This window comes from Podarcis cretensis, assembly GCF_951804945.1.
Source record: "Podarcis cretensis genome assembly, chromosome: 5".
Classification (NCBI taxonomy): Eukaryota; Metazoa; Chordata; class Lepidosauria; order Squamata; family Lacertidae; genus Podarcis; species Podarcis cretensis.
In genome coordinates this window covers 45,011,004-45,461,187 of record NC_137174.1, presented here as the reverse complement: position 1 = coordinate 45,461,187, position 450,184 = coordinate 45,011,004, and the positions used below count along the sequence as shown (strand labels likewise).

At 41.1% G+C, this 450,184-nt stretch overlaps 5 protein-coding genes and 1 long non-coding RNA gene across 21 annotated transcripts; 3 read left to right on the top strand and 3 right to left on the bottom strand.

Moving 5' to 3' along the window:
• Nucleotides 1-14,194: 14,194 nt before the first annotated feature.
• Nucleotides 14,195-121,619, bottom strand: FAM53B (family with sequence similarity 53 member B). 5 transcript variants are annotated; one of them, XM_079976731.1, is made up of 6 exons: nt 121,424-121,619; nt 113,961-114,051; nt 88,361-88,605; nt 84,574-84,628; nt 66,724-67,502; nt 14,195-15,141 (listed from the first exon to the last, which is right to left on the bottom strand). In XM_079976731.1, exons 3-6 carry the CDS (start codon nt 88,445-88,447, stop codon nt 14,776-14,778), a joined length of 1,287 nt encoding a protein of 428 aa, XP_079832857.1. In that variant the 5' UTR covers nt 88,448-88,605; nt 113,961-114,051; nt 121,424-121,619; the 3' UTR covers nt 14,195-14,775. The 5 variants fall into 5 exon arrangements, with proteins under 5 accessions (XP_079832857.1, XP_079832856.1, XP_079832860.1 ...); XM_079976730.1 differs by lacking the exon at nt 121,424-121,619 and adding an exon at nt 121,224-121,300; XM_079976734.1 differs by lacking the exon at nt 121,424-121,619 and adding an exon at nt 121,224-121,300 and having other exon boundaries at nt 88,393-88,605.
• LOC307216481 lies at nt 20,412-22,152 on the top strand. The gene is made up of 2 exons (XR_013839116.1): nt 20,412-20,710; nt 21,645-22,152. It is a non-coding gene; the product is annotated as an uncharacterized lncRNA (long non-coding RNA).
• A 6,307-nt stretch (nt 121,620-127,926) lies between the features above and the next one.
• EEF1AKMT2 (EEF1A lysine methyltransferase 2) lies at nt 127,927-135,293 on the bottom strand. 4 transcript variants are annotated; one of them, XM_079976785.1, is made up of 6 exons: nt 135,044-135,293; nt 133,503-133,574; nt 132,828-132,942; nt 130,430-130,537; nt 128,707-128,923; nt 127,927-128,113 (listed from the first exon to the last, which is right to left on the bottom strand). In XM_079976785.1, the coding sequence occupies exons 1-6, from the start codon at nt 135,148-135,150 to the stop codon at nt 128,013-128,015; spliced, it is 720 nt and encodes a 239-aa protein (XP_079832911.1). In that variant the 5' UTR covers nt 135,151-135,293; the 3' UTR covers nt 127,927-128,012. The 4 variants fall into 4 exon arrangements, with proteins under 4 accessions (XP_079832911.1, XP_079832912.1, XP_079832913.1 ...); XM_079976786.1 differs by having other exon boundaries at nt 127,927-128,110; XM_079976787.1 differs by having other exon boundaries at nt 133,509-133,574; nt 135,044-135,289.
• A 43-nt stretch (nt 135,294-135,336) lies between these two features.
• ABRAXAS2 (abraxas 2, BRISC complex subunit) lies at nt 135,337-158,711 on the top strand. Its single transcript, XM_079976745.1, has 9 exons — nt 135,337-135,826; nt 142,313-142,403; nt 143,048-143,084; nt 146,074-146,140; nt 147,953-148,143; nt 149,840-149,959; nt 150,810-150,894; nt 153,390-153,504; nt 156,582-158,711. Exons 1-9 carry the CDS (start codon nt 135,755-135,757, stop codon nt 157,049-157,051), a joined length of 1,248 nt encoding a protein of 415 aa, XP_079832871.1. The 5' UTR covers nt 135,337-135,754; the 3' UTR covers nt 157,052-158,711.
• A 38,566-nt stretch (nt 158,712-197,277) lies between these two features.
• Nucleotides 197,278-238,885, top strand: ZRANB1 (zinc finger RANBP2-type containing 1). Its single transcript, XM_079976587.1, has 11 exons — nt 197,278-197,668; nt 207,087-207,172; nt 208,283-209,133; nt 221,575-221,762; nt 223,670-223,823; nt 227,625-227,696; nt 228,270-228,468; nt 230,115-230,235; nt 231,664-231,793; nt 234,296-234,525; nt 235,378-238,885. The coding sequence occupies exons 3-11, from the start codon at nt 208,320-208,322 to the stop codon at nt 235,594-235,596; spliced, it is 2,127 nt and encodes a 708-aa protein (XP_079832713.1). The 5' UTR covers nt 197,278-197,668; nt 207,087-207,172; nt 208,283-208,319; the 3' UTR covers nt 235,597-238,885.
• CTBP2 (C-terminal binding protein 2) lies at nt 237,464-447,420 on the bottom strand. 9 transcript variants are annotated; one of them, XM_079976583.1, is made up of 11 exons: nt 426,012-426,497; nt 421,375-421,462; nt 319,479-319,639; nt 263,805-263,959; nt 258,137-258,281; nt 254,187-254,393; nt 251,470-251,684; nt 249,235-249,365; nt 247,563-247,690; nt 245,519-245,636; nt 237,464-241,687 (listed from the first exon to the last, which is right to left on the bottom strand). In XM_079976583.1, exons 3-11 carry the CDS (start codon nt 319,534-319,536, stop codon nt 241,507-241,509), a joined length of 1,338 nt encoding a protein of 445 aa, XP_079832709.1. In that variant the 5' UTR covers nt 319,537-319,639; nt 421,375-421,462; nt 426,012-426,497; the 3' UTR covers nt 237,464-241,506. The 9 variants fall into 9 exon arrangements, 7 of the variants coding, with proteins under 7 accessions (XP_079832709.1, XP_079832710.1, XP_079832707.1 ...); XM_079976584.1 differs by lacking the exons at nt 421,375-421,462; nt 426,012-426,497 and adding an exon at nt 447,314-447,420; XM_079976581.1 differs by lacking the exons at nt 421,375-421,462; nt 426,012-426,497 and adding an exon at nt 446,181-446,812.
• Between the last annotated feature and the right edge of the window lie 2,764 nt (nt 447,421-450,184).

Here is a 450,184-nt window from a genome sequence, read left to right as displayed (position 1 = left end):
GCCAGCTTGGCCATTAGTCAGAGACAAAGGGAGTTGTAGCCCAACAACACCTAGAGTGCCACTGGTCGCCCATTTTTGTTTTCGTTAAAATATTTTATTTAAGGGGCTCAGAGTCTGCCTGAAGTATAGGAGGTGGGGCAGCACAGGTGCCTGAGCCAACGTTTCATTCACTGGCATGCACACCTGTCATCTCAGTTACAAAGCTGGGCTTAGGAATCCACCCTGGGTTTTCTTTTTATATTATGTCCACCTTTTGTATCCTTAAGAGTAGCACTTTCTTATGCAAGGGAGGGGTTGCTTCAAAGCCTGTCCAAGTGATAGTTGAGATTTTTTAAAGGGGGGAAAGTGTTTGGCATGCAACCACAATTCCCAGAGTAAAGTCTGTGCCCAGCACTTCTGAAGAAGGTTTCCTCTATAGTGTTTTGCGCACATGCCATTCTGGGAATGTCATGAGTTCTGTTCACCTTCATCCTGAAAAACACACACGTTTGTGTTCACTTTCATTGTCTTGGAGGAAACACAGGCTCCCACGACCAGACTGCCGCTGTCTAATCACATTGTTTAACTCTTCTAAGAATAGCCTGACACACTGAGAACTATCTTCTGGTGGCTGGACGCCAAGACGAAAGAGCTGGTGTTGGGTTTCCTAATTTCGGAGCCAAATGACTATGCCTTCTGCTGCTGCAGCGTGCAAGTCTTCGTGGATTGGGAAAGGGAGAAGAGAACCATTTTGGTTAAAGTTAGCAGCAAATTGAAAGACCATTGTCCATTTCGGACCATTTTAGTCAGATTCTTGGCATTGTCACACTTGTCTAACTTGAGGTAGTAAACTTGTGTTTAGGCACATCTGGTGAGGTTCCAGTGACTGAATGTTGCTCCATTAGGAAAATAATCTCTACATACAGAAAAGCAGCTGAAGGGAAAACTAAGACTAGAATCCTTCTCCTACTGACATTGTTTTTCTCTGTCCAGGAACTTTTGGTGTGGAGCTGTCAGTTATGAGGCCAGCTCTGCAATCAGAAGTGGGATGCTCTAACCGAGAACAAGACTTTTATATCTCTTTATTGATGATAGCACTCATCATGGATGGCATTCAAAGCTGTACTCCTGTGTACACTTCCTTGGCAGTAGGTGCCATTTAACTCCATGGAACTTACTTTATCAGTAAATGTGTTTAGGACTGCGTTACATTTCCCTTACTGAGCCTGATGTGTGGCAAAATCAGCACCTTCTCAGACACTGAAGGCCATGAGAATGGAAGACCAGAGCCTCAGAGATTCTAGCCTACAGCATATATATGACCTTCATTTCTCTATTGCAGGGATGGGGAACCTCAAGTGTTGGGGTGAAATGTGGCCCTCTGGGCCTCTCTGTCCACCCCTTTGGACTCTTCCCTGGACAGCCACCCTCTCAAGCCATACCATCATTGGGTGTTTTTGCCTGGCTTGAATGTGCCCTTGAACCCTGATGAGGTTTCTTGTCTCGCTTACCTGGATGGGGGAATTGTGAATGTAGGTAAAACTAGCCTACTGTTCAAAGCTAAAAACCACATTCATTGCCTACTTCTCGTTCCAGACCCACCCACCACATCTGGGAAAGTTCCCCAGAAGGGAATGTCACTGTTGGCTTACCCAAGTCCTGCTGTATTGATTACGTGAAGTGAGAAATCAGGAGTGAGAAATGTTCCCAGCTATTATGAATGTTGCTACTCACGCTTCAGCTGCACTCGGACAAATGTCTTCATAATGTGGCATGAATTACTCAAGAGAAAAGCATGCAGCTGCTTCAGCATCCTGGGCCTGTGGAATTCTGTAGGAAGGAACCAGGCTGGGCATTCTTCCCAGAGGAATGTACACTGTGGCAGATGTACAGAAGAGCTGCCTGCTCTGTTGATACAGTTCATTAACACAAAACTACATGCGGGAAGTGGAAAGGCAGGTGCTTGGAAAAATATATGTAATGGAAGTGTGCATCATGCCCTCCTGACTGTATGCTTCATACTGGCCGTACAATTGTTCCATCTGCTGTGTGGGTGAAGACATATCAAAGGTGCAGATAAGTAACTGGTATTTGTGATCTGTAGAGGGCAGGGTAGGTGCACTTTTAGTTCTCATTCTCTTTCAAACCTCTGTGTAGATACATCCTAAGGATAGTTAACATTGACTCCTGATAGTTTTGTTCAGCCTCATCCATTTCTGGCAGTGGTTGGGAAGATGGGGAGCTTTGAGGACTGTGTTCTTGGCTTCTAGAGGGATAGAAGCTTTTACAGTGGTACCTCGGGTTACATATGCTTCAGGTTACATACGCTTCAGGTTACAGACTCTGCTAACCCAGAAGTATTACCTTGGGTTAAGAACTTTGCTTCAGGATGAGAACAGAAATCGTGCAGCAGCGGCAGCAGGAGGCCCCATTAGCTAAACTGGTACTTCAGGTTAAGAACAGTTTCAGGTTAAGAACGGACCTCCAGAACTAATTAAGTTCTTAACCTGAGGTACCACTGTATATAGAAGAACAGTCATGGCTGGAGGGCTCAGGCATAGGTTTACCACTTCAGTGAGAACTATACCTGTGTTCTAGATTGAGTGATCTGTGGGTGTCATTATTAGGCTCTAGAACATTATGGGAAACCCATAAACAGGACTTGAGCTCTTCCCACGTGATTCCCAGCAGCTGGTATTCGGAGCCATACTTCCCCCAACTGTGGCCACTGACAAATGAACAAATGGTTTGTTGCAACCTATTACTAGGTGTCTGAATGTGCATCAGTTTGTTGTGGCGACTGAGCATGACTAAATAATCATGCTATACTTTTATAGTGCACTCGATGTAAGGAAGTTGACCTGTCGCAGTGCCTGCTAACCTCCCAGCCAGGCCACTGCCTGTCCACCCCTGCCCTTTGTCCTTTGTTCCCTTGTCCCTGCTGTCTCTAAACAAAAGCTGTTGTGAACTGTTTGGCCTGTGCTAGGCTTCTGTACTGAGCATTTTTGTATGGTTAGAGCTGCTGTTTTAGAAGGACTCTTCATTCTGTACTGCACTGTCAAATTTTATGAAGCAGTAGAACTGACTTACCTAGAGATCTCTACACTTCCATAACCTGCAGTTTATTTTAAAATTGACATCCTCTGGGGACAGTGCCATGGGGAGTGGCCAAGCAGGGAGGGGAAATGGTCCATGGTGCATTTACTAGCTTCATGTGTATTTACAATGCATTTAATGGATGCAAATGGTAGAAAATAATCCTAGATAGGATCATCATGGAGCTGATTTAGGTGGGATTTTCAGATCCAATGAGTGCCTGTTCCATTCAGCTTTTGTTTGGATTGCTTGTTTATAAACCATTTTCTTAACTTGAGCAGTACTGTATCGGGTACATCGGTAGAACTGGAGGATAAATAAGACCTTTGAGAGCACAATATTAACAGATGCAAATGAAAAGAAGATGATCTGATTATTCTGTGTGCTATCAGATCCGTTTTTGGCAACACTCGCCACCCAATGTGAGAGTTCACTCAAACATCTGCACATTTTCTTAATGTTCCTGGAGCTATTTGCACACAGATATTTTTGATGTTTCAAGGCTTCTTAAATGTGTTTTCCATCTTTCTCTTTGCCAAGGATATTTTTATTCTGTTCTTTTTTTCAGACCCCTCCTCCTTCCCCTGTGGAATGAAGTTGGACCTGCGAGGGGAAGGATTTATTTTTGCACCAGAACTTTTATGGGCGGGTGGGTAGCAATAGATTCTTTGCCTGCTAGCCTCAGCTGCAGACAGCTAAGAGTGAGGTACAGGATAACTTGAAAGTTCCAAATGGGAGAAAGGGCAGAAACTGGTAAGGATTCTGTGTAATACAAGAACCAAAGGTTACCACAAACAGGTGTTTTGTTTTGTTCATACAGCACACAACTGGCCTGTTAAATTCTCCCTCAGGATATGATGAAAGCTGTGCATCTGTTAGCCAGTAAATTGCCAAAATATATTGCCGTATATTCCATTTCTGGACTTTGGGGTAGAGTGCCTGGACACATTCTGTCCAGAAGTGCCTGCCATTACGTAGTGGCAAAACACACACAGAATTAAGATGTATAGGTGGAACCCTGAGGTATGCAGAAGTACAAAGAAAAAATGGGGGGGGGGGCACAGGGATCCCAGAAACAGTACTGTAAGGGCTCAATAGCACAGAATGTAGAGACTGAGAGGAAAAAGATGGACCACTGAGTGGGAGGGTGAATGGGGTAGAGTAGCTGGAAAGGGAGAAAGGAACAGAACTTAGAGATGCCTATTAATGGACAAATAATATATTTTAATGTTGCTAGCACTGGGGACCAGTTTACCTAAGCTGTCCTCTCACAAAATAAAAAAGAACCCCCAAAAGTACCAGCACAGAGAAGAGTTCCTACTCTTTTTCACTCAGTGAAAGTAAGCCATTACTGGATAATTCAGTTTGGATTTCTTAACTGGGAACATTTCCTCTTGTTTGTCTCTCTATTTGTCTGCTACTTTTGTGGCAGAAGGTGGGTGGTATTCTAAATAGTCCATTGAAGATCCAGTCAATCAAAGTCTGACTTTTAGCCACAGGGCTTTAGCATTTGCCCAAGGCTGCTGCCTTGTCACCACAAACCCAGAGTGGTTTAGCAGTCAATCCCTCTTCCCAGGGAACCATGAGAATTGTAGCTCTGTGAAGGGAATAGGGGATCTTCTAAGAACTATCAGCACTCATAACAAACTGCAGTTCCCAGGATTCTTTGGGGGAAGTCATGACTTTGAAGTGGGATGACACTGCTTTCGATCTATAGCACAGATGGGGCCTTAGTTGGATTCTACCCACTTCACAAGTCCTGGTATGAGGAAGGGAATTTAAAAACAGCACCTTGCAAAGGCAGCAAATTGCCATTGCCCGGTAGAGATGACCACAGCCTGCCCAATGTAAAATGATTCCGTCTTCTTATGCAGAGCAGGAATTAAGCAGCCACTCACTTGGTGCATATTAGGAGGAAGCAGATCAGGGTGCTGCTGTTTTTGTTGAAGAGCACCAGACAGGCCAGGGCAGTGATGATAAGCAAGAAGTTTCCAGCCCTGATTCTAGACAATGCAGATGCCGCAGATGCTGGCGATGCATCCCTTCAGTCATTCTGCTAGAGAATACCAGCCGTGCCTTGGCCTCCATCATTCCTCTTGCTTATGCCCTGGAAACAGCTAGTGCTAAATGTGTGTTATTACAAGCTGAGGCTCTAGAGGTTAAAATGTTTGCTGTAGACCTGAGAGTTTTGGGCTTAGTTGAAAAGCCTGAATGTACCTATAGACTGTCCATACAGTATTGCGTTATGAGGAGGGCTTAAGTCTTTTGCTGGGTGCTTTGGGAATGAATGGTGCTGAAGTTTGAGTCGAAAGGAACACATTTCACTCCCCGCATCCCCTTCAAATTCTTTAATAACTGAATATTAATACATTTGCCACCTCCTAAATGAGTATCTCATTGTGTCATGGGCTGCTATTTGGCCTCCATGAATTAATAGTCCTTCCATCAAGTCTGAACTTGGGCACTTGTCAAGAGCCGCCAGTTCCCATGTTTCATAAAAGTGTCCTTGGTTTTTCATACACCAGTTATGGAGAGAGGGGTGGCAATCCCATCATGGGGCATCATAGTGATAGAAGAGGATGTAAGTAGGGTGTGTTTGGGTCCTGCCTGTGAGATTCTTGGCCACTGTGAGAACAGGATGCTGGACTGAATGGGCTATTGACCTCATGTAGAAGGCTTTTCTTACATCATGTCCTAAGAGAGTTTGGAGAGTGGGGCTTCCAGGCAGGGGGTTACTCACACAAAATGATAGTTCAGTTCCAGTTTTTCAGGATTGGTACTCAGCTGTCCACACACTTCCCTTTTCCATCTTAGATTATTCTTAGGTATTGTGCTGCTTCCCACTCACACCAGGGAGTGGTCCATGATGGAATATTTCTGTTCTATGCTTTCTGTCCACTCACTTCAGCCCTTACCTCCCCACCTTCCGCTACCTTTTCTCATTCTGGCTGTGCCTGCAGGTATTTTTTTGTACCTGTGCACATACATGGTTAAAACAATTTTGCCCTGACACAAAGCACATAAGAGCAATGTTACTGGCCCCAAATTATCTTGGGGGTGGGAGTGGGGAATATCTATTTCCATTTGCTGCTATTTTGTTTAAAAAATAACACAAAGTTCTTGCACAAGGCTGATTTTTAGCTAAACCACAGTTCTGGTGTTTTAATAATTCTGGTGCAAAGGTCCTGTGGAAGAGTTGTGTATTATTATTAATTATTATTATTATTATTTATTTATTTATTTATTTATTTATTTATTTATTTTTATTATTATTATTATTATTATTATTATTATTATTATTATTTTTATTATTATTATTTTTAAAGTCTTGACAGCTGTACCACTCCAAGTAAATCCCCTATATGTGTCAATATCATAGCTCCTCAGCACTGGGTTGCTGAATTCCCAGCATGCCTTCAGCATGCAGCAGTTTGTGGAAATAAGCAAAACTTGTGTCATTTGGGTTAATGGAAACTAAATGGTTTGGCTGTGTTCAGGTGAGAAGTAAACAGAAGCAGAGGTGTGGTAATAGGGTCCACCCACCAAAACATCACACATTCCAAACCATACCCCCTGCCTCTCCAAATAATGCATTAACAAGCTTCCGCACCACTGATGACAACAGAGGTACGAGGTATGAGGTACTTTTAGTTAAAGAGGAAATTGGCCATTTTGATAACATTATGTGCACAATGGAAAACACTTGCATGCATGAGAGCACCCATCCCACAATAAACCTCTAGCTGGAAGCCCCCATTCACATTTAGTAGTAGTATAATATTAGCTCCCAATTTTCCCACCATGGTGGCAGCTGGTACATAAATATGTCCTTTAATTTTCTATACCCCTTTTCCAAGTGTTTGTCTCCACCCTTACCCAAGTGTTTGTCTATGGTCATTCCTGCACCCTTCCCAATACAAAAGATGCACAACTGTAGTATCTATACAAACTGTAGTATCTATATTATACATTCATTCCCTTTCATTGCCCCTTGAGATTTTGATTAGGGGTAGAGACCCAGACCCACTTGACTACTGCAGTAGCCCTAAGTTCATCATAAGCAGCACATTTAATTGCCAAGGGGCACAATCTTGAACTTGCTAGTTTATTTTTAGCATCCGGTTCCTAATATTGTATTCTAATCTTTATTTGGATCAGTCATGCTTTTTTTAAAAGCACATGCTGATTTATTTTTTAAAAAGTGAAACCAAGCCGGCATCTGTGAGAGTGAGGTGAGATTTTTCATTTTGGTGGGCCGGTCTAGCTTTTTAACTACATTGAATTATTTTCACAAATAACTGTTTTGGGGGCGGAACTAAGAACTGTATTTGTTTTTAACATGTTTCTATGCTGTTTGAGGACTCCAATGACCTTCTGTCTTTCAACATGGAAAGAATGGCTTGCACAGGCAGAATAACCATGGACTAATGCATTGCGGGGCTCAGAGAATCCACTGAACTCAATACCTCTCTTATTTGTATACAGATTTCCCTCGTGATGGAAGAGTCCAAAGGTTAATTCATACCTGCATATCCATCACCTGATGACCTTAAGCTGAGAATTGAACTTCAGATATAGATCATAAGGTGCAATTCTCTTAGAACCATACTTCGCTCGTTGAAAACAATGGGGTCAGGGAAAGAGAGAAAGGATTCTGGTCAAGAATTCCCCCTGACAGCTAGTTTTCTACATGCAGAGATGGTTTCCACATAGAAAAGCATTCAGTTACGTGCCGAACACACCCAAAACTAACAACTGAAGCAGTACATCTTGAACACAACTTTGACACCTGAATTGTTTGAGAGAACTAAGCCAGAGAGAAGTCAAGGAATTAGAGAAGTCAAGGAATTTGTGACAAGGCACAAGCAAAGAGCAGCGCTGGGTCGCTGGGTACAGAATCAGAAAGCTTTATTTACATAGTCAAAGTAACAAGTAAATTCCTGAGACTGAGCTGCTCTATAGTGCAATAAAGTCATTTGAGAGAGTACAAATCAGCAGTCTTTCTTAATTTTCAGGTCAAGGAACAGTCTTCAGTAATAGATTTTGAACAAACGTAACACCAACTACAGAGCTGACTTCGTATACATATCAATATGTTTGCATCTGTGCAATTACCATGGACAGAAAGAAAGACACACGTACACACACGCACTATCAGAGTTCATGGTTTTCCAAAGGCTTTTTGGCCATCATCATCTTTTGATTCTTAAACATTAAAAACAAATGCTGGAAAACACTGCTACAACCCTAAAAAATTCATCTTGTCCTGTTCCGTAAGAACTATCTAAAAATGCACTTGAAACACAATGTTATTGGCCAAGAGGATAGGCTACCTTGTGAAAAATTACAATCAAAACCAGAAATATGTCCTTTCTGCCTTTGTTCATTCAATCTTCATTGTGTGATCTTAAGATTTCATGAAACCCTTTCCCAAAGGGTGATGGCAATAGATACAAAGGAATCAGGTTCACCAGTGCTAATTCATTGAATAAAATCCTCTAAAAATGTTGCATCTGAAATACTGTTTGTTTGTTTTTTAAAAAAGGGAAACTCTTAACATTTATTGCTGCTGTCATGAAATATCCAAGTCCAGATTGCTCGATCTGTGTTATAAACAAGCTATTGCCTATCTCCCGGCTGATCTGACTTTAGTACTTAACAAATAAAAGTACAGAGAACATCAGTAACAGATTCTTGAATCCACCTGGCAGGACTATGCTGTGAGAGCTGATCCAAGTGACCTGTGTAGTATTGAACAAACCCAGCAGGAGCCTGGGAATACCTAGCAGAGGCAACCAGTGACTTTTCAGCTTATGTGGACAACTGGTGATCCAGCTGAGCTTCTCGTTTTATGAAAAGTAACACAGTCAAGAGGATGTCCCTGATCACGAGACACATACTAGATTTCAGATATTTACCTTTGTGTGTATGTGTGTCTGTACATACACACACGCACACACATTCATAAATCCACAAAGTTTTATTTCTATTTTTAAAAAGTAAGGCTTTTAAAAACTCAGTTTCAGTACATAAATCATACAAAACCAAAACCAATACCATCCAATGAAATGCCACCTTGGCCTAACCTCAGTCAAACAGTATGTTGTGTCTATGCTGCTATGCCCATTGTAAGGCCATAATGCAGCGAAGCATCTTTACTAAGGCAAAGAGAGTTTGCTGCCATGTAAACGCTACACTGCAGCTAGAAGAGTTGGGTAGTGGTCCTTTGGGGGCACTTTCCTACTCTGTGTATTTATTTAGCTTGTTGTAGGTAGCAGCCCTTTTTTTTTGTTTCTTAAAGCCCTTACGAGTTTAGTCCAAAATCAGAAATGTCATCCCTGTAGCACTAAAGGTAAAATTGAAGTGTCATGCTAGCCATAAAAGAACTGATAATGCTGTCTCAAGAAGTGTAATCATAGAATCATAGAGTTGGAAGAGACCACAAGGGCCATCGAGTCCAACCCCCTGCCAAGCAGGAAACAATACGGTGACACAAGATGTCCTCTGTGCTGGTGAGCCCACATTTAGATGTCACAGTGAGGAACAGTTACTTCAACTATAAGAGGGTTAAGTTAAAGAAAAGTGTGCTTGGGCGATGATAACAGACTGAGATTTAGGGAGATCTCTGATCAAATCATGCTGGGGTATGTTTTGTCACACCAGGTGCATGAAACAAATTGAAAGAGAGAGAGCTGGATGCAGACTAAGTGAGTGGAACTGAGTCCCCTTTGAAATACTTTGGACTTAATTCATGATAATCCTATCCCATTGATTTCAGTGAGAAATAATTTCAGCCAATTTACACAATCCTATGCATATCTACTCAGAAGTAAGTCCCAGAGCTCAATAAGACTTACCCCAATGTAAGCTTAGTCCGGATCCAACCCAGTGTCTACAACTATCTTGACAAAACAGTTGGTGCAGTGCTGCATTACAATGATTCAGGGCCACATACCTTGGCTTTATCCGATGAAATTGATCTGTTAGCACAGAACTTTCTTCCCCCTTATTCAAATTTGCTCCAGAGGGTTGGGGGGAAACCCCAATTTTGAGGCTTCACAGGGGGAGGAGAGGCAGGGGTAGCTCTACTCTGCAGGAAGTGGAACAACTTTCTTGGATACAACCCAGTGAGTTTGAAAAGAGAAAAGTAACTGGGAAAAGGCAGACAAAGAGCACTTTCTTTGCAGGATGAGATTCAGAAGGGCCAATGAAGACAATATGGCTCTTACATCATGCATAAAACGGTCAGCAGCCCTATGTGCCACAGAATCTCTGTGCCTCCTTAAACAATAGACTGCTCCAACATGACTGTACCATATTGGACTCATGGATTATTCTAGTACCTTGGAACAGATCTCATTTGAACACGTCCAGATAGCCCATCAATTCTACTACGATTCAAAGCATGCAAAATTGACTGAATAATTTTTGCTTCTGTCCTTTTGACATGATTAAACAAACACTTGTTTTTAAACTGTGTACATGGGTTTCATTCCTGCACATCCAGTATGCTTTCAGACTGTCCCTGTATACCCTATAGACAATGCTGTGATTGTGATGGTTACTGAGGACTGATTCACATGAGCTGGTTAGCTTGCCTGGATGCTTTTGCCCATGATGACCTGAGCGTTTAACCACTAAACTCAGACTATTGGCATTCATAGGCATAGATGAGTGAGATTTCATTTTTCTGTTCAACATGAACCCAGCAGTGATCTTGCTTTATTGGTGAAATGCTTAGGTGCTCATTTTACTATGGGCAAAAACGTAATACAGAACGTGTCCATCTGAACTGTTAGATGGATGGAAGAGATCAGCCCTCAGTATCAACTGCAAGCAACCCATAATGGTAAATGGCAGGGGATCATTGTGTCACACATCTCACCAATTTCAAACCAATACTGTGATACTCTCCAACTCATCTGCTGCTCATCGCAGCACAACACCCTACCCTATTCCCTCTCTACTATGCTGGGGTAGCTCCAAAGATGGGCATTTGCTTTCTCATGGAGGGCAGCAATACCCATATGGTCAAACTAAAAAGCTTTCAGCTCCTGAGGCAGAGAAAGCTTGGGTGTGCCTTAATATCGTTTTGTAGCATAGAGAAATTTAGAAGGTAAAGAATCCCCTTTCAGTGTGTGGTGAGTCTATGGGAAAATCCCCCTTCAACATGTCCAACAAGCCTTCTTCTGATCAGGAGGTGGCAGTCTCAGCAATCCACAATAGTGAAATGCATGAAGTTTTGAACTAGAGAGTTCAAGGTGTGAACTTCCCCAGTCCAAAATTACCAAGCATCCTACAAGCGAAACCCAAATCTCTGCCAGCTTCCGTCTGAGCTCACCAGCACCAGCCTTCCTTCCACCACAACCTCCTGTCTTCTACTGTAGAAATAAGCAATGACACGAAGGGTGGCTGTATTCATTAGGCAACAACAGCACTGTGGAGATTGGAAACTACAAGAAGCTGGGGAGCTGCCATTTTTAGGCACCTTGGCCACCCAGGATACACGTGAGCATGCTCACAGAAGCATCCTGACTGCTACAAGTCCTGGGAACTGCAGTTTCCCAGTCTTTAATTCCCTGGGCCCAACATGTTCCTGCCATGTAATTAAGGCAACAGCCACCACAAGGAGGAAGGGGCAGAGAAAATAGGCAACAAGAAGGTTTGCAAAGGGAAATGGAAGAAGGGAGCCTGGTTCCAAGTTTTATCACACCCCTGATGGCATTACTAAGAGGACACTGAGATATTAATGGGCCTGAGTGTAAAAATTCAGGCTTGAATCTGAGCCAAATTTAGATCATTTTGGAAAGTCCATTCCAAACGAAACCTGGGGAGATCTGCTTGTCACTGTGCTGAGCACCTGTTCTGTCAATTGCTGAAACCAGCAGTGCATGTTAACTTGGCATGCACACAACAAACTGAGAGCTTGGGAAGCACAGGGCTCATAGGTATGTTCACCAGGTTCTTGAATGGCATCAAACTGTATAATACAGGACGTTCAGAATTAAAGCAATCCTCGCCCTACTTTACTATCATTAGTTTATTATCTTTTTTTTGGCTTGCACATTATGTGAGCATCTGATAGGGAGAAAATAGCAAAAATCAACATAGCAACAACAGAAATTTGTGCAGTTTGACTGGACATTTGTAAATCTAAAGCTTGGATGGAATCTACTGTGGTGTTGGATGCCATAAACATCTGCACCACTGCAGAGAAAAGTGCAGTAAAAAAAAGTAGGGTGTCATTGTCATTAAAAATGTCATCTCTATTGTCCTCTCCCCTCTGCCTGCTATAGGTAAACAAAACATTGGTTTCATGTAGATAAGTGAACAGCTTATTTAACTGAGTTATGCTTGCTAAAGTGTAAAGCTTATTGTTTACCACTATCAATGAGAGAGGTGGAAGGTAACTCTGGAGTGTTGCTACCTGAACATCAGCATCTCAAACTGTATTTTGTATCAGCATTGTCATCCAAAAGACAGGTCCTATGTAACTCACATAGCTAAAATAACCCCAAGACACACCGTATAAGTATTGCTTGTATGTCTAAGAAATATGTCAGGGAAACTTCCCTATATCTGTTTACTAAAGTCCTGTGATTGATTCCAGATTGAATCTGGCCACTCATACGATCTAGAACTCTTCACTTATCTTGCTTATTTGACATCATTTACATGATCAATTTTATGATCGCTGCTGACCTTGCTGAAATGTCAGAATGGCTCAGTTCACATGTACAGTCATACCTCAGGTTACTGACGCTTCAGGTTGCGTGATTTCGGGTTGCACACCACGCCAAACCCAGAAGTAACGGAACGGGTTACTTCCGGGTTTCGGCACATGCACAGAAGCGCCGAATCACAACGCACTTGTGCGCAGAAGCGGCACTGCGGGTTGCGAATGTGACTCCCGCACGGATCACGTTCGCAACCCGAGCATCCACTGTATTACCAAGCTTCAGGCTTGCACACCCACCTCTTCTCCCCTGCTCTGATTCCATTCCCCTTTTTATGGACAAAAGCATAATGCGCTATTATATTCAAACCTGCAAACCATGATTCTGTGACCATATCGCAGCTGCAAACTACAGTTTGATCATTATTGGTCTAGTTTGGAGGGCAGATGCAACCATAGTCTAGTGGTTTGGATGTAACAGTAAACTGGTTTGGGGGCAAAAGAGGCAATGCAGAATGGCATGATGGAGGGGAGCATGAAGGCCAGGGCTTGCTTGCATTATGCCAACCCATGGTTTAGCTTGACAGCTGAACCTATAATTCTGCTACTGCAGACATATCCAGTGTATGTTGTAAAAGGAAAACTAGACCAAGAGAAAACTCAACACCCTATTATTGCTATTTTGCCTTTTTTTAGTCCTAGGAGATGAAAACAATTCCAAAGTGATGCTGTACATGCAAAACAAGTTGTTATCTTCCATTCTTTCTGCTGATGAATGTGGCATGCCATTAATATCAGTTCTGTTGATGGTGACAAGCTGTACAAAATGCAGTTAAGAGACTATATGTTATCCACTCCAGAAAATAATAATCAAAGAATTTATAATCATTTTAAGATGCCAAGCCCTAATCTCAGCAACCTCCATTATTCACTAACTCTTCTGATCCTTGTGCATTTATACCATAGAACCAAAACACCAGTTTAGCCTTATGGATATAGCACTGCCAATTTAGCTTTGGCATTTATTTAAATTTCTGGATGCACAAATGTTTTGTATGTTCCTCTCCTCAAGACAATGGCCTGAAATCCAGCTGCAGTTGCAAGGTACAAAGGAAAAGGGCCCAAAGGAGGTTATGCATCCAGTCGGTCCAACATGGACCAAATGAGCACTGATGAGAATGTGTGTCCAAATGCTCATATATACCTGCCTTGGCTGGAAACCTGCTTATGACTTGTTGTACTGGATCAGGGCAAACTGTGTGTGCTCTCTTTGAATGGCGTTCTTGATGACTACAGAATAAAAAATGAAGCAAGCAGACTGTAAAAGGCTACTGTGATTCTACGGCAAGGACTGGAAAGTCAAGCTTGTGAGACCTTGTAGAATCTTATCAGATAGGCAACCTGAAAGATAATCCAACAGAAGATGAATTCAGAGAACAATGCTAATCTCCACCTTCCCCATTCCCTTTAATAAGGATATCTGAGGTGCAGTTTACAATGAATATTGTCCAACAGCAAAAATAAAAAAATGAATATTCTACTCTTTTCCAAAAGCCAAAGTGGATCAGGATTCCCATGAACCAGGATGAACCAGCTGCCTGTCTAGATATTGACATTGCCTATTTGTGAATGAAGCCAAGCAACAGACTTTCTGGTCTTTCCTTTCTTTTTGTTTAAGCCCTGTTCCAGACACTTAAAAAAAAACATTTTAGTTGCTATTATTCTAACATTCCACAATTTCAAGTTTTGATTCATCCACAAAGCTTTTTGTTTTTTAATGTGCTGATATAATTTGGAGGTTTTCTCTAAAGTATGTTTGCAAAACCTCACGGGCTACAGTAGTTCTAAAAGAGTTTCAAGGTTTAACAAGATACCTGATGAAATTTTGGCAAAGCTTCTTGTCCTCTCCCACCCTTCAGTGGGGAAGAAAAATGTGGACTTTCTTTCCTGCCTGCATTGACAACCTGTGTGATCTTACCACTCCTAAAAGGTTTGATGCAGACAGATCATCCCACTTTGTCTTCTCAGTTGTTTTCTATCTGCTCAATATCTAATTCGCCATCCAACTGAAAGATGTTATCCCCTCCTGTCCCACTGTTCCTCCATGAGGAGTTGTCCTCTTCTTTCCTACTGCTCTCGTCTTCTGTGGCACAAAACTCTGATTCCTCGTAGGAGAAATCTTCTTTGCTAGATTTACATTCTTCTGCGTTTGAGTGTGGCTCTGGCACAGGGGTGCAGGCTGGTGTCCTGCCTGGCATGACGTCCAAGGTGCAAAGGGATGCTGTTGTCCATGACTTGGTGCCGCCGATGCCAGGTGAGAACTGATTCTGTTGAGAGCAATCATCCGCTGTGATGCTAAGGCAGCTAAGGCTGTTAAAAGTCTGACAATTCTGAAAAAGAGGGAAGAAACAAAACAACACTGCAATTAGGAAACAAGGATGCTGGCTCATACTGAGTATCTCTCCATCATTCGTTAAGATTACATGTTTGCTAGGCTTCAGTGAAGATGTACTGCAGTGCATATTTTTATTGGGTTAGACTCTGTGGGTTGAATCCGACACTGTCTGTGTGGACTTCCACTCATACAGTGGGACTTTCTCTTCCTCTCTGCTCCCTGTGTGTCCTCAAAATCTACTGCAGAAGGGTCCTTCATCCTTCTGGAGCAGATTTTGATGGTGTGCAAGTGCTTAGTGGAGCAACAGAACTGGCTACAATCCTGTATATTTTTATTGGGTTAGATTCAGAGTTAAGCACACAATGAGATGGGCAGAAGATGGCTTTCCCATCCCCTCTGCCCTGTGGCATCCCCTCCCTATGCTCTGGTGAAATTCAGGGGACCCTGCTGAACAAGTGGGGGGTTGGGGGGGCTGAGACTGCCAAATTTTCAAGGTTCTTCTTAGTTCTCTGTACCATAGCATACTGAAATTTACAGGGCACCCCAGATCTTGTAGAGCATTTTTCAGGGACTGCGAGACTATCAGGAGGAAGAAGTCACCTTTCATCAGCCCCACTGTCAAACCCCTTCATCTTCACAGATGCTCAGGCAGCAAACAGGATTCTTCCCTACCCCATCTTATCCTTGAAGCAATTCTGTAAAGTAGGCTAAGCTGACCTTGAGTGGTCCAAGATAGTGACTAGCCTAAGTTCACCCAGTGACTTTCACCACCAAGAGGGTTTTGTGAACCTGGCAGGTCTTGCTCCTAGTCTGACACTTTAACCACCTCAACAGCCTAGCTCCATCAACTTCCTTGGGCAGGTTTCACCACGATATCATCATGAATTGGAGATGCTAATCCAGGCATAGGCAAACTCAGCCCTCCAGATGTTTTGGGACTACAGCTCCCATCATCCCTGACCACTGGTCCTGTTAGCTAGAGATAATGGGAGTTGTAGTTCCAAAACATCTGGAGAGCAGAGTTTGTCTATGCCTTTGCTAATCTTTACAACAGGCATCCCCAAACTTTGGCCCTCCAGATGTTTAGGACTATAATTCCCATCATCCCTGACCACTGGTCCTGTTAGTTAGGGATCATGGGGTTGTAGGCCAAAACACCCAGAGGGTCGCAGGTTGGGGATGCCTGCTTTACCATCTCCACGTTGCCTGGAAAATGTCACTAGTTATTTTTAACCACTATACAGAATTACACTTGGAAGAAGAAAAATTGTTTTTCCAAAGGAAATCTCAGGAAAACGATTCAACAGTAAACCTCGCTTGGTCAGCCCCTTTAGGATGGCCCATGTGTCCTTTTCCCAAAGGCACACTAGTAGAGATTAGTTATTCTTAGCAAAGTTCATGCAGATGCTGGAGAACTGAAGGAAATGAAAAGCTACTATTGTTTCCCTTTTCACCGGTTCCTGCATTTCTTCTAACATCCCCCCATGTGAGTCTGTGCCCATTTTATTCAGGACGAAGGAGTCACCAAATACAAGAAGTTCCTGTGGACTCCACATGCCAGTTTTCAGTACATACATGCAGCTCTCTGGAAATGTGGCTAAGACATTTGCTCAAGCAGAGATACTTCTGCACTGGGATCTGCCGGTGCAACCTCCGTATTATACTATAAAATGACTATATTGATGCATGCCTGTGAGAATTCATGAAAGAAGCTCTAGCAGACAGAAAAAATATTTGGTATGGCATGAAAAGCTGCAGAAACCGCATTGCTCTTTTTACTCTGTTGGCTCGGATGCCTCTGAATGGCATGGATGTGTCGCAAGTGGGGAACCTGCACACACTATACTTGCAAGGGGCCAAACACACCAAACGAGAACACCTGAAACCCCACTATATGCCTTACATTTCTAGGAGGCAAAGACTGAATCCAATCCCAAGTGGGTGATTGTAAAGAAGGTGGTCACAGATCTCTCTCTGAATTCGAGCCACCATCTTTCTACTTCCAAGAAAGAAGGCTCAGCTGCTTTGGAATCACTTGACATTTTACAAACGAAGGAGTGCTCGTAAGCTTCATTGCCCACCTTTCGAATTCCAAAAGCAAGTTTTCACAGGCACCAAGCCCTTTGTTTTCTGGAGTGCTGGGAAAAAGATGGCCCCATGACAATTCATTAGTCAGGCGGGCATTATGATGTTGCTGCAGATGTCTGCCTTTTAAGAGGAACAGAAGCCTCTGCTAATCTTGATGCTACAGAGTTTGGCAGAATTCTCTGGTCTCTAGTTACCTGGTAACCACTGAGGAGCATTCAGTTTGCAAACAGTGCTGCAAATGAAGTGGCTGAGTTCTCTGAATTCCACCTTTCAGTCCTCTGCACTTGGAGGCAACTGTGTCAATACCGCTGTTCCCCGCGCTCTGGGATTAAAGGTGTACACCACCTTTGCTTCAAAGGGATCTTTTCAGCCTTTCACAGTTGCAGAACAAATGCCCTGTTTGTCTGGCTCTACATTGTAGAACCACTCCAAAGGCTTGCAAGGCAGCCTCGCTTTGTCTTCTCTTAAAATGAATAGAAGTCTTATTACACAAGAAACATGCACCTTTCCAAAACATACATCTTCCCCGAGGCCAGGCCAAAACTAACAACTGAGTCAGATTACGGCTGTTCCACGATACACCACTACAGATAGGCACCATGGCTAGAGGCCAGAGAGAGCTCAGTTCTGCTTCTTCAGGTGAAAATTGCTTGGACCTGCCAGTAGGAACATCTAGAGTGGGTGGGCAACTAATATATCTTAGGGGCCCAGGTTGGTGCATCAAAACTCATGATGGTAAAAGGAAAATATTCAATTGAGAGTTTGCTTTTTGTTTGTTTTTGTACCAATTTCCAGAGCTCAAGGAGGATGGCATTGTACATGCCTGGTCCTGGGGCTGCTAAGCTCAGGGCTAGACCTGAGACGCAAGTTACAACAGCTTGTGGGTTTGATTGTAATTGCCGCATATCAACAGAGGGCAAGGGAGGCTTTGCTTCTTTCGAGGTGGCACCAAGGAGGCTTGAAGCTTCAGGAAAAGACTACCCTGAGAAACATCCCTGAGAGGATAGGTACCAGGTCAGGTGCAGTGATAGACAGTGGTTCTCGTTGTAACCGATCCTTTGAAGGGCACGCAGTACAGTGCTGAAGGAGGCCGTGCAGAAAGCTGATCTAGCAGCTGCTTTGCTCAGATAACCCCTTTCTAAAAAAGAAAACACATTGCTGGATAAGTGCTCCTGGATAAAGTTCGGCGGGTGAGCTCCCCCCTTGGCTCATTCTCTTTCGGCTATTGCTGTAAGCTTTAAAGAGCTGGTTGTGAAAATCCAACAGCAGCACAGCTCAACCTGGGCTGTTGTTTCCATCCACTCTTAACACTGGGGCAGTGGTGTGTGATATCAAACAAAAACTTTCACAAAATGGCATTGTGCCATGGTAGTATCTTCAACTATGTATGTGTCAAGTATCAGATTTCTGACAGGCCTTATCTATTTGGGAGTGACATCTGAGACCCCTTTTTAACAGGGGTGTGCACAAAAGTCCACTTTTCAGATATTTCCAGAGATGTTTTCTCTAGGAAAGAAGGAGGTTTGTCTCTCGACGCCTCATAGGCTCTGTTTGATTGACAGCTGCACTAGCATACAGCCATATGGGCTGGGATCTAAAGAGCTATTCTCAGTGAGCCAAAGCAAATTGCATCCTTTTCTTGACCAGGCTGTATCACAACCAGTTTTTAAAACTCCCCTAAAGTCCACAGAAACTGAAAGATTTCTCATCCTTCTTCAGAAACCATGATGTAATCATTCTTTATATATTTTTAAGAGAACAGGTTTCTAGCTCTCATTATTTCACAGAATAGGCATAAAAGTCAAGAAATGAGAGGGAAGGGTCTAGTGGTGGGTTTTGCAGCAATGATAGTGCAACTATTTTTCATCGGTCTTTCCCATGGTGCAATATGCCTATTTTCCTTACTCCAGAACCTCTGTATAGTCACTCATTGCCTTTTCTGGATCTGCCACTATTTAGCAGAATACAAGCTTTCTGGACTCAGAATCTGGGAGCTTTAGGGCAGAATTCCATACCTCTTGAACTTTAGGCAGAGATCCCTCTGCATTTGGTGCTTAAATTTTTGTAATTTGCTGCACAGTACCTCTGAATACTAAGACAGCTGGTTGCACTTTTCACGTGCACTATTTTGGAATCCTCCTAATAATTATTTCACTGGGATTGTTTCAAATTAATTAGCTAGACGGCTCCAGCTTTTGCACAACGTAACTAAAGGGTTCACCCTTAAATAACATCATGGGAGAAAACACCCAGGCAGCTGGCAGTTGAAACAGGTGGGAGATCAAAGCTGGCAGCATTTTTTACAGCAAGGGTAGAGACCAACATGGCACAGATAAAAGGGAGGGCGGGGGCAAACTGTGAAGACAAGTCACTTGTGCTTAATGTGCTGCAATGCAAAAAAGACAGCGATAACTCCAGGCCTGTTATCTGACGGTTAGCAATGCTGTTTAGTAGCTAGCACTCTAACATATTCATATTTGTATTGGCATTGGTCCATATCCACAAACTTACACTACAGCTCCTGACCAGTATGATACCAGTTCTTCTACTTGGGTATCAAAGAGAGGGGGGAGATTTAAAAAACAGAAGCCCCCCCCCCCAATATTTGAATGCAAAACCACACAAGTCATAAACTAATATCTCTAATGTTGACCTTTCAAATGTTCTGAATGAGAACCACCCTGCCTTGTGAAAGCAGTTTGCTTGCTTTGCCTGTTCACTGTTGTGCAATGAGTCAGTCCCTGGTTTAATGCCATACAAGTGCACCTGTTATCATATTTCTGCTGTTAGAGGGCATGCTTTTTTTTGTTTTTTTAATTGCAAGTGTTCCCACCTCATGCATAACGATCCCTTAGAGAATACAGCTTTGTTTTCCCCTTCCCCGTGCGCCAATCTAACTGTTGTAGAAAGCAATATGTGGGTGTAGCTATTTATTCTTGCTAGTGTGGCGCATTCTGGGTTTAATGCAAATAAGAGAGGGTGATTTGGAGAGACATCGAGGGCTGGAAAACAGCATTACCTGGAAGTGTCATAGATGGCATTAAGAACATCCAGTGGAGCTCATAAAACTGAGCTCCCTGAAAAGCACAAGGTATAGTTTGACTCTCCCCACCTCCCCATTCCCTCCTCCCCACAAAAAACCCAACAAGACTAATAAATCATCTCCAGTACCTAGATCAGGGGTTGCCAGTCTTTGGGGCCAACTTGAATTTTTTTTACAAAGTGCAGAGGGTGTGTGGCATAACACAAAATGGCTGCCATGAGGATGTGGCAGAACACAAAGAGGCTTCCATGGGGTTATGGCATGCCACAAAATGGATGCCGTAGGTTGTGGCATAACACAAAATGGCTGCCACAGGAGCCTGGCGTAACACAAATTTTCTGCCTTATCTAAAAGAGCAGAAGAAAGAAAACAGGACCACAAAATGGTGCATACATACCCCCCCCAACAGCTGCCCTATCAGTTGGGGGAACAGGTACTTACATCAGTCAACATCACAATGAGTAGCATTTTTTAAATGGAGAGAGAGAAATTTCAGGGCCCTTGCAAAGCCATTAACTATACAAAGTAGTCCTTAGGGTTAAAGTACACATTGTGGCAGACACCATGTTCTTCATGGTAATGTGTAGCTTTACTTGTCCTGTAATTTGATGTCATGTTGTTCTCCCGAATTTGATGTCTCTTCCCTTTCCTACATCGTTTTCTCACTGCCCTTCCACATCATTGGCTGTCACTAGTGGGAAGCATGGCAGGGCACAACATGACAGCCTATTTTGTGGAGCAATGGGAAATATGTATTATTTGGTTGGGGATGGGTTAGAAAGAGAGAAGAAAGTCATGTGAGGATGCCCAGTATCTGCCATTAGGTAGAAATCAACCCTTGATTTAAGACATATGAAGATAAGTCTTTTGGAACAAAAGAAAAAAAGAGGTATTAAAACAGCATCAATCATAATTAATCTCTATACATAGAGATGTGAATTCCATTGGATTGTTTGCATTGCAAGGCATTCCTTGCATTCCCCTGTTGCTTTCATTCTCAGCTGACTACTTGTGAATAAGCACTACATGTTGACCCTGAGAAAAGTGTTTGGTTTTTATCTTCACACACAGGACTAATATTCTGCAAACATGCCTCGACATGCCAATGCAAGCCTTATCTTGGCACCTTCTTGATGTCGTTAGTTTGAAAAGGCTGGGAATGTTATTTTAACAGAATTTTTTTTAAAGTTTATGTACAGTAGCTTTGTTACAGTATCTACATTTATTTTTCTTAAGAATCCTGCTATCAGGAATTTGAATGGCACTTATTAACCAGCAGGACTCTCGCATTGGTAGACTTGTAATTTGGGGCTGCATTAGAACCAGTGATACCAAAGCAAACAACTAAAATGTATGTTTCTTTTCAGTTTTTGAAGAATGACAGCTTCCCGGATGTGCAATTGTACAGCCTTCCTGGTACCACTGAACTTAAAAATAATAAGAAGAAAAAAGTTATGCTTCTTATTGTTTTGCTCAATGTTTCCTGGCCTATCTTAATCACACCCTACCTATTTATTCACTTCTACCACCCTGCTGCAAATTATCTGGCAACCATTAACTCCTACCTGCTTGTTTTAAGGACCCTTTAGACATCCCTTTTATTGTACATTCATTATGATTTGTGCTCATTGTGTTATCAGGACAGCCATATGTGATCCTTCTTTCACTACTGCTGGCACCTGCAAAAGTTTTGGGGTGGTCACACTGCTTCCCTTCTAATCAGTCTGTATCACAGATCTTCCTGCTGGAATATCACAACTTTTTATACTGCAAATGATATGGCTTATTTTTATTCTACTTTTGTTATGCTAAGAGCCCTTCTGGGTAGCATTGCAAAACAAACTAAAGCAGAATAAATCCACCATTGGTGCACTATTACTGTGTCAAAAACACGTTGCAGAATATGCCTGTTTTAAAACACCAATCAAAAGGGCAACTAATTCATTTCACATTTGATTTACATATTGATGAAGCAGTCACACTGAACCATCGGAAAATGGGCATTTGCCAGCATTCAGACATATAGTGGGTTAATTAAATTAAAAATGTGAATCTACAATATATAACCATTATTTTTAGGGGTTTTTTGTTTGTTAAAAACTATTTTCCAGTTACTTGGTTTTTACATCTAAACATGTATATGGGAAGCAGTACAATAGCGTGTCATAGATTACAGGTCAAAGTTTTAAAACTACCAAAGTATTTGGTTTTTAAAAGACTAGCAGAGCTATCATATATGGAATTGGGGATGAAAGGAGCAGCAGATTCACCACCACATCCCAAGTCTTGCTGACTAACACTGAGCAGGGCAGGGGGAGATGTTTCCCCCTGCTAAATTTTTATTGCACCAGCTCCAGGCTGGCATACCTGATGAGCTGAGGATCAAGTCTTGTGTTGGTGGATTTGCATCCAGTATCAGTGATCACGTTCTGCACTCTTTTGAATGCCACATTGAGTCTAGTAGCATAACTGGCAACGGCTGCTGGGCAGAGGCCTTTCCCCACCCTGATACCTCAGGTACTTTTAACCAGAGATGCTGAGGACCAAATTTGGGACTCCCTGCAGGCAAAGAAGATGCTCCACCACTAAGCCAGGGATGCAGCCAAGAGGTGGAAAACTCACTATTCACAAGGAATATAGTGTCCTGATTAGGCCTATAATGTCCAGTGCCAATAGGGAACATGATTATCCATAATGCTTCTTCAATGCATAAATCTATGTTCTGTGTTATTTGCTTTTCTATTATCCAGTCTTAAGGGCTTAGTTAAAAAAAACACCTATAATACCAGCTTCCCTGCTACACCTAAGGGTCGCACTGAGAAAGTTATAAAACCTGATAAAAATCCTTCCTTTTCTGCAAATTAAAAATCTGTGAGATTTTCTTTTTCACTTTAAGCATGGAAGATCCAAAGAATGTCTCTCTCTGAGATCCCCAAGCAACTATGGTAGAAGAAAGGTTAACAAGACTGTATTGCCCAAAGTGAAAAAATACTGAAAAGGTCTTGTGCTAATGCCTCCCCCCCCCCCCCCCGCAAAGAAAAACCTCCCACTGCTACTAGGATATTGTGGCAGCTTTCCTGTTGAGGGTGTAATGCTATAAGCTGTCAACAATACCTGTCTTACCTACCAAACTGTCATCACCTGCCATTTAGCACACTGTGCTACAATTGTTTCTTCACAATGCTGAAAATTACTGTCTGCGAGAAGGAAAACAGTGAAGTGACTTTGAGCTGCAGAAATGCAAAGTAGTTTGCTTGCCCCTTTAAGACTTGGTTTGTTCATTCCACTAGGATGAAGTGCCCACGTCTGCATTTGCATGAACAGTGTAATTCTGAGCAGAGACCTGGCAGAAGTTACTCAGAGCAACTTCTGTGAACTGCAGTGATAAAAATAATGCATCTAAGACGGGTCCATACAGAGGACTTCACCATTATTTTCCCTTAAAGCATTAGCCAGGAGAAGGAAACTACGATGGAACATGGTAGCCCAGAGAATGTATGACCTTTAAAGATCTGAGCTCAATTTATGCATTTGCTGCATGTCACCTTCTGCCAAGTTACACTTTCCCACCCCTAAACCAGGAATTTGAATGAAAATGAATAAGGTAAATGTTTTCAAAGCACCTGATACATTTAAAAGTGATTTTTTGTGTTAAGAACTTTAAACACTCAGGGCAAAACAAGGATGCTGTGGTTTTATGAGTAATTCAATCATTGCAGATTATTTACGGAGAATCTGTGTTAAATGAAAACTGGCATAAACGGTGTCCAGTGTTGTTTTGCAGAGATCATGCACAATGAAGACATCTGCTGATTTCATGCAAGGCGAGGCAATGTACGTGTGAGTTAAAAACAGTGCTTTTATTAGCTGCCTTCAAACGTTACCTGATTCGAGATGTGGTGTTTACGAGCACCAAAATATTCTATTCAGAATCTGGACAGTTAATCAGCTAAAAGCAACTCGTTGTCAACATGCTGTTGCTGAACCCAAAGAACAATGCTCCATTGTTCCAGCTCATGTGCATTTATAACTCTTATAACAGTTATAAAGCCTCTAACAAGAGAAAAGGAAAGCAGGTTGGCCTGTGTCATTTTCACCTTTTAGCCACTGCAATAAAACAATTTGCCAGTAAAAGAGCAGCTTGATATCAAACCTTAATGGCACTCCATGAAACCCAACCACTGAAATGAAATACAATGGTGCATTGACTCCCTATGCTTAATGTCAGTGTAGAAATCTAATAGTCCTAACTGCTGGCTGTCTTGGATCTCTAATTTGCACCACGACTGTGAGCTTTGGAGCCCAGCTCCAAAAGATGCTGAAAGATGTGGCTGTCTTATTTCTCCCGGCAGTAATTAGCCAGCCTTGCCAGTATATACTCAAGTAGTGAGGGGAAAGCCAAAGAACTCCAAGACAAGACCAACAGTCACACTGGAGGGGAAAGGAGGCAGATATTATACTGGCATTTCTTTTCCCTGGCTTCAACTTCCAAGTGATGAATGAAGTGTCAGGAAAATATATGACAGAAATGCTCAAGGAAAAAAAATATACACAGAGGGTAGTTATAAAATATGTGAAATACAAACAGAATACTATATGTCTGGCAGGGAGTCTGAACTGGGTTATATGCTAAGGAAACAAGATCCTGCCAATATTGCCATGTCAATGAGTTCTCACCTGTACAATTCCCCCCTTCCCCCTGCATAATAGTTTGTGCTCCTTTACATTTTATTTCAACAAACTACTGCTCTATACATTGACCTGCTTTTGTGGATCAGAAGGAAGCCTGAGGAGTATTTGTTTACTTGCTTTCTTCCTGCCATCTGCTCCCCTACCCCACCACTGAGGTTCAACATCATGCCATCCATCAGATACATGAGTCCAGCAGCTAGTGGCCATGTATGTATACATATCACCACATACTTCCTTCGTTGCAAAGCAGGAGATGCCAAGGTTAAGCCCAAGGATTTGAAAGACATGAGGTTTTAGTTGCAACTTGATAGTCATTTTTAGGGATGAGTGCAATGTCTGTAGTCATTTAAACATAATTCATGCTAACTGAAATTGTGGGTATTGTGGTTTACAGACTTGAACCTAATTGGAATTGCAATTTGACTCTCCTTTTTCCTGCTTTAGAGAGTTAGGGAGTGCTAAAGAAGCACATGATGAGTTACCATAATATGGATATAAGTGGGTACTGTAAGTAAGGACACTTACAGACTGTTTTGGGTGGGATTCAATCACATACAGGTTCCACACTTAAAAGTTAATTTGATGATTTTGCGTAACTAACCCACTCCCCCCCCCCCCAAATCAGAGTTTTTACAATAAGGAACAGGATACGAACATGCACTGGAAATCATGGAACAACAATCACTTGACCTGATGTTGTGTAACCTCACTGCAAACAAATCAGGATGAATGTTCAACAAAGAGGTCATCTGGAAACAACCTAAGATTTGCAAACATCCTTATATGTATGGGTAGCTCTATGTGTATTCATAGCAGGGAGGAAAAACAAATTCTGCCCTCAGGCAAGCAAAATTCCACACCAAGTAAACCTGGATCCCATTACCTGTACAGTATGTAAATTTATTGTGTTGGTATAATTTCTCTTGTTTTGCATTTTTCTTCTTTTTTGCTAATCTAGAGAAGTATCAAGAACTGAACAGGGCATTGAAGCCTCCTCACTCCCGGTTGCTGAAACACCTATTCAGTCACATTTCTGGCTTCTGAGATTTTGCCTGGCATGGGTCACACATTTTCAAAACATTTGAAGAACTGTATGGGCTAGAGAGCAAAAGCTGAGATCCTCGGGAAACTGTACGCCACATTCTGCACTTTTTCTGTGCGCACAGGGACCTTCGCTGCTCTCTTGCTCCCACCCATGCAGCCCTGTGTATAGGTCACAACATCTGAAAGTGTGTAGGACTGGTAATCAAATGTTGGACGAAGCCAGTAACTGACTGCTATCCCCTAGGAGAGAAAGGCAAACAAGGAAACAACTGTATCTCTCAGATATGAGTGGGGCCAGCCCTAATGAACTGGCAAGGCCTCATTTTATTTCAATAGCTGCCAATAAATAATTGCTGTCCTGCGTAAAGTTCACTAGTACATTGCACAAAACCAGCTCTATTTGCAAAGCACAGAAAAAGAACAAGCCAGCAGTATGAGACAGAAGTAGCCCCTGGAGGTACCGTGTTTCAGCTGTCGTTACTGAAACCACACAAACCAAAGCATGTTAATTTCAAAGCAAGCTGGTACAAAACATGCACAGTAACTGCAGGGCCTTGCAGCTTTATTATAGTTCTCTTTAAACTGCAAGCCAGATGCTATCTGCTGTGAAGACGGGGAGGTTGTGCCAGAGAACAACCCACAATGATTACTTAACACTCTTGCCGCACAGTGGAGTTACAATCTTCATGAGATGTGAAAAAGAGATGACAAGGATTTCAGACTTCTTCCAACGACCATTTCATGTGACTGATTAAAGTGACTGGAACTTTGTTCTCAAGGACAAAAAAGAGAGAAGCAGTGGAGGAAAAAAATATATACACACACATACACACACGGGGGGGGGGGGGAGATTCAGCCTGATTAAGCCATTTTTCAGCCCCCAAAACAAAGCTGCTCCAGGCAGGCCTAGCCTGGTGAGAGCAGATACAATTTGCAAGTTGTCAATGCTCACACAATGTTTTGAGGTCTCAAACCTTAATCACACAAAGCAGCAAAACCAGTTTCCCGCTGCAAGGTTCCCAGCCGCCATGGGCAAAGCTGTACATCTGTGTGTCTGATGCAAAGTGTGGAAACTGAAACCAAGCATAGAATTTCACTGATTGAAAGCAATTCATTGGCGGTTGCACCCAGTCATTTCCCTGCAGTCCAGCAAAGGGTTCAACCATCAGCAGAAAAGAGGGGTCGGGATTTTTGCTTATTTCTTCTTCCCTCTGCAGGAAAGTACTTAAAACCTCCAGAGGGTCGAGGAACCCTTTGAAACAAACACTGTGCAAGGGGCTGGAGGAGAAAAGGAGGATTTTTGAACGTCACCTCCCCGTCCCTTCCACAAACAGAAAGCTCTGATGCAGCAAAGAGCCTTCCGTGAGCATAGAGGCACCATTTGACACAACCTGAAGCTTCCTATGCAGATTCAAGAAATAAGGAATTATTTTAATCAGCAGATTCTCAAGAAGTGCTCCAGGAAGAGCACATGGTAATGACATCAGCATAGCATAGTGGTTAAGAGTGCTGGACTAAGACATGTGAGACCAGAGTTCAAATCCATACTCATGCATTACTTACCTACCTACAGTAGCCAGAGAAGCTGTCTATGCTAAACTCTCTTCTGTGCAACAATAAATGGCACAGATGCTTAACTGCTATGGAATGAACTCATCACAATTCAGGTTTACTGAAACCACACGTCACTTAACAGACTTTAGGAAACGCTGAGGATTTTTGTGACATGTGAAAGCATTATAAGGTCTACTGCACAATGAGGATCCTGGAAACATTAGTTTTGAGGGAGGCAAAGAAAGAAGCTAATGAGAGGGCGATCAATGTAGTCCCGACTACTAAAACAATCTCTCAATTGCATGCTTTTTAGAATCAATTCCCTGAGTCACCAAGAGCTATCTGAATAGTAGGCACATATCTTTTTGGAAGTACATATCTGCTACCAGATATGGAAAAGGAGTAACAGATACAAAATAGTACAGTGGTGTTTGAAGAAAAAAACCTATTGGAGTTAAGAACTTCCACTTCTGGGTTTATGTCGTTCTCTCTCTCTGTGTGTGTTTTAAATTGGATAACATATTTGAGTAAAATTCAACAATGACTTACATTCTGTGAAAGCCCACAGACTTTCCTTGGGTCTGTAGCACAATGTGTTCAATCTTCTTAGTATTTGGGCAATTCCACTGAGTTGGGATTTAGCATCACCACACACCAGGAAAGTTAGTCTAGTCTGTAGAAAAGCAGTGCCAAGTTTGTTGAATGTGCTCCAGAATAAGCAGATTCCAGTGAGTCTTAAAAGCAGCACAGTGTGAGTAGTAAGGCCTTCGTCCAGCAGATGTAGGAAAGCAGATTTGCAGTTTATCCACAGAAGCAGGCAAGGGAGAAAGTTATCCAGGCATATGGTTTCAAAGTCACAGAGAGTAGGATAACAAGAGGTCTTGTTCATACATACAGCCGCCTGCCTATGTCCCTGTTGTCTGCTCCAGTTAATCCCTTCCATCCATGGATGGAATTGTATGAGGAAAGCGTAAGTTGCATGACGCTGCTGAGGTACCCCTGGCTAATTTTATTATCAGCCACAGAAGCATTCTTAGAGCCATTACAGTCATATAACGTGCAACTCATAATATCTATGAAGCCACCGTTCACATGTTCCATTAATCTGTATGGTTTTATATTGGCAGATGATCAAATTGGATATTAAAAATGGGCTAGCTTATATGTGTGAGTTGTACCTTGGAAAAGTGGTTTTCAAATATATATACCCCAATGGGGAATTACACTATGGAAACACCTTTAATATATTACCAACTTGGCTCAATTAAAGTAATTAGGAATCAGTATAGCTATAAAACTTGCCTGCAGTTTTGTACCTTGCAAAGTTTACACAGCACCACCTCCTATTCTTTGGCGGGGGGCGGGGGGGGGCGGGATCTTTTATATATTTTAGTTTTAGGAGGTGAGATTATGCCATTTATTCTGTAGCTATTTCCACTGCACAAAATATTCGGTGTAAAATAGTATAAGGCCATGAGGAAAAAAGCAAAAGACATCTGCAAAACAGATTGCTCTGAAAGTACTTGGCTAACCACTTGGTAACTAGACTTGATCAGCCAAGATCAGGAGGATTCAGGGAGAATTTTCTGGGAGTTCATGGCAAAATCATGATGTAAGAATTACAGTACTTAGGAACCTGGGAGGCTGCCTTGTGCCAAGTGAGATCAGTGGTCCCTATCAAAGGGCTTGTCCACACTTCTGCTTGTCTCATGCCTAGAAAGCACAGGTGAGAGGCGTTTTGCTGCTTGTCCCATCCTTCCTAGGCACAGGTCCAAGCAGTTTTGCCTTTGCCTGCCACTTTCCCCTGGAAAACCCACTCTTAAACACTAAATCGGAACAAATGGTAATCTGTGGAAACTGCTGGTAGTAGCTATTCAGAGTGTTAGAAAAGAGTTTGTCACAGCATTACCTAGAGATACCATGGAATGAACTTGGCTCTCTCTCTCTCTTTCTCTTTCTCTCTCTCTCTCTCTCTCTCTCTCTCTCTCTCTCTCACACACACAAAATTATTTCAAGCTTCTCAAGTGGAAGTGCCGTATTTTTCGCTCTATAAGACGCACCAGACCACAAGACGCACCTAGTTTTTGGAGGAGGAAAACAAGAAAAAAAATATTCTGAATCCCAGAAGCCAGAACAGCAAGAGGGATTGCTGTGCAGTGAAAGCAGCAATCCCTCTTGCTGTTCTGGCTTCTGGGATAGCTGCACAGCGTGCATTCACTCCATAAGATGCACACATATTTCCCCTTACTTTTTAGGAGGGAAAAAGTGAGTCTTATAGAGTAAAAAATACGGTAACTGTTCTGAAGTTGCTACTGGTAGGTATTTAAACCCTATGGCTATATGATATTTACATCCAATTCTTTGTATAATAATAAGCGTATGTTCTCACATGCTAATTTGCATAGGAGTCAGGAGAATGTTTGGCTCATCTACTAAGTACTTACTTAGTTACACACATCCTGGTAGAATAGAAAATACTTCACCCTACTGTGTTCTTCTTTAGATGTCTTTCTAACTCAAACTGATCTGTTACATTTATCCTGTGCTGATTCTGTGAAGAGAAGTACAGTACAATAGTGCCTAGATCTTCCTAACATTGGCGATATTGCACTCCAGCAAGTACACAACTGATTCATTTCCTAACCATTTTCAGTTCTGAAAGCAAATGTATATAATGTAATCAGTATATATGGACTCTTTGAATGTAAGCCCAGATAGTCTATTAAATGTTTCTGGAAAAATCTTTCCACTTATCAGGGACATCAATTATACAATGCTGAAAGACAATGTTTTCGTGGGAAAGGGCAATTATTTAAAATAAAGGCTGCATTTCACAATAGGAGATGTCCAAATACCTTGCAAAACATTAAAGTATAACACAACACTTCTGGAAGTGGAAATATAGTACTAGTAACAATTAGTATCACACACAGCTGTAACTGCTTTGTGCATTTATTTGGAGCAGCATTTCTATATGAATATGATATGTAAAAAAACCAAGCAAGATAAAAGCCATTTTAAACGTACAGAGAAGGCACATACTACAATTAACCCAAAAACTTTTCTATTTAAGACTATGAGGGGGCGGGATATATTTAATTCTTTCTCTTGCAGAAATTAAAATCCTGCTTGCTAGCATACCAGGGAGAATAGTTTTTCCTTAGCCTTCTCCCTCCATAGAGTTTTGCAGAAACCCACCTGCAGCTTGATGCAGTCCAGACCAAGATGCACCAGATTACTTTTCTGCACATCTGAATCACTGTCAGTCATGCAGTGAAGCGTTCCATGAACTAAACCTTTTTTTTAATGGATTGAAGGCTAAAGGTGAACATGACAGCCCTCCTGAAAGGGAGGGTCCATTCTGTGTTACTATTCGGAGGACAAAGAAGTAGCATCAGGTTTAAGGGGAAATGGCTGATTCACACTGAGTGAATATTAGGAAAACATCTTAACCAAATAAAATGTAGGGCAATGGAACACCATCCAGAGTTTGGAAGCATTTGTTGCTGGATGTTTCTGTGAGGAAACTAGGGAGGCATCTGGCAAAAATGCCTGAAGTGTAAAATTCCCTGCCTCGGGACAGACAGTTCGATGAAATAATCCATGCTGTTCCTTCCAGCTCTGCTTCTGCAATTCCTAAAGGCATCTTATGCCAATTTTAAGCATAATTTTTATCACAAGTATGAGAGATGTTAAAGCATAAGCGATGCAACGTAAGCATGGACAGTTTACTGGAAGATGAATGTAATATCGTATATTGTTAAGATTAAGGAGAGTGCCTTTACAGAAAGACACAGGGCCAAGTTATATTAATAAAATATATTTACAATCTGGATAAAGTATATGCTTCAGAGAATGGAACAATAAAGTAACCTTAGAAGAACTGGGTATATGCTACTCATATGCTATTCATAGGGGATCCATTTCTATTCTTTTATTCCTCCCATGAATAAGTTAATGATCATTTACTTTTTACTCATATCCACAATAATTCCCCCATGCGTTTTGTAATTCCCCTTGTGTATGGTTGACATCATCCCCGTTAAGACTTTGGAAGGCCAGAACTTGAAAGCAGGCTGCTATGTTTTGGACCCACCATGATCCAGCTGTGTGTGTAATGAGAGTATGGAGGGATGTGGTTGGAGTAACCAGTGAGCCGTGCTACAGAATGGAAGTTGCAGTACAGTGAAAGGACTTGAATGCACATGGGCTGCAGCAGGAGACGCTAAACCTGTGGCCCTCCCAGTGTTGCTGAACTCAACTCCCATCATTCCTAGCCAACAGGGCCAAAGGCAGGGATGATGGAAGCTGTGATCCAACAGCATCTGAAGGACCACAGGTTAGTTATCCATGGGCTATAGGGTACTTGTATATACCACTGGCATCTGTGTGATTTGGGCAACTTGTTGTGGCTTGTGGACATTAATCAAGACTGGTTGCAGTCTCTAATTACTACAAGTTTTGGAAGGAAGCCCTAAGCACTGTTATTTTGTTTCATTTACTTGAATTATTTGTTAACTGCTCTTCCTCTAAAGATTCTGATGAACAAGAACTAATGTACAACAGATGAGAGGTAATTTTGTTTTGACGGAAGATGTAATCCTTGCCCGTGAACTGGCTCTAAACAAGATGGCCACATAAGCATTTATTTTAATTGTTCCTAAATCTTCTATCATGAAAAATATTTGTAGACAAAAGGAAATGTGATTTGCCCAGGAGTCATGGCTAACTTTTTCTCATGCCTGAAGGAACAGTTTCAACAGCTGTGCTAAAGGGGAGCAGAACAGGAGAAGGAGGGAAGGAAGGAGGAAGGGAGAGGGAGAGGGAGAGGGAGAGGGAGAGGGAGAGGGAGAGGGAGAGGGAGAGGGAGAGAGAGAGAGAGAGAGAGAGAGAGAGAGAGAAATCGACTGTCTAGAGCATATCACTTTGTTTGACCTGAAGGAGAGAAGCAGATGACCATCTCAAAGCAAAAGAACAGCCAAGGATTTCTTGAAAATTTCTTAAGCCACCATGAACAAATGCTTCTAGCTGCCACTTTCCAGCATGCCAGGAATCTGGCAACAGCTATCAAGAAAGGGCCACACTCCTTGATGCCAAGCCAGCAAAGAGAATATACTTCAGCTTAAAAATAGAGGGCAGCTGGCCCACAAAGTCAATTTTCATTTGTGCATTTCACTTTCCCCACTGGAGAACCTGCCTGATTCGTATTTTATCATTCCATCACCGTGTGTTTGGCACAATGTTAGCTAACCAGATGGCTGCCACAGACTTGGCTCCAAAGCAAGATCCTTAGAGAAAGGCACAGCAAGGGTCAGTCTGTGGCAGAAAATGGGAACAAGCTGACCCAAACCTTGCTGTTCAGACCAAAGAACAAGCCTGACCCAGAAGACATGAAGGAGGTCAGACTTTATTATGGGACTTGAACTGCTCTGGTCATCAGGAAGCTTTAGGGTGGTATCTTAGTCTATTTTGTGACCATATTTTAAGAATCTTAACAGTTTTTTTGGGGGGGGAAGTATTTATCTTAGTCACATACAGTTTCTATTCTGTTAAGTTGTTAATGAGAGTCTGATCTACTTGGCTAGAGAAATCACAAGAAAATCAGACAAACTGCTAGCCTCACATACCAAATGTAACAGAAACTGGCATGTCTCAACCACCCAATACTCCTCCATACCTATAACTATAATTATAAGTTGGCTTGTTCTCCAAAGATTAATCTGCAGGCAAAAGCCAACCCAGATTAAGTTAAATGAGCCTTTCTCCTGTTAGGTGTATACAAACACACCCACCAACCATTAATGATAGAAATATCTAATGCAAAGCTGAATTTGATTGCATTACTGTGGGCTTCAGTGAGTTCCAACAAGGGAGCGCCTCCTAGACCATTTACCTCAAGAGAGTTCCTTTCTTCTGAGACTTAAATGAAGCCCATATGTTTAGGTTTTAAAGGCCAGACTCACTTCATAATTCTCATTCCCTTACAGTTTGTTTTGAGTATCAGTTTTTGCAAACCTGGGTTCATCAAGGTCTGCCACAAGTGACAAGGCATTCTTTCAAAAAAATGAAGGGTCACTCTTAACCTGTTTTGCTTCCTAAATCATATTTAACATCTTCAGATATATTTGCCTTCTGGAGTAGAGTCAACATGAGTTCAAATAAGGTTGCATACCTGGTAATGACATGGCAAACTGTCTTAGCAATTATGCAGCAGGTTGTCAATAGATAACAACGAATGTTCTACAAAGATGTTGCAGCTAAATGAGGCTATGGATGTTTTTCTGCTCAGGCCGACGTTAATGAGCAGAGAAATTGCACAAAAGATCAGATCAATATCTTTATTGCAGGAAGGATGTTTGAGAAGAAGAAAAGCCAGGACTCATTCTAAAATGTTCCAAGAAGATTTTAAGTACCATCAACCAGTTATGCAAATACCCAGCACCAGATAAACTTGAGCAACTGAAGGCTTGGGTGGGGTGGGGAATAGTTTGCTAGAATGTGTAGAATCTCAACTTTAATTACAAAATAAGCCTAAGGACTACATACTCTGGCTGCTTTTCTAGATGTAATAGAACGGTGTGCTTTCCACACTGCAAAAAGTCACCCATTATAACTAACCCATTAAATATAAACAGCTAAGGTAATGTTTCGATAGGCAACAACTGTTAGTAATTAAGTAACAAGGAAATAATTCACAGTTTAGCAAATCACCTTGCATGAACACCCTAAGTCAAGAGCAACTGGTTGCAAAACCTAGTTTAAAGGTAAAGGTAAAGAGACCCCTGACCGTTAGGTCCGGTCGCGGATGACTCTGGGGTTGCGACGCTCATCTTGCTTTATTGGCCAAGGGATCCGACGTACAGCATGACTAAGCCACTTCTGGCGAGCAGCGCACAGAAATGCCGTTTACCTTCCTGCCAGAGGAATTTATCCACTGGCACTTTGACGTGCTTTCGAACTGCTAGGTTGCTAGGAGCAGGGACTGAGCAATGGGAGCTCACCCTAGGCTCAGTGGTTTAGACCACCACGCCACCCGCGTCCCTAAAACCTAGTTTAGGAGGTGGCTAATATTTTTTGGCTCGAGAGCCAAACATGGTTGACCAAACATTGTAGAACCACATGCCCATGGTGTTTATGAGCATGAAACATGCATGCACACACATTTGCACAAACCATGCATTCATGACATCTATAGCACACAGTCACTGAAGATATGCTTCACACTACACACCACACATATAGCAACCCCATCTTTCTCTCCCACACATACTACAGTCTAGTTGTACTCTAAACCTTGGTAACAGTGCTGTGACCAGCTGCCAGTAATAACCCACACTTTCAATTTGTTATAAAGTAATCACGTTAACCACTGCTTTCAGTGTTTCTATTAAGCATGGACATTCACAAAGTTCTCAAAGCAGTTAATACAGGAACGAACTTGCACTCAAGAGTATAGTAACAAATACAGAATGTGTGTGTGTGTGTGTGTGTGTGTGTGTGTGTGTGTTTTAATGAAGGTAAATAGTCTCCATTTAGGACTAATAATTTGCTTAAGCTCTTTTAAAAATATGCTTGTCCATGAAATATTTAAGGAGTTCAGATGTGTGTCTAAATAACTACATCACGTCTTAAAACCTTCATCCAATTATTAGTAAGTAAATTTTATTAAGATAAATATTACAACTGAATATTTGCTATATTGCAAACTTAGGGATTATCTGTGCTTGTGAGAAGCTGTGCCAGGTAGCAGCTGATGCCCCTTTGGCCAACACAAATATTTTTGTTGTCTGTCTTATGAACCAGGTTTATTCCATGAATGGGATGATCTAGGAGAACCATTTTGGAGGTTACCTAGAATGGACTTCCATCTTTTCCCCCATTTTCCTTTTTTGGGAGCTTGTGGCTACTGGCCCCACACCAACTAGGCAGTGGCAACAATGTGAGGAGCAGAAGTCATGATCCTCATTCCTAACATGAAATGCCTAGGGAGCATTTCCAAGGTGGAGCATGACCTACCACCTCCTCAGCCATTCCTAAAGTTAGTCCATTGGCAAGTAAACTTGCTCTCTGCTAATACATGTAATAAATACATCCTCAGATGCTCCAACAATGGCAGAAAGTCATGGGACAGTGTCACTCTTTCAGATATAACTGGCATCTGTACTTATTCTACAAAGAGACACTGTGCATCTTTGTTAAGTCTTCAATCTGTTTCTCTCATGTGAGAAGCAGCAAGGGCAGAACACTTGACGCATTGTTTTCTTTTAAAGGCAAGCACTAGGCAAGATCCTTGCTTCAGTTAGATGTCGGGCAATAAGCACGGTGAAGTCATGAATGTAAATAACAGCAATGGTGAGTTCCTGCTACTAAATGCAGCAGAGCCCTTAAGGGCCTGCCCTTTCCATGGAGGCCTGCCACAGAACAGAGCAGAAGCTGTGACTTTGTCAACAAGGAAACCAAACCAGCCTGTGATGGAGAAAAACTAATATAAAATTAAGTCTAAAAACAGTGTTTATGGGGTGTAAATATTATCTATTCTTAACTGTTAAAATGTTGGTTTTTTAATTAATATATATATATATATGTTAAGGTTTAATTTGTTGTTTGCTGCCATAGTCTCTGCTAGGAGAAAGGGCAGGATAGAAATAAATAAAATAAATAAAATAATTTTTTTTTTTATCTTAGAGTCTAAATTATGGGTGATATCCAAAGTTAGCCATACTCAGCTGTCCTGGGATTTATTCTAGGTACTTTTAAGTACAAAATCTTCTAAGAACTCTAGGTACAAAATCTTCAGGCAAGTCTATGTATGGGCTTACCTAAAGATTTTATACCTAAAGATAGCAGCAGACTAAACATTGTGTAATGAGAAAATTCATACAAACAAACAAACAAACAATCTCTATCTTCGAATGCAAATGTAAAGGTGCAGCTTTTAACTGTGGCAGCAGTTTCTCCAGTAAGAGAAAACTGCAAACATTTTTTGGTGCCAGGTTCCTTTAGCACACTAAATAAATACCGTATTTTTCGCCCTATAGGACGCACTTTTTCCCCTCCAAAAATGAAGGGGAAATCGGGGTGCGTCCTATGGGGCGAATGCAGGCTTTCGCTGAAGCTTGGAGAGTGAGAGGGGTCGGTGCGCACTGACCCCTCTCACTCTCCAGGCTTCAGGAAGACATCCGCAGCCTAGGCAGCCCTGCGGGAGCTCCCACAGGACTGTCTAGGCTGCGGATAGCAGCCTGCTTCCCAGAGCGCCGGGCGCGCTGAAATCAGAGCGCCCGGCGCTTCGGGAACACATCTGCAGCCTAGGCTATGGATAGCAGCCTGCCGCCCGGTGCGAGGGGTGCCCTGAAGCAGGGCTCCCCTCACTGCGGATAGCAGTCTGCCGCCCAGCGGCGGGGCGCCCTGAAGCAGAGCGCCCCGCGCGCTGGGCAGACATCTGCAGCGTGGGGAGCCCTGCAGGAGTTCCCCGCAGGACTCCCCTCGCTGCAGATAGCAGCCTGCCGCCCGGGGCGCGGGGCGCCCTGATGCAGAGCGCCCCTCACGTCGGGCAGACATCCGCAGCGTGGGGAGCCCTGCAGGAGTTCCCCGCAGGACTCCCCACGCTGCGGATAGCAGCCTGCCACCTGGCGGGCAGGGCGCGCTGAAGCAGAGCACCCCGCGCGCTGGGCAGACATCGGCCAGCCCCACAAGCTCGGGGGACAGCAGGGAGGCGCAGTGCCACCATCCCGCTGTTCCTCGACCTGGTTCGGTTTCCCCGACCTGGTTTTGGGGGGGGAATAAAGGAAAAAAATTTTTCCTTTATTTCCCCCCCAAAAAACTAGGTGCGTCCTATGGGACGGAGCATCCTATGGGACGAAAAATACGGTAAATATTGCTCTGCAAGAGTTCTCCTTGTGGAACGATAATTTTCTTTTTCTTTTTTATTTTTTAGAAAGGCTAATGCTATTTAGAACACAGAAGTCCAACAGAAAGCAGTGGGGAGGGGAGGTGGAAACTACAAGAGACTATAATAAGAGAAGCCAATAAGAGATAAATATGAATAGACTTTACTATCATACAAGGTGGAAATCACACATAGGGCAAAGATGGGGAAACACAAACCAGTGGTCAAATGTGGCCCTCTCTGCCTGGCCCTTGGGACTTTCCCCAGGCCACATACTATCCTGAACCACATCCCTCGCTAGACCAATTTTGCACCCTCAAGGGGTTTTTTTGGTTGGAATGTATCCTTGCACTCTGAAAATGATCCAGTAGAAACATTTTTAAAATCCCATTTATTGCTCTGCCCTGCCACCGATGTGCCCCCCCCCCCAAATGGTTACTAAGAAGGGACTGTGGCTTTCAGGATGAAAAAAGGTTTTCTGACCCTAGTATAGGGAATCTATTGGTGGTATCTGACCTTCTGTTAGCACAAGGATTTCTGCCAGCATAACTGGACTTCCTCTCCCTCTACTTTCCCCATGTGCACCCTAAACTTGTTCTGGGGGTTTCCCTCAATCTCCAGAGCAGATTTGGGGAGAGGAGGGTTCAGGGTGTGCAGGGAGGGAAATCCCTGTTGCACAGCCAGGCAGGATATGGCCCCAAATATTTTCGTGTTGTTAGCACTCTTTTGGAATTTTTACTCACATCAGAATAGTTTTAATTTCAAGTGCACTATTTGTTTTCCATAATAAATGCTCCTGTCAAAATGGAATGTTACCTCCACAAGGAAAACTAGCCCAACTAGCCAGTTAGGATTCTCCAGTCATTGGACAGCTGACACAGTAGGCACTCCAAGCAAAAGAAAAAAAGAGCCCAAGAAATAATAACTGCCAAACAGGAAACGATAATATGAGATAGCAACAGAGCTCTTTGGTTCACAAGCACCTCAATGTTTTCTGTAGAAATGGCAAAGCCTGCGTGAGACTTGTTTTCACAATTTTCTATTTCTGCATTTGAAAAACGAACTACTGTCTCAAAAGTTACTACCTTTAATCAGATTTCTTCTTTCTCATTTGGTATCAACTGCACTGTTGCATTATGGGAGCAAATGGCACACTGTAACATTCAGCCTGTTACTATGGGAGGGAAGGTTGTGGACACACTTCTTTAGTAATCCAAATGCTAGCTTCAAATAATTTATAAGGATGGGTAAAACATTTGACGAAGAGTACAACAATGCAGCCCCACGTGCAATAGAAAATGACAGTAGATCTGTGTAATATTGTGCAATAGATGTCAGTGGAAACTTGCTCTTTTTCATACGACAAGAAGGTTAGTAAGAATAAGAATACCCTGCCCATCTGACTGGGTTGTCCCACAATCTGCTGGAATGGTAATTAAAAGTTGAAAAACATGACATTTTTGTTTGTTTTGCACAGAGAGGCATTTACAAGGAACTGTATGTAATATGAGAGCAATTTCATTCATTCATATATATATATATATATATATATATATATATATATATTCCATAATATATATATGAAAGCAATTCCACACTAACTATCCTTCGATAACTGAAACATTCATGGCAGTGTAAAAGTGGCCTTAAATGATCATTGATTACGATTTTGACCAGGCCTCTGTGATTCTCACACTCTCTGCAATGGAAAGAAGGGCTAAAGTTTTTTTGTAGTCAAAGCATCTGCCTCCCATCTTTTTCGAGAACCACTGTCCAAAGAACTGCTTTAGGTGTACCTTCCCTCTCCCACTTAAAGTTTCAAGTGAAGCTCACCATGTGGCGAGGCAGAGGGGGAAGGGCCGCTGTTCGAAAACAAAATTCAAAAGCTCAGCTTTTATTTGAAGTTTCTCATCCAAGAACTAAATGGGGCTCGGCGTCTATTTCTTTTATAAGGTATGACACGTGCACTGCCCGGGGTGTTATAATTTTCAAATAATGAAATGTTAAAATAAGCTAATTTCTGTTTGCCGGCCCACAGCTGGAAGCACTCAGGCGACATCACAGTGAAGCATACACAATTCCTGACAGCTGTTTCTGAGTTTAATGGGGTAGGCAGAGAAAGGAGAAACTGGGATCGGACTCGCCCTTGAAATTCATGCTGTAAGGGAAATGGAGTTGGGATTTATAAAACATGATAAACACCCAGAATTTATGTTTGTTCTGCCCATGGTCACTGCAGTGGGGAGGGGAGGTGTGCCCTGCTTCTGAGCCCAATCTCCCCCCATCCCCCACAACTCCCCTCACCCCTGATCATTGGCCAGGCTGGCTGGGGTCGATGAGATCTGTAGCTTGTCTGAGTAAATCAATGACGGTTGAAACTGACTAAGCCCTATTTTAACTAGTTAGCTTTATATTATATTTAGTGCACTTTGATGTTTTTAACAGGGTTACTTGGATGCATAAACAAATACACACCAATATTTCGTATTTCAGCATTGCCTTGTAAAACTGCCGTCGGTCATGGAGGAAAGGGAATTTGTTGTTCATCATGGTCACTCTCTAACAGAGTACCGTGATAGTCACAAACGTACACATCTGTTGCAGAGGCCCTGGTTACTTAGCTTTGGTTTCTCAAGAGCACAGCTTGATGTAGTGTGAAAATCTACAAAACTGGTTTGACCAGAAACCATGGCAGCTCTCAAAAATGAATGTGAATGCAAAGCAAATAGAGTTCCACAATACTGCCTCAAGATTCCTGAAAAAGTTAAGAATGGAGGGTTGTTGTTTTTCTTAATATAACACCAGGATAATTGTGGCATGGCAGTACTAGCATACTGCATGAATGAAACGTAAGGTTAGAGGCCATTACTATACTATGTAGCATGCCATCTATTACTTTACTCATACTACCCTATGAGTAGAGTGGGGCAATCTTCTGAGGTGGTATTATGTGGCAGGTCATTTAGAGCCCTCTGTGGATAAGAATCTTGTGCATTCATAAGAAACACCAGCAATGAGCTTTCTTTACTCTGAAACTACGGCTGGTAGTAACATGTCTCAAAGAACTGTGAAGAGAGCTAAATTTAGAAGTGAGACAAGTTTCTGTAGGAATAGCCTCAACATGATGCACAGATATGGATATGAGAGGAGGGATAGAATCTCAGATGACCTTTAGAACTTGTGGGTGAAGTAAGAGCTCCCAACAGTAATGAAACTCAGAACAAAACTAGAAAAGGGCGGTGGTTAAAAAATAATAATGGGGGGGGGGTGAGGAGCCACTTAAAAACTAGGTGAGTTCATGGAACAAACATTGTTCTAGTACATATGGAGCAAACACTTCATTTAGTGTATATGCTAGCTTCTCACCTGAAAAAAATCCCTGCTACAACCACAGGAATTGCTCATGATTATATCTATAATTGCTGCATTTACACATTTGATTTTGGGCATATGTGTAAGTCCAGCAAAGATCAGGACTCCTTAAGTGGGAAAGTGTATAAAAATTGCCCTGTAATGTTAGAAATATAAAAAATGTTAGTGATACAATTTTCCTTCTTTCGAATACAGGATATCTTGATGATGTACAGTACCACAGAGCTTTAAATAATTTCTATTTTAGTTGGTGGACAGAATTTGCTCTTACAACCAAAGGGTCAAGGCACTAGATTTGGAGCTGGGCATTTTCTCTAAGGTCACATTGGCAAGAGCTCCTGGGAGAGTCTTATATTTCTCCAGAAACATGTGGTATGTTAGTGGGCTTGAGTAATCTGGATGACTTTTTATTAACTTCCTATTCTTTATCCTGCACTTAAAGTCCCTCCTTCATTGCTGTGACCAGCTAACATGTGGAGCGGGCTAATCCAAGAGATATGTTGGGTGACAAAGTTTTCTGCTTCAATACAGAAGATTGAACTTAATGACCTGCGCAACTTAAAAAAATAATAATCACACAGCAAGTTGATTCTAGGATATCATAATGCAATAATATTCATAGGGAAATTATGCAATGTGGAAACCAATCCTCAGAAGTAGGTTCCACAGAGTCATGTTTACTGGCAAGTAAGTGTATATAAGATCACAGCAGAGAGAGAGAGAGAGAGAGAGAGAGAGAGAAGAGAAGAGATTACTATTAAGAAATGGCACCACTTTATTTCTCTACGCTGAAAGGGTGAAAAATGCAGCCACCAAATGGGCCACCACTTTGGGAAGCTGGTTTCAAATTTCCATAATAATCCAATTATGGCACATGCAGTCCTGTAACATTTTCTGAATGACCTATCACCTCAAACTGTCTAGACAGCTCAACAGCTCCGAGACCAGCGCTGCGCTGCCCCTGACATCTGCACCAGGGTGTTGTTACATGAGATTTAAATAGGTGTCTCATGTTCAGACATAAATCAAATGGGCTGACAGGTTTGCCATTCATTAAGAACAGAACTGCTGCAATAAGAACTGGAGTGCAAGTCCTTTTGTGTTAAGGGCATGGTGGAAGAGGCTGGGCAACGTCCAGAAATGTGGCTGCTTGTGACTGCATCGTGGTTGTGAGCGGGGAGGGGGGGGGCAAAGGAGGAGGAGGGAGAGGAGAAGGAAAACGTTCTGTTCCATTTATTATCCAGTATCAAAGGCAGCCTACCTCACTGCCAGGTCTTTCTGGGCTCTCTTAGTAAAAAAAAAAAAATAGTCTACTTTTTACACTGCATGGTTGTTGAATTGTTTTAGGACAAAAGTATATACTTTGTATCAATTATTTAAAAACTAAAGCTAAAGAGAAACTGAAATCTTGTGCAATAAAAAAACAAAAAAAACACACCAACCTAGCTGGTTAGATTTAATTCTATCATGGTTAGTTAGGCTGCGGTGCTTTTTATATTTGAAAAGTACTGTATATTGATCTCAACATGAAGGAAAGAAAAGATAAGTCTGATTTAAAAAAAACAACAAAAAAAAACCTGTCATTGGCTCTAATCCTAGGAGACACGTTGCTTCAGTGGGACTTACTTTTGAGTAGACATGTATAGCATGGTGCTGAAAAGAAGTGACATGCCCAATCTTACCCCAGTTCAAAGCGAATGAATAATGCATGAGCTTTCACTAATCTTTTCCAAATCCCTGCACAGTCTCTCATGCAATTACTTTAATTGAAATACCTCATCTAATAATTAATGCCGCCTATAAATTGTTTGCTTTCCCTTACAGTAGTAAAAAAAAGAAGGGGGGTGGGATGGCTAGAAGACTTTGAATTCCATTGCTTTCGGCTCTGTGCAAACATATTAGCAGTATATATAAGGCCAGGTTTTGCCTGTTCGTAACTGTTTTCCTGTGGAAGAAAAGTAAGCTGCTACATTGCGCCGCATACAGTACATTTGTTTCCTTTGTGTCTGCCAGCTTGGACAAGCAACCTTTGATATTCTTACAGCATAATGGGAAAGTACAAACATTTTCATAAATGTGCATACATAGTAACTCGCAAGTATATCCTGGCTTTAGCCTCTTCCAAAGTATCTCCACACATGCATGGCGACCTCCACACATTCAGCAGAGGGTCTGAAAGAGAGGCCTGCATACATACAGATCTAGGCCCATTTGCCCTGAGCATATGGAAATCAGGAGACAGAGGATGTTGATGTTGGGGGCAGGTTCAGCAGGCATGGCTTCCCCTCCCCACCTTCACATCAGGCACAGAGGCATTTATGGAGAATGTTTCAGCATTCTAAAAGACAACCAGCTCTGTCTGCACAGTACTGCTATAGCTTTATTGGGTAAGAAAGGACCGCTGTCCATTATCATATATTACATGCTACAATTCCACCCCCACCCCCCAAAGGGCACAAAGGCAGTTAAAGTGAAACAAGAAATGAAATATACAAAATCCAACAAGACAGGGTAGGCCGTCAATCACCATTTCCCCCTTTCTTACAGTTAAAGAACATAATTTATTTACTCTTTATCAACTACTGTTATCTAACTTCATGGTTCACAATTTAGAGCCGGGGTAATGTTTCCGGTCCTCCAAAGTCTTGCCCACCCCATGCCCCAAAAGAAAGCTATTCTCTCTGAAAAGGTAAACCACAGATAAGTCTCACAGGCACTGAGGGGCTGGCTGCACACCATGGGCCATCTGGTCCCAGCTGTTGACCTGCTCTTTATATATAGCAAAATACCACTTGGCGCAGTCTACCCAGTAGTAGCAATCTTTGTATTTGTAGCTTACCCTTCCTCTAAGAAGTTCCGAGAGGCACGGGGCACATTTCCCTATTTAATTCTCACAGCAACCTTGTGAGGTAGGCTGAGCTGAGTGGTAACAACTTGCCTCAAGTCACCTAGTGGACTTCAAGGCTATGCCGCAAATGAATCCAAGGCTTTCTGGCCCAAGTGCAACACCCGTTTCCATTGCAGCTCTTAGGATCATGGCCTAATGTGTAGTAGTCGTTCAATTCAATGGACCATGGCTATGAAAAATGTATTGAGACCACCCACTATCATACATACATATTTACCTTATTTTTTTCTAGAATAAACTCAGACCCCATACCAACCTGTTCCTCTCCATAGCATCTTGTTTGCTTAGAAATGTGGAAGGCTGCACAGGGATTCAGTGAGTTGAGATAATGGGAGATTTATTTTATTTTATTTTACACTATTCAAACTTTGCACTATTTTAGCCCCAGTTTTCATTACAATCAGCCACATTGACTGGCCACCCTGCTAAGTGATACCTATGCTGTTGTTATCTTTACCATCACAGCCCATGGAGAAAAGGGGCAGTTCTCTTCCAATTCCTTTTTGCCTCCAGGATTCCGTCCAGCTCCTCTGTAATATCAAAATCTCCCAGTCCTTATGGAAATCAGCTCCACCAAAGTCAAGAATGTTGAACCCAACTTGTCTAATCCTGCTGTGTTTCTCTGTGCCAGTTAGTATATTACTCCCACATGGAGACAATTTGATTTTCGCATCAGCTCTGGCAAATCTTTCCTCAGAGAAACACACACATTTATTTTTTTTAAGTCCCTCTCAACTTCTTAGAAAACAATTAAAGCTTCAGTCCTGCTCCCACTCATGTCAACGCCAACCTTCTAGTGGCCATCAGGAAGTAATTGTTCTTTCTAACCTTAAATGTTGGTGTTACAATATGACCACTTAAAAACAAATTTTACCGCAATGGGCAAAGAAAAAATCACAGTGGGAGTGAAACTAGCATCTGCCCATGTTGGGGGTGCACAGCTATTGAAGAAACAGGGTTGCAGTTTCGTGTTGCTCCTTGATCCATCCTTGTCACTGGGTACACAGGGTGCTTCCACACTTGTATGAAGTACTATTATTATTATTATTATTATTATTATTATTATTATTATTATTAGCTGAAGCTGGGAACAGGTATGAAACTACCAGTATTAAGATAATCTAGCCACAGTGATCCATGTTTTGGTAACCTGCAGCTAAGCCCCACTTGGGTCTGCCTTTGAAGACTGTTCAAAATGCAGTTAGTTCCAAATACAGCAGCTAGACTTGTGAGGCCTGACCACTGAGATCATATCAATACAATGTTATGTCAGCTATACTGCCTCATAGTCCATTTTGGGGCCCAAGTCACTGTGCAGATTCTAACTTTTAAAACTCTTCACATGTAGCCAGAAAAATCTAATAAGGCCATTGTAGATTTGTTACACCTTTGGTGGACACAACCTCAGGCACAGGTTTACTGTACTGTGCTATAGTTGCAAGACACAAATCTCTTAACAGGATTTAGGGAAGCCCCAGCAAAAGTAATATTAAGGTTCTTAGGAAAATGCAAGAAGGGTAATGGATACGTTACGGATTTCTTATGAGTGTCCCTCCACCACCGCCACTCCCAAAAAAACGGACAAAGGAAGAGCTTTTCCTGAGTCAAATAGGGTTTAGTAAAAGGCAGCCAAATCTTTTTGGATCTTGTTTTCCGGCAACTTGTTTCCACCCTCAGTTAGATATAATGGAAACCCTTTTTTTAACTGAAATGTCCAAAATAATCTTTGGAGGATAATTGTCAAAAATATGAATAAGTCAAACATACTTAATGTTTGCTTTCACATCCTGTCCTAGGAATAGCAGCGTTTCAGGAGAGGGGTGTTTTTTTCCCTTTTAAAAGAGGGATGGTGCTTCAGGCTAGCTTCCAGGTTTTGTTACCATAAAGGCAAAAGGAATTATATTTTGCCTGCAAATAACATCCCCTTGCATACTACACTGATGAATTCATTCTTTCCTCCCAGTATGTAGTTTTCCTCTCCCTGTGCCACCTATTTTGAGCGTGGGGTGAGAGGCATGGAAATGTGAATAGACAAATGCTAGCTTTCAAAGACAGGCTAACCAAGCAAGATTTATTTGTTTAGCAGTATTCCTGAATCGCCTTCCAACAAAGTTCTGAAGATCTGGACAGTTAGGATCACTAAATATGTATTGTTGAAATGGTAGGCGTGGAGAACTGGGTGGATTTGAAGCAGGGTTAGATGAGACAGTGGATATGGGAGGGCATGCATAACATGCTATCGTTTTTTGAGTCTTGAATGGTAATAAGGAATACAGTAAGGCAAAACAGCAGTGACAGGGGCTGCCTATTACCTCCTGGGAGGGCATAAAAAGTGACCTTGCAACTATTTCGTGTCACCTGAGATGTACAGATGGCAGGGAGGGAGAAGGTCATGGGAATGAAATCAAAACTATTGATTAAAATAAATATTATAAAGGAAGAACTCTGACTTATGTTAGCAATTACCTCTCTTTTTAGACCCTTTGCTTTAGGAATATTCATTACAATGCTCATATGTATGGAAAGCATACGAAACGAAGCTGGATGTCCTCACCTTTGGCACTGCCAAATCACCTCACTGCAAAGGTTGCATAGTGACACCTCTGCTACAAATGCACCAACAGAATTCAAATCATGCACAGGACTGTTTGTTGTCTTTACTACCAAGTAATTCTCATTTTAAAATATTATTTGGTAATCTCCCTCTGCCCTATCTTATGTGCCTAATGCATAGCACAATTCTGCACAGCAGAAGTATCACTTGCAATACAGTGTTTATCCTAGATAAAAAATTATTATAAGTCCTACTACTGCCACTAATTTCAATAAATCTACTGCCTTTTTTGGTTGTTGTATGACCTGCAAACCCAGCAGCCTAAAGATACCATGAGTTGTATTTTTAATTTGTTCCACACACCTATGTCTGGTGACAGAGATACACTTGAAAAGCATGCATGATTATAATGACTAGTGGAACCAAAGGCAAATATATTATATTTGGTCTAGGTTTCTCTGCAGCTGCCAATATTCTGATCTATATTAACTGATGGAGTTTGGACAGCCTTTGAAATCAAAATATTCTCCTCTAGATGTCCTTCACAAAGATCAATTTTTTAAATCGTGTGAAACATGCATAAGCCAATGCTCAATGGAAATAGAAATAAGTAAATGGGTTTTCATAAACTTAAAACAAACAAAACAAAACAAAACTTTGCTGACTCTGAAATGAAACACTGTATCAGATCAATCTAAGGCAAAATGTGAGCAATAAATAGAACTGCGTCCTGAGCATATATAATTACAAATGACCATTCATGCTGTTGAAGCCTTAGAATAGACTCTCAGCACTTCCTTCCAGAGGCACGCAAGCTGCTCCTCTCATCTGCCACTTCTTTGCTGAACTGCGATTTAGGTATTCCATTTAGGCATTTCTATCACAAGGGAGAAAGGCATCCTTCTCCAGCAAAAACCAACATCCTTGCTCCACTCTATTTTATTTTAGTTACATATCATCTATGCCTGAAGAAGAATCACACGAAATTTGGTCTAATATATGATATTTCACTTTGTGTCTGCAGAAAATGCATCAAGACTTCATGATAGTAACCACATAGGGCATTGCTTAGCTGAGACAGCTTTTGATGATGATGCAGATGCAACTACAAGAGCCAGAATCCTTGGCTTCTGCTACTAAGGGACAACGGCAGCCAGAGCAAGGATGGAAGGCCTGAAACTATGAAGAAAACCAGGAAGTGATTCCGGCAACTGTGGTGGTTTATGGGTCTAAGGCCAAATATGATATATGGGTGGGTGGTCAGAAGCTGCTATCTGAGGGCTACAAATCTCTGTAAGGCACAGGGTGAAGAGGGAAATTAGCTGGTATGGCTGTGAATATGGGGTTGGGGGCAGACTGACCTTGCTGAAACCTGACAAAACAAAAGCCCAGATAGGAAAGATAAAGAGAAGCTGTCAAAGTCAGGAGTGGGGTGGGGTGGAACCACTGCAATTTCCCCTTAAGACCCTAAATCCAACCTGGCAGATCTGATTTCACTATTAAATACTACTGACAGAATTAGTCAAGTCTGGAATTGGGGAAGTTTACAATACAAACTCCCTCAGTTAAGAAATAAATAAATCTTAAACCAATGTTGAGTCCAGCTCAGACCCCTCTGAATTTGAGTCTGGTTTGAAATGGGGTTTGCCCCTACCCCTCAGAGAGCTCTCCCTACTACTCTCTGAATGAAAACAAATTGCCTTTGATAAGGCATGGTGCATAATTAGCAGCAGGGATGGCTTGCTAGAGAGATATGGGGATTTGCTGCTCTCTCCATACTTGACTTTAATGCTCTTGAACAGGCATAAGACCATCATTTTCTGATGAGGAACATGGGATTTGTTGTTTCTCTGCCTACCAATTCACTTCAAAAGGCAGAAGAAAATATACAAATCCCATTATCCCTGCCAAGAAGCGATGTTTATTATTTTCAACTGTGGGTGTAGGAGATTGGAGGCATACGTCACCCACCCAATAGTATTTCTTTGATTTATTTAAAGCTTTCCTAGAAAAGTTTAAAGGTTTTATTTTTTAATAGGCATGCTCAAGGAAATATTTTAAAAGGGCAAAGGGAGGTGGAGGGAGGTTGGGAAGGGGAAAGAAGGGTTTGAACCATTTTATTGCAAAAAATGTGAAAAGCATAATGAACTACGAATAAAATAATACTTAAAGATTTTAGTAAATGAATAGATTTTGAGACAAAATGAATGCAGTTTGCATATCACTAGGAAAGACACATGACCATTTACTAAGTGATAATGCAGTCCTTTGACAAGACGATTATCTATAGCTTCACATCAGGGGTGAGCAGACATAACCTTCCCCTGTTTCCTTCGATTTCTGATAAGGTGCAGTCGTGTGATAAAACTACCCTCCACCACATGACAATATACGTAATACAATAACTGGCTTACCAAGCAGCAAAATATACACTATAGTAAGCAATGGTAAATGGCTGTCTGCATCCAGCCATTCTCTCTCATTGTGCAGGACCAGAATGGCTGCAGTCTACTCCCCATCTCCCTACACCTCAACCTCTCCAAATATGTTTGATGTTCAAATCCATCTGGCCCTGAAAAGACACATACATTTCAATGGCCCATTTGACACAAAAGACAGTGCTGTCAGTACCTTAGCCAACCACCTGTGACTTGGTCACATCTCAGTGGATCAGGTATCCATTTGTATCTGAGTAGTCTGGAGATCATCCAGAACATGAGTTCAGAAAGACACAAACCCTCAGCTTTTGGAAAAAAGCAAGCAAGTGCCCCCCAATAACTTGGCAAGAGCACCCATACCATCTGAAATCAGCTACTATAGCTGTACCTCTGCTGATGACAATTAACTTCATGCCATTTCAGATTACAGCTAGTGTTTCCTGCCAAACAGTTAATGCTATATAATCCACATTGCAGCTGTTGAAATTCTGTTACCAAATATATTTTCTATGTTGACACATGGTTGTTTTTAGCCCTCCCTGATATCTCGTCGTTGTTAAGAACATGGATGGTTGGTTGGTGTGGTTGTGTGTGGTTGCTTGTCTACTTCAATATCCTTTCTCTGGTTTGTCTTCTATCATTGTTTTCTCCATGAAACTCATTTCAAATTCATCTTTTAAGGAGGTTTTGAAGGTTGATCTTGTGTACTAGGGGGTCCATAGTTTGTGGGAATGATACAATGGCTGAATGAATAAGAATGTCGTCAAGAGACAATGCACAGATCTTTTAGGATGTGATGCGTTGGGCTGCTGCTAGAATACACAGGAAAAAGAAAATTAATTCTCTTCTGCCGCCACAAAATTTTAAGATTAACATTTCCTTTCAGATCCTGGCCCCAGATTTGTACAACAAAAATAAAGAGAGCTGAGAAGTCAGAATCCCTCTTAGAGGAGTAGCCAATGTGGTGTCTCCCAGATGTTGCATCAGCCCCGAGCAGCATGGCAAATGATCAGGGATGATGGGAATTGTAGTTTTAAAACCCATCTGGAAGACACCAGTTTGACTACCCTGTGTGAAGCACCTTAAGCAGCATACTTGCTAATTTTGTAACATATTAAGTGACCATACACCTTAGGGGTGTATGGGCTGTTACGGGAGGGGTAGCACCTCTGGTGTTAATACTAAAGGGAAATAAAAACGTCGCTGAGTGGCTTCCAAGCAATTTAATGTCCGTTGTTCCTATCAATGACTATATTAGCACACAGCACTACAGTAGTATGCTCACCATTCCTTCTCCACCTCCTATGCAACCAGGAGGACAAATAAAAGGTTTTTACCCTTTGTTTTCTGCATTGCTGTTTTTGCTGTGATGCTGTTTTAACTTGATTAATATCCATACTTCATGGCTTTAACTTTTATTTTGTGAACTGTCCACAAAGCTGTTTATTCCAGTCCGGCTTCCGCGCTGGTCATGGGACCGAGACGGCTCTGGTCGCCCTAACAGATGATCTCCACAGGCAGTTGGATCGAGGCGGGTCGGGGCTGCTGATTCTTCTAGACCTGTCAGCAGCCTTTGACATAGTCAATCACGAACTCCTGGACCACCGCCTTGCCGACGTGGGGATCCAGGGCACAGTCCTTCAATGGCTGCGCTCGTTTCTCTCTGGCCGGGGACAGAGGGTGGCGCTTGGGGGGGAATTGTCATCGCGCCACTCCTTGGTGTGTGGAGTGCCTCAGGGTGCGATACTCTCCCCGATGCTTTTCAACATCTTTATGTGCCCCTTTGCCCAGCTTGTCCAGAGTTTTGGGCTGGGTTGCCATCAGTATGCTGATGACACCCAACTCTATCTGTTGATGGATGGCCATCCTGACTTGGCCCCAGACACACTGATCAGATGTTTGGAAGCTGTGGCTGGATGGTTATGTGGGAGCCGGTTGAAGCTAAATCCTTCGAAGACAGAGGTCCTTTGGCTGGGACGGGACGATATGGGATTGGGGGGGGATCAGGTTTAAGGTGCTGGTTTTAACCTTTAAAGCCCTATACGGCCTAGGACCCTCGTACCTACAGGACCGCCTCTCCTGGTATGCCCCACAGAGGAACTTACGATCTTCAAACAAAAACATCTTGAAGGTCCCAGGCCACAGAGAGGTTAGGCTGGCCTCAACTAGAGCCAGGGCTTTTTCGGCTGTGGCTCCGATCTGGTGGAACGTTCTGTCACAAGAGACTAGGGCCCTGAGGGACTTGACATCTTTCTGCAGGGCCTGCAAGACAGAGCTGTTCCACCAGGCCTTTGGTCAGGGCACAGCCTGACTCCCTCCTTTGGCAATCTTCACAGAACTCTAGCCCAATGGTTGCCATCAATTTGATTTGAATTAATTTTATAATGAAATGATTTTAGAATGTTGTACTATTTTATTGTTGTTGGCTGCCTTGAGCCTGGCTTCAGCTGGGGAGGGCGGGATATTAATAATAATAATAATAATAATAATAATAATAATAATAATAATAATTAATTGGCAGTATAGAAATGCTGTGATTCACTGAATGAAGGAATAACCACTTTTCAGTACCTTAATACACCTGTGACCTATCAATATACAATAAGTGACACCCCCTCTGATCATCTGATCATCTGCGGGCAAAAAGGTGCCCACAAATCTTGATCTCTGCATAGGGGCCAGTTGGTTGTATCCTGTGCTAGTCTTACTCAGAGTAGACCCACTGAAGTTAATGGACATGACTAACTTAGGTTTATTAATTTCAATGGATCTACTTTGAGTAGGACTTAGTTGGGTGCAACTCACAGGAAGAGAAGGTTGTGGCCCATGTGCTCTGTTTACGAAATGCAGTGGATATACTATAGTTTGACTAAGTCAGAAATGACTAATATCAATTTCTATTCAAAGCTGTCTTATAGTTAAACATGACGTTTCACTCCCTGGCTTAAATCCTCAGGCTGTGGGAAAGCCACTTTGTATACATTAAGCAACTAAGATGGGGAAATACACACATTGTTTGCACTGGGGGACTTGCCCCAGTTGCATCCTGGTGCTAAAGCAGGCATGGACAAGCAAAGCAACACATTACAAAGCTTCTTTGTATCTTCTGGGACTTTTTGTGCCTCTCTCATAACTACCCTTGGAGATGTGTATGCACATGGCGATGCATGCAGTTATGCAACAATTGCCATGGCACTACTTGTGAAAGTTTATTTTAATTCCCCAAGCAACCACAATGGCATGGAATGTATGTAAGGTTGGGTTACCAACTTGAACCACTAATAAAGTTATCAAAATTCTGGATGTGTGAAACAGAACTGCGAACAGGTACGGCACAGTACAGAGGCAGCAACAAAAAGATACAGTGGTACCTCGGGTTACATACGCTTCAGGTTACATACGCTTCAGGTTACAGACTCCGCTAACCCAGAAATAGTGCTTCAGGATGAGAACAGAAATCATGCTCCAGCAGCACGGCGGCAGCGGGAGGCCCCATTAGCTAAAGTGGTACTTCAGGTTAAGAACAGTTTCAGGTTAAGTACCGACCTCCAGAACAAATTAAGTACTTAACCTGAGGTACCACTGTATATGAATCTTTTAAATACATATATACAAACTTTCTGGTTCAATCAGAGCTGATTTTGTAACTCAACAATACTGCCGAACAACAATTCAGAACACTGGAATATTTCACACCAAAGTATACACAATTTAAGTGAAAGTCTCTGAGATGTATACTGAACTTTCCTCTTCCTCCTTCAAGATTTCATCGCCCTAATGAAGGAGATGCCTCTATGCGATACAGTAACACACACACACACACACACACCTGTCTCCATTATTAAAGTGAATGGAGAGGCTTGAATCTTTAATGCTCTGGACCAGGGAATAATGGTATATAGGTGGTGCTAGACAGTCCTGAACAGAGTTAAGGCCATTCTACTCACTGTGAATGGGATTTCTGGATCCAGTCTTGAGCAGATATACTGCTTGTTGCTACCAGATGGACGAAAGGAGAAGCATAACAGGAGTACCTGAGCTACATGTGCCAGGATGCAGCTTATGCACATTGCAGTTTAAACATCCAGATGTTGCTGGACTCCAACTCATCCCTGACTACTGGCCTTTGCTGGCTGGTGAGTGATGGAAATTAGAGAGCAACGAATATGGAGGGCCAAAAGTCCCCCCCCCCCAGTTTAGAGAAAGCACACACATTGGCTTAAATGTTATATATGAATGCAGTCATAATTGATAACTGATCATTCTATACATGACTGAGACTGGCAGACTGATGAATCAGCAGGCATAAATGTATTTATATGCCAGTCCAATAAATGCACTGCCATGTGAGATTATGATGTTTGTATTCCTTACTGGCAATTTGTTATACCAACATTAGACATTCTTACATTACGACCTTTCCCTTTGTTCAGTAAGTAACAAAACTTCAAATAAATAAAATTCTATCATTTGTCAGAGGGTTCCCAAACTGTGGTCCACTGATGGTCCACAAGCTTCATTCAGGTGTTCTACAGGGTGTCTGTAAAAAGACAGTAAGAATCATACAGTATTACAATTGCTACGACAGGCAGAAAAATAATTAAGTATTCCATCAAGACCCTCAGAAATTTTCAAGTGGTCCATGGGGGCAGGGGATGTGGGAACCACTGAATTACCATGTTTCTTGCAATGAGTTAAATATAATCACGCTGTAATGGAACTATGCTTCCCTAGGACTTTTTTGTTTTTTAAATCACATTGCCTTAGGGCTGCTGTGTCTGCTCTTCAAAAGGCAGCATTTGGTCAAAGTGGAGCAATTAACACCCACTTTGAATCCGGTCAAATTAAGTTCACATTTCTTTCAAATGTTTGCTCTTAGCTTTGATACTTATTTTCAGCTCAAAATCACAGCACCCACACACAAAATTTTCTTCCCTCTTGGAAGAAGCGGAGTCATTTCTCATAAGGGGAATGGGATGAAAGAGATAGGGGGTCAAGATTCATTCCTATTATAGTTAAGCATTTGAAATATTGTGCATTAAAACAGGGTAGAAACCAGGGCAATCTTTTCTTATGTTCCTGCCACAAGGAATGCTCAGTCCTTGCTACCTTTGGTTCCCATACTTTGTTGGATCGTTTGAATCCTCTTTGTTCAGGACGTACTCTTGATTGTGGAGCCTTTTATTTAACTATGCTCCATATTGATAATAATAATAATAATTGTCCTACATTTGAGATTGTGGAGGTTGAAAGAACTAGGTTCCATGTCTCTGAACCACCAACCACCACCCTAATTACATTATCAACAGTGGTGCCATTGATGAGGCTCTTGTGCCCAGCATTAAACTGTATGCAGGGCCAAATTGAGATATGCTAAGGGCCTAAACTAAGCCAAGTTTAAGAGGCCATACCAATGAAAATAGAAAAAACAAGCATTTATATTTGTATATATACCAGGTGAGGATGCATTTAAAAATTAACAATTGAGCACAAACATAAATCTTGCAATAAGCCTATCTGCATACAAAATACCTTTAAATACGTTATGACATCTTACTTAGAATATATGAAAAAATATGTATGTATGTATGTATGTAGAAGAAGAAGCAGAAGAAGAGGAGGAGGAGTTTGGATTTGATATCCCGCTTTATCACTATCCTAAGGAGTCTCAAAGCGGCTAACATTCTTCTTTCCCTTCCTCCCCCACAACAAACACTCTGTGAGGTGAATGAGGCTGAGAGACTTCAGAGAAGTGTGACTCAGCAGCTGCATGTGGAGGAGCAGAGACGCGAACCCGGTTCCCCAGATTACGAGTCTACCGCTCTTAACCACTACACCACACTGGCTCCCAGTACAGCAACAAAAGAGGTATTACATACACAGTTTGGCACTTACTAAACAGAAGATAGACTGCAACCTGCACTGTGTGTGCTCTGCACATGATATGCAATTTACTTCCATTATTTTCTTTCTTTCTTTCTTTTGTTTAATTTGGGGGTCTCTCATAATCCGACTCCAGCACTGATTGCATGAAACTAGCCATTAGGTCTGTGCACTGGATTCAGTCAAGGCTCAAGCCAAACTGGATTCCGGAGTCAGTTGAGTTGGCTTGACACAGTTGTAAAGAAATACTACAGGGAAACACAAGCTGTACACACACACATACTGCATTTGTTGCTTTATGCTTGAAATGTACCGTGGTACCTCGGGTTAAGAACTTAATTCATTCCGGAGGTCCGTTCTTAACCTGAAACTGTTCTTAACCTGAAGCACCACTTTAGCTAATGGGGCCTGCCGCAGTGCCGCCAGAGCATGATTTCTGTTCTCATCCTGAAGCAAAGTTCTTAACCTGAGGTAATATTTCTGGGTTAGCAGAGTCTGTAACCTGAAGCATATGTAACCTGAAGTGTATGTAACCTGAGGTACCACTGTATTGCTTCTCTCCTTTCAAGCTTTTGTCTTATAGCCTAATCCTTCGTACCTACCTCTGCATTGCCTGATACATGGAGAGCATTGCCTTGCTCTCAGATCTGACAACTCAGTATAACAACCTGATTACTCCCTACCCTTTATCTGATATTACCCTGTTTGTTAAGAGAGCTTTGGACATCCCTCGGGCCAGCAGTGACAATGGAGTCTGGGCACCCAGAGCATATTATAGGAATCTGATGCAGGGCCCAAATTTTTTAACGATTCATCTGAGCGAGAAGCTAACACAGTGGAGACCGCCAAATTAAGTTGCTTTTACATACTGAGCAGCTCTCTTCAAAAGCTCAGCACCACTGTTCACCTTCCTCCTTCCCTCTATCGCTAGAAGAAGTTAATGCAATTCTATTATATTACATTACAATTCTGTCCTCCCGCCTCCCCAATGAGAGAAAAGCATGTCAAGGGCAATACTAGAACAAATTGAGCTTTTGTGCCCCCTTTAAGTGTTGTGGCTTGATTGATGTCAGGGATTAAAATGGTGCTAAAAAACAGGGGGAAGAAGAAGGGGGAGGAAGCTCCATGAGCAGCTGTACCACTGCTGCTGCCCAAACAAAAAGAAACAAACACAAAAACCCCACATACAGTTCCTCAAATGCCAAAGTGAAGTGTTATATATGCTGGAGGCTCTGAATACCTAAACTTGCCTGGGTACAGGGTTTCTCACACACATATTTTTAAACCGAGAGCTTTTCAGTTTTCAAAGGGCATGGCAGCCTCCCTTTTTCTCTCTCTGTAGGGGGCAAGCAGGGGAGGACGTCCTTACAGGCGCTGCAGATACTTGTACCATTCACCCTCAAGCAGCTCCTGACAAAATTCCTTTCAAAAGCAGTGATGGCATTAAAGGCCCGTTATATAATGTTTGGTCTCACGGGACAGCTTTTCAAAGGGAGCCCTTGCACACATCCATGTCAAAATGGATATGTCTGAATTAGTTATCTACACAGGGACGAGCCTTGGGGTACGAAGGCCTTTTCTCAACAGAGGCTTTCAGGAGAGTTGGCGTCTACCTTGTTGTTTCTGGAGTGAAATGTACAGGCCCCAGGTTTTAACGCCCAAGCAAATCTCGAACACATATGCATGAAACTCTACTATGCATCTGCAAGCCATATCAGTCTTCTGAAGAGAGGAGGAAGAACGGTTGATATATGTATGCACAATAGAGCTAGACTGGTGAATGGAAGAGAGCTTCCACAGTGGTGGCATCTGCCATGTGGAGCAGCCTCCCCTCAGAAATTAGGCATGCACCAGCCATATTCGGTTTTCAGCCTACGCTGAAGACTTATTTCTGCACTCAGCTCTTCCCCAATATTGGTCTGGCACATGATATAAGGACTTTGGATACTGGGTAGTATTCAATTACATTTTACTCAAAGTAGACCTATTGAAATGAATGTACCTAACCTAGCCATGTTAATTAATTTCAATGGGTCTACTCTGAGTAACAATTAGTCGAGCACCATCCATTACTTTAGTTTTTTAAAAAATAAATGCTGTATAGCTTTAATTCTTTTATTGGTTGTAGCGGGGTTTTTTTAAAGTTGTAAACTGCTTTGGATAGTTGTAAAATAAATGGTATAACAAATGTCTTTAAATAAACAAATATCTTTAAAACTTCTCCAGAAGCTGTTTTGTGCCACACAACATATAAGCATACATGTTTAACATATACTATGTTCCCCTCCTTGTTCTACTGGTCTTAGGTGTGCTAATTCAACATGGCGGAAGAACAGGAGTGCGGGGGGAGCACACCACCCCAGCAGTGTGATCCCGGTGGGGTGCCATCGCGGCTGCTCCCTTCACCCGTGCTGGGCACCACACCCCCACAGGCGGCGTGCCACGCTCCCAGGACGCGCACCAGCCCCGCCCCCACCTGCTATCCCCCCCCCAGTGCCAGAGCATGAAGCTCCGCCACTGTGTGTGATACCACAAACCACATGAGAGTTGTGTCAGGTTCTATGCTGATTGCTGCTCATGTAAAAAAATTGAAAAAATGAAATGAAAGGGTCTAGCAAAATCAGCAGACAGAACAGCCAAAACAATAACTATAACTCAAAGGTCCTGCACAATTACTATACCTTCCTTGAAACTGCACACATACCCCACACAAACCTCTGCCAAGACCTGCCACTGGGGACGCACATTATAGATGTAGCCCCAAATTCCTAGCTGGGAGCAGATCCCAGATTTGATTTTGGAAAAGTAACACATAAACCAGTTCCAACAGAAGCTCACTATATTCAGTTGAAGAGTCACTCTAAAACTTGCTATGAATCATAATCAAAGGGGTGGTTAATTAGTCGTGTTAATTAATAAAAACAACAAAGGCGATTTAAAGATCAAGACATTTATTCTTGCTAAATCTGTCTTTGTTTTAAAAATTTTGTTCTTCTGAAGTCCTGGTTCAGGTTTCTACCAAGTACACTGAAACTTCAAATTAGACCTGGCTTTATAGGTCCATTTTGTGACATGATTACCCATTTAATATAGGAGTCATTGCCAGCCCCAGGGAAGCAGATTTGTGGTGGTAAAGTATAAATATTCTGATCACATGGGTAGCTCAGATTACATCATAGGCATTTCCCATCAGCACTCTATCTAGTCTGGTAATGCTGAATTGGAAAGGATTTACTCGATCAGACATTAAGGCATTAATGATGCAACATGGAGTTAGTTAAGTAGTGACTGCAGCAGCAACACACTGCAAGAGCAACACATGAGAAAGAGTTCCAATGCTATTTTACCGTAATTATGACTCTACATTGCACAGTGCTACTTTTGCCCTAACTTGTGAAGACTTCTCATAATCAGCAAAATATTTCCATCCTAGGTATTCATGTGCTATGTACACATGGATTTACAGAACAACAGGGAAAGGGCTGTAGCATCCTGCTAGATCTGCGCATTCATGAAATCCTTGGACTTGTGGGCTTTTATTTAAAGATGCTGGAAAGGTTTTACAACACCCACATGTATCTTTCAAGACTTCTAAGGAAGGGAAAGGACGAAGTCAAACCCATTTTGAATTTGTAGTACAACACTGACCTAGACTAGGTAATCTGAATACAAGGGCTACATCATTGGAACAATGTGCTTTTTTTACCAATTTATCATGGGGGTAAAGGTGGCATCTTGAAAACATTCCCGAAATAACTTGCTGTCAAAGCTAGGACTGAGTCCTGTGTTTCGAGAATCCCAGGCCGTAAATTCAGTTAGAGGATGAATCCTATATATCACTTGTGGGTATCTGCCTATTAGTCATCTCAGCATGAAGGCTGCAAACCTAAGCACACTTACTTCTGAGTAAAGATGTGTGAGAAATCATTGTGTGTCTACAATTCAGAAAATTTAATGGAAGTGATTAATTTTAGGGGGGAAACAAGGAAGTAAGCAAGATGTTGGTGCTGATGGTGGGAATTCTGCCTCAGAGAACAGCTTTTCATCTGTCTCTACCACCAAACTTCATTTTCTCTCTTATGAGTCAGCCATTAAAAATTATCTGCAATTAAACTGCTCAAAACTGCAGATAGTATCAGCAGAATTACCTTGTTGGCATTTTCAAAGATAAATCCATTATTGTGTTAACATGAGATCAAACCTGCAGAGCTTGCAATGGCCAAGACATTATGAAAAAACAGATTAGGGTAGAGATAACAGCGCTGGCAGCCAGCAGCATGGCAGATTAAAAGGCACAGAAGAGGACAAAAAGATACCTCTGCTCAGTAACTATTACTCCTTCTGATCTTCCTACTCACTTCAAAACATATCAGTGTTAAGCGACAAACAAGAAATAAAGAAAAATCTCAGCTCCCTCATCATCAATGGCTACAACCCAAACCTATTTCAGTAGGGTTAGCCAAGTTACTCAATATGCAGGAAAATCTTGCACGTGTGTAACTGCATTTAGAGGTTCACTCTGTTTCAGTATCCATGTGGACACTACTGCAGGACCAGCTTGCGCCCCAGAGATTTCGCTTTGGTGCTGCTAATGCATGGGAGGCACAATTACGAGTCACCAGCCTCTGCAACCACAGCAGGCGCTGTGATTCTCTAGTGGTTTGACTTCATCCCTGGAAGTACATTCCACTGTTTCTCAAGACAGACGGAGGCCAACAACAGTTTTTAAATATTATTTTTAACGTTTTAAATAGTTGTTTTAAAACTTTTGACTAATAATTTTATTGTTTTATTCTTTTTCTAAACAACTGAGGTTCTTTTACAATGAAGTGGTATATAAATCTTGTGGAAAAAATATAATCTGTGTCTTCTGTACACGCAGGTGGTCACATTTTCAAACTAGTGTGAGAACTAGTGTGTTCTCTATTCCTCTCCCCTCAATTAGAGTTTCAACCGACCTTTCTTTTTTAAAAAAGCGGGGGAAAGGTTTTTCACAATCTTTTGAAAGAGAGGGGCTGGAAACTGGTGTGTTGATAAACAGAGGATATAGAGAGAGAGAAAGAGACGGACAGACGGACAGCTAAGTTACTTTACTGCTTCCTATTTTACCAAATTCATTCATAGACAAGTTAAACATAGTGAAGGGAGAGGCACAGCCCTGCAACATGAGTAGGTCTGCCCCAAAAGGAGGTGACCTGAGAAAGCACTCTGTGTACACAAGTACACAACAAGCACTTGAGAAGTGCATTTTCGGCACAGATTGCATCCATTCTACTTTAGACTGTGGTACAGAGACACCGTCATGCACACAGCAGACGCAAAAGGCACCTGCATCCAACAATGAATGCACATTATCATACAGTGTGGTCACTCCTTGTGTGTCTCCCGCTTGAAATGCTGGGATCCTTTAAAAAAACAACCAAAAACACCATCAAGAATTTCCTGTAATAATTTGTTTGCTTTATTTTATACAGAGTGCACTTTCTAGTAACCTTGCTGATCCTTACAAACAACAATAGGCTCAGGCTCACAGCAATCCTTTGAGGAGGGGGGGGTGTGGACGGGGGGGGGGGGGTGTGTGGACGCTGAGCAATTTGCCTCTGGCCATTGAGAAAAATCTAAGGAAGACTTGAGAACAAGAGCTCCAGTCTCCTAAATTAGTCCGCGGCCTTAGGCAAAATTCTACTTTTCACCAGTAATTGTAAATGGCTTCATTGTGGTGCTACCAGAATGCTTGTAAAAATCCCAGTTCAATGGTGTGTGATCTTTCATTATGTAAACTTGTTTCTAAAGTCCTTGTGTGATAATGCAGCTCTGCACAGCAGCCATGCAGCCATGAAAAATAAAAATTACTATGCTATGGGATGAACTGCTCTATTAAAGGGCAGGATGGATCTTGTTTGGGATGTATGCTACAAATAAAGTCACATTGAACTAAGCATAAGAACAGACCGTATAGGCTCAAACCAGTAGTCCAAACAGCCTTCATTATTGGAGAGACCAAGGTGCCTGAAGCATATAATAGTACAGGAAGGCTAACTCTTTTGAGAAGCTTCCCAAAGTTGAGTGCTTAAGTCAACCATGAGGATGCACTAACCCGACAATTATGATTCCCTACATTTAATAAAGCTTAGCAATTGCATAGCACTGAATTTCAAAGAAAATCACACACATTACCTTTTTTTTTTGTTCTCCTTGCACCACCCCTGTATGGTAAGCGTTATTATCATCTCTATGTTGCAGATGGGGGGTGGTTGCCTTGGTTGTGGCTTGTCCAAAAGGCTGTCAAGTGAGATTTTAACTGGGGACTTCCTGATTTGTCAGGAAACCACATTGGCTCTCCAATTTGAGTTGAGCTTACAGCAATTGCTACTTTCTGTGGCGATGACTGCACAGTACGGAAAGAATAATGTTGCTGTGAGACACATTAATCAGAAGTCATTTACCTTTAGCATATACAGTGGTACCTCGGGTTAAGTACTTAATTCATTCCGGAGGTCCGTTCTTAACCTGAAACTGTTCTTAACCTGAAGCACCACTTTAGCTAATGGGGCCTCCTGCTGCCGCCGCGCCACTGCAGCACAATTTCTGTTCTCATCCTGAAGCAAAGTTCTTAACCTCAGGTACTATTTCTGGGTTAGCAGAGTCTGTAACCTGAAGCGTATGTAACCTGAAGCGTATGTAGCCCGAGGTACCACTGTATGTGAAAAGGAAAACTGTTTCCTAGTCCCTTCTCTCCAAACTATTCACATCTCAACCATAACACAGTTTTTGGGGTTGTTGTTGTTGTTTGGTTGGTTGGGGTTTTTTTGTTTTGTCTTTTAAATCCTAATTGGTTTTCGCTCATCCTTGGATGAAAAATGTCCCCTGGTGCTCCCTAAGGTGGATTTAAGGGAAGGCACTGCATGGAAAAACCATGATCAAAATAGCTTTTAGTACAAATTAGAAGAAGGTGACTGATTCTTCACATTTCATTAAAAGCAGCTTCATCTAATGAAAAAGCCTGATCATAATTACAATGACTCAGAAATCTGTTTTGCCTGAAAGCCTCCTTGTAGTATTCCATCATGTTGGGCTTTTTAGGACTCTGATCCACCATTTGGGACTAATTTATTTAGTTCCTCCATGCAGATGGTTAGATCACACAAGGACCCACACAAGAGGGGCTGTTCACTTACAAAGATGCGGTAGAAAAGATTTTGTATTGTCTTGCATAGCAGGAACCTTGCTGTACAGAGGAACATATTGTGCTGTTCTTCGTCACTGTCAGATATAGTGCACCATCACTGCTTGGGGGCACATTCAAACGCCAAGTATGTTTAGAGTGTGAAAACAGTACTTATAATATGGCTGTTTTATGTACCCAATTGTTAGCATGGGGCTGAGCTCTGTTCTTCCTGCCTGACAATTGCCAGGAAAAATGTGGGAATATCTAAGTATTTTGGATTCAGATCAGCAAAGCACTAAAATTAATAGGGGAAGAAGAAGTAATTTGGGGAATATCTAGACTGCAACTTAAAAGTAATTGCACAAATTATCTTCCAAACAGGAGTGTGTTTCTCTTTTCTTCAGCATCCCAGGCAGAGGAAGTTAGCTTACATGGGGTTACTCAGGTCCAAAGAGGTGGGAGATGCATGGGATGTCTACTGACATTTTTGTTTTTTGCTTCAATGGAGCTGTAGGAGCCTGTGGGTTTGATTGGAATGGTGCAGGGAATGCTTAACTATTTCCCTACAGGTTGTTTTTCCAATCAAAATCTCTTCCCTTCCAAGCTGCTTTCTGCCTGCATGGCAGAAGATAGGAGGCCCTTCAAATATTTTCTCTTACAATATTTTCTCTTGATAAGAACAATTGGCCTCTAGGAAAAGGGACACACACACACACACACACACACACACACACACACACACACTGCTCCGTTCAAGTTCACAGTCCCCTACAGACAGGATTTCAGTAAACACAGCAGATATCAAGAGGCTGCTCATATACCCCTCCTACATCTTACCTACTTTGTGTAGGGTCCCAGCCTCATATATGTTTGTATCTAACTGGTGCATGAAGATGTTAAACCATAGAGTAAGCAGTCCTGCCAGGCTTAGCCTATGTTATCACTTCCGACCTGAGAGGAAATAGATCAGGAAGCCTTTATAATCTCTCTCTCTCTCTCTCCAAGTATGTTCTTCAGTATGTCCAAGGAGCTCTGAGCTGGCCACTCCAGCCACATGGCTTTAACCAACTTGTTTGTTTCAGATCAGAATTGAGTCTGAAACTAAAGTTTTTTCTACTCCAAAACTTTTACCTTTTGTAACTAAGCAACGTTTTGACTGCCTGTGCATCTTTTCTTACTGCTGTATGGAAAAGCACATGAATCTGAACTTTGAAGAGTTTTGTAAGCAAACCATTTTATGCCTTACCAAACATGTGGTCTATCTCTATGCCAGGCAAGTGGGATAGCTTGGAAACAGCTTTCAAAAGCAAACATTTTGGGGACTCACTGGAAGGGCACATTTTAAAGGTTTTTCCACACTTTTGTTTGCAGCATGTTTTGTGATGTTAATCTCTGCTGAAGTTCTGCCACTTGCCCCAAACTTGGGTTCCAAGATTCCAGCATCTTGGTCCTCATTAAAAGTATGATGTGTGAACTGGCACACAGCTGCTGAATTATATTGTGCATATGAAGGTTGGCAAAGCAAAACAGTAAAATTTAATGTCAACTTGCTGTTGTATTTAAGGCCAAGACAGAGCAATCCATACCAACACTCGTGCATCATAACTCATATGAATCAATTCAAAAAAGCAGTGATGGAGAACACTCAGCCTAATCAGGCAAGCCAGGCACCCCCATTTGGCCAGCTAGGCTGATTTGGCCAAGCCCATTTGCCCTACACCTGATGTCATATATGGGTATGGGACGTAAAGATGTGGCTCTCTGCCAAAATCTGTTCTTGATTTCAAATGACAAAGGCACAGGAAAATGGGTCACATCAGGTGACAGAAGGGGTTTGGGGAGGTGAGGATACAGCCCGTGAACTGGATGCAGTCCCCCCCCCCCCGCAGTAATGAAATATGAAAAATCCACAAAGCAATGCTGCTGTGCCACCTCCATTCAGTGGTGCAGAACTACTACAGAACTGAGCACAGACTGAACCCATTTGGGTTGGATCCAGAATACGCATATTGGGCTTAGCTGCCCAGTGAAATCAAGGGTATTGGTGGCTGGTCCCCATTTAGACTAGTAGGCTAGAAGGAAGGGGAAGTGCAGCCAGAGCCAATGGCAAGTAGCAAGCCAAATCTAATTCTGTCCCCTCTTCCTCCTCCTGCTGAGTTCTGCAAGAGCAGCTCTTAACAGTAAGGAAAATGAAATTGCTACAGGCAGTGCCACCTCCAGTACTTACTGGAAGTAAGAAGGCAAGCAGGTGAGGACACACTAAGGGCAGATGAAGGTTGATGGGGCAGTGCCTCATGAATGGACCAGCCTCCACTCAGCGATGCAACTTGAGTCATATTCTACTGATGCCCAAGTTCAACTAACTTTGGGTGCTTCCATACTGGGAGTGAATACTGCAGATGGGTCAATCAGCTATCATAAACAGGTCACTGGCATGAAACTTTTTTAAAAAATGGATTTTATGTTGAAAGGGCAAATCCATACTAAATTTACCCTTTGGGTTTTGTGTGGTGCTGAGCAGTCCATGAGCAGCATTGACCCCACAATAAACACCCATCCAAAAGTACCCTTTGTCAGGATCCAACTCATAACCATAGTAATCTACATGGTGGTAAAGGTGACACTAGTTCCATTTTACTGCTCTCTTGCCATCACTTTTCCTGGTACACACATAACTTTCTGCCACAAATTTTCCTATCACAATTTTAAGAGGACACATGTTTGCAGAATCATGGACACTTAACTCTATTCCAGAGCTGCTTACAATGCTACAGCAATTATAAGCCTCCAATGTGCTGCTTTAATGTATGCCTGATGTACCTGGAGCCCTGCAGATGAAAAACTAAGCCAACCACATAGGTTTGTTTCATTCAGAGGTCCCTTTTACACCTCCTGCTTCCAGCCTCTACCACTTCCTTGGATACCAGCCTGGAGCAAATGAAACAACCTATATATACCTGGGTACAAACATGAATGACTATATAATTTAAACTGTTTCCACAAGTACAAGAAAATGAAAAGGCCTTCAGTGATGCTAGCTGTGTGATTTCAACTTGGGACTCGTAAAAAATAATAAGGTTGTTTTTACTACCTATCCAGTTTATTAGCTAATAAAGCAGCTTAGCATATTAAATTTCACTGACACACATTTTCAAAGGGGGACTTGCAAGCAGTATAATGTAGTATATTTCCCCCCGAAATCACCCACCATGTTATTTTCTTACCCTTTTTATCTTTCAAACTTCTCTAGAGAAGGAAAAAGCATTCCCATAAACACAAAAGAAAACGAACTTATTCAATCACCCATAGAGTCATAAAAGTATTGCAAAGCATCACGGTCTCAGTTTCCACTGTCAAAAGTCATTGTGTTGGATAAGGGGAAATAGAGGACAACTGCAGCTTTCTAATCAGCTGTACCTGCCTGGGAGAGTCACTGTTAACAAAAATAGCTAACAAAAACAGCACATGCAGCACATTTCATCTTGAGCCATATTGACTATGGAAAGGCAGCATACAATTAAAATGGATGATCTGGCACCATTTTTTAACGAAGTGTCACTGTAATCCAAAGCAATACAAACAATGGGAAAGGATCGCATTTTCATGGTGGTGCAACAGCTGTTTTAAGTGCATACAACAATGTTGAGAGTAGTACAGGTAGTGAAAAGTGAACGATGGGGGGAGCTTTTTTTTGGCTTGCAGAAATCAATAAAGTAAAACAGGAATTATGCCAATAAAGCAGAGTTAATGCACTTCTGCTGGAGGGTGGGGGAAGCTATCAGATCTATAAACCCTACTTTATCTCTGTTCTACACAAGGGTATCTTTATTTTATCAACAAGTGTATGCCTATAAATTACAGACAAAAGAAATGCTGAATCATTAAAAGAAAACCCTTGATTATTAAGTAATAAGATGAAGCTGGTTTGGAGTCCTGTTCTTCGAAGGGTTCTTGTAGCTTAGTTATGTACCACTCAATTTTAAAGGCCACTTATCTCACAAATGGATTCCGAAAGTTAAGAATTTATGGGAGCAACATCCTCCCTGATGTGCACTTCAGATCTCTTGTCTGCTCACACTTTGGATTCCTGACTAAAGGGGAAATTTTTGACCTTTGTTTCGCAACTGAAAATGAAACGTAATAAAGATGTGGAAAATTACAGAAGACAAGACTGCTTGAAGTCAACACTCATAGAGAGCAAAGTCCCCAGTTTTGAGAATTCATCCAGAAATAAAATAAACACTAAGTACCATTGAGGTTTTCCTTGGCTTCCCACAGCATGTGCTTGAAAGCACCTCTTCTGCAATTTATTACAATAAGTTTGTTTTCATTAAAAACCAAACCATTGCTTGCTGAAACTTATGCTGCCTATCTATAGGAAACACCATTTCATTCAACTGAGGCTAAACTATCTAAAGTGACTAAGTTATGCAACAGCCGTCAACTTTTTCAGACCCAGAGCTCACTTTTAACCCAGACTTGTATTTGGGGATCCATTTCTTAATATTTTGCCATATAAGTGCATGGTGGTCATGATCCTGTTGTGACCTGCCCTGCCTCCCTTGGATCAAGCCATGATCCACCAGTTGAAGACCAGTGAGTTACAGTTATGAATATAAATAAATTTTCAGAAGAGAAACCTTTCGTATTAGGGCATGGAGGGCTAGTGGTTATGATCCTAAATATCAAATCCATTAGAAAAACCATCAGTCTCCTACTAATAAAAGGAAAGGCCAGAAACAATTACCTCTACTCCAAGCAAGCAAAACAAAACACACAATTGAACCAGGTTTTTTGGGGGGAGGGGCGGAATTCAACCAGCTTCCCGCTTTAGTTAATTACACAGTATTACCACATCAGTGTGTTGCACACTGTCTATAATGTAAATACATACTTTATGTGTTTTGTAAATGTTTGGCCTAACCATACGATATAATTAACTCTTACCTGGGTCATCTTAGCAAGATCCAGTGAAGGTCTTTGTTCCTTTACTTCTTCAGGCCGCCGTCGTTTAATTCCAACTTTCTTGTCATTAAGGACACATGGCTGGGACCGGCTTCGGGAAAGCCCATTGGAACGCCTTGTCAGCTCTGGGGTTGAGGCAGGTGTGCTGCTGGCTGAGGGCAGGCAATATTCCGAAAAAGAAATCTGATCATGGGAGCAGGAGAGAGACCGCTGGATGTCAACCCTGCCACCTTCTACAGAGCCGTGGTCGCTGCCCCAGATATCACTCGCCTGCCCATAAGTGGCTGACCTTCTCATTCCTTGGCATGGCTGACATCCTAATCTGTTGCTAAATGCAGACTGGTCGTAGGATGAGGAAAGAGTGTTTGACCTGGAAGGAAGGCTAAAGCTTGAACTTCTCTGCATGGTGGTGAATCCATTGGAATAGCGCTGGACACTTCCGCCACTGTAACACCGTCTCTTTTCTACAGGAGTCCAGACCTTTGATCCTATAGGCCTCCACGAAGCCCTACAGCTAGACATCTCATCAGAAAAAGAGAGCGACCTACATTGGCGTTTGCTGGGAGGTGCAGAGGGATTGCCATTGCGGTCACTGAGGCTGAGGTCTTTGATCAAGTTGGTCACTGCGCATGTGCTAGCTGCCTCTCTCTGCCATATGGCGTTTTCTTCGCTTTTGTCAGGCAGGCAGTCCCAAATGCTGGTGCTTGGCTGATCGATCTGAAGGGGACATTTCCTACTGAGATCTCTCCATCTGTCATTTTCTAATTTGGAAATGATAAAATGATATACATTCATTAGCACCAATTAGCAATATGGTTCACCTGCCATATTTTTTTTAAAAAACAACAACAACAAAACTACAATATATCTCATGGGATGCTTCGCTATAAACTAGTTAATTGTTAGAATTTGGCTTGACAAGTACTAATTGATTAAGGATGGAGGGACAAACAAGCTAGTTATCTAAGGAACAGCAGCAGCAGAAAATATTGAAAAACAAGCGGCAGTGTGTTTTTTAAAAAACCTTAAACATAAAGGTTTAATGTGAATGCAAGAGTTTAAAGAGGGTAAAAAATCAAGACAGGCACAGTATTAAACACTGAAGTTGCTCAGCCTATATAAATTGATGTCAGATCTTTGTTCTGTGATAAACAGTAGCAGCACAGACATAATGTTCTCCATGGCTAAGAATGCCATCTTTTCAATAAGACCCACTTTCATCCAGGCACAGCTGCTGCTCTTTGAGCAGGTCTGCAGCAGTTTGAAGATCTAGGCTGGCTGCTGAGTTATCTAGCAGCGTTTTGGTGCTGCATTTTGTTCTATTTCCTCATAGGAAACAAACACAATTATATTTTGTTTCCATGCAAACATGAATAAAAGGACAAGCAGTTAAGTCATTTTGAATACACACTGGACTCAATGGCAACAATGAGGAAGAACTGAGTTGTTTTTTTAAACTGAAAGGGCACTGCAAGTCCAAAACACTTAGGTCGGAGATCAACATATGCTAGTTATTAGGTGTGTGTGTGTGTATGGATAAACTTATTTGCAAGGAAGAAAGCAAGCAAGACCATCTATCACAAAGGTAGTCATAATTTTATAACTTGGATTTGTAAACAGAAACATGTATTGAATATGTAACGATCACTGTAAAATTTTAATGTGATTATGCCCAAAATGATGAAGACCAGTAGAGCTAAATCTGGAAAAACTAACAGGCTATTCATTATAATAAGCCGCTAGGGTAATACAGCTCCACCAACAATGACTAAAATAATAAAATGGTTCCAGCAATATAATAATGTTTAAAGTCAAAAGTTTCATATTTAAGACTCCACACAGATGGATGTCCTGAACTGCATGCCCACCCCTTGTTGTCTTCTTCAACTAGCATTTACAGACGGGTGCCCACGCTACCCATCCATCAAAATGCTGAGATCTGGATTTGGATGCAGCTATCAGTTCTGTTTCCCCCCTCACTCTAATGATCACAATGCAAAGCAAGAAATACACATTTAGCAATTACAGCTATGTTTAGATGTCACTTATTTTCCCACCATATTCACTGCAGCCAGCAGAGCATTCTCAGGTCAGGTCACCAGACAAAAGAAACAGAAATAGAAGCTAATTTTACTGGCACGCTGCCATGACCCTCAGGGTTCAGACATCACGTTTTACAACACAAAAAGCTTTGGTGAGTCCATACAAAAGGATACAGGATACCTGTCTCTTTCAACTTTATTTTTGCATGAGCAACTATAAATCTTTTAAAAGAGGCAAATCAAGCAGCACTCAATTTTTTTTACTCCTTTCCCCCTCTGCAAAGTTACCTGCTGACCACTCTACCATATGAATTCTGTTTAACTTCCCCACCATCATCCCCAGCCAGCTTGGGGTTCCAGAGACCCAAGGCTGGGGAAGGCTGGAGGAGTAAAGCAAAGTAGCCAAGAGACCATATTGCTAAATCCACACACTTAGAGACTATATCTTACAAAAGGGCATGAGGCAACTTGGTCCTAAAATATAAAGGAAGCACAATGCAGATCTTTCAGGATCTAGCAGAAGAAAAACTGCAAAAGAACCATGTTTAGCCTTATTAAAAGGTAAAGGGACCCCTGACCATTAGGTCCAGTCATGGCCGACTCTGGGGTTGCAGCGCTCATCTCGCTTTATTGGCTGAGGGAGCCGGCGTACAGCTTTCGGGTCATGTGGCCAGCATGACTAAGCAGCTTCTGGCAAACCAGAGCAGCACACAGAAATGCCGTTTACCTTCCCGCCGGAGCGGTACCTATTTATTTACTTGCACTTTGACATGCTTTCGAACTGCTAGGTGGGCAGGAGCAGGGACTGAGCAACGGGAGCTCACCCCGTTGTGGGGATTCGAACCGCCAACCTTCTGATCGGCAAGCCCTAGGCTTTGTGGTTTAACCCACAGCGCCACCCATGTCCCTTATTACAGCTGTGCTAAACTGTTGTATGTGGAGGTTCCTCTCCTAACATCTGGTCCCCTGACATAGGATGGTCTGGCAAACAACCAATCTGACTTGGAGGTTTCTAAGCAGAGGTTGGATGGCCACCTGTCATGTATGACCTAGTAGAGATTCTTGCATTGCAGGGAGGGTGGACTAGATTATGCTCAGGGGTACCTTCCAACTCTACAATTCTATTATTTGATATTAAAAATATTAAATAAATAAATATGAATATTTTGAATATCTGGAGGCACTGAGGGGTGTATGAGTATGTGCTTTACCTTTCACACAAACAATTTCTGGTGGCAATTTTGACTAAGACAGAGGTGATTAGGGTAAACAGTCCATGGGTATAGGATTGTGCTGTCAGCTCCATCACTAGATCCTCTTTCCATAAAATAAAAAAAAAAAAACAAGGATGGCCCAATGGGCTTAGCAGAAGAAACCTAAGTGTCTTTTGAACCAGGTACATGCTTTGGTTTGTAAGCCTCAGCAACCTCTCCCTTTTGGGGGGTAGAAATCCTCTTCTCCCGTTAAACGAAAAGATATTTGACATAAACATATTGCCTTTACTATTATGCACCGGATTCAAAGCAACTTGTGAATACAAGACTACATACTCATACAGTGATCCTTGCTCTGTAACTTCTGACTTCTGTTTTATCCATTGATCCAGTTATGGCAAAGAGAAAACAGAACAATTATTAGAATAGGGTGGGGGGGGGTTTTTTGCTCTGAACAACGTATGAATATATGGTTTCCTCCCCACCCCCGGTAAGTGTTTCAGGTGAGTGGCAAAATGACACTGAAATAGTAACTACATAATAATTCACCATAGGCAGCTTATTCATTTCAGAATCTCATCTGCATCTGCTGTGGTTGACAGCTATCAAGGCTTGCCGACTTAAATGCGCCTGACACTAGCTTTGTTAAATAACAAGCCACGAAAAAGCAGTGGAGAACAACGGGTTCTGTGCTATTATCTGAGAGTGATGCTTCTTCTTTCTCTCTCTCAAGTGACAAAGGAAATCAAAAGATTGGAACTGAAACTGCTTATGCATGAAATATGGTTTAACCATATTTGAAAGCCCACTTAACATCCTATTCAGCACAAGCCATAAATAAAAACTGAAATCATTTCACTTTGAGAACATTTCTGTTTTTAGAAACCAGTGTTGCTGGGTCTTACGGTCAAACCCAAGTCAATTTAATTGTCCACTGAAGGCAGCTCAAACTCAACATCCTAACAATTTGGATAAATGAAAGGGCTATTTCAGCGGGGGAATATGTACATGGTGGATTCAGAGCCTGGGGTGATGGATATTTTAATAAGGTGATTCTAACTATAAGTGTGTTTGTGTGTGCAAGCCAGCACACATACACTGTGGATATTTATTAGGAGAGTAGTCTGTGAAGCAATAAATGGTGACAATATAAGTGCCAAGAAAAAGATTACTCTTATCAGCAAACGATGTGAAAGTCCTCATCATTCTTGCTGCCCTCCGTCTGTAATCTAGGATGAGGGCAGGGAACAAGCCCTATGAGGGAAGCATCTTCTAAATCATACCACTGTCCCCCAAGGTCTCCATTTTACTATTTAGAGCTTTTTCACTCAAAATCTGAATACAACCCCTCCTCACTCAATCTCCATATGCTCCTCCCAGCTGTCTTTGCCAATGTTCTTGACTGCCACTATCCTTTACATCAGACACAATTTTCCTGTGTACAGTGTTGGCTGGCACTTGCTGTTGCTATTTAGATGCTTCCTTATGATGTCCAAAATTGACTTGTTTTCTTGCTTTAAAGGGATTATCTGCCTTATTACACAGCCATGCTAACATAATTACTGCAGCGGTGATGCAGCCAGAAGCTTACACAGAGGAACTCTATTAGGATGGCCAAGTGTCCTGCTTTACAGAAGACTGTCCTCTCTTTAAAATGCTGTCTGTTCCATGCACAGTCAAAAGCTTTAGAACCATAAGAAGGGAAGGCCGAGGCCTTGAAGTTGCCCATTGACTCTTTGCAGCTGGACACAGACAGATCACCTGGTCATAGTCTTCCCCACTATGGGGGGATGCGTTCTACTCTTATTTTTCATTTTCATTTTATCAATTTTCTTTGCAAAACGAAACAAAAAAGTAAAGATGCAGCATAAACTAATAAACAAGCATACAAACTCTCAAGCAGGCAAAAATAAATAAGCAAATAAAGTATTATATGTAAAGACCAATATTTACTCTTTAAACTTGTTTCCAACAAGACATATGGTTGCATATCATCTTGAGCCTTGTTGCACCAGTACATCCATTCTTCAGTAAATAAATTATCCCTTTGCCTGTGTTCTCTTAAATGCAGTGGTTGGTTTAACCATTATAGTATTCATTTATAAGCTTTTATCTAGACATACAAATTAGCATATGCAATTCTATGCAAACCAATGTTGTCTTTCATCTTAATTTTTGTTGATGTATATTCTCTTTGGGGACAATATGAAAGTGGCTACTCTAGACAGCTTGATCACACACCACTGACCCCACTGACCACACCTCCATGACCTGCGAGCCGCCCTGGCAAGTCTATTGGGCAACTGTTGCCACTGGTATCAGTTTAGCTTTTCGGCCTATACATTTTCAGTCTGCATTGGCAAGAAAACAACAATAACCCGAGCAGTTCACCTTAGAGGTCATCAGTGTTGTGGTTCTATAGTCTATTCAGGGAAAGCCAGTGGCTCACAGGCTAAGGAAGCTTTTCTTACAAAACAAAATCAGGTGACACGATGCAATAGAATATTCACCCAGCCATAGCTGCACATGATAAAAACGGCAATATAAAAATGTCAGTAGTGTCCTTAAAATTGTTTCAGGGAAAATATCAGAATATTGTACTTTCATCACGTGTGTGCTTTAGCAAGAACATTACACCACAGGAAAACTGAGAAGGAATGCCACCTTTGGGGGATTCTAAGTTGGTCTTTCTATGAGAAACAAAGTTCATGTGCCCTTGAAGACATCTGGAAGGAAAATATACAGATAGAGAACCAAGAACTGGCAGGCCTTGGTTAGAGCTGATCACTAGCTGATGACCTAGTTTTATGAATTAGACCACTACTGCAAGAAAGCTGGAACACTTCTAACAATGATTCAGCTAAAGCAGACACTGGCTAGTGTGAACTTTATAAACTCTGATGCTGATAGACAATACTGGTGTCACCATTGCAAACAAAATGTTCTTGCTTTTTTGAGCACTTGTGCTGCTAACCCAAGTGTGCTTTCTTTTTTTATTACTGTACTGCAATGTGCCTCAAATCAGGAAGTGACAGCACTCACTAATACAATATGAAATTAGAAAAGTGGAATTAAAATTATATTTGAAGATATATAAATAATGTCCTATATACACATAAATGTTTATTTCATTGAACTAAACTAAAATTTTTTTAAAAAAGATGTTCACTTGATAAACTGGTGATGTTTCGCACCAGCAGACTTTCTAATACAGAGATAACTGGAAGGATTATCCATACTTTATTTGTACAGAACTACTGCTGATTACAATTCTGCAATTACTTCTCATCTTTATTTTTTCCAGGCCTCAGTTTCATAGACTGTGAACTCTCTGGAGATTTTGAAGCATCCGTTTTCAGTTACCAGAGCTTTCACTTGGGTGGTTGCAGTTGGCAAGCAAAATGGAGCCACCGAAAATAAAGAGGTAACAGGGACCTAAGGAAACCAGAAGTTGTGCTGGTTGTGCGAGTCTATCAGTCAAGTCTTCAGAGGAAAGGGAAAGATGGATCTGGCTTGTACAAACTCCTCTAACAGGTTCTAGTAAGGGTGAGGATTGTGGGGATAAGTACCATGAGATTTAAAATCTCACAGTCTTGCACTACACAAGGATGTTTCAGGAAGGGAGCAAGGGGATGGGAGGAGGAGAGACACATTTTCTCCTTCCCAGTTTCCAAAGCTACTGCACCACTTGGAAATAAACTCAAGTTTCGGGCTCTCTCTCTCTCTCTCTCTCTCTCTCTCTCTCTTTTAAATAAATATTTTTTTTATTAATTTTCATCATAAAAATACATGTCACGTCACATTTCAGCTTTAACAAATTTTTCACTTTTAGACTTCCTTCAGCCTCTCTGATAATCATCCAAATTAAAAAAAAATTTTAATTACACATTTATTAAATTCACTATTGCCTTTTAGTAACCCTTTAATACTCTCTCTCAGCAGACCTCACTTCCCAAATCTGCTCCAGGGGTTGATAGACTCTTCCCCAAAAAATGCTGGGGAGGGGGGAGGAAATCCTATTTTATCGTATGCGAGTACAGCACCCCTTTTGGGCTCCATGATCTCATGTGGGTTACATGGCTCACTTGGGAGCATGAGCGGGAAGATGTGCATCCTGGTTTTGCGACTCAAGATGTTGGAAGGTATGGAACAGTATGGAAGGGTGTTTTGAAAAAAGGAAAGTGTCATGCATAGGATCAGACTTCATATATAAAGCTAGGGCAATGGCTTAGGGGACAGGCCTTAATATTCTTGCTCACTATTCCTTAGCTGGCACAAGGCCTACTGAAGTACGGTAAATGCAGCTTTCCCCTGCAGAAAAGTTTGGGAGTTGGAGCCAGCCAAACATAGGTATTGGCAGATATTCCATTAGTAACAACTGCAGGTAGAGGTTGTTTTCCACTTGTGGTTGTGAATTTTAATTTTCTGTTGTGACTAAAGAACTATTTCAGAAGCTGGTTATGAAGGAGATGCACTATGCTGCTTGCTCAATAGGTGTTATGTTGATATTGTTCTATAACGGGTAGGGAACCTGTAACCTTTCACATATTGCGGGACTTGACAGCTTTCCGCAGGGCCTGCAAGACAGAGCTGTTCCACCAGGCCTTTGGTCAGGGCACAGCCTGACTCCCTCCTTTGGCAATCTTCACAGAACTCTACCCAATGGTTGCCATCAATTTGATTTGAAGTAATTTTTAAATGAAATGATTTTAAAATGTTGTCTTATTTTATTGTTGTTAGCCACCCTGAGCCCAGCTTCGGCTAGGGCGGGCGGGATAGAAATAAATTATTATTATTATTATTATTATTATTATTATTATTATTATTATTATTATTGGACTCTGACTCTCATCAGCTTCAACCAGTATGGCCAGTGGTCAGACATGATGGGTGCTATAGTCCTGCACTCACTGGAGGGGCACATACATAAAAACAAACATTATCAATGCCAGTTATACTTGAAAATAATTACATTTAAATTATAACAAATACTGTTAGAGCATAATAAAAACATAAGTTGTCAAATAAATAGGGCAAATAGGTCTATGATCTTTTTCTGTGACATAAAATATATAAAACAACATACTGCAGCAACTCAGCATCTTTATAGGCTTTGTGATATTTTAAAGTCTGGGTGGGGTTTGGGCATACAAATGGTTTGGATCACACAGTGCAGAGTTTTCTTTGCCAATATTTTATCATGATCTCTTGCACCTGCATTTAATTTACTTCCTTGTGTACTATTTGCCTGGTACGCCAAGAGTGTTAGGAAACCAGCAGTTTGTACTTTCCATTGCACACTTCATTTATGAAATATGTGGCTTCTCATTGTAGAATGAGTTTAATGGCAGTAATTAGCTGGCAGTGATGACACAGAAACCACTCGTGCTTTCCTGCTGCACCCAACACATACACACAAAGATTTTCAAAGATAAAGCATCTAGGTTGGGGGAAAAAATGAAATGACAGCACAAAGTGTGCCTCATCAGAATAAAACATCACAGCAAGGTCTGTGGCTTACACACATGCATACTGGACCCAACATTTTGCTCCAAGATGAACAGGTTAATATTTCCCCCAAAGCCTTCTTTGTTTCTTAATCTTAAAAGCTAAAAAAGCCTTTCCCCAAAATTAAAAGTTTTTTTTTCCTTAAGGAAATAAGTCCATGCATTCCTCTCCTCCCAACAATCCACTTATTTGTTTTAGATGGTATGGCATTGCTTCATCTAAAAATGAACTCAGTGCCACTGTGCTGAAGAAATGGAGCCAAAACAAGAGGGAGGAACCAGCAACATTACTGTGTGCCTGAAATCCTTTTGCACAAAGTTCCCATAAAAGCAAGATGGTTTGAGTCTTCTCCCCACTCTATATCTCCTGCTCCAACACACACATGGTCTTTAGAAATACAGGTGCTAAACCTTCCTTCACTGATGTAAAACTGAAAAAAGTATATGGTTAAATTGGCCTGGACCTACCAGTCTTGCCACTTGGTAAATGGGGAATACGTTTGGTTGCCAAGTTGTCCTTGGTAACACAAAAGGTACCGAAGTTATTTTTCCCTGTTCCCTAAGAAACTGAGAGTCCAAAATCATTCTGGACAGAGGTGACATTTCCTGTAATTCTTTGCGGCGATGTTTTCCAAACATGCCCCAGCATGGCCAGATCACGTCCTGGAAAACATTTGCTTTGAACTGACGCTTCGTGGCATTATTTAGCTGATTTTGGAATGATAGGAAAATGCCCTTTTCTATATCCAAAATGAGTGTGCAACTTCACTATGCATACCTGGGACAAAGAAAGTGCCTTCAAGTGCTTTTCGTGTGTGTTTGTGTGTGAAAAAAGACAACAGGCCTAAGAAAGATCAAGGCCAGAAACTGGCACCTCTGCCCGATAAGGAATCACTCATCTGAAAATCTGCTTTGCTCATCAGACCTCCGCAGCTATTCCCTGAGGAGACTGGATAACCTGTACTTGGCACCACTTGAACAAACATCAAGATTAAGAAAGGGCTGAGGAGAGACTAGAGACGGCAGAGTCAGGGTGTGGCTACTCCCACACTCATACACATCTGCTTCTGTCAAAAAAACAGGCAAGCATCCCTGATTCAGTCCTGCAGATGACACATTAAGATTTCACATCAGAGCTAGCTTACCAGCCAATGCAAAATGCAAGGGTCCCCTGTCACACAGAATATTCAGGGAGAGTGGTACTGTTGATGCAAAATGGGGTAGGGGGTTAACTTCTTTCTATAGATTAATTAGCCGAAAGAGCAAAGTGTAGTCAACAGGAATGGAATAAGAGCTTCACTCAAATTATTTCCTGTTATACGTACATAGCAATTAGTCATTTAGACAATCTGTTTTATGCGGACACTTGGCAACAGGAAGAGGTGAGGCATACAAGTCTGGAAACAACGTTGACAGATTGAAGAGCTTGAAATCCTGATTCGGGAGCCTCAGAGTTCCCTTTTGTTTCTTCAGAACTCTTATAGGGATTTATGTAAGGTGTGGACTCCTAACTGTAGCCTCCATCTCACACTTCGTTTCCTAAGAGCACCACAGCCCACTTCACCTCAGAAAGGTTGCCTCAGAGACGACCACAGTGGTTACATTTAACAGGAATTCCCCTACACCTAAGCTGGTGTGAGGACGTGGAACATTTATCACCAAGCCCCACTGTTCTCTTGCAAACAAAGCAGCAAACATTTATGCCCCACTTCCCCACAGAAATGCCAGAAGAGAGAAGCATCCCACAACCCACTTAGGCATAACAGGAAGGAAGCCCCTTCCCTCACCATCTGTTGCTGGTGTTATAGATCACAGGAGGCACACCTGTGGCCCTTGGTACGTTGCTGCCCTATTTAGTTATATTTTATTTAACCAATGTCCAATTACAATAAATGAAAGTTTGACAAAATACCTCCGAGCTGCTTACAATGGACAGCATAAAATATTCATTTAAAATGCCACTAAGAAACAAGCGTTCAAAACTAGCTGCATAGATATATATATATATAACAGAAAATAGAATCAGTAATTCTAAAACACTTGTCAAAATTGCATGCTAAGGTTCCGTGTCTGGGTAGGCTTGCTGAAAGAAAAAAAGCGGATTAACAGGAGAGAAAAACAAGACAGTGGAGGCACATGCCTAATATCAGTGGGCAGGAACTTCTGAAATATAGGTGCTGCCACACTAAAGGACCGATGTCTTGCAAGTGCAGAACACACATTTTGTGGAACTTGAAGAAGTGCCAGTTCCACCGATCCAAATGGTCAAATGGGTGCATATGGGCTGAGGCAATCCTTCAAGTAAACTGTCCCAAAGTGGTTCAGGGCTTTATACAGCAACAGTAACACCCTGAGTTTGGCCCAGACTACAACTCACATCATCCCCAACTAATGGCCATGCTGTCTGTGACTGATGGGAGTTGGAGCACCATCTTATACTGGAGAGGCACATCTGAAAGGCCGCAGGTCCCCCAGAGGCTGGTGCGGCAGGTGGTGCAAATGATATAGTAGGGCCCGCCACCCCTGGTTGGAGCAAAACCAGCAGTACAACAAAGGACACGGATTCCTCTCCAGCATTCCAGCACACTATCCACCTCCCATTGCTACTTTTGTACTCAGCACCTCCCAAGTGGAAAATTAGATGATCCATTTTGGAAGGAAGAGTGCAGCAAAATGTCCTTATTCCTAACTATCTATTAAGATAGCTCCAGCACAAGTCACGTAGCTCTCGTAACAAATGATGCTATTTATATTCTAAAACAATGATGCCAAAATCAAATCAGTGTAGATTTCCTTTTACGATATTTCTGAATTTTGCATCCAGCATTATTTTTCATCTCCCTCTCCTCTCTCTCTTTTATAAAGCTTTTAAAAATCAGTACAACACAGAAAGTTCCTTTTCACAAAGGCAAAAAAGTGGGAGGAAATAATGCCAGCAAAATTATGTGTGTGCCTTAAAACAATCTCATTAAAGGTAGTTCAAATATTTTGCCCAGTTACTGATGTTTATTGAATCATGCCCACCAAACCTGAGGCAAAGCTGTTAAAGTGAAATTCTCAATGACTAATTCCAAATTAAATAGGGTTTTCAATTAACAAAAAGGTTGGGAGCAACCATTTTTACCTTTAGCTCTTGCTTAAGAAAATGCTAAACTACTGTGGTTGCTGGCTGCATTAAAAAAATAAGAGTTGGAAGTGGCTTTGCAGTCCCAGTGCTCGATGCAGGAAATATAGAGAATCCCAAGATATGGTTGTCTGCCTTCTGCTTGAAGACCACAGCAAGGGACAGAACACCCAACTCTAGGAAATTGGTTCCATTGCTGAACTGCTCTTACTGCTTCGTTTAATAAAGAAGGAGCCAAGAAAGATCAAATGCTTATATTTCCATATTGTAAAGGGTTCAAGGTATAACCCAGAAAAATAAATAGTAACATGAAGAGCTAAAAGCTGTGTCTGTGCTCCCCATCAGCTGTCACTAGACACACACGCTGAAAATGAGGAGTGAATGAAACTTCCCTCGAACTGGCTCTATAACAATTTTATATTTTGATCCATAAACTGTTGCATGTTTGTTGAAACAGTGCCTGCCAATTCTACTGGTTTCCTAATAAAGCATGTGTCTGACCTATAAGAAGTGGGAGATGCATCCAAATTCTGCCATTACAGCAGAAAATTGTCAAATATTTGGCTTTGTGTTTTATTTTTACCATCACAGCTGGAGGCATTGCTTGGATTTAGCATCTCAGGCAGACATCAAAATCCCTTTGGCCATGTCGACTGTAGATCTAGTGTATTTGAGGCAGAACTGAGAGGAGATCAATGAACATTACCAGTTACATTGTCTATGAGAAAAGTAGCAGATACCACAGAAGACGGGCTTCTGTTTTGGCCCAGTTCTAATTGAAGTTAAAGATTATTACAGTGGTACCTCAGGTTAAGAACTTAATTCGTTCTGGAGGTCCATTCTTAACCTGAAACTGTTCTTAACCTGAGGTACCAGTTTAGCTAATGGGGCCTCCCACTGCCGCCTCGCCGCCGGAGCACGATTTGTGTTCTCATCCTGAAGCAAAGTTCTTAACCCAAGGTACTATTTCTGGGTTAGTGGAGTCTGTAACCTGAAGCATCTGTAACCTGAAGCATCTGTAACCCAAGGTACCACTGTATATCTTTCTCTTGGGCACGTGGCTTTTGCATCTCTTTTCAACAACATGAGTTCCTGCCATGCCAGGAACTTTAAAGAACATGCCAGCTACTTTAAGAAACTAGTCGACACCCTCAATGCTGTTTGTAAAAGCTCTGCATCTGCTTTAGGTATATTCAGGGCACACGCCAGTGTCTGGATATATACAGCGGAATATGTTCAGTGCTTCAACCCCTAGTGTACGGATAAGATGGGAGCCAAAAGCTCCAAAACATTAAACCCCACAGGAGTTCAGCAAACTCTCCCACCTAGCTGTCAAACCTCAGAAATAGATGCTGCCTTTATAGGGACTCTTCCTTAAGAATTGTGCATCATAACTCTGAGCATCAGGTTGCCCCCAAGTTACCAATGCTCCTTTAGTAAAACAACAGAATAAATTCGTGAAGGAAGGCCTTTTTTTACCACTATTAATACTGAACATTCGCAATACAAAATCCTAAAGCTAGCCAAATTCCACTACTGACATGAATGGACCAACTCTGGGAAAGGCAGCTTGAGAACGGCAGCCAATATTTTCCTTTTAATCTCTAAGAGAGGAATTAGGGTGCAGCATTGCATTAAATATTTGCTTCAATTCCTCCTTTGGCTACAGAACATATTTTTTAAAAGCAAAAAAAACCATAGTTTTACTGCCTAAACATTATGTTGAACCAGCTTTTCTTTGTGACCCTCCCACCCACTACATTTGTATCCCTTTTGACTGGAGAAATATAATATTGGCTGTCTGGGAGGATAAAAGAAATATTCTGTTCCATAACAGCAACGATTTATTTGCACATGATTCAAGGGCTACTCAAGCAAGGCATACAAAATTGTTCTTGCTCAAGGCTGAATTTATAGCAATATAGCAATATCTTCTATGCTTTTTCCTGCAAAACAAAAATCACGAACAGTATTCTTTTACACTCTTCTCTTGGCGGTAATTATACCAATTTCAACATTTTTTTAAACTCAGAGGATTCTTGCCCTTTAAGAAAAGGGGGGGAAATGATCTAGGGCACTGTGACTTGACAAATATTTGATGAAGACTGATGTTTTTTAATAGCGTATCAAGTGGTATCTGAGGCCTTTTCAGATATCTGCATTAACTATTCACCAGGAAAGGCTGAAACCTTCTGCCTATTTACTTGAGAGCAAGCTCCATTGAGCTTAGCAGCACATACGACGGAGTAAAAATGCATATAATTAAGCAGGAATTAGTTTTTTTATTGTTTTCCCCTACAAAACTGGTTTTCTCCTTAGCAAAACCTTTCCTTGGCACAGTGTTGTGATGATGGAGAGACAGCAAATTAATGCAAATGAGCAATATGTATACAGATACTTTTTCTCCAAATATAACTGTGTTATGATAAATAAGTGTGTGTGTGTGTGTGTGAGAGAGAGAGAGAGAGAGAGAGAGAGAGAGAGAGAGAGAGAGAGAGAGATTGCCAGTGAATGCTACTAGGAAATATACACACACATTTTCTCCAAATAAAGCTGATAAAAGTTGTTTCCACCACTTTTTTAAGGGACACGCTTCAGTAATTGTCATCAAGCAATGCTAGTGTGAAAGTGACAGAAGGATTGAAATAAAACAAAGCCTGAAAGGGGAAACAGCCCCTTTTCAGACAAACTGGAAGCCTAAGAAAGCTAATGATAGTACTCTAATAGAAACACAATATTAAATGAACGCCAATAACTTGGTTAGGGTTATAAAGCCTAAAAGCAACTAAAATAGCTGCAGAAAGAGGAAAGCCCAAAGCATATTATTTTTTTTATTCAAAAAATGGCAAAAAAATCTCAAATATTTCAATCAAACTCAAATGTGTGAAGTTTTCATAGATTTATCAATGTTTTTTTTTAATAGGGAACGTGAGAACATAATAGGAATATTGGAAGATATGGCATCAGCACACTTGAGACCAAAGTCCTATTTATATGTGCGGCGAATGCATGTGGGCTTAAAATGGATATACGAACCCACACCCAACATCCATACAGTTCCACTTCAGATTTTCGTGTATTCATCTTGTATGTCTAAAGAAGAATTCTAAGCGTGTTTGGTCAACCACACTCAAAATCCCTCCTCAGGCTTTGTGCTGAATAGTGCTAAAGAGGTTCTACAAAAGTGTCTGGTTTCACTAGCCTTCTCTTTAAAGCAAGTTGACCTAACGGGCAGGGCCAAAAGTAAAGTTTTCCCATGACTTATAAAGCAGTAGATATAAGCCACCCTTTCCCATTTGCCTCAGTCCATGCTCTGGGCAAAGATGGCCTGTCACAGAACTTATCCTGTTATCATTCCAATGCTAGACTTGCACAACAGCTTCTCAAGGTCATTGTTGCATCTTCTATGGATATGCCAGCTTTATCTATATCTCTCCCCCCACCCCGTCTCTGCTGAAATCCAAATAGACAATTAGTTCTTGCAACATCCTGCCTCTATTAGACTGGTTGGGCACAGATGAATGGTGGGAGGAACCAGCTGGGGAACCCCCAAGGGAAGAAGGCTCAAAACCTGGGGAGTGGTAGTGGGACAATGATGAGTGATCAGAGGGAGAAGACTCGAAAGAGGAGATGTTGGAAGCTGAGGTGGTCACAAGGCTTAGTGAGCTGGGAAGGACAGTGGCAGAAAGATGCCCAGAAGCTGAAGCAGGAGGGTGGGAGGAGAGAGGCCAAGAGGCAGAGATGAGTCAGGTTGGTAAAGAGTCATGGTGCCTTCCCCTCCTGCTGCAACAAGCTCGCCTCCTCCATTGTCTCCCAGAACCAGAAGGGACATGAAAAGGGCGGAGGAAAGATTGGCAATGCATAGACACAGTCTCTGATTGCTTGGAAAATACCCTGGATAGGAGGGGACTTTGGCAGCTGTGGGGAGGTGGAAACCTTCAGTCTCAGTAACTGCTTCTTGGGGGCAAGACCTACCTGAGATGACTTGCTGTGCTCATTAGGCCTGACACTCCTGTGCAGAACATGTTTTTGCTAATAAGGAGTTAACTCTAACTTGTATAGTGTGATTTACTGCTGGCTCGCTGCTGACACTCAGAAACAGCTTGGCAGTTGGAAATTCATTGTGGTTGTCAGCACTGAACCTATCTGGGCAAGTTTCAACAATGGTTGGTTAATCTGGGCCAAGGAAGAAGGCATTGGAAGAGATGACAAACATTACAAAGCAAAACAAAAATAATGTCAATGGGATTTGCTCTTTTTCACTGGAACTGGCAAAGAAAATTGCACAGGGGATGCTATGGTCAGCAAGGTAAGATTGGGTTCCCTTGGAAACAGGACACTTTAGCAAATAAAGACCATATCAGTGTAGCTTGAACGGGAAAAGTTTTATAGAAAAGTAGTCATAAACAAGCTTCTTAGACTTCTATATATTGTTTGGCTAATTGATTTGGTATTATTTGTTTCTTGTTTGATTCTTCACATAAAACATAAATAGAATAGACTGTTTCTGTCACTTTATTTTTTTACTTTGAAGCCTGCACCTTCCATCTGAGGCAAAAGAATCATAATAATTCAAAAACACTTTGTATTTCCCCCTCACTCTCATCTCAGATGACTTTCCTGTCTGGAAGCTTGAGAAATGTCTCTCCCAATACAGTTGCTCAGCTCCCATTAATACTAATGAGGGTAATGCCTGTGAATGGTGGGAACAGATTCTTTGTTTGTAAAGTACCAGCTTTTGTTATAGAATAGTTGGGCCTAAAGTTTTAATTGGGTCTGGAGGTCATTGCCCAGTCATATAAGAAACTAATGAACACAATGCAGTACTACATCTTTCAGAACTGCCAGGCCTCCAAGAACATCCAGCCAAACCTCAAACATCATAAGGCTGTATAACACACACACACACACACACACACACACACACACACACACACACGGATGGCAGCTTGTGTGCCAGTACAGTATGAACTTTTGTTGACTGCAGCACAAGAATACCAATTAAATAGTGATTGCCCAATTATTATTGCTTCTTTTTAAAATACCATACTGTGAAGTTTTAAACATTACACTACACTTTCTCTTAAACACTATACAGACTAGGAATGAATGTATCACTTCACTTTTATGTATTACTGTTAAAATAAGTGAGATTCAAAATAAGATAGCCTTGAAATACTCAGCAATGCAAAACCCAGGTTTGGAGCAAGCAGGCAAATTTTAGTTCATACCTGTGAATAAATGGAACTTGATTATCAAGCATCACTAAACGTAAAGTTTGAATATACCAGATGTGTCATTGAGCTGATTTTTCAAGACACTAGAATGCTTTGCTTGGAATCTGGAATCCTAGTCAGTTGTCTCAATTAAGTACATCTGGTTTAGACCGGAGTGAAGATGGGTGATTTACTAACTTCTACAATATTTGAGATGAGACTGAGGTCACCTGGAGTTTTGACATGCAGGGCACACACAGAGCTCATCAGCTGAGCGCTATATTGTGTAACATAAAGCAGATCAACTGCCAGCCATATGGAATTTAAAGAAAAGCGCATGAGAAATTAGGAAATGGATTTCTCAGCTTGCAAAAAAACCCCACAGTTTTTGCTAGTAACAAAACACTGAATCAGCTCCAAGTAGGAATGAGGGAGAACCACGTAGCAAAATTTGGAGAAGTGAAAATTCTGAAAGATTAATGTGTTTCGGTTCGTGTATTGCTTTTGAAAGTGCAGATTAGTTAGATTTGCCTTTAAAAGCAAACTGAATTAAATTTCTCCAGCCAAATAATGTGTACAAAAATGCACATCCTATGGTAAAATATGCATAAAAATGCATATATTACTGAAAATGACAGATTCCCCCATCCCTAGCTCCGAGAGCCCTGTTGCATTTCCCACCAGCATTATAACGTGCAATAAAAAATTAGAGGCTTTCTCCTTACTCACCCATAATTCCACAAGAAAAGAGAGTGGGTCCTTGACTCATCTTCTTTGGAGTGTGCTGAAAACAACCAGAAAAGCTATTCACTGAGGTTTTAAGAATTATGCTGAAATACAGGGTCATGTCCAAATGCCATTCAAGGAATGAGTAATGCCAAGAGCACAGATCAGTGAAAAGGTGTAGACTGAGTCAAACATACAAATTAAGCAAAAGGGCAGCAAGCTTAAAAAGGATGGTGTGCCGGTATTGCTCTTTTGCAGCTTTTCTTCGTAAGTCTTCCTTCTAACAGTTTTTCAAAACTGAATGGAAGGCTAAACCAAAGAATGGGGTCAGGTTACTATTTTGTGAATGTTCTAATCCAAGATCAAAGACTCAGCTGAAGTTTTGAATTGTTCTTTCAAATTTCTCTTCAGGATTAGAAAAGTAAGAATGGTGGAACATGCAAACTAAGCAGTGATCTCCACTACTGAAACATCTCCAGTTTGCTTTCACAGAATTTCTCTTGTTCTTAATGGGGCAAAAGTTAATAATATTATTAGAAGACAAACAACTTCAGCAATTTCTCAGATATTGTTTAAAGTCTTCCTTTTAAAAGTGTTCTCCTTTGTCAATATCATCACCTCATGACTCAAAGAAGAAGAGCAGAAACAAATTGCAGTTTGGTATCCAATAACACAACATGTTAGTAATGTCCATGAAATTCAAAGTACTTGATCTCTGTTCTGCTTTTCTATTTTTCCCCCTAGCAGACCAATCTTGCTTTGCAAAAAGAGAATTATTTAAGGTGATATTCAACAAAATATCTGCACGCCCACAAGGATTACCACTAGTGCAATGGGACACCCCCAGCACACCCCCTCCACTATCCCCCAACCCCACTCTGGAGAATTGGAGAAAATTCCAGAGTAGATTTAGGTAGCACATGGGGAGAGGAGTGTGAAACAATGCTCCATTACTCAAGGAGAAATCCTTGCACTGGCAGAACCTTAGCTTTGGCACTATTTTGAATGCAACCCACAACCCATTAGAAGTAACAAAGCAGATTCGCTGCCCTGCAATCAAGCAAGTATTTCCACAGTTTCTAAGTTTCCGCAATAACTTTTGCTTTTTTTCTTTGTATGGAATCTTACACATTCTAATACTTAGGCTGCAACCCTGTGCACACTTACACAAAGGGCTGAACTGAGTCCAATCCTACTCAGGAATAATTTCTACTATCAATTACCAGAGTTCTGGAGTGCAAGATTTTAAACACATGCTGGAGCATGTGTTGAAATGTGAAGGAGTTGTAGCTTAGCGAATGAGCAATGCCATCCCAACTCTCTCCTCAGCTGGTTTTGCCTTCATCTCCCCTGCCCAACTTTTCTTTCTTTCTTTCTTTCTTTCTTTCTTTCTTTCTTTCTTTCTTTCTTTCTTTCTTAATTTCTTTCCCTGCTTCTTTTTCTTTCCATCTTTTGGGATGCTCACATTTGTCTCTGACCTGCACTGCTACTCAGTTGTGATCATTGTTCCTCTCCTCTACAGCCACATTAATTCTTGGCACTTTCTTTCCAGGCCTGTTAAGCATAGCAGCCCTTACTTCATCCATTATCAAGCAGTACATTGATTGCTAGGCATGCAAATAGGCCTGAGATGGGGTTAGGGATTGCTAACGGTGGTTGATATCACAAAGATAACAAATAATATCACCTTAAAGCGGGGGAAATGGTGCCATTTACCAAATGTCAAAACAAAGCCTATTACCTTCCTTTCCCTCTTGGACTTAATTCAATGCCTCTCCTGCTCATGCCTATTAAGCTATGTACTGGTAAAATATTTCCAATTAAAACTTTCCCCATTCTCCCAACTTTCTGAGACAACCTGCTACAAATGACACTTACACATTTATATTTATCAAGTTCAACTACATCTATAAAGTTAAGTATGAAACTATAATGGCATACAAAAGAAGGGAGAGTGTCACTGGGATGGTGTTGTCTTGAACCTTTGATCACTTTTTTTAAAAAAATAGGTCAACAGGTAGCAGTTAAATTCAGCTATTACTGATTACATGTAAATAAGAAAGCCTTTTTATACACATAAATGTATGAATTCCTCATATCTATTCCCTTAAATATATTATTCCTTATGTTTACAATGTGTGCATTTTGTCTTTGTAGAATTGTATTTATAACATTTAGATGTGTGAGGAAAGAGTATTTTGGCAGTATGGGTGGTATTTGCTAGTCCTAACAAGAATAGTCCCTTTGAATTTAATGGACATGACTAAGTTAGGTTCCTTAGTTTCAACAGGTCTACTTTGAGTAGGATTTAGTTGACTACCACCATCCAAATATAAAATGATTATTTAGAAGACTGGTTTTAGATCCGGAGGAGGGGGGAGAGTTAGTAGGAAGAATGTTTTGAAACTACATTTCTCCCTAATTTAACTGTAATTGCCATTTCACAAGGTTTGGGTCTTATAGTAAACTAGGAAGGAAGGAGTAAATTATCTGTAACCACAGTTGTTTTTCTTAGGATAAGCAAAAAGTTTAATTTCTCTATTTCCACTCTTCCTAAAACCTTCCTTTGTGAATGGAAAGGTGGAGTTCTTTTGATCCAAGTGTGCTTAGCTCCAATTCTTATGAGATTATCTGTACTAGTAACCAATTCTGGGACAACGAGTAACCAGAATACAGTGATACCTCTGGTTAAGTACTTAATTCATTCCGGAGGTCCGTTCTTAACCTGAAACTGTTCTTAACTGAAGCACTACTTTAGCTAATGGGGCCTCCTGCTGCCACCGCGCCGCCGGAGCACGATTCTGTTCTCATCCTGAAGCAAAGTTCTTAACCCGAGGTACTATTTCTGGGTTAGCGGAGTCTGTAACCTGAAGCGTCTGTAACCTGAAGTGTGAAGTCAAAATTGGCACTAAAGCCACAATTGAAGTGAAGTCAAAATTGAAGTGAAGTCAAAATTGGCACTAAAGCCACAATTCTATAGTCAGAACATCATAATTCTGTTTGCATTATTATAAACACTGTCAGCATTTTGGAAGACACCATGATGGTTCAGTGCCGAGGGCCTTCTGGCGGTTCCCTCGCTACAAGAAGCCAAGTTACAGGGAACAAGGCAGAGGGCCTTCTCGGTAGTGGCACCTGCCCTGTGGAACACCCTCCCACCAGATGTCAAAGAGAAAAATAACTACCAAACTTTTAGAAGACATCTGAAGGCAGCCCTGTTTAGGGAAGCTTTTAATGTTTAATAGGTTATTGTATTTTAGTGTTCTGTTGGAAGCCGCCCAGAGTGGCTGGGGAAACCCAGCCAGATGGGCTGGGTATAAATAATAAATTCTTATTCTTATAGTATAGAAATGAAATTAACAACAACTGTTGTTTCAACAGGTAACTGTTAAGTCTGAATGCAGTCATATCATGAACATCTCTGGGAATACTGTCAAATTTAAATGTGATGCTAAGCAGGCCAGAAGAGCTTACCCATGTGACATTTCATAAACCAAGTGACTCAATTAAAGTAAGTCCTCAGTACCTACTCTTGCAGAACTCCCAGACCAAAGATCCCTTATGCACAGCTAATGCGCAGGTAAGCCAACATTGCCCTTTAAAACACAAGACTCTACATATGCAGCACCAAACAGGTATGTTCTTCTTGTGCATCCATTGGCATAATTACATTGAGCTTTAAGGAAAGAGTCCCATTTGTTTTACCCCAAAGGAGATAGCCCTACACTCTGAAGAATATAAACGGCTGATAGAGTAAACTAAGCTGTTGGTGTGAAATGAACTCTCTTACCAACTCAGCCCTGCATGATAGAGAATCAGCACCTTTGTTTTCCAGAGTTGTAGTTAAGATCATCACCATGGTAACGAAGTCATGCATTGGGGTCCATTCCAGTAGAGGTAAAGGTCAAAACCAGCCATATTAGGCACAGCCTCTGATTCAGTGCATTTTCCCAGAAGAAAGGTTTGGTAGAACCAAATCCCATCTGTTTTGCAAACTGGATGGCTTGACACAAAATGCTTGAAAGTCTTCAACCTCTGGAAAAAGAAAAGAAAAAAACCAGAAAGATAGTTTGTTACGTTGCTTTTGCAAATCATGGTATCAAATTTAAGTGAAGCTCTCCTTGTTCCCAAAAAACAAATCTGACCTCTTTCCACATACCCAAGAGCACAACAGGATGGCCAGATATTGAAGCTATCCCTGCAAGAAGAACAGGCAAGCTCTTTCCTTCCTATGTGAACTGCATAGGTGCAGGGGGGAGAGTATAGTGAGCAGATAAGGCCTACAGTAGGCTGGTGACAATCAGCTGCTAGCAAAACCAGGAAGTAGAATGTCAGTGGCAAAGGAACAAGGATGAGGAAATTCTAATTCTGTGACTCCAAACTACCACCAAGCTGCTAATTTGATGTTGTATTTCAGATTCTCACATTTGCTACAGATTCACAAGCAACGGTTACGATAGAAAGATATTCTGTAGCATAAGTAATTTTTTGCTATAGAATTCTGGCTCTAAGACAATGGATAGCCACCCTCACCACAGGGGCCACAAGTAGCTCAAATAATAGGAATTTGTTGCAGGCTATGAAACAGAAAGAGGCCTACACTTCTTGTCCGCGTCTCCAAGTATAGCCTGAAAGCTAGTTTCCAACTCATCAGGAATCAGAAGCAAATCTATCCCAAGGCAAAAAGAAGTGAGGATTGTATTTAGAACTATTATGTTCTACTCTGAACTTGATGTGGTGTATTTGCCCACAGTGTTGGTTTGGTTTTCACTGAGGATGGTGGGAAAGCAAGAATGGCTTAAATATGCTCATCTTGCTGAGCCAATGTTGGTTGACTAAATGCACACATCTGGGAATATGTTCATTGCTCCTACTTTATGTAACAAAAGGTACAGCTGCCTATGGAATTTTTAAAAACTAGCTGACTCTTGGGAACAGGATGAGCAACACACAGCTTAGTATCAGGGAGATTTCTGGTCTGTTGACTCAGTGAAAGCCTTGTGCTGCTGTAGCATATTTAGAAAAATAGTTAATCTAGACCTGATGCTGTTGAAGATTTGTGTGGAATGAAGTTTCAATAAAAAGGCTGAATAAATGTTATATAATTCATAGAGTTGTTTGGCTATAGGCCAACGTTATTTACTCGAACCCCTGGGCAGCCTTCAAAACATTTCAGATAAAAGTTCAAACAAACAATGAGGCGATATTAACATGAGCTACATGGTGGGAACCACAGGGGAGTCAGATAGCCAAGACAAGTTTCTGGTTTTTTTGCTTCTGGCAGGCCTACAGCTAGATGCATACCATGCAAAAATGAACAAACTGCAGTAAGAATCTAATTATACAATAATTTCCCAAAGTAATCCTTATAATCCTGTTCAAATATTTTGCTGCATTTTTTGTCAATGCTAAAGAGGAGAGAGAGAAAAATAATGAGCCATACGACACTAAACATTTATCCCCTAATGTGCAATTAAAACCAAGTAGTTTGATGTAAGGTCAATGATTAGAATATGCTGATAAGCATAAGAACTGACAAAGAGCCAATATTGATTCCCTAAATCAGCTTGCAAATCATATTTATTGTTTATTTGGATTTGAGTTTGCAAGTGGATGCCATTGAAAATGCACACTTAAAGGCCAGCTGGCTAGTAAAGAAAAATTATCTACTATTGTTTTGTCAGAACTAAGTTCACCCAGAGTGCAGAACCTTGGAAGGAAGAAAATCGATACATTTTTCTGAAGATTTACTGTTGGAAAAAGGAAGTGTAATGGAGTCTGATATTATGTGTGTCATACTGGTTGTCTTCAAGTACACTTTGTTAGGAGCTTTCTCATTAATCTCTCAAGAACCTAACGACCTCCTGAGAATTATGAAAACTACAAGCAGAGAAGATGCGACAAAACAAGACGAACACTTGAATCCTAAAAATATGCTTAGCCAAGGGCACAAAGGGCAGTGTTTCTGCTTTAGCTGCCCAGGATTATGTGACATGAGCAAGGTGGGCTTGTTTGTTGGTCTGAGCATCTACCTGCCTTGCAGCCATCAAATATAAACAAGTTTATGCCAAGGTGGCTATCTTTACAGCAACAGAGAACTCTTTATTATAAAACATAAGCTACCTGACCAAGTTCTTACTCAATTTCTCATTTTGCTTCTCAGATACTACTGCTGCAGTAGTGCAGACTGTTTAAACCAGTTTTAAATCTGTTTAACAACAGATTCCAGCCAAGGGAGCTGTGGGGGGGGGGGAGAAAAAGGGGCTGTGGTCTTTCGTAATCCTGACTGTGAGATTGAGCTGAATGTTGGGTTGAATGTTGGGTTGAATCTTATGGAAGCTTCTAAGAATTGCACTATGAGCAAGTTTTTTATTCTGTGGGTAAAGATAAAGGACCCCTGGACGGTTACGTCCAGTCAAAGGCAACTATGGGGTGCGGCGCTCATCTCACTTCAGGCCAAGAGAGCTGGCATTTGTCCACAGACAGCTTTCCGGGTCATGTGGCCAGCAGGACTAAACTGCTTCTGGTGCAACAGAACACTGTGACAAAGCCAGTTATATTCCCTATTTATCTACTTGCATTGGTGTGCTTTCAAACTGCTAGGTTGGCAGAAGCTTGGACAGAGCAATGGGAGCTCAACCTGTTGGGCGGACTCGAACCACCGACCTTCTGATCAGCAAGCTCAAGAGGCTCAGTGGTTTAGACAACAGCGCTTTTTATTCTGTGGGACAAATAATAAATGGCAAAGTTGGAAACAAACCTACACAGTCCCACACAAAAGAAAGTTACAGCAAAAAATGATACATTTCATATATTGTACTTTCCTGCCCAACACTCCCTGCGCAGCGACTGAGGGCTTGCATACAACTGGAAAACTAGTGCACTCTTGTCCCATCTAAAATTGGTCTTTTGAAAACTATCATACATATAATTTAATGCAATTTCATTTTTACTCATCTTTAGTAAATGAAGATATAGGTACAGGAATTTGTAAGCATTTGAATTATACAGGGCTCTATATCAGGCAGAAAACATTATCAATTAAGTGACATTTTAATGGAGTGGTACTTATAGCATTCTGCAAGATTTAGAGTGGAGAAAGGTCTCAGTATGGCAGATATTTTTCATTCTGCTTCACTAAGACCTTCTTGTGACTCTTACACAGATAAACTTTTGTTGATTTAGGACTATTGAGTCACACACAAAACCCCAAAGGATGAAATTCCTGTGTCACTTGAAAATTTGCATACAGCTGTACTACCAAGTTGGTCGAGTGGTTTGAAACTGTCAAGAGCAGCTGAAGCAGGCACTGAGACCCAGGAGGGGATTAGTGCCTTCCTGCAAAACCTGTATGCCCTGGAGTGCACTTTTATTTTATTTACTGGAAGCCTGCAGCAAAATAATGGCCTCGCTGAATTCAGTCTGTGAAAATCAGCCTTGCCACCCCTGAACTGCTTCTTAGTCCTTGGTAGCCCTTTAAAGATGCCAGGTTTTACAGCATAAAACCCCCATGGTTCAGGCTCTTCCCATTCCTCATCCCTCTGTGTGAGGTTTTAACCCCCGCCAAAATAACGGTTTTCCTTAACAGGAACTGTCCGGCAAATTACTGAGTTTGAACGTTGTGAGCTATTGCACCAGCTTACTGAATCAGAACTAGAGGGTTCACTGCCACAAGCCCAATGCACTCAAGATAATCATTTTCTAGTATATAGTGGACTTAGCTAAGAAAAAATGGAAAGACCAGTCCTAACACATACTAAACCACATCAGAGGATGCCCAAATTTCCAGTAAAAGTCTAGAAAGCCTGCCAAAAAAATCTACACTAAATTTCCAGCATGGCAATCTGATACATGTCTTCTCAGGAAAGTTAAGTCCAGCTGATCAACAGGGAAGTTCATATGAGAGAAGGTGATGCTGAATGTTTGATGCAACCAGTTTATATAAAGCTATTTTAAAAAGAGAGATCACCAGCACCTTGGGCTCATGCCACATTGGCAGGTATGCAACCTATTCATGAAGGAAGCCAGGCCATCGGATTCTGCTACTGCAGCAACTTCCAAGCAGTCTTCAGGAATAGCTCAATGTGCAACACAAGGCTTAGTCGGAAACTGTTTTTCAAGCATAAATTATGAGATGGCCCAGATGAATGTGAGTCACTTCGAATATTAGAAGAAGCCATTAACTGCGCTCCAATTCAGATTTAAAGAGGGTCATCCCACATCAAATCACCTGGTGCCATGTGCTCTCACAACTCAGATTTTCTTCATAAAAAAAATTATGTGTGAAAATCAAAATTTTCAAAAAATTCTCCTGTGCCCCATTTTGAACCAAAAAAAATCTTAAATCTTGAGGTTATCTCATAGGTATCTACACATTTTTTAAAAAAATGAAGAAAATATAAGTTGTGAGAGCACAGGTGAGTATTAAAATGAGGTGATTTGGTGTGGAATGACCCAAGAGCAGGTTTTTTCAAGGAAAGCTCTGGACAAAAAACAACAACCCTACTCAGACACGGACCTATGCTTGGAAAGTGTGGGGCAAAAGATAAACACAGACAAGACCTGGCTGTTCACTTGCATCAGTTTTATACTGGATTGACTTTTTCCTCTGCTAACAATTTTATTTTGAGTATCAGGTACAGCTTCAATGCTTGGTCATGGGTCTTTCACATACATCTTCAAATATTTGACATTTGGATATGTCAGTTCTAAACACTTGGTGGCCAGGATCTTCTGCAGCTAGCCAGAGGCAATGAGAAAGTCACATCCCTGAAGCCTCTCTCTAGCTCTCATATCTGCAGGCTAAAGCTACTAAGTTAGTGACCCCAAAGAGTCCTGAACTTTGACATCAGACCAATATGCTTAGATTTTACATTTGTGAACTTACAAAAGCAGAAGCATGCACAAACTGGAGTGAGCAGACCAGTGACCTCTCCCATTGATACCTTATCACCAAGTGAAAAGTTCTGAGTCATTCACTTCTGAGCATGTCTGTAGCATTAAACTTGCCAGCCAGAGGATCCCGGTCGTGCCATGCAAGCTTGTCCCTTGACATCAAAACTGTCAGCTAGCAATGCGGAAATAGGGTCCGTGAAAATATCACTACTCCATATCACCTATCACTTGTTAGCGCTCCAGCAGAACAGTAAGAGAATCATGTATCAACTGCAAGTAACACAACCTAAAGGGAGACCTGGCAAGTGACTGAGCAAGTTGACCTGAGGGACAGATACTGCCAATCCTGGGTTATGATGGGGATAGAGGGAGAAATGAGAGGAAATGCAGCACTCTTTCCAATGCATAAGGAAGGGGAGGTTCTTCTCTTCTTTCTGACTTAAAAATACTGACCGCCACAGTACAGCCCTTCTCATGCCATGACACCATCTTCTGATTTGCCCCTCGGGTGGCCACATAATAGCCCAGATAAAAGGGAGCAACTTTATTGACTCTCCAAGTTATTCTACCAGTTGATGAAAAACAGCAGCACCTGAATTGAAAACTGTTTTTTTTAAAAAAATAAATAAATTAAATTAAATTAAATTAAATTAAATTAAATTAAATAGCACTAACAATTAACTAAGGCTACCACCTAGGTCGGCCATTTTCTGCACATTGAGATGTCTTCAGCAGCACTTGGCTGTGCCCAGTGGCTGGCTTGCACCAGGACTTTGAGAAGCAATTCCATTCTGAAAAGGGTGGAGACCTATTTTCTTACAACGGTAGGACTGTAAGTACTCTGCGGAGTTCTCCTTACATTGTTAATCATTAATGAAATCAACGTATGAGGAATAAACTTTACTATAGGTATTGAGATTAAAAATCATGAGTAGTTCAAGACTCAAATCATACTTAGTGGGGCACAGGGAGGAGTTTGCTATAGATGGCTTCAACTCTTTGGCTTTTCTGTGTTTCCAAACAAAAGAAAAATGGGCAAATGCTGCCTTCTTCATACTTCCTCTCCTTTCAACTATAACCCATATCCCATGGCATTCATTGGTCATGCAATGCTCAACCAAAAACCATGGTTAAGCAAATTAGTCTGTGCATGAATTATGGGCACACAGCTCAAGCCCTCCCACTTTGCTCCCCGCTTCCTCCAGCAGGTGAAACAAATAATGAAGTGGCTGGTTTAGGTTTAGGTTCACACCAGTGTTCACAGTTGTTGTTGTTTTGTCTCCAAAGAAGCCAAGGTTCATGGATCTTGGGTTTGTACGGGCTATAATTTTCTGAACCTTGTTTTGTCTTAGCATTGTGACCATGCACAGTCCTTGAATCCTATCAATTCCAAATGCGCATTTGCTGCAGGTTGCTAACAACAGATTCACTGGGTATGATGCAATGGAAGTTAAGCAAAGCGGCCACATACTGGGTCACAACTGGTCCCTCGAGTCCAATATTGCATGCTCTTTATGAAAGCACCACATCAAGATCTCAGGAAGGGAACCTCTCTCTGTGTTGCTATCTAAAATGAAAAAGGGGTTGAATTCTTTGCCTCCATGTAAATTTTAAGATTGTCTTCTGTATGTAAAACATGTGTTCTAGCACAGAGCTATGACCTCTTCCAGAGTACTTTTGAATACCATTTTTTTTCCAGTGGGAGAAATTAAAGCTTAAAGGGAGATAAACGTGTTCAGAGTTGAATGAATCATTTTCCTCCTTTTAAAAAAAGGAACCATTTGATCTACCTACAGCAGTTCATTAAACTGCACTGAACTAGCATGGAAATAAGTAGCATGGTGCCAAGACTATTCTCCTCTGGAATACTGAGCAGCAGTCAAGCTGTTAAGTCAGAGTTACCTAGACTCAAGACATGATTTCTCCACAGATAATTATATTTTCCCTAAGGTAATGATTAATGCTTTTGCAAGTAACTCAAGAGACTTTACAACAATGATTTTGCAAGTACAGGCAAAATACTACTTCTTGAAAAGGACATCCTGTTGTGATAAACATGCCCTCAAAGACAAATCTATGTAACCAAGTGGAAAGAGTATAATAAAAGGAACGATATGATTTGTTTTTAAAAGCTTAAGCTGGAATTCTATTGAATGTGTCTTCATTTTACCTTGTCAAGAAAAGGATATTGCATATCTGGCTGTAACTATGCGATTAAGAGGATTCAAACTCATTTTCTCTGAAAATAATATAAATCAAAATGCTGAGGCCCTGATCAGCAACTTACTAGCGGCAGCCAGGTCAACAGTAGCACAATTTTGGAGATAGATGAAGGGGGTCACAAGGGACTATGGGCATAGAAAAATCTGTAGTATTGCACTGAGCAAGAGATGTTACACATAAACTGAGAATGGCCAAGAGGATTAAAAAGATGGACAATTTTATTTTGGAATGGTTTGATTTCATTACATGGATTAATAAAAAGGAAAATGGCAGAGCATTACCATGTCAGCAGTGTTCAAAACTCCCATTGTTCTAGGCGCAGTTTGCAACAGGGAATTTCATTTGTGTGAGCAGTTTCTGAACTCTGGGTGCAGTACTGAGCCTAAGATTTCAGATTAAAACTGCAGAGTGGAAGGAAAGGAGGACCTTTTTCTGCCTCCCCACTTCCAGCTAGTCTCTGAAGACAGGAGAAGAGACCCTCTTAAGAATATGAAGGATGTGGGCAGGGGAAGAACTAGACCATATGGAAAATAAACATAATATTTTAGCTGCAGTTCATTCATTTTCAGCTTTGTATTATTGCTATAAAAAAGTGTGCCTAGACATTCCATTGTTGCACCCATAACCTAGGTATAGGGTGCCATGTAGCTCCTAGCTTTCATATCTCAGTTTCTAACACTGTGTCAGCCTAGACCTCTTAACTGTTCACTCACACTGAAACAGGACCAATACATTTGGACAAGTCAGAAATACCTAAAAAGAATTAAGAAATAAAATCTGTGGATTATTAATGGGAAGCATTTTAAACTAACAATGCATTTAATTGTCTCTGAAATGCTGTATTAGTTTTGTATTGCTTATGTGTATTTTTATAATTAAGAAATTAACGAAACTTAAATAAATAAAATAAAATAAAGAAGATTCAAAGGCTTTGCTTCCCTAAGTGATTTGAGATCTCCTTTCAGAAGTTAATATTTTCCAATGCATGCAACATTCCTGAGGCTTGATATGACCAGAGCCCAACATGATGCCAAGTTGTTCCCTAAACGCAACAAAGCAATTTCTCTAGAAACAGATAATTTTATTCAAGATGGTAAAAGGGCACTGCTCTGTTTTGAAGAACCTATTCATACATTCTTTGGCTGCATGAATGTGTACATGCAAATATGGATTTACAGAACAGTAGCTGCTTTGTTAATTGAATGTATAGGCTTCAGTTTAAAGCCACAAAGTATGTTTTCAAAACCTACCTACTAACCCTCGAGAACTCATGGGCTGTTTGAGCCATGACTCCTCACCATTTGCAGACAGGTGCTTAATAACGGCATCCATCATTCGTACTTCACACATTTGCTATGGAAAACACAGGTGTAACACCAGCATATCATAGAAGTAATGCTTTAACATTAAAGAAATAAAATAAAATAAATGCAGTTTGCTGCATTCGCAGACTGATTTCTCAAAGCTTTGCTTCCAGGGTATGATTTGTGATCCAAGGCCTGAGACAGAAGGGAGCTGTAACATGTCCTAAAACTCACCCTTATGCAAACTCTCATGTATGCCGATTTAATTCTTCCCACCAGCAAGAGTACCATAGAGATGGCTATCACAAGCACTGGAAGGAATAGTCATAAACTGTGCTCGATACATGGAAATGGAAAACTTTGTTAGCAAATAATTGTTTTTCCATATTCATGAAAAATCCCACACTGGGCCTTTACGAAGTTGTAATAGAGAGTACCAGGGTTATAACAGACTTGCTCCCTGGAACAATATCTCTCACAACAGAATGTTGCTATGCACTTCCATGGTTCATAAGGCAGAGCAATGACAATTTCTTTTCACTAAGTGTCTCTAAAATCACACTCTAGCATTCACACACACACACACACACACACACACACACACACACAGTAATTTCCATGGACAGCAGCAGCCACTTTTATCTCCTATGCTATCACAGTAAGAGGCGAGTCCCTTTCTATAGGCACATACAACTATTCAGTAACATGGAAGTGATCCCACATCAATTCAGCTGCATATTTTATCAGAAATAAAGCAGAACAATTAAATGAACCTAATATGAATTGTGATTCAACGCAAACTGGAGTGTCTGAATGCATCTTTAAAAAGCAAATACATTTTTATCCTTGAACTACATTAGTTTCATTAATTAAATGGAGTCAAATGATGAAACAATTTCCTAAAGCAGACCTCACTCTTTGATTGTTGGTAAAGGGACGCCATCTTATATGATCAGCATCAGGATGGTCTACATAGCATCCTTGAATTGTCCAAGTGCTTTCAAATAACTCATTCATTCTCACGGTCTTGTACTGCACAATACTACTTGTGAAAATAAGGGTGGAGGGAATGGAGTCCTGGAAAGGTGAGGGTACCACAACAGCTACTGCACTGCAAGCTGATGCTGCTCTTACTGCATCTACTGCATACTGTTAGGATAGCATAAACTAATAAGCTCCTTTACAAAAATCCAAATGGTCTCTCTACCTGTGTGTGCGCAGGCAGATACTGAAATTAAGAGCAGCACTCCAATGCACAACAGGTATCCGGCAGGACCCTGAGAGATGAGCAAGTTGCCTGCCTTCTAACTCAAATGGCTGCTTTTTCAAGGACACTTCTCCAGGCTAAATCTTTTGGCAGCTAGCACTAAGTAGGCTGCTAAAGAAGCAATATTTCCCCTCCACTCGGGCACAGAGGTCATCAATTTCAGTCCTCCAACACTACAAATAAAGATATGAGGAAATGGAAGAAGGGGGAAAATAACAAATCTAGTAACCAAGGAAAGAAAGCAATAACGTCAACTATACCATTGGGTGAGGGGGTGGGGCGGTTAGGGAATTATATACACTGCCTTCTGGAATGAATAGGTTTCAGATCAATGAATATGGTTGAAAACTGATTTCTTCTTCTTCTTTTTGTAATGCATTCAGTCTGAGGAGTACTAGTTCTACGAACACAGGACCCTCCAAGTCACTAAGGTAGCAAAGGCTTTGGGAGACTTCTTTAAGTCTCTATATTGCAATAATGATCCATTCTAATAGCTTTGTAGTAAAACAAGTCCTGACTGGCCAGTCATGAGATATTTATACTCACTAGTACAGAGCAGCTGCTTTTTCTGCTGTTCCTCAGACTTGCAGAGAAGACTCCCAACTTCCTCTGGATTTTATTATGTGGATGAGAGTGACACATTGCTCATGAGCTTTTGCTCATGATCAGTTTTCAGCACAATAGAGTACTTTCGTTACCCAGCTGTTGTGTATATTTCACCACCCTTAGTGATGCAACGCTCCTTATCTATGCCTGCATTTTTTAATATATCACTGGCTGTGTACTCCAGTGCTTGAGCACATGTACAATCCCTTATTTAAAAGTAGCAAAAACTTGCAGAGCTCTTCCCAATCATCCCAATCTTTTCCATGCCTTTGATTTTGTTTCTTCTCTCTCTTCTTTGGAGACCCTTTGCCCCATTGTGGGATGCATGTCTAATTACTTTACAAAAAAAGGGAGGGCACACATTAACAAGTCTCAGGACCCGTGTGTGTGTAAGTGGACACACAATAAATACACTTTACCAAGGCCCTAACCTGGGCTACAAAAGTCCATTAGTTTTAGGGGGATACTGAGGCTAAAGTTGCAATCCTGAATACTGTACACTTTCCTGGGGTATATCATTTAAGTCTACAAGAATAGCTTCTCAGTAGATATGTCTAGGATTACAACCTAAATTGTACATTATGCCTAAGGGTTTTTATGCAAAATTACTTCCTTTTTATTTACATATCTATAGATCTCCTGTTGTGAAATTTGCCAAAGCCCATCCGAAATAGTGTTAAAACAGAGCAAGCAACATTCTGAACAGTGAGCTAGAAGAGGCCTCCTTTGAAAAGAATGAAACACATGTAGAACTCTAGGGCTTGTCTTCTGAAAGACAGAACTGTGTCCTCGCCTACAAATCCCAGGAAGGCAGGAAAGCTGAAAAGGTCTGGCTGCTGAAGGGAGAAGGTTACTGCTAATGTAAGATGCACAGGCTCCAGAACATGTGAGCAAATCTATTAAATATCCAGTCTTTAGAGTGTATTGAATAATTGGCACTGGATACCAAGGGCAGGAACAGTATCCAAAGAGTATTCATTTGTCAGTGCACACTTGTATACTGTAATTAATATGCATGAATATTATACTGTCATATATGCCTATAAATACAAAGCCTCTGAGAGTCAGTGCAGTGTAGCATCAGACTAGGAACAGAGGGGTGCAGATTTATATCCACTCTCAGCCGTGACACTCATTAGTCCAGTTATTAACTCAGAGCTTACCCTGCCTAACAAGGATGGTTAGAAGGACAGAGTGCTTCTAACTATGTAGAATGGATGGGGGTAGAGAGCAGAGTTTAAATATAATCAATCAATCAGACAGAAATGAAGGGGGTGCATGGGTCCTGTTCTACAGAAGATGGTTCTCTATTTGATGTGTCTTCTATCTGGAGAACTGTCTGGACCATGTTTGGTTTGTTAAATAAAAAGAACCCTAAGAAAAGAGAGCAGGGGCCAGGATATTGCCCACCATCAGTTAGAACCTGAATTGGAAAGGCAAAGAAATCACCAGTTCAGACTTCATGGACTATGGTGAGATACCCTGTATTTGTATTTCTATTTCAATTATAGCAATTTCTAAATTGGCATCTAAATGTATAAAATAGCAGATACAGATTATATGCAACTGTGTGCCATCTTTTTTAGTCAAGTGGGGCCTTCCTGCAGAAATGTGAGAGCTAAAACAAAGGGATCAAAAAGAAGTCCTCCATTATTATTTTTCAAAACAGAGACGGTACTAGGGGCGGGGGGTGCAGGCAGAGAATAAATGTCTGGACCTGACAAGTGCAATTTATTTCCCTCCCACCCCTCTCCCTCCCAACTTAGGCTCCAATCTTAGTGGCATTTGAACTATTTCTGCTAGATCAACACCAGCAGCTATAAAGAGAGACTGTGACATTCTATGCAAGCAAGGAAGTAAGTAAGACCCTGGTGTTATTTCATGGGCCTTCTTGGCCTGAAGCTTTGGTAGATGCTCCTGCTATGGACCAAACTATATTGAAACCCAAGGGGGCTCTTTCCATTCCCGGCCAGCCATGCTATTCAAGGGTCCACCCAGATTTTGCCGTCATATTTTCTCTTCTACAACAATAAGTGCCATCACTATAGATTGGAGCCTGCTTGAGTGCACTGGGAAGCTATTACTGAGTGATGTAGAGAGTGCAGAATTGGTCCTTTATCCCAGAAATCCAGCAGCAGGCTCTGTCACTGCCTTGCATGGAATTCTTGGACATGGCCAGGGTTGGCTTTCCTTGCCTATCTATCTCTTTAAATTCCTTTTTGAACAGGAGCAGCTCACTGAAGTTTGGCCCATGTGCTAAAAAGCACTAATTGTGCCTCTTGCTATTTTGTTTCAAGTATGTGTGACAAGAGAAAAGCATTGCCACATACAGCAACACAGTTAAATTATGACCTCCCACTCACCCGGTAGATTAAAAAAAAAGGGAGTCAGGAATCAGCCATCATTATGGAGGGAATCTGAATAGCGCTAGGGAGAGTGTGTGCAAGGAGAGATAAAAGGTAAAATGAAAGTTATAAATAGCAAGCAGCATTCTGCCTTCTCTGAGTAATTGCACCCACACATTTACAGAAGGCACAAAATATCTCTGGAGTTCTGATTAGCTGGCTATGGAAAGAGACTTTGGCAAGAGCAGAGGTATTAAGGACTGCTGTTAAAACTGGTTCTCAGTCAGACCAATCCAGGCATTTCAAAATTATCATTGTAAATAAGGAAAACTTTATTAATACCAATGACTACATAAATTAAAGTTATTATCAGCCCTATGTGATTATTTATTCTCATACGGCAGCCATGGAAATATGTACCTTCTACAGTGGGCACAAGACAATCAAGTCGTTTTGTCAAAACATGATGGAAGTGGCACAGACAGACGTCCAAGGATTAGCCTGAATTTACACTTTAATTGTTCCCACTTATGGCCACGATGAACCATGTATTCATTATAGTCCAGTACAAAGTTGAACAGGGTAACTGTATCCCAACACTAAAAATCTGACTGCTGCAATGCGGCACTTAAAGTTGCCTCGCATTTCTTTTGTTACCAGTGAATGTGTGAATGGTGAGAGCAGTACACTGTGAAAACAGTACAGCCCACATGTGTTTCCGTGTACAGTGGTACCTCTACTTACGAATGCGATCCGTTTCAGGGTGCCGTTCGCACCCCTAAAAGTCCATAAGTAGAGCACTTCAACTGTGCGTGCGTGAAGCACGCAGATCGCTTCTGCGCATACACGTGCAGCAAACCCGGAAGTAAACACTCCCAGGTTTGCCCTGTTCATAACCTGAAAAGCCGCAACGTGAAGCAAATGTAACACAAGGTATGACTGTACACCCATTTTGGCTCTGACATGTGGAAACAAGCAGCTGCAGGCATGTCTCAAGTTATGACAGCCTCTATGCCAAACAGTATCACATTCAAGATGAGAAGAAACACACCATAAATAATAACACTTACAGGGCAAAATTATGCTTGTTTAACTTGGGACAGTTTCAATGGGACTTACTTCCTTGTAAGTGTATTTAGGACTGCAGCCTTAGTCATGCTTCAGTTCACTTGAATTTCAACCCATAATTGATCAATGGAAGCCAAATTACTGTGGGTTGTACCCAGTGAAGTCATCCAATTAGCTCAATGGCATCTGCCTGCATATAATGGGACTTCCTCTCCCTTTTCCCCCACCCCACTCCTCTTCCAAATCTGTTCTGGGGATTGTCCCCAAATATCCAGATGAGATGGAGGGTGCATAGGCAGAAGACCTTGAGTTACAGTAATAGCATAACTTGGTTGGATACAATCCTGTACAGTATTTCCTCTGCACACAGACTGGGGTTTTGCTGGGAGTGGGCCCTGAATCTGCTATTTTAGTGTTTTTGGCTACATAGTGAATCTGGGGGAAAGTGATTTGGAGGGTGGGCCTTAGTAACTGGGCAGGATATTAATTTGAGGAAATCAGTTAAGATTACTTTATCTGGATTTGACTGGGGTAAGGAATGGGAACTGAACTGTTTTGGAGCAGGAACTATTGGGAAATTAATTGAGGTAAATAAATCGGGGTGTAAACTGATTTGGGGTGCAAGCTGGGTGCAAAAGGGTTTATCCAGGGTGACTGGAATAGAAAATTAGTCTTTCTTTGCCCTGGTACATATAAATTAACATTTGCACATTGTATGCAAATGTGTGTCTGTAGGACCTCTGCTGCAAACCTTTTAAATACAATCTACCTGCACACAGACACCTCTGAGAAAACTCTCAAAGGCAGTGTATTATTATTATTTTTAAAAAAGAACGAACTTGCTCCTTACTGCATGCATCCAGTAAATAACACTGTTTCAGTCTTTGCTTACAAAGTGACTAGGTATCACCAAAGCGTTTTCATCATGTCAGAGAAAATAAATGCTTAACCTGGTACCCGATACAAATGTCTCCTAATAAGGAGGAGCCAAACAGCTGCAAGTTGTCTTAATTGGCACAAATCTGGCAGATTGAATAGCAAGTGTGTGTTGCCCTGCAGCATTTACAATTTCTTACTTTCCTCAGATTCATTAAATACATTACAGTCTGTTCCCTGAAGATGGCCCCTACGTGCGCTGGCTGCAAAGGAATCAGTGCCGACATTTCTAGCTGAGGTATGAATATGGAGGAGGGAGGGAATGCTCCCTTCCCACCCTACATACTTTTTCTTGGAGCAAAGAGGGAACCATCTGTATCCACTCTCTTCAGTTAAGGAAACCTTGCAGCAGAGTTCTTGTGAGGCTTCTTTTTAGCCATTGCTAACAGAGCTCTGTGTACCTTTCACTAAAAACAAAACAAAACTCAGAATTATACACCAGATCAACTCAGACTCCTAATTTATTCCCGCTAATGGCGAGAAGGAGCAAAGAAATGTGAAAATTTTCTTTAATAGTCATAAGGGTTAGAAACGTTTTCTTTAAATAAATAAAAATAACACAAACGTTTTCAGGATCATGAATTCTGTAATCAAAATTAAAGTATGCATCTTTGCACACTTTCCTGGAATTGTAACTTGCACATCTAAACAGACAAAGGAAGGACATTGGAGAGTGTGATAAATGGTAACCTTTGAAGTAGGGGGGGGGGCATCTCAGGCCTGGTAGCCTATCTACCTGGCCCTCAGGACTCTCTCCATGCCACACACCCTCCCTGAGTGCCTCTGCCTCACGAGAATGTGTCCTTGAACTGAGATAGTCCTTCTTGCTTACAGTGATGAAAATAACAAAATATCAAATAACATGATGCAAGCAGAATTCAAGAGAGACCAAATGCCCAGCACAGGAAAAAGTTCCCATTGATGGTGTAAAGTCTGTAAAGTAAAGACAAAGGGTTCAAACAAACAAGCTGCTTCAAGAACATTACAGTGTGGACAGTCCTTATAAAAACGTACTTCCTGGAAATTAATTTGATAATTGATTTGCTCTTCTTATCGCAATGACAAATCCCATTTTGTTGTGGCCATCTTTGATCTCGGAAGAAGCCAAAAGGAGGAGTTAAAATATTCCTCCCCGCCATTCTCTCGTATGCAGAATGTGATGTGATATGGCAGTACATTTCTCTTTCCAATGACTTCCTGCTTCTCAAAACAAAGAGTGATATTTATCATACAAAATGGAGCTGCCCCACCTAGCAAAGTGCTGCCAAGGCTTTAACAACAGGCCTTCACATAAATATCCCCCTGTGGCCTATGATACATACAGCTGTATTTTTAAAACCAGTTGCCTTGTGGGGCTTCGCTACCCTGGAGAGTTTCTAAATGGCTTTATGCTATGGGATATTACCTCTCCTACTCATTTTATGAAGCATTATCAAAAGGCTTGTAACTATTATTGTTCATCATCCTCCCTTCTCTGCCTCACTGCCTATCTCACGGCTTCTATGACTATTTAACTTCTCTTATTTCCCGTCTCCCTGACATCTGCTTATCTTACTGCGAGCGACTTTTGCCTCCAGAAGCCTTTTCTCTCAGCTACTGTCTTGTCGTTCCCCTGTTGGCTGCTTCCCTCTGTTCACCTTCTCTAATTTTCTTATTGTCTGGTCTTCTGTCACGTACACATCAGCCAACAGGGTTTACAGTCAGTGCGCAGGGTAGTGAAGACATCATTTATCTACCTTGGAACTACATGGGCAGCTCTGGCCATTTTGTCCTCTCAGCCTCGATTCTTCTATGATGTCGGAAAGCCTTTGTGTAAATTCACAACAAATAAATTGCAAGGGGAGGTATCTGGAATATGCATCCTTGAACTGTAATGATACATTTTGCTTGCCCTGATGGAGGGATGTGTGCTTGATGGCCTCTATGAGTTTACACAGTGGGCTTCATTACAGGTGTGCAAAAGTTAAGAGTCACACCTATTGCTCTTCCCACTTTTACCTCTTATCTCGTTCGCCACTGATATGTAAACCCCCAGAAAAAAGGTTCCCCCACCCTTGTCAAATCTCCAACATAAACCTATAAAAAATCATATATTTTTTAATACAACACATCTCCCTAATTGTAGGGATGCTAATTTTAATCCTCAAAATCTTGAATCTTGTGGAGTCTTCACCCAAAAGGCCGTTAAACCAGTTATATGTCGTATGAATTGGTAGAGAATTGCTAAAGGAATGTTCTCTTTTGCAAGCAGCCTAGCAAAGCTTTTAAGGATAGTTCTGGCTAACATAAGCATTAGATGGCCAGCTTCTTTAGCATACTAGCTCTTTGGATGCGCAGGTGTCTCAAGAAAGCAGCAGGGATGTGAAAGGTTCCATTTCCCCCCCGATACCATTTCACATATAGCTGGATTTCTAATGCTGTACAACAAGTTCACACACCATACCCATGTGCAGATGTAAGACCTGACATATATATCTTGGCATGCAATCTGTCCTTTTCTTTTCTTTTTTTTAAGTACAGGAGTGCACAAATTGTGTGAGAAGGATGTACACGCATATCCAAACATATACCATGCTCCAAATGAGACAAGTACTGTATTTTTGCATGTATAAGATACCTTTTCTCTGAATCTTTTGTGATAAATTGAGGGTCATCTTATACATGGGTTAATATGCTAAGTAAGCAAGGGCTGGTGCTGCAGCGGTAGCAGAGACATGTCGGAGAGGAGGCTGCTTACCCACTCTTCCTGGCTTAGGAAGAATATGTGGTGAGCGCCAGTATGCGGTGTATTACAGCACCAGTACCGTCAGCCAGAGCGGGGGATCGTTGAAAAGCTGCTCAACAGCTCAGCAAACTTACAAAAGAAGCTCAACAACTGTTGAGGGCTCCCAAAAATAGGGGTCATCTTATACATGGGGTCGTGTTATACACGGTATATCTGAATAAACCCAACACTACTTCCTGAAACCTACTGCATGCAAGTGTGTACACACTCAGCCATTGCTTTAAAATGCTTCCAGTTATATGTTTCAAACTGGTAGTTACAGAGGATGACCAAGCAGTGCTGGAAGCCTGTCATGTTAAGAAGACAAGCATCTATCTCCCCACCAGCTGGGATGTCCTCATGGGCTGATTTCACATCCTATGCAAACCCCTATCAGTGTGTGAACCAGCAGGGAAACACTGACGGCTGAAGAAAATGTCTGGGCTTACATGATAGGAGGGGAAGGGTAAAACCTCAAACCATGTTGGGCAAATGAGCATCCAGAATACAACTTATCATAGCATGAATGTAAAACTCTTCTATTTCTTTACCAGCCACCAGCCCCAGGGATATTTTTGCTCTCACAAAGCTGTGGATAAATTTGCCTGCCCTACATCCAAGTTGGAATATGGAACAATTGTTTGTAGACAGGAACAATAATCTACATTAATAGGATGGCACGCCACACAGAGTAGTCAGTATGCTGCCCAACTAGCAATACAAGAGCTGTGCGTAGACTCATATGAGTGCAATCTTAGCCTTCTTAAATCTCAAAATCCCTATGATGAATTAGCAGTATTCTTTACTGGCATGGAATCTCAGGGTGTAGTATTAGCATCAAAGGGGAAGAGCATGCAAAACTCAAAGCGCCACTGCGCCACATGGGCAGAGGACTGCACTGCTCAATGCACTTCCATTTGTAACTTGGCTGCAGCTTATACTTTTGGTCTTGTCAGATTTTATTGGATGAGAAAGGCAGAATGTATAAATGTCAGGAATTTTAATATACTGTATTGCATTAGGTGCAGAACTGCAAAAACAAGAAGAAGAGGAGGAGGAGGAGGAGGAGGAGGAGGAGGAGGAGGAGGAGGAGGAGGAGGAGATGGAAGAAGAAGAGAGTCGGAAGTTTCCATACATACATGTTCTTAAGGGTATAAGAGCATCTCTGCTGCATCAAAGGCCGGGCCAGTCTAGCACCCTGTTTCCCCACAGTAGCCAATTGGATGTGACAACAGCTCTCCATCACTGAACACCAGCGACTGGTGTTCAGAAGCAAGCTACCTCTGAACCTGAGTCAGAAGCAAGCTACCTCTGATCTTGACAGATACCCTGAAAGATGGACTACAAATAGAGCAGCCATCGTGAGGAGTAGTTATGGTGCTTGACTAATTCTAATCCCCTTTTAAAGTCATCGGTGTTGGTGGCCATCGCGGCATCTTGTAATATAGCGAATTCCATAGTTTAACAATGAGGTTGTACTGATTGAGCTGGCAGGTAAAACGGACCATCTAAACCTAACCAAGTTTCCTTTTGGCTTCTCTTTGGAAAGAGAAAAACCACCAATATGTTTGAAGGGGGAAAGGGAAACACAGGCACCTGTACACACTGCATAAGTAATAGGATGCATGTGTACAAGAAAGCACAATCAGGCCAAAGTGAATACATGCTGGTAATTGACAAGTGAGCATTTAGATAACGAGCAAAACAAATCCATTTGATGAGCCTATGGGCTTGACAGTACTTTCAGTATTTCCTCATTGGCCGATGAGAGCGGTTTCATTGTACTGTACAATAGATGACAGAGCATTTCCTTTTCAAATGTCATAAAGGATAAATCTTCAGAGAAAGACCTAATGCTCCTTAAATTAGTGCTCCAGTTTGTTAAGGAGAATTTTAGTGTTCCTGTTTGTTAAACTATGGTATGTCAGGTCTTCACTGTTTTAGCAGGTTTATCACCTGACTCTAAACGAGTTTACTTGAAATAAAATTAACTAAAAACCAATTCCTACTTTTTACCATGGCAGCATTGGTGCCATTAGTCCATGCACGAACAATAGTTTCAAAGACCCACCCACCTCACCTGCCCACATCAAGATTTCGCCTAGCTCAGGTTGAAACTGTCAAGACCACAATCACCTTGATCATGCTTAAGTGATCCTCAACAAATCCCCTTTTAGCAGCTATGACTGTGAACACAGTAGGCGCTTAAAGAGATAAGAGGTCACTTAAAGGGTAGATTACTTTCAAGATCACTTCAAATTGCACCTAATCCCTTTTAAGCACCCTGCCAAACTCAGTATGTGAGTGGTTAAAATGTAGGGGTTTTCAGGCTCATGTCAAGGTATGGCAACAGTGATAAAAGCTCGGATGATGATCTTCACTTATCCATTGGAAGATTCAGGGCAGACAAAATAAAATACTTTTTCGCACACTGTACAGTGGATGCTTGGGTTGCGAATGTTACCTGTGCGGGAAGCATGCTCGCAACCCGCAGGGTCCACAACCCACAGCACCATGTCTGCTGGACTACATGGGACATTGTTCTGGTCCAGCAGTGCTGTCCTTATGCTCCATGATCTTATGTACAATGGTCTTTTTAATATTCCTATAATGGTTAAACTATGATAATTGGTACGGCAGGATGTTACCCATACAAAAAGGGTGGGCGTGATTCAGGGTTACTAGATTAAAACAAGCATGTCCACTGCATATATAAATATGGAAACAAAACATACACGTCACCACCACATACAAATGTGGGCACACACAACTTTCACACACATAGAACCAGACAGCGCTCCTTCCCCCAAACTAAAACCTTTACACAGATACAGCAGACAGCTGCAGCTCCTTACCTTCGTATTTCAAGGCTGGGAAATTGAGACCCCCTTATTTATAGGAAGGGAGGGAAGGAGAGGCCCCAAGAAACGAACAGGGATGTGGCAACTATGCAAAGCAGCACGCACCACCCTGCTTGCACTGGGAGCATTTTGGATATATCCGAATGTCTAATTAGCTGTTGAACAGTCACATACCAAAAGACGTAAAATGAGGGTCTTTTTCTGGGGTGCTGGGCACAAGAAACAGTAAGAAAATGCTTTGATGTTTCCTTACCCCCATCTCCTTTATTTTAAATATGTGCTTCACTGCATTCAGAGGGTGACGGTCAACTAAGTTTTACTCAGAGTAGACACGCTGAAATTAATGAACATGAACAAGTTAGGTCCATTAATTTCAACAGATTTACTCTGAGTAAAACTTAGTTGAATACACCCTGGGTTTTTTTGGTAGGGTTTTATTTTTTTTAAGACTGCATGTTGTTTTAAAAAATGTATACTATTTAAATACAAAAATAAATAAATACCTATGATTTCATTGAAAAACATTAAGCATATGCTCACCAGCTTCACCTTCCTACTAAAAACAGGGAGACTTAAAAATAATTTTTAGCGTGTGTCTCCTTACTCAATTTGACTACTTGTAATTTTTGTATGAAATGCAAGATTAAAAACTGCAACTATTTCTTCCCTTTCTAATTATAGCATTGTACAAAGATAACACTAAACCAGCCACTCCATGTTTTGTTACCCTGTTCAGCTGAGGGGGGAACAAAGCAGGAGTCCTTGAGCTGTGTGCAGCAGCACACAACTCGTGGACATTAAGGTTAGCTCAAACCACAGCTTAGTTTAGTATTATGTGCAAATGTGGCCTTTAGATCCATGCAAGAACTTCAGCATTCTAGTGTTGCTTATTAGTAGTATATCTGCACAACACACAGGATGAGAACTTTTTCTAGTGAAAAATTAAACACTCTTAGAAGTTCACCAAAGACTGCTAGGCACCATGGCTGCCTAGTTCTCAAAGGCAACAAACTGCTAATTGCAATTTCCCCAGACTTTTAGAAGTGGACTCATTCCTAAGAGAATGACAAAATGACATGTAAGTTTGGAATTTAGTTGAGCTGTTGCAATTTTCAGCAATTTGGCATTACGTTTTTTATGTTCCTGGCAACTATCTCTAGTCAAATGCATTTAGACCAGGTCACCTAGAAGATCTGTCAAACTTAGCAAGTAGTTCCATATGATCTTGTCGGTGTCATAAAAATCTGCATAATCTCAAGTATTCGCAGCAGGACGGTTCTGCGGGGGGGGGGGGAGTTTTCTGCTGGACACGGAGTACAAACACCAAAAGAAAAGAACATGTGAGAAGCTCCAAAACTTTATAGTACTAGATATATCCAAGATTCATGGATCTCATTGGACCATATCCAACCATAACTTCTAACTGTATTTTATTTAAGCCAAAAGTTAATGACTAGAAAAGCGAATGCAAAAATATGCTGAGTATATAACCTGCCCCAAAGGGGAACAGTGAGCCCAAGAGAACCATGGCTATGTTTTCTGCCTTTGGTCTGTTAACTTAGCAGGATTATTCTGATGCTGCATGACAGTTGCTTTAGCTACCCCATTAAATTATAAAATTCCCTTCCCCTAAGGAATTTAGGCACAGAGTTTATGGAAGACTTTAATAATATTAAGACTGCATGCATTTTAAGAGTTTTTCTTTCCAAAGAAGAAGTATGAAAAAAGACAAACACCTCTGCTCCCAAAAGTCTGAATCCCAGCTTAAGTCTTTTTAAAAATTTACACCCAGTAATGTTTCCAGTCACAGCATCACTCTGTTGTCTTATGCATAATGTTCAAATTTTGCTCTGCAACTGTTTTATTTGGTTTTAAAACTGCATGATTACATTTTTGTACAGTATCCTGAGACCTTATGGTGAAGGGTGGGTAAGAAATTTCTCAAATAAATGTTCTCTTAACAGAAAATTGTTGTTGCTTTTTTGACAGAGACAGCTTAGAATTGGTGTTCTTTTAGGGAACACATTTTCATTCAGGAGTGCATAACCCCTAAAAGGATGCTTCAAACAGATCTCAGACATCTCCATGCTTCCCATCTGCTACATAAGCTACTGATGGGAAGGGCAGAGGATGCCCAGCAGGAGATGCCACCAAAACGTACCCCATAGTAGCCTATGGGGTCTGTGCACTTAGATGCCAACTTCTGTTTGAACCAAGTCACTTTTTGGCTGGCTTGGGCAATTCATGTTCATATTGCTAGACCCCATGACTGGATTCTAGCCAATATGTTCAGAGTCCTACCTATGCGACTACAGAAAAAACAGCATTGGCCTCTAAGCACTGAAGGTCCTGTATTTGAGATTCAGCACTTTAGGTCTGGCACTGTTACCAGCTTGCGCCCGTAAAGCTGTGTGTTTAAATACCACAGACTCCATGGCTGAAGGAGAGGCATGGGCCTGTACCTTAGACCTGCTTAGAGGGGGTTCCATAAGTTAGCATGACATTTGCATGTAGAAATGTCCCAGGTTCAGTCCACAGAACCGCCAGCTAAAAAGATCTCTGGCTGCAATGCCTTGGAGTCTTGTCACCAGTTACGGTAGGCAATAATGTACTACATGAACCAATGATCTGACTCATTTGGAGACAGCATTTTCAGAAGGGCTGAGCTATGTATTTTCTTCAAATATCCGAGTTCTAACATTTTTATTCATTCATTCATTTTTTGTAAAAGTACTTCTGGCCCAACTTTCATCTATGTAATTACCAGGACATGGAACAACATGTATGTAAGCAAACCCAATATCAAATGTAATATACCATAATAAAACCATAAAATACGTCAATAAATAAGATGAGCAGATTAAAACAAGACAGCAGGCTAAACTAAACCAATTAAAATGTGTGGGCAAACAAATATGCCTTAAGATGGCACCGAAAAGATAACAATATTGGAGCCAGGTGTGCTTCTGAGGGGAGGTGCTCATCAAATGATGCATCCCTAGAGAGAAGACTTTCTTCCACATTGCCATGTACCACTGAGCCTCCCTGACAAAGGGACACAGATAAGAGCTTTAAAACATGATCTGTAATGTACTGGGGTCCCAAGCCTTTTAGGGCTTAATAGATAAGAACCAGCATCTTGAATTTGGCCCAGAAGTAAACAGACAATCAATCTAACTCCTTCTGAATCCAGTGTTATGCGATTCCATCTCACTCTCCCAGTAAGCATTCTGGCAACCACACTGTCAATTTGGGAACAGGTTTTGATATCAGTATTACTGGTGTCAACAATCTGCTCCTTTCTCACTTTTTGATGTGTTTGGGCACACCTTTATACAGAAATACAGGACCACAGGCACACTTAACTGATAAGCATTTAAGGTGACAAGCTTTATATTTAAGAGAGTAATCAAAGGGATAAGAGCTCAGCACCTTTTGATGATTTTGAATTAAAGCACTTACCGTATATACTCGAGTATAAGCTGACTTTTTCAGGACACTTTTTATGGTGGAAAAGCCCCCCCTCGGCATATACTCAAGTGAGGCGGGCGGTGGCGGTGGAGGAACGAACAGCCAGAAAGGAGCCCTTTTTCGCCACTGGTCCAGCAGCTGCCCATCTCTCGCAAGGGCAGGCACAGGAGCCGCAGTTTGGAGAAGCGCAGTGCTGCGCTGTGCCTCTCCCAACTGTGGCTCCTATGCCTGCTCTTGTGAGGCGGCAGCAGAGGGACGAGCAGCCCGAAAGCAGCCCTTTCGGGCTGGTTGTTCTTCCTCCGCCGCTGCCGCCACCACACCAGGTTTGTGGTGTGGTGAACCGGCTTATACTTGAGTCAATAAGTTTTCCCAGTTTTTTGTGCTAAAATTAGGTGCCTCAGCTTATATTTGGGTCGGTTTATACTCAAGTATATACGGTACCTTTGGTGTCAAGTTCGAGGGTAAAATAAAATAAGGTAGGCTAGGGAGCATCTGAGAACCCTACTTGTGGAAAAATCTATCTCTTAGGGCTAATTCCAGGTTTGAGGGGGGACCAAGTGGTCATTGTGGTGCTGCCACTGCACTGCCTTTTTAGCTATGGCCATGCTGCTGCTTGTGAACACTGGGGTGGGGCGAGGTGGGGCAAGGCAGTGGCAAGGGCAAAGGAAGCACTAGATTGGCAACTTGTGGCGGTGCAGCTGCTCAGTCTCTTCTGCCCTTGGAACTGCCTTGTCTCATCCCGTCCAGGTCCTGGTGAGCAGCAGGACCACTGCAACCAGGTAACCTGCGCAGTGGCAGCACCCCACTTTGTGCACTGTGACTGTCTGGTACCCGACTGTTGGTGGCAGCACTTCCAAGAGCACTGGGCAACTGGGTCTTTTAATTTTCCACAGTGCCCCAGAGTGATGCCAGCTGCTGTGTCAGTCTAGTGCAAAAAGCAAGAGGGGTGAGCCTTGCCACAGTGCTGCGTCCCTGGCAGCTACCCAAGCATCCCAAATACCAGCTCAAATCTTCCTTTTCAAGGTAGAAGCTCTATGGGCAAAGTTTACAAAGACCTTTGATCATTTGATTAAGGGTTTTATACTTCTTGGTGATATAGTTCATGCATGCTAGATTTCTGGGGGGGCGGAAACACTGGTGATACTTTGTATGCAATATGGTTTTGCAGAAACTGTATTAGCTAATCTAATAATCATGATAACTTGCAGAATGAGTTGTGAGAATGAAAGCTATGTCTTTGTTAGCATTTTACAGATAAGAGCATGCGTCACGAGGCGCTTCAGAGAGGACACCCAGCAAGGCAGTGACCGCGCTCCAACTTGAAGTCGGTTCTCAAGGCCATGTTGAACGTTTTGCCCAAAGGACAACACTAGATCAATAGAACATTGTTTCAATGTGCAAGGAAAGAGCCGAATTAATCCATGAAACCCAAATTCATTAATAGCAAAGCTGTAACTTGTATTGGTTAATGTTCATTGAGGCTTCCAAAGGGAAGGTTCTGAAAACACTTTATTCCTATACCGTTCCTTACAGGTCATTACAAAGAGCCCAGCCATTTGCCATCATGTACCTACTGCCTGACACCCTCCCTTCTAGTAAGAGATGGTGAAAACAACTCTAGAAATATGTATGGCTATGTATTTCATATACCTTTGAAATGCACAGGTATCCAAAATCCTTCAGCGATGTTCTTTGTTTCCTTAGTCACCAGAGATGGCTTCTGCCATGGTCCGCCTCCTACCTGGTGGAGAAAATGGGATAAAAGGTATGAACATCGTGAAAGAGGAAGAATAACTTTTGAAGTACATTGTTTTATCAATATAATCAATATTGATATATTAATTTATATTAGATGTTTCAGCCTTAAAAAAGAATTTTTAGACAAGAATAAAATAGCACAATATTTTTAGTTTCAACTACAAATATATGAGCTGGTCGGCCTTTTTTCTCTTACTTCTTCAGAGCTCAATCTCTGTCATACCAGAAAGAAAATAACTAATCAAGAAAAGGAAGTGTTAATGCAGGCATGGTTTGAAACATTAGGCAGCGTTCAAGAGTTATATATGTAAATAAGCAACTGCCTACATACAGTACATGGATATGTATGTGGAATTCATATGTGAATTGGCAACATGAGACTTAGACTTGTTCTTAATTACATGAATATCTAAAATGGGTTTAGCTCAAACAATCTCCGGTGGGCTATGAATTACACAACTCTGTGAGTGAACTGGATCTTAAGTTTATCCATCTATGTGGTATTATGGAGACATGGCTTTTAAATGTATGCAAACAACATGATATTTGAGATGGCTACTGTAAAAGTGTGTTTAGAAATAAGCAACTTTTTCCCCTCAAAATATATTTTGGTATTTGATGTAGAAGATGGTTCCTCCATTGCAGTAAATAAATATTAAAATGAATGAAGTAATTGACAATGTGCCCTTTAACAACACCCTCAAAACCTGCTTTCTGTGGTTGCCCATCTCAGCCATCTAAATAGCAGAGCAGGCCCTGTTTCTCTCTCACACACACAATATGCAAAACCAATCAAACCTTTTCAGCTGTATTGACAAATTTAACTTACAAAAAAAAAAAAAAAACTAGGCAACTAGGACTGCCAGGGTGTGTGTGTGTGTGTGTGTGTGTTTGACACTGAATATTTCCCAGTCAAATAACTTTCTGTTTTGCCAACAGTGACTTCATTTAAATAGAATAATGCCTGTCCTACTTACTCCTCCCTGCTCCTTGCTCCAATAACGAAATTTTATTACAGCATATATTCTGCTATTTGCTTCACTTTGGGGGCTGGGGACGGTGAGAAGAAAAGTCAAGCACTTCAGTTGCCCTCAAATCAGATTTTGATCTCCCCGGTATTACCCAAATTTTAACAAAAATGTTTGTAAATGCTTAAGTTGGAGTAGTCATAGCATTGGCTCCATCATTCAAGTAAAAAGCTGTCATAGCAAAAAAATAGTCGGAATCAATAGCCCTTGTCTTATTTCTGGAGAAGCTAGTCCGAGGTTAGAAATAGGCTGTTACTTATTCATATTTCCTATGTGGGCAGGTTCATTTGATATACAAGAAGTTAAACATAAGCTTAAACAAGGCAAATGGCAAAGGTCTTTAAAAATGGCCTCCAGCAGCCACCAGCACTCTAGTCCTTCAGCCAGACAGATGGATCCGGCTATTCATAGGGCAAGGGCTCCTTCTAGGCTGAAGCAGCGGTCCAGGTGTTGGTCCACAGTGGAAAGTCACCAGGCCCTTCTTTCTAAGCTGGTCTGCTAGTGTCAGCAACTCATCCTAGTGCATAACACAGACTCTCTCTCACACTTCATCTCATATGAGGCCCAACTTTGCTTTATCCAATCTGGTATTTGACCTCCAGCCTGTTCGTGACTACATCACATGCCTCTTATCCTTGGTTCCTGTCTGCCTAATCTGGTGCCTGACATCCAGCTAGTTCATGCCCATCCCTCCCTGTCAGACCCGAACTAGGCCCCAGGGCTAATAGTAAGTATAATAGCAAACACCCAATGGTTTTTCTAGTAAACATCATGGCCACAATACAGCCAAACTTGCTGTGCTTGTACAGTTATCTTTTTAGTCACAGCAACACACCTACCACTAGTAAAGCAGGCCAAACACACACCAAATTTTAAAAAGCAATGTGGTAAGGGCTTCTCTAACAAAAGCAAATCAAACATCCCAAGTTTTGCACTTTGACCGTAGCAATTTTGCCTCCATCCTGCTCTTGTATAACGAGGCTTCCATGCATCCACAAACAGGCTGAATTAAGTAGCTCCTTAAATGAAGTGCTCCAAAAGAACTGAAGAAGATCTACACAGCTAGTCCTAAATCCTTCTCATGTGAGATGTTCAGGGTGATAAAATGTAATGGTATCTGAATGCATTTGCTCCTTGATACACTACAGTGGTACCTCGGGTTACATACGCTTCAGGTTACATACGCTTCAGATTACACACTCCGCTAACCTAGAAATAGTGCTTCAGGTTAAGAACTTTGCTTCAAGATAAGAACAGAAATCAGGCTCTGGCGGTGCGGCGACAGCAGGAGGCCCCATTAGCTAAAGTGGTGCTTCAGGTTAAGAACAGTTTCAGGTTAAGTACGGACCTCTGGAACTAATTACAGTAAGTACTTAATCCGAGGTACCACTGTATTTGATTTGATTTGAGCACTTCCTCCATGCTGGGGCCAGTTAACGTCTGACTCTTCAGATGTTTTGAACTCCAGTTCCCATCAGCCCCAGGCAGCAAGGCCAGTTCTTAAGAGATGGGAGTTGTAGGCCAGCAACACGCGGGGGGCACAGATTAACCACTGCTACCCTTACCAACAAAACTTCCAAGGGTACAACTATGTAGCAAAAATAACAGAGTCCCTTGCAAACCTGACAAATGTTTCACAGCAGAAACATTCATCAGCTACTTGATGAAGTGGAGTCTAGACCATAAAAGGACCTCAGGCCACCTTAAAGATCTGCAAGACTCTTTGGTATTTAAACAGAATGAGGGCTTTTTTATATACTTTTGCTATTCTGTAAAACACTGTTTGCTGGTGCAATAAATACTAAGACAACAAAAATAGAAAAAAGGGACAGGATTAAATATACTGCAAGATTGTACAGAAAGAACTGAATCTAAAGCAGAATATGTACAAAGCCCAGCTTCAATACACATATCCATGTATGTAGTACTACCTCAATGCAAAGCAACCATTCATGAACCAGTGGAAATATTGTGGTACGGCATTACCTCTGAAGAAGAAAGGAGAACAAACTCTATGCCAGATTTTTAAGCGGCAGCCATACAAACATGAGCTGCATTTCACTTATTACATTTTATTGATCACTCCACTGGCTCTACTGCTAGCCCATTTATATGACCACTTCTCCAATCAGCTATGAAATCACTGTGTGCATTTTATTTGTTGAAAGTGGATATAGAAGCATTTTCTTTCCTCGCAAATATCGAAAGCCATGATGTTTAAAGCATATGACCAAGTGAGGTAGGTCAGGCCACACTGACACCATGTATATCACGACTGTAAAGCAAACCATTCTTTCAAGGCAGAATCATGAAAATTGAGTGTTTGAGAAGTGAATGGAATTAAATAGGATTTCGGGAGGAGAGACCAAATGCTCCTGGAGTAGATAATGTTTTAAATCCTGATTAATGCAAGCCAACATTACTTTCTGCAGCTTGGAAGTCACTTTAAACCTGGTGTGGTATTTATGATCACCAGTATTATTATTTTTAAAGCATTTAGAAAGAAAACCTTTAACATCTGGGTCGAATCTAAAGCTGAAGCCTCCTTTTATCAACATATTACATAATAAATTGTGGCTTGCTTTAAAAATAATTTCTCTACAGAGATATCTATAGAGATAAGTCTACTTCCAATCTGAGTGAAAGTGGCCAAAGGTTTCCAAGGACACATGTGTTAGCTACATGGAAAACTGTGCCCCACTAACCTTAATTATTTCATATTGTATTACTTGGAGAGAAATTGTTATCTTAGCGTAATATTATTTAAAAGCATTTCTAAACCACTTAATATTTTAAAAAATCAGATCAGCCAATTGAATTACCCAGCTGAAAACTGGACTCTGGTACAGTATAGCAAAGGACAAAATAGACAGGGTCAGAGCACACACACCCCCCCTTTGAACCCCAACATCTACTCTGGAGCATTTGGATTCTGTCCAAGCAGATTTGAGGGCACGTGAAAAGGATGGAGAAGAGAAACCGAAACTCCTACTCTGCAAGCGGATTTCCATTGAGCAAGTAGGCAATGGAAGTATGTTGCCCATAGTTTTGCAGCCATGTCAAGTAATTGCTCTCCAACTGTCAGTTGGATCTAACAACATTATTTTTCCTTACGTTCTACAGTTCTGAACTGACCAGATTTTGGAATATTTCTAACTTATGATTCGGAAGACATCTTCTAAAATGTAGTTTCAGTATGAATAGGAAATATGGAAGTATGCCAACTACTAGAGAGAAACTATTGAATTGATAGATGGATGGGTAATCACATAAGAGTGATAATTTTAGGATGTCCTGGGCACCTCCTCAGTACTCCTTGGACCATCATATGGTAATCTGGCTGTGAGAAACATCTATCAGCTTTCAAGTCTCACCTACACTTTCATGCATCGATCAAAAAAGAACCCTGCAAAGACTTGTCCGTAGTCAGTGTGTCAGCTTCATTGAAAAAAGTAGATATTAACTCAAATCTCCAAATGCATTAGCTGCACACAACTGACGTGGAGAGAAAATTTAACTTGTTTCAGTTCAAAATGCAAAGCTCAACTCCATTCTCTGGCTGAATACCTAATTGCTTATCAAATAAACACAGGTTGTTTAATCTGTCTTTACTGGATTGTCCCTGATAAAGGTCTTCTTGTGCATTTCAGATTCTAGGAAAATAATCTAGTAGGTATTGGTGAAGGCATTTGCAAGAAAAACTCAAATAAACAGAGGCTGAAATCTTAAACGCTATGGAGCAAGCCCCACTAAATGCAATGGGGCTTAATTATGAGTAAACATATATAGGCTTGTCTCATAGGGCAGTAAAGAAAAACAACAACCAGCACTCTGATTTTTTTTGTTACTATGCAAACATTTATGTTTAACAAAACCATTCCTCAGTTCAGATATTTTTTAAAAAATGATAGAAAAAAGGAAATAAATTATTTTGTTAACCCAGTGAGAATATGTGGGTTAACATTAATCAGTGAAGCCAAATATAAGGTGTTCTTCACACTGGGGGTGGGGCATAATCCTGTAACAAATATGCATCCAATTTCATAATTGGATTCTCTGGTTGCATGCCTGTTCTCTCACAGTATCGCTTGCTTAGTTGGCTTTGTATCTTTTCCCTATAGTCAAACTGCACTGTGGTCTCCTGAACACAGGGCAGAGCTTGTAATCAAGCAGCCTACGTCTGCTGTGCTGCCAAGACTACATATGAGAGCACACTCCTAAATCATCTCAGCAAAAGGCACCATTTCCCTTGATCCAAAAAGGGGCTGTGAAACCGGCTGTGCTCCGGATTTTACAGTCTCCCTCAAGATTCTTTTACAGTGCTAACAATCTGCAAACTGTTAACCAGTCTAATACCAAATATCTGATCTGCACAAAGTTCATCTAGAGCAGGAGTCTAGAAACTTTTCAGACCCAGTATTCCCCTTTAACCCAAACATGCATTTGGGAACCCATTTATTGATCTTTTGCCATATATTTGCATAGTGATAGTGCCCCTGTTGTGGCCCACCTGTGTGTCCTGCCCCACCAGTTGAAGAGTGTAAGCACACACACACACAAAAACCTACAGTCCAAGACACACTGAAGAACAAGGAGTGCTGTTACTTTCATCAGTACTTGTAACATGGCTTATGTGTACAATGCTATTAACATGCTAGTTGATCAATACTATGACATCCATTTACCTACTCAAAGCAAACTTTATAAGAAACCTAGGGTGGTGGTCAACTGCTTTTTTTCCAGAGTAGACACATTGAAATTAATGAATTTAACTTAGTCGCGTTCACAGACTTGGAGTAAAACTTAGTTGAATGCCACCCCTAGGCTCTGTAAAAGCAAGATGTAACTGAGAATTCAGGAAAGTAACACATTTAATCTATGATTATCTTTAAAAAAAAAGATATCTGGTTAGGCTAGTTAGTCATACTACACCCCCCCAAAAAAGTGAATATTAAATCCAACTTCATGCTGAGCTTGTTTTAATGGAAGCATAAGCTACCTGAATACATGCAAACATATAAGTCACATCTGAGTAGACTGCCAGTGATATAATGGTGGTTTGGAACATAGACTATGACAGCCCTCCATTGATCAAGCATAACAAAATCATCATGCAAGCATATGCACAATACACTCACTGAGGCTCACAGTATGCAGAAACATTATCCCAGAGGAGGAAATGAGAAAAAGAGCTAAAAATAAAATGTGAAAAATATGGGGTGCAAGAGCAAATGGGACGTACAGACATAAACACTGCTGGCAACTGCTGTTATGAACAGAGATATAAAACACTCATGAATAACGAAGCGTTTGTCAGCCTACTTGTGTCCAGGCCGACTTCTACATTTTCATGAAAGGGGAAAGAGAAATGAAGCCTGAGGACTAAACTCTCATACAGCTGACAAATCAATGACGTACTGCAAAACTCTTAACTTTAAAAGAGCCTTTCAAGGGCAGATTCTTTTGCCATGTGCAAATGCAATCCATACAGTAAAGTCTCACTCCCATCAAATTATCATCATCATATTTATAGTTATGGCTACGTAAAAAAGAAACAGAAAAGGAACATATCTAACCAGGGGTGGGGGTGGGGGGTAGCTAGGAGGGGGAGGGGGGAAATGTTAGCACACTTCCAGTTGGTTAGCAGCAGTCCCAGTGCACGGTCTCAGTTCAATCAATCAGGGCAGGCAGCCTTTTCCTTGTCCACATGCAAAGTTCAATAAACAAAATGATAATTCCTAAACTCATCGCAGCCCCCCCCCCCACCTCTTGTCCCTTCTCTAAGCTCGCCTCTCTTGTTTGCTGATAATGACAGCCCAGAACGATGGAGTTAGAAACCGGGTTAAAGGAGCACGCACGCACGCACACACCCCAGATCAATCACCATCATGCATTCCCCGCTTGCTCCTTTCCGGAATGCCAATAGCAGCCTTTGCAGTAGCAGCAATAGGAACTTGGTCCCCTGTCTCTGATCGCTCCTGTCATCTCCTCATCCCAGGCACCGGCAAGGAAGCGGGAGCAGAATTTCCCAAACACCAACAAAATAAAAACTGAAAAGTGGAGGAGGGAGGAGAAGGAGGAGGGAGGGGGGGAGAGAAGGAAATAGCAGATAATAAATAGCTTCCACCTCAAGCCATCAAGAAAGCCTCTCTTTCTCTCTCTCTGTCCGAGAGGGGAATGAAAGTGTCTCCGCTCTACTATTCTACACATTGTAACAATATCTGCCCAGGACGAGACCAACGAGGGAGAAAGACGGGGGGGGGGTGGCGAGAAGATTTGCAGAAGGGAAGGTCCGCGTGCAAGCGCTCAGAGGCCACCTTCTCTTACCCCGGCTAGAGGACTTGGGACCCTGCGTTACCAAGCCGCCCCGTCGCGCGTGTGTCCCTGCGGGAAGCTCCGCAATCTTGCCAAGGCTGCGCCAGGACTCCCCTGCCGAAACGGCGGTGCTGTATTGGACTGATCCTCCCGGAGAAAGGAAATGGGCTTGTCACTTCCTGGGTTGTTTTCTCAGCGAGTGCGGCTTGCTTTTAAAAAAAAAAAAGTATAGGAGGGGGTTGGAATTAAAATAAAATAATAAAATGATAAGTGAATAAGTGAAAGGCGCTGGGCTGAACTCGTGCCGGGCTCCTGCTAATTGCAAGTCCCTTGCAAGCAGCAATAGCAGCAGCTGCAGCAGCAGCAGCAGCCACCACTCACTTGCTGTTAGCAGGGCGGACTGCGTAGCCTCTGGGGGAATGAAAGGATGGGGCGGCGGAGGCAGAGGCAGCGGCAGCAGCCTTTGCAAAGCGAAGGCTTGGAAGCGGCCTTCAGCCCATCTCCTACGGGGCTCTTGTTGCGTTAAAGCCGGAGCAGCAGCTCGGGGGTGGAAGGGCGGGTTTGTGACCGGGGCCTCTGCAAGAGTCTCTCGCCGGCTGCCAATCTGCTTCACATTATCGTGCTCTCCCGGTTCGGGTCAAAGCGCAGGGCCTCTGCCATCAAACCGGCATCGCATCTCGCGGCTGGTTTGTTTAAGTGACGATGAAAGTTCCTATTATTCAGACGATTCCTCCTCGGCCCCCGGGCACTTATTTACTGCAACAACCAGGGGACGAGGAACAGCAGGGAGAGCGCATTTGGGAATTGCCAGGGGCTGCTTCTCCTCCTTTCTCGCACCGCTGCATGCAAACATGCACATATGCATCCCTCCTGAGCACATCCGGGATGAAGGGAAGGCCTTCCAGGTCAAAGGTTAGGCAGGGGCTCCTGGACAGGTTTGGAAACCCTGGGATTTTCACATCTGACCGCGCAATCCTAAATGCGTCTGCTGAGAGGTCAGCCCCGCAGAGTGCAATGAGGCTTATTCCCAGGTAAGTGAGGTTAGGGTCGCACCCTTAGGAGTTAAGCACTAATACCTAGAGTAGTGGTTAGTGGTCAGTCTGGGTTTGGAAGAAAGGGCAGGGTCTGTTTTCTTGTTGCCCCCAATAACTTCTTGCTGCTTCAGAGTAACTAAGAGGCGTGATGTCTACAGTTCCTTACAGGGATGCTGGGGCAAAATCCCCCACCACCCAAAAAAAAAACAACAAAAAAAACCCACCCATAGCATTGCATGTAACTGACTGTGTTATTTTTGGGCAGCTGAATCAGTCCTGATTGTACCCAGCTCCCCACTCTTTCAATGGAAAATGCTATTATTATTTTTGCCAGTTGAAAGCAGTTCTCAAAACGTATCTAATTTATAACACTGGAGGGGCAAAATGGAAAGAGACACGGAAGTACCTTGGCTTGTTGGTTTTGTTGTTGATGTTTTTAATAATCCTACCATAGACATAATAAAAACACATAGACCGCCATAAAAGTTTTGAAAATAAAAAGCAGAAAGCAGCACAGAGCAAACTCTCCAGAAAAGCATACATTTTTGCCAAGGAGGCTAGAGGCCAGCCAAATCTTCCTTTGGGAGGAGCTCCATAACAAGGAGCTGCCTAGAAGGCCAAGGCCAGCCCCCATTTTTTATTTTTATTTTTTTTGCTGCCTGAGCCATATAAGATGGTGCCCCCTCCTGGACACACATCGTCCACCACTCCTGAGAGTACCAGGCAAGGTTTGGTTCAGAACAGGTCTCATGACACACAGTTGTCCTCCAACAGAGAGGAACAAGCTGGGTGACTATCCCCATACCCCAGGATCTGCAGCCTTGAGGTGGCCACCCCAATCTGCCTGTTGATAAGTCCAGCCCTGCCTTAGGTGGTCAGGCAATCAGATGGAATAAATATGACCCTAAATAGAATTTTACTGAATTCTCTACAGTTCTATTTGCTTTTTGCTAAAGGTGTGGTGGCTAATTTGTTCAGCTCCATTCTATACATATTTACTGGGCAATAAGGTCCACCATATCCAATGAAGTTTACTCCCAGGGCGAGGCTGCAATCCTATACACGTGTACAAGTTCCATTGAATTCAATAGGACTTAACTTCTCAGTAGGCATGTATGGGCCTGTACTGTAAGCATGCATATGATTATAGCTTACAACACTGCTTTGACCTCAGAGCTACTTTTATTCCATGTAAAATAGAATAAAATTAATCTTAGAACTAAAAATGTAGGGCAGAAATACAGAAATTAGACACAGCAAGTCTGTGTTCAGATCCTTGATCAGTCATGGGCTTGGGATAGACAGATTTTTCCTCAGCTTCTAAAATGGTAATAACAATGGGACTGTTAAGGTTATTGTGAGGACAAATGAGATTAAATAGCTGTGCTAAATTAAAGTGTGATATATTCCAGGCCTATATATAATAACAGTAGCTTGGTAGTTATGAATATGCAATCCACAGACAAGTAGTTAGTTTGGGATCATTTTATAATAGGCAAATTTAAATTCTGGTATCACTCGATATGAAGCAGAGCTCAACGACATGCTGCTTGAGGTACTTTTGTGTGATCTGTGAGTGCAAAATTCCAATTTCCACTTCTCCTTCTGAGTTACTGAGTTCCATCAGTTTATATGTACACAAATGTAGCACATGTGAATACTGTAATGAAGGAATTGATAGAAGGTTGGGTTATAACCATATTTGTCTTGTATGCTATTGTTGTTGGGTGCATTTTTTAATTGTGATGGTTTAATTTGGATTAATTTTAATTGTATTGTACCCTACCCGTAGATCAGTTATGATGATAGGATGGTTCAAAATATTATAAATAAATAAAATTAAGAGTGAACAATTAACATAGTATATTGAGTGACACCTGGCCTGGCCTATGAATTGGCATGTGCTATACTTGTGACAATTATATCTAAATACATCAACTGTGTACCACTAAAATATAAAAATTAGCTGTAGTTCTCATGCTTACAATATAATTCAATTTTAGCCCAACAAATTGATTTGGCTATACTAACTTCAGATTTGTGTTCTTTCAAACTTGAGGAGACTCATGGTATTTGAATTAATTATATTGTAACAAGAAAATACGTTAAACAGAAATAATGTAAGGGTAAGCACGCCACCTGTATTTTTATTGACATTGATACCTACAATAAATAATTGGTATATTTGGTTGTGAGAATGCCTTGCATTAATTTATTTTAAAATCTATTAAGAAGCCAAGAGTGACTCCTACTGGCATATGCTGATCCCCTAACAAACTTCTGGTACAACAGAAAAGCCCTAGAAGCCACTTGTTTTCCTTCCATTGCTGCTCTTATGCCATCTTCCATTCTTCTGCTCAGGGTTGTTTATCTGCAAGTTGTGATTAGGTAGGGCAAGCACGTGTTTTCTGTGCCATTTTCCTGATCAATTAGTCCTGTAACCCTATCCTGCTGTGCATGTTAACTTGGAAGTGCCGCTAAATTCAAGTAGACTTAGTCCTAAATAACTATAATTAGATTGCAGCCTCATGCTGTAATCCTATACCCACTGGGAATAATCTCCATTGGACTCAATGAGACTTACTTCTAAGTATGACTCTTTGCCTCATCAGTCCAAGTTTTTAAATGAAGTCGAAACATCCAGCAAAAGTACAGCATTTAGTAAATGGAAGTATTGCCCTTAATTTTATTGTTAGTCAGTGGGAATACTATCTTGCCATTTGTTAACCTGTTGCTTAGTTAGGGTGCAACCCAAACTCTGTTCTTCTCTGGTGGGGCTTAGTGGAGCAATGGGTCACCACATCTGCAGCCCTGCTGCTCACAAAAGCCGTAGTAGAAGGTAGGGGTGGGAAGGACAATGGGAGCTGACAATATCACACCATGACAATGAGCCTGGTTCAGCCTCACTGATGCTGGCCTTGCATGCCCTCTGTTGGACATAACAGAATGATGAAAGACTTCTGAGATATTTCCACAGAAGGCATAAATCACATAAATCTTGATTAGTTCCTCAGTGGTTTTGTCCATTCCTGGGCATCCAAAGCTTTTGTCTCGTCGTTCTTTTAATCAAACTCCTACCTAGGCGATCGTCATGGGCTAAAAGGTAAAGGACCCCTGACAGTTAAGTCCAGTCGTGAACAACTCTGGGGTTGCGGCACTCATCTCGCTTTACTAGCCGAGGGAGCCGACGTTCGTCCGCGGACAGTTTTTCTGGGTCATGTGGCCAGCATGACTAAGCCGCTTCTGGTGAAACCAGAGCAGCCCACGGAAATACTGTTTACCTTCCCGCCGGAGCGATACCTATTTATCTACATGCACTTTGACGTGCTTTCGAACTGCTAGGCTGACAGGAGCAGGGACCGAGCAACAGCAGCTCACCCCGTCGCGGGGATTCGAACCACCGACCTTCTGATGGGCAAGCCCAAGAGGCTCAGTGGCTTAGACCACAGTGCCACCCGCGTCCCTTTCATCATGGGCTACTTTAATCAAATGCAGAGAGGCTAGTGCTACTCATCAATTCTCAATACCCACTTATTGAAAAGGACAGTTGCCTGTCCTGTTGCAAATGTTCAGGTATTTTATTCTTGCATGACCGTCCTTTGGTTATATCATGTTTAAAACTAGCAAGCACTTGGGCCAGCACTCAAGTTTCCTTTCCAGTCTGGAGGTGTAATCTCACCTTGGATGATTTGGGGGAATTACCAGCCATTCATCCTCATCTTCTTTAACACCCTTTTGGCTTGAAATCAGACAACAGGGTAAATGATCTGGAAGAGTATTCTGAATACCAGGAGTTATCAGCAAAAAACCTCTGAGAAATAAGCAATGAAAGAAGCGTATGAATTCTGGGTTTTAGATTCTTCTAACATAAACAGGGTCCACGCTATTTGGGTCCAACACAAACTGGAGTTCTGTCGTGATTCCATTTCAGTATTGAAGCTCCTCTGTGCAGTGTGCACTCTTCCCTCAGTAATGCATCCTTTGCATTCCAGGATAGCAGTGAAACGCACATGAAATGGCCATTTATGGCAATAGGAGCACCCTTATATCTAATTGGATGGGTATCTGATGTTTGCAGGCGAAGACTTGGGATTAAAAAGAAGACTTTGTGAAGCCGGGGGGAAAACAATGGTCTAACTATTTTAACTTTAATAACTGGTGCCTGAAGATACTAAATGTGGGAAATGCTGTGTCTGATCCATGTTTTTTTGACCGTGCCTCTGCATGACACAGACATCCCAACACTGTCAACCTGTATTTTCTTTGTTGTTCTTCAATCTTTTCTCAGACCACAGAAAGTCCAACGTTTTTCAGAAAAATAGAAAAGTGCAGCGCCCACAGATATAGGTGACTTTAGCAATACCCTTCTATCTTTTCAAAAGATTATGTTTCGACAGCAGTGATTAATTGTTCAAGTGAACCTTATGGCAGCTCATCTCACCTTCAGCAAAGTCTTTACAATCCCATTGATTTTCATCTATAATTAACACTAAAATAATTTCCAGCTAAAATTTTTTACAAATATATTGCACTGTCCCACCATAAAACTGTGTTACAAAACCGTTTCAGTTGCAAAATTGGCTGGGGCATCATAATGATTTTTAAAACTCTTTTAAAATTACCATTATTGTATTTGTGGCATTACAGCACTGTAACACCATTATTACAAGCGGTAACATTATGGTGGTATAAGTCTTCTATTCAGAAATAATTATAGAAAAGTGTTTTAATGCTAATTTGAAGATTGATTAATAATTATAAATGGGATCACAAAATGGCACCCACCACAACATGCATTGTGAATGTGTGTTGATCCTCAAATGGCCCCACTCAAAGCAGCCATGGCACAATCACCAGGGTGGACAGAACACAGAAGGATAGGGAAAGGACAGTACTTCTAACAGTATGGAAAGCCAGCTACAATCTGCTTATAGCTTTCGAAGGAAGAGAAGTGATTGAGTTGCACTAGGAACCACCCATCTTGAAGCAGACTTATACTGCTTCTCCCCCCTCCCTTTCTTTTTTTCTCCCTTTTATGCTGTGTCTTTCAGATTGTAAACTGCTGTCATAACTTTTCCAGCTGAAAAGCAGAATTAAAATGCTTTAATTAAATAGTGTATGGGTAGGATGAATCCGTTCACAGCTGCAATTTGTGGCCATATTCCCCCGACAATATGGGGAAGCGTGGTGGAGTCCTGTCACTCAAAAATTCCCCCCAGGAAATGTGATGTTCCTCGTTTTTATTTATAAGCACTTGGACAGGAGACTTACAAACTTCAGCAAAGTGTCCTCCCTCCCCCACCTCACTTTTTGCACATATTGCAATTGACTCTGCCAGACAGTTTATTAAATCGCCTTTATGGGTATGGTCTCATCATCAGTAATATTGGTAGCTGTTCCTAATTTGCGCCAGCACTATTTGAGGTAGTATAAAATGCTGATATAATGACATACTGCAATAAGGAGTAGTTAAGAGAAAGCTGTTTCTGAAACCTGTATTTTTTATACAAAATGTCAGTGAAATTTAGAATGAAGTCCTTATCCAAAGTTCACCTAAAAAGAAAACTTTATATTTTCTGTTGGAAAACCAAGGCAGTTACACTGTTTCCAGTTCTTCCTCCAAAGCAGAATGTGGGTGTTGGCAGTTCCTCCAGAAGATGAAAGCCTGCTAACCATAAGAAAAATGCTTTTGTTAGGAAAAAATGAAGCTATATCCTCATTCGATAGCTACTTATATTAATTCAAAATGGAGCACAGACAAATTAGAAGACTCTACCACTTTCTATAGACTTGTATGTTTTATATCGCTGACCGATATTGCCAAGGTAAGATTTAGTCCTCGTATTATAAACAGACAACAGGCTGCTATCATGCCAGTAATTCCAATTTTCCCCAACCACCAATGTCAATAATTACTTCTGGAATCAGAAAACAGCTTGGGGACCAGAAAATCCAAAGTCTATTTACCTTCTGTAAATACAAACTTGGTTAATTTATCTGCAAGAATGCCTTCTCCTCTATCAACCTGCCTGTGATGGCTCAGGTTAGCAAAAAGTACATCTGAATTCCAAGTATTCAGGCAGAAACCATCTTCACAGAAATTCACACACAATTGAGCATATTAAGCATCAGCCCTAGAACAACTTTGCAGTGGTTGCTCTATATCGATTCAGGCTGAGCAGGTTAAGTCGGGACACAAAGCTCTCTCACTAGTACTGTATCTTAATATCCAAAATACCTTAAAGAGAGGCATGCACTCACCTTCTTGGAACTCTTTGAGCAGCTCCTCTTTGGTCCAGTTACAAGACGTTATGATGAAAAAGCCTCCAGGCTTCAACACTCTGTGCAGGGAATTCACATATTGCTTCCTCTTCTGTGCTGCGTTGTCTGGGTTCAGACTGATTGCGTCAAAAGTCCCTTTATCAATGCAAACCTGAAAGTCTGATAATGCATCTGATGGATTTAAAATATCTTCTACCTGTAGAAGGTAGTTATAGCTGTCAAACCTCTTAGTGCAGTCATTACTTAATATTTCCTATCAGGTCTACTATGCCTATGCCTTCCTAGGATCATAGAAAGAAAAGAAGTGCAGAACACTCCTAAACCTGGCATTCAGGGATATTTTATTTATTTGCTTGTTTAGATATTGCTGCATCATTCATCAACAAAATCTACAGGGCAGTTTACAAAACATTTCTCGTAAGAACAGTAAAATACTGACTAATTAAAAAAAAACATAAAATCAACGTAAGGCAGCATAAAATAGCAATACAATGTGATGGAGACACCTAGATCTTATTCCCATACATGGGAGACTGAGGTCACAGGACAACAACCCTGAAAGAATAAGCTCTGAATCTTGGTTGTGTAAACAAAACCTGGTAGGCAATGTATTCTGTGTAGTGCCAAAAAACATTTCATACCACTTTTTAGTTTAAAAGAGATGAGGCAATCTCCAAATATGGGAGTAATTGGTCCAGGGTCATACACAGTACAAACCTATTCAGAAGAAAGTCCCGCTATGTTCAATGAAACTTCTAGGTAAGTGTGAAAACAAAAAGCCTCACCTGACACTTGCCCCAATTTCAATGTTTTGTATTCAGTTTAAGACGGGCTTTGGAAATTCCATTTAGTTTTCATGACCAGAACCCAACGATAGACCTTCCCTCAGTAAATGTGTTTAAGCCCATATTAAGGCCACTTAAATTAGTGCCCATCACAACATCTTGTGGCAAAAAATTCTATGTAAAGAAGCACACAAGGAAACTTTTGAAACTTCCAAAAGGGGGGTGGGGCTCAGGCTTTTGCTTTATGACAGAGGAAGAAAAATTCTATCTATGCTCTCACTGCAACATGCCTAATTTTATAAATGTCCATCCCTCAGTTATTTTTTCCTAAGCTAAGTTATTCCAAATTTTTAGCCTTTTTTATAGGAAAAGCCCTCCTATCTCCATACTCTTATCATTTTGCACCCATGAAGACTTAAAGGTAAAGGTAAAGGTACCCCTGCCCGTACGGGCCTGTCTTGACAGACTCTGGGGTTGTGCGCCCATCTCACTTAAGAGGCCAGGGGCCAGCGCTGTCCGGAGACACTTCCGGGTCACGTGGCCAGCGTGACATCGCTGCTCTGGCCAGAGCCAGAGCCAGAGCCGCACACGGAAACGCCGTTTACCTTCCCGCTGGTAAGCGGTCCCTATTTATCTACTTGCACCCGGAGGTGCTTTCGAACTGCTAGGTTGGCAGGCGCTGGGACCGAGCAGCGGGAGCGCACCCCGCCGCAGGGATTCGAACCGCCGACCTTTCGATCGGCAAGCCCTAGGCGCTGAGGCTTTAACCCACAGCGCCACCTGCGTCCCTAATTTTATAAATGTCCATCCCTCAGTTATTTTTTCCTAAGCTAAGTTATTCCAAATTTTTAGCCTTTTTTATAGGAAAAGCCCTCCTATCTCCATACTCTTATCATTTTGCACCCATGAAGACTTACCTGCAACTTAATGTGAGGCAACCCTTCTTTTTCCATTATGCTTTTTGAAAGCTGCACTGCAGGCAAAGAATAGTCAACTCCTGTAAGATTGGTATAACCAGATTTGGCCTAAAGAGAGTAAAAGTCCATTAAGTCCATTAAATGTTTCGTTGGCTTACTAGTTGATTTTCATGCCATTTACTTTGAAGAAAATCTATACAGTGGTACCTCTGGATGCAAACGGGATCCGTTCTGGAGCGGCAAAACCCGGAAGTAACGCGTTCCATTACTTCCAGGTTGCCATGGAGCGCAACCAAAAACACTCAACCCGAAGCTACTTCAACCCGAGGTATGACTGTACAAGATTGAAACATGGCAGCAAACAATGCTACGTTATAGAAGAAAATGCAACAAAGATCATGCACTTGTGCATCAAAGATGCTAAACTGCAGGACATATTTTACAAGAGAGATATTATCGCAATAAATCTCAGATACATGCAATATCTTCGCTCTGTTTTTCTTCTAAACTTCATATACTTTGTGGGATCCTTATGTTTCAGTCCCGCATAGTCACAGCTAGCTTAGATCACTGTGAAGTCAACCAAGCTTCAGGCCTACACTATACCTAAAGATAGTTCCTGATATTTATTCCTGTTTTTATTCCAGAGGACCCATGAAAGAATCAGATTCCATTTCAATTTTTAGGTTGACAAAATTGTTAAAGGCTAATTCACTGCATTAAAGGCAAGGCTGAACATTAAGTGTTACTGATAACACTCCATGTGAAAAGGGGAGAAATCTCATGTGGGATCACAAAACCACACTCAGTTCACCCTGCAAATATTGGGGGGGGGGGATTGGATGAGGCTATTCCCTGTATCTTTCCCCACCAAAAGCCACATCATGCCAAGCTACAGCACTGAAACAATATACACAACAAATAAAGATAGTTATATTGGCCCACCACTTAAAATTAGGCTCCAGAATTGTTAATGTAAGTGCTGTCTAATTTTCAGTGTTCCTTTTTCCATTTACCAAGGTGTCTTTCACCTAAGGGTGAAGACAGATCTGGGCAACAACCGGATTTTGTATTTCTAAAAAAGGAAGGATCAGCAGTCTTATGTTTCTCCTTTGCAGCAGCAGATACAACTTAAATTCAGCAATGCAACTAACAGAGCTTCAGTATGTTCAATACTGCCGGCAACGTTCCATCTAAAGACCATTTATTGGTGTCAACATTTTTTCTCTCTCCCCTTCCCCTTGTATTGTTTACCATTTTGCCTGATGCAAGTTCTGGAGAACTCAAAAACTTTCTCACTATTTAGTAACATTTGGTTGGCCCAAAAAAGCTATTGCTGTAATCTAGTTCTTGGAATTTTAAGTAGTATAGCAGCTGGAGGATATTGGGCAAATGTAAAAGATAATTTGAGCTGAAATTCAGGAAAGCTAAAATTGCCTTGGCTGCTTAAGGAAGCAAGCATGAAAGACCACAAGGACTATTTCTACATAACAAAGTTTGAACACTTTCCATGGGTGAGTTCAAGCTGTAATCTGGAAAGACTACTGAGCATTGCATCAGAACACTATTACAGCGATGTATTTGTGGATTTCATAAACTGGCTCAGAACAGGGTGCTTTCAAAGGCAACACTGACACAAAAGAAGTGGTTATGTGTGCAGAATCAATTTTTCACCTTTCTAGTGCTACATGACATCCATAGTCTTAAATCAACTTTACCAGAAGACAGATACTAGTTGAAGTCAGGTCACACATCTCACTACAAAGGAGATGTAAAATCTCTCTCCCCCTCCCCCTCTCTCTCACACACACAAAATGTTAATTCAGGCAGCAATTTAAGACCTACTTGTTCAGACAGTCCTTTGGAACATAACAGTGAGACTGTTTGTATAATAATGTAACACTGATTATTATTGCATGTTGTATTGTGCACTGCAGTTCTACTTTTATTTTTAATACTGCATTTTTTATTGTTAGCTGCCTTAGGTTCTCATCAGAAGAAGAGTAAGGGTATAGGAAATAAACTGAGAATTCAGTGTAACACATGAAACCATTTTAGATACTCTGGGCTGATTTTGTGATGCTTCTTCTTTTGATAATATTTTATTTATTTCATAGCATTTATACGCCGCTTAATTGTAAAATAAAACCCTCAAAGCAGTTTAAAAACTTTTGGATGTTTAAAGTGACAAACACATACAGAATAATTTTTATGCAACTGAACTGTAACAATTCATATTCAGAATGAATTCCTATGGTTCAATAATGGAGATGGAGATAGGCCACTGAAGTGTTAAATTACATGGACGTTGTGCATTTTAGCTAATGTTTTAACTCTTGCTTGCTCTGTCACTAGATTTAGATTCGCATCGAAAAACACCAGATTTACAAATACCAACCAATTCAACCAGCAGAACACCGTTTCCTGTTCCAATGTCAAGCACAGAGCTGTCCAGGGGTATCTTTTGCTTTTCTATCCATCTAATTAAACGAGTCATGCTTTCTTCACCAAACCTAATCAGAAACAGAGGTTCAGGTAACTAACACTATTAGACTACACAAAACAAAGGCAAACGAACATTGTCAATCTCATGCAATGCATCCACTTCATGATGGCATCAATCTCAAGAGATCACATTGCAAGTTAGTTTGGCTTAATTTTGTAAGCGAACGGATGGCTCTGAAACCTGCTGGGTTAACATTACAGAAGATGAGATGGGTTTGGTGTTGTTGTTTTTTAATCTATAGAAACACAAAGCAGCAGTGCAACTTTGTCTATGCACTTATTCAATTTTTGACAAACATCAGGGATATGAACAATTGGCCTCTACCAAGCAGACTGTAGCCAGCAATTCATTTCCCACATAAAAAACAGATGGCACATGATAATTAGCTATTTTAATTTGCAACAGGTTTAGCCTAGACAAGAGCTGGTGTTTTTAATGAAAACCTCTGCATCACATTACCAGTACTCTAAGCAAAACAGCAGATGTACCATTTTATTTTATTGCATGCACTTTTAGAAAGAAAATAATGCAAAAACATTTAATGCAGCATGTTATGTTGTTACTGACACTTGCCAGATCTCACCAGGAGCACCATTTTCCTTAAAATTTTTCAGTTCACGTTCATATGCTGCATCCCAACTACAGGGAGAAAACAACATGGAAGTTAACATTGCAATGGCTTCATATCTTGTAATCCAATAGTGTGGAAGGACTACATAAGGAAGTAGGGGCTACCCTGTTACCACAGAAACCCAGAGCCCATCCTTTACCTTAACCCTACTCACCACTGATCCAAAACTTGACCCAGTCCCAGTGAAGCTGCAGAATATGCCAACTAACGTAAGAGTAAGCTCCACTGAATGCAGCAGTACCTCCTTACAAGTAAGTATACACAGGAGAGCACTGCATGATTTATCGTCCCCCCACGCCCCAAAAATATACCACATCTTACAATGACTATGTTTTCAAACCTTAAAAACAAGTCATCCCAGGGTGTCACGGCACACTGGCTGACAACCTACATATGCAAAAAGTAAGCAAATTAACATTTGCAAGTAAAGGAAGTTGTGCTCCTCTGGCAAAACTTATTAACCAGACGCCTACGGGAAAACAGTGAACAGGACACAAGCGCAACACAAATTTCCCTGCTTGAGTCCTCGCCACAGTTATTCAGAGGAATACCACATCTAAACTAAACTTACATTTTTAGTTTCTAAAATGAAATATACCACTTGGTTCAAGCCAGCCTAATAGTCACACATTTTACCTAGAACTCTCTCACACTAATCCCAGATGTGAGATTCTGCACATGCCCTTAGGTGCCCTTTCTACACCACACAATCCAGAGTATTCTAGGACCAAGAAAGGCCCTGAACCTGTATTAACTTAATGAAGATCAGTCGACAAAAACTTTACCAACACACATGTACAAACTTACTCTGAATTCATTCATAGGGCCAATATTAAAAACCATATTGCCATGGCAGTTGCCACACAAACAATAACCCTCCTCTACTTTGTACGGAGTTGCATTTAACAGAAACTTCACATTTCCCCCTCCACCGATTTGTATGCAGTTGGCAGGTAATGCTGTGCATTTCAGAATGCAACCACTGTTCACATATAATTTAAATCAATTAAATAAAAAAACACAACACTTCCCCATAGGACAAGATTTAAACCCCTTGTTTCCGTTTTGCTTTTTGAAACCGTGCAGCTGACCATTTTAACAGGGGTTAGTCTAAAAACAAATGAAGTTGCTTTAAAATATTAATAACGAGGTGGGTTTTTCGTTCCTTTATATGATGATGGTGATGATGTTTTGCACATCATTAAAAGCAAGTGAGGGGGGACTCCGGCAAGTCATCAGGACACTTAGTTTCGCGACTGAACCAGAGGACTTATTCAATTAGGGCGTCTAGGACCAATCTAGGTTAAGCTGAATACAGGTCCCATTGCAGTAAAGGCAAGTCGAGTCCCATTGACTTCAAGGAGAATCGAGCTCCATCAACGGGATTTGGGTTCAGCCCAAACGTCGCGAAGGGAAGGCGAAGCCTCCCGCGGTGCCTCCAGCCCAGCTGCTCCCCACGCGGCGGCGCAGCACTCACTGCTCTTTGGTGCCCAGGGCCGAAGGGCCGAACTCCTCCTCCCGGGCGCCCATTGCCGAACGGCGGCCAGCCCGATCGCGACAGGAAGCAGCGCGCTGCCAACCCATCTCTTTAATCTTTGCCTCTCTAGGCTGCTGGAGGACCTGCCCTTCCTTGCTCCTTTAACCTCTTCCTGTGGGGTTTTGAGGGTAAGGCTGGGAAGCACCAGCTGTTTCCGAGGCTACAGTAGCCGCGGCAGGAAGAAAAGCCGGGAAGGGGGGGGGAGAGAGAGAGAGAGAGAGAGAGAGACCTACCATGCCCCGCCCCCATTACGTCACCTCTTCTCTAACTCCCCCTGGGGAAGAGGAAGCGGTTCAACCTCCATTGCAGTCAATAGGAGTCCGCCTATAATTGGCGGAAAGGTGGGAACCGGGGCTGGGCCACTGGCCCCAGTTACGAGAAATGAAAGAAGGCCTTGCTCCGAATCCTGACATTCTCCGTGCAGCTATTTCGCTATACCGCGCCTTTTCACGGCCAGGCCCCGGGTGCTCCTGAGGGGGCCTTTTCCCTCAGACCCATGGGCTTCTAACGGTTCGCGGGGAAACTACGTTTCCCAGGAGGCCTCGCGGCGCTCGCCGGAAGCCCGGGCGCGAGGGTGAGCCGGGGAGGCGCAGGTGCGGTGGTTTGTGGGACCGTCGTCGGAGGTGGCGGCGGCGGCGGCGGGGCTCCATCATGGCGGCTTCCATTTCAGGCTACACGTTCAGTTCCGTTTATTACTACAGCACCAACAGTAGCGCCGACCATGTAAGTGCCCCGTGTGAGGCGACATTTCTCTCCCTCACACACACACACTTCCCGGGGGGGGGCAGGGGAGGCAAGCCTTGCGCGAGAGGAAACGGTCGTGAGAGGGAAGAAGGGGGAGGCGGCGATAGGAAGCGGAGCGCGGCTAAAAGGGGCGGCAGGTAGCCTGGGCCGAGCCGCCGTGGGAAGCGGGATACGAGGGGGAAGAAAGCTGTGTTTGGCGGTGGGGGGGATGGCAGGGCGAGTGGGCGACCTTTCGGGAAGACAGCCATGCGAGGTGAGAAGAAGCAAAATGCGTGCTGAGAATACAAAACAGCTGAGCTTGATAACGAAGTCGCCCGTGGAGCCGTCATGCAGCTTTTCCCAACCTGGTGCCCTGGGCGCTTTCACTTGGTATTTATGAAGCAACATGTAGAGACTGGCCTTGGAGATAATACAATCTGTTTAAAAGGAAAGAAATCTCGTTGGATGTATCTATAGAAGCTGTTTTGTTTACCTATAGAAACAAGGGAAGCAGTAAAATAAAAAGAGGAACTGGGACCGCTGTAGTAAGAAAAACTATATTTGTTTATAGTGACGGGGTTCAGCCGTGGTAAGCTGCAGTGTTAGGATGCTAGAAGAATTGAATAGAGCAAGTGAAGCCTGAGAGAACATTTCCCTGTGCTTTGTTTTTCTGGGGGGGGGGGGATCTGATTCATTAGCAATAATGCATGGATGCCAAATGCAATTGTAGTTACAGCAAAACTAGACAGTTCTAAACTGTTTATGTTTGTGTTTAAATTATTAAAATATGTTAAATTATCAAAAACGTGAGACAAACTAAAAACTACTGAATGCAAAATATGCTGTTTTTCAATTAAATTTATTTTATTTTGAGAACCCACAATACTGGATGTAACTCACTTGTTTGTTTTCTAGGTGAGAAACCTCGGGGGGGGGGGAGATGAAAAGATCTAGGTGAAAGCTTTAGATAGTGATGGTTTAAGCCAGGGGTCAGCAACCTTTTTCAGCCGTGGGCGGGGTCCACTGTCCCTCAGACCATGTGGTGGGCCAGATTATATTTTGAAGGAAAAAATAATGAACGAATTCCTATGCCTCACAAATAACCCAGAGATGCATTTTAAATAAAAGGACACATTCTACTCATGTAATAACACACTGGTTCCCAGACCGTCCGTGGGCCAGATTGAGAAGGCGATTAGGCCGCATCCGGCCTACAGGCCTTAGGTTTTCTACCCCTGGTTTAAGCTGAGAGACAAAACTACCCACCAGTTGGTGAAGTTCTGAATGTTCCCCTTCAGAAGTACTACTAGGTGACTGCAGCATGACGTTAAGTCTATCCTTTAGATAGTTGCTGGTGTTGTTTTATTTGTATGTTTCCTTGCTTAAGTTCTTTATCAATACACCTTATTATACTGATTCTGTAATACCTTTAACAATGTTGCATTGTTTTAGTATGTGTCTGAGTGTTTCCTGATGTGGTGTAATGGTTATAGTGGTGTAAGTGGACTAATGGACTAAGACCTCTAGAAACCTAAGGCTCAAATCTCTGGGAGATGGGTCCTTCTGAAGTTCTTTTGGGCAGAATGAGATGCAGTTGGTGATGGATGGTCAGATAACAAAAGATTTGGATAGTTCTAGGCCAGGTGGTCTGACAGGAGGTATTGGCTGCAGTCTACAGAGACTTCATCTCCTTTTCTGGTCAACTCCAGGTTCTGAGTATAACTGGTGCTGGGCAATAAGGATGGATTAGAAATCCTATTGTACAGCTGATCAGTAGTCTGGTGTGGTGTTGAAGATTTGCAGGCATTTGTTTCTGCGAAGTTCTCAACGTGTATGTTGGAAATTTTGTTGGTGTGTCTCTGGAATTCATTGCTACCATTACAAGGTAAAAGGTACCATTACAATCATGGGGCTGTCACATTCTATCAGCCTACCACATGTTAGGAGTTGCACACAAGTTTGGCGATAGCTTGAGCTCAAATGGCAGAAGACTTAAATGTAGCAGCATATGAGCCCATTTTTTGACCCACTGTGACAATAATATTGATGGCAAAATGCATCTGCACCACGATTGTGTTAGTTTGTTGTAGACCAACATAATTTTTCGGGGGGGGGGAGCTTACAGTAGCTTTCAATGTCGTCCATAACATGATACAGTAATACCTCCGCGAACATCCGTCTTTTCTAGCGTCCATTCCAGCGAATGGCCACAACAAACCCAGAAGTACCAGAACTGGTTATTTCCGGGTTTGCTGCTCATGCATGAGCAGAAGTGCAAACCGCTCCACACGCATACATGGCGCTTTGCCCTGCGTCCTTTTCGGCTAGAAGCCAAAGCTCTGGAACGGAACCCAGTCGCAAAACAAGGTACAACTGTAATTGTAAAACCCATAGGGGTGCAGTAGAATATATTTGCTTTGAGGATAAAATCACCTGCAGCTATCTCAGCCTGGATGTCATAAATTCTGCAGTTTGGTCTCTGAATATGTCAGACCAACTTACTTTGCTGAGGATTTCAAGGATGGCTTATAACACTGAGAAGGAATGACTGGTTGGAGCCAGGAAGTGAGACAAGCCTCCTTGTGAGAACAAGTGGCTTCCACAACCTTGAAAAAGATGGTTAAGATCACACATAAAGAATCCTCAATCATAAGTACTGGTTAATCACAGCCACACGCAGTGTTCAAAATTTTCCAGGCGCATTTTGCACTTGGCTATCAGCCACTTGCAACCAAGTGAAGATGCCCAGGCACCAGGATGGTACCTGATGTCTCCACTATCTGGAGGTGCATGTCTGGGGATCCTTGGATCTTGACTGTTTTCACACACTGGCACCACATCCTTTAGAACTCTGTTATATTTTATCTGTATAAAGTAAGTAGCACATAAGCAGCACACAAAACGCTACCAAACCATTCTACATTCTAAATCTTATATTAATAATCCAAAAATTGAGAGAGCTCACATAGAACATAGAATGGTTTGGTAGCGTTTTGTGTGCTGCTTATGTGCTGCTTACTCTATACTGTTATATTTTAACTGCACAATCAGAATGAATTGTGCCCCAAAATGGCAATTAGACTTTCTGCTTTTGAAACTGTAACCCTGGTTGAAGGAGCCATTTGGCGCCTAACCTACATATTTGAGTTTATAACCCTGGTCATACGCCAATTGAACATGTGCAAAATGGTTGCCACCTGTATATATATCATTCTTACTAAATTTATTGGATGCTTTGTCTTGCTGAAGGCAAATCAAAGCATCTTTCTAAAAACAAAAGCAACCCCCCCCCCAACTTTAAAAGGCCATAGATAGTTAACAGCCAAAGGTCAGATTGTAGAGGAATGTTTTTGCTTGGCGCCTAAAGATATGTACCAACAGTTCCAGGCAAACCTCCTGAGGAGAGCATTTCACACACATGAACACATAAAATGTCTGTTCTTTTTTTGCCTCTGGACCTCCCATGAAGGGTGCACACAAAGACGGCCCTCAGATGATAATCACAGGGTCCGGATTGGTTCACATGGGGAGAGCTGGTCCTTGAGGTATTGGGGGTGGTGGCCATGGAAAGGGCTTTCTCTGTTGCTGAATGTTCTTCACAGGGAGGCTCACTTGGGTGCCAAACTTTATATGATTCTGACACTTTTTATTCACACAGACTTCCTAAACTGGTTAACTCTTATTTAATTGCCATGACTCTTTCATCTATTCCCAGTTTACTGCTTTTATACTACTTGCAGAAATGTGTTTCTTCTCATTGTTATAAGAATGTCCTGTAAGATGTTCTAAGAGTTTAGAAGTTGCAGGGTAGGCTAGAAACTGTTTTAAATGATACATTTTGCCATTTTGCATGTATCCTTCAGTTTACCAACAGGAATGGAGAGATCGCTGCATAGAAGGGGCAGGGAGGAAGGTATCGGAGAGGCTTGTCACATTGGCATTGTTTGGTGTTGTCCAATTGAAGCCATAGTAGGAGTTCCATAATGTGTTTTGACTTATTGAACAGTAAGCATATTGAGCATATGTGCAGCTCCTTCATAATTCTCTTGCCATTTTGGGCATATACTAGCAATATCCCCCTCCCCCCAAAAAGTGCTTTTGGAATGATGATCATGAAATCGTGTAAAATTTTCATGTTATATTTTCAGTGTATATTCCTCTATGCTATTCTATCCATAGATGGAATCTGTTCACCTGTGGGAAGAAGACACTTAAGAACAATGTAACATATTCTGTTCAGAATCTTTAAGACACCTCTTGTTAAGAGGTTCATGTCTCTTTCCTAACACCGTAAAAATGCTATGCTTTGTTTTAATTTTTGTTTTTGTTTTCTTGTTTCAAACAAAAAACTAATTTGCAGTTGAATTTAATGGATTTTTGGATTACCATTAATTGTGTTTAAGTTTATATGAGCTACTTTGGGGGATAACAAGGTAGAGTATAGATCTGGAAAACAATATTCCCCAAATTTGTGGTTTATTGGGTAAAACAATATGACTGGTTTAGGAAAACAGGCCTATTTTAATTTTATTTTGCTTGTTGATAAATAGCAAACAAATAAGTTAATGATATCTTTGGTTTCTGTTGCATTATGCTTTATTTACAGATCTGTGTGCTAAATTCAGTACTTTTTGTCCTTCGGATGAACTTTTTGTTTGCAACTTAAACAATTTTGACTTTGGATCAGTGAATTCTGTTGTCTGCTCTGGAAGGCAAGCTTCTTAAAGTGCAAGCTGTTCCAAAGCCCCAAATAGGAATGTTCTGCCTACTTTTTGCAGTATGCAGCTACTGGATTGTAGCTTTTGCAAATATGCACTGGTTTGTGTTCTCTGATAGCATTTTGTAGTCCTGTTTTATCTGTGGAATGCTTGTTCTATACATTATTTCAGAACCAAGTAGCTTGCATGCTATTTTTAAAAGTGAAGTGAACAAGGCAACTTTCAAATTCCATTTGTGTACTTAGGATAGACTACAGAGAACAAGAGAAGTTCTAAGCTGCTGTTTTTACCTTCTCTATTCTCTAATTCCAGCAGGGGCCTGTGTGACACACTGGCCACATTCACACAGTGCTCAACCATGTCCTTGGTTGAGCACTATGTGTATAAGCTGGAACTGAGACAAAGCAAACCCTCAAGCTTGTAGACTTCCTCCTCTATTTCAGCTAAGTGAAGGACTTAACCAGCATTTTCCCCTAATTTTTTTTCTGAATCTCTGCTTCTTGTCAGGGGTTCTGGTTGAAAACAAACCCATGGTTTGAAGTTTGCTTATTTTGAAACCAAATTCAGGGAAATTAGATACTAGTGAAGCCATTTTGGCTGCATAAGAGAAGAGAGGCAGTGGTAAGCTATAGGTTAGTATTGTGTGCAAAATAATTTCTTAATCAGTCAACAGTGATATTCCAGTGAAGAATTTTTTGGCATTCCACTATATATAATGAATATACAAAATCTCAAGGTAATTTAAATACACAGGAAATAAAGGGAAAACATTTAACAGTCTTTGATATAACATAGTTTATTGCATGAGGCTACTATTGAGCCATCCTGGAATTTTGATTTAGCAATCTATCTCTTTGATGAGTGAATTTATCCTACTGCATGAATGGAAGTCTAGTCTGCTCACACATGCACAACCCTGGAATGATCCCAGCTAGAACATGTGCCCACTTTGATTCAGAAAGAAAGCTTATTAACCCCATAGGATCCAGGGGTCTTAGTACTCTTAACATGAGTCAACAGTGTGATGCGGCACCAAAAAAGCTAATTCTGTTCCAGGCTGCATCTGCAGAAGTATGGTGTCCAGACGTACCACTCTATTCTTCCCTGGTCAGACCACACATGGAATACTGTGTCCAATTCTGGGCACCATAATTTAAGAATAATGTTGACAAGCTGGAACATGTGCAGAGGAGGGCAACTAAGATGATCAAGGGTCTGGAAACAAAGCCTTATGAGGAACAGTTGAAGAAGTTGGGTATGTTTAGCCTGGAATAGAGGGGACTGAGAGGAGATATGATAGCCATCTTCAGATATCCCAAGGGCTATCACCTGGAAGAGGAAACAAGCTTGTTTTCTCCTGTTCTGGAAAGTAGGACTCAAACCAGTGGCTTCAAATTACAAGAATGAGATTCTGACTAAATATCAGAAAGAACTTTCTGACAGTGAAAGCTGTTCGGCAATGGAACAGACTCTCAAGAGAGGCAGTAGACTCTGCTTCCTTGGAGGTTTTTAAGCAAAGGTTGAGTGGCCATTAGTCATGGAATGCTTTAGCTGAGATTCCAGCATTACAGGGGTTGAACTAGATGACCTTTGGGGTACCTCCTAACTGTTCGATTCTATTCTATGAGTAGAGGTCCATTTGTGCAACCTTGGATTGTGCCCTTAATTTCAGTTACATGTAGTTATGAAAACTGCATGAAGATAAAACATGATGGAGTACAATTGTAGGTTTTGTCATTAATCATAATTATTTTGTTCAATTTTATAGGAAGGATTTCTTTTGGGAGAGATAAGGCAAGAGGAGACGTTTAGTATTAGTGACTCTCAAATCAGCAACATTGAATTTCTGCAAGTTATTGGTAAGTAGCTACAGTTTAATAACTTGCACTGCAGTTGAACCTCATTCATTCATTCATTTCACTCCCATGTTTAATGCTTTGAATTATCAAAAATTGGTCCGGTAAGTTTCTTGACAGAAATATTTGGAGCTCTGTTCACTACTACTACTTGATTTTCTACTTTCTGTGGCATATGATAAAACATCCCAGGTGTACACTTCAAGGCTTTGGGGACAGGTAGTCAAGAAAAGAACAGCTACTTCATGAGGCCATTTGCACCTGGGTACATGTTTTTCTAGTTCAGCAGATACACAGCTGAGTTACATACTTTTTTTCTTGTGCTTGAAATACAGTTCAGTTCCTAAGGGGGAAGGAAGCCACTGGATTGGAAGTGTGGCTTCATGTTTATAAGTGCTAAGTGTTCCAATATCTGTAGAATAGTGCCCTTTTGTTGATTATGGTAAAAATAATATGACTAAAGAGCAAAACACTTGTATAGGTTAATGTCATTGATATTAGAAACATTCTTTATATGTTCAGGGAAATGGAATTGGGTATTTGCTCTTGGGTTGATGTTTGGAAAAAAACATGTGGGGTACATCTTGGTAGCTTTCCACTTGATGCAAAGTATAACTGAAACTTACACTGTCAATTTCTTGTTACAGATATCCATAATCATGAGCCTTGTTCCAAACTCTTTAGGTAAGTTACTTTGTCATCTTTTTCTTTTTCCTCTGTGCCAATTGCAGGTGGGCTGAAACCAACATTAGTATAACTGTCAGAATGAGCATCCAGTCTAATTACTATTTTTTAAATCAATACCACAGGTGTTATGAAAGAACATCCTTCAACTTTATAAAGAACAAAAATAAATTCCGAGTGCACATGGGAGCTCCCATATGTCGTATACATTATTTTACATGTTTGCAATGCATCACATTAAAAGTAATACTTAAATGATTCTTTTCTCCTTATAAAGTCTCCTTTTAAAAATAAATTCTTTTTAAAAATTCAGCTTATCCTTTCAGAGACTTAGAAATATGACTAGCTTTCTAGGGATATGTGGATTTATTGTTCTGGCTAAAAGAATGCAGATGCCAAGTTGCCCTGTTTGTACCAAGCGATTTAATAGGAAGTTTGTTTTTAGGTGGTTCAGTTCCTTCATTTTGTGGCTCTCTACATTCACAGAATACTTTTTGCCGTATCGTATTTAACAGATTCCATGATCTGTATGTAATATAATTGATGCTGTATGTGTTAAATGTATAGCTATTGCTAATTGAGGCAGTTCCATAAAATTATTGCTTGGTATGTATTTATCCTCTTCTAGATTTCCAGCCAGTTTATTTATCACACTTATTGACATGATGTTTTAATGAAGACATTTAACAAAAATTATATACCACATAATTGTAAAAATTAAAAAGATCCTGTAAGTGGTCTACAAAAACATATTTTTAAAATCTTTATTTAAGCATGATACATGTTAAGAGAAAATGTCACTAGTGATAGTGGCCTTTGCAGCTTTTCCCCCTGTGTCCAAGAGCTTTCCAGTTTTATGGATTCTCTTCTTTTTTAGAGCATCTTCAAATATCCAAAAGGTTGTCACATGGAGGATGGAGCAAGCTTGTTTTCTCCTACTCCGGAGATTTAAGTTACAAAAGGGAGATTCTGACTAAACATCAGGAAGAACCTTCTTACTGTAAAAGCTGTTTGACAGTGGAACAAACTCCAGCAGGAGTTGGTGGATTATCCTTCCTTGGAGGTTTTTAAGCAGAGATTGGATGGCCATCTGTCACATATGATCTAGTTGAGTTTCCTGCATTGTAGGGAGTTGAACTAGAAGACACTTAGGGGTCTCTTCCAACTCTAATTCTATGTTTTTATGATATTACATTTATATTCCACCTTTCCTCCAAGGAACTGAACACCATGTATGTGGTTCTCCTCTACTACATATTATCCTCAAAACTATGTGAGATAGCTCAGGCTGAGAATTGGTAACTTCTTGAATTTAGATTCAGGTAGGTAGCTGTGTTGGTCTGATGCAGTCAAAATAAATTAAAAATTGTCCAGTAGCACCTTAGAGACCAACTAAGTTTGTTCTGGCTATAAGCTTTTGTGTGCATGCACACAAAAGCTTATAGCCAGAACAAACTTAGTTGGTCTCGACAATTTTTTAATTTTTTAACTTCTTGAAGATCATCTAGGGAGCTTTGCCAGGTGGGGTTTTGAACCCTAGCCTCTGAGTTCCTAGTCCAGTGGTAACCATTACACCATGCTGGCTCTCAGAAGTTGTCTGAAACTTTCTGCCAATCCTAGAAATACCAGCACTTCCACATAGGAAAATTGAAAGCTGAAAGCAATAGGCGTCTATATATACAAAAACATTTGTTATAAATTCAGTTCAGAACATCACCACCCGACCCCACCCCCACTCATCTTTTCCCCCCTCCACCTCTTTCCCCCTATTCCTCCTAATGTCTCAACAAATGAAACCAATTTGTTTTGTTTTGTTTTTTAAAAAGTGTTACATGGAAAAAAATACGAGAGAGAGACATTGCACATACTTTGTAAATCAAGAAAATCTTTAATAAAAATACATTAATATAAAATAATAAATAAATAAATTCAGTTCAGATTATACAGTGTTGTTGTCAATGAAGTTTAGACCTCTTCTTTTGCTTAAACATGTACAGGAATAAGAATTTGTACACAATGCACAGCATCTGATAGTGATTTATTTGAAGACAAATAAACCTTTGACATTGTTCTGTATAAGAATAGGCTTCGTTTTGCTAAATAGTAGCACTTGTGTGAAATAAGAAACTAACATGGTTGGAATAGATGCCTATTTTACTGTGCCTTTAGTGTCGCAATACTCTAAAAAGAAAATTTCTTTATTAGACTGACTGTTGTCAATGAGTGTAATGCACTGTAAGCTTCCTCTACAAAGAGGCTAATAATTTAGCAGATAATTCTAGAAGGAATGTCATTTTCTAATACAGGATATACTTAAGTTTCTCTTCAGATGTAGAAATTTGTGGTATTTAGTTACTATGTATGCTCAGTTAAATGACGGCTCCAGCTTGATGCTGATATAAATATGTGATGCTCATGTTAACCTCTTTGAGATGGAGGCTAAGAAAGTTAATTGTTTGGAACTGCTTTTAGGGAGATAAAAATGCTATCTGATAATAACTGAAGGATGCATCTTCATTTCAGAGACATGCCTTACAAATCTCATTATAAAATCTCTAAAAATGCATATTTTATATGTGTTTATTCTACACACACAGTGGGTGTTTTGAGTATGGATACTTGCATACTGGGTGTGTTTGCCTTACTTAATTGTTCCTTACAGTGTTGTGTTTGAATAGAGATTATGCTCTGCTTATACAGTACATCTAATACATCTAAGAGCTAGTTGAGATAATTTTTTATAAACATTAGCTGTAGATTTGTTACCTGTGAAACTCAACATTTAATAGCAGACTTTTTTCAGGGGTACATATGTTATTTTTCATAACTTAGCTGTTTAACTTCCCTATAATATTTCTCTATAAGGTTTAATCGTTCATGGATGTAGTGAATAAGCAGCCTCAGACACACCTTTACAGTATATTACATTTTATTCCACTAAACATCACTGACTCGATTCTAAGCCAAACCTATTTTTTTCTTTCTTAAGCTTTTATGACTATGCGGGCAAAGTCAATGAAGAGAATTTGGATAGGATTCTTAAAGATCAGAGAAAAGTAAGTCTGCACTTCTTTATTAATTTTTTCTCTGTGCTACCGGTAAGGCCTGAAGAAAAAGTAACGTAACATTTTATCATAAAGAATGATGAAGGGAAATATGTTAAATATTAGACCAGGCGTGGCTAACCTTTTTTGTCCCAAGCGTTCGTGGCCAGTCTGTATGCACATACACTCACACACCGTATGTGAAAAGGATATGTAATAAATAAAAGAAGGGAAAGTATCCCAGTGAGCATTCACAGGCAACTGATAATGGGGAGCTCTGCCCCCTAGCTCTCCTCTGAGCCATCTCTCAATCTCTCTGAATCCTGTAGGACTGGTGAAGAAGAATTGCCTAAATGTTTACTGTTTTGTAGTTGTTGCTCCCTTTGCTTGACCTAATTCAGTTTCATGTCAGTGTTAAATAGGATGAGATGTAGGATATAACCCCAAGGAATTTCCCAATACTTCTTTTAGGAAATAGGTTTTCTAGCACTACTTTTCTTTAACTTCCTACCAAAGGGGTATACCCACAGCAGAGCAGTGCCCACTACTTCTAACTCACGTGGTCAGCACTCAACAGTGTGGAAAGACTTTTTTTAGAATTGTAGTTGGTTTTTCTCTTCATGCAATTTTTTTATTGTACTCGCTAGTTCACTGGGGCACTGCCATATCTTGTGTTTTGTTCTATATCTTTCTAAATTTCTTTTAAAAATGAAAGGGGGAAAAACCTTTGTCAATGACATTAAAAGGGACTTAGTGGTTCATAACAATCAGCAGCCTAACTCTCAGTTACAGCTGGTAATCGGGTGGAACTTCCTCATCGCTTTCATCTTTCCTGTGGCTTCCATGGAAAAAACGTTTTCCGTTCTCTTTGAAATATAGAGAGGGGTTTCTTTTAGTTTCCTTTCAAGTAAGATCTAAATAATTGTAGGAATTTTTGTGCACAGTTAAATATGCAATAACACTTTTCTATTTATTCTTCTTACTACAAAATTTCCCTTCTTCAGAATTGAAGTATCTTAGTACTGTTTTCTTTGTATCTACAGCAGAGGTTGATAGTGACTATATTTGGCTTTGCAGACCATTTCTAGCAGCTCCCCACACCCCTCAACAATTTGGCTGCATTGATGGTGCGTTTTTAAACTGGGAAAGGGAGGTGTTGCATTTGAGCCCCCATCAAGCTGGTGTGACCAGAGAGGTTTCAATCTCTCTGTCCAGATCAGTTGATGATGAGAATGCAGACCTGATGAGCAAGGAGAGTGGGCGCTCTTGAACCCCATTGCTGCAGTAGTGTGAGCTGAGAGCTTACATTCTCTTTACCCATAACAACTTAAAGATGAGATTTTTCTCTCCCCTGCGGTATGAGAGAGAGAGAGAGAGAGAGAGAGCGTCATGCGGTCCTCAGAGCATTGGATAACGTTGAATGTGGCCCACAGGCATAAAAGGGTTTGCTACTTAAACAGTAGAAAAACATAAGGACTTGAGGGAAAAGAAGCTTTTAAGGATCATGTGATAAGCAGCATGCAAGTTAAATTGAATGTACTTCAGTAATAATATCTGCTGTCTTTGAAACAGAAGTTTTCCTGTCACTGCAAAGTGTAATATTTCCTGAAGCATGGGATTGTTGGTAACATGAAGGGATTCGATTTTCTCTAGATTGCAACAATGCTATATTGCAGAATGCCATTTATTTCTTTGATTGGAATAATTAGGCTTAAGAATTCTAGCATCATGTTGGGACTTCATAATTAATCTATATTGAATGTACTTTTGAGATGCAATTTTTATCCTTCAGTTAATATTCCCTCAATTTAATCTTTATTGTAGAACGTTATTGGATGGTACAGATTTAGGAGAAACACCCAGCAACAAATGTCATATAGAGAACACATCATTCATAAACAGCTGACACAGATTCTTGGAGTGCCTGATCTTGTCTTCCTTCTCTTCAGTTTCATCTCAACTGCAAATAACTCAACACATGCTTTAGAATATGTTCTCTTTAGACCAAACCGAAGGTAAACAGTTTATAAGATGTGAAGGGAATCTGTTCATCCATTTTAATGATTTTTGTAATTAAAAAAAGTAATAATCACAGATGATGTGCAAGTTGCTTTTCCTCTGAGTGTTTCAGTTGCTTCAAGTGTTAAATAGCTGGTGTGTATTGTACCAGATGACATAATCCACAGACAAAATCCAGAAGTATATGCTCTTCTCTGGAAGCTGTCAGGATTTCCCCCTAATTATACAAAACTGCTGAGTAATATATCCAAAAGAGGAGTTACAGTAAATGACCATTTTGTACAGGGGTTCTGTTCCTGGCCCAAGCATGCATTGGCAGAGCATGTATAAGCTCCCTGCACCCTGTTCCGCCCTTTTAGTGACTCATTTCGTGATGTATTCAGGTCACTTCTGGGTTCAGCACTGTGCATGCATGTGCCATCGGTTAATTGGTCATTGCCTGTATATGGAAAATATAATGTAGGAATTTGTAAGAATTATTATTGGATAAAACCAACTTGAGAAGGATTCATTTTTAGAGTCTTGTTAGTTTAGTGAATGCCATTATGCCTCATAATCATAATCATGATTATAATCATAATCATGCTGGGGCAACCCAGTTAGATGATGATGATGATGATGATGATGATGATGATTGCAAACTGTATTCTCAATATATCTGCTAGTAAATATTCTGCTGTCTTTTCATTAACGATACTTTGTGGCCCACAAGAGTAACTAGAAACTAAAATATTTGAGAGTCATGAAAATGCCCCAATCACAAATTGGCTTTCTATAGCTGATCTGGTTGTACTTGCATATAGGACTGCAAACTTTAATTAATTGAGCAATCATCTAAAACTGTAGCTGATAATTAGTGGGAAACAGCTTTAATCAATGTGACTTAAAAATTAAATATGCTTCACCTTTTTTTTTTAAAGCTATTTAGAAAAAAAACCTATTTGGTTTCTAGTGGTGGTGGGTAATAACCTCTTTCTTATATAGCCATCATTAACATTTTCCAGCTGTGAGTTAGTTATATTTTATAGTTTGGTGAACAAAAGCTAGGTTCGATTCCTTTAATGTTCTGGTTTGCATGTACTGCAAGCTATGACTTACTGCGTATAAGCAAGCATGCTGGTGCATTGAGAGAAATCATGAGTGCTGCATTTCCCCCCTGGTCTTGGTGTACTACTAGGAGTAAGCTGCAAGTTGTAGCCTAGGGTCATTACTTACTGCTAATGGTTTGTTCGGGTGTCAGCACTTAAGATCATAACTGGTATGTTAAAGTAAAAAAAGGTGAAGGTAAAGAACCCCTGACAGTTAAGTCCAGTCACAGACGACTCTGGGGTTGCAGCGCTCATCTCGCTTTACAGGCTGAGGGAGCCGGCGTTTGCCCGCAGACAGTTTTTCCAGGTCACGTGGCAGCATGACTAAGCCGCTTCTGGTGCAATGGAACACCGAAACCAGAGCAGCACACGGAAACACCGTTTACCTTCCTGCTGGAGCGATACCTATTTTCTACTTGCACTTTTGGCATGCTTTCGAACTGCTAGGTTGTATTTCCTTCTTAATTGTAGCTTTTTGAAACTCTAATCATTGTGGGGAGGTAGTAAGGCAATAGGCTCTTTTGGGTGATTATTATGACTGGAATCTCTTGTAGGGAAATAACATTACAGAAAGTAACCTCATATTTCTAAACTTTTTCTGCAGGTATAATCAAAGAGTGTCACTTACTATTCCTAACCTAGGCAACACAAGCCAACAGGAATACAAGGTCTCTTCAGTGCCAAATACTTCCCAAAATTATACCAAAGTTATTAAGGAGCATGGGTGAGCATTGTTTTAATATGTAACTTAGTCACACTTGCAGTGGATCCGTTGATTTCAGTTATCATGACTCTCTTAGATATCACCAGGAGCAGATCTAGAGCATTCTTGGTTATCTGATATTGTTTAATGACTGCTATTTTTTAAACAGTACAGAGAAGCAGAAAAATAAGTCAAAAACTTTATTTGGGATAAAGCAAATTATCAAGAAAAGCAACGTTAATGTGACCAACGTTAACTGTAGAAGATCTCCACGTGTATGACTTTTATTGGCTTAAATGAGGCTCCTTGTTGGCTTTTAGTCATTGTTTGTTTTTTTGTTTTTGTTTGTTTTGTGTGCAATAAATATTCAGTCTATTTACTTTGTGGAATAAATGTTTCTTTTGTGTTAATATAACATCAGGTTGTGCAAAAATAACTTTGGATTGTATCCAATGGTGTCGTTTTACTTGATGGAAGGCTCTTTGATCTAGTTCCAATCAGTGGAACAGGAAAGGAGGCCATTTTTGCCAATTTCCCTCTCCTCTGCAAAACCTCACCCCCTGGCCAATTTGCTTGGATTGGGGATCCTTTGGAGCAACATGTGCAGTAGCACACAGAACTGCAGGGGGGAATGGAATTGACAAAAATTGCCTCCCTCATTTTTCTGCAAATCGAAACCTCTGCTGGATCAAAGAGCTTTGTGTCAGTCCAGGGTGCATCATAGATGCTATCCTTTTCAGACAGCTTCAGCAGTCCAGGCCTTGCTTCCTGGAGTATGGCTCTGAAAGGTAAACCCTTTTGAAGGGTAAAAGACATCTTGGAAAAGCAGGATTTGCCCATTTCTAACACATTATTTCTGATGTATTTTTAGTACTGCTTTTTTTGATAAAGATGGTGTGATGAAGGACATCAGGGCTATATATCAGGTTTATAATGCACTTCAAGAAAAAGCACAGGTAATTCTTCTTTAATGTTCTGTATTTATTGTGACAACTTTCTGCTTACTAATGCAAAGCTACAGTAAAACTTTCATTTTGAATTTAAATGTTTCATGAACAACTTACATTGTGAATAGTTAAGCTATATTAAGTCAAATCAACTAATTAAAATGTTTAGTTAATAATGCTTAATACAACAGAAATTTCTAGCATAAGAATTGTAGGTAATAATTGTCTATTACAAGTTTTCCCTGCTTTAAGACTGAAAGTAGCTGTCAAGGAGATAGGCCAAATTGTCCTATGTCCAGATCTCACTTTAGGATATGCATGGGCAAAATGCTGAATCTTTGCGGCTGCATTCTTCTGAAGGGCTTTCTCCACTGGACTTGATTGCAAAATTGAGGCCCTACTGTATAATGCATTAAGGCTCTTTGTGTGTGTGTGTGTGTGTGTGTGTGTGTGTGTGTTAAATATTTGATAAGGGATTTTTAAAGAATACTGTAGCATTTAAAATTAGCAGAAAATAGAAATCCCTCTTTGCTCCAGTCCTTCCTTTTCTGTGATTCAGACCCTACTGTCTATTATCTGGTCTTTTCAAGGTCTGGATGCCATTGTGCCAAAGTTTAATTAAGGCCATAACGGCATGTTTACACTTAAGTAGCTGCCCCAATTATGTGTCTGAAACCTGGTTTATGGCATTACTGGTGGTACAGTAAGCATCCATAACTACTCCCGAGTTGTCATCTCCCTTTTATTCTTGAATCCTGTGGGTTGATTTGAAACTGCATCATTTGTGCCACTTCTTTATTGTTCAGATTCGTAACATACACATCTGGTAGTTTAGTTTAATATATTTATATATTGTTTTGAGGAGTCCCAGAACGATTTACAGTAATAGAATGTAGATTATGAAATACATAAGATGTTCAATAAAACAAAACAGATAAAAAAACTAAAAGTGTTCATCAGGTAGATAGCTAACCAGGTTTTATAGACTGAGGGGGAACTACATGAAGGTACCCACTAGTTAATTTCTAAGAAGAAAGTTGCCCAAGCTTACCTACCTTATCTCAGTTGTATAGAGGCTTGTTAGGTTTCTCAGCAGTGATGGAAGGGCTGCTTTCACATGCTCAGAGGCACACTTCTATATTCTGTATATATGATCCATGCTGTGATCATTAACATCTATACAAATATTAATACCCTTAGTGGTTCTCTTAAATAGTGCATCTCTATGTTTTATTCTTTTTTTAAAATACATTTGACGTTAAGTAATTGCAGTTATCATGCAAGTGTGTTGAACCTCTGTCTGAAGCAAAAAAATTTAAAAATGCAAGCTCTTGCTTTCTAGAAATCACCCTTTCCAATATTTGTAGGGATGTGACTTTCCTTGCTTTATGTTGGTGCACAGGTGACCTAAAGAAACCTGCCTGTGCATGCTTTGTGGGCTTATGCTATTTTCTGTTACGTTTAAAACTGCTAGTCTGTGAACTTTGACTTAGGCTTTCCCCAAATATTAAGTCCTTGCACATTCTTTCTCACTCGTAGCTCTTTGAAAAAGAAAAAAACAGATCCATGTGAAATGCCATGACAACTTCAGATGAAGGGTGGTATACAAATTTAATAAATAATAATAATATCTCATCTAACTTTAACATTTCTAAGTTCTAAAGAACAGTCAGGCGTATAAAAAGCCTCTTCCCAATATATTCCCCACCTGGCCAGTATTCACTAAATACATTGCAATTATAGCATAAATGGATTTTTATTAAACTGTTTCTTCAGCAGGCTGCTCATCCCAACTTACTAGCTGTAGTGCAAATAAACTTTGCACTGCACCAGCTAGAGTGGCCATTCTCTTGCATTCCTCCAAATAACTACTTGAATTTTTTGGTTTGCCAAAGCTGGTGTCAGCATTAGTGGCTTGGGACTACTCTTACAGTTTTTGTAGTGCTACATCCCAGGCTGTGAGTGGACCTGCCCTGATTATTACATGACCCTCATGCAGTTTTGCTGCAGTGCATAAAATCAGTTTGCATTACTGTTCTCAGATTCCAGTAAGTAATGATTGAGAGGTGGTGACATAGAGCATTATCTGTTTTCAACGAGGGTTTATGAGTTGTTGCTTGGCCATCAGCACACATAGCTTGGCCATGTATGAAGCCAAAATCTGGCTGCTAAGAGTGCAATTACTCCCATCTACTTGGGAGTAAACACCATTGAATTCCAAAGAACATACAGCACAGTCCTAACCATGTCTACTCAGAAATAGTTTTTTAAAACTTAGTGCAAATTGTATTTCATTCCTTCAGTACTTTACAATGATGCCCAGAGTTGAAATTTGGCAACTTCTTTTTCTACCACAGTAATTGAGGTTTGGTCACAAGTGGTGCATGGTATATGAATTATGAAAATCTCACAGTGGCTGTGTCTTGGAACTTGATTTTTCTACATTGCATTTCTACTAAGGCTTTTGAACATGAATTTTCACTAACCTTGTGTATTTCTCCTAGGCAGTATGTATAGAAGTAGAGAAGAGTGAACAAGCTGCTGAAACTTTCCAGGCAGAAGTCAATAAGCTAAAAACACAAATCTTGCAAAAGAAACAAGAAAAGGAGCAGGAAATAAGTAAGCCTTTTCTGTAAATATTCTCTACCTGGCTGGGAAAATTGACCGAATCCTCAGCTCTGCAGTGCTCCATTACACAGTCCAATTGGAAACAAATCCAATATTTAGAGTTTAGTGCATAGCACAATAGCATTTTGTTCCAGACCCTTTTCTAAGGGTGATATCCATTTGTGTCCATCTTTGTATGCAACAAAGATGTATTCCACACATGCCACCCAATTTGCTTTGTAGGGTTGGAGAGCCCTACATATATCACATTGGGTATTTAGAGATGATACCATACACCACCTCAGTAATCTAGTTTTGTGTGAGTGGCCACCTCCTTAGACCAAATATCAGGCATATCATGTATACTTTAATTCTGTGGGGTAAGGAAAGCTGATGAACAGGGACAATTATAGAATTGGGGATGCACCCTCCCCTTGACCATTCTTAAACACTGTTCCAGTTCTCTTTGTAAATTGGTAGATAATCCCTGATGCAGTTCCTGCCTAACACAAGAAGCTTTGCTGGAGTAACTGCAGCACAAACAGAAAAAAATAGTGTTAGAAGAAGCAGGGGAAGGGTTAAACTAGAAGACGATTATATTAGTAGTGATGGGAACTTTGCTGCTAATGTAGACATGTGGAATGGGATGTTCATTGAAAATATCAAAATATGACACTTAATTGTAGTATTCAGAGTGATGGGCATCAGTTATGATCTGGAGATGTGAAAGACGCTGTATGTTCCCTGGGGCTCTAGAATGAAGTGTGTCCTTAAAACATGCTTGTCTTATATCTGAAGTATAGCTTTCATAGTTATTAAACTATGGGTATGGCTGGCAGTTCTTCCATTCCAATTAGGAACCACTTAGATTATACTTGTTGCTAATTATAAATAGCTGAGTGGGAAGCCATGTGTTTTCTATTTCTAAGTCCATTCCCGTCAACTCATAATATGTACCAGGTAACTTCCTAAACAAAATTTTAATGGGGGCCAGTTCACTTTGGATTGGACCATATCCCCTTTGTGTTACTCATGAACACAAATATTCCCTATATTAGCTGGCACTTAAATGACTAGATGGAATGTGGTGAAAGTCCAAGCAAGTGCTTAGCGGAGAAATCAGGAATAAGATTAAAGAAAAATAGGATTAAAGGAAATGTGGATTGAGAAATAGAGAGGGCCATATATGGGGGTGCTAAAAGTAGAAAACAGTAAATGCTGAGGGCAGATAAATGTGCGATAGAAATTTCAGCACTAGGGAGCAATGTTTGTTTTTTATTTATTGTTGCCTCTTCAAATGTAGCTTCTGACGTATTGAATGTGATCCTGGCCTTTAAGTGCTACTCTGATCTTCTATCAAATAGTTCTCCAATATATATGACTAATGGTTCAAAACATGATTGGATGGATAACCAATTAAATACCAAGTTTGAGTATTGGAAGGATAATATATTTCTTTCTGCAGTGTGTTGATTTTGGGGCATAGCAGTTCTGAGTGGTTTAACAGTCACTAGATTTTCCAAAAGTACATAAGCTTTAGGGTAATGGCAAGTATAGAACAAGTTCTTCAGTTATAACTAAGTACAACAGATTATTTTTCTCTAGCTCTTGAATGCCTTTCACTTTCATGCTTACTTTTCCCTGGGGTTTGATTTTACTTGCTTATCTGAGGTTTGACTGTATATTTTGACAAGGGTAAAACCCTATGCCATCAGACGTTCGGCTTCCGAAAAATGTTCGAAAACCGGAACATTTACTTCCGGGTTTTCATCATTCGGGAGCCGAAACGTTCCAAAATGGAGGGGCTCGGGATCTGAGGTTTGACTGTATATTTTGACAAGGGTAAAACCCTATGCCATTAATTTAGAACCCTAAAATAAAATTGGGTCAATACAGTTACTTACACAGCAGTTATTTCTGTTTCTCTACAGTTTTGGGGCTCATTCAAACCCTATTGTTTGTGTATATTTTAATATGCTGTCCTATCCACTCCCTTGTCTAATTGCCTTGTGGTGGGGATTTATTTTGATGAAACCGCATTGCTAAGATATGCTGTGAAAGACATAAGACAAGAAGCAGAAGCTTTTAGGGTAAGGTAGCAAGTAACCAAAGTGAGAACTGAATAGGCCTGATAGTGTGGTAGAACTCATTTTGCATGGTTTCTGCCCACTGCATTCTCTCCAGACTGTGCAGAAGAACCAAAGGAATATTGAAAAGTTTGAAAAAAATCCTTCAATTTTAGAGACACAAAATACTGCTTCTGACATTAGAAGATTGACTTTTGAAAAGATTATATGCATGTTTAGTTTCATTTGTCCATGACAGATGGTATGTGATAGTTCTAAATTAGTGTTCAAAACCTCAGCGCCTCATTAGCTAAGAATCAAAATCAAAGTTACTGTTGTATAGTTCAGAGATACATAGATCTCATCCCAGTTGGTCTCAGTAACATTTGAGGAAAGAGGTCAGAAATGAGAAATCTGTATCTGATGGTTTTGTGGTTCAGGTGCTGTTAGGAATTCTCTTGCCTAAAAATCAGCATACTTCTCAATATTAGGTTGTGGTTTTGGCTTTTCAAAATAATAGCCAATTGAAATTGCTTTAAATGGTTTTACTTCAGTCTTTTCCTGCATAAGTACAATCCTCTGCTGTGAGGCATAATACATGTATGCTATATATACTCTGCTGTAACTGTACCATTCTTTTTTGCCCATGAGGAATTCTCTTTTGAGAGGCAATAAATGTACCTAAAGCAGCCTATTATCAAGTTTGTGTTAGTGCCTGCCTTTGAGAAATCCTGTCCATTTGAGTTAACTAAATCAAATTTCTCCACTTCACTGGGTTTAACTTCTTGCAAGACATTGCAATAATGAAGCATGCTAGTACTAGCAAAGTGAATTCTAGGAAAACTAGTTCAGTCAGTTTAACATTGGCAGTTTTTCACTCAAATGACTTACTTAAACATAGTTGAATACATATGTGCATTGTTTCTTTTCAGTGCTCATGATATCAAAATTTTATACAGTTTGCCACATTAAGATACCTTGTTTTGACAGCTAATTACATTCCCCCCCCCCACTTTTTTGTAGGACTGCAGCAGGCCATCTTAAGCAGACAAATGTCAAATGATACCTTGGAGCCTATATTTATCCCCCGAATGTCCCATGCTGGATTTGTTGCAGAAGGTAGTAATCTTGAAGAACCCGATGCCTCTGATCCTCCTCCTCCTTATGCTGACTTGAGTGTAATCAATCACGACAGTGCCATACGCCCTGGTGTTCTAGAAAGCAATGTTTTCATGCCTCGACCTCAAGCAGTAGGCTCTTCCAGTTATGTTTCCACAAATACAGGATTGAAGCTTTCAGGCAATGGAACATCCATGCCATCCTCTTCCCAGGCGACTGTCGGTGACAATGTTAATGAATCAGAAGACAGTGACTGTGAGAATTTTCTTGAACCTACAGAGTCATCTGACAATGAATACGCACAGACAAGAAATTCTCGTCCCCTGACACATGCGGATGGAGATTCCAGGAACACTCAAATCTCCAAGATCTAATGGAACATGAGCTTAATATAGCACTATCTTTCCTAAATGTTACGGAAATATTTTGGGATTTAACTTGGAGGAAATGGGCTACAAAAGTGGATTATTGTGCACAGCAGATGTAGAAGACTTGAACTTAGATGGCTTATTCACTTTTGTGATACATTTTTGCAAGTTTTGTAATTGAATCATTAGGATAATCAAACTACTAATATTGATGAAATTCATGGATGTACTGGTAAATAAGCAAAGTGAAAAAAAAATTTTTGGGGGGGGGGAATCCTGTGGCTTTTGTTGCCATATTCTCCATAAAAAATGGAATTTAGCAACTAAGCGCACTCTAATGATCTCAAATCAAAGCTTACCTCGTGCACTATCATGCCTTGAATTTTGGGGGAGGGGGGCATTTCTAAGAACTTCGATCAGCAGGCTTTTTAATGGTGAAGCCAAATAGATCATTGCCAGAAACAAAAACCTTTGATAATTCCAAGCAGCCTGATTGGAACAAATGTGAGCTATATTCTCTGCATGCTCTTTTAATAGAGATGAAGTTTGTTTCAATCTTTTTCTACTAGCCTAATGTCTATCACTTAAAATTATGGTTGCCTTTTTATGTAGAAAAGCGATTACCAGTAAATCATCAGTGAATGTCTTAAGCATAACTACTCTGACCTTGGTGGATTTAAAGTGACTTTCCCACACTATCATCAGTTGCATTTTTGTTCTAAACATAATGAAGAGCACATAGCAGAAAGTAGTGAAATAATGTGGTCATTTCTGTCAGGCACCGAACATTTAATGCAAAACTTCATGCAACTTTCAAAATAATCCAGATTTACTATGTAAACCACTTTGAGTCTCTGTTAGGGAAAAAGGTGGGATACAATAATAAATAAATTAAATAAATAAATAATAAAATAACAAGTCCTGGAGAATGGAAGAGCCTGTCTAGTGCAATCCCCTAGGGTTTTCCTCTTAAATTAAAACTATAGCTCTTCTCATGTTGGGGTAAGAACCTGCAAGGCATGAAGTGGAATCCGTTTAAATAATTTTTGAATGCACTTACTATATTTTTTATTTTATGCTTGCAGGGAAAAAATTGCCCAAAAGATACAAAATAGTGCCACTAAGTATCAAACTAGGCATTTTCTTCAATTAGCAAATGGCAAACCTTTGATTCTGTAACAATTCGCCTTTGCTTTATTTAATCCAACTCTTGATTAAAAACCCACATGAAGACTTCTTTTAGATATATGATTGCCTACAGCTAAAAACTCAGTAGCTAAACAATCCCACATCTGTCTGTTCGCCTCTCTGTTGTTTGTACTAAGTAAAACCAAGTGGCTTTGAAATATGATAAAAATACTTCTATCTCCTTGGACATTTGGGACTTTATAAACATTTCTGTTTTCAGTACTTAACATACTATTTGGCCTTAACATGATATGTTTTGTTTTACATTGCGGCAGTCTGTTCTAATTAACAAAAAGTGTGTTTGGGTTTTATTAACTTTGGGTATCTACAAGCATCTGTTGTGCTGGTTTGTTAAATAAGTGCTGTTGCCATCTCATCAGTTCATTCAAGAAATTTTATTTTTATCTCACTCAAACTTTTAATGTACATCTCTGACAAAGCAGTTAAATGTGACAATAAAATCTTATTTAATCCTTTATCTTTTAATATCTGTCAGCAGTGTTTCATTGCAGTGAGATCACGCATCTGCAAGTGAAAGCAGTGTTAAGATCCACCCCTCAATGAAACAAATGATTGACAAAACTGTATATTGGTTCCCCTATTGGCTGAGTTTAAAGAGGAGCACCCATGAGATTATGGTTTGTATACAGTAGTAATCACTTTTTCTAATGTCCATTCACATTTGCTCATGCATGGCAAATATCTATAATCCTTGCAACAGAAGACTGGCAGCAGCAATTTAATAAATATCCCCTTATTATAGTACATCACAACAACTTTTGGAGGTAGCAACTCCATTTGCATGGGTGATTCAGCTGAGTCTGGATAATGTTGAATATGTTTCTATACACACAAATTCCTTCTACAAATATTGGCATATCTAATTTCTCAGTGGGAAAATCATGATGTTGAAATATTACATTGCCTATAGTAATAATCTGTTATAAAACCTGTGGTCTTAAATCTGTTGCCTGTTTCTTCATAAATTGGGGTTACAGAGGCATACACTTCATTGGCATCAGTTTCTAAGTAACTCAGAATCCGTACAAACCTGCCTAATTATCTCCAGTAGAAGCACCATCATTGACGTCCTGCCCTATTGGTTCATTGTAATTGTTATCTCTGGTTATGTGTTAGGTTATGACTGACCATAATGCCTGTATAACACAGATGGAATGCTTGTCCCATCAGCAGTATCTGGTGTGAATATGAGCCCTCTTCCATTATTCTTCCATCTTACTAGGATCCAGACTCAGCTGGGAATAGGAACTTCCATGCAGTAACTTGTTTTTAACCTTCTCTTTTGGAGACTAATCTTCTGCCTTTTCTCCTTTCTCTAACAACTCATCCAATTATTTTGCATATACATTTGTATTATGTAAAAACAAATTATAATATGGGGAGAAGCAGTGTCCTTAGATTTGTTCCCTTATCACCACTGAAGAAATCAAGTGATTACAGTATAATCTTCGTTACTATGGTGGCAGCTTGCTTTTGTCTGCCTAGATGCTTAATATATTGTCTGAGATGTATTCTAAATGGCAGAATGGTAAGTGTTCTGTAGTCGGAAACAGGTCTAGCTTTTGTAGCGGGTTTGCTATTGAACAGCGTAGTCTTCTGCAAAGAGGATTGATTGTCTGAGCCCCACTTATATGTATCCTCCTGTATTTTTATTCTGCTTTCCATAACTAAGCTTAAGGCAATGTGCGTGGGAATTGCCATGCAGTCTCCCATGCAGGCACAGGCCAGACACAAACCTGATTTGTTCCAGCAGTTTCTTAGTTCACAAGAAACTTGGGTTTCATATTGCCATCAACTCAGAGACAATTTTTAAAAAAATTAATTGGAGGTGTAGTTTTTCTAAACTGCTTGAATCATTTTTGAATTATGGGCAGTATATAAATGGATTGAAATAAATAAATGTGTTTTTTTTAATGTCAGAAGCCATTTTTAGAAATTGTCGCGATCAACTTTCCCCAGCCTGGTGTCCTCCAGATGGCTAGGACTACAATTCCCATCCTTCCCAGTTAGCATGTGCAGTGGTCAGAGAGTCCTACTCCAAAACATCAGGGAGGGCCACAGTTGGGTAAGGATGGCCCATATTGCTTGTTGAACCTATCTACCATATATCTTATGGAGGGACATGGTACCAAGCAGATCAGTCTGCCTTTTGTGTTGCTCTTTGCATACAACTAATGCCAGGTTGCTAGATGAATAATCTGGCAGGTTGAAAATGGACATGTCAGTATACACTGTTCTTATGACCACATAGCACTGTTATCTGATCATGGGACTTGGATTATTAGCATAATCGGTTCCTGCTCAGTGTGGGCTCTGGTGCGCGCCATCCTTTTTCTTATAGAGCTCGTGCAGAAAGGGCAACTTCTGCTGAGATAGGAGTCTCTATTTCCACAGACAATAATGATCCATTATGGTAGCAGAGCTCTGGGTTCATTTATTGACTCCAGCTGGCATTTCTTGGTTCTTTAAGTACACTATTTTGATTGCATCCATTTCCTTAGGACTGATTGCTTGTCCTCGTACTTTGTGACTCCAGGGTGCTGCAATTTTAATACAGTCGGAGTGAAAGGCTTAAGTGGTAAAGCAGCCTGCTGTATTTCTGAAGAATCAATTTAGCACTAGTAGGAAGTTGTGGCATTGGGAAAATCAATTATTTTCCTTGTGAGCTATCCATTTAGAAGGTGAAGTTGAGCGGCTGGGAGGCTGTTTTATACAGTTTGCCTTCATTTCTGCCAAACGGTTTTAATGAAGGATGTGTTGAAGAGGGGAAGGAAAGCCATCCACTGTCCACTGAGGACAGAAAGGATGGGATTGTGCACATGTTATTGATGCTCTGTTGTTTGGGATGGGGGGATGCAAAATGCACTTGTACATGTGCCAAGAAATGTAGGTGAGAGTACAGACTTTATGGCTTCAAACTATTCACACTCCTTTGACGGCTTTTGGAGCTCCTTTTCCCTTGTCCTGCTTCTATAGACATCAATCTGTACTTTCTTTGGCAGTCAAAGTTGTCACTTTGTTACCGAGGCAGAGTATCAAGTGTGCCCCCCCCCCAAAAAAAACCCCAGAATAAGTCAAGGTACCTAGTACTCAAGGATGGTTAAGTCACTGGCACCCTCCCTCCCTGTTTTTATGTACATATGCCCCAACACACTGCACATTCTGTGAGCACAAGCCATGCTCATTATTTGGGGGTTGTGATTTATTCTACTTCTGCAAACCTTGGGTTCCTTTGAACATGATGATACATTTCTGTTGTTTCTCAGCTCCAATTTGGCTACACAGGTGCCATAACTCAGCAGCATCTGACTTCACTAAAGATACAGGTATATTGCATCACATATATAGATATTTAGAAGCTCCATGTTAAAACTAGAGACAGTCTGCCTTTGATACTAGAAAAGGCAGCAGAATAATGCTGTTTACCTAAAGCATGCCCCTTTAGATGCCAGGATTTTTAGTGAATTCTTCTTAAACGGCCTCGGTCCAGTATATCTGAAGGAGTGTCTCCTTCCCCATCGTTCTGCCCGGACACTGAGGTCCAGCTCCGAGAGCCTTCTGGCGGTTCCCTCACTGCGAGAGGCCAAGTTACAGGGAACCAGGCAGAGGGCCTTCTCGGTAGTGGCGCCCGCCCTGTGGAACGCCCTCCCATCAGATGTCAAAGCGATAAACAACTACCTGACATTCAGAAGACATCTGAAGGCAGCCCTGTTCAGGGAAGTTTTTAATATGTGACATTTTAGTGTACTTTTCATCTTTGTTGGAAGCCGCCCAGAGTGGCTGGGGAAACCCAGCCAGATGGGCGGGGTACAAATAATACATCATTATTATTATTATTATTATTATTATTATTATTATTATTATTATTATGTTAATTTTTGAAATCCAAAAGAAGAAGATGTGAACTTCACCACCTAAGTGAAAGCTGGGAAAGCTATGGTCTATATTAATATTCGTGTTATATTCTGTGCAGTACCATTTTATGCATGTTTACTCATGGTCAAAGTATTTGTATTTATACAATGTGTATACCACAGATCTGCATTGGGGAGGGAAGGCTTAATATAAGTGCAAAGTTTCCATTGGCAATTATGGAGCAAGTTTCATTGATAACAGTGGGACTTAAGGACAAACAGCATGTTACATGTAATGTGTACCATACAGCTCCATCTCCATCTTGTATTTACTTAAGTACAGGTGCACAGGGAGATAGTTAGCAGGACCACAGTGTGTGGGAAGAGGAGGTTTTATCCTTTCTCTCCTGTGCCACAACCCCTTGTAAATTTTCTCACCATGCAGTTATAAGGGTTAGTAGCATAAGTTTCCATTTGTCCCAACCCCAGTTGGCTTGCTTCCATTCTGTGTTGTTTTGTTCAGGTTAGTCAGGAACCTTAAAGGAAGCACAAGTTCTCCATTGGAACCATATTGAGAGGGTTCTAAAGAACCCAGATGGCTTTTGATTACCGCAAAAGTACGTCTACCTCTTGGTTCCCCACCCCAATTACTGTTCCCCCTTGATGAACCATAGTCTGCCTTTCAATACTTGCAGGCTCTGAGTGGGGCACTTAACCCTGGCGTGCAGTTGAAACCTTCAGTTCTGACCTCACTCAAGAAGCCCCCTCAATCTTCTTGGACCAGAGAATAATTAGGTTTTTATCTTTTCATTTCCAAGATTTTGCTCTCTTTCCTGTCTTCATGTAGCCCAAACCCCTGTATTTGCACTCAGGCTTCCCATGGCACATCTCGTTCTCCACTGTAGCCTTCAAATCCCTGGTGTCACTGCTCACAACTTGAAATTAGACTTGAGGGCTGTAGGTCACCCACCCCTGAGTTAAGTGTTGCATTTAGCCTGAGGAGACCCAAGTGTCTATCCTCACTTGGCCATGAAGATCAAGTCACTTGCAGCCAGTTTAGGCAATTTCACAAGTGTGTTATGCAGAATGATAAAAATGGGCAATCACATATACATGCTGCCTTGACCTGCATGAAAGATAGATAAGGTTAAAATGTAATTAAGTGTGCATAGGATTACAGCGCTAGGATCATTTTTTGTAATGCCCAGTCCTCAAAATGATAAGTGCCAGAGTCCGCAGTAGTGCTCATGGGCACCATGCTTCCCTCAGAAACCCTTCTTGGTGCTTGCCAGCACCCTCTCCCGCTCCCATTTTTTAAAATGGATCTTTTTAAAAGGATTTTATTTGTTGGGGGTATTTGGGGTGAGGTTCTAAGAAGTATTGTCACTCATTCCGTGAAATGGGTATTTTGTAGTGCTTTTAGCAGTTTTTATTTGATTTTCAAATGTGTCCCCTGGCCCTAAAAGAATGATGACCGCTGACTTAGTGCAATACCATGATAGAATTATTTTCTGTCCTATATATCAAAGCTCCTTTGTTTTGACACCAGTACCTCTACCCTGGCGACTGTTCCAGCCTATTGAACACAGTGTTCCTTGTCCCTGTATGCACCCCTCCCTTCTGTTCCTACAGAAAAGAATGCTTTTAAAAATTACGGTAGAATCCATGTAATTGTCCCTCTTAATGACATAATGTGTGCTTAACTGGGATCTGTGCCAGGCTACAGATTTAGTACTTGGCAATTGAATTCCATAGTCTAAACAAAGGGTTAGAGACAGCCTCAGGTCGATGAGTGTACATTGCCCAGTACTTCTGAGAACAAGTAAGATACTGTGTTTACAAGATTTATTTTGGATCATGATTACAGGCAGTATATAAACACAGCAACAAATTCTACTGCAATATGTAGGCTGTATCAAGACAGTGATGAACATAAATGCATGAAATTGGAAGAACATTTTGTGAATCTCATTTTCCAACAAGATAAAAGCCTGATTTTAGGAAATTTACCTTACAACAATCATGTTTTGCAATCTGAATGTCAGTATTTGAATTACAGGGGAAAGGGAATTCCAGTCAAACTAGTTTTACTGAGCACCTCCATGGAATGCTACACCGAGTCATGGTTTTGATTAAAATTTGTGAAGGTCAGAATCAGATTTAATTAAGGATCGAAACCATCATCCAAGACTGCTCCATTTGACTTAATGTGTTTATTGATACAGCCATATGTTTTTCTCTGTTTAGGAAATCCTCAACCGCATAGAAAGAGTTGCAGGGCATGAGGGCAACATGATAATTTTCTCAGACATATGGTTTAATGAGTGCCTTGTATTTATTTCATCCAATTATACATGGTTGCCATTGTTTACCTGTCATTTGTATGACAATCTTTTGTTTCTGAACCTCTTTTAACTCTATTTCTAAAAGTGAGGGCTAAACACTTCTTTTTAAGCACAGTACATCAGACAACTGTGATTATCAGGTTTATAACAAGTAGCCATGGGCTGGACAGAAATGTCAGGCGTGTGTCTTAAATGTAGTCCAAATTCTGTCAGAACTGTTGATTTGAAAATAAATTTTACCAAATGATCAGGAAGGGCAATCACCAGAACATTAAATTCCTGCTTCAGACATAGATAAAGGAGCACTCTTGAAATGGGAACCTGGTGGGAGCAAATCATTTTAAATTCATTATGCCATTGTAAAGACTGTTTCTCTTCTATAAAGATGAACACAGCTGGGAAACTGGCTTGCTCAGTAGTAGTAAGAAGACAACTAACCAATTGTATGGGTGAATGAAACTTTAGTTTGCTGCTTATTAAAGCACCAAAATCCATTCTTTCACAGGACACCATTCCAATCTAAGCCTCATGTTAATCATTTCAATCAATCATTGGAGCGTAATTGCATTTTTTTCAAGCCCTGTTTTAAACAGATATATAGTGTTGGTTCAGTTGGTAGAGCATGAAACTCTTAATCTCAGCATTGTGAGTTCAAGCCCCACTTTGGGCAAAAGATGCCTGCATTGCAGGGGGTTGGACTAGATGACCCTCATGGTCCCTTCCAGCTCTATGATTCTGTGATACTTCTATGACATATTTAACACCATCTATATATTATAATAGGGACATGGGTGGCGCTGTTGGTTAAACCACAGAGCCTAGGGCTTGCCGATCAGAAGGTCGGCGGTTCGAATCCCCACAACGGGGTGAGCTCCTGTTGCTCGGTCCCTGCTCCTGCCCACCTAGCAGTTCGAAAGTACAGTACATCAAAGTGCAAGTAGATAAACAGGTACCACTCCGGCGGGAAGGTAAACGGTGTTTCCGTGCGCTGCTCTGGTTCACCAGAAGTGGCTTAGTCATGCTGGCCACATGACCCGGAAGCTGTACGCCGGCTCCCTCAGCCAATAAAGCGAGATGAGCGCTGCAACCCCAGAGTCGGTCACGACTGGACCTAATGGTCAGGGGTCCCTTTACCTTTTCATATTATAATATGTCAATTTCTGGTATTGGTGCGCTTGCTCAGAATATGGACCAAGCAATTATATGGGCAATATGTGACTGATAGCCTAACTTTTAAAATTTCAAAAATCATATTATTGAAAGTGACTATCATATGCTGCCAATATTTATGGAGGTTCAGTGGGGAACCATTTTTTCTTTGTCACTGCACCCAACTTTCCTGATAGCTGGGAAGACAGTTTTGAGTACAAAAAAAGTATGAAGAGTTAAAACACAACTGCTCTGAACAAATTGAACGTCCTTGCAACTGCATTTCAATTTTAAAAAGAAAGAGAGCCTCTACTGTATCTCCATAATGTGAATTTTGACCCTAAATCTAGCAGATGAAACAAGATAGAATCTTGCTCATCTTTTACATTCTATCCAACTTCTTTTCAGAGATTTTTTTTATTCTGCCCTATTTTTAGACAGCCACAAAAGAGACTGCCTCCAGTCTATTCCAGCTGCTGCTTTGAAAAGTGCATTTAGAACCAAATTTAATGGCATGAGAAGGAACCAAACAGGTTTATTGCTTAACTCAATAAAAGGAAAAGCATCTGTGTCCTGTTAAAGCAACAATGTAGTGACTGGCTGCCCTGAATAGATCACCAGATTCATCCTCTTGTGTTGGGTTTGTGTCCAATTCTGCTTATACACAGGGACCCTGCTCATGCTTGAATGCAGTTCTGAACCACAAGTTTCCACCTTTGTATTCAGAGGGGGCCCATTTTCTACCAGAAAGCTTGTCCTCATTTGGTGACTCACTGAGCATCAAACTACAGGCATATTAAGTGCAAACTGCATGGGGGGGGGGTTTAACGATGGGATCAGAGCAAGGATAGAGGGGGAATTTAACCCTTTTCTCCTCTTCTACCATCCATTTGGGGATTTTCCCATAAAGCAAATACCAGCTTCAGAAGAGGGATTTTTCCCAGGACCACAGCAGGTGAGGAAAGCATTAAACCCACCCACCCTCATCTGCTCTGATCCTGTTAATTACCACCCTTCTCCAGCTGAGATGATTTGCATTTTTAAAAACCTAGCATCTGATGCATTTCTGTGTAGTTTGGACCTCACACTGAGAACCAAACATATAATTGGGGGTGAGGCCTTGAGGGGCATTGTGGAGGCTTGGCTCTCACAGGAATATCCCAGGCCTCCTCTCTGAATATTCAGCTTTACTTTTCCAAAAGGTTTCTAGCCCCTGCTATCAGGGGATATGTGCAGGTAGTAAGTAGCCTTCTGATTTGCTCAGTGAGAAATACATCTGTCCCTGCTTGTTCTACAGCCAGCAAGGCATGGTGATACATAGTAAGTACAATTTAATTTTTAAACTTTATTAAATGTTGTTAAGATTATTTCCTGTGTCAAATAAGCGGAGAACATAGTGGGATATTAGAGTTTAGTGGTTTGTTGAGTCCTTCACATACACTCCTATGCTCCCCAAACAACCGCAATATAGTTGACCACATGAAGCAGAGATGGGGGAAAGTCCTGCTCAATTTGCATTTTAATATTTTTTTCACTCCTGAAACTATACACTGTCTGAAACACAGCACTGCTGTGAATTTTGCAAGGTAGTTATTCAATTTTAAAAGTGCACAAAAATCCATGGGGAGGGGGAAGGAAGTGTGTGTAAAAATGCCTATATTAGTCAAAGAAACATACACAAATGTATTGCATTAAGGAAAGTTGTTTGCAAGAATGCAATTTTGAGGTAAAATTATAGACAAAAAAAGTATGTGTGCATGAAGAAAATTGTGCACTAGAATGCTGATCTTTTTTAAAAAAAACCAAGCTGATGCAGAAATATGACAAACTGAGTTTAAGATTGGAAACAGCTGAACCTGAGAAAAGTCTGTACTAAGAGTAGCAGCAAACAAAGTTCTACTCAAAGTAGACCCATTGAAACTAATGAACTAATGCTGCTAGTCCCACCCACCATGTGATTGCAATCCTAGCCTCAGCCACACATGCAATGGAGTGTCTGAAAGAGGTGCTTACATGCTTAAAGCAGCTACAGCCCCTTTTTGATACCCCACCGAATGCATGGCAGTGTAATCATCAGCTGGGCCAGTGCTTATGGTGTTTCTTTCCCTTCCGCAAGTTAGGCATATGTGGGAGTGTGTAGTGCATCTGAAATTCCCAGAGAAGAAGCAGGGAATTATTCCAGACGGAGTGTGACCTTACAAACACCTCTATCTTTGGAAACAGATGGTGGAGTATTGCCATTCTGATGCCCATTGAAGTGATTGACTGAGACTTCCCCCACCCCCTGAGAGGTGAAAGTCTAATCAAAGACAGTCTCCACACTTGGCGGTATTTGTTTCCTCTTTCAACTTCAGCTGAAATTCTATCTGCTGTTTACCACACTTCAAGAACGGGAATGGTCTAGTCCAAGTTACAGGACTCTGTTTTTACCACCTCTGGACACTTGGCTTATTTACCTTGGAAAAATACGACTATTAACAAATTGTAATAGATTAAGCAACAAACAAACAAACAATAAGTTAATTGCAGAGAAACATCTGAGTGCTTATTTAATGAGTGGGATGGGGCTGAGGGGTCCGCAGTGAAATGGAGACTTCAAAGTAATTTGGCAGTTTTTTTATTTTTAACTTTTGCCTCACTGAGTTCACCAGTAGTGATTTTTTTAAAAAAGCTTTTCTCTCTGTTTTAAGTATGTTTAAGCCTGAACCCAGTAACACAAGCAACTATCCATGGTATCTCTCTATCCCTTCCTGATAAATGATCTGAAATTGTATGTCACATGCCCAGTTGGCTGTCTTCTCGTTCAGAGGTTAACCAGGGTCATAGGGATGACCTAAGCAGTTTGTGCTGTGCAGGGGCTATTTCTCTTAACAGTGATTTGTTTAAAGGGTGTGAGTGCACTCATGCCTATGCTTCTCTTTCTCTCTGGCATTTTGCCTTTCAGTGCCATTCAGTAAACAATGATCTAGCAGTATGTACTCACCAATGGCCACAATACCTATATTTTGTGTACAGTGTGTTTTGGATGGATTCAGTTTGTAGCAAATATCACTTGCTTTTCTTTCTTTCTTTCTCTTTGTTAGATTGGCATGAGGGTTTGACAGAGTATGAAATGCTAGGTGACAGTATAAAATATTATAGTCTTGTATCATGTAGACATGAGCTTTTGCATCTGTAAACACATACTTTGAAGTTAGAATAATTGTTGCTGCTGCATTGCAACTCAAGCTGGCTGGGACTGAGAGAGTCCAACAACATATGCAAAGCCACAGGTTCCTCACCTCTGTGTCACGTGGTAGAGTTGCATTTAACACAGTGGGTTTTATTTCCAAGTTAGAGTGCATTGGATTGTATACTCTGATTCTTGAAAAACCTTTCCCCTAAAATGCAATTAAGAGCTGGTTCAGTGCATAGCTGAATCCTCTAGTCTTGGAGGATTAATATTAAACAAAATTGTATGTTACTGCTTTGGGTAGAATAGCAGCACATTATTCTTTCCATTTGGTACTTGAAAATTCTGCCACAGTCGCACCTTGCTGCCTAATTAGACCAATGCACAATCTGGTACTTATAAAATGTAGTCAGTGCATGGCAATGTGAAAGTAACCAATTTTATATGCACAGTAACATTTACAGTCCATCTTTACACACGCTTGCTTATTAGGCCTGTTGATTTAAATAGGGCTCTTTTCTAAGCACATATGCTTAAATTCCAAGTACATTGCATCTTTAAAGTGTACGATGTATCCCCAGAGGCTCATATTGCCGGCTTTGACAGGTAATGTGACTAATAACTGCGTAATCTTCTCTGCCTACTCATCGTCAGGCGCATTCAAGTGTGTAACATTAAATTCAAAGATGCTGTTATTAGCATTACAAGGGATGTGAGTATGTCAATGTCTATAAATGAAAGGCAGTTGCGGACTTCCGGGTCGGCGCCATCGCCGAATGGCGGACTCCCTCCGAGCTCCAGAGGGAGTCGGCTGGGTAGGGGTCGGGTCCTGCCGTGCCGGCGACGCGGGGACCCTCAAAAACCATGGGCGGAGATGCCCATGGACTTGGTGACTCGGCGGGCACCGTTTGCGCCCCCCCGACCCGCGAAGGAGCCTTTTTAAAGGCTGCGGAGCGGGTGACGGGGGTGTGTGGTGCTGTGAGTCCAATGCTTCCCCTGCCCAGTGAAGCCGCATGCCATTCGGCGGAGAGCAACGACTTCTTCTTTGAAAATTTCGGATTTGGACTAAAAGGAACAACCCGTGAGTAAATTGATTGGACTTAAAAGGGAAATTTGATCTTTGAATTTGGAGCGAGCGGGGGGAGTGCAAAAAGGAAGTCCGCCCCACCTGTTGTAGATGGCTCAACGCAAGGATTTGACAACTAAGATCGAGAGATGAACTTGTTTACCTGAAAAAAATTTTTAACTTCACGAAGGGAAATTACAATAATTGTGCTGGAGGAGAAGACTGATTTGTGGGAACTAAAATGCAACCCCCCCGGGAACCGGGAATGATCCGCTATGAGAGACTGGTGAAGAGACACAGAAACTTTGACAGCTGTCAAAGTAGCTGTCAAAGCAGGAAAATAAAAGAGAACTTTGTTACGATGGCTTTGCTGGTTAGATTTGTTACAATTTGGACATAAATTATTGGAAATAAAGGCAACAAGTTATTTGACTTTTGGGTCTGATTTTGAAAGAAATTAAGTTACCATATTCCCTCTAGAGGGAGGCTGGGACATTGCAACAGTAGCAGCAAGTGGAAAAATACTATGAGCAGGATCTGTTATCTCTTGGGAAAGCTGCAAAAACGAAGCATTATTTTGTCTACAGAGGTTTCTATACTAAAGGAGACAATGGATTTATCTATTGAAGAAAGGAAGGGACTTGACGCAAGTTATGTTCCTGAATAACAAAAGCCTCTGTGGAGAACAAGAAGTTTCTGAATTAGAAGGTTTCTGCAGCAGAACAGGAAAAAGCAACCTGAGGAATAAGAGCTGGACCAAATTTGAAGCCGGAGTATTTGGAACATCCAGACTTTAAAAGGACCAAGAAATAGAATTTAAGTTAGACTCTTAAACATAGAGGTTTGGATGGAAGAACAATGACTTTTTCTGAGAGTTTTTTCGAGATTGGACTTTCTGAAATTAAAAGCTATCAAAAGACGGCAAAGTGGAGTTGAGATATAGACGTGGATACACCAGGCTGGCAGTAGACAATGGATGAACTTTGGGGATTGGAACCGGGGAATTGGGGGGGGGGGAGATTTGGAATCCAAAGGCTGTAAAATTATATATTATTTCTTTCTTTTCTTTTTTCATGTTTGTTATTTGAAAATAGGGGAATTCGTGGAAGGGAAATGGGGTCGATCTTAGGGAATTATATAAAATATAAGGAGAAATGGTTCATTAAGATAAATAAGATAAATTAATTTGGAATAAATGGGTTATTTAAAATTACAAATAAGGTTTTAAAATTTGGGGTAAGAATCTGTGGAATCAATTTAAGGGAAATGGAATACAAGAGGGGGAGGGGGGGGAGTCCGGGAAAGATGCCACTGAAACCAAGTGTAAATCATATTTGTTTTTTCTTTTTTTCTTGCTATCTTTCCTTTTTATTCTGGAAAATTTTTAATAAATATTATTAAAAATATATATATATATAAATGAAAGGCAGTCATCTAAGACAGCTGCATCTAAAAATGAGAATCCTTGCAAGCTTTTAAAAAAAAAATCCAGTTGTGTTCTTTGGGACACTGGGGCTGGGCAACATCTAAATGAACTTGTAAATATAGGTTGTTTGCCTGGATCTGCCCCAATATCCCATATTCAGAGATTATACCTGTTGTTTTAAAATCTCTGACATTGAGGCAGTGTGCAGCAGCAGCACTAAAACTTCCTGCTCTGCAACCTACATTTGTTGGTCCTTCTCTCTCAACTGCAGTAGGAAGCAGGAATCTTGCTGTATCTCTCAGTGCAAACCAGCAGTGTCAGAAACCATGAACAAGTGGTCAGCCATGCAAATTTGGGAGAATTTGCTGTGGTGTACTATTTTCTTGCTACCCCAAAGCACTTAGGACTGCTTCATACCTTATAGCAACTTTGGAACACGCATCCCCCCCTTTTCACTTGCTGCTCAACCTACTTTTTTATTACAAAGAAAAAAAAATCTCTGATATTCACATGTCTTAAAATACATGGTAGACTCGTCTGTCTTTAGTTTATAGTAGATCTCAAGGGATTATATTTTCCATCTGTTTTCAGACACACAATTGTTCTTTAAACGTGACAGAAGAAATGGTGCAGTTGGAAATGCAGGAGGTTGTTTTTGTGTGAAGCAAACCTTAAAACCAGTGCTGTTTTTCTAGAAAAAGAGGTGCCGGAACTCACCCTGAATGCATCCCTCGTCTCTTACAATGGAAATAGCGCCCACCTGAGTAGTGCCAGAACTGAATTTTGGCGAGTTCCAGCTGAAAAAAAGACCTGCTGAACACCACATAGTTTCTGGAATTAAGGCCTCAGATCCTACCATCAGAACACTAGCTGTGCCAATATTAATTATTATAGGGCCACAGTCATGGGTCTGTATTAAGGGTGAGTCAGCTGAATTTCACTGTTAGAAAATGGCTAAATGGATTGATTTGAAACTTGGCAGAATATAGGATGTGTATAGGAATATAGGAATATAGTGGCTTATTTGGAATGAGTTAACTGTGTGATGAGAAAAGAGGCGGTTTTAGGGTGGGGCGACACAACAGTGCTGTAGAACAGAGCATGAGAGGTGGGGTGTGCGCCAAATTTTAACATTGCACAGGTCACTACTGAGACTTCGGGAAGCTGCATTTTCTTTCCATAGACTTTGCTGGGGTGGTTTATGGGGATGATTGTACAATGTATTTTGGGGAAATTGTTGTGTTAGGTCAAGGGAAACGTCTAGTATGTGTCACGAGCTATGTAACATGTTTGTAGTTTGACCACAAAAATGCCTTTTAAATCAAATGTCAGCCAATGGGATTTCATAAGGTTGTTCCCTGCACATGCTCAGTACAAACATGTTGAAAGAGGAATATGATTAAAGGGGAAAGGGGTGGAATGGAGTGGTGAGAGAGAGTAAGGAAGGGCAGAGAGAGTTGGTTGGAAAATCACAATTGGAGTCTGGATGTGTGAAGGAGAGTAGAGGGGTGGAGATGAGAGAGGCATGGGTACTCACAAACCAGGCCTAAATCTGGAAGTTAGGTGTGAAATTAGGCAGAAAGGCAAAATCACAGGACTTGGGTAGAAAAAGCCTGAGAGGCAAGAAAAGGGAGAGGAAATTTCTCTGATGTGCACAGTGACTGTATTTCTGTTTGATAGCTTTTAAAGGTGCAAGAGAGCTTTCAGGAAAAAAGGAAAGGCAATTCATGGGACTTTAACTGCTGGATTTCCTCTTTTTCCTATTGCAACCTTTAAGGCTAGGCCTACCAATTGACCTTTTTAAAAAGCCCAGCCTGCCCTTCTCTTGTACAGCCATACAATGTGCAACTGGGGTAATTACAGGGCATGGGAACCAATATGACCCCTTGCAAATGTTAACTGGTTGTTATAGGCAGAGAAGCAGCTGCAGCCAATCATTTTTTTATATAAAAAAAGGTTTAATGCAAATTTGTTAAAGGGAAAAAAAAACCCAACAGCAACCATCAGTTTACATTAAGAATACAATAAGAACCCACACGTCCATCTTAGTTTATATGGTGCCCCTGTGACTCGGATAAGTGGTCTGCTGGAACGCAGCCCCTTCGCCCTACTGGGCAGGGTACAAGAGGGAGGACCACGAACTGCTTACCCAAGCGCGCACTGGTACATTTTTCCAGGGGAACGCAGAAGTCTCGTCTGTCTGATACCCTGCTTACTGGCGGCGACGGACCGGGGGGAACCAGAGAAATAAACAGGGAACCAGCCAAGGGTAAGTGCACAAAGGGGTTTTTGGCCCTCCAATTAATTGGGAGGAAGAGAAGTCTTGATCAAACTTCTGCGTCTCAGTAAGGGGGAACTGAGTACGCTAGGTGGTTGGGTACATCAGATGGTGATCTGGTGTAGGGAAAGGTTGGGAGGTAGAGTGTGGTGAAGTATCTAGCGCATTGTATGTGTGAGAAAGTACAGAACAATCTGTAGCTGACCTGAGTGTGGAGTGGGCAGTACTTCGGTTCCCGGTAAGGCGACTTCACCGGGCAAGGAACCTCACAAGGCGCGTGTGTGAGTGACTGAGTGGATACTTCACAGGGCCATACAATGGGAGTTGGGGGTTCAAAGGGGGAAAATACACCTCTTGAATGTATGTTAAATAATTTTAAGAAAGCCTTCTCAGGGGCATATGGAGTCAAAATGACGCCAGAGCGCTTGAGAACGTTATGTGAATTAGAGTGGCCGAAACAAAATACTGGATGGCCATCTCGGGGAACCTTTGATATAAATTTAGTAAGCAAACTTTGGTCTGATATCACCAAAGAAACTGGAGGGTGCCCAGAACAATTTTCATATATAGATTCTTGGCTGAGCACATTAAATAAAAATCCTCCATGGATAAGGGAATGCAAAGTCAAACGATGCAAATTATTGGCTGTAAAAGCCGAAGCTAGGAAAGGAATCTTGCCAAATAAACTCAAACCCATTTTTGAGGGGCCAGAGGAAGAGGTGCTTTCACCTCCACCCTATGCGCCACGTCGAGGGGAGCCTAATCCAAACACTCCACCAGTTGTAACCCCAAGGCAAGAAACTGGAATGAATAATGGGGGTGGAGTCACAGAACTTGATTCCTTGATAGATTATGATAAATATCTTCAGGAGGCATTGGAGTCCTATAATAAAGCCCAAGCAGAAGTGGTTATTCCACCTGTGACTCCTAATAGACTTCCATCTACAGTCTCCTTTAGTGGAACAACTGATTGCCCACCCCAAACCCCTGTACATCCAAGTCCCAGAGAAATATTACAGAAGTTACAGGGAGACCTTGATCGGTCAGCAAGCAATACAGCCAGGCGTATAAAGCTGCTAAAAGAACGCCTTGGGACAGATACCATCCCCTATGATTTGAGGCCCCTAGAGCAAAGTGAAGAAAAAGGTCACGTAGTAGCCCCTCTTAGAAGAGTATTTGATGCACTTGAGGAGCCTGCGCTGGTTAACGGGCAACCCGGACCACGGCCACCTCGAACTTCAACCCTGCAATATATTCCATTCACGACTACGGATCTGATGAATTGGAAAACACACACCCCATCTTTCGCAGAAAAACCTCAGGCTATGATGGACTTGGTGACTTCAATAGTAAATACTCATAGTCCTACTTGGACAGATTGTCGCCAGCTCCTAAATACTCTTTTCACCACTGAGGAAAGGAGAGACATAATTGAAAAGGCACAGATATATTTGCGTGAGCAGGCCAGAGTGGGAAATATTTTTAATATTGATCGTCATCTTCAGGACAACTTTCCCTTGGAAGATCCTAACTGGGATCCAAACAATGCAATTCACCTGGCCAAACTTACCACCTACCGCCAGACACTTGTGCAAGGTATCCGCAGGGCATGCCAGAAGCCCACTAATATGTCTAAAGTCTCAGAAGTAGAACAGAAACCAAATGAGAGTCCGGGAGACTTTTTAGAGAGGCTGCAGGAAGCCTATCGTATATGGACTCCTTTTGACCCTGAAGCCCCTGAAAACAGCAGAATGATTACTGCTACATTTGTGGCCCAGTGCGCTTCTGACATTCGTAAGAAAATTCAGAAATCAGAAGGATGGGAAGGGATGCTGATGAGCCAAATTATGGCCATTGCACGCCGAGTTTATCGGAATAGGGATGAGGCTGAGAAACAAGAGAAGAAGTGGCAGAAGGAAAAGATGGTAATGCTAGCCACAGCAGTGAAGCAAGATTACCGCCCCTTAAATGGAGGGAGAGGGCGGGGAAAGAATCCACCACTGGGAAGGAATCAATGTGCAAATTGCAAGAAGGAGGGTCACTGGAAGCGGGAGTGTCCTGAACCCTTGAGGTTGGAAGAAGTAGGCCCAGGCCCAGGCCCAGGCCCAGGCTCCGGCCCAAGAAACCAGGGACGGGGACGAAGAAACGCTGATATTTCTCATATAGCAGGAGGAAGTACCCAAAGTTGGAGCGATACTGATGATTGGCCACCAGAGCGCATTATAGCCTATTATGATCCTGCCTCCTGGAATCCTGGTGAGCTCATACAAGGGGCACGGGATCCTATTTATAATCTAAACAGAATAATTTGATTGCAAGCAGTAGTGGAACTTGTAACCAATGCAACGGCCCAGAGTTTGAGACTTATTGCACAACAGTTGGATGAAAGTAGAGCTGCCATCCTGCAGCTGAAAATGGGAATGGATTATGTACTCGCCAGGCAGGGAGGCCTATGTGGAGTCTTGAACTTGACAGGGAATGCCTGTTGCTTTAACATTTCTGATAATGGTGAGGCAATCCGTGTGTTGGCCACAAAGATGGAGAATATAGCACATGTCCCAGTACAAACATGGGAAGGATGGGATATGGGATGGCTCACCAATTGGTTACCTAATGTTGCGGGACTAAAAGGGATACTATTGTCTTGCTTGTTTTTCTTGACAGTAGTAATAATGGTTTTATGTATGATGCCATGTATCATTTCATGTTTTAGAAGTACAATTAGCAAGATGATTTCAAATGAAACTCTACCTCATATCATGGCCCTATATAGAGCTTTACCTCAGGAATATGATGAAGGTCAAGCTATCAAGGACACTTGGGATGAAGGTCCTTGAGCTTGAAAGGGGGGAATGAGGCATCTAATCATAAGCCTGCATTTTTATCAAAGCTTATATTTTTGATTAAGGCCTGTATATTAAGATGAGCTTAAAGATTTTCAAATGTTTCATGCCAGGCAGAAGACCAGCTGCCTAAGAACCTTGGCAATGTTTATTCTCCTGGACAAGGGGGCCCCCTGATTTATAGCAGAAAACAATTCTCAAAGTCGTAAAAAGGGAATTACAGGCTGAGAGCGAGGACACTGACCTTGCATGTTGCAAAGTACAATTAAGCTGTAAGAGTGGTTAAATTAAGAGTTGGTAAATAGTAAAATAAAACCATGTGCCTCCCATTAAACTTGAGCCATATTTTCCTAAGGTTGAAAGGTCAAGAGCAGTGAAAAAGGCAACTGGCTTGGCTGGAGAAGATAGGTTTCTTCCTATCTTATTTTGAGGCTGGAAACTGTTCCTTCCTTTTTTACTTTGAGAAGGTTTATTCTTTTAAAAGGTTATTTATGTTATGTATTAAATATATTGGCTTAAATGTAATTATGCAAAGGATTTAGAAACTAAGAAATGTTAAATCCTTATGCTAGATTCTTATTTCATATAGTTGAAAGAGATCACAGGGGCCATCAGCCCAGCCCCCCTGCCAAGCAGGAAACATCATTAGAGCACATATATGGTTGTCAGGCCTTTGTTTAAAGACCTCTAAAAGAAGGAGATCTTTCAATGATGATGTGAACTCAAGATCCTTGACATCTGTTTAAGATAAAAATTTAAGATTAGCCATTTGTTTTGGAGGGCAATAGGGCAAGGAGGGCAAGAGGTGAGCTGGTAATTAAGGTTCCTTGTTGAGACACATGTAAGATATATTACTACTTATTTGTCATTTATAGATAGAAGAATATATAGCTTTTTGTTTCCCATAAAAGGGCAAAAGGAAATGGGTGTATCTTTTGTGATTGGTTCTAGCAAACAGCCAATAGGAATTTCAACCAGGCTGATTGGACAGAGGCAGCCACAGGAGGAGCAAGGGGGCTGGATTAAGGAAATATAAGTGCTGGCCAGATTGGCAGGAGGCCAGGCCAGAGCTTGGTAACCATATACCACTGTGCCTCTCATTTATTTGTCTGACAAATAAATTATTATTTTAATTTCTCTATTGCTGCGTTGAATATTTCATTCCAGCTAAGCGTTAACCACAAGCAGGGTGCTACATATACATGTAGATTGCTATATATGCCATACAAATGTCCAAACTAGTATCCAAGTGAAGTCAGTGCTTATAAAAAGTATGTTCAAATGTCTCAGACATTAAAGGCTTCAGACCGTTCATAAAAGATAGATGGTATATATCCTTCGAGGCTTGAAGTATAACTCTCTCAGCAACTATCAGAATTTGTAAAACCCATTTTTGTTGTCATGAATCCCTATGCTGCAGGAATATAATTTTAAAAGCACACAAACATCCACAAGTATCAAGGATTTCACCAATACAAAGTTTTGTCCCTGCCGGGGGGGATACAAAATATAAAAATAAGCTTAACAACAACAATAATAATCTTATTTCGCTTAGTATATCGGCCATTTAACAAGCATACAAAGTTACATTTGAATTCCTGCCCTTTTAAATGGTGTAGTGTTTCTTATTAATGAGGATATTTATTTATTGCATGCATGTGACGCATTTCAGCCAAAAAATCTCCCAGGGTGCTTACATGCAATCAGGTGAAATGACAGTCCTTGCCTGCAGGTGTACAGTAACCCCACCCCCAAAAAACCCTTCACCTTACATTTAAAGCACATGACTTCCCCCAAATAATCTTGGGAACCGTAGTTTGAGTGAAGAGTGAATTGTAGCCATGTCCATGGTAAACTATAGTTCTCAAGATTATTTGGGGGAAGCCACGTACTTTAAATGTATGGTGTGGATGTGGGGGATAATACCATAACAGTATTACCTTTAAAAGGCATCTGTGGCCCATAAGAGCTGTAATTTGCCTGCATCTTGGAATGCCTTTAACAAAATATCTTAAATGACAAGGTCCCAGTGATTTTGATAGGACCTATCTTCAACTACTTTAGTCTGTGCCTGTTGCCTGTTGCTTAAAACCACTGACCACCTTGTTTTCCAGTTTTAAACAGTGCTAGGATTTAGTGCTAGCTATATTCCCAGAAAGCTGTTGAATATTTGTATCGGAGATTGAATTGTTTATTTATAGGCATGACCTTACAACCACCTTGAACAGTTTCTGACATGTGTGTCCTAGAATACTTGTGGCAAGAAGCTAACCTTCTCTTATAATGCCACGTGACATTTCAGAGCCACAATATTTATACTGTATACCAGAGGTATAAACTTTTAGAATAGGAAGTAAGAATTCACACACCGGTGTCTCTACCAACATGCTCTTAACAGCAAATTATTTGACTGAACATAATTCATTCCTTACCTTTTTTAAAGGGCAAACATATTCTGGGTAGGATAAGCAGTTGGTCAGATTTGCACTCTTTGTATTTATTTGTGACGTGACTAACAAGGCAATGGCTTGTATCCACATTTGCACTAAGTCAATGTGTACCCCTAAAATATATGGGGCATGAGGGTTTCCTTCAACCCTTTGGAGCAGATTTGGGGTGGGCACAGAACATGTACAGGGAGAAGAAGAGGCAGGGGAACTCCATTGCCTAACCCTGTAGAGGTATCTTGGCGAGGCTTACTAGAAGTAGGGAACAGTTTTTGCCAGGCTCTCCATTGCATTTTCTTCACCTCATCTTGCAATCCTTCACTCTGATGCCTTTCTTTGGCCTGCTGATATGCACCAATAAAGTGTCTTCGAATCATCTTAACAAATATAATCATTGGGGGGAACTACTCTACATTAGCATGGGACGCGGTTGGCGCTGTGGTCTAAACCACTGAGCCTAGGGCTTGCTGATCAGGTGGTCAGTGGTTTGAATCCCTGCGATGGGGTGAGCTCCCATTGCTCGGTCCCAGCTCCTGCCAACCTAGCAGTTCGAAAGCACGTCAAAGTGCAAGTAGATAAATAGGTACTGCTCTGGTGGGAAGGTAAACGGTGTTTCTATGCGGTGCTCTGGTTCACCAGAAGCGGCTTAGTCATGCTGGCCACATGACCCGGAAGCTGTACGCCGGCTCCCTCGGCCAATAAAGCGAGATGAGCGCCGCACCCCCAGAGTCATCCGCGACTGGACCTAATGGTCAGGGTCCCTTTACCTTTACTCTACATTACAGTTCAGTTTATGTGTTAACTGGTGTAGGAAGGTTGCCCCTGTCCTTTGTTCTTTTTTTATAAAAATCAGCAAGGCAATGTTAGCCCAGAAATATTCTGTTTGTGTACAGCAAGCGATTTTCTGAAGGGATTAAATACAGCTCCCTACCATTATTAAGGCTTTTTTTTCCCCACAAGAGAGAAACTGCTGGCAGATACTTTCTGATAGCCCTAGCTAGTTGCAAATAATATTGAGGATTTGAGGGGCAAGCTTACATGACAAAACACAAACATATTCAATCGTGGCCAGGGTGACATCACTTAGTGCAGACAACATAATAACATCTGTTCTGCTTGCTCTCTTCACTGCACTATATTTTTTTTTATGGTAGTGACGCTGTTTTATCCTTAAATAATTTGGTGTTGTTTTTTTTAATTGTTTTTTCTTTACCTTTGTCTACCTACCACCCTGGTATGTCTGAAGATGAAAAAGGTGTTTGAGAAGCTTTTTAACTAATTAAGTAAACCTTGTAGCAAAACTAAAACTTGCATTTTCCTCTACATGCCTACAGTATCTCCTTTCACCCAGTGAGTCAGGATCTCACTGGGTTACCTTGGGCAAGTCACTATCTCGCAATCTCTGGACAGAATACAGATGTGACCAACCAATATATAATAAATGCGCAATGAGCTGGGGGGGGGGTTCTGAGGCTATAAATAGAGCGAAATACAGCCCAGTGTGATAAATTAACCTCATCAGGTTATGAGTGATAGCATTAAATAAAATGGCATACTCTCATCAGTGTGGGGCATTAATTTACATACAGTAGCCACAGGATCTCAGGTGCAAAGTGCTGCAAAAGTGTGTTTAAATTCTGGGAGGAGGTGAAATGTACCTCTAGGAGCGAACAGAGAAGAGTGGGAATACTGGGTGAAGGGTAGGGATTCTACTCACCACACCATTCCTTGATGTTGTTTTTCAGAACCTTCACAATTCACTTTGCCCCATGAAAACTCGCATGTATGTTAGAGGAGGCTGGAGAAGGTTTGACCTCCTTTTATTGCACTATAGTGCAAGAGTGCCCCTAACAACAGCAATAGCTGTCATCTGTAAGAAAATCCACACACATAACAATTCCCCCCTCATCCCTACTTAGAGACAGCTTAAAGTTCTTGAGAATGAATATAACAGTCTCTGAAAAAATGTATCCCAACAAGTAAACAGTGCCTTAAAGACATTAATAAGGGGAGCCATTTTAAGCTTGCTGGTTGTTACCATGCCAACTGGTAAAATAGGGCCAGACCACTGGTCCATCGTAAGCCAGTATTGTATTCAGCCTTGACAGTAGCTGTAAATCAAGGCTGGAGAAATCTGTGGGCCCCACAGATGTTGAGCTCTAACTTCTATCAAGCCTACACTGTATATGGCCTGTGATCAGAGATGATAGGAGATAGAGTCCAAGCACATCTGGAGGGTGGCAGGTTCGTTTACCTTGCAAGATTATCAGACAAGATGGTCTTTCTCAGTCCAACTACCTGAGATTCTTTTTACTGGTGCCCAAACCAAGGATACACACATGCTCTACCTATAGCCCAGGGTGGCTATTCTTTTTAACAAGTACACTGTGTATCAAATAAAACATTGGACCGACTGTGCCATTGTTAAGCAGCCTTCAACAGTTGTGCGAAGAAGACTTGGGCAGTTATAGGTGTATCTGAAGAAGTGTGCATGCACACGAAAGCTCATACCAAGAACTAACTTAGTTGGTCTTTAAGGTGCTACTGGAAGGATTTTTTTTATTTTGTTTTGACTATGGCAGACCAACACGGCTACCTATCTGTAACTGCAGTTATAGTAGTTAGCTATGTGATCCTGGGGCACACAGACCCAGTGTCGTTCCGTAAGAACAGGCCATGAGTGTGGTGGCATCAGCATACTGATACCCAATTTTATTTGACCTCTTCATCTTATTTGACCTCTTCATCTGTTACCTCCGAGGATGTGGACAGGCTGCTTGGACGAGTGAAACCAACCACCTATCTCCTGGATCCTTGCCCATCCTGGCTTATAAAAGCTAGCTGGGAAGGACTGGGCGATGGGCTTCGTGGGGTGGTGAATGCTTCCCTCCGTGAGGGAGCCTTCCCAGACCCGCTGAAAGAGGCGGTTATTAAACCGCTTCTTAAAAAACCATCTTTAGATGCGGCCACGATGGTCAACTACCGCCCAGTCTCAAATCTTCCATTCTTGGGCAAGGTGATTGAGCGAGCAGTTGCCGAACAACTCCAGGCACGCCTGGAAGAAGCGGACCATTTGGATCCCTTCCAGTCGGGATTCAGGCCTCATCATGGGACTGAAACTGCCTTGGTCGCACTGGTTGATGATCTCCGGCGGGCTAGGGACAAAGGTGAGAGCTGTTTCCTAGTTCTGCTGGATCTCTCAGCGGCGTTTGATACCATCGACCATAACATCCTTCTGGACCGTCTTGAGGGGCTGGGAGCTGGGGGCACTGTCATACAGTGGTTCCCCTCCTTCCTCCTGGGCCGTGTTCAGAAAGTGGTGGTGGGGGATGAGTGTTCAGACCCCTGGGCTCTCACTTGTGGGGTGCCTCAGGGTTCTGTCCTCTCCCCCATGCTTTTCAACATCTACATGCAGCCGCTGGGAGAGATCATCAGGAGGTTTGGGCTGGGTGTTCATCAGTATGCTGATGATACCCAGCTCTACCTCTCTTTTAAATCAGAACCAGTGAAGGCGGTGAAGGTCCTGTGTGAGTGTCTGGAGGCGGTTGGAGGATGGATGGCGGCTAACAGATTGAGGTTGAATCCTGACAAGACAGAAGTACTGTTTTTGGGGGACAGGAGGCGGGCAGGTGTGGAGGATTCCCTGGTCCTGAATGGGGTAACTGTGCCCCTGAAGGACCAGGTGCGCAGCCTGGGAGTCATTTTGGACTCACAGCTGTCCATGGAAGCACAGGTCAAATCTGTGTCCAGGGCAGCTGTTTACCAGCTCCATCTGGTACGTAGGCTGAGACCCTATCTGCCTGCGGACTGTCTCGCCAGAGTGGTGCATGCTCTGGTTATCTCCCGCTTGGACTACTGCAATGCACCCTACGTGGGGCTACCTTTGAAGGTGACTCGGAAACTACAACTAATCCAGAATGCGGCAGCTAGACTGGTGACTGGGAGCGGCCGCCGAGACCATATAACACCGGTCTTGAAAGACCTACATTGGCTCCCAGTATGTTTCCGAGCACAATTCAAAGTGTTGGTGCTGACCTTTAAAGCCCTAAACGGCCTCGGTCCAGTATACCTAAAGGAGCGTCTCCACCCCCATCATTCTGCCCGGACGCTGAGGTCCAGCGCTGAGGGCCTTCTGGCGGTTCCCTCATTGCGAGAAGCAAAGCTACAGGGAACCAGGCAGAGGGCCTTCTCGGTACTGGCGCCCGCCCTGTGGAACGCCCTTCCAGCAGATGTCAAAGTGATAAACAACTACCTGACATTCAGAAGACATCTTAAGGCAGCCCTGTTCAGGGAAGTTTTTAACGTGTGATATTTTACTGTATTTTTGGTTTTTATGTAAGCCGCCCAGAGTGGCTGGGGAGGCCCAGCCAGATGGGCGGGGTATAAATAATAAATTATTATTATTATTATTATGGGGCTTGTGGAAATATGTATTGTATAAGATTGCATTATAACATTATTTGTGAACTGTGCTCAAAATGTGTATGGCTGCTGTTGCTGCTTCTACTGAACTATCCCTGCCATCAGCCTTGATGAGCTACTGTGTCTTCTTTGTTCAACATTTGTATTTCTTTGAAACTGCACTTACCAGCGCAACATTAAAAAAAAAAAGATACACTCCAACTGAAGACTACTTAATAATCTATTAAGCAAAAGCTGGAATGAATGCCTAAAAGCTGCGTCAGTGGATTATATGTCAAACATGAGCACGCTCCTGCTTTCCTTGACTTATCCAGTAATCTGATTAGGCAGCAGTGATTCAGTTTGCTATGAAAATACTGTACTCAGTAAATAGGACAAGTGTTCTTGTCTCATAGAGAGCATTTGTGTGTGGGTGTATTGACAGGGTCTGGCTCACTGATACATTCATCAGTGTTCCAATCTAACTATTGCATATTATTGTGAGTCTCCTTCGTAATAAATGGTGCTTTGCACAGGTTCTGGAGATACATGGATCATATTGTTATGAATGGCTTTAATGGTCATTGGTTGTTGTCTGGTTGTTGACACAGACACTTTAGGATGAGTAACAAATATTGCAGGATTATTTCTGGCCACTTTCATGTGGTAACTTTAGAATCATAGAATCATAGAATAGAATCATAGAATCATACAGTTGGAAGAGACCACAAGGGCCATCGAGTCCAACCCCCTGCCAAGCAGGAAACACCATCAGAGCACTCCTGACATATGGTTGTCAAGCCTCTGCTTAAAGACCTCCAAAGAAGGAGACTCCACCACACTCCTTGGCAGCAAATTCCACTGTCGAACAGCTCTTACTGTCAGGAAGTTCTTCCTAATGTTTAGGTGGAATCTTCTTTCTTGTAATTTGGAGCCATTGCTCCGTGTCCGCTTCTCTGGAGCAGCAGAAAACAACCTTTCTCCCTCCTCTATGTGACATCCTTTTATATATTTGAACATGGCTATCATATCACCCCTTAACCTCCTCTTCTCCAGGCTAAACATGCCCAGCTCCCTTAGCCGTTCCTCATAAGGCATCGTTTCCAGGCCTTTGACCATTTTGGTTGCCCTCCTCTGGACACGTTCCAGTTTGTCAGTGTCCTTCTTGAACTGTGGTGCCCAGAACTGGACACAGTACTCCAGGTGAGGTCTGACCAGAGCAGAATACAGTGGCACTATTACTTCCCTTGATCTATTATTATTTATTATTAACCCTGGTGTTTGTCACTAACATACTAGCATTTTACCTACACAGCCACAACGAACCACAATGGTCCCAGCTAACACTATAGGCAATTACAGCACACTGGGAGCAGTAGATAACCCCTAAACCAGGGTATCCATATCTGAGATGACAGGTTGACTTTGCTGCTGTATTTAACACTTCTCCTCTAGAGACTTCGTTTGCATCTTGGATGATGTGCACTCTCTCAAAAGCAAAGTCAAGAGCAAAGCAGTATCTCTTTAAACAATATAATTCAAAGCAACCTGACAGCCATTTCCCCAGCATCCATGGGAATGCCCCAACTTCCACCACTCATGGAGCATGCCAAAAATGCTTCCACTTTTCATGCATGGAATAAGTTGGTCCATGTATAGCTGGGATAGCTGAGTTGGTACAGCATGGGATGCTTAATCTCAGGGTGGTGGGTTTGAGCCCCGCGTTCAGCAAAAAGATTCCTGCATTGCAGAGGTTAGACCACTAGATGATCCTTGTGGTTCCTTCCAACTCCACCATTGTATGATTCTATGTACAGAGACGGGGAAACACCAACAATGACATCACCTTATTAACTACACACACGCACACTGCATACAACCAGACACGAGGACACCGTGGCACCGTCTGCAGCAACAGAAATTAAAAAATTGTCCAGTAGCACCTTAGAGACCAACTAAGTTTGTTCTGGGTATAAGCTTTCGTGTGCATGCATATTTCTTCATATATCTTCAGATATTGGTTTCTAAGGTGCTACTGGACAATTTTTTATTTTTTATTTATTTATTTCGACTGCGTCAGACCAACATGGCTACCTACCTGAATACAGCAACAAGTGCCCAGCCTTTGAAATGTCTCAAGGATGCCTGAAGACAGAGATTTAAGGCCCTTAGGCCAATTATGCACAGTCATTGGTTTGACTGACCAACACACAGAGAAGGAAGGAGAGACATACAACAGAATTGCCAGACAGTTCTCTTGGACACAAGTTCAGGTCCTGTGGAAGCAGAGGAGCAATTCTCTGAAGACAGAAGGTTTTCGTTTTGTTTTTTTTGCCATGGAAAATACAGAACCACCTGGGAGAAGCACCATCACAACTGATTTTTTTGGCCACCAAATAGTACAAATATCATTTTCAAATGGTATTCTCTATATAGTAGCTATAAGATGAGTTATTTGTGGACAAAATGAAAGGTTTGTGATAGTAAGGAGAAAATTTGTGTTCTTATGCTATGATTCATGGTGGAATACCTTGGGAAACAATTTAAACAGCCAATATATGCTGGCCGTTATATGTAACATTTTGCATCTAGACCTCACTGAGGTATGTTTACTATGTTTTTATTTCAGTTCTTAATTTTAATATGCAACTGGTTTTTAATTTTATAACACAATTATGATACACTTAAAGCCTTTAGAATTTAACATTCTACAGATAAATATGTCGATTAAGAGATGAATATTAACAATAAGGTGACCTCACCACCCTGTCAGCAGCAGAATTTTACATGCCGATTCTAAATCCTCTAAAATGCAAATCCTAGTCTAAAGTAAATATCAGTTATTTGCAGTGCTATTTGGTTGTGATTATTTGAGTTGCAAGCTGGTCCTGGAGGTGTCATTTTAGTATTGCGTAGATAAGAGGCCTTGCCAGTTGCCACTGCATTTGTTCAGCGAATGTAGTCCTCCATGGGCTGATTTTGCTCCTGTGCGAGATGTAGTTTATGGCTTTTCATTTCTTCATGACATGGTTATAGTTCTCCAGTCAGCCCCAGCTGTATTTCACTTACATCTGGGGATGTGAAAAGTAATATGCCTTTCATGTGAGTCATGTGCCTCAGTTATGTCTTTGCTCTTGCTGTTATGTTTTCTCAATAACACCTTGTTCCCATCTTCAGATTACTACTTTTACATTTTACTCCCCCCCACTTCTATTTTTCCTATTATCTACAAGTTTTTTTTGAAGAATAGCATATTTCCCATAGCATGTTTTAACAATTATTTCACCTTGTATTATCTCAGGCTAAAAATTATCAATAAAACAATTACCGGTAGTCACTTTACATAATCAGCCATTTCTCTCTCTCTCTCTCTCTCTCTCTCTCTCTCTCTCTCTCTCTCTCTCTGCTTAACAGACACTCATAAGTTAATAATTTGCAAGGAAATGTGTCATGTATCTTATTATTTAAAATAATAAAAGCATTATCCACACTCTGTATCTCTTTCCTCCTCCTATATTGTTCCAAAAATCTAACAAGATTTTTTTGTTTTATAAAATAAAGCATATTCAGTGCACCTCTGAGCCAAATTTTTCTTTTAAAATAATTTTTATTGGATTTTTGATAATTTTATACATATAAAACATAACCGTTTCAGACATTAAAATACAAAGTTCTTTTGACCCTTCAGACCTCCTTCCTTCCCTCCATGGGTTCCATGTTTAAGTTTAAATTTGCTGCATCTTTTACCATTATCCACCTATTATATAGTCATAATTACTGTTATGTACTGAAATTCTCACCGTGGGCCAGCAGGGGGATACTGTAGATAGTTTTCACTCAGGTCCGCGTCAGTTATTTTAGGCGGGAAACCCTGGGTTGTTGTTGCTACAATATTGACAGCCGGCTGCCTATAAAAGCAGGCCGGCTGAGCTGTTTGCTGTTCAGTTCTGTCCAGCTTACAAATAAAGAGCTGCTCTGGAGAAATCGCTGTGTCGTCTGCTATGTTCGCCCACAACTTAACACTGGCGACGAGGATGGGATCGATGGACATCAGAGCACAGCCAGATGCAGCCACCTCTGAGCAGAGCTGAATCACTGAGCTGAATCACAGCGAAATCACTGAACAGAACCAATTCAGGGCTGACTGTTCTGGCTAGAGCACGGTGTTCCATCCATCGCCCTTCACGCCGGCATCGGAATCATGGCTTCACTTGTGCCTCTACCACCGTTTGCGCCAGCCTCTGAATCATGGGACTCCTACCTCACTCGGTTCGACTGCTACCTCCAAGCCAACGAGCTGACACAAGTATCACAGGAGCGTAAGCGGGGCCTATTCCTCAGCCTCTGTGGGCCTGAGGTGTTTGAGATGGCCCGAGTATTGGTTGCGCCTGAAGCAGTCCAGCCAACACCGTGGGACACGATCCAAGAGAAGCTCCACAACCACTACGCACCAAAGCCGTCCAAGATTGCTGCCCGCCATGCGTTCTATCACCGGAACCAGGCAGAGGGGGAGTCAATCAACAACTACACCACCGCCCTGCGACAGGCTGCAATGCACTGTGAGTTCTGAGACTTAGATGATGCCCTGATGGATCAAATCATCTGCGGGGTCCGGGACATCCATCTGCGTCTTGCTAGGAAGCCAGTTCCAGTGCATCATTCCAGGACGCTATCTCCGACGGAACGACGGAACGGAATTACAGCCAGCTCAACAAGGAGGCACTGGCACTTGTGGCTGGAGTGAAGAGGTTCCATGAATACCTCTATGGCAGGACTTTTGACCTCATCACTGACCACAAGCTGCTCCTGGGCCTCATCGTGGCTGTCTGCTGTGGGGAGACCGCGTCGTGATTCCCCAGGGACTCTGTCAGCGTGTCCTGGAGGCTCTGCACGTTGGCCACCCGGGAATTGTCAAAATGAAGGCGTTGGCTCAGTGTTACGTCTGGTGGCCTAACATGGACGATGCCATCACTGTCTGGGTGTCTGCCTGTCAAGCATGCCAAGAGTCGAGGCCTGCACCACCGGCAGCTAAGGGACACACCTGGGAGATGCCAAAGACACCCTGGTCAAGGGTGCACATCGATCTGGCTGGCCCCTTTCACGGCCGGACCTTTATGGTAGTGGTGGACGCCTATTCCAAATGGCTGGAGGTCGCCCTGATGCCCTCCACCACTACCGAGGCCGTCATCCAGGTGCTGCGAGGCCTGTTTGCAACGCATGGGTGTCCTGATGTCCTTGTCTCCGACAACGGACCGCAGTTCACGTCAGGCACTTTTGAGTGGTATCTTTTGGGACTGGGCATCCACCATGCCCTAACGGCACCCTTTCATCCATCCAGCAACGGGCAAGTGGAGAGAATGGTGCACTCGGCAAAAGAGGCACTGGTGTGCCTGGACCGGGGAGACTGGCACGAGCGGGTCGCCGAATACTTGTTCGTGCAACACATCACCCCTCATGCGGCCACAGGGCGGAGTCCTGCTGAACTGCTTATGGGCCACTGCCTCAGGTCACCGCTCGACCAGCTGCACCCGGACTTTGCCGTGGCCGAACCCCCAGGCTGTGCCAACGCGCCATGGTCATTTGTTCCAGGAAACCAGGTCTTTGCCCGGAACTATGTGGGGGACATTCCTTGGGTGCCAGCCACAGTAGTGGGAGTCACTGGACCTCGGTCGTACCAGGTGGCACTCGAAGACGGACGCTTGTGGCGCCGGCACATAGACCAGCTTAGGCGCAGGGTTGGGGACTTGGACACTACCGTGGTGCCCCCAACTGCGCTTGTGGCTCCAGAAGAGACACTTACAGATAGCGAGGCTCCACCTACACCTCCCTCACAAACTGCCAGCGTGGAGCTGAACCAAGCCGCTTCAGAGGGTCTGCCAGACTTACCACAGACTCAGACCACTCCACTTGCGGAGGCTCCACTGACAGCAGCGGATCCAGGGGATTTGGTTTCAACGCCACCTAGGGTCGCACCACAGCCTCAGCAAGAATTGTGTGGGCCCCTGGACTTGGCTACCAGTCCCCAGCGGTCTGGCAGAGTTTCCAAGCGCCCAACTTATTTAAAGGACTATGTTGTTGGACATGTATCACTGTTGGTCTAAGTATGGGAAATGTAACCGATATGCTTTTGTGCCTAATTGAACCATTACGTGTAGTGCTGTATATAAGGAAACCATTACGATTGTAACTAACGCCTTATCTTGGTGGGGAGGGGTGTTATGTACTAAAGTTCTCACCCTGGGCCAGCAGGGGGATACTGTAGATAGTTTTTACTCAGGTCCACGTCAGTTATTTTAGGCAGGAAACCCTGGGTTGTTGTTGCTACAATGTTGACAGCCGGCTGCCTATAAAAGCAGGCCAGCTGAGCTGTCCAGCTTACAAATAAAGAGCTGCTCTGGAGAAATCGCTGTGTTGTCTGCTATGTTCGCCCACAACTTAACAATTACCATAAATAATTCCACATTACAAGTGTCATTACATCCCTGCTCTGATATCTCTTTCTCCCACTTTTAAACATTTTTGTTACTTTGCTTTCTGTCATTTGCCGTAGCAAAGCACAGCGATGCACATATCCAGAACTACAATAGATATCTAAATCAACTCCACACTCTGCACCCACAATCTGGGAAAGACAAATTCACACACTTTATATTAAATGCAATATTTATTTATTTAATTTATTTATTCCACCTATATCTCACCTTTCCTCCTGAATGAACCCGGGTATAAGGATCCTGATAATGTGTTGGTTTTTTTTGGCTTTATGGAGAATCTCTAATGACAGTACACCAGAGAATGATTTTCTTTTGTTTGATGGAAATTAATAATTTTTTTAAATACTTCTCTAATTAAGCTGAGTTGTAGTCTTCTTTAGGTTGTAATACTATATTCACTTTCTAGGGAGTGAGTCATATTGAATTCATCATTGAATTACATTTGAGTGGACATGCATATGATTGCAGTGCTAATACATTTTAGTTTTCATTTACTATAATCCACTCCAAGAATTTTATTAAAGAGTGGTATAGAAGAGAGAGCTTAAAAGTTTAACACACACAAAAATAGTGCCTCAGAAGCTCTCCTGGTTAAGAACTTGCATATGGAACCCATACATTTCTCAGAAGGAACTGAATCTTTCTGGATAATGTTTCCACAAAGATGATGTTCAGAATATTGTACTAAGTTTATATGTGTTGTCGTCTGAAGAAGAGAAATTAACATTTTGCAAGGAAAGGAGCCACACACAGGGCCAATTCTAAACCAGCAGCATCTCAGGCGAGGGGCATATTGGGCACCTCTGTCTACTGGTGCTTAGTGGGAAGGTATGGGGCAAGAACTTGAGGCTCTGCAGATGTTGTTAGACTACAATTCCCATCATTCCTGACTGTTAGGCTCCCTTCAGCCTCAGCCAGAGTGGCTAACAACATCTGTAGGGTCTCAGGTTCCTTGCCAGTGGCCTTGACTGTCATCCCTGCTGGGTAGATAGGGAACCATATGCTCCCTCCCATCTTGTGCCCCATGTTTGAGACAATTAAAAAGCAGGACGAAAGTTCCTAGTTTTATTAAAAACAGAGACACATGTGAAACAGCCACAGCTTTAATTTAAAACATTGCTCACAGAGTTGTGATAGTGTCACTGAGTTGTCAACCTGTTTTTTGTCTCGGGGGTCCTTTATCTGAGGCAGCTGCATGCAACAAGCAGGGTAATGGGTGTAGTTTTCCCCATTCCAGTGCCTCCATGCAGTTTATAGATGCCCCTCTTACACTTTATGCACAGGAGCATAACAAAGAAAATGTTGGCAACCTACATGTGAACAGATGCTTCTCTCCTGACTCTAATGGGAATGTTTTCACTTCTACCACTTCTCTTGAACTGCATGTTTATGCTGAGCTAGAAAACAGACCCCAATGTGTATAATACTCTGCTATCATAGAAGTGCCATTCGCTTTCAAAAACAGTCTATTGATTATTTTTTAGTACTTGCCTTGACATAGGCAATGCAGCATGATGTGTGCTAGATACTATACTTGGTAGGAAGAGGATGTGAGTTGCATCAGGCTACTCAAAGTGACACTCTGTCATGGGGCTTCTATACTATAGTGCTTTACCTGAAGCATATCCTTTACTATGAAAGGAATCTGTCAGGTGTTTTAGCTCCTTGACAGTCATCTGTCGGCTGCGCAATAATGATGTTGGCTTCAGACATTATTGGCTTGAAGTTCCCTCTTTCAGGCTGGGTCTGTGTTGACAAAAGAACATATTTGAGTTGCAGTATCATCCCCATGATCTAAAGATAAAGGTGTAGCAAGATTAATATCAAGGCAGTAAATCTTTCACATTGAACACTGCCTAACATAAATCCTAATCCAGGGAATCAAGATGGTGCCCTTCAATACGAGATTCAATTGCTACCACGAAATTGTTCGTGTTAGCTTCATCAGCATTTCCCCTTGAAAAAAACCTACTCTGACAAATCCTCACACTTTTTTTCAACTCTGCAGAGGCAGCTGTAGAAAAGGTATTATGGCAAAAAAGAAAAAAGAAAAAACAAGTAAGATGCATACAAACTACTGCTGGTTTTGGTATTAATTTTATTTTAGTTCTTGGATTTGTTTTTTTACTACATTACACTGGGCACAGTTAAATTATGAAATTCCCTCCCCCACAAGAGGCGATGATGGCCACTAACATGGATGGCTTTAAAAGAGTATTAGACAAATTAATGGAGGGTAAGACTGCCAGTGGTGCTGTGGGTTAAACCACAGAGCCTAGGGCTTGCCGATCAGAAGGTCGGCGGTTCGAATCCCTGCGACGTGGTGAGCTCCCGTTGCTCGGTCCCTGCTCCTGCCCACCTGGCAGTTCGAAAGTACAGTACATCAAAGTGCAAGTAGATAAATAGGTACTGCTCTGGCGGGAAGGTAAACGCCGTTTCCGTGTGCTGCTCTGGTTTGCCAGAAGCAGCTTAGTCATGCTGGCCACATGACCCGGAAGCTGTACGCTGGCTCCCTCGGCCAGTAAAGCTAGATGAGCGCCGCAACCCCAGAGTCGGCCACAATTGGACCTAATGGTCAGGGGTCCCTTTACCTTTACGGCTGCCAGTGGCTATGTTCTACGTCCACTGTTGCTGGAAATTGCAGGTGGGCAGAGTGCTGTTGCCCTCATGCCCCACACACAGGCTCCCCACAAGCATCTGGTTGGCCACTATGAGAACAGGATGCTGGGTGGGATGGGCCATTGACCTGATCCAGCAAGCTCTTAACAGAATATGTACCAATACAACCTGAAAAAAAGTCTTATACAAATTACACTGATTTGCGTATTATTTTTGGGTTAGATTTAAAAAAAATGCAACATTATTCAGAAAACCTACATCACTACAAATCACCAGACCAAAATACCCCTATTTTCTCTTGAGTTTGTTGGACCTTCTCCAGACCATCATTGAAACCAGACACCAATTCAGCACATTCACAGTAACCCCGAAATTAGATGAATAATAATAATAATAATAATAATAATAATAATAATTTATTATTTATACCCCGCCCATCTGGCTGGGCCTCCCCAGCCACTCTGGGCGGCTTACATAAAAACCAAAAATACAGTAAAATATCACACGTTAAAAACTTCCCTGAACAGGGCTGCCTTAAGATGTCTTCTGAATGTCAGGTAGTTGTTTATCACTTTGACATCTGCTGGAAGGGCGTTCCACAGGGCGGGCGCCAGTACCGAGAAGGCCCTCTGCCTGGTTCCCTGTAGCTTTGCTTCTCGCAATGAGGGAACCGCCAGAAGGCCCTCGGCGCTGGACCTCAGCGTCCGGGCAGAATGATGGGGGTGGAGACGCTCCTTCAGGTATACTGGACCGAGGCCGTTTAGGGCTTTAAAGGTCAGCACCAACACTTTGAATTGTGCTCGGAAACATACTGGGAGCCAATGTAGGTCTTTCAAGACCGGTGTTATATGGTCTTGGCGGCCGCTCCCAGTCACCAGTCTAGCTGCCGCATTCTGGATTAGTTGTAGTTTCCGAGTCACCTTCAAAGGTAGCCCCACGTAGAGTGCATTGCAGTAGTCCAAGCGGGAGATAACCAGAGCATGCACCACTCTGGCGAGACAGTCCGCAGGCAGATAGGGTCTCAGCCTACGTACCAGATGGAGCTGGTAAACAGCTGCCCTGGACACAGATTTGACCTGTGCTTCCATGGACAGCTGTGAGTCCAAAATGACTCCCAGGCTGCGCACCTGGTCCTTCAGGGGCACAGTTACCCCATTCAGGACCAGGGAATCCTCCACACCTGCCCGCCTCCTGTCCCCCCAAAACAGTACTTCTGTCTTGTCAGGATTCAACCTCAATCTGTTAGCCGCCATCCATCCTCCAACCGCCTCCAGACACTCACACAGGACCTTCACCGCCTTCACTGGTTCTGATTTAAAAGAGAGGTAGAGCTGGGTATCATCAGCATACTGATGAACACCCAGCCCAAACCTCCTGATGATCTCTCCCAGCGGCTGCATGTAGATGTTGAAAAGCATGGGGGAGAGGACAGAACCCTGAGGCACCCCACAAGTGAGAGCCCAGGGGTCTGAACACTCATCCCCCCCCACCACTTTCTGAACACGGCCCAGGAGGAAGGAGGGGAACCACTGTATGACAGTGCCCCCAGCTCCCAGCCCCTCAAGACGGTCCAGAAGGATGTTATGGTCGATGGTATCAAACGCGGTTGAGAGATCCAGCAGAACTAGGAAACAGCTCTCACCTTTGTCCCTAGCCCGCCGGAGATCATCAACCAGTGCAACCAAGGCAGTTTTGTAGCACCCTGCTTGTGGTTAACGCTTAGCGGGAATGAAATATTCAACGCAGCAATAGAGAAATTAAAATAGTAATTTATTTGTCAGACAAATAAATATGAGGCACAGTGGTATTTGGTTACCAAGCTCTGGCCTGGCCTCCTGCCATTCTGGCCAGCACTTATATTTCCTTAATCCAGCCCCCTTGCTCCTCCTGTGGCTGCCTCTGTCCAATCAGCCTGGTTGAAATTCCTATTGGCTGTTTGCTAGAACCAATCACAAAAGATACACCCATTTCCTCTTGTCCTTTTATGGGAAACAAAAAGATACATATTCTTCTATCTATAAATGACAAATAAGTAGTAATATATCTTACATGTGTCTCAACAAGGAACCTTAATTACCAGCTCACCTCGCCCTATTGCCCTCCAAAACAAATGGTTTAATCTTAAATTTTTATCTTAAACAGATGTCAAGGATCTTGAGTTCACATCATGCTCTAATGATGTTTCCTGCTTGACAGGGGGGCTGGGCTGGTGGCTGATGGCCCCTGTGATCTCTTCCAACTATATGAAATAAGAATCTAGCATAAGGATTTAACATTTCTTAGCTTCTAATTCCTTTGCATAATTACATTTAAGCCAATATATTTAATACATAACATAGATAGCTTTTTAGAAGAATAAACCTTTTCAAAGTAAAAAAGGAAGGAACATTTTACAGCCTCAAAATAAAATAGAAAGAAAACCTCTCTTCTCCAGCCAAGCCAGTTGCCTTTTTCACTGCTCTTGACCTTTCAACCTTAGGAAAATATGGCTCAAGTTTAATGGGAGGCACATGGTTTTATTTTACTATTTATCAACTCTTAATTATGTTTTCTCAGCCTTCTTATATCTTCTGTAATATGTAGGGTCAGTGTAACCTTGGCTGTCAGCCTGTAATTCCCTTTGACTTTGAGAATTGTTTTCTGCTATAAATCAGGGGGCCCTCTTGTCCAGGAGAATAAACATCTTGCCAAGGTTCTTAGGCAGCTGGTCTTCTGCCTGGCATGAACATTTGAAAATCTTTAAGCTCATTTTAAAATACAGGCCCTGATCAAGCCTTAATAAAAATGCAGGCTATGATTAGATGCCTCAGTTTCAGTCCCATGATGAGGCCTGAATCCCGACTGGAAGGGATCCAAATGGTCCGCTTCTTCCAGGCGTGCCTGGAGTTGTTCGGCAACCGCTCGCTCAGTCACCTTGCCCAAGAATGGAAGATTTGAGACTGGGCGGTAGTTGGCCATCGTGGCCGCATCTAAAGATGGTTTTTTAAGAAGCGGTTTAATAACCGCCTCTTTCAGCGGGTCTGGGAAGGCTCCCTCACGGAGGGAAGCATTCACCACCCCACGAAGCCCATCGCCCAGTCCTTCCCAGCTAGCTTTTATAAGCCAGGATGGGCAAGGATCCAGGAGATAGGTGGTTGGTTTCACTCGTCCAAGCAGCCTGTCCACATCCTCGGAGGTAACAGATGAAGAGGTCAAATAAGATGAAGAGGTCAAATAAAATTGGGTATCAGTATGCTGATGCCACCACACTCATGGCCTGTTCTTACGGAACGACACTGGGTCTGTGTGCCCCAGGATCACATAGCTAACTACTATAACTGCAGTTACAGATAGGTAGCCGTGTTGGTCTGCCATAGTCAAAACAAAATAAAAAAATTCCTTCCAGTAGCACCTTAAAGACCAACTAAGTTAGTTCTTGGTATGAGCTTTCGTGTGCATGCACACTTCTTCAGATACACCTATAACTGCCCAAGTCTTCTTCGCACAACTGTTGAAGGCTGCTTAACAACGGCACAGTCGGTCCAATGTTTTATTTGATACACAGTGTACTTGTTAAAAAGAATAGCCACCCTGGGCTATAGGTAGAGCATGTGTGTATCCTTGGTTTGGGCACCAGTAAAAAGAATCTCAGGTAGTTGGACTGAGAAAGACCATCTTGTCTGATAATCTTGCAAGGTAAACGAACCTGCCACCCTCCAGATGTGCTTGGACTCTATCTCCTATCATCTCTGATCACAGGCCATATACAGTGTAGGCTTGATAGAAGTTAGAGCTCAACATCTGTGGGGCCCACAGATTTCTCCAGCCTTGATTTACAGCTACTGTCAAGGCTGAATACAATACTGGCTTACGATGGACCAGTGGTCTGGCCCTATTTTAAGGCATTTCTATATGTTCAAAGGGAGCAAATTAGTGGGAACCTCATCACTCAATCAAAAAATTTTTTTGAGGGAGCTGGACTGGCAGGAGTAAGAAACACTTGTCTAGACTGCAATGGAAAGTGGTTGGCAGTGGGGAATACGGGGAGCCATACCTAGAGAGCAGAGCCATTACTGAGAACCAGCATGGTATAGTGGTTTGCCTGCAGCCTTTTTTCAGCCTTGGGTCCCCAGATTTTCTTGAACGACCACCTCCATCATGCCGGACCACTGGCCATGCCAGCTATCTATGATGGGAGCTGTGGTCCCAACAACATACAGGAACCCAAGGTTGAGAGTCTGTGTTTGAGCATCCGACTTGGACATCCTGGGAGAGCAGGGGTCAAAAGTCCCAGCTAGCCATGAAGCTGGCTAGGTGTCCTTGGGCCAGCCGCTGCCTCTAAGCCTAACCTACCTCACAGGGTTGCTGCTGTGGGGATTAAATGGGGGGGGGGGAGAGAACCGTGTATGCCCCCCTTGAGCTCCTTGGAGAAAAAGTGTGGGATATAAATGCAGCAAGTAAATAAACACTGTGGAAAGCGGAACAACAGGCTGCCTGAGCGTGGCGGGCGTTGAGCACTTTATTTCGGATGGTGCAAGAGGACTTTTCTCTTTGTAGGCACAGAACAGGGAAGCAATCTGCGGGAGAAGGTGGTGGTGGTGGAAGCAGCAGCAGAGAAAAGGGAATCCCTTTCTCGATGCTTCACGGGGAGGAAAGAGTGTCCTGCGGGCGCTTTGCAGCCGTCAAGCGGCCATCTCTGCCTTATTCGCTGTGGAGGGTCGAGGTGGGCCTCTCGGATTTTCCGCGCGTGCACACAAGGGGCGGGTTTCTCCTTTCCACCCCCCACCTCCTATTTTATTCCCGGATAGGAAAGGAGATACTCCCTCCCCCTCCCCCCCTCAGCATCCTCACAATGAGGCGCCCCAAAGACTGGGATGACATCACCCGCTCGTCTCCAAAGAGGCGCCGTCTCATTGGCCGGCTGTCGGCGCCTTTGCGGCCAATGGGGACGCGGCAGGGCCCCAGGCCGGGCGGGCTGACGTGCGAGCTTCCAGTCTCTTTGCCGTATGGGGGTTTATTTTGTTTTGGGCCACTCCAGCCGCCGCCATTAGGCGAGCCCAGGGTAGATTCGAGGGTGGCGGGATCTCGTTGCCTGGGCTTCCCTCCCCCTCAGCCCCGCCGGGGTGGTAGCGTCCTCCCAACGAGCGACGTCCTTTTAGCCACCCAGACCAGGAAGGAACCATGTCCTGAGCGGGCGAGGGGGGAGGGGGGAGACGGGAGCGAGAGGCCGCAACCAGCGGTGCGGAGCAGGGGCGGCTGGCTGGCTGGGATGCGGGTGAGGGGCATGGGCGGCAGCCGCTGAGGAGAGACAGTCGCGGGATCAGGAGGCTGCCCAGCGAAGGTATGGAGACGGGGGGCTGGGGGGGGGAGAGGGAAGCGACGAGGCGGGGTGGGGGCAGAGAGGGAAAAAAAACAGTATTTCTTAATGGTTTTTTTTTTGGGGGGGGGACTTTTGTACTTAATGTGAGGAATTACATCACCCTGAGCCGCCTCTTTCCCCCGGTGTATATGAGGGCGAGGGGACAGTTTCTCACTTGGGGGGGGGGGGTCGGCGTTTATAGTTGCACTTCGGAGAAGGGAGGCGAACCGGAGTTCCCTCAGCTTCACAGCCCTTCCTCTTCCCCCTCCCCCCCCCCAACCCCTGGAGGTACCTCGGGGCTTACGCGACCTCTCCCCCGTCCCCCCCCAGCCCCCCCCCCACCGCGCGCCGCTTCAATATCACTTTGTTGGCCGGCCCACCCCCTCGAGTGTTGGCAAAGGATTCCTAAGGCCTTTCGCTCGCTCCTAACGAGGCTTTGAAGCTCCCCCTGTTTGCTCGCCCCCTCCCAAAAAAAACCACCACTTAACGATGTTGCTTTGCTCACCGCCCCCCTCGTTTATGAGCCTCCCCAACCTTTTGCTCGGGCTGGAAGAACAGGGGAGAAACGGGCTAAAACTTTGACCACTGTGTTTAGTGTGTGTGTGTGGGGGGGGGGAGATCCCTCTTGTGTTACCTCAACGGAGTGCTTGTCTGTTGCTCTATGTAGGGATCCCCCCCCCCCGCCGCAAGAAAAGAAAAAAGGGTGGGAGGGTTTTGGAGCATCCAGGCACCTGCCCGGGAGAGATGCTTCTGTCGCCACTGGGTTGTTTACTATAAGGTTCTGCCACCTATGGCAGTTTATTCGGAGTTGGCTTTCATGCCGCTGGAAGTATTAACGTGTGCATAATGTGTACTAAATTGCTCGGTGCCCAGAAGCCGTTTTTTGGGGGGGAACTGCTAAATATTGCAACTCTTGTTTTTGCTTAATGTGTGTGGCTTATCCGACAGGCCCCCCGTGGTCTGCATGGAGAGCATCACTTCTATTTTTGGAAACGGGAATGTGATGCGGTAAATGTTGGGTTTTGAACACCTAGTGCAGTGTATCCAACGCTGTTGTTTCAAAGCGCTAAGAAAACCACAATTTGGCATATGCAGCAGAGACATTTCTGTGTTCTTGCTTATCCACATTTAGTGCTGCAGTACCTACATCTTACTATAGTGAGGTCATACCTCTCCTGTTTTCCACCCCTCCTCTTCCTCATTATTCATAGACTGTAACCTGTGTCTTACTGTTTCTGTTGCAAAAGTGGCATGCCATAAATACTGGATTTTTTCAGTGCAGATGTTAAATTCTTTATCCTTGTTAGAGTGAAATTGATTTGATTTTGTGCAGTTGTACTCTAGCTGAGCAGTCCCCCCCCCTCCCAGCAACTATCACAAGGAGACTGCATCTTTGGCATGATCACACTTTGTGAACTGCATCAGTCATAGTAAGAAATTGTACTGGACAATGATAATTAGAACAAAATCTTCCTACATTGCAGCAGCTGTCTTAATGGCCAAGCAAGGCATTTTTGGAGGTCATACAGTGCTTTTTGGAGTACCGCAGATAACCCTCTCTGTATTTGAGAGCAAGTTCCCCTGTGCTGTTGCTTTGTAAAAAAAAACAGTCTTCAAAGCTGTACAGATTCTTCTGCTGCCTTCTCAGATCTCCCCTCTCCTGATTTGAGAGAGTACTTTCACCCCTGGATATTCTAAAAAGATTCTGAACATACCATTTCCAGTTGATGCATTACATAGGGCAACCCCTTATAGTCTTAGGCAGTAGCATTGAGGGCTGTGTGTGACAGCAGGGTGCCCTAAACATAGTCTAGATGCTGTTCTTAACAAGGGCTGTGAAGTTGCTCTGTAATTGCATTGTTTTTTTATGAGCAAGGAATGCCTTTGCTAGAACTCATGGGATGTGGCACTGTAATTGGTAATGCTTCCTGCTACATATATGCTGGCTATGATTTCAAGGGCATAAATTTATCTAGCTATCCAAAGTTTTCTGGCATGCCACTGAAGACAAGTTACTTTCCACGGAATAACAGGATGTTTTCATTCCCTGCTCAGTTTTCTGTAGATTTAAAACATTTCAGATTCTATTTCTGCTATTTCCACTAATTCTTGAGGAATAGCTGCCTTTTGTGTGTTTGCTGCCTTTTTGGAGGTGATTTGACTTGTGAATTTATAAGAGATGGTTCTGAAGTCCACTGAAGCCATGTAGGAATTAGTAGCTGAGTTACAAAAGCCACTTTTAGTTTATGCATATCAGAACTAGAAAGCTGAGGTTCTTTAAATGTATTATAATCTAAATTTCCTGTGTAGAAAGTTAGCATTTATGATTTGATTGTAAAGAAAGTACCCCGTTATTGTTCAAATATTATTTAGCACATAAAATTTTGCTTTAATTTGTATTTTACTTTAACTACAAAGAATGATAAACAGCAGAAATAACCAATAGTCCAAGCCATGTATACTCAGAACAAGCCCCATTGAATTCAGTGGGGTGTACTCCTGGATAAATTAGGATTGCAGCCTTATTAAGCCTGTGGTATACCAGCAAGGTTGACACCTACCAGATGGCTTAATCTTTAGCCAACCTATGTATTTTTAGTTTAGGGATGAGAAATCCTATGACCCTCTAGATGTTGTTGGATTCCAACTCTCATCAGCCCTAGATAGCATGGACAATCATCAGGGATTCTGGGAGTTCCAGTCCTGCTGGACTGAGTGCACACCAAATTCTGCCAATCCCTGCAGAAAGGCAGACTTGGGGGCTCTTCACAGAACCACACAGGGATATTTTCAAGTCCTGAAGGGTGTTTAAGTACTGATGATCTGCAGATCTTCTCCTTCTCCTTCTCCTCCTTCCTTTTCCCCAGACCGTCAAGGCGGCCTACAGATAAAAATACAAAAGCACAGATAAAATAGAAACAAATTAAAAGATAAAAAAGAATAATTAAACATTAGCAGAATTTCAACAACATATTAAAAGATACATTAAAAATATAGATAATAACAACAATAACATCACAGCACCAGCCCTTTCCTTAAAGACAGCCAGTTCTTAAAAGGCCTGTGGGAATAAAAACGTCTTCACCTGCCTGTGAAAGGACAATAAGGAGGGAGTCAGTCTAACTTTTCTAGGAAATGAGTTCCAAACTCTGACATCAGCCACCAGAGTGGCTCCCTCTCCTGCATTCCCACCAAGTGTACCTGTGAGGGTGGTGGGACTGAGATGATGCCCTACCCTGATGATGTCACAGCTTGGGCAGGTTCTTATGAGAGAATACGGTCTTTGAGATAGCCTGGACCTAAGCCATATAGGGTTTTCTAGGTCAAAACCAGCACTTTGAATTGTGCCTGGAAACAAACCCTAATTACATCAAATAATTAACAGGTGGGTGGCTCTGCCAATTTGTCAGATTTGGCCCACCAGGATCAGGGAGATAAAGATCAGGCCCACTGGGGTGAAAAGGTTTCCCATTTAGATGTGCCTATTCAGAACTCTTTCTAGGATTTACAACATTTTACTTTAACATGTTGTGACATGATTGAGCTTTTGGTCTGTTTTTGTAAGCATATTGTAATCACCAGTATTGAAAAATTTCATAGCCTATAGTTTCTAATGAGCTAAAGGTTTCTTTAAAACAGTTCACTACATATATTATTAGGAAATAAAGTTAATTTTTGTTGATGTTGACATAAACTGTAAATGAAGTTTTAACAATGAGTAAATCCAAATGGTTGATGCTCCAAGAAGGGATAAAAAAGTTATTCTGTTGGTTCAGCAGAATGAAAATTAGGCATAGAAATAATGTGGTTTAACAGGCCCATCCAGTGTTGCAGTATGTAACCTTTTGAATTATACAAAACATTTTTCTTAGGATGTTGAAAAAGACTTTTTAAAAGGAAAAATAGATGTTAAACCAATCTTACCCTTGCTAATCAGTTCCATTAAGATGGGAGGATTCCCCCCCCCCCCAATTTGGTTAAGCCTGAGCCTTATACTATTGTTTCAGGTTACTTAAAGTGCTCCCGGGGCAAGGCAGTAATGGCGAAGTCACCGTTTGAAAAATAATAATAAAACTACTTATACAACATGTTTGTCAGTGTGGTGTTGCAGTTCCCTTAGAAGGCATAGAAGCAAAAAAAAAACAGTTGTTTTTATATTAGCAAAGGAAGCAACTAATGTTAGAATAAGCTGTAGGTTAGAAATCTTAGAAAGGTTACAGCGTGGAAAGCTTACACAACCTGAGAATTGCAGGGTGGGGACTGAAGGTGAACAAACTATCCCAGAAGGAGCATGATGTGTCCCCCACCAGAAGTGCTACCCCTCCCCTAACACCACCACACCCGTATTATGTCAACTAGTAATGTAATTGGTAGAAGTAGATAATTTTGAACTAGCAAAGGTGAAGAACCTCTGGCCTGTCGGCCTAATTTATGCCCGTCAGTCACTGTACCCTCCACGTTTGGCCTGCCTGTCCATTTCAGCAAAGCCACTCCCACCTGCCCTACACTTTGCATCATATGTTACATCCAATGTGGGACTGGTAAAGGCTTCGATGAAATGGGCTTGGCAGAAAGGAACTCTGCAGGCACTGCTGATCTGAGTTGCCTGCAAAACCCCTTGTGCAGTGCTTCCCAAGCATCCACAAGCACTGCACATGCTTTTTTGCCCATACACTTTGCTTTCAAATCTCCAGGGGCAAAAATGGGTCACCTGATGTTGTTGTAACACCAAGGGGTTGACAGGTGGGCAGCCTATCAAACTTGTCCCACCAGGATATGTGGAAATCTGGCTCACTGGCTGGATCTAGTTTCCTACTACTGAGTATAGATTAATTTGATATAGCACTTTGTTGTGGTGTGATACTGAGCAAACGATACTTACTTTAAAAGATCTATGATCTGAAGAATTTATTGAATAGATGTAAGGGCTTCTGTATGCACAACTTGACATTTTTTTCAACTTCAGCTTCTTTTGCATTATATGGTCTTCCTGAAGTTTCACTTAAGTTTCTGTAATTGCTGATAAAGGGGTTTAGAAGCCATACTCTGTGGTGGTGTCACTTATGTAAATCCCATATAGAGTTCATAATATGGCTTGATCAGGGTCCTTCAGTATGAAATTTGTACTGAAATTATGGGAAAGCTGGGTATTTTACCCTAACTGGATTAATAGTGTCAAATAGCATTACAGTGGTACCTCCGGTTGCGGACGGGATCCGTTCCGGAGCTCTGGTCAGATCCTGAGGTTTCTGCAACCAGAGGGACCGCTTCTGCACATTCACACGGGGTGGTAGAGTGCTTCTGTGCATGTGCACGGGGCGGTTTGCCACATTCGCATCGTGAAGGATACGCAACCGGAGGTGTGCATATCCAGAGGGTACCACTGTACTGTGTTTTTAGATGACTTTAAAGAAAAAAACCACTACTTTTTCTGCACAAATACTTTAATCTACTATCTCCTCTTAAATTTCTTTCTGTCTTTTTTGGTTGGTCATTCTATGTAGCACTTCCAATTTATTTGGCACAGATTTTGATACATTTCTATATGGCTTATTTTCAGCACTAGCCAAATGTGTAGAGGACTCTGCCAAGCCATCTTGGTTTATGCTGCATCATTATCTTCCATTTGAGGATAGTATAAGAATAGAAATATATTAAACTACTGCTGATTGTGCCAAATTGCTAGACTCTTTGTTTTCTACAAATTCTAGGAATAGTATTATAATAAATGAGTGTTCAAGTAATTGATCAACATACAAGGGTTATAAATGTCTAAATAGCCTAACCTTAGTTGCTAGGAGACAGTGATAAATGGACATCTGCTATCTACAGACAACTAAAGGATTTGAGGACTTGTATTTTAAAAAGTATCACTTGATTGTTGTTAAACTGTTAAGAGAAACAAAATGACCTGATTGTGAAATAATGTAACAATACAGTAATTAGAATAGCACATGATTATTATTTTGTGGTGTCAGCTGACTGGAAACACACACATGACTATACAAGTTCATGCTACAACGTTTATGCTAAGTCTTTGTCTCTTTTTAGAAATGTAGGCATTACTACAGTTAAATGTAATTCCTCCCCTACATATATTTCAAGAGGATGCTTGGAGATGTACAAGCATGTACCCTTTCTCCCAGTACTTAATGTCTTGCTAGTACTACAAAGGCAGGGGCTCTAATGTATGTTACCACGTGCAATTTTAAAACAGATTTGTTAATCTGTCATTGTCCACTAACCCCCCCCCCCAAAAAAACCCCTTTATGTCATATCTACCACATTCGAGAACTTTGGAAGAACTTCAGAAGGTTGGTTTACGTAGGCATTCTTGAAAATATTTTTTCCTATTTGGTTTGCGTCAGCTAATTTCAGGGGCGTATGTAAAGCCCCCTGTGCCCTTGGCAAGGAGCTGTATCGGTCCGGTCCCCCCCAGTCGCCTTCATGGTTCAAGAAGGATGAGAAGCTTCTCCTGCACTTGATCTTGGCAGGACAGTGGCGTCATTTCACCACACACATATTTGTCATACAATCCATAGTCTGATAGATGATTTTTGTGTCCCCCCTGGGCCTGTGTCCCAGGTGAAGGCCAGTTTCACCAACTCCTAGGTATGCCTCTGGCTAATTTCAAGGAAAGCTTTAATAGCTTGTTGACTTAACATGAAAAATGTGTTACTGTTACGCATATATATATTTTTTAGTTCTACTCACAGGTAAGACTTCCTGTAGGTGGAACAGGAAGGGAAGCAATTTTCAAGAATTTATCTCCCCCCTTGCAGCCTCTATAGTACCCTAAATCTGTTCTGGAGAGTCCTTCATCACTCTGGAGATTTCTCCATGTACCTCCTCCACAAGAGGCCCAGAGGGTGGCAACACAAAAGCAGGCCTTTTTTATGGTGACTCCTCCATTGTGGAATGATTTCCCCAGGGAGGCTTGCCTGGCATCTTCATTACATATCTTTAGGTGATAGGCAAAAACATTCCTCTTCTCCCAGGTCTTTGGCTAATTAAACAATCCATCACCTTTTAATCTCTGTGTGGGGCGGGGGGGGGTAGGGCTGTCATTTAAAAAAGAAATTTAACCCAGTTTTTGTACATAAAGTATAAAGCTTTTGCTTGTGCATCTAGTATACCTGAAAAAGTGTCTCCACTCCCATCATTCAGCCCAGACACCGAGGTCCAGCTCTGAGGGCCTTCTGATGGTTCCCTCACTGCAAGAAGTGAAGTTACAGGGAACCAGGCAGAGGGCTTTCTTAGTAGTTGCTCCCACCCTGTGGAACACCCTCTCATCAGATGTCAAGAAGATGAGCAACTATATAACCTTAGAAGACATCTGAAGGCAGCCCTGTTAAGTCTGTATGAAAGGCTTTCCTACTGTGAATACTACAAAGCAAATTCTTCCTCCTCTACACTACTCCTTCAGTTAGTAAAACAAATCAATACAAATCGACACGTGCAGCTAGTCACAACATGACATGCTAGGTTTCCAACAATGTCTGCCAGTTTCTGATATCTACTGGAAAAGAAGAACTGCGTGAACATTTCTGGAAGGTGGAATGATAGGGTCTTTCTCATATGAGTGTAAAATAAAACAAATCATAATTTAAATTCTATAATTAACACCTCTCCTTTATGCTGAAGTAGCAGTACTAGCAATTCTTTGTGATACATGACAAGAGCTCCTTTGGGAGGAAGGATAGAATATAAATTCAATAAATAAAATACATGTTTGGTCCAAAATAGCACCTGAAACTCATGCTTTAAGTACTAAGCTAGCAGTTAAAATTGTGTTATTTTGATTATCATTTCAAGAGCCAGCATCTGAAAATATTCCATTCATTGTGGTATTTATTCTCTTGAGGCTGGAGCAGATGAGCGGCCTGCCTGGAAACAATGGTTTTGCAAATTGGGAGCATAATCCAGAAACAGATTTGAAATTAGTATATAGGTTCTAGCTTGAGATGGCAAACCTGGTTTTCATTGGCCAAAGTGCAGATGTAATGCCAAACCAGCAATTATATTGATAAAAAGAAGAAAAATTCTGTACCTGGGAATGGGGCACAGTGTATGTTCCTGAGGCTGGTTCTTGATTACAGCTTAAGTATCAAATCATTTATTCGTTTTAAAACCAAAGGTCTGAACAAACAAATAATAGTTGGCACTCTGCAGGGAGTACCAGAAAATCTGAACTGGGCCAAAGCAAGTGTACAAGGAGCTGCTGTAGTGATTCCTTGTAAAAATCTGCTCTCCAATATCATATAAAGATTACCGTAAATGGTTTATAATAGCTCAGCACAATTGAGCAAACTGGGGGTTATTGGGAATGCTGGTGTATGCTGCTCAAATTTCACCTGTCCCACTCCTCCCTTTGCTACACTGGGAGGAAACAAACTAGAATACTGCATATATGTAAGTGTAATTAATTTTGTTGTCCCCCCCCACACAAATGAGGAAATGGGATTTTATTGGTACCCATTCTGTAGTGGGCACTGTGAGGCTTAGATAGGAGGTGTTTTTTGCTGTGATCCATTGCTAGGAGCAGTTCAAATCCAGTAGCCTACAACATGATCTTTTGCCTCTCTGCCGCACATTTCTGATTAGCTAATTAATGGTGGAAGCCAAAGTTGGTTGTTTCCTGAAAGAAACATGCATGAGAGCGTAGATATGTATCCAAATTACTGGGTAACGAAACAGGTTTGTGACTTGAGGTTATCTGAAAGTGAAGAACCATAGTAAGCCACTCTTGAAAGTGAGGGGACTTTCAAATGTAGCTTGTGATACGAAATGGGGATCTGCTTTTCAAAAAATGAAAAAAGTTACAAATGTTTGTTGCTTGGGTGGACCTGAAGTAACTGCATGGATCCTGCTTGGTCCTTTGGATCTTGGTTCATTAATAATTCCAGGGCCATTCTACTGGAAATAAAAGTCACTTGAATATAGGAAATGGAATGAATCCTTTATTGGAATTGATCATGTGTGGGTTTGTTTGGTTGAATCGCATGTCCCATGCTTGGTTTGCTATTGCATATATATACTTTGTGAGGTATAATCATACATATTGACATGTAGGTTTTGAATAACTGCCTACAAGGAAGCAGCTTTCATATATGAAGTTTATTCTGTTTTGAAGCATTGCTAATGCTTGAGGAAATGCTTCAAGTATTTTGAAACTGATGTAGTCATAAGTAGGTTACAGCTGAGCCAGTTCTCTATGAAGCTGGAGTTTATCAGACTTGTGTTTGAATGATAAAGCAGCAGATCCATAGATAGTTCTGCTGCAGTTTCATTTAAAGTTACTCAAAAATTTACTCTAGACATGACAAATGTGACTGATATAGTAAGTACTATTTCCTGTATGTTGTAGTAAGATTTTAACAATAATTTGTATTGTTCACAGGAAAAGCTGTGTACTTAGTGCTGTCCATCATCCTTGCCACTGAAAAGGCAGTATGGAGACGAAATAGACTCTTCAGTATAGAAAAAGTAAATAGAACAATTTTTGTTTAAAACCATATGGTCATCTGAAAAAAGAATGGTCATACATTATCTTTCAACTCCTACCTGAGTCCTTTGTATTGTGTGATGAATTAGTGATTCCAAAACCTGGAGGACCCTTGTAAAGCAAAACCGGGATTAACTGGTTTTAAAGTGACTGAATGTTACAACGTTGATGTAACATAATTCTCTTACAACGCTGTTGCCTCTTGAATGAGTGTTGAACTTAAAAAAGGGGGGGAAAGGTTTAGGGATATTCTGATTTCTAAAGTAACAAATCTGAGTAGTTAGTAAACTGATGTATTCCATCTTCAGCTTCTTAAAGTAGGATTTAGGAACATCCTAAAGAGTATTTTATTCATATTTTTTCTGTTAAATAAAATGATAGAGATTTTAGTCAGTACATTTAGTTATACTGTATTCCTGATATCAGGTGCTGGGCACATATATTGAACTTTAAGTACAATACATTAGCAGAAATTAGCTCTCAATGTATCTTCCAGGTCATTCCTGAGGATGCTTAATGATCTGTCACTGATCCATTTGTGTTTATCAATTCTGTACTGTATGAGGTATAAAATAAGTAAGGCAGCTAATGACCGATTAGCAGTTGTTATAATATTTTCTTTACACTATTGAGTAAAGCAATACTCAGTCAAGTGTGATGTGATATGAAAGTACTGTTCAGACACAATGCTAAGCATGATTATGCAAATGAACCTCTGGCTCTCACTTTCTGTGGTTTATTTATTCTGGTTTATTCTGAACAAACCAGAATTTGAAGCTTCAATTTGATCCTGATTTGTTTGAACTAACCACAGTTTCCTCGGTTCAACTGTAACAGAAAACTGAAGGCTTTTACTTTCAAAGAAACATAAATCTTTTCTCTCTGCATGTGAAGGCGGGAAAAAGGCGATGAATGAAACTGAGCCTTTTCCTGACTTCTTCATGTAATCCTAATCCATGATCAAGCATTGTGAATGAACTGTGTTTAGTTACTCTTTTGGTATATATATATGGTATATATATTTTCATAACTATGGATAGTCCATAATTTATGTGTTCTAATAGATGTATTCTTATTCTTTTTTTCCAAAGCTTTCTGCCTGAAATCATTTACTTCAAGGAGTGCAGGATGACAGAACGTGGAATAAAATGGGCTTGTGAGTATTGTACATACGAAAACTGGCCATCTGCGATCAAGTGTACCATGTGCCGTGCTCAAAGACCTAGTGGAACTATTATAACAGAAGATCCTTTCAAAAGTGGTTCAAGTGATGTCGGTAGAGATTGGGATCCTGCAAGTATTGAAGGAGGCAGCAGTCCTTTGATATGTCCAGATTCCAGTGCAAGACCAAGAGTTAAATCATCCTACAGTATGGAAAGTGCAAATAAGTGGTCATGCCACATGTGCACATACTTGAACTGGCCTCGTGCAATACGATGCACACAGTGCTTGTCTCAGCGTAGGACCAGGAGTCCCACAGAATCCCCTCAGTCTTCAGGGTCTGGTTCAAGACCAGCTCCTTTCTCTGTGGATCCTTGTGAGGAGTACAATGATAGAAATAAACTAAACATGAGGACACAGCACTGGACCTGTTCTGTCTGTACGTATGAAAACTGGGCTAAAGCCAGAAAGTGTGTTGTGTGTGATCATCCAAGACCCAACAACATTGAAGCAATAGAATTGGCAGAAACAGACGAAGCTTCCTCAATAATAAATGAGCAAGACAGAACTCGATGGAGGGGCAGCTGTAGTAGTGGCAATAGCCAAAGAAGATCACCTCCTACAACCAAACGGGAATCTGAAATGAAAATGGACTTTCAGAGAATTGAGCTGGCTGGAGCCGTTGGCAACAAAGAAGAACTTGAAGTTGACTTCAAAAAACTAAAGCAAATAAAAAACAGAATGAAGAAGACTGACTGGCTGTTTCTTAATGCTTGTGTTGGTAAGTTCTGTGTCAGTCATATTTCATTTACAAGGGAAGATGAGTGGTGTATATTGGTTAAAATGTAAAACAATTATTTTGGCAAGCTTCACACAATGTTTATAACAAGCATGCATATGAAGCTCTTTAAACACTTAAAATCACTATACAAATGTTGAATTTCCATATTTTAACAACACAATATGTGAACTTATTTTTGTAAGGTGTTGAAACATAGGAAAATCCTACTTAAATGCTAGCCAAATAAATACCATTGACACAAGCGTAAAATCAGAGTTGCACTTCAGTTTTAAAAATAAAGATTCTAAATGCCTTTAAGAACAGTTCTTACATATGAACACTAATGCATAAAATTACTTAGCCATGTGTTAATTTTTTTTTACCCTACTTACAGTGACAAGCTGTGCCTTAGAATCAGCAGCTGCAGTTCACGAGTGTTTGTAAACAGTATAGATCTTACACAAGTGTGAGGCAATCAGTTAAAAATAACACAATGTAGTTCTGACCTTGGAAATACTGATTGTAGTAACAAATATTGTCGTTTTGGCATATTATAAATTACAGTTTGATTAATTATCTCTAGTGTATCAAATCTATAATGCTATCGGGATATGTCTAGTGTTCTGCTATGTGGATTTCCCCCTACAAGCAGATATTTTGGAAAATATTGAAAGTATTTTCAAAGTATAAGGGTAGAACTGTGCTGTATATTTAATAATAATGATGATAATAATACAGTGCAATTAGTTTCATGGTGCATTAGAATAGAAGAGGGCATGTTCCTGTCCCAACGAGCTTACAATATATAAAACCTAATACAAGGGAAACAGATGAACATGAGGGAAGTGGTGGCTGGGGTAAAAGAATATGAGATTGTTTCAGTTATACTTAGGCTTGGTTACAGGCTTAGTTCTAGTGGAACAGCCTTCCCTGACCTGGTACCCTTTAGACGTTTTTGGACACATCAGGGGCTGATGGGAGTTGTAGTTCAGACATCAGTTTGGGGAAGGTTGTATCAAAGCATTCAAAAGTGGATTTTGAGGAGGGATTGGAGTAGGTAAGACAAGTTACATAGACAGTTCACACAAAAGGGTTAGCAGGGCAGAAAATGTGTAAATAGGTATAAAATTCAGCTATGCCAGTCTGATCCAATATTTATTATAGTTTTTTTTTCAGTATCTATAACAGAGTTTTCAGGGTAGCGCCTAACAAAAAATAAATAAAACAAATTTAAAATTCAGAAGCAAAAAAAGTGCAAAGACAACAACAAAAAATCCACTCTGATTGGAAAGAATAAATTCAGTTTAAAACTATGACCCCCCCCCCAATATTTTTGCCTAGTAATAAAACAACCCCCCAAGATTAGATGCCAAGTGAGCCTCTGTGGAGAAGGCATTGCACAGAGGAGGTGTTCACCTGCCCCCAAAGACCCCCACTTCTGTAGCTACTTATTGCATTTCATTAGGTGGAGGCATTCAGTAGGACCTCTGAATGTTGAGATACATACTATCTTAATCAAAAATTATGAGATAAGCAGATTGCCTTCAAATATGAATTCTGCCTTGTATGGCTCTGTGGTAGCCTTAATCAGCAAGGAATTTCATGAAAGCAAGTACATGGAATTCCGTGCAGGTGGGTGAGTTGGGTGGCAGAGGAGGAATGACACACACTGTCCTTCCTTTCCGTGGCCGGTGTAAAAACAAGTGGCCTGCCAGACTATGGCAGGCTACTGAGCTTGGTGTATTTTTGTAGAAGAAAGTAAGAATTTGTGAACTTAATTTGCTCACTACTGACTGCTGAAAAATACCCTGTATTCTTTCAAATAACCTTCCAACTTTTTATGGACGAAGGGGGGTATACAAAGCACTGCCAGGAAGTGTCTTCCCTCCTTTGTGGAAGATGGATTTTTTCTTGTTTGTACAAGACAGAACTCAATGTAGCATACTGCTATCCAAAATTCTCAAACACCCATGTTAAAAATAATGTTCATTGCCATCTTTCTCCCTTACGGTACTATACACAAAGACAAAGATTTCTGATGGATTTATTTTTTAAAGAAAATTGTCATGGATAGAACATTCCCTTCTTCATTTAACAACAAGAATACCCTTGCTTGGATTTATTAAATGCTACAAAGATGTTTAGCTGGTGTTTGAGAGACTGGGAACTTAAGACATGGGTGTCTAATATTGAATACCTGATGGATCTATTGCTTAGGATGGTAATACTGACATGTCAGAACACTGTGGCAAATGCATGTAATGTGTGTATATAATAGTGAAATGCTAGACTTGCAAATAGTATTCAGTTAGATATGGCAAATAGTTGACCAGGAAAAGAAGGTTCCATTTTTTGCTGCCCGTAAAATAAAAGGCATACTATTTATAGTGCTTATTTAAAGATTTAAAAACAATGAATTATACTTGTCTTTGAATACATGGGTCTTGTTTTGGCCCAAATGCAAATAGCTCATTAATTATCTTTGCAGTTTTGCATCTTGCATTGCAGCATGTCCTGAAAAGGAGACTCCGTTGATTTTTAAGTTTGCCTTTTTACAATTTTGTTATAGTGGTTTCAAGATGCTGTTTCCCATGATTTATTTTTAGAAATTTGATGTCAGTCACTCTAGCATTTAATTAGTATGCGACAAGTTGCTTCCTGTGGGATGCCTTTTGTAAGGTACCATATGAGAGGAATAGATTCTGCACAATTTTTGGCTTTTGTTTTTCTAATGTGGAAAACATGATTGTGGTCTATCATAATAGCAAATGTATGTTTATATTTCCCATGTGTGGCCGATACCTTAAGGCATTTACTAGCCTCTGACATACTAGGTTCCTGTGGTGCAGAAAAGGTATATACCAAGTTTGCAGCTCAGTTTAAAGCAACACTAAAAGAGCCAGAGCATAAGCTTTATTTAACAGCAAGAAAACAACAAAAGGAGGACTTTTTTCTGCTGGAACTCACCAGAATTCAGTTCCGGCACCTCTTATGTGGACACCATTGCCATTATACAGAGACAAAGGTAGGTCTTTGTGGTGAGTTCCAGCATCTTTTTTCTAGAAAAATAGCACTGATTATGTAGACCTGTAGTTTATTTTAAAATACAGGTTTAGAAGGCCTGAGTAAATAAAAAGGCACTCACTTGGGGCCAAAAAGACCATAAAAAGGTGCCTGAGGAGACTATACCAATACCGGTGTGCCACAGCTGAGAAGCCCCTCACTTTTGTAGCCACCTGCTTCACTTTACCTGGATCCAAACAGGATCTCAATGTTTCGGCCTTTGTAGGCTAAAGCTGGTAATTCACATTAGGCCTGGAAAAGGACAGGGAGGCAGTGCGGCAGGTTAAGTACCTAGTTCATAGCCTTGTGGCTCTATTTTAAACAAATTGCAGTTTCTGAGTCACTCTTTAAAAAGGCAGCCACATGTGCAACTCACTGCAGTAGTCTGAAGGTGTGGTTACCTGAATGTAAACAGCTCTGGCCAAGGTATAGCCATACTTTATATATTGGCTAAAACTGGTGAAAGGTACTTGCCACACAGACCTCTTGAACCTCTTATGATAATTTTGCATCCAGAAGTATCCCTAAGCTGTGAATTTACTAAGTTTTTTCAGGCGTCGGGAACCCTTTTCAGATCAGACTGTTTGCCCTTCACATGTGGCCCTCAATACCTTTTTGGGACCCCTTGGCAACATTTGAAACCCCCCCCATCCTCATCTCATGCTGTCTTTCCAAAGCTGGGGGAGTTTCCAAAGTTTGGGGGAGGAGGTGAGAAGGCTCTAACAGGATCCTAGGGTTCTACCATCTCCTTTCCAAAGCCTAGTCTACACTTTTCTAGCTTTGGGAAGGAGAAGGGAGGGCTCTTGTACTCTTTCAGAGCCTCATGCCTCCTTCCCAAAGCCCAGTGCCTTACTTAGCCCGCTGTGAGAAGGCAGCACAAGGGCTGTGGGGGAGGCATCAAATTTTAGCCTTCCTGCCCCTGTATGACGAGGCAGTGTGCCGTCTAAGGGTTCCATGTTGAACTACTCTTGGGGCCCATCTGGTATGAAAAGTTGGGCTGCCCTGACCTGGATGGACAAATCATCTACCAATAGTGCTTCCACCTTATCAGGATTGAGTCTCAGTTTGTTAATCCAATCAGTTACCATGCTAATGTTCTGATTCAGGGCATCCACAGCCTCACCTGCTTCTGATTATTGCATACTGGTCACACCTCAGCCCAGATTGCTCAACCTCTTTTCTCAGTGGTTTTGTGTAGATGTTAAACAGCACGGGGGCTCCAGGAAGCACAATTGTGAAGGCATTGAGCAGTATTTCTGCAGTACCAACTTATGGAATTGGTCCTCTCAGTAGAAATGGAAAATCCCTCTTATGCCTAGGTGGGTGAGCCTAATTAGAAGAATACAAGAGTGATGGTATTGAAAGTCATGGAGAGGGTTACACTTGAGCCTTCTGTCTTCTAACTGCTTGGACCCAGCCAACCATACATTTCCTGCTAGATTTAATAAGCCATGACTGGCAAGGGTCAAATACACAAGTGTTATTCTGGGCATGAGTCATGACCAAGCATTGTCCATGTCCTCATGTTTCAGTAACTGAAATCCATCCAAGCAGGCTGGACCAGATGGAACTCTGAACACCTCTACTACTGACATAGCATTAATTGTAAAGTTTAAGTCATGATGGATGCGAGAAACTTTACATTCAGAGTGTCCTGCAAACGTGATAGTGGGTTCCTGAGGATTAACCACATCTCCTAGGCCAGTTTTCAAAAAGGCCCTGCACTGTTTGGGAAATCTAGATAACATTGAGAGGATTCAGCTATAGGAGGAAAAAGTTTGTTCACATCCATTACTGCAACAAAGTAGGCTCTCACTTGTGTTCAGTTGGATTCATCTTGAATTTCCTTCCACTTGTGTACCAGCTGTCTTTCAGCTTGTTTCATTGTGCTCAGGTGTGTAACAAGGAGTTGCATAGGCTGTACCTAAAGGAAGAGACTGGTTGCATCAGTTGAATGAGTCATCTCCTTATTCCAGAGAACAGCTAGGGCTTCAGTAGGAATGCCTGTCATATCAGCTGGAAAAGCCCCCAGAAACAGCCTCTGGGGTGAATTGTTGTTAAAGGTACCCCACAGTTGCTGAGGGGTAAAGCCCCTGCAAGATAGTCTCAGCACCAAACATCCTTGGGAATCTCCAGAACCAAATATGAGACCATCTTCATCAGTTCAGAAAGGTAGCAGGGTGGATGATACGCCAACAGAACCCCCAGTGTGGCCCAGGAGTCCAACAGAAGATAAAAATACTCCAAATTAGTACCTAAATTAGTCCTTGCTATAATATGGAAGTTCAGGTGGATGTGGGCAGCATGTATCTATTGGTGCTCTCCTGCCAGCTGAAGATGACACAAAATCCCTCCTAATGTACTTCTGGCAGGCAGCATCTTGAAGAAAGCTGTAGAGACTATATTGATTTTTTTATACATCTGCTGCTCTGTTTCTTGGCCTGTCAACCTGCTGCTTTGACTTCTGCATTTGTGCCAAGCCCAACATAGAAGAGAAGTCTGCCCCCCCCCAAGCCATTTTACCAGTCAAATGTTGAGAGCATGGAGTTGGCTGCTCCTGCTGGCCAAAAATCACATCACCACCCTTAAAAATACAGTCTGTTACCTTGTCTCCAGATGGTCTGGCTGCTGCTGCAGTCCTTCTGGCTGTTCCTAGCTTTGAAGTCTACTGCTTCACTATCTTGCCCATCATGATAGATGGAGTGAAAAAACCATGCTGTGTCACACACTCTAGGCAATGAGGCAATAGCCTTTTGGCTGACATGGCCTCTTGTTACCCGCAGAGGGTAGAGAAAGCAGACTCAGCCAATCAGAAGCCTCAGCTTTAATGAAAATTTAGTAGTGAATCTGTGTACCTTTTAGCCTTGATTGCCATGCTCACTGGACAGCAGCAGGGGCACAGTTAAAATTTACTGTTAAAGGCTCTCCATATCTTGTGAGAGGGTGCTGCCCTATGACTACTGAATTTTGCAGGTTGCTTCTGTAAAAAGCTGTGGAAGAAAATACTGAATTATAATCTTTCCCTTTTTAATCACTATTGTTCTGATTTTAAAAATCTAAAGCATCAGTTTTGTATTCTCTCCAGAGTTTTCTTTTAGGCTTGAGGGTATTAGAGAGCTCTTTTATCTTGATGGCCTTATGGGGAAAATGTACATTTTTAAAAGCAATACAGAGCAGTCAAATCAAAACTCTCAGGCTTTAGTGGCTAGTGATGTTAAATTCTCAAAAATAATCTTTTGGAGAGAATATTATCACTTCATATCACTACTAGTGGCACACCATACATGATTCCCTGGGATATGTTCCTATTCTGCAGATATGAAATAAGGATAGGTGCCCTGTGAATGAAGCATGTGCCTTTTTCCTAAGTAAGCCCACTTACATTGTGATAATTGCATGAAAGGGCCCTCAATTATTTTTTGAAATTTGTATTCCAGTCTAGGTAATCAGTCCTCTTCCTCAACTCTCCTACCTTATCTACTTGCATCACCAGGATGGCATGAACAGTAGAGTTGAGCAAACTACAAAGGAGCTGATATGTATCCTAGATAAACAAGATATTTGCCTGAGGCTGATAGAATGTGGTAGTGTTTTCTGGAGGAAGGTGACTTAAATTCTCTGTTTCAAGTTCATTTGGATTCTTATTATTTGATGAATTGATCAGAGCTATTCAACCACTGTTCTTGTTAACTTTGCTTGTGTGCAACATTTCCAAATGGTTAATTTCCTTTACTTTGGTATAACTTTTAGATTGGCCAAACCAAAAATTTCCTGCTGCTAACACATGATAAAAGATTGAAATGTCTGATCAACATTCTTAATGTTTCAGCTTTGTGGTTGGCTGTGAATTTCCAGACTGGGTATCCTAACCTAAGCCTGCACAATGTGTGGCTTGCCAAGTTGAACACAGCCGGACATTTTTTTGAAACCTGACGGGTACTTAATAAGCTTCCGTTTTGTGTAGCCAAGCAACAAAACCAGGAGGAGACTATCAAGTTCCAAGCAAACTACCAGATCTACTTGGTGGATGTGGGTTACAGGTTGTCTAGGCATGTCAGGACATCAATTAATGTGCAATTTTGGTGGTATGAGGTCTCCATACCACATGTTACATATGTATGTGGCCTACTTTGAACAAGAGATGCAGCGGTGGGTAAGAAAAACTGGAAGTTGGAAATCCTAGATGGGGAAAAGGGTTGAGTGGCTTCTTCCACATTACTTCTTTATACTTTAAACAGCTTTTCTAGTTATTCACATCTGTGTGTGTAACATACAATTCTGGCTTGGATCAGATTCTTTTGAACAAAAATACTGTATTCTGATCATAATCCCCAATATTTGTCCTGCTTTGGTCTCCTCTTATATTGCTTGTCTTCAGCAGTGAAATCTGTAATGGAAGCGTTTGACAACTGTTCCTTTCATCTGCTATGGGGAAGAAAGGTGAAAAGAGATTATTTGGCAGAGTATGTATGTGTAAGAGAATCCAGAAACCACATTTTCTCTTAGAATTGTCTGTCTGGGAATGCAGCTTTCATTAAAAGCATTTTACTGATACTTTTGAGAAATATGCTTGCCTGCAGAAAGTGTTTATAAGTGTTTATAATCCCACCCCCCAAAATACTTCTCAGATCATAGCCTTCAGACCAGTCATCTCTCTTAATGGTGTCAGAAATTTTATCAAGTGGTAATCTTAGGCTGTATATCATAACATCATGTATATTATGATGTAATTGTTATCTTAATATTACATTTTTTGATCTAAATAATCTGATATTTAAGGATGTGGCATCCTAGATCTGTAAAAGAATTTGTGGATAATCTTCTTAGTTTCATAGATGTAGGTGTCTTGTTGCCATTTGGGGGCAGGACGGCAACACTTTTTATTTATTATTTTGATAAGCATGCACTAATACACAATTCACATAAGTGACACATTGTTAATATCAAATTTTTAACAGAAATTGTTAATACATGTTCAATTTGGTGTTTACAGTAAACATATTAGTACCAAACTTCAGTTTTCAAAACCACCCTACGTACTCTTTATTGTTAAATTCCTTAGCATATTGTCTATCCATAACATATACTTCAAGGATTCAAAGCACATACATTTCAGTAATCCTTGAGTGTCAGCCAGGCACAAAAAATGGCACCCAGACTTTTTGAGGTGCTCGCAAATGGAGAATCTTTAGGCACAAAATGCATCTGGCATTTCTCACTCTCACTGGCAATCTCACTCTCACTGAGGAGGACCCACCATTTGGCTTCCACAAACAGTAGCAATCTAAGCAACAAACAAAGGTATTTATATCCTTTCATAGATCTGTAGGCTGGATGTCCAACAGTTGGCAGCACTCATATCCCATCACTCTTCCCAGTGCTTCTGCTATATATTGCTCAGCAATACCCAGGCTGGGAGAGGTACCAAAAGTGGGGAATGAGGTGTGCAGATGGAATCACTTACTTCTCCCCTATCCCATGCTTGCATTGCCTGGTCTGAGAATCAGTCAGGTATCCTCTCCATCTCATGCTCCATCAACCTCCTCTCTGTTGGCTTTTTTTTTTAAAGACCAATTTTATTTTGTCCTCTCAGGCTCTCAGAGCTCACTCTAGTGCTTGGACGTTAGGCAGGGACCATAGTCAGAGGAGGAAGTGGGGCTGTGCTCTTTGTTTTGGCCTGGCTGCCCTAAAGGTCCTTGGAGGTGAGGACTCAGGGGCCAACTTTAATTGAGAGCTGACACACCAGCCATACCTGGCAGAATGGTGACAGTGGCAGAAGGAGTGACTTATGCTGTTAGCTAGTTACCCGGTTCCCTAACTGATGGGCTGGGCATGTTTAGCACATGTCTGCACATAAGCTTTCAGTAATATTGGGATTCCCTTTCATTCAGTGCCAATATTATTTGAAAGCTATGAGCAATAAACTTGTGGCCTGCTGTAATCCTCTTAAGCATTGGCCTCCATCTTTCAAGCCCCAGCTCTGCTCCACTCCCAGGTGCAGGCATAACTGGTTTTGTAAGCCCCATTGAGGACTTTTCTCAAAAGGTGGGTTATAAATCTCTTGAATATGTTAGTTGTTCTTGAGTAAATGTGTGTACAAAAATACTAAATTCAGATTCCTTTTTGGTTTTTAGGCACAGTCCAGCCCTTATGCACCTGTGTGTCCTGGCCCCCATGATAGACAGGCCCATGGGGAGGAGCAAGGGGCACTTAAGGGTAAGAAGGGGGGTCCTTATAGCCCCTACAAAGTCTCCGGTACTTACTAAGCTGGGAGGGAGGAATAACCAGTTGTGCTGGCATTTCTTTGTACCTTGGATCCAATGTTTGTGCCCAGAGAGTCTTTCTCCCTTTTGGCCTGGTGAGTAAAGGAGGCTATGGTACAGAATGCCACAAAATCGTTGTTTCTAAGAACTGACATGCAAACAAATTAAAAAGAAAAACTTTGAATATAATTTGTGACAATTGCAACCTACTGATAGTGCACTATTGTGGCTTTCTTGGTATAAAATGAAGTGCCCATTCTACAAAAGTAGAGTATCATTATGTAGGCTTAGAACATGAAATACATTTCAGTCATGCTTTCTGCAGCTACATTTACATCTGCTTCACATCTGACATCACATCTGATGACAGGTGTGTGTGGTTTTGGGAAAATAGCCTTGAGGGGGAAATGGGGAGGCCTAGCAGGTTAAATTTGGCCCATGGGCCAGAGATTCCCCATTCTAGGGTTAGGGACACTTTCCTCATTATTACCATCATATGAATTTGTTGATTTCTCTTAAGCAGAGGTCTATGTGCTAAGTAAAGGATATAGCTTGATAAATACCTGCAGAAAGATACTGTTTTATACAATGCAGTGTAAAAATCTGAATGCTGCAAGTTTGATCACTTTTACTTTAGGCTATGAAATGTTAACATAAAAGTGTAGGATTGAATTTTACACAGTGCTTTTACTGTATAGCTTTTCTTTGCTGGCTGGAAACCAAAGAGGTTGGGGATTTTTTTAAAAAAATCAAGTTCCTATTTTATAGTCTTCAGAAGCAATTTCTCTGGAACAGAGATTATAAAGCTAAACATGCTTGGAATAGCTTAGATGGCTTCAATATGGAAAATAGGTTGTATGCTGCCACTTCTCTTACTGTAAAGAGTATTGTTTCACTTCCCTAGTTAATCTTCCTAAGATTCAAAAAGATTGAGTATATAGTTATTTCCTAGGGTATGTAGTAATTTCCCAGAGAATGAACACCACTTCTTTCTGTGGTATAGTTTGGATTATCTCCCATTTCTACTTTCTTGGTGTGTGGTAATAAGCCAGAAATTCCCCTGGAATTAATCCGAAGTCCCTATGTTTTCCAGCACTGAAACAAGGCAGGATTTTAAACCATTATTTGCAGTTGGTTTAATATCCTAGCTTGTTCTAAACCTAGTAACCATAGTTTCCTGGTTTGGATCTAACTGAAAAGGAAGGTTAATTAAACACTTCCCAGTTTACCACAGTGTGTGGAGGAGAAAGGGGACTATGAGCACAGGTTTTGTTCCCCTTTGGGGCTTATTGAGTCAAAATAAGATTGTCTAAACCAGGCATAGACACACTCCGGCCCTCCAGATGTTTGGGACTGCAATTCCCATCATTCCTGATCACTGGTCCTTTTAGCTAGGGATGATGGGAATTGTAGTCCCAAACATCAGGAAGGCCGGAGTTTGCCTATGCCTGGTCTAAACATAGTAAGTTCCAGGAGCTTCCTTTTGCGTTCTGTCATCTCTTTCATCCAGAAGGAGAGGGATCCTACCAAAGATATTATCTCATTTTCTCTGAAGGGCAGTTCAGTACATACTTGCACATCCTGTCTATTGCCAAGACTCTCACAAACTTATTTCCCTTCCAGTTTGCCATGATGGTGTTGGTGGATACTGCATTCTTCAGAACAATAAGATCCCCTTTTTTCTGTACCAGGACTTCCTTGTTCCTGGAAGTCCATTTTGGGAAGATGAGGAAAGCATATAAAATGAATTCAGCTGTTTAAAATTAAGTATCCTAAATACAATGTACCAAATGCACCCGCTCTTCAGGGGTGGCATTGCACTCCTGATTACACTTCCTTTGTTTGCTTTATTCTGGTACATCCATATTCAGTCAAGACCCCACATTAATGAAGTTATCCATGGCAGGCATCCACTTAGCACTTTTGAAGTGGTTATTAAATGGTACCTCTTAGTTATTGCAATTTGCCCTTGCATGGGAACTTAGTCCGGTTGAGCCATCATAGCCCCTCCTTCAGATGGCTTGTAATGTTTTGTATTCAGCTTATGGCATTGACGGAGTAGTTATTTTGTGTGATTTTTGGCTAGCTTATGGTGAATTGCTCAGGTAACACCCTTCCTGAAACAAAGGCGTGTCCTACTCAAAGTGATGTTATTAAGTTTATATGAACTGACTGGACTTGCTAAAACAAATGATCCATATCTCTCCCCACTTGTGTCCAATATGATAGCACTTTCCTCATTCACCTTGAGAGCCAATGTCTTATAGTGGTTAGTGTCAAGACCAGGACTGAGGAGAAGTACATTCAAATCCCTACTCAGCCATGGAGCTCAGAGGGTGATTTTAGACAAATCACAAATTCTTGACTTAGCCTACCTCATAGGGCTGTTGTGAAGAAAAATGAAGTGGGGAGGAGCACCTTGTATGCCGCCCTGAATTTCTTGGAGGATAAAAATAATAATGTAGTAGTTTGTATACAGCCACAGGGAAGACTTCAGCGAGTTCTGTAGCTTCATATTGAAGCCAACCATGTTCAAGCTGCATCCTGTCTAACTTCTGTAATGTGTCTTTGGCAGATCTGTCACTGGAACTCTGGCACATTTGATCTGGTACCCAATGAGAGAATTTTGCCAAGCAGCCCTAAGGTCATTTTAGAAGGGCTCCATTTATGTGATTTTTTTTATAGTATAATTAGATGGGGCTATAAGTGAGAACCAAATCTCATTAGTAATGTTTGAAGTCCTTCCACAGAGGCCCTGTGAATATAAGCAATTGATTCATCCCTTCTCTTGAACTACCATGCTGTAGACAAAAGGTTGCATGGACTTGCTCTGCATACTCTCCTCCATGGACATGTACTGTATAGGTTTCTACCTTCATGTGAACTGTGGCAAAAATACTATGTACTGCTGCGAGCATACATTATCAGTTAGTGTGACTGGCAAGGCACAGAGCTCCACTGATGGCAACCAAATTCAAGGCCCTTCCCCAACTTAGGATCTCAATGTATGGTAAGGAAATGGTACAATAAATGGTAACTGGATTAAGAATGAACTGTCATTATCTTAAGTAATATTAGAAATTTTAACTTTATGACCCATGTTCCATGTCTCTAGGGGTTGTAGAAGGTGACTTAGCTGCTATTGAAGCATACAAGTCGTCAGGAGGAGATATTGCACGACAGCTTTCTGCAGATGAAGTACGCTTGTTAAATCGCCCTTCCGCTTTTGATGTGGGATACACACTTGTTCATCTTGCTATACGTTTTCAAAGACAAGATATGCTAGCAATTCTGCTTACAGAGGTGAGTTTTCACTTTTGCTGGTATGTGTGCTTATGGGAGTCCCTGCATCTGGTTCCAGTGACAACTGAAGCATCAGCAGGGAATTTAATGAGAGTAGTGCTGAAGCCTTGGTGGTCAGTTTGATCCTTCTTGGTGAGGTATACCAGAGAGGTATATGAATAAGATGAATGGTGCCAATACCAATAGAGATTTTGCTGTCCCTTAGTCTTATCCTCTGTTTCCTGTTGTTGTTGTTTGTTTTATTCAATTTATATACTACCCTTTATTAAAAGATCCCAGAATGGTGAGCAACATTAAGAACACATTTTATGGATTACAATAATAAAAACCATAAGAATAGACTGCGTAATAATAAAACAATAATAATAACAGCGCCTACCCCCAACCCCAACCCCGCTTTAAGAGGCCATAGATTATTTAATAGCCAAAGGCTTGGGTAAAGAGGAATGCTTTTGCCTGGTTTCTAAAGACATGTAATGCCAGATGAGCCTCTCTGGGAAAAGCCTTCCACAGAAGGGGAGCCACCGCCCTGTTTGGGTTTAGTGAATGTGTGGCTCTCCAGAAGTTGTTGGACTCTTTAGTTCCCGTGAGCCATAGCCTGCATTTACAATAGTTGAGAGTGATGAGAGTTTTATTGTACTGATTATCCACATCTACTGGGTTATTTACTAACAGAAATGATTCATAGTGGTTGATGAGGAAACACTGATTCTTCCTCAGCAAAGCTTTGCTCTTCTGTATCTTTAACAATTCTTATTAAATTTATAACAGTATAATTCCAGAGCAACTTACAGCATAAAACAAATACATAATTAAACTTCTGTGAAAACACTAAAAATGAAACAGTCTTTTCAGAGGTTAGAAGTCCTTGGGAAAGGTCTTCAACTGGCTCTAAAAAGACATCGAAGTGGTTGCTGGATGGTCATTCCACAGGCATATTTGCAATCAAGAAAGGTCCCCAATTTCCCCAGCTTAGATGACAATGACACGCAGAGATAGGCCTCTGAAAATGACCACAGTGCACAGGCAGGTTGATGTGGTGTAGCTTTACAAGTCTCAAGCCATGTAGAGCTTTTAAAAACATTTTGAAATGTTCTCCAAAATAGATGGTGGAGCACTGGAGAAATATTCCAATAATGTCTTATGTTCATTGAAGGGATTGTAGTTAACTTTCAATAAGTGAAATGAATAAATCCAAGACACTACCAGGCTAGGCAGAAAGGGACAGTGGAGCTGCGTATTTATGGACTTCTTCACGCCGGACATGGTTTCTATATGGAGGTAATCTCAGTGTAGGAAATATGTTCCTTGTGAAGCAGCCCTGGATACCCTACCATGTTAGGAATTTTGATACAGCTGTAAAGTACATCTTAGCTGTGTTTTATATTAGGAACACATGAATTCATGTGTTCACTAGATCCGGACAGAAATCAGGGCTGCTAAAACTTCCTTCTTGTTTTGTTTCTGAATGATGCCAGTTAGTTCAAAGACTTATCCAATGCTGGCAGCTCTTTCTAGGAACTCAATTTCAATTGATCACAGAGTAGCATTTAAGCTATGGAAGAAGTGACATACATCTCCTCAAAACCTAGTTCACTCTTTGGATAGTTTTGTCCTTCCTGCAAGGAGCTTGGGTTGGTATCCATGCAGGTATCCCCCTTTCCCTCTCACGGGGGTAGGTTAGACTACAAATTCATTACTGCCCTGTGATCACCCAGCAACCTATATGGCTGAGCAAGAGTCAGAAGTGAGATGCCTCTGTTCCCAAGCCCACCATTCCAATAATGCGGAACATTGGGTCTTACTGTTACTGTCAGCTGTCCTTGGGTGGGGGATTCTCTTGCGTTTTAACAGGTGTGGTCCATTTCTCTCTTAAATTAATAACATCATGAAACATCCTGTTACAGGTATCCCAACATGCAGCTAAGTGCATTCCAGCTATGGTATGCCCAGAGCTTACTGAGCAAATCCGACGTGAAATCGCTGCATCTCTTCATCAGCGGAAGGGAGACTTTGCCTGCTATTTCCTAACTGACCTTGTAACATTTACATTACCTGCAGGTAATTATGAGGTGCTTCTTTTATCTGGTAACTTGTCCTTAGCAGATAAATGGGTGTATGAAATTGCCCACTTCTGACTACTACTTATACTTCCTAAACAGAAGTGCTGTAGGTTTTGAAAAATCTTCATTCATTAAGCTTCTTGCCTACACATGGAGTAAATTTCAAAGGAGAGGAAACTTCAGGAGAAAGACTGTTGTCACAGTTCCTTTATATTAACATTGAAATTACATTGAGACTCATTCCTGTGTTTGCATAATAAAATACTCTTTCGGCTAAGGTTACCAGATTTTTTCCAAAGAATCCAGATTTTTTTGAAAAGAGAAAAAAAGTTATTAAAAAAAAGTTTTTGTTTTTGTTTTTTAAATAAAAGTAATATCTTCTCTTCTGTGGGCAGTTGGCCGGGTGGCTGGGTGCTCTCGTTTCTGGCTCGATTTTGATTTTTTGGGGGAGGGGGGTTAGCGGTTCCCCCAGTTGATGTGCCAGGTGTCCCCGGTTCCCCCTTGGCAGTGGCAGCAGCAGTCTCAGCAGCCTGGAGCCAGCCTGCTAGCACACTTGGCTCTGGCTGGCTTCAGGAGCTGCTTGCTGCCATGGTGCCCGCCATTTTGCCTCGCTGGAAGTCTCCATATGATGTGTCTTGTGCTGTTGAACCAATCACACAACATTCATTCTCTAATAAGAAATCTATAACACTTAAAATATAAATCCAGGGACATGAAATGAAATCTGGGGGCATTCTGGGGACGGATTTTGTCGGGGGACAGATTTTTAAATCCGGGGACTGTCCCTGGGAAATGGGGACATCTGGTAACCATACTTTAGGCCTCTATTATAGTCTTAGATTCAAACTGTTTTGTTAGTAAATACCTTGGTCATGGAAGTATTTTAAATTCTGATAATGTACACCTGCCTGAAATCACTGTAGCTGTAAAATAACCAGAATTCTGCTGCTGACTTCATTCTTCTGCTGCACAGCAAAGAGATTGCTGAGTTCTGAAGAGCATTCAGTTGCGATTGCACAGTTGGTATAGTACAAGGGCGGGCAACCTTTTGTCTGTTGAGGGATGCATACCAGCAGTGGGCAAAGCTGCAGCTAATGATGACTGGAGCCAGAGACAAAATATTTATGTCTGTGTTCCTTAGCTTACTAGGGAGATCTGCTCTGGGAAACCTACTTCTCCATAAGGGTCTGTTGGAGCAGGTGTTGAAGCCCCTTTGCTCAGTGAAGTAGTGCAGCTCCAACATAGAAATGAATGTGATGATAGTTTAGTCCGTATGACAGGAGCCATTGTGGCAAAAGTTGGGAGTATGTGAGTTTCTGAAAGCCCTCACAATAGCATCAGCATGTGATGGGTACAGTTCTCTGTGTCCCATTTGGCTCCATTGCACACCGACCGGAAAAAAGAGAGAAGAAATTGGGCTCAGTATGCCTCAAAGGCCCTGAGGCCTCCCCGCACTCTGGGTCCCAGACTCAAAGGATAGCTAATTACTGTTTGTTTCCCTTCAGCCTGAACTCCTAACTGAGGTGACCAGATAGCTGAGAGTTGGCATCTGTATATTTCCAATGGTGCCAACATTTAAGTGAAGTATGGTTCCTTTCTCCCACCAGTTTCTGAATATTTTTGCAGAACTTGGACTTAAAAAAAAGAAAAGAAAAAGCAGTCACTTGTATAACTTGAGGAAACTCTCCAGTATGTAGGGACCATTTCTGCTTTGAAACTATTTTTGTAGCAATTGTACGTGAGTAGTGCCCTCATAAACACAGAATCCCTGTGTTTCTGTTACTGCAGAGAATTGCTTGATGCTAAAGATAGTATTTTAAAGAGGAAAACGGCCATAGCTGTTCTAAAAACAGAAACATTCCTTTTCTCCAACTGTACGTGTTGTACTTAATTTGTTCTGATTCACTAGATCATGTAATGCAAAACAGTCTGACTGCTCTAGTAAGTGAAAATAATTACATTTAGTATATCTATTTTGGTAGGTGGGATGAGATAGGGAAGGAAACATGGATGGTGTTACTTGAAGATATAGCGTAGAGCTCTAACAGCTGAGAAACTTCAGTCTTCTTTTCCTAATTTTGTTTTGTTTGAAGATGCCAGTGCAACACAGAACTGATAAAATATATTGCATTTCCTATATTAAATTTCCTACACAGAGATGCATAGCTGTGTGGGAGACGTATGAGCTTGATTTTTTTTCCATTGAAGGCACCCTAATCAGACATATGAAGCTGTCTTAGACAAGTCAGACTACTGGTGCACCTAGCTCAATGTTGTTTACACTAGGGTTACCAGATGTCCCCGTTTCCCAGGGACAATCCCTGGATTTGTGAATAAGTCCTCGAACAAATTCCATCCCCGGAATGTCCCCGGATTTCATCTAATGTCCCCGGGAAACGCAGCAGCGGCAGTCTCAGCAGCCTGGAGCAGTTGGCTCTGGCTGGCTTCAGGAGCTGCTCGAAGGTCCCCATATGATGGTGGTGCAGGGGCTCTAAGATGCAGCTTCTGGGCTGCCTCCACCTTCCTGACCCCAGCAACTAAGCTGTGAAGGGAGGCTTCATGCTGCCTATCGGAGCAGCCTCCCAACTCCTACTTATGTGCAAGCAGGAACGGGGCGGGGATCTCTCCCTTCTCAGCTGAGGGATCCCCACCCCCTCCTGCTTGCATGCAAGTAAGAATGGGATTGGGGATGCTCCGATGGCCTCACCGCCGCGGCTCTTGGCCCTCCTTCTCCGCTTTCCATGCCTGACCCACTGCGCACTGCTTCACCACCACCACCACTGAAGAACCAACAACTCAAGGGTTGCCCAGGCTCATGGACAAAGCAGATAGAAGTCTCGGAGGAAGGGAAAATGTGGCGGTTGAGGTCAAGGCAGACAACCCTCTGTTGTCCCCAGATTCATTGAAAAAAATCTGGTAAACCTTAGTTTGCACTGTCTGGCAGAGGCTCTCCTGGAGATGCTCTACCACTGAGCTACAGCTCTCCCTGCACTCAGCTACACGCATTGGCTGCCTCACTTGTATACCCAATACATATTTTATTCTGGATGGTGAAAGCAATATGATTGGTATGTAGATGATTATGCAGGATTGTAGCCTTAAGAACATTTAGGCATTTTAAGTTCCAATTTTAACATATCCTACACCAGTGAGGAACGTTGCAGTTGGCAACATCAAAACTTTATCATCAAAACTTGCCAGGTGACAGCAGCAATGGAGAAGTTTTGTTGTGTGCCCTCCATTCAACCCTAATATGCTGCTCTGGTGTCATCCAGAGGTGGCATTCCTGTGAAATGTATGCCTGATGCATTTTGATAGGGATGTGAGGAGCTCTGGGAAATACTTTTGTCAAGGTTTCTGGCATCTGGGCTGCTGCTGGAGCAGTTTACTAGGACCCAATGAAGAAACTCTGTCCTGTAAGCCACCTCCCCACTGTAACTCCCAGGTAAGTTTCTTTAGCATGGTGGAAGTGTGGCATGGTGGAAGTGCTGGACCTCATTGATCTCCTGGTATTAGGGACACAGTGGGGCGCAATGTTCTAAGTGGGCTTCGAAATGAAACTTTTTTTGTCCTGTTTTTGAGTGTGGGGAGCATATTTAGGATTAGTTGAGATTGGAGCCATAATTTCATATAGAGAAATTATAAAGTATTTCACATAGTGTACTTGCGCTGGTTTGTCCTCTTTCTTGGAACTAAAGGACTGTTTCACTTGGTGTGATTGTCATGTGAATAGCTGTTCATATGGAATATGTGGATTCTAGAGTTCAGTCATTTGTCATGCTCATTCTTGGTTTTGCAGATATTGAAGACTTGCCACCAACAGTCCAAGAGAAATTATTTGATGAAGTACTTGATAGAGATGTTCAAAAAGGTAAATATGGTATCTCTGTTATGCAAGGTTTTATATTATGTTGCATTGGATATTGTATCTTGATGTTCTGCATAATATTTGCTATTTTATTTTACTATATACATGGTGAGATGCTTATTGTTGCTTAATTATGTTACTTAAAGTGGAATTTATCATTATTAATATTATTAGCAGTAGTATTATGAATGGAATACAAAAATGATATATTCATGTTAAGATATGTGAACCACTTACAGATTTCTGTTGAAATGTACAGTGGTGTGCAAGTTATTCATAGATTCCTTATTGTTTTTGATAGCCTGCCCTGAGAAAACTGAAGTGTCAGTTGTTAGGTTTTATGGAGTATTAATAGAAATATATGAAAGTCTGTACTATGATACTCAGTCATAACTGAGTTGTACATTTGCATGCACGCCACCATAACTGCATTCACAATTATGAAAGGAACTTCATTGCTGTATTCTGCTAATCATTCTAGAATTTCAAAAGCATGTACACTAGTATCTTGAAATGCAACAGGTATTTTTTGTAGGATTTAGGATGATTAACATTGTGTTGCTTGTTATCTTCTAGAACTTGAAGAAGAATCTCCCATTATAAACTGGTCACTGGAATTGGGTACGCGTTTGGACAGTAGACTTTATGCACTTTGGAATCGGACTGCAGGGGACTGCCTGCTTGATTCAGTACTACAAGCTACATGGGGCATTTATGATAAGGACTCGGTGCTACGTAAAGCGCTTCATGACAGTTTACATGATTGTTCTCATTGGTAAGTAGAAATCAAGAACGGAAATGAACACAGCTTATTCAGATGTCTTATCTTGAAAAATGCAAGCTTCTTTGTTAAGACTACCTGGATACCTGCTGCTGTCATAGGATGGAGGAAGGAATTTGGAGGATTTCTGCTTCAGTGGCTTGGAATCTTACACAAAATTGCCTTTCTGGCATCTATGGAGAAAAAGTCTGTGTTGTGTACCATTAAAGTAGTATAATTGATCAATCAGTTCAAAATGGCTTTTGTCCAATGCAATTTATATAAAGTTGTTACTGAAGTAATCATGTCATCTTTGCTGCTTGTGACTGTCCTCATAAATATCTGGGGCTCTGGAAAATGTCACAAACCTCTGTTGACATAGTTCCAAACCATATCACTTCCTTAACTAGAATTGCTGTGCAAAATCTTTTCATTATGTGAACTTTGAATCTGGTTTATTGATTACCATAGAGCTGCAGACTACAACTTCACTATGGATTGGAGGTGATTCTTTGTACAGCATGCCAAACTACTTCTCTTGAAGTGTGAACATCCTAAAGTCAATAGGAGAGGAAAATTAATTGGGACTGGTTTAATCAGTTAACGGGGCATCTGGAACTGGGAAATGATTTGGGGAGGTAATAGTTTTGGATGTTTAGTAGCTGAGACTCAGACCTCACTTTTATCTTGGTTTGTGGCCTTGGTTCTCAATCTGGTGTGGCGCTGATTCCAGCCATGATCAGCCAGATCACCCTTATGAGGGCAACAGTGTGTTACTGTTTCCTTTAGCAACTCCCATGCATAGCTATACCTATTCTGACCATGGAAATTACAGTAAGTTATAATGATTAATAGAAACTTTTATGGATGGAGTAGGTAGCACTGATGAAAGTTGGTGTCAGAATTGCTTTGGAGTCAGTGGCTATGCATTACCCCAGTTTGTAAAGGCATCACCTACCACTGCTATGAGTTCTACTTATCTAGGCTAGGTCTTGGATCAACAATGTCTCTTTCATGTGTCATTACTGTCCTCCTCCTTCAGCCATGCCTTCTCCCATTGAACACTGAGATAGGTAGTTCTGCTGCACTCTTCAAGATTTCTTGCACCTACTCACTCCTGGTACATTCTGCCTACAATCCACTCTCTTGAAGATGGTCACAGATGCTCAGCCAGACAAAGAACCCAGCCATAGGCCTATTACAGCCACCACACACTAAGAAAGACACATCACAACAATTAATCTCCAGTTGAACTCCTTTCACAGGCATTCCACCCCATCTCTTACCTGGGGCATCGCAGACATACCATGTCCATTGCTTCCCACTCAGGGGATGCTAACTCCCAGGTTCCAGCAGTTGCTCATACTGGGTTATCCAATGTGAACAGGGGAAAAAAACCTTGTACTAATTCAGAATTCAGTCAAGAGATGCTAAATGAGATATGTTTCAACCAAATACTATATATATATTTCTCAGAATTTGGCATTTATTGTCCAATTTTTTATTCAACTTCTCTCCTCCTGTAAAATACCTGGCTGAAGTAGCAAGAAAAGTATTGTGTTTGAATCTGAAGAAATCCACTTTCAGTGAAAGCTTGCATAGTTCGGTACGATCTTGAATTATGAAAATGCATCTTGAGTCCTTTTATGCTATTTTTGTAGGTTCTATACCCGATGGAAAGAATGGGAGTCATGGTACTCCCAAAGCTTTGGTTTACACTTCTCACTGCGAGAAGAACAGTGGCAGGAAGACTGGGCATTTATACTTTCGCTTGCTAGTCAGGTAAGACACGTGTGTGTGTGTGTGTGTGTGTGTGTGTGTGTGTGTGTGTGTGTGTTAGTGTTAAAAAAAAGCATGGGGAAGCACAGTTAAAAGTTACTTGCATTTTATGTTCACAGCTCCTATTTATTTGAATCTTACGGTTAGTATTTATGTACTTCTGTTCTTCGCCGACATATTCTCAGTTTAAAAGTTACCGATGGCTTGGATGTGGCAGGACCACTTCGGATTGTTTTCCATCCTGTTTGGGTATATTTTGCCAAAGTTTTTGTCTGCTGTAAGAATATGATGTTGGACTGAGTTGGCCTTTGGTCTGATCTAGTAGGACTCTTCTTAAGGCCTATCTTGCTCTAGCATCTTATTTTCCACAGTGGCCAATCAAATGCCTATGGAGAGCCTAAAGGTGGGACTTGAGGGCAAGTATCTCTCTTCTGCTGTTGTTTCCCAGTGACTGAAATTCAGAGGTACAGTGTCTTATGCACAAATGATCATTTAGAATTTTTCATTCTGAGTACTTTTAGGTCACACAATATAACAAATGTGACATGAAGTAAAAGGCAAATGAGTAGCACCTCCAGAATAGAAGCCCTTATTCTGCTTTATTGTAATTGCCACTGTGGTACTGAAGAAGCATATGAGATTTCATAATGCATTGGTCACATTTTACTATAATGTTAAAATTTCTTCTCTATTGAAAATACAGTCTTGTATAGTAATTAGTACACAGAAATTTCAGGTAAAGTGATGCTTTTGGGCAAGGCTAAAAATATAAGGGTGCCTGAAGAAACATGTCCTTGTTTGTTACTTTTACCTTCTTAGCCAGGGGTCGGCAAGGTTTACCTTGCCTGGGCTGATTCACTCCAGCGGAGATCCCTCTGTGGGCCGGATTGTGAGCGTGCGCGGCCGCGATTTCCGCCGCCTGTGCAGATGCGATTTTTGGCGTCTGAGCATGCGCAGACAAGATTTTCGGCACCACAGAAGCGAGTCGCCACACTACACCGGTTTAGCACAGCACGCGGGCAGCTTGGTTCAGGGGCGGCTCGTGGGCCGGTTAAATGACCCCTGTGAGCCGCTTGTGGCCCATGGGCCTTAGGTTGCCTACCCCCGCTCTTAGCTATTGTTCCTAGAAGGCTACAGGGGAAATCTGACTAAAAGTAGACAGAATTGGTAGCTGAATCTTGTGGATTTATTTTGGCCCCTCCCCCATGATAATTTAAGCACTAACCCAATGATTCTTGCATATACTTACTGGATAATTATAGCTTTCAAAATGCAAACAATTCCAAAAATAATTGATATGTAATTAACATCCGAACAATGTTCATGACTTCAGTTACATGATGATTTTGCTGAAATCAAAGGCTCAGTCAATTGGTCTGTCTCATGTGATAGATATCATTTTTATTTCAAGTGTTGTTCTCTTTGATACAGCCTGGAGCAAGTTTGGAACAGACACACATTTTTGTACTTGCACATATTCTTAGAAGACCAATTATAGTTTATGGAGTAAAATATTATAAGAGTTTCCGAGGAGAAACTTTAGGATATACCCGTTTTCAAGGTAAGTGTGACTTACATTAATGTTTGTTATAGAAAGGATTGCTTACATCCTGAGTGTTCACATTTTTCTATTTTAGATTTGACAGAGAGTAGATTCAGCAGTGCTCTACCAACCTTCTTAAGAGCACTCTGCTAATGTGGCTGTTTTCAAGGGGTCCTCTTTGCCTTCTTGCCTTAAAGTGACAAAGCACTGAAAGTCCCAACAGCTTTCAGAGATCAGTTATGGAGGCTAGAGTCATTACTTGATCTTTTTCTCTCTAATGATGCTGTAGCTTCTTCCATTCTTGGGTGCTTTCTGTAATGGGAGAGAGGCAGATAGGGAAGGCATGGTATAACATGGTATTTTGCTACAGTGCTCTGCCTGCTACATGTGTGTGCTCCACTGCAGCAGTGTGTTTGCACTTGGATCCTTGGGGCTAGTCAGGCAAGAGTCTGATAACAAGGGTCTGTTGTGGATCCAAATTGTGTGTGTGTAAATGCTCCTTCCCCAGTACAGCAGTCGCAATATGAAGTCAGTCCATGTAAGTGAGTATAACTTTGGCTACAGATAGGTTGAGTGCATGATACCATAATACTTACCGTATTTTTCGCCCCATAGGACGCACCGCCCTATAGGACGCACCTAGTTTTTTGGGGGAGGAAATAAAGAAAAAATTTATTTCCCCCCCAGGCACGGGGCTGGCGCAGGGGAAGCCCGAGCTTCCCCCGACCCCAGCCCCCAGAGGAGCCTGCTATCCGCAAGCCTAGGGAGCCGCGCCGGTCTCCCCAGGATTGCGGACAGCTGTGCGAAGCCCGGGTGCGCTGAGGCTTCCCAATGCAGGCAGCTCTGTGCAACCCTCCGGAGCCCGGCGCAGCTTGGCGCCGGGCTCCGGAGGGTCGCGCAGAGCTGCGCGGACCCCGGGAGGGCAGGCAGCTCTGCGCGACCCTTCGGAGGCCAGCGCGGCTTGGCGCCGGGCTCCGGAGGGTCATGCAAAGCTGCGCGGACCCCGGGAGGGCAAGCAGCTCTCTGCGACACTCCGGAGGCCGGCGCAGCTTGGCGCCGGCCTCCGGAGCATCGCGCAGAGCTGCACGGAGCCCGGGAGCGCAGGCAGCTCTGCGCGACCCTTCGGAGGCCAGCGCGGCTTGGCGCCGGGCTCTGGAGCAATGTGCACAGCTGCGCGGACCCCGGCAGGGCAGGCAGCTCTGCGCAACCCTCCGGAGGCCAGCGCGGCTTGGCACCGGGCTCCGGAGGGTTGCGCAGAGCTCCCCGGGCTTCAGCGAAAGCCTGTATTCGCCCCATAGGACGCACCCACATTTCCCCTTCATTTTTGGAGGGGAAAAAGTGCGTCCTATGGGGCGAAAAATACGGTAACTGCCATACAATTTAAATGCATTGCCACCTACTTTTCTTAAGAGGACACAAAACAGGAATTATGTTAAGTGAGTGCAGGAGAGCCATTGCTCTGTCAGGAGACATGCTGAGGGCAATCTCATGTGCAAATGCACCGGGCAGAGTTTTTTCTATGAAAGGTTGCTATGCTACATATGTACTTGGATTACTCACTGCTATTTTTAAACCCTCTCAAGGCAGGTCACGTTCCTAGTTTAGTTGTTTTGATGAAGCATCTATGAATAACTTCTGATGTGCTAGAAGACTGTCAGGGGGAGATTCAGTTATATGTAATGAGAGGCTGTGGGGACTAGATTAATGGACACCGAGTCAAATATGGCTTCCACTTCTTCAATTACACAGGACAGTTTGTATTTTAAGTTCATGCTCATGGGTTTATCATTGAAAAAAAGCTTGCATAGAATATTAGATTGCCTCTTGGGAGTTGTTACTGGAGCTCACGATGCTGGCAGTCTTTTAATTGCCAACTTTAAAGGTAAAGGTAAAGGTACCCCTGCCCATAAGGGCCAGTCTTGCCAGACTCTGGGGTTGGTGTGCCCATCTCACTCAAGAGGCCGGGGGCCAGCGCTGTCCGGAGACACTTCCGGGTCACGTGGCCAGCGTGGCATCGCTGCTCTGGCCAGAGCCAAAGCCAGAGCCAGAGCCGCACACGGAAACGCTGTTTACCTTCCCGCTTGTAAGCGGTCCCTATTTATCTACTTGCACCCGGGGGTGCTTTCGAACTGCTAGGTTGGCAGGCGCTGGGACCGAATGACGGGAGCGCACCCCGCCGCAGGGATTCGAACCGCCGACCTTTCGATCGGCAAGCCCTAGGCACTGAGGCTTTTACCCACAGCGCCACCTGCGTCCCCCAATTGCCAACTTTAGGAAGACAGTATTGTGTATTATATTTTACTCTGTGGTCCACAGTAAAATATATTTTATAACCACCAATTTAAATGAGTCAGCTTCCTAAATTTGAAACCAGTATCACAATGTATTAAAAGACATATTGAGATGTACATTGTAAATGTGGTTTATGTCATGCTTTCAGATTATTTTTTCCCCATCAGCATAATTAATGTGCAGTGTTCCATTGATTTAACCCCTTTCATCACTCCTCCTTCTTTGTAGGTGTATATTTGCCTTTGTTATGGGAACAGAGTTTTTGTTGGAAAAGCCCTATTGCTCTGGGCTACACAAGGGGCCATTTTTCTGCTTTGGTTGCCATGGAGAATGATGGCTATGGCAACCGAGGTGCTGGTGCTAACTTGAACACTGATGATGATGTTACTATTACTTTTTTACCATTGGTCGACAGTGAAAGGAAGCTGCTGCACATTCACTTCCTGTCTGCTCAAGAGGTAAGAAACACTAAGCAGTTCAGTGTTCAGTGAGACACTGCATCAACAGAAAAGGAAAAGGAAAAAAAAAAAAGCCTCTCTGGAGAATCTATATGGTAGAGAGCCTATAGCTGATATGTAGCAGTTGCAAAGACATTTGAAAACAGATTGCAGTAGTTTGATTAACAGGCATGAGAAGCCTTGTGTGCCAACTTAGTGTTGCCTTTCTGAAATTGGTTTGTGAGAGTGGTTGGTGTTGGGGGGTGTGTGGTGTTGGTGTTGTTGTTTTTAAACAGATGTATTAGTAAAGCTTTTGAGGAAAAGCTAAGGCTTCCCAACCGGAAATAACAGGCAAAACAGTATGGTCGAATGTTCTGCTGGTGTGAGTTATGGATCTCTATAAGTTTCTCCCTCCGTCTGTCTCTTTGTCTCTGTCTCCGTCTCTTTCTCTTTGTAATTAGAAAGTGAAAATTTGAAAGCCTAAAAAGGGCTACAAGACCCCTTAATAATATTTAACCATTTCATTTGTATGCTTATTAAAAGAAGACTGCAAAGTTGAAAGTAGCTGAAAGCATAGGACTTTTATTTATTCTTATTTTCTGCCTGCCTAATGGTGGGGTGTGCATTCTTAAAAGTTCCAATACCTTGTGTTTGTAAAACACAGAGCTGGCAGTTACATAAAATTTAATTTATAGGAAGGAAAAAAGTAGGATATTTATGCACTGCTTTAGATAGTCCCTTTAAAAAATCCACTTTCCTAAGACAGTCTTCCTGGAGCACTTTAAATGTTGCAGGGCACCCCTTTTTTAAAAAAAGTTGTGGTCACTAATCTGATTTTAATCATGTCCTAAGTGTTGTGTTCTTTTTCTGAAGATTGGTAATGAGGAACAACAGGAGAAGCTGCTCAGGGAGTGGCTGGACTGTTGCGTGACGGAGGGTGGAGTCCTAGTTGCTATGCAGAAAAGTTCTCGCCGGCGCAACCATCCCCTGGTAACACAGATGGTAGAGAAATGGCTTGATCGCTATAGACAAATTCGCCCCTGTACATCCCTTTCAGATGGAGAAGAAGATGAAGACGATGATGATGAATGATAAAATTGAGATACCTGGCTGAGAATAATGTGTGGTGAGGTCCCCCAGCACTTGGGGCATGCGCTAGCAATTTGTTACACAACGACCTAATTGTAGCAGGAAGCAGCCTGCGTAAGATTTTTAATCGGCATGGGGAGAATTCAGAGGCTCAACATATATGTGAAGACAGCTACGTTGGTTGGACTACAGTTTGTAAAAAAGCAAAGCCCTAATTTTATTACCAAGACAGAAAGCATTTTTCTTTCCAGTTGTACATCTGCCTATAAATGTACCGCATGTAGTTGTGTAAGAAAGTTGTGTAATTGGAAAAAGTATTACCAGCATCTTAAAATAATTGAAAAAAAATTCTTTTGAATAAGGGCACTTAAAAGCACACCGTAGATTAATATTTGTTCTTTTTGAGACTTACAGTAAAACTTGGTTCTTCTGCATCACTTCCTAAGCATTCTAACAGACCCATTTTATATGCAATCTTCCTAATGCCCAGGTCAGATGATGTGGCTTTTCTTTTTGCTGTTGAAGCCATATATACCCAGAGTGAGTCAAAAGTATGAGCAGTTCATTGTTTTTATTCAGATTTGAGTTACCTTTGTGCCCATTATAAGTAGATGAAATGTTAAAGGGAAAAAAACACACCAACCTATGGAAGGGATGATACATTTTGATTGAGTGAACTTTGTTTTTTTTGTTTTTTTGTAAAGGATTCTCTGCTGTCGGTTCATATTTTGTATCTCTTATTTGGAATATTTTCCCCCCTTCCAGCATACTTAAAGTAGTCAGAGAAGTACTGTTCCAGAGAGCTATATGCTAACTACCGTGTGGAATCTGCTACATCTAAACTGAACTGAAAAAACTGCATTTTGTCCAAACCTGATCTTGCTGTGAGTTGTACAATAGAAATTACTATTTTATCAAGCCTTTCCCCTGCAAGTTAAAATCACCTCCATTAAGGAGCACTCCTTGGTCATTAAAATCGAGTGAGAAAGCACTTTGGCAGTTTTCCTTAAAAGCCTTCATTCTAAAGCTTTGTTTTAAAGTACTGTATATTATCTTTCCTTGGTATGTAAACTTTGGAATTTTTTGCATGTTGATTGATTGTGGCCACATTTGAATATGTAAGTTTCCTGAAAGTATAAGTTCAGAATATATTCTCCAGTAGAAAATTCTTTTTTTATTATACTTGATAACTTTAGCCATGCTATCTTGAATGGATATAGCCTATCCAAAAACCTCACTTTAAAAAAACACTAAAGGTTGAATAGTTTTGTATGCATAAAGCAGATCCTGATAAGCACTTTTTGAAGACTAATGATGGTGGAAATGAGGACAAGCAACCTCTTGCAAAATAGTTTTCCTTGTTTAAGAATCTGGACAGGAGCCGTACATTTACATATGTGTAAAATATATATATAGGAACCCTTCAGAATTTGCTGCTTTTTCCAAATGTGGATTAGATGGTGTTGAAAATTACTTTACAAAAGTAATCCTGTTGACAAACCTACCCTGAAATTTCTTCAAGGTACTACATTGAAGAAGTACATTGATTCAGCTTTTTGATCTCTGAAATGTAAAAGGATGGATGTGTTTTGGTCATTAGTTCTCTCTTTTGGTGCATGCAGAGATTATTGGGCAAAGGTACATGCTTACCTTTGATGAGTCAAATTTCCTAAGCTGGAGAATAATTGGATTTCTTTTTAAAAAACAGGTCCTGCTTTTATGTGCAATTCTAATTTTAGGTTTTCTAAATGCTTTTTCTGCCTACATTACATACTTAGTGGTGGCATCCCCATAGTCCTGGACCAATGCAATAAGCTGTGCTTTTGTGGGAGGAGTCAGTTACCTAAAATAATGGAAGTTTTTTTAAAAAAAGATCTGAGTCACTGTGCTGCCATCTATAGCTGATTCTAGTTCGATACATATGTCTTAAATGTAAGCATTAATATCCTAGTAGGGAGAAATGGCTGAATCTCCAGCTATCTTTATTCCGCTGCAGTAGCAAAGCCTGAAATTTTTGGAGTCTTTTTGGATGAAAGTGTTTGCTACTGCCTGGAATAAAAAACACAATAATGTGCATTTTTACTGGCTCCTAGCTACATATACAGACAGAAACATTGAAACCACTTCTTGTAGTCTCAGTACAGCCCTGTGATAATCAGTGGTGGTTAGTGGTTTTATAGATTGTAATTCCAGTAGCTGTTACAGGGCTGGAGAATAGGCATTGAGCAAGTTGTGGCGAGCCTGAAACACTGCAGTAATGCATGGGTCTCTAACCTGATACACCTTTTTTTAAAAAAGTCCAGGCTTTGCCACTTATTGTGATCTAAGTTACAGTTGAGGTAGTATTTTTTTTAATTAAACCACCATTTCTGAAGCTGAAGGGCAAGTTCCATCTTGAGTCTATAGTGGAGATATATTATAAAAATCTATTATATATTTCCTGCTTTAAGTAGTGGTTTTTCATCCATTTGAATTGCTTGGTTGTGTTCTTTTTGGACTGCAAAATTTGCTGCCCCCTCTCCTTATAAAAAAAGAATCACTTCATGTGGTAAAACAAAAAGGAATGGTTTGGCAGCAAAATGGCTCCCCCTTCTTGGCATCTCAAACCATTTTGTATCTTAATTACTTTTAATATCTTGTTTGAAGCTTTGTTCTACTGCATAAACCTATGCTTCCTGAATCACGCTAACATTTTAAGAACTCTTCAATGACATACGTCCTCTGTACTAAGATGACTTCCACACCCACAACTGTTATATGGAAGTTTGACTTACAGCCTCCTCTAAAACTACATTTTCCTCTAGTTTTAAGTGGAGAGTTTTCTTTTCTTTTCTTCAAGTTAGTACCTGGAAGTAATACAAAGATAATTGCATCCAAGCAGCCAAATTTTGCACCAGGGGTTCCTAGCAGATTCACTGGCAGTAGCAGAGTCTGCCTCAAATGTGAGTGTCCTATTAGAAAGTATACATTTTCATCAACATTAATTATGCCTATCTGGAATGCCACTGCCTGGTCTAAGAACAAAGTTCCAACAATAGCAGCTTCTTAAAATCACTAATGCCAGTGTAAATGTTGTTTCACCTTCATTTGTGTGGCTTCCTAAATGTTCTCTGTAACTCACCAATGTTCCTCCTCCTGATTGCTCTATACTGGTGTCTATGGTAAGTTATTCATAATTGCAGTGTTAGATCATTGACACAGCTATGAAGTTGACTCCCTTGAATATGTTCAAAGCTGGTAATGTGCTTTTCCATTAATTTAAAACAAAACAAATATAAGTTTTGTAACAATGGTTTGCTTTCAGTTTGTCTGTTAATGTATTATTCTGCCTTCTTTCTCTTCCCCCTATCCTCAAATTCCATTCTAGTCCTTATTTATTCATTTCAAATGGACACTGCTGTTAGGTTGGGAGGTCATACAGCCTGCGTTTGCCATGAAATCACATCTGTATACATTTGCGGTTGGACCTAGTTCTTACTATCCCAGTCATCTTGTCTTTTACTGCCGCTGTCCCAACGGTTGCATGGACTCATTGCGTGGTCAGTGTTGGTGGCAGCTTTACTCTTTTCTCTCCACTTCCCATGGCTCTCAACTTCTATTCCACATAGCTTAGCAATGCGTTCTGAGGATTGCAGTTTTTTTAAAAAAATATTATCGTTCTTAATAGTGTTTTTGATGCACATTTAGTGCTTTACTGTTTAAAGGAATCCTGTAAATTTGGGTTGGGAGAAGACTGACTTGGCATAGGTCCTATATTGAGTTAGTGGCTAAAGCTATTTTGAATTAAGGTTGCCAACGCCACAGTTGGTACAACAAATAATAGTAGCTTGTAGTTAACTAGTCTGGTGTGGGTTTCATGGGCCGCTTTGCAGGGTACAGCCTCATATGGATGAGAAGAGTAGTCCTTGGTCAAAGCTCCCCTCTCCTTCCCACATTCTGTTTGAAATGAGAGAATAAGCAGGCAGCAGGCTCTTAGGAGTTATGCAGTCTTGCATCTCTCCTGCTTCTGGTCTAGGAAACTCTGGGTTGCATCCAACAAAGCAGTTCTGTTAGCATAAGGACTTGGGCTGTGCATTGGTACTTCTTCTCCCTCACCTCTCTCAGGGCACCTCTTGTAATTTCCTCAAATCTGTTACAAGATCTGGAGTCTATCTCAATGTACCCATTAGTTTCTGCAGTGATGAGGGTAGGAGAGTGAGCACAGAATAGTGGAAAGTTCATCCCCATCTTGTTTTGAGTAAAGTCTTAGGTGCCAGCTAATGTCTGAACAAGCCATTAACCGACACACTGTGGTCTTCTCTTATATTCAGACAGGATTTTTGCTGGAACTGTGAGGTGCAGATACTCTAGAGGAGTCTTGTTGGTTTGCTTGGAACTTTTTTAAGTACACAGGATTTGGGGGGGGGGTAAATGTATGTTTATTTATTTATTTTAAAGAGCAGAGTTAGTTTACTTCAGACCACTTATGAGCTTCTCACAGCTCGGAAAAGAAGAGTTTATTGCGTTTTGGAATCTTGACTGCAGAGATGTATCAATCACCTTCTTTCATTGAGAAGGGTGGTTTTGGCATAGCTTGCTCTTGTTGGACCTGAAAATGTGTTAGTATTCGTACAGGGTAAAGGACATGAAGGGCCTGGTCCATGTGAAATTATAGAAATTGTCACTTTTTATTGAAAACTGCACTGAACGCTATATGTCCACCTTTACAATAAACAAATACAGTAACGGTAACACACTAAAACAAAACATACTTCTGGTAGCCATTGGTTCTGGTTTTTTTGTTTTGTTTGGGACAGCTTTTAAAACTTATCACAGAAACAGGAATGTACCCATACAAAGGCTCAAAATAGGCCATCTTTTTCAACAAAAGGCGATGATTCACAAAAGACTATGAATATAACATGTAACTAGTTGATACAAATCTAATAGGATTTGTTAAAATCAGTCACATCTAATAACACATTTTGAAGTGTTCTTGTATAAAATATCACATGAAGAAAAGAAGACTTCAATGTCTAAAAAAGTGGGTTTGTTCATACAGTCTGACAAGTTACCATAAAAAGTGTTTCTTTTTCCTGAGACATAAGGAAATGCAACATTAGTCTTGAACCCCTTCCAGCCCAAGACGTTTCCACTCAATAAAATAGCTGTGGATTTAAAACTGAGAAAAATATATTTGAGTATAAATGTGAAACGTAACACTTTTTCTTTTTTTTGCATCATCAGCACGTGTTATTGAGTGTACAGCTACTTTATTAAGTGTATCTTGTAGAATAAGCATCCATTTCTGTGGGTAAGAGGCAGCTAGTTAACATGGGCCTTTTACCCCCTCTTCCCACCAAGATTGCTGTCCTACATGACGGTAGTTAAATTTGAGTAGCATCCCTCCAATACATTAGTGGCCATATATAACTGCAACAAGCAAAACAGTTCCCCCATCTCTGGGTTATATTTCCTCAGGCTATACAAGGAGGAGCCAGGTAAGTGAGGAAGGAAAGGGCTGAAGTCACATGATGGTTTCCTCTTACTATCATGTAAGCTTTGTTAGGACTGTTGGACCTGCTCTAAGCAGCAGGTCACCTGCTATTCCCCAAAAGGGACTGAGAAGAAATATATATTCTTGTGATTGATGTAAAGATGAAGGAAACTTAAACATACAGTAACAGAAGTTGATCAGTAATGTATCATCGCATCCTAGTTTTCAGTGCTTCAGTAAGCAGGTGACTTCGTCTGCATTCCCCCTCCCTCCCCAAGTCTTGACTCCATTTTTTTGTAGTTAACACTGGAACAACATGATGCGTCAGTCCAAAATCAACCTTACAAATTTTGTATCAAATTCCCGTCAGTTCATGTGTCATCTCCCCCCCCCCCCAATGTCTCTTGGTCCCAAATCGGAGTGCTTTGAATTATCTGCTATTGCTCATTGGGATGTTCCCTGTTGTCCCCATGTTTGGATGGCTGATTAGGAGATGGAGCTTGGGAAGGATGCGCCACTGTCGGAAGATTGTGGGTAACAGGGATCCCTCCGGGGATAATACCTTCCATAGCTGCCGGAATCCCGCCTGGTGTAACGCTCACCATGCCTGGTGGATATCTAGGAAGAGTGTGATTTCTTAGTTAAAAGGAGACACGCAAGCATTCCATAGAACAACAGGCTGTGGGGGTAGTAGAAGGGTAATGAGGGAGGGGGGGAAATACCTTGCAGTCAATTTCATTCATTGCCAAATCACTGCTATCCCGGTATCGTAAGAGAAAGTACTTTTTTTTACTGCAAAATCTGTCAAGTTTTCAAAGTATGTTCGTAAGAGCAGTATTTGTTTGGGTGGGAGGGGGGAATCAAAGCTAATATAAATTATCACCTTCAAACTCTTCTTTTTTCACATTGCTTTTACCCACATTGAAGTATGAGACAAAAAAATGATTCCAGTGTTGAAAGAGAGCCGCAGAGCGCACATTTCAGCAGCTGAGGGACCAGCCTTATATGAATAATCCGCTGCTGCCATCCCTTCTTCCTGTCACCCTTTTATTGATGTCAAACATATCGGAACACAAAATACGACTGTGGCTTCTTTGCTGTTAATTCATTTGAGTGCCACAGAGGGCGACCGAAATGTTTTTTTGCTATTAGGTATCATCTCTTTCTTCCTGTAAAATCCTTTGAAGTACAAAGCAGAAGGGTGGACTGGCTCATGGAGATGCTGAAAAGAAAAACCTAAATGGAATGTGACATTGTTCTAATGTCAGTAGTTCGATAACAACATCCCTTTCCTAAACACATACATTACATTCAATTCAAAAAAAGGATGTTTCCTCTTTTAATAAAATGGCATAGAGAACATGGTGCCTGTACAGGACTAGACTCATGCTCCCACCCCAATAATGTGACTTGTGGCAGCCTGGCTCTAGCCTCTCACCAACCTCTTCTGGGGCTTTTGCTTAGCTGGAATGGGCCCTTAAATTATGATAACACTTCTACTTGTGTCTGTCTGGCTGTAAACCTCTTATATTTGTACAATGGGCTACAGTCTAGACCTTCAGAAGTCAGCTCATCACTTGCTCCATCCATATCACCAGGGGCTGAGGGAACACTCAGCCCAAGACAACAGTCTAAGTAACTTGCATAGCTAGTTCTGGAAGCTCAAAGAGGCATTTAGATTTGAGTTTCAAAAGCATGTTGGAATGCAAGAGGTACCTGCTGAAGGAAATGAGGTGAGTCCCCAAACTAGTGAGAAATAGCACACCGGCCAGCTCTTCAAAGAAGAAAACCAAAGCTGTCACAGAGTTGGTGGAAAGTCCCTTGTGTGAACAAGTGTTTGGGGGGAAATTGAGAGAAATCAACGTGGCACGTGTCATTATTACTATTAAACACATTAACTAGGCCGTGTAGATGACAGAGCTTTACACTGTGGAGTGTGTGTGTGTGTGTGTGTGAGAGAGAGAGAGAGAGAGAGAGAGAGAGAGAGAGAGAAAGAAAATGGCATACAGAGAATGAAACAAGTTGGACTTGGGCCTTAGGATACTAGAACAGAAATTGTGCTTTGGGGAAATATGCATGATAATGAAACCCTACGTAAGGAAAATTGCAGAAAACTGGTATATTATCACACTGTTAATCCTGCAAGATGAAGCAGAGCAGCCAATTCTGCAAGTCCCAAGTCGGACTGCTGTCAGAAGAGTGGGAAGCTGAAAAGCCCCCCATGTGTGAGCAGAAGCAAACTTGCATTTGTCTGGCTCTTAGTCTGTGAATTTACAGGACAAATTTAGGAAAGAAAGGTATATTGCAAATTAGTTTTAACATACAACTCCGTTCAAGGAGTGGGATTAACAAGATTAGCCTCTTGCAATAGAAGCATCATAAGCAAGGTTGTACGCTGCAGATGATATATATTCTATACTGAATTTAAATTCTGTAGTCTACATGAAATAGGTTCAATAAACAAGCTGGCATATAACTTCCATTATTTCTGCTAATCACACTGAAGAGCAAGGAGTTGCAAAAGGCAACAAGTACTGGATATCTAGACTCTTGTCTAGTTTTTCAGATTTTACTTAATATCACATACCTACTTTCCAGTCCTAGCCCTTGCTTTCTGAAACTCAGTATTAATCTCTGTTCATGAGCAGCATTGTGTGGGTTTTCACACAAGTGCAGAAGAAACATAAAACTGTGTAAAAGAAGAGATGCTGGTAGATAACAGTTTACAAAAAAGACCAGATGTATCTGTGAGGCAAAGTTAATTAGAGAAAAGAATAAAAGCTATTCTGAAGATATGCTGTAAGAGTATAGGAGAGGTCACTAGATTAGACCTTGGAAGGTTCTGTGCTGGACACAGGTAAGTCCCCCTCCCCAAAAATGCAAATATTTGTGTACACAGTAGGTAATGAAATGGGGAGGAGATAAATAAGAAGCCCAGTGAAGTCTAAAAGCTTTTCCAACCCAAACACTAGATGGAGAGAGACTAGTTCATGAAGGTTCATTTTTGTTCTTGCTATAATATGTATGCCCCTTGGGATTATGTCTCCTAAGTGAAACAAAAATTCTGGCTTTCAAAATGTCAGATTATGCTTGACTGGGATCCTTCTCCACACAGGCACACTATCCATGCATGTGGGGATTCCTGAAAAACTCACAGCCCTTTTTATATCCTATACACATAGCTACCTTTAGTGCACATGGAGGAAATCTGAGAGCACAAATTTTCATAACTGCCCTAGAGGACTATTTACCGTATTTTTTGCTCTATAACACGCACCCGACCATAACACGCACGTAGTTTTTAGAGGAGGAAAATCCGTAGGCATGCCACCCGTAGGCATTCCCTCCATAACACGCACAGACATTTCCTCTTACTTTTTAGGAGGAAAAAAGTGAGTGTTATGGTCCAAAAAATACGGTACTTGGCTAAAGGGAGGTGGAGAGAAAAGGGGTCCATTGAACCCCACTGGGATCCACCAGGGAAATTCCATAACCTCTGCAATCCTAAACACACAGGAAATTTAAAACTTGGAGGGAAACAAATTCATCTGCAGAGGTTTGCCTCCTGTTCACTGCTCTTTTTGAAGGCTGCACAAATAGTCTGGTGCTTGAGAGCTACCATAAACATCCAAGGGAGGGCATGTGCGTGAACAGAGGGGGTTTGTGAAATCATGGGCACTAGCCAATTGGGCTTTTCCTGCAACAAAACCACTGTCTCAAGGGATGTCTAAATTATCTTGTAACAAGTTACTGACAACTGCACATTTATTGCTGAATGAAACAATCGTCTGGAAGTTCCCTAAAAGGACCGATTGGCATTTCCAGCAGCCAACCCCCCCCCCCCCCAGTAACCATTCCATATCTCTCATGCTTTTTCTAGACTTAAACCTAGGTAATATATTACCCCTTAACATTACATGGGGGGGTGTGCCCTACAGTTAATTAATGTTCCACCTTTCAGCTTGTGCTGGGTGAACAGTGCATCAATATACCGGTATTTATTCATTTACAATGGTGGCCTACCTCTGCAAAGAATCTTTGAAGTCCTTAAGGAGCACTGATTATATTCCTCTCCCCAACCCCCTCCCAAACTAAAGGGCTGGTTTACTGAAACTGACTTCTGGAAGCTCCTTTTGTCAGGTAAATAGTGGGTGAGTTAGTAAGACTGAAACAGCAGAAAGGCCTTTCAGAGAAGCTCAAAGTGACTCTATAGTGGCATTATTAAGGGGCCTCTGTGCAGCGGGATACCTGTGGAGATGCTATCTCTGAACAGGATTCCCAGAATAAAGGAAGCGCCTTCTGTGGAGGAAACCTGAATACACTATTGCTGAAGGGCTACCCTACCTGAGCCCTATACAAAGATGTGTGTATCTCATTCTCTAGCTCCATTCTTGGGTAGAGAACTACAAAGTATGGTGCTTTTCCCCCAAAAAGAGTTCTTTATCTTACCTGTATGTGGCACCATTGAGCTCTGGATGAATCGCTTGCTGATCTATTACTGACCAAGGAGCTGTTGTGACAAAGAATTCCTTGTTCACGCAGTTTCGTAGGCTTTCAGGGATCCGACCTGAGGAAGGGGACAATTCAAATTCATAACAGGGTCAGGCACAAATCAGCCCAACTAATATGCAACAAGCTATATCCAAGTTGAGGTTTTCCACACCACTCGTTCTAACTCACACAGTTCTTTACTTCCCACCAAAATTCAGGGAGGGAAAGGACTGCTGTAGAATTTGCTTACGAGTAAAACAATATGCAGTGCTTTCCCCTCGCCACTCCCTGATACAGCAGCCAGATAAAAGTGCTTTGAAAGGCTGGATAATTTCCCACCCCTTTCCTGCACCAAGTCACTTTACAAGCCCCGTTACAGCAGTTTGTTGGTCATCCTGCAGACCTCGCCAGAATGAATGGAAGCTGCCCAAGATATTGTAACTTCCTCTACCCATTGGCATTTCTCCCCAAAACAACTCCACATTGGGTAATGGTAGAGAATCGACCCAGTTAGACACAGGAAAGGATGCAGAAGGTCACATAAAACAGTATAAAATTAGGCATGCTATAGCAGTGCCTGTTACATGTTTGGCATGTATTGGATGCTGGAGCCCTAGTGATTATGTGAAACCCTCAGTTATTCTGAAAAATACTTAGATAAAAGTCCACATCCCTTTTATTAGGAGTTTGCTCCATCATTAACATGATTTGCTACCATATCTCCATGACCAAAGTAGCGCCATTCAGCGCACTTGTGGTTTTGCCTTGAAGAGCAGAACAACTATAAATGCTTAGTACACAGTGCAGCATATCTTGACTACTTACCTATCAACAAACCAAATACAGTGGTACCTTGGATTACAAACGCTTTGGGTTACAAGCACTTCAGGTTACAAACTCCGCTAACCCGGAAGGAGTACCTCGGGCTGAGAACTTTGCCCCAGGATGAGAACAGAAATGGCGCTGTGGCGGCAGCAGCAGGCCCCATTAGCAAAAGCACGCCTCAGCTTAAGAACAGTTTCGGGTTAAGAATGGACCTCCGGAACGAATTAAGTTTGTAACCCAAGGTACCACTGTAGGTAACAATATTATGGCTACGCTTCCCTAAGGAGTATTTGCAGGTCCAATGCAGGAATAGCATGATGTTATGGGATAGGGACACTCAAACTAGGAGAGTTCTGGCATAGAATCCCCTAATGGCAACATCACTTTGGTTCAATGTAGGTTTTCATGTAGCAATTGCTCCTGATGTTGCAGCTGACAACTGATAGAATTTTTCAGCTTAATGAGCTTTCTGAACGAACATACACAGGCGTGCATGTGTAAGATTTAAATATGATTTAAAACAGGTTGCTAGAATCACGTTAACACTGTAGGTGATTTAAGTGTTAACCACAACTGCCCCCCTCCCCACAGTCTATGGAAGCAGAGGTATGCACTTTCCAGGACTGGTGTGCCACGTATGGTGATGTGATGTTCAGAGGTTCTTTAAACTATGCACTGGCACATACATGTGCAATCAACACTGGCGGGGACTACACCTGCACATGCTGTAGTGCCAGATAAAGCACTAGTATGGGCAAGCAGTTCATGGGATCTATAACATTTAAACTGGCCTATTGTGGTCTAAACCACTGAGCCTCTTGGGCTTGCCGATCAGAAGGTCGGCGGTTTGAATCCCTGTGATGGGGTGAGCTCCCGTTGCTCGATCCCAGCTCCTGCCAACCTAGCAGTTCGAAAGCACACAGTGCAAGTAGACAAATAGGTACGGCTCCGGCAGGAAGGTAAATGGTGTTTCCATGTGCTGCTCTGGTTTCAGTGTTCTGTTGCACCAGAAGCGGCTTAGTCATGCTGGCCACATGACCTGGAAAAACTGTCTGCGGACAAACGCTGGCTCCCTCAGCCAGTAAAGTGAGATGAGCTCCGCAACTCCAGAGTCACCTGCGACTGGACTTAACTGTCAGGGTCCTTTACCTTTTTATGGGCAAGCAAGTTGGTGTACCTGTGATAGCTCGGCGTATCTCTGTCGCGGCGGCTTCTCTCATCTCCAGTGAGGCCTGTTCGCTGTACCAAGCAGTGTGTGGTGTGCAAATTAAATTAGGAGCATCTTTTAGTGGTCCTTGAGCAAAGCTACAGGAAAACACCCCCCAAGAAACAAATATTGAGGTAAAAAAGTAAAGTTCACCAACATTTGATTTGATTTAATATTTCTATTCTCCTTTTCCAACAACAAATGTTGAGTTCTAAGCGGCTCACAACAATCAGAAAGCATTAAAAAGAAACAATAAACATCACAATTGCTACATCCAGATATTGCTAGACAAACACAGTAACATACAAATGAAGCAAACAACAACAAATTCATTGAAATGATTAATACAAATCCATAAAGTCAAAGTCAAGAAGGTGCATGCTCCCCAATTAACAGTGGTTGCCTATATATGTATAGTGATTGCCTTTATACAGAGGCAATCACCCTTCCACTATTGTTTACTGTTGTTCCTAGATACCTGAAAAATTAGGCTAGAAGAATGATACACATTGATCACGTTTTGAGAATCTTTTCTTGGCTTAATAACTGGAGTACGTCTGAGCCTTTTGTCTACACACACAAGCCCCTTTAAGTGTGCAGTAATTAAACCCGTAAGTCTCCTACTAACCATAGAATCCCATTTTGCCCAAACCAGAAAACAATAGCTACCAGTCTTAGGAGATGCCAGGATCTTATAATCAGTTTTAAGTTGGTTTAACATCCTGGCTTGTTCCAAACCTCCAAACTGTAGTATCTGAAGTAGAACACAATGTATGGTTAATGAGAGACTTCTGGCTTTAATTCCTGGATGTTGCAAAGGCAGGAGAGAAGGGGCAGCACTGAGGGTGGGGAGGAGGGCAAAGGCATGTACATATATTGTCTTTAAGCAGACAGATGATTGACCAAACTCAAGTCACATTCTCTCTCATTTTCTTTTAAAGTTGATTTTTATATGGTAAAACATCTCTCATCCACATTTTGCTACACATGCTGTGCGCCATCTGGCTGCCCATTTCATAAAAATAAGTGCTTCCCACATGTCTCTTGATTCCAAGACTTGCTTCTCTTAGATCCTTCCAGCGGTATCCACAAACAAGTTCAGCTTGAGGGGAGACCATCTGCACTGCATGATGATTCAGGCTATGAACACACTCTCCATTTACTATACATGCAGTGCGCTCCCATTGTTGGTTTGGGAAGCAGTGGACACACGACGTTAGCCACAATCCAGGTCTATCCTGTTATCAAACTCTGCATTTTGACACATTTCCCCCAAACCAGCTTTGATCCAAATTAGAAAAAAGAATGGCCTGGCTGCATTTTAAGCTGGTAATGTCAGAGAAGGCCAGAAGGCCACATCTAGCCTTCCTCACCCCTAGCTTAGCATGTCACCTGAAACCAGGATCATAATTAAGCTCTCTCCTCTTTAACCAGGATAAAGCTACCTGTGGCAACTAGCCACAACAGCTATGTTCTACCTTTCTGGAAACCGTAGGAGTATTGCTGTGCTTGGGTCCTGCTTGCAGGCATCCCACAGGCACCTTGTTGGTTCATTATTATATGAACAGAAACGGCCTAGACTGAGCCTTCGAGAACATGCAGGATAGAAGTGCAAAATGCTACAAGTGAGATCTCGACTTACCTAAATGGTTCCGATTCATGCACATCCAGTGCTGCCCCTCGTATCCTTCCTTCCTTCAGGGCTTGAGTTAAGGCCTTTTCATCCACCAGACCACCACGGGCTGTGTTTACCAAAAATGCTCCCTGCCTCATCTGAAGGGAGCCAGGGAGAAAGAAAGGACTATTCAAGCACTACTATTACCAACAGCGGGACATAAGCAGAGCATTTCCACCACTTTCCTGGCTTACTCCCGTAATGTAGCATCCTCTGGCCTCTACAAGAGAGGGGAAGCAGCAGCCCTCAAGATATTGCTGGATTGCAACACCCATCTGACCATGGGTTATGCTGACCGAGACTGATTGGAGTTAGATTCCAACTGCCTCTCGAGGGGCATAGGTTCTTCACCACTGAACTGAGTCTATGAACGGTTTTTGTGGGGGGGATCGCTCATCCTAGCAAAGAATGCTGTCCTAGTGGGATGAGTTCTAGGTCTGCATGAGGCTGGAGAGTATGTGAGTCAGCACAAATACTGATAGCAGCAAAGGAACAGACAAGGCTACAAGCAGATGCTGGAAAGAGATAATTTATTTCATGGAAAATGCCCAATAATTTGTCAACCATTTTCATCTTCCTCTGGAGAAAAGGGTCTCTTCCTCCTCCAGCAAACGCAGCTGACTCAATAACATACTTTGGAAATTGATTAGTAGAATAGAAATATATTACCACTTTCCAGACCAGTGTAAGCCCTGTCTTGGCGTTTGATGTCCTGAACGAGATCAGTGGCACAATGGCACACCATTGCACTTGAGACGAGCCCCTGGTATGACAATGTCTCAGAGGCAAAATACTGGGGATGAGGCCATTGAAACTAGCACTAGGAAAACAATTATCAGTTTTGGCCTAACAGCCTGCTGTGTAAATTTTTAAATGAGAGCATTGCATACCTGCTGCTGGTTTTTAAATGCTGCCTGAGATCTCTCAACCTCAAAAGCACTTCTTACAGATTTCTTGAACTCTTCACTATGGTAAATAAATATCCAAATAGTAGAATATACCACTCTGGAAGCATTACATTTTAGCACCAACATACTTTGTGTCCAAGGTGCTTTCCTAGGTTATTAAACGCTGTACAATGAACATTATGCTAAGAGTCCATTTGCTACTTATCCATATGTTCATTTTGCATGGAATAGGGATAATAAAGATAGCTGCAGAACCACAGCAGTATAGGATAAAAGCAGCAGGACAGAAGCAGATTCCTCAGCCTTTGGGAGAGAAATCAGCCATTTTTGGGGGTGGGGCAGGAATCTAGAACTCATGACTGAATTAGGAACAAAAGAACAACTGTTGACTGAGACTTCCTCAGGCAGAATTTAATGCACAGTTTTTTTGGTCACCTAGGTGACCTTTGCCCTGAACATGTCTGGGAAACTGTGCTTGTGTTGGGCTAGTCTGGGCATTACTTTATGACACACAGAATCACAGAATTGTAGAGACGGAAGGGACCACATGGGCCATCTAGTCCAACCCCCTACAAGGCAGGAGTTTTCCCCACAACATGGGGTTCAAACCCACAACCCTGAGATTAAGAGTCTCATGTTGTTATTTCAAAAGAGCAAGGATGAGGAGAACCTGGATGAAAGACTCCAACCCAGTTCCTCAAAATGCACTACAGTGGTACCTCGGGTTAAGTACTTAATTTGTTCTGGAGGTCCATTCTTAACCTGAAACTGTTCTTAACCTGAAGCACCACTTTAGCTAATGGGGCCTTCTGCTGCTGCCACGCCACTGGAGCACGATTTCTGTTCTCATCCTGAAGCAAAGTTCTTAACCCGAGGTAATATTTCTGGGTTAGCTGTAACCTGAAGCGTATGTAACCCAAGGTACCACTGTATTTCAAATAAGCCATTGATGTAAGCAAGTCTTGTGCCAACAAGACCAAATGACTAGAGCAAATAAAGCAAAAAGTATTGTAGGTGTGTTACATTCTGCAACGTTGGGCTGCTAACTGTAATTTACTGGCAAGCATTAAACCAACCTGCTTAAGTTCCATCACTTAACATATATAATGTGCAAAAGACAGATGAGCAGATTAGCTATAACTCTCAACTATCCCAAAGGTAAAAATGCATATGATTATTGTTTGCAGCTGCTTGGCATTATCACTGTGCCAGCAGGAATTCCAGACCTCAGCAGCCACACATTCCTAGAGCGCAGTTGGAGCCAACAAGATGATCCTCCTCCATTCAGAATTACCTGCTTAATCGTAAAGTCATTGATAAGGTGGTGATTATGTTCATTGAGGTTACAGTGTAATGACACACAGTCGCTCTGGTACAGCAGATCCTGGAGTGTGTAGACCCGCTGGACTCCCAGGGACCTTTCTATGCCATCCTGCAGGTATGGGTCATAAAAGATCACATTGAAGCCAAATGCCTTGGCTCGAACTGCAACTGCTTGCGCAGTGCGACCTAAGCCAAAAGAAAAAAGAAAAAGGCAGAGAGTTGTCATAATAGGCTTGGCATTCGCTGCATGAATTCCAACGGGTGCATTGAATGGTACCAATTGGCACGACTTGCTGCCAAACGCTTTCTCTGACCACAGCAAAGGTGTTCATGCTGCACTGATTCTCTCCTGTGTTATATCCCCGTGTTAGTGCTGCTGAAATGCGGCACCTGAAAAATGGGAGGAAATGATACTAGCACACTGGTCGGAGCCAAGGAGAGGGGCTTTGCAAGTTTTACCACTTGCTTCATGCGTCTTACTATCTGCCACATGCCCAATTAATGCTGGGCTACCATACCAGCAGGCTTAATAAATAGGCAGCGAGTTTGCAACATGGCCAAACTGGAGCAGCTTTATATTTGTGGTACGTTTTTAATGTAGCCCTCAAAATTGAATTGTGGGGCCCAGGTATCATTCACCTCCCTGACCAGCACTGAAATGCTCTATACCCAAGAAAATAACTCCTTCTGAATGCAAAGAACAGAAAGCCTACCTGCACTATCCTGTTATTTCAACGATTTTGACTTTTTATGGTATTAATTGTCTTAAATGGAAGTTTCTGTAGTGGCTAGTGAGCTACTTTTAGTTCATAGGGTCACAAGGTGTGCAAAGCCTGTTCCAGTGGCATAGTAATAATACTGTCCTGATCTGCCTTTAAAGGTGATATGGACAATAGCTCTTATTTTAGACTGCAAGAATTCACAAATGCATACCATGAATATACAAATGATAGCTATTATCAGCAAGCCCCCATTACTCATTACCTGTTACTCATTATATATTTTTAAATGCTGGCACCTTGCCCTAAGCACTTGACAAGTGCCTCATGTCAACTGACCTGGAATTTCATTTACTGTAATGCAAAATTGGGTCGGGGGAAAGAGGGGACAACATACCAGAAACCCATCCAGGTATACTGATATTTTTACATGAGCAAGAGGGTATCAGAGAACATCATGATTTGTGCCTTTCTCCTTCCCTACTGTTAGGTTTTAAATCTAAGAGCTGGATTCTTAGGACAGAGTCCTACTGCCAACTTAGTTGAAGGTCAAACATGAACCATGTAATGCAGCGTGTATAAGGGCATTATTTGAATCTGCCTTTAGAATACAAGCAGCTACGGCATATTTTTTTTAAAGTCCATTAACTATTTGCCAATGCACTTCAGATGTAATTAAAATGAACAGACATTGCTATATGAATCCATAAAGGGAATGCAACACTAGTGTAATGCCAAATTCTCAAACTGGAAGGAGGGAACTCTAGCGGGCAAGGAACGAATGTCCACTGCAAATAAGTAACATAGCTTATCAAAAGTACTAGAGTGCAGATCTTCCGCACCCACAGTAGTAACTAAAGTGCTGGGTTCTAGCCACATTTAAGCCTCTGACCTAAAAGAGGAAGTCATGTTAAGGAAATCTGATTATGATCATCTTTGGTAGAACAACAACAACAAAACCCCTCTGAGCCTTATTTATTATAAGAGCAACTTGTTTGCTATAGCCTCCCCCCCACCCTTTCCTTCTGCGCTCTTGCTGAATGGCTATTTAATTGGGCATGACTAAGACAACTGTCATGGTTTGGAAGCAAAGGTTTAATAAGGCTCTTCTGATAAAGAGGGACAGCTGCAGTGCAATCAGCAGGTCATTATCCACAATGTCATTCCAATTCAATGTCACCGCCTGGGCTCAACTAACCGACTTCTACATCAAGATAGGAGTCTTCTTTTCAGAAAATGGAGAGAAAGCCAAAGAACCAGACGTAATCATGCCTTCATGTCGGAAAGTAGGTGAATGGAATAAAATAATGCGGATTCTGCTGGGATAGTTTTCTCTCTCTCTCTCTCCCTTTCTTGACTGCCATATTTCTGAACAGATGGAATGGAAGAAGCACACCTATCTTTGATTGCAATTACTCATTAAAGTACAACTCGGGGCCTGGTGTAGAAGAAGTTGGAGAAAAATATGCACAAATGCCTATTAATTAGCCAAATTTACACTGAGTGTTCATGGAGGTGGGGTGAACCAAGAGTACTGAGTCTCCCAACAGCAACTACTGGAGAGTGGCCATAGCTCACAGAACATCAGCTAGTTTGCAATTGAGCATCTCTAGTCTTATCGGCTCATGAGGCTGTGCTCCTTGTTTTGCATTGTACTGGAACAGTTGAACTCAGGAGCTCTGAGCCCCTCACAAGCAGGGCTTCTGTGGACTGTGTGCTAAAAGCAAGCAGATGTTTTAGCTGAATTCTGCAAATTGCATAAATGATATTTTTCTCTGGTGAAAGAAAAACAGCCGGGGATTTTAAATACCCGCCTCCTCCTTCAACACACATTGTGCAAGGCTGCAGCTTCCTCAAGCAAATGTTGCAGTTGCAAAGCACGATGTCAGAATCCATGCAGATCTCCTTGTAAAGCCCAACCCCCTGTTGTTTTAGTGAAAGAAATGTGACCCATTTTGAATAAACATACCAAATCCAATTAGGCCGAGGGTTTCGCCTCTAATACGAGCTGCTCCAGAAGCCACCTCCCGAATCTGCTCCACGCTCTGCACTCTGGTTCCTTCCCTCAGTGCCTGGTAGAGCCAAGTGTTCCGTCTGTAGAGATTCAGGACATGGCACATCGTGGAGTCTGCCGTCTCTTCTACTGCAGCCGAGGGAATGTTGCAAACAGCAATTCCTGGTGAATGGGGCAGAAACCTACGTTTTAGTGATCAAGACTGAGGCCAGGAAATCTCAAGGTTTCACACTAGTGCAAATACTTTGAAGGCCACTAGCATGGTGTTCCAAGTTAACTATGTTCTCTATGTTCTCTTGGAACAATTCATAATGCGTAATATCGGAAGGCTTGAATCCAGACCCATGTTGCATGCTGCATGAGAACAAAGAGCTACTAATGGCTCCTAGCCACGAGAGCTATCCCCGACCTTCACGGTTGGAGGTAGCAATGCTTCTGAAGAGCAGCTGCTGGAAACCACAGGAGAGGGGGAGTGCTCTTGTGCTCAGGTCCTGCTTGAGTGTTTCCCACAGGCATTTGGGTGGTCACTGTGAAAACAGGATGCAGGACTAGATGGTCCCTTAGCCTGATCCAGAAGGCTCTTCTATGGTGGTGCTGAAGTCCCTGAGCATAGAAAGACATGGTAGGTTCTAAGCCAGCCTCCTTCTGCTTGGAACCAGGCCAAGTAACATGGGAAGTTGTCTTATACCAGGTTCCCCTTGCCCCATGCTGTTGACTCCAACTGGCAGCAGCTCTTTGGAAAAGAAGGGTGTTTTTTCTCACCTGCTCCTTGATCCTTTCAACTGCAGACACCAGGAATTGAACCTGGGGCCTTCTGTATGCAGAACACATGCCCTGCCACTGAGCTACAGCCTAAAGCGAACAACCCTTCCAGCGGCATTCTTAAGAGTCCTGAGAATCCGTTACCATATGCCTGTTCTGGCCGTTTGTACCAGCTTTGAAGCTGATGGCCCTTATGACCTTCGTACAGTGCATCTAAGTTATGGTGCATCTAACTAAAACTCAAAGGAAAGGGGAAATGTTGTATGAAAATTTTAATAGACTGCACCAGCACCACAGTATGAAAACCATGGCTAAGGACAGACCCTTTTAAAGGCTACTTTGACAAAGAATGAATTTATGAAAAATTCAGGGCCAAATTCAGATATTGTCAACTATTTCCAACCTTCCTGTGGATGTCTGGAATGGAACTCACAAAGCAATAAATCAAAACTGAGCTGATTCCACACAATATCACCATATGGGGCTGATTTTAAACCAACTAGGGTTTAAAATTAAATGCTGTTTTGTGGACGCTCTTAGACCAGTGACTCTCAGATGCTGATGGGAGTCCGACTCCCACCAGTCCAACCCATCATGACCAATGGTCAGGGAAAATGGGAACTGTGGTCATATGGAGGGCTACAAGTTCCCCATCCCTGTCTCAGTCCTAACACTCCTTACTCCTTTTAAGCCATCCTTTCCTTAGGATTTCAAATGAGGCTGCTAAGTAATATGGCTTTTCCTGACCCTTCTACATGCAGAAAGATTATTCGCCTTCATGGGATGGAGCTGCTACCCAAGGTAATGCCTAGACATGCAAGGTGAGATACTAGGGTTAAGTAGTGTAAGCAGCTTTGGCAAAGCATTAACAATGTTCACTCAGCACAGGACAGACTCCTGCCAGGATTCCAGAGAATGAAAAGTTCAGCACAATTTGCTCCTTTTCCAGGCCTGCAGAATTATGTCCCCATCGCACCAGGAATTATGGCATTAGCATACTTTCCTCCATCTGTCCAAAGTACTTTAAAAACAAAACTCAACTTGATCCCGTTTCTCAGACTTAGTCCTTTTATCAATATACAATTTAAAAAATAGCATTAAAGAGCTATTCAGGGGCCTGAAAGCGATCGCCAAACATGCTGTGTATGAAACACTGAATAATACATACATATTGCTTGCTGGGGGAGGTCAGCTGGTGAGCTTCATGGCTCTGGAGTGTCTTGAAGCCATCCCTTGCTTGACACTCTAATGCAGGCATAGGCAAACAACTCCCATCATCCCTGACCACTGGTCCTGTTAGCTAGGGATGATGGGAGCTGTAGTCCCAAAACATCTGGAGAGCCGAGTTTGCATATGCCTGCTCTATTGTCTACACTTGACTACAGTGCACAGTGGCACTTCCCACTGTAGTTTGTAGTGCTTCCCTATAACTGTAGTGCTTCCCTATAACAGTATTTCCCCCTTAAATCAGCCTGGGCAAATATTCACAGGAAAAGTGGCAGAAGTAGCTCACTTCATGCTACAGATGAGGGCAGCTGGAAGTGGTATGGAAAAAGATGCAAAGCACTCAAGTAAATGTATAACTTTTAATAGCTACCAAAAGTTTGCCATGGGCAATGTACCAAAATAAGGAGAAAAAACAAGATGGAATTGCAATGCATACATTAAGACCTAAATGTCGACAAGGCCCCAAAGCTTCAGGTGCCAGTAGGCATTTTTCTCTCTGCTGTCAGTGGTTTTCCTGTTTTAAATGTTACACTGTTATAGGACAAAGAGCTATCTAATAACGAGCTGAACCAATATTCCACCTAGATCACTTGTGCCAATTCCGACAGAGTCTTTACAAGCCAACTACCTGAGGTCTTTTAACCAAGAATGCCAGTGGTGGCTCTTCACTGGACTAAAAATCTTCCCAATGGATATATTAAATATATAGATGTAGGGTTCACACACACACAATTAAAGCAGTTAGAATTACATCTGATTATATTCCCTTTCTTTTTTTTCATTATTTCATTCACTATATGCATAGAACAGAAGGACTGGAGACAGGGAAAGAGCCATCAGAAGGAAAATTTCAAAATGTACATGGCAGCCCTTGATTACTTAAAAAAACACCAAAAAAATCCATGAGAAGCTTCTCAGTCTACAAATCTCTGACAGCAAAGTCATGCTGTAAGTAAAACAGCAAAAAGCTCTCAGGCAAGTTTTTTTTTAATAAGAAAAAAACCCCTGTAGATGATCCAGCAAAGTGTCTTGTTTAGAATGCCTGCTGCAGGGAATGTGTGTTTCTTTAGTTTTATTAAGATTTACAATGGAGTACTCCGTAGCAATTAATCACTTTAATGACACCCTATCGACAAACATATACAGCTGGCACCCTATAAAGATCAATTTTATTTTATATGCTAATGCAGTGGCACTCATTAGTGATAAAACAATTAACAGTGCTGCTTGCAAACAGCTCACTAGCATTTTAGTAGCACACAGAAATGGCCAATATGTTATAATTCTTAAATCTAGTTAAGGATAACATAATTAGTTGCCTATGTTTGTTGTCAGGCAAAAAGAGACTTCATTGCTAAGAGATTTAAAACCAAGGGGACTATTGTCTACATGCCAGGCCATTTCGTTAAACAATTTTTTTTTGAAGAAACCTGCCAACTGTTGATCTGGAGCATTAGTGTCTAATCAAATGCTTGCATGGACATGGATGTTGCTCTATGGTATTGTATCTGTGCTGGCAGGCTATCCATGTATGCAACAGGTAGCCGCCACCAGAAAGGAGGAGGCAAAGTAACCCACGCCATAGTAATCTATGGACCATCTCTCTGCCAGTGGAGCTTCATGTCCCATCAGAACATTACACGATGTTTTATTCCATTTACAGTTGAGAATGTGGAAGCCCTTAGCTGCAATGAAACTGCTATCTGCACTGGAGTTCCCATATGGTCTTTGAAGCAGCTGCATCACAGCAAGCAAAACAGAGCTGCTTTGTCGTATGCAGGGATGGAATCAAAGTCTCTCCAACCAGAAACCTGCTGTAAACATGATTCTGAGACAATCAAGTAATTTGTTCTACTTAGAACGAAAACCAAAAACTTAGTTAAGGAGGAGGTACTGAAGTTACGTCTAAAACATACCAAGTTCCCCTGCAGCTTTGATGTCTATGTTGTCATAACCGCTGCCTATTCGAACAATGACTCGTAAGGCCTTGAACTTCTCTAGGTCTTCCCGGGTGAGAGTGATAGTGTGGTACATCATTGCTCCAATGGCTTCATTTAAAACCTAACAGACACACACAAAAAAGAAGGAAATAATAGACATTAGTGAAGCAGATGGACATGTTCCGGTAACAGCTGTTGAAGTCCAGTGATGAGTCATGCACAAATATCTAGCAAGGCACTTGGTTCAATCTGATTAAGTGGTTAAAGACTCCCAAGTAATAATGAAAAACCTAAAGAACTCCAGAATAATGTAGCTCTCACTATGTGTGTATACGTGTGTGCAAGTATGCATGTATGAAATTTTGCCCTGAAGGATCAGTCTTCATTTGAGGTCAAGAGGCTTAAACTCTGGAAAGAACTTAGGTGGAATAGGGACACTGCCCAAACAAGAATCATAAGCAGTGAGAATCTGCGTGTGCTTTGTGCTCTTTTGTCTGGTGTCAAAAATAGAAATACATCACTGCTTCCCTCTGAATGCCTCTGCCCCTGGATAATCTTTCAGTTCTAGAAATATTTTGCATTAGATCCTGGATTGTATCGAGTGTACTATATGCCCCCATGTAGTCCCATGATAATACCTCAATCAAAATAATACTCAACAATATCTAGATCTTTGCATATCTAAAAACTCTCAAATCCCTGGTGATGTAGGCTACTTCTCTTTGAACAACGGTAATCGAAATGGGAGAAAAGGAAGTGTGACTTCTCCAAATGGTCAGTGCAACTGGCCCCCAGCTCAATCCATCACTAACTACCTGTTCTCTTTCTCAACTGGAAGTTTATTTTAGCTTCTACACTATCCCTTAGGATACCAGAAAATCCACAAATATATATTACTGGGTGATGAAAGGACTGATTTCCCTCCTAGATTGAGTAAATATGGGACTTCCCAGAGGCATTTGCAGTCCCTTTCTCTAGCCCCCAGACTGCACCCTACATATATGGGCTCTGAATTGAACATGCGGGAGACAAAGATGAAACTGTTCTGGACAAAAGCTGGATCAAAAAATACTTCTCACTTTGGATACTCGCTCACTAGTTGACTAGAATTCTGCAGCCCATGAGGCTGCCCTGCATCCAATGCTAGTCTTAATCCAATGCTAGTCTTAATCGAAGTAGACCAAATTAAAATAATACACATGACCAACTTAGGTCAATTAATTTCAGTGGGTACAATCTGCGTATAACTTAGTTGGATACAACTCAAATACAGCAGATCCTCTGGATTAATACACATGACCATCATACAATGTAGTTAATGAAAGAAAGGGGCTTGATAGAGGTAATTTTTATCACACACTACCAATCTTCACTGGTGTAAGGGGTGGTGAAATACCCCTACACTTTTTAAAAACAGAGAAAATTGAAAAATCCACTTGATAGCTGGTCATCTAGCTTATGTTAGCTAGACATTTGTTACTGAACACTCCTGAATATTGAGGTAATATGTGTCACTTTATATTAACTGCAGTTCCATATATTCCAGCGTTTTATTATAAACCAGATGCCATGAACTGTCCTCCTGAATGGTATTGTATTCAACCAAAATCCAGATCATTTCATTCCCAGCTGGTTGCTAGTATACTGAATGCTGAGTTGGGCTCTTCCATAAGATGAGCAAAAGCCATCACCAAGCCACAAATGTGCTCTCTCAGTGCCTAGTAGATGAGCTACTATGACACTAACACGAGCTGATGAAAACTGAGAAAAGAGAAGGCAGGATTTGTATTTGGGAGATGGTTATAATCTAATTTTAAAGGGAAGTATGATAAAGGAAATATGAAGTTTCCAGACAGTGGTTAAGAGGGGGAGGAGAAAGAGATAAAACAACAGCCTCTGACATCCAATTGGTCTCATGTGACTGGATACTACAGATCAGAAGGCCCTACATGCCCCAACGGGATTTACACTCTAATGCACAGATTTATACTGTCTGCCAGAGAGTCACTAAGAGTAAAGTTATATTCACCCTCATTATTCCGTACTCAGTGTAAACACAGCATGAAAACAGAAAACAGAAAAAGCTTTGAACAGGCAACATGCTTAAGATACCTTGGATACAGCTCTACATTTGTATTGACCAGGCTATTTACTGCTGATTATTTAAACTAGCGCTGAAGGCTGCCCTACCGAGGGATAATTCCTTAGGTCAGGAGCATTATAAGGACAGGCTGAGCAATGAATGACAGTAAGCCTTCTAAGGATTTGCCTGCCACCTCCACCCAGTCATTTTTGATCTTGTCATTCTCCCCTCTCCTCCTCCCCTTTATCTTCATTTCTAGGAGACTTAGGTTTCAAGCCTTCTGCTCACCCAGAAGTATCTCTTTCTACATGGCATTCAGGGTGAACAACTTTTCAGCTCAACCCTTCTTTGTGCAAAGATATCCATTGATATGTTGTATTTTTTATTGTACACCACTGCGGTATTTTGTAGTGTTTAGAGATTTATAAATAATCCAAAACAAACAGACATAGTGATCTGGAACAAAGAATTGTTTATTACACTCCTAAGATCCATTTTTTTCAGAGAATTTGGAATCCTGGAAGACCTGCTTCCTGCCTTTCAGGCCTTTTCCACCTGACCTGGGAGGGTGGGGCCCTGACTGACTCCATCTACAAAAGCTGAGCCTGATGAACAGGCTGGGGTATTGTTTAGGGAGTTCTGTTGAGGGGGATGGGTTGTTACTGCCATTGATATTAATTTTTGTATCTTTATTTGAGATCTTACGGTTTATGTGAAAATTGTTTAATTTGGTTGTTTACTTTTGATGTTTTATTTATTGTTTATGACTAATTTAGTTATGCTTGTAATTATGTAATTTCCTTCATGTTGCAAGCTGCCTTGAGCATGTCTGAACTATAGAAAGGGGGTATAAAAATAAAATTACGTATGCACTTGTGGGAAGGAAAAGATTAGTACAAGAAAGAAAGACTAGGGTGACTGGGATTCCCAAAGCCAGTAATCTTGGCCAGTGGAGAGAGGAAGATGGAGAAGAGAGAGGAACAGGAGTCTTGGAGCACATTTGCAAAGCTAAGCAGGGTCCAGTGTGGTTTCAAACTGGATGGGGGACTGTGTGCAGGAGATTCCTGCACTGTGCGGGGTTGGGCTAGATGACTCTTGGAATCTCTTCCAACTCTACAATTCTATGAATCAGACATATGTATTCCTGTCTCAATAAAATGAGAATTAGATAAGGGGTGATATCCAACATCACGTGAACAGATTTTGGTTTCTGCAGCGGGAACTCCTTGCCTCTTTTCTCTCCTATAGCATCCCACACATGTTCCAAAACTGTTCAAGAGGGCTGAGACCCCTTCTGAATCAAATTTTGGGGGGATATGAAGGCTGCAAGGGGGGTGAGAGGAAGGCAAGTCCCATTGCATGAGCAGAAGTCATCCACTCATGGACGGACACAATCAGATATTATCTTTTGAGAAGTGAATGCCAAATTCTACAGATTTTATATTATGTGATTAGTAAAACTACTAATACAGGAAATAGAAACAGCTTTTACAAGTCAAGGTAAGGATACACCACATCGTAATGATCTAAACAGGCTCTAAGTGGCATTCTGCAACCTTTTTTTTTTGTTTAGTCTATTTATTTATTGAAATGATTTTTATGCCAGTTTGCAGTTCCAAAAAAGATTTTAAAAATTCTAAGCACTTTGCAACCTATCTTAAAACGTCAAATGGATTTTGCTGCATCTGAAGCACCAAAGTGACCTCTCACAAGGCACAAGCCTGGCAGTGTGAATGGAGGTCTTGGGTTGCCCGGATAACAAGACTCCCCTTTGGGCCACACTGATGTGGTCCGAAGGAAAGGAAAGCAACACATTTGGCACCAGCTTGGCTGCAGGAGTTGCTGGAAGGAGGTATTCAAGACACCATCCAATCACCTTAGGGACTCCACTACGCATTTGTGTAGGGTTTAATTCTTAACTTTTTCTCCCTGAAGATGTCCTGTAAGGCAGTGGGTATGGATTGCTCCTCAGGGTTTACTGCCAAAGCCTTTCTCACAAATGAGTATATCTGCTTTCCCATCTGCCCCTCATTTCTCTCTACAGCATGTGTAGAAACTGTCTTCTTGACAGCTGGACCCACGTCTGCTCAATCCGCCTTTGCATGCAGGGGTTTTGAGATCCATTGGCTACCTTCACCTGGTTTAGCTGGCCAGTCAAAGCCATTTCTGGGGTGTGGCCACTGTCGCAAGCCAACAGCTTCTAGGAGCCACAGACAAGAGCTCAGTGCAGGGGGAAGACTTCTGGCAGACAAGGAGCATGACGTGTCCCCCAGCAGAGATACTGCCTCTCCCATAGCACCTCATACACTCCACACAAAATCTCAAAATAAAACGTTACAGATGAAGGCTAAAAACAAAAATACAATAAAGGAAAACAAAATATTCCCTGAAAAGATAAAAACACTGCAAATAAAAATATAATACAAAGATGTAACAGAAACTTCACATATACAGTACAATTGGCAATGAAGCAGAATAACCGAAATAGAAGCTGTGGATGTCCTTGAATTAAAAACCTAAAGGAAGCGCTGTTCCCAAATATATTCAGGATGACATTGTAGCTACCTTAAGGCCAAACAAGATGTTTCACACACAAAAATTCAAAATGTTCTGCTGATACTCCCCCCAAAAGTGCACACACACATGTGGAAATCTGTGGGGAGGAGAGTCCTGGCAGGGGACCAGTTTTGGGGAGGGGGGACAACCCTAGTGCGTTGCTTTTCTGTTCCTAATCTCCCCCTCCCAAAGCTAGTTTAAAAGGGGCTGTTTGAAGAAGGATCCATGTGCGTACATATAGTATCTAGTTTGGACCTTAGCTTGCCTTTTCAAGCTGCATATTTTGACACTTTTGACAAGGCTTCATTTCTATTACTTCAGTCATTTACCCCCTCTACCTCATGGGGTCCCTAGCCAATCCAGGTTCAAAAGGTTACTGAAAGACAGTTATCTAATGTTTACATGAAATCCAAGTATGTTTGATCTTTTATACATTAATTCTTTTGCTTTCGCCTATTGATTTTGTATCATTTAAGAAAATCAATTGGGGCAGAATAGCTAAATCTGTTCTTCATGAACACACACTGTTTGCAAGTACACTGAACACAAGGAACACAGCACCTGGACCAGGCAGATTGTTTACATTAACCTTTTGCCCTCTTACCCACCTATTTTAAAGCCTATCTAACAAGATCAGTCAATTTTTGAATCCAAGAGATTGATTTTGCCTAAGTAACCAACATGGTCATAAAATCCTAGACAGGTGCCATCAAAGAAACTTTAGATCAGGAATTCGCATTTCAGGTGTATCCACTGTTAGTTCTGTTAATCAAAAGAGCAACAGCAATACAAAGAGGAAAAGGTAGAGTAAACCAACAAACACACACAATCACAAATTTGGCTCCAAGACACCTCTTGTAATCCAAAACTGCTTTATTACAAAATTTAGTCATTTTTACTCTATAAAGCAGTGTACAGGTAAGGGGAACTGAACCTGAAATGGATTCAAAACTAGACAGCCATACTCTCCCTCATTAGGTCAGTCTACAAAACCATTTTCTTTACCTTTTCATGGATTTCCTGAGTTGATTGCGCATCACAGAATGCAACAGTAGCCAAGTCCTTCAAAATTGGCATCTCCACTGTACAATCCCTTCCATCTAGTAAAGCCACCAATGGACGAGGATGCATAGGGCCATTCATTATTTGCGGGCGAATACCTGGAACCAAATGGAGCATAAGTGTTAAACCAACTTAATAGTACCCCTGATTGCCACATGGGTTCATCTGAAACTGTAGTAAGCAGTATTGGCTTTACAAAAGAATCAGGATGCTACTTGAGAAGGTATTCCGAGCTTAACTTGCGGTTTCTTTATTGTACCTCTACCTGAATCAACATTTGGACAGTTTGCAGTGCAATCTTATACGTGGTGCTTCCATGTACAGGAGGGCAACATGGAGCCAGTGGAGGTTGGTCTATTAGGGCAAATGGCACACTGCCTCAACCAGCCTCAGCCTGCCCTGTCCCTCCACTTGCATTCTTACTTACAATAAGTCCAGGGAGTGGGGCTGTGACTTCGCCTACTGTTGGATCTCCCTGCCTTCTGCAGTCTGACCACCAGTGACAACTGCATGGAGCTCTTTATATTTACCACCCAGGCACTGAGCCCAAGTAGCATCAACAATGCTACAGTTTCAGGTGCTCCCAAAACACAGATTGTAGTGTAACATCCCCTTGTTTCTAAGGGGAGGAAAAACAAAGGACCCCTAGAAAAATGGAGAGCAAAGTGGAAAAGACACCTCTTTATTCCCAGAGGAGACGAGTGACCAGGTCCTTTAAATGGGACAAAGGCTATATTCTAACCCAAAATATCATTAAACGCAACATCTAAAACACCATCATCACCAAGTAGACAGCAATCTGATTTCACACAACTCTGTGAAGAACTGAAGCCCAGGAGCTTTGAGGTATTATTTGATTCAAAATGCACCACATTATTTCCCTATTATTTTACTTGAGGAATTTTTGTTGGGCCTACCGCATGGGATGCTGTTTCTGAAGCAGAGAAGAGGTTTCATAAACAGTTTTTTGAGGTAGCATGAGGGTTTGGTGTTTGCAAGGAAAGGGAAAAACACCAACAACAGCAACAGCGAGAATCCTGCGGGGGAGGGGGTTATAAGCCAGAGCTTACCTCAATACCTCTTTGGGCCTCAGCTTGAGGCATGCATTGTACTTTTTAGATGTGGCCCACAAACCGCGATGAGTACCGACATTCAGAGCACACTTCTCAACATGCACACAAACAGCTGGGGCTCTGTGTGATATAGGCCAGTAACTTCAAACAGTAAAAGCCACTTTTGAAAGTGCTGCCCTGAGGGATGCTTTTCTGACAAAGAAACTTAGCGTTATCTTACTAGTTTTTCTCTCTTTTAAAGACTCAGAGCCACAGTTCAGTTACAACACATGCTATTGAATTATCTGCAACTCTATCTAAGTACTCGAATACGTCATTAATTGCTTTAGAATTACTTCCCTGTTAAGCCTGGGACTTCCTAAATTTTTATAGAAGAGTGATTTAAGATTACTCCCTTTGATAAAACACTGGATTGTTTAAAATCACTCTCTTTGATTTTCCTGTGCTAAAGTAAAAAAGAAAAAAAGAAAAAGAGTATTTATAGAATGGTTTAAGTTAACAGGGAAGTTATAAATACATAACAAGCTATGTCATGCAATCCTACAAGTCATCAAAATGTTAAGACAAATACTAACTGAATTTCCTGTTCTATTAAAACAAATTGCTACATTTATCTGTAAATACGTAAGCCTCTTATGCTTCCCTTATTGTTTTAAAGTACAGAGAAGTGATACCTCAAACCAGGGCAGGGGAACCTGTGGCCTTCCAAGTATCATTGGAGTCCAACTAGCATATCTAATGGCCAGGAATGGTGAGAGCTCTAGTCCAACAGCATGTGGAAGGACCAAGTTCTACTTGTGCATTAGATAGATATTAAAGATGTTCTTAGAGTCACTGTGAAAATGCCCGGTAACTCGCAACTGCTGCCTCCTGAGTTGTTTTCGCTGTGTTAGCACTGCGAAGAGACCTCTCCAGGATGCAAGCCTGAGCAGTGGGTATGGAAGTCCTGGGCTGCCCCATGAATTAAAGGCTAAAACAGAGATCCTTGGCTTGCAGCATTTGAGACAGCACCCCAGCATCTAACTCATAGCTGTCAACGTTTCCCTTTTTTAAAGGGAAATTCCCTTATTCCAAATAAGATTCCTCGCAAGAAAAAGGGAAAGTTGACAGCTATGATCTAACTTAGTTGGACAGAACGCCAAATGAAGACCAAATAAACACTTGTGCCCAGAAAAGGGCAACATCTAAGGTAAAGAGCAACAAAACTGATGCCAAAGAAAAAAGAATACTGCATTTGTGCTTCTATTTAGGGTGCTATGTAATAGATATCATATTAGCTCAATATATAGCACATGGATGTTGACAGGAAAAACAAGGACAATATGCCGGATCACAGAGTGGTCTTAAGTGAAATGAGTTTTAATTAACCTGTGTAACGTTTCAGGAGTACAGGATGATCCACACATAGAACAAATGAGAATCCTGTCTTGGATGCAGGGCTTACCATGGGTATCTGTGCCACCCCCTAGACGCCCCAACTGCCTTCCAGGGCTGCTGGCCAATTTGACTGAGAGGGAGCTATTTGGAAAGTGGTAGCAAGAGGTTCACAGGTGTGGAAAGTAGCAGAGTAAAATGGAGGTAAAAGGGAGCAGACAGGTGCTTATGGCACTGAAATGCATTGGAGTGGCTTTTGAGAAGTTATGGCTTGAGGATTTAAGGAGAAATTTAACCCAGCTCTTGCCTTGTGCATTTAGTATACCTGAAGAAGCCTCTCCAGCCACATTGTTCAGCCCAGACACTGAGGTCCAGTTCTGAGGGCCTTCTGACCAGGGCCATCTTAAGCATATCCGGCGCTGTAGTGCAAAGATCCCTCTGGCGTCCCCTCCCACACCCCGTTTCCCAGAGTTATCTCTAAAGGTAAAGGTAAAGGTACCCCTGCCCGTACGGGCCAGTCTTGACAGACTCTGGGGTTGTGCGCCCATCTCACTTAAGAGGCCAGGGGCCAGCGCTGTCCGGAGACACTTCCGGGTCACGTGGCCAGCGTGACATCGCTGCTCTGGCGAGCCAGAGCCGCACACGGAAACGCCATTTACCTTCCCGCTGGTAAGCGGTCCCTATTTATCTACTTGCACCCGGAGGTGCTTTCGAACTGCTAGGTTGGCAGGCGCTGGGACCGAGCAGCGGGAGCGCACCCCGCCGCAGGGATTTGAACCGCCAACCTTTCGATCGGCAAGCCCTAGGCGCTGAGGCTTTAACCCACAGCGCCACCTGCGTCCGTTTCCCAGAGTTATCTCTAACCAGCCCTTAAAACAAAATAAAATGAAAAGGCAGAAGAAAATCTAATGACGTCCTCAATTCCAAAGCAAGACTCGCTCAAGACTCAGCAGTTCTTCTAATTCATCCTCATGATTCAAATCACCACATATCAAAAAGTTAAAGCAATCACCAGTTTGTTGTTCTTTAAATAAATTAATAAAGACACAGACAATGAAGTTCCCGGCCAATTTGTGTTTAAGTACAAAGCCGATGTTTTCGAATATTGTGGGGTGGGGTGGGGTGGGGGGGTGTAAAGCAGTGACATTTTGAACCTAAAAAGGACCCAAAACTTGGGTCAAAAATGCTGCAGCCCTAACTGCACTTACCTGAGAGTAAGCCCTGCTGAATCAAATAGGACCTTACTTCTGAGTAGACAGTAGGACTGCAGCAAGAAACACAGTTGGGAATTAGGGCTTTCTGTTTTAAGTCTCAACCAGAGGAAAATGTAATATTGGAGATTAGGGAGAAAAGAATATGAATAGATTGGGGAGAGGGGGCTGACAAGAGACCAAAAACCACAGGTAGCAAGACAAGACACACTTTCTGGGGAGCAAGTCTCACACACAGTTGCTTGGGGCGAGGACTGCAGAGGGACCACAGTTGGGTTGTGCGTGTGTTTTTCAGAAAAAAGGAAAATTGGAAGGGACCCTGCGGGTCATCTAGCCCAACCCCCTGCAATGCTTTTTAGCTTGCATTGATCTCAAAAAGCCTCAGTGCCTTTTTTTTTAGTTGGATAGGCAATTAACAGGCTTGTTTCACAAATAAGGGAGAAGGAGGGTTGCTGGCTTGGTTTGCCTTTGTTCTAGTTTTTAGCATGTGCTTAGTACCCTAGTTTCAGGCTGTGAGCCACCCTGATATCTATGGGTGGAGGGCAGTAGTAGTAGTAGTAGTAGTAGTAGTAGTAGTAGTAGTAATGGTGATTATATTTTTCGCAAGGCTTGGAGTGGGTGATGGCCAGCTGCTGGAATGAATGGAGTCTCTGCTAAATGGTCTGGCTTGCTTTACAACCCCTAGAGACCATGTTGGTGGGAGTGGGGTGGGTGGAGAAGGAGCCCACCCCTGAAGAAGAGCGAAGGGAGGCTTCCCTTCCCCTGCATCTGCGCATGTGTGGGTTGCGATTCGCCGCTTCTGCGCATGCGCGCGGCGTCATTTTGAGCGTCTGCGCATGCGGCGAAACCCAGAAGTAACCCTTTCCGGTACTTCCGGGTCGCCATGGAACGCAACCTGAAAAGTTTTAACCTGAGGGAAATGTAACAAGAGGTATGACTGTGATGCATCTTCCAGCCTTGTATCCAGATGGAAGTGCAACTGTGTCACAGTATGCATGGCCAAGTGCTGAGATGATTTGGATAAGTGAAAGAAGCTTGCCCTAAGCAGATAACCAGGATAAAAGGGGGGAGTGGTCACATAAAACTGTAAGGCTTACAATCCAGAGCTGAATGGCTATACTTTGTCCCGACTAACCTTTCTTCCTAGTTGAATAAAGCGCTCCGACTTTACTTTGACTCTGGTGCACAGTCTCCAAGATTGAGAATATCACTTAATGACAGCCTCGCCTTGTTACTGTCAAAGGCAGAATGGGGAAGCAAATCAGAGGATAATTGAAGCTAGATTCCCTACCAGGACAATGGCTTCAGACTGTGGCTGCCAGTTTATACACTGTGCATCACTTCCTATGTTCCTCAATAATTTGTAATCAGAGCTTAGTTCCTTAGGAAAGCAGGAAAAAATTACTAGCAACAATACAGTTAGGGTCGGTGCCTGCTTCTTGAAACCATAAAATGCCAAGCACCAAAGGCAGTTATCTCAAATTTTATTGCCCAATTAAATAAGTGATTTTAAGCAAGGCAAGAGAAATATAACCTTCTTTCCTATAGCAGGTTTGAGAGTGCCGATGACCTAAGCTTTTTAAACAATGCCAAGCCCCTGCATTGATATTTTTTTTAAAAGACTAGAGATAAACATTAGTGGGAAATGTGACTAAAATATTTAAGAAAGATTTCTCCCTCTTATTTTCCAGCTTAGAGCAACTGGATGAAATCAATTACTTCAACTTGACAGAAACAAAACTTTGGAACGGGAGCAATAGGAGAACAGGATGTGCCAGTAATTGCTTTTCAGTACAGAGCATGAACTGATTGCAGCCCCCAAAACCATGCAACACAACGTTAAGACGCCCAGCCCTAACAGTATGATTAAAATAGCTGACCTCTTGCCACACCTTCCCTGCAAACACAGATATACAAGCTCTAGCTATACAAATCTTTTAAAAATATAAATGATAGTTTGAAGGCTTTCATGCCTGTTAATATTGTATCAAAACCTAAGCCCAGGGGTTAGAATTGGTGAAAAAAAAATGCAAATGAATAGTTTCAAATGATATATGAAGTGCACCATGGTTGCTCCTGTAGCAAATGCTTCATTGATAACACAAAGGACCAAAAACAAATTACTTCATCTTCTAAGTAGAAATGCTTAAATCAGGTAGCAATTTTAAAAGGTAGGAAGCCACTCTTTCTTCTATCACCTTTGTTTATATTGTGAAACCATGCATCTTGCTTCTGCAACCATCATTTTAGACCACATTTGTCTGGGACATGAATCAAAGAAAGTGCAGCATTTTAGAAAGTAAAACAATGAGAGATGATAAACTACATGTTTTTGTATGTACAGAAAGCAAATCAGAGAAAGGGCCAGAGGAATAAAAGCCTACCATTCTATTCAACGGGAACTAAGTGCCAATAAAGAAGGGTGTGTACAATAGGAAGGAAACCGAATCCAATTTTCTGACCAGAATATCAACAAGGTGCCCCAGAACTGTTTTCAAAATTAAGATTGTCTGTTTTCTCTTTCCAAAGCTTTCAAATATCAAGCCAGTTGTCAGAAGCATTGTTCAATAAATATTTTCTGGCTTTTTCAGCTCTCTGTGGAGTTTAGCCAATGTTTCAGTGGAGAGCTTTTAAGGAAGGGGGGGGGCTTTCTATGTACACTGAGATCTCAAAACTACTCCATCCCACTCACAAGCTGCACAGCTTGTTGCACCCAGCTCAATGTATAAAGTGCTTTTGTTGCATTTTTAAAAAATACACAAAGCCTGCTTGTCCTCTTTTGCAGCTCCTCCCCATTGCCACCCACTTGTATCCGATTCCAATGGCACCCCTGCCAAGAGAATTAGGGAGGACTCCCTGGTAAATGGCAGCCTTTGTGTGGCTGCAAGACGGCTGGTACTATCTCACTGAAACAAAAGCAGAAGAAGCCATTTGCTTAATTCTTATTAATCTCACTTGCCTACGCCACACAGCTTCATCTTCGTCGCTGTCTTCTTCTTTTTAAAAAAACGAAAAGGATTTAAACATCTTCTCCAGCAGTATATAAAAAGTGCATCAAGAAGCAAGCCAAGTGTTGCCTTGAATTACTCGCTTGTAACAAAAGTCGCTGCAGTTCTTAAAAGTCAATGGCACACTTTATTAAACAAACAGGAAAGAAAAACAGGAAATTTCCCCTTGCCTTGAAAACGTTGCCTCCACATTCTTCGTCTTATTAAAAAATGCACATGGTAGAGAGGAGGAGGAGGAGGAGGAGTAGAAGGAGGAGAAATAAAAGCATAAGAGAGGGAAAGGGAGGGGGAGAAAAAGTATAAGATACTACACTACTGTTCGGTGTGCCGACTCTCCTCTCGCCTACAAGGGGGTATCTTCAAACAAGCATCCCCACGGCCCACAGCTGCAAAGTCTCGAGACAAATGTCTCTTTGAACACGGGAAGCAAAAGAAAAGGCTTTTGTCCTGCTACAGAAGAATAGTCAGAAATTGCTAGAGGAGTTATAGTCACCTCTCTACGGCTCCCAACTCTTTCGAACACTCCCTCCAGACCTTGCTGCTGCTTTTAACTAATCCAAGTTTGTCATCCCCCCTCCCAACTCCCCCGGCAGCCCTTGAATGAAATTATGTGTGTACCGGTCAAAATAATAACAGTAAGTAAACTTTACACTGTGCACTCTGAATTGTTTGTACATGTCACCCTCCCCCTTCCCCCAAATAACTTACTTGTACATTTGCCTCACTTTCCTAGTTATCTCAAAAACGTATTTAATCTGTGCCACACCCCGCTATTTCACAACTTAAAGTGAAACGTGATCTGTTAATGTAGGCTATGTATTTGGGTGTATGCCTTTGGCTGCAGCAGAAACAGCAGCCACCAACAGGAGTTTAGATAGATGCCCCCCACCCTTCAGGCCACACACAAAGGCTTTGCCAGACACCTGCTGCCACTCATGTGACATATTTTGTAAGTAACCACACAGATGCTCAAGTTAGCAGGACTAACATGCCAGCTAAGTATCTAGGAACAGGGACTGGGTCTAGTACTGCGACATCAGTATCTGTCTGCTGGGAACTGAGCTATAAGGGGAACCAACAGTGTCCAAAACATTTTCACAGTTTTAAAAAGTAAGTTGTGGACAGTTGTTGAGGAAACCAGAAGGCTTTATACAGATGGCTGTAAGTTAAGAGGCTAAACCTGAAGGGCAGGAAGAAATCTGGAGGAGAAAAATACTACCCTGCATGGGATCTTGCACAATGATATCCAAGCACTCTCTTAATAAGAATTAAGCAAAACATATAATTTTTTAAAGGTATAATGGAATTCATAGAGGTGAGATGAAACGGGTAAAAATAATGGGAAAGGTTTATGCTGTGCAAAACTTAGTGACTAACCCAGAGGTTTGAAAGTGGTTCTGATACCTCCACAAAAAGACAGTCAGTGGTCTTGGATGAAGAATCTGTCTTACACAAGAAGCCACTTTCATGAGAAAAGCCACATGTGAAATGGAATGGGCAGGTGCTGAGAGTCCTCTCTTACTTGAACAAGACTAGAAGGGAAAATTACAAAGGCTGCAAGAAAGGTTTCAGAATACAAGCTGGATTGTCAGTACATTGCAAACACTTATGCATAACCTTCCGCTGAAAGCAACTGTAATTCTAAGTGTTTAGCTTTAACTGGCTTGTGCCTAAATGTATAGATAACTATGCCATCTGCTGTGATGTAAATGAATTTTGATGTTTAAAATTGCTTACATCTGTAGTGTCTTTAAATGCCACGTTGCCTACAGTACAGTCTGTAAATGTGTCTAGATCGTGCAATCAGGTGTTGCTGGAAGGATTTCAGTTGCTAAGTCCCAATGATGTGCACAAGGCACCTGGAAGAGTTTAGTCAACCCACCTACCTGCTCGTCTAGTATGGCAGGGCTGACCACCAGAGTACAGAAGTAATCATTCCTGAAGAGCTTGAAGGAGACCTCTGCTAAGGAAGATTGTTCTATGAGCTGGTCAGTCTCTAATATATCCTTCTTGGACAAGGTGCCTGAGTAGATAGGGACTCTGAGATAACACATAATCTGGATTCCTATCAGTACAGCTTCAGAACTAGATTTGGCATGGACTGGGTTTGGTCACTAGATAACCTTTGCCAGAAGAATGACTCTGCTAGTTTTCCTGGCTCTCTCAGCAGCCTTTGTAACCACTGATCACAGTATCCTGCACAGTATCCTTGTGGAGTGCCTATCTGGGATGGGGAACAGGAATTCTGTGTTCCAGTGGTTCCACTCCTCATTGGCCTGCTGTTTCCAGGATTTGTGATGGAAGTCTACTGCCGCCATAGCCATTATATTATGGTGCACCACAGGGCTCTTATTTTGTCCGCAGCACTATTTAACATTTACACAAAACTGATGAGTGATGTCATGAATATCATCCGGGGTGTACAAAGCATTTGGACAAATCCTAAATCTAACTGGGGCTGTCGCAGACAGATTAGAAGCTTGCCTGACTAAAAACAGGTCACACCAAACTGAAGAGAGGACATCTGAAGCACTTTTGAGGTGCTCTGCAGATTCCAGTTTTTTAAAAAAAAAACAAGACCTGTGCAGACCACATGTCTGCAAAATTTGAAACACTTTGCCCCAAGTATGTAATATAAGAATAATGTCGGGGTGGGGAGAGGAAGAGCTCTTTTGTGACTAATCAGAGGGAATGGTTTTGCCAAGACTTTGGGGAAAGGATGTTGAAGTACTGTATCACTTTGCTACTTCTGTTTCTAGAAAATACTGGACATCCTCATCATTCTGCCTCAGTGCCCCATGCCCACAGATCCATTCCTGTGGAATCAGCTTTGCACTTTGTTCATGTGACATTTGGTGCCAAATGAAAAGAACACAAGACGGAAGCTGTCTCTCCCCCCAAAAAAACAATCATCCCCACCCGCCATACCTGCACTTTACCTTCCTAGAGGTAATGCATGCTTATTTTCATAACAAAATTACTGTCCATAAAACCACAGGGAGAGAAGCAAATCCTTTTTAGTTCACCCCCAACAAGAACTTAAAGGAGCCTAGTATCAAAATCCCTGCCCATTTGTCTACAATTCGGCAGGTTTTTTATCTGGGGGTTCTTCTCTCATGTATGCTAATCATGTATGGAATCCACCATGAATGAGTCCCTTGTTCTCTTATTATGGCATTGTTGCCCACGTGAGAGGAGTTCCGGTTGAAAAAAGTCTGCTTGTATCTGTATCTGCACTCATACAAGCTGTTATGTATATATCAACATCTGGAACTGTACTGCTGAAGTTATATTTTCTGCAACAGTAAACTATTTGGACCTTAAGCTGCCTCTGTGTGGTGACTGAAACTGGGGGCAACTTTCGCTACGTGGGTATCTCACCTCAGATTCCCAACATAAACTGAAGCTCAATCCAGGCAAGATGGATATATTGTTGGTGGGTTGTTCTGACTTGAGTTATAGTGTCCAACCTGTTCTGAACAGGTATGTACTACCTCTGAAAGACCTGCTTTGCAGTTTTGATATGCTATCAGATTCAGCGTTGACATTAATTGCTCAAGCTCTTTATGTACATCAGCTTAAGCTGGAACATTGACAGTGACCCTCCTGGACAGAGATGGCCTCTCTCCACAGTGGCACAGTCTCTTGTAATATCCCTTTCGGATGACATGTATTGCACATGGAGCTGTCACTGAAAGAAATTTGGAAACTGAATTTGGTGTAAAACACAGCGGCTAGATTGCCAAATGAGTTTGGGAATATGGGATACATGACACCAGTTTTTAAAGAGCAACACAAGTTCCCAATCCCTTTCAAGAACAATTCAACATGCAGCTTCTAACACAGGAAGTTGTACAGCTTCATCTTCCCACGTGAACCTGAATTTATATTATGATACAGCAATTTCCCCAGATGTCCTGTAGAAATAAGGTGGGTAACAACTAAGGATTATTTGGTTTTTGGTTATGGAGCCTTTTTGGTTATGGAACTGTTAATCTGGAACTTTCTCCCTAGAAATGATGCTCTCCGATTTGGCACTGGGTGAAAACTTTCCTATCTGCCCCTGCTTTGTCAGGTTTTTAAAATACTTTCTGAGCTTTATTTTTAATGCATAATTGTTATTTGTTTTGCTTTTAATGCCTTAATGGTTTTGGTATTGTTATTTTATTGGACATTGTTTTGGGATCTCTTCTGGGAAAATGAGCGGAGTAATAAAATGTTAAAGCAAATAAATAAACAAGCAAATACACACACAGATCCATGCACATAAACCTCTAAGGAATGCTTATTATTTATTAGCTAGGATAGGTAAATTAACAACAACTAAGGAAATACCAAGCCATCAAACAAGCAAAGAGCAGTACAAAGAATAATTACTAAATGCTGATTTAAATCCACAGTGGCTATAACCACGAACAATGCTGCTGATCCAGCCTTTAGTGGTGCCACATCCAACTCCCTGCTGTTCTCAACACGAGAGAGAAGAGAAAGGTCAATAACCATCTACGGAGTTGCTGATCCAGAACAATATTCACATAAACAGTTCCTAAACTCAACAAATTAATTTTTGGAATGGGAATGCTACTACCAGAGACAGTATGATCCATTGCTGAACTAAAAAATAAATAAATGTTTAATATATGCCAACTTAGCTATATCAGTACTCGCTATTTTTTAACATCAGTTTCCTTCTGTGAAATGGAAATAATGGTATATGTGCTGGATTGACATGTCAAAAAGAACATTTTGAAAGCTGAACGTTTTCATAATACTTTCAACTAGAGGAACGCAGAAATGCAGAGAAGACCACTTTTTGTGCTTTCCCACTGTAGCCGAGTGACATTTCCATTTATTTCAGGCATCACAAAGAACATGGATGATCAGCAGAGGGAACCCTTGCTAATTCCATGAACTTAACAAATGAAACCCACCAAGATAAATAAAATGCATGCCACAGCTTTTAGCTGTGTAAATATTCACCACATCTGGTTTATGGAACCAAAGTTTTATAAATTCATCTGCAGCATAGGCTAATAATGCTAGATAGCTCACCAGTTTGTTTTAAGGATTATTGAGATAATGCATGCAAACTGCTTTGAGCATCTAATACTAAGTGGAGCTAAGACACCAGGCAATTGATGATCAAGTATTGTGAATAGAAGGCGTATTGTCCTCCCTGTCTGCCCTGGCACAATGAAATGAACTGCTGTTTTGGGGAGAAGAGAGTAAGGAATGCAGAGCTATACAACTGGCTGTCCAGTTGCTAGCAGTCAACTGAGTATGATGGGAAGGATCTAATGCAAAAGAATGAAGCTACAATCTAATGCAAAAGTGGGAACCTCTGTCTCATGGGCTGGATACTGACCACAGGTCATCTTCATGGCAGGCCCTCCAGCCTCTCTCCAGTCCCTTTCTCCTCTCCTCATGCTTTGATCCTGCTTATTTCAGACTCTGGAACTGTCCACCTCAGGACCACTTCCTCCTCAAAAAGACAGTTCCTCCCCGCTCCCCACTCTAGTGATAACTGATGGGAAGGGATGACCGTCCTAGAGCAATGTTCTGTGTTAGAATGAATGGAAACAGCCTTGGTTGAACTTTAGCTTTGGTTTGACATGAACACAACTTCTCTTGAAGCAAAAAAGTGAGGTTAGAAATTAATTAATTAAATTTGAGTAACCCATTGACTATGTATTTTTTTCTTCTGCTATCAGAAGACAGACATAGTCCACTAAACATCAGAAGATCTTTGGAAGCTTAAGAGTTATCCACCACAGAATTACACTCCCCCGCTTCTCCTACTCCCAATCTGCATGGCATTTCCCATTTATGGAAAACTTGGGAGAGATTTATTAACAAATGTGTCATCCTGGACTAAAATACACCTTTCTAAGGAATTGAAACCTCAGAGTTTGGTTCGCTTTGGACATATCCAACACTGGGATATTCCCCTCAAATTTGGGATTCCAAGGTCCTACTATTTATAAACTTCTGTCCTTTGAGTCCTATTTGATGGGTAGAATATAGGAGAGAGAAGAATGAAGCAAAATATTGGATCCAAATACTTTTAGATTTTGGGGAAATGATTTCCTCATGTTTCGTTTTCTGTCACTGGAGGAATATAATTAAACATGTATCATGCGCTACAGATTTTAAAACTATTTCAGCATCAAATGTCATGACATTTCTTATAATTCATTCTAGCCACTGAAGAATTGGTTTCAAGAGAAAAATCAAACATTAGGAGAAAGAATTAATTTAAAGGACCATGTCTACTTACTGCATTTCCAGAACAGAAAGCAAAACTGACAATCTGCTTGACTAGGGAAGATCACCAATACACACAGATTTAGCTTCTGAAAGTCTAAAGTGGCATTCTTTGATCCTCCAGTTCCTGAGCAATATGTACAGGTAGAAGAGAACTTTCATTTAGCAAAACACCAGATGCTTGTGGAAATGCACCTTTTCATGAGGGGCCATTAACAAAAACATTAACCATAAACTTGCATGTTGCTGTGTTAGAAGATGAAAAAAGATAAGAGGGGAGAGAGTGAACAAAAGAAAAACCTAAGAGAAGGGGGGGGGGTTGAGATGTGAGGCTCAGGATGGCGCTGAGAGGAAAAGTTTATTCCAGGAGAATAAAAAACACAAGGTTCAATGTGCTTCAATATAAAAATCATCAGAGGCAATTGAAAGAGAACTCTCTTGGGAGTCTTCTTCTGGAGAACAAATTGTAGACTCAGATTCATTTTTCATTTTAGTCTTTAGAGTATGTTCTAAATGTAAACTATAGATTAAACTAAGCCTTAAAGTGAGGTCAGATTCCTGGTCTATCTGTAACAGCTAGATCATCTGGTCTGGTTGAATAGCCCTAGGATTTCAAAGTCCCATTACTCCTTTTGAAAATTAGGCTCCACTAACATAATTGGTTACAACAGAACATGGGATAGACACTGCCCTAGTTCAATTTGTGAGCCTTTAAGGATCCTCAGGTGTGCTTCCTGCCTCCCCACCCCTCCCACACCACAATCCTGTTTGTGATACACCAACTCTTTCCCACTTAGTAGCAAACCATAGTTTGCTGTATTTGTCTGAATGAGCAAAGTATGGTCTGTACAAACTCTGCAAAGCAGGATTAGAAACTAGGGAAAGTGTATTTTTCAAACTAGCAAAACATATCAAAGAGCTTTTCCCTCAGCAAGCATTTTAAGTAAGCTATTTGATTTTATGGTTAGTTTTATCTAATTTTTTTCTTTTTCGTCTCCCCCCCCCCCTTTCCAGAAATTCACATGCAATGTTTCAAGATCATGGAGCCCACTTTATGTGGTTAACATGAAAGGGGACAGTTATGATGTAACTGTGTTGCAAGTTTTCCCCACCTCATAAAGACAGTCAATGAAAAAGCGTGGCATAGGAAGTGTAAACATGCATTGCAACTATATCACATGACTTTAGTTTACTAGATATTCCCAGGGTGGGAAGGAGAGAACACTTAAGGGGTGGGGGTGGCACAAGGAGCTGTCAGGAAGAAAGGAAGATGTGTGAGGGAGAGGAAGGAAAAGCAGCTGTACGGGGGCTGTATGTGTGGTTGCTGCCCTCTCTATCCAATGACTCCACTGAGATGGTCATGTTTGAGGTCCAATGTAAGGCAGAGCAAAGTGGGAATATTCAAGAGGGCAGACCTCGCCCCCCTGCACAAGAAGTGGTAGAAAATATTAGTAAGGATCCTGTGGCCCACAGTGTCATAGGGATAGTGAGGTGGAACTAAGGAAGCCATATGAAGAACAGGAAACCCAGCACAGCATTTTGAATCCCCAAACTGCATCTGCCTGTGATATTCTTTTCAGATAGGAGGATCAGAAAAAGGGGAAATAAGACTAACCTACACGTTATCTGCTTGTGCAGTTTATTCTGAAGGAGTTTGGATGTTCTATTGAATGTAGCTCCCTCAAGTCAATCTTTAAGTGTGTTTTGAGTAAGCTGAATCCAATGGATTGTAAAATCGCTATTCTATACTATTGTTTATCTGTAAGATAATAATAGTAGGCTTTATAACAGCATAGCGAAAATTCGGAATCCCTCACTTAATCTCACCATAGTAGGAAAAAATATATAGGGTTCTAATAGTATGCCCAGTTCCATTATCTGCATCTCTTTGTTTCAATAAGATTTTAACTACCTAATTGTACCTAGGATTATAGCTTAAATGCAGGACATATTTGTCGTGTTATGACATTTAGTCTGACCTAGATTGAGTGGTTCTGTTGGTTAAAACCAGAAAGGAATTGGTTCCAACTGCATGTGGTCTTTTTGACATATATAAAGATAAGAGAAACAATTTTCAGCAGTTCAAGAAGCTGATAATAGCTTTCCCAGCAAATTCTACTCTAACATAACAACAATAATAAAGGAATAATAAATGGAGTATAATTTGAAGCAGACATGATCTCATGATCCTTACATCCATATGGCTAATAGCAGCACCAGATTAGTATTAACATTAAACCATTCCATGGCCAAATTTTATTCAATCTGCCAAACATCTGAAGAGTAACAATGTGCAAAAATGGCAACCATAAGGCAGATGTTGGCTTGATGAAGTAGGGCAAGACAGGAAGAGAGGGGGAGAAAGAGGAATGGGTTTTCCACATAGCTAATGATTAGACCGAAGTTCCACAGGTGTGGCTTCTTTCATTATGTTTCAGTATTGGAAGTGGGGGAGAAACCATCTTGTGCTTGCTGGACTGTTGCTCACCTTCGGAGTCGTTAAAGGAAGAGAAGTTTTTTTTGTGGTCTGAATGCTCGGAAGGCAGAGAAGAGGCAACAAACAGAATATCAAATTGCCCTGGTTAAAAAAAATGGTACCAAAGATTTAACAACCCGCAATTTCTCCTTCTCCTTTATTCATTAAAAAGGAAAATAATGTTGGCTGCAGCTAAGATTTCAGCCTCATCGTGATGGATTCGATCCAGAGAAAAGCCTGCAGAAGAAGACTTGTGGAAGATGACTTTCCTTCACCAGAACTTCCTCTCCCTAGGGCCAAAGGACCCTGCTGAATGGGTCAGGCTGAAAATTGAAGGCAACTCCCACGAGTGGAAGCTATGTTCACATCTTTCTGGAAGTGCCCTTTCCCACTCAGCCTCCTGTGCAACAGGCCTATTGCATTCAGTAAGTGCCCTCTGAACCTTGGAAGAAGTTCTTTTTTTTGGGGGGGGGGGGAGCTGTCAGGTTCAGGAGGGAACAGGAAAGTCAGCTTCTGCCAATCCACTTCTACAGCCTTTTCTCTGGATCCAACCAATATGCTTGAAGCTAGAACTTAATTATTTCTCCCCAATAATAAAAACCGATTCTGGTTTGCTGGTGGGAGTAGGGGGAAGAGGGAAAATCAAGCATAGCTTCTCAGCTTGTGGTAAAAAACTGTGAATACACTATAATGCCCCCCATTAACATAGCTGAAGGCAATATGGAACTGTCTATGTTTGTTTTATTTAACATGCTATAAAAAATCTTCTCCACCCAAAGTGGTATAAAATGAACACTTTCCACCAACAGCTTTGTTTCAGTGCAAACCAAACAGCATGAATGTAAACCAATCGAGGAAACAAGCAAAGGCACAAAGAGAAGTAGAGTACAATTTTAAAACATGTAGTCCAGTGTGCAGTCACACAGAACCCTTGGAACTTAATATCTGCTGCCAGCTAGAAGATTATTTTAAGCTCCGACAATGTCCATTTTAGCGTCATCTACTTATAGCAGGTGTGGGACGCAGGTGGCGCTGTGGGTTAAAGCCTCAGCGCCTAGGACTTGCCGATTGAAAGGTCGGCGGTTCGAATCCCTGCGGCGGGGTGCGCTCCCGCTGCTCGGTCCCAGCGCCTGCCAACCTAGCAGTTCGAAAGCACCTCCGGGTGCAAGTAGATAAATAGGGACCGCTTACCAGCGGGAAGGTAAACAGCGTTTCCGTGTGCAGCTCTGGCTCGCCAGATGCAGCTTTGTCACGCTGGCCACGTGACCCGGAAGTGTCCCCGGACAGCGCTGGCCCCTGGCCTCTTAAGTGAGATGGGCGCACAACCCCAGAGTCTGTCAAGACTGGCCCGTACGGGCAGGGGTATCTTTACCTTTACCTTACTTATAGCATTCCCTTTTTCTTTGCAAATCAGACCAATTTTTCTCCTCAACTGATAGCCAACCACTTTCAAGACTTATATACTGATTGGTTTTGCTTTAGGACATGGCTATTTACCTGTTGCTTAATCCAATATACTGGACACGAAAATAAGGCAATGCTCCAAAAGGATTGCTTTGTGCTGTGATGATGGCTGAGTTTGGTAGTGTTGTATGGAATTATTTGTGAGTTAAGTCCCAAACACATACTCCCCAGTAGCTTAAATCAGAATGGTCAACGGTAAATTCACAACTAGACTGTATACTTTAGTCTCAAATAGTTCCCCCCACCCCCGCTTAAAGGCTGCTCAAGGTAAGAGGCTGATGCCCCCCCGAAAGCTGCTAATCTTGAGATCTACAGGTCCTCGAGATCTACAGGTATAGGGTGGCATACAAATTTAACAAATAAAATAAGATCAAGGTCATTTTCACATGGCCTAATTCATCCTAATTTGTATGTAATAATTTGCAGGGAGGCTTATTCAATGTCCACAGGCTACCAAGTATTAATTCTGATGATCAGGAAATAAACACACGTGTCAGCTAAGCTTCTAAAGAAACACACCAGGATAACACTGTAGCATCTTTAATTTTAATAAGTATTTGCTGATAGTATTTTTTTCATCTTTGTTAATACAATTCATGGGTATTTGGAATTGCAGGTTTGGGTGCACTGCCGTGAACAAGAATGTATGAATGAATGGGTTCTCAAATCTCAACCAAAACTGAGAACATGGCACTGCAACTCGGTGTCTCATATGCATGGATGGGTTTGGACAGACTCAGCCTATAAACTTCAGCAGAAATGTAAAGTACAGTTCTTGCACTTCCAGAAGCCCAAGAGAAACAGTTACTGAAGATTATCTGTGTTTTGCATCTTAGCCAGTAATCTTGCACTCAGTCCCACACATTTAAATCCCTCTGAAAGCAGTGGGAATTAAGTGTCAGTAACTGAGTACAGGACTACAATCTTTCTCTATAGCACAGCTTTAAAATATCCTTGACAGGCATTATCTTAATGTGCCATCAAAGAAAATTAGATTTTGTCTTAAATAGAACTGTGGTGCTGCATTGTGTAGGATTAGTTCAATGAGGGGTGGGAGGGGAACAGGGCCTAGCAAAACAGATAATGCAGTTTGCAACAAATTATTATTTGCAAAAAGTGCCTCTCCCAGGTGGAGATTATTTTAAGTGCTGTTTGTGTGTGACAAAGGAATATTTTTAAACAAGATAAAAATTACTGTTGCTGACAGGCAGATCCCAACTATATCCACAAGGGCAAAGACAGAATGTACCACAGTACTCACATTAATTGAGATGTATATATGTGCAAAGATAATTTCTGGCTGCAGTATTTAGACGCAGGGTTGTAACCAGTTCCTGGAATTATAATGACAGCCATTACCTGTACCTTTTACAGAGATTCTGTTGTCAATATTGACAACCACTGGAACCAGTGCAGGAAACAGGATTTTTACAGGTTTGTCATAGGGCTAGAGCACTAGTTTAAATATGTTCTCCCACTGCCCGGGCACACCAGCTCCGACAAGCTTGGCACTGTTCCCTTTGCTCAGGAGACAATGCGAACAACTCATGGGGAACTGAAGCCCAACAAGGGAAGAGTGACTTTTGGCCTTTCCCCCCGAGCCTTGCCTCCTTGCTTTCCATGTCCAGACATAATGCCAACTTCCAAAGCACTACAACAAGCTCAAGATGAGAAACCTGAAAGTTTCTGTCATCAGTATCCCATGCTTTTCACCTTTCCTGACACAAAATTATGTGGCCCAGTGTTACTGTCATGATAACTGAAACTGCAATCCCATATGTACCATAGATTCTGTAGGGACTTTCTCTCAGTTAGAAAAGGCATAGGGAATGCTGGCAACGTTTTACTAGGGAAGCCCCTGGGTGGGGAAGACCCCTTGAAAACAATTGACTTTAAAAACAAGTCCATTGATCTCTAAGGGTCTTAAATTCCAGGGCCACTGGATTGTATTTATTAATATATTCTTAGAATTTTATAAAGTTATGTTCTTTGATAGCAATGCGACCTCAGCCATAAATAAATTTCTTAACTACCACAGTTCAGCACAACCACCATCAATCTAACAAAATATGCTATTCCCTGTTGCCCATTTCCTCTCTCTCAGTCCACTGAAACCATTATTAGGGTTGGATTTTCCATACACAGTACTTACTGAAAATTTACATTCCAGTACAACATAGGATTAGTTTATATTACTATACATTACTACTGCTGGTAGTTCATAGGCCAATGGGGGGGGACGGGACCCTGCATCTTGGGTGACCTGTAGTCTTTGAGCTACACAATTACACAAAAAGCCAGCTATCGTTATGCTCTCTTCACTTTTCTGATGATCTGATAGTATCACACTCTTCAGAACAATTCCTCTTAAAATGATTACTTTTCTGAAATTATATTTCTCAGTTTTTCACTTATGGAATTGTCTACATCTTCCATAAGCTATGCAGGTTAGGTTTCCCGTGTAGTGTTTGAGCATGGGAAATGTGAATCAGTTACCAGTTATCAGCCTATAACAAAATAAGCCTAGGTCTTCAGGCTAAGATACTGACAGTCCTTTGCAGCACTGCACACCCGGTTTCCCTTTTTCATCTGTATATATGAAATTCACATCAACAGATGTCAGATAGTGCCAATCATATAGACACAATTCAGATTAAATCCCTTTCAGGAATATTTCATGCAATGGAATGGCTTTGTGTCACTTGTAAATAAATCCTGCATGCAGGACTGAAAGTTGGAAACAAAACAACTACACGGTCAAAAGCTCTACTAAAAAGTATACAAATAGACATAAAAAGGTGAATAAATATGTTGTGTCTTGAGCTACTAACCTTGTGGTTTTGGCACAAGTTGATACCGGTCTTAAATGGAGTACAAATATTCTCAGGTGTGTACGGTAGTTACCTCTTAACTCTCATTATTGCTAAATGGCATTGTTTGTGTAATTGCTGCTGCTGCTGCTTCCGAAAGGGTAATAATAGATTAGCTACAGTTTAAAATGCTAAAATGTAATGACAATAAAATCTTTGATTTTCACCCCTGCTGTCTTTTACACTCACAGAAAATGAAAGTCAATTCTGATGTAGGTGAGACCACACTATAGATTTATCTAATAATGTATACTGAAGCAGATGAAAATATTTCAGATGTGCCTAAGGTTATGAAGATATAAATCATGTGGAACTACGCTGATGTAGTAAGCCATTTTCCCTTAATGGTTTTCTATATTTTATTGCCCTAATAAAATCCATCACCTATCAACCTAAGAACTCTAGCCATATACCCTAAGGTTACTCTCAATTAACACATGCACACATGGCTAAACTAAATTTCAGTCATTCTAAGCTTGCAACACAAACGGAGAGGCAGAAACATGATCAGAGAATAGAACTGGGGAAAATATATAGACTATATGTACATGAAAGTTTAAGCACACAAACATATTTTATCCAGAGTCGGAGGCCCACTTTTTATGAAGCATCTTGTGTGCACATTAAGATTCCCAAATAAATTGCATGCACCTTCAATCAGTTGTAAAGGAGCAAGTGCACATGGGCTGTCACAACCCTACCACTTGGGATTTAAGAAGTGCTAGAATACAGTGGAAAATTCAAGTGGAAGCCTTGGAAAGAGACATGGATGAACCATTATCTGCTGTTTTCCAACTGTGTCTCCCTATCTTGCTTCCTTCATTTAAAAAATGGGGAAAGGACCTGCTGTCAAGTAAACTCTAGAGGAGGAAACACAGTGCTATCCCCTCCACAACCTCAGCATTAAAAAGATGTGTGGAGGGAGCATACTTTCACTTAACATAGTGATACAGCTTGAGCTAGTCCTTCATGTGTCAATTGTGGCATGTATGTTTCCAAATATATGTGAGTAGAAGCATAATATTTTCCCAATCCTCCATGCATATACATTTGGAAGAGGAAACTGGTTTTTATATGACCTTCATATTGATGACCATAAGACATGTAATTTGAAGTTGGGTATCCGAACTGTAATCTAAAACGGCTCATAAGCAGTAGTTCCTCTACAATACTTGGTTAAACAGGGAGACTTATAGTATAATATTACAGTGGTACCTTGGTTCTCCAATTTAATCTGTCCCAGGAGTCCATTCGACTCCCAAAACCATTCAAAAACCAAGGCATGGCTTCCGATTGGCTGCAGGAGCTCCCAGCACTTAAACAGAAGCCATGTTGGACGTTCGGCTTCCGAAAAACGTTCACAAACCGGAACACTTACGTCTGGGTTTGTGGCATTCGGGAGCCGATTTGTTTGACAACTAGGCCATTTGAGAACCAAGGCACCACTGTAATTACATTTAGCAAGAATTATATCTGTATCTATCTATCTATGAATGGGAGATTGAGGGAGAGACATGAAAACCTACCTCACAGAGAATCATTTAGTCCAAGTACCAGATTTTTTTTCACTCTTAATATACATTTCTGATAAATGCTGACACATATGCATCCACCAATAGTTTGAACAAAGGGCATTTTGCTATGTGTCAACGTGATACAGCTCTTTCAATGAAGAGATAAATGATGCAATACTGTTTTATGCAATTTATACATAATTTGAGTTCCACATCAGCCCAGTCTGCAAACCAAATGCATCACAGAAACTAACCTTTCTACAAGATGTGCCAGGAATACAGACAGGAAGAAGACAACATTATGCCCACAGGAAAGTTATAATTTTCAAAAGGCCTTAGGATGCCTTTTATCCAGAGCCTTCCCACTTCTGGAGTCAGGCTATGATACGAAAAGCCCCAATGAACTGGTCATAATCACTAAGCCCATTTCAGTGCTCTCAGCAAGTAGCACAGCTGCAGCCATTCTGCAAATTTTATTCATTTCCTTGTTTAGAAGGGAAGGCTCCAACATTCATAGAAACTTCCTAAATGTTTCCAACAACCGAAAAACTGCCTAAAGGCTCAAAGCACAGGATTTTAGAAATTATTTCCTGTGGTGTTTCAATCTATTTTGTCATTAGCTGAAAGAAAGAAGCTCTTGAGGGGAACCTTGGGAAGAAGAGACCACTTAAATGAGTCTGTCAAAGGTTCAGTTAGCAAATAGCAACGTGCTTCAATTCTTTGCTATATGTATCTGAACATACACACACAATCAAAAGGCATTATTTTTTCTATCAATGTTTTTGCTGACCTGATGATAGAGGTTGCCCACTTTTGTTCATTTTCTGCTGCTTGTAACAATACTCTGTGTAGACTTGCAGTAGCTGATGTAAAAATGCATCCAATAAAAAGAAACACTCCATTGGCCAACAGCTTCTTACTTGGGACTCAGCAAGACTGGTAAAGAAAAAGCTCTTCATATGTGTTGTAGGTGCGATATAACATTGTGCCACCAGATGGTGACATGGAGTCCCGTTTTCTCTACCTGTTTTCCCTGTTTAAATTTACAATGCTTTGAACTGAAACGCTTCTTTGATGTGTCCAGATCCAGCCTTGGTGTCTGAAATGCTGTGTCTTTTTCTTGTTTTTAACATTTTTACAGAAGGGCATATAATTAAAACTGTATGTGGCTACTAAAAAGAGAATTTCTTTAAGAAATGAGAAAAAGTATTTTGCTCACAACAAATCCTGAAAAGTTGGCCTCAAAAGCAATAGCATGTTACTTGCTGTCAAACATACAGCACATAATTTCAGTGTCTCAAACCAGTTTTGTCTTCATATATATGATAAACCAGATTTTTTGCTTTGTGATGGCCACTTGACACCTCTTTTCAATACAAGTAGAAGCAATAAAGTTTCTTATTACAGTGGTACCTCGGGTTACAAACGCTTCGAGTTACAAACGCTTCAGGTTACAGACTCCACTAACCCGGAAGTAGTACCTCGGGTTAAGAACTTTACCTCAGGATGAGAACAGAAATTGCGCGGTGGCAGCAGGAGGCCCCACTAGCTAAAGTGGTGTTTCAGGTTAAGAACAGTTTCAGGTTAAGAATGGATCTCCAGAACGAATTAAGTTCTTAACCAGAAGTACCACTGTATACTGGTCCTCTAATGTGTTGCCTCATCACATGTTATAGCAGTAAGTTGTAGCACAGCATAGTTGCACTATTTTTATTTTTTGGGTTGTTGTGATCTAAATCAGGCATAGAAGGGACATGTGAATACAAGAGAATCTACTTCCAATATCTTTCATAACACACATGGAACATTTTACTAGTAGAATAAATGCTTACGTTTTTCATACATCATTGAGTTGTGGTCGAAATCTATCATTTCTCCAGCTATATGACTCTTCCTCCTAGCTGAGATGAAGCAGACTATTTCTATTTTTACAGAATCTATTGCTAAGATATACACCTAGTAAACTTGCAACTTGCATAAGAAACTTGAGGAAGGGGAAAGGAAGAAACCAGAACATAAGGGTAGATGGATATGTAAGTTATGCATCCAGCATGTGGAGTATCAGAAATCACACATTATGAAAGAAAATAGTTATTTTTAATTACCTTATAAAATAAAAAGTACAAGGTGGTTATTTAAAAAAACATTATGTTTTTTCATCATTAAGTGGAGAATAGGCCAATTCTGGTTCATGCATACACCCACACCCACACCTAAGCACACCCACAAACTCTTGAGAGAGACAGAGAGAGGAAAAAAATAGGTACTTCCCATAATGCTGCTGAAAGAGTTTTATTACTTAAATAAAGCTACAGATACGAAGGCCTGAGGGGAAAACTGGAAAAATTTGGGATGGATCCTGTTCTGCACCTACCCCAGGCCTTTACATCTCTAAATAAAGCAAAGACTTACCTAAGGAACGAAACAAAGAGGAAAAGGTTATGCTATTTACAGGTACCACAAAGCATTCTACATCAATGAATTAACTACAAAAGTGATTTTCAACTGGTATGCCATGGCATGCTGGGGTGAATGATGTTCAGGGGTGCCGTGGGCAACATGGGCGTAGCCAGGTTTATTGTTAGGGGAGGCAGGACTTTGTGGGGGAGGGCAGGACATTTGTTAGGGAGGGCAGAACCAGCGTGACTGGTCAGTTAGTTAAATATTTCTATTGTTTTACTTGATCTAGGGTGGCAGCTGTCCACCGGACTACACATATGACAGGTAACACTGGCTTCGAGCCCTCTTTTCTTCCCTCTCTCTGATGCCCACTCGCGTCTCTGCCTCCCAAAGGCTTGAGCGGCTGTTTGTTGCAGCAGCCCTGGCTACAAGCTCCACAGGCAAATGGTGCCTCTGGGGCTGGCCAGTGGGTGCTTCCCAGGCCCCTGTGGGGCAGTGAGGAGGCACCTCTCTGTTGAGCAGGGGTCTCAGAGACCAGGGGGTGGCAGCAGTAGCTGCCTGGAGGACTCCCAAGGAGAGGGGAGAGGAGAGAACATGCCACAAGGGAGGGAGTTTGAAAAGTGATGAGGGGCTGTTGGCTCTGTAGGCAAGGGGTGACATAACTGGGCTCCTGAGCCCCCACAGGGGTGCTGCATAAAAAATATAGCTGGTCAAGGGACCCGTGGACCCAAAAAGGTTTAAAACCTCTGAACTACAACATTGTTGTAATCCTGGGTGACAAGTTTCCCTTGTACATTAAATATGGAAATGCACCACAAAATGCATTGATTCTTTAGAACAAGAAACTTTCCTTTACAAAAAATAAACATAAAGAATAAAACTGGCAGCTGCATTGCGTGTCTATTTGCCAAAGCATTATTACATGCTACACCATCCACTTATATTGCAAAGCAATCAATCAAAAACTGAAGAACAATGTTTTGTAATAAAAGGTTTTGGAGGATGATTTTTTAAAAAAACCCAATCCACTAAGATCAAAGATTTGTCTTTATTAATGTTTGTAGTATTAGAGAAGTAAGCTCACCCAGACTGGGGCTCTAATTTTGTCCTAATCTTGTTGGGTATGGCTATTTCTAGGCTGTCTGACTCTCTCAATCTCAGTTACTTTTCTTTTGGTTGATATAAGTGTTTTCCTAAATCACAACAGCTGGCTGGAACAGCCCCTGCCCTTCCCTCTTTTCTCTTCAACTTTCCCTTAAAGTATAATGATTTTTAAATCCTTCCAGGCTTGAAGCCCAGTAAGCAGTAAAGCACTAAAGCCTGTCACAAAGTGATGTTTACTCCTCCAAGCTATTATTTTTTTCATATAAAACTCCTATGGAAAAAAACACCCCTCTAATACTTGTTATAGTAAGAGGAGGATTTGGAGCTCTTATGAAGGGTACTTTGTGGAAACTAAGCTAGACAACTGGCATGATATTTCATTCTTTGTTCACCTTTTAAGTGGAAAGAAATGTCATAACATGTTCCAGATTGAAACTGGGACTTTTTCTTTACCTGACTTGAACTATATTGAAGAGAAGTTTGGCTTTTTCAGCCTTGAAGACGACCACACTGACCATTAAAGATGGACTCTATGATATAATCTACTTATTGTTCATACCCTCTAAAGGTAAAGGGACCCCTGACCATTATGTCCAGTTGCGGACGACTCTGGGGTTGTGGCGCTCATCTTGCTTTACAGGCCGAGGGAGCTGGCATTTGTCTGCAGACAGTTTTTCCGGGTCATGTGGCCAGCATGACTAAGCCGCTTCTATCAAACCAGAGCAGCGCATGGAAACGCCGTTTACCTTCCCGCCAGAGCAGTACCTATTTATCTACTTGCACTTGACATGCTTTCGAATTGCTAGGTTGGCAGGAGCTGGGACCGAGCAACAGGAGCTTACCCCGTTGCAGGGATTTGAACCGCCGACCTTCTGATCGGCAAGCCCTAGGCTCTGTGGTTTAGACCCTCTCTACAAACACTTTAAACTTCTCTAGATTGTGCCATTGGGCATGGCACTGTAAGATTTTACTTTATACAAGTGACATGTATTCTTATCAGATAGTTGTAAAGTTAGCTAGATAAGCTGCTTGCAATTCTGACAGCATACTTTTAAATGACTATTTTGAGTTGTTATAAATCTTGAATACTATCTTTTTGCAAAAATTTTTTAGTCCTTTTCAAACTCATTTTAGAAAATAATCCAGCAATTATTTACATCTACATTTGCAAAATGTTCTGAAATCCTGTTCCACTGTATTTGATTTCTATTTTCTGTATAGTACTTTGAGATTCTTTTGAATATAAAGTGATTAAGAAATTTTCTAAATAAATTGAATAAATAACTACCACCAACAAATTGCCTTCCATTCTCAATAACAAAATCCTATCCCATTGATCAAAATCGTATGCTGCAAATAACATGCCACCCATGGTGAATGATATCTGCCCCAGTTGTAATATCTAAACTGCTTACCATGGTGTAATCACAGTGAGAGTATCCATGGTCTTTCCAGTGGGAGTGGTTGCTAAGAAAGTACCCCCATGAAGGCCAGGTATAACTTTTACAACGAGAGGCAAAGCCACTTTCCACTAGGAAACTGCTCAGAGGCATCCTCAGAGACACAGAATGTCCTTTTAAAAAAGGTGTTGTTCTTCCCTGCACTTCCAGAAGCAGATGCCACAAACTAGTTATGCCAGAAACAGTTGTGCTAATAATTATGACCAAGGAAAAGTAGAAACCAAAGGTCGCAACAACAGATTGAGTACAGTGGTACCTCGGGTTATAGACGCTTCAGGTTACAGACTCCGCTAATCCAGAAATAGTACCTCGGGTTAAGAACTTTGCGTCAGGATGAGAACAGAAATCACGCGGCGGCGTGGCAGCAGGCCCTATTAGCTAAAGTGATGCCTCAGGTTAAGAACAGTTTCAAGTTAAGAACGGACCTCCAGAACAAATCAAGTTCTTAACCCAAGGTACCACTGTACAAAAACTGGAGGCATGCCCAGCTGTTGATGCCTATTGGAATTAATGGACCTAACCTATATTCACTCATTTCAACAGGTCAAATTTAGTTGAATTCCACCCTGTGTTGCCAATCACAACTTTTTCACTCATCCTTTCAGCTGAGTTCTGCTGAGTTCGGCTTCTTTCAGAATATGGAGTAATCTTATGAAAGTTAAGGGATGGCATGCTCAATTTGGTGTATCTGCAAGCTCTGGAAGCTACTTTTTTATTCCTTTTCTTAGTATCAAGGAGTAGACAATCATTTTGTCAAAGAGCAGAGATGCTTGGATGTGTCCTTGCTCAGTTTCTCTTGCTGTCTGGAAAAGTCTGCATTGGAAGGTTTGGATTTTGTTCAGAATTCGCATGTTTTTGTTATCTGCTTTAAGAGAGGGAGGAAGTCAGGAATAAATACTGTTACACACCCAGCTCAGATTTGTCTAGACTGCCCCATCCTCATGTTTACCATGGCCATATAACACCAACTGCTCTGTGTGAGAATACCAAGAAAGGGAAGGAGGAAGACAAATACACACCATCATAATGACTCCTTCTGTAGTATTTGTGAGCATCTTGAGCTGCTTTGGGGGCTCTAATCCAAAAGTGATACAAATCAAATAAGCGAAATAAGCGAATAACAGATAAAGGCCATCTTGAGCCTGTTTTCTTATGGTGGTAATGGTGAAGGAAAATGAAATGGTTGAATTTTCCTTCACCATTGGAAGGAATCCTAGATTCGTAGCATAGAATCATAGCATAGATTTACAGGTGAGAGCTGGGCAAAAATTCACTCTTCTGTGTGTGGACTAAAGATATAAGAAGCTTAGTATTAATACTGCTGCTGCTGCTGCTGCTTGCGTGAGTGTTGGGAAGACCGCTCCCTCTCCTGCCAACTCCATCCGGCCTAGGGGGCGGGGCCTGCACTCACACCCACAGCATAAGAGGCCTGAGAGAGGCCTCCGGGACACGACTGCTGCTGCTGCTGCTGCTTGCGTGAGTGTTGGGAGGACCGCTCCCTCTCCTGCCAACTCCATCCGGCCTAGGGGGCGGGGCCTGCACTCACACCCACAGCATAAGAGGCCTGAGCAGCTACCGGCAGCAATGGACAAAATGGTTTTAAATGTTTTAATCGCTTTTAATTTGCAGCACTTTAAATGGTGGTTGTTGTTTTTTATAATATTATATTATTTCATTATTTTATTTTTGCTTGGGGTGGGATAAGCACTGAGTCAGCACTATTGTTCCTTGTTTTGCTTTGTTTTGTTTTGTTCTGTTCTGTTTTATTATTATTATTATTCTGTTAAATTATTATATAGTTTGTATTTTGCCTTTTAAGGGGGAGGGTCATGGCTGCCTGGGAGTGGGCCTCAGCCAATAGATTGGGTGGGGCAGGTTCCACAGGGGGAGATGCATTGGGACACCCGATCTCAGTGATCACGGGCAGGAGGAGGAGTTATGCTAAGACCAGACCATGTCATTACCGAGGAGGCAGGTTTAGTCGTTGTTTGAGGACTATCCCTGCCTCCAGGTCTGGTCCTGACTGGAAGGATACAGTAATCAGCAAGGGAAACCCACATGACCTGAAAGTGTTGCTGTGCAATGCCAGGTCAATGATGAATAAAACCACTGCCATCCACGACCTGATTGTGGATGGAGGATTTGACCTGGCATGTGTGACAGAGACCTGGTTGGATGAGGCAGATGGGCCTGTCCTTGCCGCTGCTTGCCCACCAGGTTTCTCTTACGCACAGCAACCCAGGTCATGTGGGCGGGGAGGGGGGGTTGCAGTGATTTTTAGGAAGTCATTAGTCTGCACCAGGCGTCCTATTGGGAAGACCCAGTTTTCTGAGTGCATGTTCTGGAAGTTGGGCAATAGGGGCAGTACAGGATTCCTACTGGTGTACCGACCTCCCCGCTGCACCAAGGATTCCCTGCCCGAGCTGCTTCAGGTCGTGGCGGATATGCTCCTGGAGACACCTAGCTTGGTTGTCCTGGGGGATTTTAACATCCATGCCGACACGACCTTACAAGGGGCAGCTCGGGACTTCGTGGAAAGCATGGCCTCCATGGGGCTGTCCCTGAATAAGTCTGGCCCAACTCATAGCCACGGACATGCCTTAGACTTGGTGTTTACCTCTACGGATGTTGGTGATCTGACATTAACTAAAAGCGAAACAAAAGAAGTGCCATGGTCAGATCACTTCCTGGTGCAACTGGACTTCTCCGCAACCCTTCCCCTCCGCAGGGAGGTGGGACCGATTCGGATGGTCCGCCCCCGCCACTTAATGGATCCAATTGGCTTCCAGAGAGTGGTAGGGGATGCTTTATCCCAAGTTGATGGCCTTTCAGCTGATTCCCTGGTGGCACGCTGGAATGCGGAGTTAACCAGGGCTATTGACTGTCTGGCTCCGAAGCGCCCTCTCCGATTGCATGGAGCCCGGACAGCCCCGTGGTTCTCCCCGGAGCTGAGAGTGATGAAACAATCGTTGAGACGGCTAGAGCGCCGGTGGCGGAAAACTCATTCTGAATCAGACCGGACACGGGTTAGAGCTCAACGTCGAGCCTACCAAGTGGCAATGGCGACGGCGAAGAGGGCCTTCTTCGCCGCCTCCATTGCATCTGCAGAAAACAGCAGCAGGAGACTTTTTCAGGTGGTTCGCAGTTTATCGGAACCACCTGTACCACCGGGGCCTGGTAGGGACCCCAAGATCTCCTGCAATGCTTTTGCAAAGTTTTTTGCAGATAAAATCGCTCAGATTCAGAAGGAAGTAGACTCCACAGTGGGAGCAGGGCCAGGGCGGGAGAGTGCTAGAGTTCTGTCTGGTCCTGTTATATGGGATCAATTCCAATCTGTTACCTCCGAGGATGTGGACAGGCTGCTTGGACGAGTGAAACCGACCACCTGTCTTCTTGATCCTTGCCCATCCTGGCTGATAAAAGCGAGCCGGGAAGGGCTGGGCGATGGGCTTTGCGGGGTGGTGAATGCTTCCCTCTGTGAGGGAGCCTTCCCAGACCCGCTGAAAGAGGCGGTCATTAAACCGCTTCTTAAAAAAACATCTTTAGACCCGGCCAATTTGGCCAACTATCGCCCAGTCTCAAATCTTCCATTCTTGGGCAAGGTGATTGAGCGGGTGGTTGCTGAACAACTCCAAGCACGCCTGGAGGAAACGGACCATTTGGATCCCTTCCAATCGGGATTCAGGCCTCACCATGGGACTGAAACTGCCTTGGTCGCGCTGGTTGATGATCTCCGGCGGGCTAGGGACAAAGGTGAGAGCTGTCTCCTAGTTCTGCTGGATCTCTCAGCAGCCTTTGACACCATCGACCATAACATCCTTCTGGACCGTCTAGAGGGGCTGGGAGCTGGGGGCACTGTTATACAGTGGTTCCGCTCCTTCCTCCTGGGCCGTGTTCAGAAAGTGGTGGTGGGGGATGAGTGTTCAGACCCTTGGGCCCTCACTTGTGGGGTACCTCAGGGTTCCGTCCTCTCCCCCATGCTTTTTAACATCTATATGAAGCCGCTGGGAGAGATCATCAGGGGGTTTGGACTGGGTGTTCATCAGTATGCAGATGACACCCAGCTCTACCTCTCTTTTAAATCAGAACCAGTGAAGGCGGTGAAGGTCCTGTGTGAGTGCCTGGAGGCGGTTGGAGGTTGGATGGCGGCTAACAGATTGAGGTTGAATCCTGACAAGACAGAACTACTGTTTTTGGGGGACAGGAGGCGGGCAGGTGTGGAGGATTCCCTGGTCCTGAATGGGGTAACTGTGCCCCTGAAGGACCAGGTGCGCAGCCTGGGAGTCATTTTGGACTCACAGCTGTCCATGGAGGCGCAGGTTAACTCTGTGTCCAGGGCAGCTGTCTACCAGCTCCACCTGGTACGCAGGCTAAGACCCTACCTTCCCGCGGACTGTCTCGCCAGAGTGGTGCATGCTCTGGTTATCTCACGCTTGGACTACTGCAACGCGCTCTACGTGGGGCTACCTTTGAAGGTGACCCGGAAACTGCAATTAATCCAGAATGCGGCAGCTAGACTGGTGACTGGGAGTGGCCGCCGGGACCACATAACACCGGTTCTGAGAGATCTGCACTGGCTCCCAGTACGTTTCCGAGCACGATTCAAAGTGTTGGTGCTGACCTTTAAAGCCCTAAACGGCCTCGGTCCTGTATACCTGAAGGAGCATCTCCACCCCCATCGTTCAGCCCGGACACTGAGATCCAGCGCCGAGGGCCTTCTGGCGGTTCCCTCATTGCGAGAAGTGAGGCTACAGGGAACCAGGCAGAGGGCCTTCTCGGTAGTGGCGCCCGACCTGTGGAACGCCCTCCCATCAGATGTCAAAGAGATAAAGAATTACCTGACATTCAGAAGACATCTTAAGGCAGCCCTGTTCAGGGAAGTTTTTAATATGTAATGCTGTATTGTTTTTAACACTGATTGGGAGCCGCCCAGAGTGGCTGGGGAAACTCAGCCAGATGGGCGGGGTATAAATAATAAATTATTATTATATTATTATTATTATATACTCACCCCCCTTCTTTCTTTTTCTCTTTTTTTGGTTTCTTTCCTTTCCTTTTAAGATTAGTTTGGTCTTTTATTGTATTTTAAGTGGAAAACTTTTTAAAATAATGACAAAAAAACCTTTCCCATGTGAAGCTGCCTCTCCTGGACTTTTGCTTTCTTACAGCAAATGTAACAAAAATTGTAAATATAAATATTGTGTGCTGCTTTTAGTTTCCAGAAGCACAGGCAATTTGATGATTCTTTGACAAACATCTACAGAATTCTTTAATTTCTTAGATGTGTAGGTTCATGTGCTTTATATTAATTACCAGTATTTAGGACTCTGAAAGGTATAACTTACATTTCCCGACTTTGAAGCTCAGGTACTCTCCACTTAGCAGCATTACTGTTCAAACAGAATGCAACTAAACCAGATTCAAAGATGTGCCAAGGGAGCAAGAAGCATATTAATCAATGAAGTGACCCTTGTTCACTTCTAATTGCCTACAACAGCAATTAGTCTTACCAGTGGATAGCTGGGAAAACCAGGAAAGAGGCACAATCGTACAGGACTTCCCTCCACCATCTCCCAAGCAGAAAGCTTTCTATCAAACCCACAGTATACTTAAAGGAGACTTCTACTAACCTCCAAAAGATCTGGTTTCAGAAACAGGTCAGTCAATCATGATATCCCATTTCTCATTCGCTACTCTCAACAGAACTTAAGAATTCCTTATTTGCTCTGTACAAACTCACTGAAACAGGATATTCTCTCTCATGTATCAGTCCTATGTTTATACTACACACAGCTGTGCTTATAGGAGCATTGTGTTTTTTAACTGAGCACATATTTACAAAACTTTAAGTGTTACCTTTCCAGGAATCGCTCAGAGTTTAGGAGCTTGAACCATTTAAGACATTTCCCAAATTGCTCTCTACAAACTGATCTTACAATGACCTTCTAACACCCCAGTCCTAAGCATGTGGTGGGTCCTAAACAGTGGGTCCTAGACATGAAGGGGAGTGGCCTTTGGGTTCACATGCTTCTTCATGTAAGGTAGCTCACAAAAGATGCTTAGAAGATAACATCTGAACCAAGAATTCCCACCATGCATCTGAATGGAGTCCTTCTCCCAAATCCACTTGGGGGAACCGTGGGACGTCTTGGTACACTTAGTAAGAGAAGAGGAGAGAAAGCATAATAGCTTGCCTGTATCTTAAGATCTTCAGACGAGGCCCTTCTCCAAGTACTTTCCTCATTGGAACTGGGCTATAAAATTACAAAGGTTTTTTTCATCAGTGGCACCTAAGTTCTGGAATGCCCTCCCTAAGGAGGCATAGCTGGTGCCTGCTTTACAAGCTTTCAGACCACAGGCTAAGCTATTTTAATCTACACAGGCATTTTTTTTAAAGTGTTATTTTGGGTTATTTTATTATTTCTTTTGATGGTATTGCTTTTTCTTCTTTGTTGCACATCATGATCTACATTTGTTGTTCACTGCTTTGATGAAGGTGAGTATAGAAGCATTTTAACAAAATAATAAAAAAATAAAATAAATGTGAGCCTAAACAATACTTCTAATCCCTCTGTGCAAAGAAGTGATTACAACTGTTGGAAGTTTGAAGGGATTTTCTTTCAAACATTCCTTTCTTTTTCACAGTGTTAACAATTCCTGAATTCCTAGTTGACAAAGGCAAAGACCTAACTTTACATTTGACAACACTGCTCATGTGACTAATTAAAAACAATATATATTGCAGCCAAGAAATTACTATGTACTCTTACACCAAATGGGAGCTGCAATTTCTCAGAATAACTTGAAATTGTCTCAAAGGAACAAAACAGAAGTTGTTTCCTCAGTGTGCTAGCTTGCTACCTCTACCATATCTTCGCGTTTAGTTGCACTGAATGCTATTCAATTTGCTCACTTATTTATTGAGAATCCAGAGCAGAAGTCATGGCAGCTCCGAAGGAACCACTTCAAAAAAGTTAAAATTATACAAATCAGTTGATAAGTAGGAAAGGGGACCAAACTCATCTAAACTCCTGTGCAACTGTTGACTAGTAGACTATTTCCCCCCTTGAATGGACTCTTCATACACAGCCTAGCCATTTGATCCATGGGTGGTGAGGAACTTCAAGGATAGGAAGGAGGCAATGCACATGAAGTACTCTGAACACTTGCGAAGTATCTTCACAGTTAGCACTGAACAAGGCTAGAGCCAGCATAGATCATTGGGGTGGGGATAGGACACTAATTTTGCTATTGCCTGGAAGTATCCCAAACTGTGTGTTTGGCTCTTTCCACCAGTGCAAATGAGCTGTGAAGTTTTGTAACATATAATCTCTACTGGTTTGCTGACAAATATTTTAGACTTTTTATGTTTAGATTGCAGCAATCCTGTACTGCATACCTGTCAGCCAGTAGACAGCGTTCCTAATGCAACTGTTCAGAAATGTCAAACAAAATTTAGTAGGCAGCTTCATTTGTCAACATGAAAAAGGAAAAAGGAACACATGAGCCAAAATCCCCCAAACCACACAACCAGTGTGTGAGGGGTTGTTTATTTTTTTTTTTTTTTGGGGGGGGGGGAGAAGCAGATTTCCCTCAGGCATGTCCAAGCCATGAAGAAGACACAAAGCAGCCCTCTGTATCTCAGCTACTGTGAAATAGCAATATGCTCAATATGAGCAAGCTAGTGCAATATGGTGCTGCAAAGCTCTTAATAGTTACTAGGAACATCCTAGCTTTTGCAACAGCACTGGCAGCCGATTTGTTTTCACACAGAATGCAAGGTGCAGATGCTTAACTTTAAGACCCTCCACAGCCTAGGACTCACAACATAAAACCACTTCTCCCCATATGTGGCTGGCAGCAATTATTGTCAGAAGGCTGGGCCCTGATCCAAATGCCCTCACAATGGGAAGCAAGAACATCCGCTTTAAGGAACAAGGCCTTTATCACAACTGTCCTGAGTGCCCTCCTAGGGGAAGTGCAGAGCTGTTATTTTGTTTTGTTTTGTTTTGTTTTAAGAGGGTGCAAAAAAAAAAAAAAAAAAAAGGATTCTTGGTTCACAAGGCATTTGGCTGTTTGTTTATTATAGGGTGGGTGCTGTTTCCTTTCAGTTGACTTTACTAGCTTAGATTGCATTTAATATTTTTGTTACTGTGATCTCCCTTGAGCCCAGAAATGGAAGGATAAATATATTCAAAATAAATGAATAGATTTTGAAATTGTTGCTACAGCTCAGGAAATCTGAAAGTAAACACAATGTACCTTTCTCTAGGGAACCAAATAGCATGCACTTTGCTGGAGATGAGGCAGGATGGTTGATACATAAACCTGTAATTTTAGAACTATCCACATAACCACATGTAGAAAAGTTGAACAGGGTGCTGACACCGTGAGCGTTACCATCACCATCACCTTTGTAGCACTTTCTCCTGCTATCCAACCAGATCACATTCAAACCATAATCCAAACCAACTCTCTTTGGGTCTGTGTACCCACCTACATGATCACATGGAGAAATTCAGGAGTGTAAACTGACACTTAGGCATAGCAAATGTTTGCCGTTTTCTGTGTGGTACAAGTAACAGTTCATATAAAATATACTGGTTAAATGTAGCATTCTGTAATAGGAAACTGTTACGTATTTAGCGTACTTTTTCATGAAATAGTTCTAATTTTCATTTTGGTAAATTGTTCCAACATTTTAAATACTGTACAAATATTTAGTGTTTGGAATTACTGTCATTAAAGCATTAGACTAGGATTATAACCGCCTTTAGATACATTAAGAAAAATCACCCACCCGGGTACAGAAATGTTTTTAAATCTTCTTTGGAAGTTGTTGGTGAGGGAGACCTCACCAAAGAGGGAATTCCTGTATGAGGAACAGGCTGATTTAGAGCAGGTGGCTCTCTATATAAATGGAGAACATGTGTAAGGACAAGGATGGTGAGGGATAGTTGACTGCGATGCAAGCATGTGAAGAACAGGTGCTAATATTTAGCTGGCATCCTGCTCAGAACAAAGCAGGATGGGAGTCAAGCTCGCACCTTTGTGATTTAATCACAATTCAGTAGTATAATTCATCACCTTTCATCAACATCCTATTCACATCCTCATGTATCACCGCTACAACTTCATAGATGGGGAAGACCAGTTTCTAGTGACAAAAGACACATATTTAATGGTTTCAGATATCTTCCTAAATATTACATGGACACTGCAAAGATTGGTATTTATTAAAATTTGTGAAGCAATTTTACATCTGGAAGATGAAATAAATAATTCAAGGAGTTGACAATTCTGGTTGTCTCTAAAATTGCATGTGGTTTATGAAGATGAAACTGTGCATACTCTTTGGTCACTGTGCGAGTAGCATTTTGACACCTTAAGTGAGGAGAAGTCATTTGCATTCAATTTTTATTATTATTTAGAAACCTGCATTGTCATTACTCATTTTTCTGTTGTAGGATACAGCAAGCATGAGCACTACCCAAGTTAACACTAGGTTGCTAGTGGTTATCGTCGGTCAAGCCGATGTGCACATTAAGTAACATTCACCAGCTCTGAGTAGACATAATGCCACTGATCCCTTAACCATGGTTAAGAGGCTTAGGGCTGCCTCATTCTTCCTTCAAACCTACCTTCCCTTTGCACAACTAACTGTGGTGTCAAATTACATCAGCACTGAGACTAATGGTTATCATTAACCACAGTTAGCTTTTCATTAGCAAACCAGGATTTGAAGTTGGTTTCCAAACATTAACCTTGGTAAGTACAAGTGTAAACAAACATGGTTGCAGCTGACAAGAAAAGGGATGAGGAAACACGCAGAAAATAGGAAGAAGGCAGCCCACAAGCTACTCCCAGTGCCTGATGGAGCTGGACTTCCAGAAATGCTAATGAAATGAGCTCTGTTTCCTATCTCTCCCAGTGAGGCAGTCTGAAGGAATGGTTGCCCCCAGATGACAAATGTAAATGTTGTAATTATATATTTATCAGGCTGGTGGTCCAGCAGAAAGAGAGCTATTCCCTGTCTTTGTTGTTGTTTTTAAAATATTACCGATTTTATCTTATTTATTATATACACGGCTTAAAGAGTTTTCTGATTAAGGTAACTAACTAAAGTAAATTTAAAAAGTGCAAATTTGAATCTGAGCCAATCAGTTGTAAATATACTATGGACACAAATGTAACTTAGAAGTCTTAGGTAGGGAGGATCCACAAGTACGGGTTGTGAGGCATCTATTATTTAAAGTGACAATGTTCATCACTTTTTTTGCTGGTAGTATTACTCAAACCTGGCCCGGCTTGCTTGCATCACTTAGGATTGGCTCCTACAATAATAATTATAAACTACACTTCGGTAATCAGGAACAAGCTGCAGTGAAGGTTGGGCCTGAGGGCTCACCCCCCAACTTCCTTCTTCACTTGTTATAGGGCAATGAAAGCTTCTATTTTCACTTTTGATTAAATCCCAGTTTCCTGTTACGTACAAACTCAGAGCACCGTCAATTATTCTAACTCCAATTGCTTAAAACAAAGTAGGATTAAACTGTGCTCCTGATCTCCCCATCCCATATCAAGGAGTGACAGAAAAGACATCTGAAAACTGTAAATTTACTGTCAACAAGTGGGACTGCTAACTGCTGTAGCTTTGTCACAAGTCTCATAATTTAAAAAGTTTATTTTAAAGTCTAAATTCATGACTATTCTATTTATTTTTTGTGTGCTTTCCAAAGTGTTTTTCTAGCCAAAGCTTGAAACTATGGCAGACGTGAAAGGCATTTAAAACAGTTGGCAATGCTGGGTGAGCAAGGTTAAGCTTTTACATTTTCAGAGAGAATTGCTTGGCAAAGGAATTAAGTTTACAGCCCATCTTTGTAAGTGATGTTGCAGAGTTCCAGAATTGGAGGTGAAGGGCTGGGAAGCGAGCTTCCCCCAGTCTGGCAATAACATAACTTTTATGATATGAGCCCAAATCCCTTTAATTTCAGCTAGACTTGTAAATAAGCTTGGCAAATCTGATCTGCCCCCCATCCCCTTCCAGTAGCAGCAACAGTGTTGTGGAAGTGCAATGATGCCCAAAAACCTGACTGCAAACAGAAAGCTGCTGGTGAAAAATTGTAAGAATTGTAATTATACAGGACCCAGCAGCCCTGACAAACTACAATGCTCTGAGAGCTGAGCAGTTTGTGTTGGTAAGGCTTTGAGGACCAATGAAAATCCAAGGAGTAGCCCTATTCCTCTCCTCCTTGTTTGTCCATTCACATCCCTCCATACCTACATGCCGCCTGCTGCTGCTGCTGCTGGAGAGTTAGGCAATGGGTATGGAGGCTCAGACAATCAAGGGCTAGCAGGAACAGATTTGTAATGATTTTAGAAAAAAATTCCCGAACCCCTTTTTTCTTTTAAAACAGGAAAAAAGCTTGGAAAGAATGAGCCCTTCCCAGATTGATGTTAGACCAGTTTCCCTACCTCTAGTTTTCACATCAACTCCTTGAGTTTCTTGTCTATGCCATCTTATTATATATATTTTTATGTATTTATAGAAATATTTCCATACCGCTATTCATAAAATATATCAGAGCAGTTTGCAACAACAGTACACAAAACCATATAAGGAAGTTTAAACCAGAAATCAGCTATTGTGGAAAGATGAATTCCAAATCACCTGAACAGGCCTGATGGAATAGAAAAGTCTTCAGTGGGCATTTAAAAGTTGAAACCTGCTGATTCTCTATTGGCTGAGTATTCAACAGTATTGTGCCGATTACACTAAAGGCTCAGTTCCTTGCATTTGTCAAATGATCCCTGCCAACTCAGGGGACGACCAGTGGTGCTCCTGCAGATTATCTCAGTGGCCAAACTGGGAAATAAGGGTCCCTGAGGTGCCCTAGAGTAGACCTATGTCATTCAGGACTCTTTAAATTAATACAAGGTCCTTGAAACTGGCTCAGTTGTAGATACATTGGCTTGCATAATTAAACAAAATATATAATAACAACTTACTGCTGAAGTCAGTGTCCTTGAGCCTGAATTGCTGTAACTGAAAAGGCAAAAACTGAAAGGCATGAAGCTATAAATTGAGTGAACTGATTTTTAAAATACATCTCATTGAAGATATTCAATGGAAGCCAACCTTGCATAGGTGGACTTCAGCTCTTCCTCAACTCTCTGGGAACAGATTTTGAGGCTGCTGGGGCGGGGGGGGGGGGGGGAGGAAAAGTCTATAAGCAGGCATCTGTTCTATATGTGCATGGACAGCATTAGTTACAATCCTTTATATATCATCAATGCAATCTTATGTATGTTTACGCAGATGCAACTCTTACTCTGGTTCAATTGGGATTGCTCTCTAGAAGGTGTGTTACAACTGAAGCTACCAATTAAATCTTTACATTTTAAAATCAAGTTCACTAGATGCTTATGATATCTATATACTTCAACCGATCTTTATATGCTAACAGTGCAGCCAATGAGTGGAAATCCCTTCAATTTAAGGGGGAAATCTGATTAACAGCGCAAACCTTTACATGTTTACTTGAAAGTAACGGAGCAACCCAAGCCCCTGCAGGGCAGCTGTTGCGGGGCAGAGCCATTACCCCATATGCATCCCTGCCACTGGTGCTGGCTGGGTTGGGAAGCAGAGGCAAATTGTTGCTCCAGCCTGGAGCTGGCGCAGCGATCATGTCTGAAGCCATCAAGTGATGGTAGTGAAAGGTTGGCTCGGAATCTGTTGGAGCCCACATATGTCTAGCTTCTCCTCCTGCCTTGGAACGAACACCCCCCCCAAGGGTTTGGAGTCCCTTTGAATTCAAGGGGGTTTACACATTAATAAGTGCATGTAGGATTAGAGCCTAACAATGTCATCTTATATATATCTACTCAGAAGTAAGTACCATACAGGACTGCAGCCTAAGCTAACATTTACACTGTGGTTCAGATACCTTAAAAAAAGTTAAGGTTCCCTTGGCATTCATCTCATAGCAGAAAATGTAAGATAATATATAAACATTCTACCACTGGCCAATTCTGCACCCCGACTATGACCTTGCAACTGTGTTTTTAAATGTTATAAGCATGTACTTTTGTTCAAGTACCTTTCCTGAGCATTATTTGAGAATGTTTTAAAATAAAGATTTATATTTCTTCATTATTAAGATACCCTGGAACTTCATTTCACCCATGTTTCTGTAATCAATGGATCTTACCTTAACTCCTAGATTAAATTTGCATTTTAAGAAGAGGGGCAAATACCTTTCTTCATTGTTTTGGACAGAAAAAGAAATAGAACAAAACAAGAATGGAAGGGGGGAATTAGCAGAAGGTCCTACTTCAGCTAAACCTTTGCAGTGACTTCAATAGAAAGATAATCTTTCTGTGATTATGACCAAACCCTCTCGTTGCTTAGCAACACATAATTAAGGAATATGTTTTCAGATCCGCTTTGCAAGCTGGCCATTATCAGATGAAATTACTGGAGCAACAAATGTCATCCTCATGCAAATGAATTGGTTGTAGAGAAAAAATGTTTGACTCAAGAAGGAGGCTGCTCACATCTCAACAATGCTGTTAGTATTGTCTTATAAACAGACTAACACATTAAAAAGGGAAAACAGCTATAGATTTCCCCACCACCACCAAAATATGCATCCCTGAAGTCTTAATAAGAGTGATGAAGGACTAAGCGGTAAAGAGAGAGATATTCTGAAGTGTACGACATATTATCTATATTCAGAGGCATTTGTTTTCAGGGCACATAATGTGTGATCAAGCCATTTCCACCATGTTTAGAAAGAACGCCTGCCTTAATCTTAAAAGTGCATAAACTCTACTGAAAAATGTTGCGCTCACAAGCTACCAGAAGCAACCAGAAGCTTTTACCTACAGTATGACTTGCACAGGGTCGCTATTTGCTTTTTGTATTATGTCTGAAGTTTCTGAAGGAACACTAGATTATCAATTAAAGATGCAGTGGATAACAGCTGTGACAAAATGTTGGCCTTTCCAAAAAACATTTTATTACTCCCAAATTGAAAAATTCTGAATCTGTTTACAAGAAATCATTCAGAAATTGTTCTACCTGAACAGTCTTTAGAAGCTTTCATTTACAACCAAGCCCAGTTCAAATGGCAGTCACAAGCGCTCTTCTTTCCAACATTGCTAAAAACATCATTTTAAGCAAATGAAGCATTTTCACAACCCTAGCTTCAAATACTTTCAAAAGCAGTATACTCTGTTTCTAATATATCTGTACATATGGCATTCTCATATATTCAAGGTATTTCTACATATGTATTTATTTCACACATCATGAAATCTAAACTAAGAGCAATCTGTGCTTTAAAAAGCGTAAGAGCAAAAGTGGAACATTGCAACTTTTATCAGTTCCACTTTTAAAATGACACTGTGTCATTGTTCAGACATTGTTTTTACGCTCATAGATAGTACACTTTGGGGCACAAGCCAAATGTAAGTACTTTTAAATCTATTTTATCATAACAGAAGTGAGTTAAAGTATATGCTTAATTCTCCTATTGAAATCAATTGGATTTAAAATATGCTTCACCATGGTTGGATTGTGTCCTTTGTTAAGTCACTCACTTTCAATAAACATGCAGATCAATCCTAAAAACATTTACTTAGAAGAAAATTCCCCTTAATTTAAAGGGATTTAATCCCAGTAGCTGCACACAGCATTAGGCACAAGTCAAATTATACAATTTACTAATCTGAGGCAATTTCTACAATTTCATTGATGGCAAATGTTTTCACTGGGTTTTAATTGAATGTAACCCATGCTAAGGGTTATCTGCCAGTTATTTTCTTTCATTGCAAATTTAATTCCATGGACTATATATATATGTGCTTAGCTTCATCAATGTTAGAAACTTATCAGTTTATGCATTCTCTATACAGCTTATAAAACCTGTAGGCAGGAAAGGAATTTTAGGAGCATTCCCACCTTTTAATTAATTAGTTTCTATATTGCCCTTCATCCAAGGATGATGGTTTGCAGTATAAAAACCCCCAAAAATAATAACATGGTAACATAACATAACAAATAACCCCCACCACAAAGTATTTATTTACCTAGTGGTTAATGATTGACTTTAGCATTAAATGCAGACTTATTTTGTTAACTGCTTCTATAGCCATAAGTAATTCCAATAAGAAATCAACAGCATAGTGTTTTATTTGAAAAATCTTATTGAATAAAGAAAGGAAAAAAAGAAAAAATCAATCCAAAAGGAATAATGATTACTGTCCAAGCTGGGGAGTTCCAGGATCACATCATTAGTTACTTGATAAGTTACTTGATAAATTTCATCAAGGAAACACTAACTGTTTCTTCTGAAAAGCACACTTGTGCTGATAACAACTAGGGGAAATCAGTCTAAAAATGAAACCTTTCAGCCTAATTGCCCTAGAAAGTGTTTAGTATCTAATCTTATGTCCCTTGCAAATAACAGAAGCTGCAAGTGTCACTGTGAAATGATGGTTTGGCACACTTGCCATTTTTATCTGCTGTGAACTAAGAAATTTTTTAAAAAAGCTAAATTAAGTCACACTGTGCATCCTCATGCTGGAATTATTTATTATATACCAGGTAGATTAATGACTCTTCAGGTTGGTGCAGGTAAGAATATATACATATATAACAGTTTATTTCTAAGGCTATTGGTATGCTGATTCCCCCTCCCAGTAATTAAACATGAATACAACAATTCTAAAAGAAACCATATAAAGTAATATACTTTAAAGTAATTACTTGGTTCAGGCGATGCCATGGTGGAGACAATGACTGGTGGCCCTGTGCGCCTTGTGGTTTTCTGATATGGAGAGTGCTGCATTGGAAAACTTGGTCCTGCTGGCACCAGGTTGGGCTCCATTTGGGTTCCTTGTTTTCGAATGAGTTGGGGGCTGTTGTGAGGACTGTGCATTGGGGACAATGGAGGATTCCTTTCCCGCTTCATCAGCTCCATGGGTACTGTGTATGTGGTCGAATATGCTGTTTTGGGACTTGGGTGTGGATTTGTTTGCAGTGCATTCATGGCTATTCCAGCTGGAGCAGTATAGCCAGTTGCTTGTCGGGTGTGCATATTGCACGGGCCAGAAGCACTGTATCCAGAGTTGAGAAGAAAAGGAGCACCTTGATGGGGCAAGCCAGACGCAGGGTAAGTTGCAGTTTCTAGAAGGTGTTGTGTCGGAGCACTAGATGGACGGCGAGTTATTTCTGCTACTCTTGGGGACACGGGCTGCATAGAAGCAGCTGCAGGTGGGTGCATCACTGCACCATCTGCCATTGGGCTGGTGGCTGGGTGCATCATATACTCATTCTGGAGCAATTCACTTCGGTGACTAAAGCTGTTAGACCTGTGTCTGGGACGGATGATGGTGCTTTTCCTTTCCTGCCTCTGCATCTGCATCTCTGCTTTGTAAATATGGGCAATTCTAGAAAGCACTCTCGCCTGCCCTAGATTCGGAGCAACTGATTTTATGTCATTCTCCTCCATCATCGCCAGCATGCTTGGAGAATCAAATCCCTGCTGCAGCAAGGCATTGAGCGTGCTTTCGGATACTCCTTCAGAACGCAGAAGTGCCAAGAACTCTGGATCCACATTCCTTTTAATGTCTTGTCCTGGGAAAGGTGGAGGCACCTGAGCTTGTGAAGGAGTTGTGGCTGTTTCGCAGCTGTCATAAGGAGCTTTTGCACCGACCGTCTCCCGGACTGGTCCATAACCACGGTTTATGCTTCCATCAAGAGCTGCCGTTGAGTTTGGATCAACTACCAAACATGTTGGGGTAACTTGCCTACTGGCTGCAGCATCTATAGATCTGTCCACTGTGTCATTATAAGCTGGCCGGTTCAGGAATGCTGGAGGTTCTGCCCCACACCTGGGCATCGGAGGTTCAACACCATATCTTGCATGAGAAGGATCTCTGTTTCGAATCCTCTGTGCCTCGGGGACCATCTTAGTCATTGGATCTCTATACATGCGGCTGGCTTCATGCGGGGCAGGTGACCGGACTTGCATCTGATCCCAAGCCAATCTGCCATAATTCGGTAATGGTCTGTTAATCATGTGGTCTCTATAGTAGCGTGGATCTTTAGGTGATCTGGCAGCTAGCGAAGGGTCACTGTAGTAATCCTGAGGTGGCAAGGAACTTCGTGCAGACATTGTAGGCTGTCTGTCGTAGTAAGAAAACTCAGGGACGGAACCTTTCCGCAAAGGACCTTGGTGAAAAACTGGCTCCTGGTATGGATATGGCTCCTGCTTCAGTTCCGCACCTCCCTGCAAGATGATATCGTGTGGTCTTTGGGTTGGCTGCTCATACCAAACTCCCTCACCACCGTAGGTTAAAGAATTCCTTCTTCCCGGAGGTCTCTGGTAGTCGAACGAACTTTCATTCTCCCAATTGCCTTCATACCATCCTGCAGCATCCCAGCTCTGAGAGCGGCCAATGTGTTTGCTTGGAATTGGCATTGGTACACAGCAATGTTCAGCTTAAATAATGGCAAGCAAGCTCTCTTGTTAAAGCTTCAGTTACACGCATAAAAAAAGCAAAAACAAACAAACAAAATGCACTGTATTTGAATCCTTCTGCAGCTTCAAGAAACAGCCCAACAGGTGGTTTACGATTTCAAAGTGTTGCCTGAATTATTAATTCTTCGAAACATAAGTAGACAAAACACAGAAAGACCCAACAGTAACCCAGCCTGGCTCCAAAAACTGCAGAATGGAAAGGTCTTTCCTGTACAATTCAGAAACAGAAAAGGGATGCTGCACTTAATCCAGATGGTTTATCCCTTCCTGCTTGGGATGGCTTGCTCACATGGACAACTAGTCAAACAGTGTGTGGGGATTAAGGGATAAATAAAGCCCCTAAAGCTTTTGTTCCATGTGACACCAATTGAGCCTGATGCAACCTACTGCACTGGCTGACCCAGACACCTCTGTATATATTCTTCCTCTGATCATAGCTACTACATGCTATTTATATTTATTTGTTTTCTATGCATAACACAGGATTCCTTTAAGATTTTACCTTCCCTCTCCCATGGCAGGAAAATAAAGGGGGTGGGGAGAGTGGCAAGGGAGCTTCAATGTCAATTCAATCTTAATCCATTCTGATGAAATGCTAATCCACTATACAGAGCTAAAGACAAATTAAATAGGAGCAGGCATGCTGGCCCCAAACAAGGCTGAAGCAAGATATACAAATATATAAGATCATGAGTAGAAACAATCTAGGTATTGGGAAAACATGTGATGAACACTGCACATTTTTTGAAAAATTACTGGGGGATCAGGGGAAGGGACAGGGAAGATGAGAGACCAGTTTGAAATTAACTCCACTAATTATTCTCCAAAACGATTCTTCATATTATTACCATAATTCTCAAATCCTTTCATCATCCCAGGAAAGAAAATTGCCAAGGTGTAATCTGGAATTTATAATTTTAAGACCTGAGAAGAGGTCACAGAAAAGGGAGGATGAAAGGCTCTCAAGTCTTAGTATTACAAAGCTGAAAGAAGAGAATGGACATTACATATTGTTCACCGGTACACTATTTAAACGCACACAACACACATACTTTATGCACAGCAGACACAATTATTATATTTTTATCACTTCAATGTTAATGTGGACACTAAGAGGTGGAAGGGATAAGACAGATGTACAGTATTTGGTCTTTTCAAACCTACTGAACATTTTTACACTTCATTAATATTTAAGAAAATTACAAGAAACACTTTATAATAGTCAACTTTAAAATAGTCAACAGAATGCAAGTAGCCCTTGCTATCTTGAATCCTGGTTGCTAGAACATTTAAAAAAAAGATTCACCAACACATTTGCTATGCTATGTTGTGTACATTAAAACTACAGAACATACTGAATGATAATCTTGTTTCCTTTCTCCATAAAAAGTACAGATATGCATGCAAGTGTTAGGCTGAGATCTTGAGGAAGAAAAAATAGCACAACAGTCACCTTCTTTTGGTGGTTGTTAGGTCATCTTGTGCATTTCTAGGGCTAATCCACAATAAAATGTTTGAAGCTCAAGTCGTCACATGATGGCGTATTTTGCTATTATGATAGCTAAGTCACTAATGCAGTCTAATGCATCTATCATACAAATACCTCTGGGCTATATTTCTGACCCAAATACAGACAGGATGTCGTAGTAATCCCCCCACCCCCCCTGCAGTAAATAGTACAAATCCTCTTCATCACACACTTAAGAATTTCACATACAAATGCAACACATTTAAAAACTGCCCTCTACTAGATTATTCTTGCATTAGTATTATTAGAATATTTATGACATGCAACTGCTTGAAAGTCAAATATATTGGAAGAGGTTTTCTTGCCTTAATAAGAATTAGAGAATACATGACAGGCAGCTGTCAGAAAGTCTAGTTCTTTGAATGAGGTTTATGAGTTTTAGCCTAGGCATGTGGGCACAGTAACTAGCCTGTCACCTATTTAGTCAGTGAAGGAAAATACCTAAGAAAATGAAACATTTTTTTCAAGTCATTTTTAGAAGTAGTTTTCTGTTTTTACTTTTAATGGAATGAAGACTGATTTCCTTAAATTTGTTTTACTTCTGTAGCATCCTTTGTCTTTCCCTATCAAACTCTGTTAATGCTACTAGATTTTGCGTCGTTAATGTTGATATGAGGTTGTTTTTTAATACCTTTTGAGTCTTTTGTAAGAGTAGCAGAATCAATGTTCTCCTGGCTAAAGCTGCAATCATAAACCTAGTTATTTGGGAGCAAGCCTCATTACATTCAACCCAATACTATTCAAAATACGGATTGTGTAACCTATATATTAATTAAGCAGTGTAGCTACCCAATAATAAATGTGTTTGGCCTCCAAAAAGGAGCATATAGTCTTCAACAGATTTCATGTCTCTCAGATATCCATGAAAAATTATTCTGAGCTATCTTTGAAAATCATTTTCTCCAGAATCTAAAACGGTCTACCCAAAAATTACTAGATATTCAGTTAAAAACTCATTTTGAGTGTTAAAAGAATTTGGAAACAATCCTGCAATAAAAGCCTGGATTTATCTAACACACTACAGATCAGGCATGAGAAGTTTGGTTTATTAATAATTGTCAGAATATTGATCCTTGACCTGTCTGTATAAATCAGAATAATTTTTCATTATATGCTTTTACTGAAAAGCTTAATAGCTTTAGTCTAAAGGCTTCTCTTGGGTAGTGCTACTCAGTTACTAGAATGACATTTGCACATGTTTGTGGTGAAACAAACTGGGATGCAGTTTTTAAATTTTAAAAAACCAAAATAAATAAGTTTCCTATATAGCAATCCTAACCAGCCACTGAAGGCCAGCTGGGGGGGGGGGTTAAGCATGGGGAAGAAGTGTTTCTTTAGGGGGGCAGCATGATTAGAATCACAGAATTATAGTGCTGGAAGGAACCCCAAGGGTCATCTGTTCCAACTCTCTGCAACGCAGGAATCTTTTTGCCCAATGTGGGACTCAAACCCACAATCCTGAGATTAGGAGTTTCATGTTCTAGTGGCTGAGCTATCCCAGGGATTTTTAAAAGACCATACAGTGCCCAAGGGTTACATTATTTATCTGTACAATGTTGTCGTATGTTCAAAGAACTGAAAAAGAAAATATGCCTAGAACAGAAAATTTAGGTTTCAATACGGTCTAATGAATAAAAGGTAGTTTTCTCCTTCATTCACTGTGGGGGAGAAAACCTATAATACCTCTATTTGTCACCATATTAGGACCAAGATGGCATCAATTTCCTTCCAGTTTTATAGGTGGGCTCTGGCACACCACTGCAAAAAAAAGATGTCCTCTCTTCCCTTGCTGCCAAAGTAAGATGACCTCTGGCACTTCTATCCAGAAATCCGACACCCCAGCCACTAAAAGCATTTATGAATTAGATTTCTTTCCCGCCCTTTCCCCCCAAACACAATTTAAAACATTAAATTTAAAACACAATTTAAAAATTAGCAACTGTGAGGGTATGTGATGGCTTTTAAATGTATTTCACAACTGCTCATTTTAAGACTGCAAATGCCGGTATCTTTTAGCTGTCAAATGTCTGGGTAAAGAGAAATGTTATTAACATATTCCTCCTGAAAGTCAGTATTGAGGGAGACAGACCACCCACTTCGCCAGGCAGTGGGGAACTGTCACCAAGAAGGACCTGTCATGGGTCAACGACAACTGGGCAGCAGTCAGAGGCGGTGGCACCAACAGGACCATTAGCTCAGTTTTTCAAGAGTTTGTGCTGGTATGGGGAGCAGCGCCAGCATGAGAGTTCTTCTTGGGAATATCTCCTTATCTTGGAGGTACTGGAAAACACGTCCCCAGGGTAACGAGAGCACATGCTTCTAAAAGAACAAGCCTTAAAGGTAAAATTAGTCCATATATGATTTTAAATCCAAAGGATCTTTCACATTTTTGTAGTCTCCACTTCACATCTGTCATAGAGCATGCCTCTGTGTATAGACAACAGTGGGTTTGTTTTTTTTTTGAAAAACCTGACAGCACAACTGTAAATATCCCTTTCCCTGTGACAAAATAACATTTGTTGTGCCTACCACAGTCCTGGTTTAACAGGTTTTGTCATTTTCCATGGCACTTTTAAGCTTAGCCAAAACTTGTTTCCAAGAAGGAAACGAACACTGCTGCAATACACAGGTATACACAGTGGTTATGGTTTTCGCAAGCTGCTATTGGGTAGTGTCTGTAGTGGGTTACAAACACACACAAATTCCTGGAGAACTTTTGGAACAGTTGTTAAACCTTAAAAAAAAAAATTAATTCAAGAATGAGTGCTTATTCCACTCTTTTCTATATGTATTGTCCTAGAACCTTAAAGGCAGCCCGGGGGGAGGGTGATGCAAGTCCACAGCCATTTCAAGAACATTTTCTTATTTAACAAAACCAACTAAATTTCTTTTAACAGTGTGAACTCCCTTATGTCTAAAGGGAAACAAGATACTTCCTCTTGTACCAGGGCCACCTCCTCCCTTGTTATATCTGTATATTAGTGAACTACTGTAGCAGGAAAGGTGCTTCTGCTCCACAAAGCTAGTCAAATGCACACAGCTTCAGAATACAAACTTTCTTTTTTGTTTAACAGAGCTAGAGGCTTCTAGTGATTGCAGAGATTTATTCTTGAATACAAAATGGCTTGGGAGCTACAACATGACTACGAAGAAAACCCCAACTCTGCCCTGTGTTTCACATTTAATTAATTCTGAATCCTACCAGAGATATCTGATTTCCACTTTGGGGGTTAGACACCCACAGAATTAGAGCATCTTGGGGAGGGGCTGTGGCTCAATGGTACGAGTGCATGCAAAAGGATCCAACCTCAACCCACAGCTTCTCTAGACTGGGCTCGGAAAAGACTCCAGCCTGAAATCCTTAAGATCTGCTGCCAGTCAGCTTTGACAGCGCTGAAGTAGACTAACCAATGCCTGACTTGGCATAATACAGCATGTTAACAAGTACTCTGCCTAGAGAACATTGCAGCTTCCTATGTAGATATTTAAATGTTTCCCAGGATCTGTCTATACTTTTCAGCATGTAACATGAAAACCAAGTCTGTTTTTTTAAAAAACAAGACACAATAAACATTTTGGAATTGTGTGTTGAGAAAAACGCAAGCAAAATTATGTTCTCTCTTTATTGCTGCCTTTGTTACAAAAGAGGTAAAGCTCGGCGAGTTGTCAGGGCTTCATTCACCTGTTTTACGCTTCACCAAATGTAATGTACAAGATGTTTATCTACACAGCTTGTGTCACGTCTATCTCATACTCTAAATTTCCTCATATAGATTTCTCTGTACTCAAACTTTAGATGCTGTAAGAAAAGGGAGCAACAGGTGCACAGTTTGGAGAATTACATAGAAATGACTGCACATCTGCCTCCTTTGAAGCCTATGTAGCATCTCCTTTGCGGGTTAAGGGAATTTCACTTAAACCTGTGGGGAGCATTCATTCTAACTACATATATACTGCTACTAACTAGTCTGGCCATCTGTAAGAGTGGGCTAAAATCCTGCCAGGCAAGGGTGGCTGACTTATCCACCCACCCACACCCAAGCTGTTGGACAACAATTTCCATCATCATTGACAGTGATGATTAGGGTCGGTGGAAGTTGGAACCCATAAATGTCTGGTGGGCCAAAGGTTAGCCACTTACAAAGATTAATCTATCCTGGATTTTAAATGAATTCAATGAGGTATAAACACTACCAGTGCAAACTACCATTTATTTGCTAACAGGGATTGCAGGCAGTCTGCTGCCTTCTACAGTTCTGCTTCCCAGCCAAGCCAGGCTCTTTTCTCTTCAGAAGCCAAGAGAGAGAGAACAAGGATTACAGGGGATCAGAGGTCGGCTTGGAGTCTTATGCTGTTGGTGCAGGCACAAACAGTAGCAGTGGCTGATGCCCCAAATCACCACTAGCACCAGAGTGCACAAGACAGGAAGTGAACTCTCCCCCCCCCTTTCCCGTGATACAGTGCCGTTGACCACTACACCTGTATGCATTGCTATTCTGGGCCATGTGGAAGAAGAAGTGGTCTAAGACTTCTGCTAAAAAGTTCTTACGGAGCACACGCAGTGTGCATGGTCTGTAGTTGTATTAAGATATGTATTTCATAGGACTGCCAGCATGCTGCAACATTTCGCATCCTGACATTTTGAACGCTACACTTCTCAAAACAGAGTGATTAAAACTGGGCTAGGGAATAATAAAGATACAGAAGTAATACCAGCATGACTCAAAACCTGTACCTGCAGCTTAATACAAATTGTTATTCTTATCACTCCTGTATGATGCTGACCAATTGGACTCATTCACAGCAATTTAGCATATCATCATAGTCTTTTCCTTCTATACACAAGTACTTCAGGGCAAACTCATTTAAATCTCTAATGTTTGTTTCTGGAATTTTAAATGCCAGCCATTAAAGGAATCCACCTGATTTCCTATGTGTTTATCATTCTGTAGTCTCAATATAATTACTAATGGTAAGCTGATGCATGGCTATGCTATGATCCCCATCTTGAGAACTGTCCCAGCACTCTCCCATCCATACCCTCCCATCCATAACAACTTATCACAAAGCAAGAACTAAGAATAGGGTATGGTAAAGGTAAAGGGACCCCTGACCATTAGGTCCAGTCATGGACGACTCTGGGGTTGCGGCGCTCATCTCGCTTTATTGGCCAAGGGAGCCGGTGTACAGCTTCTAGGTCATGTGGCCAGCATGACTAAGCCACTTCTGGTGAGCCACAGCAGTGCATGGAAAAGCCGTTTACCTTTCTGCTGGAGCGGTACCTATTTATCTACTTGCACTTTGTGCTTTCAAACTGCTAGGTTGGCAGGAGCAGGGACCAATCAACAGGATCTCACCCAGTTGTAATGGTCACTAAACAGCAATGCCAAACTTATGTTTGCCCAGATATTCTTGTCTTACTTTTTTTAAGCATTAATGCATTGAACCTGAATCCTTGGATGTTCTCAATTTCTGTGTGTAACAGGCTAATCTTTTTGGGCTAATTCTTATAGCAATGAAAGCAATAACCTTTAGCAAATGGTCATTCCCCACCCCCCCCGAAATAAGATGTGATAAGCATATACATAAAAAATGGTACATTTTATGCTGCACTGCATATTACCTTTGGACTAACAAGTATTTCTTTTAATCCATTCTACTGATTATAACGACCTCAAAGAAGATTTAAAGCAGGGAAAAGTCTCATCAGCCACCATTATTCCTTATAATGGTTTAAGATATCTAAGTATATTGCACCAGGTAAAAAGCTGGATCTTTTCAACATTATACAATAATCATTATCCACAATCAACCAAAACAGTCACAGAAAAATTTGAAATGAATTGAAAACCCATGATCCTTATCCATGAAAAATTATTTTTCAGTATTATTTTTAAAGTACTTCTTAATTGCATTTAGTCATAATCTGTTTTTCCCATGTTTTAATAGCAGTTGCAAAAGCATGTTGTGCGGTGTGTGACAGCAGCAAATCCCTTCAGTGTAATTAAAATTGCAAACGTACTTGGCAAACGACAAATGGATTTCTGGGTTTATGTAAACTGCACCTTTACAGATTAGAGAGAGAGAAATATTGGCCAGAAAAAACAGACGGAAAAGGAAGACTCGTAAAATCCATTGTTCAGAGGAAAATAATCTAAACTTCAATTGTATCTAATGCTTTGTGGGTTGGTTTGTCCTCTGATCCTCCTAAGTTTCTTGTACACTTAGCAACCACATCTGATAGCAAACATCAAACTGGAAGGGTGGCTTTTGAAAAATCTAAAGCCGCCTGATAGAACCCTTTTAAGTCAGGTTCAAAGTCTGCTTTAGAGATGAGATAGAGTACTACACCTGCGTGTTTATGGCATTCTGATGGGTAGGAGCACAGCCCTCTCCCTTCTGCAATACAATTCTGGCAGTTGTCAGCATTTTTTTCAGGATTACAAAGGAAGCATACTTTTGCTCTGCTCTGGAGAAGATAAACCCAATTTTGATTGGGTTAATTAAGCTGACAGGTGGAATGGCTTTAACATTTTTCTGTTATTACATGATGAAACGAAGACACCCCCCCCTTTTTTTTTGCTGCCACAACTATGAGCTCTCGGCTTTGAGTTTAAAATTCACTTCTGTATGATAGAGAACATGGCTTTCCAAGAGATATCAGTATCAATAATGTGTTTCACAGGAGGCTTGTATGTGGACAACTGTCACTAGCATCAGCCTACTCTCGAGTAATGGCTAAATAATTCAAGGCAAACTTAGAAGTAATGGGTGAAGGTGTGTGAGTGTAGAGTGGAATAAGAGCACAAAACATTAAACAAAAACAACTGTTGTAGCAAAAAAAAAAAAAAAAAAAGGCTGAAGAATCATATGGTACCTTAAATGCTAGCAAATACCTCACATCTCAGGGTCAGGCCTACCACTGACAGTGTGAGAAGCCAAATGCTGGGCAGTGTAAAACAGCCTACCCTGCACCACCTAAGCTCACCTGTTGCCTTCAGGTATGTCAGCAGATGCTTTCACAATGCCACTGTTGAAGTAAAATTCAACTGCTTGTCTGTTCAACTTTTTATTGTGGAAGGTCATCTTGTCTTTTGCCTCGGACAGCAAAATATCTTGAATGGCTCCAGTGTTTTTCTTTTTTTAAAAAAGAACTTAGCTTTCTTTATCTGTCCAATAAAACAGACTGTTGCCTACAAAAGCTTGTCCCACAGCACTCTTTGTAAATTATAATTATATTTGCATATTTCTAAGAGAACAAGGTTTTGTGTTTTAAAAATAAAACTTCTGCCTCAGTCTCTAAATGTTCAAATTTTACAATCCATGCCTAGGTTCATTTTCTCTAGAATTCCTTATGGCTGAGGCAATCTTTCTACACAGACTGCACCCTTAGATGTAGGTAATCACTTAGAAGACATGATTTAAGCTCTGGCTCATTGAATGTCCCTCTGTTCTTTTTCTCCCCCTGCCCACTGCCTGTAAAACATTTATAAGATGACCAGCAACTCTCATCATGCAGACGTATCAGTGAACCCATTAGAAAGTCTGACACTGTCGATCCTGGCACTACTTTTATTTGCCTCATAAGTAAATAAGAGATACACTGTCTAGACCAGCAGCAGAGATAGATTAACTACTAACAGTGTTTTGTTTCACACCAAACAATTATCCTGCACAAACCCATTAAGACAACGAAGAACGGAACAGGAGCAGTGCTTTGTGGACTGCAGTTGTCCAACCGCAATGAAACAAATCCCCAAAATCTAAGCTGTAACAGATCCCTACTTCAAAAAACATCTAGACATACACTTTGGGGGACGGGACCTGAAGGAGCATTAAATTTATCTATGTTTATATAATTTCTTTCAGACTTTTTTCCCAGACTTATTTTGCCAACAACAATACCTCACAAAAAGCCTGTCTAGTTGCAATCACTTTTGCATTTTGATTGATCTCAAACTCATGTGCACAGAAGTTCTCATTATGCTTGGTCATCACCATATACTGTCAAAGCTGTTGAGCAAGGAAAGTGTCACTACAAAATCCTAGTCTTAATTTCCTGGAGTGCCTGTTTTATTTATTTAACATTACTTTTAAAATGCTGAGCAATATGGCAATCCATGGCAGACTATCCTTGACTGTTAATACGCTCTCCAACGGTTTTTAATGCAACCTGAGGCACAAAAGCTGAAGTTCTCAGTCAAAAATTATGGCTCTTTTATAGAGAGAAAAATCATCTCTAAAAAACACTACAGTATCGACACAATACATGTGGCCATAAGTTTACATGCACCCTTATAGCCCAGGTGAATTCATTGCCAGCAGTAATTCAATTCTGATTATTCAAACCAACAAAAATCCTTACCGAGCTGAAATCTCAACACTTTGCCACGTTTCCTTTTTCAGAAAGAGAATATGTGTTCTTCCTATTCTAAGAAGAGCCATGTGAAACTGCGCAGCCTTGCTGAGAAGCCAGAAGTTTCGGCTAGACAGCCCCACCCCAGAGAACAACTGCAATTTTGAAAGAGCTGTTTATTTAGAAGCTGCTGTGGGTTGAGAGGTGGCAGGTAGCAGAAACAGGACCACTGCCAGCTAGAAGCTGAATACCAACTCCAGCCTTTCTTTAACGTGCCTGCTCCTGGGGAACTACAGCCTGTTGGGAAGCCAAAGGTTGAGCCAGCTAGCCCTGCCCTGGACAGCAACTGTAATAACTTTGCCACAGCTGTAGTCAGTGCTTCCCCCCCTAGAAAAATAGGTGAGGATACTCACCGTGAAGTTGTTACAGTAAGTGCCACACTTTATAACCCCCTTCCCCCCACAAAAAGAGGTGAGTACCCCCCCCGGGGGGGGGGGAGTACTGCCTGCAGCTGTTTCCAGAGAAAAGTCTATTGTGTGTCCCATTGTTTGTGGATGGCAGCTGTGTTAGTGGGGAGAGCACACATGAACCCCATGAAGGTATACAAGTTTTAATTCATGGTGTGCCTGGGTTGCTGCTATTTTATATTTTTATTGATTTACTGCGTGGTCCTTTTTTGTAGTTGTATTTACTATAATTTGATTGTATTATCTTACATAAGACACTGTTCACAGCTTTGAAGGGCCAAAAAAGCAGTATGGAGATAAACCAATGATGATGGTGAGCAAATAACTAACTAATGACAGTCGTACCTTGGTTTTGGAACAGCTTAGTTCCTGAATGTTTTGGCTCCTAAACGCCGCAAACACGGAAGTGACTGTTCTGGTTTGCAAACTATTTTTGGAAGTCAAATGTCCAGTGGGTTTTCCGCGGCTTCTGATTGGCTGCAGGAGTTTCCTGCAGCCAATCAGAAGCTGTGCTTTGGACTTCCGGAATGGATTCCATTCGACTTTCAAGGTAAGACTGTACATCTACAACCACCTCACGCGCTTTTCTTGAGCTTTGGGGAAGAACCACATATTGCAGAGAAGGGCAGGACTGCCACTAAAAAGACAACACCATGGGAAGTAACCTCCCCACACGACACCACACACCTAAGCATTGCCCAGGAATTCATTACAAAATGTGCATTTTCTCATGTCCACTTCACATCACTGGCTGGTGCTGGCAAAGACAGGGAAATGCTTTTCAGAACCATGGAGGCAAGCTGAAGCTGATATTATGGAATAATAGAAGGAAACCTGATACGGAGATCTATTTTTGGCAGCAACAACATTTCTTTGCCTTCATAGAAGTTACTGCAACAAATGTTCAAGGCTAGCATTCCGCTGTTGTCGAGGTAGTTTTTATTATGTGTTTCCTAACTCTCTGCTTATTTTGTTTATTGTTAGGATTGATTTATTTTGTTGAGATTTGTATTTTTATCTCTAAACCAAGGGTGATTTTGTCATAAATGTTGAAATAAACAAATAAAATGTTGACTTCTCCCATTAGTGAAAAAAGCAGCCAAATGTAAACTGGAAGAATGGGAGAAGAAAGTAATACTGTAATGCAATTGGCTTTACATTTTACAAACCAAGTTATGTGGGTTTGGGATTTTCAAAGGATGTCTTAAATTTTTTCACATTAGGAGTAGATGTAGGATAATTCCAGCACCTGAACATTACCAAATAAAGGCAAGGTTTTGCATATTAAGTGGCATGAAAAAATATATACATATAATGTGAATTGTCTACAACTACAAGGTACAAATACATTGCCAGGCTGCAGCTCTCTGCTTTGTGTTGTATTTCTACGAGGGCATTAGCACTGAACTAGCTTTCCATAAAATGAAATGTGAGATCGGCAAGTTTCCTAAAAGTCTTAGGAATTGTTCAGTAGATGTATAGGTTACATCAAGGCTTACCTTCACAAATTCTGTCCAATCGCTGCCGTTTGACTTTGTGTTTGTCCACAAGTGCCATTGCGCTACTGTGTTTTACAACTTTTGGAATCAAAGGATAAAGCAATCCCCCAAGAACTTATGGAAATTCACAGTAGTCCGAGTGCATAACGTCACTTTGAATCCTGCAACAAGAAGAGAGTTGTACATCGTTGGCCCTTTGTAAAACAACATCTGTATCGAAACTGTCTAGAAATGCTTCTCATATCATCAGAATGAAAACAGTTTTGGTGCATTTCGCTCCTAAGACAATGAGCTAAAATCTGGGTGCCCCATGTTCACTGTGCAAGTGATGGGGAAAAATAGAAATGTTTGCACACATTTTTGTTTTAGGGCTAGATTTTTATTTCTAACTGCAACACAGCAGTTAGAAGTTCATACACTTTCCCCTAAAGTGCCCAAATGAGTGCTGTGGAAGCAGCATATCATAGCCAGTGGCGCTGCACCACAGTCATGCTTTGAGGACAAGAGAGCAAGCTGGCACCACGACACTAGCAACTGCCAGCTTCAATGCTTAAAGCATAACAGTGGTGCACTATCATATTACATGGAATAGACATAGCCTCGCTGGAGCAGACTAATGCAGGGAGAGGAGGAACATCCCCACCAAAAGACACACACAACTGCTGCCATTAAGACATTTTGTTCACTATGCAACATTTTGTTAATTACGCAAACTCCTGCTGCAGATATGGGACAGCAAACGTTTAAACGGAACTGTAAAGAAGCGTTGCAGACACAGGGTGGCTATAGCATCTACTCCTTCTGGAGACTATATCTGCTTTTCATCTCAGACTTTGCCTTGTTGCTGCTGAAGCTATATACTATTCTCTCTATATTCTCTATATGTCTGCCTTTATGGATTTTTACTATCATGCATTCTTGGTCATTTGAGCTTGATGTTGGTTGAACTAGACGTAAGAATGCTTACACTAGATATATTAACATATGTGTAATGCAATGCCTTTGTCAGCACAACCAGTGGGGTTTTTTTTAGAAGGAAGCCCTTATCTATATGCACTGGGACTGCACCGTCATCTAGATTTTGTTGTACAGTATTTCAACTGTATATAGTAAATTGGCTTTGCATACAGCAAAGCTCAAAGATATGAAGTCAAGGGTCTTTGCTCATACCCTGGAGCAATGACCCTGCTGTCTCAACCAGAGCTTTTCAGTTGTTGTTGCTTTTAAGTCCAAGCCCCAAGTTGCTGAGAATAAATGTGAAATGGGTTGCATGTTTCCGATTAAGGCTTAGAAACCAGAGTCTGCATCACTTTTGGTAGCCTGAGGTGGAACATCTCAGCTCAGCTTGTTCTTTGCCACAGCTTCTAGCTCATGTCCTCTTGCATTTTAAAACATGCTTTCCCCCAGTACATTCCTTCATGATGCTTCCTGCAAACCCACAGCCCAAGTAAATGCAATAAAAGATTCTAGAGCAGGTGTGGAGAACCTCCAGTCCACAGGCCTAATTAAGCCCAGCCCAGGTCCGAGTTTGGCCCATGAGGCCATTTCCCCCAATCCATGGCCACCTGCCCACATCCTGATGTCATATCAGGTGTGGGACAGGTAAGGAAAGGGCTACAAAAGTAAACTGGGGAACTTAAAACTGGCTGACAGCTGGGATCCGAATGCACTAAGGAGTCCACCATTGGGAACTTGCTAGTGCAGTGCCGATCAGTTGAAAAGAAGGCTTCATTTTAAGGAGACTGCATCAAAGACTAACAGAAATCAATAAGTGCATTTACAGAGATTTGGCCAGTTTATGTAAATAATATCTACCATACAGGTTTAATTTATTCATACTATTGACAAAATCTGGAATTTTAATTGAATTCTATTACACACACACATAATTCACACCTTGCCCTTCCATTCTACTCTGTTGATGCTAATCTTGATAATTTAGCTATAATTTATATAAGTCTATTTATTGGTGCCTAGTTTTATAATACCAGCAAATAACTTGTATGTGTGAGACCAATCTATAACAGAAATGACTAACCTGTGGTCCTCCAGATGTTGCTGGATTCCTACTCCCATCAGCCTCAGCCAACACTGCCAAAGGTCATGGATGATGGGAGGTGTAGTACATCTGGAGGGCCACAGGCTAGCCAATCCCGACCTACAAGATGGTCTAATCTGTGCTGTAGCATGTGAAACAGCAAGGAGGAAAAAGCAGAGGATGTTAGAAAAAAGAGTTGCCGGAACTCACCATGAATGCCTCCCTTGTTCTCTTATAATGGCAATGGCACCCCCCTGAGAGGTGCCAGAAGTGAGTTCTGGCTGGAAAAAAAAGCCCTGGCTCACACCATACTTAAATGAACTTGGAAAAAGTGAAAAGGAGAAAAAAGACCTTGTACCAACATCAGATTTCAGGCAACTGTATACCAAATGCATTAAAATTTTACCAAGTAAAACAACCCTACATGTGATTCCTTTCTGGATGACAAGGTGGTGGTGGTGGGGGAAATGTGACCCAGAATATGGTGTGTTTGACAATCTCAATACAGTACTTGCTCACTTGGGTGTCCTTTGAGGTTCCACTGATTGGTGCCTAAGTAATGTTTGTGAGAGGACATACATTTGAAGCTTGGGTTCTAGAAGAGGTTTGAAGTTTCATATATGTATCCCACAGCTTCTATCCCATAATGCTAAAATTGAACTTATCACTAGCACCTGTTAACAGCCTGGCAACCTTCCCTTAAGCCTACCTAAGATCAGCACTATTCAGAAGTAAATTAATAGTAAAGTGGATTCCTTTGTAAGAGTCATGAACCTCAGCATAATTACTCAAAGAGAAAAGATAGCTGCAGGGTGCTTAAAAGCAAGTCTAATCAAATGTGAATGACAACATAGGTGCCTATAAAATACTATGCACACATAACAGGGAGTCAATCTATGAATGTGCAGTTTCTACAGGACGTCAAACTTCCACATAACTCACACTCCATTAAAATTATTCCTGCTAATATAAAATTCAAGTACAGTAGTTCAGTGCTGAAGCAAAAAGAAGGGGTGGGGACTGATAAATAAGAGGGAGGTATCAGGATGCTTAGATGAAACTCAATGTATGCTTTTAAAAATGTTATTTGGGGGCTGAAATACCCCCAAAACGATCTAGTGGAAGGGAATAGAGATTTGACCTTTTGAACACCCTAAAACGTACAGTATCCTGGCTTCCACCCTTAACAAAAACTCTCCAGTTAGAGGGTGAGGATTCAATTCAACATTTTGTTTCAGTTGTCCAGTAACAGCTGGTAGGGCAGAAGAGGCCAATAGGTGGAGCCACAGCCAATGACAGACCAAGCCACAGCCGATGGCAGGCATAGCCAACTAATTCTATCTTTGTCTCCATCCTTGCTGAGTTCTACAAGGGACAACACTGAGGCGAAGGAGGAGGAAGCCAATAGGCAGTGCCAACCCCTGGAGTGGATGTAAAATAAGACAGCGGACAGGTAGAGACTGGCTGGTGTTCTAGATATATATTAGAAATATTTTCAAACAATGTGTAGTATTTGCTCATGTCTATGAACGTGCATGGGAAAGCAAAAGGTAATAGAAGCCATTTGGAAAGTTGCACTATATAGACAAGGTGCAGCTGAAACCTAAATTATATTGGAAAGTCATATTTCCGATGAATGCAATGTGGAAAGAGAGGCTCTCAATGAGTGGAAGGAGGTGTGAGGGGAGGGGTTGCCATGCAGGGCTGGCCCTACGGTGAGGGACAACAAGAACTGCCTCAGGTAGCAGGTGCTGAGGTGGGGGGAGTGGCCAGAACTGGGAGTGCCCTGTGGCCTGCCCTGTTCCCCTATGCTAGCCTGCTTCCTTCAACTGCAGTAGAAGACACTGTCCTTTCACCAGGATTGGAGTAACAGCCAACTACCATTCCACTTGGCTTCTGTGTGTGCCTTGGGAGAGGGCATCGTCCTGCCCTTCGCCTCAGGCAGCAAATTATCTGCTGCTGTGTAAGCGACTTCACATATGTTCTCCCCATTACTGCTCAAGAGATCCAAATATACTAGCAAGTTTCTGTGCATCATAGCCAATGTGGAGACTGGCGGGTAACTCGATCTACATTTGCATGACAATGATCATCTTGGGTCCACTGGTTAAATGCATCACCCAGATGGTGCTTGTCTCCATATTCAGGGCTACTGTCTGTCATGACTAGAGCTGAACTGGGGTCATTGTAGGTTTGTTTGGTAATATTGCTTTTAAAGAGTAATCCAACAGGTTTATACAAATGCCATTAAGAGACGAGTATTATCACAACGTTTTGCAGGTCTGGGTAATGCTGCCTCCTTACAGCTATGATCCTATCTGTTTGTCTAACACAGCATCCCAGAAGGAAGTTCAGCTTCAGTTTGCCAGAAACTGTTGGCTATTAATAGTTAACAAATGCAATAGGATACTATTGTGGGGTTTGGGAGGGTGGGGGAGAAGACTGTAACAAATCTACTGCCTAGCAGGATCACAATTTCACGGAGATTATTGTTATTATTATAGATGGTTATCAATTATGCATCACGTTGATAGTTAATTTATAAAAGGAACAGGGGCTTACTGGTGCCGCTGAATTCTGACTGATAGGAGATGGGCGATTTCCTGGTAGTTAATGGCCAATTTCCCAGCAATACGACTGCAGCATAATCACAGAGATTTATAGTAATAATTAATTGATTTTTCCCTCAAAATGTGAAGATTCTTAAGACCATGATTCCCAGTCCTATTAATAATTAATCCTGCATTTTAAAAAAAAAAAAAACTAAACTCTGAATTCAAGGCAAAGAAGGTTTTTAAGGGAAGAGTTTATTGTATTACCAATAAAAGAGGGGAGGGACCTATGTACATAAATAAAAGGTTACAGCAGATAAATACAGTAGATAAATAGAAGTGAAGTAATCTTCACTGTCAACATTTCTCAGTTTAATGAAAGCACTCTTCACATTCTAACAGGAATAGGGCAGTAGAATAAAAAGCAGGAACAAGTCTGTATGGGCTCGACTAGTAGAAAGTTAGTTTATATCAGGTATGAGCAACTTTATGGTTCAAAACGCAACTTGTGAGAGCTGGGACCAACTTTGAAGATGAAGAAATAGGGGAAAGTGTGCAGGCATACAAGAAGAGAAAGAAACTCCCCGTCATCGAGTCATACATGAGATGCAGAGAATCACACAATTCCCCAGGATGTACAGAGTACCTCTTGCTTGTGGGAGAAGTACAAATGGTATCCTTTACTCCCCTAAATATTCAAGCAAGGAGCAGACAAGCAAGCCTCGCTATAACTTCTACCACCATAGCGGCCACCTTCAGTTTTTAACAGTTTCTGCATCATCTGTAGGATACCTGTCTCTGCTCTATACAGGATAGACCCATAATTTCATCTTTCTGTTGCTTCACCCGGGCAGATATCAAACCAGTGTCAGCCGTGCACTGTAAACGAGTTAATCCAGAGATATACTATGACAGGGCAGAAGAAGTTCCATTCAGGGGAAACAAGATTTGAAGTGATGGACCCTGAACTTGATATTATTTCACTGCAGCAGGGACATCTTACCATCTGGGTTCTCAGTCAGAGACAATTGGTACTCATTCCAGAGATGCAAACAAGTAGCAAATGGTATGGCTAGTATAGATACTATGATACTACAGAGTCAAACATCAATACTGTGAACACGTTCTGTATGTTACCAGCAGTGTGGTCCCGGCAGCGATGGCAATCAAAACAGAGCCTGGCGTTTCTGTCTCACTCATTACCAAGCACCAGCCTTAAACACACAATTTAAAACAAATTATTGAGAACAACAATTTTAATGGCTTCATTATTTCCAAAGCTGAAAATCTCTGCATGTAAAATATTTGCACTTAAGCCAACTGCACATGACAACAGCAGGAACTCTTAGATCATCAGGAACACAGAAGAATTACAAAGGAAAGAAAAACCTTACTACTTTTCCATGGTAATTAGAAAATGTAATAAATCTTTTAAGGCATACAAATTGGAGAGCGAAAAAGAGTAAAAGAGATCCAGAATCTTAAATCGATTGCATTTATTAGGAGCAAAGGTAAGGAGGGTTTCAAAACACAGCACTTCAAAAAACATACAAACATGACTTCGAAAAGTAAAAGAAACAAAAATTTAAAAAAATCTGTCTTCAGTTTTTGCTCACAGGCTTCACACAAAAAGGTCTGCTTCGAAAATCAAGCCAAGTACACAAGTCCTTTGTTGCACGTACTGGTGCTTGATAAACACAAATCTGAAATGGCAATGATCCTTCTACAATACAGTTACCATGGAATGAGTGAAAAGTTACATAATTTCATAAACTATACTTCAATCATTGAGTAACCCTGTAAAATGCACTCCAACCAAGCATTGTAGGAGCTTGTGCAGCCAAAACTTCTAAATCAATAGTGGACTGGTGTGATCATACACTTCCCTTGCCAGCCCCCAAACGCTCTAAGAGGAAAACTTCTCTGCCTATAACTATTTCTAAAAAGTTAGATCCTCACTGAGCTTAGCAATACCATTTATTGGTGATGTTGTACTGGCTTGGATCCAGAGGAAAGCAAAACAGGGCAAGCTTGCACTTTGGGGCTTTCACATCACACCCCGCTGAGACCCCTGAAAAGCTTGAGGGTCAGGGATGAAGTGCAGAGGGATGCAATGTGGAAATCATAAGAAATCAGGAATGGGGCTTCTGTACTGGAAAGGAAAGGGCAGTGTGAAGCTGCAGGCAGATATACAAACAAATAAGAATGTACAAGCAAGAATACATACAACTCAGCAAGAGACAACCGTCTTTTGTCCTCTCATGTGGGATTATGGAGGGAAATGAATCCCTTTCACTTCCCCCACCCAAAAAACAAAACAAAAACTGGACCTATTTGCGATTTGGCAGCTTAACCCGCTCTGGAAATGCTTATAAGACTATAAATTTCATCCATTTTGGCCAAAAGGGTTATAGCTGTTTTTCGGTTCGCCATTATAACGGATGGGAAACACAGGCCTTAGCTTTGCATGGAGCAGCTCAGAATTCAAATTAAAGATCAAAGAGAACAGAGCAACTCAGAGAGATCAAAATTATACACAGCTACAAGGTGAATTTGGGTCCCATGCACATCCCTAATAAATAGCTCTCCAGTTTCTTAAGTAATCTTATATTACAAGATATTGATCTCTCGTGTCTCTTATTTATGAACTTGCGTAGTTCATTTGGGAGTACACTGCACAGAGTGAATCTCTCCAGTCTATTTCCATGACTGAACTTGAGAGGAGAAAGCAGCTGCATCAGCAAGACTAGCAGTGAACCGGCAGATGTATGAATCTAGAACATAGCTGTCAACTTTTCCCTTTTCTTGCGAGAAATCCTATTCAGAATAAGGGAATTTCCCTTTAAAAAAGGGAAACGTTGACAGCTATGATCCAGACTGGAGTCCTGATATTGAGCAGCAGCTTTTCAACTAGGTTCCACTAAAGAACTGGTCCCTTACACCAGTGGCCTTATACTCCCCAGGGCAGGCAACACAAAAGGCAGGAGATGGCTGAGATGCAATCGTATGTAAAGCTCCAGACCAGAGGATTAAAACATTCAAAGCTCCCCACTCTTCAAGAAAGAGGTAGCACATGTATATGGTAATGTGGCCCAAGAGGCATCAAGGGCCTCAGCTGATGTTCAGACTTTGTCAAGTGAAGTGGTCTGCTTGGAGCTATCTCAGGTTCCATAACTCTAATCTGTTCCTACCTGACCAAAGAACCAACAGGGATCTGCCATGCCCCAAGGACTCCTACTTTTGGTCATATTAAAATACCTTTCTGAGTTTTCATCAACATACAAGAAGATACCCTCTAACTCAGGGGTCAGCAAACCTTTTCAGCAGGGGGCCGGTCCACTGTCCTTCAGACCTTGTGGGGGACCAGACTATATTTTGAAGCGGAAAAAATGAACGAATTCCTATGCCCCACAAATAACTCAGAAATGCATTTTAAATAAAAGCACACATTCTGCTCATGTAAAAACATCAGGCAGGCCCCACAAATAACCCATAGATGCATTTTAAATAAAAGGACACATTCTACTCTCCAGGACCATCCGCAGTCCAGATTTAGAAGGTGATTGGGCCAGATTCAGCCCCCGGGCCCATGCTCTAAAAAACCCCACTTCATGCACCAGTTCCATATCATTTAAACCAGTATAAAAAGCACAAAACACAATGCCTATGAAATCTGTAAGTACATCACTAAATGTTTAAACACTCTGAAGATAAAGGCACCAATTACGCTGTAGATGTACTTCACAAATTAATAGAGTTTCCATGATTGGGCCCATCCCATTTAAGTTTGACAGGTGCCCATGATGATACGATGCAGTGATAAGAGCCTGTTTTTAAAACCTGCTGGAGTAAAACAAGCTCCCCAAGCCAGGATTTGGGGTGGCATAGATATGCTAGGGAAACAACAGAAACACAGAGGGGATTCCTCTTTAATAAAAAGATTTCCATTAGCTGAGCAGGATACACACACCTACCACTTCTTCTAAATGATCTCTACGCAATCTGAAAATAAAACACAATTCTAAAACAGTAGTAGTAAGTAGGCTAAGCACAACTGAAAGCAGAGAGAGCAATTAACGCATACATATATGCACCGTTTCAGCATATAATGAAATCTGAGTGCGAAAAGATACACACAGGGGGGGAAACTGTAATTCTTTGGTCTTCAGCAAGATTAGGAAACAACTGAAGTGATTTACATATAGTAATTGCATGTCCTTGCTAGTCTCCAGCGGCGTCTTTCAAAATTTAAATTTACCTGAAAGTGCTCGGACATTACCCCAGGCATTTATTTATTTATTGTGGGGGGGGGTTACTTAACCATGACAGCATGAAAAGTAGTAACACATTGCAAAAAAATAAATAAATTATTTCAGTTCTTCTTAGGATTGCGTTTTAAATACCCACAGTCCATGACAGAACAAAGAACGAGGAGGGTGTTATACCCAACGTGAAGAAGGGTCTCTTCCAACAACAGTGAAATGGGCACTGCTCAGTAATGTATTTGGCCTGTGGATATCCTTGCAATTGAACTGAAGGCATGAAATCCACCTGCTGCTTAAATTGTGAACACCTCCATTACTATTACTTATTTATTTGATTACTTGCCCAACCTTCACCCTGAGACCGAATCTTTCATTTTTTTTATATGTCCATCAGAAATGCACATATATGAAATGAAAGAAGCAAATACAAAGCTGATGGCAGGGCAAATTCTTTTGTATCAATAACAGATACAGATTAGCAGACTAAGCATACAGTGAGAAAAATACCGATCCTTGGTTATGTATAAAATAACACTAGTTTTTGTTTGTTTTGCACATGATAATGATCATATTTGTATTTTGTTATCCTTGCCCAGCATGGGCTTACCAGGATGAGGAAATGGATGGGGTATGTGTTTATTGATATACTAAAGGTAAAGGTAAAGGGACCCCTGACCATTAGGTCCAGTCATGGACAACTCTGGGGTTGCGGAGCTCATCTTGCTTTACTGGCCAAGGGAGCCGGCGTACAGCTTCTGGGTCATGTGGCTAGCATGACTAAGCCGCTTCTGGCGAATCAGAGCAGCACACGGAAACGCCGTTTACCTTCCCACTGGGGCAGTACCTATTTATATACTTGCACTTTGATGTGCTTTTGAACTGCTAGGTTGGCAGGAGCTGGGACTGAACAACGGGAGCTCACCCTGTTGCAGGGATTCAAACTGCCAACCTTCTGATCGGCAAGCCCTAGGCTCTGTGGTTTAACCCACAGCGCCACCTGTGTCCCTGATACACTACTAGTTTCTAAAGAGAGAGAAAAAAGAATCTAGAGAAGTTCAAGTTTTTTTGCTCCCTGAGCACACAATACTGCATAATCCCAATAAGAAAAATGTATTTCATGAACAGAACTGATATTGATATTATCTTATCTATTCAGTTGTGGATAGTGGAGACTGGTTCCATCTCACCTGTACAGTTTCTTCTTTTGTGTTGAAGGTTTGTGATCCTAACAGGGGAGGAGGTTAGAGACTATAGTCCTATCGGCGGGAGCCAAACAAAAAGCATCAGATTTTGATAAATGGAGACATTTGGTTCTACTGAATCATTTTCGTTGGTCACTATAATTTCTTTCAATGGAAAAACACTGTTCTTTTCTCATTTCAAGGGAATAATAAAATCTGTTAGAAGTTTATAGGAGATCAAACTTAAATAAGGACCAAAGTGGTTGACCACATTGTCTCCAGGTTCCTTCCCATTCCATGACCATTTGCTCTCTCCACTAGCTAGAAACAAACAAACACTTCCACAGAACTACAACTTTGTTACTGTGAACTGCACAGAAAAGTAAACAAGATGAACTATGTTACTGAGTCAAAATTCTATTCTAAATCTTCTGGCTGCTTTAGCTGAGACTTAGCAGTTTCTATTGTCTAGGAAACAGCAGGAAGTAATATGACCAGTCCATCCAACTGCCTTTACATTTTTCCAACACAATTAACCAGCAACCAGTTCTAAATTTGGTAGGACTGAAACCACCCAGTATCCATCAAGCCCCAAACCCTCAGAGAGGCAATTTTCTTTCTCTTCTGATATGAAAACACATACATGGTTGAATACTTTCCCAACAAACTAAGTGAAATAAAACAAACAAACAAACAAAAAACCCTCAGAGTACGTGAATGAAAAAATTACATAGCTAGAAAAAGAAAATACTTCTATAGGAGCAATTCTATTACATAAAAGTCACAGCCATGAAATATCTTCAAGACCCACTCTTAAGAGATTCTGGAGATTAGACATTTCTGTGGATAATGAGAACATTTACAATGTTGTTAGGTTGAGGTGGTGATGGTGGGGAGAGTAAACAATATAAATCTTTTATCTCCACACTAGAAAGAATATGCCGACTGCTGATTGATAAGTAACACAGGAAAAAATCTCTCATGAAAAGGTCAGTATTTTGCTGTGGTCCATTTTTCAATCCTGACACTGAGAGAACATTCCAAATGGACAATTGGTTTCATATAAAATGGGAAAGAGTATCATTTCTTTAAGTTCTTTGAGTAAACAAACCATTTTACCAGACTAGCCAGTGAACTGCTCATACAACTATTTTTGTGGCCTTCTGTCACAAGAATCACTGGCTTCATCATGTGCTGAAGTAGGCTGTGTCCCAATCATCACTAAGACAACTTGTTCATCACTTATTCACCTTTAACAAATAAAAAGCTTTCAGGTGGGATGGGAAAGGAACACCAAAATGCATGTGAGTATTAAAAGGGTGAAAAAGCAGGCTACAGGTAGTACTGTTTCTGTGTTCATTCCCAAAATCATTCGACAATGATGGTCAAAGAATTTAGCTGTGTTGCCATCTTGGCACTGCTGGAAGGGCTGTCTTCTACCAAAAGCCTCTTCCTAATGCCCTACCTGCTGTCTGTGTACCTATGAACCATACCTTGCCTGTCAACTACAATGACTTGGAATCACTGGAACACCAAGGGCCCACTAGGGGCACCTGCCTGAACAATTGCTCCCTTGCCACTGAGCGTGACCTGGAAGTCAGCTGCTGCATGTAAACATAGCTGATGGACTTTACATAAGATTGGGTGGTCTGAAAGTAACAGTCTGTGAAACAACCCATTTTATCATTATTATATGGACATGGCAATGATCAGAGACCACTAACTATTAATATGCCTTTTATCTCACAAACATAAAGACTTTTAGTGTTAACAGTTTTTTTAAAAAATATCTAAATGGCTCAGAAGGGAGAATAAAGATTTTCTAGAAATAGATTGAGAATAGTACAGGTAAAAGCAGGCCCAGCAGAACCTGTGATCTTGATAAACCTTCTGTTTTGGATGCCTGCCTGTGTCTGTGAACAGCAGGCCAAAATATACAGTTTATACCTTTGTAGTGTCAGGCTGCATGTTCTACAAGTCTGGGTTAATGTGTTTTTCTGAGCTGTTTACATTAACTGATCAAGCAAGCATATAAAGCAGTCCAGCATTTTCCACCACAGTAGGTTAGGGAGTGATAGGCTTATTCATGTCAACTCAATTCAGAACCAGTTTGTATGCATCTGATAACATGTACACAGCACTACTGCCTCTTTGGGAGTTTTAATTACGTAGCTTCACCTGCATCAACTCCATAGCATCAGCCGTAGTGGAAAGCTATCTGAAAATTCAAGTCCAACAAACATACCTGGTACAAGAGAGGGTGTTTTAGAACAGGCTGGCAAAAGGCGGTGGGGGGGGGGGGGGAGATGAGGAATGACAACAACCACGTAAAATGTTTTCAATAAGCAGTTGCTGACTACTCCAAATAGAGAAGATATTCACCAGACAAAAAAGACTGCATAATCACGTGATTTGGTCATGCACTACAAAGCAATCAACAATACATTTGGTAAGGGATTAACATCAAAGAACTGCTCATATATCTATATAAAGCAGCTGGATTTGGGTGACTGGACCTGCTGAATGCTCAACATGCATGCTCAGAACCCCATCTAATACCTCAAGCTCTGGAAGAACTTCTCAGGGAAACAGTACCTGAGTCACAATATTGAGACAATCTGGACAAATTCCAGCAGGTAATTATGAATTTTGGTGACATTACTGTTTTTTGCTGAAAATGCTGAGTTACTTTAGACAGGAGTTCTTGCACAACAGTGCACTATGGGGGGGCGGTTTGGAGGAGCTTGCACTACAATTCACCTGCAACTCTGTGCAGTTCAACATATATTTTACTAGGCTATATTTAGTTGTGTACCACCATTCATCAAGGCTGATTGGATCTCCAGGGAGATCAGTTTTCTATCTTTCTCAGTGATACCAATGAGGTAACCAAAATGTCAAAAAGGAAGGAACAGCCTGGAATAGAGGCATTTTCCATTATAATCAGGGGGTACAATTTAACCCATGACCATGTCATAGTGTTTTGGCTCAGGAGGGTTGGACCTAGGTGCTGGGTATTAAAAATACTTTGCAACCACAGTAATCATTTAACAGTTGTCTGCTAGAACTAGACTACAGAGAACTTCATTTCAAGTGTCCTCGATCACAGCTACTGTTTTTCACTTTTCACATTAAGGGTCACAAAATAACAAAGAGAGACTGAAAGTAGCTGCAGCTAGAATGACTGGGGAAGCTATATTGTTATAATCAAAGATAAAAAACTACAGGGGAGAAAAATGGAGCAAGTCTGTTCCTTTACTCTGGTGGAAGAAGCAAAAATGCTAGAGGTTAAACATCAGTAGAGTGTTTCAGTAATAACTGTGATTCCTGACAGCTGGAAATAAAGTACCTTTCTCTTCAATGAACTTTACCTTCAAGACGGGACCAAAGTCTTATAAGGCTATTACACAAGATGACAACAATTTTAAGCAAACAGGCAAAATACACAAGTGAACAACATATAGATAATCTTGCTTAAATGCAGCTGTGTATTGTGTGGTGTTCCCTCCCCCAAATGAATGAATGAATGAATGAATGAATGAATGAATAAAGTTCTAAGCATCAATGCAGATCATATAACTAGATGGTGTCTGTCTTAAAGTATCCCAAAGGAGTGTTTTTGTATATATAGTGGTTGCATCTTTAGCTGAACAAAAAAAGGGGAAATTAGAAAAATGGAAAGAATAAACATCTCTGCATGTAGAAAAAAATAAGGTGAGTGATGGAATGCAAAATAGAAACCAAAGAGCAGCCAAAAAAGAGAGAAAGAATAATGCAAACAGGGCTGAGAAAGTTGTATCTGAAAGTGTATCTGAAGAAGTGTGCATGCACACGAAAGCTCATACCAAGAACTAACTTAGTTGGTCTTTAAGGTGCTACTGGAAGGAATTTTTTTATTTTGTTTAGGGCTGAGAAAGAGAATGAACTAAAATATGGGGAGACTCAACAGAAGGGAAAGTCTACATATCAGCAATGTTTGGCGCCTAAAAATGAAAAGCCTCAGCTTACAGTATAACGTCAGAAACATAAAAGGAAGGATCAAAAGATAACACTAAGAACTCTTGCTTGTGGAGAAAAGGAAACAATAACACCAAAACACAAAGAAGCAAAGGGAATGCGAAGAAAAGGGTCTACAGCAGAGGGATCCAATGTGCAGCCCATGGGCTGCATGGGTTCTGTGTCTAAATACTCTTAAGGTCTACTTGGTATGAAAAGTTGGAACATCTTGTGCTAGAAATTCAAAATTTAAAGACTTAAAAGAATGCATAATCACTTGGAAATAGAGACAGGGAGATGAAACATTTTGTTAACTTGTTATAATTATTATTGCTTATATTCATAATAACAACTACTATTTATTATTATTGCACTAATTTATTATTATTAATATGTGTTTTAAATAAATAAATCCCTTTTAGGGTACTTATTCTGCCAAAGTCACTTCCATACTATATCTGAAACATCTGTGTTTGTGCCCAACCTGGGCTTCCTTTAGGAAGGAGAGAGTATAAATTTAATTACCAGTATATCAAATATGAAACAGTAACAATATGGTTACAAAAACTACATTGGATCAAATATAAAAGATATATGAAACCAGCCATAAAAAGAAATCCAATCAGCCTAATGTTTCCTCCTGTCTTTCCACATTCCCTCTTTCAAATGGTTTTCAGGTCAAATAAAAACCATAGCTTTCTATTTTAGATTTAACAAACTGTGGTTTGTCACAAAAAGGGAACTTTGGTAAGTACTGGAAGACAGAGGATGAGGGGGCAAGGAAGCAAAGATTCCCAGAGCTGGTTCAAATAATGTCACACTGGGGACTGGTGTTGTGCTTTAACCAGCTAGTGATAATATTTCCAAATCATGCTGAAAAGTGTACCCTAAAAGGTACTTACTGGGCTAGGCTAAAAAGAAAAGAAAAGCCACACATCTCACTGATTTCAGAACTGTCAACACTGAGCTGCTGTATGCTGCAGAGGGTATGTAAATCAACCACTTTAGAAATTACAATTTAATTTCAGTTTCCCAGTAAAGAGTTCTGTGATAAAACACACATATAAGCAGGTATTTGCTGACCTGAGCAAAACACCAAGCTTCAAAGACAAACCCAAACAACCAGTCAGGAATAAAGAACCACAATATATAAAATTGACGCCATGCACAAACCGCACCACAGTATATTACAGGGCAATCTGAACTGTGTGTGCCAATGAATATTTATTAATTTAAGGAAAGAAACAAAATAATGAAATTCTTCAAACCCTAAAAGAATGTTTCTGCACAATGTTTGTCTAAGACTACAGTAATAAAGTTCACCCCCCCAACGAAATCCTGTGCATTGCCAATTCGTCTGTGATTTGAACGTTTCATGGTGGAACTTGTGATCTTCTGATGTTCTTGGACTCTAAGTTTCATTAGCCCCACCCAGCATAATCAGGCACAATAGGCTAACATCTGGAGGGCCACAGGTTTCCCAACACTGCTGAAGACCCCATGAAATGTGCTCATTGCAGAATAAGTGGCAGCACATGAAGAAAGTAGTTGCCACCTGAGATTTCTTCTGAAACGAGCCTTTCTCTGAACCTCTTATCTATAGCGCCGAGTGTATCAAACATAAATAATGTTATACACTCACAAAGCACTTTTGTATTGTATTTCTGATGCACAGAGATGCTGTGTTCTTGATGTGGGGGTTGTGACATTTTTAACATGGTATGTGCAATAAAATAGTATTTTTAAGCAAATAATAATAGTAATAATAATAATAATAATAATAATAATAATCCCTGTAGTAATTGTGCAAATTACAGTTTTACTGCAGTTTTATAAAAATGTGTAAAAGCCAGTTTTGATATTTACCAGGTGCCCTTCCTTTATTCATGTATTTCCCTGCAGCACAACAGCCAATAAAGTTTGCAAGCATGTGAATTTCATCATTCATCCTGCAAGCAGGTATACAAAAGAATTAGTCCAAAACCCTTTCCTTGACTTTGAGTCAAATCTCACTTCACTCCAAGTTCCAGGCTGGCCTCTGAGTTGGTTTTCTGCAGTCAACAGAGAAGCCACTAGGAAAAAAGGATACACATTTCCTATAATTTACCCTGTGTCATATGCTTACTTGGCCATTAGAGGGCATTTTATACTAGAGTGAGTGGTGCACATGCAGCTCTTGAGCTGCATTAGTAAGCCTCATCAGCAGATGCTTAAAAACGGAGGGAGTTTTCTGTCAACTTTCATTTCATGACTGTCACTTCTCAACCTTCCCTTTCACAGGTACATAGGTACATAGTAACATTCATTCATATATATATATATATATATATATATATATATATATGCGCGCAAGAGCAAGGACAAGAGGAGATGCCCAGGAGACATAAAAGACTTTAGTTAAGCACTTACAAGACATGCAGTTAAGCGCCGCAACAACCAGAGTGGATTCCCTCCCAACCACTAGAAGCAATAAACCCATCCATTGTTAATCTCAAAAGCAGCAAATTAGTATTTTTTTTAATTTTTTCAAAAATGATTAACTGTGGAAAAACTGTAAACAGTGTCAGAGCACTATTATCTGTTTCCTGTGCTGAAGGTTAGAGCTCTTATCGCTCTTTCGGTGGCGAAGAAAGGAAAGCTGAACTTTCGAACTGTCAAATAGATAAGCCACGGCCACTTACATTCTGGCGGTTCTCTCTCGTTATTAATGTATACTGAACATGCAGTCAATTTGTCTTAAGATGCTCTTGGAAAGGGCTCTAAAGGCACATTTATTCATTTCCCTGGGTATGAAGGCATAATATCTCTTTCCATGTAAACATGGGGGGGGGGGACACAGGGAGAGAAGCCTTTAAAATTTATAGCATAGAAGGAAACAAGAAAAAATCATGAAGATACATTTACACATTATGAAGATCAGACTGAAATGCCACAGTAATAGGGATGGTGCAGTCCAGGACACAGGCAGTTTTCTGCTACTGCAAGTACCCTTTTTACAATGCAGTTGTGTATTTGTTCCATAAATCATTGTGCAGAGGGCTGAGATCTTGGCCCTACTTTGCCAACTTCCACCTCCATGTTATAAATCTTAACTTCTTACTATTGTCAAGACCCATTCCAAGAAGCCACAAAGTTCTACTTGCCATTTGCGTTTCATTACCACAAATAAAACTTTCTCTATAACACTTCAAGAACAGGAATTTGCCTCACATGACTCGGGGTGATTGCACTACAGTCTTCTCAGTGTACTAACTCTCTCTTAATATATTACACCAGATACATTTATGCAGTATGACATTACCTTCGTGATGTGCATTATCTGACTACACTGAAAATGGAGACTTTAGTATTCAACACTGCAGTTTATTCTGGGGAGGTCTAACAAACTCCAAGAGTGGGTTCCACAGAATGCCTGTCGTCCAATCCAACCTTAAGTCAACAATACCTTTTATACACAGTATCTGCCTTTATTTAACTAACCGTATTTAAAAGCATTTCTAAGTGGTGTACCCTGTGTACAATATATTAAAACAATCCACTAAAACAAAAAATACAACTTAAAACCAATAAAACAATATAAAAACATATCAAAGCAAGTAAAACAGAGATTCAGGGGATTCATCCACATAAATCAGGGTCTAATCTTACATGTCAGGGAAAGCCTGGGCAAAAATATTCACATATTTACAAGACCTTGAACACGGCTTGGCATCTGATTGGCAGCCAGTGCAGTGCAGATGATCAAACAACATACAAACAAGCAACTACTGTAAAATACACCCTTTGCATACAACTGGATGATTTCTTTAGTGAGGCTTGTATAGAATTGCACACAATTCCATATAACAAATAACACTGAGTCAAGCAAAAGTAACTAGTTATCAAGAGCCTGGTTCTCATATAACACCAATCCATGGCTTATAAAGTATGGTTTACTAAACCATGGCTTCATTTGTTTGTCCAAACCTGGCCAATATCTTTGGTTAACAACCATGAACAAACCATAGTCATTAGTTTAGTAGATAATGTTTAACCATAGCATTACATGTGAATCAGGCCACTCTCTAACAAGTAAGTGTATTCTAATGATACTATTTAGCCTAACAATTTTAGTTTTCTAGTTTTTTAAGCCTGCAGGTCCTTGCTGATCACACAGAAGCAAAATGGTAGGAAGGAATGGGCAGTTCATCAATGGCATATCTGCTGTGCCAACTGAGGCACTCAGAATTGGTTAACTTAGCATTTTTCATGAACGATGCATTTTGGGGGCTTAATTTAGCATACCCAGCTTTGTAAATGTCATATACAGGAGATCAAAGATTTGGCATTCATCATAAATTAAATGGCTATCTAGTAACATTAAATATAATCAGCAAAATATATTTGGGAGTCATAATTTAGCTTTTCACTTAGAACTTGTATTTACAAGTGAAACTTAAAGGAATTTCATCCGTATGTACCAATTTAGCAACTTGAAATAAAATAGCCTGAAGGGATTCATGTTACTTAATACCCTTCTTTTCTTATGTAGATGATGCTGTGAATAAAGGAAAATGAAAAGAGGGAGAAGTGTTTTGTTTGCCACCCACTGATTAGTATCAATGAGGAAAATGTTTTAACAGTTCTCTAATAATGACAACATGTGCTTAAGAGATAAACTAATACATTTCTTCAACGCCAGCTCCAGTTTTTCGGAGGGCCCTGTGCAGGACCTCAGAGGGACCCTTAAAATATGACGGGTGCAGGAAAAAACTGACACAATGCTTGTACCCTCTGACAATGCGCCCATTGTGCCAGCAGTTCTTTCTAGGGCTGTGCAGAGGTTCTCCCACTTTCATTGGACCTTTGCTTTTCAAGGATGCCAGGAAGCGGATTTCAGCAATATCCATGTAAGATTAGTTGGAAGAAAGGAAACTGATTTTCAGTAGAGGGAAGACGTATGAAACTTACAATTATGAGGTGCTCCAGGAACTTCTTCATTTAAAAAAACAAACAAAAACATTTCGAGTGCTGAAAAAGTGTTGATGGGGACACAATGCAACATTCTGTAACGGGTCCACTTATTCCCTTTAGTAACAAATTTGGGTACAGTGGTGCCCCGCAAGACGAATGCCTCGCAAGACGAAAAACCCGCTAGACGAAAGGGTTTTCAGTTTTGGATGTGCTTCACAAAACGAATTTCCTATGGGCTTGCTTCGCAAGACGAAAATGTCTTGTGAGTTTTTTCCGACTTCCCCCTCTTTCCCCCCTTTTTCTAAGCCGCTAAGCCGCTTATCTGCTTATCCACTAAGCCACTAAAAGCCGCTAATAGCACTAATCCGCTAAGCCGTCAATGGGCTTGCTTCGCAAGACGAAAAAACCGCTAGACAAAGAGAATCGCGGAATGGATTCTTTTCGTCTTGCGAGGCACCACTGTAGTTGCTTACCAGCTTGGAATGCAGTAGCTCTTACATACTAAGGGGGAAAGGGGCCCTTGGAATGCATTAATATACAAAGTTGCAACCTGTGGTAGTTACTTTAACTTAAAGCCTGATCCTATGCTCTGAAAGCGTGATTCACTGGGTTCAGTGAGTCTTACTCCTGGGAAAGGGTACAAAGAATTGCAGCCTTAAGAAGCCTGTAATTAATTTACGTAAATTATGTTGTGGCAAATCCCTTGGAAACAACTACATATGGGATCCATGTGCATTGTGCAAAGCTTAGAGCTCGTAGCATCACCGTCAGAAATTATTCCCAAGTCCAGAAATATTATATCAGCATTAGTTGCCACGTAACATTTCTGAGATGCATCCAAAGACCCTATGTTTCCATTCCATTCCATTCATAGATTCAGCTCCAGAGAAGTCACACACACACACACACACACACACACACACAGAGAGAGAGAGAGAGAGAGAGAGAGAGAGAGAGAGAGAGAGAGAGACAGACTGACTACTGTAACGTTTGCATTTGTGTATTCAGGGTCACTTTTTAAATTATGGATTTAGCATGTTGTTATAATAGGTCCAGGTATCCATGCATTCAAGAGTGAGGCGATTCAACTCAGGTTAGTTTTTGTTCCTCCCACTATGCCTTTGGAACAATCCTACTACACATTCATTAACTAAAGTGCTTTGGGTGTTCTAATTTTGCATTCATTTTGCAAATAAATGGCACATTACCTTTATGTTCCACAGCTCCGTTTGCTCACCCTAGTCAACTATAGTTAATGGTTTACCATGAACATGGAGGTCATTCCTGCTTCACTCCTCCCCAACGGGAGCAATAAAGCAGAATCCCTGGATTAGCTTTACACTAAAACAAACCATGGTAAGCAACGGTTTGTCCTTGGTTTAACAACTGTGATTTGTTTGAGCAAAGTAAACCACGATCTCTGGTTGGGACATAAAAGTTAATCCAGGTGTTATAGTTTGTTGTTCCTGCTCATGCTAAGGGAGGAGCAAAGAGAGCTACCTGCACATTCACAGCATGCACATTCACACTATGGTTTACTCACTACTGTGACTTGCAAACACTAACAATGTGATAAATATCTGGATGTAGTTCAACAGATAACTTGCTTGCAAGTAACTGGCAAGCACACTGGAGTAAATTGAGCAGCTCATACAATATAGAAGCACATGTGTTAGTCATTTACCTACTGAACATCAACTTTTACTGTTTTAAGCTTTCCCTCATTTTATGGCTGGGGTATTACTCTGAAAGACTGTATCTTGTTTTAGGATACTAAAGCTCTGCAAAATAGTATGGCTGTCTCCTTACTTTAGAAAATGGCAGCCGTGTGAGTTCTACATAACAGATACAGTGGCCACATACTTGCTTTTGAAGGTAAGGCCACAAACCATTGGTTACTGTACATAAGTGAATCACGTTTGTTTCAGTTCTTCCTGTTCCTCCCAGCTTGTGCTGAGATGAAATGAACCTCAATCCGTCTTACTGTTGCACCTGAACCAGATATAGTGGTTTGCTTTTCTCCCAGCCAACTACTGTATTATCTGTAACCAAGGTTGTTCTTGGCTTACCAGTCATGGCTGGAGCAATGCGAAACGTGACCCCTGGTTTAGAGCAACACAAAGCCACAAATCATAGTTTGTTTCTTCCATGGCACTAGCAAGGAGGAGACAAACAGTCGAGATACACCATTATTACTGTCACCATACACCTCTCCCTCTCTCTCTCTCTCTCTCTCTCTCTCTCTCTCTCTCTCTCTCACACACACACACACACACACACACACACACACACTTGAAATAACTTCATTGTTCTTTTTGACAGATGCCCTGTAAATGTGTTGGAGAGTGGCATAGAAATACAATAAACATCATTAGAGACCTGAGATCTTCAAACATCCAAATCTTTTGTGGCTCAACCATGAATCCACAATATTATACATATTGTTTAATGTTCATAAGAAGAGAGGTATGCGAACAAAAAGACCAACCTTGACACAGCCTTTTAAAAAAATAATCAGGTTCACATTTCCTGTGTTCTCAGTGTGCAGATTTCTTCATAGGAACACTTAACAGCTTGCAATACCAAGGCTATTTTGGGATTCTAACAGCCCACAGATTATTAACCTAAACCTATGACAACTCATCTGCAGTCATAATGTTCCATTGTGTACCAAAAGCCTACTTGTGTCTCCATATTGCAAAATATACAGATTACTGAAGCAATGAAGTGTGGCGGCTCCTATAGAGCTGTTATGGTTTTCTCTAGAAACACCTACTAGGGGTCCCTTTAATGCGCAAATCAGTGCCACTATAGAAGTTAATGGCTATTACTTGGGGATGCATTATTCCATGGATCACCGACATAATAGACCATTATGGCTCTGGCCTTCTATGTTTCTACAGCAAAGAAGCAGGCACTTGAGAAAAATAGGACTTCATAATTAAAGTCCCAATGCATCCAGATTTTTTTAAAATGCTGCTGGAAGGTCTCCTGTAATTTTAGAAACCAGAAAGGGGGGGGGGACCTAGTCTACATAATGGCACACATTCTTACATTGACAGCTTCATAGAAATGAGCTTTAAAGATTGCCAATGGTAAGAGCTAATTTTCTGCAAAAGTTTTAAGGTGCTATATTTAAAACAAAAACAATTGGGAGAATGCAGCAAACAAAGAAGATGACTTGAAAACAAGCTTGCCATTATTAAAATCCAAATTGGATTTTTTTAAATATAAAAAGCCATTCTTTCGTTTTGATAGGGAAGTAAGTGTGTGTGTGTGCGCGCACACACACACACACACAGCTTAGGTGAGCAAGCAAGCCATTTCTTAACCTGTCTATACACTCTTGCAGGTTTTGAGATTGAAAGCAAACCTGCCTGCACATATATTTATTAGTTTTGGACCCCTGGGGCTCTTTTAAGCATTAGCAACCTTTAAGATATCACAAAGAAACTATACCTAAGTAGTGACAGTCTCCCCCCCTCCCCCTCCCTCGTTTAATCCTTTTAATTTCACTCCTTCCAATCCAAATACCTTTGGGGTTCTTCACTCACCTATCTTGACATCTCCCATCTATTTAATGAAATCAGGCTTAAAAGTAGCTCTCCTGCCTACTCCCTGTTGCTGCTACCAGAATCCTGACTGGTCTCTTGCTGTGTGCTTCCCCTTTCTCTGCATTGAAGATTTCCGCCCCCCAACAGCAGCTGACTGCCACCCATCTGTCTCTTTTTAAGAGTGCAGGCGCATCTCACTCCTTTCTTCTGTTAAAATCCAATGAACATGTGTTTATGTTATTTATGAATGGTCACTGGCTCCACACATAATGCCTGATATGATTACTCCTGTTGTGACAGCTTATGATGGAGTTTTCTGGAGGTAGTCTGCTTTACAGACAATCTCACCTTGTTCCTAACAAATCAGGCCCTGACCTGAGGTTGTGCATGTATAACCCAGACAAACAATTAGTGTTGTTTTACAAACTTGTAATAAATTTGCTCAAAATCTCTCTGCTGGCATTTACTTCAAAAAACCCAACATACAAAATTATGCTTGTGAAACTGAATAGAAGCAGAGATTACATATTACCAAACCATGGTTTCGTGGGAACGTCTGAGCATACAAATTCCCAGAGAGGGGGATGTAGTTACTTCACTCCTCCCCAATCATTTTGCTGCTGTGTCACATAAACTAAACCACAGCTTGGGCTCATGGTCTGGGGCTCTTCAGGCTAACCACAAGCTGTAACCAAGGTCTGTTCTTGTTTTATGGCTTCTGTTTAGACTGGAGAACACTAAACTACAGTATGGGTTCAGATGAAATGCTAAACCAAGCCATGGCTTGGCTTAGCTTAATGTACTGCAGCAGCAAAGAAATAGGCAGGAAAAAACTGGCCACAATATCCTTCCAGGAATCTATGCATTCATGCTTAGCCACAGTTTGGCTTAGTGAAATTTGTGAACCAGACCATGGTGTATTATGTAAATTTTGTATTAATAGAAAATTAATATAAAAAAACTATTTTAAAAACACAATTGGCAGGGAGAGACCAAATCCAGTCTTCTGCCTAGTTTTCCTTCCTATACAATTGCTTGATTGGCACTGTTGCCAATTTTCTAACAGGGTTAGACATGCACAGTCCTGACAGCTGGATCTGGGGAAGAAATACGTATGTATCACACCTTCAGTTTTTCATGTGGCTGCAGCTGTTTCTATATGCAATTGCCCCCTTGCTGGAAGACAGGGGAAGAAATACATGTTACAGAAGGAAGAAAAGTAGACAAAAGAGATGCAACAATACTTAAGGCAAATTGAAGGCTAACTTCACTGTGGGGGCAAGCCAGCAGAGAATTGAGCAGGTAGGGGCTTTTGCAATCCTATTCGGCATTCACCCAAGATAGGACCTCACCTTTTGGAGGGAGGAGTGAAAACCAGTTCTGGAATTTTCCAGGGATAATTCTTCAAAGGTACAGAATTCCATGAATGTGACAACACAAAGACCATAAAAAAGCACATTTATCTACAGAACTGCCCTCACAATCAGCCTCCACTTCAGTCATGTTGGCACAGCTACTACAGTTCTGCCAGGTGAGCTAATTCTGCGCCAAGGAACTGAGTAAGCTGTTCCAAATGCAACAAAAGAATCATATTTTATAGAAGCAACATTTGTGATGTAGTTTGATTCCAAATTCTAAACCCGATTAAGCTGAACTCCTAACATTCCATTTATCAGCAATTATTGGTTTGAGACAATGATATTCAGCATGGGCCCTCTCCAGAATTGTCATTTCATGTGCTGGAGTGTTTTTAACAAGGTGTATATATGTGATTTTTTAAAAAAAACATACTGGGGGGGGTAATTAGTTCCAGCATTAATACATTCTTCAATTAACTTCTCTCATTAGAATAATCTGAATTCACATTTTTTAGTTCCCTATGGTTAACTATCATATCTACTACTGTGAGCAAGAAACCCGTAAAAGAAATGGAGTGGCCCTCATAGTCAACGAAAGAGTGGCAAAAGCTGTACTGGGATGCAATCTCAAAAATGATAGAATGATCTCGATACGAATCCAAGGCAGACCTTTTAACATCACAGTAATCCAAGTTTATGCACCAACTACTGGTGCTGAAGAAACTGAAATTGACCAATTCTATGAAGACTTACAACACCTTATAGAAGTGACACCAAAGAAGGATGTTCTTCTCATTATAGGGGATTGGAATGCTAAAGTAGGGAGTCAAGAGATAAAAGGAACAACTGGCAAGTTTGGCCTTGGAGATCAAAACGAAGCAGGGCAAAGGCTAATAGAGTTCAGTCAAGAGAACAAGCTGGTCATCACAAACACGCTTTTCCAACAACACAAGAGACGACTCTACACATGGACATCACCAGATGGGCAGCATCGAAATCAGATTGATTATATTCTCTGCAGCCAAAGATGGAGAAGCTCTATACAGTCAGCAAAAACAAGACCTGGAGCTGACTGTGGCTCAGATCATCAGCTTCTTATAGCAAAATTCAAGCTTAAACTGAAGAAAGTAGGAAAAACCACTGGGCCGGTAAGATACCATCTAAGTCAAATCCCTTATGAATACACAGTGGAAGTGAGGAACAGGTTTAAGGATTTAGATTTGGTGGACAGAGTGCCTGAATAACTATGGATGGAGGCTCGTAACATTATACAGGAGGCAGCAACGAAAACCATCCCAATGAAAAGGAAATGCAAGAAAGCAAAGTGGCTGTCCAATGAGGCCTTACAAATAGCGGGGGAGAGAAGGCAAGCAAAATGCAAGGGAGATCGTGAAACATACAGGAAATTGAATGCAGATTTCCAAAGAATAGCAAGGAGAGACAAGAAGACCTTCTTAAACAAGCAATGCAAAGAAAAGCAATAGAATGGGAAGAACCAGAGATCTGTTCAAGAAAATTGGAGATATGAAAGGAACATTTCGTACAAAGATTTCCATAATAAAGGACAAAAGTGGAAAGGACCTAAGAGAAGCAGAAGACATCAAGAAGAGGTGGCAAGAATACACAGAGGAATTATACCAGAAAGAAACGGATGTCTCATATACACCAGGTAGTGTGGTTGCTGACCTTGAGCCAGACATCCTGGAGAGTGAAGTCAAATGGACCTTAGAAAGCACTGCAAATAACAAGGCCAGTGGAAGTGATGGTATTCCAGCTGAACTATTTAAAATTTTAAAAGATGATGCTGTTAAGGTGCTACACTCAATATGCCAACAAGTTTGGAAAACTCAGCAGTGGCCAGAAGATTGGAGAAGATCAGTCTACATCCCAATCCCAAAGAAGGGCAGTGCCAAAGAATGCTCCAACTATCGCACAATTGCACTAATTTCTCACGCTAGCAAGGTTATGCTTAAAATTCTACAAGGAAGGCTCAAGCAGTATGTGGACCGAGAACTCCCAGAAGTGCAAGCTGGATTTAGAAGAGGCAGAGGAACCAGAGACCAAATTGCAAACATGCGCTGGATTATGGAGAAAGCTAGAGAGTTCCAGAAAGACATTTACTTCTGCTTCATTGACTATGCAAAAGCCTTTGACTGTGTCGACCATGGCAAACTATGGCAAGTTCTTAAAGAAATGGGAGTGCCTGATCACCTCATCTGTCTCCTGAGAAATCTCTATGTGGGACAAGAAGCTACAGTTAGAACTGGATATGGAACAACTGACTGGTTCAAAATTGGGAAAGGAGTACGACAAGGCTGCATTTTGTCTCCCTGCTTATTTAACTTATATGCAGAATTCATCATGCGAAAGGCTGGGCTGGATGAATCCCTAGCCGGAATTAAGATTGCCGGAAGAAATATCAACAACCTCAGATATGCAGATGACACAACCTTGATGGCAGAAAGTGAGGAGGAATTAAAGAACCTTTTATTGAGGGTGAAAGAGGAGAGTGCAAAATATGGTCTGAAGCTCAACATCAAAAAAACGAAGATCATGGCTACTGGTCCCATCACCTCCTGGCAAATAGAAGGGGAAGAAATGGAGGCAGTGAGAGATTTTACTTTCTTGGGCTCCATGATCACTGCAGATGGTGACAGCAGCCACAAAATTAAAAGATGCCTGCTTCTTGGGAGAAGGGCAATGACAGGCCTAGACAGCATCTTGAGAAGTAGAGACATCACCTTGCCAACAAAGGTCCGTATAGTTAAAGCTATGGTTTTCCCAGTAGTGATGTATGGAAGTGAGAGCTGGACCATAAAGAAGGCTGATCGCCGAAGAATTGATGCTTTTGAATTATGGTGCTGGAGGAGACTCTTGAGAGTCCCATGGACTGCAAGAAGATCAAACCTCTCCATTCTGAAGGAAATCAGCCCTGAGTGCTCACTGGAAGGACAGATTGTGAAGCTGAGGCTCCAGTACTTTGGCCACCTCATGAGAAGAGAAGACTCCCTGGAGAAGACCCTGATGTTGGGAAAGATGGAGGGCACAAGGAGAAGGGGGCGACAGAGGACGAGATGGTTGGATAGTGTTTTCGAGGTTACCAGCATGAGTCTGACCAAGCTGCGGGGGGCAGTGGAGGACAGGAGTGCCTGGCGTTCTCTGGTCCATGGGGTCACGAAGAGTCGGACACGACTAAACGACTAAACAACAACAACAACAACAATGGTTAACTAAGACCAAAGATTCAGAAATATATTTAAAGTTGTGAAATAATAAAGTAAAATGCAACCATGATAAAACTTCCCACACAAATGCTAATATGCTATAATAAGGTAATGCTAAAGGGTGAGCAACTGTTAGGACAAGGCTAGACCTGGTATGAAAAATGAGAGCCACCAGTTACTCTTGGGAATACAACTTCTATCAGCTCCCAGGCCCATGGATGGAGATGATGGGAGCCGTAGTCCAACATTTGGAGAGCCACAGGTGTTCCATCCTTGATCTGGTTATAAAGAAATCTGGTCATAAAGAACCAGCTTCATCATGGGCTCAGTGTATCCACCAGAAACACTGAACACAAAAGAAAAATACACCAATGAATGAAAAGTTCTGCTTTTGCCTTTCCCAGTACCAAAAATATCTATGGTCTTCATGCCTCATAACATATATTTGAAATATACATTTTGAGGATTTATGACAAGCAGCATTTGTACAGTCGTACTTTGGATCCCAAACACCTTGGTACTCAAACGTTTTGGCTCCCGAACGCCACATACCCAGAAGTGAGTGTTCCGGTTTGCAAACATTCTTTGGAACCCGAACATCCAGCAGGGCTTCTGCAGCTTCCGATTGACTGCAGGAGCTTCCTGCAGTCAATCAGAAGCCATGGTTTTGTTTCTGAACATTTTGGAAGTCAAACAGACTTCTGGAAAGGATTCCATTTGACTTCCAAAAAACAACTGTACTAGTAAAAATAATCTTTACTGTTCAGCACTTGTTGGCTTACCTCACACAATTGAAGCATTGTATTCTTATAGGCATGCCTTTTATATTTCCTCCTCTCTCTCTCTCTTTTTAATCAGATCCTAACTCTGACTTCGTATCATCCTTGTCGAAGCTCTACCTTTTTCATTTATCTATACTAGCAGTGGGGAACCTGTGGCCCTCCAAATATTGCTAGACTCCCATCATCCCTCACCACAGTCAATGCTGGCTGGTGCTGATGGTAGTTGGGAGTCCAGCAACATCTAGATGTCCACAGGTTCTTTTGATCTAGACCTACACAAGCTTGCAATCAACTAAAGAGCCAATAAATTCACTATAGCAATCAAGAACCATGCAGATTTCAGCTCTGTTCCCAAACACTGGGCATGTTTTATCACTCACTACATTCATTCATTTAGAAATTTACAAACTTAGAAATTTATAAACTGCCCCTTCCCACAGACCACAGACGGTTTTCAGTATAAACATACAGTACATACATAGCAGAACATCCATGCAGGAGTTAAAAACAGTTATCAAATTTAACAGGTAAATTAAGCATTTATTTTTTAAAAAAAAATAGTCAAGATTTGCTACAGCTGCATCATCATGAGCTGAAGGGACAAGTGCTATCAAAGAAAATAAAGTTTCCTTATCAAAGTCTGTAATCTTAGTGCATCAACATGCTTCCAATTTCATCTACCTGGTGTTAGGGCTAATTCATTCCTGCTGTTTCTGAAGTGGTACAGTCTTCTGGGCTGAACTGCTTCAGAATGCAGGTAATATGTGAACACATTCCCTGTTAAAATCTCCTTTCATACAGAAAGCTAGAGTTCCAGTTCTCTCCCTTCCCCACCCCCACCCCCAATTTGTTAGTGTTAGGCGATATGGATGCTGAGGTGAGTTTGTGAAATAAATTACTTGGCCAAGAAAGATAAATAAATAGTTTGGATCCTAAGATAAAGCAACTTTAGGAAGTTCACAGAAAAATAGCTTCCTGTTCCTTCTTCCCCCTTGCAGCAATTTGCACACTTCAAAAAAGCTTCTCTGGAGGACTTGGGGGGGGGGATGAGGGGGCTCCTGAACAATGTGGGATGGAGCAGAGGGAGACAAAAACTTTCATTCTAGTTTCCTACTTCCTTAAATTAGCTTATCTTCAGATTAGAGCCAATGCTTTTGATGGAAAAAGCTGCGGCAGTCATAAATGCCCACCACTTGCAAACATATAGCTTTTAGAGATTGCATTTACTTTTATTCTTCACACTGTGCAAGCTTCATCAATGAAAGGGGAAGGAGAAAGCATCTCTAATGACATCACTTTTACTGTAATTCAAAAATCATGTTCCTCACAGCAGCTGGAAAGATTAAGCAGGCCAAGACTAAACAATAACATGATTTGTTTGGGAAATGTATTTAAACCAAGATTTTATATTTTATATTTTTTAAAAAAACTTGTTCATGTGTTTATTTGATTGCATTATCTCACACTGTTCTGCTTGCAGCATGCAGGTCATACTCCATTCATGGCTTAAGGAAGCGAATTTGTTTCATCTTGGAAGACAAGCAAGAGGGAATTGAATCCTCTTACTATATGCAAACAAGGCCAGGTACATTTTCCCTCATAATTTTCTTTGATGCTGTTTATACCATGAGGCAAGAACTCAAATACTGGCAACTTTTGTACTTTGAGCAGGTGGGTCCAGTTAAATAGATTGTCCTCTCTTAGGTGGATGCCGAGTTCACACAAAATATGAAGTCAAACTATGGCTAAATGTGAATGAGTAAGCATGTACTCACCAAAAAAAAATTAGCTGCTTCATTCCTTCTCTAGCCCTGCTGCACTACCCAGAGTGAAGCCTGGCTTAGCATGAGTCTTGAAGCTAAGCTTGTGGTATTTTTTCCTCCAGAAAAACCACAAGTTGTAAGCCAAGAACAAACCATGTAACGCTAAGCCAAACCATAGCTGAGCTCATGAGAGTGCAGCAGCAGAACAAGGGAGAAGAGAAGCAGCTGTGATTTTTACTCTGGATTGCCTAAGCGTTAGAAAAATTGTGGCAAGCACAATAGTTGTGCAGGAACTTAACATTTTTGTATAGAAGTTATGCATGTACAATGAAATAAAGTTAAATAGCCTACTACAGACTTCTGGGGAGATTGGCAACTTTAAATTCTGCTAATGACCTGTAAGAATATTTCTGTTTGGTTTTTTATTATACTTGTCTGACTGTAGCATGTATTTTATTATTCTCAACTTGGTACATACTACTTCAAATTGCCCTGGAATTAGGAAATGGAAGATGGTATACAGCTATTCTAAATTAATAAATTATAAACTCGCTACCCCATAATACTACACTTTTTCAACAGACCCAAGGGATAGTATTCCAAGGAAAAGGTGTTGTTTCCAGGCCATGTTACATGTTTCCAGGCCATGTAACATTGATACTGTAACACCTCTGAACTGTGCCTATATAACATCCACAGTTTATTCTGTAAATATTTCTGGCATGTACCGATATTGTAGCTTGGCTGCCAACAGAGTTTGGCAATCTTGTTTACCCCCCTCACTATGGTGCAGAGTTAGTTTGGGGGGGGGGGTTCAGGTGAGCAAGAGGAGCCCAAGGCTTCCTTCCAACACTTCCAACTAGAAGGATAGTTTCCTCTCCCCCTCTCCAGCCAGGGTGGAAGACCATGATTTGTTTAAGCTCTGGGTGTCAGCAGAGAGCTAAAACAAACACCTGCATTCTCTAACTGGGTACTAGCTAGAGGGGGACAGCAGAGGCCCGGCTGGATGACTGGAGTATGCACAAGTCAGAATTTCTTCACATACATGGCACTATCAAAATGATACACAGAGGTGTTAAAAGGCACAGGACAATACTTCAGTGCCTGGGTAATGACTATACACCGCTGTAGTCCTAAGGGAAAAGAAATCACTGCTAGCTTCTCTGGGTTAGAAGACAGTCAGTTCAGAATAAACTAAGAATGAATGAATTACTTAAGAGTAAGTCCTGAAATGGGGGGGGGGGGGGCAGAGGGAGCTTGGAGAGAAAATGGCCAGGTTACATGAAAGCAGGGATGGTGCACCTGTGGCTCCAACACCCATCAGGGCCAGCCAGCATATGAAGGGCCACATATTTCACACCCCTGCTTTAAAGTGTCTCAAATCCAGCCTCACTACTGTTCAGGATTTGCACAGTCTCTAGTAGAACTGACTCATCTTCATGGAAAGAGATTAGATAGTGAAGTCCCTAAATGGTGCTAGAATGAGCTTCCATGAACAGTAATTGCTATTCTAAAATGTGGCAAGAGAAAAATTGTGTGCTATTGCTCTCATTCTGTATGTGTGTTTTGTGTGTGTGTGTATACACTCTCTGCCTGTTTGTGTGGTGGAAAATAAAGAAACTTCCCAAGGGGGGGGGAAATCCTTTGCAAAAGTCTTTCATAGAGCTTGTCAGAGGAAACATCTGTTGTCCCCTGTGGAGGCTGAAAGACTAGGGAGGGAGGGATGACTTCAGCCAAAACTAAATTAATAATAATAATAAAAGAAGGAGGGGGAAACAGTGCAATGAATTTTTTTTTGCAAGACAGTGAATCTAAATGCCAAGAAAGAAGGGGGGGGAGCCCTGTGTGTGAATATGTTGAATAAGCAATTAACTGAGCTGGAAAGTCAAAGCTATAAGGGGTTAAGTTGATTTTGAAGCCTATGGTCTATGAAAATGGAAACATCACAAAATGGATTAATGATTCTGGTAAGAGAAAACATCTGTTCGTGTTATAAGGTCAGCAGGAAATGAACACTATTTACTCTGTCCTTATTGGTTAAGCCTATGGACCTTGAAAGAAAACCACACATGTCTTGACTTAGTGTTAACGAAACGTATGAAAAACTTCCAACTGCCTTGCAAGTAGCCATCTACCTCACAACATCATATATGGTATCCTGAGCCATGGATGCCATAGAATAAGCTTGTTTATTCTCTTCTTTTCGCATATTCCTAAATTCACTGAATGCTAACAAACTCTTTACTTGACTTCTCTTTGTTTATGATGTCTAACCGCCCAATCCTATGCATATCTACTCAGAAGTAAGGCTCATGTAGTTCAGTGTGCCTGTGTGCCTATGATTTCAGCCTAAATATTCTGTGTAGCACTTTTCTATCTGTTCTATCTGTTCAGCGATTATATACAAAAAAAATTGTGTTGTGTTTCTTTTCCATCTTATCTCAGTCTGTATGCTTTCTTGTGGCAGCTTAAGGCTGCTTTCACTCAAGGGAGCTGGAGTGAGTGGGCAGAAGTCGCTACATCAGTTAACCAAAAAAACAACAACTCCAGAACATGCAACTCGGAAGCAAAAAGTAAATGTTTAATCTAGAAAATATGAATAGATAGGTACTCAACCTATCTATACAGATGAGAACACTGTGTACTTCATTTGCTGACAAAATTGAAGCTTCAGGTGACCTTTTCCCTCAATTGCTCTTCCAATACTTTTCAGCAAATCATCGACATTTCCCTAACAGTCCTTCAAAAGCATATTAGGAAAGCTTGGTTATTGTTGTTTTCCTTTTTTACTATTACTAGTTTGACAAAATTAACAACCGTGGAATGTATGTGGCTCCAGCCCAGTCACACTTCCTGTGACCTGAGAGAAAGCTCCCACAGGAAACCATGATATAAAACTGCAAGTATGAATCAAGGTTTGCTTTTATAAACAAGAGAGAGTGCTAGTTTACCTCCTAGAACTCATGGAAAGCATTAATAATAACAATAATATAGAAGAATTTCTTTTTGAAACACTTTTCATTTTAAAACCTATTATCAACTTCAGTTTTTACTCTCCCAAATAAATACATATGATTCATCATTAGGAAATGCAAAATTAATTAAAAATGAGAGAGAGAGAGAGAGAGAGAGAGAGAGAGAGAGAGAGAGAGGTGTGTTTCCAATTATGGATTTGGTACAGTACATTATTTGCCCACAGAAGGTCCTAGGTTCAATACCTGGCATCTTCAATTAAAAGGATTAGGTAGCGGAAAAGATCTCTGCCTGTAACCCTAGAGAGCTCAGTATTAGGGTAGTTGAAGAATGTATAAAGCAGGTTCCTACATATTCTACTTAGGTAAGGTTACATGGCTGCTGACCAATGCCAGGAAAGCATGCAACACCTGGATATTCAGCACTTAAGCAACGAGACATCCTTTCCCATCATTCCATCACTGGGAGTTTCCGTATTCTGCACCACCAGAAGTATTATAATGGCACACAAAAAAGGACAGTCTTTACAAGGGGATATAAGCTTAAACTACATCAAAAGACATTTAAGTGAAGGGTGTAAAAACCCTCTTGCCCTGTATGTTAAGCAATGCATGCCCTTATTCAGAGGCACACATTTGTGCAAGCAAATTGCGAGTGCTGCTTGATAGATGCTACTATGGCAAGATGGCAAAGCTATATGGGTGGCCCACTTCCCTTGCAGGGCAATGCAACGTTAGTTTTGGGTGCTTTTCGTGCATGCAGAGGACTTATCAAGCTGGAATGTAGAAAGGAGGGTGCAAAGTGGTAGCAGAGGAGAGTTTTTAAAAGCTGTGCTAAAAAGATGTCCCGCAGAAGTTATTGGTGTCAAGGAATCTCTACCATCTTTGATATTGCATGGCTCTGCACAGTAGAGTGAGAAGGAATTACTTCTCAGTTCCAAAGATAGCCATATGCACTTTTTAAAAGAGAGAACAATTAATGTTCTGTGTTTCATCTTAAAAATGAGAATATGTGCAATCAGTATAGCATCTTCTTAAAAATGTGTGCACACACAAACTTTACATCTGCCAAGCAAACAACCAAAGGCACAATTTTGTCTGACCGTGAGTATTCAACATTATGCACAAAACATGCCAACTCAGATGTAACAGTTTAATATCTACATGCTCACTTACCAGCCGGCACCACGATCTATTACATTTTAGGGGGAAAGAGTGGCAGCCTAAAAACTATGCTTTTCACTGTAGTGCTATACATATGTTGAAATATGAGTAACAAACGTGCTCGACATGCAATTAGGCAAGCATGTGGATCTTATTGCTCCTAAAGGCTATTATTTGATTTCCTGCTCTGAAGCGAGTGGTGAAAAGATTCCAAGTCTAAATGCAGAGGAATTAGATCATTCTTTGGGGTGGTCGCATCATGGGCTGGAAACCAGATGGAGTGTTTTAAAAGCCCTTTGTAACTGAACCAACTCACCAAGTTGCTTGGAAACATACAGATGTAGTTGCTGCTCTGGGGCAACATTTGGCCTAGTTTTCGCTGTATCTGACAATACTCATAGACAGCACCATCAACAGAAGTAAGTAATCTTTTGGGTGGTGACTGGTTCCCATTGTGGGAGCCTGGCGGAAAAGCATGGCCAAACTCTTTAACATTACATGTACCAGCTTTTGTGCTACCATATATCATACAGCATATTTACATTTCTAAAAAGAGCGAATATTATGAACAAACTGAAATCCCCTCCTGAACAATGGAATCTGTTTGGAATGGGCGTGTGTGTGTGTGTGTGTGTGAGAGAGAGAGAGAGAGATAGATTATGATTTATGTGGAAATAATTAATTTCATTTGGTTGTGTACTTTTGATGTTTTATTTATTGTTTATGACTACTTTTGTTACGTTTGCAATTATGGTTTTTCATGTTGTAAGTCTCCTTGAACATGGTTTGAACTATGGAATGGCAGCATACAAATAAAATTGTGTGTGTGTGTGTGTGTGTGTGAGAGAGAGAGAGAGAGAGAGAGAGAGAGAGAGAGCGCACACCAAACAGCAAGATGATACATCCCAGTTACATTGTTGAAGCCTACATGGATCCACTAACAGGGGTTGAGACCCTTGCCTGGTTTTCAGCCTTCTCTCTGCATCCTTTCAAGCTCTCCCAAGTTGGCAGAGCAGCCTTATAATAGTTTAATTGCACTGATGATCAAATACTGATACAACACTTCTGATACCCTGATTTTTCCAGAGTCCCAAAATGCATGGGGGAGCATCCATGGATGCAAAGGGCTCCACACAGTCACCTTCCACGAGTTGGAAATGACAAAAATGGCGACAGAGAAAGGTGGAGCCAGTACATTCATCCCCACTGCTCCTTGTGTTTCCATACCCGCTTCTGTAATGCATGAAAAAGGGTATAGTGTTCTGAGCCCAAGTCTCCTACCCTGTTGGGCCTCAGGTTGAAGGGAACAAGTTGCAGGCTGCTTGCCTCCTTTCAGACCAACTCTCAGTGGCTGGTCAGCATCTCATGCCTACACACTGCTCTCCAACCTCTCTGCTGCCAGGGTTTGTTGGAAATATAATGACAGGATGGAACTCTTACTATTTAAAAAATCCAGAATGTCTTTCAGCATTAATGACCCACTTTGACCCCTTCTTTTGTCTCCTCTCTGGGAGCCTACAGCATCTGCACATGGGATACCTATTCATTAATATGCTACAAAAACAAATACAGCCCACCCTTCATATCTATGGATCCCAGGGAAGGGTACAACACATAGTACATTAAACCATACACATCCTTTTACTAAATGGCAGAGCAAAAGTTCCTTAAAACAAACAAAACATCTATGCAAGTTAGAATAAGAACTGAAAGAATATTTATTTGGACTTCTTGCTTTGTACAGTCCAATATCTTTTGATTAAGACAATAATTAAAATCAAGAGACTTGGAGATGAAGAATTGTATGTGTTTGCGTGTCTGAAACTCCACTTTCTCAATTTCCACTATAATTAATTAACCATAAAAATTATTTATACAGCAAACTTGAGCAGAGGGAAGGAAAAATAATGTGTGGTAATCAAGAGGTGAGGTTTTCACAGTATCTAATGTGATTTATTTTCAGGAGAGTGAAACCCTGCAATATGGTTTAACTAGTGGATTGCACCATAAACTAAATCAGTTCTGGATGAAACCTTAAAAGCTGCATTTCACTATGCCTGCTGATGCATAGTTCGGTAATCTTAATAATAAATATTAGGCCACTTCAACCTTTGCATAGAAAACCAAGGGTAAATTTTTAGCACTTTAGTTTCCCCTATTGAAGTTAAAATTAATGGCCACATAAAACTGCTGATTCCTACCAAATGAAGCTCTACAATGTATCAACTCAGGGACAGAGCAAATTCAGGGATAGCTTAAATATTTCACCTGAATTATTGCTGTATTTTGTAACACTGGCAGTTTTATGGATCTTGTTGGTTTTATAAATTCCTAAGTATTTGAGACTTCCTAAATAAACAAAGGCCTTAAATAAAATGAGCAATCTATTGTTTACGCGCAGAATGAGAATGAACCTACGTATTCAATTTTAGTCTGAACTTGGAGGAACTCACAGCAATATTTTAAGTTCACAACAAGTCTGCAGGGAAGGCTATGGTGAGAGTTAGAGACTGAACCAGGTACCGTATGTTTGTTGGCTTTGTTTCATGAAAAACATACTCACCTTCAGCCAGGTCTGTAATCACAGGGGTTGGATAGGTTGCTCACGTTTTGGGGGCAAATGCTGGCTATTGCCAGAGAAAAAACAGGCCAAGATAGCTCACAAAACTATTCTTGCGCATAACAGGCTCCTCCATAGCATGCTTGCCTCTACGCTGGCAGAGCTCTTTTCCACTGGTAGAGGGAGGTACTTTTGCTAAATCCTAATTCCCTCCAATCAGCAGATATCAGGGTTAGGACTCAGTTTTTGCCTTGTGGATTGGCTTTCAAAAGTGGTCGAAAGCAGGGGGAGGGGAGTAAGCAAGGCAACAGATACTTTCAAGCCTACAAAAACAGAAAGGAGTAGCAAGAAGATGTGGAACTCAAAGATTTCAACAACAAGAGCTACTGTGAAAGGCTGTTTGGTTACAGTTTGGTTAGCTAGCTAAGTGCCTGAGATCAGATTCAATGTATACATCTAAGATGATGCGCTTTCTTGTCTTCCATTCATACAGGGAAGCTTTTCAATAGCTAAAGGATGGTAAGTGTGAGAGGCAGAGGCAGGGCAAGTACATTCCAAAACTTCCCCTTTGGTTTCAAGCAATCTAAATGATTACACTTCGAACTCCAAAAAGAAATAACCCAATAACAATGGAGAAACCCCTGCTCTATCAAAGCATGGGTGTAGGATTCAGCAACCTAACATGGCGGCTAAATGGACAAACAAGATATTAAGAGGCATGCTATCATTTCAACTAAAAATTCTAAATTTCACAGGCTATGAAGGACTTGCTCACAAATTTATTGATAGCTGGACGAATTATTATAGCCAGGGAGTGGAAGGGGCAAGCAGAATATAAAATGGAAGAATGGTATAAAGAGGTGTGGGATATAGCTATTAACAATAAATTAACATATGCCATTGAGGTAAGACGGGGAATATGCAGAAGAAATGATTTTGAGGAGATATGGAGGGTGTTCGTAGAATTTGTACTGTTAAAATGGAAAGGGATCAAACCATCACAAGAGGTGTTGTACTTTTGGGAGGTTGGATAGTTACAATGGAATGGTGGTGAGGTGCACATGTTTATTCTTATTTATTTATTCTTATTACTTTGTCAAAATAAATAAATAAATAAATAAATATTGAAAAAAGAAAAAAGGGGGAAAGAATTAATAATAATTAAAAAATTTAAATAATGAATGGTACATAACTATACAAATATTATTTTTTTTAAAAAAAAATCAAACACAGGTTTGTCAGTTAGTTCCCATATATTTTAAAGAAAAAAATTCTTTTCAAAAATTGTGCAAACATTATGACTTCATCTACATATATAAGTGTATGCACTTGGGATACCCTTTTACACAGCCAAGTAACTCTTGGGAAATCTAGCCAAGCCACAGCAGGTTCTGCCAGCCTGGTTGGAAGCTTTGTCCAAAATTGCTCCCCCTCTTGGCTGTATATGAAAAGTCAGAGTGCAGAGAAAAACTTCCACAAGCACTCCCATAATTCATGCCATATTCCCAGTACAGTGGTACCTTGGGTTAAGAGCTTAATTCGTTCTGGTGGTCCGTTCTTAACCTGAAACTGTTCTTAACCTGAAGCACCACTTTAGCTAATGGGGCCTCCCGCTGGAGCACGATTTCTGTTCTCAACCTGAAGCAAAGTTCTTAACTCAAGGTACTATTTCTGGGTTAGCGGAGTCTGTAACCTGAAGCGTCTGTAACCCGAGATACCACTGTATATGTGAGGTCTGCCAAAGTGACACCCCCCCCAGCATGTATAGGTCACAAAAAGCAGAGGACCTTCTTTCCAGGAAGCTTCAACTTACAAGTAGGCCAGAGATCTCCAAGCTAGCTTTTTTCCTGTTTTTTAAAAAAGGGGGGCAGTCAGATCCAAAAGGACCGTTTAAGACAATGGAAAAGGTGACTGGTAACAATGTGAAAAATAAATTAAGTAGGTCCAGTTTCCCCTAGAACCCTAGGTCCTAATCAAGCATTCCCATTTCTTTTCCCGCAGTCAAAGACACACCCCACAGTCACCACAATGTTCGAAAGTGTTTCTCATATGAATGAAATAATTCTAAAACATGGAGTCCCCTTTCATGATTAGTCACTCATGTGAAGTTGTCAGTGTATGCACAGAAAAGAAAAATGCATGGGTGTTTTGTAGCAGCATGCACTTTGCACGCAAATTGCAATCGCATACCACTGGGAAGTTCTGAATTTTGCTTTTTAAAAGCCCTGCTTGCAGCAGTCTTCCATTCTGTTGTAGTAGGGTAGAAACTAAATGCTAGCCTTATTGTTTTGATAGCAAAGAGCTCTGGAACTGGGTTTTGTTTTTGCAGAACTCCTTAAAACCAGCATGTGTCAATAAACTCAAAAAAATTTTATTTTTTATTTTTGTGGATGGCTTTCTTAACCTATTTGAATATACCGTATTGAATTTCTTGCACTGGATCTTCTTGTATAGTGCATCTTATTGCATTCCGCTAGAATTTTCACGGACAAAACAATGTTAGGAATGCCAAATACAGAACATTCATGGACTCAATGACCTTTCCATCCTTTCCTAATTGTATAGTTCTGTGAATAATTACTGCAGGAACAGTTTGTAATATTTAGAGCAAGTCAACAGATTCCAGTCTTAGTTGGTTCTCACCAGGTGTTAGATAAACACCCTGGAGCAAGCTAATAGTAACCAAGGTTTGTAGTCATTAATTTGATTATGCATCAGTGCTCCTTCTTAGAACTTAGTAGTGTCTAAATGAAGTAAAAGAAATAAATCACCTTTGTTGTTTTGCTGTATGCCCAGCATCAGTTTTTAAAATGGGCATACACTTCATAAATCATTTCATGTGGGTGGGGAAGGTATTAATAAAAATGGTGGAAGGAACAGGGAATAATTGCATAAAAATGTAATAATGTAATCTTCTCCAAAGCTATATGTTATAGGCTCTTAGTGGCATTTTAACAATTTGCTACATTAGGTAGCACTATGAGTGAGACAATGGCCAATAACTATACTTATGAAGTGGCAGCTCTAAACATACAGAGAGATGGTCCATCTATAATTTCTGGCTATGAGGTATGATCAGTATCACTGTACACCCAACAACTATTCATAAGCCAAAGGATACAGGAGACATGTTAATATCTGGCATAAGCAAAGGTTACAAGCAACCATCACAGCCAACACATGGCAAGTTCATGTGGCACAATAAATGGCGATTTGTTTCCAGCTAAAGAAATTTAAAGATGAATCTGCTTTGTTGAAAATACAAGGAAGTCAGGTTTTAATCTATTACATCCCCTGTGGAGGCTATTGTACAAAAAATGGTCACAAGACAGCGGCTGTCAAACTACAATATTTATACTGCAAAATTACCACAGCTCATTGGACACTCCTGATGATACAGGAGTAGGTTGATTTTCTCAAAGGAGAGGACAAAAATGTAGAGAGATTAACTGAGTCAATATTCAGCTTCTACATATTAAATAAAAACCTACTCCATTTTATTCCCTAAAACTCCTGTCTTTGGAAAAATCGGCCACATCATCCTGATTAAATAAAACAGAAGGACCCAATCTAAATTCACTAAAATCAATTAATGCTTTTAAATTTTTAAAAATGAAATAAATATATCTCACTTTGCCTGTCCTAAAAAACTGTCGAGTCTGATTCACAAGTGACATATTCCTGAGAATGAATTGTGTATGCTTCCCATTTCTGGAAACCCAGGAAAGCACATGTGCTTATGCAAAACATGCAGCATGCTTTCTGGATTCCAGCTCAGAACATGCAACCCTAAAGGTGAAAGCAACAGCATTTCCTCAACTAAAAATGTAGTATGTTAATTGTCCTTACATCATTGTATAACAAATGACACAACGAAACAGCTAACAACCAAACTTCAAGCTTTGCGAAGTCCTTCAATGGGAGCTGGATTTTTGTTTTTGTTTTTTTCCTTTTTCCTCATGAGCAGGAATCACCCTGGAGTTGTCAACTGAGCACCATCTGCCGTGTTATTTTAGAACAGGAATCCTGACAATCTTTGCCAAATAAAGGAACACTTTCCCCCTCCAGATATTCCATCTTCTGCTCAGTGTGATTCCATAAATCTTGGTGGGGTATAGGGCACCGAAGTGCCCTGTGTGTGTATTGGGGGAGGGCATGCACTGTAGCTCACAGGAGAGTTTTGCTTTTTGGAAGAGGTGGAGAAGTAACGCTTAATTTCTGAAGTAAGAAGTGCCAGGTTTTTTTAGCCTGCCTGGAGACAAAGCTAAACATGGCAGTATTAATACAAATGGAAGTTGTATAATATGTATATACATTAAATTAGAAAGCAGGCATTTCTGCAACCCTCATATCAAGACTCCTGCTGAGAGACCTTACCCTTCTGTCAGGGTCATGATCCAGATCAGACACCCTGTATTTCCTTTTTATAAAAAGAACCACCATTGCAGCTACAAATTATATGAATGTTAGCATATTTAGTTTGACCATGGATCCGATACCTTTTGGCCTGGAAACTCTTTCCCCAGTTCCATATGTGGGGGCTGTTTGACTATACACTGAAGAGAGGAAAAGGCATTACTATGTCACGCATTAGCATCCTGGCATGAAACACAGTTTCCATGGCCAAACAATACTCTATGGCCAAGTATGGTAAGGGTACAAAAAAGAAAAATGGCCTGAGGATCTGGAGATAAAGAATTTCAACAAGAGAAGCCACTGAGTAGGCACAGATATCCGATTGCCTAACCAGGAAGTGTTGGTATTTGAGGGGGGGGGAGGATCCAAATTATTCCACTCACTGTAGTAAAAATAGAACTAAATAATTGATCATTTTACCACCTGAGGTGATATGCCTCATTGGTAGAGCAACCCACAACTAAATCTGCATCAGACATATTCATCTGTTGCACATGCGCTAACAGATGGTGAAAATAGTGAGAGAAATGTCAATAGTTATTCAATAAAATGCCTGTTCTTGGCCACATAATTACATATTTTGACATGGGACTTCTTCTGAAAGTCCAGTTTGGAACAGGCCTCATTCACACATCACATGAAGCTGAGCAATTATTTAGCATGAATCTGTGACCATCTGGTCCTCAGGAGAGGATATTATTGCTACTTTGTTCCTCACCCATTTTGATGCTGTGTTGCACTATCTAAGCAATGGCTTAGCTTAGCATGTCATCTGAACACATGCTTTTGATATAGCGCTCTCCAGGCTAGCCAAGAGTTATTAACCAAGGTTTGCCCTATGGTTTGTCTGGGCGGGATAAATCATGAGCCTGGGTTTGGATGACATGGCATAACCACAGCAGCATAATGAGCAGAGACAGCAAAGCATCCATGAGCAGCTCCTCAAGAAGCCTATACACTTGTGAAATCATCACATTAGAGTGATGTACAAACATCATTGTAAAAATGGAAGAACTGGAAATACTGTAAGGCAACAATTTGAAAGGATATTTACTTGGAAGTACAACCCACTAAAATAAATGGGACGAGTCTAGGCTAAAGTGTCTTGCATTCAAACACCTAGAGGTAAGCATTTCATCAATTCGCTGTAAAGTTTATTATGGTGAAAATACAAAATTGATAATACTTGGTAAGCATCACATGATTTACTAGTTGCTATGGTTCAAGCCATTCTTGCTTATGAGTTTGTAACGTGACAGCAGTAAAGAATCAGAATTGGATTTTTAATTAAATCCTGTCCAAAAATCATATTTGCTGCTCTCTATATGAACTCATAGGCCAAAAAGTGTGCAAAGTCAAGACAACTCAGCAGAAGGATCTTGTGTCTGCTAATTTAAAAACCCAACAATATTCTTAGTCCAGTGGGATGTACTTTTAACTATCAAGTATTACATAACCCTTGGACAGAAGATGCACAAGAATATATGTCAACAGTAAGAGTGTGAAAATTTCTCATCCAGATTCCTCGATCTTCCTTTCCTTCCACAATAATTACTTCAAACCCAGCTGTTTCCAAGTCTATTGTGCTTCCAGAACTTTGTAAGTAAGTTTACTTTAACTCTTACACGCCACAATACTGAACTCAAAACTTACAAGCCCCTGCTTTGATGTACATTTAAAAGCTGTGTATGTACATGTACATAGATGATAACCCATTGACGTCTGAAAACCAGCAGTTTACACTAGTCTAGAAGTAGTGTTATATATGATTAGAGATTCACAGACATGAAGCATCCATGGATTAATCATGAGACAAGTCTACATTATAAGACCAGGGAGTAAAGTTACCAGAACCATAGCTAGAGCTGTTCCCAGCACCAACAACATAAAATGAAACCTGGGAATACATGAAAATGAAACATACAAGATTGCCTTCTAACAAATCAGACTGCTGGTCCATCTAGTCTAAACTTCTTTGACTGTCAGTAAATTTCCAGGGTCTCACAGAGGGAGGTATTTTCCAGCCTTGCTATGCAAGAGCCTTTAGCTGAAAAGCAAAAGGGACTAAAATGGATACCTCCAATAAGCTATGGCTCCTCCCACATTACTTTTACCCATATGCAGTTCCACTGTTCTATTCAATGAAAATGCCAGACAACCCAATTCCATCTATGTCAAGAATGTCAGTCTCTGCTGCATCTGTTTCCCTATTCCAAATCTCAATCACCTATTTGCCAGTGCAAGGGAAATTAGGTCATTCCCACAGGCCTTAGGATGTCTCTAGTCTGCTATGCATATTATTCCAAAACATCATTCCTCATACAATACTTCTGCTCAAGAGCTGGGACTGTAGAATAGGAGGCAGCTACCCCAGTGGTAAAGGTGAGTTACTCTCTCAAGCACCAAGTCAAGGGACAAGGGGTCAACATACACTGCAGTTCTTGTGTTAGGCCTGAGCCTAAAGTCTGCTATAATAACAAAGGGGAAATGTTGCAGCTTTTTTGTCAAATGACCTAGAACCACCCATCAAAATGTAATTTTTAAAAATATGCTGCTCCTATATTTCCTACAGAAATATCCAAAATAGTTGCTTATACATATTTTTGCATTGCAAAAAAGTTAGAAATGAGGCAGAATACAGGCAGACTGTTGTATTTGGTGAAAGTTTGTTTTTGGTAGGGAGAGATTTATTTCATGATCCCTTTTTTTATAGTTTCAAACTGAAAGCTGTCCTGCAATCCCATTATGTACACGACAAGTATGAACACAGTGACATGCCGAAATATTTGCCTTCCTCCTGTATCAGCGGTGCACAGTACACCATGAACTAACTTCCTTTGACCTAGTTCCTGAGAAGTTTTGGAAGTGCGCATCTTATTTTGTATGCAGTATCCGCAGTATTTTTGCTAGCAAGGAGCAACTGAGCCCAGCCCTTTGGTTAAATTATCTGTAAATGTTTTCTCCTGCATTGGCTAAATTTCTCTCCAGAGATGTCATATGGAGACATTTTTGAACAAGCGCCCATGCCCTTTTCAGAGTACATTAATTCTCTCAGAAAAAAAGTGTGAAGCAGAGAACATAAGGCAGAGAGAAAGGGGGCTTGTCTTGCACAGTTAAAACTACTATATGAACAGCTTTTCTCAGAATTCATTATTCTAAGATTATCCTTTGGCTCCCCCGCCCTTCCATTGCCAACACAGAAAGAGTCATTTGCCAGACAGTATCCTCTGATGTGGCTGCACTTCCTGTCACTACTGATAAGGGAAGAATAGGCAATAAAGAAGCAACAGCAAGGTTCTCAGGAAGGGAAGGGACTGGAACAATTAAAACGGGGTTATTAAAAAGCCTTGCATCTTTGAACTTGAGAACCCTGCTGAAGGGCTGGACCAGCAATGTTGCTAGGAAGCTTAGGATTCCATTTTACTTTTGCCAGATAAGTATATTGCTATTGGCCTCAGATCAGAGAGGCCTAATAGATATTTGGGGGACTGGAAGGTGGGGTGGAATAATCAGGAAATAAAACTCTTAAATGGTAGTGAGCAATTGATTGAAGAAAACAGAAGAGCCTTTAAAAACCAGCTATTTATCTGTCTACCTTAAGCAGAAGTGGAACAGGAAATTAATTCAATTTGCCACAGACTTACATTACGCTGTTAAGTTTCTATTTAATTTTAAAAAGAAATCCACCCTCACTCAGCCCCCCCCCCATTCCAAAGCAGAGTTATCAGTGGACAAGCTAGTAATTGAAGCTTATAACGGTCCAATTAAACAGATCTAATCATTATTAGTAGGTAGACTATAAAGTATGGAATAAGCTTGAAAATGAAAGAATTAAAAAGGGAACTGCTTAAAAGGATAAAAGACCTTCTTCAGAAGTCATTTTGTTACCAACGGATTCTGATTTGCTGAAAAAAATCCTGCACCCATAGGTATTGCCATTACAGTCACAGAAGCCTTTTACACAGGTTACCACTCTCTGTGTTTTATTTTATTTTATTTTATAATTTTTATTAAAGATTTTTTAAATACAACAAACAAAATAAAACATACAAAAATGTCATGTGTCATAACATATTTTCTGATCCTCCTTGGACTTCCTCATATCTCCCGCTCCTACGTTCCAAATTTATAAAAATTAAACCAGCAATTTCTCACCTTATCCCCACCTTAAAATCCATTTTTACAATGTTATATCTTAAATTTTAGATATGTTTATTTCCTCTTCAGTGCATTAAGATTAACCCAATAATTATCTAAAAATTTAGTTTTTTCATAAATTTAACTTATCTTCATAATTCACTTCATTTGTTTCCATGGTGCCCAATTGTTTATGATCAAACATCCTGCTTAACATTCGTACAATTTACAATACTTTTGCAAATAAATCTTAAATTTTCTCCAATCTTCTTCCACCGTCTCCTCTCCCAGGTCTCGGATTCTGCCCGTCATCTCGGCCAGTTCCATATAGTCCATCAGTTGCATCTGCCATTCTTCCAGTGTGGGTAGATCTTGAGTTTTCCAATGCTTGGCAACGAGTATCCTTGCTGCTGTTGTTGTTGCATACATAAAAAATGTTCGATCCTTCTTTAGTACCCCTTGGCCAACAATACCCAAAAGGAAGGCCTCTGGTTTCTTAAGGAAGGTATACTTAAATAACTTTTTCAGCTCATTATATATCATTTCCCAGAAAGCCTTCACTTTAGGGCAAGTCCACCAAAGGTGAAAGAACGTTCCTTCATTTTCCTTACATTTCCAACACTTATTATCAGACAAGTGGTATATTTTTGCAAGTTTGACTGGGGTCATGTACCATCTGTATATCATTTTCATTACATTTTCTTTCAAAGCATTACATGCAGTGAAATTCAGCCCAGTAGTCCACAATTTTTCCCAGTCCTCAAACATAATATTGTACCCAATGTCCTGTGCCCACTTTATCATAGCCGATTTAACCATTTCATCTTGTGTGTTCCATTTTAACAGCAAGTTATACATTCTTGAAAGTACCTTAGTCTTAGGCTCTAACAGTTCCGTTTCTAACTTCGATTTTTCCACCTGGAATCCTAGCTTTTTATCAAGTTTAAAAACTTCTTTAATCTGAGCATAATGTAACCAATCTCGCACTTTGTCTTTCATTTTCTCCTGACTCTGCAATTTCCAGTTGTCTCCATCTTTTTCTAATATTTCCCAATATTTCGGCCATTTGGCCTCCATATTGAGTCCTTTTCGGGCCTTAGCTTCCAATGGTGAAAGCCACCTTGGAGTTTTGTTTTCCAATAAGTCTTTGTATTTTGTCCAGACATTAAACAATGCTTTTCTGACGATATGGTTCTTGAAATTCCTATTAATCTTAACCTTGTCATACCATAAATATGCATGCCAACCAAACGCATTATCAAAACCTTCCAAATCCAATACATCAGTATTCTCAAGAAGCAGCCAATCTTTTAACCAGCAGAAAGCTGCTGATTCATAATACAGCCTTAAGTCTGGCAGGGCAAAGCCCCCTCTTTCTTTCGCATCAGTTAATATCTTAAACTTAATTCTGGGCTTTTTGCCCTGCCAGACAAATTTGGAAATGTCTCTCTGCCACTTCCGGAAACACTCTGTTTTGTCCACAATCTGCAATGTTTGAAATAAAAACAGCATTTTTGGCAATACATTCATCTTTACAGCAGCAATTCGGCCTAACAAGGAAAGTTTCAATCTTGTCCAAGTTTCTAAGTCTCTCTTAATTTCAACCCAACATTTCTCATAATTATCTTTAAATAGACTCAGATTTTTTGCTGTTATGTTCACCCCTAGGTATTTTACTTTTTTGACCACATTTAACTCTGTCTCTTTCTGAAACCGTTCTGACTCTGTAACTGTCAAATTTTTTCCCAACACCTTAGTTTTCTGCTTGTTTAATTTGAATCCCGCTACCGGACCAAACTCTTGAATCAATTGTAGTACTTTTTTCGTACTAGATTCTGGCTCCTGTAGAGTCAAAACTAGGTCATCTGCAAATGCTTTAAGTTTATATTGTTTCTCTCCGACCTCAATTCCTTTAACCAACCGGTCCCCTCTAATCATGTTCAAGAGCACCTCCAGGACCGAAATAAATAACAATGGGGAAATAGGGCAGCCTTGTCGTGTTCCTTTTTCAATTTTGAACTCTTCTGTAATCACATTGTTTACTATCAGTTTAGCCTTTTGTTCTGAATAAATTGCATCTATCCCATTTCCAAAACCCCGTCCCACTCCCATCCCTTCCAAATTTTCCTTCATAAATTTCCAAGAAATATTATCAAAGGCCTTCTCCGCATCAATGAAAATTAACACTGCTTTTGTGTTGATATTTGTTTGCAATAGTTCCAAAATATCAATAATGTTCCTTGTATTAGCAAACAAATGTCTACCTGGGAGAAAGCCTGCCTGGTCCTTGTGAATTACTTGGTTCAAAACTTTTTTAAATCTACTTGCTAAAATGTCTGCAAATATTTTGTAATCCACGTTTAAAAGAGAGATGGGGCGGTAGTTCTTAAGTTGAGTCTTTTCAGTTTCCAATTTTGGTATCAATGTGATAAACGCTTCTTTCCACGATTCCGGCGCCTTCTTCCCCTCCAGAATTTCATTGCAAACCTCCAACAATGGTTGTATCAAATAGTCTTTCAATGTCTTATAGTACTTGGAGGTGAGCCCATCTGGCCCTGGGGATTTGCCCAGTTGCGTGTTCTGAATGGCTTGTTCAATCTCTTGTCGTGTTATTTTAGAGTTCAGGATTACTCTATTTTCCTGTGATAATTTTGATAATCCATTTTTTTTCAAAAATTGTTTTATCTCCATTTCATCTTGCGGCCCTTGAGTATATAATTTTTTAAAATATCTCTGGAAGCATTTTCTGATATCCACAGGGTTCTGAATATTTCTTCCTTCAACCTCTAAATTTGTAACAGTATTTAATTTTTGTCTCTTCTTCAACTGCCATGCTAGCAGTTTTCCACATTTGTTTGCCGATTCAAATGTTCTTTGTTTCATTAATTTAATTTTCCACTCTATTTCCTGATTTATCAATTTGGAATATTGTGCTTGGTAGAGTTTAATTTCTCTCAGAATCGGCTGTGACTTCAGATTTAATCTTAACTTCTTCTCAAATTCTTTAATTTTCTTCAGAATCTTATCTTTTTTCTCATTTTGTGTCCTTTTCTTTACAGCATTCTGTTGTATCAAGAACCCCCTCATCACAGCCTTACTTGCGTCCCAGATAATTCTTTTTTCCACTGTAGTATTCAAATTTATCTCAAAATAATCCTTCAGGACTTTTTGGGCCTTCTTGGTTATCTCCTGATCTCTGAACAAATTGTCATTCATCTTCCATCTAAAGGAGTCGGTTGGTAGTAGTGTCATAACCATCTTTACAGCATTATGGTTGGAGCAGGTCTTTGGGCAGATTTCCACCTTTCTGGTCTTAGGTGCCAGACCTCTAGATATCCATATTTGGTCGATTCTCGTCCATGTCAGTTGGGCTTCAGAAAAGAATGTTCCTTCTCTTCCCAAGGGGTTCTTTGTCCTCCAGATGTCAATCAAGTCCATATTGTCAGTCAGTTCAAAAAAGGTCTTAGGTAGTCTGCCATCTTTTGTAACATTTTGATTATGTGACTTATCCATGTTGGTTGATACCACGCCGTTCATATCTCCCATCATAATGATGTTGTCATAGTCCAGATAGTCCAGGACGCTCTCATGCAACTTCTTGTAAAATTCCGATTTCCCCTCATTTGGTGCGTAAATTCCTAATATCAAAAACTTCTCTCCTTGGTATTGTATCTCGATTGCCAAAATTCTTCCTTGCTCATCTTTGAACAAAAATTTAGGTGACAGGCTCTCTTTTACATAGATCACCACTCCTCTTTTCTTAACTCGATCCGAAGAAATAAATTCTTGGCCTAATCTTTTATTTATTAGCACTTTTCTGTGGAGCCTAGTCACATGTGTTTCTTGCAAACAAATAATGTCCAATTGTTCTTTTTTCAATATATGAAATAGTTTCCTCCTTTTTTCCGGGGAATTGCACCCATTAATATTCCAACTCAACAGTTGCAGAGACATCCTAAACAATTCTGTTATTTCTCTAGGGGTGGTATCTTTTTCTCTGAGTCTCCAGGTTCCAAGGGTAGAAGTACAGCAGATGCTCCAGGCCCAAATGGTGTTTCAATTCCTTTCTGAAGGTCCTCTCCGTAGGCAGTCAAGAATTTATCTCTGTCTTCAATTGTTTTAATTTTGACTCTCTGTGTTTTAGATGATATGGCTGTTTGCCAGTAATTTAGCTTTAAATATGAAAATGGATATCCAATCCAGTTTTCTAGATATAATAATAGCACAGAAGATTGATGTTATCATTCCACAGCCCAATGACTATTTAAAATGCTTTTAAGCTGAACTTACAAAGCTCCAGTGACTTCTAGAATTGCAGGAACTGTTAAACAGGAAATAAAATTAGCAATCTACAATAAAATACAAAAGCAATTCAGCATTTCATTTTTTTCCAACAGCATGAACATGGACAGTCCTTGTACAACAAATCAGTAACATTGCAGTATATTTCTGGGCTTACTGGTGGGTGGTGGGCAGGTGAGAAGAAACAAAATATACTCTCATCTAGAAGTTAATCATACACTGCCAAGGCAATAAAATATAGGTTTCCACTGATGAATGAGACCATACCAGCTAAAAGACGCTTAAGAGTTTAAAGGAACTCCCAGACAGCCAAGTTTGCGATTGGATCTTCTATGTTACAAGCCACAGTAAAGCAGTTCTTTATTCTGTTTTCTCTTGTGAACTATCACTTTAAAAATTCTGCATTTTTTCCAGTTCTTTCACAGCCAAAGAAGATCTTGCATTCAGAAAGTTCAACAGAATATTTCTCCTGACAGCCTGACTGAAACCTAATCATGCTGCTTTCAGTCTTACTCAGATTTTCTGTTTCAAAAATGATATCTATTCCTTCTATGGCTGAAATCACTGGGGTAGAGAGGAAACAGAGTTGATACAACTCAAATTCCCTTTGGCACAGAGTACTGTGCCAATGACAAAAAATATGTGGAGGTGTAACTGTAATGTTGCCTTCCCAACAATAGGTGTTGCCATACCCAGAATTAGTGCCATTACTCCAGTTTGTTCTTAGCAATATAGTTGTTCAGTTCAACAATCAATTTGGCCTCATCTTTTCTCTAGCCAGCAGCCAAATAGTTAATGACAGCAACCTAGCCAGTAACTTCCATGAGCTCAAGCTGCTGCCAACAGCTGTTATTTCTGATTACTGTGCTATCGCCCAGTGAACAGACAGAAGAATGAAAGTTAACCTGCAAACAAAATAAAACTGAAAAATGCACTAAGCATAGCAAGCTACACAGGATACAAGACTGCATCTACTATATTAATAAAAATAAGGTTGATTATTGTGTACAGATCCAAGAGTAAAACCCTAACAAGTATGTGTCCTAAAGTATCCTACTTCTTTAAAAAGAAACTAAAAGAAAACAGCCAGTCTGGCATAATGGTTAGTGTTGGACTAGGACCTGAGTTAGGAGAGTTCAAATCCCCACTCAGCCATGAAGCTCACTAGGTGACCATGGGCCAGTCAACATCTCTTAGCCTAAGCTACCTCACAGGGTCCCTGTAAGGATGAAATGGGGAGAAGGAGAAGGAGAAGGAGAAGGAGAACCATGTACACCACCTTAATATCTTTGGAAGATAAAGGTGGTCTCTAAATATAATAAATAAATGCCAGCATAAACAAACCTGTCCACATATTTCAACACTACTTGCTACTTTGGATGCCTCTGGCACAATCAGTTCACAGAACATTCCTATTGTAAAGGTAAAAAAAGGTGAAGGACCCCTGGACGGTTAAGTCCAGTCAAAGGTGACTATGGGGTTGCAGTGCTCATCTCGCTTTCAGGCTGAGGGAGCCGATGTTTGTCCACAGATAGCTTCCTGGGTCACGTGGCCAGTATGACTAAACCACTTCTGGCGCAACTGAACACCTGTGATGGAAGCCATAGTGCACGGAAACACCGCAGCGGTACCTACTTACCTACCTGCACTGGCATACTTTCAAACTGCTAAGTTGGCAGGAACTGGGGCAGAGGAACGGGAACTCACTCCGTCGCAGGGATTCAAACCGTTGACCTGCTGATCAGCAAGCCCAAGAGGCTCAGTGGTTTAGACCACAGTGCCACCCACATCCCATTCCTACTGTATCCCTACTGTATGATGTTAACATAGGGGTGTGTTATTGCCCCAACTCTGTTTATTATCTTCATTGCCATAATCCTACACATTTTCGAAGGGAAACTCCTCACCAGAGTAGAAATCATTTATCAAACAGATGGAAAGCTCTTTAACCTGAGTAGGCTGAAAGCAAAGAGTAAGGTTACCATAACTTCCATCACAGAGCTTCAATATGCTGATGACAATGCAGTGTGTGCACACTTAGAGAATCACCTCCAAACCATCCTAAATATCCTCGCAGAAGCTTACAAAAAGCTTGGCCTATCACTCTACATCCAAAAAAAACCAAAGTGCTGCAGCAACAAGCACAAAACAACTGCTCTGCAGCGCTATGAATCCAACTCAATGCTGTAGTGTTGAAAGGTGTCAATCACTTCTCCTACCTGTTACAGATAGGTAGCCGTGTTGGTCTGCCATAGTCAAAACAAAATTAAAAAATCCCTTCCAGTAGCACCTTAAAGACCAACTAGGTTAGTACTTGGTATGAGCTTTTGTGTGCATGCACACTTCTTCAGATACACATGTGTATCTGAAGAAGTGTGCATGCACACAAAAGCTCATACCAAGTACTAACCTAGTTGGTCTTTAAGGTGCTACTGGAAGGGATTTTTTTATTTTGTTTCTCCTACCTGGGCAGTTATCTGTCTACAAGGGCCGACATTGATGCTGAAATCCAGCATCACCTGAGCTCTACAAGTGCAGCTTTTTCCTGATTGAAGTACAGAGTGTTTGAGGACCGGGACATTCACAGGGAAACTAAAATGAATGCTTACAAAGCTGTTGTACTACCAACCTTACTGTATGCTTGTGAAACATGGACCACTTATAAACCCATCTCCAACTCCTCGAAAGATTTGATCAATGGTGTCTCCAAAAAATTTTACATATCACTTGGGAAGACAGGTGAACTAATGCCAGCGTACTGGAAGAAGCAAAGATCACCAGTGTCAAAGCAATGATTATTCAACATCAACTTCGTTGGACTGGTCATGTTGTTCGGATGCCTGATTATAATCTTCCAAAGCAACTATTCTATTCTGAACTTACAAACGCCCTCAAGGCAAATTTTAAAAAAATGTAGTATAAACACTGACAAGTGGGAAACACTGGCATGTGAGCACTCCAGTTGGAAAACAGCTTTTACCAAAGCTGTTGTGGATGTTGAAGATGCTCAAACTCAAGACGAAATGTGCTAAGAGGAAAGCACATTTGGCAAAACCCCACCATGATAAACTCCTGCCTGAAAATCTATGTCCCCACTGTGGAAAGATGTGTGGATCCAAAATTGGCCTCTGCAGTCACCTACGGACACACTGTTAAGACCTTGTACATGGAAGACAATCTTACTCAGCTATGAGTGATCACCAAAGGAAGAAGACTTACTGCTTTGGATGCCTCTGACACCATCAGTTTAGAGAGCATTCCTACTGTATGACATCAAACTGAAAAGGTGGAGTGGTGAGTTTACATTTTTAACATCTTTAATATTGAATACATACATTTATGTTTAATGAAATAACTCAACTATTTACTGTAACAGGTAACACTCCTAAGGAAAAACCTAACAACAAATATCATTGCTATCTATGTTACTTAGGACGTCAATATTTATTTTTCATTTCTAGTGCTCTAAATAAAACCAGCATTTTCATTCATATTTTAAAGGTGGGTGAGCAGAAGTTAGGACAGAATTATTTACCCAAGAGTATTCAGGATCCTTGGGGTGAATGGATTAATGGCAAAACTTGTAGCAGTTTCAAATGGCAAAGTGATTTATGATTAATAGTAGTATCTCATCTGCGACAACCATGTGCAGCAGGTTATCACCATTCCCATTTTATAGATAACTGAAAATTGACTGAAAAATTGTTACATGCTCAAGGCCCCATTATCAGTTCGTACATCAGGTGGTTCTTGTCTAACGCTGCCCTGGTTCATTTCACAAATGCTAATTCCTTTCAATATAAAAGATCACAGATTAAAGACCAGATGATAGAAAACCAAAATACAGTTAAACTAAAGCATAGGGGCATATACACACTTTAAATTGAACTGGGGAAATTATCAAACACCACCTCCATGTTTCATGCTCACACCTGTCACCACAAAATACTTCTTATTTAAGGTGCTTCTGTTCAGGGATCAATCTATGCCTTTCCATCCCATTCCAGTCATCCATCCCCCAGCCAAACAGTCAATCAAAATCCCATCCCCACTGAGCCAGCTTAGTCCTCTTATTGAGTGATTTTGTTTTTCCTTTGGAATTTCTGTTCTCCATTTTGACTTGGGGGGTAGAGTTTATGTATGGGACATATTTGTGCCTAATCCAAGCTTTAGTTTATCTGTTGATGTCTACAGAAAAGTCTCTTCCAGCTGTAGGAACACTGAAAAATAGCTTATCTACAAGAACCAAAAAGTGACTGAGCCACACAAATATATAGATATATTCAGTCCTCCTGTTCTAGCTACTCTATTTTCCATTAAATCTAACTGGATGGAACTCAACATGCAAATGTCTGCAAACAGCCCATGTGCAAAAAAACAAGAGAGGTAGGGCTTTCTTTTACACACTTTTAACCCTCGTGTGTCCAGGAAAATGCCTAAAGTACACTCCATATCACTGGGTCATCACAGTGCTTTTGGGGTACCCATCCTGCCTTAGGTTCTTTTCTGCCATTTTTTTCTACTTGTGCATACCTCACATTGTGAGTCTGCCAGTACCAATCTCTTGTGTGTTGCTGATGTAGTTTTGACTACACAAGCCCAAGCCCAGAGAGACTTGAATCAGCATTAGTATACAGATATTCATTTATCAGTACCATTTTCAGGATTTGTCTCTTTTGTTTCCTTTGGTGATATCAGTTCTGAAATAAATGGAGTGGAAACTATGGCCAGAGAGCTTACATTGTTTTTACAGATGTGTGAAGCCATCTATTTTCCCCAAACAGTCCAGGGGATTTATTGAAGAAAAACAGAATTCACCTTCTAGCTTCTTCCAACACATCTCCCAGTGCTATCTTCAAACAGCAAATGAAAAAATAATATCTGAAAGACTGTTGAGCTGCTTTATTAATCTTGATCAGAAGATGACAATGGTCAATTCAGCCATGACATGTACAGCTATATAAAACTCTTCATAACAGCTGTACAATTTTCCCACTGCAGGACTATATCCTGTGCTGTAAGTGCCTTTAATGCTCATTAAGTATGCAGTTGCCAGGCTGAAGCATCTTTGGTTTGCAGCCCCTGGGTCCTGTGAAAAAGACTGACTAGGGAATCTATAAAAAGTTAGCACAGAGTTATTTTCAGTAATATCACTCAGTTCTTCAGAACAATTCTTTGCAAACAGGCCCTTAAACTGTTTGGGAAAGGGAGGCTGATGATTAGAACATCTGTAATCCTTATTTGGCCCATTATTTACAACACTGCATTTAAATAGGATCGGGGGAAACAGCAGAATTGCCCTCTAGATTTAAGTTTTGCAGGCCTCCCTAGAAGGCACTTTCTTATACGAAGAACTGAACAAATTAGAGACAAAATAGGTGACAAAACATGGGCAGTAACCTTTCCAGCTAGATATTACAAAATACCCTATTGTCTAAGCATTGCAACCAGGCCTCTTACCCCAAATGTTCAAGAGGAAATCAGCACTATGTGGTTTCCTCCATGTTCATATTGTTTTGAAGAGTTGCTTTTGAAATAAACATGACCACTGTTAAATGCAGCTTCATATCTGTAGCTAGGCTGTATCTGCTGGAGGATAATAATATAGTTCATAAGATTCACTTTTTAATTTCAGCTGCCCAAACTACAGGTAGAATTGCTTTTCATGCAATATGGCAAACACGTGCAAGTATGGCTGATATCTATATACCTATATCTCTATATCTCTATCTATATCTATATCTATATCTAAGTTTAATGGTAAACTCCCCAAATAAAACAGAACAGACAAGAAAGAGCCTTTGAAATCTGACTATATCACCTAAGAAGTTAATTGTCGGGGGAGAGACAGGGAAATTTTGTCCTTGTTAATTCTCATCAACCTTTCAGCTGCTTTCGATGCCATCAACCATGGTATCCTTCTGGAGCGACTGTCTGAGTTAGGGGTAGGTGACACCACTTTGCAGTGGTTCCAGTCCTACTTGGATGGTTGTTTCCAGAGGGTGATGCTTGGGGAGTGCTCTTCATCCCCATGCAGCCTTCAATGAAAACACTGAGTGGGATCATCTGGAGTTTTGGAGTACGTTGTGCCCACTCGACTGTTTCAGTCAGCAGAATTGGCACTGCTACAGGTTGCCACATAATTCCTGTTCTGCATTTGTAAGAACTCAAGGAGAAGGAGAAGGGCACAAGGAGAAGGAGACGACAGAGGACGGGATGGTTGAACAGTGTTCTCGAAGCTACCAACATGAGTCTGACCAAACTGCGGGAGGCACTGGAAGACAGGAGTGCCTGGTGTGCTCTGGTCCATGGGGTCACGAAGAGTCGGACACAACTAAAAAACAACACCACTTCCAAACTCCCTGCCTATTGAGATCAAGCAGGCACCTTCAACTGTACTCTTGTGGGCACCTGCTAAAAACATTCCCTGTGGCTGTAACTCTTTAAAGACACTGAGTTCATATACATTCATCCTGCAATGGTGATTCAGGTGTATTGGCCCAAGTTGTTTCACAGTGGAGACTGCTTCTTAAAGTCAACAGCATCACATTTGAGATGGTGGCAGTTTCTCAGACTTGTTTTTCTGTTCCAACTGCACCAAGTTGTGAATCAGCTTCTGTATTAACAGCATCCTTCTTTTTACTGCTGCTGTTGCTGCCATTAAAAGGATTTTTCCTGTGGTTAGTTTATATGCTCCAGCTCATTAACATCTCCTAATACCAGAACCTTAGCCTCATTAAGCATGGCAGTTCTGAGGAACATATTCTCCGTTCATCTTCACAAAGCAGGATTCTCCTTGGTGGCCCAGCTGCAGCACCACATGCTACCAAAAGAGGGATCACCCTAGCAATAAAAATACTACAGGATCCCACATAAGACGCAGTAGGGGGCAGGGATATTTATTAGCTAATGGCACTGTTTACAGGCTGCGCAAGGGCTGGAAATTTCTCTACCATCAAAGCAGCTTCCTTTGCAGAACCATGTGGGTTGTTGTTTTTTTATAGCGAGGCCAGCAAATGCTATTTCTTGACTTGGACACAGCAAAAAATATGGTGGAGGAAGACAACTAGAGAAAAACAAGGAGTCTTGAGTTAAAAAGACACAAAGTGGGAACAATTAGAGATGTATAAAGATTTAAAATGTAGGAGAAAGCACTTAATGAAGTAATAAAATTATAGTCCTTGAGGCAAAAGCTTGGGTCTCCTACCTTAAGTCTGAACTGGCCTCTAATTCCTGTGCAGCCATTGCTTATCTTTGCTGCTGTATCAGGTAGTTACAAAAGGAATCAAACATAAAATCAACTGCGTAAGCTGCTATTTGGGGGGCAAAGTGGGGAAGGGCTAGAACTAATAGTATGCATTTGTGAATATGAGACAAACTGAAAGGCACCAAAATCTAATGGTGAAATATCATTAAATGTTCCGCCAAGACCCTCAGCAATTTTCAATGAATCCTTTGGGAATAAAGTTTGGGAAGCCCTGTCCTAAGAGAACAGATAATATAAGACAGAATTATTATACTGGAAAAATTGCTTGATCCCAAGTAGCTATAATAGGCTGAAACATGAAGTTTACACTTCCTCGTTTCTTTTTAGCAATGCTAAACTGCTTCAATACTGCACCTAAAATTCTGCAATGATTTGATTTCATCAAATAAATGTTCCAAGCAGTTAACACTGCTATACATTTATGTCCTTAATAGCATACCTTAAGGCAGAATGTGAAAATAATTTTAACTCTTGTGTTTTAACAAGTTCAGGAGCATTTTATGCTCAGCTTACAATGTCTGCAGCATCCAGAATATTCTGGGGTCAAGAAAATTCAGATTGAAGGTATAAGTACAAAATTTTACTCTGGTAGCAAATGAAATCCCTACCAACAGAACACACTACTAACTCACAAACTTAAGCTAGAAACCTGAACACCAGTAGTTACAATCTATTCAATACTGCATCATCACACACCTGTCTACTTAAAATAGCAACATAAATTTAAGGAACAATTTTATCAAAGCAACAACAATGCAAAGAGGCTTGTACAATAGCAATCAAAGTGACATCCTTATTGCTGTATCCTACTGGCCTTCTACCAGCCCATAGGCTTTGCTTGCTACAGAACTAACAGCGCTAGAAAAAGAGGTAATTAAACAGTTCCATGGCAAATTCTTATTCACATATAAAAATGTTCTTTCTGAGCAACACAGCTACACTGCTCAAGTATTTTCCCAACCTTCTGATGCAGGAGCACCAATTGTTGCCATTGTTCAAGTGCACAAAATCATTGGTCATTGAACAAAGGGGTCAAAACAATGGAAGTCTTGAATCTGGTTAACTTCTGCCGTAGCAGTGGCTATGATTACTTAAACACATAAGTCCATTTCTTGAAATAAGGCTAACACTATTAAAATAACTAATTTACTGCTCAAGGTGCTAGGCCCATAAATATCCAGGCAATCTGTAAGTACTGCTTTTAGCCAAGGGATTACAACTTCATCTGTTACACAAATTATCTTGTTTGTTTTTATCTTGAAATCCAGCTGGGAAATGAAAATCATATGCTAAATACAAAGTACTTTAAAGAGGGTTGCTTTTTTTTAAGCGAAACAAAATAGAGGAACTGCTAAGACTGATAACATTTTCAACACAGGACAGGCAACCTTCAACAGGCTATGGTCTATGATACCACCATTTCCAACATACAGTCTTGCTTGAACCAAATACAGATCAAGTAACATGCACAACTTACTTCAAAAGAGCAATGAGGTCACCAGAAAAGAATCTCAATAAAATTGAAATCCTATTTGTATAAGACTGCGATGACCTTTTGAGGTCTGTGCATTATATGGTCACTGTAGCGAAGATCAGAGAACTATTGTGGTGTTGTTGTTGTTGTTGTTGTTGTTACATTTATATCCCACCTTTCCTCCAAGGATCTCACTCTTCTCCTCCCCAACAACCCTGTGAGTTAAGTTAGGCTGAGAGTGAGTAACTGGCCCAACGTCACCCAGTGAGCTTCATGGTTGTGTGGGGATTTGAATCCTGGTCTCCAAGGTACAGCACTCTAACCACTGCACAACACTGACTCTCACTAGCATTTTACATGATTAGGATTATGCTGTTCTTGTATGCTCCCCCACCTCTAAATCTCTAGCCAGGCGGGGGGGGGGAGGCCAAACCCTCCTTCTGGATAACGCTAGCTACTAGTTGCTTCTATAGCTGTGGTTCCCAACGTGGGGCACACAGTCCACAGGGGGGCAATTTGATTTTTAAGGGGGGCAATTTGAGGATAAATTATTATCAGTGAATGGCCTTTTAGGCTTTCTCCATGTGAATAGGAGTTCACTTTTTGAATAATAAGAATTAAATGTCACCGGGGGTGGGGAGGCATCAGGATTTCAGAGATGCTTAGGAGGGGCATGACCAAATAAAGGTTGGGAACCACTGTTCTATAGCAACATAAGACATATTTTTAGAGTATAATGTGACTTGGTCAGGCCCATTAATGAAGAGACTGCTTTGACCGCCTTCAGCAAACAAACTGCAATCTTACAGATTTTAAACCAAGGGTTGGAAAATACTCAAAAACATCATCCAGAACATCTTCCAATCCTTTATTACCATCTTCATATGCAAGTATATATTAATCAGTGATAACTATCCTCATTATTAACACACTCTGGCATAAGTGTCTATAGGATAGCAACCATCACCCCTCCACTTCAACAAGATTCAAAAACCCCTGCCTCCTGCAACCCTAATAAATGGTTTTTTTAAAAAAAAAAATCCTTTCCTCTGTCCAGGCATATCCGATCAAATTTCACCAGCAACCGGCAACCACATTGGCAATGTTTTTATTATTTTGTTTTGTTTTTAATCAGCTTCCCCATTATCATTATCAACACACCTCTATTCTGGCATAAGTGGGTGGTATTCAATTGTAGGCTTACTCAGAGTAAACCCACTGAAATTAATAGACACAATTAACTTAGGTTCATTAATTTCAAGGGGTTTACTCTGAGTAGGACTTAAATACAATACAGCATGCATAGGTATGGGACCTTTTTCAGTCCAAGACCCACACTCCATTCTGTAAAACCTTCTAGGAGACCAGTGGGCATCAAATTTATTTTCATCAGAGCAGTGCATCTCAAAATTTAAATGCAACTACCCCTGCCACAGCCTTGCAAAAAAAGACCCTGAGAGATCATTTAATACCTGCAATTCCATACTTAAATTGAAGACCAAACACACACGGCATCCAGTGATAGAAAAAGCTGAGGAGGGCTTGCATGAACAAGGCTGGAGTGCTAAGTTTAGGCCCTGGTCATGCTAGTGTTTGTAAGCCAAAGCTCACTCCTATGTCCTGCTTCATATCCACCTTTCATTCCAGAGAGAAGTATGGAGAGCCTTTCATCTGTTTCACAGAAGAGAACGCTTTGTTGTTGTTTCTGAATTTACACTGCTTTCAGAAACACATATTGTAAGCAACAGCTAATAAATTTAATTCTCATTTCATACACACCAAAGAAACAGCAAATCACCTCCTGTGAAACTGGAGACGTACACCAGTATACTGGGTTACTTACTGCTACACTTTTTTAAAAAACAACAACGCTTTGTCAGCAGTCAAAACATGGCCTTAAAAGTACCAATAGAATCCCTAGCAGCACAAACTCCCATTCTTTTGTCCCACTGCATTAAATGCCTATCAAATGTCACTATGTGACACTTTATGAAAGCACCCTACTAGTCAGGCCTGACAGGTGCCAATACCCTAATATGATAATTTCACTCTGTCAGTAAAAACATTTCTCTTCTTATAGACTTTTATACCCTTTACCCAAGATGTGATCAATCACTGACTTTTTCAGTTAAGTTTCATTTGTCTGGCTCATGAGTACCAGTAAAAAAAAGAGGGTGGGTGGGTGGGAGAGGAGAGAATGAGAAATTCCAAAACTAAACTAAACATTTACACACCTGATCCTCGTTGTCCTTCCATTTGCTGGCTTCTTTCCAACGCATACAACCATCTATTTAAATTTCTATCTGCATTATGGTTTCAGTGGATTAAATCCAGTCCTTTGAAACTGACATGGGAGAAGCAAGTTTAAAATAGTTTCTGCAAACATACAATTAAAACAATGAGACACAAACTGGACTTCCTGCTGAACATTTGACGGAGACGCTTCAAGGAGGCTCTTTTTAGATAACCCAACTCAGAGATCTATGCCCACCTTCCATTGTAATTTCAGCATGCTTTCCAATTACTGCATAATTTTGCTAACACTTTGTATCAAATCTAAGACCATTTGAACCTGTAGTCAAGGCTTTCTGGTTGGTTTGAATGACCCAGGAGCAAACAAAGAAGCTGTTACACAAAAGTGTGATTTAAATAAGCCTCCTGCAATTTTAAAGACTGAATGAAGCTGTATTCTGAAAGTCTTTTAAATTTACAAGTATTAGGGGGGGAAATTCCAGCATATTAAAATAAACAAAGCAGCATTGTAACTATGCTTTGGTAAGAGCGTGTGGCCACAATCCCATGCCCACTTACCTGAGAGTAAGCCCTAATCACACATCTTTAGATTTACATACATAATTCTTAGAAAGCAAAGTTCTGTTTATTCCTCAGCTGTGTAGAAGCTGTCAGCAGCATGTATCCATGGAAACTGGTCAGTCAAGCAGACAAACGATCCAATGACCTTGAGTCAGATTTTTTTAAAAAACAACGGCCACCACCCTCTCTTTTTTGAAAGTCAGTGATGTCACCATCCAAAAGTACTCAGGAGCACTTCAAGCTGCCAGCTAACAATGAGTAGTTACAAAAAATTTAATAACTGAGGTCAGTTCAAGCAAAGGAGATTGTATTAACAGAGTTGGCCCACTGTTATCACTTAGGATGTTGTCAGAAAAGCTCAGGGCTAGTTCAAAGACAAAAGCAGAGGGCAGGAGATGTCTGAAGTAGACTATAGCCTCAACTACTTCTCACTTACGTTCACCAAATACTGTTCTTTGCTTTTCACTCTTACAAGGAACAAGGTGGTGTCCATTGCAGCTTAAGGGTTCCTTGCTGAGAACTTTGTAAACAACACATGACTAAATTCAAGAACAGTTAGAGTATCAGAAGCCACAGCAAGACAAACATAATCAATCCTTACTTTACAATTTCTACACCCTGGCAGTATTGTGGGGCACTATAAGCAATAAGATACAACAGGTGCCCACTATCATCACTTTCTGGAAACACATGAACAGGGGTCAGCAACCTTTTTCAGCCGTGGGCCAGTCCACCATGCCTCAGACCATATTTGAGGGGGGGGGGAATGAACGAATTCCCATGCCCCACAAATAACCCAGAGGTGCATTTTAAATAAAAGGACACATTCTAGTCATGTAAAAAAATGCCGATTCCTGGACAGTCCGTGGGCTGGACTGAGAAGGCGATTGGGCTGCATCCGGCCCCCAGGCCTTAGGTTGCCTATCCCTGCACTTGAAGATGTTCCAAGAGGTTTTTCCAGCTGGATAAAATGGGTCTTTGCCACAAGTATCTACTTCGGGTTTTAGTCTTGCTTTAAATGTGCCTGCTGTTTTTGTGTTAACTGTTTTTAATTATCTTATGTGTCAATCACCTTGAGACAGTTGTTTATATAAAGCGATTAATAAATCAACTGTATGATGTAGCAGAATGTCAGGAAAAATATTCCTCCAACTTTTACCCTTGCTGATGTGAGACGGCAGACTTTGGGATTTCACTACATTCCTCTACTCTTTCCCCCTTTGGGGTAAAAGATTGCTCTGTAAGTATATTTGGGGTCTATGAGAAGAGATTAAAGAATAGAAATGCTGGTGGGGGGGAATAACTGCAGGAAAAACTACCAATCAATCAGAAAAAAATCCAAAATAATATTTTTTAAAAAATATTGCTTCAGCCTTTAAAAAACTAATTTCTATTCTATTCATTACACTATGACACTAGGCACTTCCCAGTAATGGTAGGTATATACAAATTGCTAGACACTGCATTTACTTGACATTATGTGTGTGTGTGTGTGTGTGTGTGTGTGTGTTTTACATCATTATTTCTACCTTTAAATCATCTAAAAACTGAATGCTCTTGTATTTCCCTCCCCCTGCCAAAAAGGCGAAAAATTGATCTGCCAAATGGTTAACTTACTCCCACACCAGCTAGGATGCTGAATAGTCCAACACATAGCAGCAAATAAAGTCTGAAGGGAGAAGAGTAAGCATTTGAAGACTTCCAAGAAATCAAAACTTTGGTATACCCAGAGACAAAGATGCAAACTACAAGAAAAGTCTGCAAAGTTGATATTTTTTTACGTTTAATGGTCAACATCTGGGACACTAAGTTCACCTCACACCCCAAACCAGCATTACAGCACAATGGAATCCCAAGCTGCATTTAGGGCAACATATTGGGCTCAGATAGTACGTGACCATTACACACTGCTATCAGAACATGATGTGCAGGAAGGGAAACTTCCCATAGTAGACAGGAGCATACTTTCTGCTTCAAGAATGCAAGTTTCCTTTACTAGCATTATATAAATGCACTGTTGGGTAACCATGGAAGGCCAGTAAATTTCAAGAGATGAAAAATGAGGTACATTAAATCGCCGCAACATTTTGATCTCTTCAGATTTTCCTGATGATCTATGTGACTGGTATTCAACTGAAAAATCCTATTGCCTTCTGCTACTGTTTGAAAGGCACTACTTTACATAAAATAACTAAATTGTCAGGTGTTATTTACATAAGGGAAATGAAAGAGTTGAGGACAAGAAGAAGAAGAAGAAATTCAGTTTGGTGACAGAACAAAAGAAAATGGGAAGAGGCGCTTCTTAATGTAAAAGCAATTCATATGCATAAAGTATAACGGCACCGGCCACTTATCAGACCAAAGGGTTCCTATTACATGCGAAGGATGGGAAAGCAATGGGAACTAAATGCATCAACAAATGCAAGCTGAGAAAGGCAAGGGGGGAGGGAAAAGAGGGGGAAAGGGGTTAATAAAATTCAAAGCAGAAAGTAGGAAATGAGATTAAATGAGACATCTTGGCCATGAGGCTGAAGAAGGCCTCAAAGCCAAAAGTGTCTCATCTAATCCAATTTTCTATTTCTAGAATGCATTTTAATAACCCCTTTGTATATGGTACAATGACTTTAGCAAGGTCCATTTTAAGAAGATTTTCCACACTAGGAAGCAAAATGGGTTAAAATAATTGCATACCGCACCTCATACATGAAACACTTTTTTAAATCCCAGTGTCAAATACTGAAGTCATACAATATAAGAAGGCATCCATTTAGAAAGTGCCTTTCCTGACAAACATCCTAGGGCTGTGCCATACAAGACTGTAATACACACACACACACACACACACACACACACACACTTTCCTTAAACCAACTAAAAGGCTGGAGAAAACAGAAATGTCTTTTGCCTGCTTTAAAGCATGGACGTGGAATTTCCTGATCTAATGTCGCTGGGCAGAGAATTTCTTTGCCTTGAGGCAAAACTGTCATAGGCTCTGGCACCTGCCATTTCCAATCTGTACTTGGAAAACAGTTAATATAAAACATTACCCAAGAGGGCATGGTGCAAGATGGAATTCAGGGATATGGAAGCTTAAGCAAATAGGGCTGGGTGCACAGGATGAGAAGTCAAACTAGCTGGAAACTTGTCTTTTCCATAAATGTTAAGTAACTACAGAAATACAAGCCTGATGAAGACCTGCCTCTGTTCAGGTTGTTTAACGTTGTGGAATTGGCCTGAGTAGTAGATAGCTGACCATTTTATTAATGTTGTATTTTATTTTTATATTTTATTTAATATATGTACTTGTTGTAACCTGCCCCGAAGTCTTATGATAAAGAGTGGGACATTTAAAAAAATATACATATACATATACATACATACTAGACTTCATATTGCTCATTAATCTGTACCTCTCCAATACTTGTGCCTTATATATGCAAAAAAGCTAGATTTTCGCTTATTCCTAATGGGACGTACTATAGTAGGCTAACCTTTTGGGTCCATCTACCTGTGCACCAGATACATATGAAAATAATAGCTGTGGTACACTTATGAAACTGCTTACTATCTTGAAGATGGAATGTATGGTTTTCTCTCCACCTAGGACTGCATTTGATCTTTCACGGCTACTGCAGTTTGGTAAATTTAGATACATAGCACAATCCAATAGTGGTAATACAGCAGAGGAGACTGTGTACAAACACACATTCTGGACACTGTTCTGCAGGCTGCAGCATCCAGGAAAATGTGCTATCGGCAGACTAGTTGCAATCATGAAGGACCCTGAAATCTACAGCTAGTTTCTTTTGCACCCTCAAATCCTACTTGGTGCTCTTAACCCAGGTATTTTATCAACCTTACTTGCCTGATTTGCAGAGAGATATTTAATGAAGATGATGATCACATATAAACATGGATTACATTACAGTTCCCAATTAAATTTTTGGTCCTTTATGATAGAGGAACTATAAAACTGCATTCTCTCTTTCCCCTGGATTTTAAATGAGTTGCAAACCCCTTTGACTTGGCATTTTAACTGAGCTAAATAGTTCTGCTGAGGTCAGACTGGAGGGCTTCTGTAATTAGAGCAGGCACATCATTTTTCTGTTTATGGGAATGGACTGCAACTATCCCCCCTCCCTTCCACTACTATTTGTTAACATGTGACAGACACTATCAAGTTAAACACTTTCTTCAGGTATTACAGTTAAGGAGAACATTCAAGTAGAAACAGGGCTCAGCCAAACAGCCTCTCCTCCTGGCATCTGCACATACTGTGCAAACATCTGGAGGGAGGGAGGAGGCTTTCACCTGTACAGGCTTTGATGGGATCTGGAACCCTTCAGGCATTTCTGCAGTATGTACAGATGCCAGGGAGAAGGGCTACTCAGCTTGTCCCTGATGCCATTTGCACATTCTCTGTATTTTGTAAGTTTATCATCTATATCTATATCTATATCTATATCTACATCTACTATATCTCAAACCAATGGACCCATGAATGTAACAGCCCAAGTAGCAGGGATCTGGTTCCAACATAATCAACTAGACACTTCTAGGAAGCTTACAACTTCTCCATTACTTACCAACAGCAGCACTGCTAATCACTCTCAGCATCTGGTATACAACAGTGAGTAGGAACCTATGGTCTTTCAGAGATTATTAGATCACCGGCCATCCTGGCTGGGGAAGATGGAAGCCAGAGCCCATCAACATCTGGAGGGTCATACATCTAGTTCCATCTAGCTATAATGGATAGGAGGAAACTTATTGAAATGAAAATATGGCTTGGTCTGGTCCATATTCTCCCCCCCCCCCCATTATTCTTCTGTTTATCTTTTGTATTGCTGTTTTACTATAAATAAAAGAAAATGCCATTTTAGATTCGTCCTTTAACGTTACTGTCACAACTAGCTGCTTAAGAAAAGTACCCTGCTACTTCAGTGATTAATTAAACTAGATTAAAAAGAAAAAGAGGACTACCACATGAACATGGCAGGAAAATAAGGGATGAGGGAGAATGTATTGTTAGTTCCACAAATATTTCCAGATGCTAGTGCGCTTGAGGACTAGTGCGCTTGAGACTGGCTCAATAAAAAGATGTTGCCTTGCCTTGCCTCCACTCCTCCCCCCCATGAACCATATAGCAACAACTCTATATACTAGATATTTAAGCACCACACAACAGAAATAGTATCCAATGTCTCACACAACTGGATCTAGACCTGCCCTTTCCCAAAGAGCTGTGTTGACAAAATAACAAGATTTCTGTTCTGACCTGTCTGGAAGTCAACAACAAAGTGATCAGCCACCACCCACAAGCCAAACAATATTTAGTATACTATCTGAGCACTGAAGTCAAGGCACAATAGCAAGGTATTAAAAAATCCTCTACAGAAACTCAGTTAATAGCAGAAGGTACATCTGCTGGAACACTGCCCTAGGGTTAAGAGAAGACCACCCAAGTAATCATGAATAAGGAAAGCTAAATGCAGTTAAACAACCAGTGCAAGGTGTCTACTGTTTGGTCCAGATTTAAATTCCTGGTAGTAATCTGTATTTACTCAACATAGCATTTCACTTTGAAGATTGAATGACTAAAACCTTGAAAGCCCTGTGGACTAGCAGGGATCAGCACTGTTGCTGTTTCACTTGCTGAGATGGCACATGCTATCCCAGTATGCATGAACCCCAATAAAAACTGAGTATAATCCAAATGGTACCCTTGAACTCATGAAAGTGATTTTGATCCACCTGTGGCCCCTACTACCAAATGATGAAGGGAAGCTATTTTTGCCAATTCCCCCTTCCCTCTGCAACTCTCCCTACCCCGGCTCCCCTTCATCCTGTTCTAGATAATCCCCTCAACGATCTGGAGCTGATTTTCAGGAGAGACTGGAGGCTGCAGAGAAAGAACTAGCAATGTTGCTCCCTCCTTCTTTTCTATTAACAGATGCTTCCACTGGATCAAAAGTCCATCCATGAGATCAAGGGTACCAACCGGATTCTACCCTCTGTCCTACATATTGAAGACAACAGATCACTTCATGATGAAAGATAAAACTTACTATAATAAATTTATGTTTACAAGGATTCTTTTGTCAACCAGAACAAGGAAAAATCACCACCACCACCACCATCAATTTATTATTTATACCCTGCCCATCTGGCTGGGTTTTCCCAGCCACTCTGGGCGGCTCCCAAAAGAATATTAAAAACACACTAAAACAACAGACATTAAAAACTTCCCTAAACAGGGCTCCCTCAGATGTCTTCTAAAAGTCAGATACAGTGGTACCTCGGGTTACAGACGCTTCAGGTTACAGACTCCGCTAACCCAGAAATAGTACCTCAGGTTAAGAACTTTGCTTCAGGATGAGAACAGAAATTGTGTGGCAGCAACGGGAGGCCCCATTAGCTAAAGTAGTGTCTCAGGTTAAGAACAGTTTCAGGTTAAGAACAGACCTCCAGAACAAATTACCGTAAGTTCTTAACCCGAGGTACCACTATAATTGTTTATTTCCTTGACATTTTATGGGAGGGCGTTCCACAGGGCAAGTGCCACTACCGAAAAGGCCCTCTCTGCCAGGTTTCCTGTAACCTCACTTTTCACTTTTGAGTGAACCGCCAGAAGGTCCTCGGAGCTGGACTCAGTATCTACAAAAAATGTAGCTACGTAAGTGCATGTTAGAGGTTACTAAAAGTGAATTAAGTTATTGTTTTGGGTAGGTCCACACACACAGATCCTTTAGAATCAAAATTTGCTTTAAATAAAGAAATAGTTGGGCCGCGATACCTTTGGATCCAATGGCAATATCTGGAGAGGTCTGTTTCAAAAATCAAAAACAAAATGTAATTTTCCATCTTTTAACAGAGCTAGGGCAAGTAACTGCTCAGTGTTAGAAAAAAAAATCTACTGTTTTATAACTGTTTTATTATAATTATTAGCATAATTATCATATCAATTATTAATGGTTGAGAGCTAATTCAACAGCCTGATAGGGCTAGTTAAGCAGGAGGTAAAGAAAGAAAGATGATAAACTATACAGTGTTGTTGTCGCCAAAGAACCAGATGTGGGTAAAATAGTGCGCCAACAATTGTTCCATACATTCTTGTGCAAAAACAAACAGAAGAATCTCAACAATGCTGTAATAGGTAATTATTTATATGAATATGAAATAAATAAATCGTTATTTTGCATCCGCATGTGCAAGAGCTTGAGCAAACTCTTGCACAAGCAGAATGACATCTTTGGATTTAATGAAGCCTTTCCAGGAGCAGTCAATACCTTTGGGGATAGAGAGGGATACCTCTGGATCCGACTCGTAATGCCTAAGTTGTTTTAAGCATTAAATTAAAAACAGGATCTCAAAGCAGCCTTGACTATAATAAACAAAACTTCTAATAAACTATGGCAGAAGGTTTTAAGTACAAGTGAAATTCTCCAGTAGCTAATGTTCAAAACCAAACCAACTTTTAATGAAAAGGAAATGCAAAGCTCGATGTAGCATGAAATATCTCCAGAGACCTGTTTAGTGAAATTAACTAGTAGTTTAATAGAAAAAAAGCCTGATATATGAGAGTGCTCCAATTTCTTCATAGAAATTAACATTTCAATCCTGTTTTTATCTAGAAGTCATTAAACTGTGCAACATGAATTATTGGAACTGTAGCAGAGAATTAACTCTATTCATCAAGTAAGTCCAAACAGTTTAGAGTGCATCTGTAATGAAAAAATAGCTCCACATTTCTATCTCTTCTCATTAAAGTAAACCAGTTTTCCCTCTCTCAGTATATAAAACTGTCTTCTCTTCATGTAATTTATATTACCATAAGCCAGCTCACATTCTAAACTATTACACGCCTCCAATTAATTTTTGCAGCTTTTGCCTGAAAATTTAATGAGATAGTAGTGTATGAACCTGCTGACTCCAGATTATGTGTGTGCTTCCAATATTAATGTTGGCATAATAAAATAATCTGATAACATGCTTGATGGGAGCTTTGCACTATTGTGAAAGTTGTTAAGGCAATATGTAAATCCATTCCAATCACTTTTCTCCTTTTTAAAAAGAGGTAAAGAATTACTATAGTTAACTAAAATCATAGCAGCAGCTTCCAATCAAGTATTAGAAAATTAAGATGCTCATATATCAAGCATGTTTTCTTTGGGTATTTCCCCCCAGTAATTTCTTAATCAGTGTTTAAATATTATTTTAAAGGGCATAGACCTACTGCAAGAAAAATAATTTGTGCTTCACTGTTACTTGCTCCAATTGAAATATTCAGATTTATTCATACTAGTCTAGCAACCGATAAACCAACCTGTATCCTATCTACCACTGCATGGCCAAACATCAAGTAACGTGTTCTCTGGGTGAAAGAAGACTAAAGCAATAAAGTAAGGTACAATACAATGGTTAAAATGCAACAATAAAAACAGTAAGTTTCAGACTAAAAACTTTCCTTTATAGTAGTAATGAGCTGATCAAATTATAAAGTAAATTGCTCAGACTTTGAAAGCTTTCCTTAAAACAGAAAGTATGACAGATATTTAAAAGCCCTGCGACTGAAAAGGTATTCACTTGCAGCTTAAAAAATCACAGTGAAGGCACCAGGCAAGCCTCTCTGGAAAGACTACTCCATAAACAGGGTGGAACCCCACAAATTCCTTACTGGTTTGCATTGATGGTTGGAACTTTGCAAATTCCAACACAAACTGACCTGGTCTACAGCTTCTGTACCACTGTATACCACTAGCACTCACATTTCCCAATGCAGCTGTTGCCTCAAATAATGCAAAGTTAAGTTGAGAAATGCATATATAAACACGATTCTTAAAAAATAATAATCACAAATTAATTCAAAATTTGATTGAAAGTGACACATACCAGAAATAGACTTCACTCATATCTACAGTAGTTGAATTAAAACAAAATACATATAGAAAACTTCCAGTCCAAAGTTACTTTTGGTTCTAGATCATTTCTGTTATGCCTTGAAGTGTCATCCATAATAGCTCAGTCAGTAGAGCAGGAGATCCTTAATCTCAGGGTCATGGGTTTGAGTCCCAGGTTGGACAAAAGATTCCTGGACTAGATGACCCTTGTGGTCCCTTCCAACTCTATGATTCTATTATAATTCAATGCCATCTCTATAAGGCATTTTTTAATTGTTCCCAGTCTTCAGGATTCCAAAAAGATAGCAAGGAAGTTGTTGTAATTGCAGTTACACCTCCAGATGCTGCCAGGGGGTGGGGGGTGGGAGGAGGTGTTGTTAGATACTGTATTTTTTGCTCTATAAGACTCACTTTTACCCTCCTAAAAAGTAAGGGGAAATGTGTGTGCGTCTTATGGAGTGAATGCAGGCTGCGCAGCTATCCCAGAAGCCAGAACAGCAAGAGGGATGACTGCTTTCACTGCGCAGCGATCCCTCTTGCTGTTCTGGCTTCTGAGATTCAGAATATTTTTTTTCTTGTTTTTATCCTCCAAAAACTAGGTGCGTCTTGTGGTCTGGTGCGTCTTATAGAGCGAAAAATACGGTACTCTGGACGGTGTGATTTGTACATTCTGTACCTATTTCAGTTTCACCAGCTTCAAGAACTGTTGATGAGGGTCTGGCCACTTTGAGCTAGAAGTCCTGATATATCAAAGCCACCTCAGATATTAGACACGGGTATAAGCTGATACGGAAATTAAGCTTTTCTTCCCATTGCTCTTAGGTGATGAAAAGGCCGCTTCATGGTAAAACACCATGTGACGATAGCGTCAAACAATCAGGCTACAATTGGAAGCACCATACAAATTACACGGTCATCTTAATTAACCCACAAGGGTTGTCCTTCTGGTATTCAACCGGACTAAAGGGAAACTAACATAGTAATCTATTTCTTGGGATAGTTCATGAGCAAACTTTTTTTCATTTAGCTAACTGACACTGGGATGACTGAAAGTGCCTGTAAACTGATACCACTCATCTCCTACTGGAAGTTGTGCTGCACCCTCTCAAAAATAGAACAGCACCCACCAGAAAATACAGTAAATCCACAGTGACAAGTTAATTAGTATATGTGTATCAATAAAAATAGGTAAGTGAGATAGATGCAACCCCATTGGCTATGCTGTATCAAAACTCAGTTTAAGAAGCCAAGATATTAATGTGGCTCCTCCAGCACCCACATGCGGCTGATTCACTCTTCCCTTTGCATGTCAGAAAATATGCCAGGAAGCCAGATTTAATTAACCATATCTTCCCGTTATGTCCAGTTATGGTTCTCTTCGGATCGTATAAACCTTATCTTCCTGTTATATCCAAACTAGGAAATTATAGTCATTAACTATAATAAAGCAAGCCAGGCTATAAAGCCATGGTTCAAAGTTGGCTAATATCCTAGTTTGTTTGGAAATCATTAACCATAGTTTCCAGTCTGGACAAAATGGGAATCTGTGGTTAACTACTGCTTCCTGACTTGTTTCCCCACTAGTGCAAATGAAGGAGTGAAGCAACTGTGAGTGCAACCAGCACATTAATATCTTAGCTTATTAAGGCCAATGTTTATTGTCTGAACACAAACCATTTCAGTTGTGAGTGTTGAACAGTTCACTTATTTCTAGTTTATACCAACACTGTGAGTCATTTGTTAGACCAGTAATCTGTATCTAATCCAGTGGCATTCACTGTGTGATCAATGGGCTGCTATCCAACTCATGAACCGCTGATGTAGTCTATTTAAACAAAACCTAGTGAAAGAATATCCTTTGCTTTGTACTACTAAATAGAACACTGCATTCAGAGCGAAAGTTTACGAGGGAAACCCTTTATCAACTGCTTTACTTTCTACAAATGACTCATTAGCAATATTTCCACACACTGACACAAAGACATATATTAGATGGAGAAAGACAAATCTGCAACTTCCAAATTTATCATCATATTTCAGTTCTAGCCATGCTTGAAAAACAATGGCTGTTTGTTACAAGCGATAGTGTTTATGTGGAGCTCAGATATTTTTCCTGTTCTCATGGTACAATGAATACCTGTGCAAAATTTTAAGATATCTGGATTCTGCAACAAGCTAAATTCACTATCTGGCATTTCTTTTTCCCATGAACATCCCTATCTTCTGAAATCATTTGTGAAGAACTTGCTATGTGAATGTCTTCCCTTTTGGAGATTTGTGTGACAGCAGTATTGAGCAGGATCGTTTCTACTGTGGTAACACACTTATGGAGAAAGAAGCCCACCATGTTCTATCTCTCTGAGATCTATTAGAAAAATGGTGTGTGCCACTTTGTTTTCCCATTTCTACAAAATAAGCACATGTTTAATTCTGGCTATTATTGTATTTTTAGCTTTATGCTCATTATCTGGTTACGGAATTAATGGGATTCTTGACATAATCAGCTTGAATTCTTGTTTAAAGAGGAAAGCCAGGATATACATTTAAAAATAAAAATTTGAGAAGAGGAAGAAGGAAAGAAAAACCAAACAAAATATACTCAGGACACCCAAGTTCTATTCTATTTCATACAAACTTAGGAATGAATACATACACTGCACATACAATGAATATATTTTCACTATCAAACTCAGACTAAAGCAATCTTAAATTTCTAGTGGAATAAAATGTTACTAGATATGCAACTATTTTGTGGCATTATTAACCAAATACAATGGGGAAAAAAATCTATCTGGGACGTCCTAAATACATACTGAAAGAAATTAAGAAACACTGAACTGAATACCAATACCTTAACTAAAGCACCCCCTCCAAAATGTAAGTATTATATGCTTGAATATATTGAGCTGGAAGTGGAAGTACTTTCTAATCCTAGAATGAGAAAAGAGAACCAAAATCCAGCCTGTGTTTCCCTCCTAGTGCAGGTCATTGTAAACCATGTTGAGGTTTTTTCAATCATACAGCATATAAATTTTAATAAAATTAATAAATAATATTTTGTGCATGTCCTTCTGGACAAGCTATTACACTTGACCATGTGATAATGCATACTTGCACTAAATCAGAGTTGTGTGAAGTCTCCTGCTAGCTCTTGTGCAACCATCTGCAGAACAGTGCCAAGATCAGAATTAGTTCCACTGGCATCTTTCTGGATTCAACCCATAGTGCCATTAAGCCTCCGCTGTAGGGCCTTTTCCAGCCATCAAACACACCCTGTTGCATGTTCAATGTTACACAGACCAGAAAACTAAATTATATTGTCCAAATAGTTGCCTGAAATGCCATGAACCAAGATCACACGCTGGGAACAAGGAATATAGGTGGAAAAGTGCAAAGAATCTGCTATACAAGGAGCAAGTAAGTAATTCAAACATTCAGGGAGAGTTTTATAAGGGTAGGAATCTAGATTCTCACAGAAATCTAAAGGCTCATCTCTGACAAACTTGTCATGCACATGCAGAGTATTCCACTCACAGACGGAATGGATTGTTTTGGTTCAGGAAAAGTTCTAAGACCAAAAGGTTCTTCTGCCAGGAACAGAAGATTTCACCCCAGTGGTAATGATGGACTTTTCAAAACACTAATAATGCGTAAGTGGTACTAACTACAGCAACCAAGCAGATTGTTAACATTTCTTTTTTCCATTTTAAGGATGTTATTTAAGAAAATCTTGTTTATTTTTTCTGTTTTATGAGCAAGGGAAGAGTTGAATTACCCTTTGCAAAGAAGCCTAGGGCAAAACAACAGTCAATAAAACCTAATAGGCCTCAGATACCAAAGTGTGTAAGTTAGTGTCACTTAGCAGCAATAGTATATATTTGGGCTGCAACCCTAGACACAATTACTAGGGTTATAAGGCCACATCAGACAGTGGGACACGTCTGAGCATTACACTGATAACGGTGTTCAGGAATCAGATTATCTAACAAATGACAAACACAGAAGCTTTCTCAAACTAAAAGCATACACACAATAATTCCAGATGCCCTATATAAGGAATTGGTCTTAAAATGCAATCCTGAGTACATTCACCTGAGAGTAAGGCCCACTATACTTACTGAGACTACAAGTATGCACTCACAGGATCACTCGCTAAGCTCATATTTTCACATCTAAGTTTTCTCTGTTCTTAAAATTTTTGCTATTTATGTTCTTCCATGCCTCAAATGCCAAAGGATTTCCCCCCTTTGTGCAATGACAGATTGCAGAAGCTTAACAAAACTTGGTGAATATTGATTCTATTACTGTGTGTTTCAAATTCACATGCTGCACCTAATCAGTATTTGGGAGTCCTCAATTTAACTGATGGTGAAACCAAACAGAGGAATTCACACAGAAAATTTATTATGGGAAAGAATGGCTTGTCATCTGTGCACTAACATTCTCTGCTGCCCCCCTTTCAGTTGGATAGATTCCATCCTGCCCCTAAATCTTGCCTTGAAAAGAAACACGTGGTTTAGAGTTGAATTTCATAATCTACGTTAGTACAAAGGATGTCTTGAATAGAGGTTTTGTATTTCTAAATTATTACAACAGTGTATAATTAGCTCATCTCCAAGTTCAACCAAAAGGGCATAGTGTACTCAAGTTAAGCGTATTTTAAGCTTGATATATTTTGTTGATTATACTAGTTTATCCTTCTCTTCAGTACAAAAATATCTGTTGCTTTTAAAAAGCTTTTCTTCCTTTGGTGTCTCACTGCTTTTACAAAGTTTAGATGTAACTTCTCCCCCCCCCCCTATTGTTTTGTAATCATGCATCACACTAAGGGTATGTAGACCCAGGAACACACATTTCTACCATATTTAGAAAATGCCTTAATGTCTCGCCTTGATAGGGTGACATGTGAATCGGATATTTAATTTTAAAAAGATATAGATTTCCTGCCTTCTTTACCATCTCTTCTCCTTACAGACTACACCAGTTAGCAAATCAAAATCTGCATTTAAATAGAATATTTCTGATGTATGAAAAGTGGGCAGCCTCAGGGTAAAGAGGTACCATTTGCCATTCTCCATATGCACAAAATTACATTTAAAATGTGATACTAGATTTTAAAAAATTATTGGATGTTTGAAATTGTCATTCTATCACCTTTGTTTTATTGTTAAGAAAAGAATTCCCTTTGCCAACACATTATTTGTTGCAAAAAAAATCATTAATCAAAATAGCGTGCTATTTCAGCATTCCGTCAACTTAATTTTGAAAAAATATTGCATTCAACCAGCTCTTGTAAATCACTGCTGCTCATAATTCCAGCCATTATTCAGCGTGGAATTCGAGCAGTTGGAATTCATTTACATAGGTTGTTACAAATCTGCATTTTTAGACTTTATCATAAAATGCAGACGACCAAACTCAGTGACCTGGATCTAACAGCTTTTCATGTGAAGTGGCCTTTTTAGACTGCATCTCCTAACCCTTGTCTCTTTTGCAGTCCGAATAAAGACGCCACTTACAATTCTCAGCCACTGACTGGGTCATAGCGAGGGAAAGCGAACTATTCAAGCATCACCAGCATTATGGTTATATTTTCAGAATTCAAACGGCAGCCAACAAGTTCTGGTCAAGCAAGAATTGAGAAGAACCAGCTATCCTAATGCAGGATCATCCAACGCATCATATCCTCTCCTACCAATCTGAGGGTCACGTCACTCACCATGTCTTTGGTGCAGGAAATATGTCTGTGTTTATACCCATAGCAAACTTGGCTATTGTGTAATATGTCAACAACAAACATATGTCCTTAAATGCCTGTGTTTATGCACTGGGAAGCCACAGCCCCATCAGAGCTCTTGTTCATACCTAAAAAGGTGTTTTAAGGTCCAACATCTGTTCTTCACATGTTACACAGGAAGCACCAGTCTGCCGATGGCAAACTCAATTTTTACATAAAATATAAAGCAGCCCTAAGGCTAACACACATAATCTAATACCATAAAAAGGAAGCAGCAGGCTTTGTGGAAGTCTTTCCCCAGTGACAAAAGAATCTGTCAGATTATTATTTTTTTTAGAAAGAAAGCCAAACTATTGGGATCGTAATGGATTGTTTGCATTGTTTTTGAAAGACATGTTAAGTCTGCAATCCAGAAAGTTAGTCGTGCTTAAAATTCACTGGAATCAACGTGACTTTTTAGTCTCAAGTAACCAGTTGCAGTGAAATGGACCAGTCACAACAATACTACTAAATATTAGCCTATGTGTTGTGTTTGTATTGTTGTGATTGGTTCTTATTGCAACACAGGGGTTTGGTTTTTGGTGTAATCGACCAGAGCAGGACTTAACTTTTTCTGGACTGGTGCTTAACTGATTTAAATGGGCATTATTTTACTATAGTTTTAATTTTGTAATTTTGCTATTTTGAATCAGGAAAAGAAAAGTGCTATATAAATAAAGTAACAAAAGAAGAACAAAACCCAAGCAATATATAAAGCAGATGGAGTTAGAAGGCTCAAGAGAGTAAGCTAAGCTATATACCACCAGGCACCCCAAACAGAAAAATCCCACAAAAGGTCACTCGGACACAGTTCACACTGAGGTAGCAAATCTGTGTCTAGGTTGTACTACTTTGGACTGCAGGTTGGCCATCACATGACTGAATTCAATTCAATAGTAGCAATGAAAATTCCACTACCTAGTCATGTGGCCATGCTATAATCCTTCCTGCTTATATCTGGTTTATATACGAAGTTTGTTTACAGCCTTTTTTGGAACAGAAGAGTGTTCCATCACATGAGCCCTGAAAGTCACACAGTCCAAGTACCAGTTTATTTCTTTATTTAGGACATTTATAGCCAACCTTTCTCTTGTCACAGAACTCAAGGCAGCATGCATGTGATTGCTGAGCAATCCCCAATCCAAAACAGATCTGCTCACCTCCAGAAAGTGGCTGCATAACGTGCCTGCAAATATAGCCTAGGATGACAATGTCAACTAGACTTCAACCTGACATGACGGAAATGTATTGTAATCTCCCCTCAAGTAGTGTCACAAATGCAACAACAAATGGCTCAAGAGAATAATCAGGGAAAACCCAATTCAACTCTCACATCAACCACAAACTTTCAGATAACCTTAACCAAGCCTCTAACAATCAACCTTAGCCCTCCATCTCTAGCAAGAGGATAGTAACAGTGCCCTGTTATTACTGAGGTTTAAATAGATGGTTGTTTGAGGATCGAATTACTTCTATGATTCACACATGCACTGCAGAGAAGAACTCATCACTGAATATGTGCAAACATAAAAATGCTACTGGCCTATTAATATGGGTGGGAAAAGATTGGTGAGGGTGGAGGAGAACCTGTCTAAAAAACTTTAAGAGCAGCAAGACTGAAACCTAATGAGCATTAATTACTATAGTCATAAAGTCAAAAATCCCACTCAAGACTGAATCACTGAACTCAGGAAAGTGTTCCCTTCCTCTCCTTCCCCAACTGTACAGAAGAGATGTGTTCCAACATCATAACATTTTGCCAGCTAGAGAAGCCTAGCAATCATTAAAATCATGCTGACACAGAAACATGTTTTGAAACAGGTGTCACACTTTGTTGGAAGTACTTTAGGGAAATGCAAGGAGAATTTGAGAATTGTATCAGGGGAAAATTCAATCAAATTGATTTATAAATGATCAAACCACCACAATAAAGTGATTCATTTGCCAATGTTATCTTAATCTTAGTAGCTTTAATCAATAGGAAAACTGCCATTCATTTTAAAGGATGTAGAACTGAATTGAGCATGACCTAAGGCTTTATTTAATAACCAACACATTTGTTTAACAACATTCCAGATGCTTCACAAAGCACTGCTTCAATCCCTAGCTATTTTGTACTGCGTTGTCAATGCAGAGTAACATAATGTAGGTACAATTTTTACTTTTTATCAAAATGGATCTGCAGATATGAGAAACAACAACAGTGCACGCAAAAGAAATCCAGGAAAACCAACAATTATTATATAATACTGCCCTTGTCATGCAGCTTTATTTCCCTGTTTCATCCACATCAGGAGATGCTGTGACAGTCCTTGACCCAGTACGGATGCAGTGGTCGGTTGGATAGGGGTCAACAAGCTGAAACTGAATCTGGACAAGATGATTAGGGCATGTTGATTAGGTTCTCCTCATGACCAGAAACTGGGAATGCTATCTGTCCTGGATGAGGTTGCTTTCTCCCTTAAGGAACATGTATGTAGTTTGGAGTAAGGCCTGAGCAATGTAGAAATACATCGCTCAGGACCGGTATGAGGGCCAGGGCACAATGGCTACTTCGCCCAGTGGTATATCGTAGGTGAAGCAGCCGCTGCTCCCAAGTTTCTCTGCCACCTGGGAAGAGGACCAGTGCTTTCCCCGATCATATTCATATATGAATTAACACATATGCCATTCATAATATAACCATCTTGATCACCAGCTTTCTGCTGCATATACACCTAATCCACTTATGGTTCAAAACTGCCCCCTTAACAGTATAATCCTATACATGCCTACTCAGAAGTAATTCGTGCAAAGTTAAATGGGACTTTCTCCTAGGATTACAGTCTAAATGAGCAGAGTAAGCTCTCGGATACTAAGATTATCAGTAATTTATAAATATTTTTATAACCACCACCACCATCACAAATAACAGACAAGAAAGAGAAGGCTTGCAATTAAAATTAGAAAAAAACAGTTTAAAGGAGCAGGTATATTACAAGGTATAAAACCATAAGGAACAAAAGAGGCTTCTAATAATTAAATTATGTCTGCTGTTATGGTCTTTGGCCTCTGTGGAATCATAGAACATCCAGTATTTGTTTTAAGTGAGATAAGTAGGAAAATAATACCATGATAGACAAGGACAAAAGAGAAAGAAGAGATGGGGAGGACTGGATCAGAAGGTAAGGTTGTGTGTATCAGGTGAGCAAGAAGTTATATTATCAGGTCACACATAGCTTGTTGGCTTGGAGAAGTATTCTGGTAGTCAATATGAAATGAAATGAAATGGAGGATAGGTAAGAATACTGGATGTCAAAATGTTTTATTCAGATATTCCTTCAGCCTAACAATTCAGTTGATGGTCACAGTGATGTGGTTATTGCTCCAAATTTACTTTCATGGGGCTGGTGCTTCACTTTGGAGTTCTATCATTGCGAAAGAAACATGTTTCAACACTGAAAGTGGATTAGTTCTTACTTCGCCAAACCTTTATTAGGCATTACAAATATAGGCTATCATAAAACATCCATATATATATAAATTAAAATGTATACATACATACATATATACATATACATATATATATATATTCTTTGGTGATCACTCGTAGCTGAATAAGATTGTCTTCCATAAACATGGTTTTAACAATGAGTCTGTAAGTGACTGTGGAGGCCAATTCTGGATCCACAGTGGGGACATTGGTTTCCAGGCAGGAGTCGATCACGGTGTGGATTTGTCAAGCGTGCCTTCCTCCTGGCACGTTTCTCCCTTGCTTCCTGAGTTTGAGTGTCTTCAAAGCCCATGACATCTCTGGTAAAGGCTGTTCTCCAACAGAAGCGCTCGCAGGCCAGTGTTTCCCAGTTGTCAGTGTTTATACTACATTTTTAAAGATTTGCCTTGAGACAGTCTTTAAACCTCTTTTGTTGACCAACAGCATTACGCTTTCCATTTTTAAGTGCAGAATAGAGTATTTGCTTTGGAAGACGATCATCAGGAATCCACACAACATGACCAGTCCAACGAAGTTGATGTTGAAGAATCATTGCTTCAACACTGGTGACCTTTGCTTCTTCCAGTACACTGATATTAGTTCGTCTAATATACATACATACATACACACACACACGCACACACGCACACAGACACACAAACATACACACAGAGCCATGTAAAATATATAATAATAAGGATTTTCATTGGAATTTCTTCCCACAAATAGTGCCATTCACCACTCTAAAAGATACTATTGACAAAAACTCAACCACCCTTGCAGTTACTTCTGTGTTAATGTCAGACAGATAGAATCTGATATTTTCATTGTGCTGTGATCTTAGACTACCCAGAAAAGGGGGATAGCTCGTGGTTGGATAGTTGGTTGTACAATGGACAATAGAAAAGAATATGTCCGGCACATTCAAAGAACATCCGCAATGTCTATCATTTCTGGGGATGTTTGAGTATCTGCCCTTGACCAAAGCTGAGGGGGAAAAGTTCAGTCAGGCTAACATAAAGGCTGTGCGTTGGACTAGAATTATTAATTTTGAGATATAAGTGAGCCTGTTATTTGTTGTATTTAAACCACAGAACTTGGGGAAGCAAATTTTATTTAGAGCTGACTCGGTTTGGTTTTTCAATGTCCCTTATCTGGTTTGAGGCACTGATGGAACTAGACATGTAGTCTCAGTGACCCCAAAAGTTGAGGAAGTGTTTCTTCAGCAGCAACTAGACTGGGTCTGGTATGGATTCAATATTGAGTGGGGGACTGTGTGTTGAGATTCCTACATTGCAGGGGGTTGGACCAGATGACCCTCAGGGTCTCTTCCAACTCTCCATTTCTGTGATTCTATGATCCTAACTAATAATCAGTGTGATAGTCGTACAAACTAATGCAAGTTTCACCGGGGGGGGCAGACGGGGGTATGATAACATATCAATGGTATGATTTGGACTTCTTAATGTTTATTGGCCCGGGGACATATGCTCTCTCTATTCCTTGCACACCTGTTTTCTTAAGTCATAGTTTCCTGTAATGACTGAACCAGGAGTGTGTAGCTTATGGGTTCCCTCCAAAGCAAGATAACCAAAGCCAGGCATGCATGAAATGGAGAAAGCATGTAGTCACACAGGTTATTCCCGGTCCAATAAACCATGGTTTATCTGTCTCAGATCATGACATATGAACTGGGCATATTTAATCAAATCTAGATAAATTGAACATACCATGCTAGCATGCTATTTAAAAGAGAACTGGATACACTACCTATGTATCTATATTATATTATAAGGCTGACATCTTCTTCCCATTTGGGCTGGCATTTGTTCATGTTTCCACTCTGCCTCCGGCTGATTTGAGGTTTTCCCTGCCCCCTCTTCCATTCATAAAATGCCAGTGGAAACAGTTTAGATGTTTCCATGAATGAGGCTAAGAAAAACAAGCACACCCCACTCCCACAGTTTTACAATTCATTTCCTACACATTTAAAGTCTCTTGTACCTCTTGTATTCTGGGATATTTAACATCTGGGAAGTGACGCTATTCCCTCGAAAAGCCACCCAAGCCTGTATGAGTACCCCCAAAACATTATTCAAGTCAGGATGTGCTTAATGGGTCCCAAGTCAAAATCCACCCTTTCATACATACTGAGCACATTTAACCACCACCAACTGTACAAATCTCTCACACCAAAAATAATTCAACCTACTATATTGAAAACACAAAGGGGGGGGTTATGCCCGAGTTCCCTCTCATGCATACATCTTGTGATTAAAAGGTATTGAGTTTCATAATTCAATAGTAATTTATTGAACCTTTCCATGGAAGACAAAAACTACTTTTAAAAGCCAAAATCATGCCAAAACAAATAAAAATAAAAAAGGTTCCAGAAGGGAATTACAGTAGTTTACAGTAATAAATAAATGCTACAAAGCATATTGTAAAATTGTACATGAGTATCTCTACAAAAGCTAGCAGAAACCCAGCTGCAACAGATCTGTAGCTGTTCCACTTCAAGGAGTTGCAAGTTACACCCACTCTGCAGGAACTAACATCTGGAGGAACTGTAAATGATCACAAACTGTACTGAATTAAGGTTGGGGGGAGGGAGAATACTGTAGTAATATGCTGGTTTCTATTCTCACTAAACAACAAAAGCCACATCTTTTGTAAAAAAAATGATGGCCTAATTAAATCAAAAGGTACATGACCAAGTACAAGGACCAGGGGGGAGGGTTCCCATTTTAAGTAGGAAAAAGGCCTTTCCCTTAAATGAACTCAATTGATGGCATATTTACTTCCCTTCAATAGGCTCAGTCTACTGGCTTCTGGGATTTGTTTAGATCCGATATGGACATCCCTTTTTCCATCAAGGGCAACATTCTCTCAGGGGTGATCTGTCTAGAGCTGAATACTGCTGGTGGCCAAGGAGTGACTCTGGATGGTGCGCCCCCAGTCAGCTGAGGCCATCATCTTTCTTTTATCTCTGCCAAACCCTTCCCCACAAGGGCCATACGGAATTATGCCAAGAGCCACAGATTGCCTATCCATTATTGAGATGGTACAAAAGTACAAGACAATGATTTGGGGGGCGGGGGCAGAGTTATGTCTCTGTTACAAAATCAGCTCCGGAAGGCCCTTCCATTACAAGTTAACCCTGAACTGCTCTTAAAACATATTAGATGGCCTAGTTTGTCACTGAGGTTTTCGCTGTGTCTTGGATGTACTGGAGAGGGAGACTACCTGTCCAAATGTTCCTGCGTTTAAAAATAAACACCACACACAGGAAGTTCTCTCTGTGTTACTATTTGGTGGGAATTTGAGGGGTGTGTGGAAGAGCATTCAATCATCCCCCATCTACAGCCTGAAATGGTACAACCCAGTCTGAAGTAGTAAAGCCCAGACACAGGTTAGCTACTTCAGTGAGAATTAAGCCACTATGTTAATGCCCGTATGTGATTACTGTTAATGAACAGTATGTGATTCCCATGCTTTGTTGGATTAGGATAGTTAAAAATGCTCTTTTATCACCACTTACACCATAATAACCAACGTAGTCCTTGACCATATAATCCAGCTTTGTAATAAGCAACTTGTTTGCCCAGGTTGAAACTTGCAGGCAAGGAAAGTAGCCCTTCAGGCCAGTACAGTCACAACCACAACACTCTTTTTGTCTCAGGGATCCCTGTTTCTAGCTGTCCAATTGATGCTTCAGCCTATCCTACACCATTTTCCCTGGAGGTATCTGCTATTTGCTTCTAGAAAGCAGCATATTGGAAGCTTGACAGGGCAATGTAAAAATTTGAATCTAAAATAAGACAACTGCTAATATTTGGCATAAAATATGAAGCTGTTAAGGACATAAAAGCAAAAATAAGGTTCCTTATTATGGCATTTATAAAAACATAAATTTTTAAATAATAAGACAATTCTTTTATGCACAGAGCTTTAGTATTCTTTACACATTAGCACATTTCCCCCCTCCCTAACATTATATCTTCTGCCATTTATAATTAATTTTAACAGCTTCTGCAACTTATCCCACAGGTTGTTGCTGTTTCTTTTAAACAGTGTGCTGCTGAGAAATTGATTTGTTTTTTCCTATGCCGACAGAAATCACATTATAAAATATGCATAAATGTCATTTCTCGGGCTGCTTCTGAGGATTAGCGCAGAATAAAAGCTTACTTTAACACACGCACCAGGCGCACGAGGAAAAGAAAGAGAAAAATAAAAATAAAATAAAATGCAGTGAATAGCAAACGGTGCTGTGCTTTCAGTTCCATGTTGCTCTCAGCTGCATGAGCTTGGAATTCTGCTTAACCAATGAAAGCAGGTATACACATAGCGTTTGTGGACTAAAAGCAACCCAATGAGCCTATTGTTCCTTTTTTAAAACAACAACAATCCACCACAACCCTTCTGCTTCATCTGCTCCCAAAACAACTGACTTACAGATGAGCTGTCATGTCACAACTCTACAGGTTATGGGAATGCCTAAGTGGGGCAAATGCGGCCTCCAGAGTTTGCATTTTCATAATTGGAATTCCACAGCTGGGCTGGGAAAAGATTCCTTCCTAGTCTTTCCTTTGCAGTATGTGGCAAGGCCAAACCAGGTGAAGGTAGCTGATGAGTCTCAAACCCTCAGTGAGTTAGGGACTTCTCCTGAATGCAAATACCAGCTCTGGCAGATTGAGAGGATTAGACCAATAGTGGGTCCAACAGTCAAGAAGGGGTTTCATGAGGGGCATGACTACCTGAGAAGGTAGCCCATCTAGGAGAAGGAAAACTCTGATATCCTCCAGGATATCTTCGGCAAATGAAAAGGCTAAGGAGTAAATCCTTCACAAATCTGGTGTGGAGTCCCTAAGATGGTTGGATGGTAACTTGTACACCTCCTTCTGGCAACTCCTGAAGCCAAGCTGTTGGCAAATGTATTACTCTGCTTTCCTTTGGACTACAAGGCTCAGAGGGGGGTCTTGTTGTCTGGGCAGCCCAGGACCTCCATACACACTGCCCATGTTTGCGTCGTGGGGAGGTCACTTTGGTACTGCAATCACAGCAGTTTTGCTTCACCCCTGGAGGTGCACTCCATTGTCTTTCAAGATAGATGGATGCCATGCTGCAAGGCTTGCTTGTTTGCTTGAGCCTGCTGCAGGTTACTAAGTTTATTTCTTGGCCTACATAAATTTCAAACGTATTTATCATTCCTTCAACATTCTGCCTATGGCAGATGATCATCAAGATCTAGAGGACGATATACTGCTCACAGACCACATCCACACCCCAACAGGCCTGGGGAGTGGAAATCCCCCCACCTACTTTTCTGTGGAAAATGTTTCATTTCATAGGTTCTTAAGTATTTATAAATAAATTGATGCCATTTGGGACCTTCTGGTAAAGGGTGGGTAATAAATTTTAAAGTATGATACTAGGTAACCTTGACAGTTTCAACTTCTTAGCTTTATTTACTAACTACAAGTAAAATAAACATTCTAAATGAGATCACTCTCTGGGGCATTATAACATTTTTTTGATGCAAACTGCTCTAATTTGCATAGGAAAATTCCCCAATTCTTCTGGAAAGCCCATATCACTGCACACCAAGCATGGAGAACTACAACTCCCATCATCCCTGACTATTGCCCATGCTTGTCTAGGGTTGATGGGAGTTGTAGTTCAGCATCAACTGAAGGTTTCCCACATGTGCTCCAGTCCACTAAAGTAACCCCTGCACTTATTTTTTATGTTACAGCTTACCAGAAGATTAGTCTTCTGGGGTGAATGGAAGGAAATGTTTTTCAATCCCAAAGGGATTGCTTTGCAGGACCTTACATAAATACTGAAAGCTCCTAATTATATGGCCCATCAGCCTTGGATGTAGGGTCAATCATAAAACACACACATCATCAGGAGCTAGGTAGGGGACAGCAAAGTTGGGAGAGCTACAATGCAACATCTTATGTATCTGCTTCAATTAATTTAACTTGATAGGCAGGCATACCTTTCCCTTAACTCCTCTTTTCACATTTGACTTTTTTTTGTTGCTTTTACACATTACCAAAGCAGTGTGACAGCCACTGACGCTGCTAGCGTAATGTGTCACTCTTGTATCTTCTCGGCTAGGACATACCACATGACAGCAATGCAATTTGGACATCACAGCATGGAGATAGCCACACAAAATGGCCAAAAAGAAACTTGTGTGCATGGGTGTATTACAGACAGATGGTCTTGACACTCAAATCATCACCCTGTCAATCAGCTCATGTTTTGCTATCTTGACATGTACAAAGATCTCAAACACAGGAGCCTGCAAGCCAGTCAGATTGTTTCTGTAGAAGCAGTTAAGGGACATTAAACTACTCCTTGGTTGCAAATATACTGTCCTCCCACCAAATAAGGAGCCTAATCTGTAACTTCGGAATTCTGCAGTTTTTTCAAACGTGTTCATCTGCACCCAAGTTTGGAAAACTAAACAGATTGTATTTTACTTACTGTTTTGATTGCACTACACACATTTATGCATTTTTCAACCTGTCACAATTTCTCTCACACATGTATAAGTAATTTACAAATATAATGGGATCTATTTCAACAAAAGATTAGAATCACACCCTACATACCAATCAGGGTAGGAACACAGACACAAGGAAATGGATTGAGATACCATAGAGGATATACTTTCCTTGTCACTAGAATAATCCATTTTAAAATCCATTCAGCAGGATAATGTTATTATAGAAGGTAGATGCAGCAACCACTATATTTAAACTTGTAAAACAGGTTTAGTGTAGAATGGAGTGGAACAGAATCTGATACAAAGTGAACTCTGATGCAGGCAAGCCGAACACAACGTCCCACCAAGCAACAGAAACAGGTTGTCTGAAATTGCAAATCAATTTCTATTCAACAGAATTAAAGCACAATCATTGTTTCAGACTACTCTCATTTGAGTCAGTCAAAGCAGCAACACACAGCTCATTTAATTGATGTGAAACTAAGGACGGCGGCTGTCCATTGCCTATTTTCCATTCTAAAACATACTGTACCAATGTATAAAATTCAGATATACAACTAGATAACTATTTCTAAACAATTATATTTAGAACATGTGTCTCATGTACTATTGGGTCTCACGTAGCATCATTTCACTTTAATTAATCCATGCAATGTCATAATCATTGCCACGTTGCTAATTACTCATTTTAATAGCCACTTCAGTAACAGTATTCAAAGAATAAGGAAAGTAGCTTCCTTTCTGATATTATATATCAAATGTGCTAGTTTCTGCCATTAAGGATTTTTTTCCACAATCTTCTCTCTGTTCTACAGAGTTTCATCCTTAAGTCTACCCTTACAAGTAAAGGCTGTGTTATATACTTTCATGTGTAATACTCTTTTTACACATGAAAGGTTTCCCAAGATGACCAACTGGGTACAATCTTAAATTTATTGTTAGAGACATCTGGATGTCTGAGCCAATCACTCTGAACAGCCAAATAAGATACAATTTAAAAGGCAAGTCCAAGCTATTAAAAAGTGAACCTTAAGTTACTCTTGTCTTTATGTGCCTTAGTAATCATTTCCAAAGTGATCATGATAGTAAATTGAGAATGATAGTAAAAAGGCCTCCTCTTGCTTTCAATAGGCTACAAAAGCTCTAAACATGATACATGAGCAGATGTTCTTAGCTCTGTTCTGAAACTGTTTTCTCATGATACGTGTAGCATTATCCATCAGTGAATTTCACACCAAATCTGGGTGGCGTGTCTTATTAAGACTTCAGTATCTCATTAACATTGCGAGTGATTTGCTCTTTCTAGGTCTTTCTGCTGGTGGAATGAGCTAAATCATGGTTGAGCTTATAGTTTAGCTCTCTCTAGAGTAACTGTGAGCTGTAACCGGGTTCATGACTCAGTTTGTTCAGAAGAGCTTGGCTGCACTCCTCACCATGTCTGCTCAGAGGTAAGTCATATTGAGTGGACCTTACTCTCAGGTAAGTGGGATTAGGAATGCAGCCTAAAACCACAAACCTGAGTTCTGGCATAACTCATTAACAATTTGAAATTTTGGACACACTTTTCAAAATGTAAATATTTTTGTATACATTTTGTATACATTTTAACACTGTATATACATTTTAACCTAATACACATTTTGTATGCATTTTGGTTCATTTCAAGCTGGAACTGAATTGCAAAATTAAGAGAAGTGTGAAAACAGAAGGACAGGTGCACTGTGGTTCATATAACAATCTCAGAAGTATAAGATGAGTCACTTAGAAATGCAGACTAAACAAAACTTGTGATTATGTGTATTGGTTGGTGTACATATTTATAAGAACATTTATTCAAAGTGAGGGGATGTCCACCATAGAGCAGCATTTTTCCTAAATTATGAACATTGTCAGAAAATCTCCTTTCTCAGACCCTACATATTCACACTAAGCCATAGTTTGGACTTAGCATGATGTACAAACCAGGTGACTGCAGCAGAAGGGCTCTGGTTTAGGCATACTTTGAAATCCATTTTTAAAAGGTCTAGTGCCTTTGCTGCTGTAACAAGATGGACATAGGTCATTGGAAAGGCCATGGAAAAGCAACAATTTAAAATGTGATTTCCCCCTCAATTGGATTCTAGGTCCTCCCTATGTTCTGAACATATGAAACCTAAAATCCCTGTAATACAGGTGTTGGCTAAAAAGGGATGTGAAGGTGAAATATAAAATACAAATAGGGAAAGGAAATTAGGGAAGAAAGAGGAATAATATAAAAATAAAATATCTTCTGATGCCTCCACAATATTTAAAATTATCGCTCATACCCCTGATATTAGCCCTTTTCAAAATTTAGGGTGCAAGCATGGAGTCAATGCGTCAGCATAGTCACAGGGGCACACTGTGTTTGGAGTGAGACTAGCCAGTGGGCCCAGTTAGTGGGTCCCACTACATGTGTTGTAGTGGGAAGCCTATGTGTTTACGACTGTGTAGAAGCCTTCTTACTTACAACCAGAAGTCCTAAGCCATCAGGGTTGTAGCTGCATATAAGTCTTAACACATACAATTGCACATACAATCCCTTCATTTTACAGACATCCACATCAGGATACAAAACTTCAAGGCAGATATGAAAGGCTAACCAGCCATCAGACAATAAAAAGAATATCCATCACACATGCCTATGCAAATTAGTGTAAGATTGATAAGGAGGGGTGTTTGTGTGTGTTTCTTTGGGTAAGTTACTTTTTTTTCTTGACCTGCAGAGAGTAGCAGTACTCCAACTCTGTTTTAAAATGATTATTCCTTGACAGACAGGACACCATTAGCTTAATTTTGACTTGTGCTCCCCATTAGTATAATCTACCCTGAGATATTTCAGTGACAGTAGCAAATACCACTTTGAAATGAGCTCTCTCACTTCAAAGTTAATTACATGTATTTGGTTTTTGATAAATGAAAGCATCAGATGTGATTAATTGAAGGACAATCAATAAGATATAGCTATTAGACATCTTGATGAGCTCTCCAGAGCCACTGGACAATCTATAGCAATCAACTAACTGAAGTGTGCATACTAGGTCCTCAAATGATTCAACTAAAATAAACCAAACAAAACTCAGACTTTTTCAAGGGGCCCATTTCCTTTTTCTTAAGCTGGAGACACAAGCAGGCAGGCGGTCTTTACACACACACACACACACACACACACACACATCTCAAACCCAAATCAAACTAAACACACACAGCTGCATTGTGATTTTTCAAACTCATACACCACTGGACAACACATTCAGCTGTTACTTGAAATGTGGGTGGTTCGTGCACACCCAAAAGACACAATGGCAGTCATTTTGCTGACCTCTAGCTTTTTGTGGGTCCATGGGTTTAATTCTCACTTTGGGTGCAAGGGGTTGGGGTTTCAAGCCCTGCCATGCATGATAGAAATGTGTGCAAATTTAAAAACCACAGAGGTTACCAACAGTTTGAAGATATGACAAGTAGATGTGTTTAGAGGCTAAACTTCTAACAACTATGAACATATTGCTCTGTGCTGTCTACACTGACCAGGTTTGAGCACAGAACACCAGGTTTGAGCACAGAACATTTCCAGCACTAACTGGAGATTCTGGAGATTGAATGTGGGGCCTTCTGCATGCAAAGCAGATACTTGATGCTTCCCCTAATTACAGTGGTACCTCGGGTTAAGAACTTAATTCGTTCTGGAGGTCCATTCTTAACCTGAAACTGTTCTTAACCTGACGTACCACTTTAGCTAATGGGGTCTCCCGCTGTCGCACAATTTCTGTTCTCATCCTGAAGCGAAGTTCTTAACCCGAGGTACTATTTCTGGGTTAGCATAGTCTGTAACTTGAAGCGTCTGTAACCTGAAGCATCTGTAACCTGAGGTACCACTGTATAGGGGAAGAAACATCAGAGAGCTTTTGCCTTCATGCTCTCTGAGTTCTGAGAAGCAGCTGTCTGGTCACTACAGAAACTGAGCAGATGGAGCCTTGGCCTGATCTAGAAAGGATGTAAGGTCTCAATCCAGAATCCTTTAAAATGCTTTTTCTTCCAACTTCTACATACCAAAGACTGCTGAAATAAGTTTAATATAATATATGCCTTATTTTACTCATATTGCATGGCTAATGCAAAGCAATCAAAATCTTAGAACAAATTATTTCCATTTATTTTGACACAAAGATTAGTAGGTAGAAGATGAGGAAGAAGTCTCAAATGATGATGCATCATGTCAGAATGGGAATTACCCTTTTCCATTTCTAAGAGAGATATACAACCGTGAAGGGAACAATCTGAAGGTACAAAGCAAGAGAATATTACCAAAGGTTTTATAAAAATATGGAAACATAACTGCATTTCACAAGTATGGTATGTAAGTACTATTAGCATAAATGCTGACAACTGTTAATCTACTAAAGCCCTGATTAATGGATACAGCTGTCCATTAATACTAGGCTACGAAAATTGATTAGTCAGTTAAGAATTCAATCCTCTTGTTCAATAAAACTGCACTTTCTCTGAAAATGCAATATGGAATAAAGTAATGCATCTGCCAGCACTTACATATATTACAAATATACCTACCACATATTAGAAAAGAAAGCACACTGTGTTAACTGTATTATTTTTACTATTTCAGATGTGGCATCAAGCAATGCAGCCCGATGTAGATGGGTGATGGATGAGGGTTACATCGCCTCTGCAACATGCCATAATTGTATTCAAATCTGAGTCCACACATACCAACCCAATGTGCACTAGCCCAATCTATACAATTTGTCCTCAAAATTAAAGGGTCATAATCGCATGGACTGGGACTATGTGTCAGATTCAACATATGGCCTTATTTTAAAAATTATTTTTAACTGAAGTATTTAGGTAGATAACAGCTACAACAAATTGGAATATTAAAACAAACATAAATTGTAATACAACAGCTAATAAATCAGTATGAATCACTAAGCTGAACTGAGTCAACTCAAGATTTGACCACAACACAAAGGTCTTAGAACTTCAGCTCTTACACACCAACCCAAGGAAATACATAATAGAGCTTGGGAAACTATTTGCATAGATGGCCAACAAAGGGTATCAGGAAGGCTTGAACACAGGGGAGGCAAACAATGATGGAAAGGCAGATACTGCTAGATCCCAATTCACTGAAGCCTCCCATATTAAACACCTTCTGGAGGATAGGTCAAATGATATTACACTGACCATGGGAAAGTTTCTTTTGGAGGTCGCAAGAAACAAAGACCATCAAGCTCTAGACATAACAAAATGACTACCTCAGTCTCTTTCACCTGTTTGGTTGTTTTAACCGTATCTTGTTTTGAAACTGTTTTGTGGGTCTATGGACTGCAATAAAGATATTTGATCACTATGTAGTTAAAGCCAACCATGGTTATTTATTTTTAATGGTCCATGATAGAATTTACCATGTTGTCACCACACTGAAAAGGCAAGGGACTTGCTTCTAAAAAACTTAGTCCAGGCCAAAACACGAGCCAAAAAACAGAGCTACTGGCATCATCAGAGATGTGTCATGGTTTTGCTGAATGGGATGTCTGAAAAAGCTAATATGGGGGCAGTGCACACCTGTCCCTGAGTTTGCATCAGGTTTGTATCCCAGATTTACAATCTTTCACATAAACTTTTGCAGACCTTAAGGTATATTTTTAGAGTACACTCTCTTGCTATCCACTGACTTTAAAGAATCTTTAATGTTTCACTCAATATTGCTCATGTTTGTTGCTTGTTTTGAGCAGAAAACAGCAGACACAAAAACCCCCACTGATTTTCACACACATATATATACACTACTTGAATCTGCCTCCGGCTCAAACTCTACCACCTAGTTTGTGGTATAGTTGCATAATCTCAGCCTTCAGGTCAACCCTAGGCTATGTTTTTAATGTGATGTTCTATCCTTTTTCTACATGTCCATGTTGGAATTAGACTCCCAGGGAACAGAGATGCTAACAACAGAGACTCCAAAGGACCTGAAACTGTGATATTACAAACAGTATTAGTGCCACCATAATATTATGTGAAACTCTGTATCTTCTGATTATGTGTTAAGAAAATAAGTGTTATAATAAACTGACATTTCACTCCTTTTGGTATTTGGTAATGACAAGAGGAGCTGCATTTACTTATCTGAAAGGACAAGGCAGTGAGCAGATCCTTTCTAATCCCCCTCCCCCAAGAACAATATCCTCAATTATGTTTGGAACAGCATTTTGGCGGGCAGGTGCAAAAACACAGGAGTATACTCAAACCAAACAGAGGCCAAGCTCTGTGATCATTAGCAATCCTAAGAAAGACTTCTATTGTGTCTGTGTTTTTAAAACTTTCAAATGACACTTCCCACTCATTTTAAACCAACACACATTTGAGGCTGGAAGGAAGATTTCAGAAACTTTTCCTTCTGCTTTTGCTAAACTGGGTTTTCTTGTTTCATCTGAATCAAAAAAATGTGGTTACCATGTGCATCCTTTTTTTTTTTTTTAAGCCAACAATCATAAATCTTTTTTGTAAGTAAAACTTTACAAGTTTTAAAAGCAGGACAGAAGTATAAAAATAAACAAAAACAAAAAGCAGAAATAACAGTCTATAAAATTATGGCAAGTTTTAAATTCACTCTAATACTTCCTTTATCACTAGGGAAGCATATTACAGAAAAATGAATCAAACAACTGCTGTTCACTGAGCTCATGGTTACATATTTAACTGGTGTTCCAAAAAATGTGCAAGTAAAAGTCAGAAGAATAAGAATACATTAAAAATTAATCAATATTAGGTACGGTTAAAAGTAAAAATATTTCTCAAGTTCACCTTTCAGCCTTCTTAAAAGAATTTCCATGTCTACAAGTGGATGTTTAAATAAATGAGGATTTACCCTCATAGAGAAGTTATTCAAATAAATAAAACCAGCTTCTCCACTTTATTATTTATACTTGGATCAAAATATATGTATCTTTTGATCTGTAAATATGGGGGAAATTATACAATCCCCATTTGATGCCAGCAGTGTCCCTTCCCAAGCCAATAAGTATTTATGGAAAAATACCATTTGTACAAGTGTCTCCATGTGGGAGGAGAATGTCTCTCACACATAGTCATTGCTACTGATCTTAGGACTCAGAAAAGCAACTTCCACAAGACTGCGAATCATAGAAGCTTTCCCCAAATCTAGCTTCTTCCTATTATACAGATTTTGGTAGAAAGTCTGTGGCTCTTTGAAGAAAGCTGTGTGATAATATTCTAACCCAGAGAAATTAAGCCTTCCATGGTTACCGAAATCCTTCTCTGTCATTCTGTTATACAGAGGCTAACATAACAGTACCCCTACATCTGCGTTTCTTTCTACATCAGCTCTGAATAACTTTAATTGGTAATAAAAGTCTAGGGCCTAGGCAGAAGCCTTCCACAACTTTCAAACATTCCATCCCCTGGGTTGTATCCAACAAAGTAATTCTGTTAGCGCAAGAACTTCCACTTGCAAATGGGATTTTCTCTCCCTCTCCTCTCCCCATGTGCCCCCTCAAAATCGTGATGGTTGGGGGAAACCCTGCGACAGATTTTGAGGGGCACAGGAACAAATCTTTGCACTAATGGAGCAACTTGGTTGGATACAACCTTCTAAGAGTGACTTTTACAGGAGCCACAGTGGCTTCGTTTCCGATTCAACACAATGCCGTACACAACAGATCCCATGGCCCACAAGAAGGAAGACAAACAGCTGGATGAGAAGCAGGCAAGCAACTCCTCAAGCTGATGATTCACTGAAGCTACAAATGGTAGTAACCTACCATGAGGAAGCTGAGACTCCAACTGGAGTCTGAAGCTGAGACTCCAATACTTTGGCCACCTCATGAGAAGAGAAGACTCCCTGGAAAAGATCCTGATGTTGGGAAAGATGGAGGGCACAAGGAGAAGGGGACGACAGAGGACGAGATGGTTGGATAGTGTTCTCAAAGCTACCAGCATGAGTTTGACCAAACTGCAGGAGACAGTGGAAGACAGAAGTGCCTGGCATGCTCTGGTCCATGGGGTCATGAAGGGTCGGACACGACTAAATGACTAAACAACAACAACGTCATGAGGAAGAGATTCCTCACTTCTGTCTGCATTCACATGACCATTGAGAGCCAGAAAATCACTGTGCTATGGTTTCAAACCCAGACTAAAAATAAATAAATCCAAAAGCAGACAAGTGTAGCATTTTCACGTGCCTCACATATTGTGCAAAACAACCTATTTGGCGTAAGGAAAATATTTAAAGGGCTGGCATGTTCCCACTGTGTTACAGAATTGTTAGTAGAGTGTTATGTCTGTGTTTATTCATGAAAATTAGTAAGGGATGTTTCTGCTATTAAAGGAATGTATATCTTGTCTGATTTTGAAGTAGCATTGTAGGAAAATGTATCCTCTTCACTTACTTCCTGAGAACCTGACCAACAACACTACTGCTTTGAGAGTGATGTCTCTCTGGGGCTCTTGTACTTTCCCTTCAGTTTTTGCTATTACTTATACCAGCAGAATTCTTTTGTAGGCCATCCAGAATGTACAAACAATGAAAAATGGAGGGGGTGAGGGAGCTGTTAAGAAAAAAAGACAGGGATAATAAACCTTTAAGAGATCAAGTTTCTCAATAAATCAAAAGATATGTGGAAACACAAATTTGTGTGTAACTATTACACATCTGAATATCCCATGATCTGGACACTGCTGCCTTCAAGTACTATTTCAATTCCTATGATTTAAAATGACAGTTCAAACTGTCACTCATAATCCTTTATCACTTAGCAAGATTAGGAGAATAAACACTTCAAAGGAGGAGAGGAGGTGCTGCCATTTATCGGGCTACGACCTCAAAGGCAAGACACTTAGAAATTTACTCAGCTTACTAAAGATCCCCCTCACACCCCAAACACTATACAAACTCAATATAAACAGTCTCTAGGAAGTAGTATTTCTCCAGAAATCAATCACAATAGTATATTTACAATATACTGGCCAACCAGGGATAATATGAGTCAGGTTTCACTAAGATTTAGCCCAAGAACCTATTTTCAATGTAGATTGCCAGAGCACATGAAGTCATAATATAGAGTGCCTGAAAAAATACACATGTATGTTTTCCTTACTCAGAGTAACCACAACTAGCTTCTACGCATCTAGGATTCATGGTGTGCGTAACTGACCTACAAGATTTGGTACCACAAGATGTAGTGATGGCCACCAACTTAGAAGGCTTCAAAAGCATATTAGAAAAATTCATGGAAGAAAAGGCAATCACTGGCCTTGAAAACAATATACTACCTATAGAATCATAAGCACCCTATGATTACTAGTCATGAGAAGGATATTGTCCTCACTCTGCTTTTGGGTTTCCCATAAGGCATCTGGAGGTAAGTAGGATGCTTGTCTAAAAACGCCTTTGGTCTGATCTAAAAGGGCTTGTCTTGTGTTCATATGATTAGAGATAAGATTTTGAAATCAGAAAGTGATATCTCCATGGCACTCTTCTTTTTTTAAAAGAAATAGATTACTGCCTCTTCCTCACTGTGGTCTTGGTTTGCAGCTTTTCACTTTATATTGTGGAAAAACTGAGGCGGGTGAGATTTTCAACGCCTTCTCTAAAGATGGTCAATAGTATGAGGGAGCAATGCAGCGCTGTGAAAGATAATCAGATAATAATTAGCTTCCACAAGAACTTTGCCAAAGAAAAGAGCAGTCTTCAGGGCTCTTTTTGGCTGCATCTTGGCTCTCACACTGTGTTCCACATGCCCCAGAATACACATTAACTTGTACAGTATACTTTCAGCCATGTGCTCCACTGTTACCATGGAGCCAAAAGAGAACATGACTGAGTAAGCTCACAAGTATCTGCAATATAAAATCATTGAATGTGGTTTGTGGCAATAGTGCAGTTACTTTTGTGTTATTAAAGTACACTATTCCTTAAAATGCCAGCAAATGGAAAAATAGTTCAATAATTAAGATATGTATATCACTCTTATTAAAAAATACAAAATAGTAAAAAAAAAAAGACAGACAGCACTTATAGGTCAGAAAGGGCTGCAAACACTTTTGGCATTTTTCTACAGAAAAAAGAAAATGCAGATTCAGAATATCAAACACCAGTTGCCATTTCCAGTCAGAATCTCTTAAAGCGCACACCTTAGGGAGATCTCTGTTCCTATGCTGAGACACCTCACAATATGTGCTCTCCTCAATTATTTTACCAATGGTAGACTACTGTGAAGTGAATTCTCTATCAACTATTATTTTCAAACTTCTGTTGAGCTGCAGCCACTTCCCACCATTCCATTAATATATGGATTAGTGTCGCTTTTAACTATAAAGGTAAAGGTAAAGGTACCCCTGCCCGTACGGGCCAGTCTTGACAGACTCTGGGGTTGTGCGCCCATCTCACTTAAGAGGCCAGGGGCCAGCGCTGTCCGGAGACACTTCCGGGTCACGTGGCCAGCGTGACATCGCTGCTCTGGCGAGCCAGAGCCGCACACGGAAACGCCGTTTACCTTCCCGCTGGTAAGCGGTCCCTATTTATCTACTTGCACCCGGAGGTGCTTTCGAACTGCTAGGTTGGCAGGCGCTGGGACTGAGCAGTGGGAGCGCACCCCGCCGCAGGGATTCGAACCGCCGACCTTTCGATCGGCAAGCCCTAGGCGCTGAGGCTTTAACCCACAGCGCCACAAAGCATACAACATTCTTAAAGCAGAATCTGTATGATCGCAGGAGAATTATACCATTATCCATATTGGGGGCGGGGGGAGAGAACCTGACTCCTAGTGATTGGCAGTTGTGTGCCCCCCCCCTCAGTCAAAATGACCCATGGATCAATTTCCTACCCTTGATTTAAGTAATGATTGCTGTCCTGTACCTCTTACGTTGGGACGCAGGTGGCGCTGTGGGTTAAAGCCTCAGCGCCTAGGACTTGCCGATCGAAAGGTCGGCGGTTCGAATCCCTGCGGCAGGGTGCGCTCCCGCTGCTCGGTCCCAGCGCCTGCCAACCTAGCAGTTCGAAAGCACCTCCGGGTGCAAGTAGATAAATAGGGACCGCTTACCAGCAGGAAGGTAAACGGCATTTCCGTGTGCGGCTCTGGCTCGCCAGAGCAGCGATGTCACACTGGCCACGTGACCCGGAAGTGTCTCCGGACAGCGCTGGCCCCTGGCCTCTTAAGTGAGATGGGCGCACAACCCCAGAGTCTGTCAAGACTGGCCCGTACAGGCAGGGGTACCTTTACCTTTTTACCTCTTACGTTCTTTCAATACACATGTAATTGTGGGCAGGCTGTTGCTTGTGATGCATTTTGTTGTATTGCTCTTCCTAAAAATAACATCTGTTCTTAAAATGTTTTTTGCTTTATCCAGTGCTTCCAGACTCCTGTGCAAGTACAGGATCTGCTAAATGGAAGAACTTCTTTGATCACAAAACTATTACCCTGCAGCCTGGGTCACCCTGCAATGATTTTAAAGGTTACTGTGATGTGTTCATGAGGTGTCGATTGGTAGATGCTGACGGCCCCTTAGCCAGGTTAAAGAAGGCCATTTTTAATCCAGAGCTGTATGAAAACATTGCAGAATGGATCGTTGTAAGTTTTTAAACATAAGAAATCTCTAATACTATGTTGTGAACTGTGGTAAAGCTTGCCATTGTCAGTTGTTTTGAATTTGAATTAATTCCCACCTCCAAAAAATCCCCCTTTGATTGCCACAATTCAAAAACGCTACCTTGATGAGTAGGGCTTTTACAAGAGCAGTAGTTCATTTTCTTCAGAGCCATTGTAACATCTGCTTTGCTAATATGTAAATATTTACCCGAAGGGTAGCATGCTAGCAGTTATACACGCACACAATCAAATTCTCCCACAAAGAAATCTCATCTCAAATGAAACCATTTAAAAGTCCATTAAGAATCGTGGATACAGTTTGGGACAACAGCTTAGAGAGACTGTTGAGCACCAAAACATATCAAAACCGCTGATTAAATATCAGATTTCTTGCCCTTGTTTAGGCTCTTTTGTCTCCTGTGAGTACAACATAAGTTACAGGTATTGGTGCCAGTCCTGTCACAACACATGCTATACAGCCAGTAAGGTTTGTGAAAAACTCATGATTTAGAAATGTTGGGGGGGAGGAATGGTGTCACAGACAAATTATCAGTTTTTATTCTTCATCTAGTTGTCTCTATTTTGACAAGATATGATGAATTAGCTTAGTTTAATAAACCCTTCACAGAATGTGTTGGGGATTTTTAGCGTACAAAAGCTCAAAGTAGCTATATGCATGTGAAGAACAAGCTCAAATCAGAAGAACGGATGCAGAAAAGAATAGCAGAATAAACAGGTGGCAGTGATAAGTGGCAAAAAAGTGTTGAATGGAACAAGGGCTAGAACAGTTGAAAGAGGAAATTGTGTAAATTGCTTAGAGGTTTTCATGATGATGCAGTATACAAATTCTGTTTAACAACAAAAACCCATCAACATAAAGAATGGATCACACAACTACTGGGGAGAAACACCAACTAACTCCAGAACACATATTCAATCAAACTTTTTGAAAAGATTCTATTGCATTTTCACAGCTTCAAGGAGTTCAGCAATCTTGTGGAAACTGTTACTATTTCATCATGCTGAAACATCACTTTGGGATCACATAGTGCTAAAAAGAAGTTTATAAATTATGCAAAGAAATAAAAATAAACTGGTGAAGGTAATTTTTGAAGCAATCATTTCAGGCAGAGAAGTTGTGGAGATAACCATTTATGTGAAGAAGGTGCTCCTCTGTTTTGCTTTTTTCGTTTGTTTGTTTAGAGATTTGCTCATAATACATTTTGTTTAGCCACTACTGTTGCATTAGTATGTGAAATTCTATCGAGTTTTTATGCTTGATTTTTACTTGTAGTGTTTCTTGAGGTTTAAGAGGATATTTTGCTTTGCCGTTGAATATACTGCTTTAAATATGGCTCTTGCATCCTGCATTTGATTTACATTTGTAATTTTTGATTCTGATATTTTGCAATGATAATTTGGATGTTATAAAATCATGCTGTAAACCACTTAGAGCTATTTTTATTTTACTGGAAATGTAAAGTGGTATATAAATTATCTATGGGAGTCTTATTTGAACCACAGGAAAGGAAAGCTTGCATTTGTTCAGTACACCAACAAACAGCAAGAAAAACACTATTCTGAAATACCCAAAGACAGATGTCAGCTTTCAAGTCTTGCTATGGTGAGGTTAAATCATGACACGGATACTGAAGAAACCTGAAAATCAAACCTTTTATGCTGCACTGGCAATATCCACATGGGCAATAAGTCAGAGTCAGTACCACTTTCAGAGTAAACATATGACCAAAGGCAGTACAACTTTTTCAGCTTCCTACAGTGTCACAATAAATGACAGAGCAGGCACTTGCTAAAATGTTAAGACCACACACATTCTATGGCAATTACTTGGACACTTTCCAACATTCCATCTGCAAAGACATTGTGGAAATGTCTTCTCAGTGACTTGCCTTTGTCCTGGATAAACACAGTCACCCGAAGTATAAAAGAGCATGCAAGGAAGATAAGATGTGCTGTAAATGAAAGGCAGGTTCTTCCAGACTGTGTCATCCCAAAGAACTGCACAAAGAAAGAGGCACTATCTTGTCTCACTGGGACCTTTGTTATAGACACATGCTCAGGTGTTACTCATGTGGATAACTGGGCCCAAGGCAGCAAGAATGCACAGGCTTAACTGATTGCAGCAAACTGACTGAGCGGTATATAAATCTTGCAAAATAAAATACCAGCCAGGTAAAAGCAGTATGTGGAGCAATTACTGGCTTGAATGATATGCTAGAAAATGTTTTAACATCACTGCAGATGCTAATTATTATTTGCTAATCACCTTGGGAATTTGTTTGAATGATGGGATAAACTTCCCTATAATAAATTTATATTTATCCTTTTTTCTGTTGTGTTGCAATATTTTCTAGTTATTTATTATTTTTACCAGAGCTACCCAACAATTTGTCACACATACTTCTCTATTAAAAAATATTTAGGTACTTCTAACAGCAAGAGGTTACCTAACTATCTAGATCAAGAAAGGGCTCAAGTAATAAACTGATGCCAATTTTTGAAGAATTCCAGAACTCCTTACAAACAATGGATTCATTTATTCAGAAAGCTCAAGAGTTTCAAATGCTACCTTTGCTAAACCTTTGAAATGGCAAAAATGTAGCAGGTCTCTCTCTCTCTCGTGAATAAGGGGGAAAATCTAACTTTACATAAATTAAATATATAAATTTGATTAAATATGTTTGTGCCTTTGCGATGACATTTAGAAAAGGAAGTATTCATTTTCTGTTTAGAAAAAGAAAAACTCTTTCAAATGTAATTTGAAGCTGTCAAGCCAATCTCCTTTACAGATCTTTTAAATGTCACCTACCTTCGGAAGGGAATGGCAAATTCCTTACAAAACGTGCAACTGCAAACAGGCCACGTTAAATCAAGAATTTATTAAAATAAGCCACTGACATTTACATTGATTAAGCGTAGCCCTTTTGCTTTCTCCCTTCTGCTAGAAGCCCTTTCAAAAGAAGTGTCACAACATCTTATACTGGCGTTGTTCTTACAGTAATTCCGAAACACACAACTAGGCGTTACGCAGGCAGCTAACTCATGAAAAGGGGCTGCGTGAAAAGAACTCGCTGGGTTCTATGCATGGAGATTAATGCGAAATTGTAGTTGTTCTACACTGGGACTTGGTGGGGTGTTCCTTTATTATTTCTCTCCAGCATCCTTGAAATTTACAGCCATTTTTTTTTAACTGTGCTTTGTATAAATCAATTACAACACTACACTTAATAGCTTTAAACAGAAGACTATATTAATCATAGCTTAAACAAAAGGCTAGCACTACTCACAGTCACAACATGTATTAGTGAACTCTACAGTTTAGCATATAAAATCAGCATTTACAGTTCAGATGCTTTTTTTTAAAGCCTCAATAAGGGCAGTATTTCTTGTAAAATAGAGGGAGAAGACAGCACTTAAAAGTGATTGTGACACACACAACCCTGAGGCAGACACGTTAACCCCGCTTAACCACTGATCATAGTTTTAAAACTATTCTCACCCTTTGGTCCACAATATTTTAGCAAGCTATGAATTATGATTTTCGACCATGTAGGGAATGAAATATCTCCCATGCCTCATCATGTACAAGCACTGCTGACTCGTAACAACCACCAACAGAATTTAAAGGCAGTATTTCCTGTAAGCTGTCTTCTGCAAAAGCATTGCTATTCAGTCTGCTACTGAATCTGTAACAAAGTGAAGGAGATTAACTATTATTCCAAGGTATAAAAATCTGCTTCTGATCTATAGTTACTCTCAGGTAATGTGAAAAGGGTTAATTCCCAGCTAATTAAAAGGTGCTGTATGGAAAGGCATCATGAGAATAAATATCCAGTTCTACATACTGTTAAACGTTAATCTCTCTCTTCTCTGAACTAAGAGGAGACTTAACAACAGACTCTGAGCCAGCAAAGAGGGCACATACTCGCACACACAAACGCAAAAGATACTTAGAAACAGCCAAATACCACTATCTACAACAGCTATTTTGAAATAACTATACATTGCGTATGCATCAAACAACATGCCTCAAGATTTGGAATGTGGTGCCATCAACAGGCAGGTAGTACCCAACTCTCTCCCCACTTTCCGGTTTCAGGGAGGGGATGGGGGTTCTGAATTGATGACCATTAGATAAATGCTTGGTTCAGATAATGGTGTTCAACATGTTTCAGATGTAGATTGCCCATTAAGAACCCAGTTTTCAGCTTGGGAGTGCTCCTGAAGTGATGTGTCAGCTGTGGCCAAGAGTGCCCAGCAAAGGTTGCTCAAGTGGTTCCATTTCCTGGAGGCTGGCATGGCCACTGTCACACATGCTTTGTTCTTATCCATATGAGATAGTGCATCATATAGGATGTGTCATTCTAGGGGGTAAAAGTTATTTTTTGCAATTTCTTCAGTGGAGGTCTTAAAAATATGTTTTGGGCTGTGAAGAATACAAAACCTGCCATTATTTTTGTGACTGGACAACATTTAACTTGGTAAGTTTACATCTGATGAAGAACTACATAAACTGGTGTCAGAAAATGACAGAAGTTTAATTTTAGCTTCTGAAAATGTCAGGTAATGCTAAATAAGAATAAAAATAAGAATATTAATATATACTGCAAGTACTTGGCAATCATTTTTAATGATTTCTATGCAATTTTACACACATTCTACGTAATTACCAACCAAAACTAAATTATATTAATTTAACCAAAATATCTTTTGAATTCCTAAGTTATGTTTAAACTTTTTAGCACCCCCTCATTTTCAGAATTTGAAAGTTGGAAACTTTAACACACCCTACTGCATCAGAGTGGGGCTGGCCTTGAAGAACATTGAAAAACTATCCATGACACGATCAATGTTTTAGCCAACTCACTGCCTACACTAAAATAGAAAATGAGATGATTTAACATTAAGATCTATTGCATGCAGCACAGGCCAGTTTGGGTGGGAAGAAGTGTTGACATTGACTGTGTATAAATGATGTTTTGTTTTTAAATGAGATTGGCTATTTTGTATGCCATTTTCTAAACTTAATATCTCAGCAATGAGAATGAAGTAGTTTTTAGAGGGCTTTTAAAAAAGATAATTTCCAATTCATTTCGAAATTTAAAGCTGGTACCACAAATTAAGGCTTCAAAGCCTTACATGGTTGTGTCTAGAATATCTTACAGATGGCCTTCTTCAATTGGAGAATGCCCACATGTTAAGGTCTTTACGGCAGGCCTGTGGCACCACTACTAGAAGCACAGTAGATGGGGAATTTTCATTGCTAGCCCAAAGCTTTAGAACTCACAGGCTCAGGAAGGGCTCCTGGCCTCTCTATGCATATTTTCATATTGCAATCTATACAGGATATGGTTACTTGGGTGCACCCCGACATGGGAATGTGCTATTAGTGAGTATTTGGCTTAGGTGGAGCTTGACTTAACAGTCTGGTATTGGAGCTGCAATAATTATTGCTAATAATGTCGCATTCTGATTTATTGCTATTTTGATGGTTGTACTGTTATCATGATAAGAACTTCCATATTAATACACTGTTCCATGTTATGATTGACAAAACTGTTTCTAGTATTGCTTTTACAAACCATAACCCCCTTTGTGAGAACACAGCCATTATTATTATTTTGGTATAAACATGTGAATTACAGGTGATTGTAAGGGCATCTAACTGGATGGAAGCACCGCTGTTTTCACTGAAACTTCCAGGTATGTCTAGTATTGCAAAATTAATTGGTTTGAGTTCAAGGCCAACATTACTTTCCAAGAGTGCCCTGTCATTTCTAGGCCTTTTCAGGTTATCATTTCATAAAAATGCCAGCATCTCCAGTGGAATTTTCAAAGAGATTAATATCTAAAGTTCACTTGCATAGTAGCATTGTACAGTTTAAGTTAACATTAAGTATAGTTCTTTTTCTGAGGTTGTTTACTTGGAGGGCTAAGAGAAGACATATATTGGTTTGGTTTTTATGCATGAATCCACTCTGCTTTAATCACATGGGTGAAAGCTTTGTTTCGTTGCTATGGTCAGAACATCACATAACTTGTTATGTTTTACTCATACTCATGGGGAAACAATCCAAAAACAGCACCCAGCAACAGAAGACAGCACTATGACCACAGCATTAGCCTTCCAAACAAACTGTGGATTGTGATATCCACCAACAAAATAGAACAGACCACCAAATGGCCTCCACAGAACAAGAAATCCACCTAAACAGCTCATCAGCTAAAGCACAACTATAATCTGGCGGGACGAGACTATACAGAAAATGTGCGTTCAAATTGTCCTTATCTACCAGGGACAGTAATTCACTGCCCTTATTTTGCCATTTGGGGACATATTTTAATGCAAGGAGATATAGGTGGGGAATAGTCAACATGATGCCCTCCAGATGTTACTGGATTACCAATAACCACCAGTCCCCAACAGCAAGGCCAATGGCCAGGGATGATGGGAACTGCAGGTCAACCATCTCTGGAGGGCACCATGCTGACTCCCCCAGCTACAGAAGTTGTGATTGAGGATTCAGGTCTTCTCTACAGGCTATCCATGAGTTAAATCTCCACAAGTGGAGAACAGAAGCAACTTGTCTCTAGTGTACATGTCCTTAAATGGATGTGCATAGACAATAAGGCATCATGAAGTGCACAACCTGGCATTTCACATACAGCACAGCTGCTGTCATGCATTTTGAACTGTTAATAAGACATGATAATGATGTCATATGCACATAATTGTGGGTTCAGATCTCTCTGGTATACAGGCTGAGACCCTATCTGCCCATGGACAGTCTCGCCAGAGTGGTGCATGCTCTAGTTATCTCTTGCTTGGACTACTGCAATGCGCTCTACGTGGGGCTACCTTTGAAGGTGACCTGGAAACTACAACTAATCCAGAATGCGGCCGCCAAGACCACATAACACCGGTCTTGAAAGACCTACATTGGCTCCCAGTACGTTTCCGAGCACAATTCAAAGTGTTGGTGTTGACCTTTAAAGCCCTAAACCGCCTCAGCCCAGCATACCTGAAGGAGCGTCTCCACCCCCATCATTCTGCCCAGACACTGAGGTCCAGCACCGAAGGCCTTCTGGCGTTTCCCTCGCTGCGAGAAGCTATAGGGAACCAGGCAGAGGACCTTCTCGGTAGTGGCACTGGCCCTGTGGAACGCCCTCCCATCATAGTTCAAGGAAATAAACAACTATCTGACTTTTAGAAGACATCTGAAGGCAGCCCTGTTTAGGGGAGCTTTAAATGTTTGACAGACTACTGTATTTTAATATTTTGTAGGAAGCTGTCCAGAGTGGCTGCGGAAACCCAATCAGATGGGTGGGGTATAAATAATAAATTATTATTAATAATTATTATTATTCTCAACACCATCATCTCATACCAATCAGGGACCGTCTGTCATAGAGGTCTATGTATATACAGCACACACTAGCCAAAGGGATGGAGTGAGGAGGTAACTATAATGACAGGGCAGCACCCACCTCAACAGGATGGCCTAACAGCACTGGGAGTCCTGTCCTATTCCTCTCTCTCTACTGCCACTTCCTGCTTATGTGTCGCTAAGGTGAGTGTTTTAGGATTCCCACTGCCTTAAGGTGGTCTCCATGGGAATTCCTGGAATGGCAACTTCCGCCCATCTCCCCTCCTGCTCACACAGACACTTGAACAACCAGTAGCCCTTAGGTATATTTAGAAACCAGCGCTACACCGGAGTATATGCAATAAGGATGAGGGGGAGAAATAGCAGGAAGGACGCAACTACTCTGCTCATGCATGATGCAGGAGCTGGGCGATCTAAAAATGACAGACTGATGAGAGCATAACTGCGCCACAGTGAAGACACTGACACATCAACCGAGGGGGCAGGGCTACCTCACATCCCCCCAAACATGTCCTTTTGACATGTTGGGGGCGGGGAAACATCTGAACCACCCTGTGTGACTTAGTTCTGTTGTGAAGCCAAATAATTAAGTTGCCTTTAACAAAATAATAAAACCTTTTGGGGCCTTTAAATTAGAGGACAACAGGGCTACTGCAGAGTAAATGAATACAGTACAGACAACTCCCCCATTTCTGTGGGGGAGATAAAGATTTATTTTGAGCTCTGTAGTTCCATTAGGCAATGTTGTTGATGGGCTTTTACCTGGGCATCCAACTATGGTCATTCTTTGGGGGGGAAAGGACCATTTGTATCCAGGAATAATCATCCTCAAACAAACTGACTGCAGCAGCTCAATACCGAAACATCAGCCTTAAAGGCAGTCACCTTATAGGGATTTTATACTGCAAGGATTTGGGAAAGTGTGTTTACAAAACACCTCAAAGTGCAGTGGAATATAAATAAGAGTAATATCTCAGTCTGAAAGCAACTGTCAATATCAACATTAAGTGTGGACTTCCAGAAGAATTTTGCTATTTTATATTGCGTTGTCAGATCGCAAAACACTTTAATATTACTATTAATTAAATATCTTGTTTATTTCGTTTTAAGCAGTGCTTTTCAACTTTTATTAAACTGATTGTTTAAATTTTTTTTTAACAAAGCTTTGAATTTTTCTTTTTTCTAATTATTTCTGCATTTCTAAAAATCACTTTTCTTTTTAAATTTTATCATTTATATTATTTTGTTTTGTTTTCCCTGTTTTTTAAAATGTTGTTTTAAACTTTTTAACATTGTAAACTTTTTTAAATAAATATTAATGCTGGTGGCATTTAAGCAATAATGCTCACCTGCATACACTTATCTTCTTTAAATGGAACCTTTTTTCTCAATACATTCCTCAAACCCCCAGACTATAAAGAACTGTTTGATGCATGTCCTAAATAGTTTGTTTTCTTTGTTTTTTTTTCTGAGCCATGGCCTTGCCTCCTTCCTCCTTTTTGTTTGTTTTGGTTTTGGTTTTTAAAAATACTCTGCAAAGTGTGTGACACACAGAAGGTGAATGAGGGAACACCTATTATGCTTGATCAGATTCATGAAAAGGTTATTTTCAACTTCAGTAACACACACTAACTTTTCTTGCTTCTTTGATTACATTGGTTGCTGACAATACCAATACAATGTGGTTCAAAAGAGCACATCACCTCTCAGATTACTGTCCAAATTTGCTGTTGACAGGTTGTTAGCTTGCACTATTAATGCAACAAACCTGATTTCTTTGTTATCTGTTTTCCTGTAACTCAAAAGTTCTGATTTGGCTTAGCGTGAGATAGGAAGCAGATACTAAGAGATCTCATTTATTCCTTAGGCCATACTAGGTTCTATATGCTCACAAGGTCTTCAACTTTAATTGTTATTGTGAAATGAAAATAAATTTGGCACATGTGGTGGAACAGCTTCAAAGTCCTATCTTTTGACCCTTCGGTATATTACATATGCAGCAGTCCCTCATAATACGATTATCCATTTTCACTTACCCAGAAGTGAGAGCGTTGTTGGCTAAAGATTCCTTTCAACTACCTCAAGCTACCACAAACTGTGTGTCTTGAAGCAGATCACGTAACAACTAGCACCCAACACCTTATCTCCTGCAACATCAGCACTCTTCCTCCTGCAGAGCAAGGGTGTCTCTAGGCTGTGGTCACTGTCAGCTGATTCCATTTAGGCCTATTCTAATAATTTAGGCCTATGACATAATTTAGGCCTATACTATTCCTAGGCCTCAGAGATGGCTCATCTGCCTCAGCAACATGTCATTACAAGCAGAAGATGAATCCTGGTGCCTTGATTTGTGCCTCAACCTAGCCCTAACCCCTGGCCCCTGAAACCCCACTCTGCTTGATCCAGCTTCAACGTTGCTTGTTTGGACTACGGACTTAACCAAGCAACGAGGAGCAGATCTTGGCTGAGGCCTGAAGGGCCTTAACACCAACCCATTTTTCCACCATGAGGATCTGACTTGAAACACTGCATCCTGGGATTGTTCTTAAGTCCAGCGACTCTGCACACACCCAACTAGGCCATGCTCTTTCCCCCCATGCAAAGCACAACTAATCAGTGTTTTCTTGTGGTCCAGAAAGTAGAACATACCTTTATCTTATTTGTCTTTTTTGTTCAGCTTGGAAGACTGAGATTGTTTATTTACTTACCTAGCTTTTTTGAAAGCCATAAATTGGCACTGCTACACAAGTCACAGGGGGAATTGTTTAAAACATGTACGGTGAGTTTTAAAAATACATAAATAAAACTTCCTACAGCCTACACTAATCATCTAGCACAACACATCCATTTTCATCTCTGCTTTTGGATAAATATTCCACATAACAAATCAAATCAAGCACCTAAATGTAATTATTCCATTGTGATAACAATCTACTTGAACTGGTGCAACACCTTTGCTTATTTGTTGTCATAGCAAAAATCACCAAGAAGCTATTTTACATCAGCCTCCCCCAATGCCAATAAAATTTCTTAGATCAGGCTTCCCCAAACTAGTGCCCTCCAGACACTAGTGCCATATTGAAAGCACTGGGCTGGAAAAGGTTATACAGTGGTGCCTCGCAAGACGAAAATAATCCGTTCCGCGAGTCTCTTCGTCTAGCGGTTTTTTCGTCTTGCGAAGCAAGCCCATTGACGGATTAGCGGATTAGCGCTATTAGTGGCTTTTAGCGGCTTAGAAAAGGGGGGAGGGGAAAAAACCGCAGGAACTTGCAAGACATTTTCGTCTTGCGAAGCAAGCCCGTAGGAAATTCGTTTTGCGAAGCACCTCCAAAACGGAAAACTCTTTCGTCTAGCGAGTTTTCCGTCTTGCGAGGCAATCGTCTTGCGGGGCACCACTGTACTAAACCTTGAATACAAGAGGACAAAAATGATACAGGTAATAATGCAAGTCAAAAAACCAAAAATAAATTATCTGCACAGGAGAGTTCTCATATGGGCCAAGTGGGATTCACATGCTGTCACACAAGTAAGACCCACTCAAATACTTAGCCCATTTTAAATCCTCTATTAGAATGGAGAAGAAACAGCCATTATTGACCTTGGTGATGTACTAAATTTCCCATTCATAACTGGATAAATCAGTACTTTTCAGCAAGCCATGAGCTATTTGCTAAAGAGAATCCTCATATAGAGTTAGTCTTTGTTTATGATCCTTGGTCCCTACTCCCATCTCCTTTTGTTGAAGTGCATCTATCCATACCACAAATCCTACAAACATCATCCAATGCTCTGCTGGCCTCAAATCAGTGTGCAGGTATGCACCTCCAAAAGAGCTCGCACACAGGAAACAAGCAACAGGATATCAACCCAATGAAAAATGGCAAAGCAAACCCAACATGGGACACAGAAATATAACTAGAATTATATGTCAAAATTCCTACATTCCAGAATCCAAACATCATGTTTTGTACTGGATGCCTGGGATTTTTCCAGCCCTACTCAAGCAGCTGAGGGCACACCACCCAGCACTTCCATGTCACTTTCTCAGCACAGTGCATTGTATGTGTAGTTTGCACAGTACACTGACTGTACACAGCTTAGGGCAACAAAAAATCAGGCGCACCGAATCCATGATACTAAACGGCTGTACCACACTGACTCCCACAAACTTGCTGCTAGCAACCAGCTGCAAAATGGAGCCAGGACTGAATCTGTTATTAATTGGATCTGAAAGCCAGGAAATGTTCTGCAAAATACACTGATGCAGGGTGGCTGATGCCAGTGCAAGTTTTACCCTTTCCATGAAATACGCTGCTTATTCGTTTCTCTGGCACTCATTATCATCACATTCATTTCATCTGCTTGTCTTCCCCCTCAACTCCGAAGTGTTGCAAGAGCTCTGCAATATATGTAAGCTGGTAGTCTTGCTTGCTATATCACACTAAAGCCAAATGCAGGTGAAAAGCTTAGTGTCATACTGGAGAACACAAGTAATTGCCTTTTTACTGAGGTCTGGGATGAGCAAGGTAAATGCCACAGATAAATGAAGCCAAACAAGATATTGATGTTCCTGGCTATATTACCCCATAGCTTGTAAAGTGGCAACAGAAATGCACTGTAGATGGGCAGCGTCAATGCAAAAAGCATGAAGCAGAGATTACAAACAAAAATTTCAGGCGAACTGGCTTAACAGTCAGCTTCCTTGAATGATCAAACATGCGGGACTTGAGGAAAAACCTGCAGTAATCAATTTACATAAAGCATATTGACTATGCTACTGAACAGCAGAGGCAAAGAATCACACCAGAAGACTGCAAAACAAATAGGCATCAGAACCAGAAGGAGTACGGTTCCCCATTATTTGACAAAGGACCAAAATGCAGCACTTAAGATAACAGCCTGGTATTGAAAACACTGCAATATTTATTTAGTCTGCAAGGATTATAGGGTCTCTCTCTGAAACATGGAGACAAAAGGTGGATAAAAACGTGAAGCTGTTAAGATGCTGTTGCAGCCAACAAATCTGGCAGGAAATAGAACTTTTTATGCAGCGGACTGACAAAACATCCAATGACAGAGCAGCGAAAATATTTCCCGCTCCCAAGCTCCTGCAGCCAATATTTTGGCAGCAGCCCTCTTCAGGACTTATGATAATTAGTCAAATTTTAAATTGGATACTCTAGATTTGCTGCATCCTGAAATGAAGCAAAGCACCTCAACTTCTAAGTACACAAGAAAACTTGGTAAGATGGCTGACAAATGAAGATGAAGGATGGAAATATCATGGTTATTAAAGAAATAGCACTAAAAATGTCTGAATTAGGATGAGAGACCTACCTGACACACATGGCTCAAATATAATTATATACTTGCTAAATACCTATACCAATAATCACTTACGAGTGGGTATTTCCTATTCCAGTACAACCCTCAAATATTAGTCACCTGCACCACTCATTACAGCACTCATTACAGATGACCACCCTGTGATATATTCTTCATGCCAAATAATTGGACAGGAAATTTGAAGTATGCTGCATTATTCATATTACACAGGGGGGAAACTGCATAATGGCATGACTAAGAATTCAGTCACACACCATTATGTTTATCTCTATCGTTTGTGTACTCTCCAAAGGAAGTTCAATGCTCTTTGGTCCTGTTTCTGTACGAAGATTCACACATTCACACATCACACTAAATGTTTCGCCATGATTTTTTTTACTGCTCCTGTATAAAACATACACAAGTAAGCAAGCAAGTAAGCAAACAAAAGACACCAACTAGAACATGAAAAATAGGTTCTGGTCCAACTTCGAACCCACAGTGCTAATTTTCGACTTGGAGAGGTTTTGTTATGATTATAGATATGGAAAACATACCAAAAATTCACAAATACATACTATACATTCAAAACCCTACAACGCAAATGAAGAGTACATGCAGTATTCTCTGCCACTGCAGACGTTTGCCCTTTAACCTGTGTGAAAGTGATGCACCAGAGGGGGTGAGGAGCTGCCAACACATGCGGGAATGGCATAACATAAAGTTTGTTATATTAAAGGAATTTGAGGGATTATTCTTTTAAAAAGCCAAGATAATGAATTATAATCAACCACTATTCTCCTTAAAGCCTCAGAGCACTCAGTTGATATTAATATTGCCAAATATATGTCAGTGTGGTGGTAATTTTTGATATTTTAACTAAATCCTCAGCATGTTTTTGTAACTCTTCTAGTTTATTTGATTTACTGTTGTGAGACACTCTTCTTCAATCTCCTGAAGAGGTAATCCACTCCCATCCCGTCTATAGCATAGCTGCTTAATTGGCAAGTGTACAAAATACAATTACGTTGCATACAACTGACAATGCTGCTTATGGGAATACCACAGCTCAGGCATTCAGTTTTATTTTGCACTTTTATCTTCATTAAGCAAACTGTTCACAAACAACACTTGCTTTTACTGATGTAACATGTCATTCAGTTTTTTATCAAATCATCCTAGGCTAATCATCTAAACTGAAATTAAAGGAAGTTTATGCTAGGTTAAACACACATACAAAAAAAAGCAAAAAAACCTTAATTGCAATTAGTTGCTTTAGAAGCAAAATTCCAAGTGTCAAGAAGACACTAACATGTGGTCTTGATGATCGGTACAAGTTTCTGAAAAGGGCAGAAAGCAGGTTCCTCTTCCTTGTCCCCCATATGTACCCACTGTTCCAGCTTACTCCCTCTTTTCCCTTTACTTCATACATTTACATTCAAAATTAAGCGGCTTCAGTGATGCTTGGTCTAAACCCTTTCAAGCTTATGTTTGGGTGATCTTAACAAGCTGTTTGGCAAAGCCAGCTGAAACTGAAAATGTTTCATTTGCTGAAGAACTATAATTGTTTTAATGGCACTGTTGTATAAATTAGTTTAATCATGATTTTATTATTGGTTTTACTGCTGTTTGCTTTACAGTGGTACCTCTGGATGCGAACGGGATCTGTTCCGGAGCCCGTTCACATCCTGAGTAGAACGTAACACGCGACTGCGCGTCTACAGGTCGCACTTCGCCGCTTCCACGAATGACGTCATTTTGAGTGCGCATGCGCGAGCGACAAAACCCGGAAGTAACGTGCTCTGTTACTTCTGGGTCACTGCGGAGCGCAACCTGAAAATGCTTAACCTGAAGTTACTTCAACTCGGGGTATGACTGTATTGTTGTTCTAATGTGAACACTCTAAACCACCCTAGGATTCTGATATATGAAGGATGGTGTAGGAATATAGTAAATAAAATAAAAAACTATGGCTTACTGAAACAAGCCATCTTCATAAACCAAGATTTTAAATTTGGCTCATTTCAGAAAACCGTGTACAGTTACGACTAACTATGCACAGGTTCAGACATAACACTAAACTGTGATCTGTTAGAAACAGAAGGAAAGTTTTTTGATCTCTTCCTCACGGTTGCATCAGAGGAAAAAGATGAGAGCAAATGACCCCAAGGCTCATCTAGGCTCTTTCCCACAACACTAACCCATCATGCTTATCATTACTCTGAATTTAGCCAAACATTCTAATCAATTACAACAGCTTCCATGTCTGGTCCCCTCAAGGCAATCCTTACTCAGCTGTTCATCACCCAGAGGTACTGCTGCTTATGAGTTTTTGCCTGCAGTTACAATGCATTATGGATCTTCTAGTCTTAAAGTTCTATATTTCAATTGAACAGGACACAATCTAATCGCAGCATAAAAATTCAAAATAATAAATGTCTACTTAGCACAAAACAATGATATTCCAAAATATTACAATATTACAAGGAAGGTTTGTCTTCAAAAGCTAAATCATAATGCTTCACTTGTTGCTGTGATATTGAAAGCACCCTCACAAAAATAATGGAGGAAAGAGACTAAATGAAGTAAGTTTTTTTCAAAATTACTAATACTCAACATTTCCAGTGCTTAAAGTGTTTCACATGATTTGTCTACTGTATTTGTAATCCTTACAACAATCCTGAGAGGGAGTCAGTATTATCATCTCCCATACTGCAGATAGAGGGACTGAGCCCAAGAAACAGTGGCTTGTAGCTGTCTACTGCATTCATGGCAGAGGCAAAATTCAAAGCAGTGATTTCTCTATTCATAACCAGGTTCTTGAAAAGCCACCCTGACTGAAGCCAGGGCCAATCTAAGCAGCAGACCACTACCCTGTCAAGGGCTCTGCCGGAAATTACCAGTTAGGATGAAAGGTGGCAGATTTTCATCCTGTTTCACTGGGACAGCACAAGTGCAGGAATGGCAAAGAGGTCAAGGATCAGGCCCCTTGGGGGATTCAACGAGCTGTGGATTCCAAGCTCCAGCACCCCGCCCACTCTGAAACACCCCAGACAGAATTCACTATGATGAGCGTACCATCTGCGCATGCATTCTAACTTGACAGGAGGAATGATCACCTTTCTCCTTTCCCAACATGCTGTAGGGGGTTCTCCTACCCTTCCAAGTCAGTTTTGGAAGCGCAACAGGCATACAAATGGGGAAAAAGTCCCATTGTGCAAGGCTTCCATTGAATCCTGTCCCCCGTTTCAGAGTTTTCTGTTGGCTACCTCCAGTGGTCATTTTCCACCCACTTGGGTGGAGCTTAGGTTATGCTGCAAGCCTGCAACAGTCTCACCCCACCACATTGGCAGCACTCCTCTCTGTCTGCAGAGGGACCAGTCACCAGTATCAATGGGATTACGGTTGCAGACTTAGCCATTACACTATTATTATTTTTCATTTATGAACCACTTCCCATGAGCCACCCCAAATCCAATAAAGATATCATCTGGAATAAAGAGGTTGGAAGAGGAAAATCTTTAGCAAGTCACTGAAAAGACAACACAGAAGGTGCCCATCTGATAATGCAAAAGGAGAGAGATCCAAAGGATAGATGCCACCACACTAAAGGACTGGCTTCGGCATCATGCAAAATGGCCCTACGGGTAGGATGGCATCTGCAGAATGCCCTCTCCTGCATAACAGAGTGATCGGGTAAGCACGTAGTGGGTGAAACATTATTTTAGGTATTCTGATCCCAATCTGTATTGCACACCAATACCAGTGCCCTGAACCCAGCACAGCAGCTGATAGGCAGCCAGTGCAATTCTTTTAGCAGCAGCATAATACGATGGCGATATATCTGCCCCTGTGAGTGGCTGAGCTGCAAAATTTTGCGCTAGCTGCAATCCAATCTGGAGGTTATCAACACTTGGACAAGAATGGTCAGGCTATCCTGATCTAGAAATTTAAGATGCCAATTTAAGATGGCAAAAGGCTCCCCTGGCCACCAAAGTCACCTGGGCTGCTAGCAACAAATATGGGTCCAGGAGCACCCCTAAACTATTAATCTGCTCCTTCAAGACCTCACCTAAGGCAGACAATTGATCAATTATCCAAATTCAGGAAACACCCACTCACAGAGCATTAGCTTTCTAACATACAATCTGAAAGGTATAAACTAAAGACAACACACACTGAAATGATGAAAACTTCCTCAAACAAAGTATAGACTTACATCACTGTTGATTTCAGCATGGCTGAATACATGCTCAGGAAAACACACACAAAGAAACCCACTCTACAATCCTGCAACTGCAGAATCCAACCCAAATTTGAATTTAGCTGAAAACAAAAAGCCTTCCCCCCTCCCAAACTGAATTGCAAAGATCAGTTGAGGAAATAAATGGACAGCAACTCACATGCTATCACGCTTTAGGGTTTTGTTATGATGGGACACCATTCTATTACTGTTAAGTGACCTCAATTTTAAACTTATGTTTTCAATCATGTGCAGTGTTTTCACAAGATTACCCTTGGCACTAGAGGCTTTCCAAACTGGATGACAACTCAAAATGCTGCTTATTCTAGAGTTAAATTACACAGCAAGGAATTTATTCACACAACGGTCATCCAAGAAAATACAGATTTCCTATAATTTGCTCCATTCTTTTTCTATCACCTTTTCAAATAACTGCAAGCTATCTTTACTTCGACACGTTATACTTGACTGGCATGCTATCCAAAATAAAGAGTGTGTTCTTTGCTATTTTCTTTACCAGTATGCGTCCACAGTGGAATGTAGTAGATGTTGATTCTTTAGAGACTGGACTGCTCTCCCAGCTATAAAAGACCAAAATTTGAGCAAACAGAAATGCAGAGAAGTTAACATATGGCAATCTTGCAAACTTCCCCAGCAGTTCGCATGCCTGAATAAGCTCTTCTCTTCTTTCCCCTGTGCAAATCTCACTGAAGTGAACTAGTTTTAGAAACCGACCATGACTAAGGATGCAGGAGATCTATAAAAATAATACAGCTTATCAAGTAACAGGCCTGTAGTTGAAAAACAAGGGCACAGGGACGCATAAGTGTTTTAATGGCAAAGGCTAGGTTTTCATCAGAACCCAGAAACGAAACTGTATGGAGTAAAATAATAATTAATTGACTAAAAATTAATTAATTCATATTTTGCTAAAGCAGAAATTTGATGCACTCTTACCTGGGAGTAAACCCAACTGGGATTTATTTCTGAATAGAAATGTAAACGATTGTACTGTTACTGCTCAGTCAAGGCAAGGTAAAGACTCCAGCTCCAAGGCTCGATATTTTTGGAAAGAAAATTCTCTCCACTGCAGTTGCAACAGCTACAGTCCACAGACCTAGGTGGCCAGATCTACACACAGCAGGATTTTTAAAATTATTGCTGCCACAGGCCTCTTCCATACCTCCAGTTCAGCGTAGGCAGTTATTGCTATTGAAGGAGAAAGGTTCAAAAGACTCCCTGGGTGTCCCAAAACAGAGATACAGCCCCTGAAGCGCCCACAAAATTATGTTCCTAATCCAAAAAACAATTACAGAAAATAGTACTTTTTTACTTGATACACACTCACTTTTACAGGACCTGTAGATGCTGCTCTCAATTTCACATTCATGGCAATTTTTGTCATTTCCCAAGCTGGGTTCCAAAACCACAAGCAAGGCTGGGGGGGGGGGGGAGCTTGATGAATGGTCCATTTCATTTGCATAGAAGCATCTGTGGACACAGTAGGGACTATGCCATGGGTAGGCAAACTAAGGCCCAGGGGCCGGATCTGGCCCAATCACCTTCTCAAGTATCTGTACCTGAAGCTGTACCTGAAACTCAAGTATCTGTACCTGAAGCTGCCCTTAGCAAATGCCATACACAAACAAGCCTCTTAAGTAAACACACCTAAAGAATAACACAAAGCCAAGTAAACAACGTTTTGATATGCTGTGTGTAAGCTGTGCTATAGAAATGCCCTTTCTGTTGTAAACAGTGGCCTATATACAGAACAGAAAGTCAGGTCCCTGCCCTGAAGGAGCTTACAATAAACGATTTGTTACAGGGGAGGCAATGGGAGGGGAAGAAGAGGGAGGCGAGGATAAATAGGGGGATAGAAGGCCTTGAGACACAAATTTTTGGGTTTCGTACTCAAGGTGGATTTACCATAGGCTTCATGGAAAACATGGGGCAATCTGAAGGAATGGTTTCACAAAGGGTTTTGGAGGGAAATCTAAGCATAAGGGGTAGGGAAAGCAATTTAAAGAAACAAGAGGGCTCCAGACACTTCAGGATGCTACGGTGTGAGGAGCAAAGGTCACAGGCAGAAAACTATGAAGACTTGGAAGAGACAGCCACAAGGGGAATTGAAGGGAAGGATGTGGGGTTTGTGCTGAATCCAAGACACGATAGAAATCCAAGGTGGAGCATCATATATCCTGAGTAGCATATGCTTCTCATGGCATGGAGGCATCAGAGCGGCAACATGACAACAAGGAAACAGTCAAGAAAATTACAGTAGTTTGGGTGGCAGATGACTAGATTGCAAACCAAGGTTTCCCCTAGGAGGGCAAACAGGAAGCATATAGATAGCTGTACAGAGAGAAGCAACATGTCTTGGCAATAAACTAAAAGGGTTTGGGGGGGCAGGGGTAGAAGGAAAACTCAAAGAATGGACCAGGGCTTTATGCCTGGATATGGGGAGTATACAAGGAGAGAGAAACTTGGGAGGAAAGTACCGTACATTAGGTTGGTCTCAGGCAATGATAAAACATCCCACCAGAGATATCAGCTAGGCAGTTGGAGATCAGGTGGAGAGGCGGACAGAAAGGTAGATCTAGGTTTCATCAGTAAATAGATAGTATTGAGAGTCATGAGATTTGATGAGCCACCCTGAGTCACGTAAGAAGAGAACCAGCGAGGGCAAAGACATGGAAACACAGTATGAAGGGAGTCAAGTAGGAGGGAGTGATCAACTGTCTCAAAGGTAGCGGAGAGGTTAGGGAAGATAAGGACAAAGTGGAGAACACTGGATTTGGCTGTAAGATAGATTTCTGTGAGAGCCAGAAGAGGACAGAGGGCAGATTGTTAAGGGAGCTGGAGAAAATTAAGGCAGCGGGAAGACATTAAGAGCTTGCTGTTGAAGGAGGAAACTGGACAACTGTCAGGAGGACAGGATAAATTAAGGGATTTTGGTAAGAAAAGGGGAATAATGGCAAATGGTGGCAAAGAAAGGGAAAGGTCATTTATGTGGTTAAGAGGAGCAAATTGGCAGCGAACATGACAAACAGAAGCTGGGAGAGGACAGCACCAGAGCATAGGTGATGAGATCAGGGTACTCCGCTTGTTAAATGAGACAGGGGAAAAGAGAAAAGCGTTTAGGAAGTGGCAAGAAAAGGGAAAGCTTGGAAAGTGTGAGTGAGTAAGGAAGAGAGATTGGACCAGATAGTGCTGGATAGAACCTGCTAAAGCTGTCTATGAGAGGAACAGATTTTACCTGCTCTCTCCCTCATCCCCCAATGCAGCCTCAGAATCTGCTCCGGACCCTCTGGAGCAGATTTTTGCGGTGCTTGTGGAGGTCCCGGGGGGGGGGGCGAAGATGATGAAATCCCATTGTATGAGCCTGTTCCCTTACACAACGTTGGATTCTACCCAGTGTTTTGTTGAAAGTAGAGATAAAGTCTTTGGTAGAAGGAGGGAGGGAGAGGAGAAAGGCAGGCCTTAGTTAAGCATCAAAGGTAAGGAAAAGGCACTGAGGAAACTTAAAAGCTGGTGTGCATTAGGATAATGGAGTAGGGTGCTTCACAAGGAAGTTGGCACAGGAAGGGATGAATTTATAATGGACAAAATCAGACAGCACTTTTGTTCTTTTACAGATGTTCAGCAGAATAATATAGTCAAAAAGTATCTACATCTTTTCAATATTGGAGTTATTTAGTAACTTTGAATCAGTGCACATTACTCCAAGTCTTCTTGGAGCTCAATTCCATAAAGATTAGGTCTCCACTCCACAGATTCCCTTACCATGCTGTGCTTCAGGGCCCTATTCCCTTCACAATTGGCAGGCACTGCCGCAAGTAAATAGCAACTGATTGTTTGACAACACTACAGGTGTATAACATGTGCTGGAGCAACCAAGGTGTTCCACATTTCCCAAAGGAAAGCTTCACCAATGCTTCTTCTTCTTCTTCTTCTTCTTCTTCTTCTTCTTCTTCTTCTTCTTCTTATTCTTCTTCTTATTATTATTATTATTATCATCATCATTTCTATACCACTTTACATTGTTAAGGTAAAAAATCAAAGTAGTTTACAGCCTACATTAAAATACCAAACAATGCAGAAGAAAACATTGCAGAAGAAAGTCAAATATAAAGCCTGCATTCAAAACAACATAATTAACAGGAACCTAAAATTTATCTCAAAGCTATCAAATCAAAACATTACAATGAAGGTCGTGCACAAAATGAACATTTAATGCACCAAAGTTAACAAAAAAAAAATACCTTGAACATTTCAAAAGAAAACATTACTAAAGGAAGTCAAATATAAAATGCATGTTTAAGGCAGCATAATTAGCAAAATAATAAAATATTATATTAAACATAGAAGATATCTGCTGTTGTTGCTGCCAACAGAAGTTCATGTCAGGCAGCAGCTGTGGAATCTCAGGCTCAGTGACCTCGGAGACACTAAGAGATAGCTAGGACATATTTAAACATGTCTTGCAAAAAGTAATAATCACTTTTTTAAAAATTATCTGTATTTATTTTTAACTTCAGGGTATTAGAACAGGTGAAAGGAGTTCTTGTGGGTTTCAATAAAATGTGTGCCTCTGCAGCAGTACTGTGCCTCCACAGGACTGTCCTACCAAAAACACATGATTATCAGGATGAATTTCACATAAATTTTTCATGAGTGATAAATAAATCAGGATATTAGATTCCTATTATCCATGATCATTAATCTTTGCTGAGAAAGTCATGGGAACCTGCAGAACCAACAGAGATCAGAACAACATAATCGAAGTTCTGGCAACAAATCTGAAAGTCAGTGAAGTCTTACCCAAAATAAATTTAGAAACTTATATTGTTAACATATGCCCACAAATTCTCTGTGGATTTCTTCATTTACTGTAGCCCTTAGAAATCCCTTACTCTGCAAGTGTCATTTATTACATTTAAAATCCTGCCTTTCATTTATCACAGAGCTTGGAAGCAAGCAAACACAGAATTCCCAGGCAATCTTCCATCCATGAGTTAACAACAGACTCAGAACCCCTTTGACTTCAGCAAAATTGTTGAGTCAAGACTAAAGGTGGCCATGCTTCACATGGGAATAAATAAAGGGCTGGCTTTCCTCACCACTAGCAACCAAGCACGACTCTTAGGTGTCTGGGATTAAGTAAAAGGGCATACTCTATCAGATGTGTGACTTCCAGGCTGGTTTGAGACCTCCCAAGCACTATTCCTTTCCTGAAATTAACACCTGGGGGAGGGCAATGAGACAAGGAGAGAATGGTTAAATAAGGACTCCAATGAAAAGGTAAACCTGCTTGCTTGGTCATTTGTGACAAGTAAGAATTGCCTCCAGGAGATAAAGGAGGGAAACATTACAAAAGAGTGTGGCTGTTTTTAGCTTTTCCCTTTTGGGCCACAAAAGATGTGGGAAGGGCAACAGCTCAATGGTAGAGCCTCTATTTTGCATGCAGAGGGACCCAAGTTAAATCCTCAGCATCTTGAGATAGGGCTGGGGATGTTTCCTAGCTGAAACCCTGGAAAGCCCCCGCTGACAATACTGAGCTAGATGAGGCAGCTTCCTATGTCCTGAACATGGGCATATGAGAAAAAAGTTTGTGGACTAGTAGCTTTTATCTGGAGAATAATTTCTAGTCAGTAGTGATAGCAAGATGACGGGCATCTGTTGCTGGGTATTACCTTGTCTTATGCAATCTGTCAAGCGCATCCAATTCAGAATTTGCCATTTTTAAGAATGTAATGAGGATATTCTCATAACAGCATGAATTGCTAAAGTATTATCCATACAGCAAGCACCCAATCTGACAGAAAATTTGTCTTCACCAACCTCAGCTGGAGTAGATCTCTATCTGTAGCCTTCGTCTAGGACACAGCACATTTAGGCTTGATGCTTTTTAACAATAGGAAGATTATTAGCACTGGAACCCAAGACATGCTCACATAAATTATGTTGACAAGTCCTCTCTGCTAAAATGACAACGTTAAAAATGAAAGTAAGTGGCAGCGTTCCGCTGTTACTGCAAACTCCTCTCAATTTTTTTTCTTCCATTTAGGAAACACACAAGGGCAAAGGGTACAACTTGGCTTTCAAAAGTGATTCATGACAGGAATGCCTTGGTATTAACTGACATTCTGGAACTGGAGCTCTGCAAAAAAGTCACTCTGCAAGAGTTATCCTGTTAAATTGAACCTAAATAGAAGCACACTATAAAGAAAACTGTCGATCAAAGACTTGTTCTATATTGGTAAGTTACAAAGCCATACTTTAAAAATAAACGGATAAGGGAATGAATGGCATTCAATTTGCACTACAGAGCTTGACACACTGAGAACCGATTCAGTTTATGGCAGCAGATGCATTTACCACATTTACACCACTGTCCCTGATGGGTAACACGAAGTCTGAAGGGGAAACACAAGACAGCATGGAAAGGCCAACAGTCACATGTACCCAAATAAGTAGAAAACACATGGCAGAAACAGAGCCAATCTTGGCTCACCAGGATGTAATCACAGTAGCAGTGAATGGGTGAAGGATGCCCTTTTCCAGCAAGCCCTCCTTTACTCCTGAAGACCCTTTCTTGCCTCTCTACAGGAGCCACAGCTTATTTTGCAGAAGCAAGTCCTCCTCCAAGAGCCTACCTAGGCATACATTCTGCCCTCTCTAACTTGTCTACTATCTCACTTCCTGTAGACTACAGCACCAGCTGAACATGTCCTCCAATGTTTAGAGCCAAGTATATCCCCCTATGTTATGTCAGGGGTAGCTTTCATGGTGCCCTCCAAATGTTTTGGACTCCAATTCGTATCAGCGCCAGCCAGTATGGACAATTGTCAGGGCTAGGAAGTAACAGACAGGACAGAGCCCTTTTGCTTAAGTCTGAAATCTACTGTGGGGCAAACTGCAATGGTATACAGTGCTACCTCAGGCTAAGTACTTAATTTGCGCCGCCGGAACACGATTTCTGTTCTCATCCTGAAGCAAAGTTCTTAACCCGAGGTACTATTTCTGGGTTAGTGGAGTCTGTAACCTGAAGCGTATGTAACCTAAAGCGTATGTAACCTGAGGTACCACTGTACAGGCTAGCTGAGGGATGCGTAGAGAAGAGCACTTCTCTGTATTCCACTATGCAGCAATCAGTCAGAGACTGCATCTGTGGCAGCTTAAGTGTTCTTGCCAAAACCTTTTCTTCCCAACCTTTGACCTCAGGGTCAGCTTCTAACACTGCCACTTATTAAAGAGGGTGCTCCCTTATAGGTTTGTTTATTTATTTATTTATTTATTTATTTATTTATTATTTATTTATTTAAAGTATGTAGCTTTACAACCTGCCACAAAACACTGAAAGATTACAGGGTGGCTTACAACAAACAATGTAGCAATCCCCCATCCGCCCTGCCGCCCATAAAATATTAACATAGGATGGCAGTTAAAACTTCAGACTATATCCACTAGGCTTGCCTGAGGCAACATTGACAGCAACAGCCTCCTAGTATCCAAGGCCTGGAGCAGCTAAAACTAAAAAACCAGGAAGGGCAACCTGAGAGCATGAAAGAGGTTGATATGTAAGAGAGACAATAAAGAAAAGGTTAATCAATTCAGGTTTATTTTATTTTGTCAGGGTGCAGTTCTAAATTAGACAGTAGTTCTATTATAGAGACAGCAGGACATATCCCCAAGAAAACAAGGACATTTTCTGTTATTTACAAAGCACAGAACACTACTTATGCAAGTGTATTCAGGAGCAAGGCCTAAGGAGTTCAGTGAAACTTACTACCAGGTGAACAGATACAGCAACTTCCCTCAACATGATGCCCTCCAGATGTTTTGGGACTACAATTCCCATCATCCCTGACCACTGGTCCTGTTAGCTAGGGATCTTGGGAGTTGTAGTCCTAAAACATCTGGAGGGCCAAGCTTGCCTGTGCCTGGACTACACACTGGCCATGCTGGCTGGGGTTGATGGGAACTGTAATCTAACACTTCTGGAGAGAACCAGGGTGGATTAAGGGTTAAGTATGGGATTGCAGCCTTAAACGTTTTAACTTTTCCTATCAGGGAGCCTGCGGGCCTGCAGGTGTTGTTTGACTCCAACTTCCATCAGCCACAGCCAGCATGGCCAATGGTCAGGAACCACAGCTTACTTTGAAACTGATATCTTTTGTTTCAGAAATAAATAAGAATCCAGGGTCAAACAGTCTGAGATTATTTATTTTTCACACCTACGTTCATTATCCAGTCTCTGCATCATGATGTAAGAAATGTTTCATGGGGTCATGCTAGCTGCATGATCCATATGATTTTTTTTTATGGAAGTATTTCCAAAAGATGGCTACAGAAGCAGTTGTCTAATTTTCACCTATTAACATTCACAGATTTATTAATATTTCCACACAGCCCAAACTCTTAATATGTAACTAAGAGTTGCAGCAATGCATTTTTCCCTTAGTAAGACATTTAGTAGACACTATTTTGCCTACAACGACAACTCCCTTTTTTTTTTGTCAATTTGAGACGGAATAAGAAGTTACTGAAGAAAATACGTTGCATGTAGATTATACTGTATTCTAAACTGCAGGTTGTGTCTATCAAAAAATTCACTCACCAACTCCACATTTGGAAAATTTATGTGCTCTTATAAAAGAGCTGAAAACCACATCTACAAACCGTCAAAAACAGAATTTTATGAATCAGTTATATAAATGAAACGTGTGGAATACTATCAGCTCTGAAGTACGTCACTACTGTATTCTGAACAAACCCTTAAAATGCAACCGTTTTTCGTTTACCTTTTTGAAGTAGCTTACACCATCATCCTTCAATGCATTTAAAAAAACTATTTTTTTCTAACCAACTTTCACTAAATCAAGCACATCATGAATGAGATCAAGATCTAGGCTGCATTCAGACATAGGATTTTTTAATATCAGTTTTACTAGTTATAATGCTACCACTTCTGTCTTGATTTCTAATGTTCCTTTTACACTGCAGAACCTGTTGCATTATGGAACTGTGGCTTTTCACTTGATATAATACCATGTTGCACTAAATTTCAATCACGCCAGGCATGAATGTCACCAGACAGGCTGCCACTCCTCCACCCTTTCCATATGTGTGTGTGCGTGCATGTGTGCGCACACACGCACACTTGCTCCCCCATGATTCACCACATGGTATACCAAAAGCACCACCCAAAAGTTCATTACATGAGCAGTGGGGATGTGATTCATGAAAACCATGGGAAACTTACAACTCAAAACTCCTGTGGTTCTGTGTTTAAACAGTAGTTTCCAGAAAAAAAATGTTTACAACACAAAAATGAGCAATAAACTTTCACTAGATTCTACCAGATTTCCAGAAGTGGATTTTACATCATGTTAAAGATCACATAAAAATAACAGGTTGGAAAAGTTGGGAAGACAGAATAAAGTTTGTTATTGTGTTGTGTATGTTTGTCCTTTATACTGTAAACTGCCCTGTGATCCTTGGATGAAGGGTGGAATACAAGCTTGATAAATAAAAAAAGTAATGTCTGAATGGAGTCCTACTGAAATCCTTGGAAGCTTAGGTCCAGTTAGCTGAAATTGCAAAATCAACTGGTTCTAACAGCATGGACTGTTTCCCCAAATACTTATCAATACTACCAACAGCAGCAAAGACAAGACATAAAGACCAAACAACTAACCTTGCCTCTCTTTCTGGCTTAATTCTTAAAAATTAGAAAATATGCTCGAAGTATAGAAGGCATCCTTATATGTATTATAGAAATATAGTTGCTTTATTTTTGTCCCTATTACACTTGATTAAGAGCACCTGGCTATACTTTCATTAATCTTTATACACATTTATTTAATTGGTTGTAATTAACTTAAAGAAAAACTATCAGCTTAAAAGTTACTCTTCTGTTGTGTTTCTCATTTCTTATGCACAATATGGTATCAACTGAAATACTTAACAATACATGAAATCCACATTTTGTTTTGCTTTTTTGAAGGGGCAAACTTTTCCTGAAATAGAATTTTGAAACCACCTTCCAAGCTAGGTTTGGGTCAAAGAACACCCTTCATGGATGAATCCCACTAAGTAATAAGCTTTAATCTACACAATTATACTGATTATTTTTTTAAAAAAGAGATGAGTCTTTTTTAAAAAAGCATGACCCCCGCCCCAAGATGTTGAAGTTCTAAACCCAATAGGGGTTTTGTTTGTTTGTTTTGGTGAGAGGGGGCTCAAATTCCACAAGACCTATAAGAGAGATTTGATTTCCTGGCACAGATATATATTGAATCAATATTTAGACACATACAACATAAAGCATCTTGGTGTAATCATGTGATGTGTGTAATAGTATTTGGAAAGGAAACAATGTTATACCAAAGAGTTGGTCAAGAGAACCGGAAAACTTCAGACAATTACAAGTTAAAGGGTCAGATGTAAACATCTTATTTATCTCTGAAAATGCCTTGCCTGACCAGCAGCAGAGTGATAGGTAGAGAAATTGTGTGTCCACAGGAGTTGCTAAGGAGCTGGTTTACACATTGATATTTCTCTGCTTATCACTGCAGATGGCAACACCTTTCCACAACCCTCGGCCATTTCATTCTTGGAGACACAGCACCTCACTTTGAAATTTTCCATTTTAAAAGGAGCCAAATGATGTTTATTACTGCTCTCTGTGTTTCAAGAGGTGGGGCAGGCAGGGAAAGGGAGAAGGAGATCCATACAAAGTATGGGAACAATCAAAATCAGGTCTTCCCCTCCCCCCCAAAAAACCCCAGCAGCCGTTATTAGCAATACGGTATGTAAACATCCTCTCTGGCAGCTCGGTAGGGGACATTACTTCATCATTATTAATTTTTACAAGCGAATGGCCGAAAAACGAATCGAGCTCTGGTTATGTAGCTTGGGCTGCGAGAAGAGAGAGAAAATCCGCTTTCTCGTGAGGGGTTGTAAGGCACGCACACACCCTGCACGGCCACTATGCAAACGTCACAATGAAACTAAGCAGAACGCTTCCCCAGGAAAGAAAGGGCTTTTAAAATCTCCACGCAAAGCAGCCCTCTCCCCAGATGGGGATGCCTTGCTCGCAAGCCCCCGCCCCTGCTTCCCGAAGCGCCTCCGAGACCCATCCGGATTTTCCCGGCGTTGCTCATTTCCACCCTTTCCCCCAAACCCACATCGCTCTGCAACTGTTTGCTCTGCAAGGCTCTGGCGGATCCCGCTTTCGTTTTGCCCACAAAATCAATAAAGCGCCTTCCACGCCCGTCCCGGGCCCCACCCCCACCCACCTCGCTGCAGATCTCCAAAGTAGTTTAAAAAGAGAAAGGGGAAGAGAGAAAGGGGAGGGGGTGTGCGTGTGTGGAAGGGGGGAGGAAGAGGGTCGAGACGGATCCCTCCCAGCCGCCCACCCTCTTGCAATCGTCTCCCCTTATCGCCACTTCCAGCAGTAGGAAAACTTTCTCCGGCTTGCATTCAAGTACAGCGGCGCGGAGCGGGAGGGGGAAGTGCGCCGGGCCCCCGAGTCGGCTCTGGGCAGCCTGGGGAGGAGGAAGTCCCCGGGCTGGGCGGCGTGCAATGTCTGCCTGCCTCTCTCCCTCCTCCCCCCCTTGATGCCCCCTCCCCGCTCCCTTGTCTTGGCCGAGACTTTGGCAGCGCTGCAAACCGTGGGTTACCCTGCTAATCTGCTGGCAGATGTTGTCCATCACACTCAGCACTAAGTAAACAATGCAGAGCCCAGCAAAACAAAAGATTTCCACTTCACCTCATTTAACGTCTCTCACTTACTCTCCGCCTAAGCGGGGAGGGAAGGGGGAGATTTTTAAAGGATGAAGAAGGCGGGCAGCAACTTATTGTCATTTTTCCCCCCTCGCCACCCCCTCCTTCCGCCGCTTTCCTCCTCCGCCGTCAGCTTTTCGCCCTTCCACCATGCAACAGCAGCAACAACAAAATATCGGCTCTTTTTCTCAGATTCTAGGTTTTGGAGGTTTGTTTGGGTTTTTTTGGAAAGCGGGGACAGGGAGAGGCAAGCGATCCACTTGTTCCGATCTGCCCCACTTGGGCTCTGGAAAGCCAGTGCAATCTTGCCACCCCCCTCCCCAAAAGAGAGGATATATTTTTTTTTAAATGAGACTGTGCGAATGGGAAGGTGGGGGAGAGGAAGGCGAAACATCCACACAACCCAGCGCGCGCGCGCGCTTAAGCACAAACCTGGATCGGAAAGCCTTTTCGACAAATCCACACACAAACACACACACACCTTTCCATCGCGCTGGGTGGATGGGGGACGGGGAAAGCGACATTCGCCCTAAAGAGGCACCATCTCGGCGGCGAGAGTTGGTTGGAAAGGGGCTCCGCAGACGGATTAAAGCCGGCCGGAGGGGGTGAGATCTGACCAAAGATGTCCTCACATTTCAAGCTTCCCCTTGTCCTTCTCCCGCCCCCCCCCTTTCCCTGGATGGCGCAGTGAAGCGAAAGCACTTGGACACTAGCACGGGCGCAAACATTACGAGGATTGCAGGTAGGTTCTGAGCGGGGAGAGCAAGACTCCCAGCCCCGCCGAGAGAACCAGCCGGGGGGACTCGCTTCGGCTCCCCTTCGCCGCCTGCCTGCCCGCCCCGCTTACCTCGTCGTCGGGCTCCGAAGGTCCACCGGGAGCAGCCCGCCCCCCTACTTGGGCGAAAGCCGCCGCCTGGGCTCTCAGCGCTGCATCTTCCCCCCCTTGATCGATCGCCTCCGCTGGCTCCCCGCTCGCTCGCGCTCGCTCGCTCTTTTGATTATTATTATTCCCCGCGCCGGGGCTCCTGGTGCCAGAGATCCACCTTAAAACGAGACACGCACGCACACGCCGCCCCCCACAAAAAAACTTAATCCTCTCCTCCTTCGCCCAGCTCCGGCCGCTACTCCAAGTGCGGGGGGAGGGGGAGAATCGAATGGCAACTTGGATTCTTTTCCCGGCTTTGTGTTTTTTTTTAAAGAAGTCTTTGGCTGGGGCTCCTCCAGCAAAAAAGAAAAAGAAAAAGAAAAGGGGAGGGTGAATCCTCCCCCTCCCGGCTCCGTTTCTTCCTCCTCCGTTGTGCTAGGAGAGGTAGGGTCTCTCTCTCTCTCCCTTTTTTTTTTTCTTTTTGGGCAATAGGCGGGGTCTCTCTTTGCAAACCAATGACACAAACCCACATGGACCAGCCTCGCCCCCTACAGATACTCTTCACTGCAAATAGGCTTTCTCAGGGGATTAGTGGATCAGCTAAAGTACAAACAGACGCAGCAAGAAAGAAAGAAAAAAAGAGGGGGGGGGAGAAGGAAGGGGGGCAAGAAGAGGGAGGAGGAGCGTCTCTTGCGCGGCGCTCTCTCCAACCCACCCACCCCCCAGTCCTACGGTTCCTCGCGTTTTCGACTTTCGCAGTTGGCAGGACTTGGGCGAGAGGAAAATTTAGGAAACGGCGCAGGGGAGAGAACCGGAAAGAAAGTGCAAAGCCTCGCCGCGGGAGCAGGAAAAAGGCGGCGGGTTCTTTCGGCGCCCCCCTCCCGCTTGGGGCCGAGGGAGCCCGGAGCCGGTAGTTGAAACGTGCCGCACGCTTTGCACCTTTCTCGGTTGCTACGGAGCCGGATCTTGCCCCTTCCCGGCGTGCAGGCGCTCCACGCATTTTCTTTCCAGCCACGTGGAATTGCTGCCCTCGGCTCCCGGGAGCGGGAGTTTGCCCTTGTAACGTTACCCCCCGCGTGGCAGCGATCATTATGCCCTCTGGGGAACCGGGATACCTGAGAAGTTCAGGAGACCCGTCACTTAGCCAGCAACTCCATGAGGAGGCCCGAGCTCCGTAAACAAGCCCAGCGGGGCACAATATCGCCCAGCACCGACCATTGCAAATCACCAGGCAAACGAGCACCGCAGTGCTAAACGCGCTTACTTGGGAGCACGTCCCGTTGGAGGCAGACGGAGTTGCAGGGAACACGCGTGAGCTCGGGCTGTGCAAACTGCAAACCCTCAGCAGGGTTTGCTAGGGGTCGGTTACTCTGATTATAGTATGGTTTAAAGAGAAAAGCAGCTGTGGTGTATCCTCGCCGACGTGTGCAGTATTAGTGCTCTGGGGATTCAAGACACCTGCTCTGGCGTGAGTGCTTGTAGGTTTAAATGATACAGTGGCCACAGGGAATGCACACACAGGGAAGCTTTTTTTTCACGCAGATGGCACCATGTGTGGTATGATTCTGGTGTTGGGATTGATGGGAGCGAAGCAGTTTTACACCCCCCCCCCACAGCGTAAGAGTTTGCACTGGTATATAACTGGGCAAGAGAGTATTTGCTAGTTCTGTGGTTGTGGAACACGAGCCCATTAATGCTGCAGAGATGTGTGTTTGGCAGCAGCAAGAAGGATATAGGAGGGTATGTATGCATGTTAGATATAGATATATAGATATATAGATATAGGAGGGTATGTATGTATGTTGAGCAGGAGTGCTTTGGATACAGTGGTTGGTTGGTAAAGATACTGAATGAGCTGGTGAATGCTTGTAATGGTTGTGTGAATAGAGGTGAAAGTGATGTTGTGTAAACTGTGTTTTTATATCTGGATTTTCCTTATTGTAAACCACTTTGACACCTTTGAATAGTAAGCAGTCTATAAATGGACTAAATAAATAGTGTTTAAATGGACCTTGCTTCTGAATAAGCAAAGGCTTTGTTTTGCTTTTTAAAAGCATATTTAAAGCGGGCCTAAGTCTTGTCATATTCAGTAGGACTCACTCCCAGATAAGTGCACACAGGATGACAAAATCAGACTGATTCTGTTTAGGGGCAGAATTTGAAGGAATGCAATAGAGTGCTTTTAAAAATTGCATATTGTGCCACATAAACAGGCCCGACTTTTCATCCTGTTCTTAGGATTGCTCTTGTCTTGAGACATAATTAGCAACATTCTTTATCCACTCTGAAGCACACTAGAAGCCTCGGATTTTGCAGCTTTAAGTGATTCCAGGGTATTTAGAGCATGGCCAGACTTCAGCTTCCTGCACTCCCTGTTGGATGCTGCGTAGCACACACTGGGAGTATGTGAAATGTCCAACAAAAATCTGGCTCCTTTCCTCCCAGGAACCCCTATGCTCACCATGAGAAGCCAGCCCATGCAAACCTTTTATATACTGAAGAACTCACAAATCTGGAATGTGAGGGTTGAAATAATGGAAATCACCCTATTCCTCAAAATGCATACTGCCTGTACAGCATGTGTGTGCCCTTAGTCACACACGCATCGGTAAAAAAGAATTGTGCTGGCACATCAAGCTCTGTGCTTGCTTTGTCCAACTGGGGGCTTTCTGTAGCAGCTTAGAAGCCTTTCGGCACCACCCTGTCATTTTCTCCCAACAATGTTTATTTGAATGTGTGATTATTAGATCACACATTCATCATCACCCCGTACAGAGCACATGTAATTTGAAATGGATGTTGCAGAGCCTCGGGATAAAGGCCACCAGACGTGCTGAGCCCCTCCTGATGACATCTTAAGACAGAGGAGCTGACATGTACACCCCCACGAAGCACTAAAATTGATTTGAATACCATACAGTCACACTACGGTGTTCAAATGTCGAATGTGAGATAGTGATGGCACAGTCAGGGACATCCTCATTTGGGTCTTAAGTCTGTGTTGCTCTGAGGATGACTGTTAGTCCTATCACTCTTAGGTGTTGTTTTTTGCTTATCACAAAGATGCGGGCAGGTGGTGATCTTATCCTTTTTCTTTTTGTTGTATAATCTTCTAGCCTGTCTTGTCCTATTTATTTATTTCTGCTTATTCAGGAAGGAAGCAAAATCCATAGCTTGGCAAAATAAAAAACCTGAAGCTGTATCTATTGGAAAAGGCATCATCATGTGAATTGTAGTTCGTGAAACTGTGTAAAAAAAGAGTTTTACTGTATATTCATCCAGAAACAGAATTTGACTATGATTATACACTTAAGTCCACATTTAATTTGATTATTTGAAGGAGGATTGACTTGAAAGTAAAATGCAGTAAATTCAGTGGGACTTATATCTCAGCAAGCATGCGTAAACGAGTGGGCTGAGAAGTCCTTGTCTCAGATCTCTCCTTAACCATGAGCTAGCTAGATGAAGGGACAATCAAACCAGACAATATATTGACTCTGCGCCTGTGCCTTTTAGGTGCAGGGTTGTTGTTCTGTGTGAATTGCTCGCACAGGGTGCCTGATCCGCATAGAGTGGGAGGTCAGAGGGCTTTTAACACATCACCCTTGCTATGATCTCAGTTCCTTGTACATAAAGGCAGAGGTGATAAGCTAAATGTATAGTTTAGTTTGACCCTTGAGCGAGCCACTCTTTTTCAGTTGCCTTTCCCCTTCTCTCTAGCCTTCCTCTTCTATCCCAAATGGGAATAATGCTACTTGACCTATCTTAGAAGACTGCTGTAAGTATTACTGAGATAATGCCTGTGAAGCACTCTGAGTGAACACAAGTACTAATGTTCAGAATTGGTAGTAGTGTTCCCTTGTTACTGGTACTGCATATGTGGTTATACATATAGGCAGTTCTGGGTGGAAACGGCCTCTTGTTCATCCATAATAGGAAATTTGTGTACCAGTAAATATTTTTGATATGCCAGGTACTTTCATATG

Excerpts from the sequence above, each read along its gene's own strand:
- FAM53B (XM_079976731.1), bottom strand. The coding sequence starts at position 88,447 with ATGCATGACTTCGTTACCATGGTGATGATCTTAACTACAACTCTGGAA. Across the intron at positions 84,629-88,360 it reads TATCATGCAGGGCTGAGTTG|CACACTCCAAAGAAGATGAG; the intron begins GTAAGAGAGTTC and ends GGTTGTTTTCAG. Across the intron at positions 15,142-66,723 it reads ATCTTGCTAAGATGACCCAG|AATTGTCAGACTTTTAACAG; the intron begins GTAAGAGTTAAT and ends CCTCTTTTTCAG.
- EEF1AKMT2 (XM_079976785.1), bottom strand. The coding sequence starts at position 135,150 with ATGGGTTGGCAGCGCGCTGCTTCCTGTCGCGATCGGGCTGGCCGCCGT. Across the intron at positions 133,575-135,043 it reads GCCCTGGGCACCAAAGAGCA|TTGGGATGCAGCATATGAAC; the intron begins GTGAGTGCTGCG and ends TTCTCCCTGTAG. Across the intron at positions 128,924-130,429 it reads TGCCTCACATTAAGTTGCAG|GTAGAAGATATTTTAAATCC; the intron begins GTAAGTCTTCAT and ends TACCTTCTACAG.
- ABRAXAS2 (XM_079976745.1), top strand. The coding sequence starts at position 135,755 with ATGGCGGCTTCCATTTCAGGCTACACGTTCAGTTCCGTTTATTACTAC. Across the intron at positions 149,960-150,809 it reads AAAGTTATTAAGGAGCATGG|TACTGCTTTTTTTGATAAAG; the intron begins GTGAGCATTGTT and ends ATGTATTTTTAG. Across the intron at positions 153,505-156,581 it reads AGAAAAGGAGCAGGAAATAA|GACTGCAGCAGGCCATCTTA; the intron begins GTAAGCCTTTTC and ends ACTTTTTTGTAG.
- ZRANB1 (XM_079976587.1), top strand. The coding sequence starts at position 208,320 with ATGACAGAACGTGGAATAAAATGGGCTTGTGAGTATTGTACATACGAA. Across the intron at positions 231,794-234,295 it reads AGGATATACCCGTTTTCAAG|GTGTATATTTGCCTTTGTTA; the intron begins GTAAGTGTGACT and ends CCTTCTTTGTAG. Across the intron at positions 234,526-235,377 it reads ACTTCCTGTCTGCTCAAGAG|ATTGGTAATGAGGAACAACA; the intron begins GTAAGAAACACT and ends CTTTTTCTGAAG.
- CTBP2 (XM_079976580.1), bottom strand. The coding sequence starts at position 307,568 with ATGCCAATTCCAAGCAAACACATTGGCCGCTCTCAGAGCTGGGATGCT. Across the intron at positions 254,394-258,136 it reads CAAAGCTGCAGGGGAACTTG|GAATTGCTGTTTGCAACATT; the intron begins GTATGTTTTAGA and ends CCCATTCACCAG. Across the intron at positions 249,366-251,469 it reads ATGACTTTACGATTAAGCAG|ATGAGGCAGGGAGCATTTTT; the intron begins GTAATTCTGAAT and ends GGCTCCCTTCAG.